Source organism: Apodemus sylvaticus, chromosome 7 (assembly GCF_947179515.1).
Source record: "Apodemus sylvaticus chromosome 7, mApoSyl1.1, whole genome shotgun sequence".
In the NCBI taxonomy this organism is placed as follows: Eukaryota; Metazoa; Chordata; class Mammalia; order Rodentia; family Muridae; genus Apodemus; species Apodemus sylvaticus.
In genome coordinates this window covers 73136227-73686416 of record NC_067478.1, presented here as the reverse complement: position 1 = coordinate 73686416, position 550190 = coordinate 73136227, and the positions used below count along the sequence as shown (strand labels likewise).

The 550190-nt window shown below is 39.9% G+C and overlaps 4 protein-coding genes and 1 pseudogene across 8 annotated transcripts; 2 read left to right on the top strand and 3 right to left on the bottom strand.

Moving 5' to 3' along the window:
* Positions 1-10457: 10457 nt before the first annotated feature.
* On the bottom strand, positions 10458-67167 carry Etfa (electron transfer flavoprotein subunit alpha). 2 transcript variants are annotated; one of them, XM_052188292.1, is made up of 12 exons: positions 66996-67166; positions 53315-53461; positions 50709-50790; positions 50527-50609; positions 46412-46511; positions 44656-44766; positions 44016-44117; positions 42570-42638; positions 39898-39980; positions 21031-21096; positions 17767-17847; positions 10458-10689 (listed from the first exon to the last, which is right to left on the bottom strand). In XM_052188292.1, the coding sequence occupies exons 1-12, from the start codon at positions 67032-67034 to the stop codon at positions 10651-10653; spliced, it is 1002 nt and encodes a 333-aa protein (XP_052044252.1). In that variant the 5' UTR covers positions 67035-67166; the 3' UTR covers positions 10458-10650. The 2 variants fall into 2 exon arrangements, with proteins under 2 accessions (XP_052044252.1, XP_052044251.1); XM_052188291.1 differs by lacking the exon at positions 10458-10689 and adding an exon at positions 12189-12379 and having other exon boundaries at positions 66996-67167.
* Positions 67168-89128: 21961 nt separating this feature from the next.
* Positions 89129-93715, top strand: Isl2 (ISL LIM homeobox 2). Its single transcript, XM_052189474.1, has 6 exons — positions 89129-89555; positions 90337-90526; positions 90634-90896; positions 92310-92593; positions 93109-93276; positions 93594-93715. The coding sequence occupies exons 1-6, from the start codon at positions 89498-89500 to the stop codon at positions 93708-93710; spliced, it is 1080 nt and encodes a 359-aa protein (XP_052045434.1). The 5' UTR covers positions 89129-89497; the 3' UTR covers positions 93711-93715.
* Positions 93716-98332: 4617 nt separating this feature from the next.
* On the bottom strand, positions 98333-513241 carry Scaper (S-phase cyclin A associated protein in the ER). Of its 4 annotated transcripts, none has more exons than XM_052188286.1 (33): positions 513167-513241; positions 494484-494556; positions 492720-492783; positions 488474-488591; positions 487198-487268; positions 484267-484461; positions 452889-452989; positions 449815-449931; positions 438195-438352; positions 429426-429685; positions 421939-422169; positions 408025-408195; positions 407221-407296; positions 406605-406722; positions 406275-406386; positions 396036-396176; positions 383775-383930; positions 382583-382725; positions 377339-377420; positions 375657-375809; positions 375058-375165; positions 339932-340068; positions 332589-332654; positions 312235-312361; positions 250831-250946; positions 215443-215566; positions 158363-158595; positions 153154-153309; positions 138744-138978; positions 132713-132862; positions 104469-104660; positions 101919-101970; positions 98369-99353 (listed from the first exon to the last, which is right to left on the bottom strand). In XM_052188286.1, exons 3-33 carry the CDS (start codon positions 492723-492725, stop codon positions 99250-99252), a joined length of 4209 nt encoding a protein of 1402 aa, XP_052044246.1. In that variant the 5' UTR covers positions 492726-492783; positions 494484-494556; positions 513167-513241; the 3' UTR covers positions 98369-99249. The 4 variants fall into 4 exon arrangements, with proteins under 4 accessions (XP_052044249.1, XP_052044246.1, XP_052044247.1 ...); XM_052188287.1 differs by having other exon boundaries at positions 421957-422169; XM_052188288.1 differs by lacking the exon at positions 421939-422169.
* LOC127690254 (uncharacterized) lies at positions 103996-104096 on the bottom strand (annotated as a pseudogene).
* Positions 512018-543230, top strand: LOC127689723 (uncharacterized). The gene is made up of 5 exons (XM_052189351.1): positions 512018-512085; positions 513103-513377; positions 515250-515389; positions 518384-518616; positions 542953-543230. The coding sequence occupies exons 1-5, from the start codon at positions 512018-512020 to the stop codon at positions 543101-543103; spliced, it is 867 nt and encodes a 288-aa protein (XP_052045311.1). The 3' UTR covers positions 543104-543230.
* Positions 543231-550190: the final 6960 nt, after the last annotated feature.

The following is a 550190-nucleotide window of genomic DNA, read 5'->3' as shown; positions in this document are numbered from 1 at the left end:
AGACCTCCTGCCATGCTGGTTTACTCATTCAGCAGTTACATAGTGATTGATAGGTCCTAGTAAAGGCCACCTTTTTTATCCTCTAGTTTTATGACAGGCCTTTGTTCAGATAAAACAGGTATTCTTTTCTTAAGGCCCACGTGTCAGAGAAATCCCAATGGTTGGGGCACAGAGAAGGGGATCTACCACGCCCTTTCCAGAGGATCCTCTAAAGATACTAAGGCGGGCATGTGTGCCCATGTTCTCTTTCTCTTAGCAACCCTGAAAGGCAGGAGCCTGTTCCAAATATCTGCTCTTGTTGGCGTCACTCTTCAATTTCCTGTACCTTAATGAATTCCTAATCTTATATAATCCTTTATTCACAAATGCCTCTGGAGTAAATGTTCCAGATGACCCCTTTGCTCGGGTTTATAATCTGTAAGCAAGCATGTGAGCACCCAGATGAATAATTTACCCATAATCTGAAGACTATTGAATGCTATCTTCCCTCAGTTTGTTTATGTCACAGCATCTAGAAAGTGAAAACACGAATAAAAGAAGCAGGAGTGCCCAGGGCATGATGGGACAGAAGGAAGCAGGAGTGCCCAGGGCATGATGGGACAGAAGGAAGCAGGAGTGCCCAGGGCATGATGGGATGGAAGCAAAAGCTGGCTACAAAGAGCAAAGAATAGAACAGTAGGCAGGAAGAACAGCGTTAAGACCCAGCAGGGCCCCATCTCTAGCCTCCCACACAAGCATGCTCTCTTCGGCCTCTAGCTGTTACTGGTACCTGGGAAACCACTGCTGAGGCAGAGGGTCCTAGACATACAGTTTATTAAGCCAGTCCTGTAAGTGCTACTGAGAGTAAACAGATGAGCAGGCCAAGAGTAAGGGAAGGAACAGCCTTGCCCCTTTAGGATAGGAGAGGACTATGGCTGGAAGTCTGCTGAGCAGGCCCTGGATCCCTCCTCTCCTCCATTGGTCCTGTTTAGACATCTGTCCTCTGTCTCCAGCCTCTCCCTCATTTGTCCTCCCAGTAGTGTCTTCTGGAAAAAGCTGCTGCCACCTCTACCTATGTCCCTCTATCTAACTGAACAAGAGTTAACCAAGGTATTTAAGGACATCTAGCTGGCAACTGTTGGGTGTGGCCAGGCCTGCCACATGGTGGCTTTTCTGAGAGACAGTCTTGGAGGTTGGTTGGCTCACCAGTCAGCACAGTGAAGCCTCGATTTCTGAGGCCTTTCTATATGGCAGCAATCCCATGAAGCAGGCCGAAGTCCAGATGTCTTTGGGTCATCACTAGTGGGAGGTACATCTGTCACAGAGCTCAGCACTGGTGTCCCCCAAGTCCAGAGTGCTTGGAGATGAGGCATGGGGCTGTCGTTCCAGTTTTCTATGTCCTGATGGGCGAGATGGCACTACAGGCTCTGTCATTTGCAGGACAGGAGCCTATAAGGTCAGTAACCAGTAACCTACCCCCACAGGACTGAAACCAGCCACCTCCTCAGCCAGCCTCCACTCTACTGAACTCTGTTGTCCCTGGTCCTGAGCTAGTGCAGCTGATTAAGCAGATTATCCACTAGGGCCTGAGCCAGGTAAGCACTGCAGATCTGCTGCCAGCCGGCACCCACTGCCAGCCGGCACCCGCTGCCAGCCAGGACCTACGTCTGCAGTGAACTGCAGGAAAGTGGAGGAAACCATTACAGGGCAAAAAGAATAGGAATACCACTTTTAAATGGAGTACTTTCAACACAACTGCAAAATCGAACCACTTCCAGAAAACATGAACAGGGGATTGTGGATTGTCTCTCCCAACTGAGAGCCAGCTGTCAGACCCTTAGGACAAAGGCAATGTCAGGTGGAGATGGTGAGGTAGCCGTGCGGCAGGGGTGTGACCTGTGAGGGAGGCAGAGGCCCGTGAGCACAGGGAGAGAGGTCTTGTGTTAGAAAGTGTGTTGGGGGTGGGGAGGAGGCAGAGCTGTGTGGGAATATATAGAAAAGATCAGTGGGGCATGTCACCGAATGCTGGTTCCAGGTGATACTCACGCTTCATCAATATGCCACAGAGGGGCTTGCAGGGTGGCCTTGTGGCTTCAGGGAAATGACCAGGGCGGAGGCAGGCATGGGGGCCAAGAGGGTGAGAGCCAGAGAGGTAGGGACACCCCCGTGTGCACAGAGGCAGGAACAGCAGAGAGCAGTGTAGCCACGCTGTAGGGTGAGGGTGGCTGAGACCCTGGAATGTGTAGATAGCTGACCTCGGTATCACAGGTATACGAAGGACACCAGACAGCATTACTGTCCCTTCTCTGGAGCCCTCTCTGGAGAGAGAGGGACAGGGACAGGCCTCAGTTACACCCCATCACAGAATGACCCCAAGGCAGATACTCCAGGCCTGTGGTAAAAGGTCTGGCTTTCATAGTTCCCCAGAGTGCTATAGCTGGGGACCTGTGAAGGTGGGTCAGCACTCCTTAGAAGCTCTCCAGCCCAGAGAAGAGGCTCCCTGCTCCTTAGTCCTTCAGAAAAGCCCACTCTGGGACGCCCACAGGAGTGGGGCAACTTAGGTGGCAGTGGCTGCCCGCTGTAGGAGAAGGGAGGTGATAACGGAAATGGCTATGATAATTTCCCAAGGGGACAGGTGCTTTTGACAGTCTCGTGGCCTTGCCACAGGCTTACTTCCCCTGCTTTGCAGCGAAGGAAAGAGAAGCACCGCTGGATGAGATAACCGGCCCCTGCTACAGACAGCTCACTAGGAAAATGTAGTGGCAGGATTCAAACATGGGACTGCCGGCGATGCCATGAGGGATTTGGGGAACCAAACCGGACCCCATCAGGAAAGCCAAAGACATACAGAAGTCCAGACTCCGCCCTCCCAGTGCTCTGCTGCCCTCCTTGCTCGGCCTTGCCTTTGGGCCCTGAGAACTTTGTGACTATCCTGACATGCTGAACCCAACAGTAAGGACAGCAGGGCTCAGAGCCAGCAGTGAATGCCCAGCCTGCAGGAACCCTGCAGCCCTGGCTAGAAGCCACCCAGGACTGGGAACTGGAAGGCCTTCTCTGAGCAGCGTGACTGGTCACCCTCGTGAGCTCCCAGTAAGGATTCAAACCCACAGCCTAACTTTTCAGGTCAAGTCATACAGGCAGGGAATGGGGAGGAGCACCAAACTTCACAGACCATGTGTGGCCAGAGGCTGGTATAGGGTATTCATTCCCTCCATAGCTTAGTGAGTCCCTGCTCACTCCAGGACTATCCTGGACTAGTCAAGAGAGCAAGGCTCTTATTGCTAAAGAGACACCCTAGAGCTGGAGTCACTTTTCCTGGGAGCTGATGAGAGGTTCAAGCCCATAGTACCCTGAGCCCTACCTGTGATTCGTACAGCTGCTGAACAAAGGCTCTCACAACTCTGGGTGTCTGAACCAATATCTCAGGACTAAAGTCTGCTCATCTCTGACCACCCCAGCTCTAAGTGCTGCTGTCCCTTACAGTGTGCAAGACCTGGGTGTCTAGATTCCTAGACCAGCCCCGTTTCTGTCTTGCTTTGTGACTCCAAGAAAACCCTTGAGCTCCTCCCTACCTAGCACAAAATAATGACTTCTATGTGCCCCACCCCTGAGGGTTGCTGGGATAGCTAATGACATAATGGAAGGGAAAGCCCTTTGAGAATGTTTCAAGGGAAACACAAGCTGAAGGCTCCCTTATCAATAATAGATGCCTGGGGTGCGTTTCTGCCAGCCAGCGCACGCTCAGCACTTCTGGGGCGGATGCCCAGGGGATGATCCTTTATTTCACTTGCTGCCACTGATAGTTCAGAGAGGGGAGTAAGGTGTGGAGCGATGGGTACCCTGCCCCAGCTCCAATATCCAGCTCCTGAGCTCTTGCTGCTGCCACATCCTATCTGTTCCCTTGTAAACAATGTCTCAGAGTCACCCAGTTTCAGACAGGAGGTACCTGCCTTTCCCTTTTCCAATACTGGCTCTAAACCTACCCTTCTACACATCGAGGAAATCACAATATTGCAATTTTTCCTCTACTTAGCGCTATTGCTCAAAAGTTTGGTTTTGTGTCCTGATGCATAGTTCATTTAATTATCCAAAGAAAATGATGGAACCCTCGCTAACTAATTTATTACCAGCTACCAAGGACACAGTGCTGACATAATTTCATACAGACTCTCAGCTTAGGACAGCAGGCTGCCTACTCACCCTGAGCAACCAAATGAAATTGACTACCCAGGAGGTCAGCTAGGACATTAAACACCGTGACGACTGTGGCGGAGCCCCGTGCCTGAGATTTACAGCGCGCCTCTCACCTCACACGCCAGGAGCCTCCCCAACATCAATTAGGCCTCCTTACTAGGAGGACTCGTCTCCACCTACATTGCTTAAAGAAGGGGCAAGGACTGTGGATCCTGGTTGGGACAGCAGCGCAGGAGAAAGCAGACTGGAGCCGCGCTGTGGCACAAAATGCCCCGCCCCGCTTCCTGAGCAAAGTCGAGGACAGCAACCCAGGAGAGGCCCGGCTGACTGGCAGCCGCTCCTGGGCACGCCTGTGTCTGCTCATTCTCGGCTTCTGCTGCTGCTGTCCCCCTCTCCCTTTCAGCCACGCCCTCTGAGCCTGCCTAGCTGCCACACCTTTCCTCTACTCCCGGCTACCCTGGCTGGGTCTCAGTGTAAGGGCCTGGGTTGTTTAAAGTGACTTCTAATCCCGAGTCCCCATGGAGGCTGTCAACTCGGCCAGCTTCGGTCTTCTCATCTGTAGTATGGGGATTCATGAGACGTTAATGAGACCATGCATCCAAGAGTCTCAGCTCAGCATCTGAGGCACATGAGACTCTCAAATCTGTATGGTCTTTACCCATGCATCGTGAGCTCTGTCTATACATTCAAAGGTTAAAACAAAACATAAAGAGTACCTAGGTCAAGCCACTGTCCTGCAGATGATGAAAATGAAGTCTAAATGGAGAAGGAGACTAGGCGTGGTAGGTCATGTTGTCATCCCGGTGTTCTAGATGAGGTAGAGGAGAGCCAGGAGTGTGAGTTATATACTGAGTTCTAGGCCAGCCTGGGCTGCAGAGGAAGGCAGGGTCTCAAATAATTAATAATAATGATAATATTTTATAATAACAATAGTCATGATTCAAAACATTAAAAGAAGAGGAAAAAATAAATAGGCACCTTTCAACTAGGGTCTGGGTCATCAGCCTAGATGTCCTCCGGTAGCCCGACACAGGGTTAACAGCAGAGACTTCTAGAGAGGCCAGAGGGAATCAGCATCACTGCATGGGCCATGTGACTAGCTGTGGAAGGTAATGGAGGTCATGTCCAGCACGCCAAACCTCCAGGGCCCCTGCCCTACTAGACTGGATGACACAGAAGACAAGTCCAGCCTCCTTCAGAGGATGCTTCGGAGCTACCACTGCCTCTTGCTGCTAATGGCAGACTTGCAGCTCTGAAGCACTTGAAGAAGAGTCCTAGAGAAGCTGGGGGAGGGGCGGGTGAGGAAGCAGCACCTTTGTCCTTGGAGAGGACAAGAGTCCTGGAGGAGCCGGGGTGTGAAAGAAGCTGGGACAGTGGAAAGGCCGTGCACCCCCAAGCCAGAGCCCAGTGTGGGTCCCATGAGTCAATGTGAGTCCAGTGTGGTCCAGATAACACCTCTGGCGTTGCCTCTGCCCTCTGCTCTGCACAGAAGGCAGCAGCAGTGAGACTGCTACTTGGAATCATCCAGTATATAATCAATTCTTGGTAAGCCATATTTGTCAACATTTCTGCTTTATGTTCCAGTTCTCCCTCTTGCTATGTGACCTGGGGCAAATTCCTGGGTATCTGATTTCCTGAATCGCTTTACCCACTAGCAGGATGGTGTGCACCATCATTTTAAAAGCCAAGGTTATCAGCAAGTCTTCTTCACTCAAGCTCCAGAGTCCCCCGAAACTAGGGTTATGTGAAATTCTGACAGTATATCCCCTTATATGCTCCTTTTACAGGATTATCAGCCAAGAGCCTCCAGCTAACTATATCCATCTGGCACCATCAGGCGGGTTCTCTGGGTTTCCCGCTTTCTCCATCTCACTTTTATGTCCACCAAAACAACCCCCTAGTCAGAGGCAGCATTAAACAGCCATACTGAGCATTCCTTTCAGAATGAGAACATAAGGCGCATTTATGGCTGGGGTTTCCAGACCTCCGGCCAGCGCAGGCACGCCCAGGCTCTGGCGGCAACTGGGCTTCTCCGCTGTCCTGGGAGGAAAAGCTTGCTCTCCCCCAGTCTCACCCACAGCACTGGACCCATTTACACAATCTCCGGAGACCCATTTCGTAACCAGAGCATTTTCAGCTAAACCCATTCAGGGCACGAGGCCAGAGGACTCCTGTAACCACCTCCAAATGGCTTCCATCTTGTCCTCTCTCTGTAATCAGGAATGCACCACCAGGTCTGGCTAGTCCTCTAGACAGGTCATGGGACGTCCACAAAAACTCAGTGGCTCTCCATTACCAAGACCTGTTCAGGTGGCAGGGTCTCACGTCATGCAACTCTTTATAGAACACTCAATAGGCTGATATATTTTTCATTTTGATTGTGTGTGTGTGTGTGTGTGTATGTGGGGTGGGGTGGGAGGGTATGCATATGTGTATGAATGGAGAGTGTGCATGCATGTGGACAGTCAAAGCTGAAATCTGGGCGTCTTCTCTAATGGCACTTTATTGGTTGAGGCAAGATGTCTCAGTAAATTTAGTTCTAGCTTCTTTAGCTACCAGTTAGCCACACCTAAGATCCAGCCTCTCGCAGGTGACCCCCGCACCTGCCATGATTTTGCTTGCATGAGTTCTGGGGATCCAAACTCTGGTTCCCATGTTTATGTAGGAAGCATTTTATCAGATAAACCACAATCTCTGCCCAACATGCTGACATTTAATTATAAAGCATTCAAACAACAGCCACCAACTAGCAGAGAGGATTTTTGAAGTATTCAACAAAATTATCCAATGTGCCCCTAAGACAAAACAAAACCAAGGGCACGGACAGCCATCCTTTAGCAAAGGGTGTGTACTGATTTAACACAGGCTCATCTCCACCGCCACTGTCCCTCTATGCTGTGCTTTCTTGGAACCATCATGAGAGCAAAGTTTGAGAAACACTGAGTTAGAAGGGAAAAGGCCTAAACTCGTCCATGACCCCTACAAACTGGCTTCCCTTAACCCTCACTTCCCCACTCCACATCTCTGCCCCTCACTGCCTCAAGAGCCACAGGAACTCTGAGCTCAGTTTCCTCTACCACCCTACATGCTAAGCCTCCAGCCCAGGAAGAATGGCCAGGTCTGGCCCACAGGGGACTATCCAGGGACAGTGCCAAGTTCTTGCTCTCAGCTTTTGTATCTCCTCTCGTCTATCTGAGTGAAATCATGAGGGTGGGGACCAACCATGCCTTCAACAGCCCACGACTCAGAGGCTAGCACAATGTCCTCTCTGAGAAGCAAAGCTAAAGCTACTCTAGGTTTCGGCTCCCACACGTCACAACTGCTGAGCCATCTAACTCTGCAAAAATGTTCTCTGTAGCATTGCTGAGCACATGCACCGATGCTGGGACCAATGTCACCACAGGGCCTTGGGCTGCGTGAGGGATGGGGCTGTTCTGCAAGGGGAAAAAGCTGCCAGATTCCCAGGAGCCATGGCGGCTCACCCAACCTGGGATGGAAGCCCACGGGTAGTAGGCACAGTGCCCTCACCCTCCTCTGCTGTTGCCAGAGGCCATAGAGCCGGAGCAAAGAGCCACAGAGGAATTGATGATTCACTTTCCAAAAGGGTGGAGATAAAAGGGATACCTTGAACCAGGCCTCTTGGATTAAGTTTTCATTTTCATCTTCATAGCTGGATTTTTTGTTTGTTTGTTTTCCAAGACAGGGTTTCTTTGTGTAGCCCTGGCTGGCCTGGAATTCACTCTGTAGACCAGGCTGGACTTGAACTCAGAAATCCACCTGCCTCTGCCTCACAAGTGCTGGGATTAAAGGTGTGCACCACCACCGCCCGGCTTCTACTTTATTTTTTGAGGCAGAGTCTCTTATTGAGCTGTCACTCATCAATTTAAACTAGCTACCTAGCAGGCCCCATAGATGCACCTATGCCCATCTCCCCAGTGGCTCTGAGACCTTTGACACGATACTAGTTACAAACTCAGATCCTCAGGACTATGCAGCACTGACCCACCTCCCCAGCCCACATGACTGACACTCGGAAGTACACTCCATGTTGGCACTCAAAGGGACTTTCAGTTCTAGGAAATCCTCCCAGAGGTACCACCCTAGAACACTGCCTCTCCTTTCTACCACAATGTCTCACTGGTGGCGGGAATCACTTAATGCTCTTTGGTCTGGGGCTGATGACTGTGTAGGCCTGGTCTCCCTGTTCCTTGAGTTGAGGGAGAATCAGATTTTTAGTGACATAACCATTCTGAAGCCAGGCTGCTCAGTTTCAAATCTGGGCTCTGGTTTAGCTGTTTGAATTTGGCGAAGTTATATAACCTCAAAGAGGTTGTAATTATTGCTGTAAACCAACAGAAGCAGACTATAATTTATGGATCATTATGGAGACTGGAGGGGTAGCATGTGCTAGGACAGTGCCTGGCTATATGCACAGCAAGTATGATATAGTGGAGGATTGCAGTGACAAAGTGACTAAGTGACAGCGGTCCTGCAAGACTGTCATGCTGCTGCCAGTTCCTATTGTGAGGTGGGATCATGGCACAGTGTATTAACCACACATCTAGGGGACAGGTGTAAACAAGCCGCCTGCAGCAGGTCATATGAACACACACAAACTATGAACACTATGCTTAGAGTTGGCTGGGCCATCTAGGTTTGTATACTCAATGACATCTGGAGATCAAAATGGACATTTCTCAGCTCTTAGCAGCCTGCTAAGTGACTTGGCTATGCTAAATGACAACCAGCAGCATCTAGTAAATACTGGTTCTTGGAGATAGGAGAGGGCAGTTCTGTCAGGAGGAATCAAGTGGGAGAAAGGATAATCAGTTCAACTCAGAGGTAAGGTATAAGCTGGGATGTTCTCTGATTAGCCTCTCTCAATGGGGTGCCCCTACAGCCATCCCATCTGCCATTTCTCCCACCCCTGCAGTTGGGATAGAAGACCAATGGAGAAGCCCTTAAAAAGCACCTCAAAGACAGAAAGCTACAGTCATCACTTTCATGAGGTGACTGAAGCCATGTATGCACAGGCAGTTCAAGTCATGGTTTCCTCTCTGTCCCTCACTACTTCAACTGGGGCAACCAGAGGCACAGCGAGAGGCCCTACAGCTCTGGAATTCTAGGATCCCATGGTACTGGTGTGTCCCTGACCTGTGAAGAGCCACTCAAATCACTTTGCTACTGTCCTCTTACCTCATTAAAAGGCTGAAATGCCACAGCTTCCAAAAGTGCTTTGTAGAAAGTGACTCCGAGTAAAAATCAGCTCAATTAGGCAGCAGAGGAAGGCTCAGGCTGTCCACATGGGATCTAAAGGCCACAGTACTCTGTGCTCACTGCTCACTCCCTATCTCTTCCTTGTGGTGATGCATGCTTACCCCAGGGCACCACCTCAGCTTCTGATTCTACTTTTCAGATGACTCCTTGCCCATGGCCTCCGACAGGCCTGGCCGTGGCCTCCCCCGCCTTTCAGACCTGCATTCATCCTGACTTGTACTCTTGGTACATCATAACCCCAGGGCAGAAGAGTGCAAGAGATGACCATGTGTGGAAGATGCAGGAGCCCAGCTGCTTTTTCCCACACAGGAAACTACCAGGAGAGTAAAGGACAGAGCATTTTCTGAGCAGAATTTCAAATATCCAAAGTAATGGCAAACTATCCACACAAGAAGTTATACTGTCTCAGAGTTGTCCCTCCCTCTCCACTCCTCATACTCTGCAGGCACAAAGTCCTATAAACTGACAAGCCCCTAAAATGGACAACCGAAATTTAAGTTAAACCAGCCAAATACTTCCAGCACGGTCAGGCTCAAGTTAGGTTTGCTTTGTCACATTGGCTGTTTTTCTGAAGACTAGACTGTTTCTGAACATTCACACTTTGAGGTCAGACTTTTGCAGCTCTGAATTTGCCAATCCAGCCCATATCTTTTGGGATATGGCATTCAACAATTATATTAGGGTGATCAGGCTATGAGGGCTTCCATGCTTACAATCTTGCCTGAAATAAACAACACCCATGACTAAGACAAGTGAGGAGGTAAGTGATGGTGATGGTGATGAGACCTGACACAGACCTAACTATGCAATCCTGTTTGTCCAGGCACTTGCTATGTAAACTAGGCTAGTTTGGAGGTCTCAAATATCCATTTGCCTCCGGGGTGCTGGAATTAAAGGTGAATGCCACCACATCTGCCAAGAACTGAATTTTATTCTCTTTCTTCAATTTGTTCTTTAATTAAGAAGCTAGGCATGTTTCTGATAGTAATTTTAAAGGATGACAAAACTTGATTATATTTTTTATTTCAGAATTATAAAATGTCAAAAAATAATTGTTTGGAACCACAAAAAATTAAAAAGGAATATAATAATTGATTAAGGTATTCTAGCTGCTGTTAGCATATTTTCTTTCTTCAGATTATAAATTTCTATGATTTCAGCTGAATACTTTTGACAGTTTCCTTAAGATATGATTTTGAGTTATTTTTTCTTCAGTATTTCTGTCATTTCAGGAACCACCTGCAAAACAAACAAGAAAACCAAAACAGTAGTTAAATTGAGCCCTCCCTGAGATAGGGCCATTAGCTTTGGGGGGGTCACAGGCTAAAATCGTGGCAGATCTCTGTTGAGCAATAAGTGCCATTCAGGCACATGTACTCCCTGCTCACTCGCTCTCTCCCTCCTCATGGAAGGCAAACCCTCCGTAAGGAGAGCATGAAGAACACAGGCTGTGGGGGTGAGAGCCAACTTCTGCCCAGACATCACTGGAAATACTTTTAGCAGGAGACTGTTTTTCCTCTCCAGGCCTCAGAGCAGTGAGACCTTCTTTCCTCTGTATTCCCAGCATCCTTCCTTCTTTCCTCTGCATTCCCAGCATCCTTCCTTCTTTCCTCTACATTCCCAGCATCCTTCCTTCTTTCCTCTGTATTCCCAGCATCCTTCCTTCTTTCCTCCGTATTCCTAGCATCCTTCCTTCTTTCCTCTGCATTCCCAGTATCCTTCCTTCCTTCCCTGTGCATCTCAATTTCCTTCAAGTCTGCACAAAGTGTCACTATTCACAACTGTCACTTCCTCGAGCACCTCTTTCTCATTCCTGCACTGCACTCTTCACAAACATTTTGTTGGCTTTCTCAACACGTGTTACCATCAGATGGTACATCCAAATTAACTGAACATTCTGTGTCATTGTTTTTCATTAGAATCCAGGTTCTGTGCCGATGCCTATTCTAAACAGCTAGCTGCAGCCCTGTCTTGTCAGGACAGTGGCTGCAGCTAGCTAGAGTCTGATGTTCCCTCACTGTTTGGACAGCCAGGAGCAGAGAGTGCTACTATGGGATGACCCACACACATTCTGCATACTAGCTGGGCCACTTGTGTAAAATATCAATTACTCAGTCCTGCAAAGGGCTGTGGGCTGCCCTAGCTCACAGAGATCTTCGTTGACCATTACACTGATGAATGCAGCCTCTCAATTATTTAAGAGAGCTACATTTCCACCAGGTGGAAATAATGTGTTCCTACAAAATTTATTAAGTAAATTGTCGACATGTTGTTTCTTCCGAATGTCACTTTGTCTCCAGCCTATTAAAAGGCCTGTGTTTACCATGGAGCCAGAAGGCATCGCTCAGGGCAGCACTAAGTGCTGGCACCACTTCCCCTGGCTTTCCTCGGTGGAGGGAGCATGAGCTCATGCCAGTCGCAGGTCTGACACGCTCCCGGAGCCTCACGTGGGACCAGCGTGTTTCATGAAAAACACGCCATAGCACAACATCTTTCCCTATGAGATCAAACACTGATAACAAAACAAAACACAAAACGAAACTACCCTCCAGAATGCCCTCTCCACACTCCCCACAACAGAATCAAGGGGATTTTCTCTGCCATCATTTATTAATCTTAAAGCGATTTAAACCAACAACAGACTTTACAAAGACTCTATATAATCCTTTAGGGGGAAAATACTAAGTATAAAGGCTGAAAGACCTGGATTCTTATTTTTATTTTCCTTTAGATATTGTAGAGGTAACCAGCTCTGCATAGGAAGGACACATCAAAGGAGACTTGAATTTAAAAAGAAGGCAGTCTGCTGCCATAAACATGATGAACGTCTTCACCTTGGGGAAGTGAAGAAGTCTCTGGGTAAGGAATTCCTCTTCAGTGTGCTGACATGTACTGGATTAAGTGATGGCTGTTCAGCTCCATAGATATTCTGAAAAGCCAACCAACTGCATATTGAGTTTGTTGAGCAATTCTATTACTACAGATTAAATGTGGTCATCTTATACCAGAATGTAGAAGAAAGAGACAACAGCGTTATGTGCTATAAATTCTGGAATTCTCAAGAAAGAAGAGACCAATGTAGCAAAGGAAAATTGAGGACATCATCCTAGAGGAGAAACAAAGTTTGGTTGAGGAAGGGGCAGGGACCAAGGGAGAGAGGAGCCAACAGCAGTAAATCCTGCGGGTTCAAGACGGAGCAGAGAATACAGAGGATGTAGTGGAAGATAGGGCATGCCAGGTCTGCCCATGGGGACACTGTGGTCTCTTCAATATACAGAGCAGAGCAGACAGAGATATCCACATGGAAAAACACCATACACACAAGTCTACTCAAAAAGGATGACTTTAACTATGAAGCTGTTAGAAGAAAGCCTAAGAGTAAATCTTCATTACTTTAGGTTGGCCATCAACAGATATAATAACAAAACCCCAAGTAATAAAAGGAAGACAATAAGCAGACTAGACTTCACCAAAATTAAGAACATTCGTATATCTGATATTACCAAAAAGTTAAAATAAAGTTGGACATAGTAATATTACCTTTTATCACAGCACTTGGGAGGCAGAGCCAGGCAGATCTCTGTAGAGCTCAGCCTATTCTACATAGTGAGTTGTATGTAGGCCAGCCAGGTCAACAAAGTGAGATACTGCCTCAAAAACCAACCAGTCAAACCAAACCAAACCAAACCAAACCAAACCAAACCAAACCAAACCAAACCAAACCAAACCACCAAAACTTTATTCAGTGGGAAGAAATATTTGGAAATCACATATTTGATAAGGACTTTGTATTGAAATGGAAAGAACTACAAGCCAACAAAAAGACAAACAACCTAACCAAAGACTTTGGCTATGGCTTAGTATCCAAGGAGAGTACTTGCCTAAAATGCACTGAAAAAAGGGGGAGAAAGAAAGAAAGAAAAAAGGGGTGTGGATAGAAATGTTGAATAAGCATCATGTGCTTCAATCTCCTTAACATTATCAGTTACTGATGAAATATAAACCTGCAACTGAGGCATTACTTCATCCCTAGGACGGCTCTAATTAAAAGAACAGAAAACAGTTAAGAGCTGGTGAGGCTGTGGGGGAAGCCTTATACATTGCCAACAAGAATGTGAAACAGTGCATTCTCTGTGTAAGCAGTCTAGAAGATCTTTAAAAAAGCTAAGAAGGAATTACCAGGACCAGGCAATTCTGCTCTATGTACATGCAAAGAAAATAAAAGCAGGGATTAATTTCCTATTGAAGTCCAATAGGAAAAAGTTTTCTTAGGTAAACCACTTAAAGCATAGGCAACAAAAGATTTATAAACAAGCAAAAAAAAAAAAAAAAGAAAGGAAGGAAGGAAGGAAAGAAGGAAGGAAGGAAAGAAGGAAGGAAGGAAAAAAGAACTAATGAAGACTTAAAATGTAAAATGTTTATACTCTCATGAAAGTGAAAAGGTGCCTTAGAATGAGACCACACTGGAAAGAACCCAGATGTCCTTCAACAGAGTAATGGATACAGAAAATGTGGTATATCTACACAATGGAGTACTACTATTCAGCTATTAAAAACAATGAATTCATGAAATTCTTAGGCAAATGGATGGAGCTAGAAAATATCATCCTGAGTGAGGTAACCCAGTCACAAAAGGACACACATGGTATGTACTCAATGATAAGTGGATATTAGCCCAAAGGTTTGGAATACCCAAGATACAATTCATAGACCACATGAAGCTCAAGAAGAAGGAAGACCAAAGTGTGGGTGCTTCAGTCCTTCTTATAAAGGGGAAAAATATTCACAGGAGGAAATACAGAGACAAAGTGTGGAGCAGGCCATCTAGAGACTGCCCCACCTGGGGATCCATGCCATATACAGTCACCAAACCCAGACACTATCGTGGATGCCAAGAAGTGCATGCTGACAGGCACCTGATCTAGCTGTCTCCTGAGAGGCCCTGCCAGAGCCTGACAAGTACAGAGGCAGATGCTCACAGTGTCTGAGCCATTGGACTGAGCATGGGGTCCCCAATGGAGGAGTTAGAGAAAGGACTGAAGGAGCTGAAGGGGTTTGCAACCTCATAGGAAGAACAATAATATTAACCAACCAGTACCCCCAGGGCTCCCAGGGACTAAGCTCCAAAGAGTACACATGGAGGGACCCATGGCTCTAGCTGCATATGTAGCAGAGGATGTAGGGCATCAAAGGGAGAAGAGGCCCTTGGTCCTGTGAAGGCTGGATGCCCAGTGCAGGGGAATGCCAGAGTGGGGAGGTGGGAGTGGGTGGGTGGGTGGGTAGACACCCTTATAGAAGCAAGGGGAAGGGGATGGGATAGGGAGTTTCAGGGAGGGGGGACCGGGAAAGGGGATAACATTTGGAATGTAAATAAAAAAAATATTCAAAAAAATTAAAAAACGGTTATTTTTAAATGTGATTATTATATGCTACTTATATATTTTCTTCATTAATAAAGTTCATGTAAAAATTGTAGTTGAAATTACTAAAACATATTTAAAAAAAAAAAGAATGAGACCACACTGGAAATCACTCCTGATCAGCTTACCAATATCAATACAGTACCAATATCAATACCAGTACTAATATCACTTATAATTCAAGAACAAAACAGCAGAAAAATTTAAAAACACAAGAGTAATTTCTACAGAGAAAATATGTAAATGGATGATAAGAATACAAAAAGATAGTCAGCATCATCAGCTATCAGGAAAATACCAATCAAAACCATATGATGCTGCTTGAAATCCACGAGGACTGCATAATCAGGAGGACAGGCAGCGACATGCTGGTGAATGTACGGAAAACCTGGAGCCCCTCTCCTTCCAGTGGGAATGTGGGCTGGCACAGTGGCCGTGAGAGCAAACAGACTTCTACATCAACCCAAACTGAGAAAAGAACTCCAAAGAAATACATACTCCTGTCTGTATAGAAATCTAACGCTGATGCTCACAGCATCACTATTCAGTTACAAAAAAGCAGAAACAACTAAACAAACACGTGGCTTATTTCAGCGATAGACACTGTTTGTCAAGAGAAAGAACTGAATACTGAAATGTGCTATGGCATAGCTGAAACCTGAACCATAAGCTCAGGGAATATAGCCAGAAAGAGCACAATATTAATAATTTCAGTTGTACAAAGAGGCCGGGATGGGCAAGTCTGTGGAACAGAGGTAGATCTGGGGAGTGTCTGCACAGAGATTGTGGGTACAGGGCTTCTCTGCAGTGGGATACAATTATATTAACATCAGGTTAGTATTATAGCATGAATAGACTACCAGTGTATTATGTATTTTATCTATAGTTACTCATGTATAAGCATGTGGATGCATGTGCATGCATGATTATGTATGCAGTGATGATAATTTTGTGGGGCAGGTATAACACGTGTTCTTTTCTTCTACCATCTGAATCCTAGAGATCAACTTGTCAGGTAAGGCAGCAGGTGCCTTTACCTGTTACGGCATCTTGCTGGCCCTAATTATACATTTTAAAGATACGAAAAACTATCTAAATTGCATGTCTGTGGAGGTCTGTGTGTGTGAATGCAGGTGCTCACACAGACCAGAGAGTGCTGGATCCTCTGCAATTGGAGTTCAAGGGTTGTAAGCTGCCTATTGTGAATGTTGGGAACCAAACTCAGCCTTCACGAGAGCAGTATGCGCTGAGCCATCTCTTCAGCCCTGAATGCTACATTCTAAAAGGGTAATCTTTTCGGTATGAGAATTTTTTAAATTAATAAAACCATTATACTTAAAGAGGTCAGGTCATTCCAATACTTTTTATAATATTTACCAATTACTTTGAACAGCTACTATGTATCAGAACAGAAGAAAATACAAATAGGCTAATATTTATTATAGACTGCAGCAGATACAGTAGAATTGCAATTTTTACTGCTTTTTTAAGTAGGCAGTATAGTAATTGCTACACTTATGATGAAGGTGGCATTCAGCAAGACTGATTTGGCTAAGATAATCTAGTCTCAAGACAGGACGGGATCTGAACTGAAGCCCTTGGTACATCACAGCAACTCCACTTGTGTCCTAATTCAAAACCTGTGAAGCTATAAGCTGCAAAGTGACATTTTCTCTTTTGCAGGCCTGGGAGTATAGCTCAGTGGTATTACTGAGTCTTACAGTTGCCTAGCATTTGTAAGACTCAGTAATGCATAAACACACACACACACACACCACTGTCCCTTCTTTTCACACCAGCTTCTTCTCTCACCAAGACATCTCAGTGGCTAAACAACTCCCCTAACAATTACACACCTAGGTCAGAAAGGAGCAGCTGACCTACACACATAGAACCTCAGCATCACTGAAGTAAGGTTATATTCTTCTCAAGACAAAGCCTAGGCCCTTTAGAGGGCCCTGAGTGGAAGGATGACTTATGTTGAATGAGAGCAGCCTCCTCATTTTTCTGTGCAGTCTGAGCCAACAGGAGTGTCCCTGAGTAGTTGAAGTTCTCCATCCACTCTTCACTGCCCTGCGTCAGTCCTCTTGCTGGGAACTGTGCCGTCTCTATTCTCAGGCTTCAGTCTTTCCAATGTGCCTTGTATTCTCTTGAGGTAGCTCCATGTCAGGGTTTCCTATTCCTGCAAACCTATTCCTCCCAGGGCTGAATGCTATTTTCAGTGTCGACGTCTACATAAGTGATTCTGCAGACAGGTCAGGGCAACAAGAGCAGGCTGGGCCAAGCATGAGCTATGTATCTTTAAGTGTGGCCAACTACATTTCATCAACTCTAATTTGCTAAATAAGTTTATATGTCTAAAGTAGTCTTTCTCTTGAGGAAGGCAAACACACATGGAGTAGTAGGGTAAGAACATTCACAAATGATGTGCTTAAAATGGGGGAAAACATGTTTTCCTTAAAACCATCACAAGAGAAAGACTTTAACTTTCAAACTCAGTAAACAAAACATTCTTGCTCAGCCAGTTATACTAGACCTGAGTGCCAACTCCTCCCAATCCTAGCAATCTCTGAATGAAGGGCTTGATGGTCATTTCTTTAGTGTATCTACCAAATGCACCGTCCTCGGTTCTACAGCGACTTTACACTGTGCTGATTTAGTATGTGAAATGCCAAAAGCCCCGTGGAAATCTTACAATTTGGATTTCTTTGAAAGAAGTTATGTTGAATATCACAAAGCTGTTAGGGAGATTACATTTTCAGTAGGATATAATTATAAAATATATTAACAGCATGTACACAGACACACAGTACACATTTTTGTCTCTCTTTTCATTCTTGAAAAATCCACTGGATGACAATGTTGATAATATCAATCCCTCTCAAGACTAGCTTACCTTAAATAAATCTGCGACTATTCCATAATCTGCCACTTGGAAAATTGGAGCTTCTGGGTCTTTGTTAATAGCCACAATTGTCTGTGAAATGAAAATACAGAGTTGGACTTTCATTAAGAAAACATACCAGACTGTTTGGTGGTTCTGTTTTAATCTCCCTGTTACAATATTATAATATCATTTAAATATTCACAAGACAAATTTGGAAATTCTATGCCAATATTTTGTGTGTGTGTTTGTGTGTGTGTTACAGAAGTTTTTGGGTTATATTATAGTAAAATATCTACCACTAAGGCTATCTCAGGGTAAAGAGTTTAAAATTATTATCTTCTTGAAATTCTTTCTTGACTTAAGTGGAAAAAAAAGGTTGATTTTTTTTAGATAAAATAGTAACAAATCTATACACCAAATTATAATGTTTGTCAACTTTTGTTTCTTATATATTGTATTCAATTTATTATTCTAAAATCATCCTGGGCCTAAAGCCTGATAAATATAAGCCATTTATCATGTCAACCTGCTACTGAAGGAGAATTTAAACAAACTTTAAAGCCCTCATGTATGTGGCAAATACATGTAATAAAACAAACAAGACCTCCTACAGATGCATTCTTAACTACGAAAGGCTGTGGAGGTTACTTATATAATAGGGAAAATGGTTTGGTATTTCCCATAGTTGTTTTGAACACTACTGCAATAAGTAAAGTTAGAGTTGTGACTCAAATGTAGTATTGTTTTAATGAATAGTAGATTATATTTCAGTTCTCTAGAGGCAAAGTGGAATTTCTAACTACTTATCATTGTATCTTGAGAAACACACTGGTTTTATTTTGTTATAGTCTGACCTAAAATAAAGGCTTCAGAACATGTCTAATTCCCCTAATAGGGTTCCTGAGAGGGGCAGTAGAACATGCCAGAATAACTGAGTTTGGAGATCAGCATAGCCTTGATGATGGCTAGCTCAAAGACAATACACGGGTTTCACATGTGAGTCTTAAATCTAAACTTGTAAGGACAAATGTGCTGCCTCACAGGCCCATTTTCATTGCGGTGCTTCTCTTCTGGGAATGTGTACTTGGATTCATAGCTAGAAGTAAAGATTTATTTAATTGATGACGGTTAACGATTCTCTTGGAGGCCACCTAGTCAAACATCTGACAGTTTAATCATCTGAAAGCTTTCCATCCTACTACATAAAAGTTATTTTAAAAGAAAGAGCACATAACGATGGGCTAGGAACCACAATGATATTAAAAAGAGTGGATGGGTATACTTTTCTGGATTACTGAAATAGATTTGTGAGATTATCAACTGTAAAACTGCTTTATTTGCTCTCAATAGCTCCTTGTAAATTCAAGCTTTCCTCCTATTTTTAAATGGACACATTGTATTAAACTACTCTACTGAACTATCACTATGTATATATAGTTCAGTATATTGAATAATTTGTTACAATAATAAAATCTTATGTTATACTATCATGTTAATTAAAACTGTAGTTCATAGACAAGCCATTCTAATATTCTATTTTAGAATTTAATCAAAATTATCAACAGAAATCATTGGCTCCCACATAAGACAGATATAATAATAGTTGAATTTCTCTCTATCTCTCTAATTTTTTTTTTTCCGAGACAGGGTTTCTCTGTGTAGCCCTGGCTGTCCTCAAACTCAGAAATCTGCCTGCCTCTGCCTCCCAAGTGCTGGGATTAAAGGCGTGCGCCACCATCGCTGAATTTTTTTCTTTTTCTACTTTTTTTCCTTTTCTTTCTTTCTTCCTTTCTTCCTTCCTTCCTTTCTTTCTTTTCTTTTTTTTTTTGTGTAAGGCTATAGACCAGGCTAGCCTTGACTTGATGATCTCCCTGTCTTAGCCTCCCTGGTTGTGGGACTGAAAGTGTGTGCTGTCACATCTGCTAGATTAACTTTTATTCTTTTAATCATTTAATTGTGTATCTGTTCACTGGGTAAAGAGATGTCATCATTTATTGTGACAACTTACTCCCCAGTTCTGACCTCCACATTTCAGCTGTTCCCAGCCTGCTTAGACATACACTAGTAAGTCTGTTTGATTTCCCTCAACAACCAGTCCAGGGGACGGGAATATTCACCAGGGTCTTCTTGGCACAGGTAATCCTTTATATGTGTCCAGTATTCTAGACATGTTAGAATTATTCTAGGTATTTTTAAGTATTTCTGGTATTGAAGAGGTTTTGGTGTGTGAGCGTGCATGTTAGTGTGTAAGCCACATTTTCCCCGGTGGCACTGCTGTTTTTCAGAGCCCAGTAAAGAAACCTGCCATCCAACTGTGAAATCTGACTGGATCTGAACCAATTCATTTAGAAGCTACAAGGAGACAGTTCATGTATTTCTTCAAGTTAGAACTTAAGCCTGTTAAAAGTTTTATCATCTTTATATTCACCTTCCATCTGAATAGATAAATGCATGGTTTCAAATCCATCTCTGTCTTCATGAAAGGTAAGTTCATAATTCAAACTGTAAATTGCTATGCATGAGTTAATATGTCATACTCTGAAATATATGTTCAGAGTTATTACAGATATAGTCCAAGTAGTGAGTTAAAAATCAAATTTTGACTACACAGTGAACCATCAACAATCACAAAGGTATAAAGATGGCCTGATAGTCTAACCCAATGGTTCTCAACCTTCCTAGCACTGCGACTCTTTAATACAATTCCTCATGTTGTGGTGACTCCCAATCACAAAAATATTTTCTCTGTCATTTCATCACTATAATTTTGCTACTGTTATGAATTGTAATGTAAATATCTGATATGCCCCAAAGGGGTCTCCAGCCACAGATTGAGAATTGCTGCCCTAACACAAAATGTGTCATTCACACATTGCTAATAACCCAGAAGAGGGCAGTTCTGATAGGGCACGGCATGAAGCAGACAAGAGAATCAGGGATCAGACCTTCTCAAGTTGCTTGAGTCTCGCATACTCTACCACAGAGCATCAGAGCTGGAATGAACATTGATAATCACCTAACACCCACATTTGGCAAACAAAGAAACTGAGGCACAGGCAGCCAGGGCCCAGCACATAGTAACAAAGCTTAGGTTAAGTTGTGCCTTGTGATGAGGGGCCCTTCACCCTAACAGTACACTTAAGGCAGGAGATAGCAAATTTAGTCTCTCAGTTTCTATGTTAATGTGAAGTGTTCAAGTGCACACATTAATTACATATATATAAAATGTGAAAGCTTTTCCTCTTAGCACCCTAATTATTAGCACAGAATTACCTTGCTGTCCTTCATCCCAGCTAAATGTTGGATGGCTCCAGATATTCCAACAGCAATATAAAGTTCCTGAAACAAGAGACCACATTATTAATATGCATTTATATTATATAACACTTTTGAGGCAGAAGTCTTAGTTGTCCTAGGCTGTCTCAAACTCACTATCTAGTTGAAGATGACCTTGAAATTCTAATCCTCTTGCCTCTGCTTCCCAAGTGCTGGTATTATAGGCATGCGTCGCACCTGGTTTATGAAGTGCTGCAAATGAATCTGTGTTCAATACGGCTTTGTGCATGCTAGGTTAGCATGCTACCATCTATGCAGCCATATAATAGTTTATAAAGTGTATATACTATTAGCAATTTAAGTCTTATGCAAAAGATATGTGAAATTAATTACCCAGCAGGCACCACTTAAATCATGCTTTTCTTCTCCAATTTTTGTCTAGTGGGTTCCTACAGTAGGGGTGGTATAAAAACACATGAATCCATGTACTGAGCGTTTATAATGCACCAAACACCACTCAGCATCTCACAGCAACCAGCCCAGTTTCATACTGGAGCCTATGGCACTCACTTGGGTATCACCATGCAACTCACATATGTTGTATCTACCCATTTGCAGCATGGACACATTTATATTAACATATAAACACACAGTCAAATGTATTAAAATAGATTTGTTTTTTGCTTATTTGCTTTCTCACAAAAGGATAATTGTAAAAATGGTAATTAGGAAATACTTATTAAACTTCCTATTCATAAAGGCCAGAAATACAAATTAGTGTCAAGAGGTTCTAAGTTTGCCTGTGTTCAGACAGATGGGTGGAAGGATGGGTGTGTACAGGCACACAACAAACTTCTTAACAGCACTGGGTGAGGCTTTCCAGAACACAACACAAAGGCTCCCACATGGGATTTTCTGAGTAATGATGGCTTTTGCACCTCTTCCCGACCCTCTGCCTCAACGATTACAAGAAAATCATAGTCAAGTGCTGTTCTATCCCCTTATCTAAGAAAATTTTAAAGTACCAATATTTGAAAATTAAACTATCATGGTGGAAGAGTGATTTAACATGCACTTAATTACAAGAGCTTAGCTGTTCTACTAAGTATAATTTGTCTACTAAGTATAATTAAAACTTCAACTAAGAACCTTTTCCCACCCATAACCTGGCATGCCCTGGCTTGGGTGGGAGGAGCACTGACCACGTAACCAGAATGTCACTATTTTGGGGTGAGTAACATACACACTTTATTACAAGGCAAACACTTCAAAGCCACTGGCAATGTCAAGTGGTCTTACCTCATTTTTCAATTGCTTATGATCTAATCTAACAACTGCTCACTGTATCAAAGACCACTCAGCTGGGATATAGGAGTAATACAGTCCTTCAGTGTTATACTTCATAACGCGTAGGCATATATGCACATGCACAGGTCATCTTCTCTCCTGGGGTCTCAGTCTACTGGTGCTTTTCCAGGATACTCTGAAGAGTAACCAGAACTGAACACCATAAGCAGAGATCTTCAATTCTGTTACAGCTCCCTCTAGCATGTTGCTAGCATAACCATGAGCCTTCTTTTTAAGAGCCTAAAGTGCCCAAGTGCTTCTAAAACAGCACAGCGCCTCCATGTAACTTGGAGCAGTCTTGTCTCCAGTGAGTTAATCAAGTTTAAAGGAGCTAAGCTTATTTTCTGAGACAGTATACTAGATTTTCCCCCAAGTTATTCTTTCTTTCTTTTTTCTTTTTTTTTTTTGGGGGGGGGGGTTCCGAGACAGGGTTTCTCTGTATAGCCCTGGCTTTCCGGGAACTCACTCTATAGACCAGGCCGGTCTCGAACTCAGAAATCTGCCTGCTTCTGACTCCCAAGTGCTGGGATTAAAGGTGTGTGCCACCACTGCCGGGCATCCCCAAGTTATTCTTATAAAATAGACCATAACTATCAGTTGTAAAAAAAAAAATAGTACTGTCAATGTGACACAGGAGGTATGCCTCCTTTCCTCAAACCTGCAGACAGCAAAAGCAATCTGCCTTAAAGATTTTGATTTTGGGATGACAAGTCTACTATAGAAAATGAAGCTAAACAGCTAACACATGTTCTGTCCTGAATATACCAGTACTTGCACACCTGGACTGAAGCATCTGTTACCACACCCAGCTGATGTAATGATGTTAAAGCAAATAATTCAGATAGAAAGTATCTCACTAGTCACTCTTCCTGATCACTCTTCTAGGTAGACTCTCAAAGCAAGCATTGGAATGGATCAATAGTCCTATAAATGACTCTTTTTGACATACAAATTAAAATTCAACATGTCTTAAAAGCTCCATTTGTAGCATGAAATGGTAATAAAAATGTTAGTTCATTCTGGCAGTAAATATGAGTATACCATAAGTCTACTTTCAGCTTCTGCCTCCCATAAATGAATCCCATTGCCTTTGGCCATACATGTACCAAGGAGACAACAAGTTTTGGCCAAAGCCAACTCAAGGCAGCTACTTCAGGTTACGGAACAACTCCTCTATAATCAACAACCTAATGGATCCTCGTGACCAATGAATGGGACTTTATTTTCTTGTCTTAAAAACTGGTTCTCTGAGTAAAAACAAAAACACTGAAATAAGAGCTCAGGAGGAGCTGGGGCTTCAGGCTGCTGTACTGAGTCCTGTGGCTCTCAGGCAGGAAGAGAAGCTTTCTTCTTCCTTTTAAAAACATGTCCAGGCAATTAGACTAATATCCAAGGATGCTTCCTCTGGCTTCAGAAAGCATTTTTCTGTGTTTCAATAATAATAATTAGTATGTACAAAACTCTACAGATGCTAATTTATGGAGCACTTCAGATACTGACTTCACAACACAAGGCAATCCCTGCCCTAAGGCACTTTCCTTCTAAATCAGTAAAATAACTGGGAGAGAAAATGAGAGATGTTGGAGGGAGAACAGCAATTAAGGTTCACAAAGAAGTGGGGTTAGAGACAGAAACATCCTGGAAGGAGGAGGGGGCATCTTGAAGCTAATCCTAGGAGCCTTAGTAAATGTAGGAAAAGGAAAAGGGGCAGAAGGGAATAAGGGAGGGAAGGGAAGGGAAGGGAAGGGAAGGGAAGGGAAGGGAAGGGAAGGGGGGAGGAGGGAGGATGGGCAGGTGGAGAAAGAGCGAGCCACACGAGTCACCCCGCGGCTGGCAGCAGTGTGGGATGGTTGCTATGTTGGGACGCTATAAGGCTATAAGGACAGGAGAAGGACCAAAATGTTCTGAGAGAGATATGGCACCAATAAGCCTTCCCCAAGGAAAGCTCTACTTTTATGTTTCCCACATGCTAAACAAAACAAAACAAAACCCTATACCTACAGACCCATCCAAAGAACTCAAGGGCTGAATTCACTGGACAGAATGCCAAACACCAAGTCTCAGATGCTGCTTCCAGACAAGCACAGAAGAGCATGCTGGGGTTAATAGCCCCGGCTCCCGAGACTGTTCACATCCAAATCAGTTACTTAACTTCTCTATGCCCCTGCCACTTGCTTGTCTTAAAACTGGGATTGTTAAGATTATTATTGAGGGTTCAGTCTTTAGCAAAGTATCTGGTTTCCCAAGGCACACAGATGTGCCATCTCTCACAGTCTGAAATCTGTTCAAACCTTAAATTCCTAATTTCACTGGTGGATCTGGGTGGAGTACTCTAAGGTGGCCCTAGGACTACTCTGTATAGTTAAACAGGTTGTACACTGAGCAGCTCTGGAGAAAGACACCATTTATGCCAGTCACTATTAATGTATACTTTTATTACAATAACTGTCCAACAGATGGCAGCACAGGAACTTGAGAGAAGGATACTTTTATAATTCAAAGGAGCTGAATGAAGTGAGGCAGCCCCAATCCTCTGTGACACACTAAACATGTAAGTGTCCCAGGTCAAGGAAAAGTTCAGTGGGGATGCTTAGGTGCTTTTTCTTTCTTTCTACTGTATATATATTCAGCCTCAGGCCAGAGGTTAATAGTGGGAGCTTTCTTCAATCTTCTTCCCCTTTGAGACAAGTTCTTTCACTGAACCTGGAGCTAAATTTCAACTTGGCTAGGCTGGGTGGACAGTAAGATTCAGGGATCATCCCATCTCGACCTTCTCAGCACTGGCAATGCAAGTATACAATGCTTCATATGGCTTGTTTTGTGTTACACATATATTTTAAATTTATCCCTTTTAAATTTATCTCATATAATCACAGAATGTATTTTGATCACATCCTTCCCACTCTCCCATATTCTCCTTTAAAAAAAAAAATCACAGTAAGCCGAATTAGTGCTGCCTTACAGGACCATCTACTTACTGGAGCCTGGTTAGCCTTTCAGAGACCTCATCCTTGAAGAACAGTCATCAACTACCAATAGCTCCTCAGGTACATGTGGGACACCCCCCCCCCATCCATGCTGAAATCCTGAGTGGCCTGATCTTGTTCAGATCTTGTGCAAGAAACCACAGCCACTGTGAATTCATAAGAACAGCCTTATCATGTCCAGAAGACCTATGACCTCCCATGGGTTTTGACCCAGATTACAGTATCAGGGCATGAGCTGTGTCCTATGGAGTGGGCCTTAAAGTGGTTGATTACCCCCTTTCCTCACTCTATGATATTCATGACACTACTGTACCAATATGCATATCTTGCCAGGCCAATCATTAAGATAGCTTTCTACATAAGACTTGATGATTTTTCTCCTGTCAACCTGTATAGCACCCTCTGACAGTATAAAAGCCAGCCAGTACGGCTGAAGCTTCCAGATTAGTACTACCTTGATTTCTCCACGTCTGTGACCCAAGTATGTCACATCTTCCACATCAGGGTTGTACCATTAAGTTCTGGTGGGTAACCCACAACAGTGGTAATAGCTTGAACTGTTTTTGTGTGGGGGTGGGGCATTCCCCTGACCAACAACTTAAAGGAAGCATCCCATGGGGTCTTTACATGGACACTGGAGCTTGGAGTCAGGTTCTCATGATTGCATAGCAAGCACATTACAACTCAGCAATCTGCCCAACTTGCTTGGCTGGTTTTCCTATTGATGTTGTTGTTGAACCTTATAATAACATAAAGCTTGCAAGTTCTTTGCCCTGGTCCTCAAGAAGTGTACAGTCTAACAACACAGCTTAAGCAAACTCATAATAAAGGAAAAGGTCAAAAAAGAGTGACAGTTCTGGTCTCTAGTGTCAACTCTCAGTTCTTGACTGGCCACTGAGGAGTATAAAGGCCTTTGGAGCAGGAAGCAGATGGGGAGGAGGGAGCATAACTGTGTTCACCCTTCTGCAGTCCATCTGACCCTTCTTAGTCCTTCAAACCAACACACGGCTTTTATGGTTCTAACTCAATACATGTAAGGCCAACTGAAGGAGGCCTGAGTACTTCCACAGAAATCTAAGGACCCTGATGACCAGTTAGGTTTGGCCTCTGTAGGAAGCATTAATATCACTGATTCACATCTCAAGCTGGAACTTTAAGGGATGTAATCTGAGCCCTGCTTGTCCAGGGAAGCTGAGTGCAGAGGCTAAAGGGAAAGCTGGCTCCTGCTTACAACAATGATTGTAGCCTAAGACTATTAAGCCTAAAACAGAGATATTCAATATAGGTACCTTGTAAGTCACATGTTTAAAATTTTTAGTCAGTCGTATGATGGTAAAAGGAAACAGCTGAAACTAATTTTAATAATATAATCTCAATTTAGACTAACCATATTTCCAGTGGCAAAACCTTACAAATCCAAAATAATAACAGAAAAAACTAAGGAGGAGGTTTTCATAAGCTCTGCTAGGACATTATGGGATATGGTCTAGAGACAGAACTGATGGCTGTTATTTGGTTCCAAAAAAGTGGGGCCAGTCATGCAGCAGAGCAGCACAGAAAGAGCCAACAAGAGTTTCAACCAACCAACCAGCAATATACACTGGGATTCTGGTAACATGGACCACTGTGGGAAAAACACAGGTGGATAAAATTCTACTGGCTTACTACAGAAAGTACACTCTAAAAGGCAATTCTCCAATTTGTGAATTTCATCTCCTCGAGATATAAGTCTTTATATACATATATGTATATATATGTATATACTTTATATACATATAGTCTAGTGGAATCTAAAGACTTTTATCCTTAAATCGTATGCCCTCAAAATAAGGACCTAAAGTATTAAAAAACTAACATGGAAATTAAAAAAATACCTGAAGTGACACTCAAAAAGTGCAGAGTGTATCACAACATGTGGGATTTAGCTAAAGGGATGGCTACAAACATATTAGACAGTTGAGTTAGAATTTTTGTCTAAATTCCTAAATGGTGCTGCAAGGAAGCAGGGATGAACTCTGATGCAAATCCTTAACAGAGAGAGAGAGAGAGAGAGAGAGAGAGAGAGAGAGAATGAATGTGTGTGTGTGTGTGTGAATGAAGCTGAAATTAAATTAGTTTATAACATGAACTCATTAATTCTTTTTTTTTTTCCTGGAACTGGGACAGGATTCCGCATGAGGCAACTTCAGATCTGCCTTACTTTAAACAATGGAGAATGAAGAGATTTAAACATTTACTTTTTTGTTTATCTGAAATATGGATATGAGCAAGATTGGTTATATCTAGGGCATTCAGAACAGAAAACTAACACAGTATTGTTTCTACTCTAAAATTTAATCAAGTTTTAAATTCCTTTTCTACCAACAATCTCCCTCTCTAGATAGTTGGAGGAAGGAACATGAAAAACTACATTTTGCCAAAGCAAAAAAAAAAAAAAAAAAAAATTAAACCACACTACACAAGTCATTCTCATGCAGTAAGTACAGACAGCCAATGTTGTGCACTCAAAAATAAAATCCCCATGCTGCCCGAGACAAGAGCCTGCAGAAGGGCAATTACTTCTCAGCTCTTTACTCAATAGTCTCAGCAGAGGCTAAGCAGCAACTGTTACAGCTAAACAGAAAACAGGCTACACGCCAGGTGAGGCTAGAAATGAATTTATCTCAGCAAATAAGGAATGTATCTTTGAGGAATAGGTTGACTGAACCATATTTTCTAATTATTGCAAGCCTCCTATGCATTAACGTTGCTATATTTCATCCTCCTGCTGTTCATTTTAAAAAGCCAAACTATTTCTTCTGTTTGCCAAGTTGTGTTTAAGACTTCTTTTTGGAAGAGGCTCCCAGACTGCAGAGGACTCCCTGTGGCCCCTCTCCAGCAGCTCTCTGCCCCTACGACACTGTCAGGCAGGGTTGGGGCTGACTACATGCTACATGAGTGGAAAGTGGACTCAGTCTCACTTTAGAGCTGAAATTCTGTCCCAACCATACTTTTCTCATCAGGTTAACACCTTGTACTGAGACTGTTTCAAGGGTGACCGCGATTGAAGACTGTATGCCAATCACACAAATGTTTTGTTGGTGACAGGCCAGCACTCATGCTGTCGATTATTTTATTTAACTGATTTACAATAACTCTACAAGAAAGAAACTATTCCCATTGTATAAGAGAAAGCAGACTTAGGCAGGTTTATTGAGCTATCTGAAGTTATAGCCACCTAGTAAAAGACAAGATTTTTATTCCTAGCTTTATTAAAGTATTTTTTTTAAATAAGCTATTTGTGTGGAAACACCGTGGTATACATACTACTGTGTACTGTTTACCACAACCAGCTGGCTAGCACACTTACCATGTTTTCCCTTTCTTTTCTTCAGAGGTGGAATACTCATGATCCATTCTCTCAGGGCCAGAGGACTAACTCATGCCTACATGTGCAAAGCTCTAGGCATGATTCCTAGCACTGAAGATTTTTTTTTGTAATGTACTCTCAACACAGTTCAAGTATCCAAACTAATATTAATTACAGTCACCATTATCATTCTGGAATTAGGTCCCCAGAGGAAACTTCATACCCTTTGGCTACCCTCTCCCCATTCATCCATCACTACCAACCCCTCGATACTCTCAAAAGATAGGCTTCTTAACCTAAGTCCCTGATTCTAAAGCCAACTCTTTTCCTACTATACCATGTATGACTAAATGAGGTCACAGTACCATAATATGCTTCAAGTGGAGTCAGCAGTCAGCAGACAGTGCACCTACCATAGAGAAAGCCCCTGGGACATGAGGTCAGATGAGCCTGACCCACACAAGCGGCAAGACTCTGAAGTTACTGCTATCTTTAATGCTAATGATGCTTATTTAATTTGTGAAGCCTACATTGAAAACTAGCTGATACTTTTTGGTTAACAATCAATAAAGTCAGCTGGGCGGTAGTGGCGCACGCCTGTAATCCCAGCATTCTGGGAGGCAAAGGCAGGTGGATTTCTGAGTTCAAGGCCAGCCTAGTCTACAGGGTGAGTTCCAGGACAGCCAGGGCTATACAGAGAAACCCTGTCTCAAAAAACCAAATCCAAACAAACAAACAAACAAACAAAACCCCTCCAACCCGCCCCCCAAAAAAACCAACAACAAAAAACAACCAATAAAGTCAGTATCTGGTCCCAAATAATCATTATAGGAAAATGTCTAGAAGCAAAGCCACTGAGTGGGTGCTTCATGACTTGGTGTTTATAAGGGTCACAGGTTCTCCAAACCCTTAAATTCATATAAAATTCCCCATAGTGGTTTACAGCCCACTTTCTCTTCCCAGAGGCCCCAGAAACTGGCATCCTCTCCACAATCAGCTGACTTACAAAATACTGAAAGCTGGTCATGAACTCATGATGCCCCACCATTACCTTCCAAATTGCTAGGGTGACACCACCATGCTAGGCTCAAACCTCTATGGGTTTTATTTATTTTTATTTTAACTTTTAATGAGGGCATTACAAATATTAACAGGCTGAAAATTGAATATAAACAACAAAAGAAAATTTGTCCTTGATCGTTTTTAGTATTATTTTAGCTACAGGTTTCAATCACACAGCATGTACAGGGGTAGAAGCAGGATAACTGCTATAGTTCAAGGCAAACAGTAGATACTGACAGTTGAGATCAAGATCTTCAAGCCTCCAATGCAAGACATGGAGACCCTGCCTCAACAATACACACAAAGGAATGAAACATATACTCACCTTGTTCTCTGTGGTGGGGAGAACTATTTCCAAAATGCTGTTTGTCTTGTAATATCAATATATAGTAAAACTAAGTTATTAACTATTTTTCATTTTCATTTCATTTTCCTGAAATAGGTAGGGTCTTGCTCTTGCTCCATAACCTAGCTCTATGCATCCTAAATTTGCCTTGAGTGTATTATCCTTCTGCCTCTGTCTACTAAGTGAGGGTGTGGCACTACAGGGGTATGGCACCATACCTGGTTTTTTCCATGTGCAGGTGTGTGTGTGTGTGTGTATGTGTGTATATTTCTTTGGCCTCAAAGTAAATCTGAATACTGATTGTATTAGATCCACTGGCTGTATTTCTATATGGTACAGCATCTTATTCTTTGGCATTCAAATACACAAATATTAAATTGAAGTCATACACAACAACTAAATTCATTTTTATATGATAGACTGCAAACTACATTGTTTTGATTTTTCAGAATAGAAATTTACAAGTTTTATCCCTTTCAAGTAATCATTTCAAGATAGCTAAAGTAGATTTGCTATCTACTCTAATTGATTTTCATGTCAGCTGTTAAATTAGGTTGACTATGTACAAGACATGTCAATCTATCATTCAGTAGCTTTTAAGCAGATAAATGGGACAGAAAGGGGGGATGAATGCATATAATAGTCTCTGAAATTTAAATAGTTTAACTTTCTATGATAAAATGGCAATGGGGAAAAAAAGTTCCACTAATCTAAGCCTTCTGGAATAACTGTAAAGAAGTCAGCCTGATAAATTTTAGCTGAGAAAATAAACCAAAGATATAAATAGGACTGCTAATTTTTGGCAACTGCACAACTGAACAACGTATACATGCAAACCACAGCCTACAAATGCTGCACCTTCTCTTTGTCACTTAAGCTTCCTTGTAAGGGCTTTGATCATCCAGGCCTTGTAATTACTTTTTAAGAAGCATGCTTAGGGTGTTTTCTGGACTGCGGGTCCACATAGCATTTCTCTTTGTCCTCTTGGGGACAGAACATCAATTGCTTTCAGCCAAATGCACTCACATATGAATATTTTAGTACAATTTAATGCTTCTATACCAACCCCAAAGGAAAAGCACATCAATTTGTGAACACAGTTCTTTTAGAGCTAAAAGCAAAGCTAGATAATGCAGTATGAAAGCGGTTGTCAATCTTAGCTTTTTAGCAAGTTAGAGGGCAGCCCATCCCATAAACTCATTCCCAGTTGTATACAAATAACTCTAAAAGTTTGTTTCCACACTGACTTTTCAACACTATCAAAATTTCAAAACAAAGGTCAGAAATAAAATGTACCGTCTTGGTAAATTCTCCTAAATGCTTACTCATCTGGTCATCTTGATTCTATTCACTTATTCTCAGAATTATAAAAAGGAAGTTAATTTGTCAGTAAAATATCAAAATATAGGCAAAGTAATCCATACACACTAAGATGCTGCACTAAGATACTGCCTCTGGCAACAGACAGTAGATTCTCAACAGTGATTACAACATGCTAATGAGTTTGGATGGTTAGGAAGGTCAGCTCAGCATAATCAACCAGATCACTGAGCGCAATCCAGAGAGTAACCACTCCCAAATACATCAAGACTTACACCAATGAGCTTGACAAATATCAGAGAAATGATTTAATGATTGTTCATGATTTCAAACAACAGAATCTTCTAAGAATCTGTAGGGGCTGGGGAGGTGAACCAGTGGGTAAGAGAACTTCCTGTAAAAGCGAGAGTATCTAAATTCAAACACAAAGTACCCATGTAAAATCTGGACACAGCCCGTGCACCCTGTAACCCTAGCGCCAGTTACTGGAAACAGCAGATCCCATACTTGTTGGCTAGCCAACCTAGCAGACAAGGGGGAACTCCAGATTCAGTTGAGAAGACCTGTCTCAAATATTAAGATGAAGACCAATGAAGAAAAACAGACATCTTCTGATCTCTGCAAACACATGTAGGATGTATACCCTATGTATTAATACATGTGGGAACATACACACACACAGATTATACACACATATAAAATCTTTCTTCCTTCCATACTTCTTTCTCTCTCCCTTCTTCCTCTCTCCCCTCTTATCCTTTTTTTTTTTTTTAAAGAAAAGCAAACACAAAACAAGATAAGAGTCTTGCAGTCCATCCTGGCCTGGAATTATGTACAACCTGATAATCCTGCCTCCATTTTCTAAGTACTAGGATTAGAAGCACATGCTACTATTCCAAACCCTCAATTTGTACATTTTGCAATGCAAGTATCACTATCATTATCCAAATAAACAACCCACATCAAGAATTTACATGAGTATGCATTTAAGGTGCTTATAAAATCTAAGTTAAACTAATCAATCCACTCAGCAGCTGTCCCTTAGCCACTCTCCAGACAGGATCATACATTATATCCACACTATATCACTGCAAGTAAAGAGAACATAGACAAATACATTTTGAGATGCTTTTGCATATTACTTTTTGATTCAAGGCTTTAGACAAGGGTTAAAAGCCACTAATTCCAGATTGTTTTCTTAGCTCCCAATTCCACTTTAGGAGCTAAGAAAACAATCATCTCTTCTTTGGACCCGAGAGACCTTCTACCACCTTGCTTCTAATTACCCTGACACTACTCAAGAGTTAATACAGCTCCCTATCCCTAACATATAGGCCATCTATAAAATATATATTATAAAATGGGCCAAGTGTGATATATTCATGTAATAGGATACTGCAAATCAACAAACAAAGAAAAAACAGCTGCCTGAATTTACACAGGCATTTTAATCCTGAAAAGTAATCTAGGCATAAAGAACCCACATAATGTGTTGCTACTGATATTAAAACCAAAATTGTGCATTGGTGCTTTTTCTTAACACATCGGTATCCATGATCAACTATCACAAGTATAAAATCTATAAGGTATATGTGAACATCTAAGTAGTAATTCAGAAGCAAACACATCAGGCATCATTGTGCTTCAGAAATTAAAGGAAATCTGTGGGGTCCTCTTAATAGTTTTTTGTCAAATTAAAACAAACTAGAGTCACAGGGGAACAGGGCTGCTCAGCTGAGGAATGGTTTCTACCACATCTTCTGTGTGCATACTGTAGCACATTTCCTTAAATGATGATTACCATGGAAGGAGCAAAGCCCTCTACGGTCAGTGCCCACCTGGGCAGGTGGTTGTGGATTGCATAAGAAAGTGTACAGAGTGAGCCAGGAAGCAGTGTTTCCTCATGGTCTCTATTAAGTTCTTGACAGAGGTTTCTGCACGAGTTCCTGGCTAACTTTTTTCAGAAACAGACAGTGATCTTGGAGTTGTAATAAGAAATAAACCCTTTCCTCTCCAATTTAGTTTTGGTCAGTGTATTATCACAATACAAAATAAACTAAGACATCTTCCAAATTCCCCAGTTTCAAATTCTAGAATCACATCTTTAGATATTATTTTCCAAGGAAAAATTATTAACATAATTCCTTTATGATCTAATAAATTTGTCAAGAGGCAAAAAATAAAAAATAAAAAGGTTACAGAAAAGGAGTAGTAAGTGGAGGAAAGGCAGACAGACACTAAGCCCATAGAATGTCCCTAAGGAGGCAGGGTGATGAGCTCTAATGCGCAGGTACAGTATTAGTACCAAACAAGGAAAGGATAGTGCTTGTCTCTGACCCAGGGGACAAGCTGGAGCTTTGTTTTGTATAGTTTTGCTTTTATAGCGAGCACATTCATTTGCCTTTTTGGTCCTAGATAGGTAGTATTTACCCTGTGCTCTAGGCTCTAATCATCTTGCAGAGGGAGACAGCTGAGCTAGCACCTCTATATACTCACTACCTGACTGTAGATCTAGTCTTTTGTTTTGGTTTTTTTGTTTGTTTGTTTGGTTTTTGTTTTTTTTTTTTGGATTTGGTTTTTTTGAGACAGGGTTTCTCTGTATAGCCCTGGCTGTCCTGGAACTCACTCTGTAGACCAGGCTGGCCTCGAACTCAGAAATCCGTCTGCCTTTGCCTCCCAGAGTGCTGGGATTACAGGCATGCGCCACCACCGCCCGGCTTAGTCTTTCTAATAAAATTCATTTGAAGAAGGGTTTGACAACTTAATTGCCAGACTGCAGCTTTACTATAACATAAGCCTGAACGGCAGTCATAGAACCAAACAGTTTCTGCTTCTCTTGGAAATGCACTTACCATACAATTGGCCTACACTAAGAGACATCATAAAAAAACAACCCTATAAAACTCCGGTCCTATTTATAGTAAAGATATTGTTGTGGATGTCAATCAATATTGTCTTCTTTATATTGGCTCAGGGGATAGATCTCTGATCTTGATACCAGGCCAAATGATGCTTCCCATGTACAATTAGTTTGCTTTACCTTTGGGACACTGTAAATCAGGGCACTGATCTTGTTGCCTAATATGAGCTGGCTTTTAGAAGGCCTAGTGCCAAATTTGTAGCCCACATCTAGAGAGGGCTACATAGCTTTCCAATCTTTCTTCATTTGCCACCTAAACTTTCTCAAAACTATTTAAAGTGTTACCTACCACAAAGAGATTGGAAAAGCTTGCCTGTCATAGATAGGTAGTAGGGAATAGGGTCACGAATACTAAGAAAACCTAAGATTGAAGCCAAATACCAACCAAGCATGACTGCTCACCACAACCAAGAAAGCAAAGACCAAAGAGGCATGACAATGCATGTACTACTTGACTCAATGCACGTACTACTAGATTTTGTACTGGCGGTCAGAACTTCTGTACTGGCGGTCAGAACTAGTAATGAATATGAAGATAAATGACAAAGTTGGAATATCAAAATACAGAAAATGGGGCACTAGAGAGATGGGTCATTGGTTAAGAGTACTGAATGTTCTTCCAGAGATCCTTATTTCCAGAGTTCAATTCCTATCACTCACATGGTAGCTCACAATTGTAACGGGCCCCATGTCCTCTTCTGGTGTGCAAACATACATGCAAAATACTCATGTACATAAAATACATAAATAGAAAAATCTTTAAAATATAAAAAATGAAAATTAAAGCACAAACAAACTTTGGAAATAAAATACAACTGTACTAGAGCTGGAGCAAGAGAGGGCTCAGCAAGTAAGAGCACTAACTGCTCTTCTGGAGGACCAGATTCAAGTCTCAGCATTCACATGGCAGCTCACAGCAGTATGTAACTTTAGTCCCAGGAGATCCCATACCATCCTCTGGCCTGCTTAGCACCAGGCAGCACATGGTGTACATATACATACATACATGCATGCATACATACAAGCAAAACACCCATACACATAAAATTAATTAATTAAAAATATAGGGTAGAGCTGGGAGTGCTGACACACACCTTTAATACCAGCACTTGGGAGGCAGAGGCAGGTGGATCTTTGAGTTCAAGACTAGCCTGATCTACAAGGTGATTTTCAGAGAAGCCAGGGCTACACAAAGAAACCCTGTCTTGGGGGGGAAAAAAGGAGGAGGAGGAGGAAGAGGAGGAAGAAGAAGAAGAAGAAAGAAGAAAAAGAAAGAAGAAGAAAGAAGAAGAAAAAGAAGAAGAAAGGTGGTCAGGTGGTGAATGATAGAGAAAGCCACTTGTTGCCCACTCAGTCAGCAGACCACACACACACAGACACACACACAGAGAGGCACATATGCACACAGGCACTCATGCAAACACATACATACAAAGCAATAAATGTAAAAAGAAAATCAATAAATGTAACTATACTTCATATGAGAATACTTCTAGTCTGAAAAAATTATACACTGAGGTATTCAGGGGCAAAATGTCACAATATTATAATGTAAAACAGTTCAGAAAATAATTTACACATGTACATTGTATTATTTTTTAGTTTTATTTTCCTAAGCTTGAAATCAACTCTAATTTAAAAGTTATTTAGAAATAAAAAGTAGTCATTGCCATAACAGTAAGCTGTGAACTGACCAGTGGCTTCCTATCAAGTCTATATCCTGTGAGAGTGGAAACTGTTTCACACTTTGTAAATTGTTCTGAATGACAAAAACAACAACAACAACAACAACAAAAACAAAAAACAAATAAAAAACCCCCATGTAACTAAATTCAGGCCATATTTTGGGTATTATCTATTTTCTCAAATTAATAAAGAAAATAAAAGGATTATTTTGTAGAAATAAGAAAACTGACTTTATATGGTCTGAATTTGAAGCAGAGCACTTTTGGTTCTTTACAACCAGAAAAAAACACTGGTGATGCTTTCCAAAGTTGTTACAAAATGCCAACAAGTCAAAATACTGAATATTCTAATAACAGAATGGGAAAAGAAATAAAGCCATGAAATGTTCAAAAGTGGCAGAATGGGCCCATTTAATAAAAATAGATGAATGTGCTGTATTTATTTTTAAGAACAAAAAATGCATTAGTATTAGTGGAAATGTATTTAATAGCACACAGTTCAAATGGGTGGAGGTAGTGAGAAATTTTTGATGTTCAGAAGTCTAATTCTTGCCAATTGTGGGATATGGCTGCCAAAAACCTAATGCAATATTAAGTAACATTAATTAAGGTATTATTTAGGGTGATAATAACCAACTCCACTCGAGTCGGCATGCACATGAGGTAATACATTCAATTCTGGGCCTCAGGTTTCCTTATGGCCCTACAGAAATAGCTTGTACCTGACTTATCTTTCTGCTAAAACAACTATGAACCTGGTGCAAATACAGATAGCAAATACAGCAGCAGGTAGAATTTGAGTAGCCAAAATTCAGTAGGTGAGGGAAGCACTCCGATATGAGTCCAGCATACTTCTCTCCTTGGGGAAAATGCCAATCAGAAATCAAGCCCTTTAGATAAAAAATGCAGTCTGGTTGAAGAAAATATACAGAAGATAAATGACTACCGCAGTAGCTGCAAGTGCGGAGAAAGTTCCAGAGATGAGAGAGTCACAATAACCACCCACAGACTATGCAATTAAATTCCACTCATGATGAGAGCTTGGAGCAAATTAGAAATAGCAAAGAAGTTCCTTAATTAGATATCATCTCAGAAAAATAAATAGGCACACCATAGATGTAGAGAAAGTAAACAAAAACTTACCAGTAGACTAATTTTAAAACTTCCATAAATCAATAATAAAAAGCAATTCAATAAAAGCAAAAGATTTCAATAAACACTTTTAAAGGAAAATACCTAAAGAGCCAGTAATACAACAGTTACTCCATAATTCTGAAGTCCCTCATGTGAAAGTAAGATTGAGCACCTAGGACTGAAGGACTCATGATATATGCAATGTGTTTCTAAACTAGTATCATTTGCTATAAATGGCATGAATGAAATAACAGACAAAATGCAAATGAAGTCTGATAACTAGAAGGTATTATGTGTCAATGTTAATGTTCTGACTTAACAGGCTGCAGTGTGGTTGTGTAGGAAAATGCATATGTTTGAAACTGCAAAGGTATCATATCAACAACCTGTTCTCAAATGGTCACACAAACAAAACAGTTTTGTTCTATACTTGCCAATTGATTGTTTCCCAAAAAAGATCTTTTGGCCACTGTGTGTGTGTGTGTAAATATATGTAATTTATACATCCATGCCTGTAATGGTCAATCTTCATCGTCAACTTAGAATAATCACTGAAACAGAAGCATGCCCTTGTGAGTGCTTTTGAGGGTATTTCCAGAAAGGCTTAGCAGGACAGGGAAGCCCCACTCTGAAAGTGGACGATACTCTCCCATGGCCAGGATTCCTGACAGAATGAAAAGAGGGAAGTGAGCTGAGCAGCAGCATCCCTCTGTTTCCTGACTGGATTCAGAGTGCCCTTACCAAGCTCTGTCCAGTCTCCTCACCGTGATGGACTTGACCCTGAAACTCTGAGCTGGCAAACCTTCCTTCCTTCCTTCCTTCAGTTTCTTTTGTCTGGTACTGTGCCTTAGCAACAGACAACTAGCATAGTGCCCAAATAGAGAAGTTAATACATTATAATTCTCTGATGGGTTATAGGAGTGATGTTAAAGTCTTCAAAGCATAAATTTAATCCCACGAGCAAAATTCAATAGTTCTATGTTCTAAGAGTAATGCTGAATAAAGCTGACTGCATGAGACTTGCTCACAACACAAGAAAGGACACCACCAGCCACTGCTTGCACTCTGCTCCTGTTTAATAACTATGAATGCCCTCTTTCTGTCACAGCAAGTCTGCTTGCTACTTCAGAGTATACACTGAATTTCTTATAAAAGTAGTTTTGATTAGGAAGCTGTTGATCTTTTATGAATTCAAGCCTGAATGTGTCTACTCACATAAAACTGTACATGCAAGATTTCCACAAAAAATATATGTGTGCCACACCTAATTAAATGTCATGGATGGCTCCAGCTCATCTGCTCAATAAATCCACTTTCATAGCCAGACTAATGTGGTATGACAAGCAAGTCAGTCACACAGTGCTTTGACTTAATTTATGAATAGTTTTAGTGCTTATATTCAGTACTGAGACATCTCTGCTTCAAGTAAGCTAAGTAACACAAAATATATTAACCAAAAAAAGAAAGATTGCTTCATTGAAGTTTGTTAAAATGAAACATTTCTTCTCATCAAAAGAAAAAGAACAGGAGAGTCCTAGCATGGGAAAAAAGAAACACAAATAATTTGTATACAAACTATATAAAAAGCTCCAGAAAAAGACAATAAAAAGATAAACAATTCAACTTTAGAAGGACAAATATTTCAATAGAAGCTTCAAAGAGAAGTCTTAAAGGAATTGGGGGAGGGGAAACACGATCAAAATATTTTGTATGAATAGGTTTTAAAAGATGATTTTGAAGCCATCATCTAATAAATTAGGGCACTAGGAGATCTTAATGGATGTGATATAATAATCTTGTTTTGAAAAAACAAAAAAAAACCACTTTGTTTTGAGTTACATAAAAATATTTTCCTCATGTTTCATGCAATATAAATTTAAACTGAAAAATGATTATGAAATATGAATGGTCAGGAGATGTTTTTAAAAGACCCAACTTTCAAGACAACATTTTCTTTATTTCCCCTTTAAGTTCTGCAAAGGGTTTTAGAATACTTTATCTGGCTAGTATCATGGCTTAAGCCTGAAATCCTAGCACTTGGGGCCTAAAGCAAGATGACTGCTAAGCTCGTGGGAAGCTGGACTACAGACTGAGATTCTATCCCATCCTCTTGGCAAAAAGGAATATTCTAGCAGTACTCATCTGTAAAGATCAAAATTCTCTGAAATTCATGCAAACAGCTAAAAATGTAGAACTATACTAGGTGCTCAGGAGCACACAAGACTGTAACTGTCATTCTAATGGTAAAGGTCTAATGAACATAAGCTCAGTTAAAACAGGCTAGGTGTCGGAACTGCTTTTACACTTTATGGACAATAAATATTATCAATGTAAATTTATAATAGCATCAATAAAATAAGGTAGGAATGTAGGTCAATGGACTAGCACTTGCCAAGCATGTACAGAGTCCTAAGGTCTCTCTCTACCACACTACACACACAAAATAACAACAGAGGCAATGACAATAACAACACAGAATTGTGACCTCCTACTACTTTAAATCTTTTTGCAAAATAATTCATAATTTTAAAATTGCTAAGCATTTTATTAAGATCAAAACCCTTCAGATCTTGTGATGACACATTCACTATCATAATGGTTAGCTGTATAGGATCATTGAGTAAGACATAAATCACTGAAATTATTGTCCAACAAATACATACAGTGCTGATCCCCACAGAATTCTGCAGGGCATATTTTATTGCAATACTTACTGGAGCTACTATTTTTCCTGTCTGACCAACTTGCATGTCATTGGGAACAAAGCCAGCATCAACAGCAGCTCGGGAAGCACCAACTGAAAGGGAGGAAGTGTCATATTTTCAAGATAGTCACCAACAACTACAAAATAACATCCTAATATTCTACAGTCAAAAAGTATTATATACAGAACTCACTTTTGAAAGAAAAATCCTGATTAATGATTTCTAACTGATCAAGGATTCAAAACATTAAATACAGGTACATTTTTCAATAAAATAATTTTCATTGTGTGCTATACTTATAAATGTCTTTGTTTTTGAGACAGGGTCTTTCTATGTAGTCCTGGCTATGACAGAGCTCACTATGTAGACCACACTGGCCTTGAACTCACAGAGATCCTCCTGTCTCTGCTTTCTGCATATTTGAAGGCATGCACCACCACTCCAGGTATAAATTTCAATTTTTGAGTTTGGCTAGCTTCTGATGTTTAGGTTTTTTTTTTTTTTCAAAAAGGGTCCATAAATTCCATATTATAATCTACTTAAGGAATCCTATACAATGTCCCTTTATATACTAACTTAATGACTTTTGAAGAAATGCTGTATTGAAGTTTAACAAGTATCTCATATTAAATTAATAAACAAAAATATAACTGGTTTCTTCTCCAGGAGAATCTATTCTTAGGGCAGAACCACCCCTTCTGGAGAGTGAAGGAAAGGGACTCAGGAATTCCTTCTGTACACTGTTGCATGCAATTATTCTTCTTGTAGTTTCCTAAGATGATTAAACTTAGATTGCCTTTCTTTTCTAATACAAATTCAGTACTACTAAAATTTCCCTATAAGAGCTCATCCTGGTGGTACAGGTCTGTACTCCTAGCTATGTGGGAGGCTGAACCAAAAGGATCACAAGGCCAGAATGGGCATGGTAGTGAAACTGTCTCAAAGATCTGAAATTTAAAAATAAACAAAAAAGTAAATAAATGGGGGAGGGCATGTAGATAGAGTTCAATAGTGTAGCTCCTGCCTAATGTGTAGGAGCCCTCGGTTCAATTCCCAGCACTTAGGATAAATTCCCCTCCCCGACACCACTGACTTTATTGTACCATACACTTTTTTTTTTCATTCAGCTCAAAATATTCTTTTAAAAAGATCTATTTATTGTGATATGTAAGTACTCTGCAGCTGTCTTCAGACACACCAGAAGAGGGTGTCAGATCTCATTACAGATGGTTGTAAGCCACCATGTGGTTGCTGGGATTTGAACTCAGGACCTTTGGAAGAGCAGTCAGTGCTCTTAACCGCTGAGCCATCATCTCTCCAGTCCTCAAATTATTTCTTTTGAGATGTTTTCCTTTACTCATGTTATGTAGGAATGTGCTGTTTAAACTCTCCATGCATGTTGGGATTTTTCAGTCATATTTCAGTTACTGACATCAAACTCGAGCTACAAACAGTCAGGGTATAAACCTACTCCTTTACATTCATGAAGGAGTTTTATGGTCCCAAACACCTTGGTGAGTGCTCCTATCAGCTTGACAATGTGCTGTTGTGTAACAAAGACATCAATAGATGTTAATTCAGTCCAGCTATGCTGAGTTTAACTGAGTTTCCCTGTTAATTCTATACATTCTGTGGGTACAGAATTCTGGGTTGCTGGGGTTTTTCCTCTCAACACTTTGAAGCCTTATATCCCATTCTCATCTTACACAATTTCTGAAAAGTCCAATGGACTTATCTTTGCTACTTTTATAGGGTAAGACTTTTTTCCTCCTCTTTTATCTTCATCTTTGACTTCCTGGATCTTTGCTTGGGTATGCTGTGATCCTGAAACTTTTCAAGCTACACTGTACCAACCCTTCCTGTTCTGGTCTCCTACCTCTGTCATACCCATTACTCTTTAGTTGTAGTTGGTTTTTATCATGTCACTTGTACTTCTTAAGTGTCCTTGAGGTCCTGGATATTTCAGTAAGGTGGCGCACACCTGTAATCCCAGCACTCTGGGAGGCAGAGGCAGGCAGATTTCTGAGTTCGAGGTCAGCCTGGTTTACAGAGTGAGCTCCAGGACAGCCAGGGCTGCACAGAGAAACCCTGTTACGAAAAAACAAAAACAAAAAACAAACAAAAAAACTAGATAAGACTCTTAAGAGTTGACAAATGTAAAACTGCCACACATTCTTCAAAAATTACTAGGATACTCCCGCCCCCTGCCCCAACTTTATAGAAGCTTTTGTTTCAGCTTTTATTGGAGGTGTAAGAAAACCACTACAGCAAGAATGAAATAAATAATGGTCAAAACTAGAAATCATGTTAAGCAAAATAAGTCAGATACAGAAAAGTAAATATCTTATGTTTTCCTTTCATGCAGAATCTGGATTTAAAAAGTAAAGACATGAAAGTAGAAAGGGAATTATACAGAAAGAGAAAGAGGAGAAAGAAGACGGCAGAAAAGAAATAAGGAATGAGGGAAATATGATCAAAGTATGTTATGTACACTAATAGAAATAGAAAGGCCACAGCCAAGTGCTATTTTGTATAAACAATAAATAGTCAAACAATAAAGCTAAGTCAATGAAGGAAAAGTAGAAAGCACAATGACCTGAAGCTTTGAGGACTTATAAGCATAACAAAAAATACTTCCAGCAAAAATAGAACATTGTGCTACAAAGGAAAATGGCCTTTACCTGCAGCATGCAGTTGATCTGCCAAGTCATACAGCAGTTTAAAGTTCTCTCCACTCTTCAAGCCCCGACCTCATTTAAAACAGACAAACAAACAAACAAAATCATGTACATACAAGTTGCACTCTGTAAAATGTTTGTCATTTTTTTTTAAAGATTTATTTATTATATGTAAGTACACTGTAGCTGTCTGTCTTCAGACACACCAGAAGAGGGCATCAGATCTCTTTATGGATGGCTGTGAGCCACCATGTGGGTGCTGGGATTTGAACTCATGACCTTTGGAAGAGCAGTCGGTGCTCTTAGCCACTAAGCCATCTCTCCAGCCCCCCAAAATGTTTGCCATTTTATAAACCCAACCTAATGTCCTTATTACAAACTGCCACATTAAGCATACCATCTCCTCTACAAAACCTTTTATGACTTCTATGAAGCATTCAGCATTGCAGTCATTTAACTACATAAAGAACTATGATATTTGCAGTTTCTCCACTATAATAAAAACACTTTAAGTTCAAGATGCCTGACCCACAATATCTGTGGTATTAGCAAACTCCTACTACCATTTGGTAACTATTCCCTGCACAACTAAACAAAACTCTGTCTAGATTTCAAAATCCTTGAGAGCAAACACTCTCTGTTATTTTCATTTTTCTAGGAGATGAGAATGTAGTGGGTCCATCAAGAACACATATGGACGAATATTTCCTGAAAGTACAAGCTGATACTCAAGACAAACATCTTTGCAAAATATAGTTTCCTCTGAATAACACTTGAACAACAGATGGATGTTAGAAACAACTAATTTTTTATTGTTAAATCACATTAATCCGTATCGTCTGAGTCAGTCAGCTGACAAACTACAAAGGAGCATAATTTACAAAAAGATGCTAAGTCTTATACCACATTCAGGTTCTGATATTAACCGGGAAGGGCTTTTCAAGTGTCATGCACACAGACCAGTATAACACTCAAAATCATTAAAAGTAGAATGGGGCAGGGGATTTATATATAACTCTGAGATTCTAACCACTTTTTCTACAATTCAGAAGCCAATCAAATGCCACATAAAAACATGGACATCTATAAAACCCACATAGATGGTTTTACATGTGGAAGAGATGTGTAGATGAGATCTGTGCCCTGCTCTCCAGTGCCAGATGTGAGACAGGAAGCCCATATTCTATTTGTGGTCTAATTTAATATTCCTGATAAAATGTGAGTAATACCTGCAATTTACCAACCTCTGTCATTTGTAAGCAGGAAGTCAAATAAAATACTTATACTCCAGACTACAGATTCAGCTCAGTAGTACAGAGCTTGCTTACCAGGGACAAGACCCTGGGTTCTAGCCCCAGAACCACCAAAACCTAAATAGAAGTCTGTTCCTTTAATGAGGTCTGTGTACTAAATGGCTCATGCCATCTTTTAAATTACTATTGTACTTACCACCAGATACCACCACTTTGGCACCAGTTAGTTCTGGTCGGTCACTTTTTGTCAATTTCTGGTCAAGCCACTCTGATATTCCCACTGATGAAGAACTTGGTGCTGCATACATTGACAGACAAATTAAAAATGATGATGACTTCAAGTATATAGTGGTAATTATTTTTAAAACCAACACAAAAAAATCCAATTTTTGGAAACTTAAGTTTCTGCATTTTCATGGTTCCAATATCATTTTCTTTAATTAAAAAGTGTTAAGAGGGCATGACTCTTGATAAGTTGATACTACTTATAAGTTCATCTGTAAAAACATGAATAACACATTCTCTCTTTGAGTGATTATGTTGAATCACTCAAATACCACAATCGGAAACAGTAATGAGAGTTAAACAGCCTTAACACAAATGTAACAGTTTCATCATAATTGATCTTCTCTCCTAGTCTTTAATCTACCAAAGCTATTATCCTTGTACCAAGATGATGTGAAACAGACATAAAATATATTTATATAACCTTGAAATATCAGTCAGTTGAATTTTTACTTTGCACTAGAAATTAAAGTAGACATCATCCCTTATTCTAATCTAAGCTAAACAAACAAGAAATGCCAACTTATCGAAAGGCTCATATGAATACTTACCCTTTTCTGAACTGGCACTACCTCCACTTGTTGCTGCAGCCTCAAAAGATGTTCCTCGAACAGAAAACACCTTCACTTTCTCATCACATTTCACTGTACACAATGCATTTCCTGAAACACAAATTTTATTATGAGGAAGGAATGCCAAAAGTATGCCTCTCGGGCTCAGAATTTATTTATGAAGATAAGGCAAAAATAACCATGGGCTAGTTGTTTCCTACCCCTGCTAAGCCTAGGAGAGGAGGAGCACCAGAGTTGAAGACCATCACCAGGGCCCACCTGTACAGCTCTGGGTGTCTTTTAAAGCCAGAATTACTCCCTGGAATCCACAGGAAGCAGGTGGCTGCAGCGAGAAGGCACCTCGCAGCAGGGAGTGGGAGGGAAGCTTCTTCCTCCTAAATCAACTCTATCAGTGACCTAAAACTATGAGCTACTATACCTTAATACAAATGCAACTTCTGTACATATCAGAGAAAGATAATGTGAAAGTATGACAGGACATAAAATACAAGTTCAGAGGAACCAAAGTTTTAAAAGGATTAGACATTTCCCATTCTGAGTGACTGACACTATGACCAAATACTTGACTACTGCTGAAGATGACAGGTCTGATGGAACGAGCACACAACAACTTTAACCAGAACAAAGCCAGTAACCGAAATTGCGGCCTTCTCCAGCCCCTCTGGAGATCAATGTGCTTAGAAATAATCAATCAAATAAAGAGATGCTGAAATGAATTGCTTAATGCACACTGAACTTTGATTGCACATTGAAAGCAAAGTCTGAGAATACTATTTTAAAAAGTTTGCCTTTCTTTCTTTCTTTCTTTCTTTCTTTCTTTCTTTCTTTCTTTCTTTCTTTCTTTCTTTCTTTCTTTCTTTCCTTTTCTTTTCTTTTCTTTTTTTTTCTTTTCTTTTCTTTTCTTTTTTTTGGTTTTTTGAGACAGGGTTTCTCTGTATAGCCCTGGCTGTCCCGGAACTCACTCTGTAGACCAGGCTGGCCTTGAACTCAGAAATCCACCTGCCTATGCCTCCTAAGTGCTGGGATTAAAGGTATGTGCCACCATTGCCCAGCAAAGTTTGCCTTTCAAGATACTACTTATAAAACATAGCTACTTAAACAAGACCTGAACAGTGACAACAGCAACAGACACGCTGATATGGAAGGGTAAATTCTCTCAGGTCCCATCACTAGACAAAGAAGCGCAGGAAAGCAATGACTGCTGAGAGAGGAGAATTAGTCTCTCTTAAGCATGAGCCCTTTAATTGGTTATCCAACACAACAGACTAAACAGAAGTAGCTATCTCTGAAATCATATACACACAAGCAAAGTAAACAGACATAGTAGTTGTATTTATAAAGTTATGCATATGTATGTGTAATAGTAATAAAGAAAAGTGGGCCATCAATTGACAACAAAGAAAATGACAAGAGAGGTTGGAGGGAGAAGTGATATAATTACATCACAATTAAAAATTTAAAATACATATATATTGGATGTCAAACTTTATTTTTATTAATGACTGGGGAAAAGATCTCACTCCATAATCTGTAAGGCTAGTATAAAAGCACTGTGCACATAATAAATCCGACAGAGAGCCATGTTGGGGTCTAGTAGCTATTTTCAACTAAAGCATTTCTCAGAAACCTTTAAGATGGTCCATTTAATTGTAGGTGTGTTTCTAAATCCCATTTTTAAGATTTTTATATATTGTGAAAATTAAAATGTTGATTAATTATCTTCCTTAGAACTTACCTGCATAGATAGTTCTCACAAATGTGTCAGGTGACTTGATCTCAATGATGTCAGAAACTGGAGCAACATTAAGTTTGGCTGCTACTCTGGGCAGAAGGTTCTAAAAGAAAACAGCATTGAGCTACACAAAGGCAAGCTGGCTGATGTAGTGACCAACAATGGGTCTCTTAACCCTTAAAGGGACACATGTCTTTTGCATAAATTTCAATTCAAATTCAAATATTTTACACTTCACATGTATCTTTGGACAAGGGACATCAGCCCAGCTTTTGAGATAGTCTTTGAAATTAAGCGCCTACCATTTCTGTATATTAAGAATTACAGAAGATTTATAGTAATAAGAAGCTGATTCCATTTGATAAATTATGAGATCTACTGCCCTAATAAATATCAAGCACAAAATGTGACAGTTATGGATCCCTGAATTAAACAAGAGAAAGAGAAAAAAATAGAAGAGTAAAATACTGGAAAAGCTTTTACTATATATATTTACTAGAAAATATGAAAGAAAAAATTTCAACAGATGGTGCAACTTTTGTCAAGTTCATGTTGTATAAACAGATCAAGCAGCAGCCTGTGTGTCACACATAAAATGAACATCAGAAACAAGCATGTATGCTCTGGCTGATAAGGCACATAACAGTTACATGTTATACATGTGTAACTTTGTTCTCAGTAGCCAAATCCTTAAGCAGGTCAAAATCCTCTTGGGTGTTAGTTACCACATCTTGTAATGAGAGGAAAGAGAATCTGTATATGTCTAATTAAAATTCTACTATGACTCTAGGATTTTAAAACCGAAGAGAGTCAATTAATGAAGACTAAATATCCAAGTTCTGAACTGAGGTTCTTTTATATAATATGTGTAATTTCATAAGAGAAGCATTGTTTTTTTAAAGAATTATTTATTTTATGTATATGAGTACACTGTAACACTCTTCAGAAACACCAGAAGAGGCTTCAGATCCTATTACAGATGGTTATGAGCCACCATGTGGTTGCTGATAATTGAACTCAGGACCACTGGCTGAATAGTCAGTGCTCTTAACCACTGAGCCATCTCTCCAGCCCTGAGAAGCATTGATTTTTATCCAACAAAGATACTGACTTCTTCCTAGCTCATTCAGTGGCACCTCCCTGGTTTCATGGCACTGCTTCTGGAAGGTATGTTTCCAAGATAACACCACAAACTGGTTCTCTCTCTCCTGTAAATATTCTTCCAAACTACCTGTTATTCTACCTCATTCTGTATTCTTCCACATGCACATATAATTACAATGTGTTAGCCTTGTAGTCAAGACTTAATATCCATGCTGTATGACCCCTACTAGGATTCTAAACACCCTGATGGTAGGGGTTGTGTCTTCTAGTTCTCTTCTGTTCCTGTCCTGTTTCTACTCAGTGATTTCCTATAAATGATGCTATTGACAGGATGAGCTTCCTGACTGCAGAGTTTGTAAAGGAAAAGGTTTTAATTTTCATTTTTGTCATACCTGCATTAGATAGTAATCCTCTTTCAAATATGAATAAAGAACTCTGGCCTTGACTACTAAAAAGTAACAATGTTAGTCTCCTTGCTCAGAAGCTCTTCCTCTTCCACCCTTTTCCAACTCCCATTTCTACTACCCCTCCACCCCAGGGGTCTCCTTTCCACCTTCACTGTGCTCTACCATCCTATCCAAGTTCCTAAACACCCCTTCTTTCCTCTGAGGTCCCCTTTCTACTTTCATGATTATACCCACATATAAACATCAAAGCTAAGAACCACACACCAGAGAAAGAGTGTTGTATTTGTCTTTCTGAATCTGGGTCACCTTAGTATATGCACTTCCAGATTCATCTATTTTCCTGAAATTTTCATTTTTATTTCTTACAGCCCTGCATTCACACATTTTCTGCGCCCATGTATCTGTGGATGGACACCTAAGCTGGTTCTATTTCCTTCCTATTGTGAAAAATTTCACAGCTAGGTGTGTAAGCATCTCTGAGGTATATAGGATCTTTTAGGTATAAGCCCGGGAATGGTACAGCTCGCTCATAACTTTTAATTCTTTGAAAAAAACTGATTTCTATAATGGCTATACTAGTTTACATTTTCACCAGTAGTAAATAAAGGCTCCCTCTTCCCCTACATCCACACCAGAATTCTTTGTCCTTTGTTTTCTTGATGATGGCTACCCTGATGAGGATGAAGTGGAATCTAAAGTTTTAATGTGCATTTCCCTTATGGTGAAGGAGGCTGTATATTTTGATGAGGACTCGAATGCCCTCCCCACAAGCCATTTGTTGAAGGCCTGGTTCTAGCATTTAGTGTACTTGGGAGATGACAGCACCTTTAGGAGATAGGACCTATGGCAAGATAGTTGGTATTATACCTCAAAGGAGATATTGAAATGCTCATTCTTCTTCTTTTCCTTTCCCTTCCTTCTTTGCTTTCTGGATACTACAAAGTTTAGCAATTATATCTTCTCATGTACTTCTATCATGAGCCACGACCTCCTACCACAGGGCCAAAGTGATAAGACAAAGTGATTGAAACCATGAGCCAAGATAACATACCTCCTTTTGTTCAGGTACTTTTTTCCCCACAGTAACAAGAAAGTAATAAACACAATTCCCATGTTCATCACAGACCTACTATGGTCTCCCTATGCAATTCTTCCTATGGACTTTTCCTTGTTTCAAATGCATTTATAGGTTACCAGCATCTATCTATTTTGTGGCTCTTATTATCAAGCTTTTATCTGTCATAAAGTCAAGGAGAGAGTAATAAAATTTGGGAATTAAAACATTGCAAAAACCGTTTGTTGTTGGGCTCATAGTCTTGCAGATAAACTTGCACTAACCAAACTCAAGATTTAATTACCCAACACTGAAACAGTACTCTCAAGAGACTGGGTGGTTCACAAAAACTCATCCATCAATTTAGAGGGAGATGTTAAAACTTATAATACATGTGGTGGCAATTTAACAATGTCTACCAAAGATGTTTAAAGAATGGTGTTTCGCTCACCTGTTTTACTTTAGAACTCAGTTTTAAAGATATGCTAACACAGGCATGCAAAGATGCATATACAAGAATATTTTCTTTAAAGCAAGTGACTGAAAACATCCTTAACCAACATGGAATGTTATGCAGACAAACACATTGTGAGCTAATATTTTCTTTTTTTTTATTCGATATATTTTTTATTTATATTTCAAATGATTTCCCCTTTTCTAGCCCCCCACTCCCCGAAAGTCCCGTAAGCCCCCTTCTCTCCCCCTGTCCTCCCACCCACCCCTTCCCACTTCCCCGTTCTGGTTTTGCCAAATACTGCTTCACTGAGTCTTTCTAGAACAAGGGGCCACTCCTCCTTTCTTCTTGTACCTCATTTGATGTATGGATTATGTTTTGGGTATTCCAGTTTTCTAGGTTAATATCCACTTATTAGTGAGTGCATACCATGAGTCACCTTTTGAGTCTGGGTTACCTCACTTAGTATAATGTTCTCTAGCTCCATCCATTTGCCTAAGAATTTCATGAATTCATTGTTTCTAATGGCTGAATAGTACTCCATTGTGTAGATATACCACATTTTTTGCATCCACTCTTCTGTTGAGGGATACCTGGGTTCTTTCCAGCTTCTGGCTATTATAAATAGGGCTGCTATGAACATAGTGGAGCATGTATCCTTATTACATGGTGGGGAATCCTCTGGGTATATGCCCAGGAGTGGTATAGCAGGATCTTCTGGAAGTGAGGTGCCCAGTTTTCGGAGGAACCGCCAGACTGATTTCCAGAGTGGTTGTACCAATTTGCAACCCCACCAGCAGTGGAGAAGAAAAGAGAGAGGGAAACTAAATACACACAGAAAAATTCCATTTAACAATAGTTTTATCTGGGCCAATTTTAAAATCTAGAAGTGACAGGTTAATAAATTATAATGAAATTCTAAAAGAACAGTTATCTCTGACACAAAATTTGAAAGTCTGATGAAGTCTTGAAATAAGTATTAGCAGTACACCCCTTAGAGTAAGCAAGTCAGGACTGGCTATTTAAACAAAGACCATTACATCTCCATCCCAGCAAAATTCATGCTTTTCAAGTAGAAAGCTCACACTGCACTCCTCACCTTTCCAAAAGCAGATGCTCCAGCACAGATGTGTGTGTAACCGAACTGCTTCTGAGTTTCCAAAATCAGTGGTGTGAGTTCCTCTGAGAATTAAACACATTTGGTGAAACACATTTCCTGCTGTCTCATAATCATATATTCCAGCAGAAGAGACACTACATTTTCCCACTGGAACACCTCACCTGGAAGGAGGCCTTTGTATGCATCATGCTGAGCCACCAGAACCTTTGCTAGGCCAGCTACTTTACAGAGATCCTGTACCACCTGAGACAAAGAGAAGGGTTTCTAAGTATCCACCAAGAGAAGCAATGAACCAACACTGTTAAGTTTTAACCAAGCATAAAATCTTAATGACCAAGTATGAAAAATTAGTGTTTGTTTTGGGGTGTGAGGTATAAGTAAGGATGCCCCCCCCACAGGCGCATATATGTGCGTGCTCAGTCCCCAGCTGATCAGCTGACAAGCTCTGAGAAGGATTAGGAGGGGTGTCCTTGTTGAGAGGGTGTATCACTAGGAGGCGGGGAGGTGAGGGGGTATGGGGTTGAAGTTTCAAAAGCCCACACAAGGCCCAGTCCTCCCCCCTCCCCCCCCAAGTCTCCCATCAATCAAATTAAGAAAATGCCCTACAGACTTGCTTACAGCCAATCTTATGGAAGCATGTACACACACATACACACACACATACACACACACACATTTCTCCAAGCCAATAAACCACATTAGACTCAGGACCTCTTAGAAATGAAGGTAGAACTTCTCTAAAGTTGACTGCATTTCTTCTGAGAGTAAGATTAATAACTCCAAGAAATAGAGAGAAATCAATTGCAGCCCATTGTAAACACAGAGTTTCTGCCTACAAACATATACTTACTACCTACCACAAAGCAAGGTATTTTCTTGTTTAACTTCTCATTCTTTCCTGTTTAGAATCAAGAAGGAATTCTGAGAAACCTTTGACTACTCTGATTTTCTGTACAAAAGGCAATTAGCATTCTTCCTTTAAAGTAACTTTAATATGAGTGGTTTCTGGTTATCAGTCCCATCGGCCATTACTGTCTTCCATTTGCTAATTCACTGATGAATGGGCACAAGAGGCTGTGCCTCTTAACCTCTTCCATGGACTAAGAGGCCCTACAATATTCAGAGAGGACAACACAGGAAGACTGCTGGCCTGAGTGCTGAGCAGCACACCGCACTGCCTTACACAGAGATGCACCAGTATTTACCATCTCTGCTTTCAAGAAAATTCCCAATTAAGAAACCCACTTAATTCCCAAGTTGCTACACATCAGCTTGATATAAAGAGGAATAGAATTTCCCATTAGAACTTTTTGTTTTGTGTGTGTGTGTGTTTTGTTTTGTTTTTTTTTTGTTTTGTTTTGTTTTGTTTTTTTTGAGACAGGGTTTCTCTGTGTAGCCCTGGCTGTCCTGGAACTCATTCTGTAGACCAGGCTGGCCTCGAACTCAGAAATCCCCCTGCCTCTGCCTCACAGAGTGCTGGGATTAAAGACGTTTGCCACCACTGCCCTAGCAGAACATTTTTTTAACTATCAAATTTCCAATAGTACATAGAATAATCACTTTCAGTTTATGATTAACAGCTGAAGAAAACAATACAAAACTAAAATCTGTCTACATTATCAGCAGACATCTTTCTTATAATTAAGAACAAGATATACATAAGATTGCAACTGATTAAATATCAAGTGCTTAAAAGAAATTTTAAAGTAGTTAAAATCACAGCAAAACAAATATAACATCTATTTATATTTGGAAACTGAGCAGACCAAAAAAATTGGCTTAACTCTATTATTAGACATTGTGGTAAAGAGTAACTGTATAAAATTCAATAATCAGCTGGGTGAAGCAAGTTCCAGGACAGCCAATCAGGGTTACACAGAGAACCCCGTCTCAAAAAAAAAAAAACCAAAAACCAAACCAAAACAAAAAACCTAAGAAGAAAAGGTTCAATAATCATCAAGAGGAGTAAGCTAAAGAAACCTACATAATCCAAAACCTGCTGAACAGAGTCCTGGAAACACTAATTTCATGTAAGGAAACAGAAGTGACACTAGTATTCTGAACCTGTATTACCATGTGCACTACATCAACAATTTAATAAAATATATAGCCTGCTAAAAAAGAAACCTTCTCTCTTTACACTTACTCCTGAAGGCCAACCCCCCAGTCACACACTCATCAACTCTGACATAGTGGAGGGGAACTGGCAGCTAAAACCCTGTAGTCTTAATAGGCTCTTGCTGCACAGCAAGATATGCACAGCAGCATAAAGCTTCCCAAGAGTTAGTTTCCAAAGCTGTTACTTAACAACCACAACAAAACCCAACATTTACCACCAGCCATAATTTGAGAAGAATGAGATGTATATTTGAATTCTTCTACCAATTAAATATTAACGCCCCTGATAATTTGTCCAGAATGACTACTTTCTGGAATTAGAAGCAATTAACAAGTATACTCATCAGTACAGAAAGGATCTGCTACTAACCTCCAAGGGAACTCGGAGACCATTCTATTTGGTACCTGATGGCACAGATGGTGTCAGCCAAACTAAATCAAGCATTCTGTCTAATTTTGGAAGATAAAATGCTTCATGAGAAAACCTTTTGGTTATTTTTTCATATACAATAGTATCTGCGACACTGGCCATTTAATGAGGACTAGAGCCCAGTTTGAGTCATGGTCCTCAGCATAATTTCTGTTGCCATCTTTCGCTGCTTCTTGATAGAGATTATATTTGTTATGGCTGACTTTAAAAAGCTCTCACCTTGTCACACTTGGTTCCAGCTACTAAGCAGGATACGTCACCTCCAAGACGTCCAGCTGCAGTGATGGCATTTAGAGTAATGGGTGCGAGGGAATCATTTGCATGCTCAGCTATTACCAGGGTACTCTGAAAACGGAGCAATGAGGCCTAAAAGAGAAGGAGAGGGACATTAATATAGTCTTTCACGATAGCTGGTGCAGGTGGACTTTAAGGAAAACATTTTTATATGCAATGCTCAGTTTTTAAGTGTATTAATAAAATATGTCCTTGATAGCATAAATTAAGCTGTCAACCTTTATAATATCAGACCCTTCCCTAAGAAAAATCAAGAAGTCTTATGTCAACTTGACACAAATTAGAGTTATCTGAAAGGAGGAAATGTGAATTGATAAAATACCCCAACAAGATCTGGCTGTAAGGCATTTTCTTAATTGGTGATTGATAGCAGAGGGTCCAGCCTGTTTTGAGTGGTTCCATCCCTGGGCTGGTGGTCCTGCCTTCCACAAGAAAGCAGGCTGAGCAAGTCAGTAAACAGCACCCCTCCATGACCTCCTGCTTCCTGGTTCCTGACCTGCCTGAGTTCCTGTCCTGACTTCCATCGATGATGAAAACCAATATGGAAGTGTAAGCCAAGGTTGTTTGATTTGCATTTCCCTGATGACTAAAGATGTTGAGCAAGTGAAAGATCTGTATGACAAGAACTTCAAGTCTCTGAAGAAAAAAATTAAAAATCTCAGAAGATGGAAAGATTTCCCATGCTCATGGATTGCCAGGATTAATACAGTAAAAATGGCCACCTTGCCGAAAACAATCTACAGATTGAATGCACTCCCTATCAAAATTCCATCTCAATTCTTCATAGAGTTAGAAAGAGCAATTTTCAAATTCATTTGGAATAATAAAAAACCCAGGATAGGGGAAAAAAAAAACTATTCTCAACAGTAAAAGAACTTGGGGGGAATTTACCATCTCTGACCTCAAGCTGTATTACAGAGCAAGAGTGATAAAAACTGCATGGCGTTGGTACAGAGACAGGCTGGAAGATCAGTGGAATAGAACTGAAGACCTAGAAATGAACCCACACACCTATGGTCACTTGATATTTGACAAAGGAGCTAAAAACATCCAGTGGGGGAAAAAAACCAGCATTTTTAGTAATCTTCTTTCAACAAACCCAAAAGAAGATAGCCACACAAACATAATTCCACCTCTAACAACAAAAATAATAGGAAGCAACAATTACTTTTCCTTAATATCTCTTAACATCAATGGACTCAATTCCCTAATAAAAAGACATAGTAGACTAACAGACTGGATATGTAAACAGGACCCAGCATTTTGCTGCACACAGGAAATGCACCTCAGTGACAAAAACAAACACTACCTCAGAGTAAAAGGCTGGAAAACATTTTCCAAGCAAATGGTCCAAGAAACAAGCTGGAGTAGCCATTGTAATATCGACTAAAATCTACTTTCAACCAAACGTTATGAAAAAAGATATAGAAGGACACTTCATACTCATCAAAGGAAAAATTTACTAAGAAGAACTCTCAATTCTGACCATCTATGCTCCAAATGCAAGGGCACCCACATTCATATAAGAAACTTTGCTAAAGCTCAAAGCACACATTGCACCCCACACAATAATAGTGGGAGACTTCAACACCCCACTCTCAGCAATGGACAAATCATGGAAACAGAAACTAAACAGAGACACAGTGAAACTAACAAAAGTTATGAACCAAATGGATTTAACAGACATTCATAGAACATTTCATCCTAAAACAAAAGAATATACCTTCTTATCACCACGCCATGGTAATATGGTAATTTTCTCAAAAATTGACCATATAATTGGTCACAAAACAGGCCTAGACAGATACAAGAAGTCTGAAATAATCCCATGCATCCTATCAGTTCATCATGGGACTAAGGCTGGCCTTCAATAACAACAAAAATAATGGAAAGCCCACATACACATGGAAGTTGAACAATGCTCTACTCAATGATAACTAGGTCAAGGAAGAAATAAAGAAATTATAGACTTTTTAGAATTTAATAAAAATGAAGGCACATCATACCAAAACTTATGGGATACAATGAAAGCAGTCCTAAGAGGAAAACTCATAGCTCTGAGTGCCTCCAAAAGGAAACTGTAAAGAGCAAACACTGGCAGCTTGACAGCACATCTGAAAGAGCTAGAACAAAAAGAAGCAAATACATCCAAGAGGAGTAGAAATAATCAAGCTCAGAGCAGGAAATAATCAAACCCAGTGCTGAAATCAACCAAGTAGAAATAAAAAGAACTATACAAAGAATTAACCAAAACAGGAGCTGGTTCTTTGAGAAAATCAACAAGATAGATAAACCCTTTGGCAGACCAACTAGAGGGCACAGAGACAGTATCCAAATTAATAAAATCAGAAACGAAAAGGGAGACATAACAACAAAACCTGAGGAAATTAAAAAAAAAAAAAAAACAGATTCTACCACAAAAGCCTATACGCAACAAAACTGGAAAATCTGGATGAAATGGACAATTTTCTAGAAAGATACCAGGTGCCAAAGTTAAATCAGGATCAGATAAAACATCTAAACAGTCCCATCACCTCTAAAACAATAGCAGCAGTCATTAAAAGTCTCCTAACCCCCCCCAAAAACAACCCCCCCAAAACCTCAGAACTAGATGGTTTTAGGGCAGAATTCTATCAGACCTTTAAAGAAGACCTAATGCCAATACTCTTCAAATTATTCCACAAAATAGAAACAAAAAGAACACTACCCAATTCATTCTATGAAGCCACAATTACTCTGATAACTAAACCACACAAAGATCCAACAAAGAAAGAGAACTTCAGACCAATTTCCCTTATGAATATTGATGCAAGAATATTCAATAAAATTCTCGAAAACTGAATCCAAGAACACACTGAAACAATCATCCACCATGATCAAGTAGGCTTCATCCCAGGGATTCAGGGATGGTTCAATATATGGAAATCCATCAATATAATCCACTATATAAACAAACTAAAAAAAAAAAAAAAACCACATGATTATCTCATTAGATGCTGAGAAAGCCTTTGACAAAATTCAACATCCCTTCATGGTAAAAGTCTTGGAAAGATCAGGAATTCAAGGCCCATACCTAAACATAGTAAAAGAAATATGCAGCAAACCAGTAGCCAACATCAAACTAAATGGAGAGAAACTTGAAGCAACCTCACTAAAATCAGAGACTACACAAAACTACACTCTCTCCCTTTCTATTCAATATAATACTCGAAGTCCTAGCCAGAGCAATTAGACAACAAAAAGAGGTCAAAGGGATACAAATTGGAAAGGAGGAAGTCAAATTATCACTATTTGCAGATGATATGATAGTATACTTAAGTGACCCTAAGAATTCCACCAGAGGACTCCTAAACCTGATAAAGAACTTCAGCAAAGTGGCTGGATATGAAATTAACTTGAACAAATCAGTAGCCTTCTTTTACTCAAAGAATAAACAGGCTGAGAAAGAAATTAAGGAGACACCCTTCACAATAGTCACAAATAATATAAAATACCTTGGTGTGATCCTAACTAAACAAGTGAAAGATCTGTATGACAAGAACTTCAAGTCTCTGCAGAAAGAAATTGAAGATCTCAGAAGATGGAAAGATCTCTCATGCTCATAGATTGACAGGGTTAATATAGTAAAAATAGCCATCTTGCCAAAAGTTATCTACAGATTCACTGCAATCCCCATCAAATTTTCAACTCAATCTTCACAGAGTTAGAAAGAGCAATTTGCAAATTCATTTGGAATAACAAAAAACCCAGGATATAGAAAACTACTCTCAACAATAAAAGAACTTGGGGGTGGGGGTAGTCACCAGCCCTGACCTCAAGCTGTACTACAGTGATTAAAAAATGTATGGTATTGGTATAGAGACAGACAGGAAGATCAATGGAATAGAAGTGAAGACCTAGATATGAATCTATGGTCGCTTATCTTTGGCAAAGAAGCTAAAACCATACAGTGAAAAAAAGACAGCATTTACAAAAAATGGTGCTGGCTCACTGGAGGGCAGCATGTAGAATACAAATCGATCCATTCTTACCTCCTTGTACAAAGCTCAAGTCCAAGTGGATCAAGGACCTCCACATAAAACCAGATATACTGAAACTAATACAAGAGAAAGTGGGGGAAGATCTTCAAACACATGGGTACCAGAAAAAATTTCCTGAACAGAACATCAATGGCTTATGCTCTAAGATCAAGAATCAGTAAATAGGACCTCATAGAATTGCAAAGCTTCTATAAGGCAAAGGACCCTGTCAACAGGACAAAACAGCAACCAACAGATTGGGAAAAGATTTTTATTAATCCGACATCTGGTAGAGGGCTAATATCCAATATATACAAAGAACTCAAGAAGTTAGACTCCAGAGAATCAAATAACCCTATTAAAAATGGGATACAGAGCTAAACAAAGAATTTTCAACTGAGGAATATGGAATGGCTGATAAGCACCTAAAGAAATGTTCAATAACCTTAATCAGGGAAATACAAATCAAAAGCAGCCTGAGATTCCACTTCACACTAGTCAGAATGGCTAAGATAAAAAACTCAGGTAACAGCAGATGCTGGTGAGGATGTTGAGAAAGAGGAACACTCCTCCATTGTTGGTGGGATTGCAAGCTGGTACAACCACTCTGGAAATCGGTCTTGTGGTTCCTCAGAAAACTGGACATAGTATTATTAACTAAGGACCCAGCAATACCACTCCTTGGCATATAGCTAAAAGATGCTCCAACACATAACAAGGACACGTGTTCCACTATGTTCATGGCAGTCTTATTTATAATAGCCAGAAGCTGGAAAGAACCAGATGTCTTTCAACAGAGGAATGGATACAGAAAAAGTGGTATATTTACACAATGGAGTACTACTCAGCTATCAAAAAAAATGACTTCATGAAATTCTTAGGCAAATGGATGGAACTAGAAAACATCATCCTAAGTGAGGTAACCTAATTAATTACAAAAGAACACACCTGGTGTGCACTCACTGATATGTGGATATTAGCCCAAAGGCTTGGAATACCCAAGATACAACTCACAGACCACATGAAGCTCAAGAAGGAAGACCAAAGTGTGGTGCTTCAGTCCTTCTTAGAAGGGGAAACAAAATATTCACGGAAGGAAATAGAGACAAAGTGTAGAGCAGGCCATCCAGAGACTGCTCCACCAGGGGATCCATCCCATATACAGTCACCAAACCCAGACACCATTGTGGATGCCAAGAAATACATGCTGACAGGAGCCTGATCTAGCTGTCTCCGGAGAGGCTCTGCCAGAGCCTGATAAATACAGAGGCAGATGCTCGTAACCAACCATTGGACTGAGTACAGGGTCCCCAATTGAGGAGTTAAAGGACTGAAGGATCTGAAGGGGTTTACAACCCCATAGGAAGAACAATAATATCAACCAAGTAGACCCCCAGAGCTCCCAAGGTCTAAACCACCAACCAAAGAGTACACATGGAGGGCCCCATGGCTCCAGCTGCACATGTAGCAGAGGATAGCCTTGTCAGGCATCAATGGAAGAAGGGGCCCTTAGTTCTGTGAAGGCATGATGTTCCAGTGTAGGGGAATATGATGGCAGGGAGGTGGGAGAAGGTGAGTGGGTGAATACCCTCACAGAATCATGGGAAGGGGGATGGAATAAGGGGTTTCCGGTAGGAAACCGGGAAAGAGGGTAACATTTGAAATGTAAATAAAGAAAATATCCAATAAAAATATTAAAAAAAATAAAAGTTTGAAGATTGGTGAAGGCACCTGCCCTATGCCTCAAGTCCTGAGTTCCACACCAGACTCGTATGGTGGAAAGAGAGCAGTGAATCCACAAGTTGTCTTCTGACTTCCATGTATACACTGTGGTATGTGCATGCATCTTCCACTGAAAGATGTAATTTTAAAAAGTTTTAAAGGCACGAAGCAGCAATTTTGCTGGTGTTTCAACTCTTTGAATATGTTTTAGAATTAAAAGTGCCTATCTAGCACAGAATATCAAACTACCACCAAAACCTGGTTCATGGTCACCTGCGATATTTTCAAAGAAACCAAGAAAGAAAAAATAATGAATAAGAATAGTTCCCATGGTCAAAGATTTCATGGGAAGTAAGATTTGTTCCTGTATAACCAACTGTAAGCTAGTTTTTCAAATGAAGAGAAGCGAAGGGTGAAGGGTGCAGCTCATGAAGTAAATCAGTAGGAAAGGAAGTAAGCTTAGGAGTCAACATGACAGATGAAAACCAGCAGCAGAGATACGAATAAAGAAGATCGGATCTGATCTCGTAGGGCTGCATGAGAAATGGAGAAAAAGGAAGTGAAGAGAGCACTGCACATCTTTGATTGTCTGCTTCGGTTTCAGAGAAGCAGTCTACGTCCCTCTTTCTCAGCTTTCATTCTGCAGTCATCACTACCATGGCAAAAGTATTGCTCTCCCTTGCATTTTCAGTCAGCAGGCAGCTGGATCGTGGACTTACACATGGTTTCTGGCTACAGTGCAGACCTCAGACATCTACATGGTCCTTGGCATCAGCAGATGCCACTGACTTCAGCTTGGTCTTATGCCACTGCATGGGCTCTGGACACCAATCTCAGCCCTTGGTGGCAGCACAGGCCAAGAACATCAATGTGGCTTCAGGTGGCAGTATAGGCATCAATATGGCCCTTGTGGGTCATTATGGTATACACCTTTAATCCCAGCACTCAGGAGGCAGAGGAACTCTGTTAGTTGAGGCCAGTCTTGCCTACACAAAGTTCTAGGACACCTGGTATTATTACACAGGAAAAAACATCTCAAACAACCATCCACGTGAACCTCTGGCTTTAAAGCCGCTTAGGGCAGCAGAAAATGGATACCAAAGTGGCCTCCAGAGAGGTCTGTGGAGGAGGTCCGACCCAGAAAACAAACCATTCTTCATCTTGGACACCCTGCTGTTGTTAGAGCCAGGCAGCACGTTTCAGGGCTGAGTTGGAGTGCAAGCTCCTGGTTGCTGCACACCACCCTATCAGTCCTAGTCACCCCTCCCCCACTGCAACCTTCTCTCATGGCTATCATTATGTCTCTAGTTCTGCCTCTCCAGTACTCATTCACTGCTCCATTCCCATCTTTCCCATCTCTCCATCAAATATTCATTTGTTGTAGTGGCACTTCGGTCTGCAGTGTGTCACATAGCCTTTTTTCCCAGACAGCTTTGCATACAAAAAAAAATCATTAATATGCAAAGGAGTTGCATGAGTTGTTGGCCTGGTTCAAGGTTTTTAGTTTCTGAAGCACCATAAATATTGGACCATTGCTGTGACTCCTCTAAATATCCTACTGTTGCCTAAAGTCAGGGTGATTTTGCAGCTAAGTAAGGCTTTCTGGAGCAGGTTCTGTGAGAGGTCCTGGCTGCTGCACACCTCCCTGCCTTCAATGTCTGCCATCCAAGCTTTTCCAGGCTCAACTTTTGTGTCTGTAGCCTGTGGGCAGCACTGCTGACCTGTGCCTTCTATCTCCCAGCAGGGCAAACAGCACAAGCCACAGCTACAGTGGCTCCATGAGGGAAGCCAGCCTGTAGGCCTAGAGCCAGCCCCATTCAGCAAGGACCTGTTTCTATGGGAGCTCCAAATAGATGCATATCTCTTGGTCAACAGCCCCACTCTCATCAGGAATGACTTTTCTTGGCTGAGACAGAACAGCACAGGGTATAGATTCTTCTGGCTCTGTTCAACCATCTTTCCTTGCGGTTTTGTGTGTCTATACATAAGCCTCCTCCATTCCTTGTATTCAGTTGTTCTGGTGGTATTGTTGGCTCTGCAGATTCTTTTTTTCTCCTAGAAACATGGGTCTCTCATACTCCAAGAAGCTCTGCAGCAGGTGCGCTGGCCACAGCCATCTTTCTCCTTCCCCTTATATAGACAGTTTTAAATAATTAACTAATGTGACAGATATTTTTTTCCTACTTCAGCCTCAGAAACAGCATATTAAAAATAACATGTTAACACACGGGGCATGAACTGAGTCAAAACAATGGTAAGGTGATTGATTTCAAACAGACAAAAGTAAAAAGAAAATGATCGTTTTAATTTTAGATATATTTATGTGTATGAATGTTTAGCCTGCATGTATCTATCTATATGCACCCCCTGGAGACCACAGAGCTCAAAGGAATCTATCAGATCCCTAAAACTGGAGTTATGGATGGTTGTGAGCCAACAAGTGGGTACTGGGGGACTCAGCACTCTTAACCACTGAGGCATCTTTCCATCACAAAGAACGGAAGTATTTTGTGTGTGTATGCACACACATACCATACTGAGCATGTGGAGATCAGAGTATCACCTAAGGGAGTTAGTTCTCTTCACCATGTAGATTCCAGGGACCTGCCAAATTACAACCGCCTGGCTTGATGGCAAGCACCCCTGCCCACTCTGCCATCTCAATGGCCTACAGTTTTAGTCTAAGAAAAACTTAGCTCGGTTGGACAGACCTGGAATCTTAGCTCCTAATAAGTCTAAAATAGCAAGAACACAAATTCAAGGCCAGCCTTGGCTACAAAGTTATCCATCTGAATCAAAATAAAAAGTAAAAAGATCATTGGCAGAATACTTGTCTAACATTCCTGGTACCACAGGCAACAAAAATATAAAAAGTTAGAGAAAACCACCATTTTCATTACTGTGTAGTAAGAAGCTTAGTAAACTTCAGTTTCCTTCTACTTTCTCCAGCCCCCAAAGGAGTTTATGCTCCCCAAACACCCATTCATTCTTCCTACACTGATCCTCTTAGTGTGCTTAGCATGTATCCTCTCCAAGCTACCAAACAGGCAGGGATAGCTTTCACTATGAATTCAGAATCTACTTTTGTGTCTGACATTTAAGTGGTACTCAGTGAATGCTGACAGACTAAATGGAAAGGTTTCCCAAAGTATCTGAAACCTACAAAGCAACAGTTCCTACACCATCTGTAAGTTAATCACTGCTGTGTCTCGATAAGAAGCAACTTAATGAGAAAAGGATTTGTTCTGGCTCTAGCTTAAGAAGGTAGAGCTCATCACAGCAGAAGGATGGCAGAATCCACAGGGATGGAGCATGCTGCTGTTGCTGGGCTTCTTTCCCGGAGCAGAAGAGAGAAATGAATACTGATGCTAAAGTGACTTTCTCCTTCTTCCTTGTTTATTCCACGTAGAACATCAGCCCAAGGGAAGCCACCTCTACTTCCAGGGCAGGTGGCCCTCCTCAGTTAAACAACTCTGTGAACACATTCATAGACAAACCCAAAGATGTGACTTATTAATGTCTACAGGGGTTGGGTTGTTTTGTTTTGATTTTTTTTTTTAAAGACAGGGTCTCAATACATAGCCCCAATGGCCTGGAATTCAATATATAGACAAGGCTGACCTTCAGCTCAAAAGATCTGTGTGCCTCTGACTTCTGAGTGCTGGGATTACAGACTAGTGTTACTATACTGGACTCCCTAATCCAATCAAGTTGACAATCCAACTGGTCATCACAAGGCAGTATATAACTTGCTAAGTCGCTGACATAGATAACCCACTATGCTTCTTGGGAATTTATCAAGATACTGACTACGCTTAGTTTCAAACAGTAAAATGTAATTTTTTTCTTTTCTTTTCCATTCCAGCCATTTGCTTGCCTGTACAAAGCCGACTGGTCTGTTATGGGGTAGCATACTTCTTGAATATAGGGTTTAAAGAGGTCATCACCCTCCCTATACCCTCTGAGAGCCAAACTTATCATCCACAGATCCCCCTACTAGCTTGCCTTTTTCTCCTTTACTCACAGCAAACTGGCTCCCATCTCTTCCACAGCACTGAGCTTTGGTCACACACACTCTTGGTCACACTCTTGATGAGCTAGTCCAGTGGAATCCTGGCCCTTCTCCTACTCAAACTCAACACTACTGACACTGCTTTGTTTACACTGAGTTTCTTAGCATTCTTGTCACTGCAACTCCATGTCCTAGCACCCTGGCAAACCATCTCATAGAGTAATAAGAGCCACACTAACATTTCTTCCCAAACACCTTTAAGAAAGTAAATGGAATGTAGACATAGGGAACAGGTACGGAGGGATGGTGGAAGGGAGCAAGACTTTGTTTTGCTTTTCCTTCTTAACTAAAAATACAAACAGAAAACAGTGAGAATGAACTATAAATCTTGCCAAATACTATTTAAAGGGATTAAATAATATATACTTAAAGTCTCCTATCCCTACTTAACATACATTTTGTCCTAATAAAATGTAGATTACATTTCTGTACTTAAACTGCTTTAACCTCTTTAGTAATAAAACAGAGCAGCTTTCAACCATGACTAGAAATGTCATATGACATTGATTATAATATTAAAAACAGTCAATTTACTTCATTTTAAAAACAGACAAGACTCTTAGTAGACACATTGGCAGACAGCATTAATTTTAATGAAATCACTTTATGCAATAAATTTTCAGAATCACACAAAAATTGGCTCCCTTCTTTCAAACAAAATTTAAATTTGCATGTGAATCATAAGAGTTCAATGTCATTCATCAATGTTGGACAATGGGCTCTGAAAAATGTCCTCTCCTTAATAGTTCACAGCTTCTCAGTCATGACAGATGCTCCTTCCTGTCTGCCAATGAACACAGAAAAAAGGACTCAAATGACCTCAAAGTATTGCTTCACTTACTACATAAAAAAAAAAAAATAGGCTCTTACTAACCAACAAAAAACTTTAAAAACAAATTAATAACTCATACAATAACACAGCAAGAATACCAACTGCAAATCCTAGACTATTTTCTTTGAGTGCACTCTCTAGCTCTATAACTCAGTACAGCCTTGCCTTCCCTGATGGGTGTCCTAACAGATACAAAGAGCCAGGAGGATTACTGAGCCTTGGGTCAGTCAAATCTAGACAAGACCTTATCTCCACAAGATGGAAATAAACAAAAACACCTTTGTTTAGGTGACTTTGAGGATTTCCTCCAGAAGAACCTTGCTCAGTGACACAGATCAATCAGCTGAAACTGAAATGGCTTTGACAGTAAAAATGTCATTAGGAAAAACACGAGTTTGGTTTTGCTTTGTTTTGTTTTTTTACAGAAATCATAGCTACAGAGGTTTTGTTTGATTTTTTTAAGAGTAGAAGCTGGAGAGAGAGGGAGAGGGAGAGGGAGAGAAGGAGAGAGGGAGAGGGGGAGGGAGAGAGAGAGAGAGAGAGAGAGAGAGAGAGAGAGTGAGCGAGCTCAGTGGATAAAGCACCTGCCCCGCCAAGTGTGAGGAAGAGTGTGAATCTCCAGAACCCATGGTTTTTGTTTTTGTTTTTTTTTTCTTAAAAGCAGATCTATTGGCTGCCTGTAATTCCAGAGTTAGGAGCAACTTCAACAGCTAGAATACTCAACTACTGTATGCTTCACACACACACATACACACACCTGCACCTACACATATGCAAACACAAATACATCACATACATAAACATGCAAAAAAAAAGGGCAGAGATTTGAGATAAATCATTTTAGGTTTATAGTATCATCTGTTATTTCTCAATCAAGTGTTAAAACTAGTGTGTGAAAGTCTGTGAGTAACAGCTTTACACAGTCTCACTCTTTGTAGTTAGTTAAAAATTACACAGAGGGTATTTACTTAACGTTGGGAAAACCCAGCAAATAACTTATTAGCTAAGTAACTGAAGTTAAGATCTTCACTAGTGGGACAATCTAGTAGTGTGCCTCCTAATACAATGCACTGAGAGCCCAAACCCCTTCTGACGTCCCTGCCAACAGTACAGATGTACAGGATAGTCATGAGGGAAATGTCAGGCAGTCCTAAATTGGGTGACAAGCTACAAAGCAGAAGGCCTGTGCTTCATAAAAACTCCAGTGTCAAATTGAAAGGCTGAGGAACTTTTCTAATAAAGACGAAATCAGCATGAAAACCAGAGGAACTGAGCTATCTTGACAGTGTGTGTGAGAGTGCTGTAAATCAGTGATTTGCTTGTTTTTGTTGTACTATGAATATAACAGAAGGCATGGGCTCTACTACAGAGCAAATTCCTTAGCTTCAACCTTGGGACCATTTAGAATTAAAGGGACCATCAAGGACATGCTCTCAAATAGAAAACAATGTGTGTGTACATTGAGAAATGAAACGTGTGTCAACTGTTAACATACTGAAATTTAAGGAAGGGTTCTGGGAAATTATGAGGGTTTTTTTTGGGGGGGGGAGGTATTTTTGGCCACTTTTCTATAAACCTATGATTATTTTAAAATTTAAAAAGTTAAAATATGTGTTTGTGGGTCCATTTGAGTATATTCACACCATTTGTTTCGTGCTTGCAGGTCAAATCTTAAAAATATTAATGACTTCAGAAACAGTACTCTACTACCCTTGACTTCTAATTTTAAAAATAAGCCAAGGTCACAATTCTTGGCAAATCACAACAAAGGTTTGGCAACGCTGCCTATGTATGATTACTGGCTTTGTGGACGCACCCCCGCCCCCATTAGCTCTACAAAATTACCAAATTCTAAATTCTCCCTATCACAATTATGCTGAGCATAAAAGCTAGCCACAAAACCCGCAACAAATAAACAAACACCACATGGCTTTCACCTGCTTATTGATTCTCTTACAGAAAGCAGGTTAAAAAATCTCATGGGAGAAAGATGGTCTAGGATCCTGAACGATGTGTTTTTTTTTTTTCAAGGAGTGGCACATTGAATGGAACAAGAAAGCAAAACAGGAGCAGAAAGGAAGGAAGGAAGGAAGGAAGGAAGGAAGGAAGGAAGGAAGGAAGGAAAGAAAGAAAAAAAGAGAAGAGAAAGGAAGAAAGAGAAAAAAAGGTCTTCAAATTTCCAAGAAGCCCATAAGTTGTGTCCCAGACAGAAAAATCCCAGTGGTGACTGGGGTAAAAGGCACTAAAATAAAAAGTAGGTAGTAAAGTTACAAACTGGATGACCTGTCGGCCATGGCAGACTGTATTGCTTCTCGAGCAACTTTAATGTAAATTAGAGAATCTACAAGCTCCTTACGTGTAATTGGCCAGCCTTCAATGGCTGTTTCCCTTACAGCACTCCGACAAGAAAAAAAAAAGTTGTTTGTTTTTTTTTTCAAGTCCTCGGAAAACAGACCAATGGTAAACTTTGTCACCACGGAAAAAGCATTGAAAACTTCCCACTACCAAGTTTCCAGGCTACTCAGCCACACCAGTCTGCGACTTCTCCAGACTGGCTCCCGGGCTGGGACGTCCCAGCCCCGCCGGCCAAGCCGCGGAGCAGGAGGGCATCTAAGGCGCCACGCCGCCCCTGCGCTTGACCGTGGGCGTTCGGGGCGGCCACAGGGGGCCCAGGTTCGAACTCTTCCCCGGGGGCTCCGCGGCGGCGTCTGGCCCCTTAGGGGACGCAGCTCCAGAACCTAGAAGCCCCAGAGTGCCCGCGAGAGCCGGGGCCGTGGGAACCCGGGCTGGGGGAGCGCGACCCGGAAGAGGTCAAGGGCGGAGGCGCCAGAACTTTGACCCGAGTCTCGGGCACCGCACGACTGGTCTACACGGATGGTGGGAGCCCGTGACCTTCGCCTGGCAGGGTCAGCAGGCGGCCACTCGGACGTCACCTGCTCGGCCCTCCCTGTCGGGACTCACCGCCCGCCGGAGCCGCCCAGGCACCGCTGCTCGAAACATTGTCTCTGTTCTGGTCAGCCCAGCTGGGTACCCTCGGCCTCAGACACCCGGAGCGCGCGGGAGACGCCGCCGCCGCCGCCACCAGAGACACGAACGCTCGCGAGACGCGAGCACGAGAGCTGACAGCTTCGGCCCAGACTGCGGGGCTCACCCTTCCCATTGGGCGGCCGCGCAGCCAATGAGGAAAGCGGAAAGTTAGAGGCGGGTCTTGGGAGTAGGGCAAAGGTAAGGGTGTGCGCCCTGCGCGCCAGCGGTTGCGAGGGTCTCGGACCTTCAGTGGTACGGTTGTCTGGACTGACTGGCCTGCTGCATGCAGCTTTCTTTCCACCCGTGAAGGACACCCCCTCACTCCAGTCCTTCTTTCACGCGCAGTCTCAGCTCTGCACGTGTAATGTGCCAACCCAAACAGTCGCAGGTGAGGAGAATTTTAAACGAGCATTAACTAGGTGTCCGTCCAGGGGACCTTACGGGACTCAAAACAAAAAGCTATTAATAACTTAATTTTAACTACTACCTGTAAAGGGTCTATTGAGTTGGCGATATTTGGGAGGGAGAAAGATATAATGGGAAGATCCCAGCACACACTACACAGAAGGAGGCAGAAGGGGATGGAGGTGGGCCACCCCAGCAGACGAGGGCCAGGATTGATGGCCACCCAGGACTTCTCCCTCCTCTTCCCTGCCTTTAGTCAGACCCACTTCCACCCCCTGGTATCAGTGCCCGTGGCTGTTAAAATCTCTCTTGCTCGTTGGATGGACCCATCTACCTGCCCTCTGGACTGCACAGGATGTCCCGCAAAGCTCAAGCCCTACCTCACAGGAGTGAATTTCACCTTTAAGAGCTAGCCCATAAACTGGGCGGTGGTGGCGCACGCCTCTAATCCCAGCACTCTGGGAGGCAGAGGCAGGTGGATTTCTGAGTTCGAGGCCATCCTGGTCTATAGAGTGAGCTCCAGGACAGCTGGGGCTATACAGAGAAACACCGTCTCAAAAAAATAAAAAATATAAAAAAAAAAAAAAAAAAAAGAGCTAGCCCGTTGTAGTATTTCTTCACAATGATTTACTCTGGTCCCCTACAATGAATCTTTATTTTCTTCACTTTCTTCATTTTGTGAACAGAGTGAGAACCCATCTTACAAGATCACCCTTGCAGAGAACTGGGACTGTGTCCACCTACGCCCGCCTGTGTTCGTGCGGGGGGGGGGGGGGGACAACTAGCATTCTATTTATCACCACTTTATTCTTCCAACCCACACCCCCCACTAGACTCAAAGTCCTACTGAAAGAAGAGAGAAGAGTGCTTTAAGTAAAAACCAAAAGGAATATTTTTATTAAAAAACATTTTTAAAATGAGATATGAACTACCTCCTTCCTGCCTCTATGACAGGGCAAGACACCAAAGAGGAGAGACTCCTCTCCTTCCCACATGAGATGTCTCTGGCACATCCTCAGCTCGAGTGAATCAGCAGCAGCCATGCCCTGTAGAGGCACAGTGCCCATAGAGCATGATGGTTCTGGGCAGAGCAGAGCCAGTGCAGATCTGCAACAAATCACCAGACTCATTCTGAAGACAGAAGAGTGTCCTGAAGAACTTCTGGAGGGAGGGTACAGTTAGATATGTTTCTATATTTACATGTATGTCAAGCGCAGACAAATGTACTTATGAAATGTGCATATGGAAGATTGATGTTATCAAAGTGTCCCCTATAGGTGTTTGAATTCTTTCCCACTGGGTTAGAGATGCTTTGGAGGCAGAAGTACAATTTCTGTTAGCTAGCTTATATATGGCTGCTTGCTATTTGTAGAAATAGTTGTACAGAGAACAAAGGAAGGAGGAGGGGAAGGAAGGAGGAGAATTGCCTTTGGCCAGTCCTTGCTGCCTGACTCATTTAGGCACAGCTCCTCCGGGATTCCTGGTAGAGACGAGAGGTTAGACTCTGGCTGCTCAGTGTCTCTTCTCCCTACTAGGCTGTCCACTGAGCTTGAGCTCAATGGTGCCTCAAGTACTGAGGACTGGAGTCCCTGACCGCCAGGCCTTTCTCAAGCCAGGGTAATTGAGCTGCATTCACTGCCTCTTAGATCACTATTGGTCAAGATGGCAGCTTTCCTTCCTGACCATTGGGCCCTGCACATAAGTGCCCAGAGTTCCTAGATGATAGCTATAGCTCAATAGGAATGATCAGGTCCAAAAGAAAGTCAGGCCAAGTGGTTAACTGTGGCACCCGTTAGCATGCCAAAGTGTCTGCTGGCTTGCAGGCTTACTCAGTACCTGTGACCCCTCTCAGCTCTTCTCATCCGACTCTACCCTAAACTTCTTCAGCTCATCTTCCTACACCAGGTGTATAAAGTAAGGACATGACTGCTCAGACGTATGGTTGAGGAGGGTTTTTGGAGACTGACAGAGAGTCCAGCCAGAGGCATATGGAAGAGTCCCGAGCATGTAGAGAAAGTTGAGTTAACATGACCAGTAGACAGAACCAGGCCATGAGGGTCATGGGGGTGAGAGGAAGAGAAGAGAGAGACAGGCAAACAGAGAGACAGACATACAAAGGTGAGAGAAGGCCAAAGGGGGGGGGGGACAGAACCAAGAGAGTGGAGATTGCCAGGAAGGTAGCCCATGGAAGAAGTGCTACCCTCACTGTGTGGGGGTCTTTACCCCTTAATTAAACCTCTCTGGAAACTCTGTCACAGACATGCCCTGGGGTCTACCTTTTAGGTGATTCTAATCCAGTCAGGGGGTCAAGATTGACCATTACAAGTAGTGACCTCAGTCTTTGTAGGTAGGGCCCATGCTGTTAATGTTCCTGCTTCTCTCTCCCATGTGATCACGGTACATATGTTAGTGCCAGCACAGGGTGGAAAATGATGGAGGCTGGCTGAGTGAGCTAGCCCAGGCAAAGGCTAACTGAGTGAGCTAGCCCAGGATTGTTGTCTTGACTACTTGTTTCCTCTTCCAAGCTGAATTCTTTCATACATTTCGTGCTTCTATTCTAAGCCTTCTTGTCCCTGGCTTTCCAGACCTCTAGCCTCTGCTTCTCTATCCCCATAAAATGGCTGACTAACATACCTTTCTAAAGCTCTAGCTCTTAAACCATCTTTCTTCACCATTGTCTTTCAAAAATGTCCCTAAGTAAGGCTGCAGTGTACCTGCCCTCCATCCTCAGCCTGAATTCACATACTGAACAGACAGCTCATAAGTCACATGAGTGGTTTCTCCTCATTAGCAGGCTGTAAGGGGGTCTCCCTATAGCCAAGTATTACCTGGGGCAGGCACAACAGTGGTCATGGGGACTAAACTGCCAGCTTTACAAGTTACTATACCCTCTGGTTCTACTTGCACCCATTCCTAAATATACCAGTTCCCACCCTAGAATAGATTGCTTCTACCTACCTGATACTATAATTTGATGGTCTTTATGGAGTCCAGTTCACGATGGCTAACTCTAACCATTTGGTTACTTGATACCCTATGATGAGGTCCAGTATCAAATCAGAAGTCTTGCTGTAGTTATTTGATGATGTTTTTATTTTATGTTTTTAAGACATATAAATTTATACTTCCCATCATGGTCTTGCATATGCTATAGTTATGACACTCCAGCAGAATTTGTCACAAAGTCTCTACTATATCTTTTTATAATCAGGATAGAAACGCACGTGGCCAAGTAGCAGTGCTGTTTGAACTGCAGCCTAGACCCCTTGCACTGACCTGCACTCACAGCCCGCAGCCTTTTATGTCACTTGGCATGTGCACTGGGCAGTATTTTTAGGTATAGAATGGACTGCATTCAGGGACCAAAGAGGGCATAGAGTTATCAGGCATAGGATTCCTTCTTCATATTGGGAAGTACAAGATGTACTCTTGTCTCTTCATTTGGATGGGACAGCCTAGCATGCTGCTGTCTCTGGACCCCTAAATATCTTGTGATACAGCAAGTCCCTGAATCTTTGAGAGGATAAACATTCACACACATGCACACGCACACACACTTTCTGAAGTATATGTGTTAGATGAATGTCTCTGATGTGCTATCCACTTTTTGTCCATCTGGCTGAATTAGAATGACATCATGGATATGGTAGTTCATTGTTCTGCTGTGTGTCCAGATGGTCTCACTCTCTTCGGGATGTTATGACAGATGCTAAAGTTAGCATAGCCCTGGAGCAAAACTGTAAATATATAGCATTGCTTATTATATTTGGATGGATAGTTTTGAATCTACTTTTCTCATAGGGGTAGAACTCACTTGGCAAATCAATGACCATTAAACTGTATTTAACACTAGGTTCATCTACTCTAGTAAAGACACCAGAGAGGTGCGGCGCCTGCTGGACAACAGCTGCTCACATGGGCGTGGCTCTTCTCGTCTAGCACCATCCTCCACATGCAGTCTGAAATCCTCAGGGCTAGTACTGGTGAGCTAAGTGTGAAACAGCCCGTAAAGGCCACATCCCGGCATGTGTTTCGTTGTGTACTGTTAAGGAGCTCTTTTCATTTTAAATGGTCATTTTGACTGACTATTCCTAATTTTCTGTAATATTTTCATATAGCAGACTACCACTCCTCAAGCTGTTTTCTTTGTAGATACTATCTCCCCTTTCATAGTTCTCAAAATGTCCAGTATGTTACATACCAGAAGCACACAACTTTAATTCAACACTAATATAACTTCTAGCAGTTATGCTAAAGCTATCTGTGTCCAGCAACCAGCTGTGGTCAGGTCCTCAGCGCCAGTGTGCCAAAGAGAAGTACATCTGAAGCCCCATCTTACATTGCTGGTTTTTTTTCAGATACTTCCCGAACTGTTTTTCCAAAAAGCCTGCTATGAGAAAAGGCTAAAGTGCATATTAAGGTATGGTCTAGGATTCACCTGAATGGTTAGGGATGTAATAGAAGCAGAATTGGGCAGTGGGAAAAGACGGGATAGTTGGTAAACTGAGCAATAGTCCATTAAGACATAAGTTGCTTTGTTGTTAAACTAGATAGAAAGACATTATATACCCATGCTAAAAGATGTGATATATGTGTTCATTAGCAGGCCAAACACCTACTACAAGAGTCTTCAGAGACAAACCATCAGAAAAACTAGAAAATGGCCTTAGGATGGAAAGTTGGCTCTTTCAAAGGACCTGAGTTTGATTCCAAGCACCCATGTCAGGCATCTCACAACTACCTGTAACTCCAGCTCCAGGTAATCTGATACCTCTGATCTCTGTAGGTACTTGCAATGATACGCACATACCCCATATACACATGCATACAAATTAGAGATAATAAAATACATTTTATGATATAACCTGAGGGTATTTCTTTATTAACTTTTCATTGATTCTTTACAAATTTCACATCATCTTCCGCACTTAGAAACCTCCCCCCAAAAGAACGCAAAAAATTAAAAAGAAAATAAATGAATAAGTAAAAGTATCTTGCCATGGAAGCTGAGGTGTATCAATGTTTGCCCAAACTGCTTTACTTGCAAATGTTCATTTTAATGAGGTCTGATTTGAGACCTCTGGCTTCTGCTACACCATCAATACTGAATCCTCACTGGGACTTCTCTCTGATGCCCTGTTGTTTCTCTGTGTCGTGGAAATCCTGCAGCTTTGGTTCTGTAGGACTGGCCCCTTCCCACACTCCAGCTGTTCATAGCTGGGGTAAATATTGGGTCAGATCAAAGCTTTCTATCTGGGGCTGGGTGGTAGCTGAGTTGGTCAGCCTGCCAGCTCCTATGCTGTTAGGGCCAGCTCTCCTGCTTATGACAGTCGGCAAAAAGTGGGACCAGCTCTCTTGAGTTCACATGGCCTTAGGTGGCAGTCCAGACTGGGGATATCCACTTGGCCTTTGTCTATAGCATGGTCTGCAAACGTGGAAACAGATCCTTGGTGCTGCAGGGCCACAGACAGGACCTTGGCAGAAGCACAGGTCAGGACATCATTATGGCCTCAGGTGGCAGTGCAAGCATTTCTCAGCACCCCTGAATCTCCAGCTTTGCCTCTCTTCATAATGCTCTTTCTCTCCCATCTCTCCACCACAGACTTGTTCATTGTAGTGGTGTCTGCGGTGGGCAGGCCACATGGCAGGTGGAAGCCTCTGGGTGTCTGGTGTCAAATACACCTTTAAGATTGTGTTTAAGAAAATAAGTCCATGATCATCTCAACATAGAAAGTCCTTTGACAAAGGTCAGCATTCCTTCATGATAAAGACCTAGAAGAGACTATGAGTAGAATAGAAAAGAACACAGTCAACATAATAAAAGATATGTATGACAAGCATATAGCCAATGTTACTCCTGGGGAAAATGGAGAGCATCTCATTTAAAATAAGGAACAGGACAGGAGGGATGACTCCTCACTCCTATTCAGTTTAGTGTTCAAAGGTTTGGAAACACCAATAAGACCAAGAATTCTCAAACTTGATAAAAACTGTTTGTAAAGTGGTAAGGCTTAAAATCAACTTATAAAAGTAAATAGTTTTCTATATATTACTAATAACTTTTTTAGAAAAAAATCCAATTAACAATAACCTTAAAAATTTTGTAGAAATAGGACTTCTATAATGAAAACGTTCAGAGACTAGAGAAATAAAGAAGCAGTAGAAGATACAAAAACTAAGTTTATCTGAAAATGGCTGTTACTGAAAATATCAAATAGATTCAATACATTCTCCATCAAAATTTCAATGACATTTTATACAGAATCAGATCTAACCATTCCAGAATTCAAATGGCCAAAAATAAATCTACACATCTACAACTACCTAATTTTTTGACAAAGTTGTCAAAACCTTACATTGAAAAACAGATTTTGAACAAGGAATACAGGGGAAACTGGAAGTCCATGTGCAGAAGGATGAAATGAGATGTTTATCTCTCCCTCTGAACAAATGTCAATTCAAAGACTTTAATGTAAGTTCTGAAGTGTTGGAACTTCCAGAAGAAATTATAGATGAAAAACCCGAAGATACAGGCTTTGGACAGAATGTTCTGGAAAGGGCTCACACAGCCCAGGGGCTAATCCTAAGAATTGGTGAGTGGAGATACATGGAATCACAAAGCCTCTGCAGAGGAAATGGAACAATTGCCCAGTGAAGAGACAGCTCATTGAATGGAGAGGAATCGGGACATGGGCTTAGCTCAGTAGAATAGCTCTTAGCTCACAGACCCACATCCCTGGTTCAATCCCTAGTGCTACAATAACAAAACCCAGTGAAAGCCAGGCAAGAAAAACAGAATGAGAAGAGGTCTGACAACTGTACATCAGATCAGGAATTAATATCTAGAATATATACTACAAAAAATTAGACAATAAATAGACTATAGCAAGTGGGCTAATGAATGGGGCAGACTATTCTCAAAAGAAGTGCAAATGCTTTGGGATTCCATCTTACCTCAGAATGACTATCACCAAGAAAACAAGTGACAATAAATGCTGGCGCAGAAGTAGGAAAAGAGGAGCTGTTGTTCACTCTGGTAAGAGCATATATAGTACAGCCACTATGGAAGTCAATGAGGAGATTGTTTCGAAAGTAAAAATACAACTATAATATGTCCCCGCTATACTACTTTCGGGCACGGACTCAAGGGACTTTAAGTCAGTACAGCACAGAGGAACTTAATCACCCATGTTAACTGTTTCACTATTCGCAATGGCCAAGAAATGGAACCAGCCTAGATGTCTATCAGCAAACGGATAAAGAAAACATCACACATATACACAATTATATTTTATTCAGCTGTAATGAAAAATGAAATCATGATATTTGAAGGAAAGTGGCTGGAACTGGAAATCATTATGACAAGAAAAATAACCCAAACTCAGCCCCATACAGTGTTTTCTCTCATGTATAAAACCTACATTTAAATGTATATGTGAGAGAAAGAGGAAAGGGGACTTAAAAAAAAAAACATGATGGGAAAAATCTTAAGGAAGTGGGGAGAAGAAGTATTGTTCATAATAGCCAACAAGGTAAAATAACTCAATTGATAGACAAGAGATACATCTGTATAATATAATATTACTTAGTAATAGATGGTGAAGCACTGGTCCCTGGTACAGCATAGATGGACCTGAAACATTCTGCTAATATTCTACTTAGCTGTAGCTGTCAACTTGACACAAACCTGGAGTCATCGGGGAAGAGGGATTCTCATTTGAAAAAGTTGCCTCCATCAGATTAGCCTATGGCCCATCAGTGGAGCGTTTTTCTCTAGGCAGGTGGCCCTGGCCTTTGTAAGAAAGCTAGTGCCGGGGCTGCAGAGATGGCTTAGAGGTAAAGATTACTGGCCACTCTTCCAGACAACTCAGGTTCATTTCCCAGCACCACACGGTGGCCTGCAACCACCTGTAACTTCAGAGGATCTAGTATTCTCTTCTGGTCTCCGTAGGCACTGCATGCACATGAGTTCATCATCCAGGCAAAACAGGCAAACACTACAGGTCTCTCTGCTGGCTATCTGTAAGATTCCAGTTGGTTACGACCCACTCCTCACGGCTGCTGCAGAATGTCTGGGTAAGAGGGAGGCTCAGACGCGTCTAGAAGCTCTATTTTCACAGCTGATCTGCTGTTTTTACTGAGTGTTTGGAAGCTTATGAAGACTCCATGGTCCTGTTTACAAGTAGTCCTTCCTTCAATTCAGTGTGGATCAATAGATAGGGATTCCTCCTATTTCCATGTCCATGTATTCTCAACAAGCAATTATTTTGCAGGACAGCCTGCCTTTCTAATTACATGGCATGAGAATGGACATTTAAAAAAACCCCAGCAACATCTGCCACCAGGACTTCTTTATTTGAACGGAAATACTCACGGGTGCTTTTGACTGAACAGTCAAAATGGAACCATTTTCAGATGTCCATCTCAGCTCTACTTCTCCCTCCCATGGGTTGTCATCCCTCCATTTAAAATCCATGACTGTGAAACCGAGCATTTATAGGTTATGCAAACAGTTTCCCTTGGTATATTTTTAATAATTGTGCATCTTATTATTACCAGATGTTGAAACCCCAAATGGTAACCGAGCAACAGACGTAAAGCTTAGGTTATCTGAGTGAGAGCAGTGTCGATGCCTGCCCTGGAGAGCAGTGGTGTCGATGCCTGCCCTGGAGAGCAGTGGTGTCGATGCCTGCCCTGGAGAGCAGTGGTGTCGATGCCTGCCCTGGAGAGCAGTGGTGTCGATGCCTGCCCTGGAGAGCAGTGGTGTCGATGCCTGCCCTGGGGAGCAGTGTCGATGCCTGCCCTGGAGAGCAGTGGTGTCGATGCCTGCCCTGGAGAGCAGTGGTGTCGATGCCTGCCCTGGAGAGCAGTGGTGTCGATGCCTGCCCTGGAGAGCAGTGGTGTCGATGCCTGCCCTGGAGAGCAGTGGTGTCGATGCCTGCCCTGGAGAGCAGTGGTGTCGATGCCTGCCCTGGAGAGCAGTGGTGTCGATGCCTGCCCTGGAGAGCAGTGGTGTCGATGCCTGCCCTGGGGAGCTGTGTCGATGCCTGCCCTGGAGAGCAGTGGTGTCTATGCCTGCCCTGGAGAGCAGTGGTGTCGATGCCTGCCCTGGGGAGCTGTGTCGATGCCTGCCCTAGAGAGCAGTGGTGTCGATGCCTGCCCTGGAGAGCAGTGGTGTCGATGCCTGCCCTGGAGAGCAGTGTCGATGCCTGCCCTGGGCTTGTATTCAGTGCGCTCTGGGTTCCACTGAGCTAGTCACACAATACCATTCTGTATTCAGAACTGTTGACTGTAGAGCAGGTAGACTCACACCTCCTGCGTGGGTGTGGGGGAAAGTGTGTGTGACGCCACGCCCTGTTACTCTGACAGAACACCTCTGTGGGATGAGCACAAGGCAGAGAACTGTGAGCCCACACTTTCGAGGTTACAGTGCACAGCCTGCTCGCTTCATTGTGTCTGGGCTGTGCTGTGGCCAAAAGTAAATCATGGAGCAGAGATAGTGGCTAGGAAGCAGAGGAGAGAAGACACAAGTGGGTAGTGCCAGATAGACCCTGCAAAAGTCACCCCGGTGACTTACTTCCTCCAGCCCACTCCACATTGCCCATTCAGTATGAGCACATCAGCAAATGGACCCGCTGATGAAGCTAGTGCCCTGACGATCAAATCGTCTCTCAAAAGGTCCACTAACTGGGGCTAAGCCTTTAAGATAGAAGCCTTTGGAAGGTTATTTCATATCTAACCTACTGCTGTTTAACAAGCAGCTCCACACCCTCCTTAGCATCAGATAACACCTATTTTCTTACCTAGTGTATGCAGCATGGCTGTCTTGCAGAAGCTTAGCTGGTGGCGGTGGCTCTGATCTCCGCTGAGGTTGTATTCATGTAGTGGCCAGGAATGCTGTCTGTGAAGCTCAAATGGGACTGGAGAACTGCCTCAGACTCACTGTGCTGCTATTGGCTGCAGGTTAACTTCCCTATCACAAGGTATTCCCTGATCCTACCCTCTTCTTATCTTTTCTAACCTAAACTCAGTACTATATGTCATCAGACTTGCTAAATTCTACTAGTGACCTTAGTCATTGCTGGAATAATCTAGGAAGTGACTACCCCCAGATAAACATAGTAGAAGGCTGGGATCCTTGGGTACCATCTTGGAAATGACCACCACCAGTGTGCAAAGTACTCAGAAGGATACCCAGATGCCATTAACAGCTACTTATTGAGCATTCACTGTGTATGTGAACCTTTGTCTTATTTTCTTTTACTATTGCGGTAATAAAATACCCTGATAAAAGCAACCTAGAGTAAAAAGTATTTATTTTTAGATCCCAGCTCTAGGTTATAGGCCATCATTACTAGGAAGTTGAAGTGGCAAGGATTTGAATCAGTAAGTCACATTACATCTACAGTCAAAATCAAGGAGTGAATGAATGCTTATGTTCAGTCAACTTCCTTTCTTTACTTTTATACAGCTCAAACCCCCATGCATAGGGAATGATGCCACCCATAGTGGGTAGGTCTTATCACCTCAATTAATATAGGCAGGACAGTCCCCTACAGACAGTCCCCTACAGACAGACAGTCCCCTACAGACAGTCCCCTACAGACAGTACCCTACAGACAGACAGTCCCCTACAGACATGCCCACAGGTCAATCTGATGTAGACAATTCCTCACTGAGACTCTCTTTCCAGGTGATGCTACAATAGTGTTTCTCAACCACTTTGGAATCAAAGGACTCTTTCAAAGGGTTATCTATCCTAAGATCATCTTTATAGAAGATATTTACATTATGATTCACAACAGTAGCAAAATTATAGTTATGAAGTAGCAACAAAAATAACTTTATGGTTGGAGGTCACCACTACATGAGGAACTGTATTAATGGGTAGCAGCATTAGGAAGGTTGAGAACCACTGTGGCAGAGTGTCTCAATTTGATAATTAAAACTAGCTATCACAACCCTCATCTAGGCTTAGGAGTATAGACATAGTACTTGTACCCAGGAGCTTCTGTTCTAGAGGGCTACAGGAAATAGCCTGTAGCTAAACGTTCCAGAAATAGAAATTTTTCTCCCCATGAGAAAGAGAAAAGAGAGACTCCCTTTAAAATGTTCTTGGTAATTAAAGTATTACCATGATCCAAGTGCTAGGAAAGCAGTGAATCTCCTCCTTCCCACCGTTGTAATTACAAGTCAGGCGATTGTGATCTTTATTTTAGAAGCTGAACATTTCCAGCGAAGCTGAAGACATAGAAACTGAGAAAAAGGCAGGCTGATAGACCGTGCAAAGGCTGGGCAGTGTACCTTGGCTTATCTTTCAAAGCATGTCTTTTAGGTTTTGTTCGAATCTAGTGGTACACCAATAGATTGTAAAATACAATCTTGCAAATGACCTAGAAAAAAATCCCCTGTATGTCCATCTCTCAGACTTTTTTTTCTTTTGGTTTTTCTTTAACTGTTTATTTTTATTTCAAGAGGTTTTTGATTCTCTGGGAACTACAGTTATACATGGTTGTGAGCCACCATGTGGATGCTGAGAACTGAACTTGGGTTCAGTTCACGGTGGAATGCTGCTACCAGCTTGCTCCTCAGTTTGCTTTCTTATACCATCCAAGGCCACCTGTCCAGGGGTGCCACAACTCCAGGTGAGCTGTGCCCTCTTCAGGTCAGTCATTAATCAAGAACACACTGTGCAGGCTTCCTTACAGGACAATCTTAGGGGGACATTTTATCAATTAGGATTTCCTCTTCCCAGATATGTTAAATTGTGTGAAGTTTAAAATCAACTAGCACAGCCAGTAAGCCGCCTTCTCCTCCTCCCCGTCCTCCTCGTCCTCCCCCTCCTCTCTCTTCTCCTCCTTCAAAGTTGTTCACTCTGACTTGCGGGGCATACACATGGAAGAGTCATTTAATCCTCAGAGGAACTTGGATGTGGGCACTGCTACACTTGTTCTTGTCAGTGAGGTGAGGTTAAGAAGTGCAGTTTCACAGAGCTGTGAGTGGGGAAGCCTGGCCCTCTGCCAGCTGTGCTCAGTAGGTGAACCCTGCTTCCAGAGCCCGGGACAGCTCTTCCACTGTGCACCCTAACCACAGTTTATTTAGCCCCACTCCTGCTTTTGTTCATCTTTACTTTCCAGTCTCTGGTATTGTAAATAACATTTCAATGTAGAGGCACAGGATTAAATATTTAATTACCTGTATTTCCTTAAGATAATGTCTAGCTAGATCTCTAGGTTAAAGAGATTAGAGTTAGACTTCTTTAATAAGTTGGCTGAATGCTTTCAGACATGCCCCCCCCCCCCCCAGCTGTCAGGGAGCCAGGTTTCCCTCTCTTGGCCCACACAAAATCTTCAGGTTTTTGCTTTTTTAAATCTTTGTTAGTGTGAGAGACAAAAACCACCTCTCCCAAAACCAACCAACCAACCAACCCAGGCAAGTCACAAAGCTAAAGCCCCTTGCTTGTTTGACTTCTAATGGACACACATACCTTAGAGACTCCCAGTGAGCCACCCCTTGTGTTCTAGTATGGTCTGTGACAAATGCCATGACCAGACGCACTTCGGGGAGGGCAGTGTTTATGCCGTCATATACTGCCGGGCCACAATTCATCATTTGTGGAAATCAGGACAGAAACTCAAGGCAGGAAGCTGGAGGCAGAAACCGCTGAGAGACACTGCCTTCCGCTGGCTCTCTGGCTCTCATAAGCTGGATTTCCTGTAGGCCAGGCCCCCTGCCCCAGGGCACAGTGCCGCCGTGCTCCCACTGTGGGCACAGTGCCGCCGTGCTCCCACTGTGGGCACAGTGCCGCCGTGCTCCCACTGTGGGCACAGTGCCGCCGTGCTCCCACTGTGGGCACAGTGCCGCCGTGCTCCCACTGTGGGCTGGGACCTCCCACATCAGTCTTTAAAAGTCTCTCACAGACAAGTCCATAGGCCAATCAGATTGGACAATCTTTCCTTTGAAGCTCCATTAAAATGACTCTAGGCAGTTTCTGTAAGACAAATGAAGCTATCTAGGACACTTACACTCAATATACTTAAATATACTCACAATATACTCAAAGAATTGTGACTCCCCCCTCCTTGAACTGCAAGGACGTGAGATCTGTCACCAATCTGGTTTTATTTGGGGGGGGGGTTGCCACACACATCCCACCTCCAAGACTGGTTTTCTCTGTAGCCCTGACTGTCATGGAACTTGTTCTGTAGATCAGGCTGGCCTTGAACTCAGAGATTCGCTTGCCTCTGCCATTTGAGTGCCGGGATTAAAGGTGTGTGCCACCAGTGCCCACAAGTCCTGCCATCAATTTGAAGGAACCTGAAAATCAGTGCTTCCTTAGTCAGACCTTGATCTGATATCATTGACAGTCACTTCCTGAACCTCAGCTCTGTGCTACTCAGAACAGAGAACCCATCTCAGCCAAGCCCAGCTTTCTGACTCACGAAGGCTGTAAAATCATGGCTGTCTGTTGCTTTAAGCCATTGCATTCGTAGTGATTTGTTAACATAGCTAACTCATGCCACTCACAAAGCTGTAGGTCTCCGTGTTGATCAGAGGTTTTCGTTCTGCCGACCTACTTCTGCTGATGTTCACCATGTTCTTACCAAGGGTTGAATTCTTTGTGTGTCATTGAGACTTCTGTCAGGACCCCCACCCCTTGTCTGTCACAAACAATGAATCTATGTGTCTTCCTACCCAGATCCCTCTCCATGCCACTTGGAGGGCCAGGCTCGCTGTAAGCTGTAGGAGAGGCACGCACATGCTCCCATAGTGCTGGAGGCTTGTATCAGTCCTTGGAATCTTGAATTCGTGTGAAAAAGATTTGAGTAAATGGTGTGCAGTGGATCAACACTGTCTACCAACCAGGCTGCGGGGTGGGGCGGGGCTCAGTGGCAGGGTGCAAGAGGGCCTGGTACAGTTTGCAGCCGAAGGGCTCACCTAGTGTGCAGCCATTTCCTATCCATTTAATCACTAAGTCAAAGGCCCAATTTCCCCTTTCAAAAGCATGACTTACCTTTTGACAATCTCATACAGAGCTCAGTATTTACATCATCCCCAGCCTGTGCTTGCTCCGAGCCAACTCCTGTGTTCCTCCTCTCAAGACACACACACACACACACACACACACACACACACACCTGCATGTACAACACAAGCGGCTGCTCCCTCTTAGTGTTGCTCTGGTACAGGGCTGCAGAGATGACATTGAGATCTTGGGACTGGATAAGGTGGGGGTCCTTGATCTTCATGGAGTGGGGTCCTTGTTGACCGACTGTTGTCCTTCATGGAGTTGGGTGCCCTGAGAGTCCCTTCATCGCTACTGGTGATTTGGCTTTTCCTGGTTATTCACCCTGTCTGTTTTTCATCCACCAACCATTTCCACTGTTAGGACGTCACCACAGGTGTGAGTGTCTAGTAAAAATAAAAACCACTTTTCTCTTTGGTAAACCGATAAACTTGCTTCTTTCTGGGGCCTTTCACCTTCATTTGTCTTCAGAATTATTTTATCAAACTCCACTAGCAGTTTAATTATATTTGTGCTATACCGGTTTGTTTTTATAGATTTATACATCTATTCATTAATTAGGGGAGAAATGATCTCCCATAGCTCATATCAAAACAGGCTTTGTGATTTGCTTTCTTTCCTGTGACCCAGGCTGAGACAGCTTTCTTCATAGTCACCTAACACATTTCTTGTTTAATTAATGACGAGTCTTTTAGTATTTTCTTTTAGAATATACTAACTCTAAAGTATGTTTATTCTTGTTTATCGTTGATTATAGGAGAGGTACTTATTTTTACTTACATATGCAATCATGAGTCGCCAGATTTTGGCACAAAGCCATGCTCTGTGCTAAGGCCAGAGCTCAGGGGTGCGGGGCTTAGTGTGGATGAAACTCTGGGTTTCAGTCTGGACACTATAGCCCAAAGTCACAAACTGTGTATAACACTGCCTCTACATCACTAAAGAAATAACACATTTTATTTATAAAATATAGACTAATTATGTGCAAACAGTTTTATTTTCCTGGAGAGCTCATTTGTAAACCTTTATTAAGTTCCATTGAGTCATGTTTGTACCTATGCTGAGTCTAAGTCATAAGGGAATCCACGGTTCCCTGCTAGTGATTGCTTTGGAATCTATTCCCGTTTGGGATGGTGAAACAGGAAAGAGGTTTTCCAGGTTCTGAAAACAAGGCATCTTTCCCCACTGGTTGCAGACAAGGAGGCATCTGGTTCTACTATTTTGGCTTTCATTTTGAAATCATAAATAAAAAGAGTTCATAGTGTAAAGCAAGGTTTTGGACAACAGAACAGAGAAACACAAAAACTATTGCTGATGAGGCTGAGACCCAGATCACCCGACTCTTGTCTACCTTAGCTTTGCTCCTGTTAGAGCCAAGTCCTGTCCCCTTTGTGCCAGTCATAGCTGGGGTTTTTCTATGCCCCACCCGGCTCTGGCAAAGCCAGCAGGCCTTACCCTGTGACCATCCCACTATCTGGCTTCCTCTCCCCACCTCAGGTGAAATCCCAGGAGAGGCAGGGTGAGCCTTGGAGCACTAGCCAGCCTGCTGGGCTGGGCTTACTGCGCAGACTCTCCCTGAAGCTCTAGGTGTGAAGAGGCCAGTGGCGATAAATCTCTCCTCTCTGCAAGCAGTGAGGAGCAGCGGCCGAGAGCTGCAGCACGGGGCATTATGATTTTGTTCTCAGCTATCAGGCATGTCTAAGGCAGCTATAAATAACACACATGGTCCATAATTCAAGTTGATCAAGATGGAACTCAGCGCAGTGATGTGGCTGGAAGCTGCGGCCTCCAAACCAATTACACATTTCCAGCAGATGAGCGCCTGACTGGGGTCCCTGCCGTGGGCTAGTGCCCACCCCAGTCTCACTAATCTCTAATCACAATCTGTCTGTGATTAGACCTTGGACAGTCACCTCGGAGGAGAGGTGACAACCCAGATTCTCTTATCTCCTGTATTACCTAATTTGGGAACTCAGACCTCCGGGAGATGTTTTGTAATAGCAGGATCTCCTGAGGTTCATCTGAGAACTCTGCTCCGCGGGCCTTGGCTGGAGCCCAGTCCTGGGCGCCATTGTACTTCCTGCTGTGATGCAAAGTGATGAGTTAGGCAAAACTGGACGAGAATCTCCGATTCTTGTCAGGAGAGAAAAATCCACTTATTTGGTTTCTTGTAAATGTGTGGTGGAAAGAATTAAAGATATTCCTAAAAGCCATTAAAAGAGCAATAGCCTGAAGAAGGGAGAGCCTGTATTTGAGTCAGGTTTCCATCTGTCATAACAAATGCAAGCACCCTAACAGGCCCCCAAGTCTGTCAAATTTAAATCCAGTGCATCCTGGAAAATGTCAGACCTTAGTACAGTACTTTGTTGAGGTGGAGAGCTAGTTCACCTGTCGGGAATGCTTGCTGCTTTTAGAGGATCCAGGTTTGCTTCCCAGCATCAACTCGTGGTAGCTCACAACTTCCCCACATTCCAGCTCCGGAAGCATCTGTCATCCTCTTCTAGTCTGTGTGGACGCCTACATTCCCATGACATACACTCACACAGACACATGAAAAAAAAAAAGAAATAAAATTATTTTGTTATCTGTTTAAGTAAATTTTTAAAAAAATGTTTAAAATTAATATATATGGTTTTGATTCTTCTAATTTGACTATAGCCATGCGGCTGAGTGGACATCCAAGCTGGCCTGGTGATGTAGGCCTGCTTGGGAGGAAGCTCAGAAGTCTTGTGTGGATTACACACCTTAGGGAGGTTGAGACTAGAGTAGGGCGCATGAGACTAGTACCTAGCTCCTAGCCTGTCTGTGCCTGGTGTAAAACTGCTGGGAACCACTCCCAAGCCACAAGTAAGCTAGCCTGTCTCCCCCTTCTGGAAAGATGGGGAACTGCAGCTTTCCTCTGCAGCTGCAGTCATAGTCCTTTTCTATGGTGGGCTCCTTTCCCAGAATCTAGCCTGGCTTCCAGTTCTTTTTGTATTTCTCCAGCAGCCTTTGAGGGTGTGATTTAGAAGGGAACGGTTGTTCTCCTCTCTCTCCCTCTCCCTCTCCCTCTCCCACTCCTTCTCTCTCTCTCTCTCTCTCTCTCTCTCTCTCTCTCTCTTTCTCTCTCTCTCTGTTTCAACAAAAGTGCTCATTTGTCCCCATCCTTTATGGTGATGATGTGGTTAATTCTGTGAGCCATCTCTCCCCCTGATCCTCTCATAGAGGCTGTCCCAAAGACTGAGAGTTTGCTTGTTTGTTTAAATATGGAAGGATTTTTATCCCATGTCTGTCCACTATAAACAAAGTAACACAAAAACATTTCCATCTGGACAGACCACAAGTTCATGACTCATCTATGGCCTGGAGTGGGCTTGCTGCTCAGGCTTATCTGTTACTGATTGTATTGGCTTATGGAGTTGATTGATTTTGAGCTGCTTAAAGATACTAGACCCCGCCTGCCTGCCCGCCTGCCCCAGTGCTGCAAGGCAGATCCAGCTTCATGGAGCCACAGCCTGTGCAGTTACCAGGGCTTAATGCTGTCATCAGGGTCTCGATATGCTTAGTAATGTATGAGCAGGAAGCCTTGCAACTTCCTTTCGGCGGGCTCTGTAGATTCTGTGCCTGACCTTGTGTAGGAGGTGTCTGGGTGCTGTAAATGGGGTCTTACCTGAGACTTCTTAGCCCAGGGTCCACTCTTCAGCAAGTTCTGGGGAAATGTTAGGGAGAAGGGTCAGCCAGTAGGCACCTCTCTGCTTACAGGGGTAGGAGAGGCAGGCAGAGCAGAAGATTTGGCTATCAGCATCACAGGACTGATGCCCCATCCTGACTTGTCAAGTTTCTTCTTTCCCCAGACCTTGCTTCACAAGACACAGTGCCCTCCAGTCGTAAAGTCATGAATTCTGACATCTCCATTATTTTGGAGAAAAAGAAAGGTCTGTGAAAGTGGATTTGGAGGGGTTGGGGCAGCAGCAAGAGGAAAGGTCTGCTGCGGGCACCGGTGGGGTCCTCAGTGGACTCAGACCTGGACAAGGGCAGAATGACATCCACAGGCAGACACTCACTCCAGCAGGCAGGCATGCTGGGGCTGGGGCTGGGGCTGCTAACCCAGCTCTGCTGCAGGATGAAGCTTAGTTTCCTTTCTGATATTATTGTGGTGTAGATTTAAATTTCTCCCCTACAGAGCTACTGTATTCAGGGTTCTGTTACAGCTGGTGGCACTGCTGAAAGGTGTTGAATCCAGAGGCTCTCTCTCTGACCTACTCAACAGATAAATCCATAGAGAAGTTTGTAGTTGGCGGGATATTAGGAGGTGGGCCTGGATGAACGACATAGGCCAGGTGTCCCTGAAAGGTGTGTCTTGTCCTGGGTTTCTCCCCCTTTCTGTCGTCCCATGAAGTTAGACCTTGCCCTACCCTGCCTGCCTTCTGCCATGATGCTCGGCCTTGTGGAAACCTCAGAGCAATGGTGCTAACCATGGCCTGAGGACTCTGATGTGGTCAGAATAAACCTTCTTTCTTTAACGTTTTCTCTTTGTCAACTGTTTTGTTGTAATGACGAAAAGATACCTAGAGCATCTCAAGGCTCCTTCTTCCACTACCAGCAGTTCCTGCTCTGTTGGGCGGAGACCACAGTCACAGCTCCTCCTCTGCAGTTGATTGGCAGGTAATATACGCTGATGAATCTACAAGCAGACACTGGAAACAGAAAGCCTCTCTGTAAGTTGCATGGTCTGGGACGAATTACTTACCTTTCCACTCCACTGTCCCTCAGCCTGTACCACAGTGACTTAGTCCTAGGGTTTCTGTGAGATGTGTTAAAGCACACAGTCCCGAGAGTCTCCTATACATCCGTTTATGTCTGTGAGTCTCTGGACGGGAAGGGGTAAGAACAGAGCTGGTGATGCAGAGAGGAGCTGTTTGTGTGGTTGCATGACCGTGCATGTGCAGGCTGGCACATGCATCTGGGTTCCTGAGCTGGGATCTGTGCATGCATGTGCTGCTTCTGCCCTGTCAGTCATAGGGAGCACAACAAGCTCTCGGTCAAACAAGGGCCCTCGAGAGAGTGCCCCAAAGTGCCCTGCTTCTTGATTTTAGGAGGAATGAGTCAGGGAAGGGAGAAAGGATGGAGAGATTGACTAAGGAAAAACAAACAAGCAAAAAAAAAAAAAAAAAAAAAACCAAAAAACCCACAACAACAAAACAAACCAAACAAAAAAATCCAAACCAAACCAAAACCCCACAACAACAAAACAAGCAAACAAACCCAAGAAAAACAAATAGAAGCCAGTTTGTTTCCCTTTGCCTGGCCTTTGTAGGTGACTCCCAAGCCCTGGCCACAGGAGGGATTGCTACTCTTCCCCTCAGGCAAGGCTTGTCCTGGGGGGGGGGGGGAGCGCGGCTGTTGTCAACACAGAGTGAGTGGCCACCTGACTTTTTCAAGGGCCTGGGAGAGGGAAGAACTCAGGGAGCTTTCTCTCTTGTGAGTCTTCCTGTGTCACAGCTGGCGCTAGGGCTCTCAGCCATGGCCACCACTCCCAACAAGGACAGAGGAAAGAGAGTCTCTTGGGTGCCGCAGCCAAGAGTGTGGAGAGCAGATAACTCTGTTTCCTCTCAAAGCTGACTTTAGAGGCGGAGAAGCAAGGCTGGACCAAATTAAAGACACCAGACACCGTGTGTGTGCATCACTTACGCCCCTTTCGTGCCAGCACCGGACTCCTGGGGCGACTGGGACCCCGGGACCCACGCGCAGGGACCTGGAAAATGGTTTTACAGCGGCAGAGAAATGGAGGAGGTGAGTGCCCCTCCCCTTAGCACGGTCTCAAGAGACCATGGTTTCTGGTTAGGAGGAGGGACTTTCTCTAGACAGGAGAGGGTTAAAGACAGCCTTGGGGTGGAGGGAGAGGGCCTGGAGCAGGCCTGGAGCAGGCCCAGTGCAGAGCCCACTGGCTTCAACCATAAACTAAGTCCTCACCTAGGGCAGGCAGGCAGGCAGAGCAAACCCACTCACAGAGAAATCATTGCCCACAGGTGGAGATGTGCTCACTTCTAGCAAGGTCCACAGATACCTTTCCAGGAAAGGGACGTTTCGGAGTATAGTATAGGATCCCAACAGAGAGAACCACTATGGCTACTATAGACACCACACACTGAGCACAAGCTATGAGCCAGGTATGATTCTAGGCTTTTCCTGCGATTAGTTTAATTTTTACAAAGCAGAGACAGCTGTTCTAAGTACAACCCATTTTACAGATGAGGAAAAGTACGGGAAGAAGAAGAAATGAAACACCCAAAGTCAGAGGCCAGCGCAGATGCAGGGCCTCTTACTTCCCTCATGGTTTGGTATTTACCAGAACAGACACATTCATGCAAACTTAACCCGCCCTAGAGGCAGAGCGGCTGCAGCTCTCTCCTAGGAAAGATGGGGAGGGGTCGGGATGTTGTTAAGCGGGTTGTAGGCCTTGACAAAACTCCAGGTCCAGAAAGCATTAGCACCCCAAAGGTGGAGGCGGGGTCAAAAGCCACAGGAACCCGGCTGTGTAGTGAGGGGCCAGACTGTTTCCAGCGCTGAAGCATCTCCTAACTGCGATTTTTGTGCACTCAGGGCCTTTCTAACCCCGACTTTCTGCAGAGCCCGTCCGGACGGACACTCAGGACTGCAACCATTTCCCAGCCCAACAGCCTCGGCTCCCTAGCGGTTGGACCGCCGCGCCTGAATTAGATCTTGGGCAGAGAGGCCTGCAGGACCCCAGTCCGGACATGGGATTTGGTAGAGACACTTTATCCCAGAAGCCCATCCGCGCCCCACCTAGAGAGGCATCAAAATGGGAGTGAGGGACTAACAGACCATCGTTGGGTAAACATTGTACCTCATCAATTTGTCTTTCAACCTTTTGAAACAAAACTCACAGCGATTTTTTTTTTTAATCTCCGAGTCTTAGAAGTTGCAGATTTTTCAAGGATTAAAAGGCCACCGGGAAGACTGTAAATTACCCCGCGCCCACGTTTGTTTCAGATTATTTGTGTTGTAATTGGTTTGTGTAATCCAAAATCAGAGAGTTCGTAAAAATCTTTTATTTTGGATGAGTAACACATCTCAGAAGTGTTCTTGGGATATGCAGCTGAGAGAAGAAAGGAAAAGAGGGGGAGTCGGCAACAGCTTAACCAAAAGAGCAAAACGTCGGAGGGAGGAAAAGTGCCTAGGCCAGGGTGGGTGGCTCGCAAATCTCTGGATTCCTTTTGGCTTACCCACCTGCAACATCGAGTTTTCTACAGGCGGCGTGGGTGGGAAAGTCCGCATAGAGTTTATCCAAACCCAGGTGGTCATTTCCTACCCGTTCTCCCTAATTCGGACCCCGCCGAACAAAGGCTCAGGCCCGCAGGGAGAAAGGTGGCCGGCTGGACCAGTGATGGTCGCAGAACAGCGGATCCTCTTTTCTCCCTCAGGTCTGTCGTCCCCAGGAGGAATTTTTAATTTAAAAATTATAAAAGAAAAACACTTTCAAGGGAGAGAGGACTCCCATCTATCCCCAGGAGTCTATTGCTCTGCTAGGAAGCGACTAGGGCAACCGCCCCACAAGTCCGAAGGAAGCGCGGCGCTGCGGCAGAGCCGGCGGGGTGGAGATGCGGCTTCCGAGGGATTGCGGGACCCGGGGCTGCAGAGAGGATCCTGGAAGGTTTCGGGGGAGGGGGCTGCTCTCCATTGTTCACTCCGAGCCAATCAGAGCTTCCCCACTTCCTCCCAGCCAATCTCCCTGCGCCTCCGTCCCTACCCCAGCCCACCCTCCGGGTCCCCAGCATCTCCCGAGGAAGCCCCAGGGCGGTGGGAGAGCTGGGTGACGCTACAGGTCCCGCCTCCAGCTCGGGCCCCGGGCGAGTGCGTGCTGACGTCATGCTGCGTGCGGGCCGGTGCGGAATCGCTCCTTCAACTCCGCGGGGCAGGAGTTAGTTAGCAAAGAGCAGAGGCTGGGCGCGCGACCCCGCTCCTTCTGCCCCCGGCCGCACGCTGTGCTCACATCTCTCTCTGCATGGTGGATATTATTTTTCATTATCCTTTTCTGGGTGCTATGGGGGATCATTCCAAGAGTAAGTCTTTCTCTGTGTGTGTGGGTGTGTACGTGTGCTTGATATGCAACATTTCCAATGCAGAAGAATGTTTAGCGGATTCTACAAGTGGCTTCTATTTGACAAAATTATTTGGGAGAATAAAAAGCAAACAAACAAACAAGCAGTGCATTTCGCCTGTGACAGTGTTTATTCGTTGGAATCCTACTATTTTATTTTGTAATTAGACATTATTTCCCAAGTTGGCTGGGATGACCTCAGGCTGTGAAATTCTTTATCTTTTCTGCTAGGACGATTAGGTTTGACTTTGGGAGATGGGTTTCTTTTCTGTCTTTCGAAGATAGAGAGGTTTCAGTCGCTTGATCTGAGGTGTTTAAACTAAGAACTGTCGAAGAAGCAGCATTCCGGGACAGGGCAGAATGCTGCGGTGTCGGTGTTGAAACAGGAGGGAGTCGCTGTGAGCGGGAGCGGGCGGAAATCCGGGCTTGGCCGACAGTGTGGACACGGAGGCGTCCGGGGCTCCCCGGTGTCACCGTGCTGTCGCTTGCCTCCCGTTAGTTCTGTCTCTAGCTGAAGCGATACTACACCCGTGTTCAAAGACAGTGATAACGGAAATGTCAGGAGATTGTGTTGTCTTCGTTTCCTATTTTCCGGATCATTCGAACGCTTATGGTTCCGTTGTGGTCGCACTTCTAAGAGCGGGAGAGCGAGGGAGGGCGGGTTGAGTTGGGGCTGCAGCGGCCAAGGCCGGCCGGGGTCCGGCAGCCGGGCCTGACGCGGGCCCTGCGCCCTTCCCTGCTAGAGAAGCCCGGGACGGCCATGTGCGTGGGCTGCGGGAGTCAGATCCACGACCAGTTTATCCTTCGGGTGTCGCCCGACCTCGAGTGGCACGCCGCCTGCCTCAAGTGCGCGGAGTGCAGCCAGTACCTGGACGAGACGTGCACGTGCTTCGTGAGAGACGGGAAAACCTACTGCAAGCGGGACTACGTCAGGTGAGCCGGCGGGACCCGGGGTTCGGCCCCCTGGGGCTGGGGGGGACACGGCTGCGCGTCCTGGGCTCGGGTCCCTGCGCTGACGCCCGCCGCGCCCGGGCCCGCAGGCTGTTCGGCATCAAGTGTGCCCAGTGCCAGGTGGGCTTCAGCAGCAGTGACCTGGTGATGCGGGCGCGGGACAGCGTGTACCACATCGAGTGCTTCCGCTGCTCCGTGTGCAGCCGCCAGCTGCTCCCTGGAGACGAGTTCTCGCTGCGGGAGCACGAGCTGCTCTGCCGAGCCGACCACGGCCTCCTGCTGGAGCGCGCTGCGGCCGGCAGCCCGCGCAGCCCCGGCCCGCTCCCCGGCGCCCGCGGCCTGCATCTGCCAGGTAAGCCGCTCTCCCAGCCCGCAGCGCTGCGCCGCGTCAGTGGGATGTGCGACTGTGTAGCCGACCGCCGAGCTCCCGACGGGAAGCCGGTGTGAAAGGCCGCGTGCGCTGGGAATGCTGCTAAGTGTCCGCGAGTGCCGGGGGAAAATTGTGTGTATGTGAGCGTGCGAGCCTTGGGAATTGTGTTCTCCGTGGCCCGGACCATGTAGGACACAGGCTAGGATCCGGAGAGTGGAGGACCTGGAATCCTAGGTGTTACCTGTCTGGGTTGGGTTTAGAATTCCTTTGATGAACAGGTTACAGGGAGAAAAGATATTCCACCCGGAGCCTACGGAAGGCCAGCGGTGCAGAAGTGGGGCCTGCGTTCTTGTTTTGAGGTCCAGCTAGCATAAAGGTTCAGGGAATTTATTGAATAAAACCCTACTAGGTGATAGGGTGTCCTGGCCAGTAGTTGCTCAGACTGGGAAATAAGTGTCGACAAAAAAGCAGGTGGAGAGGGTGCTACAGTTCCAGGAAGCCAGGGGATCTGATACTCAGACCAAACTAGACCAGGCAGGCCTCCTTGTGCTGTGTAGCACCAGGGACTCCTTCATCTGTAACTCCATTTCCACGACGTAGAAGGAGGAAATTGGTCAGGGTGGGCTGTTTGTAAATGTTTACCCAGACCTAGTAATGCCTAGAGGGGGCATTAATGTAAACAATGCAGTACTATTCAGTTGGTGTGTAGACCAGGTTGGAAGTAAAACAGAATGGGATTGGGGTTGAATGAACCCAATGGGAGTTCGCCCAGGGACTCCCCTTTGTTTTGAAATGTAGGCTTGAGGCAGTTTGAGGTGGGTGTGAAAAGCATCAGTCTCTGGGCTGAGGGAACCCAGAGCGAAGGAATGAATCTTAGACCGAAGCCCCAAGGCAGGCAGCCAGGAAGGAGCCATTCTGTGCCCAGAAGGCCTCTGCTGCCCCAAGTCGGAATCTTCCTAGTCCGGAAATGTTAAGGGCAAGAGCCGCTTAGCAGACCCCTTAGGAGCAGAGAGTCCCAGTCCAGGAGCAGTGCCCTGACCTGGCTCTCTGTCCCTTTCCTTTCTTTGCACTTTGATTTCCATGTCTTCCTCTAAAACTCCACCTTCTTCCAGAGGGCTTTGCTTGTCCGCTGGACGCAGTTGGGTTTTCCTAGGGTGTGCTAGTACAGCAGCGGCCTAGAGCAGAACTCAAGAATCCTACAGGACTCGGGGAGATCGCTACAAGGCAATCGGGCTAGAGAGATAGGGACAGAACAGAAAGCATTCTCCCTCCGGGTAAGGCGAGCGGACGGAGAGGGAGATGAACAATAGCCAAACGAACGGAATATCAGGGAAACGAAATCTTGGGGAGGATTGCAGGCGGCCCATCCGACCTTCGGTCTCTCGGCCCCTGCAGACGCTGGGTCCGGACGACAGCCCTCACTGCGCACGCACGTGCACAAGCAGGCGGAGAAGACAACCCGGGTGCGGACTGTGCTCAACGAGAAGCAACTGCACACCCTGCGGACGTGCTACGCCGCCAACCCGCGGCCCGACGCGCTCATGAAGGAGCAGCTGGTAGAGATGACCGGCTTGAGCCCACGGGTCATCCGCGTGTGGTTTCAGAACAAACGCTGCAAGGACAAGAAGAAGTCCATTCTCATGAAGCAGCTACAGCAGCAGCAACACAGCGACAAGGCGGTGAGGTGCTGGCGGCTGCGGGACGGCGGGTGGTAGCCGCCGCGGCTTTCCAAAGCCTCTTTCTGGGGAGAAATAGGCGGAGCTGGACTCCCCACGAACCTTGGCGCCAGCACCTTAGGAGAAAGGCTGACCTTGGTGTTCAAGTTGCGGCGGTTGGTAGTGGTACCTTGTGCCAGTGACAGCCCAGAGTTGAGGGGCCCTCGGTTTAGAGACGACCCTGTGGTGTGATTGGGATTGCGGGGTTGTACTTTGGGGGCTGGGGGGCGTGGATAGAAAAGAGCATAAAGGACTTCCGTTTCCCTGGCCTGGTATTTGACTCCTAGGAGTGAACCGGGGTAGCAGGTTTGTGGGCCCTGGGGTATCTCCACTGTGGAATGGGAATTCGTTGTGTGTAGAGGAGTGCGTCTCCTCCTCCTCAAAACAGTTTAATTCCCAAATCTCTCTCCAGAGCCTGGGGCCCTATGCTCAAAAGTGGTGCAAAAGCCGACCTAACGCTAATGCCTTGTGCCCTTTAGAGCCTCCAGGGACTGACTGGGACGCCTCTGGTGGCAGGCAGCCCCATCCGCCATGAGAACGCGGTGCAGGGCAGCGCAGTCGAGGTGCAGACGTACCAGCCGCCTTGGAAAGCACTCAGCGAGTTCGCACTCCAGAGCGACCTGGACCAACCCGCCTTTCAACAGCTGGTGAGGCCTTTGCAAACTGCACACCGGGAGTGGGGTGGAGGGGGCGTCGTTCACACAGGACCAGGGTCTTGGGGACAGATTTCGTAATGAGAAAGCCTGCCGGGCTCGTAACCTCGCTGCTGACACTAACCCGGTTTTAATGTCTCACCGGGTCCCAATCCCCCTGTGCGGGTGGGGACTTGGCGTCCCTCTCTTTGGGGTTCACTCAGCTAGCCTGCAGGGAGCACTCCCGGGTCTCAGAGCAGGTGACCCAGGCCCAGGAGCAGCAGCTTGAGCCTGTGTTCACTTGTTTGTCCCTGGTGTCTCTGCCTTCCCAGGTCTCCTTCTCCGAGTCAGGCTCCCTAGGCAACTCCTCCGGGAGCGACGTGACCTCTCTGTCCTCGCAGCTCCCGGACACCCCCAACAGTATGGTTCCTAGTCCGGTGGAGACGTGAGCGAGGACCCTCCCTGCCAGCCCGCGGACCTCGCATGCTCCCTGCATGAGACTCACCCAAGCTCAGGCCATTCCAGCTCCGAAAAATCTCCGGCCCTTGTAATTATTGTTGTTATTTAAAGCGAGCGGCAGAGGCACGCGACAGCGACGGGACGACCGGCAGCGTGGGACACAGCCTGCCTCGCTGAGACTGGAGACTCCTGCTCTAGGACTTTTCTGTTTTTTTCCTCGTAACTAGAATTTGGGACTTTCTGGGTTCGCTCCGCCCTCGCCTCTCCCTCGCTGCGTGGGGAACCGCCACTGTATTCTGCGCCCCGCTCGCCCGGGAACCCATCTGCTGGGGTCCTACTGGGCCCTACGGGCGAGGACGCCTGCTCGAACTGCCTGCGCTGACCGAGGCTTTGCTCTGGACCTGGCGGCGAGGACGGGACAATTCGGGACAATTCCAAGAAACAGACATCATAACCCCCAAAGCGCATGACTGCCGGACAGAGTAGAAACCAGACTGTCTTTTAAAAAGTGTTTTAAATTATCAGTCGACGGAGGACAGTGAGAGCCTTTGCCGAACAAACGTAAGTTATTGTTATTTATTGTGAGGCGAATAGTGGGACGAATATTTTGATCTTAATAAAAAACAACCGATGCTATGCCGCGCCTGTGTGCTGTTGGCGCCACGGGAGTCAGAGGAACGCCACTTCGCGAGTGGGCCTCGTTTCTGCTTCATCCGCTCCACCCGCCCTCGTGCTGCAGCTCAATCGGTGCCCGACGGGCGGGCCAGACCATGATTGGGCGCCGAGGGCGTGCCCGACGTGGGGGGGGGGGATTGGGCGTCTACGGGGCGGGCCTGACACTTATTGGGTGCCGACGGGGCGGGGCGGGGCGGTTCCGGTGCAGTGTGAACTGCGAGGCGTTTCCGGAAGCGGGAGCGCTCCTTGAGGGAGGGGAGGATGCTTGAAGACTGGTGCCCGACTGTGGGGTGACTGGTTTAGGGAGCGAAGCCCACCCTGTGCCCCTGGGCTCTGAGACGCGTCCTCCGTGTAGTCCCTGGAGTGGGTGCGCGACGTGATCAATCTCGCTGCATTTATTAATTCCTCCGTCTAGACAGAGGAGAAGGCCGGGGCGGCTCCTTATCTGCGTTTGGCATCACCTGCAAGCGATACACTGAAGGAGCCACAACAAGCCCCGCTAGATCGCGGCTGCAGGAGAAAATAAGTCCACCCAGAACCAGTCTGGCGTGTCCTTGGTTTATTTTCTTTCCAGGCCCGAAATGGAGGGGGCGGGGGATGGCCCCTGGATATGTCGTGCCCAGGTCACTTGGTGTGACATTTCAAACCCCTGCGACTTGTTTTCTTGAAAACTGGCTTTAGTGATCGCAGGAAATAACCAAGAGATACTGAATCTGCAGCAGGCCCCGGGCAAGCAGAGAGAGAAAGAAAAAAAAAAAAATCCCGGCAGGCTCAGGTTTTACCCTCTACAAATATTTAACCCTTTGGCAGTCTGGGACAGTTTTTTCCCCAAAGCCAGCATTCTGCCCTCTCTTGCCTGGTTCAGAAGGCTGCCAGCTACCAGCCAAACCGCCATCCTGTGTAACAACCTGACATTTCTGTTTTCTTGTCTCCACAGTTAAATGGCCAGCAGGTTCCTCTCTTACCAGGTATTGTTTTGTTTTTGAAGGAGTGTAGTGCCCTTCTACAGTAGTACCATTCTAGTTTATAGGTATGTGCCCAAAACCGCAGTCTGGGATAGAGGAGTAGAAACCCTCTGTTAGAAGCAGTTGCTTGGACTGTCCAGCAGTTTTGTACCCATCCACCCCACAGCCCCAGTTAAGGATGGAACAGTTCCTGGCAATAAAAGAAAATGATAACAGGTAGGAAAATTGAACCATATTTATAGTTTACTTGCTTAAAGTCAAAGTGATGCTAGTTAGCACTTTAAAAAAGGGAACATTCTCTTTCTTGGGGATTTAGGAAATGGTCTGTAAATGTACACATATATTCTGTATATCTATATTGTACACACACAAGCACACACACACACAGACACACACAGAGTTAATCAGGGCCAGGTTTACCTCTTAAGGCTGGTTCTCTGAGGCATCATTCCTTTCCAAGCAGAAATACAGATTTCTCTGTTTTGCATCTGGTTGGCTATTGGATAGGAAATGAAACTATAATAAATCTTACTTTTGGAAACTTGCCTATCAGAATATTGTTTTACTTTTTATTAAAAAGGAACGGGTCCTTAACGAATTTCATTATTAGTATTAAGTTTTTGCTTTGGACAGGGCACATCTGTCTGCCTAGTTATTATGATCTCTCCTGTATCATTATAGCTTAAGCCAACCAACAACCCATTTCCACTGGACACTTTGGTGTGTCTTTTATTACTTTGGGGGAATTACCCAGGTAAAGTGGTCATGGTCCAGAGATGTGTGAGTGATCACAAGCCTTTTCTCTCACTACCACCCAGAGGAGTGTGTGGTGTTCTCAAGTTCCCAGGAAGAAAGGTTTGTAATGTCCTTGGCAAGGTATCAGATCTACAGTTAGTTATATTAATAAATATCAATTTTACTGGCTCACAGGTCATCTTTAAACATTTTTTGTAATGAAGTAGGGATTTCCTAGTAAATTAAATTACCTGTGACAATTACAACTTTTGTAGTTTACACTAATGTTGAACAGGAGATCAACATCTAGATTTGTAGGAGAATCTTAGTTCAAGGAAGGGGGCTATGGGTGGAAAAATGGAATTATTTAGCATGATCCACTTCAGAGTATGATTTCCTCAGAAGACATAACTAATTATTTGCTTAGCTCTGTTGAATTGAGGCAGGAAAAGGACCCCAGAAACAGACAAATTTTTGGCCACACAATTTAGTAAACATTGTAAGACTGCATAATTCTGGGAGATTCAGAGTCCTTGTGTCAGTATTCCCAATGAATTTCAATATTAGATGAGTCCGGACAGAAATAAGCCTTTCAGTTTTGAATATGGAGTAGGTTAAAGCTTAGTCTTGTCAGAGCTGTGAAGACCAGGTTTAAAAGAGCCATTGTTCTAAGACTGCCCTCCCCAAATGCCAGACTCTGCCACTTTTGCCTAGGGGTGGGCTTATACTGCCCCACAGTTAGCTGTGTGTGTGTGTGTGTGTGTGTGTGTGTGAGAGAGAGAGAGAGAGAGAGAGAGAGAGAGAGAGAGAGAGAAGGAGGGTGAGAGAGGAAGGGAGGGAGGGAAGGAGGGAGAGAGGGAGAAAGAGAGGGAGGGAGGGTGAGAGAGGGAGAGAGAGAGAGAGGGAGGGAGTGAGTGAGTGAGAATGAGAATTAGCTGAAAGAAGCCTGCTGGAGGGAGAAACAATGGACTAGTAAGTTTTTGCAGAGAAATAAGTTCCCAATGGAGCTGCGATAAAAGCAGGAAATTTGGAGTTTATTAAGCTGATGCATGGGCAGATTAGAGGCTTTTAACTGTTGGTCTGATTGATGTAAACGTAAACTTTCTTTAAAATGCTGAAATTTGGTGCTATAATGAGGACTGTGTGACCAATTACAGGCTAGCGCCTTGGCGATGAAGACTGTATGAAAAATACAGATAAATAGCGCTAGGTTGAGAGCAGTGATGGGAGCAAGAAAGGGCGCGAGTCCTCCAGCAGATCCAAATGTGGGGGCAGGGCCTTCTGCCTTCTGCAGCAGTCTCCAGGCCGCAGCAATGCTTGGTGCATCCAGCCTTTGGTCAAGAAGGTCTGCACCTAGAGGAGAGTAGCTCATCAGTTGGATTCAGGGCTGGGCAAAAGTCTGCCCGTCGTCGGGAAGTTGGATGTGTAGAAGTGTGGTGCGGAGCAGGGGAAGATTGGGAACCCAGAGGACAATGTCATCTCTGACATCCACCAGAGCAGAGACTAGGAGCCAAGGAAAGATGCAGGTGTTTTTCACAGCTGCAAGGGGCTGAAGAACAGAGGTTAAGGTTAGAGCCAAGTCTTGACCTAGGCTCTGTGGATGCAAGGTCCAGAGTCAAGGACACGATGTGGCCATGGCGACTGCCAGAGTCTGGCAGGGGTGAAGGGGTAGGGGGTGGGGTGGGGGTCGTCTGAGCCTGAGGACTCCACAGGAAGCAGCAGTTTTGAGGTGCCCTTGGGCTTTTGGAGTAACTAGCTCTGGAGAGTTTAGGGGTAATTTTGTTACCCCGGGTACAAAATTTGGTTGCAAATGTTGCTGCTCCTGGGGTCCGAGCAGTTTTTTCCACATCGGGTTGGAATTCTGGGTTGGTGGCGCACCGCAGCCCCAGGTGGAAGCTGCAGGCACTACTGACTGTAGCGGGCTTGTCCCACACAGGGCAGCCGGACCCTTCGGTTACATGTTTAATTGCGAATTCTGGGAGGTTAATCACGATTCTCTCTATTATTTATGGGTTTTTTTTTTTTGGCAAATTTCCGAGCAGATAGGAGGTATATTCCATCATGAATCATCTCGCAGGAAACATTATAAATACTTGATGCCCTCACCCCTACCCCGGGAGGACTGCCCTCTGCCCACTCCCTCTGGTACCTACAATGTTAGTTAGTTGTCCCTCCCTCCTTCCCTGCCCAGAGATGGGATGTATAGGGTCCAAGCAGGAGCACCCCCAGTGCTTGGCATGGCTTACATCAGAACCTCTTTATTTTCTTTTCGTTTTGTAAAACAGTAAAAAACAATGACCATACAAAACTCTGTAACGCCATAAGGTTCGAAAAAGAAGTGAATATTCGCTAAGTTTGCTTTTCCGTAAGAAAGGCAAGATTTATTGTGCTGTTCAGCCTTCTGTGGCAGTCTTTAGGTTTTTGAGTCAATTTTCCACAGCCAGATCTTATTTGGTAATTGCTAAACATCACGCAGGCAGGCTCTGCAGCTCAAGGGTTAAGAGGCCCCCTGCAGCCCAGCCTGGCAGGAGCACGTGATAGCTTGTATTCTGAGACATGGCCACCCTCACTGTTCTTTCACTCCAAGTTGTTTCAAGTAAATTATTTAAGAAAATACTTGATGCTCCCTCATTTTTAAAAAAAAAATAATTTAGAGGCTAAATTTAGCTCAGTAACACTAATGGTTCACAGTGCAATCGCCAATGAAGTTCCGACCAATGCTGAGGTGCTGTAATTTCGAACAGTCCCAAGGCTTACTGAAAGTGTTAGTTACACAGGTCTCAACTCCAAGTTTTAGAAGAAAAACTTGGAGCAGGGTTTATAAATTCTTAACACTTTCTCAAATTTGTACTGCTTTAATGTGAAAAGTGAACACTGAAAACTGTTACTTCATTACAAGAATGGTATTTGTCTAATTTTACCATATTACAATTACAAGTTACATAGCATGGAAGAAAACTCCAAAATATTGTGCACAAATGAAACAAACTCAATTTGTAAAGTTAGGAAGTGCAGTCCAGTATGTACAGTCTTTATAAACACTGCAAAGAGGAGAATATCTACAGCAGGAAAGTATAAACAGACCAGAGCTTCCTCGAGAACAATGGAAAACACTAACAAAGGTACTCAAATACAGAATTAGCTAAAAAAACATTTATTTTTTTTCTTTTTTCAAGAAAAATTGTCGGGCTTCTTCCCAGGCCTGCTGAGGAAATCTGTTAGCCAGCTCCAGGTAGTCCCCAGGGTTTCCGCATTTTCCTGAGGGAGACAGAAAAGAGACTAAAAAGTAACTTCTGAAGGCTTAGAAATTAAACTTATTTTGATATCAGAGTGCAAACGGAACCATACATTTTCAAGTAAGGCACTGTAGTGTTTAAGTGTTATGTATTTTAGCCATAATTCAGTCTGTGCTTTTAGCATATTCAGATATTAACCTATATAGAAAACATTATGAAGTATTTATTTGGGGACTCTAGAATAAGAAAATAAGTACAGTGAACATAACATAACACGGTGACAGCTATGTATGTGCAGTCTTGCATGGGCACAACTATATGTGAATGGTGACTTCTTTATTATTATTTTTGGTGCTGAGGTCTGAACTCTGCACACAAGGACCAGCTTTTCTACTCAATCACAATCTGGGTCTACATGGTAACTTCTTTTTCCCAACATAATCTACTTAATTTAAACATGGACTTAGGCCTGCCTTTGGAACTGCTCAGAGCTGGCATTCAGAAAGTACCTAGAAGAGCAGAGGCGACCTTTAGCAGCTTTGCTGGTCCCCAAAAACCTTGGGGTAATCCTGGGGCAGGAGCCATGAAAGCCGAAACTCCTCTTAGTGGTGGGAACCTGGGAGCCACAGCTTCTCCCAAATCTAAGAGGTTACCTGGACAACAACCTGGACAATGACAGACATTTTATTGAGGACTTACTCTAAGCAAAAAGGGAACCCGTGTAAAAGGTGTAAGCTAGATGTAAGCTAGATACTTGGTAAGAAGCCATCTTCCAAAGAAAAGAGATTATTAATTTTTCTGAGTCAGGTTTCATTGTGTAGCCCTGGCTGGCTTGTAACTTGCAGATATCCACCTGCTTCTGCCTATAGCATACTGGGATATGTACGTACGTACACACACAGACACACAGAGTCAGAGGCATTGGATCTCCTAGAACTGGAATTACAAGGGGCTGTGAGCTGTCTGGTGTGGGTGCTGAGAACTGAACTCTGGTCTTGAGCAAAAGCAGCAGGAGACCTTACCTGCTGAGCCCTCCCCCAGCTCTCATGCCAGTTTTCTTTAATTAAGCAAGCATGTTATGAACTGTGCTATTTCATAACACAGTTCAGAGTTATGAAATAACTCAGTGCTGAGAGCAAAGCGGAGAGCAACTGTTCAGTTGCTGTTTTAAGTCGCTGTGTGAAGCCTGTTGTAGACAGAGCCTGCCCCCACTCCTACTGCCAACCTCCATCACTGAGAAAGAAGGCTGGGACTTCCTCTGGCTTTGCTCAACCAAGCAAAGGGAGGCAGCTTCCTCTTTTGGGATTCGGCTTTCCACACACTTAAATAGTGACTCATCTTTTTTAGGGCAGAAGAAAAGGAAAACTCTCTACATACTTATACTGGCAAAAAAATATTGTTGCTTAATTAAAAATAAAACATTAGAATATCTGCAAAAGTATTTTTGTATGCTTAAAAATTAAACACTTGTTTTTGTAAGAAATAGTAACAAACTGGACTGATTTCCCTCACATGTCCTAGTAGCTTAAAAAATAAAAAAAAGAAAAGAAAAAAGAAACAGAGGCTGTGACTGAGTGAGGGCAGACCTGAACTTGCACATGGAGTCTACAGGAAACAACTGCCGGACTTGAATTTCTGAGAGCTTGCATAGCTTTCTGTTTACTTTTCGGAGTGCCCGAGTCAATAAAGCCTCCCATTTTCTCATGATACTGTAACAGTTTTGTTGTGTTTTCTTCTGTGTACTTTGCAACACCTGCCTACTATAGATTTTTTTTTTGTATGACAGCCAAATTGTCTCTGAGCAAAGGCTTCTTGATGGGTGCCATAAAGAATCCTGTAGGTTAGGAGTGGGCCTAAGAACAACGACTATTATATAGTTCATCTCATGAGATAGGTTCTCATGTAGCCCAGGTTGGCTAAGGGTGACTTTGAAAGGGTTCTGTCTCTGCCTCCCTGTGTGGGGATTACGGATGTACGCGACTATGCCCAGTTCTAAAGAACACTATCACTATCAAATGAGACTGGGTAGTGGCTATTTTAGATATTAAAGATCTTAAAACTGAAGCTTAAAATTCTACATCTCTACCTCTGACCAGGAGAACAACTCAGCAGGAATGAAAACAATAACTGCCCAGATTCTCCTTCCAGAACTCTGCTAAGGGGATGTTAATGTTTCTCAATGTAAAGTTTATTTTCAATTAAACTAGGTCAAGTGCTTGAGTTTAGGGTCTAGCTATTGTCATGGCACTTTTATTTCAACATGGACAGAGAGCCCATGTTAGGGACTGAAGCACTTATGGTGATTTGCATGGGTCAATGGTAATGTTAAATGACTGTCATTAGTAATTATCAGCATTTAATAGATATTGTACTATGTAAGGACACAAAAATGGTTTCTGGTTGTCTTTATTTCTATGAGTCTTCTCTGTCGATTTGAAAGATAGAGTCGATTTCTTTACTCCTCAAGTATTTGGTGGCCGAACCGCACATACTTGAGGTGACACAGGAATTCTCTAATTGTTCTGGAAAAAGGAAAGCAAGTCACTTAGCTGACATACACGTAGGATTTGGTCTCAGTGGGACCCACCTTTGGGATGCGAAGACTGGTTATCCACATGACCTGGAGTCTGTGCGAAGTCCTGTGTGAGGAGAGAGAAGTGAGTGGAGACTAACATTTAGTCATAACTGCACAAGGTCCCTCTGATCATGTCACAGCCCCGCAGATACAACAGCTGCAGAGAAAACGACTGTGCCCAGACTTGTGAAAGCTGAAACTATGCCTCCTGCATGGGCACTGCGAGGACAGAGGACTGTTCACAACACAACTGCGTACCCAGAACCTGAAACTTAAGTCATATGCACTACTTTAAGCCAAGAAGAGATTTTTATAAAGTTTTTTTTTGTCATTTGGTAGGTTATAACTCTAGCCCAGCCTGGACTCAAATGAGTGATCCTCCTGCCTCATTCAGACTCTCGAGTGCTTGCATTATAGGCATGTCCATTTTTCATGGCAAGAGTTTTAAAAGCTATGAATATAAAAGTCCTTATAATCCAGAACAGCCAGGAATGTTACACAGAGAAACCCTGTCTCAGAAATCTAAACAACAAAAAAAGTGTTGTTCCTCTAAACCCTACAGTCTGCTCACTTTTAGATGGAAATTGAAAAAAAAAAGATAAGGTATAAATCTTCAGAAACCAATGATAGGCCATAATCTCATTTTAACATTACTATCTAGTGATTACTAATAATCTATATATGGAACTATGACACATTTATAAGTTAAAATTCAAACTAATTTTCTTGAGCACAATTATTTATAGGAAAAAAATGATTCAACTTCACTAGTCTAATAATGCTACCCTAAATTAAAAACAAAGTTATTTCTGTACCACTTAGCAAAACTGTATTAAATATGGCTTATAGTTGGTTACTCCCAAATGTATGTGTATATATACACACACACATTTGGATCTCATTAATATTTGTATTTTTTGAGACAGTCTCACTACACAGTTGAGAATGGCTTTATACTGTCATCCTCCTGAGTACTTATGTCTAGAGTAGAGGGCGGTAGGGAGGAATAAAATATGGAGTATAAAAAGAAATAAATTAATTTTTAAATAAAAGAAACTAATGTGGCATATGTGGAAGCTTGTCTCAGTTAAGGCCTCTCCACTTAAGCTCTAAAAAGCGTCCTTCCCTCCCAGGCCTTGGCTTTTCTCTACAGCCTAGCTGTTAGGCTACTTGGTCTTTTTGTTGTTTCATGAACGGTCTTGAAGGTGGGTTTTATCTGTCTTATTCATCAATACAACTCCAAGGTCTACAGCAGAGCCCAACACAGAGTGAGTGACTTGAACAGAAAAGACCCATGGTCTGGAAATGCCTAACATGTATTTTCCCCTAATGACAAAGTGGGTCTCAGACCAGATGAGAAGCCCTGTGCTTTACAGTGTTAAGAGTTTATTAAGATTTTAGTTTAATCATGAGCCAGTTTGAAATGATGCTTATTGATCCAAATACATAACTTGAATGTATTTTCAGAAAATAGGACCCAGCTCAAATGTAACAACTAAATTGAAAATAAAATATTTCTAAATCTCATTGACCAAGCTGTGCTTATTAACTGATCATTAATAGAGAGAGACAAGGAGTCTTGGCTGCACTAAAGAAGGCCCCAGAAGTCCTCCTCTCCTCTGTGGCTCCCAGGCAGCTGCACATACTCACACTCTGACAGAGATATCTGAGCACTAGCCAGCACAGGGACAACACACACAAAACTCTGCTTCCTGCTTCACTGTTAGGAAGAACAGGAAGTATGTGCAGCAGGGAGCAATTTTAAGAGTGGAACATTTGGAAAAAAAAAGAGACATTTCATAAAATAATCCACAAAGATATGAAAAACTCTAGTTTGGAACTATCATCTTGATTTTGTTCTGCCAGCTCAGCAAGCTAATGTACACCCAGGGTCAGCACTTCCGCACGGCACTGATTCTGACTTCAACCCTACAGAATTTCGTTGGATCAAATAGAAAGTCCAAATACACTTCAAACTTTTAGTTAGAACAAACAAACAAACAGGTTTTATTGCCCACCTCTGTACACATATGCACATCATATTTATTTATTTATTATTTTCAATCTATGAATGTTCAAGTTTTATTACAAAAAGATGGAAAACTTCACGAATTTGAATGTCATCCTTGCATAGGGACCATGCTAATCTTCTCTGTATGATTTTAGCATTTGTGCTGCCAAACCAAGCATATCATATTTATTTTTTAAATGTTCAAATAAGCTCAAATTTTTATCTTCCTTTAGCAATTATGCTCTGTAGCAAGAGTAAAAAGCAGACATATGTGCCAGTTGAAGCCTTAGAGGAGCCTGGTGTTCTGTTAAACAGTTTTAACTAGGTACAGGTTTTCATTTTATCAATGGTAAACAAGATCTTTGCTTGAAATCCTTCAGGCAGAAGCATTCGGCACTCCACCTTGCTTCTAGTAAGGTGACCTCAGGCTTTAGAAATTACATTTGCAGCACAGACACAGGTGGAGGGGAGAATAAAGCTGCCTCGCAGTTACTTCTCAGTCTCACTAGTTTCCCTTAAAACAGAAGCCACAGGCATCAGGTTGACGGTACCTGGATGAATGTGGCCAGTAAAACGCAGCTCATCTCCTGCTCCAGAATGAGCTTGTTCTGATGGTTGTTGTGACACGCGGCGATAAGTGAAGGGAACAGCACTTTGATGAGCCTCGGGTCACTGAAATACTGAAAGGGCAGCTGGCAGAGTTTCTGCAGCACTGTTGGGTGGCGGCCGGACTGAACAATGACCTACAACAGAGAAGGAGATAGTCAACTGCCAAAACTCTGGCCTGCCCTGTAGTCAGCTGCCGTTGGTCTGAACCAGGAACCATGCTGACAGAGGTAAAGAACGAGAAAGGCACTCGTTTCCTTACCAGATTCCTTACCAGAGCTCAATGTGATAGCTGAAAAGAGCCAAACTTTTTTAGAAACCTCATTTCTCAACTTAAAAAAAAAATCCTAAAGGTTTTGTGGACATTTAACAATCATAATCCACAATGAAGGGCACAATGTCCTCCGGAGAGAGTGGTCACCTAGGGAACAGATTTAGGACAGTTTTAACAGACCATGCTCATGTCCTAAAGCAATCTCCTGTTCCTAACAAAGTAAGATAGTGCCTACAGTGGCCCTGCCCACTGCAGTCTCTGCCTAACTTAGCTCACTGCATACACTGCATGCAGCTAGATGGGTTCCTTATGTACACAAGTCCTAGAAAGAAAAGGGGGCTGATTGTAGGGGAATGGAATGGTTTCAGCCAGTTCAGGCTCTAAAAGATCCTTCCTCCAATCCCTGCTCCTTATCTTGGCTTCCATCAGTGCCATTGAGTCTAAAAGGAGAACTGTTTAGATAAATGAGACTGTTGTCCTGCAGCAGTCTGGGTTTACAGCTGTACACTTTAATAGGGCAATGCAATTAGTGGGCTGGCAGGGAAGCTCTCCTAATTCACTCCCTAGGCTGAAATGATAAACTAAGAAATGCCAAAATCAGATCTGTTTCAAGTAACTTTGATTAGACAATTCTAATATGAAAGAGCAGGGTGACCCAAAGCCCACTTTGTAGTGGGGGAGGAAACCTGAGAACATTAGGGACACTGCAAAAGCTGAAGTCAGGACTGTGAATTGTACTGGGGGTAGGGTGTGGGGGGGGGGGGAGAACACCACGTTGCAGGTACACACCCAGACAGGGCGGCATTCAAATTGAAACCAGAAGGACAGAGTGAAACAGCAGAGGCAGGAGAAACATAAATTACTGGGATTTACAAGTTTTCAAAGTACTTTTAACAATATTTTAAGAACACATTCTCAGATGATAATGCAGTATGCTTTAAGAACAAAATCAACAAAGTAATAGTTCACATATTTTTGTTCAATAGCTAAAATGACATCAAAAACTTTTGGAGAACGTTGATAGGGACCTGTTAATACCTTTAAATCCAAAAGGAATTTTAAAGACTTGCATTGTGACAATTCTGCACATGACTGTGCAGTGCCATTTCTGACACCAACTGAGAAAAATGTGCTCCACCATCTACCTTATTGATAAAGCTTCCACTTACATTTTCATTTTAATTATTATCTACATATTTTGTAACACAGCCAAATGGTTACCACTTTAGAATTTATAACAATGCTATTACTGAAATCCCCCTCCCCCTTCTTTGGGTAAAAATTAAGAACTAGGTTTTTTTTTTCTTTGAAAGTTCATTGTTAAAATGCCATTATTGGATGGCAATTCAGTAATTCAAAAGGTATTAAAAGGGGCCAGTTTGGCTGGCACAGTATCAACTCAAAGACACCAGCTCCCTGGTCCTGGTAAATTAGCACAGAGTGTGAGAACATTGGTTATAGTCACTGCATTCAGCCTCCTGAAGCAGTGTCTCCTGGGGACTTGCTAACCCCTCAAGGAACAGCACTGGTTATCTATCACCTGCTTATAGAGTGAGTTTACAAAGCTCACCAGCAGTGTAGTGAGGCAACCCCGCTGGAGGCTGCTACTTTTAGGTCTTTGGACTGGAGAAGATGCAAATGGACAAAGGACAGTTTGGCTATTTTCCATCTAAGAGTTGCAGCCATTAAGACTGCCTATTGCAGGACCAGCCCTTGTTATTTGTAAGGAATCTGTAAGAGCTGATAAGGCCCTTACCTACTCACACTTGGCTGTAGTCAGTGGGACACTTTAGATGCTGCAGGAGGGTAGGGTCGGGAGGTCCAGAAAGCACATGGAGACCTCATGGGCTAATTCAGGTGGTCTTGTGGCAGAGAGTATAATATAGTGAACATGAACAGTCAGCTAGATTGGGTAAGTGCTTCCCTTAGGGTTAGGGAAGAAAGTCTGGGGAATACAAATATCCTGACCCTGATGCTCAGGGCTTCAAGCACTAGGAGAGTTGCCTGTGAGCTTGTGAAAGATGCCAGGCTGAAGGCAGGCCTTGGTTTTATTTTGTTTTCCCATTCATCCCCAGGGTTTAGGTGATCATATACCATATCCTGGACTGATTTCCAAATTTTCCAAAAGCAGTAGGAGGTTAGTACAATCATCATGGAACACAAGGGCCTTCCTGGATGTGCATAGTTAATCAGCTCACACTTTAATACGGAGTTTCCGTTTACCTTCTTGATGGAGTTGTAACCACTGGACTGTTGTTATCTTGCCACCTAAGTCCAAAGGTGAGTGCTGGTCAGGTTATCTATCCCACCTTTCAGGATATACTAGTTAACTGGATTCCCAGTCTCCTTCCAGAGCACTAAGATGGGAGTACCTTGGCTATGTAGTTCTAAGATGGCTAAAGCCTTCAGTTAGACATAGCAAGCAAGAAGCAGATATAACCTCAGTAACAACGAAAACCCCTTTCTAAGATATGGTCTACTTTTAGATGCTGAGTTGGGCTCCAATATCACCAGAGGACTATGGTCAGGTGACTAGTGGATAAAGATGTTTGTCATCAACCCTGATAACCGGAGTTTGATCCATGGAACCCAGATGGGAAGGAGACATGGTGCAAAGAAAGAATCTACGTCTGTAAGTTGTCCTGGGACTGTCATATAAGCACTACTGGCACATAAGCACTGTGGTATGCTTACATGTGCACACAGGAGTACACATGCACAAATAAATACATACCTTTAACAGATTAACAAAGATGCAAAGTGACCTTGGTCATAGGTACAATTGTGAAATAGGTGTTTCCAGGTGTGATGGTGCATGCCTTTAATCCCAGGATTCAGAAGACAGAGGCTCTGGGTGTTCAAGGACAGCCTGATCTACATAGTGAATTCCAGAACAGCCAAGATTACATAGAGAGACTTTGTCTCAAAAAGAAAAAAAAAGGTGCTAATCAAAGAACAGGAGATCTGAGGGTCTGCCTTTATTCACTGATCAACCGAGTAGCCTTTGGCAAACTGTTCAATTGCTTTGGGTTTTAGAGTAGACAGTGTTTTAAAAAGTATTTTCTTTGAACTCTCTCTTTCACATACAAATCAAATAGCTCAGGTTCACAAAGTAATCCAACAGCAGTATTATGATACACCCCAATAAAGAAAGAAAAAATGGCAAAGAATACTGGATTTTTAAACATATCTACATTTTAAATTTGACAAAAATAATAGGAAAACGATTTGACTAGATTAGAAAGGCTTTGCAGCCATCCTTCGGTTTTGCTTTGGGGAGGGCCATGGCAGCCCAGCTCCTCTAGTCTCTTAGGGAGAGGCCAGGGGCATAATTCTGTCCTTGTTGCTCATATAAGGGCTGAGCATAGGGTTTTCTTTAGTGTCTTTGATGAGGGAATCACAGGTGGGAGACAAGAGTCCCATGGTGACTAACTACTTTTTTGTTACTAGTAATAATTCTGCAAGTTGTAGCTTTAGAAAAAAGAAACAGAATTCTGGGAATGTGTAGGGAGGACCAGGAGGATCTGGACGCCAGAGAAAAAGGACTCCAGGTAAGAGAATGGGGGATACACAAGTGAACTTGGTGTTTCTTTACTTTACTTTGGATCCTGGCCACCTACTAGGCTTCTGGCACTAACCAGAAAGTTGGCTAACTTGAGCCATCATTTGTGGTATGTGTCCCATGCCAAGTGATATTTTAATGCCATAGGAACAAAGAATCAAGAGTCCTTCTCCTCACACAGTGAAGATGCAGTATGTTGAGCAGGATTGGTTTGACATCAGTTTTGTGGGAGATGAGGTATTTATACATACAAGGAATCTTGTAAGGTACTGTGGGGGAGAGAGAGTGTCCCTTTCTCACATTCTCTTGAAGCTACAATGACTGGGTGCATTGTATGTGGAAGACTGGATCAAATGCAGGCACTTGGAAATTGTAGGTGAAAGAATTTTTGGTGAAGGGAAGGAACTCACAGTTTTAGTATCAGTATGCCTTAGCTGACCAAAGCAAAATACTATAGCCTGGAGGGACATATGCAACACATATTTAGTTCCTACCATTCAGTAGGCTAGAGATCTGAGGTCAGGGTATCAGTCTGGTCAGGCTTCCTTGAGGATATTCTTTCTGGCTGCCTAGTTGTGTGCTTTTCCTTGGCTTAGTGCATATAGACATACTGATACTTCTATTATTCTTGAAATAAACCCACTGATCCAATGTCGTCAGAATGATGTTCCACAAAAAGGCTACCATCGCTCTCCAGGTGCTACAGAGGTCAGTAGCTTTCCCTGGGCTATGCTATAGGCACTAATGTAGTCTCAAGAGTATTGGCATTAGATATCTGTGGGCTCTAGGTCTGGTTTTGTCATGATCAATATCAGAGTCTTTTTCATAAAAGAGGTGGATAGAAGTTTTCAAGATTTAAATGCAGACCTAATGTGTCCATGTTCACAAAGCACAGACAGTATTAGTTAGGAATATTGGTTATCTTACCAGTTTTCTACTCTACATTTTCTGTTGAACCAGGAACACAGCTCACCCAGTCTAATAATTGCTTTCCAGCATTTCTCCCCCATTTCCTTAGAGCAGAAGGTCTGGTAGAGGCAGGCCTCAATCATCAGCAGGCTTAATGCCACCTGAGAAGCCATTATGAGGTTGCTCCCTGGCCTTGTCTGCTCAGAACAGAACTATGCAAACAGTGTTTGGGGTGCCAGCCAGGATCTTGTGGTGATGAAATAGGAAATGCATTCTGACAGTTTTGAAAAGAAAATCCTTGCATAAGCATGGTCCAAGAAACACAGCAAGTCGTACAGAGCAACAGAGGCTTCGCTCTCTCTCTCTCTCTCTCACTCTCTCTCTCTCTTTCCCCCATCCCCCTCCTTCCCTCCCTCTCCTTCCTCTCTCTTTCCTTCCTTCCTTCCCTTCCTTCCTCCCTCCCTCCCTCTCTCTCTGTGTCTATCTGTCTTCCTATCTGGCCACATGAGTTTGGCCTATCTGGCCACTATGTTTGACTTGTTATTATGGAAACTGTTATTGGCTTACAATTCCTATGATGAGCTTCCCTTGACATACTTAAGGAAATCCTTAAGTACTAGAAGACATCCAAAGTAGTATAGCTGACAAAGTTCAGTTCAGCTAGTGCAGTGGTGCATACCTGTGACTCCAGCACTTGGGAAATTATGGTCAGAGGACCAGAAGTTCAAAGCCAGTCTGAGCTAAAAAGTATCAAAACTTCCCATATCCCTCACTCACCACCCCAGCAGCAAAGAGCAAAGTGATAGGATGTTGTGATACTCTGAGCGACACTGTCTAGAAGGACAGACACCAGAACTGAGCTTTTTAAGGTCCTGAGCAACAACTAGGGAATTCTGGTTTGCCTCCATGGAGAGCTATGGAAAAGGTCTCCCTTTTATGGACTTGTGTCTTATGAGGGATGAAGGAGGTCGAGGTCATCTAGGGCACTGTACTACAGACCCACAGCGACCTCCAGCTAGGCTGAGACAGTACTCAGGAGCCCAGCATCTGAGGTCATCTCCAAGGTGGCACATAGGGTCCACTGCTGTTATAAAGAGGGTTCAAGCTTCAGGAAGTTCAAGAGATGTAGTCTAAGTCCCCAGCCAGTCTGGGCTGGAGCTGGGCCTGGAAAACTCTCTAAATTCCAAATGTTTGACTTGTTCTAGCCTCTCAGGCCCATCCAGGGCCACCTCACTCACCAGGCTGCCCATTCCTGGGCAGAGAAGCTCTTGTTACCAGTTCTGAGCTTGACTGGTTGTCAGCCAGTGGTGTCTTTAGTGACAATGCCAGCCCACATAAAGGTGAGCATGACCCATGGCCATTCTAAACAGACTAAACCAACCAACATACATAGATCAAGCTAACATGAAAGGCCTTTATCCTAAAAACACATGCTTTTCTTGGCTCAGGATCATACCCATCTAATCCATCCATCTTTAGTGTGTCTTTCTCCCAATGTTCACCTTTTAGACTGTACTCTGGTTTTAGGCTGTGGAGGTGTTACTGGCCTGGGGCCAGGTGAGCACTCTGTCCACTGCCCTCCTACCATAGTTTTCATGATTTTTGGGCTGACACATTTTATCTGGAATTCTTAACTGGTAAATTGATGATGAATTATCTATGTAAATGAGAATTCATACATATTCTACTAGTGCATGGTCTGCTTGGGGGACCTTTCAACTTTTGAGTACAAAACTTATGACTTACAAAACTGTTCTCTTTCTAGACCATGCTCACTTCTGAAGCCTAATCTTTGGTCTTAATTTTAAAAAATGCTGTCATAGAAAATATGTCTAAAATATTAACACCTGGTATGCCTCTGGTATAGCTTTGTTAAAAATCTGAATAGGAAGAGGAAGAAGAGGAGGAGAAGGAAGAAGAGGAAGAGGAGGAAGAAGAGGAAAGAGACAGAAAGTCGAAGTAGGAAAGTAGGGAAGAATTTAGTCTGCAGACTTCACACCTGTGTGACATCTGTCCCCCCTCACCCTAAAGAGAGTGGAGAGTCATGGAAAGCAGCCTACCTCCTCTCCCTTTGGAGAACGCTCTTTCTCCAACTGTGACAGACACCTGGGCTGCAGCCAGAGCAGGGAAGGAATAATGCAAGCAGGCCTCTGCACAGAGATGAGAGCATCTACAGTGCTCAGCATTGGGCTAAGGCACTGGCTGAGTTAGAGTGCTCTATTCCTATAGAACAGACCATCTTCCTTCATGATTCAGACCAGTGACTATCCCAGGAAGTTCTGCAAACTCCAGCAGAGAGTAGCAATTCACATTTCAGAAGCCAACTTAAGAGAGTGGGGATTCTGGTCTCTTGGAGCTCAGCATTAGTAAGTTTGGAATGAGTGTTGCAGAAAAGTAGGTAAAACTGGCAACAGGAGGAAGCAACAGGGACACAAATAAAAGAAGTAAGGATTAAAATGATTTAAAAAAATTAAAATTCAGAAAGTTGTCAGGAACCATTGGATGTAAGAGAAAACATCTCTTTCCAGTTTGGTCTTGAAAGCATGATTATACTATGGTAAAATATCTTATTAATTATAAGTAATTATCTTTATTTAATACCACATACCTTTAAAAATTACTTCCACATACATGATGATCCTTACATACCTGATATTGGAGAAGGAACTAATTCCTTAAGGCAGCAAAAATATATACTAAATCAATATGATACAAGAAGGCAGGAAATTAAAATATTTCTTTAAAAGTGACTATAAGTAGTTAATATCAAACACACATTATGTTTTAAGGGTAATCTGATCACCTGAAAAATGTCACGTTTTAGGGGGAAATAGTATATTCCCTGGCCATATCAAAATGACAACAGTAAGCTGTAAACTGCAGAAGTATTGTGTGGCTGCTTCTCAACTTCTTGTACATATACTGCCTACAATCTACAGGAGCTAGAGTAACATCTACAGCTCCAGGAAATTCACCCACAAAAACAAAACATGAAAACAACCAGAAACAGAACAGAAACCTATCAAATTCTGATTTATTTATTTCTACAGAGGGATTATAAACCCCCAACTTTCTTAGGAGTGGTCACAAAAAGCTCTGTATTTTGTTTTATTTGTGAAAATTTGCAGTTGTTGTTGTTTGTTTTGTTTTTCTCTAAGAAGAACCTATGGCAAGTTCCTAAATATGTATTGTCACCTAAGCCCCAGCTCTTTATCTGTCACTGATTAAAGAGAAAATTACCAGGGCTAGAAAGATGGCTCAGTGCTTCAAAGCACTGGTAGCTTTTGTTAGAGGATCCAGGTTCAATCCCCAGCACCCACATGTCAGCTCACAGCCATCTGCAATTCTAGTCCAAGGGGATCTAACACTCTTTCTGGCTTTTATGGGCACTGCATACACATGTGCAAAGACATACACACAAACAAAAATACTCATACACATAAAGATGAAGGAAAAACAGAGCAAGAGCTGAGAGAATGAGCGTGCTCTTGTTCAGTCTAAGACAGACGGCAATGAACCAGGTGGTGAAAGTCTCCAGACTGTGCTGAGGACAAGGGTCCCCTGTGTCATTGCTACAGTCATCAGGCCTAGTGTAGTGCTGGTAAATGTTAGATTTTTCTCCCAACTGTTTGGGAAAAGAATGAGTTTTGGCTTCTAAAAGCAAGCGATAAATTAGTTTTGATTTATAAGTTATTTCAGGAGCTTGTCTTTACCACATTAGAGCATAGGCTCCGCTTACCATAGGGTTTTCAAGGCCCTCAGCTAATGCTGTCTTTGAATATGTAAGGGCATATAATGGAGATTTTTTAGTATCTTGGCACATTGGTATAGGGATTGTGTATGTGTGTGTGTGTGTGTGTGTGTGTGTAAGGGGCAATTTTATTCACCATGTACTGAAAGCTGTTCTGTCAAACCAGACCATTTCTGTCCATTAGTGTGGTGGGATAAACGGAGTATAGAGGATGAATGTAAATAGTTAAATTTTACTAGGGCAAATTCCTTGTGCCTAAGAATTCCCAATTTGTTTTTTTCATTTTCTTGTCAGAGACAAAATGTCCTCAACACAGAGGGCAAAAATAGGTGTCTAGACATCTAAATTCTCTAAAACAGACAGCTCAGAGAGTCTGTAAATCATTGGAACAAAGGATATTTTTCTAGCAGAACAGAAACAAAGTAGCTAGTGCATTCCTCTCTGCAAACCTGGGTGTGCACAATGCTGGAGAAGAGAGGTAGCAGTGATGGTGGCTGGGTTCATCAGTGACTGCTCTTGCCAGTTTGTCATACATGGAACCAATGCTCATGACAGGAGCAATATAACAAGAACATCCCTGAGGCCAGCAACTTCTCCATTTTTTTAATGGCATGTCCCAAACACACACCCCTTGCTTCTTTAATTTGATGCCATGTGGGGTAGGGTGGGAGTGGTAGCTTTAACATCCCAGGAGAAAAATAAGAAGATTCTGTCCACAGTTTTCTCTCTTTCCACATTTGCCTTTTCCACAGATATTTCTAGGATGAAGTTAACTGCAGGCATCTTACACACTATACAGGAAGTAGCCTTTGAGCAGCAGCCTTCTTGGTGGTTCTGGATTCACTGCTGTTTAGCAGTAGTAGAGAATCCAGGAAGCACAAAGAGAGTGGAAAAAAATAGAGCAGAATCCAGGGTCAAGAGAAACAAAACTTATAGTAGTTGGGTACTTGGCCTCTTTTACATACTGGAAAACAGGTGACCCTAGAGATAGGGGTCTTCTCAAGTAGGGAGGGGCAAGCAGCTGTCTCTCCATGTTCCACTGGGGAAACTGAGAAGGCCCTTAATTAGCTTCCAGAGATAAATCTGCTATCTGCTGCAGAGGAACAGGAGAGGGCCACTGGGCAGAATCTCTCACTCCTCTTCTGCAGGGGAGAATACTGACTCACAACTATTGGTATCAGCTCCTGGATGCTGCACATCCAGTGTGGAGGTCTGACAGCTACCTACCCATCTACCCATTCTCCATGGAGTGTAATCCATGTCTCAGCACATCAGCTACATGCTAATAGCATCACTCTCAATCTCCCAGTCCTTGGTCACCACATAGGTCCTTTATGACCTGGAATCTGCCTCATCCCAGGCTTATTGCTTGTGCCCTCTCAAATGCTAAGTTTCAGCCATAATGAACAGCATGTAGTTCCCTGTACCTGTTAGGCTATTTTGTACCTCAGTACCTTTGCTTATACACTTTCCTATGCTATTCCTATCATGTGACCCAGTGACCTTGATTTACTTCTACACACTGGCACAAGCATTGTTTCCATTGTGGAGCATCTCCATTGAAGACCTGAGTTGTTTTATCTTTTCTGTTTGAATTTCACTCTCAGAACGTCAGCAACATAAGGGCAAAGGCTTGGTCTATTTTATTTCCTACGATCTTGTGTGTCTACAACATTGCCTAGTCTGTGGACTGTAGGTATTTCTGAATCTTTTAGCACATTTTGAAACAGGGTGGGCATTTAGTAAAAGCTGATAAACGAGAAGGAATGACTGATAAATGTCTAAAGGGCCACAAAATTCAAAATATTGTTATTTCCCCGAGAATAAATCACCCTCTATTGTTCTGTTGCATGATGGGGCCTCTTATTTTTTTTTAAAAAAATATTATTTCTCAAATCTTCTATGAGGAAAAGAGCTATAGTTTAAAAGAAGCACATTGTAATCCCTTTCAAATGCACCCTGCAGTAGAACCTTGTGCTAGATTAGTCACACACATGCCTAACACTAAACTACCAGTCCTAGGATTTGTCAGAGACTATACATAGATTCTGCTTCCAGTTTAATTACTATCTGAGGAGCCTGCTTATAGAGCCCTGGCCTTGGAAATGATGCAGAATCACTATCTCATAAGCAACCTGAGGGACTAGTTTGAATTTTCTATGTGCCTGTGTCTCTGTATCCCATTTGCAGTTAGGATGGAGTAGAACGAGGGAAGGACACTTATAGCTGCTGTGGACAGGCTGTCAGGAGAACCAGCTCAAAGGCAGGAAGGAAGGCCTGTCTTCTCTGACTACAAGGGAAGTCAGCTCGATGATCTTTGAAGGCCTCCAGATTCCCAGACATCATCCTGTCCTGTGTTATGAACATGCACACGTGGACACACCTGTGATGGCCACACCTACAGATAGTACATGTAAATATGGTAAAAGGCGTGGGTTTAAAATAAATTTTTCTTAAAAAGAAATAACAGAAGTCATTACATGAAATATACCAATTCAACCTCAGAGCCTAGGGTCTGATATTTAAAATACTGCTTCTCTAAGAAAAATAAAGAGCATACATACATATGACATAGATACATACATACAGACGGACAGAGGGAGAGAGACAGAGCTTGAAAGATTCTGCTCATTACAAATGGCAGAATGTAGGGGGATAGGGAAGAGAGATTAAGTGGAAGCAAAGAATATAGTAACGCCTCAAAAAACAAATATTCCAGTGGCTCTTGCCAGCAGAACTGGGTAAGCTTTCCTTCCCATAAGCTGCTGTGTGGTGTGAGACAGGCAGGGTTAACAAATGCAGAACTCAGGCTGATAGGCTTTCTGACCATAATCCAACAGCTGCCAGAAACTATGGGTGCATTCCATGGAGCATTTATGGGCTCACCAGCACTAGTCTATGACAATTTTATTTAATCATAAAAATATAATAGTAGTCAAATCTTTTTGTAGTTTCAGTTTACTGCTTTCTCAAGTAAAATAAATGGTCTCTCAGATTTCTTCTGCTTTCATCTCTCTGCTCTAAGAATAGTAGGATAAGGTTCCAATTAAGGCCCATTAAATGTTCACATTGATTCATGTGAACCCTTTTCTAGTTTCTCTTCCTAACACAATCTCAGTGCACCTCACAGCAATGTTAGTGCTTCTTTAGTTGGCTAAATACAGGGATGTATTTGGGTGTGAGGTCTTCCTCTCCTCTGCTTCTGTGCTTACCTTCACTGCTTTCCAGACAAGCAGATACTGAGTAGTTGTCAGGAAGGTTCAGCTGAACTAGCCACACCTCTTAGGAAGGCAGCCAGTTGGCTAGAGGCAGACTGACTGTCCTGAGACTCCTTGGTGGCAGGGTCAGAGCAGTGTGTGAGGAGGCCTGGTTGTGAGAAGACAACCCTGTGCTTTAGGTCCACAGAGGAGCCTTGGAGGCAGGAGTCACATAGCTATCTCCATCTTCTCAGCAGATGGGAGAACATACTCTGACAGCACAGATAACCTACTTAAGATGGTATTAAGTGTCAAAGCTGACTTGAATGGATACGGGGGCTTTTCTCATTAGGAGCAGGGATTCTGGAGGGAAACAATAATAGTTCCAATGATATCACAGGTTAGCATTTGCTCTGGGCTAGGGAATGTACTAATTGCTAAGCAACTGATTTAATTCACTGTGCATAACAAACACATGGCATGTTATTAATATGATCTACATATCACATATAAGAACATACACAATGGAAAGGTAATTGGCTTGCCTAGGATCACAGAGCTACAGAATGGACAGCTGGTAATATACTCAATCAATATATTCATGGCCAAAGACCATGTTCTTTTCATCAAGCTTCAAGAGCAAACTATTTTGTAAAAAAATGTATATTATTTATATGAGTACACTGTAGCTGTCTTCAGACACATCAGAAGAGGGCATTGGATCCCATTACAGATGGTTGTGAGCCACCATGTGGTTGTTGGGAACTGAACTCAGAACCTCTGGAAGAGCAGTCAGTGCCCTAAACTGCTGAGCCATCTCTCCAGCCCAAGAGCAAACTATTAATCTCTTAAAGCAGGGACCTAATGAGGATTCCAGCATACCAGGTACTGTGGGATGGCAAAGCTAACACTAGACTATAATGCTATGATGATTTTCCCTGTCAACCTGATTATATTGAGAACTGCTGAGGATATTAGTAAAACATTTGTGTGTGTCTGTAAGGATGTTCCCACAGATGATTAACTCAGAGTTGGGAAGACATGTCCTGCATATAAGAAGTAGCTCAGACACCTCACTTCCAGAAGATCCTGCTATACCACTCCTGGGAATATACCCAAAAGATTCCCCAGCATGTAATAAGGATACATAACATGTTCCACTATGTTCATAGCAGCCCTAATTATAATTGCCAGAAGTTGGAAAGAACCCAGGTATCCCTCAACAGAAGAGTAGATGCAAAAAATGTGGTATATCTACACAATGGAGTACTATTCAGCCATTAGAAACAATGAATTCATGAAATTCTTAGGCAAATGGATGGAGCTAGAGAACATCATACTAAGTGAGGTAACCCTGACTCAAAAGGTGAATCATGGTATGCACTCACTAATAAGTGGATATTAACCTAGAAAACTGGAATACCCAAAACATAATCTACACATCAAATGAGGTACAAGAAGAAAGGAGGAGTGGCCCCTTGTTCTGGAAAGACTCAGTGAAGCAGTATAGAGCAAAATCAGAACAGGGAAGTGAGAAGGGTTTGGGGGGAGAAAACAGGGGGAGGGAAGGGGACTGATGGGACTTTTGGGGAGTGGGGGTCCAGAAAAGGGGAAATCATTTGAAATGTAAATAAATATATCAATAAATTAAAAAAAATTGAAAAAAAAAAGAAGTAGCCCAGAGGTGGCCTAGATGATGGAATAAAATGTGAATAGAAAAGCCCACAGGCAGAGGCACAATCTTTGCTTCTTGGATGCTAAAAACATAAACAGTATGTCCATCTGCTTTATCCTAATTGCCCACTATGCCTCACCATAGGTCTCAAACCTGCAAAACCAGCACTACTTGGGCAATGATCAGGTCTGCTACAGAGTCAAGCAGTAATGACCACTCCCCAAGCTTTGGACAGTATGGTGGACTCAAATTCCAGGGGGTAGGGGTGGGGGATGGATCTAGGGTACTTTGTCATACTGATAAAAGTCTTGCCAACAAGAGAAAATCAGGATCAAGAAGTGGGATTGTTGCTGTGTCTACCTGACCGTGTGATTCCTGAGCCATTGGAACTGGTCTTTGGAGGAAATTTGAAGATGTTGGTTAACTTAACTCTGTTGGTTAAGAGATGAGGATGTTGACAGGAATGTGGAGATTACAAACTGTCTATAAGGTTTCAGATGAGAGTCAAGTACTCCTTGGACTGGAAGCTGTGTGCGTTACAGTCTTACCTACATTATACCCATGCTGTGAGACTTAATTATTTTTAGACAGGTTACTGAAGTCCAGAGATGGGCAGTGACTTGGTCAGGGCCACATAGATATAGAAAGACACTAGTGCAGCCATAAGGCTCCTTCTGGGACTGACAATGGTAATATAAAGTTTCCTTATTTCAGGAGACCTTGAGTAAAGACTAGACTTTTGCAGTCTATTTCTGGGTATTTTTACTTAAAATGTTCCTCCATGATCAAAGTAAGGCACAGACTCAGTAAAATTTGATTTACTCCATAAGAAATTATATATTGCAGCTGGCTTACAGGTTCAGTGTGTGTGTATGGGCAAGCCCAGGGAGTGGCACTATTAGGAGGTGTGGCCTTGTTCACTGAGATCATGGGCTTTAATACCCTCACCTAGTTGTCTGAAAGTCAGTCTTCTCCTAGCAGCCTTCAGATGAAGATGTAGAACTCTCAGTTCCTCCTGCACCATGCCTTCCTGGATGCTGCCATGCTCCTGCCTTGATGATAATGGACTGAACCTCTGAACCTGTAAGCCAGCCCCAATTAAATACTGTCCTTATAAGAGTTGCCATGGTCATGGGTCGGTTCACAGCAGTACAATCCTAAGACAGACTATCTATCTATCTATCTATCTATCTATCTATCTATCTATCTATCTATCTAATGAGCATATGTCACTGAACTAAATTTGTGGAGGAAAAGTTACAAATGAGGGGAGTGAAAGGTCTTGCTTGAATCCTCTGGAGGGGGTGAATTTTGCTCTACATGGCAAGAGTTAGTGGTAGCCTTCTTCATTTCAATTGCAGGCACATCACTGACGTACATGTTTAGGCATATATTACTCTTAATGATCTCCTTTTGTCCCTCAAGTCCCACGGTTTTCTTTGGTACTGTAATACTGATAATAACCTGGCTCTAAAGTGTTAGTTATATTACTAAAATTCTTGGGCTTTTCCTTAGATATGACGTACTTCCACCTTCCGAAAGGAGCTATACCTATCATAGGGCGAAGATGCAGAAGGGTAAAGGCTCATGGGACAGGTCAAGGATGAGGTGTGGATGCTGGGATGACAGGAAGGCCCTGTGTGATGGACATGCTCTTCACTCTCAGCCCGATGCAGCAGCAGCTGCTTCAGGGACTGGGTGAGGTCAGCACAGTGTACCAAGCAGGTGGGACCCAGGATGATCATCTGCCTTTGAGAGAGACAAAGAGAAAGAGACGATGTTTGAACAGGACTTAGGCCATGTCTGAACGCTCACTCTAAAATCTGGGCTGTGATTCGGGAAACTGCTAGGCAAACTGCCATTCTCAAAACACAACTGAAGCCAGGGCTAGAGCGCAGCAGAAGAGCACTTGCCTACCATGTATGAGGCTCTGATTTCAAGCCCTGACATTGCAAACAAATATAATACAAACAAAGTAAGACAAAACTTCAGAAAGGGCAGTGAGATGGCTCAGCCAGTAAAAGTGCTGGCTGCCAAGACTATGTCCCAGAACTCAAGTGGTGGAAGGAAAAAACCGACTCCCACAACTGTTCTTTGACTTATACACATAAACATAAATTAAAAAGTAAAATAAAATTAAACACTGAGGCTGTTGCTCAGTGGCAAATACCCTGCTAAGCAACTGCAATAAATGACAACCAAGTCTTCCTTAACTGCAGATGGAGTAAAATGGAGACGTTATTTATGCAGAAGAAATGGTAGTGTACACATGTAATTCTAGCATCCAAGAGGTAACGGTGAGAGGAGCTCTGTGACTTGGAGGGCAGACTGATCTACAGTGAGATCCTATCTCAAAACAAACAGGTCCAGGACTCTAGAAGCAGAAGCAGATAGAGCTCTGTGTTCCAGGTTAGCCAGGGCTGCACAGGAAAACCCTGCCTTGAAAAACAATAACAACCTCACCCCCCAAAAACACAAACCAAAACTAAGCCAAAACAATAATGACTAACCAATCCAACCAAACAAATAAAAAACCCCAAACTAAAACAAAAACAAGAACAAATAAAAATTTTAGTCATCAAATGACCTAGAAAAGACACACCACACAGTTACACAGAACCCCACTGTCTAATCTCCCTGCCTGTTCTGAAATTCCTAGAAGCATCCAGGTACCTCTAATACAGTGCAGATCATACAATTACACTATCTATATCCCAGCTTGTTGAACTGTGGGATCGTGACTTTATTATATGGTCATATAAATGACTGAGGTGACTGAAAAATTTGGCCACAGGAAAAGGCTTTCAACATGCAATGATTAAACATTAATGAAAAATTAAATGTGATGACTCCAAGGTGATTTGGGTAGCACTTCCCTATGTTATATCGTGCACCTTCACTGTCTCTGTGATTCTGAATATAAATATGTGCTCTGTTTTTTCTTTTTATTAGATATATTCTTCATTACATTTCAAATGTTGTTCCCTTTCCTGGTCCCTGCCCCTCAAAAGTCTCATAATCCATCTCCCCTCCTCTTGTTCCCCAGTCAACACTCTTCTGCTTCCCTGTCCCAGCATTCCCCCACACTGCAGCATTTAAGAGTTGGCCTTGTGTTGCTAGGAGGTGGTGGCACACACCTTTGCCTTTGATCCCAGCAATTGGGAGACAGGGGCAGGCAGATTTCTGAGTTGGAGGCCAGCCTGGTCTACAGAGTGAGTACCTGGACAGCTGGAGCTACACAGAGAAACCCTGTCTAGAAAAAACAAAAACAAACAAACAAACAAACAAACAAACAAACAAACAAAAAAAGAGTCGGCCTTGTGGTGTTGAATAACTAGTTGGTGTGCTCTTCCCTATGGAGAGCCACGCCTCCCACTAATCACACTTTTGCCATTGTGCACTATGTATGTATATGAAGTGATGGTCTTAATGCTGATGATCATAAATATCAGTCAACTCTGAACACTGCTGAAGATGCTCTATGATCTGCAGTATCAAATATTCAGCCAATATTTAATTATTTATGTAAAAATAAATAGGCATTCCCATCTAATTAGTATATTTGCTTCAGTTTTCAGTAAATAGTAAATTTATATTGTCCAAGGATTGTTTTAAAATAAATTTCCTTATAATTTATTATTAGTAAATGTTTGATTTCTATACCTATTTTATATACTTACCCACTCTGAGTCACGAAACAATTTCTTGGACAAAAAGGGGTCCTGAGTTGAGAAAGTATAAGGCTCTGGCCTTTCTTCCTGGTACTGCAGAGAGGCTGGATGGGAGAGGTGGGCCAAAGTGATCTTTGGTTTCAGTTATCATAAGACTGAAGCTGAGGTACCTGGACTCTATCAGGCCTTTCCTAATGAGAAAGGCATTCACTAATCAAAATGAATATGCAAAGGTGCTTATTCCCATAACAGTAATATTCAGGCAGTCATACAATCTTTCATTTGAGTTAATTTAATTATCAGACCAAATTTAATTATCCAATACAATGTAAATAAAGTGAGGAGCTGACAGCACATATTAATTATGTTCATTATAATAATTAAATGGGAAAGAATTTAGAAAGTCATGAAAATGTAAAATACAGAGAAGCTTTTGATTAAAACATCATTTTAATTAGATACTGTAAACCTACAGGAAACAGATGATTGGTTCTATCATGGACAGGGCATCAGTTTCTATTATCTGGCTTACTCTTCTGAAGTGATCTGTGGTATCATGGGGTTCAGCCCTTCTAGTTAATTGATTAAGTGGCAGCAAGTCAAAAAAAAAAAAGGTCAATCCTTTATGCAAAGCAGTCACCTAATCAAACAGATTTAGGCTGCAGCAAGATTTTCAGGACCTCCTATCTTGTAGAGAAACATGCTGTTTCCCCAGCATGAGATGAAGGATCCTCCCTGGAAACACATGCCCTGAAAACTAACATCAAACTTACCTGAACTAAGAATCACCATTTCTCCCACCAGGCTGAACTGATTCCCTGAGAAGAGGGGTGTGTGAGAAGGAGCGCCCCCACTGAGCCTGCCTGTGAGGTGGGGATGCCCAGATGACCTTCTAGGAAAAAGCTCCACAGACCTGGACCTGGCGCAAGAGCTTAGAGCTGCTCTTACTGAATCTCCTTAGCAAGTGTTCACTTAGCAAATGTGTGGTTTTGTGGGAAAGGGAACTAACAAGCTCTTTTTAAAGAGAGAATACACACCCTTTTAACAGTAGAAAAGCCCCCCATTTCACTGCACACAAGTAGTTGTCACCTCAGTGACTTGTGGCTGTCTGCCTTATGCTTTTTCTATGTAGCCTAACCCACAGAGCCTGGCCTAGATCCCCACTTGGACTAGGGGACACCGTAGAAGGAACGACTGTGGCTGTGGGTGGCATGGCACACAGAGCTCCACAAGTCACCTATGAGAAGTGTGCTGTGTCTGCCAATGGCTCTTGTTCTCCCCAGATCATACTGGAGAAGCAGAAAGATAGCTTTAAATTACACGCTGCCACAAAGTGCTCAGGCAGCTTAGTACGCTGTCTGGTGGTGACAGGATCTGGAGGAGAGTAAGGAGGATTTCAAAACCACAAATTCAGGTGTAGAATCCCCCTGAAATCAGATGCTGGTCTGTCTATGGTTCTAGTCTCAGACTTTTAGTGTCACAGGCTCAAGGCATATCTCAGTACAATCTTTTTTTTTTTTTTTTTTTTTTTTTTTTAGGTTTTTCGAGACAGGGTTTCTCTGTGTAGCCCTGGCTGTCCTGGAACTCACTTTGTAGACTAGACTGGCCTCGAACTCAAGAAATCCACCTGCCTCTGCCTCCCAAGTGCTGGGATTAAAGGCGTGCGCCACCACCGCCCAGCACAGTCTTTTTTTTTTTTAATCATGTGAAATACACATAACATATAATTTAGCAGCTGAAACATTTTTTTAAACACATTGAATTTATTTTGTGTTGACCATCTGCTGCCAGGTGCTCTTAAGTGTGGTTTATATACTAAATCAGACATATTGAGGAGAACTAATTTTTCCTTTGTTAGCAGTTATCAATTGGAGACAGCTCTTTTGTTAGGTATGGGAAATCATTTCCCCTGGTAGTGCTGAGGTCCAGTCTATACTGGCTCTGTGCAAAACCTATACATGAACTCTCTGAGTTCATTTTTGCCTCAGTCTTGAGTTTGGAAGACAGTTTCCTTGGTGACAACCATCCCCTCCAGCTCTTTTACACTTTTGTTTTGCTCTTTTACGTGGATCTCTGAGTCTTGAGAGGAGGGATGTATTGAAGGCCTCCCATTTAGCCTAATTGTCCTAAAGTCTCTCAATCTTTGCTTGTTCAATCTTTGTAATACTTACAATCTACTTCAAGAGGAGGTGAGACACTGATTTGTATCTATAACAGAATTTTACAGGGAGTCATTTTCTTGCTGTGTTCCTTTAGAAGAAGAATATTATTTTGTTTTTCCCTAGGGCTATGGTCTATCAAATCAGTTTCTTGACCAGCCAAGTGTTAGGATCCAAAAATCATTGAAGGAAGACCCCAGACTCAAATAATATGCAAAGGCAAAGAACATTTGTTCTGTAGATATTGCCAGCATGCAGGTATCAAGCATTCGTCAAAATGGTGTTCCTAAACAAATGTGCACAAGCCATAGGAAACTAGGGGAATTTAGCAAACATTAGGTAATCTAAAATTCTATTGGTAGGTGCTGGGGAAGTAGTATGTGTTGGTTTCTAGTTTGCTGCTTTGTTAATTTCACTATATTTGATGAGGCCTTGAGGAAATTCCAGGAACCAGCTCAGCTCCAGCCTTATTTTTTTTTTATTCAATATACTTTTTATTTACATTTCAAATGATTTCCCCCTTTCTGGCCCCCCACTCCCTGAAAGTCACATAAGCCCCCTTCCCTGCCCCTGTTCTCCCACCCTTCCCACTTCCCTGTTCTGGTTTTGCCTTATATTGCTACACTGAGTCTTTCCAGAACAAGAGGCCACTCCTACGTTCTTCTTGTACCTCATTTGATGTGTGGATTATGTTTTGGGTATTCCAGTTTTCCAGGCTAATATCCACTTATTAGTGAGTGCATACCATGATTGATCTTTTGAGACTGGGTTACCTCACTTAGTATGATGTTCTCTAGCTCCATCCATTTGCCTGAGAATTTCATGAATTCATGGTTTCTAATGGCTAAATAGTACTCCATTGTGTATATATACCACATTTTTTGCATCCATTCTTCTGTTGAGGGATACCTGGGTTCTTTCCAGCTTCTGGCTATTATAAATAGGGCTGCTATGAACATAGTGGAGCATATATCCTTATTACATGCTGGGGAATCCTCTGGGTATATGCCCAGGAGTGGTATAGCAGGATCTTCTGGAAGTGAGGTGCCCAGTTTTCTGAGGAACTGCCAGACTGATTTCCAGAGTGGTTGTACCAATTTGCAACCCCACCAGCAGTGGAGGAGTGTTCCTCTTTCTCCACATCCTTGCCAACACCTGCTGTCTCCTGAGTTTTTAATCTTAGCCATTCTGACTGGTGTAAGGTGAAATCTTAGGGTTGTTTTGATTTGCATTTCCCTGATGACTAATGAAGCTGAGAATTTTTTAAGATGTTTCTCCGCCATACGAAGTTCTTCAGGTGAGAATTCTTTGTTTAACTCTGTACCCCATTTTTTAATAGGGTTATTTGGTTTTCTGGGGTCTAACTTCCTGAGTTCTTTGTATATATTGGATATTAGCCCTCTATCTGATGTAGGGTTGGTGAAGATCTTTTCCCAATTTGTTGGTTGCCGATTTGTCCTTTTGATGGTGTCCTTTGCTTTACAGAAACTTTGTAATTTTATGAGGTCCCATTTGTCAATTCTTGATCTTAGAGCATACGCTATTGGTGTTCTGTTCAGGAACTTTCCCCCTGTACCGATGTCCTCAAGGGTCTTCCCCAGTTTCTTTTCTATTAGTTTCAGAGTGTCTGGCTTTATGTGGAGGTCCTTGATCCATTTGGAGTTGAGCTTAGTACAAGGAGACAAGGATGGATCAATTCGCATTCTTCTGCATGCTGCCCTCCAGTTGAACCAGCACCATTTGTTGAAAAGGCTATCTTTTTTCCATTGGATGTTTTCAGCCCCTTTGTCGAGGATCAAGTGGCCATAGGTGTGTGGGTTCATTTCTGGATCTTCAATCCTGTTCCATTGATCTACCTGTCTGTCACTGTACCAATACCATGCAGTTTTATTGCTCAGTAGTATTGCTTGAGGTCAGGGATACTGATTCCCCCAGAATTTCTTTTGTTGTTGAGAATAGTTTTAGCTATCCTCGGTTTTTTGTTATTCCAGATGAATTTGAGAATTGCTCTTTCTAACTCTATGAAGAATTGAGTTGGGATTTTGATGGGTATTGCGTTGAATCTGTATATTGCAGCTGAAACATTTTAGCCCTACAATTTTGCAGCATTACCCACACACAGACACAGACACACACACACATGAACACATATACATGAAAAACACACATGAGAACATATAAAGACATACACTAACACATATGAACACACACACATATACACACACACACTGTAAATGTCACTGCTCTACAGAACTACTCTACTTTTCAACAGTCACAGATCCATGAACCTAAAGGGGAGGATTCACCTAAGATCACATAGGTAGGGAGGAGCAGAGCAGAGCTAAAGCACAGGCTCTTTACTTGCTAAATTGTGGCTGGCCTAATTTTAACTTCCTATAATCTTTATTGGTCTCCCAGAGTGAGACACACACATTATGCGCAGAAACCCCCATTTTGGCATTCGGAAGGCAGTAACAGCTGTCTAAGATACACATAAGAGACTACCACTGGATGGGTCTGTCACACCTGACTTAAGTCTCCTAGTGCTTTTCTTTGTCTCAGGAGGCTTAACTTGCCTCTTAGAACACTGTTTCCTACCTACCTGTTTGAGGCAGGAATTAGCCTGGACCTGATGACTGCACTGTAGTGTTGACAAGGTGAGAGACAGAGCCTAGGCACTACAGCCCTAAGAGCTCCACAGAACAAGGTGAGGCTTAGAAATTATATTGCTACAAATCTTTGCTTTTTAGAATCTTCTTACAATCTTTTCTATCAGTTTTAAATTTCTTTTGTATTTTAATATGTTCTGTTTTCTCCTCATAAAGTTGTGCTGCATTTCAAAAACTGTCTCAGAGTTGAACTGGGTTCTCTGATTCAATGGATGATCAGTTTAGCACCTTGCCCTTGTGGAAGGCAAGATATCAAGACACAAGGTCTGGCATTTTTCACTCTTCTGATTTTGTCCTCTGAGTGACATCATCTCTCAACAGTGACCTCCAAAGCTTACTGCATCCTTTTCTTCTTCCAGCTCAAGCCTGATAGGGCAGTGGTTACTGCCACCACCTCTTCCTCCTCTACTTCTTTCCCCTTCTCACCCTTTCCCTCTTCCACTCCTACCCCCATTTCAGATGCTTTTTCCTTGTTCCTTCAAATATATGCTTCCCTGCTCCAGTCTCTGATCACTCTGGTGAGGTCAACTAACATATGGGATGTTGAAGCAGAGGATGACTGTGTGAGCTAGCATCAGTAGAAAAACTCAGAAACCCCACAGAAATCTGAATTCTATAAACTTTTCATAATAGAGATGATTAATGCAAAAAGTTTCAAAGCATAGTAGCATGAAATGTACTATAAGAAGGAAACCTCTTAGTGTAAAATTGCACACTCATACTTAGTGTAGAATTGCACACTCACACTTAGTGTAGAATTGCTAAATGGCACACTCACAAATTGCTCAGCTCTTTACAAGTGCAGCAGAGTGTCAGGATATATATATAGCTCAATCACTTATATATAAAATAGGAAATTGTTAGATAAACTATGAATGTCCACACATGATAAAGCCATTAAAAATGATATTCTGCTATAAAATGAAGTGTAGAAAGCAGGACATGAATACATGTGCAATATGACTTCAGCTACATAAAACTGTTCATTAAGAAGATTGGAAGGAGTTTGTTTATGTAGTGGATTGCATTGATGGATTTCCGTATACTGAACCATCCCTGCATTACTGGGTGGATGATCATTTTGATGTGTTCTTGGATTTGGTTGGCAAGAATTTTATTGAGTATTTTTGCATCGATATTCATGAGGGAAATTGGACTGAAGATCTCTTTCTTTGTTGGATCTTTGTGTGGTTTTGGTATCAGCATAATTGTGGCTTTATAGAATGAGGTAGGTAGTGTTCCTTCTGTTTCTATTTTGTGGAATAGTTTGAAGAGTATTGGTGTTAGGTCTTCTTTGAAGGTCTGATAGAATTCTGCACTAAAACCATCTGGTCCCGTGGATTTTTTTTTTTTTTTTGGTTGGGAGACTTTCTGTGACCCCCCTTTTGTTTCTTTAGGGATTATGGGACTGTTTAGATGATTTATTTGATCCTGATTTAATTTTGGTGTTTGGTATCTGTCTAGGAAACTGTCCATTTCCTCCAGATTCTCCAGTTATGTTGAGTATATGCTTTTGTAGTAGGATCTGATGATTTTTTGAATTTCCTCAGTTTCTGTGGTGATATCTCCCTTTTCATTTCTAATTTTGTTAATTTGGATACTGTCTCTGTGCCCTTTGGTTAGTCTGGCTAAGGGTTTATCTATCTTGTTAATTTTCTCAAAGAATTTGTTGATTCTTTGTATGGTTCTTTTTGTTTCTACTTGATTGATTTGAGCCCTGAGTTTGATGATTTCTTGTCTTCTACTCCTCCTGGGTGAATTAGCTTCTTTTTGCTCCAGGGCTTTCAGGTGTGTTGTTAAGCTGCTAGTGTATGCTCTCTCCATTTTCTTTTTGGATGCACTCAGGGCTATGAGTTTTCCTCTTAGCACTGCTTTCATTGTGTCCCAAAGATTTGGGTATGTTGTGTCTTCATTTTCATTAAATTCTAAAAAGTCTTTGATTTCTTTCTTTATTTCTTCCTTGACCAAGGTATCATTGAGTATTGTTCAGTTTCCATGTATATGTGGGCTTTCTGTTGTTTTTGTTGCTATTGAAGACCACTTTTACTCCATAGTGATCTGATAGGAGGCATGGGATTAGTTCAATCTTCTTATATTTGTTGAGGTCTGTCTTGTGACCATCTGATTGATTTTGGAGAAGGTACCATGAGATGCTGAGAAAAAGGTATATTCTTTTGCTTTAGGATGTCCTATATATATATCCATTAAGTCCAATTGGTCAAAGCTTCAATTAGTTTCACTGTGTCCCTGTTTATTTTCTGTTTTCCTGATCGGTCCATTGAGGAGAGTGGAGTGTTGAAGTTACCCAAAATTATTGTGTTAGGTGCAATGTGTGCTTTGAGCTTTAGTAACATTTCTTTTACAAAATGATCATTCACCATGATCAAGTAGGCTTCATCCCAGGGATGCAGGGATGGTTCAATATATGGAAATCCATCAATGCAATCCACTACATAAACAAACTCAAAGAAAAAAAAAACACATGGTCATTTCATTAGATGCTGAAAAAGCATTTGACAAAATTCAGCATCCTTTCATGCTAAAAGTCTTGGAAAGAACAGGAATTCAAGGCCCAGACCTAAACATAGTTAAAGCAATATACAGCAAACTGGTAGCCAATATCAAACTAAATGGAGAGAAACTTGAAACAATCCCACTAAAATCAGGGGCTAGACAGGGCTGCCCCCTTTCTCCTTATATTTTCAATATAGTACTTGAAATTCTAGCTAGAGCAATTAGACAACGTAAGGAGGTCAAAAGGATACAAATAGGAAAGGAAGAAGTCAAATTATCACTGTTTGCAGATGATATGATAGTCTACTTAAGTGACCCAAAAAACTCCACCAGAGAACTCCTACAGCTGATAAACAACTTCAGCTAAGTGGCTGGTTATAAAATCAACTCAGTCAGTAGCTTTCCTATACTCAAAGGATAAGCAGGCTGAGAAAGAAGTTAGGGTAATGACACCCTTCACAATAGTTACAAACAATATAATGTATCTTGGCGTGACTTTAACCAAACAAATGAAAGATCTGTATGAAAAGAACTTCAGGTCTCTGAAGAAGGAAATCAAAGAAGACCTCAGAAAATGGAAAAATCTTCCATGCTCTTGGAACGGAAGGATTAATATAGTTAAAATGGCCACCTTGCCAAAAGCAGTCTACAGATTCAACACGATCCCCATCAAAATCCCAACTCAGTTTTTCATAGAGTTAGAAAGAGTGATTCTCAAATTTATCTGGAATAACAAAAAACCCAGGATAGATAAAACTAGTCTCAACAGTAAAAGAACTTCTGGGGGAATCAGTATCCCAGACCTCAAACAATACTACAGAGCAATAGTGTTAAAAACTGCATGGTATTGGTACAGTGACAGGCAAGTGGTCCAAAGGAATAGGATTGAAGACCCAGAAATGAACCCACACAGCTATGGTCACTTGATCTTTGACAAAGGAGCGGAAAACATCCAGTGGAAAAAAGATATAGCCCTTTCAACAAATGGTGCTGTTTCAATTGGAGGTCAGCATGAAGAAGAATGGGAATTGATTCATTCTTATCTTTTTGTACTAAGCTCAACTCCAAGTGGATCAAGGACCTCCAAATAAAACCAGATACACTGAAACTAATAGGAAAGAAACTGGGGAAGACCCTTGAGGACATGGGCACAGGGGAAAAGTTCCTGAACAGAACACCAATAGCTTATGCTCTAAGATCAAGAATTGACAAATGGGACCTCATAAAATCACAAAGTTTCTGTAAGGCAAAGGACAGGTCAAAAGGACAAAACAGCAACCAACAAATTGGGAAAAGATCTTCACCTACCCTACATCTGACAGAGGGCTAATATCATACATACATACATATATATATATAAATGGGGTATAGAACTAAACAAAGAATTTTCACCTAATTCGGATGGCTGAGAAGCACCTTAAGAAATGTTCAATATCTTTAGTCATTAGGGAAATGCAAATCAAAACAACCCTGAGATTTCACCTCACACCAGTCAGAATGGCTAAGGTTAAAAACTTAGGAGACAGCAGGTATTGGCGAGGATGTGGAGAAAGAGGAACATTCCTCCACTGCTGGTGGGATTGTAAGATGGTACAACCACTCTGGAAATCAGTCCGGAGGTTCCTCAGAAAACTGGGCATGACACTTCCAGAGGACCCTACTATACCACTCCTAGGCATATACTCAGAGGATCCCCAGCATGCAATAAGGACACATCCTCCACTATGTTCTTAGCAGCCTTATTTATAATAGCCAGAAGCTGGAAAGAACCTAGATGTTCCTCAATGGAGGAATGGATACAGAAAATGTGATATATTTACACAATAGAATACTACTCAGCAATTAAAAACAATGAATTCATTTTTGAATTCTGAAATTCAGCAAAATTTTGTTCATGACTACTTTATTTGGTTTCTGAGTAGGGCTTCTTTTGTGAATGCCCTATGAATGAACAATGAATGAATTTTTAGGTAAATGGCTGGAACTGGAAAATATCATCCTAAGTGAGGTAACCCAATCACAAAAGAATACACATGGAATGCAATCACTGATAAGTGTATATTAATTGGCCCAGAAGCTCTGAATACTCAAGATACAATTAGCATATCAAATGATTCCCAAGAAGAAGGAAGGAGAGGGCCCTGGTCCTGGAAAGGCTTGATCCAGCATTGTAGGGGAGTACCAGGACAGAGAAATGGGAGGGGTGATTGGGGGAATGGATGGAGAGAAGAGGGCTTATGGGACATATGGGGAGGGGGGAACCGGGAAAGGGGAAAGCATTTGGAATGTAAACAAAGAATATAGAAAAAAAAAAGTCTGGAAGGAAACCTGTTAGTGACCATTTCAGATTCTGAGATCAGAAACAATGGGGCTTCCCTTTTATTCTTTATATTTGCCATGTGTTTTTCATGACAAATAGGGAATACTTTGTGGTCATAACCATGAGAAGAAATGTTAAAGTGAGATAAAAATCATTCAGTAGACTGATACACATAATGAAAAGAAGTTCACACAGGATAGTCCCCTCACCAATCATTTCCAGAGTAGTTTTTAAGAATTTTATCAATTTATGGGCCTGGTCCTTAGGACAAAAACCTGTCTGTTTTTAAGGGAAGGAGTTTCCTGAGTATTTCCACAGTGGGAAGCAACAAACAACTGCCTCCTGACAACAGGGTTTTGGATAGGAAAAAATGATATATATTGTTCTTCTAAGCACCTAGATTTTTAACCACAAGATTTTTTTTTTTAATGGACTGTCCATTCCTTACCCTTCTTACAGAGAACCCACCTAAGGTCCACTTTGCCTCCATGTTTATTAAGGGTTGAATGCTTCTATGAACCTACAAGTCTGTGATTCTGGTTTTCTGGGCCTGTCTTGCCCTCTTATCCTTTCCTCCACATCAGACATGTACAGCAGCTTTCAGTGGGCAGCTTCTTGCCTTTTACTTGGCTATGACACACTCATCTCTTCTCCTCTCTTCCTCTAGTATGCTCTAGGCTGAGGAATCTACCAGTCACATTTATTTTAGATTTGCTTGAACTAAAAGCCAGTGAGCTTAGCGTAAAAGTTAGTGGAATGTTTAGATATTTTTCTCAGCAATAATCTATACAATCAACTTTCTGTCTAGATAAAACTATATAAATGAGGTAGTTAAGAATTATCTTGATGTGTTAGTTGTGCCATGATTTATTTAAAAAAAAAAGTAAAAAGAGAAAGAAGGTGCCTCATTATTATTTTCTAATTCATAACAAACATTCCACCATCATAAAGCAGGAGAACACATTCACAGAAGAAGACCTACTCAGAAACCAAATAAAATAGTCATGAACAGAATTTTGCTTGTCTCTCAAGCAGGAGAAGCCAGAACCTTGCCTTCTTAGCTTCTGCCCCAAAGTATCTGGAAACCTCTGAACACCCAGACAGAGCATGGCCAAGGACAGCTTGTATGTTTGCTAAGTGATCTGAGCCAAGAAATACAGATGCTTTTTTATCATAGCAAGAGTATTGGTGTCCATGTAGTGTGGGAGTTCAAGTTGACTATATAGAAGAGAAAGGATGATCCAATGTACTTTAAAAATATTTTACTAAAATATCTTACCTTCATAGCTTTAAGAAAAGGTCCTTGTGCTATCTGGCGTAGATCAAATATCCTTTTAGAGATAAAGCCAAAAACATATCCTGGGAGCCTGGTTAAAGACCTTCATACAGGACAGATGGGTTCCAGCAGGCTAGCCTGTCTTTTCTCACTCCAATACTTTACACCCTCCATGCTGGGAGTAATTTGAGGTACCTTCAAGAGGCTCTTACCTGGTTATCTGGGTGGCTGACAGTGAAGTAGCCCACACAGACGATGACTTCATGGAGAAGACTTTCACAGGAAACTTGGCTGCAGTGGCCCAGCAAGGAGCTAGCCATGTGCCGGAACGCAAGGGACAAGCCCTCCGCCCCTACAATAGACTGACAGACAAGGAGCAGTTAGAACCCCCAGCCCAGGGAAAGCTGGGACTGTACATCATACAGTAAGTCTTGGCACTGCACTCTCTGTTATGTGACTAGAGGGATTTTCCTCTCCTTCCTTGCTTCCTTGCTTCCTTGCTCCCTCCCTTCCTTCCTACATTTATAAGTAGCATGCATTTAATAGCAGAGTTCCAGTTCTTAAAAAAATGAAGTGACTAATGGTACAAGGTATAGAGGTTCTTAACTTTCAAATAGCCTAGCTGTCAAATTTGCATGAACCTGGAGCTTAATTTATTTTAATTTTTAAGTTTCTATATTAATTGTTATTGGATTTTTCATATACTAGATCCTTTTATTCTTTTCAGACTCTCCTAGAATCTTCCTACCCATGTCCCCAGACTTTCTTAAAAAAAACAAACAAACAAGAAACACATATAACCCCCTAAATGGAAACCAAAACACACAAACAAAAGACCAATAAGAAAAGAAAAGCCCAAATGAAGCCATATGAGACAAAAAAAATTTACAAAAAATATCACGAACCTGAGTATTATATTCTGGGCAGCAATTAGTTCAGGGGTTCTTAATTTAATAAATGATCAAAATCAATGTAATATTTAACCTGAAGGACAGACACTAGACAAACACCCAAAACACATGTATTCAACATACACTCCACCAAAGCAGTTATTCATTCCATGCCTAATAATGTTTTCTCATTAGACAAAAATTCTTATGTAGAAAATATGTAGAAGCATAAATATTAAATTTCATCTGTGAATGTACTGTGTAAGCTAATTTCTAACACCCTTTCTGAAGGATAAACTACTTTCTTGTACATAGCAAAGACACTTTAGTGTTTTGTAGTCTTTGGGGATTGTACCCAGGGCCTTGTTAACAAAAAGATACTCCATCACTGGGCTGTGTTCCCCACCTTTATATATAGAGATAAATACCCACTTCTAATTATTTACTTATGTTTAAACAGAAAAGAAATCTAAATAAGAATTAATTATTATTCAAAGAAATAGTGTTCTAAAACAAAGGCTACCAAATGAATGCAAAAAACCAAACCAAAACAAAAAGTCTTTACCCAAACTAGGGAATATTCAGCTATGAAGCTTCTGGGATCTTTTCTCCAGACAGGCTATGGGCTGTCAGTGGTGGGCGACTTGGGAGGAGAATCTGAGTCTGCCTGTGCAGCCTGAAGCTTCTATTTAATAAACATGTCAAACAGACAGAGCGACAGGAGGGCAAAGGGGAGAGGCAAAGCCCACAGAATACACTTGCAGCCCACACTGGAATGAAACACTGCTGCTGGCCTGTGGGAAACACACAGTTTTAAACTCATCTCTTTATTTGAGGTCTTGTTGGGTTTGAAACCAGGTCAGATGACTGTAGCTTAGAAATTTCAGTTACTTCACTGTCTAAATGGAATGAAACAGCCCTGCAGGTGAGCACTGCTAACGTGCTATGACTGCTGACTTTAAGTGTCTTCTGTCACATTCTATTGCCCAAAGACAACCTCCACCCCAAGTATTTCTCAAGCCCCAGACACTTGAGGAGGGCTTTGTTCCTTTAAATCAAATCTTGACACCTTCTCAGTTCAGCCCTTATTTAATTAGTCTCGTCCAGCATGCTGTGACCTAGTGCCCTCTGTTTAACCTTCCCTGATAAGAGCAGGTCAAGGGGCATGTATGTTTGAATATAAAAATCAAACCAATTTTTCAAGGAAACTTTATTTCCTTTCTACCCAGAATTAATTGCCAAGTCAGTACATTGATTTGTTTCTTGAGACCACCTTCAATTGTTAAAAACTGTCATGGAAAATGCAATATACAGTATCATTGACCTTCAGGCCACTTTTGCCAATATGACTTCAGAGTGAATTCACATTCTTTGCTGAGGGGAGCTATTTTAACAGCCTTATTGGTGCATGATGACAATGTTCTAATGAATAACTCCTTTGTTGTCATCATATGACAAATTTTCACACAAAGCAAGCACACAGATGTGTGGCTCTGAAGAGGAGAGAAACATGAATGCTACACTTGGCACTTTCTGATTCAACATCTCCCGGGACACTGAGCAGATGCTTCAACCTCACCAGCCATACAGAAAGGAACTCAGTAATAGCATCCGCAGAAATGCCCAGCAAGTGGGTTGCCAAGGGTGGGCCCGGACTCAGAGACTAGACGGGTCAATTCTTGTGTCTGGGGCCTAGTCCATGCTACCCAACACAACACCATTATTTAATCTTATTTAATCTTCTGTTTTGTGAGGTAGACGTTTCTAATTTGCTTTAGATGAGGATACTGGATCTTAAATGCTCAGATGGCTTGTCCAAGGCCATATACTTTATGGTGGTGGCACTGTTTAGTGGGGTCAGTCCAACTCTAAGCTCAGGGGTCTGATGAACATGAGTCTGTGATACTTGGAGGTATGAGGGGGAAATCAACATGCTCCTCATGTCATCTTGTCTTATTCCTTAGTAGCTTGGGTTACCTGCCTCAGATCAGTTTTGTTCTTTAGTTCCTTCTAGCCTTTTATGGTCACCTTAGCGTTTTCTCAAGTCATGTCCATGCTGACATGTACATTTTCCTTCACTCCACTGGAAATCCCCATCCCTCATGGAATCTTACCTTTGACATGGGGTTGCTTCTATGAGCTAGAACATGAGTTTTTCTGATCATATCTATCATGAAAATAGTATTTTCTTCCCAAACTCACTGCTATACAGTATAAACACCTGTATATTCATTTGAATATTGCATATTTTATAATCAGCATTGTCTGTGTGATAGATGTGTCATAGAGCTTGTTAAGCAGTGGTGCAGTTCATAAAAACCTTCAAATATTTGACAATTATCTATGTCTCTCTTTCAATCTGGGAGGTTTATGAGTGATTCAATTAGTGTGTGTGTGTGTGTATTGCTGTTGTTTTTTGAGACAGGGTCTTATGTAGTCTTCGCTAACCCCTAGCTCATTATGTAACTGAGGTCCTGAACTCTTCCTGCTTCCTCTTCTTCCTTCCTTTCTTTCCTCTGCCCTCTACTTCCTTCTTTCAAATCATATTGGGCTTTAAAAAATATTATTATTATTACTTTTCAAAAGATGTATTAATTTATGTGTTCACACAAGTATTTGCAATGCATTTATATATGTGTACCAAATGCATGCCTGGTGCCTACAGAGATCAGAGAGGCCATGTGATCTCCTGGAACTGAACTTGAATGTGTCTGCCAACTTCATGTGGGTGCTATGAACTAAGCTTGAGTCCTCTGCAGGAACGGCCTGCAATTTTAACTACTGAGTCCCCTTGTCATTATTTTTGAGACAGGGCCTAATTGTGATACAGGCTGTCCTCAATTTATTGTAGTCCCCTTGCCTCAGTTTCCAAGTCCTAAGGTATATACAGGTATCTGACTTCTGAAAGTACATCATAAAAAGTCATGCAGCTGCTGTCTGGTTCTTTTAGAACACTTGATTTTCAGAAGCTTCCTCTTAGGACCATCCCCCTCAGGACTCTGATATCATAATCATTTGAGAAGGCTGAATTATACAGATAGGCTGTATAAAGGTACCCTGGCTGATGGGCCTATACAGACAGTCTTAGAGGCATCCCAGGCATCAACCATGAATGAAGGAGCCTCTGGGTTATTTCTGTTCCTACTCCCACAAGGCACAATTACCCACCCTTTTCCTTAAGCTTTGTGAGTCTCTTGGCTGAAGTCTTGTCATTATGCAAGAGAGCCAAGCTATCCTCTTGAGGTATGAAGAGCCCCATAGGATTTCTGAACTCAGAGTCTGAGGTCACAATAAAACTGATCACAAGGCTATTACTCACTCTATTAAGTTTAAGTATTTGCTTTTAAATGAATAGAAATAACTGGTTTAGGTATGTACTTTTTCATAATCTATGGTAACAAGGAAATACTTTTATTTGATGGGAAGACTACTGAACTCTGTATTCTGAGGTCCTCTGATAAATAAATGTTATATGTGACCAGAAGTAAGACTCATTGACATTTCCTGGAGCAGACATCTCTCATTAGGTGTGCCTGTAAACTACTCCAACTATGCAGACTGCAGAGAATAGCAAAGGCTACTTCAACTGCTTTGGAAACAGAAACACATTAATCCTACAGGAGGAACTTCTGTTCTTGTGATGGATAACGTAACTCTACAAAGTTGAAAAATACAAGCTCCAATGATACCACTCACTAACTTCCTTTCTGAACAGAATCCTAGGAAGCCATTAATTAACTGAACGTGTGTCATCAGTTTCATAACATAAGTGTTTCATCTGAGGATAATAAAGACCACAATCTTCACACAATACAGCTCTAAAGCCCCTTTTCCTCTTACTAAGTAATTCATCTAAATTATGGGTTCATCATCTGCCAAGTTTGTTCCTTTTTTAATGAAATCACTCAAAAGTTAATAAACGGACAGGGAAAGTCTATTCCTTGGGGCTTGCTCTATAACACATTCAGTGTTTTTGAAAATTAAATTTCCTACTTGAAAAAAATCTGTTTTTAAGCTGACAATGTGGTATTATAGCAAAAAGCCATTTTCTTTCTTTGGCTATAAAAACTTAAATTATAGGGGTTTGTACAGTTATATATAAATGCACTTTACTTTGGACACAAATCAGTTAAATCATCCTTAGAGTTATATCAATCAAAAAAATTAAGCAATTTTGGTTCTATTTCTATAAGAAACCATTAATTTTGTTAATATTTAAACATTGATGGGATGATAATACCTTTATCTAAAGAATTTAAGACAGAAGATTTATAAGTGACAGTGTGGCGTAGGTTAAATTTAAGGACTGGAGAGTCATGGGTAACTAGTTTTGTTTCAGCTAAATTAGGCAAATTATTTATGTGCCAGCTTCTCCATCTGTAAAATGGGTACAGTTTTCATAACAGCTGTGAGAATAAATGAGAAAGCACATTTAACATGCAGTATGACCAGAAATCACATAACTCTACAAAACAGCTTAATGAATGGTATATACACTTTATAATTCTACTTATTGTAATCTGGGATCTCAAATTCCAGAGAAGAACTTCCCATTATATACACATTAAAAGATTAACTTTTAGGAAACTGGAGAGATGACTCGGCAGTTGGAAACACTAGTTTTACTTCTAGAGGACCTAGGTTTAATTCCTTGTACCCATATGGTGGCTAACAACTGTCTAGAGCGCCAATTCCAGAGGGGATCTGATGCCCTCTTTTGGCTTCTGCTGGCACAAGCACACATGTAGTAAATAGACACACATGAAGGGAAAATATACAAATGGAAATTAGTAAATCTTAAAAAAAAGTTTTTAAAAAGGTTTATTTTGGGGGCTGGGGAGCTATCTCAGTGAATAAAGTAACTGGTGTGCAGGAATGAGGACCTAATCTTGCTTTCCAGCCCCTGTAGAAGAAGCCCGGCATGCCAATGAGTGCCTTAACCCTGGTGCTGAGAGTGTGGGAGACAGGCACAACCTCGGGCCTTCCCTGCCAGCAAGTCTATCATAAATGGTAAGCTCCGGGCTCAGTGAGCCAGGCACTGTGGCACACACCTTTAATCCCAGTACCCCAGAGGCAGAGGCAGAGGCAGGTGGAGCTCTGTGAGTGTGAGGTCGGCTGCTCTTTGTAGGAGTCCCAGCCAAGACTACATAGAGAGACCCCGGCCACTGGGGGCTGAGAGGTGGAAGAAGGAGAGTAATAGAGGAGAATACCCAGTATCCACCTCTAGCTTCCACATGCACATACAAGGAAACACACACACACACACACACACACACACACACACACACACACACACACACACACACTTACTTTTTGTTGGTTTTAAAACCAACCTGAACCAAGGTTTTAGTACCTGAAAAGCAGACAAATCAAGAACTGCAAAGCTGTTGAAGAACCGTAAACTCTGAATGGCTACTTGGATGGTGTTCTGGGTGTAACTCTCCTTGGGACTAGTGCTGGCATCTGAGAGGGTGCCGTGGAAGAGGATACAGTAGAGCATATGTAGAACTCCAGCCAAGTCTGTGGCCTGAAGAGCAGCTGTTAGCCCCGTGGGATCCTGGTGATTATTGTCAAATATGCTGGAGGACCTGAGAAAGGAGACATAACTCTTAGAGAAAAATCCAGTTAAAGGATGTTAGAATTTTTATAGGTTAAATGGATCACAACAAGTAGACCATTAAAAGCAAACTCTCTGAATTGTGTACTAAGGTAACAGAGACCTCCAGGAACAAATGTAGCTCTCCCCACTAAGAGCACGGTGGCTTCCTTCCCTTCCCTGGGAGATCGGCCTGTGCAGGAATGGAAACTGAGCACCATGCAGTTGGTGCCTAGGCTGTTACTGCCCTCTACTCACTTGGCAGCCCAGGATACTCCAATACCTCTAGTGCCTACATATGGACAAACTGCAGAGAGTCTGTAAGAGCTTTGTGGACTAGGAGATCCAAACACTATAGTTTTCCTCTCTGGTTCTTCAGAAGGGATCTTCTCAGGGGAAGAGGCTACAAAGAAAACATAGACCTTAAAACCTACAGCATATCTGTACACTGAGGGGAGATGCTTCAACTGCTTTTGTAGGCATTGTTCGAGATCAAAACAGGATTAATGGATATATTGTGGAGGCCATGTTCCCAAACAATCAGATTCAGTCCCTGAGGTATGTTTATTGATGAAACAGAAGAGGCAGTTCGGTGGTAAATGAATTTTTAAAGTCAACAGTGAACCAGCAAGGTTTTGCTAAATTTATCTTGTTCCTGAACTAAGGCACACAAAGCATGTAGGACAAACATGCATGCAGTCAAAGCTGCTAAGCACTCATTCATCACCGCATCCCTGGCTTCCTCTTTGAGCAAACACCTCTCCTTACCTCATTGCTAGCGTGCTTGATGGGCCTTTCCTTATTTACTCTGGCACAAGGTGTCTGGCCCAAGCTTAAACTGTACATTTGATTTCCCCAGTTGTTCAGCACATGCCGCACTCAGAGCTAGCAGGCTGCAGAGGGCCACTTTTGTCAGTATGCTTGGAAAGAATTCTCACTTTTCCTTTACTGGCTCTGAGAAGATGGAAGCTTTGGAGATATGATAAACAGGGGTTCTAGCTATAGCAGAGATAAACTCTAATGTTTTTGGTGCTATTCCAAGTGGGTCAGTTTCTGCCTTTTTTCATGACATTGGCATTTTCTCTGGGAAGTTGTAAGCCTCTGCTCAATGTCTTTCCTTCGTATGCTATCATCTGTACAGCTCTCAGCAGAAGTGCCCATGCTCCCCCACCACCATGCAATAACACCTTTCCCGAGCTCTTGACATTAACAGGCTTTCCTTTATCAGTTGTCATCCCTTCTGGCTGGAATGTAGAAGGGAGAGAGGCACTAAAGATCTATGGTTATCTCTTTATCTTGCCCTGAAACATTGAGAAGCTACCACTAATTAAGTAAGAACTAGGAGGGCTGGCTTGTGAACTTCTTGTCTAAAGGTATCATTTTATTGGTTTTAATTTGGAAGTTGCCCTGAGGTAGAGTTTTACTGATAACCCTAGTTAGCATTTATGCCTCAGATATATTGTTTCAGGGATTGCTCAGGATACATCCCTCTATTCCTTGTACTCTTCTCATGGAATATATTACCTCATGTGAAGTCTTCTCATAATTGGTAGGGGAGGTACCTCTCATGCACAATGTAAGAACTATAACTTAAAGAAGGTCACATGAGCTTCTTCTTTTTTTTCACATGAGCTTCTTAAGTAACAGAGGCAGGGGCATGATGCAAGCCTCTGCCCAAGGACCAAAACATCCTCACATAACAGGATGTGATTTTTTATTTTCTCTCTGCCTTTTCTTTAGTCAAAATTTGCAACTAACTGAATATTGTTAAACATAATACAGTTTTGTGTCATCATAAGGAGATATTTTGTAGTATGCTACTTAATAAAGATACAAATTTTAAAAAGGACTTTTGATTATAGGCACATTTAGAGCACTTTTTTTTTTTATAAAACGTGTTAGTATCAGGTAGCCCTTAGTGCCATCAAAATCAAAAGAATTAGGGGTCAGAATCTAACTACAGACATGAAAAGATATTAATTTGTCTACAATTATTATATAGGTTCTAAAAAGAGACCCAGATTTGGATACAATTGACTGCCTGTTCAAACAGAAGTCAGAAGGCTGTTCTCCCTACAACTAATTCAATTTTTACTAGTTTATGTTTTTAAATTTAGATTACAGGACTAGAGATTTTAGTGAAATATTTATCTGAATTCACTAATACTAGATTTGAATGAGAATAGGTATAAGTGGGCTGTCATTATTGCTATGTAGCATCTGAAGTCCAAACCTGCTTTATGGGAGCATATAGGCAGATAAAAAAGCAGCAGTTTACATGGGCATGAAACATGGGCCATCCACTACGTAGCCTAAAGTGGCACTGTGAATATGTGTGTGTGTGCATGCATGTACATGCGTGTGTGCAATTCTAAACTCTGTAAGTCATTCTCTCTCATTTATTCCTAGTTTGCCTAAGTTCATCTTCTTGGCTTCCAGCATGCTGTAGGGCTGGTGACCATCCAGACTATTCTCACAGCCTTGAGGATTTTGTTTCACTCAGCTTTTAGTTCTAGAATCTCTGAGGCATCTTGTGAAACTTCCAGTTCAGCCCCAAACCATAAAACCACACTTAACAGTCTGCATAGTGCTGGTGTGGAGTGAATTGTTTGCACATGGCCCCATGATGGATGAGAACTTTGCTGCACAAAGAGAAGTGAGTTGTTTATCAGCAAAATTCCAGTTTTTGGCATAAAAAAAATCTTGGAATATTCCAAGAAAGCCAATCTTAATCTAGTGACATCATCACATCTCAGGCTTTGTGTGCCCACAAAACGAATGATGCTCTCTTAGGTATTCTGCTCAAAAGTCAAAGTGCCTGTGCACAATGTGTACAATGAATGCCAAGAACTAAAAGGCAAGAAAGACCTGGCCCCTAAACTGGAGGATGCTGTAGTCCGACAATGGTGGATATATCAGCTTCCCATTATTGCTAGAACAGACTGTAACAACCTAGTAGCTTAAAACAATATGAATGTGGTATTTTATAGTCTTGGAGGTAAGAAACTGAAATAATAGATATTATTGTGCTAAAGTCAAAGTGTCACAAAATTTGTGTTCCCTCAGAAGGCTGCAGGGCAGAATTTCTTACCATTCCCAGCTTCCAGGGCATACTCAAACCTCTCCACACCCCCAGGCCAGTATATCTTCACCAGGTACCAGTGGGGGGCTTTCTGGTGAAGAGGCCTGGTAGGGAGAATTTAAGCTTCTTCTTGTGGTGGCTAGGCTTTGGCTAAGCCCAGGAAATGGAGAAGAAAAGAAAAAGAGGCCCAAAAAAACCCTGGGGGAATAAAGTGATGGAAGGGGAAGGAGATTCCTATAGGAAGAGAAGGGAGCTCAGGGTGAGTGACTGGGATCAGCCACAGATCTTAGAAGTACAGGGATGTTGTGTAATAATACTTCTCATTTAAGATACTCCCTAGTTTCCCATTTCTGTACTGAAAACAGCAAAGGGTCCTATGCCGATGCATGAGTTTTTGTTTGTTTTACCTTTCTGATTTCTAGTTGGGCCACAGAGACTTTGCCATAGCCTATGCTGCCTTGCTTAATAAGGGATGAGTAGCTGGGGGGCGGGGGAGCTGTGCTATGAGGGCTCTATGAGGCCCACGGCCCTTTATCACACATCTTTCTGGTTCTCATTCTTGCTTTTCTGAATCCATTCTTCATGGGGTATACAAATGCTTTTTTTCCTTTATATTTAAAGTCATTTTTTTTTCTGGTTAAAAACCTCTAACCTATCAAGCTTAGAATAAGCTTAAATTCAAATTTCTAATGTTTGTCTTCCCTCATCTCCTGGCACTTACTTTATTTCCTATCACTTTCTTGTTCATCAAATTCAACACCCACTAGTTTTGTTTCTGGAACACAGCAATTGAGGCAGGACCTTGTCATTCTTTTTAACTAGAATATTCTTCCCTTGGCTCCTCCGAAGATACAATTTCATTACCCCAGAGAAGCCTTCTCTGACAGACAAGCAAGCAAGAACTTGGATGGCTTCTAGTTTTTGAGTTTCTCATGGGCCTATACACTGTACAATAAAGATAACGGATCCTGCTCTGCACCCTGACAGAATTTCTGACCTACCATATCTGAGAGACTAGAGTGTCTTAAGCTACTCAGCTTTGTGTAATTTGTTACAGTACCATAGCAATTGGAACAGGAGAAGAAAAGCAAAAGGAACCACAGTGAACTGTGGATATGTCACTGTGTCATTGAGGTACAAGCAGAAGCAGCCAGGCAGCAGCCTAGTGTGAGGGGGCTTACACTCTGTAAGCCTCAGAATGGGGGGGAGGGGCAGAACTGCCTCTATAGTAAGTAATAAGCCCTATGCTATTAGATATATTCACATAGAAAATGGCAAGGACATTGAAAACATTAAAACCTTATTGCGGGCTGGAGAGATGGCTCAGCAGTTAAGAGCACCAACTATTCTTCCAAAGGTCCTGAGTTCAAATCACAGCAACCACATGGTGGCTCACAACCATCCATAATGAGATCTGACTCCCTCTTCTGGAGGTTCTGAAGACAGCTACAGTGTACTTACATATAATAAATAAATAATTAAAACAAACAAACAAACAAACAAACAAATCTTATTGCAAAGCTGGGTGATTTTAAGGTTCTCTTCGATTAACAGAGTATGGTGGCAGATCACATGCAGAGAAATGATCAGGTCTGCAGTTTGATGCCCACACACACTTCTTTCCCCTTTTGTCTTTTGCTTTAGATGTTACAAGAGCCACGCATACTTTCTTCCTTCTTTCCAATATATCATTTATACAGTACTTGTTAATGCTTCAAAATATGATTTTTAGCAGGTCATGTTTCTGCTCAAAGGCTATTAATGACACTACTGCCACCACAAGATACCAGAAAATAATTTATATTTTTACATTTTAACCTTGTCATCATCTGGGAGAGTTCAGCTAAAGTACTACATGTTATTCATGTTTTTCTACTTTTATGTCTTTGTTTATATTTTTGACTATCTTTTCTTCAACTCTGCATATTATCATTTCCATTTTTTAGGTCCTAGATTAAATTTTAGCTCCTCTAGAAAATTTCTAATCCTTATAAGCTCTGAGTGACTGTTCCCTCTTCTGACCTCTACTGATTCCGATGATGATAGTGACCACCATTTATTAAGCATTTACATGTGCCTGGCAGTCTGCTGAGCATTTGCATGTATTACATTCTAACTCTGTCTCCATTGTCTCTTATCATGGATATTTGTATATGTGCCTTCTTTTCTTCCTAACTTACCAGGTCCTCGAGGACATAATATGAGTCTTGAATCATTTCTGTTTCCTCCCAAGTCTAGCATAGGACCTGGCATACAGCAAGTGTGGTGTAAATATTTGTTTAATGAATGAATGGATGGGAAAGGGAGGCAGAATTAGAAGTTTACCTTTGTTTGAACAAATGGTTGGGAAGCATCCTTAAACACTTGAGAAGCACTCATTTATACCCACATGATTATTGGTCTAAATTGTAAATCATTCTGATATTTTTATGACATTGGCTTCTAAATGTCATTTGGATCAAAATATTTTGTTAGAAAATTTGGATATGACACACCAGAAGAGGGCATCAGACCTCATTTACGGATGGTTGTGAGCTACCATGTGGTTGCTGGGATTTGAACTCAGGCCCTTAGGAAGAACAGTCAGTGTCCTTAACCGCTGAGCCATCTCACCAGCCCCCCCCCCCTTTTTTTTAAAGATTTATTTATTTATTATATGTAAGTACACAGTGTACTTACATATAATAAATAAATAAATCTTTAAAAAAAATGCCTCTTACCCTCAACAGAAGAGTGGATGCAAGATTGTATATCTACACAATGGAGTACTATTCAGCCATTAGAAACAATGAATTCATGAAATTCTTAGGCAAATGGATGGAGCTAGAAAACATCATACTAAGTGAGGTAACCCAGACTCAAAAGGTGAATCATGGTATGCACTCACTAATAAGTGGATATTAACCTAGAAAACTGGAATACCCCAAACATAATCCATACATCAAATGAGGTACAAGAAGAAAGGAGGAGTGGCCCCTTGTTCTGGAAAGACTCAGTGAAGAAGTATAGGGCAAAACCAGAACAGGGAAGTGGGAAGGGGTGGGTGGGAGGGCAGGGGGAGAGAAGGGGGCTTATGGGACTTTCGGGGAGTGGGGGGCTAGAAAAGGGGAAATCATTTGAAATGTAAATAAAAAATATATCGAATAAAAAAAGAAAATTTGGATATGAAAATGGAAAATATATACACACATAACAAAATATTCCTTTTTCTTTTTGAACTTTAAGAATCATTTTTCATTGTGTACATGTACATGTGTCTGTATGTGGGGGAGCCCAGTGAATGTGGAGGTTTGGCCTGTAGGATCCTTCTGAAGCTGAAGTTACTAAGGCACTAGTGGGCCGAGAACAAACTCTGCCTCTACAGAAGCAATGCAGACTCTTCTTAATCCTTCAGCCATTCCTTCCAGCCCTGAATTTTTATTTGTTTACCTAAGTTAAAAAAATACAGGTACTTTACTCCCTTCTTATTTTTTCAAATTGGATAATTTTTTTGTTTACACTTCAAATGTTATTCCCTTTCCTGGTTTCCCCTCTGCAAACCCCCTATTCCCATCGCCCCTTACCCTACTTCTATGAGGGTGCTCCACTACCCACCCACCAGCTCTGCCTCACCACCCTAGCATTCTTCTACACTGGGGCAGTAAGCCTCACAGGACCAAGGGCCTCCCCTCCCACTGATGCCAGATAAGGCCCCTTCAGCTCCATCAGTCCTTCCCCTAACTCCTCCATTGGGGTCCCTGTGCTCAGTCTGATGGTTGGCTGCAAGCATCCCCATCTGTATAGGTCAGGGTCTGGTAGGGCCTCTCAGGAGTCAGCTATATCAGCCTCCTGTCAGTAAGCACTTCTTGGCATTGTCAATAGTGTTTGGTGTCTGCATATGGGATGGATCCCCAGGTGGAGCAGTCTCTGGATGGCCGTTTCTTCAGTCTCTGTTCCACTCTTTGTCCCTGTATTTCCTTTGGACAGGAACAATTCTGGGTTAAAATATTGGAGATGGGTGGGTGGCCCCATCCTTCAACCCGGGCGGGGGGGGGGGCTATGCCTAACCTCTGGATATAGTCTTGACAGGGTTCTCCCTCCCATTTGTGGGGTGTTTCAACTAATGTCATCTCCGTAGGGTCCTGGGAGGCTCTTGGTTTTCTGGTATCTGGGACCTTCTGGTTACTACTCCCAGTTCTCCATCCCCCATTGCTACACACCTCTATTCAATTTTCCTGCCCCTCTGTATATCTCCTTCATCTCCCCCCATACCTGATTCTGCCCTTTACTCCCCCCACCCCCACTCTCTTCCTCAAAAGTCCCTCCTATCCTCTACTTCCCTTGATGATTATATTGTTCCTCCTTCTAAGTAGGACTGAAGCATCCACTCTTTGATCTTCCTTCCTCTTGAGCTTCATGTGGTCTGAGTTGTATCATGGGTATTCCACTTTCTTTGCCTAACATGCACTTATCAGTGTGTACATACCATGTGTGTTCATACCATGTGTGTTCTTTTGTGATTGAGTTACCTCACTCAGGATGATATTTTCTAGATCCATCCATTTGTCTGTGAATTTCATGAAGTCATTGTTTTTAATGGCTGAGTCGTACTATATTGTGTAAATGTACCACATTTCTTTATCCATTCCTTTGTTGATGGACATCTTGGGTTGTTCCCAGCTTCTGGCTATTATAAATATGGCTGCTATGAGCATGGTGGAGCATGTGTTTTTGATCTTAGTCATTCTGACTGATGTGAGGTGGAATCTCAGGGTCGTTTTGATTTGCATTTCCCTGATAACTAAGGATGTTGAACATTTTTCTTTAGGTGCTTCTAGGCTATTCACATTTCCTTAGTTGGGAATTCTCTGTTTAACTCTGTTCCCCATTTTTTTGATAGGGTTATTTGGTTCTCTGGAGTATCCAGTCTGTTATTCTATATCTTTTTATGGGGGAATTAAGTTCATTGATGTTAAGAGATATTTAAGGAAAAGCTTCCTTATATTTTTGATGTTATTTTTATGTTTGTGTGGCTATCTTCTTTTGGGTTTGTTGAAAGATTACTTTCTTGCTTTTTCTAGGATGTAGTTTTCCCCCTTGTGTTGGAATTTTCCATCTATTATCCTTTGTAGGGCTGGATCTGTGGAGAGATATTGTGTAAATTTGGTTTTGTTATGGAATATCTTGGTCTTTCTATCTATGTTAAATGAGAATTTTGCTGGGTATAGTAGCCTAGGCTGGCATTTATGTTCTCTTAGAGTCTCTACGACATCTGGCCAGGATCTTCTAGCTTTCATAGTCTCTGTTGAGAAGTCTGGTGTAATTCTGATAGGTCTGCCTTTATATGTTACTTGACCTTTTTCTCTTATTGCTTTTAATATTCTTTCTTTGTTTTGTGTTTGGTGTTTTGACTATTATGTGATGGCAGGAATTTCTTTTCTGGCCCAATTTATTTGGAGTTCTGTATGCTTCTTGTATGTTCATGGGCATCTCTTTCTTTAGGTTAGGGAAGTTTTCTTCTATAATTTTGTTGAAGATATTTACTGGCCCTTTAAGTTGGGAATCTTCACTCTCTTCTGTAACTATTATCCTTAGGTTTTGTCTTCTCATTGTGTCCTGGATTTCCTGGATGTTTTGGATAGGAGCCTTTTGCATTTTCTTTGACTGTTATGTCAATGTTTTCTATGGTATCTTCTGCATCTGAGATTCTCTCTTCTATCTCTTGTATTTTGTTTATAATGCTTGTGTCTATGACTCCTGATCTCTTTCCTAGGTTTTCTATTTCCAGAGTTGTCTCCCTTTGTGATTTCTTTTTTGTTTCTATTTCCCTTTTTAGATCCTGGATGGTTTTGTTCCATTCCTTCACCTGTTTGGTTGTGTTTTCCTGTAATTCTTTAAGGGATTTTGTGTTTCCTCTTTAAGGGATTTCTGTTTATCTGTGTTCTCCTTTATTTCTTTAAGGGAGTTATTTATGTCCTTCTTAAAGTCCTCTATTATCATTATGCGATGTGATTTTTAAATCAGAATCTTGTTTTTCTGGTGTGTTGAGATAACCAGGGCTTGCTGTGGTGAGAGGACTGGGTTCTGAGGATGCCAAGTAGCCTTGGTTTCTGTCTTCTCTTGCTTATGTTCTTGCTCTTTCATCTCATCATCTGGCTATCTCTTCTGTTCTTGCTGTCTCTGATTGTGGCTTGTCCTCCTGCAAGCCTTTGTGTCAGTACCCTTGGGAGACTAGTTCTGTCTGGGAGGAATTTGGGTATGGAGAGCTGTGGTACAGGGTCAGCTCCAGGGTGCAGAATGAAACTGGAAGGATCCAAAACATTCCTTTTTATAGAATGATTTTACAATTTAGATATATTCTTTATCCAATTATTATCAACTATCTCTTGCAAGCTCTTTCTTCCCCTCAGAGTTGAAAGGTTTGCAAGAAAAAAATATATATACACACACACATTAAATATACTGAGATAAGCAAACAAATATGATACATATATATATATATATATCTCAGTATTGGTCCACTGCTTCTTGGTACTCTGTTGCTGTACTCCTTAAGTACAAGCACTGTTATGAATATGTCATTGCAGAGTATATGAAAAGCCTGTGTTGACTGTGACTTATAAACACTCATTAGTTTGTAGTGCTGCTGAGGAGCCCACATCTTACAGTAGGCTGACCTCAGAAGAATTAGGATGCTGCCCAAAACCTGAAACTATCTTTTTTTTTTTTTTCAACTTTCTGTAAGATCAGGACTGGAAAACCAAAAGTAACAAAAGCCAAAACAAAAGCAATTCTGAAAAATCTCACTATAAATAGTTCAGATTTGTTTGAGTCAGAATTATTGTTTGTGCCCAATTCTCATTTTAAAATTCTGTAGTAATCTTAAACTAAAACCAACACTTTTATCACATTTTCACTTTTTACTTAAATAAAGACAAGTTAATTGTTCAAAACCAAGCCTGGTGTAGAAATCTTGGGCCCATGCTTTCTTCCCCCATACTGAAGCACAGATTAACAGCACAAATTCTGACACTCTAATTGACTTTCAGAACACCTAGTTAAAATGAGAAGATCAAGGGCACAATAGGAGAGAAGTCCATAAGCAGACCTGCTTAGCCTCCATCACAAAGGCCTGGCTGCAGGCATTCTGCAAGTTTACTCAGAGCCTGCATTGGCTATTGGTTTGCTTAATTATCTCAGGCTCACCAGTTCAGGAGGCAATTTTTAGAGGCCTCTGTGGCTCTTTGTCTTTTATTCCAGTTATCAACAAAAGTGCTGCCTACCTTGACTTTCTGGTTCTAGCTAGTTTCTGGTAATCAAAATGGGGCTTTCTGTGAATTCTTACAATAAAGTAAAAACCACAGGCAAAATCCTATTTCTTAGAATGAGTTGTGAGCTTGTACAGAAATTCTAATTCATGTAACAAAATGCTTGACTGGGTCATGACAGTTCATAGTTTAGAAATAAGGCTTCCTTTGAAGACAGGGGACAGCACAGAAGGCCTGTAAGCATGAGATGTGAATGACTCTAACTGGTAGAGTGTTCCCTGTCCTGGTCCTTAGTGCTCAGGGAATGCTGGGAGACTAAATGACAAGAGTAAGTAGGGATCATTTTTTCCCCATTTTGAGAGTAGCAGATTACACAAACTCTACTAGAATTTCTCAGGTAAATTGAATCACAAAACCACCTGAACCTATTTTTATGCCCAAAATAATCTGCTTTTGCAGTAAATCCTGCTATTAGAAATTTGCTAAGCCATTGAAGTTGAACAAAGAAATTATATTTGGGGAATTAAGAATTCTTAGAAACCATCAAGAATAAATCACTACCAACTAACTTAGTCTTCTCTAATTTGGAGACTATATCATTTACCAATAAAAAATGACAAGTCAGACGCCTGAAGGTCCATCTAGATTCTTATCTCCCATATCAACAAGCCTCTTGATATCTGATTTATTCTACCTCATCTTCCTTTGCTCTTCTCTATTTTCAGTGGATCTAGAGGCGCTCGGTATTTTTCATGTGGACCATGAGAAAGGCTATTTGCTAATCTTTTGGCCACCATCTCTACATGTTTTAGGAGTGCTCATTCTAGAATAGAAATCTGATTCTGCCCAGACAATTCAGTGACAGTAGGCCTCTGTTTTCCTTTGAGCCTTACAACTAACATTTAAGGAGCTCAATTCATGGTCCCCTTATTCTCCATGGTAACAAGGACATCAAACTGAACATAAAACACTATATAATTTTAAATATTCATGTATTTTTGGCTTGGACTATCCCCAAAGCAGATCTTTAGATAAGGATATGGGTATAAATGTATTTTTCTTTTATATGTGAGAAAGTAGGGCAGGTATCAAGTTGAACAAAGAATTATTAGTTAATAGGCTATTGCTGGGAACCCTATGAGACAGTAGTGAGCATACCTCAGAACTGTTCCACAGAGGATAGGAAAGCTACAGTACTACCCACTCACGTACTGTTTGAGTGCTAGTTCCCCTGCTCTTTGGTAGAGAACATCCTCAGGTGGAGAAGCAGGGCAGTTAGGTGGTATGAAGGCAACATACTGCCTGCTTCACTGCATTTCCCCGACATGTCCAGCATACTTGAACATTCAGCCTACTGCAGGGGAAGGTGGGGCACTTCTTTAATCTTGGCACTGAGGTGGCAGAGGCAGGCCAGTACCTATGAGTTCAAGGTCAGCCCGGTCTACGTAAGGAGTTTCAGGCCACAGGAGCAACAAAGTGAGATCCTGTCTTAATAGAAACCCCAGACTTTAGTTTTCTGAACTGTTTCTTAACCTTCTCTTGGTGTGTTTCCTTTCTTCTGAGTACAGCCTCCTTGACTGTGGCCATTAGTTTGTATGTCTGACTCCACATTAGACTCTGGGCTCCCCAAGGTCAGTGTTGTTAGTACCTAACTTAACAAACCTGGCCCACGGCAGATGCTCTCAGTGTGTGCTACTGGATAAGATCATGATGATATGTGAAGGATGAGAATCCTGTTTTCCATGTATATAAATATGAAAATTAAAATAAATACATATGTTAACATTCTGAATAAGATTAAGTCAAGTGTAGAAATGGTAGACAGAAATTTTGAGTACTAATTCAAGTCAGTTTGTCTCAGTTGCTTTCCCTATGAAAAGGAGATGATGGATAACCTTTAACTTTCAAGTGCCACAGACTTCAAATGACTGAAGTTGTATAAGCAAAAGGTAAAGAGTACAAACTATACAACAACCACATGCTTATTGTTAGCATTGTCTAAGCTCCGCCCCACAGTTACCTGGCAATAGCCAGGTAGGCCTGGCCCACTATAAAGGGGCTGCTTGCCTCTTCTCTCTTGCTTCTCACTCTGCTTCCCTCCCCTCCTCTCTCCCCATTCCCTTCCCCCTCTCTCTGTCCACATGCTCATGGCAGGCCTCTACTCTTCCACTCCTCTAATTCTCTACTCTCTCTGCCTTTCTCTGCCTCTACTACCCTCTCAAATTCCCTCTCAAATCCCCATGCCCTTAATAAATTCTATATATACTATATCGTGTAGCTGGTCCCTCAGGGGGAAGGGATGCCTCAGCATGGGCCCACAGAGGCACCCCCTTCCCCCATATCTCAGCACACCTACATAGAACATATCCCCAATCTCCTTATCTTTTAATAAACATAACACTTACCTATGTGATACCTATGTCATTTAAATTCAAAATGAGCACAGGTGATATACACAATATGCTAGCAAATTTGTTATACTGTGTACTACAGATAAAGAGCCAGGACCAGAAGGGGCTTGTTGTGTCAGAGACCACCAGGGAAGAGCTAACTGGGCAAGATAAGCTGGTGCCAACGCCCAAACAGAGCTGTTCCTATGTCTAAACTCTGTAATATGGTAACAACTACTCCTGATTCTATTATCAAAAAGGCAGACTTTGGTTACGTGCTTAGACAGAAACTACCTGGAACACTGATACAGGCTATCTTTGCTTCCCTGAAATTTCAGACAATTTTAATTTTCCTATAAATGTCAGAGATGAAGGGCTGGGTCAGAGTAAGAAAGAATAGGTGAGTTTAGGGATCCTATATATGCACACAACACTAGCAATCTGTGTTCCATGAAATAAGACGGGTCAGATTCCTTTAAGAAGCCAATCTCTAAATGCTACAAATACTTTTTTTTTCTTTGGAACAAAACTTCAAAATATGGGATGAAAGAAAATTCCAAATATGAGTAAGTGCTATTTAGAATTTAATTTTAAGCAAACTACTTTACTGAATGTCATTGGTACGTTTCTTGGATGTATCATATTCCTATCAATATAACAAGTCACTACTGTAAATGACTCTCAGTCAGAGAAAAAAGAACACCCAGGAGAGTCCCTGTCCTTTCTGGAGAACTGTTGCTTTTTATCGTGTGTGTGAATACTGGGTACATATATGCAACAGTGTATATACAGAAGTCAGAGGACACATTTTTGGAAATCTCTTTCAACCCTGAGTTCTGGGGATCACAAAGTCATGTCCTCAGGCTTGTGTGGTTTTAATCTCTGGACCATCCTGTTGGTCTAACAATTATTTTTGAGGATAACTTAAAGGGTGGAAGTCAAGTCCCTAGCAGTGCCTGACACTTTACTTTAGCCATACCTATCAGCTATGAGCACTTTCAGGGAGCTACTGTTGTTGGATAATTTCTTTGTGTTGGTACTTTGGAAGAAGGAAAAGTAGAGAAAATAAGGATCTAGGAGATTAACTGAAAGGAGGTGACTGGCAACAACAGCATGGTGCGGCTGTGCTATTCTGGGCTAATGGGCTGATTTGGTTTGGTGTGTTTCATCACTGGCTCACTGATGTCTGAGAACGACACCCCTGGATCTCACTAGAAGAGGAACTGGATGCATTCAGGTCTTTATGACACTAGTTAGGAAAAAAACAAAACAAAACAGACTGACTCTGGCAGGAACATCCATCCCATCTTCAAAGAAAAATGTAATCCACGTCTCAATGTGGAAAACCAGTGACAAGGGAAATATAGGGGAAGAGGCTGAGTGACTACCACACAGTATGAAATTCAGACAGGCAAAACTTAAGAGAAGCTCTAACCTGTGAGTCTTACCTTCCAGTGACAGCAAAGCATAGCATACACATCCCACGTAGGAATCCTGTGGCATGCTGCAGAAAGGTGGCCATTTTGGGATTCTCATCTACTGGGCCTTGCACTGAGAGGAAGCAGCCATGAAGTCTGTCAATCAGACCCATGTTCACCACATAGCTAGTGAGAGAGAACAGTATGTCTCAATCTGTACAGGTAGCAATATCTTCATCTTCTATGATAAATCTTAGCACATTCAGGCTTAGATCCCTCGACATACACACAGAATATAGGTTTGAATAACACAACTTAAGTACCAATGTCCCTAGATTTAGTACTAAACAATCAGCTATTCTCTTAACATTCCTCTTGGTCTGAAGAATCTGACAATAGGTGAAAAAAATGTATAATGATCTTTATAGTATTAACAAGTTGTATTTTCTTAAGAAGTAGGGGACTAAATTTACCACAACATACAGACTTAGAAGACAAAATGATGCTTCCCAGATATACTTTCAAAAATTAATTTATTCTTTAACAACTTAAACACACACACACACACACACACACACACACACACACATCAGCCCAACTGACAACCTCACAATTTTTTATCCTTCTGTCCTAATAACCCCCCTTCCACTGCCATGTGTTTTTGTTGTGTTTTCTGGTCCACTGACTTTACGCAGGACTGCCCACATAGACACGCTACCCAAACACTCCTGTTAACACTTTAAATTTCTAATGTCAACTGTAGGTTCTCCACTAAAATAAAATCACCATTAAGAACATAAATAACATTAAGACTCTTAATTGTAAATATAGAAAGATAATAATCATAATTGAACCATGAGGACAGACTAGGAATGCTCCATAAAATAACTTATATCCCCACTGAGAACTGAGGGTATGTGAGAGAATGAGACTAACAATGAAAACAATTTCAAATTAAAGAACACTAGAGAGATAAAGCAAGTAAACTTAATGTGTGATACTACAGACAGGACTACAGGCAAGAAAAAAAAAAGAAATCAATAATAATTCCACATACAAGAGTCACAGTCATAGGACTTGGAAAAATCAAGTCATCCCCAGTGACTAGCTTTCATAGTAATAGAAGGTTCTATGCATGCTACTAGGGGAGGAAAGTAACACTTTTACCCATATGTAAACCCTGTGAGGTACACTAATAGCTGGCCTGACAATATATGCCAACTGGTGCAACAGTGTGCACATGTGAGGAGACTAACCAACCATTTTACCGATTTGAAGCCCTCTCTAAAAGCCAGAACTTGTGCCTCGTAGCATTTACTAGACCCCTGGGGCTAGTGAGGTCACAGCCTAGGGCAAAGCCTAGTATTCTTCTAAATGGATATAGAAATAAATTGCCTCCTACTAATACACATAGTCCTCATTGCAGAAGCTTTTTTTGTAGTAGATAGTGATTTTAACATAGAGATGCACTGTTAGTGCCATGTGGAGAGAGTAAGACACCATGTTCTAAATGAGGCCTCTATACCATTCTTCTATTCACTGCAAGGCTTAGGAATCACTGCAGAAGAGGGGGTGGAAAAATCATCTCTAGCAAAACAGTGTTTGCTAGACATGTCAAAATGTTGTACACATGAACTCATAGCTATGACAACATGCACAATGTCTGCATGAAATCCTGCCAGCCAAAATCCAAAAATTGTAGGGAGAAAGGTTGATTCAGTGCCATCTCTAATTGAGGAGCTATTGGTAACTGATGGCTGCTGAGGGAAGTAAAATCAGTTTTCTTCAGGGATAAGGCCAATGAGGGCTACCCAGTTGAGATTTGCCTTTTGCTATGCATCGTAATGCTAAATACTGTTTCCCAGACCTGGTCATCCCCAGGTATGAGAAAGTCTGCCCTACACAAGTGATACATGTGTAGGGCATCCCCGCTTGGTAAATAAATATGCCTATAGTCTATACCTATCCATAGGTAAATGTGATTTAAATCCAGTCTCCAGTGCATAATCCATTAGATCAATGTACTTTAAACTCTATGGTTTTCCACCTATCTTTTAGGCAGGGTCTCTCACTGAACCTGAAGCACTTTGCCAGGCCAAGAGAGCACCCAGGGTCTAGCGGTCTCTGCCCCCTACCCCCGAACACTGGGTTCACAGGCATGCGGTAGGTCTACTTTGACATAGGTGCTGGGCCTCTGAACTGAGTTTCACAGCCAGCAGTCTTACTCACTGAGTGATCTCCTCGGTTCCTTGATCTAGCACAATTCCTTTTTTTTAATTGATATATTTTTTTATTTACATTTCAAATGATTTAATTTTTAAAGAGCTAGTAGTCCTTGATGTCTACAGATATAATCGCTCTACAGTTCTACATTATTGTTTTGGGAGTTCCTGGAGACCAAACATAGGTAATTTCGTAGGCACCTAATTTTCTACATTAAATCCTTTCAATTTAAATTTCTTACAATTTTAATTCTGTTTTCTTAACCAAATTCTGATTGATATAGATAATGGTGATGAACAATGTTCTCCTTCACTAATAAAAAGTACAATGTAAATGAATACAATAACCACTTACTATTTTATGCCTATGAGAATTATAAAAGCAAGCATATTGGAAATGGGAACTTTTATTTTCTGATAGAAAAATTATATAGTTACTAGGGAGAGCAGTATGGTATTATCTGGTAAAGATGAACATTCATTTATTTAATCATTCACAATCCCTCCTGTAAGTACATGACCTTGAAAATGATACAAACCCAAAACATGTCTATGAAGGCATTGGCTTCATTTTTTAGTGAATACTGAAAAGGAGGAATCAGTTTTCTATGGGAACAGGTAAATAAATATTATGGGCTTATTTATAGAGCAGAATTATAGAACAGCCAAAATTAACAACATTGAAACATGTTGAATTTAACTGTATCAACTAGTAGTTGGCAAATACTATCAGAGTATTCATATAATTGTTAAGAAGTCACATAAATTTAAAGTACAACATATTGTTTATGGATAATCATACACGCTCACACAGACACATAGAACAGGCATGGATGATGTCTGTCCACTTTAAGCTACTGATGTAGGCCTTAGAAGATAGAGGATAGGGAAAAAGGACAAAGGTGAGGAAGTAATTCTAGCTGTGCCATTACTTTTGTTTAAAAAAAGAAAAAAATCCAAAATATGAGATTAAAAGAGAAAAACACCAGTTGTTAGAGCATAGTATCTACAATATTGTTTTTGTGTATGTTGATGCATTTAAAAAATTGAAAATTTAAACACTGAGAAAGATATATTCATGCCTGTTCTGTGCCAGGTAGGAAGAAAGAGACCTATGTGAGGGTTTGCTCTTGCTCTGTTCAAGATCCATTTCTGGGCCAAGTCAGACAGCAGCTCCAGAGACTGCAATGACACCTCACTTAGTCAGACAGCAGCTCCAGAGACTGCAATGACACCTTCTCACTTAGCTTTACAACTGACAACACTGCCCATGATGCAGCAGAGATAAAGTATGGTCCTGTTAATATTTGGGAAAGTTATAGAAAATAAATACGGAAGTGAATACTTAGGCTCTGTGTGCTCTGGGAGGCGTCCTCAAGGGTGAAGCGAGTGTTCCATGACATCATCACTGAGATGAGTCGGAACAAGTCCTTCCTCCAGCTCAGCAAATCAGTATTATAATGTCTATCTTTAAGAAAATAATATTCCAAAGGATTTATTCCCAAATACTGTGCTTGTTAATCATCTTTTCAAAGCTACACCTGTTATCTGTCATGACAGAAAAGTACTGCTATCCCACTCCCCCTCCCCCGCCCCCAGCAATAATTTCTTCCTTTATGAAGGATCTGGCTGGGGGCTGGAGACATGGTTCAGTGGTTAAGGGCACTGACTGCTTTTCCAAATGTTCTGAGTTCAAATCCCAGCACCCACATGGTGGTTCGCAGTTATCTGTAATGGAATCTGATGAGTCTGAAGAGAGTGACAGTGGTAAAAAATAAAAAATAAAAAAAATCACAAAAAAAGAAGGATTTGGCAACTTAGTAATCCATGTGAAAATACATTCACCTTCTCCTAGAAGGTGTACTGGAATTGTACTAAACCATTAGGCTGGACCTTCTGCCTTACCACAGCCAAAGGAGGGGCTCACCACATCCCTAAGGGAGACTGCTGGGACACAATGACATTCATCATCAGGGATGGCTAAGCTCTGCAATGACCAAAAGGACATGAGGAAATTGAATGGGATCAAGCAACTGAGAGAAAGGGCAGGGAGGGTAAAAGTCAAGTGCTCTAAGATAAATGGTTGTGGACCCAAAGGGCCTGGTGCTCTCCAGCAATAAATAAGCTTGCAAAAGAGGGCAGGGGATGAAAGGAGGAGTGAAGGAAAGATACTGAATGAAACAACTCTTCCCAATGAAGCAGCACAAGAAGCCAAAGGGAATTTATGAGCTGCAAAAGAAACCAGTGTAGAAGAGGGCATTTTCTTTCTCTATTAACCTACTGTAAGTTTCATAGAGCAACAAATTGCAAGGATTTGGAATCCAAAGATCAGTGCAGACCACAGAAGGCTTGCTGAGTGGTGCAACAGTAACTGATTAACACCAGATGGAACCCTGCTGGGAAATTAAACATTCTACCTGATTCAAGATTCACAAAAGGAAAAAAAGTTCAGATGCTAAAGTAGGAGTTAATTTCCCTGGAGCAAAGGAGACCTTTGAAGGAAGCAAGGCAGGCATGAACAGGTGTCAGAAACTGCCACATTTGTGTGGAGGAAAATGTATAGATGTTGAAAGTCTAAGTAGATGTGAGCTCCAGTCTCAGCTTTCCACTCTACTTTTTAACTCATTATATAACCTTGGTCAAAGCACTTAACTTCCCTGAACAATTTCCTCATTTAGTTTAAATTAGAAGCTGTACACTTACAGGGCTGCAAAGATTCCAAAGTCTTAGCTGTAGCAAGTGCTCCATAAACGGTAACTCTGTTATATTAAGTCTGACTAGAAGGTGACGGAGAGGGTGCTAACACTCTGAGGAGCAGTGCTGCTGTTGCTCTGGCTCCACATCCAGAGTGGCAGTTGAGCTTTATATTGCTTTTCCTTCTTCCTACAAATGATGGTATAGATTCGACTAAAAAATTATGGATCATGCTACACAAACTACAACTATCTAGAGAGTCTTAAGTTCTAATTATTTTAATATCTTAAAAAAAAACATTGTAAGAAGTGAAGAGATTTTACCTGATAAGGTCTTGCACTCGACTGTTAAAAGCATCACCTTGTGAGGGTTTGTTTTTCATTTCCTGTGTTGATATTTTTGGTGTAGCTGGCCGGCTGTTTCCATCTGGTCGGTTGGCAATCAGACAGCTAAAAACCACAGCACCAGCTCTGAGAAGTCCAGTTGTCAAGCCTTCAAAAACTTGTTTATTTGTATTTCTTCCCAAAACAGCATTATTTTCATCTGGAACATAAACCTAGAAATAAGAATAAGTGAGTATGTTTCAGTGAAACATGACAATTGGACAGAGATGATTTCTGCAATTCTACATGAGGCAATGAGACATTCAAGGGTGTTGGTTCTGAGGTTAGGGAGCCAGTCAAGCCTCACCTTTGCCTTTATTAGTCATATGAATATTATTTTTTCTAAAATCTAACTTTTTATCTATAAAACAGGGATAATAATATGACTACATTATAGGTTCCTGAAGTGGCTAACTGAGGTAATGCATATAAAATGCTATCACAGGGACTGGCAAAGAACTATATTAAAATTTTGTATGAACTAAGTTTATGCACTCATAACACTGTTTCATGTGAGAACGGATTCTTAAATATCTCTAGTAGGACAACATTTACATTTCTTATTACAAAATGGCAAAAAATTCTTTTTCTAAAACACAAGAGTCGACCTCATAAAATTGCAACGCTTCTATAAGGCAAAGGATACAGTCAATAGGACAAAATGGCAACCAACAGATTTGGAAAAGATCTTTACCAACCCTATATCTGATAAAGAGCTAATATCCAATATATACAAAGAACTCAAGAAGTTAGACTCCAGAGAACCAAATAATCCTATTAAAAATGGGGTATAGAGCTAAACAAAGAATTCTCAACTGAGGAATACCGAATGGTTGAGAAGCACCTAAAGAAATGTTCAATATCCTTAGTCATCAGGGAAATGCAAATCAAAAGGATCCAGAGGTTCCACCTCATACCAGTCAGAATGGTTAAGATCAAAAACTCAGGTGACAGCAGATGCTGGTGAGGATATTGAGAAAGAGGAACACTCCTCCATTGCTGGTGGGATTGCAAGATGGTACAACCACTCTGGAAATCAGTTTGGCAGTTCCTCAGAAAATTGGACATATTACTACCTATACCATTTCTGGGCATATAGCCAAAAGATGCCCTAACATATAACGAGGATACATGCTCGACTATGTTCATAGCAGTCTTATTTATAATAGCCAGAATCTGGAAAGAACCCAGATGCCCTTCAACAGAGGAATGGATACAGAAAATGTGGTACCTTTATACAATAGAATACTATTAAAACCAATGACTTCATGAAATTCTTAGGCAAATGGATGGAACTTGAAAATATCCTGAGTAGGTAACCCAGTCACAAAAGAACATACATGGTATGTACTCACTGATAAGTGGATATTAACCCAAAAGCTTGGAATACCCAAGATACAATTCACAGACCACATGAAACTCAAAAAGAAGTGGATGCTTCAGTCCTTCTTAGAAGGGGGAAACAAAATACTCACAGGAGGAAATACAGAGACAAGGTGTGGAGCAGAGACTGAAGGAAAAGCCATCCACCTGTGGACCCATCCCATATACAGTCACTAAACCCAGACACTATTGTGGATGCCAAGAAGTGCATGCTGACAGGAGCCTGATCTAGCTGTCTCCTGAGAGGCTCTGCCAGAGCCTGACAAGAACAGAGGCAGATGCTCACAGTGTCTGAGCCATTGGACTGAGTGCGGGGGTGTGGGGGGTGTGGGTGTGTGTGTGGGATGTGTGTGGGGGCATTGGGGGGCAGGGAGGGTGAGTGGGGGAGTGGGGGGTCCCCAATGGAGGAGTTAGAAGGACTGAAGGAGCTGAAGGGGTTTGCAACCCCATAGGGAGAGCAACAAAATCAGATCCCCCAGAGCTCCTAGGGACTAAACCACCAACCAAAGAGTACACATGAAGGGACCCACAGCTCCAGCCACATATGTAGCAGAAGATGGCCTTGTTGGGCATCAATGGGAGGGGAGGCCCTTGGTCCCATGAAAGCTCAATGCCCCAGTACAGGGAATGCCAGGGCAGGGAGGTGGGAGTGGGGGTGGGTAGGAAAACACCCTCACTGAAGCAGGCAGAGGGGAGATGGGATAAAGGGTTGGGGCGGGGAAGGGAGGAGAAGTGGGAAAGGGGATAACATTTGAAATGTAAATAAAGAAAATATCCAATAAAAAAAAGAAAAAAATGAAAAGAGGCACAGAGTCCCATTGTGTTGTTCCTCAAGCACCTTTTTTTTTCTTAAAATATTTTTATTTTCTATGTTCTTTGTTTATATTCCAAATGATTTCCCCTTTCCCAGATCCCCCCTCCCCATATGTCCCCTAAACCTTCTTCTCTCCATCCATTCTCCAATCACCTCCCTCCTTTTTCTCTGTCCTTATATTCCCCTCCAATGCTGGAGCAATCCTTTCCAGGATCAGGACCCTCTCCACACTTCTTCATGGGAGTCATTTGTTATGCGATTTGTGCCTTGGGTATTCAGAGCTTCTGGGCTAATTAATATCCACTTATCAGAGATTGCATTCCATGTGTATTCTTTTGTGATTGGGTTACCTCACTTAGGATGATATTTTCCAGATCAAACCATTTGCCTAAAAATTTTGTGAATTCATTGATTCTAATTGCTGAGTAGTATTCCATTGTGTAAATATACCACATTTTCTGTATCCATTCCTCCTCTGAGGGACATCCTCCATGTAAAACAAGACACACTGAAACTAATAGAAAAGAAACTGGGGAAGACCCTTGAGGACATGGGCACAGGGGAAAAGTTCCTGAACAGATCACTAATAGCTTATGCTCTACGATCAACAATTGACAAATGGGACCTCATAAAGTTACAAAGTTTCTGTAAGGCAAAGGACACTGTTAAAAGGACAAACCGGCAACCATCAAATTGGGAAAGGATATTCACCAACCCTACATCTGATAGAGGGCTAATATCCAATATATACAAAGAACTCAAGAAGTTAGACCCCAGGGAACCAAATAACCCTATTAAAAATGGGGTACATATCTAAACAAAGAATTTTCACCTGAAGAAATTCAGATGGCCGAGAGGCACCTTAAGAAGTGCTCAAAATCATTAGTCATTAGGGAAATGCAAATCAAAACAACCCTGAGATTTCCCCTTACACCAGTCAGAATGGCTAAGGTCAAAAACTCAGGAGACAGCAGGTGTTGGCGAGGATGTGGAGAAAGAGGAACACTCCTCTACTGCTGGTAGGGCTGTAAGATGGTACAACCACTTTGGAAATCAGTCTGGCGGTTCCTCAGAAAACTGGACATGACACTTCCGGAGGACCCTGCTATACCTCTTCTGGGCATATATCCAAAGGATTCCCTGGCATGCAATAAAGACACATGCTCCATTATGTTCCTCAAGCACCTTTTATCTTTTGTTTGAGCCAGTGTCTCTCACTGAAGTCTCTGCCTCCCCATCTTGCCAATTATAGGTATATGTCACTTTTTATGTGGGTTTTGGCAATGTATGCTTTGATATTTTTGGTCACCACGTTGTGGGGCAAGTGCTTTACTGATTTGGCATCTTCCCAGCTCCTTCATGATGGTTTTTATTTAATTAATTATATCTTTAATTTAGTGAAATTGCAGGTGTTAAAGAAAAAATGATTTTAAAGATTTATCTTGCACGACTTTTGCTTGCTCTGACTTCTCTGTATTTTATATTGGAGATTTTTTTAAACATAGTAATCTTGGACATGACCCCCAGCCATGCACAGCGTGGCTTTGGCTGGCACAGCGTGGCTTTGGCTGGCACAGCAAGCCCGAGAAGTGACTCCCAGTCTGGAGCCTCAGGGCTCAGGTGAGGAGTAAGCCCTCAATGATCCCTGCCATGTGCCACACAGAACTGGTAGAGCATATGATCCTGAGAGGGCCCCAGGTACCCAGAGGACCCTGGGGCCATTAAGATGATCAAGTAAGTAGTGGACAGATGAAAGAGAAGCAGAACAGTGTGAGCACCATGAAGAGAGGTCGAACTAGCCATTCAAGATAGTGAGGCAGAGCCTGATGTGAGAAGCCAGTGATGCTACCTAAGGCCATGATGAGGTCCTGGCCTGCTGCTCCCACTGAGGGTCATGTCTGAGATTGTACTTTGCAGCAGCAGGCCATCTTTTACTACCAAAGGCCAGGCAGAGGTCCCTGGTCTGAGCTGCCACCTGGGGCCATGGTGATGCCTGAAGGCTGTTTGGAGCTGGTTCTACCTATCCCCCGTGAATCCTGGGAGAGGTGGCCCTGCCCCTCAGAAGTACTCAGAAGATAGGCCTGCACCTTTCAAAGGAAGCACAGTAGAGCTGGCCCTGGTTTCAGAGGTGGGTGAGGTAGTGGGAGGTGCAGGTGAGCCAGCTCTGAGGATGTGAGCCTGGGAGAGCTGGCCCTGCTACTCATCTGCTGTGAGGTGGTGTGGGTGAGGGAGAGATGCCCACTCCTCACCATCCTGAGGTCATGAGAGTAGAGAGCTGGTCCTGCATCTTATCTGCTGCATTTGCAAGTAAAGAAGTGCAGACAAAAGGGTATACCTTTGAATACATTGTGACACATTACAGCTTCCACAAGAAATTTTTTTTCTTTTTCTTTTGGAGGGGTAGAACTTTTTTATATATATATTAAAGATTCATGCACAGGTATGTTAATCAGTATATTATAGCCTGGATCCAGTAAAAAAAAAATCTGTTTTGACAAGATCTGTGTGAGAGGCATGTTATGCTGGATTAGGAAGAGACCCTGTCTTAGTCAGGGTTTGTATTCCTACACAAAACATCAAGACCAAGAAGCAAGTTGGGGAGGAATGGGTTTATTCAGCTTACACTTTCACATTGCTGTTCATCATCCAAAGAAGTCAGGATGAGAAGTCACACAGGGCAGGAACCTGGAGGCAGGAGCTGATGCAGCAGCCGTGGAGGGGTGCTGGTTGCTGGCTTGCTCCCCTTTTCTTATAGAACCCAGGACCACCCAGCCCAGGGATGGCACCACCCACAAGGGGCCCTCTAACACTTGATCACTAATTGAGAAAATGCCATACAGCTGGATCTCATGGAGGCATTTCCTCAAGGAAGGCTCCTTTTTCTGTGATAACTCCAGCTTGTGTCAAGTTGACACAAAACCAGCCAGTACACTATTAATATTTTTAAGTCTCTTCTCTTAAGACAGTCAATGTTAGCAATCAGGCATCTTTATGGCCAGCTTTCAAGGGATACAACAAGATACATCATTTCTAGCTGCCCAGGGGACACTGTCACATGTTCCTTTGCACATGCACCACAGCCCCAATAAAAGTCACAGTCTCCTTGGCATTGTCCCTCTCTCTTCTTTTCTATCTCCCGGGCTGCCTATTTAATGACCCTCCCATGTAAGACTTGTTGCATGGTGTGCTCTTCTCAGGACCCACTGCCTAGTCCCATCAGTCAAGTCCACTATGTGGAACTCTGTATTCTTCAGTCCTCAAGTATGTAACATGGTGCCCAGGAGGCAGAGGTTCCTAGAAGTTCAACTGTCACTGATTTGGCAAAATATTTTTTAACTGTTTATTGATTCTTTGTTAATTTTATATCATGTGTCCTAAACCCACTCATTTCCCTGTCCCTTTGAATCTGTCCTTCACCCTTGCAACCTCCTCATGGAAAGTAATAAGAAGTAAAATAAGTTAAATAAATAAACAAAACAAAATCTCATTATGGAAGATGTAGTGTGTCGCACAGTACATCCTTTTGTCTAAACATCTTCACTTGCAAATGCCCATTGCACTGAGTCATTGGTCTTGTTCACGGCCTCTGGCTTCTGCTATATTATGAAGACTGGATCCTCACCAGGACTTCTCTTGGATATCCTGTTGTTGCCTGTATCATGGAGATACTTTGAATCTGTAGGACTGGCACTTTTCTATGCACCAGCAGATGAGGTAGTAGTCCAACTCAAAACCTTAGATCTGGGCCTGGGTGGTACCTGAGCTGGCCAGGTAGGGCAGCACTCTGGAGCCAGTTCCACTAAGGCCAGCTCTCCTGCTTTCCTTAGGAGAGGGATGGAGCCAGCTTTCCCACATTCCAGTCATAGCCATCTGGTCACCCCTCTACACCCACACTATCAATGCTCTCTCTCCAGCACTGCCCTGGCTATCTCACCCAAGTGCTGTACTGGAAAGAGGCGGAGCCAACTCTCCCACCAAGGAAAAGAGTTTTAATGATTCATCCTATTTCTGAATGGCTCTCTGGTGCCTGCAGATCCTGAATAATTGATTTAAAATTTCTGTGAGGCAATAAGTAGATAATAGCCAAAAAAGTACAGAATACCCATGACATAATCCATGGAACTCAAGAGGGTTAACAAGCAGATGGGCCCAAGTGAGGATGCTTCAATCCCACTTGGGAGAGAGAAGAAAACAATGATGGGAGGCAGAGGGAGAGAGTAACCTAGGTCAGAGAGGAGGGGGGGTGTGGAAATGATACATGGTCAGGTATGGGGAGGGGAGACAAGAGAGAAGCCCGGAGGGCCAGCAAAATGAACGGAAATATGCAACTTCAGGGGGTGGGGGGATGCTCTAGAATGTACCAGAGACCTGGGAGGTGAGGGAAGCTCAGGACTCTGAGGGAAGGACCTTAGATGAAATGCCCAGCCTTGGAGAGGGAACTAGTAGACTCCACCTCCAGAAGAAATACAGGACATCAAGTGGAGGGATGGGGTTGCCATCCAACAGTCAAAAACTCTGACCCAGAATTGTTCTTGTCTAAAAGAATTGCAGGGTTAAAAATGGAGAAGAGACTGAGGGAAAGGCCCAACTTGGAATCCATCTCAAGGGGAGGCTCCAAGGCCTGACACTATTACTGATGCTATGGTGTATTTACAGACAGGAGCTAAGCATGGCTGTCCTCTGTGAGGTCCAACAAGCAGCTGACTGAGACAGATGCAGATACTACACCCAACCAATGGACTGAAGTTGGGGACCCCTGTGGTTGAATTAGGGAAAGACTGGAAGAAACTGAGGAGGAGGAGGACAACCCCATAGGAAGGCCAGCAGTCTCAATGAATGTGGACCCCTGAGATCTCTCCAGACACTAAGCCAGCAACCAGGCAGCATACATGAGGTACTCTGAGGACCCTGACACATATATAGCAGAGGACAGCCTGGTCTGGCCTCAGTGGGAGAAAGGACAGACTTGAGGTCCCAAGGAATGGGGTAGCCTAGTAGGGGGTTAGGGGGGGGATATCCTCTTAGAGACAGGAGGGAGGAGAAATGGGATGAGGAGCTGTGGGAGGGTAGACAGGGAGTCGGGCAACAACTAGAATGTTAAAATGTAAAAGTAATAATAATAAAAAAAGAAAACTAAAAAAAATTTTTTTCTGTAAGGGCTGGGGAAGGACACATACTTGGATATACTCATAGCAGGTAAGGCCTCAGGCATATAGGGCATCTAAAACTACCTCTTTAAAACACTATACATACATACATACATACATACATACGTACATACATACATACATACACGTACACATACCCACATATGTATGTATGTATACAGGTGGCCTAGGTGCAGCCCCTGCATGTTCTTTGGTTGGTGGTTCAGTCTATGTGAGCCCCCATGGGTCCGGGTTACTTGACTCTGTAGGTCTTCTGTGCTGTCTTTGACTCCTCTGGCTTGTTCAATTCTATCCTCAGCTCTTCCACAAGACTTCTCCATCTCTACTTCTCTGATGTTTGGCTGTTGGTCTCTACATCTGTTTCCATCTGTAGCTGAATGAAGCCTCTCAGGAGACAGCTGCCTGCCATTGGACCCCATTGCCCTAACTGGACTGCCTAGTTGAGTCTCAGTGGAAGAGGATATGCTTAGCAGGTGTCTCGGGGTTGGGTGGGACCCAAGGAAGACTTCCCCTGAGGAGAAGGATTTGTAAGGGTGGGACTGGGAGGAAAGGAGGAAGGGCAGGTTATAATCAGGATGTAAAGTGAATAAATTAATGAAGTAAAAAAGAAAAAAGAGGGGTGGGGGAAAAAAAGAAAAAAACTGTTGGGCTTATAGACTGAATATAATTTATGTGTTTGATCAGCTACATCTTGAAGTTAACTCACTAGACACAAAACTTTCTGGTTCTTTCATACACTACAGAAGAATTTGGTTGACCCATTTTATGGGTAATGCTCTAAGTCTTCAGTCTTTATTAATTTCTGCATTACAAAATTATAATACCTTTAAAGCATCATGAAATGTTTAAAATAAAGCACTATTCATGAATGAAGGTGTTTTTAAGAAAACCTTTGATCACCTAGAAGTACTTTATCTAGCAAGCCTGTCATTTAAGAATATAGTTAATAATCAAGAGGAAAAAAGAATTCTGAGATATAAAATTAATGGCCCTAACTTAATGAGTTGCTCATCTCACCTTTGAAAACCTAATAAACACATGGGGACAAAGGAGTGCTCTGCCTGGCCTTGTTTTCATGTGTTTGCTTGTTTCCTTGTGAGGGCTGTGTCTACATAGGCTTTTGGCGACAATAACAAGAGAGTAACTAACACACAGGGGAAGATAAAAAAGTAATGCTTACTGGAGTTTTCAATTTAACTATTATTCTTGTATCATCCATTTCATGTAAGTTTTACAGATTAAAGAATCTTCAGCAAAGTGGAAGGTTATAAAATCTACACAAGCAAATCAGTGGCCTTCCTACACTCAAAGGATAAGCAGGCTGAGAAAGAAATTAGGGAAATGACCCCCTTTACAATAGCCACAAACAGTATAAAGTATCTTGGGGTGACTCTTACCAAACATGTGAAAGATCTTTATGACAAGAACTTCAAGACTCTGAAGAAAGAAATGGAAGAAGACCTCAAAAAATGGGAAAACCTCCCATGCTCATGGATCGGCAGGATCAATATAGTTAAAATGGCCATTTTGCCAAAAGCAATATACAGATTCAATGCGATACCCATCAAAATCCCAACTCAATTCTTCACAGAGTTAGAAAGAGCAATTAACAAATTCATCTGGAATAACAAAAAACCCAGGATAGCTAAAACGATTCTCAGCAACAAAAGAAATTCTGGGGGAATCAGTATCCCTGACCTCAAGCAATACTACAGAGCAATAGTGTTAAAAACTGCATGGTATTGGTACAGTGACAGGCAGGCGGATCAATGGAACAGGATTGAAGATCCAGAAATGAACCCATACACCTATGGCCACTTGATCCTCGACAAAGGGGCTGAAAACATCCAATGGAAAAAAGATAGCCTTTTCAACAAATGGTGCTGGTTCAACTGGAGGTCAGCATGCAGAAGAATGCGAATTGATCCATCCTTGTCTCCTTGTACTAAGCTCAAATCCAAATGGATCAAGGACCTCCACATAAAGCCAGACACTCTGAAGCTAATAGAAAAGAAACTGGGGAAGACCCCTGAGGACATTGGTACAGGGAGAAAGTTTCTGAACCAAACACCAATAGTGTATGCTCTAAGATCAAAAATTGACAAATGGGACCTCATAAAATTACAAAGTTTCTGTAAAGCAAAGGACACCATCAAAAGGACAAATCGGCAATCAACAAATTGGGAAAAGATCTTCACCAATCCTACATCAGTTAGAGGGCTAATATCCAATATATATGAAGAACTCAAGAAGTTAGACTCCAGAAAACCAAACAACCCTATTAAAAATGGGGTACAGAGTTAAACAAAGAATTCTTACCTGAAGAACTTCGGATGGCAGAGAAGCATCTTAAAAAATGCTCAACTTCATTAGTCATTAGGGAAATGCAAATCAAAACAACCCTGAGATTTCACCTTACACCAGTCAGAATGGCTAAGATTAAAAATTCAGGAGACAGCAGGTGTTGGAGAGGATGTGGAGGAAGAGGAACACCCCTTCACTGCTGGTGGGGTTGCAAATTGGTACAACCACTCTGGAAATCAGTCTGGCGGTTCCTCCGAAAACTGGGCACCTCACTTCCAGAAGATCCTGCTATACCACTCCTGGGCATATACCCAGAGGATTCCCCACCATGTAATAAGGATACATGCTCTACTATGTTCATAGCAGCCCTATTTATAATTGCCAGATGCTGGAAAGAACCCAGGTATCCCTCAACAGAAGACTGGATGCAAAAAATGTGGTATATCTACACAATGGAGTACTATTCAGCCATTAGAAACAATGAATTCATGAAATTCTTAAGCAAATGGATGGAGCTAGAGAACATCATACTAAGTGAGGTAACCCAGACTCAAAAGGTGAATCATGGTATGCACTCACTAATAAGTGGATATTAACCTAGAAAACTGGAATACCCAAAACATAATCCACACATCAAATGAGGTACAAGAAGAAAGGAGGAGTGGCCCCTTGTTCTGGAAAGACTCAGTGAAGCAGTATTTGGCAAAACCAGAACGGGGAAGTGGGAAGGGGTGGGTTGGAGGACAGGGGGAGAGAAGGGGGCTTATGGGACTTTCGGGGAGTGGGGGGCTAGAAAAGGGGAAATCATTTGAAATGCAAATAAAAATATATCGCATAAAAAATTAAAAAAATATGACATACTGCAGTAAATAACTTTATTTTAGTGAGTAGAAGGATTAGACTCTAAATAACAATAAAAGATTGCAAAATCAATGCAAAAAAAAATAAAAAGAATCAAAGTTCAGAGATTTCAAGTAATGTAAATTTCAGTTATTTAACAGAGAATGGGGCCTTGAACCTGGTCTGTTCTATTATAAAGGTCACAAATCTTTCACTCCTCCTCTGTATCAGGCATTTCTTTATTGAAGATTTTGGAGAAACTTTGTCTAATTAGTCATGAGCCAACAAACATTGCTTCATTGATGTCTTTTAAAACATAAGATTCCACAAGAGCTTTATTGTTGGCTAAAGAAAAAGCCAATATTAAATGGTTGTTGTAAAATTGGCTAAATATAGTAACTTCATTGTCCAGAAGCTATAAATGTGGTTTGGCAATCCAATGTTACCTCATTTAGCTCCTGCCCCCCAAAAGTTAAGCATTATGTAAACAGGCCTGTTTTCCTGCTGCCTCCTATTTTTCCCTATAGCTGGCAGTTTTTGAAGTCTACAAGTAAATTTTTGCCTGGGTTTCTTTTGGGGGGTAAATGAAATATTACTGTAAATTATCTTATTTTTTATGATCTACAAATTTAATACAATGCAAAGCAAAATTCTAATGATATTTTCCAAAGAAATAAACATAACAAATATTCCAAGGACTGTATAGAATAACAAATGACTGTAATGTCAAAGGTCCTGGTGTTCTTTTTCTCTTCAAACTTTAATTTTTGTATTTCTTTGTCATATGACAGGCACATAGGTATGTGCGTATTTGTATTTGAGTACAATTTACTACTTCTATATACAGATACATTTCCTTCTATCTTCTTTTTTTCAATTAAAAAAATTTCTATATTCTTTGTTTACATTTCAAATGATTTCCCATTTCCCGGTTCCCCCCTCCCCATAAGCACTCTTCCCTCCGCCCATTCCCCAATCAACCCCCTTCCACTTCCCTGTCCGGGTAATCCCCTATATTGCTATATCAAGCCTTTCCAGGACCAGGGACCTCTCCTTCCTTCTGCTTGGGAATCATTTGATATGTGAACTAACTGTGTCTTCACAATTGTGTATTCAGAGCTTCTGGGCTAATATCCATTTATCAGTGACTACATTCCATGTCTGTTCTTTTGTGAATGAGTTACCTCATTTAGGATGATATTTTCCAGTTCTAACCATTTGCCTAAGAATTTCATGAATTCATTGTTTTTAATTGCTGAGTAGTATTCTATTGTGTAAATATACCATATTTTCTGTATCCATTCCTCCACTGAGGGACATCTGGGTTCTTTCCAGCTTCTGGCTATTATAAATAAGGCTGCTATGAACATAGTGGAGCATGTGTCCTTATTGCATGCTGGGGAATCCTCTGAGTATATGCCCAGGAGAGGTATAACAGGGTCCTCTGGAAATGTCAAGCCCAGTTTTCATTTATTTGTTTGTCTGTTTATTTATTTTCTATATTCTTTGTTTACATTCTAAATGCTTTCCCGTTTCACCCCTCCCCATAAGTCCCATAAGCCCTCTTCTCTCCACCCATTCCCCAATCACCCCCTCCCATTTCTCTGTCCTGGTGATACTCCCCTACAATGCTGGATTAAGCCTTTCTAGGACCAGGACCCTCTCCTTCCTTCCTCTTGGGAATCATTTAATATGCTAATTGTGACTTGAGTATTCAGAGCTTCTGGGCTAATTAATATCCACTTATCAGTGATTGCATTCCATGTGTATTCTTTTGTGATTGGGTTACCTCACTTAGGATGATATTTTTCAGTTCCAACCATGTGCCTAAAAATTTCACGAATTCATTGTTTTTAATTGCTGAGTATTATTCCACTGTGTAAATATATCACATTTTCTGTACTTATTCCTCCATTGAGGGACAGCTGGGTTCTTTCCAGCTTCTGGCTATTATAAATAGGGCTGCTATGAACATAGTGGAGGATGTGTCCTTATTGCATGCTGGGGAATCCTGAGTATATGCCCAGGAGTGGTATAGCAGGGTCCTAGTCAAGCCCAGTTTTCTGAAGAACCGCTTGACTGATTTCCAGAGTGGTTGGACTAGCTTGCAATCCCATCAGCAGTGGAGGAGTGTTCCTCTTTCTCTCCCTTCCCCGCGGGCGCACCCCCCCCCGCTATATTCTATATTTACATTTCAACATTTCAAGTGATTTTCCCTTTCCTGGATACCCCCTCCCCTAAAGTCCCATGAGCCCTTTTCCCTCCCCCTGTTCCCCAATCCTCTTTCTCCACATCCTCTCCAACACCTGCTGTCTCCTGAGGATTTTTTTACTCATATGTTTATTTATTCATGCTTCAATAATTCCCACTCACTGAAAAATTGAAAATTTTTTCCTTCACACATCCACACAGTGACAATTTTTGGGGGGATGTTTTTTTTTTTATTTTCCTTTTTTTATAATTTATTATTTTCTATATTCTTTGTTTACATTCCAAATGATTTTTAATCTTAGCCATTCTGACTGGTGTGAGGTAAAATCTCAGGGTTTTTTGATTTGCATTTCCCTAATGACTAATGATGTTGAACATTTCTTAAGGTGCTTCTCAGCCATTCAAAATTCTTCAGGTGAAAATTCTTTGTGTAGCTCTGTACTGCAATTTTTAATAGGGTTATTTAGCTCTCTGGAGTCCAACTTCTTGAGTTCTTTGTATATATTAGATATTAGCCCTCTGTCGGAAGTAGGGTTGGTGAAGATCTTTTCCCAGTTAGTTGGTTGCAGTTTTGCCCGAATGCCTTACAGAAACTTTGTAATTTTATGAGGTCTCATTTCTCAATTCTTGATCTTAGAGCAGAAGCTATTGGAGTTCTGTTTAGGAAATTTTCCCCTGTGCCCATGTGCTCAATGGTCTTCCCTAGTTTCTTTTCTATTAGTTTCAGTGTGTTTGGTTTTATATGGAGGTCCGTGATCCACTTGGAGTTGAGCTTAGTACAAGGAGGTAAGAGTGGATTGATTTGCATTCTTCTGCATGCTGACCTCCAGTTGAACCAGCACCATTTGTTGAAAAGGCTATCCTTTTTCCACTGGATGGTTTTAGCTCCTTTGTCAACGATCAAGTGACAATAGGTGTGTGGATTTATTTCTGGAACTTCAGTTGTATTCCACTGATCTACCTGCCTGTCACTGTACCAATACCATGCAGTTTTTAACACTATTACTCTGTAGTACTGCTTGAGGTCCAGGATACTGATTTTCCCAGAAGTACTTTTACTGTAGAGAATAGTTTTAGCTATCCTGGGTTTTTTTTTGTTATTCCAGATGAATTTGAGAATTGCTATTTCTAACTCTATAAAGAACTGAGTTGGGATTTTGATAGGGATTGCATTGAATCTGTACATTGCTTTTGGTAAGACGGCCATTTTTACTGTATTAATCCTGCCAATCCACGAGCATGGAAGATTTTTCCATTTTCTAAGGTCTTCTTCAATTTCCTTCTTCAGAGACCTGAAGTTCTTGTCATACAGATCTTTCACTTGTTTGGTTAGAGTCACACCAAGATACTTTATATTGTTTGTGGTGATTGTGAAGGGTGTCATTTCCCTAATTTCTTTCTCAGCCTGCTTATCCTTTGAGTACAGGAAGGCTACTGATTTGCTTGAGTTAATTTTATAACCTGCCACCTTGATGAAGTTGTTTATCAGCTGTAGGAGTTCTGGTGGAGTTTTTTGGGTCACTTAAGTATACTATATCATCTGCAAATAGTGATAGTTTGACTTCTTTCCAATTTGTATCACTTTGACCTCCTTATGTTGTCTAATTGCTCTAGCTAGAACTTCAAGTACTATATTGAAAAGGAATGGAGAGAAAGGGCAGCCTTGTCTAGTTCCTGATTTTAGTGAGATTGCTTCAAGTTTCTCTCCATTTAGTTTGATGTTAGCTACCTGTTTGCTGTATATTGCTTTTATTATGTTTAGATATGGGCCTTGAATTCCTGTTCTTTCCAAGACTTTTAGCTTGAAAGGATGCTGAATTTTGTCAAATGCTTTTTCAGCATATAATGAAATGACCATGTAGTTTTTTTTTCTTTGAGTTTGTTTATGTAGTGGATTACATTGATGGATTTCCATATAGTGAACCATCCCTGCATCTCTGGGATGAAGCCTACCTGATCATGGTGAATGATTATTTTGATATGTTCTTGGATTAGGTTGGAAAGAATTTTATTGAGTATTTTTGCATCGATATTCATTAGGGAAATTGGCCTGAAGTTCTCCTAATTTGTTGGATCTTTGTGTGGTTTTGGTATCAGCGTAATTGTGGCTTCATAGAACAAGTTAGGTAGTTTTCCTTCTGTTTCTATTTTGTGGAATAGTTTAAAGAGTATTGGTGTTAGGTCTCATTTGAAGGTCTGATAGAATTCTGCACTAAAAGCCATCTGCCTGAGTTTCTGCTCTGAGTTCCCTCAGTGATGACTATTGCTCGAAGTAAGCCAAATAAAATAAATCCTTTCTTCACCACATTAGGTTTTGTTCATGGAGCTTTATCACAGAATAGGAACCCTAACTAAGGTAACAGTAATGTTCTCTGTGTAACATTTGGTTTAGTCATTTTATTCAAATGCTCAAAGATATTTTTCTACCCTCTGAGTAAGTCTGTTCTCTTGGTTCTAATTTATGGCAGTGTTTCAATAGAAACCAGGATTTCAACTGGAAGAAGTATCAAATTGCCAGGAGTAAGGTAAAGAGAGGCTTAGCTTCAGTGGCACAAGATGACTCTTTATAAAGGCCTCAAAACTAAATTTTACTACCAAGAAAAACAAGCAGAATTCTACAGAACAGTAGACATACTGCTGAAGAAAACTATTCAAAGCAGCACACAGCTTTACTCCTATGTGAAGCAGAGGTAACATGTAAGCAGCTTGTTCTCTTGGGAAACCTTTAATAGCTGAGGTACACAATTACAGAGACCTGCTATCTGCTTATGGCCAATACTTCAATTTGAATTCACTTCCTACAGAGTAGCTGGGCCAAGGGTAATGCTGGAATTTTCCCTGCCTTAAAACATCCCTGCCCAGGGCCTTGCTTACTGAACATTTGTATTACACAGGTGTGAGATACATCCCCTTTGGGGGTGGGTGGTCTGCTGTGGGCAGAGAGAGGCTAGCTGCTTGGCTTAGCTAACTATTACTCCTTGCTGTATAGCAGCAGGTCTTGTCTGGAAAGAGCCATGTAGCTTTTGGCCCTTCTAAATCTGTAACACTCAGGCAAAACTCTAAAACCATTCTTCTTAAACAGATGAAAGTGTATTCCTTAGTGTACTTTTCTTTCTCCCTGCTTTCTTCCTTGCCTGCCTTTTGATTGGACCATGGGTCCTGTATTGAGTCACCCCTTCTCTTTAGTATACATTTTTATACTACTCTGGTATGTCATTATTTCACTCTTATAATAGCAGAAAATTACAAATGGCTTCATATACATATTCTCTTCAACGTATTTTTTACTGTAATATATTCAATTAACATGGTGATTTTCACACCAGTTTATCATACACCTTTCTCATGTCTGTCCCCCACACATTCCCTTTTCTCATTCATGCATCTCATCCATCCAGACTTGTCTCTATTTTCATAGATCCACAAATGAGAGAAAAGATACAATATTTGTCATTTAAAATAAACATTTATATATATGTGTGTGTGTTTATAAGCTCATGCACATTCCTGCTGTGACATATGAATGACAGTCAAAGTATAACCTAGCAGAGTCAGTCCTCTCCCTCCTCCACGTGGGTCCTAACCTAGTATGTCAGGTTTGGCAATAAGTGCCTAACCCAGCCAGTATCTGACTTATTTTATTTAACATGGTAATCTTTAATTATAGCCACTGTCCCTTATTCTTTGTGAATTCACAAACTCTACTGTATAAATACACCAGTTTCTTCACCTACTTGGTAGTGAACACTTCATTGGTTCCATAATCTTGGCTACAGTGAATAGCACTATAATAGTATTGGATATGCATGTGTGTCTGAGCTATGATGGCATAAGAGTCCTTTGAGTGCATACACCCAGGAGTGGTGCTCAGTCACATGGACAATCTATGTTAGTTTTTTGAAGAATTTTCAGACTGATTTCCACAGTGGCTGGCTTAACAATCCTACTAACATGGTATAAGGCCCATCTCATGATTGAAGGCATCTGCCATTTATTTTCTTAAGGACAGCCATTCTGAATGAAATCTTAAATTGAATTTCCCCTTTGGCTAAGGTTATTAAACATTTTTTCATGTTTATTGGTTATCTTTTGAGAGCTATCCATTTCATTAACCCATTTATTAACTGGATTTCTTTCTTTCTTTCTTTCTTTCTTTCTTTCTTTCTTTCTTTCTTTCTTTCTTTCTTTCTTTCTTTCTTTCTTTCTTTCTTTCTTTCTTTCTTTCTTTCTTTCTGGAATTCTTTATATATTAGAAGTAGAGCTATTCTCTCACCTTTCTGTAGGGTCCTTTTTTGTTTGTTTTTATTTGTTCACTACTTTCTCCTGTACTGTGCAGAAACTTAAATTTAATGTAATCCTACTTGTTAATTTTGGGTTTTACATCCTGAGCTACTGGAATCCCTTGAAGAAAGTCCTTTTCTATTTCTCTTTCAGTGTTTTCTAGTAGCTGCAGAATTTCTGGTTTTACACTTAGTTTTTGATCACTTCTGAGATGATTTTTTTTGTTTTGTTTTGTTTTTTTGAGACAGGGTTTCTCTGTATAGCCCTGGCTGTCCTGGAACTCACTTTGTAGACCAGGCTAGCCTCGAACTCAGAAATCCGCCTGCCTCTGCCTCCCAAGTGCTGGGATTAAAGATGTGTGCCACCAACACCCGGCTGATTTTCGTGCAAAAGAGAAAGAGCTCTAGTTTCATTTCTCTCTATGTAGATATTCCAATTTTCCCACCATCATTTGTACAAGAGGCTGTTTTTGTCCAATATGTTTTGACATCTGTCCAAAATCAAGTAGTTGTATCTGTGTGGGTTCATAACTTGGTTTTTTTTATTCCTTGATTTATGTGTCTTTTAAAAATTAAAAAAAAAATCACTTATTATGTGTGGATGTAGTAGTGTGTGGCACATGTTTGTAGCCCTGGCACATGTTTGGAAATCAGAAGACAACTTTCAGGAGTTGGTTCTTGTCTACTATCTTGTTTGAGGCAGGGCCTCTCCTGTTTTGGCCTCCCATCTCTTGGTAAAAGTGTAGGAATTATAAATGCTCATATAATATGTGGCTTTTCATATGGGCTCCAGGCAGAGCTGAGGTCATCAGGCTAGGTGGCAAGTGCTTCTGCCTGTGGACCCACGTCCCTGGCCTGCTGTGGCAGTCTTTATGTCGGTGTCCTTTCTTTAGTCACCTTGAAATCACATTGGTGACACCTCTAGCATTCTTCTTTTTGCTCAAGATTCCTTAGCTGTTTCTGTGTCTTGCAAGCTTTCACATGAATTTTAGGATTGTTTTTCTATTTCTGTGAAGAAACTCATTAGAATTTTTATGGAGGATTATACTGGATTTATAGATGGCTTCTGTTAATACAGCCATTTTCACACTAACAATTTTGCTGATTCAAAAATATGAGAAGTCTTTCCAAATTCTACTTTTATCTACAATTTCCTCAGTATTTAAAAATGTTCATTAAAATATAAGTCTTTGACTTCCTTGGTTAGGATAATTTCAAAGTCTTTTGAAACCTACTGTGCATGGGATTGTTTTCCTGATTTTGTTCTCAGCATGTTTCTTGTTGTCAGATAGGAAAACCACCTGTTACTGATTTTTGTATCTAGCTTCTTTACTTAAAGTGCTTATCAGATCTGAAAGTTCTCTGGTAGAATCATACACATATTCTTATTGCAAACTATACTCTTCCACTCAATATTATTTGATCTTAAAGTCTGTTGCAATTTCACATAGGTTTAGGTATAGAAAAATCATAAAGTCAGGGAGTTGTGGTGTATACCTTTAATTCCAGCACTTGGGAGGCACAGGCAAGTGGATCTTTGAGTGTAAGGCCAGCCTGATCTATAGATCAAGCTCCAGGGCTACACAGAGAAACCCTGACTTGGAAAACCAAAACAACCCGCCAAACAAAACAAAGCAAAGCAAAGCAAAACAAAACAAAACAAAACAAAACAAAACCCACCACCACCAAACACCTGTCAATTTTATTTTTGGGGAAACCAAGGTGCAAAGGAGATACTTTCCTAAGGATCTAAAAACTAATCAGACCTAGCATTCTTGGAGAAGTCCAGTCTCCCACCTTCCTAGTTGCCATAAACCAGTCTCCAACTGGATAGAGATTTCCTGCTCTACCAGTGACTAGCTTTGGATGGAAACTCCCTGCTTTATTACAGACCTAGCAGACTGGGAGAAGTGGGGATAGGAGAAGTACGGGAAGGGCTTGGACAGATAAGTTGCACACTCGAAGAGACCATAGACTCTAGTCCAGCTACTATACTCAGCAAAACTTTCAGTTACCACAGATGCAGACCATAAGATATTCCATGACAACATCAAATTTAAATCTGTCCACAAATATAGCCCTACAGAAGGCAATAGAAGAAAAACTCCAAGCACAGGTTAATTACACTCATGAAGCCACAGGAAATAATTTCACACCACAAAACCAAAAGAAACACACACACGCACACGCACACACACACAGTTACCACCAACAAAACATAAATTAACAATCACTTGTCATTAAAATCTCTTTATTTCAATGGGACCTCATAAAATGGCAAAGCTTTTTTAGACACTGTCAATAGGACAAAAACGGCAATCAAAAGACTGGGAAAAGATCTTTACCAAGCCTACATCCCACAGAGGACTAAAATCCAATATATACAAAGAACTCAAGAAGTTAGACTCCAGAGAACCAAACAGTCCTACTAAAAACTGGGGTACAGAGTTAAAGAATTCTCAACTTAGGAATAGCGAATGGCTGAGAAGCACCTAAAGAAATGTTCAACATCCTTAGTCATCAGGGAAATGCAAATCAAAACAACACTGAGATTCCACCTCACACCAGTCAGAATGGCTAGGATCAAAAACTCAGGTGACAGCAGATGCTGGTGAGGATGTAGAGAAAGAGGAACACTCCTCCATTGCTGGTGGGATTGCAAGCTAGTACAACCACTCTGGAAATCAGTTTGGCAGTACATCAGAAAATTGGGCATAGTATTACTAAATGACCCAGCTATACCACTCCTGGGCATATACCCAGAAGATGCTCCAACATGTAATAAGGTCACATGCTCCACTATGTTCATAGTAGTCTTATTTATAATAGCCAGAAGCTGGAAAGAACCCAGATGTCCCTCAACAGAGGAATGGATACAGAAAATGTGGTGCATTTACACAATGGGATATTACTCAGCTATTAAAAACAATGACTGTATGAAATTCTTAGGCAAATGGATGGAACTAGAAAATATCACCCTGAGTGAGGTAACCCAATCACAAAAGAACACATATGGTATGTACTCACTGATAAGTGTATTTTAGCCCAGAAGCTTAGAATACCCAAGATACAATTCACAGACCAAACAAAGCTTAAGAAGAAGGAAGAACAAATTGTGGGTGCTTCAGTCCTTCTTAGAAGGGGGAACAAAATACCCATGGGAGGAGATATAGAGACAAAATCTATAGCAGAGACTGAAGGTAAGAACATCCAGAGACTGCCCCACCTGGGGTTCCATTCCACATACAGTTACAAAACCCAGGCACTATTGTGGATACCAAAAAGAGCTTGCTGACAGGAGCCTGATACAGCTGTCTCCTGAGAGGCTCTTCCAGTACCTGATAAATTCAGAGGTGGATGCTCTCAACAAACCATTTGACTGAGCACAAGGTCCCCAATTGAGGAGCTAGAGAAAGGACCCAAGGAGCTGAAGGAGCTTGCTGCTCCATAGGAGGAACAATATGAGCCAACCAGTACCCCAGAGCTCCCAGGGACTAAACTACCAACTAAAGAGCACACATGGAGGGATCCATGGTTCCAGCTGCATATGTAGCAGAGGATGGCCTTGTTGGACATCAAAGGGAGGAGAGGCCTTTGGTTCTAAGAAGGCTCGATGCCCCAGTATAAGGGAATAGAGGGAATGGGCAGGATGGTATGGGGGGGATGGGATAGGGTGCTTTTGGAGGGGAAACCAGGAAAGGGATAACATTTGAAATGTAAATAAAGAAAATAATCAATAAAAAACCACAATGGAAAAAAAAACAAAACAAAAAGAGGACCATAACAATAGACATGAAGGGAATTCAAAGAATCATTAGGTCATACTTTGAAAACCTACATGCCAAAACAATTGGAAAATCTAAAAAGAAATGGATAATTTTCACGATAGACACCATTTATCAAAGTTAAATCAAGATCAGATAAACAACTTAAATAGACCTATAACCCCTAAGGAAATAGAAGCAGTCATTAAAAATTTCCCAAGTCTCCTTTGTGCTCAGCCATTCTCTTCTACAGGAGGCAACCATGGCGCTCAGGCAGAATGGCATGATCTAGAAGCTCCACTTACACAAGAATTAACATCAGCAAGTGGCCACTTGGTTCAACCAGCCAGCATGCAAGATCTGCAGATGTAAGGGCTGGAAGGCAAATTGCATTGCTCCCAGTCCTGCACCCAGTCCCATCAGGCCCATAGTGAGGTGCCCTATAGTGAGATACCACACCAGTCAGAGTTGGCAGGGCCTTCAGTCTGGAAAGACTCAGGGTGACTGGTACTCACACAAATTGGCCCGTACTATCGCCGTCTTTGTGGACCCAAGGAGGCAAAACGAATTTCACTGAATCACTACAGGCCAATGGATAGCACCTGAAGGAGTACCAGTCCAGGTTCATACTTTCCCCAGAAAAACCTTTTGCTCCAAAGAAGGGAGATAGTTCTGCTGAAGAATTTAAATTGGCCTCCCAGCTAACAGGACCTATAATGCCCATCTGAAATGTTTATAAGACAGAGAGAGCTGGAGTCATGACAGAAGAAGAGAAAAACTTCAAAGTCTTTGAATGGACAAGCCAATGCCCAGCTCTTTGGCATCCAAATATAAAGGTGAAGGAAGCTTCAGAGCAAGATACTGAAGTGCGAGAGCCCAGGGCCATATGGCTTTAGCACAGAATTCTACCAGAAGTTCAAAGAGCTGATGCCAATACTTCCTGAATTATTTCACAAAATAGAAACAGAAGGAGCACAACCAAATTCATTTTACAAGGCCAGTCACCCTGATACCTAACAAAACCACACAAAGGTTTAACAAAGAAAATTAGAGATCAATTTTCTGTAAGAACATTGATGCAAAAATAATCAAAGAATACTTGCAAACTGAATTCAAGAAAACATCAAAAATACATTCCATCATGATCAAGTGGCTTTATCCCAAAAATGGTTCAACAGATGGAAATCTGTCAATGTAATTCACCATATAAACAAACCAAAAGAAAAAAACCACATAATTATCTAATTAGATAATGAAAAAGGCTTGGATAAAATCCAACATCTATTCATAATAAAAGTAATGGAGAGATCAGGGATACAAGGGACATTCCTAAACATAAAAAAAGCAACTTATTGCAAGCCAATAGCTAAAATCAACTTAAATGAAGAGAAACTCAAAACAATTCCACTTAAATCAGGCATAAGACAGGGCTGTCAATTCTCTCCATATTTATTAATATAGAAATTGAAGTTCTAGCTGAAGCAATATGACAATTGAAGATGATCGAGAAGAGGGATACTAGAAAGGAAGAAGTCAAAGTATTGCTATTTGCAGATGATATGACAATATATATAAGTGACTCCAAAAATTCTACCAGACAACTACAACTGATAAACACCTTCAGTAAAGTGGTTGGATACAAGATTAATTAAAAAAGACCAGTAGCCCTCTGATACACAAATGACAAATGGTATGAGAAAAAAAATCAGGGAAGCAACACCCTTCACAATAGCTACAAATAATATAAAATATCTTGGGTTAACTTAACTTTAAGCAAAAGAAAGACTTGTATGTAAGAACTTCAAGTCTTTGAAGAAAGAAAATGAAGAAGATATCAGAAGTTGAAGATGTCTCACACTCATAGATCAGTAGGATTAACATAGTAAAAATGGTCATCTAACTTACCAAAAGCAATCTATAGATTCAATTAAATTCTTACCAAAATTCTGACACAACTCTTTACAGACCTTGAAAGAACAATAATCAACTTGATATGGAAAGACAAAAAAACCCAGTATAGCTGAAACAATCCTGTACAATAAAGAACTTCCAGAGTTATTAGCATCCCTGATTTCAATCTCGATTACAGGTCAACAGTAATGAAAACTGCATGATATTGGTATAAAATCAAATAGGTTGAACAATAGAATCTGAAGTCCCAGATGTAAATTTAAGGACACCTGGTTTCTTATGAAGCCAGAATTATACAATGCAAAAAAGAAAGCATCTTCAGAACAAGTGGTTAGATCCATATTTATTGTCACTCTGCACAAAAATCAAGTCCAAGATCAACAACCTCAACATAAAACCAGATACACTGAACCTGACAGAAGAGAAAGGGAGGGAATAGCTCTGAATGCATCAGCACAGGAGACAACTTCTTGAACCAAACACCAATAGTGCAGGAACTAGAATCAACAATTAATAGATGTGACCTCATGAAACTGAAAAGCCTCTGTAAGGCAAAAGATACCACTAATAAGACAAAACAGTAGCCTATAGAATGGGATTTTTTTTTTTTTTTTACCATCTTTATATCTGACAGGGGGCTAATTTCCAAAATACATAAAAAAACTCAAGAAATTAGACATAAAAAAATCAAATTAAAAATGAGGCACAGATTTAGGTTCCCTGCACATATATAGCAGAAGCTCAGTTTGGTTTTCATACTAGTCCCCCAACAACTGGAGCAGGGGCTCTCTTTGAATCTGCTGCCTGCCTATGGATCTGATATCTCTAACTGTGCTACCTTATCTGGCCTCAGTGGGAGAGGATGTGCCTAGTCCTGCAGTGACTTGATGAGCCACAGGAGGGACGGCAGGGAGGAGGTGATACCCAGGAGAGTCTCCCTTTTCAGAGGAGAAGGGGAGGGGAGAAGGGAGGATCTGTGTGAGGGGGTATTGGGAGAAGGGGGATGATATTGAGATATAAATTGAATAAATTAATAAATAAAAATGAGGCACATATCTAAACAGCATTTTTTATGAAGCCACAGATCACTTTATCTATCTATCTATTTATTTATTTATTTATTTAATTAATTTATTTATTTCTATATTCTTTGTTTACATTCCAAATGCTTTCCCCTTTCCCAGTTCCCCCTCCCCATAAGTCCCACAAGCTCTCTTCCCTCCGCCCATTCCCCAATCATCCCCCTCCCATTTCTCTGCCCTGGTACTTCCCCTACAATGCTGGATCAAGCCTTTCCAGGACCAGGGACCTCTCCTTCCTTCTTGGAAATCATTTGATATGCTAATTGTGTCTTGAGTATTCAGAGCTTCTGGGCTAATTAATATCCACTTATCAGTGATTCCATGTATTTTCCTTTGTGATTGGGTTACCTCACTTAGGATGATATTTTCCAGTTCCAACAATTTGCCTAAAAATTTCAAGAATTCATTGTTTTTAATTGCTGAGTAGTATTCCATTGTGTAAATATACCACATTTTCTGTATTTATTCCTCCATTGAGGGACATCTGGGTTCTTTCCAGCTTCTGGCTATTATAAATAAGGCTGTTATGAACATAGTGGAGCATGTGTCCTTATTGCATGCCAGGGAATCCTCTGGGTATATGACCAGGAGTGGTATAATAGGGTCCTCCAGAAGTGTCATACCCAGTTTTCTGAGAAACTGCCTGACTGATTTCTGAAACTGCCAGAGTGGTTGTACCAGCTTGCAATCCCACCAGCAGTGGAGGAGAGTTCCTCTTTCTCCACATCCTCACCAACACCTGCTGTTTTTTCTTGAGTTTTTAATCTTAGCCATTCTGACTGGTGTGAGGTGAAATCTCAGGGTTGTTTTGATTTGCATTTCCCTAATGATTAATGATGTTGAACATTTCTTAAGGTGCTTCTCAGCCATATGAAATTCTTCAGGTGAAAATTCTTTGTTTAGCTCTGTACCCCACTTTTTAATAGGGTTATTTGGCTCTCTGGAGTCTACTTTCTTGAGTTCTTTGTAGATATTGGATATTAGCCCTCTGTTGGAGGTGAAGATCTTTTCCCAAATTGCTGGTTGCGGCTAAACAGCATTCTTTTTTTTTAATTGTTTTTTTTTATTCAATATATTCTTTATTTACATTTCAAGTGAGTTTCCCTTTCCTGGGTCCCCCCTCCCCGAAAGTCCCATAAGCCCCTTTCCCATGTCCCTGTCCTGGTATTCCCCGACACTGCTGCACTGAGCTTTTCCATGATCCGGGGCCACTCCTTCCTTCTTCTTGGGCATCATCATTTGATATGTGCATTGTGTCTTGGGTATTCCAAGCTTCTAGGCTAATATCAATTTATCAGTGAGTGCATACCATGAGTGTTCTTTTGAGACTGGGTTACTACCTCACTTAGGATGATGTTCTCCAGTTCCATTCATTTATGTAAGAATTTCATGAATTCATTGTTTCTAATGGCTGAATAGTACTCCATTGTGTATATATACCACATTTTCTGTACCCATTCCTCCATTGAGGGACATCTGGGTTCTTTCCAGCTTCTGGCTATTATAAATAGGGCTGCTATGAACATAGTGGAACATGTATCCCTATTACATGCTGGGGAATCCTCTGGGTATATGCCTAGGAGTGGTATAACATGGTCCTCTGGAAGTATCATTCCCAGTTTTCTGAGGAACTGCCAGACTGATTTCTAGAGTGGTTGTTCTAGCTTGCAACCCCACCAGCAGTGGAGGAGTGTTCCTCTTTCTCCACATCCTTGCCAGCACCTGTTTTCCCCTGACTTTTTGATCTTAGCCATTCTGACTAGAGTAAGGTGAAATCTCAGGGTTGTTTTGATTTGCATTTCCCTGATGACTAAGGATGTTGAACATTTCTTTAGGTGCTTCTCAGCCATTCGATATTCCTTAGGTGAAAATTCGTTGTTTAGCTCTGTACCCCATTTTTAAGGGGGATATTTGGCTCTCTGGAGTCTACCTTCTTGAGTTCTTTGTGTATTTTGCATATAAGCCCTCTGTTGGATATAGTGTTGGTAAGATCTTTTCCCAATTTGTTGGTTGCCATTTTGTCCTTTTGACAATGCCCTTTGCCTTACAGAAACTCTGTAGTTTTATGAGGTTCCATTTGTCAATACTTGATCTTAGAGCATAAGCTATTGGTGTTCTGGTGAGGAAATTTTCCCCAGTGCCCATGTCCTCAGGGTCTTCCCCAGTTTCTTTTCTATTAGTTTCAGGGTGTCTGGTTTTATGTGGAGGTTCTTGATCCACTTGGACTTAAGCTTAGTACAAAGAGATAAGAATGGAACAATTTGCATTCTTTTGCATGCTGGCCTCCAGTTGAACCAGCATCATTTGTTGAAGAGGCTATTTTTTTTTTCCACTGGATGGTTATAGTTCTTTATCAAAGATCAAGTGACCATAATTCTGTGGGTTCATTTCTGGGTCTTCAATCCTAGTCCATTGATGTACTTGCTTGTCACTGTACTAATATCATTCAGTTTTTAACACTATTGCTCTGTAGTACTCTTGAGGTCGGGGATACTGATTCCCCCAGAAGTTCTTTTACTGTTGAGAATAGTTTTATCTATCCTGGGTTTTTTGTTATTCCAGATGAATTTGAGAATTGCTCTAAGTCTATGAAGAATTGAGTTGGGATTTTGATGGGGATTGCATTGAATCTATAGATTACTTTTGGCAAGATGGCCATTTTTACTATATTAATTCTGCCAATCCAAGAGCAAGGAAGATTTTTCCATTTTCTGAGGTCTTCTTTGATTTCTTTCTTCAAAGACTTGAAGTTCCTGTTGGACAGATCTTTCACTTGTTTGGTTAGAGTCATACCAAGATACTTTATATTGTTTGTGGCTATTGTGAAGGGTGTCATTTCCGTAATTTCTTTCTTAGCCCTCTTATCCTTTGATTATAGGAAGGCTACTGATTTGCTTGAGTTAATTTTATAACCATCCACCTTGCTGAAGTTGTTGATCAGTTGTAGGAGTTCTCTGGTGGAGTTTTTTTTTTTTTTTTTTTTTTTTGGGTCACTTAAGTATATCATATCATCTGCAAATAGTGATAATTTGACTTCTTCCTTTCCAATTTGTATCCCTTTGACCTCCTTGTGTTGTCTAATTGCTCTAGCTAGAACTTCAAGTACTATATTGAATAAGTATGGAGAGAGAGGGCAGCCATGTCTAGTCCCTGATTTTAGTGAGATTGCTTCAAGTTTCTCTCCATTTGGTTTGGTGTTGGCTACTGGTTTGTTGTATATTGCTTTTATTATGTTTAGGTATGGGCTTTGAATTCCTGTTCTTTCAAAGACCTTTAACATGAAAGGATGCTGAATTTTGTCAAATGCTTTTTCAGCATCTAATGAAATTACCCTGTGGTTCTTTTTTTTTTTTGAGTTTGTTTATGTAGTGGATTACATTGATGGATTTCCATATAGTGAACCATCCCTGCATCCCTGGAATGAAGCCTACTTGATCATGGTGAATGATTGCTTTGATGTGTTCTTGGATTCAGTTGGCAAGAATTTTATTGAGTATTTTTGCATCAATATTCATAAGGGACATTGGTCTAAGGTTCTCTTTTTTGTTGGATCTTTGTGTGGTTTTGGTATCAGCGAAATTGTGGCTTCATAGAACTTGAGTTGAGTAATGTTCCTTCTGTTTCTATTTTGTGGAATAGTTTGAAGAGTATTGGCATTAGGTCTCCTTTGAATGTCTGATAGAATTCTGCACTAAAATCATCTGGTCCTGTGCTTTTTTTTGGTTGGGAGACTGTCAGTGAACAGTTCTATTTCTTTAGGGGTTATAGGTCCATTTAGATGGTCTATCTGATCCTGAATGAATTTTGGTAGTTGGTATCGGTCTAGGAAATTGTCCATTTCCTCCAGATTTTCCAGTTTTTTTTTTTTTTGAGTATAGGCTTTTGTAGTAGGATATGATAATTTTTTGGATTTCCTCAGTTTCTGTTGTTATATCACCCTTTTCATTTCTGATTTTATTAATTTGGGTACTGTCTCTGTGCCCTCTGGTTAGTCTGGCTAAATCTATCTTGTTGATTTAGTTGGTTCTCAAAGAACCAGCTCCTACTTTTGTTGATTCTTTGTATAGCTCTTTTTGTTTCAACTTGGTTGATTTCAGCCCTGAGTTTCATGATTTCTTGCCTTCTACTCCTCTTGGGTGTATTAGCTTCTTTTTGTTCTAAAGCTTTCAGGTGTTCTGTTAAACTGCTAGTGTATGCTCTCTCCAGCTTATTTTGTAGGCACTCAGAGCTATGAGTTTTCCTCTTAGCACAACTTTCATTGTGTCCCATAAATTTGGGTATGTTGTGCCTTCATTTTCATTAAATTCTAAAAAGTCTTTGATTTCTTTCCTTATTTCTTCCTTGACCAAGGTATCATTGAGTAGAGAATTGTTCAGCTTCCATGTGTATGTGGGCTTTTTGTTGTTTTTGTTGCTATTGAAGACGACCCTTATTCCATAGTGATCTGATAGGAGGCATGGAACTAGTTTGATCGTCTTATAGATGTTGAGGACTGTTTTGTGACCAATTATATGGTCAATTTTGGAGAAGGTACCATGAGGTGCTGAGAAGAAGGTATATCCTTTTGGTTTAGGATGAAATGTTCTATAGATATCTATTAAGTCCATTTGGTCCAAAACTTCTGTTAGTTTCAATGTGACTCCATTTAGTTTGTGTTTCCCTGATCTGTCCATTGAAGAGTATGGGGTGTTTAAGTTCTCCACAATTATTGTGTGGGGTGCGATGTATGCTTTAAGCTTTAGTAAGATTTCCTTTATGAATGAAGGTGCCCTTGTACTTGGGACATAGATGTTCAAAATTGAGAGTTCTTCCTGGTAGATTTTTCCTTTAATGGATATAAAGTGGCCTTCTATATCTTTTTGATGACTTTTGGTTGAAAGTCTATTTTATCTTATATTAGAATGGCTACTCTGGCTTGTTTCCTGGAATCATTTGCTTGGAGGACTGTTTTCCAGCCTTTTATTCTTAGGTAGTGTTTGTCTTTGACACTGAGATGTGTTTCCTGTATGCAGCAAAATGTTGGGTTTTATTTATGAATCCAGTCTGTTAGTCTATGTCTTTTTACTGGGGAATCTAGTCCATTGATGTTAAGAGATATTAAGGAATAGTGATTGCTGTTTCCTGATGTTTTTGATGTAATTTTTATGTTTGTGTGGTTATCTTCTTTTGGGTTTGTTGACAGGAGATTACTTTCTTGCTTTTTCTTGTGTGTAGTTTCCCTCCCTTTGTTGGTGTTTTCCATTCATTATTTTTTTGAAGGGCTGGATTTTGTGGAAAGATACTGTGTAAATTTGTTTTGGTCATGAAAAACCTTGGTTTCTCCATTTATGGTAATTGAGAGATTTGCTGGATATAGCAGTTTGGGTTTGCATTTGTGTTCCCTTAGGGTCTATAAGATGTCTGCCCAGGCTCTTCTGGCTTTCATTGTCTCTGGTGAGAAATCTGGCATAATTATGATAGGTCTACCTTTATATGTTACTTGACCTTTTTCCCTTACTGCTTTTAATATTCTTTCTTTGTTTAGAACATTTGATGTTTTAATTATTATATAACGGGATGAATTTCTTTTCTGGTCAAATCTATTTGGAGTTCTGTATGCTTCTTGTATGTTCATGGGCATCTTTTTCTTTAGGTTAGGAAAGTTCTCTTCTATAATTTTATTGAAGACATTTTCTGGCCCTTTCAGTTGGAGATCTTCACTCTCTTCTATGCCTATAATCCTTAGGTTTGGTCTTCTCATTTTGTCCTGGATTTCCTGAATATTTTGGGCCAGGAGCTTTATGCATTTTTCATTTTCTTTGTATCAATGCTTTCTATGGTATCTTCTGCATCTGAGATTCTCTTTTCCATCTCTTGTATTCTGTTGTTGATGCTTGGATCCATGACTCCTGACTTCTTTCCTAAGTTTTCTATGTCCCAAGTTGTCTCCCTTTGTGATTTCATTATTGTTTCTACCTCCTTCTTTAGATCCTGGATGGCTTTAATTCTTTCACCTGTTTTGTTGTGTTTTCCCTTAGTTCTTCAAGGGCTTCTGGCTGTTTACTTGTGTTCTCTTGTATTTCTTTAAGGGAGTTATTTATGTCCTTCTTGAAGCCCTCCATGATGCCCTCCATCAGCATCATGACCTGTGATTTTAAATCCAAATCTTGCTTTCCTGGTGTGTCGGGGTATCCAGGACTTGCTGTTGTGGGAGAATTGGGTTCAGATGCTGCCATAGTGCCTTGATTTCTGTTAGCAATGTTCCCACGTTTGCCTTTTGCCATCTGCTTGTCTCTGATGTTAGTTGGGCCTGCTGTCACTAGCTGGAGCTTGCCCCTCCTGTGTGTATGCCTGTAGGCCTATCTCAGCAACCTTGGGTGAGCTGTTTTCTCCTGGTGCAAATTGCTGTGGTGCTGCAGAGTTCTTGGGTGCATGTGGAGTCCTGGTGCAGTGTGTCCCAAGTGATCTTCTACTCTGGTGAAACTTGCCTACCAATCTGTTGCACAGTCACAGAAGCAAAGATGACAGTCGATAGTTGTATTTGGGTATGTACCTCTGTGGCCCTGATCAGCTCTGTATGCAGCTTGTGCTGGCTGTTTTCTCCTCACTGGCTGCTGGGTGTACAGCTGACTTCCTGCACTGCTTGGAGATGGTGCACTGTGGCTGAGGCTGTTCCCAATCCAGAGGTGGCAACGGGAAGGCTCTTGCCAGAGGCTTCCAGACTGGATCCTCTGCTCTGCAGGACCGGACTCACCTGTGCAGGCTGCCTCTTCCTAGCTGGCTGCTGGGTGTATAGCTGGCTTCCTGCACTGCTTAGAAATGGTGTGCTGTGGCTGAGGCTGTTCCCGATCCAAAGGCAGAGACCAGAAGGCTCTTGCCAGGGGCCTCCGGACTGGATCCTCCACTCTGCAGGGCCAGACTCAACCAGTGCAGGCTGCCTCTTCCTAGCTGGCTGCTGGGTGTATATATAGCTGGCTCCCTACACTGCTTGAAGATGGGGTGCCTAAACAGCATTCTTTTTTTTTTTGTTGTTGTTGTTTTTTTTTTTTTTTTTTTTGGATTTGGTTTTTTTCGAGACAGGGTTTCTCTGTATAGCCCTGGCTGTCCTGGAGCTCACTCTATAGACCAGGCTGGCCTCGAACTCAGAAATCCGCCTGCCTCTGCCTCCCAGAGTGCTGGAATGACAGACGTACGCCACCACCGCCTGGCTTTAAACAGCACTCTTAACAGAGGAAATTTAGACCCAGCTATACACACCTGGTCATATGCATAAAAGATGTTCCATTCCAATTTGTATCCCTTTGACCTCTTTATGTTGTCTAATTGCCCGAGCTAGTACCTCAAGTACAATATTGAAAAGATAAGGAGAAAGGGGGCAGCCCTCTCTAGTCCCTGATTTTAGTGGGGTTGCTTCAAGTTTCTCTCCATTTAGTTTGATGCTGGCTACCGGTTTGCTGTATATTGCTTTTACTATGTTTAGGTATGGGCCTTGAATTCCTGTTCTTTCCAAGACTTTAAGCATGAGAGGATGCTGAATTTTGTCAAATGCTTTTTCAGCATCCAATGAAATGACCATGTGGTTTTTTTCTTTGAGTTTGTTTATGTAGTGGATTGCATTGATGGATTTCCGTATATTGAACCAACCCTGCATCCCTGGGATAAAGCCTACTTGATCATGGTGGATGATCGTTTTGATGTGTTCTTGGATTCAATTGACAAGAATTTTATTGAGTATTTTTGCTTCGATGTTCATAAGGGAAATTGGTCTTAAGTTTTCTTTCTTTGTTGGATCTTTGTGTGGTTTTGGTATCAGCGTAATTGTGGCTTCGTAGAAGGAATTGGGTAGTGTTCCTTCTGTTACTATTTTGTGGAATAGTTTGAAGAGTATTGGTGTTAGGTCTTCTTTGAAGGTCTGATAGAATTCTGCACTGAAACCATCTGGTCCTGTGCTTTTGTTGGTTGGAAGACTTTCTATGACCCCTTCTATTTCTTTAGGCATTATGGGACTGTTTAGATGGTCTAGTTGGTCCTGATTTAATTTTGGTATTTGGTATCTGTCAAGGAAATTGTCCATTTCCTCCAGATTCTCCAGTTGTGTTGAGTAGAGGCCTTTGTAGTAGGATCTGATGATTTTTTTGGATTTCCTCAGTTTCTGTTGTAATATCTCCCTTTTCATTTCTAATTTTGTTAATTTGGATACTTTCTCTGTGCCCTTTGGTGAGTCTGGCTAAGGGTTTATCTATCTTGTTGATTTTCTCAAAGAACCAGCTCCTGGATTCGTTGATTCTTTGTATGGTTCTGTTTCCACTTGATTGATTTGAGCCCTGAGTTTGATGATTTCCTGTCTTCTACTCCTCCTGGGTGAATTGGCTTCTTTTTGTTCCAGGGCTTTCAGGTGTGTCATTAAGCTGCTAGTGTATGCTCTCTCCATTTTCTTTTTGGAGGCACTCAGGGCTATGAGTTTTCCTCTTAGCACTGCTTTCATTGTGTCCCAAAGATTTGGGTATGTTGTGCCTTCATTTTCATTAAATTGTAAAAAGTCTCTGATTTCTTTCTTTATTTCTTCTTTGGCCAAGGTGCCATTGAGTAGAGTATTGTTCCGCCTCCATGTGTATGTGGGCTTTCTGTTGTTTTTGTTGCTATTCAAAACCACTCTTACACCATAGTGATCTGATAGGAGGCATGGGATTAGTTCGATCTTGTATTTGTTGAGGTCTGTCTTGTGACCAATTATATGGTCAATTTTGGAGAAGATACCAGGAAGTGCTGAGAAAAAGGTATATTCTTTTGCTTTAGGGTGAAATGTTCTATAAATATCAGTCAAATCCAATTGGTCCAAAGCGTCAATTAGTTTTACTGTGTTTAGTTTCTGTTTTCCTGATCGGTCTATTGAGGAGAGTGGAGTGTTGAAGTCCCCCACAATTATTGTGTTAGGTGAAATGTGTGCTTTGAGCTTTAGTAAAGTTTCTTTTACGAATGAGGGTGCCCTTGCATTTGGTGCATATATGTTCAGAATTGAAATTCTTCTTGGTGGATTTTTCCTTTGACCAGCAAGAAGTGTCCCTCAGTGTCTCTTTTGATGACTTTAGGTTGAAAGTCAATTTTATCTGATATTAGAATGGCTACTCCGGCTCATTTCCCCAGACCATTGGCTTGTAAAATTGTCTTCCAGCCTTTTACTCTAAGGTAGTTTTTGTCTTTGACATTTAGGTGTGTTTCCTGTATGCAGCAAAATGTAGGGTCCTGTTTCCTTATCCAGTCTGTTACTCTATGTCTTTTTATTGGTGAATTGAGTCCATTGATGTTAAGAGATATTAAGGAATAGTGATTATTACTTCCTGTCATTTTTTGATGTTATTTTTATATTTGAGTGGCTATCTTCTTTTGGGTTTGATGAAGGAAGGTTACTATCTTGCTTTTTCCAGGGTCAAGTTTCCCTCATTGTATTGGAGTTTTCCTCCTATTATTCTTTGCAGAGCTGGGTTTGTGGAAAGATATTGTGTAAATTTGGTTTTGTCATGGAATGTCTTGGTTTCTCCATATATTGTGATTGAGAGTTTTTCTGGGTATAGTAGTCTTGGCTGACATTTGTGTTCTCTTAGAGTCTGCATGAGATCTGCCCAGGATCTTCTAGCTTTCATGGTCTCTGGTGAAAAGTTTGGTGTGATTCTGATAAGTCTTCCTTTATATGTTACTTGGCCTTTTTCTCTTACTGCCTTTAATATTCTTTCTTTTTTAGTGTATTTGGAGTTTTGATTATTATGTGATGGGAGGTATTTCTGTTCAGGTTCAGTCTGTTTGGATTTCCGTAGGCTTCTTGTATATTCATGGGCATCTCTCTCTTTAGGTTAGGGAAGTTTTCTTCCATAATATTATTGAAGATATTTTCTGGTCCTTTAAGTTGTAAATCTTCACTCTCATCTATACCTATAATCCTTAGGTTTGGTCTTCTCATTGTATCCTGGATTTCCTGGATGTTCTGGGATACAAGCTTTTTGCATTTTGCATTTTCTTTGACTGTTGAGTCAATGGTTTCTATGGTATCTTCGGCATCTGAAATTCTTTCTTCCATCTCTTGTATTCTGTTGTTTATATTTGCATCTATGGCCCCTGATTTCTTCTCAAGGTTCTCTATCTCCAAAGTTGTCTCCCTTTGTGATTTCTTAGTTGTTTCTACTTCTGTTTTTAGATCCAGGGTGGTTTTGCTCAGTTCCATCATTTGTTTGTGTTTTCCTGTAATTCTTTAAGAGAATTTTGTGTTCCTCTTTCATGACTTCTGCCTCTTGACTCAAGTTCTCTTGCATTTTTTTTTTTTTTTTTTTTTTTTTTTTTTTTTTTTTTGCGTTTCTTCTTTATTGGCTTCTATCTCTTGAGCCTTATTCTCCTGCATTTCTTTAAGTGATTTTTGTGTTTCCATTATACGGGTTTCTAGCTTATTCATGTTGCCCTGTATTTCTTTTTTTTTTTGTCTTTTTTTTTTATTTGATATAATTTATTTACATTTCAAATGATTTCCCCTTTTCTAGCCCCCCCCACTCCCCGAAAGTCCCGTAAGCCCCCTTCTCTTCCCCTGTCCTCCCTCCCACCCCTTCCCAGTTCCCCGTTCTGGTTTTGCCAAATACTGTTTCACTGAGTCTTTCCAGAACCAGGGACCACTCCTGCTTTCTTCTTGTATCTCATTTGATGTGTGGATTATGTTTTGGGTATTCCCGTTTTCTAGGTTAATAACCACTTATTAGTGAGTGCATACCATGATTCACCTTTTGAGTCTGGGTTACCTCACTTAGTATGATGTTCTCTAGCTCCATCCATTTGCCTAAGAATTTCATGAATTCATTGTTTCTAATGGCTGAATAGTACTCCATTGTGTAGATATACCACATTTTTTGTATCCACTCTTCTGTTGAGGGATACCTGGGTTCTTTCCAGCATCTTGCCCTGTATTTCTTTAAGACATTCATTTATGTCCTTCATATATATGAGACAGCAGATGTTGGCGAGGATGTGGAGAAAGAGGAACACTCCTCCACTGCTGGTGGTGTTGCAAATTGGTACAATCACTCTGGAAATCAGTCTGGCGGTTCCTCTGAAAACTGGGCACGTCACTTCCAGAAGATCCTGCTATACCACTCCTGGGCATATACCCAGAAGATTCCCCAGCATGTAATAAGGATACATGTTCCACTATGTTCATTGCAGCCCTTTTTATAATTGCCAGAAGCTGGAAAGAACCCAGATATCCCTCAACAGAAGAGTGGATGCAAAAATTGTGGTATATATACACAATGGAGTACTATTTAGCCATTAGAAACAATGAATTCATGAAATTCTCAGGCAAATGGATGGAGCTGGAGAACATCATACTAAGTGAGGTAACCCAGACTCAAAAGATGAATCATGGTATGCACTCACTAATAAGTGGGTGTTAACCTAGAAAACTGGAATACCCAAAACATAATCCACACATCAAATGAGATACAAGAAGAACGGAGGAGTGGCCCCTTGTTCAGGAAAGGCCCAGTGAAGCAGTGTAGGGCAAAACCAGAACAGGGAAGTGGGAAAGGTTGGGTGGGAAAACAGGGGGAGGGAAGGGGGCTGATGGGACTTTCAGGGAGTGGGGGTCCAGAAAAGAGGAAATCATTTGAAATGTAAATAAAAAATATATCGAATAAAAAAAAAAGAAAAAAAAAAGATGTTCCATTCTACCACAAAAGACACTTGCTCAACTATGTTCATAGCAGCTTTATTCATAATAGTCAGAAACTGGAAACAACCTAGATGGCCCTCAACCAAAGCGCGGATTAAAAAAAAAAAAGGTACATTTACACAATAGATATTACCCAGCTGTTAAAAAAAATAACATCATGAAATTTGCAGGCAACTAGATAGAACTAGAAAACAATCTTCCTGACCCAGAAAAACAAACATGGTATATTCTCTCTTGCAACTGTATAATTATTGGATATTAATTGTAAAGGATAATCATGCTACAATCCACAGACTCAGAGATGCAAAGTAAAGAGGAGACACAAACAGGAATGCACAAATCTCCCAGGGAAAGGGAAATAGAATAAATATTGTGGGTGGATTGCGAGCCTGTGGGGACAGGAATAAGAAGGATCTGGTCAAGGGAAGATAAAGGAAGAATAAGAGAGTACTAGGAGAGTCAATTGGAATTGTAGTGGGGGATAATCTGGGGCAAGGTAGAAACCTAGTCCAATGGAAAGTCCCAGAACTCTATTAGGGTGACCTGAGCTAAGACTCCTAGTAATGGGGAATATAGAGCATGACCTGGCCATTGCCAATATCCAGGCAAGACTTACAGTAGAGATATTGGGACACCAACCCAATCATAAAATTCTTAACCTACAATTTGTCCTAGCAGCAAGATGTGCTGGGGTAAAGTTGGCACAGAAATGATGGGTATGGCCAACTAATAACTGGTTCAGGTTGAGACCCATTCCAGGAGAGTGAGCCCACCCCTGACACTGCCTAGACAACCAGAAACCAGAGGCCAGATGTGGCCTCAGGTGTGCTATGCCCTGCCCATGCAGTGTGGCATCAAGCAGGGGTCATCTCAGGTGTGGTCTGCCTGCCAGGCCCTGCTTGATGCTGGACTAGTGGTCATCTTGGGATTGCTCACCTGGCTCCATCGAGTGAGACTGGTGACCATCTCAGGCTCTCTCCCAGCTTGGGCCACATGGACCAATCTTGAATTCAGAATCTTAATGCTATTACTTTTCAAAGGGTACGATAAACTTCTCAGGAAGCATCTTCTCTCGTGACCCATTTAGGAATCAAGTATTTTCAAATTTAATTTCTAGCTAATATCTAAAGCTATACCTACTATAATAGCCTAGTAAATGGCAAAAAGCTGATGTCATAGTAAAAACCACAAAACACTACAGTTTAGTTGATATGACAGAAGTGTTAGAAGAGAAATGAGGTACAATAAGGAATCCATTTATGCATGCTATATGAAATGCTGACTTCTGTAGGCTAGCATATCTAATAAAGCCTCAAGACAATTTCTAAAACAATGAAGAACAGCAAGGCAAGGAACTGAAAGAATAGTGTGTTAAGAAACAAGAAGATAGATGAATTCTAGCTGGCATAGCCTGCATGAATTTATCTCTTTATTCTTTATTTCATCTTGAATTATTTTGGGCTTCATAAATGTTATATATGGTCTTTACTCTGGAGATTATGTCCCTAACCTTTTATTCTTTATTTTTAAGTAATTATAAAAATAGGAAGACACACATAAACATACACATAGCCCTCCATTCCTCCCTACCTACTCTTTCTTTCCTTTCCTCCTTCCTTCCTTTCTTTCTACTTACCTATCTTTCATGTTGTTTGCGCCCAATGTTTAGTTTATATAATACAATATAAAATCTAGGATTGGTATTACTATGAGCACAATGAACATACAGAATTATCTTAAAATACCACTCTGCAACAAGTAATATATGCTTTCTTTTCATTTTCATCAAGAAACTAATAACCTATTTTCATCTTTATGGTAAATTTTGTTGTTTTTCAGAGTGTTGCAAAATGGAATAATTCAGTATGTGGCCATATGAGATTGGTTTTTGATTCAACAGGATACCAAGAGGCTGTGCATATTAGTAGCTTACTAGTGTTTACTGAACAGTATACTGCACAATGGATGTATCAAAGTTTAACAATTTATCATTAAAGAATATTTTGGTTGCATCATTAGCCATTAGGGAAATGCAAATCAAAACAACCCTGATATTTCACCTCACACCAGTCAGAATGGGTAAGGTTAAAAACTCAGGAGATAGCAGGTGTTGGCGAGAATGTGGAGAAAGAGGAATACTCCTCCACTGCTTGTGGGATTGTAAGATGGTACAACCACTATGGAAATCACTCTGGCGGTTCCTAAGAAAACTGGACATGACACTTCCGGAGGACCCTGCTATACCTCTCCTGGGCATATACCCAGAGGATTCCCCAGCATGCAATAAGGACACATGCTCCACTATGTTCATAGCAGCCTTATTTATAATAGCCAGAAGCTGGAAAGAACCCAGATATACCTCAATAGAGGAATGGATACAGAAAATGTGGTATATATACACAATGGAGTACTATTCAGCAATTAAAAACAATGAATTCATGAATTTTTTAGGCAAATGGATGGAACTGAAAAATATCATCTTAAGTGAGGTAATGCAATCTCAAAAGAATACACATGGAATGCAATCATTGATAAGTGGATATTAATTAGCCCTGAAGCTCTGAATAATGAAGTTACAATTAGCATATAAAATGATTCCCATGAAGAAGGAAGAAGAGGGCCCTAATCCTGGAAAGGCTTGATCCAGCATTGTAGGGGGGTGCCAGGACAGAGAAAAGGGAGGGGGAAAGATAGGAGAATAGATGGAGAGAGGAGGACTTATGGGACATATGGGGGCAGGGACTGGGAAAGGGGAAAGCTTTTAGAATGTAAACAAAGAATATAGAAAATAAAAAAAAATATGTCTAAGAGAAGGTTTTAAGTCATCTACTTGCCTGGATCTCTGGAGGAGTTCCTGAATGACAGCTACCATGACCATAGCTAGCTTGTGTATCTCTAGTCTTTGAGTAACTGTAATCTCTTTCTGATATGTGCCTGTCATTTCATTTTTCTATATTTCTTAATTACTTCTGCTTAGTATACAAATTTTGACTCATTAATGTTTATACTGCTGATTGAAAAAATAAAATGTAAATAAAGAATATATGGAATAAAAAAAGAACTAGGAAAAAAAGAATATTTTGGTTGCTTTCATTTTGGAACAAAAAAATTAAACCACTTATACTTAATATAACCACTTAATTATTTGCTGATTCTGAGTATGGTTTGCTCAGTTTGGAACCTCTACTTTTATATCTTTTAATAATTTCAGTTTCTTATTATTTCTTGAAGAACTTTTCCTTTTTTTGTTCTTTTCTTTCTTTTTTTTTTAAACATAGCTGAGGACCAAACCCAGGGCCTTGCACTTGCTAGGCAAGCGCTCTACCACTGAGCTAAATCCCTAACCCTGGTACTTTTCAATCTTAAATCTTTTTTTCTCTGTGTCTGATGACATAAATGTTAGATCTGTTGTTACAGCCCTATCAGTCCTTGAGACTTGGTTCATTTTTTTAAAGGTATATTTTCTCTGCTCTTTAAATTGAATAGTATTAGTTTGTTCTACTTTCAAATTCATGTTTTTATTCTATATATTTTATTGTGAAGCCTATACAATGACTTTAAAATTTTGTTTGCTGTGACTTTTAGTTTTAGTATTTCTTTTATTCTTAAGTTTCTTATTTCTTTGCTAAAACCATTTTCACTTGCTTACATATATTAATAGTCACATGATTAAGTATTTTTATGGTGTTTGCCTTAAAATCTTTTTGGGAAAAAGTGTAGCATCTATCAACTATCTTTTGCATCGTACCTTGGAAAATTGGGGTATTTTAAGGTTTGGTCCTCTTTAAATTTTGTATTTTAGAAAGTATCTTCCTGACACTATGCTGGGAGTGGGTCAAGAAGTACCATCTCGTTACTGTCAAATGAGGGAGGAAGCCCAGGTGTTTCATTGGCCTTCTTTGACATTCAGGGTAGTAGTGAAGGTACCTTGTCATTATTAGTTAAGACAGGAATTTACATTTGTGCACAGAAACAGCATGCCACTTCCCTATAAGTTGTCTTCACAAGTCAGACACCAAGTTTGCTACCAAGGATATGATGTCACTTTTACTAGTATCTAACTTGGTCCCTACTGATGAATCCTGGAAGAAGGAGAGTCAATATGGTTCTTAAACCTTCATTTTTGGGAAAAAAATGTATATTAGGAAGACAGAGCAGATCATGATTATCAAAGGCCAAGGAGAAAAAGGTGACATTGGCTTCAAGGGAGAATTTGCAGGATAATGAACCTGTTGTAGACATAGAATATAATAGTTGGGTAGGTAGGCCTTTAATCTGTCTTTCTAAACCCAATGTTTTCAGGAATTTAGAATAACTCATCCATGTGTTTGTGTTTATCATCATCTCATTAGAATAGATCTATTCTAATCTGCTTATAAATTTATCTGTGATAGATATGTCGTTTAGCATATTTCCTTACTTATGGATAAGATTGCTAGAATCATTCTTGAACAAGTGTTTGTAGACAAATGCTTTAGTTTTTCTTTCATAAATAGCTAGTAGTGGGATTGCTGGGATGTAGCTATGTAGGTACACATTTTTAAGAGTCTTCCTCTGGCTGTCCTCTCAAAGGCTCCACCAGCATCTGACTAAGGCAAATGCAGATACTCACAATCATTGGACTGAGCCTAGGGACTCCAATGGAAGAATTAGGTGAGGGAGCAAGGAGCTGAAGGGGATTGCAACTCCATAGGAAGAACAACAATATCAACTAACTGAACCTGCCCCCAGAGCTCCCAGGGACTAAACCACTGACCAAAGAGTATACATGAATGAGTCCATGGCTCCAGCTGCTTATGTAGCAGAGGATGACCTTATCTGGAATCAGTGGGAGGGGAGGCCCTGAGTCCTGTGGAGGCTTGATCCCCCAGCATAGCGGGATGCTAGAGGGGTGAAGCAGGAGTGGGTGGGTGGGTAGAGGAGCAACCTCATAGAGGCAAAGGGAAGTGGGGATGGGATAGGGTGTTTTGCAGAGGGGAGACTGTGATGGGGGACAACATTTGAAATGTAAATAAATAAAACAACCAACTAAGAAAAGAAAAAAGAAAAAATCTTCCAAACTTAAAGCATGTTTCATTTTTCTTTTAAATATAGGGGTCTGTAAACTGTATTGCCAAGGTTTAAGAGAAAGCAAGTTGTCTTTCAAGGAGCAGGAATGCTAGAGCATAGCTATGGTAAGCCTTTCAACTGCAGCAATCCGAGGTGTTAATGAGGCCCAAAGCTGCTGACTTTCTCTCCAAACAGAGTGCTTTCACAGGTGAGAATGAGCTGAGCTAGAGGAGAGACCACACATTCTCACATCTCATAAAAACCCAGGAGGAACAGGAAGGGCAGAAAAACAGGAACTTAGCTATGTGCATGGCCACTTTAATGGCTGCTCTCACTAGTTATCTTTCATTTATTAGAAAATCAAGGTCTATTGCTTTGTGCCCTGCTGTGCCTCCACACGAACACCATGATGCTGGGCTGTCTGCTTCAAGAGGGCAGGCTGAGACTACGTTATTATAGGGTTCTCATTTCCACCCACACTCCGCAGCGGACTCACTTGTACCATCCTCTTCTCCATTTCATTTTTCTTTCCTAGTCCCGATGTCACTGTTTTATTCTCCTGGTCTTTCTTTTAATCTTAGTCTTCTGTTTTCTTTCACTCTGCACTTCTTGAACATGTGTAGACACATGGGCCTTTGTATAACTATTAACCTGCCTAGGTTCTTTGTTTTACTTCAGGTTTCCTTTACTAGTTTTTCCTTCTGGATAGTAGCTAGTCTTCTATGCTCAGCTATGCTAGCTAGAGGGCAAGTGAACTAACCCGACAGTGCTAATGCTCTCTTACTTTGAGTTGTAGTAGTCTCCCTACAGCCAGACCAGCAACATCCTACCACATGATACCCTGACATTACCTATTTCGCATCTGGGTATTTAGCTTGCTTATTTTTCTGACTGTGTGCTGGTTAGGTTCTATCGTCAACTTGACACAACCCTGAATTACCAGAGAAGAGGGAACCTCAATTGAAGACTTGATCAGATTGGCCTATGCTTGGCTTCAGAGATCTACCTGCCTCTACTTTCCAAGTGCCTGAATTAAAGGTGTGTACCACAATAGGCAGTTTATAGTTCTATACACTTTATTTCTTTATACTTCAAATATATCTCATGTAGATAATAACTGGATCCTTCTTTTTGTCTGTTTCAGCAGTTTTTGCCTCATAACCAGGATAAACACTCATTTATAAAATCAGTGTGGCTTTGGTCCACTGTTCAGATTTAGGTCCACTGTTTCATTACTGTTTTGTTTTTCTTCTACTTTATTCTTTAGTTCTTTCTGTTGGATTTTTGGATCTGTTTTTAGAAGCCAATTTCAGTTTACCTATTAAATTATAAGTTAACTTGCTTGTGGTTGCTCTAAAGGTATTATTATATATAACCTTAATTTTTTTTTGGATTTGGTTTTTTCGAGACAGGGTTTCTCTGTATATCCCTGGCTGTCCTGGAACTCACTCTGTAGACCAGGCTGGCCTCAAACTCAGAAATACTCCTGCCTCTGCCTCCCAGAGTGCTGGGATTACAGGCGTGCACCACCATTGCCTGGCTCCAATCTTAACTTTTTAATATATACTCTAAATTGATACTATGCTGCTTTTTGTAGAATGTAGAAAAATGGTGCTGGAGAGATGGTTCAGATATTAAGCTCTGGCTGCTTTTCCAGAAGACCTGGGTTCAATTCCCAGCATCTACATAGTGGCTCACAATGTCTGTAACTTCAGTCCCAGGAGATTCTATATCATCTTTTGGCCACGGTAGGCATTGTATTCATGTGACACAGAGACATGCATGTATGAAAAAATACTCATACACATAAAAATAAAATGTAGAGCTGTAGGTTCTTCCTGAATCTTTATACCATGTAGGATGATATGCACAATATCATGTGTGAAGCAAACAAACCCTGTAAGACAATGGTGGCATTTTTCCTTTAAATTAGCTATTTAAAAAAAATATAAGTACTACAGACTTTCCATATTTACTGAACTTTATGCATCCTGTAGACTTCTTGTCTAATTGTGTGTATGTGTGTGTGTATATGCTGGGGCCTCACAAACAGTGAGCTATAACACTAGCCTAATACAAGTCTGCTGGCAACTAATTTTGTGATGTGTATATATATTTTAATATAAAAGTATTAAGTACACATAAATACAATGTATTAATTCACAAATTTCATTTTTACATTAATTTTTAAAACTTATTACAATCATTTTTATGTGTATACATGTGTATGGGGAGAGGAGTCACACATACTACAATGTATGTGTGGAGGTCAGGGGACAACTTGAAAGAGTCAGTTCTCTTCTTTCACCACATAGGTTGCAGGGATTAAATTCAGGTTGTTAGGCTTGGCACCAACAACCTTCACCTATGACACCATCTTATCAGCCCTTGTATTTATTTCTTAAGAATCATCTTTGCAGATATATAAACCCAGAATGATATAGATCTCTTCAGCATGTTAAAGATGAATTTGTATCCCAGTTACATAGTGATAGTTATGAAACTCTGGTGAACTTCTTACCTCACATATTTCCTATCTACCTTTTGATATCATTGCCATCTTTCTACAAATCATGAACTGAACCAGACCAGAAGTTGTGACAGTCTTTTCCTCTAGTTCTGCAATTCCCTTCCAATAAGACACATAGCTTGGTGAACATAAACTGAGCTTATATTTTGGTGAAGGGAAAGGTAAGGTATATGAGACAATCTAAGCAAGTGCCACATGGTGAAGAGAGATGGAAATAAGATGCAATTGGCATCAGGAAGAAGAGTACAGTTCCCTTCATTGAGGAAGTTTCTGCACCCATGTAATTAACTATGGAGCCCTTGTTCTGCTTGCTCAGGATAAAGAAAACAATGTGGCAATCAGAGAGTTCCAGGCCTTGCTGCTATAATGAAAATCAAGCAGGCACCTGGATGGGTCTGCACATGGTTAAGTGAAAAACCATCCTCTGATCTAAGATTCCACTTATGTTTCCTTTGTTTGAATCCAGGGCTTTTCTTTCACCTGAAAAGCCTAACAACTTCTTTGGTTCAACAGTATTATATCAATTATTTAAGCTTTGAACATCACTTTTCAATTAACAACCTCTTCAGATCCTAAAAATACATACATATAATTTACCACCATATTTCCTGAACATTTCAAAAGAAAAGGTCGCTATTAACTAGAGACAAGACTGTAAAGAAAATATTTAATGCATTTAAAAACACAACAAACGGGGCTGGAGAGATGGCTCAGGGGTTAAGAGCACTGACTGCTCTTCCAAAGGTCCTGAGTTCAAATCCCAGCAACCACATGGTGGCTCACAACCATCCGTAACAAGATCTGACTCCTTCTTCTGGAGTGTCTGAAGACAGCTACAGTGTACTTACATATAATAAATAAATCTTTAAAAAAAAAAAAACAAAAAAAACAAAAAAACCCACAACAAACCATCAAGAACTTATAAATCTTTTAATTAAATGATTCTTTACTATACCCTACTCAAGGGACAATATTAAACATGAAATCAAAGTTAAATTTTGCTGTTTCACTTGTGTACTTAATAAAGTGAGAACACAACCCAGTTTACAGGAGAAGTACTGGATAAGCACTTAGGAGATCAAAGTCCAGGTCATGATTCTGCATGTGTGTAGCTGTGATCTACTTCTCTACATCAATTTGCTTATTAGACTCCCGAGCCTCTCAATTGCTGTCCAACATCAAATATGCCTGTCAATCAACTGTTACAGCACTGAGGAGCACCATCACTGTTTCGTTTAATGTCATAAAATATATAACACAAACTAATCCTCTTATAAATCTTTAAGTATCTACTGTAATATTGTTAACTTATGTGTTCATGATCATGAAGCATATGTAGAATTTTTCCTCATTCATGATGGATGCTCTATCTATTTAAACACACCTCATTGTTTTTTGTTAAGAGCAGTATTTCTATTTTAATTGTATAGTGATTTGAATGTTAATAGGCAGTTGTGTTTGAACATGTGGTCACCACCTTGTGAAACTGCTTTGGAATGTTATAGAACATTTAGGGTTGTGCTAGAACCTTCATGTCCATGCTTTGCTTCCTGCCCCCATGCCTTCTTCCCTACTGTGAGTATTTATTCAAAATATCAAAAGAATTAAAATTAGGATTTAGAATAATACCTGTATTGTCAAGTTCATTGCATATTCACAAGGCCAACAGTTAGGAGTAGTTCACATGCCCATAGGGAATAAATGCTCCCTATTCCTTTAAACCATAAGCCTAAATAAATCGTCCCCTGCTTATCAAGTATTTGGCCCCAGGTATTACTTTCACTTGGAACTAGCCATAATATCAAGAGTCACCCATGCTGTAGCCTTTTAAAGCATAATGATGTTCTTTTCTTTGTCTGTCTCATTTTAAAACCCTACTCATCTACTGATGGGCATGTGGACTACTCCTAACTGTTGGCCTTGTGAAAATGCAATGAACTTGACAATACAGGTATTATTCTAAATCCTAATTTTAATTCTTTTGATCTTTTGAATAAATGCTCAAAAGCTATGATCATATGGCAGTTCCAATTTTTTTTTATTATTTTATCAGGGACATCCATACTGTATCACCCTGCATTCCCAGTGGTGCAGAAGGCTTCCAGTTTAGCCACATTCTAATCAGCAACTGCTATTTCCCGATTAAAAAGCAATTGTGGCTATCTTAACAGTGTGAAGTAATCATCATTGTGTTTTGATGTTAATTTCCTTAAGGAGAGGTGATTTAAATAATCTTTTCACAAATCTGTTGTCTATTTTAATATACCTTCTTTAAAAAAATGTCTAGTTAAGCCCCTGGTTTAAATTTGTAGCTCTTTCTTTGCTTGAGGGAGCTGTGGGATCTGTTGTGGGGCTGCCACAGTAAGATTTTTACTACATTTATTCTTTGCAGTGAGAATTTTAGTTTCTTTAAAAACCCAATTATGTTATGTTTGTTTTTGTTTTATCCTAGATGTGGGATAAAAAGTTGTTCATAGAAGATGATTATGATTTGCCTTGTGCACTAGCAAGGGTGTGTGTGTGTGTGTGTGTGAAAGGATATAAATGGGAGAGCCCTAAGAGGGCCTGTGGCAGCGACTGCTCCCCTGATGCTGGTTCCTACTGGTTCTTGCTGTTGTGTTTGCTGGATTGCTGGTTTGCTAATCCTGGGTTGTTGGATATTTTAACCATAAAGACTGGACTTGCCCCTAGGAACCCTATGCCCCTAATCATCGGAAAATAGTCTAAAGAGGTCTATGCCCCCTATCAGTAGGATGTAGCCCATACAGGTCTATACTCCCTTTCCCCTCTAATTTTCTTTCCCACCTAATGTTGAGGGGTTGGAATGGTAGTAGATATAAGAACCCAATAAAACAGCTAAAAAATATGCCAACATTCTTCTAAATATGGTTCATTCTTTTCAATATGTTTTATCTTTATTGATATTCTCATGGATGCAATAACCCTGTTATGTCTAGAAGATACTGCCCTTCAGCAGTGATTCCAGCTCATTGGCTTTTAAAATCTCTCTGCTCCCTCTTCCTCAATGCCACATGAGATTTAGGTGTAGAGGTTATATTATAAATGCCTTGTGTGGATCTGGGCACTTGACCATTGCTTAATGTCTATATTTTGATCATTTTGGTCATATTTGGTTCTCTGTAAATAGCTTCTGCTTCTGATAAAATCAGCTTCTTAGAAGAGGTATGAGGACTCCACTTATTCAGTCTCTTCACCTTTTTTTTTTTAAACAAAGTTTGGATGGGCAGATCTGGATGGGGCCTGAATTATTTTTTTTAAAGATTTATTTATTATATGTAAGTACACTGTAGCTGTCTTCAGACACTTCAGAAGAGGGCATCAGATCTGATTACGGATGGTTGTGAGCACCCATGTGGTTGCTGGAATTTGAACTCAGGACCTTTGGAAAAGCAGTCAGTGCTCTTAACCTGCTGAGCTATCTCTTCAGCTGCCTCTTCAGCTTATTTTTAAAATAGAGTCTCTCATTGAAGCTGTGGCTTGTTAATTAGCTAAACCAACTGGCTAAGCCCAATGAATACTCCTGCCTCTGAAAAGCAGTGCTGAGTTTATGCATGTACCTGTACCAGCCTTTAACATGGGTGTTAGGGCTCTGAACTAATGTACACATTAGTAAACACAGCAAGTGCTTTACCAACTGATCCATTTACTAGCATGCTAATGACTTCAGTATCAGTACACTTTCTGAAAGAGTTAGGATTGAGTCAATAAAATGAACTGTTTCACAAATGTATTTAAATCTCTATTTTCCCAGTAATATCTCCCTCCCTCCATTTTCCTCCCTTGCACTTCCCATCTGACTGATTCAGTTTCATGTTATATTTAGTGGCTGTATATCCTTAGTCTGCCCATTCAGTGGCAGCTCTCACTTTATCCCTGACTTTCATTCTACTGACACTGTTGAAACCTATCAGTCAGTTAATGTATAGGTGGTCCCTGAGTTTAGATTGTAGACAACTAGATTTGACTCTGAGATTTTGATCTATGTAGCCTTAAAGTCAGATTCTCAGGGACTCAAGTTTATTTGTGATAAGGTAACAGTGATCTTTTAAGACTATTCTGAAGATTAAATAATGAGGCAAAATAAATAATAATACTTGAGATAAAAGATACTAAGTCTTTTTGCCTATTTTTGAATTTTTTTTGTAAAGATTCATTTTTATTTGTATAATGTACACGTGTTGCTGTCTTTGGAAACAGCAGAAGGGGCATCATATTCCATTACAGATAGCTATGAGCCACCATAAGGTTGCTGGGTATCGAACTCAGGACCTATGAAGAACAGTCAGGGCTCCTAACTGCTGAGCCATCTATCCACCTCCTTGAAAAAAAATTAACAAAAATATCATCCCTTCAGCAGTGGAACCAAGGCGACAGGGTCCTGGCAGGCTCTGCTCCCACTACCACTGACCATTGCTGGCCAGCCGGGCTGCAAGCAGCAGATTTACAGAGCCTTTCACCACACTGAAGCTACATTAGAACTCTGCCTCCTGCAAGTCAGTTACCAGAGACTCTCCACCATCTTGGCTCTCAGACGCCAGAGAGAACCAACAGCCCGAGGACATATGTGCCCTACTAATTTCAAATCATCAGATTTGGGGATTTTTTTCCTTGGGATTTCTTGTTTTCATGATATACCAGAAACACACTGAATCCAGGATTCAGATGTATTTGATAAAATCATAAATCTACTTGGCCTTGGAGAACAGCCTGAGAATCTTCTTTCTACTGGTTGAATCTGCTACCCAGCAGAGTGATCATCACTCAGAAAAGGTCCCGCAGCATACACCATCAGCACTCCCTGAAGGAGCAAATGGGCACCACTTGGTTCACAGAGACAATCTGGGGCAAGGCACACTAGGGCTCCAAGGGCACCCAAGAGGAAAACAGCACATCAGCAATCTGTGACAGAGGAAACCCAGCCATTCAGTGTTGCAGAAATAGCCCTAGAGCCTCACAGGAGACTCAAACACCAGCCAGAGACAAAACCAACTAATGCCAGAGAACAAGATGGCAAAGGGCAAACGCAGGAACGCTACTAACAGAAATCTAGGCAATGTGGCAGCGTCTGAACCAAACTCTCCAACATCAGCAAGTCCTGGTTATGCCAACACACCAGAAAAACAAGATTTGGATTTAAAACCACTGGTCATTATGCTGCTAGAAGAACACAAAAAGGACATAAATGAATCTCTTAAAGAAATACAGGGAAACATGAATAAGCTAAAAACCTGTATAATGGAAACACAAAAATCACTTAAAGAAATTCAGGAGAATAAGGCTTAAGAGATAGAAGCCCACAAAGAAGAAAAAAAAAAAAACCTTAAAGAAATGCAGGAGAACTTGAGTCAACAGGCAAAAGTCATGAAAGAGGAAACACAAAAATCTCTTAAAGAATTAAAGGAAAACACAAACAAACAAATGATGGAACTGAGCAAAACCACCCTGGATCTAAAAACAGAAGTAGAAACAACTAAGAAATCACAAAGGGAGACAACTTTGGAGATAGAAAACCTTGAGAAGAAATCAGGGGCCATAGATGCAAATATAAACAACAGAATACAAGAGATGGAAGAAAGAATTTCAGATGCCGAAGATACCATAGAAACCATTGACTCAACAGTCAAAGAAAATGCAAAATGCAAAAAGCTTGTATCCCAGAACATCCAGGAAATCCAGGATACAATGAGAAGACCAAACCTAAGGATTATAGGTATAGATGAGAGTGAAGATTTACAACTTAAAGGACCAGAAAATATCTTCAATAATATTATGGAAGAAAACTTCCCTAACCTAAAGAGAGAGATGCCCATGAATATACAAGAAGCCTACAGAAATCCAAACAGACTGAACCCGAACAGAAATACCTCCCATCACATAATAATCAAAACCCCAAATACAATAAAAAAGAAAGAATATTAAAGACAGTAAGAGAAAAAGGCCAAGTAACATATAAAGGAAGACCTTTCAGAATCACACCAGACTTTTCACCAGAGACCATGAAAGCTAGAAGATCCTGGGCAGATCTCATGCAGACTCTAAGAGAACACTAATGTCAGCCAAGACTACTATACCCAGCAAAACTCTCAATCACCATAGATTGAGAAACCAAGATATTCTATGTCAAAACCAAATTAACACAGTATCTTTCCACAAACCCAGCTCTGCAAAGAATAATAGGAGGAAAACTCCAATACAAGGAGGGAAACTACACTCTGGAAAAAGCAAGATAGTTACCTTCTTTCATCAAACCCAAAAGAAGATAACCACTCAAATATAAAAATAACATCAAAAATGACAGGAAGTAATAATCACTATTCCTTAATATCTTTTAACATCAATGGACTCAATTCACCAATAAAAAGACATAGACTAACAGACTGGATAAGGAAACAGGACCCTACATTTTGCTGCATAGAAGAGACACACCTCAGTGTCAAAGACAAAAACTACCTTGATGGAAGTTAGAAACAAAATGAAGTTAAGACCTCACAGAATCCATGGCCCAGGCATAAGGCAGGCCAGGGGCAAGCCCAGACAAGCCCAGGCAAGCTGGGCCTTCTCAAGGTTGTTAGAACAGCAGGATGATCCACACAAGGTCATTAAGACATTCCAGGAACTAGCCTGCCATAAAGATAAGGAAGTTGCCTAAACAACCTCCCCTGAGTCGTGGGCCATCTGGACTCCCTCCCCTCACCCTCTCTTCTCTTATGTAGTTTAATGTTAACCAGGCCCTCTGCTAGCAAAAGATAAGCCTCCTGCTCTCCTACATTGCTGATGCGCTGTCCTGCAAGTACTGCCCTCTGATATAATTGTGTGCCAATTCCTCCCTCAATATATGAATTGACCAATCATGTAAAAGCACGCAAAACCCCCTTCACTTTTCCCATATAAACCCCTAGTTTTTGATCTTCAGGGTCGACTCCTCTGTCTCTTGCATGAGACATGTGTTGGCCCGGAGCTCCACCATTAAACTGCCTTGTGTCCTTACATCAAGCCAGCCTCTTGCGTTTCCTTGGGTGTGCGCTGACCTGAGACTCGGGTGGGGTCTTCCCGTTCGGGGGTCCTACAACCTTAGAGTAAAAGGTTGGAAGACAATTTTATAAGCCAATGGTCTTGGGAAACGAGCCGGAGTAGCCATTCTAATATCAGATAAAACTGACTTTCAACTTAAGTCATCAAAAGAGACACAGAAGGGCACTTCTGGCTGGTCAAAGGAAAAATCCACCAAGAAGAACTTTCAATTCTGAACATCTATGCGCCAAATGCAAGCACACCTTCATTCGTAAAAGAAACTTTACTAAAGGTCAAAGCACACATTGCACCTAACACAATAATTGTGGGTGACTTCAACACTCCACTCTCCTCAATGGACTGATCAGGAAAACAGAAACTAAACAGGGACACAGTAAAACTAATTGAAGCTTTGGATCAATTTGATTTGATTGATATTTATGGAACATTTCACCCTAAAGCAAAAGAATATACCCTTTTCTCAGCACCTCATGGTACCTTCTCCAAAATCGACCATAAAATGGGTCACAAGACAGACTTCAACAAATATAAGAAGATCGAACTAATCCCATGCCTCCTATCAGATCACTATGGAGTAAGAGTAGTTTTCAATAGCAACAAAAACAACAAAAAGCCCACATACACATGGAGGGTGAACAATACTCAATGACAACTTGGCCAAAGAGGAAATAAAGAAAGAAATCAGAGATGTTTTAGAATTTAATGAAAATGAAGGCACAACATACCCAAATCTTTGGGACACAATGAAAGCAGTGCTAAGAGGAAAACTCATAGCCCTGAGTGCCTCCAAAAAGAAAATGGAGAGAGCATACACTAGCAGCTTAATGACACACCTGAAAGCCCTGGAACAAAAAGAAGCCAATTCACCCAGGAGGAGTAGAAGACAGGAAATCATCAAACTCAGGGCTCAAATCAATCAAGTGGAAACAGAACCATACAAAGAATCAACGAATCCAGGAGCTGGTTCTTTGAGAAAATCAACAAGATAGATAAACCCTTAGCCAGACTCACCAAAGGGCACAGAGAAAGTATCCAAATTAACAAAATTAGAAATGAAAAGGGAGATATTACAACAGAAACTGAGGAAATCCAAAAAAATCATCAGATCCTACTACAAAGGCCTCTACTCAACACAACTGGAGAATCTGGAGGAAATGGACAATTTCCTTGACAGATACCAAATACCAAAATTAAATCAGGACCAACTAGACCATCTAAACAGTCCCATAATGCCTAAAGAAATAGAAGGGGTCATAGAAAGTCTTCCAACCAACAAAAGCACAGGACCAGATGGTTTCAGTGCAGAATTCTATCAGACCTTCAAAGAAGACCTAACACCAATACTCTTCAAACTATTCCACAAAATAGTAACAGAAGGAACACTACCCAATTCCTTCTACGAAGCCACAATTACGCTGATACCAAAACCACACAAAGATCCAACAAAGAAAGAAAACTTAAGACCAATTTCCCTTATGAACATCGAAGCAAAAATACTCAATAAAATTCTTGTCAATTGAATCCAAGAACACATCAAAACGATCATCCACCATGATCAAGTAGGCTTTATCCCAGGGATGCAGGGTTGGTTCAATATACGGAAATCTATCAATGCAATCCACTACATAAACAAACTCAAAGAAAAAAACCACATGGTCATTTCATTGGATGCTGAAAAAGCATTTGACAAAATTCAGCATCCTTTCATGCTTAAAGTCTTGGAAAGAACAGGAATTCAAGGCCCATACCTAAACATAGTAAAAGCAATATACAGCAAACCGGTAGCCAGCATCAAATTAAATGGAGAGAAACTTGAAGCAATCCCACTAAAATCAGGGACTAGACAGGGCTGCCCCCTTTCTCCTTATCTTTTCAATATTATACTTGAGGTACTAGCTAGGGCAATTAGACAACATAAGGAGTCAAAGGGATACAAATTAGAAAGGAAGAAGTCAAACTATCATTATTTGCAGATGATATGATAGTCTAACTACGTGACCCAAAAAACTGCACTAGAGGACTCCTACAGCTGATAAACAACTTCAGCAAAGTGGCTGGTTATAAAATCAACTCAAGCAAATCAGTAGCCTTCCTATACTCAAAGGATAAGCAGGCTGAGAAAGAAATTAGGGAAATGACACCCTTCACAATAGCCACAAACAGTATAAAGTACCTTGGGGTGAATCTTACCAAACAAGTGAAAGATCTTTATGACAAGAACTTCAAGACTCTGAAGAAGGAAATGGAAGAAGACCTCAGAAACTGGCAAAATCTGCCATGCTTGTGCATTGGCAGGATTAATACAGTTAAAATGGCCATCTTGCCAAAAGCAATATACAGATTCAACGCAATACCCATCAAAATCCCAACTCAATTCTTCACAGAGTTAGAAAGAGCAATTATCAAATTCATCTGGAATAACAAAAAACCCAGGATAGCTAAAACTATTCCCAACAACAAAAGAAATTCTGGGGGAATCAGTATCCCTGATCTCAAGCAATACTACAGAGCAATAGTGTTAAAAACTGCATTTTATTGGTACAGTGACAGGCAGGCGGATCAATGGAACAGGACTGAAGATCCAGAAATGAACCCACACACCTATGGACACTTGATCCTCGACAAAGGGGCTGAAAACATCCAATGGAAAAAAGATAGCCTTTTCAACAAATGGTGCTGGTTCAACTGGAGGTCAGCATGCAGAAGAATGGGAATTGATCCATCCTTGTATCCTTGTACTAAGCTCAAATCCAAATGGATCAAGGACCTCCACATAAAGCCAGACACTCTGAAGCTAATAGAAATGAAACTGGGGAAGACCCTTGAGGACATTGGTACAGGGGGAACGTTTCTGAACATATCACCAATAGCGTTTGCTCTAAGATCAAGAATTGACAAATGGGACCTCATAAAATTACAAAGTTTCTGTAAGGCAAAGGACACCATCAAAAGGACAAATTGGCAACCAACAAATTGGGAAAAGATCTTCACCAACCCTACACCTTACAGAGGGCTAATATCCAATATGTACAAAGAACTCAAGAAGAAAAAATGGGGTACAGAGTTAAACAAAGAATTCTCACCTGAAGAACTTCAGATAGCGGAGAAGCATCTTAAAAAATGTTCAACTTCATTAGTCATTAGGGAAATGCAAATCAAAACAACCCTGAGATTTCACCTTACACCAGTCAGAATGGCTAAGATTAAAAATTCAGGAGACAGCAGGTGTTGGCGAGGATGTGGAGAAAGAGGAACACTCCTCCACTGCTGGTGGGGTTGCAAATTGGTACAACCACTCTGGAAATCAGTCTGGCTGTTTCTCAGAAAACTGGGCACGTTACTTCCGGAAGATCCTGCTATACCACTCCTGGGCATATACCCAGAGGATTCCCCAGCATGTAATAAGGATACATGCTCCACTATGTTCATAGCAGCCCTATTTATAATAGCCAGATGCTGGAAAGAACCCAGGTATCCCTCAACAGAAGAATGGATGCAAAAAATGTGGTATATATACACAATGGAGTACTATTCAGCCATTAGAAACAATGAATCCATGAAATTCTTAGGCAAATGGATGGAGCTGGAGAACATCATATTAAGTGAGGTAACCTAGTCTCAAAAGATCAATCATGGTATGCACTCACTAATAAGTGGATATTAACCTAGAAAACTGGAATATCCAAAACATAATCCACACATCAAATGAGGTACAAGAAGAACGGAGGAGTGGCCCCTTGTTCTGGAAAGACTCAGTGTAGCAGTATAGGGCAAAACCAGAACAGGGAAGTGGGAAGAGGTCTGTAGGAGAACAATGGGAGGGAAGGGGGCTTATGGAACTTTTGGGGAGTAGGGGGCCAGAAAAGGGGAAATCATTTGAAATGTAAATAAAAAATATATCGAATAAAAAATTTATTTAAAAAAAAGTTAGCAAAGTTAAATTTTACACCCCATTTTATAAATAAGTGTATCTATTTCTTTCCTGAAATCTATCATGTCGATTTCCTTTATTTTCTACGTTAATTAAAAAGGTTCTCTTTGAAGTCTATGTGTTTTGACTGATTTCAAGGGGAAATCATTTGAAATGTAAATAAAAAATATATCGAATAAAAAAAGAAAAAAACAAAACAAAAAATATCATCCCTATTTTTTTTTAAAAAAATTATTAGATATTTGCTTTATTTACTTTTCAAATGTTATCTCCTTTCCTCATTTCCCCTCCCAAAACCCCCTATCCTATCCCCCACCCCCATGCTCACCAACCCCCTCTCTCCCACTTTCTAGACCTGGCATTCCCCCCTACACTGGGGCATCGAGCCCTCACAGGACCTTTTCTCTCATTGAGTCTCTGCTACACATGGAGCTGAAGCCATGGGTTCCTCCATGTGTACTCTTTGGTTAGTGGTTTAGTCCCTGGGAGCTCTGGGAGTACTGGTTGGTATATATTATTGTTCCTCCTAAGGGGGTCCAAACCTCCTCAGCTCCTTAGGTCCTTTCTCTAGCTCCTCCATTGGGGACCCTATGTTCAGTCCATTGGTTGGATATATTGATTCCCCTTCTAAGAATCCACACTTTGGTTTTCCTTCTTCTTGAACTTCTTGTGGTCTGTGGATTGTATCTTGAGTATTCCAAGGTTTAGGGCTAATATCCACTTCTCAGTAAGTGCATACCATGTGTGTTCTTTTGTGATTGGGTTACTTCACTCAGGATGATATTTTCTAGTTCCATCCATTTGCCTAGGAATTTCATGAACTCATTGCCTTTAACTGAGTAGTACTTCATTGTGTAAAATGTACATTTTCTGCATTCATTCTTCTGTTGAGAGTCATCTGGGTTGTTTCCAGCTTCTGGCTATTATAAATGAGGCTGCTAAGAACATAGTGGAACATGTGTCCCTATTACCTGTTGGAGCATCTTCTGGGTATGTGTGAGTGATATAGTTGGGTCCTTAGGTAGTAAATTTTCTGAAGAACTGCCAAACTGATTTCCAGAGTGCTTGTACCAGCTTGCAGTCTCACCAGCAATGGAGCAGTGTTCTCCAGCATCTGCTGTCTTCTGAGTTTTTGATCTTAGCCATTCTGAGTGGTGTGAGTTGGAATCTCAGGGTTGTTTTGATTTGCATTTCCCTGATGATTAAGGATGTTGAACATCTAAGGTGTTTCTCAGCCATTTGCTATTCCTCAGTTGAGAATTCTTTGTTTCGCTCTGTACCCCACTTTTTAATATGGTTATTTGGTCTTTGACCAAGGAGCTAAAACTATCCAGTGGAAAAAAGACAGCATTTTCAAGAAATGGTGCTGGTTCAGCTGGCAGTCAACATGTAGAAGAATGCAAATCGATTCATTCTTATCTCCCTATACAAAGCTCAAGTCCAAATGGATCAAGGACCTCCACATAAAACCAGATACATTGAGTCTAATAGAAGAGAAAGTGGGGAAGAGCCTCAAACATATGGGCACAGGGGAAAATTTCCTGAACAGAAACCAATGGCTTATGCTCTAAGATCAAGATTTGACAAATGGGACCTTATAAAATTGCAGAGTTTCTCTAAGGCAAAGGACACTGTCAATAGGACAAAACTGCAAGCAACAAATAGGGAGTTTTAAAGAAAAGATCTTTACCAATCCTACATCTGATAGAGGGCTAATATTCAATATATGCAAAGAACTCAAGAAGTTAGACTCCAGAGAAACAAATAACCCTATTAAAAATGGGGTTCATCCCTACATTTTAGTAACTTATCTTGTAGATAGAACCATGCACAATTTAGCCTTGGATTCATATACAGTGACCTCATTGTAAATAACTAGTGTTATCTTCTGTAGCAGTGCTAGCTAGTCTGTGTCTTTGCTTATTTTTCCACATTGCTGCAATTCTTGCGAATATGTCTGCATTGAAGACTTCAAATCACCTTATGAGTTTTAGCTTCTGATCAGTAATCAGTAGGGATTAATTTATTTACTCATACATTTGTTCATTCAACAACTTACCAAATCTACTCTTTTCTCTTAGGATATTGAGTATAGTCATAAACTACTTTTGTCTTCATGGATTTGTTGGGAAAACAGATAAGGAATTATTACAATTTAATATAACCAGGTTTATGACATGTGATGCCTAGGACTACATAAAAAGAATTCTTAAGCCTGGGCTTCAGAAAATAGCTTCAGGAGTTCACGTAGAAGATGCACTTGTATGTAAATTATGTAGGCAGAATGCAGAGGCCAGGAGAGGAGCCAAGGTAAGGCATTTAAGGAAAGCAATCAGGACCCAGGGAGTAGGAACAAGCTGGCTCTGGGAAATCTGTGTTGTAAACCTGCAGTGCCAATACCTGAGGGTCTTAGAAGCCTTGTCAGGAACTTCTAGTCTTAGGTTTCCAAAGTCTGTAGTTGTCAGATTAAACCTTTAGCTATTACACTGAGCTTACCTCATTTAACATCTGTGAACAGAGGTAAAATTTAAGGTGACAACTGGCTGCTTGTTCACATCATAAGTAAGTTTGACAAAGGCATTTCCTAAATTTTAAGTGTAAATAGCTACAAAAATATCTTTTAAAAATATGTCTTTTGATATATGCTGGTGAGAGGCTCTGAGGTTCTTTCAGTTTTCTCTTTCTGACACCCATTCCTGTAGCTGTGAAAGTTTGACATTGGGTTCACTTGATTCCAGAGCCAAGTTTAACATGTAAATCTGTGTACTTCACAAGTGTTACATACCTATTACTCATCAAATGTTAGAACTTAGGAGGTTCTAACACAAAATATTCAAATAATGGAGAGATTTCACTTTCAGTTCCTATTTTGTGTTTGTAAAACCATCTTCATGTGTCTCGCTCCTCCCCCCACTCTTAACCTGGACAATAAATAGGCTGGATTCATAGTTCTGGCCACAGAACTATTTCTCAAACCTTAACAGTTTCTTACTTAAGGCACTAATATTACATACCGTCAATTGGTGTATCAGGAGATCCATTAAGAAGGTAATCTTGTTACTAAACAGAACATCAGTGCAGTTTTCTGAACAGTTATTGCAGGTGAGGTTGTAAACATTGATTGCATTGCAGAGCGACCTAACAGGAAGGAAAACACCATTTGTAAAACCCCAGCAACATTTCTCCCAACAGTTTAAAATACATGACATCAATGATACAGAATGAACAGGCAGGAGATGGAAGCTAGTCTACAAAATCAAGCCAAACGCAATTTGGTACAGGTCCATCACCTAGACATAAACCATTATTTCCGTAGCTAATGAATGCTATACTCATTATTACCTAACAGTTCTTACTAAGAATGTCTATTAGTTGCAGGACAGACAATACAAACAATTTCCAAGTTTTTCTGATAATGTCTTCATTTAAGGCCAGACATCAACCAGGAAACTTGGCCTTTTAAATAATAACCCAGAAAAAAAAAAAGACTGCTAAATTGCCCGTTGCCAGATCAGCTGGTATAGGACAAAGCAGCTGGTAGAACAGTATGGAGAAACTGGAGATATTTTCCATGAAGTAAAACTTACAAGTTTTTGGAAAGAGAGATCTACTCTGCTTGAAGGGGGTATGTATATGGATCAGATTCTAGGCAGATGAAGACTTCTTTCCTAGAGGGTCCAAACTGACTATGAACTAAAATAGTCTAAAGAAAAACTACCCCCCCAAAAGGTTTTACTCTAGAAGACAGACAGATACACACATACACACAACCATAAAACCTTGATATTAACTGTTCAAAGACATTTTTAGATCAATAAGTTCAATGTATATGGTAGTCTCCTGAGTGTTTTGAAGTTTGGGCCTAATGCAATGCCTGTGTAATCAATGTTTATCTATTCTGGCTTGTCTGACTCAATTTCCTGCTTAGTCCTGCACACCAATCATCTAGGAGAGTGGTTCTCAATCGTATGAGGCTCCAAAAACCTTAGTAATAAAAATTTTCAGTTCCCAGGAAGCAGCTCAGAGGGAGCCATTAACAACAGGTCTTTAGTCAATGACAACCCTGAACTAGGGAGGACACTTCCAGAGCTGACAGTCCTCTGGATGGAGGAGATAACTAGAGTTGAGCTGGTCTCTGGAAATCTTCAAGGTTTCACCAAATATAATGAAACTAACATAGCAACCAATCAAAATTGTACTAATGTCACTGCTTTGCCCATTACCAACCAAATCAGAGGTTACCTAACCCTTCTAGAAAATTTCCCAGCCCTTCATAAAAGGGGGCCTGTGAACTGCTCTGGTCATGAATGGTTGATCCCTGCATGCTGGTAATTTCTGCAGAATAAACACTTTTTTGCCTTGTATACTATTTGAGTCTGGGGTCTTCCCTCCGTGATTCTTGAACTCTAACACTCCTTAATGCTGCAACCCCTTCAGTAAAGTTTCTCATGTGGTGGTCATTTCTCCCCCTAACCATAAAATTATTTTTGTTGTTACTTTATAACTGTATTTTTCAACTGTTATGAATCATAGTACAAATATTTAATTTGTAGGATGTGGTTGTGCAACCCTTGTGACAGGGTCCTTTGGCCCCAAATTGGTTGCAATAAACAGGTTGATAACAGTTGTTGAGAAATTTGTTAATTGTGACCTGTCAATCAACAACATCAACATTACCTGGGAACTTTAAGAATTACAAATTGCGAAGCTACAGTGCATACCCAGAAATAGAAAATTGTGTCTCAAAATTCTGCAGCCAATGATGAGAAGCACAGATCTTAGAAACACCATGTGAACACTCATTCATTCAATCATCCATTAATCATATACTGAAGGTCAGGGTGACGTGCCACACATTGTACAATGCAAATAAGACAAGTAAATGTCATTTTCTCTCCAATGACTGTCCGAGGCGGGTACAGCCAGGAGCACAGGGAGTACAGGAGTGGCAGAGCATCTGGGACAGGATCCTGCCAGGCTCCATCTGCACCCAGGAACTGGGCTGAACTACAGCTCTCTGTGCTAAGGGAGAGCTGGTCTCCTAGGGATGCTCAGACAGGTTTGCAGGCCCACAGGAGGAACAAGCTCCAGCCAGAGATAGCAGAACCAACACCAGAGAAAACCAGATGGCAAAGGCAAACACAAGAGCGTTACCAACAGAAACCAAGGCAACATCACATCATCCAAATGCAGTTCTCCCACAACAGCAAGTCACAGATACTCCAAAACAGCAGGAAAGCATGATTTGGATTTAAAATCACAGCTCATAATGCTGATAGAGGACTTCAAGGAGGACATAAATAATTCCATTAAAGAATTACAGGAAAACACAACCAAGCAGGCAAAGGAGTTGAACAAAACCATCCAGGATCTAAAAAATGGAAGTAGAATCAATAAAGAAATCACAAAGGGAAACAATTCTGGACATAGAAAACCTAGGAAAGAAGTCAGGAGTCATAGTCATAGACAACAACAGAATAAGAGAGAGAGAAGAGAGAATCTGAGGTGCAGAAGATACCATAGAAAACATTGACACAACAATCAAAGAAAATGAAAAATTCAGAAAGTTCCTAACTCAAAACATCCAGGAAATCCAGGACACAAAAATGAAGACCAAACCTAAGGATTATAGGTATAGAAGACAGCGAAGAGTTCTAGCTTAAAGGGCCAGTAAATGTCCTCAACAAAATTATAGAAGAAAACTTCCCTAACCTAAAGAATGAGATGCCCATGAACATACAAGATGCCTACAGAATTCCAAATAGATTGGACCAGAAAAGGAATTCCTCCCGTCACATAATAATCAAAACACCAAATGCACTAAACAAAGAAGGAATATTAAAAGCAATAAGGGAAAAAGGTCAAGTAACATAAAGGCAGACCTATCAGAATTACACCAGACTTCTCTCCAGAGACTATGAAAGTCAGAAGATCCTGGTCAGATGTCATACAGACCCTAAGAGAACACAAATGACAACCCAGGCTACTATATCCAGTAAAACTCTTCAATTACCATAGATGGAGAAAACAAGGTATTCCATGACAAAAACAAATTTACACAATATCTTTCCACAAATACAGCCCTTCACAGGATAATAAATGGAAAACACCAACAAAAGGAGGGAAACTACACACTAGAAAAAGCAAGAAATTAATCTTTTAACAAACAAAAGAGAAGAGAGCCACATAAACATGAGTCCACCTTTAATAATAAAAATAACAGGAATCAACAATCACTTTTACTTATCGGTGACACAATTCTCTAATAGAAAGACATAAACTAACAGACTGGATACGTAAACAGGACCCAACATTTTGCTGCACACAGGAAACTCACTTCAGGCACAATGACAGATACTACTTCAGAGTAAAAGGCTGAAAAACAATTTTCCAAGCTAAGGGTCCCAAGAAACAAACTGGAGTAGCTACTTCCTTTCCTTTCCTTTCCTTTCCTTTCCTTTCCTTTCCTTTCCTTTCCTTTCCTTTCCTTTTTCCTTTCCTTTTTCCTTTCCTTTCCTTTCTCCTTTCCTTTCTCCTTTCCTTTCTCCTTTCCATTTTCCTTTCCATTTTCCTTTCCTTTTTCCTTTCCTTTTTCCTTTCCTCTTTCCTTTCCTTTCCTCTCTCCTTTCCTTTCCTCTCTCCTTTCCTTTCCTCTCTCCTTTCCTTTCCTCCCTCCTTTCCTTTCCTCTCTCCTTTCCTCTCTCCTTTCCTCTCCTCTCTCCTTTCCTTTCCTCTCCTCTCTCCTTTCCTCTCCTCTCTCCTTTCCTCTCCTCTCTCCTTTCCTCTCCTCTCTCCTCTCTCCTCTCTCCTTCCTTTCTTCCTTCCTTCCTTCCTTCCTTCCTTCCTTCCTTCCTTCCTTTCTCTCTCTCTCTCTCTCTCTCTCTCTCTCTCTCTCTCTCTCTCTCTCTCTCTCTCTCTCTCTTTCTTTCTTTCTTTCTTTCTTTCTTTCTTGGTGTTTTGAGACAGGGTTTCTCTGTGTAGCCCTGTCTGTCCTGGAACTCACTCTGTAGACCAAGCTGGCCTCGAACTCAGAAATCCACCTGCCTCTGCCTCCAATGTGCTGGGATTACAGGTGTTTGCCACCACCACCCGGCCTTGGAGTAGCTATTCTAATATGGAATAAAATTGACTTTTCAACCTAAAGTGATCAAAAAAGATAAGGAAGGACACATCATACTCATCAAAGGAAAAATCTACCAAGATAAACTCTCAGTCATGAACATCTATGCTCCAAATGCAAGGGCAGCCACATTCATAAAAGAAACTTTACTAAAGCTCAAAGCACACAATGCACCTAACACAATGCACTTCAACACCCTTCCCTCATCAATGGAAAGATCATGGAAACAGAAACTAAACAGAGACACAGTGAAATTAAGAGAAGTTATTAAGAGATTTCTATAGAACATTTTATCCTAAAACAGAAGAATATTCCTTTTTCTCAGCATCTAACAGTACCTTCTCCAAAACTGACCTTATACTTGGTCACAAAACAGATCTTAACAGATATAAGAAGACTGAAATAACCCCATGTACCCTATTAGATCACCATGGACTAAGGCTGGTCTTCAATAACAACAAAAACAACAGAAAACCTACATACACAGGGAAACTGAACAATATTCTACTCAACGATAACTTGGTCAAGGAAGAAATAAAGGAAGAAATTAAGGATTTTTTAGAATTTAATGAAACGAAGGCACAACATACCCAACCTTATGGGACACAATGAAAGCAGTGCTAAGAGGAAAACTCATAGCTCTGAGTGCCTCCAAAGAAACTGGAGAGAGCATACACAAGCAGGTTGACAGAACATCTGAAAACTCTAGAACAGAAAGAAGTAAATACTCCCCAAAGCAGTAGACAGCAGGAAATAAATTCAGGGCTAAAATCAAGCAAGTAGAAACAAAAAGAACTATACAAAGAGTCAACCAAATCAGGAGCTGGTTCTTTGAAAAAACCAACAAGATAGATAAACCCTTAGCCAAGCTAACCAGAGGGCACAGAAACAGTATCCAAATCAGCAAAATCAGAAATGAAAAGGGAGACATAACAACAGATATTGAGGAAATCCAAAAAATATCAGGTCCTACTACAAAAACCTATATTCAACAAAACTGGAAAATCTAGATGAACTGGACAAGTTTCTAGAGAGATACCAGGTGCCACAGTTAAATCAGGATCAGAAAAAGAATCCAAAGAATCCCATAACCGCTAAAGAAATAGAAGCAGTCATTAATAGTCTCCCAACCAAAAAAAGCCCAGAACTAGATGGGGTTAATGCAGAGTTCTATCAGACCCTCAAAGAAGACCTAATATCAATACTCTTCAAACTATTCCACAAAATAGAAACAGAAGGTACACAACCCAATTTGTTCTATGAAGGCACAATTACTCTGATACCTAAACCACACAAAGAGACCCAACAAACAAAGAGAACTTTAGACCAATTTTCCTTATGAATATCGATCCAAAAATACTCAATAAAATTCTCGCAAACCGAATTTAAGAAAACATCAAAAGGATCATCCACCATGATCAAGTAGGCTTCATCCTAGGTATGAAGGGATTGCTCAATATATGGAAATCCATCAATGTAATTCACTACATAAACAAACTCAAAGAAAAAAAACCACATGGTCATTTCATTAGATGTTGAGAAAGTATTTGACAAAATACAACCCTTCATGATAAAAGTCTTGGAAAGATCAGGAATTCAAGGCCCATACCTAAACATAGTATAAGCAATATATAGCAAACCAGAAGCCAACATTAAACTAAATGGAAAGAAACTTGAAGCAATCCCACTGAAATCAGGGACAGGACAAGGCTGTCCACTCTCTTCCGACCTTTTTAATATAGCACTCGAAGTCCTAGCCAGAGCAATTAGAGAACAAAAAGAGGTCAAAGGGATACAAATTGGAAAAGAAGACATCAAAATATACCTATTTTCAGATGATATGATAGTATAATTATGTGATTCCAAAAATTCAACCAGAGAACTCCTAAACCCGAAAAACAACTTCAGCAAAGTGCCTGGATATAAAATGAACTCAAACAAATCAGTAGCCTTCCTATACTCAAAGGAAAAAGACACTGAGAAATAAATTAGAGAAACAACATCCTTCACAATAGTCACAAATAATAAAAAAATACATTGGTGTGACTCTAACCAAGCAAGTGAAGGATCTGTATGACAAGAACTTCAAGTCTCTGAAGAAAGAAATTGAAGAAGATCTCAGAAGATGGAAAGATCTCCCATGCTCATGGATTGGCAGGGTTAATATAGTAAAAATGGCCATCTTGCCTAAAGCAATCTACAGATTCAATGTAATCCCTCTCAAAATTCCAACTAAATTCTTCATAGGATTAGAAAGAACAATTTCCAAATATATCTGGAATAACAAAAAAACCAAGGATAGTGAAAATCATTCTCAACAGTAATAGAACATCTGGTGCAATCACCATCCCTGACTTTATACTACAGAGCAATAGTGATTAAAAACTGCATGGTATTGGGACAATGGCAGGCAGGTAGATTAATGGAATTGAACTGACTCAGAAATGAACCCACACACCTATGGTCACTTGATCTTTGACAAAGGTGCTAAAACCATCCAGTGGAAAAAAAGACAGCATTTTCAACAAATGGTGCTGGTTCAGCTGGTAGTCAACATGTAGAAGAATGCAAATTGATTCATTCTTATCTCCCTGTACAAAGCTCAAGTACAAGTGGATCAAGGACCTTCACATAAAACCAGATACACTGAGTCTAATAGAAGAGAAAATGGGGACAAGTCTCAAACACATGGGCAGAAGGGAAAATTTTGTGAAGAGAACACCAATTGCTTATGCTCTAAGGTCAAGAATTAATGAATGGGACTTCATAAAATTGCAAAGCTTCTGTAAGGCAAAGGGCACTGTCAATAGGACAAAACGGCAACCAACAGATTGGGAAACAATCTTTACCAATCCTACACTCGATAGAGCGCTAATATCCAATGTATACAAAGAACTCAAGAAGTTAGACTACAGAAAAACACATAACTCTATTAAAAAATGGTGTATAGAGCTAAACAAAGAATTCTCAACAGAGGAATACTGGATGACTGAGAAACGCCTTAAGAAATGTTCAACAGCCTTAATCATCAGGAAAATGCAAATCAAAACAACCCTAAGATTTCACCTCACACCAGTCAGAATGGCTAAGATCAAAAAACTCAGGGGACAGCAGATGCTAAAGAGGATGTGGAGAAAGAGGAACAGTCCTCCATTGCTGGTGGGATTGCAAGGCGGTAAAACCATTTTGAAAATCAATTTGGCGGTTCCTCAGAAAATTGGACACAGCACTACCTGAGGACCCAGCTATACTACTCCCATATACACAGAAGATGTTCCAACATGTAATAAGGACACGTGGTACACTACATTCATAGCACCCTTATTTATAATAGGCAGAAGCTGGAAAGAACCCAGATGTCCCTCAACAGAGGAATGGATATAGAAATGTGGTACATTTACACAATGGAGTGCTACTCAGCTATTAAAAACAATGACTTCATGAAATTCTTAGGCAAATGGATAGAACTAGAAAAAAATCATCCTGAGTGAGGTAACCTAATCACAAAAGAACACACATGGTATGTACTCACTGAGAAGTAGATATCAGCCCAAAAGCTTCTGAGCTTTTGTACCCAAGATACAATTCACAGACCACATGAAGCTCAAGAAGAAGGAAGACCAAAGTGTGAATATGTTGGTCCTTCTTAGAAGGGGGATGAAAATACCCATAGCTCACACCTAACCAATGGACTGAGCATAGGGTCCCCAGTGGAGGAGCTAGAGAAAGGACCCAAGGAGTTGAAGAGGTTTGCACCCCCACAAGAAGAAAAACAATATGTACCAACCAGTACCCCCCCCACCCCCCAGAGCTCCCAGGGTCTAAACCACCAACCAAAGAGTACACATGGAGAGAGCCATGGCTTCAGCTACATATATAGCAGAGGATGGCCTTTTTAGACATCAATGAGAGGAGAGGCCATTGGTCCTGTGAAGGCTCGATGCCCCAGAGTAGGGGAATGCCAGGTCAGGAAAGTAGTAGGGGCAGTTGGTAAACAGGGAGAGGAGGGATGAGATAGAGGTTTTTTGGAGGAGTAATGAGAAAAGGGGATAACATTTGTAATGTAAACAAAGCAAATATTTAATAAAAAACCCTCCCCATACTTAGCAAGTACTAAGTCCAATGTGCTTTTTGTAGTGTAAAGTACTCTGTTATATTGAATATTATTCAGTTTCTGATTATCTTCCAAAAACAAAAAGATAAGTAAATGTCATGGAGCTAATGCTTTATTGGCAAAAAAGGTGAGGCGAGCCCCTGTTATAATTATGTTTGATGCAGTTGTACCTGACCACAGAATTGATGGGTTTCTGGAAGTTGGTTACAGTTGACCACACTACTCAAAGAGTAGAGTTATAGGAACCAAATATTTCTAGGGCAGAGTCCTAGTTTATCATTTAAGATATTAGCAAATTCCTAATGTAGCATTTATAATCTATTCAACATGTTTAAAAACAAGGTAAGAGCTGCACCACATTTGGCATGGAGAAGACACCACTTCCTGATACTATCTAGAGAACCGACAGGAACAGGATATTAAGTAAGCATCACCGCCCAACACAGAGAGTCCTGGAGCCCTTCTGCTCTGAGACTAACTACCCAGCAACCTCCAGTTTACCACTCCCCTTCCACCTCTTCTACCTCTCCCTCCTTCCCTGTCACTGCCCCTTTCCATCGGAAGCGGCAGACCTGGGCCACATCTGGCACAAAGAGGATCCCACTTCCTGATACTCTCTAGAGAACCGACAGGAGCAGGGTATTAGATAACCTACAGGAGCAGGGCATTTGACCCTTGCCAAGTCTGCCACAAGGGAGACACCATCGCCTGATACTTCCTGGAGAATCAGCTGTTTGCAGGGCATTGAACAGAAAGAGAATCCCAGGAATACAGAAACACAGGCCTGCAGGATAGAGAAGATAGTGTCAGCAAGACCAGCTAACACCAGAGATAATGAGAAGGACAAAGGCAAACGCAAGATCATTACCAACAGAAACCAAGGCAACATGGCACCATCGGAACCCAGCTCTCCCACAACAGCAAATCCTCCATACTCCATCACATTAGAAAAGCAAGAACTAGATTTAAAATCAAATCTCATATTGCTGATGGAGGACTTTTAAAAGGACATAAATAACTCCCTTAAAGAAATACAAGAGAACATGGGTCAAGAGGTACAATCACAAAAATCCCTTAAAGAAAGACAAGAGAATATGGATCAAAAGGTAGAAGCCCTTAAAGAAGAAATACAAAAATCTCTTAAAGAAATACGGGAGAATATGGGTCAACAGGTTGAAGCCCTTAAAGAGGCAATAAAAAAAAATCCCATAGGGAATTACGGGAGAACATGGGTCAACATGCAGAAACCCTTAGAGAAGAATCACAAAAATCCCTAAAAGAAACACAGGAAAACATGGATCAACAGATAGAAGCCCTTAAAGAGGAAACACAAAAATTCCTTAAAGAATTTCAGTAAAAAACAAACAAGTGAAGGAACTGAACAAAGCTATCCAGGATCTAAACCTGGAAATAGAATCAATAAAGAATTCACAAAGTGAGACATCTCTGAAAATAGAAAACCTTGGAAAGAATTCAGGAGTCATAGATGCAAGCATCAACAGAATACAAGAGATAGAAGAATCTCGGATGCTGAAGATTCCATAGAAATCATTGACTCAACTATCAAAGAAAATGCAAAATGCAAAAATTTTTAACCCAAAGCATCTAGGAACTCCAGGACACAATGAGAAGACCAAACCTAAGGATTATAGGAATAGAAGAAAGTGTGGATTTACATCTTAAAGGCCCAATAAATATCTTCAACAAAATTATAGAAGAAAGCTTCCCTAACCTAAAAGAGATGCCCATGAACATACAGGAAGCCTTCAGAACTCCAAACAGATTGGACCAGAGCAGAAATTCCTCCCGTCACATAATAATCAAAACACCAAACGCACTAAACAAAGAAAGAATATTAAAAGCAATAAGGGAAAAAGGTCAAATAACATATTAATGCAGACCTATCAGAATTAAACCAGACTTCTTACCAGAGACTATGAAAGCTAGAAGAGCCTTGGCAGATGTCATACAGATCCTAAGAGAACATAAATGTCAGCCCAGACTACTATACCCAGCAAAACTTTCAATTACCATAGACGGAGAAAACAAGACATTCCTTTCAATATTGTACTTGAGGTACTAGCTAGGGCAATTAGACAACATAAGGAGGTCAAAGGGATACAAATTGGAAAGGAAGAAGTCAAACTATCACTATTTGCAGATGATATGATAGTATACTTAGGTGACCCAAAAAACTCTACCAGAGAACTCCTACAGCTGATAAACAACTTCAGCAAGGTGGCAGGTTATAAAATCAACTCAAGCAAATCAGTAGCCTTCCTATACTCAAAGGATAAGCAGGCTCTGAAAGAAATCAGGGAAATGACACCCTTCACAATAGCCACAAAGAATATAAAGTACCTTGGTGTGACTCTGACCAAACAAGTGAAAGATCTTTATGACAAGAACTTCAAGTCTCTGAAGAAGGAAATGGAAGAAGACCTCAGAAACGGGCAAAATCTGCCATGCTCATGGATTGGCAGTATTAATATAGTTAAAATGGCCATCTTGCCAAAAGCAATATACAGATTCAACACAATACCCATCAAAATCCCAACTCAGTCCTTCATAAAGGTAGAAACAGCAATTCTCAAATTCATCTGGAATAAAAAAAAAACCCAGGATAGATAAAACTATTCTCAACAACAAAAGTAATTCTGGGGGAATCAGTATCCTGGACCTCTAGCAATAATACAGAGCAATAGTATTAAAAACTGCATGGTATTGGTAAAGTGACAGGCAGGCGGATCAATGGAATAGGATTGAAGATGCAGAAATGAACCCACACACTTATGGCCACTTGATCTTCAACAAAGGGGCTGAAAACATCCAGTGGAAAAAAGATAGCCTTTTCAACAAATGGTGTTGGTTCAACTGGAGGTCAGCATGCAGAAGAATGAGAATTGATCTATCTTTATCTCCTTGTACTAAGCTCAACTCCAAATGGATCAAGGACAACCACATAAAATCAGACACACTGAAACTAATAGAAAAGAAACTGGGAAAGACCCTTGAGGACATGGGCACAGGGAAAAAATTCCTGAATAGAACACCAATAGCGTATGCTCTAAGATCAAGAATTAACAAATGAGACCTCATAAAATTACCAAGGTTCTGTAAGGCAAAGGACACCATCAAAAGGACAAATCGGCAACCAACTAATTGGGAAAAGATCTTCACCAACCCTACATCTTACAGAGGGCTAATATCCAATATATACAAAGAACTCAAGAAGTTAGACCCCAGAAAACTGAATAACCCTATTAAAAATGGGGTACAGAACTAAACAAAGAATTTTCACCTGAAGAACTTCAGATGGTTGAGAAGCATCTTAAAAAATGTTCAACATCATTAGTCGTTAGGGAAATGTAAATCAAAACAACCCTGAGATTTCACCTCACACCAGTCAGAATGGTCAAGATCAAAAACTCAGGAGAAAACAAGTGCTGGCGAGGATGTGGAGAAAGAGGAACCCTCCTCCACTGCTGGTGGTGTTGCAAATTGGTACAACCACTCTGGAAATCAGTCTGGTGGTCCCTCAGAAACCTGGACATGTCACTTCCGGAGGACCCTGCTATACCACTCCTGGGCATATACCCAGAGGATTCCCCAGCATGTAATAAGGATACATGCTCCACTATGTTCATAGCAGCCCTATTTATAATAGCCAGAAGCTGGAAAGAACCCAGGTGTCCCTCAACAGAGGAATAGATACAAAAAATGTGGTATATATACACAATGGAGTACAATTCAGCCATTAGAAACAATGAATTCATGAAATTCTTAGACAAACGGATGGAGCTGGAGAACATCATACTAAGTGAGGTAACCCAGTCTCAAAAGATCAATCATGGTATGCACTCACTGATAAGCGGATATTTAGCCTAGAAACTTGGATTACCCAAGTCATAATCCACATATCAAATGATGTCCAAGAAGAATAGGGGGAGTGGCCCTTGATTCTGGAAAGGCTCAGTGCAGCAGTATAGGGCAATACTAGAACAGGGAAGTGGGAAGGGGTGGATGGGGAAACAAGGGGAGGGAAGCGGGCTTATGGGACATTCGGGGAGTGGGGAGTCACGAAAGGGGAAATCATTTGAAATGTAAATAAAAATATATCGACTAAAAAAACTAAAAAAGAAATGTTCAGCATCCTTAGTTATCAGAGAAATGCAAATGAAAACAACACTGAGATTCCACCTTACATCAGTCAGAATGGCTAAGACAAAAAACTCAGGGGATAGCAGATGCTGGAGAAGATGTAGGGAAAGAAGAACACTTCTCCATTCTTGGTAGGATTGCAAATCGGTAAAACCACTCTGGAAATCAGTTTGGCGATTCCTCAGAAAATTAGACACAGTACTACCTGTGGACCCAGCTATACCACTCCTGGGCATATATCCAGAAGGTGCTCTTACATGTAATAAGTACACATGCTCCACTATATTCATAGCTGCCTTATTTATAATAGCCAGAAGCTGGAAAGAACCCTGATGTTCCTCAACAGAGGAATGGATACAGAAATGTGGTATATTTACACAATGGCGCTATTAAAAACAATGAATTCATGAAATTCTTAGGCAAATGGATGGAACTAGAAAGTGTCATCCTGAGCGAGGTAACCCAGTCACAAAAGAACGCACATGGTATTCACTCACTAATAAGCGGATGCTAGTCCAAAAGCTCAAGATAAACAAGCTACAATTCACCCAGCATAGGAAGCTCAAGAAGAAGGTCTTAAGTGAGGTTGCTATGGTTCCTCCGAGAAAGGGAACAGAGGAATGGATACAGAAATGTGGTATATTTACACAATGGCGCTATTAAAAACAATGAATTCATGAAATTCTTAGGCAAATGGATGGAACTAGAAAGTGTCATCCTGAGCGAGGTAACCCAGTCACAAAAGAACGCACATGGTATTCACTCACTAATAAGCGGATGCTAGTCCAAAAGCTCAAGATAAACAAGCTACAATTCACCCAGCATAGGAAGCTCAAGAAGAAGGTCTTAAGTGAGGTTGCTATGGTTCCTCCGAGAAAGGGAACATAATACTCACCGGAGCAATAAGGGAGGCAATGTGTGGAGCAGAGTCTGAAGTAAAGGCCACCCAGTGACTGCCCTACCTGGGGATTCATTCTATAAACAGTCACCAAACCCCAACACTACAACAAGAAGCATGTACCAAAAGGAGCATGCCATGGCTGTCTCCAGAGGGGCCCTGCCAGAGCCTTACAAATACAGAGGCAGAAACTAGCAACCAACTATTGGACTGGGCTTGGGGTCCCCAACGGAGGATCTGGAGGGTGGTCCGGAGGAGCTGAAGGGGTTTACAGCCCCATAGGAAGAACAATGACTTCGGACACCCAGGCACCCCAAGACTCCCAGGGACTGAACCATCAACCAAGGGGTACACATAGTTCCAGCCAAAAATGTGGCAGAGGAATGCCTTGTTGGGCATCAGTGGGAGGAGTGGTCTTTGGTGAGGTAAAGGCTCAATAGAGGCCCCAACAAAGGGAAAGGGACAGGGGTATGAGGGTGGAGGGGAAGTGGGGGTGTGTCAGGTAGAGGGGCATATACATGGAGGCAGGGGGTGGGAGGAGGTGTTGGGAATCTTTGGGGAGGGGGCTTTTGGGAGGGGCGAATTGGGAAAGATTTTACCATTGGCAATGTAAATGAAGAAGATACTCTATAAAAATAAAATATAAAAAAATACAAGATAAGATTTTTGGTTTCTGTGATTGTCATGAGAATTAAATGACATAATAAAGTACTTAGGGCACTACTCAATAATTAGTATGACTCATGGCTATTAATGCTATTATTGTTATTTGATAAGAAGAGTAAGACTGCATTTGTTTTTTCATAATGTGTTTATGATTATAAGAATAATTATATTTGAGATGGTGACATACAAAGAAACAGTAAAAAACTTTTATGAAAAAAATAAAGTATTTGTAATGACATTATTTTTCTTTTCTTGTTAAGTATTTTGCCATAACACTTAGTGTCTTCTATAACACTAGGTTTGAATTTTTAAAAAGAGAATCAGAATTGTAGTGAGAAGCACAAAGCACAGGACAGAAAGCCACACCTGTCCTGCTGAAGTGGAAGATGGAAGGCCCTCCCTTCTCAGAGAATCTCAAGGCTCCCATAGAAACATTCTCTTGGAATGCAGGGGAAATTACTGCACTAAGAATAAGCTAACTTTTCCTCCAGCAGAGACCATTCTAAAGTGCCCTCAGATGGACCAGTGCCCAGGAGTTTCTGCTATCACTGTTTTGGGAGTCAGTTTCAGAAATCTCCCAAGACTTTTCAGAGTCACATCCTCTGTGCATTCCTTTCTAATAGAGAACAAACAATAAAAATGTATAATTCAAAAAATAGTGAACCATGTCTTATCCTATGGATATAAAAATTTAGTTCAACCAGTCTCTATAGTGTCCAACTTTCAGTAGCATAAACAATGTTTCTTGTGAGAAATCTTTGTTATAAGCTGCTGGAGAAAGGCTCCAGATGATTTAAACAGAAAACCTCACAAGTAGATTCTATACATTAAAGAATCTGGAGAATGCTTCCATGTCTGATACCCAAATCAAACACTACCGAACTGGCCTAAACAAGCAAAACAAATCCAGAATGTGACCAGGCACGATATGCCTCATCTTGAACGTGACTGTGGGCTTTACAAGCAGTAGCTTCCAAATCTTAAGACTAGAGTCTGGATACCCCAGCATTATTCATTAGCTCCAGGGTAAGGGCCTGGCTTTAGGCCTCAATCATGGACCTGCACAGACACATTAAGTCTGGGAACAAATGCCTGCTTGCTTCTTTCATATTTGCTGATTGTGATAAAATGGGAAAACGGAACTGAATGTTTTTAAGGTTTTCAAGCATACTGCCATACTCACACTGGCTTCCAGGAAAAAAAAAATTTTTTTTTATTACGAGAAGGCACCTTCCCTACACTCCAGGTTATGGCCAATACTGGCTACATGTTCATAAATTTGATAGCAAAATAAATGTTACTCCTTTTTGTTTTTATTTTTTAAAATAATCATACAACACACAACAAAACATATTTTTAATGTGTCTTCCCACATGGTTTCTCTGTGAGCCTATCCCCTGCCTGCATGCTTGTCTTTTTCTACCCCTGCTGGCCAATGTCCCTTTCGCTTTCATGCAACACATGCTCTATTACACACCCCAGGAGACTGCTCCTCTTCCCAGGACCCTTTCTAGTTTCAGGATTTACACATATTCATATATTCATATGTAAAGCCAGGATCCACAAATAAAAGAATATGCAGTAGTTGTCTTTCTGAGTCTAGACTTAACACAACCACATTCAGATCCATGAAGTTTTGGGCAATTTTAATATTTTTCTTGATGGTCTAATAAAATGCATAGTGTATGATATATACTACATTTTCTTTGCCCATTATCAGTTGATGAACATCTATGCTGATTTCCTTGTTTCTTGTTTTTTTTTTTTTTTTTGCTTTCATGATATAAAAGTACTTTCAAATTATAAAATTAGGTAATTACTCAAGTGTATGTTTTCAAAGTTATCACTAAGTGATAATTTTATGGTTTTTATAATTTATTCTATCAGTTCATTGCCAATTTATTTTGGTATGATGTATAAAACAGGAGCTTCAAGTTACTTTAACACTGTTAAGGTGAGTGAATACTGCCCTTCATGTATTTGCAATGACACTCATGGAGAGTGTCATTCCCTGGTTTCTTTGTCTAATTGATAATTGTCTTTATGCTAATATTATAGTGTTTATTATATAAGTTAATGGTAGGATTAATTTAATATACAAACTATAGATCTCTAAAAACTACTAAAAATCATATTAGAGTGCTGCAATGAATTGCAGAACTTTAGAACTATACCTTAGATGCCTTTGCTATTTATGTTTTTATAGTCCTGATTTTATTATTATTCTGTGTTTTATTCAATCAAATTCTTATAGCTTGTTATGAATTTTTAGTCAACAATTAAGAAGCAGACAGAAATACACATATATAAAAGAGTGACTTCTTTCACTATCCTCTGTGCTCACAAGGAAAATATTTTCTCTGATAAAGAATGCATCTAAACAGCCTTATGTTCACATAACTTGTTTAAGAAACTATGTTCTAATAAGAAAGAAGGGGAAAGGGAACCAAAACTTTGAGTGTGAGGAAAAACTTGGGTTTGCAGTGAAATTACTTGAAAGATAATCTTTATTTGAAGAGCACCTGGTTTAGAGTGCACACTGCTCAGAACCCAGCTTGGGTGGTCTGTCCAGCAGCCATCTCTGTAATTTTAAACGTGAATGATTTGAAGTACTTTTTTGACATCAAACAGAAAGCCTCAACTTTTCAAAGTATCTTCTCATGGCATATTCTGTCAAGATTACACTCTGGTGGTGGTAGAAATCTAAGATACAGATTTTCTTGCCCTAAATATACTTATGAACAAATTTCTTTTGTCACATTTTTATTTAAACTGAAAATGTTTCCTCTTCAAAACAGAGGACAGAAAAAAGCATTATGAAACCATGCCTTTTAGTGAGAGGTGGAGGCTCCTGCAACCCTTTTACATGTAAAAAAAAAAAAAGATTATAGCACACAACTAAAGTACATACTCAGTACATTAAGAGTCATTTAAGTGTAGGTCCTGACACAATGGCAGTAGGGTACTTTAACACTCTAAATTTATATCAAAGAGATCTAACAAACTTAAAATCAGCAACAAAATATCAGATCTAAATTATACTGTAGATCAAATGGATATAACAGGTATAGAATATACTGCTTAACAGACAGAATACACATTTTTTTTTCTTAAAAGCAGGTAGAACCTTCTCTATAACTGATCATATGAGAGGGCATAAAGCAACCTTTAGCAAATATACAGAACAAACAAACAGCAAAACAAAACTAATTTTTAACCTACCATTGGTACCATGGAGTAGAACTAGAAATCAGTAGGAGCAAGAGAAAAACTCAGAAACCACACAAAGATTTTTAAAAATTTATTCTTTAATCTTTTTTTACAGTCTAGACTTAATCTCCCTCCTTGTTCACCCTCTGACTGTTCCACATTTCATACCTCCTCTCACATCTCCAAGAGGATGTCCCCATCCCCCACTCCCTGGGGCCCAAGTCTCTCAAGGGTTAGGTACATCTTCTCTGACTGAGCCCAGACCCAGCAGTCCTCTGCTGTATATGTGTTGGGGGCCTTATATCAGGTGGTGTATGCTGATATTGGTTGATGGCTCAGTGTCTGAGAGATCCCAAGAGTACAGGTTAGTTTAGACTGCTGGTCTTCCTATAGGGTCGACCACCTCCTCACAGGAGGGGGTGGAGGGAGAAAGGGACCTGGGTGGGAAAAGGGACAGGGAGGGGAAGAGGTGAACATGATCAGGTATTGGGGTGGGGGAACAGGACTGAAACCCTGGGGGCCAGCAGAAAGAATCGAAACAGGCAACCTCGGATGGTAAGAGGTGCGTGTGTATGTGTGTGTGTGTGGGAGGGTGGACTCTAGAATGTACCAGAGACTTGGGAATGAGAGATTCTCAGGACTCAAAGGGAAATAACCTACAGTGGTGAGAGGGAACTTGTCGAGTCCAACTCCAGCAGAAAGACAGGGCATCAAGTGGAGGGATGGGGTGGCCATCTCACAGTCAAAAACTCTGACCCAAAATTGTTATTGTTTGAAAGAAATTATGGGGATAATGCAGGGACAAAAATGGAGAGGAGCCTGAGAAAAGGAGGTCCAGTGACTGGCACAAATTGGGATCCAGCCCAGGGGGAGACCCCCAGGGCCTGACACTATTACTGGTGCTATGGTGTGCTTACAAACAGGGGCCTAGCATGACTGCTGTCTTAGTCAGGGTTTCTATTCCTGCACAAACATCATGACCAAGAAGCAAGTTGGGGAGGAAAGGGTTTATTGAGCTTACACTTCCACATTGCAGTTCATCACTAAAGGAAGTCAGGACTGGAACTCAAGCAGGTCAGGAAGCAGGAGCTGATGCAGAGGCCATGAAGGGATGTTTCTTACTGGCTTGCTTCCCCTGGCTTGCTCAGCCTGCTCTCTTATAGAACCCAAGAGCACCAGCCCAAAGGTAGTACCACTCACAAGGGGCCCTCCCCACTTGATCACTAATTGAGAAAATGCCCACAGCTGGAGCTCATGGAGGCACTTCCCCAACTGAAGCTCCTTTCTCTGTGATAACTCCAGCCTGTGTCAAGTTGACACATGAAACTAGCCAGTACAATTGACCCCTTGTCAACTTGACACACAAACACATCACTATTAAGCCTCAACCCTTATTTTCTTATTCATCCCCAAGATCTAAATTACTTTAAAAGTCCCACAGTTTTTTACATATTAAAAGTTCAATCACTTTAAAATGTCCAATATCTTTAAAATTCAAAGTCTTTTAAAAGTTCAAAGTCTCTTAACTGTGGGCTCTACTAAAATACTTTCTTCCTTCATGAGGGAAACATATCAGGGCACAGTCACAACCAAAAGCAAAACTCAAAACTCCAATCATCCAATGTCTGGGATCCAACTCACAATCTTCCGGGCTCCTCCAAGGGCTTGGGTCACTTCTCCAGCTCTGCCCTTTGTAGCACACAGCTTGTCTTCTAGCCTCCAGCTGCCTGTACTCTACTGCTGCTGCTGTTCTTGGTGGTCATCCCATGGTACTGGCATCTCCAAAACGCTGCTATCTTCCACTGTAATTAGGCTTCACCAATAGCCTCTCATCAGGGTTACAAGCCTCTGCTCCTATGCATGACACCTTCAAGTCCTGGGCCATCAATTGCAACTGAGGCTGCACCTTCACCAATGGCCTTCCGTGGCCTCTCACTGTGCCAAGAGCCTCAGCTGCTCTTCATGACCCCTTCATGCCTTCAAAACCAGTACCATCTGGGTGACTCTTACACAGTACTAAGTCCAGCCACAGCACAAAATACAACTGTGGCTATCTCTGGAACATACTCTCTGTGCTCTCAGAAAACACTTCCCAGAAGATTTCATCTCAGTGATGCTGGTCTCTTCTTAATTTCTTAGCTCCACCTAACCAGCATCAATAGTCCCAGTAACACAAAGGTTTGCTTTAGGGGTTCTGGTATCTTGTTACTCACAGCTGATTCTTCAGCCCCAGCTAACCAAAACCACAGAATCTTCACAATCAAAGCAAGGCCACTGTAAGAGTCTTTAATTTTCCTTCTGAAATTTCACAAGCCAGGCCTCCATTTTCTGCACTGTTCATAACATTGTCTTCCAAGCTCCTACAGAACTTTCCACAGCTTTTCTAGCTCAAAGTTCCAAAGTCCTTCCACAATCCTCCCCAAACCATGATCAGGTTGTCACAGGAATACCCCACTACACTGGTACCAATTTGTTTTAGTCAGGGTTTCTATTCCTGCACAAACATCATGACCAAGATACAAGTTGGGGAGGAAAGGGTTTATTGAGCTTACACTTCCACATTGCAGTTCCTCACTAAAGGAAGTCAGGACTGGAACTTAAGCAGGTCAGGAAGCAGGAGCTGATGCAGAGGCCATGGAGGGATGTTTCTTACTGGCTTGCTTCCCCTGGCTTGCTCAGCCTGCTCTCTTATAGAACCCAAGAGCACCAGCCCAAAGGTGGTACCACCCACAAGGGGCCCTCCCCACTTGATCACTAATTGAGAAAATGCCCCACAGCTGGAGCTCATGGAGGCACTTCCCCAACTGAAGCTCCTTTCTCTGTGATAACTCCAGCCTGTGTCAAGTTGACACACAAAACTAGCCAGTACAACTGCCCTCTGAAAGGCCCAACAAGCAGCTGAAAGAGTTAGATGTAGATATTTATACCCAACCAATGGACAGAAACTGCTGACCCCTGTGGTTTAATTAGGAAAAAGTTAGAAGAAGCCATACAAAGATATGGAATCACTGAAGAAACCAAGAAGGAAGTTAAAAAATTCCAAAACCTGGTGAGCATAGTGGCAAATACCTTTAATGTTAGCACAAGTAGAGGCAGGTGGATCTCTGTGAACTCAGGGCCAGCCTGGTATATAGAGAAAATTACACCCTGTCTCAAACAAAAATCCTACAAGGAAAAAATGATAGCATTATCTTCTATCAGAACCCCTGGGCTACAGTCAAGGCAGTCCTAGGCAGAAAACTTCACAGCTGTGAGTTTTAATACTCACATTAAAAACATTAGCAAGATCTCAAATTAATAATGTTATGGTATACCTAAGGCTCTAGAAAAATTAAATAGCCAAACCTAGAGGAATTAATGAATCAGATAAAAATAATACATAGTACTAATGAAGTAAAAATTAATCTTAAAAAAATTAGCAAGACAGACAAACACAGAAAGAGACAGAGACACAGAGAGAGACAGAGAGAGAGAAGAAGAAGAGGGGGAGGAGGAGGAAGAAGAGGAAGAGAAGGAGGAAGATGGAGGAGGGGCAGGAGGAAGAAGAGGGGGAAGAGGAGGAGGAGGAGGAGAAGGAAGAGGGGGAATAGTTAAACCCAACTTAATCAAATAACTAAAAAGAAAGTTGTTAAAACAGACTCCAGTGAAGTCCAGAAAATCATTTGCGAATACTTTGAAAGCTTATATTTTTAAAAAGCTGAAAAACAGAAGGAATAGAGAAATTTATAAACTCACATCATCTACTGAACTTAAATTCAGAAGATATAAACAACTTAGACTACTCACAAGCAAAAAGAGTGAAGCAGGAATTAAGTCTCTATGCAAAGAAAAGCTCAGTGCCAGACGGATCCACTACTCAATTTATTAAACACATAAGGAAGCTCTATCACCTTAAACTGTTTTACAAAATATAAAGTGAAGGAACACTACCAAATTCATTATATGAGGCCTAAACTACCCTGATGTTAAAACTGGATCAAGACTTTATAAGAAGAGAATCTACAGAGTAATGTCCCTGATGAATATTTATGTCAACATTCTCATATATGTATATGTATGTCTATATTTCTAAATGTATAGATCTTAAAATAAGTTAGGTCATTTGGGTTGATAATATTTCTCACACAAGGCACAGATTAATGGAAACTCAGTTCTAGACACAAGAAACTTCCTTTTGAGTTGTTTGGTCAGGGTAATCCAACAAATACCCCAAAGAATATAGGGTTTGGCTATTGCCCATAATTACGTCCGAGAGGTGGAAGATAGTAAGTCTCTTTTGTTGAAGTTACCACAAACATCTGACACAGAACTGGTAATATTCCATCTGGATCTGACCTGAAAGCTTCCTGCCTGAGGTCTAGCATTTATGGTACCAGAAGGTACTATGCAAATTGTCAAGAGAATGTGATGTCTATGAACTACAACAGTTGCTAGCATGGCAAGATAGCCCTAAGGGTGCAATAGTGGAACTCTTATCTTGGCAGTAATCAACAGTTGTCTAATTGGACTTAAGGTCTGCTCAACAAAAAGGAAAGCATATTTGGTACTGTGTACCAACTATCAATGGCTAATACACTTGTGGAAATTAGAAAAAAGTTACTAGACCAGCTTAATATCTAACTTCTTTCAAAACATATCCATAGATTTGTATACATGCAGTTGCCTCTTCAAAAAAAAAAAAAAAAAGCTGTGTGCAAATACAGAGATAATGACAGAAAAGTTTAACTGGCCAATATACAAAGATCAACTCATCTTGGGGTGCCCAGCCCCAGTTGACAGATCTATAACACAACTCTTACATCTTTGGCACAGGAAACATCACAGAGGAGAGGCAGAAAGATTATAAGAGTTAGAGGACCAAAGAATCTGAAGTGAGATTGTATCTCGTAGAAGTGACAAGGAAGGTTCTCACTCATGATACCTCAACAACATGGCTGCCTAAGCAAAACCGAACAAGGACAATACAAACAAACACAGTAAACAAGACAAAAATCTCATGGGGTCTCATCCCCAAACAAAGAATAGCAGACAGGTAACTCATGAGAGGGAGAATTAGTCTCTCCCAGGGATGAGCCCCTTAATTGGTTATCCAATACCAAGTGGTAAGCCCTGAAATCCTATACATACAAACAACACCGAATGATCTCAGCAGGTTGCATTAGAGGGACAAAACAGAAGGGGGAAATGACATAGATATGCTTTAATTAAAATAAAAAATTCTCAGAAAAATTTGAAAATCAGGTTCAAGAGCACATTAAGGTCATACAACACGACAGACTGGATTCATTCCGGAGAAGAAAGATTGGTTTAACATATGGAAATCAATAAATTAATATACTATATAAACAAAGTTAAGGACACAAATCAAGCAGTCACTCTAACAAATGTAGACAAGGCATCTGACAAAGTTCAAAGTGCCTTCATGATAAAAATCCTGAAAAAATTAGGATCAGACAGACCATTTTTCAACACAATAAAGGCATATGACAAACGTCTAGCAATCATACCAAATGGAGAAAAACTGAATGAAACCAGAGTGCTCACTCTGAATTTTCATTCAAAATACTAACCAAATCTTACTTGAAGTAATGAGGCAAGAGAAATACATAAAAGTGATACAAGCAAAGGAAGCAATCAAACTCTCCTGATTTGCAGATACCATGATTCTGTAATTAAAAGGCCTTACAGATTTCACCAGAAAGTTTTTAGATATAAGCACTTTTAGTAAAGTTACAAGATACAAAATTAACTTGTAAAAATTAGTATTTTTTTCTGTATAATAACAAAATTCGCTGAGATAACCTATACACAGCAGCTTCAAAAAATATGAAATACCTAGGAATACACCTAAGCAAGGTGGTAAACGACCTTTACAATGAAAGCTTCAATAACTGGAAAAAATAAATTGTTAAAGACATCAGATGACAGAAAGACCGCCAAACAAACTTGTATTAGAATTAATATCATGAAAACTGGGTATATTAACAAATATAATCTACAAAGTCAAAGCAATTCATCAAAAACTCAAATGACATTCTTCACATAACTAAAAATATCCTAAAATTAGTGTGGAAACACAAGAATCAAGGACAGCCAAAGCAATCCTAAGGAGAAAGAATAAATAATACTGGAGATACCACAATATTTGATTTCAAATTATTCTTAAGAGCCACAATGACAAAGACAGCATAAGACTGATTCAAAAACAGACTTCCAAAGGAATGAAACAGCACCCATTATAGAGCATCCCAAAACAAATCCAAACAGTTATAGACTTCTAATTTTTCACAAAGATATAAAAATATACACTGGAAAAGGTCCATCCAACAAGTAATACTGGGGGAAAAAAAAAGGAATGAAACTGGTCCATCAATGATTAATAGGTAAAAATCATATGTGGTACATATATACAAAGCAATTTTATGTACCTATAAAGAAAAATGAAATCATGCCATCTGTAAGAAAATAACATAGTTATCATTATGTTAAATGACACAAGCCAGTTTCAGAAAGACAGATACTGTTTTTCTCTCATGTTTCTAAATGTATTTGCATGTGTGTGCATGTTTGTTTAGGTTTTAAAAGCAGAAAAGGAATTATGAAAACAGAGGAAGAGACCTTATAGAAGAGGAAGAAAGACAGAGCATGTATGACATGAAAGCTAGAGGAGGGACAATCAGAGGAAAAACAGCAGACTGTTATGACAGTGTTGGAGGATGTGGGAGGCAATGGGAAAGAGAGATCAGTAAGAATAAATATACTTCTATGCAAATGTCATAACAAATTTATTATTTTCTGTGGTAAGTTAAAAAATTAAAATGATGTTTTTATAATTAGAAACATTGTAGAGCTCTTGTTTTATTGATACTTCGTAAATAAGATGTCTCTCTAGCAACAAACTTAGAGAAAAAATAATGCTAAAAGTTAAACAGGAAAAATTTTTTCAATTTTGACATTTTGACAACAGAGAATTTAGACGTGATGAGTTTTTACTGAAATTGATAAATTTGACAGTTCAGAGTATTTGTTGTGGATGAAAGGCTAACATTTCTACCATTTGGCCTGTTTTACTCTTTAGGTTACTTTTAAAAATCATATTTGTTTTTCATGTGCCACCATATACTGGCCAAAGGACAACCTGTGGGAGTCTTTTCTCTCTTCTAGCATGTGGGATTCAGGTATCAGCTCCCTCACTGTCCCACATCCTGTCGAAGCTAGTATAAACCCACACTGCCTCTCTTGCTACTCTGCTGTCCTTCAAGATCCTTTGATATTTAAGTGTGGACCAATGGATGACTTAAACACCCAAACAACCATCTGCTCAAGAAGGGTCTTTTCCAGCGTGTTAATACTGTTTACTAATCAACTTTCATTGCATCAATTATTAATCAACTGTTAATATTGCACAATATATATATAATAAAATATAAAATGTCAATGAAATTAAAATTAACTTTAAAACAATTTTCCTAACTATAATGATTCCTCAGAGCAAGAAAATTTCAACTACATGTGATATTTCCAAAGGTTTTGTTTTAAACTGATTAGGCACATAGAGAATAACCAATTTTAGTGTCTCATAGAGGCAAATTTTAATTTTAGATGAAAAATCATATATAATTAAAGCACTGATTTAATAATACCTTCTCTATTTCCTCAAATTAAGCTCTGACTTAGAGGTTTTAACTATGTTGACAGATCACCATAATGCATTAAAATGTATGTTGAAGCCTACATGATTGTGGCAAATGATCATTTCGATGTGTGCATATCGGCAAGAATTTTATTGAGTAGTTTTGCATTGATATTTATAAGGGAAATTGGCCTGAAGTTTTCTTTGTTGAATCTTTGTGTGGTTTCAGTATCAGTAAAATTGTGGCTTCATAGAAATAGTTGGGCAGTGTTCTTTCTGTTTGTTTTGTGGAATAATTTGAAGAGTATTAGGTCTTCTTTGAAGGTTTGATAGAATTCTGCACTAAAACAATCTGGTCCTGAGCTTGTTTTTTGGTTGGGAGACTTTCAATGACCACTTCGATTTCTTTGGGGTTATGGGATCATTTAGATGGACTATCTGATCCTGATTTAACTTTGGTATTTGCTATCTGTCTAGGAAATTGCCCATTTCCTCCAGATTTTCCAGTTGTGTTAAGTATAGGCTTTTGTAATAGGATCTGATGATTTTTTGAATTTCCTCAGTTTCTGTTGTTATATCTCCCTTTTCATTTCTAATTTTGTTAATTTGGATATTGTCTCTGTGCCCTCTGGTTAGTCTGGCTAAGGGTTTATCTATCTTGTTTTTTTTTTCAAAGAACCAGCTCCTGGTTTGTTGATTCTATGTATAGTTCTTTTTGTTTCTACTTGGTTGATTTCAGTCCTGAGTTTGATGATTTCCTACAGTCTACTCCTCTTGGGTGTATTTGCCTCTTTTTGTTCTAGAGCCTTCAGGTGTTAAGCTGTTAGGGTATGCTCTTTCCAGTTTCTTTTTGGAATAGCCTTCCTACACTCAAAGGATAAACAGGCTGAGAAAGAAATTAGGGAAACGACACCCTTCACAATAGTCACAAACAATATAAAGTATCTTGGTGTGACTCTAACCAAACAAGTGAAAGATCTGTATGACAAGAACTTCAAGTCTCTGAAGAAAGAAATTGAAGAAGACCTCAGAAGATGGAAAGATCTCCCATGCTAATGAATTGTCAGGATTAATATAGTAAAAATAGCCACCTTGCCAAAAGCAATATAAAAATTCAATGCAATCCCTATCAAAACCCCAACTCAATTCTTCAGAGTTAAGATAAAGCAATTCTCAAATTCATCTGGAATAACAAAAAACCCAGGATAGCTAAAACTATTCTCAACAACAGAAGAAGTTCTGAGGCAATCAGTATCCCGGACCTCAAGCAGTACTACAGAGCAATAGTGTTAAAAACTGCATGGTATTGTTCAGTCACAGGCAGGTAGATTAATGGAATACAATTGAAGATCCAGAAATGGACCTACATACCTATGGTCACTTGATCTTTGACAAAGGAGCTAAAACCATCCAGTGGAAAAAAGATAGCCTTTTCAACAAATGGTGATGGTTCAACTGACAGCTAGAATGCAGGAATGCAAATTGATCCATTCTTATCTCTACTAAGCTCAAGTCCAAGTGCAACAAGGACCTCCACATAAAACCAGACACACTGAAACTAATAGAAAAGAAACTGGGGAAGAGCTTTGAGGACATGGGCACAGGGGAAAATTTCCTAAACATAACACCAATAGCTTATGCTCTAAGATCAAGAATTGGCAACTGGGACCTCACAAAATTACAAACTTTCTGTGAGGCAAAGGACACTGTCAATAGGATAAAATGGCAAACAACAAATTGGGAAAAGATCTTCACCAACCCTACATCTGACAGAGGGCTAATATCCAATATATACAAAGAACTCAAGAAGTTAGACTCCAGAGAGCCAAATAACCCTATTAAAAATGGGGTACAGAGCTAAACAAAGAATTTTCACCTGAAGAATACTGAATGGCTGAGAAGCACCTAAAGAAATGTTCAACATCCTTAGTCATCAGGGAAATGCAAATCAAATCAACCCTGAGACTTCACCTCACACCAGTCAGAATGGCTAAGATCAAAAACTCAGAAGACAGCAGGTGCTGGCGAGGATGTGGAGAAAGAAGAACCAACACTCCTCCACTACTGGTGGGACTGCAAGCTGGTACAATCACTCTGATAATCAGTGTGGCAGTTCCACAGAAAACTGGGCATGATACTACCGGAGGACCCTGTTATACCACTCCTGGGCATATACCCAGAGGATTCCCCAGTATGTAATAAGAACACATGCTCCACTATGTTCATAGCAGCCCTATTTATAATAGACAGAAGCTGGAAAGAACCCAGATGTCCCCCAATGGAGGAATAGATACAGGAAATGTGGTATATTTACACAATGGAATACTACTCGGCTATTAAAAACAATGAATTTATGAAATTCTTAGGCAAATTGGTGGAACTGGAAAATATCCTAAGTGAGGTAACTCAATTACAAAAGAACACACATGGTATGCACTCACTGATATGTGGATATAAGCCCAGAAGCTCAGACTACCAAGACACAATTCACAGATCAAATGATGCACAAGAAGAAGGAAGAACAAAGTATGGATACTCTGGTCCTTCTTAGGAGGGGGAACAAAATACTCACAGAAGGAGATACAGAGACAAAGTGTGGTGAAGAGACTGAGGGAAAGACCATCCATATACTACCCCACTTAGTGATCCATCCCATATACAGTTACAAAACCCAGACACTATCATAGATGCCCACAAGTACTTGCTGACTGGAGCTGGATATAGCTGTCACCTAGGAGGCTCTGCCAGTGCATGACAAATACAGAGGGGGACACTGTATTTGTCCACTGAACTGAGCACAGGGTTCCCAATGGGGGACTTAGAGAAAGGACCCAAGGAGCTGAAGGGGTTTGCAGCGCCATAGGAGGAACAATGATATGAACCACCCAGTACTCCCAGAGCTCCCAGGGACAAAAACATCAACCAGCTCGTACCCCTGGTGTTACCCATGGCTCCAGATGCATTGGCAGCAGAGGATGGCCTTGTTGGACATCAACAGGAGGAGAGTGTAGGGGAATACCAGGACAGGGAAGTGGGAGGGGATTGACTAGGGAACAGGGGGAGGGGAGATGGCTTATGGGACTTTGGGAGGGGACACCAGGAAAGGGGAAATCAATTAAAATGTAAATAAAAATATATCTAATTAAAAAATGTAGGTTGAATACTAAACTAGTATGCTATTTTTAAATTATAGTGATAAGGCATTATTTACACTGCTAATATTAATGTGATATAAGGCAGCTATTATAAAGTCTTTAAACCTGTTCTTAAATAGGACTCTGTCACGTAATTTAAACTTCACAATTAAACATGCTGGCTCTGGAGAAGACCCCAGGTGGTTTGCAGTGCTAAAACAGCAGATTAAAGTTGACACAACTAATTTCTTTACTTTAATCTTATTAGTGGTTCAACAGCTGTCAACTGTAATCATCTCTCCAAAAAATCCTTTGAGACATAAACAAAATATCTTAGTACATCAAATGAAGAAATGAATATATATCAATCACTATGGCTAACTAGCTTCAAAAATATTTTATTTTGTCCACTACAGCAAGTTAATTTTTATAATGAAATCAAATATATCTAGAAATTTAAATAATTTTTATTTTTCTAGTACTTTAAAAACCAACTTTGTCTGTACATTAATATAATATTCCTATATATGAATATAAAATTATTTAACAGTAAGTTATATTCTTAAGTCTTCGAGAGCGGTGAATAGTATTTTGTTAACATTACTGAGGGTTTATGATATAGTAGGCACAGTGGGGTGTGACATGGGTCCCAACCCTGTGAAAAGCTACATCTGGATTCATGAGAAGGCAATTCTACTCTAAAATTTATCCTGTTCTATTGAAAGTCTATCCTAAAAAAGGTAGTCAATATACAGAAATCTTGAATTTCCTTTTCTGAATATAACTGTTATGTTTCTCCTGAACATTATACCTTCTTCACACAGTTTCAAGTGATTTTGTTTCACTTATGTACCTGTTAGTTGAAAAAGAAATGATGGCTACAGACCATCTCCCACACCCAGCATCCATACCCAACTATCAAAAGCATAAGCCAAAACCAATCAAACAATGGTCTTCTCACAGTAACAGTATAAACAGTAACAACAAAACCTCTGCAACTGACATAGCTCACAGCAGCTTAAAAAATTTTACCAATAAATTTGTTTTCATTTTACTAAAGCGGTAAGCATTTACATTACACCATAGTATACATCTACAATATAGCAGTACAGATAGCACTGCCCCTGATAAATTCTAGCTTTAAGAGATATGCAACTAAATGTTCTCAATACTAACACTTTAAACTGCATCAATCTTTTTTGTTTTATTGTATGATATGATACTGAACATACTTATTAGTTTCATATTCTCAAAAATGGTAAAAAGGTTTTTTTTTGATGACAGAAATCAATACAGACCTCAGAATAAAAGAAATTCAACAAATACAAGTTGATAAAGTTATTTTTTGGTGACACTAGGCAGGCAATATGAATGTGACAGTTTCAGTTCAGATGGGGAGGAAACCATGTTCTTTTCTAACTTTAGTGTCTTTATCTTCATAAACTGATACTTTGATATAAATATAACAGTCTGCAGTTATGAAATAAATGTATTATACAATACATAATAATAAATGTATTATGTGACAGCCCTACATGGAAAGCAAGTGCCTTCATGCAGATAGGGTCACACCAAAGGTGCAACACCGCAGCTCTTATCACAGCACATGTACCCAATCCCATGCAGTGTAACTGTTCTAGCTATGCAGGAGTACTTTCTAGTAGCAGTTTGGTGTAGAGCTGAGCAACTGCCCCTCCTTGCATAAAATGTGTCTTACTTTTCATGTATGAGAGAGGATTAAAGATAGTATGGCACCCTGAAAGCCTGTATCTACTGCTTGAGTATGCTGAGTTTTAGGTAGATGGATAATAGGGTTTCCTTGAGATGAACAGAACTAAGAAAAAAAAAAAGCCTGTCCTGAAATGGTACAAACGAGCTATTTATTCCTTTTGTTAAATACAGCGAAATTTTACTCCTTTCATTAAACATTGTCTTATAAAATATGGTACCATATGGAACCTATTTTCTAGTTGTTAAAACTACAGCTAATTTTAATAATAAATATATTAATGCACAAAAAGAGCTTCATGCTATACCTGCAACATCATCGTTTTTTAGCTGAATTATGTTGCTAGGATTGGAGGTGAGAACATGAAGAGAGGAAGAGAAGCATATGTGGATAACTTCTCTGTGAACCCTTGAACTCTGTGATCCTTAAACTACTTAACTTTACTTTCAAATTAGGCAATTAGCTTCTAGTGTCAGATACTGGTTTTCCAAGTTGGGATTGAAAAGTAGAAAATGGAAGTTCAACTAGTCCTGGCTTATTGGAGGTACGTTCATTAGTTCTCACTGAATGTTTAAATATTCCCTGGAAAAACTTTCTCTCTTTATTATTGCTTTCAACAATGAACATTCATCCAGTCCTCTTTTACATGAGAGACTTTGAAGGAACAACTATGGCTTTGTAAGGAAGGCTCTGTACTACAACCCAGGATTTTCAATCCAGTCTAGAGTTACAAGAATCTTTAGTACTTATATTTAATTTTGGCTGGGAGGCAAAGAAAGGTAAGGTACTGAAAATGAGAAGAGTAATATAACTATCCTGAAATGAGTACCAGTCTTGCTCCCAGGGCAGGGAACAAGCCAGAGACTAGACGAAATCAGCTTGGGACCATGGACTGAAGTCTGGAGTGAGACTGAGACAGAAGACCCTCTAATGGGTCTCTTTGGGCCCCAAACAATAGCCAGATGGGCACCATGGGGCCTAGACAGGGAGCTAGCCTGAGATGACCACCATTCTGGTGCCACAAAAACCTGGAGGGAAGACCATGCCTGAGATGAATTCTGCTTGGTGCCAATATACAATCAGGACATAGTATTCCTGAGACCATCCCAGACACTCGGGGTCCCCAGGCACCAATAAAAGGAACAAGTAAGTGGTGGAGAAATGGAAGAGAGAAGGAAACAGAAGGATGTGGGCACATCTAGGGGTAGTAAGGAACAGCTTGTAGCAGCAGGAATCTGTTACCACCAAAGACCAGGAGGACATCCTGGTCTGGGTTGCCACTCAGTGATGTTAATGTCTGAGGGCTGTGCAGAACTGGCTTCACCCCTCACTTGGGCATCCTGGAAGAGCTGACCCTGAGGCTACTGAGGCAGCTGCAGCACTCGGGAGTGGAACACTGCTGGAGTTGCTGGTGAGCCAGCTGAGGATGCAAGTATGGGAAAGCTGGCCCTGCCACTGTTTTCCAGGTGGTAGTATGGATGAGAGAGAAATACCCTCCTCCCCATTTGTCCCTTAACATCTATGGCAGGTCAGAGACCTGGTCCTGGGGTCACGAGAGCAGTTCCTGTCCCTCACCACTGCAGCATTTGGGAAAGCAGGCTCTGTTCCTCACCTGGGCAGTACAGTAGAACTGGTGTCACTTAGTAGTGGGTGCAGGTAAGCCAGCCCTGAGGGCATAGGCATGGGAGAGCTGGCCTGCCACTTGTCTGCTATGTGTGGCATAGGTGAGGGAGAAATGTTCTCCGGGCCTCTTGCCCCTTGCCACCTACAGCAAGTAGGAGTTCTGGCCCTGGAGTCAAGACAGCAGGAACTTCCTGTCACCTGCTGCAGCACTCAGCAAAGCAGGCCCTGCACTTCACCTGGGCAGCCCAGTAGAGTATGCCCTGGATGTGGGGGATGTGGGTGAACTGGACCAGAGGCATGAGCACAGGAGAGCCATCCAGCCCTGCCTGTCTGCTGGGAGGTGGTATGGATGAGGAAGAGATAGCCTCTTCCCTGCCCTTATCTCTTGTCATCTAAGACTGGCCCTGGGGTCATGGGGGTGAGAAAACTTGCTGTGTCCCTCGCTGGCTGCACCTGGGCAACAGGCGAGAGCTGGCCCTGGTTTTGGGGGGTTTGGTGAGCACCCAGGGCACGAGAGTGTAAGAGCTGGCAGGCTGACCAGCTTAGATACCTCTCAGGCCCACATCCAAGACTTTGAGTTGGTCCACCCCAACATCTCCCCCATTGATGAGCTGCTGGAGCACATGAAGGGGCTGCTTCTACAGGTCCAAAGCTGCAGGACCTCCATGACACAGGCCAATGGCAGGATATCTGAGAGGAGTCCCAGTGGGGATCCAGTAATGAGAGAGTAGTAGAAGCCAGAGGCTACCAACAAGTCATTGTAATGAACATTTGCAAGTGAAGAAGTATGGATAAAAGGGCGTACTATGGGACACAGTATGACAAACTATAGCTTCTATAAAGAGATATTTTTTCTCTGATGGGGAGTAGATTGCAAGGGTGGAGGGAAAATATGAGGGTAGGGGCGATGGTTAGTACTGGGGTGCATGATATGAAATTCAAAAAGAATCAATGGGAGGGGAGCCCCTTGGTCATGTGGAGGCTTGATGACCCAGCATAGGGATGCTAGGGCACTGAGATGTGAGTGAGTAGGCAGGTGAGGGAGCACCCTCACAGAGGCAGGGAGGGGGGATGGGGGTTTTGGAGGTGAAACTGGGAAGAGGGATAGCATTTGAGATGTAAATAAATAAAATAACCAATAAAAATTTTTAAAAAGTTAAAGAGTAAGGTTATTGAAAACTCTATCACGAATCCAGAAGAAAATGAACAACCAGCCTCAAGAGGAAAAGGGCAGTTCCAGTTGTGGGACAGACATGCTTTATTCTCAGCACATTCATGTCTTATTAACAGGTTCGGCTCTCTCTCTCTCTCTCTCTCTCTCTCTCTCTCTCTCTCTCTCTCTCTCTCTCTCTCTCTGTGTGTGTGTGTGTGTGTGTGTTCCTTAAACAGACTCTCTGTAATTCCTCCATATTGAAGTATAGAGAGTCCTATAATGGCATCCCAGAAGTTACCATTTATGATCTTTCAAATTTAAATACCCCAAAAAAAGAACTTCAAGACTTAGAATTTCTCAAGTGTAAGTTCCTGAGAGAGACGGGATCAGTTTAACATTTTGTGTTGGATTACAAATCTTCTATTGCTAGTTGGCTTATAGACTGGTTGTTCTCAAGTCACTTCTTTTTTAATATAGACCTATATAAGAGTGTTCACTAATAACTATATCATAGAGTCAATAATAGGTTATCTTGAAATCTCTGCCCAATTCAGTCCAACTTAGCCTCAGCCAGATTATTTTTAGGACAAGGTTAAAAAGCATCCACAATCTTTGCCAAAATATCAAAAGAATGGTCTTTTGCCCGGTTGTTAATATTGTTCCCATTTGAAACATCTTGAGGTGGGCCTCCATGGTTCACATTGATCTCTACTGTCTTCCAAATTCCTACTAGAATGGTCCTTTAAATTCTGTGTATAGCATTTACCTGCCTTCCTAATCCAAAGCATTTCTATTCGGGCCTTGGACCCAATCATACAGAGGGTGATTATTCCTGGAACATCTGTGCCACTACTTCACCAGTACTTATTTAAAAAAAATGTCCAACATCTTTCACCATCAGGAAAATGTACATTAAAACTACTCTGAGATTTCCATCTTATCTCAGTCAGAATCGTCATGATCAAATGAACAATTAACAATCACGTAGAAAAGGGGAGATACTAAATGCTGCAGGTGGTAATGGGGACCATTATGATCATACTGGAAATCAGTGTGGAAGCTATTCAGAAAACTCAAGGACCACATGATCAAGCTACACCCATCTTGGGTATATACTCAAGGACTCTATATCTTAGCTCACAGAGATACTTGTGCTTCCTTGTTCATTGCTGCTCTATTTACAAGACCTAAGAAACTGAAAGAGCCTAGGTAACCATCAACTAATGAATGGGAGCTGGAAATATAGTATATTCACACAATACAGTATTATTCTGCTTCTAAGAAAAAAATAACTTTTGAAATCCTTAGTTCCATAATTCTTAATTACACCTTAGGAAATCTTTAGGGGGCACTGGGGGATGGTAATTATTTGTTTTGAGATTGAGAGCTTCCTGCTCTTACAGAGAAAGTAAGTTTAATTCCCAGTGCCCATACTGTGCAGTTCATAACCAACTGTTTTACCAGGTCCAGAGGATCCAATTCTTTGCTTTTGTGTACACACACACACACACACACACACACACACACACACACACAGAGAGAGAGAGAGAGAGAGAGAGAGAGAGAGAGAGAGAGAGAGAGAAAGAGGAATGAGAGAGAGAGAGAGAGAGAGAGAGAGAGAGAGAGAGAGAGAGAGAGAGAAAATAACAATTATTTTAAAATAAGGAAATATGGAAGAAAATACTATTTTTTGGAAGCTACCTAGCAATAGCTCCAGGGTAAAGCAAGGCTTTGAAACTGCTATATGAAATAATGGAGATGAACAAGGTAGTAAGAGAAAGGAGCAGGGAGAGGGTCATCTGTTTACAGAACCCAGAGTTGCTGGCCAGGGATGCATCAGGCTTATAGTCAGACAGTCATGGAATTTCAGAGTTCAAAATGGTGATTGTTTCTAGACAATGGCTTAAGTCTTCTGCTTATCATGAGGAAATTAAATAATACAGTATAGCCTAAGCCAGCAGCTCTCTAGGTAAGAGCCATACAACATCACAGGAAGCAGGGGGCAGTGAAACAGGGTAAGATGAAAACTGGTTCATGCTGATGTCTAGTAAAAATTCATCAGGGATAAAAAGGATTGGGGCAGTCTGAGAGCAAATAGGGTAAGAAGGCACAAAGGACAGTTCAGGGCCACATCAGGAATTTGGGCAGAAGAACAGCTAGAAAGAAAATGAGGAAGTAGCTCTAAATTTTCCCAGTGACATTACCAGTAGTCAAAGCTACAGTAATTTAAGAATTTCTTTTACCTTTCTGTGAATAAGCAACATAGCACACTCAGCTCTAACACTCTAGCTCTGAGACATTCAGACAGTAGAGTTATGATCTTGAGTTTATGCTCAGACAGAGGAAACAGAGTCACTACTAGAGGTCCACAGCTCCCAACACTGACTTCTATCTGTGGCAGTATAAAGCTGAAAATTCAACTCTATTGATAATGAAATGAGTTCTCCTCCTGGCACTGTGGTCAACTGTTGCCAACATTGGTCTAGACTCTCAGGATCTTTATGACAAAGTACTATTTACCATTAGTGACTAAAGTGCAATCCAGTTTCCAGTAATTTGTCTGGGACTCCAGACTCTGGCAGTCTTGGCCATAGAAAATTCTTCCTGACTTTGAGGATTTCTGTAGATTCCCAGGCTCAAGCCCAGACTATGGACTCACCCCTTTCACACACAGCACACAAGGTTAGCTTTCTTTCACTCCTATTCGAGGGTTTCATTAGCTCTTCTTGGTTTGGGAATAGAGTCAATCACACAGTAATTTCCTTATACGGCTTCCTAGGCTCAATTTGAATTCTGTAAATGAAGTCAAGTACCCGTTTTTCTCCTTAATGTGAGGTGCAAGCTTTTGCTATTCAAGCCTAAGTACACATATAATTTTCCAGTGTTTCCCCCATATGGAAACCACAGGGCAGAAATTACTTACAAATGAAACATGAAAAACAATTAAGAAACTATACTTACTTAGGAGGAATTCGTGAAACCATGTTCATGTTTGTGGCTGGGGCCACTACTTGAAGGATGTTTTCAAGGGCTGTTAATCCACCAGCAACTTGAAATGCAATCTGATCTGCCACATTCTAGACAGAAACACAGACAGAAGTTAGCACAATACCCCAGGTATAAAATTCTAAGCAAATGAAATATTTAGTTGTGTAGCCAAAATATTTGCTGAATGATTTCTCACTGCAGGAAAATAAAGGCAAACAGTGGTGAACATAAGACATGGCCACTCTGAGTTATGAAGTCTAAAGTTTGATGAATGGGACAAATAATATCATGCCATTATATCTGACTCACTCTAGTTCCCTGAAGGGAAGGCAAAGGTTATATGAGAATAGGTGACCAATCATATTTTGAGAAGACCAGAACTGACTTGTAGAGACAGGCAGATGGAAGGAAGGGAGGCAGTGGACATCAGCAGGTCAGTGACAAAGCACATTTATCAAGCAAAAAGAAATGTGTTGTTCTGTAGTCCTGACTCCTACCTAACAAGGACAATTGACTTCCACAAAGGTTTTTTTCCACTGCAATGGTCTTCAGCATTACAAGACAACCTAATACTTTTGATGTATGCATTTTTCTCTTCTCTTTAGCTATTTCCAAAAATATTAAATAAGTGTTTCAGGATTCAATCTATGATTATTCCTATGTAATTTCTGAATTATGCATAACTTTTCTGTGAAGAAACTTCTCTAAATTCTTTGTGTTCTTCTGGCATGGGAAAGAAAAATTTTCTGCTATACTATTTTAGTTTTTAAGTACCATGTATGAAAGAAAGAAGATAGAAACTTCTTCTAGCCCTAACCCTGCCACCATCCTTTTGCTGAAGTCCAAAACTCAAGACAGTACAAGTATTTAAGCTATTTTAAGAAAGAATTAAATGAAAACAAAGACTTTAGGCATGGCATGATTTGACTGGTCCGCCCCCCCACCCCAGCAACACAAGAGATATGCCTACAAACAAACAAACAAGCAGGTCACTTGAGAACACAGTCAGAGCCCCTCTATAAGCAGTGACAGGACACAAAGAATCAAGCCTGTGACAGCTGATCTTGAGCTTTGTAGCCTCTAGAGCTTCGAGGAAACAATCTGTTGTCTGACTACCATGTCTGTGATTTTCTGTTACAGTAGCCCTGGAGATAAATACAATCCCTCCACTACTATAATTTAGTAGTATTCTACACTTCATAAGCTTGAGGCTTCTTTGAAGTACTATGAATTGTGTGTACTTTTTAGCTAGAGAAGGGGAAAACAGAAGCAAGTAATTATTAGCTCCCTAAAACAGGTGTACCTCAATCTTCTAACCTACTGAGCACTAATAATTTGCCAATCAATGGATCTAGTAAACATGTAGATTCTGTGAGTATAAACAACTATATATTTTAATGACTTATTTGCTACTTCTATTTGTACTACAATAAGGTCATTATGAAAACTAGATAACTCAGACTGCTAAAATTAATAATTTTAGAACAGCCAACATCAAACTAAATGGAGAAAAACTGGAAGTAAATCCACTAAAATCAGGGACAAGACAAGGTTGTCCACTTTCTCCCTACCTGTTTAATATAGTACTTAAAGACCTAGCTAGAGCAATTAGACAACAAAAGGAGGTCAAAGGGATAAAAACTAGAAAGGAAGAAGTGAAGACATCACTATTTGCAGATGATATGATAGTATACTTAAGTGACCCCAAAAACTCCACCAGAGAACCCCTACAGCTGATAAACAACTTCAGCAAAGTGGCTGGATATAAAATTAACTCAAACAAATCAGTAGCCTTTCTCTACTTAAAAAGACAAACAGGCTGAGAAAGAAATTAGGGGAATGACACCCTTCACAATAGTCACAAACAATATAAAATATCTTGGTGTGACTCTAACAAAGCAAGTGAAAGATCTGTATGACAAGAACTTCAAGTCTCTGAAGAAAGAAATTGACAAAGACCTTAGAAGATGGAAAGATCTTCCATGCTTATGGATCAGTAGGATTAACAGTAAAAATGGCCATTTTACCAAAAGCAACCTACAGATTCAATGTAATCCCCATCAAAATTCCAACTCAATTCTTCACAGAGATAGAAAGAACAACTGCCAAATTCACCTGGAATAACAAAATACCCAGGATAGCAAAAACTATTCTCAATAATAAAAGAACTTCTGGAGGAATCACCATCCCTGACCTCAAGCTCTACTACAGAACAATAGTGATAAAAACTGCATGGTATTGGTAAAGTGACAGACAGGTAGATCGATGGAATAGAACTGAAGACCCAGAAATAAACCCAAACACTTATGGAAACCTGATCTTTGACAAAGAAGGCAAAACCATCCAGTGGAAAAAAGACAGTTTTTTTTAAACAAATGGTGCTGGCTCAACTAGAGGTCAGCATGTAGAAGAATGCAAATCCATCCATTCTTATCTCCTTGTACAAATCTCAAGTCCAACTAGATAAAGGACTGCCACATAAAACCAGAAATGCTTTCCCCCTGTCTACTTTCATGTCATCACCCTCCTCATCCATCATATCTAAAGCCTCAGGTTCCTATCTTCTCTCTCTCTCCCTTCCCCCTTTCCTTCCCTCCCTACCTCCTCCCTCCCCTTCTTTCTCTCCTCCTGCCTCCATCCATTCCTCTCTCTCCCTATCTCAAAAGCTTTATTCTGTTTCCTTGCTACTAAGAATAGAACAGTAATGAACATGGATATGCGAATTTGTGGTAGGTAGGATTTACATTCCTTTGGGCATATGCCCAGGACTGGTATGGTATAGATAGGTCATATGGCAGTCTTACTTTTAGCTTTTTGGGAACTCTTCATACTTATTTCCTTAGTAGCTGCACTGATGTACATCCCTACCAACAATAAATCCAGTTTATTATTTCCCTGAATCCTTGCCAGCATTTGTCATTGGTTTTCCGAATCACAGCCATTTGGATTGGGATGAAATGGAATGTCAAAATGGCTTTAATTTCCATTTTGATATGCTTATGGTTTTGAACATATGTAACACGTTCAATAATTGGCTATTTGTATTTGTTTTGAAAATTCTGTTGAGTTACTTAGGTATTTTTTTTTTTAAATTGAGTCGTTTTCAGGCTTAGTTCTTTTACTTCTTTAATATCCTAGACATTAATCCTTTGGAACATGGGTATCTGTGAAAAATTTCTCCCATCTCTAGGCTCTTCTTTCATTCAACTTTTCCTTTGCTGTACTGTACAGAAGCTTTTTATTTTCATGAGGTTCCATTTGGACAATATTGGTTTAAATATTTGGCACATAAGGTGGGTTGGGAATATGTTTAGGTGTTATACTTTCAAGTCACAATTGTACAGTTTTGCCAACTATGGACAAACTGTTCTAAAATGCTTTAATCAATCTGTGTACATTTTGCAGTACACTGTTCATTTCAGTTAGTTCAGATTCTTAGCTAAGCTTAGTTCTATCACTGTCTCTAAGTTCAGTCCTCTCAGCAGTATGTACTGACATTTTTGTGAGGTTTGCCTTTCTTTTTTCTTGACAACTAGGGAGCGAATATCCTATATTTGTTGGCAACTTATGGCTTGATATTTTTTTTTAATTTTTCTATAATTGGGTGAAAGTCTAAGATCTTAAGTAGATTTAAATTTCAATTAAACCTGACAAATGCTTATCAAAGCCCAATGATTTCTATAACCCAATGAAGTTTGCTCATTTCTTTTTTTCAGTCAAATCCTCCTTGATAATTAACAGTATCATAAATTAGATGTGTATTATAGAATTTAATATAAATAAAGTCATGTGTTATATATGAATATTATTTGGATTTAATTTGGAATAAATATTTATCTATAATAATAACTAGTTGCAAGCCTATGGTACCATGAGACATGTGAAATCAAGAAGCAAGCACAGCTGGGCATGGTGGCACATGTCTTTAATCCCATCCCTTCAAGGATAGCCTAGACTACACAGTGTAGGACACACAGGACTACATAGACTCTTTTAAAAAAATTCTTTTGTATTATACTCAAATTATAGATACAATGCTTCTAAAATATGTAACAATTTTAAAAATAAGCAAAATTCTTCTATAAAGTATAGTAATGCAGTGAGGGCAAGGACCAAATTTTTAACACATCCTTTTTAAACGTTTTTCTTCTCCTCCACTCTCCGACTTCTAGCCACCAGGTTCTGATAATCTTACTTCTGTTATAGCTCTTGGCTGCTGCCCATTTTGTCCATACCTACTGTTCCCACACTCAGTTTAGATTTTCATATTCTTTTGCTTGAGGGAGGAGCCTGGGTCAACACTGCCGATGGAGGGGAAGGACTGAGAAAAAGCAGACCAGTTTAATGTATACAACTATGAAGAAAACCAAAAACCTCGAAGCCTTTTATGATATGCCAACATGGCTGTGACCTCCTGAAGATCTTAAACCACTGACTCTAATGGACATTTAGCAGGACAAAACTCAGCAATTTCCGAAAATATAAAGGCCAATCAAAGTCATTTTTTAACTAATATAACTGAAAATAGAAATTTTATTATGTTAAGAAAATAAAGCAAAAAAAGGTCAAGTGCAAAGTTAAAAACCAAACAAAGCATTTTCTCCAGGAGCCAAGGTGAGCTCACTTCTGAATTAGCTATGCAGTGAGGAGTCCCTGGACCAGCCGGACGGACACTTTGCTGCTCAGCATACTTCTAAGGTCTCTTGCATGTCCGCCATCAACTCCTATGCATTTCCTCTGCTCTTGTCTATCCTGCAGTTTGTAAGTGCCATACAAGCAGCGGACTCATCTCTCAGTTCTAGATCTAGTGGAGGAGGGCAATGGTAGGTACTTGTTGGATAAGTGGCTCAACTACAGCTTTGTCTAAGACAACAGAAACATCTTATGAAATATGATAGATAAAGTCAATAGAGAGGCCTATCAGTACAAGGATGGCCATGCCCCCAATGGATTTAGCTCCGTAACAAAGCCAAGATGAACAGCTCTTTCCCCTCTCTGAACATTAACAGCAGATTTAATAAGCCTACAATATTTGAGATTATTTTATTGTTGTTGTCTTGTTTTTTTGAGACAAGGTCTGATAATACATGTCGATTTAGCTGGCCTGGAATCTGCAATATAGACTACACTGGCTTTGAATCTACCTGCCTCTGCCTAGAATTAAAGGCACGAGCCACCACTTACCTGGCTTGAGATTACTTCGTTACCTCAAGGGTACTAAAAATGGGAATCAAGGTAGCTCAATGATGAATTAATTCAAATATTGAAATTAACAGAATTCAATAAAGGAGAAACTTTCAAGCATGTGGCATTAAGTGTATAAGTGAAAACAACATTCACACAATAATCCAGATAGCTATAAGAGCAGCAGAGAGCCTTCCTTCTGTTTCTTCCCACGTTTTGTCACATTAACTTCCTGTGCCTATCACTGGGCACTTGTTGTTCTCTTCACATTTTGGCACCTTACTGTCCAAGAAATGAGATGCTCTCCCACATACTGTTTAGTACCTCTTCCTATCCTCTGTATGCACAGAAGGAAACAGCACAAACACTGCCTGCCACAATTCTCTTCTCAGCACTGCTGCCTGCTCAGCCTGTAATGCTTACATGCCATCTTTCAGACCTCTGAGACCCAGACATAATGTTACGTCTTCCAGGGAGACTTTCTGATCCCTTCAAGTAAAGTCAAAATCCTCTATATAGCCGGGCAGTGGTGGTACACGCCTGTAATCCCACTCTGGGAGGCAGAGGCAGGTGGATTTCTGAGTTCGAGGCCAGCCTGGTCTACAGAGTGAGTTCCAGGACAGCCAGGGCTATACAGAGAAACCCTGTCTCAAAAAAAAACCAAATCCAAAAACAAAACAAAACAACAACAACAAAACCTAAAACAAAATTCTCTATATATTTAATTCTATTTTTGTGGCCATAATTCTGTATTTAAGTAAAATACAAAAGATAATCCTCAGGTGAGAATATTTTATTCTAGAGTGTAACTAAGTGTACCTTCTCCCTTTAACTCCTTTGCAAAAACTCTGCATTTAGGATGGAAAGTTGGAAAATAATTTCATAAATAACTTTTTAAAGGGAGCTTTATAATTATGATTTGATTAAGAAAAAATACTTCTAAGGATGGAATGCACAGTTCTCCTTTCTGCATCTGACATAACATCTTAATAGCTCTGCCTTCCCCTGCTCTCTCCCACCATGGGTTGACAAGTGACTAATAGGATTAGTAGCTTCATTCTAATAACCCAGCTTAGTTAAAGGCCAGAAAAAAAAATGACAGCCTCAATCTGAATTACATGGCCTGGGAATCCATCCAATTATTAAGTAGAGTAACTGTTATTAGCTCTCCCAATCAAAGCAGAGGCAGCTGTTCATCTCTGGTGACCTGCAAAGGCTGCTGGCCTTTGTACTTGACTTCTCTGCACACAGTGATTATGTTCTTTGTGATCATGGAAGAAGGCCTTCCTAGCTTTTAGAGAGGCGGCAGATGGGTAAACTGTTTGCATGTTCATTAGCAGGATAGGATAGGCATTTGTTCTGAGCATCTGTGGCACCTTAAGACCCATTTAGAAATAGTTCTGAGAAGTGCGAAAATTTGGACCTCAGCCCAATCTATAGACATGGGACCCTGAAGATGAATCTTCGTATGATTGCTCTTCTCTGCAGGAAGAGCTTGGCCCACTTTGGGACCTGCTTCACTACTCCTTTCAGTCTGCACTTTAATGCTAGTTTACAAATGAAAGCAAGCATAGGAGCTGACATTCTCTCCCCATTTTCTTCCCTTAAAAACTTTCAACCAGTTTAGCTGGCTTTCCCACATTCTTATAACCTGAGTAAGTGCCTATGCTCAGATTTCTAGCTGTAGGCACAAACAGCAAAAGGACTGAGGCTCTAGGGGCAAGGACATCACAAGAAGGAAATTCTAAACTTGTGGGAATGTGGTGCCAACAAGATTGAAACTCTGAAGTCGAGTTTGAAAGCTTAGGTAACATGGTGAGACAGAGAAAGGCTAGAGAACCTTTGTCAAGACCAGGGAAGCCCTACTTTGTAATGCTAATTAGAATGCAGACCCTTTAGAAGGCTTCCTTGTTGGGTGCTAGATTGAGCCATTTCTAACCCATTTGGATTCAGAGTGAAGGGAGCAGTGTGAGAGATTGAGGGCAGTGATGGAGGATGACAGCAAGGTAACAAGGCTTGATCATGCTTTCTCTTCTTTTGAAAGCTGTTGTATGAAAGATGACTAAAAACTAGTATGGGGTTCACTGAAACCATCCACAATGAAGTCATTTTTATCTTATTCTCAGGGTCTCCAAAGTGAACAAGCACAAGGCTGGGCCTAGCACTCACAGTCTAGAGAGGGAAAAATTTAAGAAATAAATGCAATACAACAAGATAAATGAAGAATGAAGGGATATACACAGAGTGGCCTGGACAAAGAGGAAATGAATACTTCTGTGAGTTCTCTAGGACTCAACTGGGATAAATATGGACAATTTTCTAAGTTATCACTCAATAACTTAAGTTTCTAAGCACAGTGGCACATGCTATAATCCTAGCAAAGAGAGGTGGACACGAGAGTTTCAGGAACTTAAGCCCAGCCTGGATGACGAGTTTAACTTGAAGCTAGCCTCGGTTATTGAAATACACACACACACACACACACACACACACACACACACACACTCAAACAAAAACCACTATGAACTCAAACCAAGCATCTATAGAAGAGGATCTTTACACAACTTCTATTACACTCTCACCTTTAACAATTTCAGAGTGATTTACAGGATGTTAAGAGATGTCTTATAACAATTTCTCTCTTACTTTATCTCAAAGGTTCTGAATGGTTAGATAGGAGGCAAAACTAATTTTGGACCATATAAGCAAGGAAGAATTTGTGTTTGGCAAGGAATAATGACAAGATCTGTAACATGTTTAAATTCTTCTGGGACACAGACTCCCAGGAACCTGCCCTTTGAAGCCATGGAGAAGAGTATTCCTATAGCATCCCCAATTTCTCTCCAACACTTTTATCTCTACCGATCTTTCTATTTATTTAATTAAATTGTAAATTAGAGCATATTTCTTATTTATTTAATTCTAACAGCTGGGATTATATTTAAATTGGGTCTAGCAAAAAGTAGGTGATCAATAAATATATACTGAATCAAATTAAATAAAGCAAAGTTCAATTTCAGGCAATCTGATGGCAGAAACTCTCTCGAGAGAAGCCCATCAAATCACAATAAGGAAACTGAGGCTTAGAAACATCCATGTGCTTGGAAAAGTCAAGTCCAGAGTGTCAGCATTTTTTCTAGGTACCACCCAACAGTTACCTAGCAACAGCCAGGTAGGAGCCTGGCTTGCTATAAAAGGACTGTTTGGCTCCCTTTCTTTCAGATTCCTTTCTCTCACTGTGGCATTCTCTATGGCCTTACTCTCTCTGCTCTACCCCCTCTTTCTGTTTCCCTGTCTGTCTCTCCACGTGTTCCAGGCCAGTCTCTTCTGTTTTTTGTCTCTCTGTCTTTCTCTGTCCCCTCTCTTTCTCTGCCTCTACTTACTTCTCAACCCCTCTTCTCATGCCCCCAAATAAACTTCACTTTATACTAGTCCAGTCCTATGGCTGGAACCTCAGGGACTGGGGGAGATGCCTCAGCATGGCCTGCTAAGGCACCCCATCTTAACACATCATACCATCACATTACAAATCATATCACAGAGTACATGTGATATGTAAGCTACAAATAGGAGTCCCAGGGAGTCCCAGGTAAGGCAGATCTTGTTCTTGGGCCTACTTGAGGAGGATATAATAGAGAGGAGATGCCAGAGATAGAAGGCTAACTGTAGGGCTTTGTACAACCTTAATTTACATCTTGTCTTAATTATTTTGCTTTTTTTTCATCTTATTTTTAGTAAAAGTCAAGACCTAGACAATCCTGTATATCACCAAGAAAAGAGAATAATTTTCAGAAGTGAAAACAAAGCAAAAGCAGGTATCCAAATTTTACTTTCCTCAAAGTAGCAGTCCAGCTGGCTGCTATAAAGAAGATGCAGACAGTTCCCATGTGGTGGCTCCTCAGGATAGTCTCTGAAGGCAGTAATGAATATCCCAGTTACACACCCAAGAAAACTAGCTTCAGAGAAATCAATTAACTGCTCACAATTTTACACACAAAAGGCAGGAATATCTAGGTTGATGTGACTTCTGAGTGTGTGATGGATTTATAGCAGGAACACTGTAGGGAAATCAAGTGTATGCTTGACTTTCTGCACATTTATTACTAGTTCTTCCAAATCTATAAAGCCTTTTAGTACCATTAAAAACTTAGAAACATTTTGTAAAAATTCACATTGACAGAAAAGCTACAAGGGTAAGAGGGAGTTTCTACAGCCTTCATCTAGCTTCACTTTATGTAAGCTGCTTAGAGGCCTTCATGAAAACTGAGAAGACACATGGGTACCATACTCAACCATTCACTAGGGCCTTTGGATTTTCCTAGCTTTTCTACTGATGGATTTTTTTCTTCCCCAGCATAGAATATGGAGTACCACATTGTATCTACATAATCTTTTGATGATTAGGTAATTTTTGAGGAGGGTTCCTGAACTCTCTTATATTAGAATCTCTTTGCATTAAAAAAAAAATCTTGAAACAATCCAGACCCAGGAAATAAAAGAATGTTAGTTGTGTGTTAGACCATAACACGTAAGTAAAAAAAGGACATGAAAGAACTAACTACATTTAAAGGAACTGAAATATGAGTAACTTTCAACTGATGGTGTAGTTCTTGAGACTGTCAGGAGATGGGGACAAAATGTGCACACAACCGGAAAGCAAGCCTTTGGTGAATGAGAAGGAACGTGGTACCAGAATTAGAAAAGACCCCAGATAGGTCAAGATGGGCTCTATACAATTCCATCCTCAACTGTCCTGCAACAGTTCTGCAAAACAAATTCTGTTTCCTCTCTTGCCTGGACAACAGGGAATCTGAGCACATTTTTGTGGGTTCTAATACTTCAGCAAGATACAGCCTAAAGTTATTTATGCATGAGTTTTCTTTGCTTTTCTTTGGGCGGGAGAATCAGCTATGTTAAAAAAGCCTTGTGATGGGGCAGAAGGAAATGAAGCACAGCCAGATTAGAAATGATTCTGCTAGCAAGCAAAGGGTCTGCTTAATTTAGTCTAAAGAAAAGGAAATGAACTAGTGAAAAGCAATGCCAGAATTCTTTTTTTTTTTTTTTTTTTTTTTTTTTTTTAACAGGGATTATCTGAAACCTGCTTTCTGGTTTAGGGTTCTTCTTTTGCATTAAAAATGGTATACTGGAAAAACTGAAAAGGAAAAACCACCCCAAAATGTTATGTAGGAGGGACTATTTGATACAAAAAGGCAAGTTAAGTGGCAGAAGAAGGCTTGGAGGACATTCAGGTACCCAGCAGAGCCTAGGCTTTGCTCATGGAGGAAAAAGTGGATAAATGCTAAGCTGTAACCCATTAAAATGTTCCAAACAGTATTATGATCCTATGTGAAGAACAGTGAGATGAGTCTTTCTAAAACATGTGTTCTTTCTTCTTGATTTTGCTAAGAGAACATGAGCAAATGTTTGCAGAAGAGTTAATACTGTTCCACTGAACTCTGACATTAGAGCTGAGGTTTGCTGTTGTGTTGAGTGAGGATAGAGATTTACTAAGGGGAATGAGATATTTAAACATCTGCTCATTTAAGGCAAATAAACTCTGTAGGTGTCATTAAGTCTGGAATCACCATGATAGATCATTCATTCTTTGTGATATGCAAATATAAATCTCTTTCTCACTGTAAGCTCATTTGAAAGATAAATTTGATGGCCAAGTTATACTTTAAAAGTCTTCTAAATCTGAGTTGGAAATAATTTTATTTTAATTCAGATATGAGTTCATATATCCACAACACAAATAAATAAAGCTACTGTATGAAGCAGAAATGCAAAGATTCTAAAAAGCAACAGTGCCTCTATTCATTGGGGGCACATGATGCCATTCTAGCAAGGATGGAGAGGTGGGGAGCTGAGAATGTTAGCAGAGATAATGTACTGCATGGGAGAAGAGAATTCTGCAAACATTTGCTTTAATTTTGGAGATTGCAAATTAAGTCTTTCCATATCAGCTGGAGCATAGACTAATTATGTCCTTTGGATTGCGATCACCTTGTGGGCAAGAACTGGGTTGTGTTCACTATTTGGGGGTGTAAGCATAGGAACTAATAATATAGTATAGGAATAAATCTGCCACAGTCGAGAGTCTCTAGCTGGTCACTTCTCTTTATTTCTCAGGGTTCTGACTCATATAATAACTCTGATTTCCATGTGAAGTGATAACTAAGAGGATTAAGTAAATTATTCTGCATAAATGTCTTCAAAAAGTTCAAAGTTTTAATTTTTCATACAACCAATCTTCCCATATCTATCCAACCACCCACCCATCCATCCATCCATTCATCCAATCATCCAATCATCCATCCATCCATCCATCCACCCATCCGGCCAGCCAGAAAGAGCTGTCTTGTAATCTCTATGCAGCTTAGAGCTGACATAAATCTAGAACTCCTAATAACCCTGCTTCCCAAATTCCCCAATTATAAGTTTGTGCCACTCTAACTAGAAAATGATCATGGACTGTCTATGATCCTGAAAGACAAATGAGATCTTTGTGACATCTTAAAACTGCACTGAAGTATGGGTCTCTAAACCCTATTAGTCTCTACTTCAGCGTTATATCCTGGAAGGAGCCTTGCTTTCTTTCCTGACATCTACATTATGTTCAGTTTTCCTAAGTACCCAGGAGCAACTCTACTTCTTCCTAAGAGCAGTTCATGGCTGCATTTCATCTGTCACAGAAATCAAAGTGTGCATTTCATCTGTCACAGAAATCAAAGTGTGACTCACATTAGTAAGTCTGATTTCACTCATGTCCTCATATGAATTCATTTAAATAATGTATTTGAGATACTTAGGTTTGTATATAAAATTTAAATCTAACAGTTTGGCTTTTGAGATCTCCATCATTCTTGTAAAACAACAACAACAACAACAATAACAACAAAAACAAGCAAGCAGGCAAGCAGGCAAGATGTTAAAGCCTATGCACTGTGAGGCAATGTGAAACCATCTGCAATATGATGGCTGTATTTCCTTACTATAGAGTAGAGAAAAGCAAAGAAATGTATTTAACAAAAATGTTTACTCTGAGAAGGACATGGCCATTTCTGGGGCATCTGGTAGCTTTCGAAGTTTAAGTATTTCCGGATGACAGCTAAGGCTTAGAAAAAAACACAGGGTCATGCAGAAATCGTTCTGCTCTAACCCATCCTGAACTGTTTTGATGACTCGAGTACATTAGCATAGGTGACAGAGGGCTGCTAGAGCTATGGCTGCCCTGTCTATTTCCTCTCTGCCTAATGTGCACTGAAACTAATGGAAGAGGACAAGTGAACTCTGAAGGAGGTGAAGGAAGACCCAGAAGATACATTTTTTTGTGGGAAAGGTCCATTTTCTTCTGGTTGATATCCTATGCTGGTTGCTATGTCTTCCAACATTAACTTTTTTTTTTTTTTTTTTATTTGATATAATTTATTTACATTTCAAATGATTTCCCCTTTTCTAGCCCCCCCCCCCACTCCCCGAAAGTCCCGTAAGCCCCCTTCTCTTCCCCTGTCCTCCCTCCCACCCCTTCCCAGTTCCCCGTTCTCGTTTTGCCAAATACTGTTTCACTGAGTCTTTCCAGAACCAGGGACCACTCCTGCTTTCTTCTTGTATCTCATTTGATGTGTGGATTATGTTTTGGGTATTCCAGTTTTCTAGGTTAATAACCACTTATTAGTGAGTGCATACCATGATTCACCTTTTGAGTCTGGGTTACCTCACTTAGTATGATGTTCTCTAGCTCCATCCATTTGCCTAAGAATTTCATGAATTCATTGTTTCTAATGGCTGAATAGTACTCCATTGTGTAGATATACCACATTTTTTGTATCCACTCTTCTGTTGAGGGATACCTGGGTTCTTTCCAGCATCTGGCAATTATAAATAGGGCTGCTATGAACATAGTAGAGCATGTATCCTTATTACATGGTGGGGAATCCTCTGGGTATATGCCCAGGAGTGGTATAGCAGGATCTTCTGGAAGTGAGGTGCCCAGTTTTCGGAGGAACCGCCAGACTGATTTCCAGAGTGGTTGTACCAATTTGCAACCCCACCAGCAGTGGAGGAGTGTTCCTCTTTCTCCGCACCCTCTCCAACACCTGCTGTCTCCTGAATTTTTAATCTTAGCCATTCTGACTGGTGTTAGATGAAATCTTAGGGTTGTTTTGATTTGCATTTCCCTAATGACTAATGAAGTGGAGCATTTTTTAAGATGCTTCTCCGCCATCCGAAGTTCTTCAGGTGAGAATTCTTTGTTTAACTCTGTACCCCATTTTTTAATAGGGTTGTTCGGTTTTCTGGAGTCTAACTTCTTGAGTTCTTTATATATATTGGATATTAGCCCTCTATCTGATGTAGGATTGGTGAAGATCTTTTCCCAATTTGTTGGTTGCCGATCTGTCCTCTTGATGGTGTCCTTTGCCTTACAGAAACTCTGTAACCTTATGAGGTCCCATTTGTCAATTCTTGCTCTTAGAGCATACGCTATTGGTGTTCTGTTCAGAAACTTTCTCCCTGTACCGATGTCCTCAAGGGTCTTCCCCAGTTTCTTTTCTATTAGCTTCAGAGTGTCTGGCTTTATGTGGAGGTCCTTGATCCATTTGGATTTGAGCTTAGTACAAGGAGACAAGGATGGATCAATTCGCATTCTTCTGCATGCTGACCTCCAGTTGAACCAGCACCATTTGTTGAAAAGGCTATCTTTTTTCCATTGGATGTTTTCAGCCTCTTTGTCGAGGATCAAGTGGCCATAGGTGTGTGGGTTCATTTCTGGATCTTCAATCCTGTTCCATTGATCCTCCTGCCTGTCACTGTACCAATACCATGCAGTTTTTAACATTAACTTTTTTCGTTTTTAAATTTTTCTTTTATCAATTTTTATTTATATGAGCACACTGCAGCTGTCTTCAGACACACCAGAAGGGGGCATCAGATCCCATTACAGATGGTTGTGAGCCACTATGTGATTGCTGGGAATTGAACTCAGGACCTCTGGAAGAGCAGTCAGTGCTCTTAACCATTGAGCTATCTCTCCAGTCCCCAAAATTAACTTTTATCAGCTTGCTCTGTCATCTAAATTCACAAGAAAGCGTTCCTGTGATATCACAACATAAGTCTTATTGTTGTCTATGGATGTTTGTAGACAGGAATTGGGAACTTGTTTTATTTTTTTTTCTCAATAGGGCAGCCATAGCTCTAGCAGTCCTCTATCACCTATGCCAACATACGCTAGTCACCAAAATTGAATTGTGACAGTAAGTGAATGACAAGTGCAGCATTTCTGCCCTAAGTACAGACCTCAGAAGCCAATATTCTATTTTCATTCACATGACAATTAAAGAGGGTCTTTGCATGTATTTTTAATATGACTTTACATAAAGAAGGCATCAGGGTTCTCTGTCTCCTGTGATTATCCTCTGAATCTTGTGACAGACAGACAGACCTCACTTAGTGCTTACACATCAACCTGGAAACCCTGAGATTCTTTTAAAGCCAGTTTACCCTGAATTTTATATTGTTTGAAGGATGATATTATAATTCTGTAGTACCAGTTTATTTATAAAATATGCTTTGGTAGAGGTGAGTTCTATTAAGTTCCCTCTCCCTACTGTGGGACATTTAATTCAAGGTTCCTCCATTTGAGTCCTGAAGAGTTTCTCACCTCCAAGGTACATTCTGGAGGGTTCCTTCAACCTCCTACCTCCTAAGGTTGCCTGTTTTGAGTCTTTCTGCTGGCCCTCAGGGCTTCAGTCCTGTTCCTTAGCCCAATACCAGATCAGGTTCCCCTCTTCCCCTTACCCTGTCCCTCCTTCTCTCCCTACTTGTGTTTGTTTTCTTCTCCTTCCCAAGTGGGACTGAGGCATTCTTACTTGGGCCGTTCAGCTTGTCAAACTTTTGGAGGTCTGTGGACTTTATTTTGGGTATTCTGTACTTTTTTGGCTAATATCCACTTATTAGAGAGTATATACCATGCGTATCTGTACTGGCTGGTTTTGTGTGTCAACTTGACACAGGCTGGAGCTATCACAGAGAAAGGAGCTTCAGTTGGGGAAGTGCCTCCATGAGAGCCAGCTGTGGGGCATTTTCTCAATTAGTGATCAAGGGGGGAGGGCCCATTGTGGGTGGTGCCATTCCTGGGCTGGTAGTCTTGGGTTCTATAAGAGAGCAGGCTGATCAAGCCAGGGGAAGCAAGCCAGTAAGAAACATCCCTCCATGGCCTCTGCATCAGCTCCTGCTTCCTGACCTGCTTGAGTTCCAGTCCCGCCTTCCTTTAGTGATGAACTCCAACGTGGAAGTGTAAGCTGAATAAACCCTTTCCTCCCCAACCTGCTTCTTGGTCATGATGTTTGTGCAGGAATAGAAACCCTGACTAAGACAATATCCTTTTGGGTCTGAGTTACCTCACTCAGGAAGACATGGCACTAAGTGAGGGTGGGGGTTACCATAATATAGTCAAAACTCTGAGCCATAATTGTTCCTGTCTGAAAGAACTGCAGGGAGGGAAATGGAGAGGAGTCTGAGGAAAAGAAAGTACAAAGACAGGCCCAAAGTGGGATCCAGCTCAAGGGGAGGCCCCAAAGCCTGACACTATTACTGAGGCTATGGAGAACTCACAAAAAAGGACCTATCATGACTGCCTTCCAAAAGACTAAACAAGCAGCTCAAAGAATCAGATGCAGATATTTGCACTGAAACAACTGACAGAAGCTGGTGAACCCTGTGGTTGAATTAGGGAAAAGCAGGAAGAAGCTGAGGAGGAGGGCGACCCTGTAGGAGGACAAGCAGTCTCAATTAACCTGGATCCCTTCCCCCCATCTCTCAGACACTGTACCACCACCAGGCAGCATACACTAGCTGATATGGGACCCCCCAACACATATACATCAGAGGACTGCCAGGTCTGGCTTCAGTCAGAGAAGATGCACCTAACTCTCAAGAGACTGGAGGCCCCAAGGAGTTTAGAGGTCTGATTGGGTGGGGGCTGGGGTGGGGACAACCTTGTGGAGACAGGGGAGAAGGTATGGGATGTGGAACAGTTGGAGGATGGACAGGAGGGAATAAAATCTGGAGTATAAATAAATAAATATGCTTCATTATTTTTTTTCAAATCAATGTTTGATAAATTTGCTTTCCTTCATCCCTGTACCCAAACTTGATTAAATTGGTTGTCCATTTAGCTTTTAGTCAGCCAGCATTTTCTCCAATTGAATATTTTGGAATTAGAGTCTATATTATACAGTTTTTGTAAAATTGACACAAACTACAGTCCTGGACTTCAAGCAGTACTAGAGAACAATAGTGTTAAAAACTGCATGGTATCGGTACAGTGACAGGCAGGTTGATCAATGGAATAGAACTGAAGATCCAGAAGTGAACCCATACCACTATGGTCACTTGATCTTAGATAAAGGAGCTAATACCATCCAGTGGAAAAAAGACAGCCTTTTCAACAAATGGTGCTGGGTCAACTGGAGGTCAGCATGCAAAAGAATGAAAAGTGAGCCATTCTTATCTCCTTGTACTTAGCTCAACTCCAAGTGGATCAAGGACCTCCACATAAAATCAGACACACTGAAACTAATAGAAAAGGAACTGGAGAAGAGCCTTGAGCACATGGGCACAGAACAGAACAGCACACGAATAGCTTCTACTCTAAGACCAAGAATTGACAAATGGGACCTCATAAAATTGCAAAGTTTCTGTAAAGCATTCGGACAAAAACCGGCAATGAACAAATTGGGAAAAGATCTTCACCAACAGAGGGCTAATATCCAATATATACAAAGAACTCAGGAAGTTAGACTCCAGAGAGCCAAATAATCCTATTAAAAATGGGGTACAGAGCTAAACAAATAATTTTCATTTGAAGAATTTCGAATGGCTGAGAAGCACCTGAAGAAATGTTCAACATCATTAGTCATTAGGGAAATGCAAATCAAAACAACCCTGAGATTTCATCTCACACCAGTCAAAATGGCTAAGATTAAAAGCTCAGGAGACAGCACGCGCTGGCAAGGATGTAGAAAAAGAGGTACACTCCTCCACTGATGTTAGGATTGCAAACTGGTACAACCACTCTGGAAATCAGTCTGGCGGTTCCTCAGAAATCTGAGCATGCTAAAAGTAATATACAGATTCAACGCAATACCCATCAAAATCCCAACTCAATTCTTCACAGAGTTAGAAAGAGCAATCCTCAAATTCATCTGGAATAACAAAAAACCCAGGATAGCTAAAACTATTCTCAACAATAAAAGAAATTCTGGAGGTATCAGTATCCCTGACCTCAAGCAATACAACAGAGCAATAGTGTTAAATACTGCATGGTATTAGTACAGTGACAGGCAGACGGATCAATGGAACAGGATTGAAGATCCAGAAATGAACCCACACACCTATGGCTACTTGATCCTTGACAAAGGGGCTGAAAAGATCCAATAGAAAAAAGATAGCCTTTTCAACAAATGGTGCTGGTTCAACTGGAGGTCAGCATGCAGAAGAATGGGAATTGATCCATCCTTGTATCCTTGTACTAAGCTCAACTCCAAATGGATCAAGGACGTTCACATAAATCCAGACACTCTGAATCTAATAAAAAAGAAACTGGGGAAGACCCTTGAGGACATCGGTACAGGGGGAAAGTTTCTGAACAGACCACCAATAGCGTATGCGCTAAGATCCAGAATTGACAAATGGGACCTCATAAAATTACAAAGTTTCTGTAAGGCAAAGGACACCATCAAAAGGACAAATCGGCAAACAACAAATTGGGAAAAGATCTTCACCAACCCTACATCAGATAGATGGCTAATATCCAATATATACAAAGAACTCAAGAAGTTAGACTCCAGAACACCAAATAACCCTATTAAAAAATGGAGTACAGAGTTAAACAAAGAATTTTCACCTGAAGAACTTCGGATGGCGGAGAAGCATCTTAAAAAATGTTCAACTTCATTAGTCATTAGGGAAATGCAAATCAAAACAACCCTGAGATTTCACCTTACACCAGTCAAAATGGCTAAGATTAAAAAGAGAAGAGTGGATGCAAAAAATGTGGTATATCTACACAATGGAGTACTATTCAGCCATTAAAAACAATGAATTCATGAAATTCTTAGGCAAATGGATGGAGCTGGAGAACATCATACTAAGTGAGGTAACCCAGACTCAAAAGATGGTATGCACTCACTAATACGTGGATATTTATTAACTTAGAAAACTGGAATAGCCAAAACATAATCCACACATCAAATGAGGTACAAGAAGAATTGGAGGAGTGGCCCCTTGTTCTGGAAAGACTCAGTGAAGCAGTATAGGGCAAAACCAGAACAGGGAAGTGGGAAGGGTTGGGTGGGAAAACAGGGGGAGGGAAGGAGGCTGATGGGAGTTTTGGGGAGTTGGGGTCTAGGAAAGGGGAAATCATTTGAAATGTAAATAAAAAAATATATCGAGTAAAAAAAAAAAGAAATCTGGGCATGACACTTCCGGAGGACCCTGCTATACCACTCCTGGGCCTGTACCCAAAGGATTCCCCGGCATGCAATAAGGACACATGTTCCACTATGTTAATAGCAGCCTTATTTATAATAGTCAGAAGCTGGAAAGAACCCAAATTTCCCTCAAGGGAGGAATGGATACAGAAAATGTGGTATAGTTACACATTGGAATACTACTCAGCAACTAAAAACAATGGATTCATGAAATTCTTAGGCAAATGGTTGGAACTAGAAAATATCTTCCTAAGTGAGGTAACCCCATCACAAAAGAACACACATGGAATGCAGTCACTGACTGATAAGTAGATATTAGCTCAGAAGCTCTGAATACCCAAGACACCATTCATATATCAAATGATTCCCAAGCAGAAGGAAGGAGAGGGCCCTGGTCCTGGAAAGGCTTGATGCAGCAATGTAGGGGATTACCAGGACAGAGAAGTGGGAGGGGACTGACTGGGGTATCCGTGGATGGATGAGGGCTTATGGGACTTATGGGGAAGGGGGAACTAAGAAAGGGGAAATCATTTGGAATGTAGGAAAAAAAAAAAAACCCAAAAGACTGAAGTGAGTGTTCCTACTAGACTATACTCTCAAAGTATGATTTGAAACTTCTTTATAGTAACAATTCTTTTTACACAACTTTCCTTATCCCAATACATCAATTATTTAAATATTGCACCTATCAACAAATTGATAAAAATTTTAACAGTTTTTCAAGAGAAGATATAGTAATACTCTACAAAATGCTCTATTGTTACGTAAAAATACTAAAAACTCAGATACCATGTTCTGGGAGTTTGTAAAACTGGTGGGACTATGGCTTAGCTCAGTAGGAGGTCACTGGGTGTGGGCCTTCAAAGTGCTTTGAGTTTCTAGTTCTAACCCACTCTCTCTGCTTCCTTAACTGCCAAGATGTAACTGGCTGAAGGGCCAGCTCCTACCAATGCAGGCACAGCCACTGACTCATCCATTGCTATGGATGGACAAGCCCTGAAATAGCTGTAATAAATTCCTCGTATATCATGATGTCACCTCAGTAGTGATATTGAAGGACAGATTAAATAACTCAGCTAACTTATGTTCCAGTTTTGTCATAAAGGCCCATTTTCACTCGAAAATACAAATCCTCCTATTTTACTGCAAATGAAATACTTCATAGTTCTTCTCTGTTATTTTACAAAGAAAAAGTAGTTTTAAAACAAAGTCAATACATGATTAAATGCACAGATATGCTCATAATTTTTAAAATTACCTTTTTACATATCTATGTATTATTGTGAATTAATTTTCTTCCTAGTGAATGAATATGTTTGAATTGATTTTTGTTTTTCAAAGTCCAAAATTTATTTCTGTTGTCATTTAACATAAAACCCTAGATGATAGTCATGCATTTGGAACCTTCTGTTCTTTTTGACAATTTGTATTGCTCAGAAGATCTTTGCCCTGAATCTCTACTATAACTTAAATAATTTCTACTTTAGTAGTTTGATAATCTTCACATAATGCTTTTTTCTTCCGTTCTAGAAAATACTCAGGTGTTACAAGTCAAGTATGGCTGGCTCAAATTTTTCCTGCATTCTGTCATGTGAAACTCAATGTCTCTAGAAACCCAGCCTTCTACATGCAACACTGTTTCATATTTTGTTGGTAAGTTTTAGATATCCTCATTGACATTATATCCTATATTCTTCAATTCCCTACAGTCTACATTTTATTAACTTGCATTTCAATAACATGATTTTTATTTATAGATCTTAATTTTCAAAGTATCTATAATTTTTTCTTATTCTGCATACTTTCTTGTTTTAATTTTTGTAGGTATTAATTTTTGCTTCTTACTTTTAGTGATTGTTTGAACATGGTCCATGAATGAAGCTATGTTAGGTAATTTCTGAGACTTTTGTGAGAAAATGCCAAATAAACAAGACAAGGATTTTGTAATCTCTGCCCCTCCACTGCATGCGTTGTTCTGGGAGTGTGCTTTTACACCCTCCCAGGTATAGTGGGGGTAAGTGAGCTTGCTTCAGATTATTCATAACAACTGGGTTTTGTTGTTTTTTATCTCTAAGGAAAATATGTTTTGTTTTATTTCATTTTCTCATATGTGGCTTGTCCTTGTGATTATATACTTTACTCAGGTAACTCTTCTTAACCCTCAGAGTATGAAGTGACTGGTCCTCTGAAAAAAAACTGGCTATTGGATGAGACTTTAGTCTGCCTCATTTTTATGCCCCACTCTCTCAGGTTCACATCACCCAGTAGAGTGATGAGTGATAACCTCATTTGCATAATAGAAAGGACTCATAGTCAAATAAAACATATAATATATGTATAGTATTTCCTTATATCACATAACATTTTGAAGAATTTTAAAGAACCCAAAAAATGTGATATGAACAAATTACACATTTCTGTATCTCCCATACCATCCTCCTTTTAGAACTATCATTTCTCTAGATTATTTTACTTCTTCTTTCATGTTATATATACAGTTGTACATGTTGATAGAAAGTTTAGGAACCATGAATGATAGAGAAGATGATATTTCTATTTCTGTCTCTGAATTAATTTTCTAACTATAATACTTTCTAGTTGAATCAATTCTTTTCAAAGTATCAGTATTTCATTCTTTTTTCTGTCGAAAATAAATTTTCATTGTGCCTATTACATTCTCTATACTCATTTTTCTGTTGATAAGACACCTGGGCTAATTCTTAGCTATAAACAAGACTGTGATAAATACAAATGTACGATTATTTACTATTTTATTTTGTTGATTTATGAATGACCTAATTCGTCTTTGTTCCCATTCCTGGAATTCTGGCTTCCACTTGATTCTGTCTACTCTAGAGGATTTCCTCTATGCTCTCTGTATTTGACTTAATGAGCTTTTCATTCCTACAATTTTAGTCTCATTTATTTTTCAGTATTTTTTATTGGATGTTTTCAAGCAATATACAGCAATCAAACTAAATTGATTAACCAGCATCAAACTAAATGGAGAGAAACTTGAAGCAATCCCTCCAAAATCAGGGACTAGACAGGGCTGCCCCCTTTCTCCTTATCTTTTCAATATTGTACTTGAGGTACTAGCTAGGGCAATTAGACAACATAAGGAGGTCAAAAATATACAAATTGGAAAGGAAGAAGTCAAACTATCATTATTTGCAGATGATATGATAGTCTACCTAAGTGACCCAAAAAACTCCACTAGAGAACTCCTACAGCTGATAAACAACTTCAGCAAAGTGGCAGGTTATAAAATCAACTCAAGCAAATCAGTAGCCTTCCTAAAAGCAAAGGATAAGGGGGCTGAGAAAGAAATTAGGGAAATGACACCCTTCACAATAGCCACAAACAGTATAAAGTACCTTGGGTGACTCTTACCAAACATGTGAAAAATCTGTATGACAAGAACTTCAAGACTATGAAGAAGGAAATGGAAGAAGACCTCAAAAAATGGAAAAACCTCCCACGCTCATGGATCTGCAGGATTAATATAGTTAAAATGGCCATCTTGCCAAAAGCAATATACAGATTCAACGCAATACCCATCAAAATCCCAACTCAATTCTTCACAGAGTTAGAAAGAGCAATGCTCAAATTCATCTGGAATAACAAACAACCCAGGATAGCTAAAACTATTCTCAACAATAAAAGAAATTCTGGGGGGTATCAGTATCCCTGACCTCAAGCAATACTACAGAGCAATAGTGTTAAAAACTGCATGGTATTGGTACAGTGACAGGCAGGCGGATCAGTGGAACAGGATTGAAGATCTAGAAATGAACCCACACCCCTATGGCCACTGGATCCTCCACAAAGGGGCTGGAAACATTCAATGGAAAAAAGATAGCCTTTTATTTACATTTCAAATGTTATCCCCTTACTTGGTTCCTCCCCCCCTCCCAGAAAGCCCTCATCCCATCCTTCCTCCCCCTGCTTCTATGAGGGTGTTCTTCCACCCACCCCACTCTACCTCCCTGCCCTTGATTCTCCTACACTGGGACATCTATCAAGCCTTCATAGGACCAAGAGCCTCTCCTACCACTGATGCTTGACAAGGCAATCCTCCACTACATATGCAGCTGGAGCCATGTGTACTCTTTGGTTGATGGTTTAGTCCCTGGAAGCTCTAGGTATTTTTCAGTATTTTTATCTCTTCTTGTTTTATGCTTTTCTTTTTACAGTCAGTCAAATTTAGTTTGAACTCAAAGGAAGTTTTATTATTGAAACAATCCAAAAACATAGACTTCAGAGAGAAGCTTTTTAATTAACATAGGGAATAAAGGAAATCCACATGATAGATCTCAGGAAAGAAATAGATACACTTATTTATAAAATGGGGTGTAAAATTTAACTTTGCTAACTTTTTTTAAAAAATAATTTCTTTTATTCGATATGTTTTTTATTTACATTTCAATTGATTTCCCTTTTTCTGGCCCCCCACTCCCCAAAAGTCCCATAAGCCCCCTTCCTTCCCATTGTTCTCCTGCCCACCCCTTCCCACTTCCCTGTTCTGGTTTTGCCCTATACTGCTACACTGAGTCTTTCCAGAACAAGAGGCCACTCCTACGCTCTTCTTGTACCTCATTTGATGTGTGGATTATGTTTTGGATATTCCAGTTTTCTAGGTTAATATCCACTTATTAGTGAGTGCATACCATGACTGATCTTTTGAGACTGGGTTATCTCACTTAGTATGATGTTCTCCAGCTCCATCCATTTGCCTAAGAATTTCATGAATTCATTGTTTCTAATGGCTGAATTGTACTCCATTGTGTATATATACCACATTTTTTGCATCCATTCTTCTGTTGAGGGATACCTGGGTTCTTTCCAGCTTCTGGCTATTATAAATAGGGCTGCTATGAACATAGTGGAACATGTATCCTTATTACATGCTGGGGAATCCTCTGGGTATATGCCCAGGAGTGGTATAGCAGGATCTTTCAGAAGTGACGTGCCCAGTTTTCTGAGGAACCGCCAGACTGATTTCCAGAGTGGTTGTACCAATTTGCAACCCCACCAGCAGTGGAGGAGTGTTCCTCTTTCTCCGCACCCTCTCCAACACCTGCTGTCTCCTGAATTTTTAATCTTAGCCATTCTGACTGGTGTAAGGTGAAATTTCAGGGTTGTTTTGATTTGCATTTCCCTAATGACTGATGAAGTTGAACATTTTTTAAGATGCTTCTCCGCCATCCGAAGTTCTTCAGGTGAGAATTCTTTGTTTAACTCTGTACCCATTTTTTAATAGGGTTATTTGGTTTTCTGGGGTCTAACTTCTTGAGTTCTTTGTATATATTGGATATTAGCCATCTATCTGATGTAGGGTTGGTGAAGATCTTTTCCCAAATTGTTGGTGGCCGATTTGTCCTTTTGATGGTGTCCTTTGCCTTACAGAAACTTTGTAATTTTATGAGGTTCCATTGGTCAATTCTTAATCTTAGAGCATACACTATTGGTGATCTGTTCAGAAACTTTCCCCATGTACCGATGTCCTCAAGGGTCTTCCCCAGTTTCTTTTCTATTAGCTTCAGAGTGTCTGGCTTTATGTGTAGGTCCTTGATCCATTTGGAGGTGTAACTTTTCTAACCTTTTATATCCCGTGTTGACAGCTGTATATAATGTGGAATTGGCTATTTAGGCTAGGCTTAGAGATGAACAGGACAAAGTTTTCCATGCTGTCTTTCAGTTGTCTAGTAATAATTTCAGTTGGAGGATGTCTTTTAAGAAAAAGTGGATCTTAAAACAGCCAGTATTACACCAATGTTCATATCATCAATGGTGCTTTATTTAATACAACTACTTGCAGGAGATTGATTTGTTCATTTGATGACTTATCATTTTGCTTTACAATAATGTAAACACTACACAGTTTGCATTCTTTGTCTGGGATTTCACTTACTTCACTCCCATTGCAATCTGTTATTACAAAATTGCTATTTTTAAGAGGGATCATACTGACATGATTTTATTTTGTTCTTGTATTTCTGCATTATTAACATACACATCTGAGTTAATTTTGTTAGTTGAATTTTTTAAAAAAAAAACAGCTTCATTTCAAATATTTCAAAGTTCATGTGGGGGACCAAGTTGTAGTCGGGTAGAGGTGTTGTCTGTCTCTTCAGTGGACTTGGGGTGCAGTTCAGAACAAAATACATAGTCCATGTTCTTTCAGGGTATGGTTGTGTGGCACAATCTACTTTGAAGATACCATAACAATTCACCTAAAACAATTCTTTATTTAACTTTTATTTAATGTTTGAAAAGATGAGGGGAGGTAAAGGAATAAAGAATGGTGTGTAGTAAGACATTAGATATGAAAAGAAGAAATGTAAAGACAAGTTGGCAAAAATAAGGATTAGTAATAGATAACAGAAAAATATCAAGGAGGAAAAAGTAGATGAAAGGGGAAGTTGTGGTATTGTTAGGAATCACAGAGTTCAAAGATTATTTCAGCTATGGAAGTTACAGTTAAGAAACACAAAAAGAAGTTGGATGGAGAAGAAGGGGAAGGTATATGGGTTCTAGCAAATAGGACTAGCACACAGGACAAAACAGAACGGATGTGCAAAAAGTACAACAATCCAAAACCCGAAATGATCAATCTAAGAACTAAAGCATGCCATGAGGAAGATTGTTTTTTCTGTTTAAAAGATAAAGTTAAATAAAAGTGGAATAGATAAAAATATGCACCACTCAGTAACTTTACCTTACTGAGGTGGACTTTGAATGTCTTTGTTCTCTGTGATATGGGGTAGTAAACTGTGCTGATGGGGAAGATGGTTTGCATCTTCTGTTCAGTGGTGCAAAACCACATTTGTAATATGCAATATCCCAGTGGAGTTCAAACAAGCTGTCTTTTGGAGTGAGTCTCTGCGTCATCCCCAGTAGGTGTCAGTCCTTCCTTGGCTTTTGCATAGCTTTTACCACAAAATGTTTGGTAAATTCCCATTGGTTCCCCCCCCCCCATGTGTGCTGGATGGGATTCCTCCACTTGAGTTTATAAGTCTGAGGCTCTTGGATACCATGGACATACTATTACTGCCTTTTCTGGCTGGGAAGGATTGTCTTACTAGAGCACTGGCTACTGTCTTTGTGTCTGTCCCACTGTCCAGTGAAGCTTTAGATCAGGCAGAGCATGTGTTAAAACTGTGCTGGGACTTGCAGGGCACTTCTCAGTTCCTGTACTGTCACCCAGACCATGACTGAACCTTTCAGCCATCAACAGATTTGCCAATCATGCCTCAGGATCCATCTCCGCCCCCTGTGTTGAGTCATGTCGTTGGCCAATTTGTTTTTAGGCAATGGTCACCTTTCTTTTTATTTATTTTTAATTTTTTAATTTTTTTATTTTCCACATTCTTTGTTTGCATTCCAAATGATTTCCCCTTTCCTAGTTCCCCTCTCCCCATAAGTCCCATAAGCCCTTTTCCCTCTGCCCATTCCCCAATCAACCTCCTCCCACTTCTCTGTCCTGGTAATCCCCGATAATGCTGCATCAAGTCTTTCCAGGACTAGGGCCCTCTCCTTCCTTCTTCTTGGGAATCATTTGATATGTGAATTGTGTCTTGGGTATTCAGAGCTTCTGGGCTAATATCCACTTATCAGTGACTACATTCCATGTGTGTTCTTTTGTGATTGGGTTACCTCATTTACTGAATAATAGGTAGTGAGCCCAATCTACTGCAATGTTTATAAATCCTATCTTTGTATGATTCCTCATTATTAAGTCTCTGATGAACTTTGTAGCATTATATTTGCCATGTCCCAGTGCCATCCATGCTCCAGATATTATAAATCACTAAGATACCCCTCATCTTCTTGGCTTCTGCAAGGTTGTTTTGAAGCATTCTTTTTTTTGGGTGGGGGGGGGGGCAAGGGGGTAGGTGAGCAGAAAGTCTTTATTCCAAGCTGAGAACCTGTTGGTATTTGATAGCTGCTGGAAAGGGAGAGTCTGTTTTATTTAATGGTCTGACTGTTTGTGGGTTAATCATATTCCAGAGCAGGCCCCATACTAAAGAGTAGTTGGGTAATACAAACTGGGCTTTGCGGGCTTAAAAAGATAAATAATATGAGTTTGGGTGGGTAGAGATGTGGAGGTGGATCTGGGAGGAGTTAGGTAAAGCTGGTGAATATGACCAAAATACATTGCATGACATTTTTCAAAGAATTAATACTATTTAAAATTCAATTTGTCTAATAAAAAGCTTAGGGGAAACCTTACAAACAAGATAGACCCTGTGGAAGACCACACATCAGGACATGAAGACAAAGGAAAAGAATTGAAACACATGCTTAATGAAAATGAAAAGTTCTAAAGGACACAAGAAGAGAAAATATAGGCTATTTGGGAGAGTATTAAAAAAACCAAGATTATGGGCATAAAAAGGAGAAGAATTCCAAGGAAAATAGGAAAATGAGAGAGCACATAGAGATTGTGTAAATGATAAAAAAGTATTATATGTATAAATGAAAAGCATTACAATCAATGAATATCTGTTATAAAGAAAAATTGGCATTTATCTATAATGTAATGTTTTACACACATTGTTCATTTGAGCAGTGCATCTATCACCATCAAGTAAATTCTAATTCAACTAGTTGTTTGTGTTGATAGTTTTTAAACAGAAAATGTAGTATTTAAATATCGCACCAATAATGTGCTTTACTTAAAACTCTGTTTTTAACTGTCAATACTTTTTCAGATAAATTATTTATGTTTTTACTTTTCCTTGATGCCACACCATTTCCTTCTGATTTAGCCAGTTTCTTTCTTAAAACAATTGATAAACACACACACACACACACACACACACACACACACACACACACACACGCACGCACGCACATATGCTTGACCAAGATCAATTTTGGCAATTTTACTTCCCCTCCACCATTACCCTTTCTCATCCTTTCCCCTCTCCAGCTGAAGCCTTTCTAACAAATCTCTCTCCTACTTTGATGTCATTTTTGTAGCTACAATGTTTACATAGGATGCTTTCGAGAGCATAGATAGGAGTTATATACCAAAGCACAAACAACTTTTTAGTGATTGCACGACTAAATGATAGCCACCCTTCCAGCAGCCATGGTTCACAGTGGTGAGTGGGGTCTTATAAGCTTCTTCTCCATCCATATTGCAGTGTCGATGAGCCCAATTTTGTGCAGTTCTTATTTAGGTAACCATAGCTGTAGTGAGCTCATGAAGGCACTAGCCTTGCCATGTCCAGAAGGCACTGTCACCCTTTACTTTGGCTGTATTTTTTCCACCCACCCCAATATTTCCCAAGTTTTGATGGGAGTTGGCATAGATATTTTTATTTAGGGCTAATCATTCTATACTTCCTTATTCTCAACACTCTGACTAGTTATGACTCTCTGCTTTAACCACAATCTACCACACAATACCTGAGCAATGTCAATAGCAGCACTGATTAATGGATATAAACACCAGTATTTAGAAGGTATCTTGAAATGTTGATTTAACAAAGCAACAGTGGTAGATTCCTTCCTGAGGCCTATGATCTTCCTGTTATAAGTTCTTGACTGGGTTTTTCAGTTCTAGGCATGAGTGTCCTCATGTGGAACTGGCCTTAAACGGAACCTGAAAGCATCTGGTTACCTATGATGCTTTAGTCACACTACTATTACAAAGAGAGCAAATCTTTCCTGGCAGGTCTTATTGTAGCTCATGGGATCACATTCGGGTGCAGTCTACCAGCACTGTGAAAGCTAGCCACCATGGAGGAAATTTCTAGCTCAGTTCTAGCTTGATCTCTCTATTGAATGCAACCAAAGTGTGTTCAGCAATGGAGCTTTTACAGCTGGTTCTGGTAGAGCAATGAGCTGCAATGGTGGTAACCTGTACTGTTCTGGGGGATCTCTGGTGCCTTCCTAGCCAATGGTGTAAGGGGAAGTATCTTACATCTCACACTGTACATCTGAGAAACCTTAGCTGTACTGTACGTTAAATTTCTTCTCTGATGTCAATGCCTAGACAATAACTCTCATAGAACCTTGCATTGAATTTTATTGACTCAAAAAGTATTTACTAAGCAGGGACAAAAATTTCTATTTTTTATACATTTTATTCTACTTGTTATAGAAGGTTATTTAAAAAAAAGTTATTTTAAACTGAGTGGGAAAAACCCTCCTAAGATCACAATTGAGTCAAGACCTGTAGATCTGTAGATCAAGAAAGAAGTCATGCAGCTACTGAATGAAGAGCTGCCGTGTAGCGGGAAGGGTTGATGTAAATAACCCAATGGCAAAGAGTGCTAACATGTTACAAGGGTACATGTCCCAAAGGCTGCAGTGCAGTGAGCAAGACCGAAGAGCTAAGCAATGAGGTAAGAGATACAGGTGGATTGTGTTCATGTTTTCTAGGTCATTGTAGTATTTCAGTCTTTACCTAAATAAGGTGAAGAGCCACTGAGAAGTACTGGGTGGGGAAGACATGTGACCTGGTTCGGAACTATGCATGACAGAGAGTAGCTAGGACAGAAGCTAAGCCATTATTATTGGACAGCTTATATAATACTGCAGTTTTCACTTGCTGAAAGTCAGCTAGATTAAAATGCTTTGTAGAAGGATGTGACACACGAGCATTCACAGTTGTTGGGGGAAAATGAACTCTTTACTAAGGATCAATCTTGAATGTTGGTTTTAGGTTGCTAATCAGACCATAATTTATTTTATAATGAAGATTATTATGCTTTTTGTGGAGAAAAGAAAACCTCCTAAAGTAAAAATACAGCACATGTCACTCTAAGACTTTATTGACTTCTCTCTCTCTCTCTCTCTCTCTCTCTCTCTCTCTCTCTTACCACACACACACACACACACACACACACTTAACAGTTGTAACTGTGAGAATTGAAACAGAAAGTATATATATCATACTCTGTTTCAATGACTAGGTGTTTGCCTAACTTCCCTGAACTATAAATAATGCTTGGCTCTTAGGCATTTTATTTAAGTTTCAGATACTGCATGTTTTTGAAAAAGCAGTGGTCAAAGAAAAACAAAACAATTAAAGCATCAGGTGCTAGCTTTGTTGCCAGGAAGGATCAATGTCAAAGGGGTAGATCTATTCAGCCTATCATACTTAAGATTATCATATTCTTTCTGTGGTTTTTCCAAACAAATAATTTTATGAATCTCTAGAACCTACACTAGACTTCTGAGCTTGGACCACAGGAACTTGAGAGCAGGTTATTGTCTCTGGAAATCATCATTAGCATATGTTAATTAGGAACAGATTGAGCATAACATGTCTAAAATGCCTAAATGACAGAAACATTTCAGAATTCAGATTTCCTTCAGGTTGTGAATAATTCAGAATACTTATATATGCATTATGAGTTATCTTAGAAATAGGAAGCAAGTGTAAACATGAGATTAATTTATGTTTCATATTACTTTATACACATAAACTGAAAATGATTCTATTAGCAGTTTTTACCAGAATTGTGAGTTTACTTTCACAGCTGTGACAACATAGGTGACATAAGTGACTTAAAAGGAGGAACGGCTTATGTTGGACCACAGTTAAACCGCTGTCTGCTAGATCACTTTGGGCCTGGGAGAGACAGACCATCATGGGGAGCACATGGTTGAGCAAACTGCTCACCTAACAGCAGCCTGGAAGCAAAGACAGGCAGACAGACAGATTCAGAGACAAACAGACAGACACACAGACAGAGGAAGAGGAGAGTTTTGCTATTCTCATCTATCTGTGAGAGTCCAAGATCAGTAAGCTGAATAGTTCACAAAATGATTACTTTGTAGAAAACAATGGCTGAAGAATTTTCCAAGTCTGCCAGGTCACACACCTAGGTAAACACTGAGGCAAGCAGCTAAGGTCACTGCCAGCACTGCTCTCTCACCACAGCAGGCTGCAACATCAGTAGGGGAGGCTGCTGATTAATCTGCTGGTAACTTCCTCCTTCACCCACTTCCTCCTTTCCTTCAGCATACAGTTTGTCCCTGCAGAGTCTCAGGTTCTTGATAACTTTTCATTTATCAATTTCTTCATCAGTCATTCATGTTTTTCCCAGTAAGCACTCTAGGGCCTATAGTGCTCACTCCTCAACTCAATGACATTAAAGATGGAATCAATCACAAGCTTCCTGAAGGAAAGGCATCTTCTTGAATACAAAATTGAAAATAGAAGGCAGAAGTACATATGGGAAAGGTGGGCCTATAAAAGAAACACCTCCACCAAGAAATGAAGAAATGAGGGAAGGTGCAGGCATAATATGTGATGTTGTATTTAAGGGACTTTAAAAGGAAAGATCAAGAGAGGGCCTGTGAATGTTGAAGTATCTAACAGGACAATAAGGTTCTAAATTAAGCAATTCAATACCTGACCCTAGTATATGCAGAACACTGTTTTTGTTTTTAACCAGTGATACAAATTTAAATAAAGCAGTTTTTACCTTTTAAGAACTTAAACTTAAGTTTTTAAACTTAAACTTTGGTAGGGAAAACAAACACAATAATCAGCAATTACTAATATGTAGTAAATAATTCCTAATACAGCTATGATAAAGCTGGGCAAGTGACATCACAGGGAGGAGCCGGGAAGTTGCTTTTTGGTAGAGATTATTGAAGCAATTTTGAAGGATAAGTAGGGGCTGGCTCAGAGGACTTTTAGAAAAGGAAATGATGTAGATATTCAGGGAGGAAAAATACCAGTAAAATCAGTCATTTTTATACATGTACAATTTACAGATATATACAAATATTAAATGTATTCACACATTTCCTTTATTGCTACTCAATAACTGATGGGGTTAACAACCAAAACCAACAAATAGCTTTAACAAGCTCTAATACTCAACACTCAGTGACTCCTGTGTACATACAGTGAGAAATGCTCCTTTTTCCAGTTTGTCTATTTACCTGTCAGCCGCTTTTTCTGATGAACTTGGAGATGATAGGAAAGTCTGTGAACACAAAGGACTGACTATACATGGGAAGCTGACACTGTACTCTGAAGACAGCAACACTACACTCCTGCTGCAGCAGTGGCTTCTTCCCATCTTTTAGGAAACACCACTATAAAATATAGTTTTGAAGGACTAATTCAGAGCAATCTATATAAAAACCGAATGCTATTCATCTTATCATGCTGTAACTGGTCACTGCAGTGAGCAGGGTTGACAGTTTGTAGATTAAAATGTAAACACTGGGTTTGACTCAGTTATGTTGAGGCCAACTGTTCCTGACAGTCTCTGCAACATGATAAACACTGTCTGTCTACAGTTCCCCAGTATTTGAAAGTTACGACAAACATTTTGCTGAAATGTAAACAGCCGACATCATGACGAGTGAAGCAGCACACTGCAAATTTATCTAAAATCAAGAAAGCAAAGATCTTGTTTGACACTAGATAAACCATTAGTGCTCACCAAGGGAGCAGCTCTGGGAGGTCATAAGTGTTGTCATTAGTCTTCAAAAATACATACTAAAGACATTGCTTTAACTTGGTTCAAAAGAGAATAAGCCAATTGAAAAATAAAAAAGATTAGAAGCCAGTATAAAAACAGAAAATATTTCTTTAAATGACAATTTAAAGAAACTAAATTAAATTGAAGACTTTAAATATTTACTCACTTTAATTTCTGTATTTGTAATAATTTTAAGTCAAAGAGCATAGAGTAGAATTTGTCTTATTTTCCATATTTAATTATCCTTTCTTCTACTTCAGCTTTATAGACTATAATAGCTACTACTAATCCTTTCACAATGTTCATGAAAAGTCATGTAATTCTAATGGAATGAACAACTGTTGAAGGCCTTAAGTTACCTTAAAAATCTGATACTGTCTTACAATTCAAAGTTCATTATTTTCTTTCTTTCTTTCCTTTTCTTTCTTTCTTTCTTTCTTTCTTTCTTTTTTTTTTTTTTTTTTTTTTTTTGGATTGGTTTTTTTGAGACAGAAGCCCTGGCTGTCCTGGAACTCACTCTGTACACCAGGTTGGCCTCGAACTCAGAAATCCACCTGCCTCTGTCTCCCAGAGTGCTGGGATTACAGGCGTTTGCCATCACTGCCTGGCTTCCATTATTTTCTAACTACATATCATAAGATGAAAGCTAGTTATAAATAATAACATGATAAAAGTTCTGAGGTTAAAATATTGCTGATTATATTTTCTGTTATTCTAAAATGTTTATTACTTCTACATATTCATTTTTAGAGATTAATAAGAATTTTTTATGTGAATGATAAATATATTTATATTTTTGGTTTCTAAACATGTAAAATAATTGTCAAAAGAGGGACGGACGTCACTTCATGACACAATAAAATTTTTATTTCAAGTTAGAGGCTCATACCAAATACTTTTCTTGAAACAGGAAATTATAAAATCAAAGACCAAAAAAATGAAATGTTTTCTTAGTGAGGCCAAACAAGTTTACACTGGTTCTTTTATAGTGTCAATAACATATCAAACATTGTTGTTTCTTTTATCTGCTCTAGATGGGGCAGGGAAAATAGTGCAGTCAGTGCAACCCTGAGTACCTGACTGTGGATCTTCAGCACAGGAGCCACATATAAGTGGAGCAGAGTGCCCAGCATCTCTATTTCCAGTGCTGGTTGGTGTAGGAAGGTGGGTCCAGGAGTTACTGGCCAGCCAATCTAGCTGAATCAAAGAGCTCCAGGGTTAATGAGTGACAGTAACTGAGGAAGAGACCTAATATTAACTTCTGGCCTTCAGGAACACATGTACATATATATCCATGTGCACACATGAACACACATATTAAACAAACAAGCACACCTGCCAAATATTTATGAACATGTCTAATGCTACAAAACAGGAATGTGATAGAACTCTCTGTCACTAACTATAACTTTTCTTTTAAGCTGGAACTTACTGTGCTGCCTAGGCTGTAACTGAGCTTTAAACAGGCATCCTGGTTCAGGCCAGGTAGCCAGTTACAGGTGTGTAGTTGTCATGGCTGACTGGGTCTGACGTCTTGTTCAAATCTAGATGATGGTTTTTCATTTACAGCTGTTCTCAACTTTCCTTCTCTTTCTCCAATTCTTGCCCTTTGTACTTTCCAAGATACCCAGATACTGACTGTGTTTTGTACCTAAGGTTTTGATTATACCAGAATGTTCTCAAAAAAGCAAAGTACTTTACTGTGCCAATTTATTCAATTGGACAATTTTCCACTTTCTTCCAAATCAGTCCTGATACTAAATGCAGAAATTGTACCTTAGATGGCTTTAGCTTAAATTCCCAATGCACAGAACAACAATAACAAAAAGTATAGTAATACATACTATATGAAATTGTACATTTTGGCCTATTTCTCATTCTTGCTTTAAAGAATAATATATATTTTTAAAAATCTTCTAGAAATATAAAATCTATTATCTTTTTAACTAAATAATGTGACCCACCCATTCACTCAATCTGCTATAAACTGTTTATAGACCCTCTGTGACATGTTCTGCACCAGAATACCTTATAATAACACAGAGACCAAAGGATTCTCAAGGACTCAACAACAGTGGAAGAATACAAGCCAGTCAATGCCAATTTTTATGTGGGGATGATTTTCCTAGTTACAACCAGCATTACTGGTGGAGACTTTTATTTATTTAGTCTTTGTGATCTAAAGCTTCTTTTTCAATTTTTAGTCTAAAAATTTCAATAACAGCCAGGCATAGTAGTCTATGACTGTAATCTCTGGTCTTAGAATGCTGAGGGAAGAGGGTTGCTATGGATTCAAGGCCAGCTCAGGATACATGGTGGAATCTCACGACACAAAAAGTTTAAACTTAACAATAAAAAGGATGGAATTACCCAGTCCCATATTTACCATTGAAAAGTCCCAAAGTCATTCTGAAGGACAGAGTACTACTGTTGTAATTACCTAGCTATAAGCATTACAGTGAGTAATAAAGCTTTTTCTGTTTTTCTTTTTGTTGTTGTTACCTTTCACTGACCCACAGAAACATACTATATCAGGGATCTCCAGTGGCCACATGGGTTGAGACTCAGTTAGGTTATTTGCACTATTCTTCCATTTCAAAGTTCTTTAGACTTATTCTTAGTTTTGCTATAGGCCATCTGCAGGAACAACTCCTCCAATCTCACCTCCATTTCCTGTCTGCCTTTTGGTGCAAATTCAGGGTTGCCCTAATCATTCCCCTGTTAATTTTCCCCTCATACAGCCTTTCTGCTACCCCATCTCCATTCCTTTGTGCTATATATGCTAAACTACCAGAGACTCCACAGCTACCATACTTGGGTACACTCCAGAGGCAGTAGTTACCAAAAAACAGAATACCCATCCAATCAACAAAGATGAGACTAAATATCTACACCAAGAAACACATCAAACACTGTAAGTCCAGGTGCCTTGTTCCTAGCACAAAACACAGTATCATATAACACAACAGGCTTCCTCCAGAAGCCAGCAACTTTATTGCAATAGGTCCAGAGAAAAGCAATTTAGCTGAAGTGACAAGCAATTTAGCTGCAGTGACAGACAAGGACTTGAAAATCGAAATTATGAACATGTTCAAGGACCTGAAAGAAGATACAACTAGATTCTTCAATGCAAAAGCACAGTTAAATGAAAAAAAATTAAGACATACATACGAGTACAACTTACCAAAGAAATAGAACCATTAAAGAAAATCCAAACTAAATAAAATTGAAAATGAAAATCTTGGGATACCAAAACTAAGCTCAGAGGTATGACTTACAAACAGATTCTAGAAGATGTGGAAAAAAGAATTTCAAGTCTTACAGGTAAGTTAGAACATTAATCTACAAAAAAAAAAAAAAAAAAAAAAAAAAAAAAAAAACAGGTACAAAACATACATGAAATCTGGGATACTTAAAAAAAAAAAAAAAGATAAAACCTGTAAATAATAGGAAGAGAAGAGGGAGAAAAACCCAGGTCAATGACACAGAAAATAATTTTAACAACAAAGACACCATACAAATAAATGTCCACAACCTAAAGAAAGAGATGCCTGTCAAGGGACATTAGGGTATATGTAGAATTCTACATACACAGGATGCCTGTCAGGGCACACGAGGGTATATGTAGAATTCTAAATATATAGGACCAGAAATTCCCACAACTCATAATAATAAAAAAACTAAATGTACAGAACAAAGAAAGAATATTAAAATCTGTAAAGGAAAAAAATCAAGTCACAAATAAAGGCAGGGCAATTAGAATAATCCCTGACTCTTCAATCAAGTCAGGAATAAAGGCAGGGCGATTCAAATAATCCCTGACTGTTCTATTTTTTTTATTCGATATATTTTTTATTTACATTTCAAATGATTTCCCCTTTCCTAGCTCCCCATTCCCTGAAAGTCCTATAAGCTCTAAACCCTCTTCCAGCCCCCTCTTCCCCCACCCACTCCTTTCCACTTCCCTGTTCTAGTATTGCCCTACACTGCTGTACTGAGTCTTTCCAGAACCAGGGGCCACTCCTCTATTCTTCTTGGACATCATTTGATATGTGGATTATGTCTTGGGTATTCCAAGTTTCTAGGTTAATATCTGCTTATCAGTGAGTGCATACCATGGTTGATCTTTTGAGACTGGGTTACCTCACTTAGTATGATGTTCTCCAGCTCCATCCATTTCTCTAAGAATTTCATGAATTTATTGTTTCTAATGGCTGAATAGTAATCCATTGTGTATAAATACCACATTTTTTTGTATCCATTCCTCCATTGAGGAACATCTGGGTTCTTTCCAGCTTCAGGCAATTATAAGTAGGGCTGCTATGAACATAGTAGAGCATGTATTCTTATTACATGCTGGGGAATCCTCTGGGTATATGCCCAGGAGTGGTATAGCAGGGTCCTCCAGAAGTGACGTGCCCCGTTTTCTGAGGAACCACCAGACTGATTTCCAGAGTGGTTGTACCAACTTGCAACCCCACCAGCAGTGGAGGAGTGTTTCTCTTTCTCCACATCCTCACCAACACCTGCTGTCTCCTGAGATTTTAATCTTAGCCATTCTGACTAGTGTGAGGTGAAATCTCATGGTTGTTTTGATTTGCATTTCCCTAATGACTAATGATGTTGAACATTTTTTAAGATGTTTCTCAGCCATCCAAACTTCTTCAAGTGAAAATTCTTTTACTACAGAGCAATAATGTTAAAAACTGCATGGTATTAGTACAGTGACAGACAGGCAGATCAATGGAATAGGATTGAAGATGTAGAAATGAACCCTATGGCCACTTGATCTTCGACAAAGGAGCTGAAAACATCCAGTGGAAAAAAGATAACCCTTTCAACAAATGGTGCTGGTTCAATTGGAGGTCAGTATGCAGAAGAATGCGAATTGAACCATTCTTATCTTCTTGTACTAAGTTCAACTCCAAGCAGATCAAGGACCTCCACATAAAGCCAGACACACTGAAACTAATAGAAAAGAAACTGGTGAAGACCCTTGAGGACATCGGTACAGGGGGAAAGTTCCTGAACCAATAGCTTATGCTCTAAGATCAAGAATTAACAAATGGGACCTCATAAAATTACAAAGTTTCTGTAAGGCAAAGGACATCATCAAAAGGACAAATTGACAACCAACAAATTGGGAAAAGATCGTCACCAACCCTACTTCTGACAGAGGGCTAATATCCAATATATACAAAGAACTTAAGAAGTTAGACCCTGGAAAACCAAATATCCCTATTAAAAAATGGGGTACAGAGCTAAACAAAGAATTTTCACCAGAAGAAGTTCAGATGGCTGAGAAGCATCTTCCTGACTCTTCAATAGAGACACTAAAACGCAGAGGGTCTTAATGGATGCTCTGAGAAAGCACAGGTGCCAGGCCATTCTACTGTAGACAGCAAAACTATCCACTATAACTGATAGAGAATGGAAAACATTCCACAAACAAACAAACAACAAATTTAAGCAATTTCTATCCACCAACACAGCCATAGTCTGAAGAGACTAATTACACCTAACTGTACCTAAGAGGACCAAAGAAATAAAAAAAAAATACAAGAACAGTAAATAAAAGGGGGGGACTGATAAACTACCACTAATTACAAATTATTAGTAATCAATAAAAATTGCTCAGTAATAATTCACTATTAATAATATCAATTCTAAATAAAGAGACACAGACCAACAGAATAAACTAAAAAATAACATTCACCTTTCTAAGACATCCAAGAAACACACTGCACCAACAAGCAAAGATAACACCTCAGAGTAAAAAGATATAAAAGATATTCCAAGCAATGAACTTAAAAATCAAGTAGGTGTAGCTATTTTAATATCTGATAAAATACACTTCAGACCAAAACTAATCAGAAGAGATAGAGAAGGAGATTACATACTCATTAAGTGAAAAATCTACCAAAAGAATATTGTAATTCTATATATTTATACACCAAAAACAAGGGCACACAAGTTCATAAAAGAAATACTATTATAGCTAAAATCATACAGTGATAACGGGTGACAAATACCCTTTTACCCATAGATAGGTCGACCAGAGAAAAACTAAAAAGAGAAATGCTGGAGTTAAATAGTATCATAAATCAAACAGACCTAGAAGAAATTTACAGAACATCCTATCCAAACACTAAAGAATATACTTCTTCACAGCAACTCATAGAACTGTCTCCAAAATGGACCACATATTAGGACCCAATGCAAGTCTCAACAGATGTAAGAAATGTGAAGCAATGCCCCCCCCCATATATATATATAATTTTATTTCACCACCATAGATTAAGGCTGGATATCAACACCAAGAGAAACAGCAGAAAGTATACAAAGCCATGGAAATTGAACACTGAAAATTGGGTTATGAGAAGAACCAAGAAGGAAGGTAAAACCTTTTAGAATTGGATGGAAATTAAAATACAATATATCCAAACCTATGAGAAACAAGAAAGGCAGTCCTAAGAGGGTAGTTCAGAGCACTAGGTTCCTATTTAAAAATATTGGAGAGATCTCATATCAATGATTTCATGATACAGTCTAAAGTTCTAAAAAGAAACAGCAAGAAGAAATAATACTCAAAAAGAGTAGATGGGAAGAAATAAACTCAGGGATGAAATCAGTGAAAGATAAAAATAAAACAAAACAACAAAACAAAGATAAGGAATCCATGAAACAGAGTTGGTCCTTTAAGAAAATCCAGATTGGCAAACCTTGACCAAATTAACCAAAGAGATGGGGATAGAAGATTCAAATTAATAAAATTAGAGATGAAAGAAGGGACATTACAACAGACACCAGGGAACTTTAGAGGAATCAAAAGGACATATTTTGAAAATCTGTATTTCATGAAATGGAAAAACCTAAAGAGCTGGGTCAGAAAGAAGATATAGACATTCTAGGCACACTGTTGTCACGGCTGGAAGAGAAAGGGGGAGATGGAGACAAGAGAATGGCAAAAGAGAAAGAATATGCAAGAGCATGTATGCATAAAAGCGTCATAAGGATATCTATTATGTGCTATGTTAAAGAAACAAATTAAAAAACTCAAAATTTCAATTTTGCATCCAACCCTCTATCTTGGAAATTAAGTCCTAGTGAATGGTGGGATGCTTATAGAGAAAAGAAAAGAAAACAAAGCAAAACAAAACCTCCAACCAATTGAAATAAAAGTTTAAAATAAAAGTGAAAAAAAACCTTGAAAGACTCCTAGAGAAACTAAAAAGTAAGTTAGTGATACAAAAAAAAAAAAAATCAATGGAATACTATGCAGACTTTAAAAACATTCCAACAGTAAAGTTTCTCTTTTGAATGGTTTATTAAAGTTATGTGCTACATCCATTTGAAATTAAAAAAAAATCTGGTAAATTAAAAGTTAAATAAATCTTCAACAATTGATGTAGAATAACATTTTCATATACTAATTTGTAAAAGGCACTATATTATAATGAATAAAAATAATGCATATAAGTATATATATGTAATATATGTAAACAAACATATGTAGAATACATTCAAAACATTTCTAATATAGGAAGAGAAGGCTAAGAGACAAAATAGAGAAGAATTTTATTCATTTCATTAATATACTTCTGCATTGTATATTTTTAAAATAATGAATATATTAAATGTATTATAATAGTTCAGATCATTCTTCCTTAATAAGGTCCTCAAGGCAGAGACTAGCCAAGTCCTGACAGCCTCCTCACATGGCTGAATATCATGCGCTCCTTTCACTTGTATTTATAAGGAAGAAAATTTTGTATGTTCTGTATTTTATATCACATTATTTTAACAGAAACTATCATGTTCAATTTTTAAAAGTTAAATATACAGTTATTTAGTATTTGAAATAATTTATTTTCAGAATATTCGAGGTCTTGAGTGTAAAGGAGATGTGGTAATTCTTAAGGACAATTCATTTTCAATCCTAGTCCATTAGTAGAAGAAAATCAATGCAGCCAACTTAAACATATTAGACTTGTATGGAGTTGCTCCTCTGTCCTCTTCCCACATCATGATATGTCTTTTGTTCTCTTTAGGAAAATTCAATTAGCAGCATTAGTCTCCTCCTCTGTCAGCAGAAGGCAGCATACATATTCCCCTCACCACTCAGACATGTGAGCAGGGTTTGCTGGTTTTCTGACTGGCTAGTTAACAGAATTACAGCTCCTTCTATAAATGACTTTATGTGTCTTCTCATAAACACAGTGACAGCTCCTGAAATCAATCTTTCATGACCTTATTGATTAGTACACTTAGAAATAATGAGACTTCACTGGTAGCAGAATAATGCTTAGAAAAATGAAAAAAAAATACTCCAATGGGGGCTTGCCTATTAACATCTCCAAATTCATCTTTCTACCACCTCTTTCCTGTTACAGTCACCTAAATCCAAGTATGATATAAAGTTAATCTCCATTTTCCCAGGCATGCACACTTTTAATGCTTGATGGCAACATTTTAAAACCTAATATAAATAGGTTTGAGATACTTTTGATCATTGTTTTTTGAAGCTATAAAATCAAGGTATCATTCCTAAATGAAGGGAACACTAGGATATTTTTGAAGACCGAATCAGGAAAAAAACCATGTAAAGAAAAATCTGAACATCAAAAAAGCTTTAAAACTGTTTTAGTCATCTGGATTTTTTTTTTTTTTTTTTTTTGCTAAGATAATAACAATTTAAAGCACAACATCAAATACTTTATGTATTCAATCTTCTAAATCAACTTAACTTCTCATAGTATATTGATAAAAACAAAGCAAACTGCAGCCCAGTGAGGAGCAGTGACAACCTGGGAATATATCTGACTTTACGTGAATTCTGGATGAAATGCCCGTGACCTCTTCCTTCAAGTGAAGAGCTTAGTTGAGTAAGGACAAAGAGAAATCCTACTTTCATGTTCAAATAACTTATGTTATCTTGGACATATTAAAGAAATAATCACATTTCATTAAAATGTAAGCCTGTAGAGATTTGTACCTGCACAGGGAAACAGGCAAGCTACAGGTTTCCAGTCAGCATACTAGCTTCTGCAGGATTTTCTAAGTTTTAAGTTTTTCTGGAAGGAAAACCACTTAAAGACTGAGAGACAGAAGGATCATTTGAGCACAGGAGGTCAGCATCCACTGTCTACTAATTTACACAGCAAGAGCATATGAGAGTTGCTTTTCTAAGCCTTTTCAACACTTAGCATAGCTGCAGAAACGCCAGTGACATGGTTATCACGCTTACATTTATGGACCTCAGCTGTTAATGACGCTGAGCTTCTGAACGTCTTGTTTGTACCTTTGTTTCTTTCCTAGTGAATTTCCTTTCTTAATCCTTATACATTTTCACTAGTCCATTTGCCAGTTAAGTATGCAGAAAGTGTCTCTGCATTCATGGCATTTAGTTTTGCTTATGCTATGTCACTTTTTCCTTAAAATTTATATTTATTATTCTTGGAAATAAATGTTCATTGATACTGTTGCAAATAGAAATGACTTAAATTTTAATTTGTGCCCTATTTCTACAACAACATACTTTGTCTGCAATCTATAAAGATGAGAATTCATAGTTTTAAATGTTTTATGATCCGTTAAGTCATATGACTATTACTTGACTATAGTAGTAAACTATCACAACTCCATGAGATTGATATTTAATTCTATGATTACTTTTCAGAGAAGGAAACTAAAGCCTACCAAAGTTTATTTTAACCAGAAAATTCTCTATGATTAAGAAAGAAAGTGATTTCTACTTACTTTAGTTAAAATTAGTTAATATCTGCCAAGAAATCTGCTAATTTAAAAGAAGTCAGTTGAATTGAAGAAAGCTGGCATCACGCTCCACACACAGGGACTGGCATCTTTTGTTCTTACCATCACTATTTCCAAGAACCCAGACTTAGATAGATGTGGTTAAAAACAGTGTTTACTTACTGCATGAAGCAATCACTCACTAAGGTGAGCCACAAATAGACTAATGTAGGAGAGGCAGCATGATGGAGCGCTGTAGGCAGCGACAGGAATATCATCAAGCATGTGCTACCAGAGGCTGAAATCACTCAACATCACATCCGTTAAGGTTGAAGAGTCCCTTGTGCTAGTATTTATTTGTTTGTTTTTTATTATAATTAGTCAGATAAGAAGGTCTGTAAATCTGTTCTTCTCAATAGCAATACCATTTCCAGAAATGTAAAGATTATCCATGGTCTCACTTCCTAAAGGTTACTTTCATGACACTTCTTTATATTACGTTACAATAACACCACCTTACTAAAAATTTTCTACAAATTATTTTTACCAAAGTATTTTATAAATTAACCTTTTCAAGATAAATGTTTAAATTGGTCTTTTGCACGGATATGTACAAACTTTTCTAAAGAATATAAAGGTTGTTTAAGTTCTTCCCTTGAGATATTTGACTAAAAGTAGCACTTCAGGCTGGTAAGTAAGGCAGCTTGGTGGGTAACAGTACCTTGGTGCCAAGACTGTCAGCCTGAGTTTCATCCCTGAACACCCACTACAAACACAACACACACACACACACACACACACACACACACACACACACACACACACACACACTGGAGGAGAGAAGTGAGTCGTTCAAGTTGACTTCTGGCCTCCATGTGTGACTCACAGTATGTGTGCCCTCCCTACCAAAAAATACAGAATAAAATTCAAAACTAGAACTTTAGGGGAGGGTTCAATTTTCTTTCTCTTTTCTTTTTCCCCTCCCTCCCTCCCTCCCTCCCTCCCTCCCTCCCTCCCTCCCTCCCTCCCTCCCTCCCTCCCTCCCCCTCCTCCTCCTTCCTCTCTCTCTCTCTCTCTCTCTCTCTCTCTCTCTCTCTCTCTCTCCCCAAGAAAGAGTTTCTCCATGCAGCCCTAACTCTATAAACCAAACTTAGAGATCTGCCTCCTTCTGCCTCCTCAACTTTTGGGATTAAAGCTGTGTGTCATATCACTAGCTGAAGAGTTCATTTTATTCACAAGACTGCTGCACATTTCCCTTAGCACTATTTTCAGAAAGGTTATTAAACTGTTTAGCTTTAACCTGTCTATGAGTGGTAATTACAGTTTTGAGTTTTATGTTTACAACTCGTAGACAAACAATATTCTGCTCCTAGGGGAAAATAAACAGTTGCTCCAATAGGGTATTAGGCTTATTTAGTTTAAAAGGCAATTCTAGGACTGGGAAGAGGCTCAGTGCATAGTACTTGCAGTGCAAGGATCAGGATCTGAATTCAAAACTTCAGAAGTTTCACAAAAACCTGGACACTTTCCTATGTGCCTGTAACTCCAGTGCAGCAGAAAGCAGAGGAGAGATAGAAACACGGGGACCTCTGGTTGCTTGTTGGCCTCTAGGTTAGCTTCAGGTCAAGTGAGAGACTGCGTCAAGGGAGCACAGTGGAGAATGATTAGAGTAGAACACTTGACATACTCCTGGGTCTCTGGAAGTATCTTTCCCACCCTGCTGTCACCATGTGTATATAGTAGCACATATAAACCACATATATATGCATACACATTTTTAAAAACATGAACTCTATGCCTAAAGTTTTCATTCAATAAATTTTCTAGATGAGGCCGCACACTGGGTTCAGTAAGCCAAGTCAGGTTGCTTTCTCCATTAAATCAAAGCCTCAGCTTATATTTGTTAAGTATAAAATGGCATATACTGCTTTCCAACATGTAAAACAAGGCTCAACATCAAACATAAAATAATTACACAAATTACTAATTAATTAGAATAGGCAAGTCATAAAATTCTGGATTTATATATTTTTTGATTCCAATAAATGTTTTATTTTTAAAATGTAGTTTTAAAATGCCTCCAATGAGTAAGCAATGGGAATCATTCTTATCAATAATCATTTGAATGGAGAAAAAAGGTAAAGTAACTATCTTTCTTGTGTTAGGAAGAAAAATTAATTCCAGATAAATACTAAACTAAAACTAAAGGAAAAACTATAGGAGGTAGGAAAATATTTTATAAGGGGAAAACCTATTAATATAAAAGATGAGATCAATACAATTGACACACTGAAAGTAGACACTGTGAGGCCACATGAAAAAGTTAAAAATGGTGTCTAAACTCAGATCCTACTACAAAAGCCTGTACTCAACACAACTGGAGAATCTGGAGGAAATGGGCAATTTCTTAGACAGATACCAAATACCAAAATTAAATCAGGATCAAATAGATCATCTAAACAGTCCCATAACCCCTAAAGAAATAGAAGGGGTTATAGAAAGCCTTCCAACCAAAAAAAGCATGGGACCAGATGGTTTCAGTGCAGAATTCTATCAGACCTTCAAAGAAGACTTAACACCAATACTCTTCAAACTATTCCACCAAATATAAACAGAAGGAACACTACCCAACTCATTCTACAAAGCCACAATTATGCTGATACCAAAACTACACAAAGATCCAAAAAAGAAAGAGAATTTCAGACCAATATCCCTTATGAATGTCCATGCAAAAATACTCAATAAAATTCTTGCCCACCTAATCCAAGAACACATTAAAACGATCATCCACGGTGATCAAGTAGGCTTCATCCCTGGGATACGGGGATGGTTCAATCAATACTATCAACTACATAAACAAACTCAAAGAAAAAACACCTATGGCCACTTGATCCTCGACAAAGGGGCTGAAAACATCCAATGGAAAAAAGATAGCCTTTTCAACAAATGGTGCTGGTTCAACTGGAGGTCAGCATGTAGAAGAATGTGAATTGATCCATCCTTGTCTCCTTGTACTAAGCTCAAATCCAATGGATCAAGGACCTCCACATAAAACCAGACACTCTGAAGCGGATAGAAAAGAAACTGGGGAAGACCCTTGAGGACATCGGTACAGAGAGAAAGTTTCTGAACAAAACACCAATAGCGTATGCTCTAAAATCAAGAATTGACAGAGAACCTCAACGGAGGAATAGATACAAAAAATGTGGTATATTTACACAATGGAGTACTATTTAGCCATTAGAAACAATGAATTAATGAACTTCTTAGAAAAATGGATGGAGCTGGAGAACATCATACTAAATGAGGCAACCCAGTCTCAAAAGATCAGTCATAGTATGTACTCACCGATAAGTGGATATTAGCCTAGAAACTTGGAATACCCAAGACATAATTCACATATTAAATGATGTCCAAGAAGAACGGAGGAGTAGCCCCTGGTTCTGGAAAGACTCAGTGCAGCAGTATAGGGGAATACCAGAATAGGGAAGTGTGAAGGGTTGGATGGCGGAATAGGGGGAGGGAAGAGGGCTTAGGGCTTATGGGACTTTCGGGGAGTGGGGAGCCAGAAAAGGGGAAATCATTGAAATGTAAATAAAAATATAAAGAATAAATAAATTTAAAAAAAAAGAAAAAATGCTTACAAAATGGTGGAAAAAACACAAAAATTTAAACAGGTATTCCATAAAAAGAAAAACACAAATGGCCAAAAAATATGTAAAAGTGCTTGAACCTTACAATAACGAATTCCACCTGAAAACTATAAGAGGTATTATAATGCCACAAAATTGACAGAAATTTAAATCTTACACTCATATTTTAAGGAGGGAAGAACCAGGGCCCTCACATACTAATGGGAAGACAAATTGGTAAAATTTCTTTGGAAAACTACTGAACATAGTATAAAGGTAGATTAAGGGTATGTACTGATGACCTAAGAATTCCTCAGGGGAGTTTTTATCATGCTGTACCAGAATACATGCTTAAAAGTACACTTTTAATAACTCAGCAAGGGATTTCTGACTACAATGGGGAGTGAGAAGCTATGTCTGGATGAGGACTAGGATTGCTGTGCCACCATACTAAGCTTCTTTCCCTAAATTACCAACCATCAAGAGCTATGTATGCTAACATATGTCTCCCAGGAGCACCTTGGCTTCTAACGGGCACTTCTGCTACCTATGCTGCTACCTATCACTGACCAGCATCAAGTGTCCTCACCAGAAATGTTCCTAAAAGGGACAATGGGAACTTTAGAAATAGATGTCTGAGCTGTTGAAAACCAAACAATGTGGTTGAAGAATAGTTAGCATGAGATTGTGTAGGTGGACAATGTGTAGAGAGTGGCCTTGGAAACTGAACTGGAGACAGACGACAGACAGACAGACATACACACACACACACACACACACACACACACACACAGAGAGAGAGAGAGAGAGAGAGAGAGAGAGAGAGAGAGAGAGAGAGAGAGAGAGAGAGAGAGAATATGAATCTACTCTTTGTCCCACCATCAGTGGACGGCAGAAGCATGCAGAAACCCAACACAACATCCTAATGACATACACAAGTATATATAGGTATGCAGTCCTATAATTTCCCTTCAGATTCTAAATCACAGAAAGTCCTGTTTATGGAAATCTCTATATCTAATTCACTATGAAAAGATTGAAGGGATAACATTTGAAATGTAAATAAAGAAAATATCCAATTATTAAAAAAGGGGGAAAAAAGATTGAAACATGCTGTGGAGAACTCTTGCCAGTGGATCCTAACACAAGTCCATGCTCACATAAATCTGGGATATAAGTGGAAAACTTGTTGGAATTAATAAGACAGCATTCTACCCCCACATCCATGGGGATTATCAAATAACAACCCAGAAGGAAGTACAACAACAGCATCTCAATGAGGGAAAAATATTTACGTAGGGTTTACTACCCTCTACTTCATGTTAGTGCCAATTTAAACTAAAACAAAACAAAACAAAAACAAACCCTTTTTAGTTTTTTAATGGTTTTGCTATCATTTCCAAGTTTTTTACTTTCATTGTTACACTACTATGTTTTAACTCACATCGTAGCAGAAATGATATTTCTGCCTATCCCTTCTTTGTCCACACTGACAAAAACCCTGATATTTCCACATCAACGACAGTTTGTCTGCTACTTCTTAGAACTCCAACTCACTCATTACCACCTTCTTCCTCTATTCCTTAATTTCACAACTTAAAAATACCTTTAGGCCTCAGAATATAAAAGCTTACATTTCCCTCAACCAATGACCCACTTGAAGCTTAGTGAACTGATGAGCTGTATTTGGGGATGAATGAGTGGCTGCTCATTAGGGACAGAAATGACTCACATAGCTGCACCAGTGACAGCTCACAAAGCTGGGAACCAGGAACACAGGCCACAGACTGAAGGCACTCACTCCGCAGGTCATAGGGCAGCCTTTCCAGGTGCCTCAGCTGGTCTCTGCTTCTTCCTGGCTTCTGGGTTTGTCTGGGAGGGATTATTTAGTGATCTCTCTTGGAAAGTGAGGGGCCTAGTGAATCTGGGCAGTTGTAGAGACTTTCTGAAATTACCATGTATTTAACTCCCTATGTTTAAAGTTTCCCTGCATGATGGAGTTTCCATCTCCCCTTATAACAACCTGTCCTAAAATATTCTGGTGTTTCATCTCCCTATCCACACCCCATGTCTTATTTTCCATCCAAGATGCAAGGTTTTCATCTCAGAAGAAACTGATACACAACTGGCATATAGTTCAGAAATGACATTTTCATGATAAAACTAGAAAGACAAAAGTGACTCTGAAAATTCAAACTTCTAGTTTATCTTAAAATAAGGAGAATGGATTATAAGTATCCAATACATAAATAAATAAATAAATAAATAAATAAATAAATAAATAAATAAATAAATAATTGGAGGAAAGACAAAAGGCTCCAGGACACTGGCAAGATTCTATTTCTCCAATGGTCACTAGTAAGATTATTTTAAATCATTATATGCAACTCTGTTCTGTTAAAATGCATATTTGGGGCTGGAGAGATGGCTCAGTGATTAAGAGCACTGACTGCTCTTCCATGGGCCCTGAATTCAATTCCCAGCAACCACATGGTGGCTAGCAACCATCCGTAATGGGATCTCATGCCCTCTTCTGGTGTGTTTGAAGACAGAGACATTTATTTCCACATACATGAAATAATTTTTTTTTTTTTTAAAAAGGAAGAGGCTGCCCAGTAGGATGGGACAGGCAGACCAAGGTACTGAGATATCCTGAATCTAAGACCTCTGGTGACACAGACCACTGAGCTGCGGGCTGCCTCTAGTGCCCAGGACCTGGGCAGAGCAGCGGTTCATCTGTGCGCCAGCCAGGCGCAGGTCCTGTGCCCGGCAGAGAAGTTGGCAGCCACCACCTTAGATCACAGTAGGATGGGACAGGCGACCCCAGGTACTGAGATAATTGAGTCTAAGACCTCGGGGGACGCAGACCGCAGAGCTGCAGCCTGCCGCCTGCGCCCAGGACATAGGCAGAACAGCGGTTTGTCTGTGTGCCAGCCAGGCATGGGTCCTGTGCCCTGCGAGATCTCCTCTGCCATCGTTGCTTCCTGACAGAGCAGATGGGCAGCACCAGATTTGGTCCAGAGAGACAACACAAGTATAACATTACAGGACACACTAGGGCTCCAACAGCACCCAAGAGGAGGGCAGCACATCAGCAATCTGTGCCAGGGGAAACCCAGTCAAACAGTGGTGCGGAAATAGCCTTACAGGCTCACAGGAGGTTCAAGAACCAGCCAGTGACAATAGGACAAACTAACACCAGAGATAACCAGATGGCAAAAGGCAAACGTACGAACATTACCAACAGAAATCAAGACAATATGGCAGCATCTGAACCCAGTTCTCCAACAACAGCAAGTCCAGGATACCCCAACACACCAGAAAAACAAAATTTGGATTTAAAATCACTGGTCATGATACTGTTAGAGGAACACAAGAAGGACATAAATAAATCTCTTAAAGAGATACAGGAGAAAATGGATCAAAAGTTAGATCCCTTACAAGGAAAACAGAGAAATCATTTAAAGAAATCCAGGAGAATATGTGTCAAAAGATAGAAGCCAATAAGGAACAAATGCAAAAATCACTTAAAGAAATACAGGAGAACATGGGTCAACAGTCAGAAGTCATGAAAGAGGAAACACAAAAATCTCTTAAAGAATTACAGAAAAACACAAACAAGCAAGTGAAGGAACTGAGCAAAACCATCCTGGATCTAAAAACAGAAGTAGAAACAAATAAGAAATCACAAAGGGAGACAACTTTGGAGATAGAAAACCTTGAGAAGAAATCATAGATACAAATATCAACAACAGAATACAAGAGATGGTAGAAAGAATCTCAGATGCCGAAGATACCATAGAAACCATTGGTCAAAGAAAATGTAAAATGCAAAAAGCTTGTATCCCAGAACATCCAGGAAATCCAGGATACAATGAGAAGACCAAACCTAAGGATTATAGGTATAGATGAGAGTGAAGATTTACAACTTAAAGGGCCAGGAAATATCTTCAATAAAATTATAGAAGAAAACTTCCCTAACCTAAAGAGAGAGATGCCCATGAATATACAAGAAGCCTCCAGAACTCCAAACAGACTGAACCTGAACAGAAATACCTCCCATCACATAATAATCAAAACCCCAAATACACTAAAAAAGAAAGAATATTAAAGGCAGTAAGAGAAAAAGGCCAAGTAACATATAAAGGAAGACCTATCAGAATCACACCAGACTTATCACCAGAGACTATGAAAGACAGAAGATCTGGGCAGATCTCATGCAGACTCTAAGAGAACACAAATGCCAGCCAAGACTACTATACCCAGCAAAACTCTCAATCACCATAGATGGAGAAACCAAGATATTCCATGACAAAACCAAGTTTACCCAATATCTTTCCACAAACCCAGCCCTACAGAGGATAATAGGAGGAAAACACAAATACAAGGAGGGAAACTTGACCCTGGAAAAAGCAAGATAGTAGCCTTCTTTCATCAAAACCAAAAGAAGATAACCAATCAAATATAAAAAATAACATAAAAAATGACAGGAAGTAATAACACTGTTCCCTAATATCTCTTAACATCAATGGACTCAATTTCCCAATAAAAAAGACATAGATAGACTAACAGACTGGATAAGGAAACAGGACCCTACATTTTGCTGCATACAGGAAACAGACCTCAGTGTCAAAGAAAAATACTATCTTAGAGTAAAAGGCTGAAAGACAATTTTACAAGCAAATGGTCTCAGGAAACAAGCCAGAGGAGCCATTCTAAAATCAGATCAAATTGACTTTCAACTTAAAGTCATCAAAAGAGACACTGAGGGACACTTCTTGTTGGTCAAAGGAAAGAACTCTCAATCCTGACCATCTATGATCCAAATGAAAGGGCACCCTCATTCGTAAAAGAAGCTTTACTAAAGCTCAAAGCACACATTCCACCTAACACAATAATTGTGGGTGACTTCAACACCTCACTCTCCTCAATGGACCGATCAGGAAAACAGAAACTAAACAGTGACACAGTGAAACTAATTGAAGCTTTGGACCAATTAGATTTAACAGATATATATAGTACATTTCATCCTAAAGCAAAAGAATATACCTTTTTCTCAGCACCTCATGGTACCTTCTCCAAAATCAATCATATAATTGGTCACAAGACAGACCTCAACAAATATAAGAAGACTGAACTAATCCCATGCCTCCTATCAGATCACTATGGAGTAAAAGTGGTCTTCAATAGCAACAAAAAAACCTAGAAAGCCTACATACACATGGAAACTGAACAATACTCTACTCAATGATACCTTGGTCAAGGAAGAAATAAAGAAAGAAATCAAAGACTTTTTAGAATTTAATGAAAATGAAGACACAACATACCCAAATTTATGGGACACAATGAAAACAGTGCTAAGAGGAAAACTCATAGCCCTGAGTGCCTCCAAAAAGAAAATGGAGAGAGCATACACTAGCAGCTTAACAACACACCTGAAAGCCCTGTAACAAAAAGAAGCCAATTCACCCAGGAGGAGTAGAAGACAGGAAATCATCATACTCAGGGCTGAAATCAATCAAGTAGAAACAAAGAGAACCATACAAACAATCAACAAAACCAGGAACTGGTTCTTTGAGAAAATAAACAAGATAGACAAACCCTTAGCCAGACTAACCAAGGGCACAGAAACAGTATCCAGATTAACAAAATTAGAAATGAAAAGGGAGATATAACAACAGAAACTGAGGAAGTTCAAAAAATCATCAGATCTTACTACAAAAGCCTATAATCAACACAACTGGAGAATTTGGAGGAAATGGACAGGTTCCTACACAGATACCAAACACCAAAATTAAAACAGGATCAAATAGATCATCTAAACAGTCCCATAACCCCTAAGAAATAAAAGGGGTCATAGAAAGTCTCCCATCCAAAAAAAGCACACGGGACCAGATGGTTTAAGTGCAGAATTATATCAAACCTTCAAAGAAGACCTAACACCAATACTCTTCAAACTATTCCACAAAATAGAAACAGAAGGAACACTACCCAACTATGAAGTGACAATTTCGCTGACACCAAAACCACACAAAGATCTAACAGAGAACTTTAGACCAATTTCCTTTATGAATATCGATGCAAAAATACTCAATAAAATTTTTGCCAACTGAATAAAAGAACACATCAAAATGATCATTCACCATGATCAAGTAGGCTTCATTCCAGGGATGCAGGGATGGTTCAATATACAGAAATCCATCAATGTAATCCACTACGTAAACAAACTCAAAGAAAAAAAAACCACATGGTCATTTCATTAGATGCTGAAAAAGCATTTGACAAAATTCAGCCTCCTTTCATGTTAAAGGTCTGGGAAAGAACAGGAATTCAAGGCCCATACCTACGCATAATAAACGCAATAAGCAGCAAGCCAGTAGCCAACATCAAACTAAATGGAGAGAAACTTGAAGCAATCCCACTAAAATCAGGGACTAGACAAGGCTGCCCTCTCTTTCCATATCTTTTCAATATAGTACTTGAAGTTCTAGCTAGAGCTATTAGACAACATAAGGAGGTCAAAGGGATACAAATTGGAAAGGAAGAAGTCAAACTATCACTATTTGCAGATGATATGATAGTCTACCTAAGTAACACCCCCCTCTCCCCCGCAAAAAAAAAAAAAAAAAAAAAAAAAAAAAAAAAACTCCACCAAAGAACTACTACAGCTGATAAACAACTTCAGCAAAGTAGCTGGTTTTATAAAATCAACTCAAGCAAATCAGTAGCCTTCCTACACTCAAAGGATAAGCAGGCTGAGAAAAAAGTTAGGGAAATGACACCCTTCACAATATTCACAAACAATATAAAGTATCTTGGTGTGACTCTTACCAAACAAATAAAAAATCTGTATGAAAAGAACTTCAGGTCTCTATAGAAGGAAATCGAAGAAGACCTCAGAAAATTGAAAAATCTTCCATGCTCGTGAATTGGCAGGATTAATATAATTAAAATAGCCATCTTGCCAAAAGCAATCTACAGATTCAATGCAATCATCAAAATCCCAACTCAGTTCTTCATAGAGTTAGAAAGAGCAATTCTCAAATTCATCTGGAATAACAAAAAACCCAGGATAGCTAAAACTATTCTCAACAGTAAAAGAACTTCTGGGGGATTCAGTATCCCTGACCTCAAGAGTACTACAGAGCAATAGTGTTAAATACTGCATGGTATTGGTACAGTGACAGGCAAGTAGATCAATGGACTAGGATTGAAGACCCAGAAATGAACCCACACACCTATGGTCACTTGATTGTTGACAAAGGAGCTAAAAGCATCCAGTGAAAAAAAGATAGCCTTTTCAGCAAATGGTGCTGGCTCAACTGGAGGTCAGCATGCAGAAGAATGCGAATCGATCCATTCTTATCTCCTTGTACTAAGCTCAATTCCAAGTGGATCAAGGACCTCCACATAACACCAGACACATTGAAACTAATAGAAAAGAAACTGGGGAAGACCCTTGAGGACATGGGCACAGGGGAAAAGTTCCTGAACAGAAGAACACCAGTAGCTTATGCTCTAAGATCAAGAATTGACAAATAGGACCTCATAAAATTACAAAGTTTCTGTAAGGCAAAAGACACTGTCAAAAGGACAAAATGGCAACCAACAAATTGGGAAGAGCTTGTCTTTATTTCTGTTAAACAGTACTTGAGAAGTATTAGTAGCAGGCACTCCTTTTTTTTTGCTACCCATTTTATAGGGGACATTTTTAAAAATTTGACCAGTCTGATTTTGATATAATTTTTTTGTAGATGTAGTTTGTCAGACTGACAGAATTTCAATTTCGTTACATCATAGCTTAATACAGATCTTTATCGTGACTTGGTATAAAATTCCCAAATTCTTTAACTGTATTTCTCAAATGACCATTTTTTTCTTTTGTTAAAGTGTTAAGCCAACTGTACCATCAATAAATTCAGCTTTGCTCTGAAATACTAGTTTATTTTAAAATACATGCACATACAAACACGGAGACAGACACACAAACAAGGCTCCCCCTGCTCCCCCTACCCCGCCCCCACACTCCATGATTCAGTTTGCTAAAATTCTGCTTAGGAATTGAGAATCCAAATTTGTGAATGATGATGGTGTGTAATTGGATCTTTCCACCCTTTTATTATGTTCAGTGGACTTCACTGTGGATCTTGAATCTGTGGGTTAACTTGTAGTTCTTGGAACACTCTTAGTAAAACTTACTCCAAATGTTATTTCTGCCCTCATCTCTTCTAGAGTAGTGGTTCTCAACCTGTGGGTCAGGACCTCCAGAGAAGTTGCATATTAGATATTTACATTAAGTTTCGTTATAATAGCAAAATTATAGTTATGAAGTGGCAATGAAATCATTTTATGATTAAGGGTCACTACAACATGAGGAACTGTATTAAAGGGTAAGAGCATTTTTAGAAGTTTGCAATCCACTGTTCTAGATAGAGTGTTAGTTATACACAAACCTAAAATATTTACTATATACCATACCACTTATGCTCTTCTCTTAGTTTTGTATATTTTCCCCTTCTATAAACTTCATCTGAATTTCTAAAGAACCCAGATGTCCCTCAAAGGGGGAATGGATACAGAAAATGTGGTATATTTACACAATGGAATACTACTCAGCAATAAAAAACAATGAATTCATGAAATTCTTAGGGAAATGGTTGGAACTGGAAAATATCATCTTAAGTGAGGTAAACCGATCACAAAAGAACACACATGGAATGCAGTCACTGAATATCCAAGACATAATTAACATATCAAATGATTCCCAAGAAGAAGGAAGGAGAGGGCCCTGGTCCTGGAAAGGCTTGATGCAGCAATGTAGGGGATTACCAGGACAGAGAAGTGGGAGGGGGTTGATTGGGGAATGGGCAGAGGGAAGAGGGCTTATGGGACTTATGGGAAGGGAGGACCCAGGAAAGGGAAAATCATTTGGAATATAAATAAAGAATGTAGGAAAAAAATGATCTTCCAGAATACTAATTCTCTCTATATCCAACAGTTTTTATTATTATTTTTGTTACTACTATTATTTTTGATTATTACAGTTTTCAGGTCCCAAATGCCCATTTTTCTCTTAAGCATGCTACATGTCTTTACGGATGAAAGCAATTCAGCCTTGCAATTGGTAAGCATAGTTAGAGAAAAGCAGTAAGTCTGCTTATACTAATTTGAATTTCCGCTACTATTCTCTTTACATGCCTAATTATTTTACTATCCAGTTCCCTATTTGGAAATTTTGTTGAAATAATTTGAAATGAAGGCTGTTATCATTATCCAGAGTAATTTTTATATCTGCTTCTGTTAGATTCCTGGGTTACTAGCAATTTGAAATCATTTAAGTCTTTTGGCAGTGATTTGGAATCCCTAGTCAACATGACAGCATACTGAGTGTACTCTCGGCTCTGCAGTGATGGATATACATGCATCACCAGCTCTGTTTTGAGTATTCTTTAAGATTCTAATTCAAAACATGATTTTCCTTCAGTCTTGATCATTTATGTTCTAAGACTCCAAAATTTTTTCCACAAAAGTTGGACAAACATGTAAACAGTACTACTGAGTCATTCACATCTTCTGAGTCACCAACTGAACTCAGCTCACCAACTCATTACATTTTTAACAGTTTATGTCATTTTATATCTTGCCTTTGCCTGGTGTTACTATCATCAGTGAGAGACCTACTGAGTCATTTGTGCTAATTTAATTCTTGTAGGCAATTTCAAGATTATATTTGATTTCCTTCACAGCTACCTAGTGTAACTCTATAGCCCTCACTAGAAGTTACAAAGCCTGTAGTCACAGCTTCTTGTACGACTCCCCACAGCTTGTTTCTGTGCTTGCTTGCTTTTCTTGATGTGCTTTTCTGTTTGTCCTTTTCAAATTATTTAACAGAAATTATCTGAAGTAGGCCAGTGAAAAGGTTCAGCAGGTAAAGGCACTTACTGCAAAGCCTGACAACCTAATCTCCATCCTTGAGACCCATGTGGTAGAGAGAAACAACTCCTGTAAATTGTCCTCTGACCTCACGCATATATAAATAAACAGTGTAGTAAAAAAGACATTATCTGAGGCCTAAGATGAAATATCTGTATTTATTTAACCATGAAGAATGCTACTTCAATGATCTCAGATCACTTCAAACCTAACTCAGCATTTGAAATAACAAAAGTGTTGTGAAATGGGGTTGCACATAACTTTCGGGTTATACTATTTATACTATGCCAAGATGCCTCCTTCAAAGTCCCTGGCAGTAAACAGAAGCTCCACTCTATGCGGGAGCAGGCTGTTATGGTCTTACCATTATGGAGGGAACCTATTAGAGCCCATACCTCAGCAGCCCTTACACTATTCCTTTCTCCAACTCCCCGCATGCAGGCAAGAGCTCATGGGGACTCAGAAGCTCTGCTTTCTAGGTTTTTTCTTTTGTTTGCCATTACAGATCTTTAAAGAAAAATCCAACTTTCTCCATTGAAAAATTTTTCAAGAGTTGATGCAAATCTATCCAAGACAGATATCTATATATACATGGAAGTTGTTAGATACTGTAAAAATAATATCACATGCAATACACTTTACACACTATTCATTTCAGAAGAAAAAAAGAGACCTAATAATACCAGAAGTTTTTATTTTGGATCATTTCCAGAACAAGAGAGATTTTTATCAATAAACTTAAGCTATTAGGTTTAAATTCTCAGAATCACAGAAAAATTATATAAAAAAAATTGTATCAGAGAAGAATAGAAAACACTAGTGTAGTGGCTATTCCTGGTTGTCAACTTGACTATATCTGGAATGAACTACAATCTAGACTTGGAAGGCTCACCTATGATCCTAATCTGGAGGCTCAGAGATAAAAAGTTTCTGACCTGGATCTTGGCATGGAGATCTTGAAGCATAGTGGCTATGAATTACAGAAGATTAAGACAAGGAGATCTCCAAGTTCAAGATCATCTGGGATTAAAGGCATGGAGGCACACGCCTTTAATCTGGGCCACACCCTCTGATGGAGACCCACACGCCTTTAATCTGGGCCACTCCCTCTGTTGGAGACCTACAGTCTTTAATCTGGGCAACACCCTCTTCTGGAGATATATAAGGACATTGGAAGAAGGAAGATTTACTCACTCTTCCTTGCTTGCTTGCCTCATGGGACTGAGCAACTGCTAGATCCTTGGACTTCCATCCACAGCTGCTGCTGACCATTGTTGGGGAGTTGGACTATAGACTATCTGAGAAGGACTCTGTTGAGACAAACTAACATCACACCTGAGCTGCTCTGCACCTCCTGGCTTTAAGTGTGGTTTGCTACCAGAACAACTGTGTAAGTCCCAAATGAGAAATGTGGTTTGGGGGTGGTGGGTCAGGTTTTTGTAGAAATGACACACCAGGAAACTGATTTTTCTACAGCGGGATATTGTGTGTGTGTGTTAGAAATTGTATTACAGAATATCATATACTGGTGTTATAGAATATTTATTATAGTCCACACACACACACACACACACACACACACACACACACACACACGCGCGCGCGCGCGCGCACAGCTATGGAATGAGATAGCAAGCCAGTAAGGAATATTCCTTATGGCCTCTGCATCAGCTCCTGCTTCCTGACCTGCTTGAATTTCAGTCCTGACTTCCTTATGTGATGAACAGCAATGTAGAACTGTAAGCTGAATAAATCCTTTCCTTCCCAATTTGCTTCTTGGTCATGATGTTTGTGCAGGAATAGAAACCCTAAGACAAATCAGTACCAGAAATGGGGTTTAGGAATCGGAAACCTTGGACAAAACCCAACACATATATACATATTATTATATGTTATGTGTATGTCTGTGTACATACATACAAATACTGTAATTGGCAGCAGATCTCGTGTTATCTGTGTCATTTGTGGCATGATTGTGTCTATTCCCCAAAATTCATACTTTGACCCTTTACCCTCAAGTAAGACTAAGGAGGAGGGTTTTTTTGGGGGGTGATTTGGGAACAAGAGGGTGTACCCTCATGATTAGCTTACTATCTTTATAATAAGTCTCATGGTCCCATTCCCCATGTGAAAGATCACCAATAAAATGTTGTCTATGGAGCAAGAATTGGGTCACACAAACTGGACCTAATTCACAGGGGTCACCTAAGACTAGCAGAAAACAGGTATTGCTTACATTTTGATTCATAACTGTAGCAAAATTATAGTCATGACATAGCAATGAAAATAATCTTATGATTGGGGACACCACCACACTGTTCTAGAGCTTACAACTGATAGTATTTTGTTATAGCATCCCTGAATTGACAAAGGAGTATACTACATCCCAGTAAAAATAATTAAAATGGAGGGAGATGGAGATAGGACACGATAAGTACCAGAGAAAGGCTGGAAACTCTGTATTCACTGCAGATAGTAACTCAGCTGCCTCTGTTGGATAATCATGGATGTTCCCAAGATCTGATCTAGAACCTTAAAATCCTGAGCGTGTCCTGTCCCTTTGTCAACACCATGACCTGCCTGTGCAGTCCTTACCTTCACCATCTGCTGGATTCCAGCACATACTAGTTACTGGTAGTTTACTAGTTACTAGTTACTGGTACCTGTCTTAGTCAGGGTTTCTATTCCTGCACAAACATCATGACCAAGAAGCAAGTTGGGGAGGAAAGGGTTTATTCAGCTTACAGTTTTACATTGCTGTTCATCACAAAAGGAAGTCAGGACTGGAACTCAAGCAGATCAGGAGGCAGGAGCCAATGCAGAAGCCATGGAGGGATGTTCCTTACTGACTTGCTATCTCATTCCATAGCCATGTGTGTGTGTGTGTGTGTGTGTACTATAATATATATTCTATAACACCAGTATATGATATTCTGTAATACAATTTCTAATACACACACACAACATCCCACAGTAGAAAAAATCAGTTTCCTGGTGTGTCATTTCTACAAAAAACTGACCACCACCCCCAACCCATATTTCTCATTTGGGACTTACACAGTTGTTCTGGTAGCAAACCACACTTAAAGCCAGGAGGTGCAGAGCAGCTCAGGTGTGATGTTAGTTTGTCTCAACAGAGTCCTTCTCAGATAGTCTCCAGCTCCCCAACAACAGTCAGCAGCAGCTGTGGATGGAAGTCCAAGGATCTAGCAGTTGCTCAGTCCCATGAGGCAAGCAAGCAAGGAAGAGTGAGTAAATCTTCCTTCTTCCAATGTCCTTATATATCTCCAGAAGAGGGTGTTGCCCAGATTAAAGACTGTAGGTCTCCAACAGAGGGAGTGGCCCAGATTAAAGGCGTGTGGGTCTCAGCAGAGGGTGTGGCCCAGATTAAAGGCGTGTGCCTCCATGCCTTTAATCCCAGATGATCTTGAACTTGGAGATCTCCTTGTCTTAATCTTCTGTAATTCATAGTCACTATGCTTCAAGATCTCCAAGCCAAGATCCAGGTCAGAAACTTTTATCTCTGAGCCTCCAGATTAGGATCATAGGTGAGCCTTCCAAGTCTAGATTGTAGTTCATTCCAGATATAGTCAAGTTGACAACCAGGAACAGCCACCACAACTAGTATTTTGGGGTCTGAATTAAGAGAAGTCCTCAGCTGGGCATTGTAGCAAGTGCCTTTAATGTGAGCACTTGGGAAGCAAAGGCCAACCTGGTCTACAGAGCTAGTACCAGGAGAGCCAGGGTTACACAGTGAGACCCTGTTTCAAAGGGTTGGGGGGTACTGCAGAGAAAGACAGATCCTCAAAACTCATTTTTTTACTATTCTCAGTGAGTGGTACTTAGGAGTGACCAGCCCCTCTCTTGTCACTGTCAGGCTGCTTTCAAATCTTTCCCTGGGGTTTCATTACTCCAGGCAGCTTTCCAAAGAGAAGATGGTTATTTACAATTCCTAGCTGAATTACAAATATCACTAGCTGAATTACACTGCAGTGTCAGTGTAGTTCCACAGACCACAGGTCTCTGAGAAGCCAGCATGTCTTGGCCAGGTGAAAGGAATTTCATTATAAAAGCAGCAGAGGGTCTTTCTGTGGCTCACTTTACACTCTCAGGTGGTCCTGCTGGCTTCACTCTAAGGACGGCTTCACAGCAAGGTTCCTGACACAGACCATTTAGACTAGGAGCCAGACAACACTTGTTCTCCTTTACATTATATAAAACCAGTGGTATTTTGGTAAATTGCCCCTTTGTGCATTAAATAATCTCATTTAGGCATTTATACTAAATACCTTTTTTATATACATCATATTAACTTTCTTCTTAAAACTTCTTTGAATAATTCATTCTAAAATATTTTTTCTGAGATCAGCTACAGTGGTGGAATCTTTAAACAAATACCATTTAATTCAATTTAAAAGAGTGATCAGTATACATAACATTTACGGTTTCTTTCCTCCTGCCATATCAAACTTCTGAATACACTACCTAGCACATGCTGACAACTACCAATTTATGAGCTCTTCAACATTCTGAAAGGGGTATTTTAGAGAGGAACTCATTATGTGTTTCTGGCACAAGGTAGTACTGAATGTGCTGCTGTTGATTCCTGTGGAAGACTGTACTGTCTATGCCAAAGTCCAACTTAGAATAAAGGTTTGTCATTCATATAGCTGAGAACCCAGCAATTCCACACCAAAGGCATATGCCCCAGCTTACAGCACTGACTCTCAAAATAAGGTTTTTGGACTCATATCACCACCATCTCATGGGAACATATTAGACATTAAAATTCTTGGGACCCACCCTAAAACTACTAAATCAGAAATCCAACGTGTTTTAACAAGCCCTCTAGTGATTCTGATGTCTGATAAATGGGTAAACTACAGTATTAACACAATCAAGTACTTTGTAATACGAAAAATGAATGAAAATATTCCAGGTACATTTATAAGGCTAATAAAATTAGAACAGAGATCTGCCCAATAACATAAGTCTATGATATATTTTAAAGAGGTAAAACATAGAGTAGTTATTATAATTTTTAAGAAAGAAAAATTTGTATGACAAAGCAATAAAATTATTTTCAAAATGAGGAAATACTGTTTCCAGAAAACAAAAATAAAACAGATAATAATTATAGATAGCCATTACTTTAAAAGATAGATGAGATTTCACCTAAGTGCTAACAAATAATTAACTTGTGAAATTGTCATTAAGTGACCAGGAAGTAATGTAAGTACAATATAAAATTCTCAAGACAATTTTTAAGAATTATTTTTAAAAAAATTTGTAAGACATGAGAAAGTATTAAATTAGCCAGATAATGAAGTAAATACACAATGAAAGGACTAGGGTAAAATAAAGTGACATGTTACTGATATTATTACATGGAACTTTATACTTAACATTTTCTTCTATGTATAATAAATTCCATTAGAATCAGTACAAATTTCAAAGCGTTGTTGAGATAGTAAGTAACTCTTAAGTTATTAAAGAAAATTATCAAACTTTAGGAAATCATTTGGAATGTAAACAAAGAATATAGAAAATAAAAATATTAAATAAAAATGGGTAGGAAATTAGTATTTCATAGATATTTTGTTTTAATTTATAAGCTATATAGTTCAACATTTTATATTTTGTGCCATCAAATTACATGTCTGTATAATTATCAGTCCAGAATAAACAACTTACTTATAAGGGGAAAATTATAGAAAACCATGTTCTAATTAGGACTTTATAAAAAAACAAAAGAAAATAACAAAATAATACAAAACCCAAAATTTTAAATTATTTATCAATTGTTGGCTGGATTTTAACAACACAGAAGAAAAGCACAAATTCTGCTATATTTCTTGTTGTAGTGAGAAATCATCCCAAAGATCAAGGGTCAGACAAGAAAGGTTTGCAACATACCTCTTTCTCCAATATTCTAGCAATTTCACCAAGGGTCCGATCCAAAGCTGAAGCCTTATTATTTATCCAAGAGCCACTGTCTTGTACTTGAAGTTGTTTTACAAGATCTTTGGCTAATCTCTGAAGCCTTGAATATAAAATGAAAAACTGCATTAATTAATTGTGTGTGTGAATATATATGTACACACACACACATATTAGACTATAGAGTTCATTTTTCTAAACATGTGAAACACATGCTACTCTCAATATTCTGCCTGAAACTTCTCCAGAGAGCAGCCAGGGGAGGCAAATAGATAACTCCCAGACTATAGTTCTTCATTTTATGACAATATTTGTACTGGCTGGTTTTGTGTGTCAACTTGACACAAACTGGAGTTATCACAAAGAAAAGAGCTTCAGTTGAGGAAATGCCTCCATGAGACCCAGCTGTAAGGCATTTTCTCAATTAGTGATCAAGCAGGGAGGGCCCCTTGTGGGTGGTGCCATCCCTGGGCTGGTAGTCCCGGGTTCTATAAGAAAGCAAGCTGAGCAAGGCAGGGGAAACAAGCCAGTAAGGAACATCCCTCCATGGCCTCTGCATCAGCTCTTGCTTCCTGACCTGTTTGTGTTCCAGTCCTGACTCCCTTTGGTGATGAACAGCTGTGTGGAAGTGTAAGCTGAATAAACCTTTTCCTCCCCAACTTGTTTCTTGGTCATGATGTTAGTGCTGGAATAGAAACCCTGATTAAGACAACATCTAATGCAACAACCAGCAGACAACACTAGCCTTGGCTGTAGTGATTGAAACAATTCTTTTTGTGTGATCCTCAAATTAGAAAGGAGTTGGAAGTAGGAGAAAGTAACAGATGATGGTAAAGAAGCTTCCTGTTCTGATCCAGGAAGGTCCCTGTTTCATCAGTAGAGCTAAATCCTCTACACAGACTGCAAGACATGAAGTCTTCTGGACCTCAATTCCTTTTCTTCTTGTGTTAGTCTTTGAAAATAATCATTTGAAATGTAAATAAAAAATATATAGAATAAAATAAAAATAAATATAAATAAAGAAAGAAAATGCTCATTTCTTCCTGAAATGCTTTTTCCACTCTCAAATTACTCAGGGAATTATAGCTTATCTCTATTTTTAGCACAGAAATCACTTTCTATACTTTGGATATTTCTTTAATGTGCTCAACACAAGCAAATTAAATAGTTAACTACCTGTTTAATGTGTGCTTTTCCAATGAAGACCTTTCTACAATGACATATATGTTCTTTATTTGAATAAGTTACATTGTCATTGATAGCTCCTTGTGGTTATTGGAGTATATTAAGCACTTAACACCAAATGGTATTGAATTTTGATAATTTAGTGGTAATGTGTGATTAGAAGTATTGAATTGAACAGTGCAAAAGCAGATGTAATTTATATTAGATTGCTCATCTATTATGTGATGTCTGAGTTATTAGAGAATTTGGCTCTAAAAGTACAGTAGGTACCCCCCATCCCAACTTCAGAACCAAACATACTTATGACAAGTTTTTCCTAAACCCTGGTCTTGGACAGGTTTGTCCCTTTCTTTGTATCTAGAGAGGGAAAGATAACGAGAAGCTCAGGTTATTAAAAACACTCTGTCCTCGAAAAGACCTAAAAGTAAGACATTTCAAACAGAGGTGACTATTATTTATGCCCCGATAAAAAAATGCCTTCAGTGGGAACATTCAGTCAGATGTTCAGCCACAGGAAGCTCATCCATGAGCAAACATTTAACCAGGGCCTCTAGATGACTACTCAACTTCCTCAGTTCTCTGCTGGATATTGTGAGCATCAGATTTGATTGATCTGTTGCCATTTGTCCCTTTATTTTAAAGTCTCAACTATAGGGATACCCTGCACTGCCCTGGAACTCCCTTAGTAGAAGCTTCCTCATCATCCTTTTCCCAGTCAATTTCTGCTATATGCTTGTAATAACTCAAAATAATGATGAATTCAAACTCTAAAACCCAAAGTGCCTATGCTTCAAATCTGGAGCAAGCACTACAGATTTATTAACCCTAGGGATATTATTTAACTTTTCTACTCTATAATTTCTTCATTTTAAATACTGAACATCTCTCTGTCTGCCTCTGTTTGTCTGTCTGCCTCTACTCCCACGTTCTTTTAAGATCAGAGATTTTACCTAATACTATTCACTTTAATAGATAACAAATAAATCATTGTCTAAATAAATTGTCATTACTATACATCAAGAGGTCTAGACCTAACAAAAGAGAAATACAAAATATAAAACAATACTAGCATCAGTTCACTTCTAGTCTAGTATGAAATAGACTCACATCTAACACTAGTTATTGACCCTACCATGTAGAAGATCACTAGCAGCAAGTGATAGATAAGTAGCTACTTTGGCTTTTGGTTGAATAAAGTCTGCATAGTATGTAACTGAATATCCAGCCATAATAACAGAAGCTAGCAGCAGTATTCTTCCAAAGAATGCTTACATTCCACTGGAAACCAGAAATACTTAGTGAAGAACAAGGACCATTTTAACTCACAGCATGAAAGGAGCTTACATTTCACTGAGTTAAATCAATCTGAGGTTTATCAATGTACATTCAAGGAGAAATGCCAAATCAAGGGTATACTTCAGTAACATGAGCTAAACCTCAGTGTCATTCCCTCCCTCTACTCAAGTACCACAGACAATATAGTTCCTTTGGAAAAAAAACATCTGATTTTGGTGATTATTGATAATTATAGAGCACTGCAAAAGTCAAACTGAAGCCTGTACCTTTCCTAAAGTCGAAGGACAAGAGTGGCTTAGAAAATGTAGCTTTCCACACAGCAATTGTTACTGGGGTTACTTTTGGAAGGTAATATTTTTTAAAGCAAAAAGCAAAAGTGAAAAGAGTGTAATTCCTTGCCTAGCACATCAAAGTATCTGTCAGGTAAACAGTTTTGTGGAGAGTACTAAGAGATGGAAATATTATTCTTAAAATATGAATGAATTCCAACTATTCTAAGCTCAAATGTGTCACTGACAGATATATATACAAAACAATCTCTAGGGAATTAAATCATTTTATGTTTACTTCAAATTACACATACTATATAAGTATACTGCATACAATATATACTACAAACACACACACACACACACACACACACACACACATTGAAGTCATACCACTTGGGTAAGAATACATTTCCTCCAAACCAGAGACTATTCAACAAAAGCTCTAATGACAGGGATGAGAAACCTCCTTTTGAGTTGCTGGTGAGGAGAGTATAAGAGGCTCTCCCAAGACAATTAATGTAGGTTGTTGCTGCTGCTATTGATGCTTTCCAGAAAAAAGAAGGTAACATCCTATTGCTGAAGACACCTACACTTCAGATATTGTGAATCATCAACCTGGTTATGATTTTGGAGTCTCTACCCTGAGGATTAGCTTTCATAATATTGAAAGAAGCATTGAAGCTGCCAAGGGAGAAAAGAATTCCTATCCTAATTAACTCCTATAAAACACAATGGCAAGAATGGCAAGATATTCCAAAAGGTGAAATAATAGACCTTACATCCTGAAGGCAACCAAGAGCCACTTAGCTAGATTTAAAATTTGCTCAGCTGGAGGGAATTCACCCTTGGTACTGTAATTTTAGCCAATTGCCCATGGCTGGTGAGGCTGGAACCTAGAGAGTGCCCTACTATTGCCATCTTCCTACACCAGTATAATCTCTAACTGAATTCTAGATACATATTTTCATACTCACTGTTAAGTGTAGCTCTCATCCCTCACTTTGCTCCCAGTAACTCTTGTTATGGGAAACCACATCATTTTCTGTTTTTAAAGAACTGTGAAAACCGCATTACATGGGCATGCTGGATATAACTAATGTTATCATCAACTGTTCTACTACTAAGCACCTCTTCAATGGGAAGCGCTGAAAATGTATGCATACTATTTCATGTTCATAAATCTTTAAGTATATTTATCCATATATATTATAAGATACACATGTTACCAATTTAATTCACTACAGTAGAGTTTTGCTATACTCCCTGGCTATTATCAACCGTACTCTTTAGTAGATAGCAACCCGTCTTTTGCCACTCTTAATATATTTACATATTTAGCCAATTGCCCTCCAAAATGTGTTGTCTGTGTTGCTGTATATATGCAATTGTCTTCATTGGGCTTTGACTGTCCATTCAGAGCTCTTGGATATTCCTCACATATTTGCATTTTAACATCATTTGCCACTGCTTCCTCCCCTACCATAATCCTCAAATGGCTCTAGCAAACTTTCCGAAGATGTCTTTCCATCATTCTTATTTGGATTCCCTTTAAAAGCATGCCATGCTGCCCTGCTGTGTCCATATCAGTCTCCTATACATACTCATGTGCCTACTGGGACATGATTGCCTCACGTAATGATTTCAGTGCTGATTTTCTTTTGAAAGAAGTACAATAAGAATAGAGTGACAGAGAAAGTATTGTTTTTATTTCTGAGCAGGAATAATTCTAAAGGAAAAATTGTTTACATGAATTATTTAACTATCAAGTTCATATAGGAAAAGCAAGAAGAATGTTTGACTCATTCCCTTTCTTTAGTGGTTTTATTACCTTACAGAAATAATAAATTAACTTTTTACAATGTTATAAATTCCCGGCTTTCATTGTTTGCTATGTTTCAATAAAATCAGTGAAATTAATTATCCTTTATGAATTCTAACTGCCCCATCTTTGGCAAGGGAACTCTTCAAGTTGTACCTGAGTTCTTTAATAGCACAACAATGGTCTTTAACAACTTCCCTGCTAGATGTATGGCAATGTATTCAGATCTAGAATCTCTCAATTATAGATACCATTTTTTCTTTTCATGAGAAATGCACTATTGAACACAATAGCTATTAAGTACTGTTTCTAAGCTCTTTAACAGTCAAACCTAGGAAGTAAGCATGTGTATATACATATAAATATATATGCATACATACATATGTACATAAGCACATATATATGTGTACACATATGCAAAATATATAACATGCAAAGTTTTAAAAAGACAAAATACCTTGTAAATTTAAATGGGATCTGCCAGATTTCTACTATATTCTACCAACTTGACTAATAACTCATTTCTCTAGGTTACATATGTTAAAGAATTATAGTCTCAAAGGTGGAAATCATGACTAGTACTCTTAACTTGCCCAAGAACCCATGGTTGGGGATGCCATAAACCCAAGGAGAGAACTTACTACTATTAAATTGTTAAATAGGCAGAGTATTAAACTGCCTCCTAAGTATTTATTTTTGTATCCATAGATTAGAGCATGATTTAACACTCATCAAGAAAATTCCTTTTGTAATGTATGACATTACGACAGAAACCCATAAATTGTTAACATGAAGAGATTGTGAGGTAATGAGTTCTAAATGGGACAACTGAATCAAAATTTTTCTTTCTTCTTTATTTTTTTAATTGAATATCATCTTCATTTACATTACCATGGTAAAACCTTTCCCAATTTCCCCCCTCCCCAAAGACCCCCAACTCCTCCTCCCTCCCTCTGACTCCATGTATGTGCCCCTCCACCCACACACTCTCATCTCCCCTCCTCAGTTTCCCTTTGTTGTGGCCTCTGTTGAGCCTTTACCTGACCAAGGACCACTCCTCCCAATAATGCTCCAACAAGGCCTTCCTCTGCCACATTTTTGGCTAGAACCACGTGTGCCCCCTTGGTTGATGATTCAGTCTCTGGAAGTCTTGGGGAGTATGGGTGCCGAAATCATTGTTCTTCCCATGGGGCTGTTACTCCCTTAAGCTCTTCTGGACCATGCTTCAGCTCCTCCATTGGGGACCCCATACCCAGTCCAATAGTTGGTTGCTAGCATCTGCCTCTGTATTTGTAAGTCTGGCAGGGCCCCTCTGGAGACAACCACTGCATGCTCCTTTTGGTATACACTTCTTGTCATTCTTAGTAGTGTCAGGGTTTGTTGACTATTTATAGGATGAATCCCTAGGTAGGGCAGTCTCTGGGAAGCCTTTACTTCAGCCCCTGCTCCACACATTGTTTCCCTTATTGCTCCTGTATTTTGTTCCCTTTCTTAGAGGAACCAAAGCACCATTACTTAAGTTCTCCTTCTTCTTGAGCTTCCAGTGCTGGATGAATTGTAACGTGTTTGAGCTTTTGGGCTAACTTTCGCTTATTAGTGAGTGCATACCATGTGTCATCTTTTGTGATTGGTTTGCTTCGCTCAGGATGTCACTTTCTACTTCCAACCATTTGCCTAAGAATTTCATAAATTCATTGTTTTTAATAGCTGAATAGTATTCCATTGTGTATATATACCACAGTTTCTGTATCCATTCCTCTGTTGAGGGGCATCTGGGTCCTTTCCAGCTTCTGGCTATTATAAATAAGGCAGCAATGAACATAGTGGAGCATGTATCCTTATTACATGTAAGAGCATCTTCTGGGTATATGCCCAGGAGTGGTATAGCTGGGTCAGCAGGTAGTACTATGGCTAATTTTCTGAGGAATCACCAAACTGATTTCCAGAGTGCTTTTACCAGCCTGCAATCCCACCAACAATGGAGACATGTTCCTTTTCCCCCACTTCCTCTCCAGCATTTGCTGTCCCCTGAGTTCTTCATCTTAGCCATTCTGACTGGTGTAAGGTAGAATCTCAGTGTTGTTTTGATTTGCATTTCCTTAATAACTAAGGATGCTGAACATTTCTTTAGGTTAGGGCCATTCGAGTTTCCTCAGTTGAGAATTCCCTGTTTAGCTCTGTACCCCACTTTTTAATAGGGTTACTTAACTCTCTGGAGACTAACTTCTTGAGTTTGTTGTATACATTGGATGTAGGATTAGTAAAGATCTTTTCCCAATTTGTTGGCTGCCATTTTGTCCTTTTGACTGTGTCCTTTGCCTCACAGAAGCTTTGCAATTTTATGAGGTCCCATTTGTCAATTCTTGTTCTTAGAGCATAAGCCATTGGTGTTCTGTTCAAGAACTTTTCCCCTGTGTCCATGTGTTCAAGATTTGTCCCCACTTTCTCTTCTATAAGCTTCAGTGTGTCTGGTTTTATGTGTAGATACTTGATACACTTAGACTTGACCTTTGTACAAGGAGATAAGAATGGGTAGATTTGCATTTTTCTGCATGCAGATCTACAGTTGATCCAGTACCATTTGTTAAAAATGCTGTCTTTTTTCCACTGGATGTTTTTAGCTCCTTTGTCAAATTTCAAGTGGCTGTATGTGTGTGGGTTCTTTTCTGGGTCTTTAATTCTATTCCATTGATCTTCCTGCCTGTCTGCATACTGATACCAAACAGTTTTTTTAAATCACAATTGCTCTGTAGTAGAGCTTGAGATCAGGGATGGTAATTCCACTAGATCTTTTGTTGGGGAGAACAGTTCTTGCTATCTTGGGTTTTTTGTTATTCAAGATGAATTTGAGAATTGCTCTTTCTAGACCTATAAAGAATTGATTTGGGATTTTGATGGGGATTGCATTGAATCTGTAGACTGCTTTCAGCAAGATGGCCATTTTTACAATATTGATCCTGCTAATCCATGAACATGGGAGATCTTTCCACCTTCTGAGACTTTCTTCAAGTTCTTTCTTCAGTGACATAAAGTTCTTATCATATAGATCTTTCACTGGCTTTCTTAGGGTCACACCTAGGCAAGAAATATTATTTGGGACTATTGTGAAGGGTGTCATTTCCCTAATTTCTTTCTCCTCTTGTTTATCCTTTGAGTAGAGGAAGGCAACTGATTTGCTTGAGTTAATTTTATATCCAGCCACTTTGCTGATAAAGTTGTTTATCAGCTTTAGAAGTTCTCTGCTGGAAATCTTGGGGTCGCTTAAATATACTATCATATGCAAATAGTGATAATTTGACTTCTTCCTTTCGAATTTGTATACCTTTGACCTCTTTTTGCTGCCTGATTGCTGTGGCTAGGACTTCAAGTACTATAGTGAATAGATAGGGAGAGAGTGGGCAGCCTTGTCTGGTCCCTGATTTTAGTGGGATTGCTTCAGGTTTCTCTCTGTTGGCTGCCAGTTTGCAGTATATTGCTTTAACTATGTTTAGGTATGGGCCTTGGATTCCCAATCTCTCCAAGACTTTTATCATGAAGGAATGCTGGATTTTGTCAAAAGCCTTTTCAGCATCTAATGAAATGACCATGTTGTTTTTTTTTCTTTAGTTTGTTTATGTAGTGGATTACATTGACAGATTTCCGTATATTGAACCATCCCTGCATCCTTGGGATGAAGCCTACCTGATCATGGTGAATTATAGTTTTGATGCATTCTTGGATTCGGTTGGCCAGGATTTTGTTCAGTATTTTTGTGTTAATGTTCATGAGGGAGATTGGTCTGAAGTTCTCCTTCCTTGTTTGGTCTTTGGTTTAGGTATAAGTGTTATTGTGGCTTCATAGAATGAGTTGGGTAGTGTTCCTTGAGTTTCTATTTCCTGGAAACGTTTGAAGAGTATTGGTATTAACTCTTCTTTGAAGATCTGATAGAATTCCCCACTAGACCCATCTGGTCCTGGATTTCTTTTTTATTTATTTATTTATTTATTTATTTATTTATTTATTTATTTATTTATTTATTTATTTATTTATTTATTTTGATGGGAGACTATTAATGACTGCTTCTATTTCCTCAGGACTTATGGGACTATTTCGATGGTTTATCTGATCCTGTTTTAACATTGGCACCTGGTATGTATCTAGAAAGCTGTCCATTTCATCCAGGTTTTCAAACCTTGTTGAGTATAAACTCTTGTAGTAGGATCTGATGGTTTTTTGAATTTCCACAGTTTCTATTATTATGTCTCCCTTTTCATTTCTGATTTTATTTATTGGGATATTGTCTCTGTGCCCCTGGCTAAGGGTTTATCTATCTTGTTGATATTTTTCAAAGAACTAGTTCCTTGTTTTATTGATTCTTTATATAGTTCTTTTTGTTTCTGTTTGGTTGATTTCAGCCCTAAGTTTGATTATTTAGTGCCGTCTACTCCTCTTGGGGGTATTTGCTTCTTTTTGTTCTAGAGCTTTCAAGTGCACTATCAAGCTGTTAGTGTAAGCTCTCTCCATTCTCTTTTTGGAGGCACTCAGAGCTATGAGTTTTCCTCTTAGCACTACTTTCATAGTGTCTCATAAATTTTGGTATGATGTGTTTTCATTTTCATTAAATTCTAAAAAGTCTTTAATTTCTTTATTTCTTCCTTGGCCAAGCTGACATTGAGAAGAGCATTGTTCAAAGTCCAAGTGTATGTGTGTTTTCCATTGCCTTTCTTTGAGCTTAAGACCAGCCTTAGGCCGTGGTCATCTGATAAGATACATGGAATAATTTCAATATTTCTGTATCTGTTGAGGCCCATTTTGTGACCAATTATATGGTCAGTTTTGGAGAAGGTATCATGAGGTGCTGAGAAGAAGATATATTTTCTTTAGGGTAGAATGTTCTATAATGTGTTAGATCCATTTGGTCCATAACTTCAGTAAGTTTCACTGTATCTCTGTTTAGCTTCTGATTCCATGATTTGTCCATTTTTGAGAGTGGGATGTTGAAGTCTCTCACTATTATTGTGTGGGGTGCAATGTGTGCTTTGAGCTTTATTAAAGTTTCTTTTATAAATGTGGGTGCCCTTGCTTTCAGAGGATAGATGTTCAGAGTTGAGAGTTCATCTTGGTAGACTTTTCCTTTGACCAGTATGAAGTGTCCCTCCTTATCTTTTTTGACAACTTTTGGTTAAAAGTCAATTTTAACCATATAAGAATGGTCCCTCCAGCTTGTTTCTTGGGAACATTTGCTTGGAAAATTGTTTTCCAACCTTTGACTGATGAATAGTGACTGTCTTTTTCATTGAGGTGGGTTTCTTGTATGCAGCAAAACGCTGGGTCATGTTACATATCCAGTCTGTTAGTCTATGCCTTTTTATAGGGGAATTGAGATCATTGATATTAAGAGATATTAAGGAAAAGTGATTGTTGCTTACTGTTATCTTCTTAGTTAAAGGTCAAATTCTGGTTGTGTATCTATCTTTTATTGGGTTTATTGAAATATTACCTTGTTGATTTTTCTAAGGTGTGGTTTGCTGCCTTGTGTTGGAATTTTCCACCCATTATCATTTGCAGAGCTGGATTTGTGGAAAGATATTGTGTAAATTTGCTTTTATCAAGAAATGTCTTGTTTTCTCCGTCTATGGTAATTGAAAGTTTTGCTGGGTATAGTAGTCTGGGCTGACATTTATCTTCTCTTAGGGTCTGTATGACATCTGCCCAGGCTCTTCTGGCTTTCATAGTCTCTGGTGAGAAGTCTGGTGTAATTCTGATAGGTCTGCCTTTATATGTTACTTGACCTTTTTCTCTCACTGCTTTTAATATTCTTTCTTTGTTTAGTGCATTTGGTGTTTTGATTATTATGTGACGGGAGGAATTTCTGCTCTGGTCCAATCTGTTTGGAGTTCTGTATGCTTCTTGTATGTTCATGGGCATCTCTTTCTTTAGGTTAGGGAAGTTTTCATCTATAATTTTGTTGAAGATATTTACTGGGCCTTTAAGATGTAAATCCTCACTTTCTTCTATTCCTATAATCCTTAGGCTTGATCTTCTCATTGTGTCCTGGATTTCCTGGATGTTTTGGGTTACAAGCTTTTTGTATTTTGGATTTTCTTTGACTGTTAATGTTTTCTATGATATCTTCAGCATCTGAGATTCTTTCTTCTATCTCTTGTATTCTGTTGTTGATGCTTGCATCTATGACTCCTGAATTCTTTCCATGGTTTTTCTATCTTCATAGATGTCTCACTTTGCGATTTCTTCATTGATTCTATTTCCAGTTTCTGATCCTGGATTGTTTTGTTCAGTTCCTTCACTTGTTTGTTTTTTCCTGAAATTCTTTAAGGAATTTTTGTGATTCCTCTTTAAGGGCTTCTACCTGTTGACCAATGTTCTCCTGTGTTTCTTTCAGGGATTTTGTGATTCTTCCTTAAGGGCTTCTGCATGTTGACCCATGTTCTCCCATAATTCCCTATGGGATTTTTGCATTGCCTCTTTAAGGGTTTCTACCTGTTGACCCATGTTCTTATGTATTTAAGAGATTTATGTATTTCCTCTTTAAAGGAAATACATATTCTCTTCTCTTTCTTAAAGGGATTTTTGTGTTTCTACCTGTTGACCCATGTTTTCCTGTATTTCTTTAAGGGAGTTATTCATGTCCTTCTTGAAGTCCTCCATCAGCAATATGAGATGTAATTTTAAAAAGTCTAGCTCTTGCTTTTCTAATGTGATGGAGTATGCAGGATTTGCTGCTGTGGGAGAACTCAGTTCTGATGGTGCCATGTTGCCTTGGCTTTTGTTGGTAATGGTCTCGCATTTGCCTTTGGCCATCTCATTATCCCCAGTGTTAGTTGGTCTTGCTGTCTCTTATCTTCTCTGACCTGCAGGCCTGTGTATCTGCACTCCTGGAATGTCCTTTTTCTCCAATGCCCTGCAAACAGCTGGTTCTCCAGGAAGTATCTGGTGATGGGGTATCTCCTGTGGCAGACTTGGCAAGGGTCAAATGCCCTGCTGGCTGCAATTTCTCTAATGTTCTGCTGCTTCCGGTTGTCGAATGCACTGCTGATGCTGGTTTTCGAATGCCCCACTTTTACCAGTTCAAATGCCCTACTGGTGTCAGTTCTCTAATGACCTGCTCCTGCCCATTCTCTAAAGAGTATCAGGAAGTAGGATCCTTCCAGATAATCTGCTCCTGCCAGTTCTCTAGCGAATATCAGGAAGTGGGATCTTCCTCATGCCAGATGTGGTACAGGTCTACCAGCTCTGATAGAATGTGGCAGTGGCAGCAGAGGAGGGAGGGGTATCAGGGAAGGAAAGGGAGTGGTGTTCTGGGGGATTGCTGGGTAATGAGTCTCCCCACAGGGCAACCAGCAAAACAACATCTGTATACTTCTAAAATACTTTCAATCACCAAATGAAAGCTAAAGAAACAAAATCCTTTCCCCCAACCCAGAATTCAGGGATAGTCATGGAAGATGGAGGGGGAAGATTTTAAGAGCCTAAGGGAGTACATGAGAACAGCAAATGTGATTTCCAGACATGACAGGGCTGTTGCACACTAGAAATCACAGCAGTTCACAGCTTCAGAGGATTGGTACATTGACCATCATGGTAGGTGTGGGTAGGCAGGCAGCCAGGTAGTGTGGCAAATATGGTACTGGGGCAGTAAATAAGGATTTACATGTGACCCATTTATGGATGGGACACGGAGAGAGAAAGAGGCGGGGGGAGCAAGCAAGCTAGCGCTAATCTGGTGTGGGTGTCAACAAAGACATACCTCCTTTTTTTTCTTTTAATTTTCTTTTTTCTTTTTTCTTACATTCAACATAATATATATTTTTATAATAATCATAAAAATGATGGACATGCTATTAAATGAACATAAAAAGATGAAGTCTTTTTGTTTGTTTTGTTTTAAGGCCTTAACTCTTAATCCTTCTCAAATGGCTCTCTCACATAAGAACTGAGTATTCAAACTTTGGAAACTATTGTGACCATTCCTATTCAAACCACCATAGAGGGGGAATCATGAAGTTCTATTCCTAACTGAGGAGCTATTGGTAACTGATGGCTGCTGGGAGAGTCAGTATCCTTAAGGGATGTGGCCCCATGCTCCAGTAGATAGCCCCACACCCATGTATGTACTGAGTCCACTCAATAGGTTTAAGAAGAAAAGAGCACATGAGGTTTAGAGGGAAAAGTGGTGGGAGGGCTGGGGAAGGTATTGGTAGGGAGGGAATAGGTGGTGGATTTGATCAAAACATATAACATGCATATGTAAAGGGGTGGATGGGGGGACAGGGGGAGGGAAGAGGGCTTATGGGATTTCGGGGAGGGGGATCAAGGAAAGGGGAAATCATTTGAAATGAAAATAAAGAATATATCGAATAAAAAAAGAAAATTTCAAACAATAGAAAGATGAACACTCATTCAATAAAACTCCAATTAAATTAATCCAGCTCAAAATAGGCAACGGAATGACAAAAACTGTTGGTGATTACTTATAAATGAGAAATACTGGGAAGAACAAGGATTTGAGCCTGCATCATCTTTATCTCATCCACAGATACAATAGCCTCAGAGGAGCAGTATTACTTACTAAATTTATCACAATTACAAAAAACACTTTGTGAGACATATTTCCTCATTGTCCCAATATTTAAAAACTAATACTACTGGTGTTCTGTTCAGAAATGCTCTAAGAGCAAGAATTGACAAATGGGACCTCATAAAATTACAAAGTTTCTGTAAGGCAAAGGACACCATCAAGAGGACAAATCGGCAACCAACAAATTGGGAAAAGATCTTCACCAATCCTACATCAGATAGAGGGCTAATATCCAATATATATAAAGAACTCAAGAAGTTAGACTCCAGAAAACCAAACAACCCTATTAAAAAATGGGGTACAGAGTTAAACAAAGAATTCTCACCTGAAGAACTTCGGATGGCAGAGAAGCATCTTAAAAAATGCTCAACTTCATTAGTCATTAGGGAAATGCAAATCAAAACAACCCTGAGATTTCACCTTACACCAGTCAGAATGGCTAAGATTAAAAATTCAGGAGACAGCAGGTGGTGGAGAGGGTGTGGAGAAAGAGGAACACTCCTCCACTGCTGGTGGGGTTGCAAATTGGTACAACCACTCTGGAAATCAGTCTGGCGGTTCCTCCGAAAACTGGGCACCTCACTTCCAGAAGATCCTGCTATACCACTCCTGGGCATATACCCAGAGGATTCCCCACCATGTAATAAGGATACATGATCTACTATGTTCATAGCAGCCCTATTTATAATTGCCAGATGCTGGAAAGAACCCAGGTATCCCTCAACAGAAGAGTGGATGCAAAAAATGTGGTATATCTACACAATGGAGTACTATTCAGCCATTAGAAACAATGAATTCATGAAATTCTTAGGCAAATGGATGAACTTAGAGAACATCATACTAAGTGAGGTAACCCAGACTCAAAAGGTGAATCATGGTAGGCACTCACTAATAAGTGGATATTAACCTAGAAAACTGGAATACCCAAAACATAATCTACACATCAAATGAGGTACAAGAAGAAAGGAAGAGTGGCCCCTTGTTCTGGAAAGACTCAGTGAAACAGTATTCAGCAAAACCAGAACGGGGAAGTGGGAAGGGGTGGGTGGGAGGACAGGGTGAGAGAAGGGGGCTTACGGGACTTTTGGGGAGTGGGGGGGCTAGAAAAGGGGAAATCATTTGAAATGTAAATAAAAAATATATCGAAGTTGTTTATCAGCTGTAGGAGTTCTCTAGTGGAGTTTTTTGGGTCACTTAGGTAGACTATCATGTCATCTGCAAATAATGATTGTTTGACTTCTTCCTTTCCAATTTGTATCCCTTTGATCTCCTTATATTGTCGAATTGCCCAAGCTAGTACCTCAAGTACAATATTGAAAAGATAAGGAGAAAGGGGGCAGCCCTGTCTAGTCCCTGATTTTAGAGGGATTGCTTTAAGTTTCTCTCCATTTAGTTTGATGCTGGCTACTGGTTTGCTGTATATTGCTTTAACGATGTTTAGGTATGGGCCTTGAATTCCTGTTCTTTCCAAGACTTTAAGCATGAAAGGATGCTGAATTTTGTCAAATGCTTTTTCAGCATCCAATGAAATGACCATGTGGTTTTTTTCTTTGAGTTTGTTTATGTAGTGGATTGCACTGATAGATTTCTGTATATTGAACCAACCCTGCATCCCTGGGATAAAGCCTACTTGATCATGGTGGATGATCGTTTTGATGTGTTCTTGGATTCGGTTGGCAAGAATTTTATTGAGTATTTTTGCATCGATGTTCATAAGGGAGATTGGTCTGAAGTTTTCTTTCTTTGTTGGATCTTTGTGTGGTTTTGGTATCAGTGTAATTGTGGCTTCGTAGAAGGAATGGGGTAGTGTTCCTTCTGTTTCTATTTTGTGGAATAGTTTGAAGAGTATTGGTGTTAGGTCTTCTTTGAAGGTCTGATAGAAATCTGCACTGAAACCATCTGGTCCTGTGCTTTTTTTGATTGGAAGACTATCTATGAACTCAATGAAAATCAGTTACCTGGTATGTAAGTAGGGCCCTTCGAGTGCAAGACCTGAGGCTGAGATTAAAGATAGCTAATCAGAAGAGAATAAAGCACAGGATTTGAGAGGAAAGACAAGCTGTGTCAGGTTCCCCATCAGACAGACACTAGTACTCACTGTCCCAGGCTCAGCTTAGGAAGCGGAACACGTGACACTTGAGTTTCAATGTTGTGATGATCACAAGTGTCATTCCGAAGATGGCATCTGGACTACTAGTTACTACCCAGTAGATAATGAAATGGGAAGAAAATGGGTAATAACTAATTATGGTAGAAATGTAATCAAACTAGAAAAAATGTCTTTAAAATCATCCTATAGTACCCGCTGTCTCCTGAGTTTTTTGACTTTAGCCATTCTGACTGGTGTAAGGTGAAATCTCAGGGATGTTTTGATTTGCATTGCCCTAATGACTAATGATGTTGAGCACTTCTTAAGGTGCCTCTCCGTCATCCGAATTTCTTCAGGTGAAAATTCTTTGTTTAGATCTGTACCCCATTTTTTAATACGGTTATTTGGTTCCCTGGAGTCTAACTTCTTGATAGCTAAAACTATTCTCAACAACAAAAGAAATTCTGGGGGAATCAGTATCCCTGACTTCAAGCAATACTACAGAGCAATAGTGTTAAAAACTGCATGGTATTGACACAGTGACAGACAAGTGGACCAATGGAATAGAATTGAAGACCCAGAAATGAATCCACATACCTATGGTCACTTGATCTTCGACAAAGGAGAGAAAACATCCAGTGGATAAAAGATAGCCTTTTCAACAAATGGTGCTGGTTCAACTGGAGGTCAGCATGCAGAAGAATGAGAATTGATCCATTCTATCTCCATGTACTAAACTCCACTCCAAGTGGATCAAGGACCTCCACGCAAAACCAGACACAGTGAAACTAATAGAAAAGAAACTGGGGAAAACCCTTGAGGACATGGGCATAGGGGAAGAGTTCCTGAACAAAACACTGATAGCTTTTGCTGTAAGATCAAGAATCGACAAATGGGACCTCATAAAATTATAAAGTTTCTGTAAGACAAAGGACACTGTTAAAAGGACAAAACAGTAACCAACAAATTGGGAAAGTATATTCACCAACCCTACATCTGATAGACGGCTAATATCCAATATATACAAAGAACTCAAGACATTTGCCTTTAAATATCTGGTACAAATAACCAGTAAGCAAATCTGGGCCATGAAGTATATTCTGCTATGGAAAGTTCTTGATGAGATTCTTTAATAGACAGAGAGACCCAGTTCATTACAGATTTTCTTGTATAAATTTGGCAGATTGTGCTTTTCAAGGAATAACCTCTTTCATCTAAATAACCAATGAACTTGGGTTTTACAGTGATATCTTTCTTTTTGACTTTAGTTTAGCTGCTTCTTACATTGCATTTTTTCATAGGCTAGCTACAGGTCTGTCACTTTATCTTTATTTTTTTTCATAGAATATTTTCTGCTGGAACCATGTGTACCCCTTGGTTGATGGTTCAGTCCCTGGGAATATTGGGGTATTTGGGTGTCCAAAGTCATTGTTCTTCCCATGGGGCTATATATACCCCTTTAGCTGCTCTGGACCACTCTCCAGATCATCCGTTGGGGACCCCAAGCCCAGTCCAATAGTTGTTTGCTAGTTTCTGCCTCTGTATTTGTAAGCCTCTGGCAGGGCCCCTCTGGAGACAGCTATGACCTTTATCTTTATATCTTTATATATTATCTCATATTAATTGTACATAGGAGTTTTACTCTGACATTTCCATGCAGGGACATGGTAAACTTTGATCATATTCACTCCTTGTGTTACCTTTTCTGTCACCCTGCCTGTTTATCATCCTCTCCTCAATTCCTAAAGATACATTGTACCTTTTACCTTTCTCCCCGGCACCCCCTCCCCACACTGGACCTCACAAAAGAAACACTCCTATTTTTGTGGTAGTGGCTTATTTTACTTCAAACAAAGAGCTTTAGTTTCATTCCTTTAACCACAGCACCGTTATTTAGTTCACAGTGGAGTAAAACTACACTATGTATATCTCACATTTTTAATGAGGGCAGCTGATGAGAGGCTAAGCTGATTCCAAGCATGGCTGTGTTAACCTCGACCATGTGGGTACAGAGGACTCCTCCACGGTCACTGGACTGGGGTTGTTAGAACCACATCCCTAGAATGGGTATGAGGGAACTGTGCCCGAGGAGAAGCTTTCCTAATGATTTCCATGTTAGCAGGTTTAATCTACTTCCCAGAGGCAGTTAATAAGGTTCTTTATCCTGCATCCTTAAATGCTTTCACTTTCTTAGTAGGAGCCATTCCAACAGGAAAAGAAGATCCTCTGCATAATTTTGATTTGCCTATATGTAATGGATGAAATACAGTAAAGTGTATATTTATTGGTCATGTTTTTTTTCTTCTATGGGAAAAGCATTTGTTAAATTCTATGTCTGTTTTTATTGACTGGATTATTTGCTCTTCTAATAAATCCTATTCCATAAATGCTGGTATAGAATGTCTTGTATATTATTGACTATCTTCATTGTTTTTGATGCTATGGAAAATTTTTTTAATTAATTTTAAGCAATCTCATTTGTCAATTCTTGATCTAATATTGTAAAATACTATTTACTCAGGCATAGCCTATACCTAATAACTAGAGGTGTTCTCCAATGTTTTATTCTGGTAGTTTCAAATTTCTTTCATTACATTAAAGAAGGTTTTGTGTTTTTGTCCCTTCTGTACACTTTTAATTGGTTTTTGAATTGGATAAAGAATAAGAATCTATATCCAGTCTTTTACATTCCAATAACCTGTATTCCTAGCACTATCAGTTAAACAGTCTGTCTTGCCTATGTCTATATTTGGTACCTTAGTGACAAATAAGTAGCTATTTAGGCTTACTTTTGGATCAACTACACTATTCATCAGTCTATATTTTTGTTTTTATTCTAGTACCATGCTGATTTTGTTAATGTAGCTCTATAATACACTTTGAAGTCAGGTGTTGGCATCCATTCCACAGTGCCTATAGTTCAGAATTTATTTGGCTATTCAAGACCTTTTATTGTTTCCATATGAAATTTAAGATGTATGTTCTATTTCAGTTGTATTTTGATTAAAGTTACATTAAACCTGTATACTGACTTAGTAACATAGCCATTTTAATTATAGTCTGTTGAACTATGACCATGAGAGTTCTCTGCATTCAATTTCTTTTTTTTCAGTGCCTTATACTTTTCTCTGTTTAGGTCTTTAATATCTAGCTAAGTTTATGCCTAGATATTTAAGGTTTTTTTTTTTTAAGGTTATTGTAGGGGTAAGAAAAGCTTCCAATCTGTGTGCTGATTTTGTATCCTGTTACTTTCCTAAAAGTGTTTAGGACATCTAAGAGTCTTCTGGTAGAGTTTTTAATGATAAGACTGTATCATTTGTAATTAGAGAAATGCAGCTTCTATTTATTTGTAACCATCTTACTTCTTTTACTTGCCTTTTTTCTATGGCTATGGTTTCTTCTTTCTCTTCTTTCCCCCCACCCTTCTTCAAAAGAGAAATGACAGTGGATGCTGACTTTAGAGAGAATGCTTTCTGTTTTTTCCCATCTAGGACAAGCGTGCTACAGGTCTGCCCTACAGAATCTTATTTTTATTTTCATGTCTTTATCCAAAACCTTTCTGTCTTTACAGAGTGAGTCTGGAATTGTTCCTTCTCTATTTCATGGAACAGTCTGAGAAGTAATGTGCTGGTTCATTTTAAAGGTCCTGCAGGACTCAGCAGCCACCCCACACACTCCTTAGCTTTTCTGTTTAGAAAATTACATTAACTACAATTTCAATACTTTTCTATGTAGACGTTAGAACATCTGTGTTTTAAACAGCAAATCACTTCTCTTTGCCCTGCCAATGGCACACCACTTCTGTCATAATGTGTCCTGAAAATCGCTTTTTTGTCATTCTGCTCACTAAACTTTCCGGTTTCAATTTGTTTTCCAATAAGATTGTTGGTTCATAGCTAAATTAGAATGTACATTTTTGGCGCTCTCGGTTTGGTGCACTTGTCTCAGTCTCTACCTTCTGCAGCTGGATTGGCTGCATGCACAGGAACAGTCTTTCTGTCCCTCAGTTCCTGTTGCTGAAATCTTCTGTACTGAAACTACGCTTTTGTTTGTCATTGAAATCTATCACCATAACACACACTCCAGACAGTTCTACAGCTCTTGTCACCCTATTCTGCAGAGACAATAATACCAGGGACTGGATCAAAATGTCAAAAGGCAACAGTGGGCGCAGCATAGGCACTTGGACCTACTAAACAAATGAGACGGAGAGAGGAATTTTAATCCAGCCACATGGCTGTTCTTGTCACATCCACAGACCAGGTCAGTGTTGTCTGGCTGGAATGCAGACATGCCAAACACCTTTAATCCAAACAATGACATCTAATAGAGGGGCAGACAAAGTGATGAATCAGAGAAAAAATTGACAGAATAAGTCAGAGATACTACAACATGCATCACGAGAATAAAAGTTACTTTTACAATGGAGCCTGGAGACAGATCAAAACTTCATGTTTACAAAGTATTAGTTTATGGATTCTCTCCCTCCCTCCACTGAGAGTCTATTTTAATTTTCATTGAAAATTAGATTTCTTTCAATTTCAAGAGTTTACTTTTTTTTTCTGTTTAAGCTCACTCTTTCTTTATACTGTCTAAAGGAAGGAGTACAGAGAATTCATTTCAGACCTTTTCTTAGATGCACATGGAATGCTGTTAATTTCCTTGTAAGTATTTTCACTGCACCCACAGATTCTGATTAGACTGTCTATATTTCTGTTCATTTCAAAAAGATTTAATTTTTTTCTCAGACTTCATAGCTAAGGTATGTATTATTTAATCTCCTTATTTTAACGGCAAGCATTTGTGAATTTTACAATTACCTTTCAGTTACTGTTTCTGGGGCATTTCACTATAATCAGAGAGCCAATACTGCATTATTTCTGTTCTTTCTAAATTGTGTTTTATCGCATAGTCTAATAAAATTGTCCTCAAGCTTCTGTTTGAGGCCATTCCTAAGTTCTTTATGAACAAGAATAAGACCCCCAAAGGGAATCCCAATCTCCCAAGTAAGAGTATGATGATCCAAACTAAATACTTTTAAAGGTAGAAACCGAGGAGAAACATAAATTAAATAAGGGATAAATTACTCACTTTGCTTTATAAGGTGACTCGGAGCCAGAATTTTTGGTTTCCACTAAATTCTCATATTCTTTAGCCCTAAAGAAAAAAAGGTTTGATCTTTATTAGTTATTTTATAGCCATTTATACAATGATATAAAATGTTAGTCCATTCCTAGTAATGTATCATACTGCTACTGTGACAAACTTTCCCTTAAATTATATAAATGTTATCCTGAGAGACTGAAAATGCCCACTCCCTCATAAAATACAGATCTCACTCAATAAGAATACTTCTGAGTTTATAGGCTTGACTGATTGAAGTATTATAGAAATATAAAAATAAATATGTAGTAAATTGAAAAGGCTAGATGAGACTAGACAAGACTGCCCTCTCCATATTAATTCAATAAAGTACTTGAAGTTTTAGCCAGTGCAATTAGACAACAAAAGGAGGTCAAAGGGATACAAATTGGAAAGGAAGAAGTCAAACTATCACTATTTGCAGATGATATGATAGTATACGTAAGCAACCCAAAAAATTCCACCAGAGAACTCCTACAGCTGATAAACAACTTCAGCAAAGTCGCCAGATATAAACTAACTCAAACAAATTAGTCTTCCTATACTCAAAGGATAAACAGGCTGAGAAAGAAGTTAGGGAAATGACACCCTTCACAATAGTTACAAATATCTTGGTGTAACTCTAACCAAACAAGTGAAAGATCTGTATGACAAGAACGTCAAGTCTCTGAAGAAAGAAATTGAAGAAGACCTCAGAAGATGGAAAGATTTCCCATGGTCATGGATTGGCAGGATTAATATAGTAAAAATGGCCATCTTTCCAAAAGCAATATACAGATTCAGTGCAAACCCCATCAAAATCCCAACTCAGTTCTTTATAGCGTTAGAAAGAGCAATTCTTAAATTCATCTGGAATAGCAAATAACCCAGGATAGCTAAAACTATTTTCAACAGTAAAAGAACTTCTGAGGGAATCAGTATCCCAGACCTCAAGCAGTACTACAGGGCAATAGTGTTAAAAATTGCATAGTATTGGTACAGTGACAGGCAGGTAGATGAATGGAATAGAATTGAAGACCCAGAAATGAACCCACACACCTATGGTCACTTGATCTTTGACAAAGGAGCTAAAACCATCCAGTGGAAAAAAGAGAGCCTTTTCAAAAAATGGTGCTAGTTCAACTGGTGACTAGCATGCAGAAGAATGCAAATCAATCTATTAGCTCCTTGTACTAAGCTCAAATTCAAGTGGATCAAGGACCTCCACATAAAACCAGAGACAATGAAACTAATAGAAACGAAACTGGGGAAGAGCCTTGAGCACATTGGCACTGGGGAAATTTTGCTAAACAGAACACCAATAGCTTATGTTCTAAGATCAAGAATTGACAAATGGGACCTCATAAAATTACAACGTTTCTGTAAGGCAAAGGTTCCACTGTCAGTAGGACAAAATGACAATCGACAAATTGGGAAAAGATCTTTACCAACTCCACATACAACAGAGAGGAGAGCTAATATCCAATATGTACAAAGAACTCAGAAAGTTAGACTCCAGAGAGCCAAATAACCCTATTAAAAATGGGGTACAGAACTAAACAAAGATTTTTCACCTGAGGAATATTGAATGGCTGAGAAGCACCTAAAGAAATGTTCAACATCCTTAGTCAGAGGAATGCAAATCAAATCAACCCTGAGATTTTACCTCACACCAGTCAGAATGGCTAAGATCATAAAGTCAGGGGACAGCAGGTGCTGGCGAGGATGTAGAGAAAGAGGAACACTCTTCCACTGCTGGTGGAATTGCAAGCTGGTACAACCACTCTGGAAATCAGCTTGGCAGTTTCTCAGAAAACTGGGCATAATACTACCATAGGACCCTATTATACGACTCCTGGGCATATACCCAGAGGATTTTCCAGCAGGTAATAAGAACACATGCTCCACTATGTTCATAGCAGACCTATTCATAATAGCCAGAAAATGGAATGAACCCAGATATCCCTCAATGGAGGAATGGATACAGAAAATGTGGTATAGTTACACAATAGAATACTACTCAGCTATTTTTAAAAACAATGAATTCATGAAATTATTGGGCACATGGATGAAACTGGAAAATATCATCCTGAGTGAGGTAACCCAATCACAAAAGAGCATGTATAGTATGTACTCACTGAGAAGTGGTTATTAGCCCAGAAGCTTGGAATACCCAATGCACAATTCACATATCAAATGATGCCCAAGAAGAAGGAAGAACAAAGTATGGATACTCTGGTTCTTCTTAGAAGGGGGAACAAAATACCCACAGAAGAAGATACAGAGACAAAGTGTGGAGCAGAGTCTGAGGGAAAGACCATCCAGAGACTACGCCACCGAGTGATCCATCCCATATACAGTTACAAAACCCAGACACTATCATAGATGCCCACAAGTACTTGCTGACCAGAGCCAGATATAGCTGTCACTTGGGAGGCTCTGCTAATGCATGACAAATACAGAGGGGGACACTGTATTTGTCCACTGAACTGAGCACAGGGTTCCCAGTGGGGGACTTAGAGAAAGGACCCAAGGAGCTGAAGGGGTTTGCAGCACCATAGGAGGAACAATGATATGAACCACCCAGTACTCCCAGAGCTCCCTGGGACAAAAACATCAACCAGCTCGTACACCTGGTGTTACCCATTGTTCCAGATGCATAGGCAGCAGAGGATGGCCTTGTTGAACATCAACAGGAGGAGAGGTCTTTGTCCTGGAAAGGCTGGATTCTGCAGTGTAGAGGAATAACAGGGCAGAGAATCTGGAGAGGGTTGATTGAGGAACAGGGGGAGTGGAGATGGCTTATGGGATTTTGGGGGTGGGGGAACCAGGAAAGGGGAAATCATTTGAAATGTAAATAAAGAATATATCTAATAAAAATAATAAAAAAAGGAAAAAAAGAAGAGCTATATCATGAATACAAAAGGTTGTTTTAAAAAAAAAAAAAGGTTCCTCTGTAGTTTCTCCTCCCAGTGGCTGCAAGACATTCTTTCAAAACTTCCCTAGGTGATAGACTGATACTGCAATCTGAAATAATATTATTCCTCACCAAAAAAAGGGGGTGCTATATGATACCAACAAAGTAGTTGAGATAGGGGACTTTCTATGTACTGCAAGAAATTCATAGTCTAAATTTAAGTATGGGTAAGTAATTTTCATTTAAGTTCAAAGACAGAAGTCTTTATGGGAATAAGTTGACCTGGCCCTTAAAGGCTTATTTGGCTGTTTACACGGACTACACACCAAGGTTCGTGTAAGTCCACACTGCTGCTTTGCCACCATCTCTTTTCAGCTAGTCTAGAGCAGGAGGTGAAAGCCATCATGAAGAAAGGTGTCATTAAAGCAATGTAAAGCAATTACTTTTCTGAAAATAAAAGAGAAACCTATTAATTTAAATGTTAAAAATTAAATGTTAATTTAAATATTAATTTAAATGTTAAAAGCTACGGCTTGATTGGTAAAGTGTGATCTACAAATGGTTAAGAACCTAAGTTTCGCCACCAATGTCCCAGGAGAAGTCAGCTATGATAAATCTGTAACCCCAGTGTTCCTTCAGATAGATGTAAGGTCCACACAGGACAGGCCCAAGACTCTAGTGGACTGGCTAGCCAGATGAACAATGGGGAACAAAAGTCCCTATCTAAACAAGGCAGAGGGTAAAGAGCGACACGAGACTGACCTTTGTCCTCTAAAGACACATACTCACAAGTACAGACTCTGTCTTCCTCTCCCTAAGAGTAAACAAAATGTATTCTCTATTGTGTCATTTAAACATTAAGCCTATTACTTTACCAATATTACTATCTTTGTGGTATGGTTTGTATAAAATATACAGCTGGTCTTTTACATTAAGTTTATATCTGAAGTGACTCCCTGAAAGATATGATGCAGTTTCTAAAATCCTTTCTGAAAACTTGTATCTTCTCCTGGAAAGCTTAATGTGCTCAGACTTCCTGTAATTCCAGTTTGGAAAGGCTGCCATCCACCGCTTATCTACCATTGTTTTCTATAAATCATAACACCAAATGTTAAATCAATAGTGTATGCTCCCTTACTTCTTATGAATATGGCTGTATGCTATGGTATATGTATTACGTGTTTACACATGTGTGGGAACACATATGTGGCTCATTATGGATAGAAACATCTGAAACTGTCATATAAAATAATTCTTCCCTTTACATTGTTCTCATCAGCAATGTTTTCACAACTAATGAGAAATGAACCAAGTCATTCAGACATTCTTTCTAAATTATTTTCTAAAAATATTATTTCTAAATATTTTTTGTTTGCATTTGGCAGAATCTAAGAATACTATTGATATGGTGAACATCTGTGCAAATAACATACAGTATGCTCACCGACATAGTTTTATACTATTGTTTTATAGAATTGACTTTAAAACCACACAGAAAAAATACAAGGTTAAAATCAACTTATATAAGCTGGGCTGTGGTGATGCACACCTTTAATCCTAGCTCTTAAGAAGCAGAGGCAGGTGGATCTCTGTGAATTCAAGGCCAGCCTGGCCTACAGTTAGTTCTAAGACAGCCAAGGCAACACAGAGAAACACTGTCTTGAAAAACAAAACAACACAATAACAAAAAATGATATACTAACATTGAATTTTATAATTATCTAAATAGTTGCCTTTACCATGTTGGGTTGTGTGCTTGCTTTTTGTTTTATGAAGATTCAAGCTACTCTATAATTCATTTCTCTATTTTAATTGTTTTTAATTTAAACATTTCATACAATACATTGTAGTCATATTTTTCTCCCCTCCCAACTCCTCAAAGAGCCCCTCTTGCTACCTACAAAATGTCAACTCAAATGTTTATTAAGAGATACTGAACAAAGGTTTTGATATTACCTATATGATCCATATATTCAACAATAAAAGGAAAACAGGTTGATTGACCCAAAATATTGATATATCTTGAAAAAGGACTTAGTAAGAGTCAGCAGCAAGAGAGTATAATTTTGAATACCAGAATTTAAAGAACAAAGAAGGCAGTATATAATTACAGAACACATGTAAGGGATTACCCAGGGCCAATTTAGTAAGTAAATGATTGGAAGGACATACAAAGAGTTGGGTATGGTAGGGCACACTTATCCCAGAATTTGGAAAAGGAGGGCAGAAAAACTGCTATTCAGGGCCAGCCAGAGTCACAAAGTAAAATATTGCAGCAGCAGCATGAGGAGCAACATCAGTATGCCTCTGTGGACAACTCAGTGTTGTATTGACTTGTCATGCACAAGATCTTGTTGTGTTCAATATCCACTGGGAAACGGGTGGGGAAGGAAAACCACAGGGAAGGGAAAAGCAGGAGAAAAGAAGGGGAGAGGAGGGCAGAAGAAGAATAGGGGCAAAAGAAGAAAGATGAAGTGAAGAGGAAAGAATGCCATAAAGGAAATGGAAGCAAAGACAATGTGAGAGGACAGAGAACCTGCAGGGCAACATAGGTGGTTTACAAACAAAAAACAAGTTACTTTTTATTGTATATGGGAACATCTGCCTACATGTGTCTATATGCACCATGTGTATACTGGTGCTAAAGGAGGCCAGAAGAGGGCATCAGCTATCCATGGAACTGGAGCTACAGAAGTCTGTGGCCACCATGTGGCTAAGCCAGAAGCTGGGTCTTCTGCAAACTCAGTTAAGTGCTCTTAATTCTGTGTCACCTACTCTCTAGCCTCAGTGTCTACCTCTCCTCCCCATGCTGAGATATGATCTGGCTTGAGCACCTGAAGACATTTTAAAGAAGGAACATTATTTTAAGTAAGAATGACTATGTGGTTTTTGTTAAGTAGGAGGTCAATGGTGACTTAAAGGGCTCTGACCTGGGCAATGATAACAGAATGCTTTTTTCCTTATAATGAGGTCAGATGTTAGAGGGAGATGAAAGAGAAATTTGTTTTAGGCACATTAAATTTCACTCAAAGGTATAAAATTTGTAATCAGAAAGTATAGAACACATAAAATCAGGATTTAGCAGGGAGTATGCATAGAGAAGAGAAGGGAACAAACTAAGAAGCATTCAAGAGTGAGAAGCCAGAAGTTCTCAGCACAAACTTTGAAACAAACCACTAATACCCTGAAGTAAACTAAGAAAATGTGCCACACTGATTGCCAATACTAAATTCAAGAAAGCCTTTTCAGGTCATTGCATTAAGGACCCATTTAAAAAAAAAAACTCATCCCTAGGATTTCTTATACACAAGAAATACATGGCACTTCCTTCTTTCGTGACATCAAATCAGGAAACATCATTATTTGTTTTCTAACTATTCATTTTCAAAGAAACAAAACACTCTGGAGTTATGTCTGATCTTTGAGATAAAACAGATGCCTTGGCAGGCCACAATCTGAACATGGAAACTACAGACAACTAAATCATTCAGCATTATTCTTTTTTTTTTTTAAGATTTATTCATTTATTTATTATATGTAAGTACACTGTAGATGCCTCCAGACACTCCAGAACAGGGCGTCAGATCTCATTACAGATGGTTGTAAGGCACCATATGGTTGTTGGGATTTGAACTCAGTGCTCTTAACTGCTGAGCCATCTCACCAGCCCTCAGCATTATTCTTGTTACACATTTTTATAAATAATTCCATGGACTAAAAAGCATCTCCTTCTTTTGAAACTTTCATGATAAAAGGTAAAGTTTATAATGCTTTCTCTCAATGCTAAAGGTATCAACTAAAAAAACACTGTTTTGTGTCCTCAAACAAGAACCATCAGTCATCATGTAACACTTAAAGCTTGTGAGGTAATGTACTACACAGCTGTCCGATCTCAGATGTCACTTTGGACACTGATGATAAACTACAGGTCTGATAACTCACTTTCCATTTTGAGATATTTCTTGAACTTTTCCTGTTGTGACAGGCAACCAAATTAATTAAATCCTGTCATGGGCTTTGACACCACAGCCAACTGACTTCTATTTGTTGATTGCTATTGATTTTCTTTGATACTTTATTTAAAAATCAATAGTTGGAAAGAAAAATAAGCTTAGTTTACAAATATTTAAATGTACCATTGTATGCTGAAAGAGGCACACATTTGGCATGGCCTTGGTATCTAATTATAAGAAGAGCCCTTGAGCAGGTGAAAGGGTGGGCTTTGGATCAATACTCAGTTTTCTTTTTCAATCAAAGAAAGTGGCTATAAATTAGGTTCATTCGTATTTTTTCCAAAGCTTTTTAAGCAAACAAGTTTAAGTGTTTTTTTCTTCCATTAAATTAAATGTCCCATCCCTAGGCGCTTTTGTTTCATATTTAGGGACATTTCTGTTACCTGGAGTTCATCCGTGCTTTTATCTTTTTAGCTTTTTTCTTATTCTTTTGCCGTTCTTCTCCATCTTTCACAGGCTCTGGTGGAGCTGCACTTTCAATCACAATGTCAACAACATACTTCTTCAAAGACAGATGTTCCTGCAAAATAATCAATGAAATGATGGCTGTGATGATATTTTAAAACAATACAGGACAACCACAGACTAGCAAACAGAAAGATGATATAAAAGAAATTAAAAGTAATCGCTAGGCAATGATGGCTTTCATAATTGCTTTGAAAAAACACTGAAGAATCTGTTTTAACTGAGATTTTCAATGTCTCATCAATCCTTTGGTAAACACAAGATGCACTATTTGCTATGGATACATGGGCAGAGGAGTGCAAAGGGAAAGGAAAATATATACACAGAATTATAGTGCCTTGCAAGTGTTTGGTTAGTCATGCAATGTGCAATAGGAGTCTAAGGGGAAGATGAGACAGCTAGCTGTTCATCAGGAGAAAGAGAGAAGACTGCAATTAGGTAGTACAGTGTTTGGTGATCTGAGCAGACTCTGGATTTGTATGTATGCATCTAGAGTACAGTGGGGGAAAGGGGAGAGAAAAGTAAATCATCTCAGAAAAGACATGCCAGAAGGGAAAGTGTATACCATTGAAGACAGTTTCTGTTTGGTTGAAATGAGGAATTTGACTTGTTTGCCTTCTTTCTCATCATTGTAGAAGTCTTCTAACTACAACTATACTATTTCATGCACTCAATCCCTTTGCCTCTCTCTTCATTCATTTTGCATGGCAAAATTCCAACTCTACATCTACCTACCTATTTCTGTTTCTATAGCTACAGAAGAGTAGTGTATCTATAGGAGAAACTGTCAACTACTTTCATTTGTAGGATGCTATACCTCAAATGCAAATGCCAGGCATCCAAGCACACATACATGAGCTTATCCACACCCTCATCTTCCTAGAAATTCCTTTTAGAACCCCTCTTCAAATCTCAAACACTTGTTATTGTCTCCTCCCATTTCTCAATTAAAGCCTATGTTTCTTTAACTGAAGAATTATATAGAAGACAATTATATAGAAATTCCATACACTCCCATGACCAATTTACCTACTAATCTTTGTGCCTACACACTTTGTCTTTTCTCCACTCTACTATATTTAAACTCATGCTCCTGTCAGGGTTAAGACTTCCAATAGTAACTAAATCTTATTCCTTCCCCTAGACTTACATCTACATCTCTCTGACTCTTCACACTTTAATTTTTCTTTAAATCAGCTCAAAAGAATCATTTTTCTTGTCTCCCTATAGCTAGTACCCTATGGAACCAGCAAGTGTAGCCTCTTCCCCTTTACCTCTTTAATCCTGCTCTTTCTTGAACTTATGAGTACAGCAAAAACCTTACCAACCCTAACCAATCTGAAAACTGCCCTTGTTAGGAAACCAACATCAAAACTATGTTGTGTCTCCTCCAACCTTTGCCCTAGACCACTGCCTCCTCCCCAAAATTTTTCATCACAAGGCTTAACATTACATTATCCTCTTAATCCAAAACAAGATGCCCATAAAGCTCTTAGGCTCTCTTCTATGCCTCTCTCAGTGAAGCAAAGAGCAGCTAAAATGTGAGACCAACAATGTGTTACAGAGCTTGCTATGCAAGCAGGCCTTCACTGTCTGTGGGGTCCAACTTATACTCTCTCCAAACATCACGTGTCCTCTCACGGGTCTGCTAAAGCAAGGACAGTGGACTAGAAGGAAGTTCAAAGTGTTTGTGAACCCTTATTAAAGTAGGTTTTAAAAAATAAATTAAAAACCTCTTAGGCTCCCCTTGTCCATAAATTGTGCTATTTTTTAACATAATTGCTCATTCATTAGCAAAACCTGCCCATTCTCTTAACAACCCTAAGTCCATACAAGATTTACTCACTAACCCTCACTAGTGTCACCTAGTTTGAGTCTCTAGGTGACATCTGTATAACTGAAACAACTCTTTAAATAGTACCTCAGTTTCCAATAAGATTCCTCTAACTTTGCCTTTGTGTGTTGTTCTTCTGCAATGTGTATGTGTGTATGTGCGCATGCACCTGTATGCACAGAAGGGTCAACATGCAGACAAGAGTATGGCTACCAAGCAAGCCCCAGTGAACATCCTGATTCTGCACCAAGTCCCCCAACCAACACTTAACACTAGGATACAGACATGTGTGGTCATATTCAGCTTTTTATGTGAGTGTCTGGATCTCTACCCAGACTGTCCTGATGGTTCAGGAGCTCTTCCTCACTGAAACATCTGCCCAGTCCTTCTAGATCTGTTCTCTATAAAAAACACTCAGTTATGTTTCTAAAACATAAATGAAATCTTAGTAAGTCCTATGATTACTCTTATCAAAACTTTCTCAAAACTAGGTTGATACTTCAGTCAGTAACATACTTAACATATCTCACAAAAGCCTGAGATATGAGTTCAAACCTCATTTAAAAAAATAGCATGGAGTGGTGGGCATGCTTATGTTTCCCTACCCCCTAGCCTCTACTTGGGAAATGGAGATGAAAAGATCCATGATCAGCCAACCTCGTCTACTCAACAAGTTCTAAGGCAGCTGGTGGGATATGAATGGTGAATGAGGAAGCCAAGGTTGCTGTCTGGCTACACACACATGAATACCTGCATTTAGACCAGCACACTTGTGAAATTCTGTTTCCACAGTACCAGAGAGTAGTACACAAGCTGCCAAAGGAGGGATGATACCAACAGTCCTATCCAGCTGGAACATCTATGAGGCATAAGCTGGCCAGCATGCAAACAGCCCTAAAGGTGTAGCAATGGTACTCATATTTTAGTGATACCAAAGCTATCTAATTGGAAACAAGACCCACTACATCGGAGGGAAAATCATCCAAGGTTCTAGGAACCTAGTCAACTACCATAGATTCGAAAAGAGCCTGTTACTGATACTTTACTAGATCAGCATAACTCCTAACAAAATTCTGAAACAAATCGTTATACCCACAGATAAGTGTAACTCTCACCTCACATCTAAGAAGTGTCTCTGGAGCAAATGGAGACCATGACAAAAAAAACTGTAACTGGATACAATGCAGAGATCAAGGGACTGTAAGGATCCAAGCCCAATGTATATATCTACTACACAGCTCTTGTCATAAGGTGACAGAAGCATCAAGGAAGGGGGATCAGAAAGACTATAAAAGCCAGAGGACTAGGAAATTTCCTGTGGGGTTGTTTCCTAGAAATAACAGAGCAATACCTCACAATATGGGTGCCTAAACAAGGACATTATAAACACATATGCTAATGTAGCATGGGAAAATTTTTTTACATATTTCTGTCCCTAGACAAAGAACTAAAGACTGCAGATAAGGGGAAGGCAGCCTACACTAGGAATGACGACCCCCAATAGGTTATCCAATGTAAAGTGGTCTGCCCTGAAATCATATACATACAAACCACAAAGAGAAACTCAACAGATATTACATTTATATATTTATGATCACACAGACAGACAGGAAGACAGACAGAGACAGACAGACATACACTCAGAGACACAGACAGACAGACACACACACACACACACACACACAAACACAAACACACATAACAATAATAAAGAAAAGCGAGCCATGAATATGAGAGGGGTATGAGGTAGGAATGTGGGAAGATTACATAGGCAGCGTAGGAAGGGAAAAAATGATGAAGTATACTTCTTCCTGAGTTTGAGGAAGAGGAACGAATACAGTTTGTACCTTTTTGTAAAATAAAATGTCATGACAGTAAATGCATATATAACCTTGGCTGTTTAAAAAATTACATACAAGTAAGCAAAATGAAAAAAATCCAAACCTTGGAGACTAGAGAGAAGGATCAGAGGGTACAGTGCTTGTTGGGCAAACATGAGGAAGTTAAGTAGCACCTCAGCACCAATATAGAAGCAAGGTATAAGTATGGCAACATATAGCTAAGGCTCCAGCAAAGGAGACGGGGACAGGAGGGCCCAGAGCTCCTAGCCAGCTGGTCAAGGTGAAAACAGTGGACTCCAGTTTTGCTGAGAGAGTGTCTCAAAACAACAAGGTGTAGAGCAATGGAGTTGACCTCTGACCTCTGCATGTACTTGCACTATGTGTCTGCACACCACAAACGTACTTGATTCTATTACACTATGATAAGATGTAATTTCTGTGCCTAAGAGGGCACAATTCCCCTCCCTTATGTTCATTAGAATCATTACTGTCTCAGAACGGCAAACTGGTCCTTAGCCAGTACTACTCATTCACTAGGAATGTTCACATTCCCAATTAAAATAAAGAACTGTAGGTAATGACCTCTGTTGTTTATTGTCTCCTTACTCTGTTTATTTTCTTCTAGAGCTTGTGTAACAGTATATCTTTAACTGTAGTCTCCAATAAAACAAAGTTTCTGTCTACAATTTTGCTTGGCATATGGCAGATACACATTAATGTTTTAATTGAGCAAATAAAAACAATAACATTCTTATAAAGGTTATTACATAATAGATGTTTAGTAAAGTGTTTCACATAAGAATCACTCATTTAGTCCTTAGAACCAAAATTAGGACACAAGAAGAAGGGATATAATTTTATTTTCTCCATTTCCAATATTAGAAGAACACACTCTCAAACATGTCCAAAGCTAGACAGTCAAAACCCTGACTGAGTAATAAAGGCCAGCTTTAGAGCCAGATGCTGATTATGGAACCTGTATTCTTTGCCAACTATGTCAGAATGCTAGACATTAGTTTGAACTATGGAAGTGTGTTCATATTCTTCTCATATCAACATAAAGAAAAGAAGAAGAAAGAGGATAAAGGAAGCTCATTAACCAATAAATAAATGAATTAAACAAATAGGGTGGGATCCCTTTTTCACAAGAAAATGGAGTGACTTGATAACTTTTCCTGTTACAAAGACCATCTTTATATTTTGGATGATCTAATTGGTAATTATACATATAAGCAAATGAATGTAATTTTTTTTAAAAAAATCAATCAATTTCTGGAACGATCTATAGACCTTGGATAGCCATAAACTCATGGTCTACCTGGGTGTTGTGTTTAGGGTATATGCCACCATACCTATCTCCAGATGTGTACTTTTTCTTGTTTAATTGTTCTGGTTAAATTTTTAACAGTGTTGGACATAAGTACTAAATATTCTTAGCTTAAAGGGTTACCGACCTAAAAGACTCAAGAGGGCCAGGAAGCTCCAGACAGAAAAGATGACTTGACAATAATGTTTGCAGACTGAGGATCCAGGAAGCTTCAGATAAGATCAATGAACCAATCTCCATTGGCATCCACTACTTTGAGGCTGCAGAGAACTAACCTGCAATGCAGTCTTCCCTCCTCAAAGTCCCCTCTTTCTATCTTATGAATCCCTGAGTCTCCAGTGCCACTTGCTCAGTCTCCACTCCTCAGAGACTTAAGTCCTTCAGTTGTTCTGATTAAAGGAACAAATCTGCTTCTCAAGAGGACAGCTTTGCTTTCTTTCATTTCCATTCACTTTCATCAATCCTGATACAACAATCTTGACTTAAGGGGGGAAATAGCTTGCAACCTTCCACCATTTCCTTATTGTTATTATTATTATTATTATTGTTATTATTATTATTATTTGTTTATTTTGCTTATTTTAGTTGTTATTATTATTATTATTATTATTATTTGCTTATTTTGGCATTCCATGCATTTTAAAATTATTTTTTCATACAATATTTTTATTGTTTTGTCTCCCCAAATGCCTCCTATATCTTTCATTTCCTTATCAACTTTATATTCTCTCCCTCTCTTTCAAAATATCAAAAGAAAGTGAAAACTCCACAAAAATAAAGACTAATAAAACAAACAAATAAATGCCGGGCGGTGGTGGCACACGCCTGTAATCCCAGCACTCTGGGAGGCAGAGGCAGGCGGATTTCTGAATTCAAGGCCAGCCTGGTCTACAGAGTGAGTTCCAGTACAGCCTGGGCTATACAGAGAAATCCTGTCTTGAAAAAAACCAAATTCAAATATATATATATATATATATATATATATATATATATATATATATATATATATATATATGCCAAATTAAAACTAGATGAAACACAGTATATCCCTCACACACACACACACTAATTCATTTGTATTGGGCAACTTCTCCTAGACATGGGACCTGTTGTGGAGTGTGATTGATATAACAAGTTAGAGTACATTGGAGAAAACCAATGCCCCTTTGCCAGTAGGTATCAATTGCAAACGGATCACCATGTTAATTTCCCCATCTCAGTGCTGGAAAACAGTCTGAGTTGAACTTGTACCAGAAGAACATAGCAATAAATGACTCCTAATGATATATGTCTATACCCACAGATCAGTGCCTCTTTAAACCAACATCAAACTTCTTACAGGAGATGGGAATTAAGACAGAGACCCACAGCTGTACGATGTGTAGAGAATGAGAGACTTTGGAGCATTCAGTCTTAAATGGCATGTCTTCATCAAAGTCCTCTCCTCAGGCTCAGGGGTCTATGTAGAAAAGTGGGAGAGAGACTAAGAGCTTGAGGAAATGGGTGACTCCAAGAATATAGTGTTTTCCAGAAGAAAAAGGACTGATGTACAAGTGAATGCACAGAGGCTATAGCAGTACACAAAACCTGCACAAGGCAAGTCTTTTAATTTTCAATACTCTACATCCCTTCCCCCTATACCGCTCAGTCTATAATCTAATATATCATTTCTATTCTTATACTACAGAAAAGGAATGCCCCAATGGCATCTTTAATTTTATGAAGGGTCCAATTGTATACTACTTTCAAGTGCATATAAATGACATTTGCATATCTATTAGACATCCTTAAGGGTCCTATACCCAATGAAAGACACTATACAAAAAAAGATTTAGACACTTAACTAAAACTACCAAGAACCTTACCATTTTGAGTCAAGTGTGCAACACCACACCTGTAACAGCAATGCTTGGAAGGCTGAGGTAGAAAGACTGTCATGAATTTGAGGCCACTCTGGACTATACTGTGAGTATACTAGGATAAGATCCAGTAAGCGTAAGACCACCAAAGAATTGTACTTCCATTTATCAATGTATCTGCCTCTGTACCAATAACAACCACTTTTTATCACTATTTCTCTGTGATATTGAGTTCACGGATGGTAATTTCCCCCAGAAGTTATTGTTAAGAATTGTTTTTGCTATTCTGGTTTTTTTTTTGTTGTTGTTGTTGTTGCTTTTTTGTTTTTGTTTTTGTTTTTTTGTTTTGTTTTGTTCTGTTCTGTTTGTATTTCCGAATGAATTTGAGAATTGTTCTTTCCGTGTCTTCGAAGAATTGTGTTGGGATTTTGATGGCAATTGTCTTGAATCTGTAGATTGCCTTTGGTAGGATAGCTATTTTTACTATGTTAATTGTGACAATCCATGAGCAGGGGAGATCTCTCCATTTTCTGAGATCTTCTATTTGTTTCTTGGGAGACTTGAAGTTCTTGTCATACATATCATTTACTTGTTTGGTTAAAGTTACACCCAAGAAAATTTATATTATTTGTGACTATTGCAAAGGATGTTCTTTCCCTATTACTTTCTCAGCCCATTTATCCTTTAAGTAGAGGAAGGCTAATGATTTGTTTGAGTTGATTTTGTATGCCACTTTGCTGAAGTTATTTATCAGCTATAGGAGTTTGCTGGTGAAAATTTTGGGGTCACTTATGTATACTATCATATCATCTGCAAACAGTGATACCTTGACTTCTTCATTGCCAATATGCAGCCACTTGACTTCCTTTTGTTGTCTTATTGCTCTAACTAGAACTTCAAGTACTATACTGACTAGATATGGGAAGAGCGGGTGTTCTTGCTTTGTCCCTCATCCAGAAATAAAACCACACACTTATGGACACTTCATCTTTCACAAAGAAGCCAAAAATATAGAATGGAAAAAATAAAGCATCGATAAATGGTGCTGGTGTAACTGGCAGTCAATATGTAGAAAAATGAAATAGATCCATATTTGTCACCTTGCACAAAGCGCAAGTCTAAGTGAATCAAGAACCTCAACAGTATATAACCAGATATACTGAATCTAATAGAAGAGAAAATGGGAAAAAGCCTGGACCTCATTGGCACAGAGGGAAATGTCCTAAACAGAACTCCAATAGCACAGGCTCTAAGATCAAGAATTGATAAATGGGAACTCATGAAACTGAAAAGCCTCTGTAAGATAAAGGACATAGCAAATAGGACGAATCAGCATCCTACACATTGGGAAAAAATCTTCACTAACCTTGCACCCAAGAGAGGACTAATATCCAAAATATATAAAGAATTCAAGAAGCTAACCACCAACAAACCAAACAAACCAATCCAAAAATGGAGTATAGAACAAAACAGAAAACTCACATCAGAGGAATCTTGAATGGCTGAAAAGCACTTAAAGAAATGTTCAAAGTCCTTAGTAATCAGGGAAATGCAAATCAAAATGACCCTGAGATTCTACCTTACACTAATCAGAATGGCTGAGATCAAAACCTCAGGTGAGAGCCCATGTTAGGGAGGATGTGGAGAAAGAGGAATGAACACTCCTCCATTGCTGGTGGGTTTGCAAACTGGTATAACCACACTGGAAATCAATCAGGAGTTTCCTCAGAAAACTGGAAATAGATCTACCTGAAGACCCAGCTATATCACACTTGGGCATGTACCCAAAAGATGCCCCACCATGCCATAGGGGCACATGTTCCACTATGTTCATAGCAGCCTTATTTGTGATAGCCAGAAGCTGGAAACAACCCAGATGTCCCACGACAGAAGAATGGACACAGAAAATGTGGTTCATTTACACAATAGACTACGAATCCTGTAATAAGAAAAAGGACATAATGAGTTTTGCAGACAAATGAATGGAAATAAAAAAATATCATCCTGAGTGAGTGAGATAATTCAGAATCTAAAGGACATGCATGGTATGTGTTTACTAATAAGTGAGTATTAGCAAAAAAAAAAAAGTACATAACATGTAGGATATAATCTACAGAAGTCAAGTAGGCTAACAAGCCACAGGACTCAAGTGAGGATGCCTCAATCCCACTTGGGAGGGAGGAAGAAAGCAATCACAGGAGTGGGGAGAGAGTAACCTGGGTGGTAAAGGGGACAGGGAGGGGAAGATGGGAAGATGATCAGGCATTAGGTGGGGGGAAACAGGACTGAAACCCTGAGGGCCAGCAGAAAAAATGAAAACAGGCAACCCCGGGATATAGGAGGTGGTGGGACCATCTAGAAAGTTCCAGACACCTGGAAGTTGAAAGATTCTCAGGACTCAAAGGGAGGGACCTTAGATAAAATGCCCTACAGTGGGGAGAGGGAACTTGATCCACCTGAAATAGAAAGATGGTGGATCAAGCGGACAAATGGGGTTGACATCTGTACTGGCTGGTTTTGTGTGTCAACTTGACACAGGGTGGAGTTATAATAGAGAAAGAAGCTTCAGTTGAGGAAATGCCTCCATGAGATCTACCTGTAGGGTATTGTCTCAATTAGTGATGAGGGGGGAGGCCCATTTTGGGTGGTGCCATCCCTGGGCTGGTAGTCTTGGGTTTTATAAGAAAGCAAGCTGAGCAAGGCAGAGGAAGCAAGCCAATAAGGAACATCCCTCCATGGCTTCTGCATCAGCTTCTACTTCCTGACCTGCTTGAGTTCTAGTCCTGACTTCCGTTGGTGAGGAACAGCAATGTGGAAGTGTAAGCTGAATAAACCCTTTCCTCCCCAACTTGTTTCTTGATCATGATGTTTGTGTAGGAATAAAAACCCTACCTAAGACAAATTGGTCCCAGCATAGTGGGGTATTCCTGTGACAACCTGAGCATGTTACGGGGAGGACTGTGGAAGGACTTTGGAACTTTGGACTAGAAGATCCATTCTGTGTTAAGAGTTCTGTGGGAAGTTATGTAGGAGCTTGGAAGATAATGTTGAGAACAGTGCAGAAGATGGAGGCCTGGCTTGTGAAATTTCAGAGGGAAGATTAAAGACTCTTATCAGGGCTGTTGCTATTTTGATTGTGAATATTCTGTGGTTTTGATTAGTTGGGGCTGAAGACTGAGCTGTGATTAACAAGATAACAGAACTACTAAAGTAAAACCTTTGCATTACTGGTACTATTGATGCTGGTTAGCTGGAGCTAAGAAATTAGTGGTGATTAAGAAGAGACCAGCATAATTGAGGTAAAATCTTCTGGGAAGTGTTTTCTGAGAGCACAGAGTTTGTGTTCCAGAGATGGCCAAGGTTGTACCTTGTTCTCTGGCTGGATTTGGTAATGTATGAGTCTCTCAGCTGGTACTGGTTTTGAAGGCATGAAGGGGTCATAAAGAGCAGCTGAGGGAGGCCACAGAAGGCCATTGATGAAGGTGCAGCCTCAGTTGTAATTGATGGCCCAGGACTGAAGGGGTCATGCATAGGAGTTGAGGCTTGGCACCATGAAGAGAGCCTATGAGAGGCTATTGGTGAAGTCTAGTTACAGTGGAAGACAGCAGTGTTTTGGAGATGCCAGTACCATGCAATGACCACCAAGAACAGAGGCAGCAGTGGAGTACAGGCAGCTGGAGCCTAGGAGACAAGGTGTGTGCTACAAAGGTCAGAGCTGGAGAAATGACCTAAGCCTAGAAGATTGTGAGTGGATCACAGACATTGGATGGGTGGAGTATGATCTTGATTTTGCTTTTGATTGTGACTGTGCCGTGATGTTTTTCACTCTTGAAGTAAGAAAGTATTTTAGTGGAGCCCACAGTTAAGGGAGTTTTAGTTTTAAAAAGACTTTGGATTGCAAGAGACTGGACATTTTAAAAAGACTGAAATTTTAATATGTAAGAATTTGCAAAGACTGTGGGGCTTTTAAAGTTATTTAGATTTTGGGGATAAATAATAAGGTAAGGGTTGAGACTTAACAGTGATGTGTTTGTGTGTTAAGTTGACAAGGGATAAATTGAACTGGTTGGTTTTGTGTGTCAACTTGACACAGGCTGAAGTTATCATAGAGAAAGGAGCTCCAGTTGAGGAAATGCCTCCATGAGACCCAGCTGTAAGGCATTTTCTCAATTAGTGATCAAGGGGAGAGGGCCCATTTTGGGTGGTGCCATCCCTGGGCTGGCAGTCTTGGGTTCTGTAAGAGTACTAAGCTCAACTCCAAATGGATCAAGGACCTCCACATAAAGCCAGACACTCTGAAGCTAATAGAAAAGAAACTGGGGAAGACCCTTGAGGACATCGGTACAGGGGGAAAGTTCCTGAACAGAACACCAATAGCTTATGCTCTAAGATCAAGAATTGATAAATGGGACCTCATAAAATTACAAAGTTTCTGTAAGTTCTGGCTCTTTTTAGAGGAAGACCTGCTCCATTGCTCCCCACAGAGGATCCTGATGAGAAGAAGCAGTTCGTGGTTTTAAAGCATTTATTGTTATGGTAGAGAGTTGTGAAGAGTGAAAATGTACCTCACTTTCTCAGGGTAGGCCTGAGGTTAAATCCCTTGTGCAGGAAGGAGTGTCTGGGAAGGAGAGCTTAATAACTTAATATCCACTTATTAGTGAGTGCATACCATGATTCACCTTTTGAGTCTGTATTACCTCACTTAGTATGATGTTCTCCAGCTCCATCCATTTGCCTAAGAATTTCATGAATTCATTGTTTCTAATGACTGAAAAGTACTCCATTGTGTATATATACCACATTTTAATACCAGAAAACTGGGCATGTCACTTCCGAAAGATCCTGCTACACCACTCCTGGGCATATACCCAGAGGATTCCCCAGCATGTAATAAGGATACATGCTGCACTATGTTCCTAGCAGCCCTATTTATAATTGCCAGAAGCTAGAAAGAACCCAGGTGTTCCTCAACAGAAGAGTGGATGCAAAAAAATGTGGTATATATGCACAATGGAGTACTTTTCAGCCATTAGAAACAATGAATTCATGAAATTCTTAGGCAAATGGATGGAGCTGGAGAACATCATACTAAGTGAGGTAATACAGACTCAAAAGGTGAATCATGGTATGCACTCACTAATAAGTGGATATTAACCTAGAAAACTGAAATACCCAAAACATAATCCACACATCAAATGAGGTACAAGAAGAACAGAGGAGTGGCCCCTTGTTCTGGAAAGACTCAGTGAAGCAGTATAGGGCAAAATCAGAAGAGGGAAGTGGGAAGGGGTGGGTGGGAGGACAGGGGGAGGGAAGGGGGCTTATGGGACTTTCGGGGAGTGGGGGGCTAGAAAAGGGGAAATCATTTGAAATGTAAATAAAAAATATATTGAATTAAAAAAAAAAAAAGAGCCGCAACTAATCTCCCAAAAGAGGCCTCTCTGCACTCCCAGCCATGGACTACTCAAAGCCAAGCCACCACAGAAGAAGCCAAGGACTCTCTCATCCCCATAGGACCTAGACAAGCTCTCTCACTGCTCTCTCACAATCCCTGACCTCAAGCTGTACTATACTAATAGTGATAAAAATTGTATGATATTGGTACTGTGACTGGCAGCAAGATCAATGAAATAGAATTAAAGACCCAGCAATGAACCCACACAGCTATGGTTACTTGATCTTTGACAAAGAAGCTAAAACCATCCAGTAGGAAAAGACTGCATTTTTTACAAATGGTGCTGGCTCTACAGGCTGTTAGCATGTAGAAGAATGCAAATTGAACCATTCTTAACCCTTTGTACAAAGCTCAAGTACAAGTGGATCAAGGACATCCACACAAAACTAGATACACTAAATCTAATAGAAGAGAAAGTGGGAAAAAAGCCTAGAACACATGGGCACAGGGGGAAAGTTCTTAAACAGAACACCAATGGCTTATGCTCTAAGATCAAGAATTGACAAATGGGACCTCATAAAATTGTAAACTTTTGTAAGGCTAAAGACACTGTCAATAGGATAAAATGGTAAAAAATTGGGAAAGATCTTTAGCAATCCTACATCTGATAGAGGCTAATATCCAATATATACAAAGAACTCAAGAAGTTAGACTCCAGAGAACCAAATAACCCTATTAAAAAATAAGGAACAGATCTAAACAGAGAATTCTCAACTTAGGATTATCAATTGCTAAGAACCACCTAAAGACATGTTCAACATCCTTAGTTATAAGGGAAATGCAAATCAAAACAACGTTGAGATTCTACCTCACATCAGTAGAATGGCTAAGGTAAAAAACTCAGGTGACAGCAAATGTTGGTGAGGATGTGGAGAAAGGGGAAAACTCTTCCATTGCTGCTAGGATTGCAAGCTGGTACAACCACTCTGGAAATCAGTCTGGTGATTTCTCAGAAAATTGGAAATAGTACTACCTGGGGATCCAACTATATCACTCCTGGGCCAGAAGATGCTCGAACATGTAATAAGGATACATGCTCCACTATGTTCATAGCAGCATTATTTATAACAGTCAGAAACTGGTACAACTCAAATGCCCCACAACAGAGGAATGGGTACAGAAAATGTACATTTACACAATTGAGTACTACTTAGCTAGCTATTAAAAACAATGACTTCATGAAATTCTTAGGCAAATGGATGGAACTAAAAAATATCATCCTGAGTGAGGTAACCCAATCACAAAAGAACACACATGATATGCACTCACTGATAAGTGGATATTAGCTCAAAAGCTTGGAATACCCAAGTTACAATTCACAGACCACATGAGGTTCAAGAAAAAGGAAGATCAAAGTGTGGGTGCTTAAGTTCTTAGAATAGGGAACAAAATACTCATGGAAGCAAATATGGAGACAAAGTGTGGAGCAGAGACTGAAGGAAAGGTCATCCAGAGACTGCCCCACTTGGGGAGCTATCCCATATACAGTCACCAAACTGAGATACTACTGTGGATGCCAACAAGTTCATGCTGACAGGAGGCAGATATAGCTGTCTCCTGAGAGGTTCTGCAAGAGCCTAACAAGTACTGAGGCAGATACTGTCAGCCAACCATTGGACTGAGCACGGGGGTCCCGAAATGAAGGAGTTAGAGAAACTGAAGGAGCAGGAAGGGGTTTGCAACCCCATAGGAACAACAACAATATCAACCAACCAGAGCTCCCAGAGATTAAACCACCAGCCAAGGAGTACAAATGGAGGGACCCATGGCTCCAGCCAAATATGTAGTAGTGGATGACATTGTTGGGCATCAATGGGAAGAGAGGCTCTTGGTCCTGTGAAGGCTTGATGCCCCAGTACAGGGGAATTCTAGGGCAGAGAGGCAGGAGTGGGTAGGTGGGGGAACACCCTCAAAGAAGCAGGGGAAGGGAAGATGGGATAGGGGGTTTTGGGTGAGGAAGGGACCATGAAAGGGAATAACATTTGAAATGTAAATAAAGAAAATATCCAATAAAAAAGAATTCTATATAAAAATAAATAAGTAATTAATTTATTTAAAAAAACTAAAAGTCACAATCCATGTGTTTGGTGTCTATATATTGGAGATTCTGTTGATAGTATGGAAAGACAATTGTAATTTGTTCAGTTTGATCTTTAACAGATATAATGAAAGGTTTTAAGTACATTATCTTGTTTTAAAGCAGATTAAAAGGTCTCAAGAGAAACTGTGCCAGAGCCTTACAAATACAGAGGCAGATGCTCTCAGCCAACCATTGGACTGAGTGTGGAGTCCCCAATTGAGTTAGAGAAAGGACTGAAGGAGCTGAAGGGGTTTGCAACTTCATAGGAAGAACAACAATATCAACCAATCAGACCCCCAGAGCTCTGCATATGTAGCAGAGGACGGCCTTATCAGGTATCAAGGGGAGGAGAGAGGTCCTTGGTCCTATGAAGGCTAGACAGATGCCCCATTGTAGGGGATTCAAGGGCATGGAGGTGGGAGAGGGCTTGGGGGAGGAACACCTTCATAGAAATAGGGGGAAGGGAGGATGGGCTAGGGGCTACCTGGGAGGGGAGGAAACTGGGAAAGGGGATAACATTTGAAATGTAAATCAAAAATATATCCAATAAAAATTATAAATGCTCTCAAGAATATTTTTCCATTACATATGTACATAAGTGAAATAACATTAAGTCAATAAAAACAGTTTTAAATATAAAAAACAATGACTTCATGAAATTCACAGGCTAATAGATGCAACTTGAAAATATAATCCTGAGTGAGATAATACAATCACAAAAGAACACAAATGGTATGTACTCACTGATAAGTGGATATTTGCCAAATAGAAGCTCTGAATACCCAAGACATAACTCACAGACCATATGAATTTAAGAAGAAAGAAGATCTCACCAAAGAGAGGATGTTTCAGTCCTACTCAAAAGGAGGAAGAAAATAATCACTGGGAAGTAGAGGGAGACAGATGGGGAAAGGGGGCAAAGAGGCCAGTTCAGATATGGGAGGAGTTGGGGGAGAACTACAGAGGGTCAGGAATTTGAAAATAGGTAAGTAGCAGTGGGTGAGGGGGCACTGGAGGTTGCCACTAGAAACTCTCAGATGCCAGGGACCCAAGAGGTCCCCAGGACCCAACAGGGTGGACTTTAGCCAAAATACCCAACAAAGGGGAGAGAGAACCTGTAGAGATAATATACAGTAGCTAGGCACAGACCCTAGTTAAGGGATAGGGCCACCCACCAACTTCAAAATTATTAATCTAGAAATCCTCCTGTCTAAATAAAATGCAGGGACAAAGAGTAGAGCAGAGACTAAAGGAAAGGCCATCCAGAGACTGCCCCACCTAGGGATCAATCCCATATGCTGACACCAAAGCCAGACATTATTGCTAATGCCAAGACGTGCTTACTGATAGGAGCCTAGTATAGCTGTCCCCTGAGAGGCTCTGCCAGAGCCTGACAAATACAGAGGCAGATGTTTGCCTGACCAATACAGATGGGGATGTAGGCAGCCAAACATCATACTGAGCACAGGGACCCCAATGGAGAAGTTAGGGCAAGGACTGTAGGAACTGAAGGGGTTTGCAACCCCATACAAAGAACAACATTATCATCCAGCCAGAGCTTCTAAAGATCCCAGGGACTAAACCACCAAACAAGGAGTATACATGGAAAGACTCATTTCTCCATCTGAATGTATAGCAGAGGACTGACATAGCAAGCATCACTGGGAGGGGAGCCCCTTGGTCATATGGAGGCTAGATGACTCAGGGTAGGGGGAATGCTACGGCACTGAGGGAAGGAGTGGGTTGGCAGGTAGGGGAGCACCCTCAAAAAGGCAGGGGAAAGGGGGAGGAAATAGGAGGTTTGTGGAGAGGAAACTGGGAAGGGGGTTAAAATTTGAAATGTCAATAAATAAAATAACCAATAAAAAGAAAAAAATTTTAAAAAATGCAGCAATCTTACTTATGTCAAGTTATCTAGACCTCTAACTAGTAAAAATGACAACAAAGAACGAGGATGCTTTTTAGATATTGGCATGCCCACCTCTGTTCTACAGGCTAACTTTAGTATATACATACATTCACGTATAGTTTACCTTGTTAAACAAGTACTACAGGGCTGTCTATTTAACATCTAATAAGTACTCAGTATTAAAAAGTTACTTTATACCCAGAGGATTCCCCACCATGTAATAAGGATACATGCTCTACTATGTTCATAGCAGCCCTTTTTATAATTGCCAGATGCTGGAAAGAACCCAGGTATCCCTCAACAGAAGAGTGGATGCAAAAAATGTGGTATATCTACACAATGGAGTACTATTCAGCCATTAGAAACAATGAATTCATGAAATTCTTAGGCAAATGGATGGAGCTAGAGAACATCATACTAAGTGAGGTAACCCTGACTCAAAAGGTGAATCATAGTATGCACTCACTAATAAGTGGTTATTAACCTAGAAAACTGGAATACCCAAAACATAATCCACACATCAAATGAGGTACAAGAAGAAAGGAGGAGTGGCCCCTTGTTCTGAAAAGACTCAGTGAAGCAGTATTCAGCAAAACCAGAACGGGGAAGTGGGAAGGGGTGGGTGGGAGGACAGGGGGAAAGAAGGGGGCTTGCGGGACTTTCGGGGAGTGGGGGGCTAGAAAAGGGGAAATCATTTGAAATGTAAATAAAAAATATATCGAATAAAAAAAACAAAAAAAGAGAAAAAAGTTACTTTAAATAGTTTTACTTCAGTGTAACTAGAATAAGAAAATGGAGGCACAAGTGACTTCACTATAAAGAAATTCACTGCAGTAAATACATGAGAAAACAGAAGTAGACATTAATTACATAATTATGGCATATATGTTAAAGCAATGCTACATATCATCGGATAAAGTTTTTACAAACTATCTACATTTTTAAAATCTTCATTATACAATCTTAAGTTTCAGGGCTCAAATCTGTAACACACAGCATATGTTTAGTTTAAATTTATATATTAGTATATAAATAATGAATAAGTTGATCAAAACACTAATAGCAGGCATTGCTTTGATTTTCTACTTTGATAATTCCCTATAATACATATTAGTATATTCATAATGATTAAAATTAATGAAAAGAATGCAAAGAAAAGCAAGTTCTTTAAAGAAAATTACAAGGTTACAGTTCCTGCAGGATGATTTACTCCAAGGAAGAATAAGCATTTCTGAGGAAGAAACACTCACCTTCCTCTGGAGCTACTCAGGATTTTAACTATTGTTGCATGGGCACAAGTGCGATACAGTCAGAATACATAGACATGTGCACCAGATCTCATACTAAAGCAGTCCTGGTTCTCCTTATCAAACAGAAGTTTTTAAATGTGAACTCCAGTCTTCAGAAATGACCCATAACAGCATTTCCTACTGTTGCTTCTATGTGAGCACTAACAGAGGTCACTCCTTTCTACCTGTGTCTATGATGAGTAGAAACAAGCCAAAGACAGAGTCTTCCAACAAATTTGCAACTCAGCACAAGCAGCATTTCCTGGTCTCAACCACTTAGTAAACTGAAGAAATCAAAAGATAAATCTGGAATTCCCATCCTAATATTTTAAATTCAATTTAATAAATGTAAAAGCTAACAAATGATAGGGAATTCTGTACATATACATTAAGTGTAGTTTTCAACAACTAAATTCTAAATAATAATATAGCATAGAGTGCAAATAACGTATATACAACATTAATACCTATACAGGCATCTTGTCAGAGTTTATCTCTTAATATTTTAATTACCTTTTTAAGCATATGAGACTACAGCCTCTCTACCATAATTTACTATATTAATTAAATCTCTGATCCTAACGTTTGTGAGGAGCATTAGTCAGTTTGCTCCTAATTGCTCCATGTTCAGTATTTTCCAAAAACAGCTATATATCTATACATCTATACATATATATGTATGTATATATATGTATTCATATATATATGAATTATGATCTGTGAGGAATAATACTGTAAAACAGAATAAACACAAGTGATAAAATAAAGTCCTTTCAACTGTCAATTGTATAGCTTTTCAAATAAACACATTTCATAAGATATGGCATATCAAAGTAAATGATCCACTTCACATCTTGAACATCTTAAAATACCAAACAGAACTTTAAAGAACGCTAATTGTTACAGATCCTTTCAAAGAATTGGAATGTCTACTTTGAAAAAATAATCACTATAATAATGTATTTTTATTTTTATTCTTCTAAAAATGAAGTAAATCTAAAGTTATGCTTCAAGTAAGCTTCTCTAAATCCAAGGCTCATCGTCAAGATGAGGGTATTGCCAGATACAAATCTGCAGATAAATTAATGTCACGTTTTACCTTAAAAATTGTTTTTCACTTAACTTCATCTTTTAACGTCTAAATGAACTTTGCAATGTAAACTTCAATATTACTCTATTCAAGGATAAAATGTTATTTTTTACACTATTAAAATTATTAGTTATTCCAAAGAAGTCAGATTTTTAAAAATATTAAAAAAATGAAAGGCATTTTTATAACAGTCCCTCACTCTCTGCTATGAAAAACAAGAGTAAAACACAGCGATTAGAACCTCCATTTACTGTGTTCTCAGTATGACAAGAAAAAGCAACTAATAAAATAAAAAATAAAAAAAATAAGAGAATAAGGAAAAGATGACGGTGTGCAGAACAGGAAGAAAAGGACGAGGAAAAAGAAAGTTAAGAGGAAAAGAGACAGAAATAGCAGATAAGCTAAACATGGCATTTAAAATATGGCATTTTAGGTGAATATTTCAAGCAATATGTACAGAAATAGTACACTAAAAGTAATACATATGTAACCTTCAGCTCAAATCACTAACATTTAATTTAATATCTACTATTAGCCAAGAACCTAGGTTAGCTGCTTCTCTTAAAGAGGAACAATTCTCTGGACACCAGAGCTTTAGCTAGAATTTAAAAAATTTGAAATAAACTCTTGTTGATATCATTCCCCATAAACTAAATTTATATGCAAGAAACTGTTTGGAGAAACACTTTAAAGTTGACCTATCACTACTGATGGCTTTTTGTTGACAGTATATATAATATTCCCAGGTATTGACTTAATACTATCTAAAATGAAGGCACTACACAAAGAAATTAATTTACACTAAACCAAGAGTGTTGAGATATTTAGGAAACTATAATATGTATCACAGGTGTGTTCACATGACGCCTCATGTTGTTGCCTGGTAAAGATCTAAGGAAGTATACAAGTTGCGCAGGCAACACACTCCAACACTATTACTGATACCATGTTTTGCTTGCACAAGGGAGCCTAGCATGGCTCTCCTCTCAGAAGCTCTACCAGCAGCTGACTGAGACAGATGCAGATACTTGCAGCCAATCACTGGACTGAGGTCAGGGACGTATATGGGAGAGTTAGGGGAAGGACTGAAGGAGCTAGGGGAGTTGCAACTTCATAATAAGAAGAACAATTATCAACTAACTTGAACGTCTCAGAGCTCCCAGGGGCTAAGCCACCAACCACCAAGCACAGATGGGCTTGTCCATGGCCCTGCTACATATTAACAGAGGACTGCCTTTGTCTGGGCTCAGTGGGAGAAACTTGATGCCCCAAGGAAGGGAGATGCTACATGGTTTGGTGGGAGTGGGTGGGGGAGCACCATCTCAGAAGCAAAGGGGAGGGGAAGAAGGGTGAAGAACTTGTGGAGGTGGGACCAGGAAGGGGCAGAAACATTTGGAATGTAAATGAAATAAAATAATTAATAAAAAAATAAAAAATACTTTAAGAAATAAAAACATTTAACAATTCCATTATATTTATGGTTTATAAATTTGTCAAACTATAAATTTGAGGAAGCTTGAAATGCACTATCCTCTGTCAAAATAGTGCCCTTACTGACAGAATCCCTTTGAAAAATTAAATTAAATATATATGGCACAGATAAGTTTAAACTAAAGAGGGCATTTTAATTATACAAAAGGCTCAACTCTGTTAAGGTCCCTGACTTGAGATGTAGACCACACTAGAGATTTTATTAATTACAACCAATGTATTATATTGTTTGAGGTGACAGATGAGAAAAATGAAGCTAATGAAATACAGTGAAACAGACACCAAGTAAAAGGGGAAAAGCCATCCCCTGATAAGGATTATAGTCCACCATCTGTCCCCTTGCCACTCAGAGACATTACAAATTCTCCATCAGTTTTCTAGTAGGTGAAATTGATGAATGAGGTAAGGGGTTCTTCTAGTGCAGATTCTGACATTCCTTCTGATCTAATCTGAGGCTTAACAGATGACTCAAATAAGCCTCAGAGTTCAACAACCTCATTACCAGATCATGCTTTGGAGACTGAGGAAGGTCTGGAGTCCTGCAGCATGAAATAGTTCAATTGTAATGATCCAAGTCTTATAAATAAGCAAAAGGAATTTTCCCAGGATGCTCAGATCTAGCAACTTGGAATACTGTTGGCATCAAATGATCCTTAGAAATCATTTCAATAACAGAGTAACAATGATAGCACATATCGAGAAAAGAATCACACTCTAGACTCAGAGGCTTAGGGAAGGTAATGACCAGAGTGGTACTGCTCGTTCTTGTTTATTTTTTACTTTTCTATATTCCTCGTTTACATTCCAAATGATTTCCACTTTCCTGGTTCTCCCCTCCCCATAGGTCCCATAATCCCTCTTCCCTCTGCCCATTCCCCAATCAACCCCCTCCTACTTCTCTGTCCTGGTAATCCCCTACATTGCTGCATCAAGCCTTTCCAGGACCAGGGCCCTCTCCTTCCTTCTTCTTGGGTATAATTTGATATGTTAATTGTGTCTTGGGAATTCAGAGCTTCTGGGCTCATTTATCAGTGACTGCATTCCCTGTGTGTTCTTTTGTGATTGGGTTACCTCACATAAGATATTTTCCAGTTCAAGTCATTTGCCTAAGGATTGCATGAATTCATTGTTTTTAATTGCTGAGTAGTATTCCATTTTGTAAATTTACCACATTTTCTGTATCCATTAGTCCATTGAGGGACATCTGGGTTCTTTCCAGCTTCTGGCTATTATAAATAAGGCTGCTATGAACATAGTGGAGCATGTGTCCTTATTACATGTTGGAACATCTTCTGGGTATATATGCCCAGGAGTGGTATAGCAGGGTCCTCTAGTAGTACAATGTCAAATTTTCTGAGGAACTGCCAAACTGATTTCCAGAGTAGTTGTACCAGCTTGCAATCCCACAGCAGTGGAGGAGTGTTCCTCTTTCTCCACATCTTAGCCAGCACCTGCTATCTCCTGAGTTTTTAATCTTAGCTATTCTGACTGGTGTGAGGTGAAAGCTCAGGGTTGTTTTGATTTACATTTCCCTAATGACTAATGATGTTAAACATTGCTTAAGATGCTTCTCAGCGATTTGAAATTCTTCAGGTGAAAATTCTTTGTTTAGCTCTATACTCCATTTTTAATAGGGTTATTTGACTCTCTGAAGTCTAACTTCTTCAGTTCTTTGTATATATTGGATATTAGCCCTCTGTTGGATGTAGGGTTGGTGAAGATCTTTTCCCAATTTGCTGGTTGCCAATTTGTCCGATTGACAGTGTCTTTGCCTTACAGAAATTCTGTAATTTTATGAGGTCCCATTTGTCAATTCTTGATCTTAGAACATAAGCTATTGGTGATCTGTTCAGGAACTTTTCCCCTGTGCCCAGGTCCTCAAGGGTCTTCCTCAGTTTCTTTTCTATTAGTTTCAATGTGTCTGGTTTTATGTGGAGGGCCCTGATCCACTTGGAGTTGAGCTTAGTAGAAGGAGATAAGAATGGATCGATTTTCATTCTTCTGCATGCTGACCTCCAGTTGAACAAACACCATTTGTTGAAAAGGCTATCTTTTTTCCACTGAGTGGATTTGGCTCCTTTGTTGAAGCCAAGTGACCATAGGTGTGTGGGTTCATTTCTGGATCTTCAATTCTATTCCATTGATCTACCTGCCTGTCACTGTACCAATACCACGCAGTTTTTAACACTATTGCTCTGTAGTATGTAGTATATGCTTGAGGTCCAGGATACTGATTCCCCCAAGAAGTTCTTTTTCTGTTGAGAATCGTTTTAGCTATCCTGGTTTTTTTGTTTTGTTTTGCTTTGTTTTGTTTTTGTTATTCCAGATGAATTTGAGAATTTCTCTTTCTAACTCTATGAATAACTGAGTTGGGGTTTTGATGGGGATTGCATTGAATCTGTATTTTGCTTTTGGCAAGATGGCCATTTTTACTATATTAATTCTGCCAAACATGGAATATTTTTCCATTTTCTGAGGTCTTCTTCAATTTCCTTTTTCAGAGACCTGAAGTTCTTGTCATACAGATCTTTCATTTGTTTTGTTAGAGTCACACCAAGATACTTTGTGTTGTTTGTGGCTATTGTGAAGGGTGCCATTTCCCTAACTTCTTTCTCAGTCTGCTTATCCTTTGAGTATAGGAAGGCTACTACTGATTTGGTTGAGTTGATTTTATAACCAGCTACTTTGCTGAAGTTGTTTATCAGCTGTAGGAATAATCTGGTGGGTTTTTTTAGGTCACTTAAGTATACTATCATATCATCTGCAAATAGTGATAGTTTGACTTCTTCCTTTCCAATTTGTATCCCTTTGACCTCATTATGTTGTCTAATTGCTCTAGCTAGAACTTCAAGTACTATATTGAAAAGATATGGAGAGAGGGGGCAGGCTTGTCTAGACCCTGATTTTAGGGGGATTGCTTCAAGTTTCTCTCCATTTAGTTTGATGTTGGCTACCTGTTTGCTGTATATTGCTTTTACTATGTTTAAGTATGGGCCTTGAATTCCTGTTCTTTTCAAGACTTTTAGCATGAAAAGATGCTGAATTTTGTCAAATGCTTTTTTAGCATCTAATGAAATGACTATGTGGCTTTTTTTTCTTTGAGTTTGTTTATGTAGTGGATTGCATTGATGGATTTCTGTATATTGAATCATCCCTGCATCCCTGGGATGAAACCTACTTGATCATGGTGAATGATCATTTTGATGTGTTCTTTGATTCGTTTGGGAGGAATTTTATTGAGTATTTTTGCATCGATATTCATTAGGGAAATTGGTCTGAAGTTCTCTTTCTTTGTTGGATCTTTGTGTGGTTTTGGTATCAGCGTAATTGTGGCTTCATAGAACTACTTCTTAGTGGCACCTAGTCATAATAACAAGGCTGTGAGGGAAGCCAGCAGCTTCACACCAGCAGGAGAAATCAAACAAGCACTATCTTTTTCAATAAGGTACATGCAAAAATAGGATACAAAGGTAAAAGAAAATTAGGGAATTGTTTTATCAAGAGGAGGCAAGGGAGATTTTTCACAGCAAAAAAATATAATCAAAGATAAAGTGGTAATTTTATAGTAATAAAAAAAGTCTAAGAATTTCATGAATTCATTGTTTCTAATGGCTGAATAGTACTCCATTGTGTAGATATACCACATTTTTTGCATCCACTCTTCTGTTGAGGGATACCTGGGTTCTTTCCAGCATCTGGCAATTATAAATAGGGCTGCTATGAACATAGTAGAGCATGTATCCTTATTACATGGTGGGGAATCCTCTGGGTAAAGGTGAATCATGGTATACACTCACTAATAAGTGGATATTAACCTAGAAACCTGGAATACCCAAAACATAATCTACACATCAAATGAGGTACAAGAAGAAAGGAAGAGTGGCCCCTTGTTCTGGAAAGACTCAGTGAAGCAGTATTCAGCAAAACCAGAACGGGGAAGTGGGAAAGGGTGGGTGGCAGGACAGGGGGAGAGAAGGGGGCTTACAGGACTTTCTGGGAGTGGGGGGGCTAAGAAAGGGGAAATCATTTGAAATGTAAATAAAAAATATATCGAATAAAAAAAGTCAATCAAGAAGGCATAACAATTTTATATAAATATATAACCATAAAAATGATACTATGTGAAACAAATGAAAATAGATTGAACTATCAAAGAAACTGAGAGGCCTACTATTAAAACCAGAAACCTCAAAATCTCTCTATAGAAACTGGGAAAACTCAGAGACAGAAAACCAGAAGATGTGCAGATGAGGGGTCAACTGAGAGGATCAGTGTACTCACTGTCTTGGTCATGATGATGGGTTCAAAAGTGTGCATGGGGCAGGAAATAAAATATAGTTAAAGCACAATAAAACATATGGCAGTCATTCACTGAGCTCTTTAAAGAAAAAATTTAAAAACATGCTTCTATTTCTTAAACTGAAAAAAGTTATCTGCCAATTTTGTATAGTAAGCTGCACATTGTAATGAAACAAGGCATTGTAGAATGATATAAAATATTGAATAAGAGAACAAAACATGAAAAGAAGCTATTTGAAGGATTTATCTAAAATCAAATGATAACAAAAATAAAAAGGGTGGGATATACCTACAAATCAAGAAGGAAAGTAAACAGTATAAAATACTCACTAGCTATAAGAAATTAAATTTAAAGGTATAATATAATTCTCGTTATTAGCACCAGAAAATCAAGGAGAAAAAAATGCTTTCAGTTTTGTTTATTAATCATGCTTAAAAATTAATCTTCCCACTGAGAGAAGTCAAAAAGGAATTTTACAGGCAAGTACTTTAAATTATTAAAAGCAAACAAAATACACAACAAACACACAATCTTTTACATTAAAGTAATCCAACTGTTTAAAAGAAAAGATATATAAAAGTCTCTGTAAGCTAAGGGATCTTTTGATTTCTCAACCTGAATCTTTAGTAACAGTACCAAAACTAAATTTAAAAATATAGATAGACACACACACACACACACACACACACACACACACACACAGCAGTAGTTTTAACCTGTAGGTCATGACCCCTTGGGAAGTCAAATGACCCATTCACCAAGTCACCTAAGACCACCCTGCATATCATATAGTCACATTACAATTCAGAAGAGCAGCAAAATTATAGTTATGAAGTAGCATGGAGTATGATTTTATGGCTGGGGGGGGGGTCACCAAAACATGAGGTGTTAAAGGGTCATTGCATTAAGAAGTCTGAGGAAAAACTGACTTAGAGTTTGTTCCTTGCTTTGCTTTTCTGTTGAGTTACACAGTGGCCTCTTAACAGTCAGGAAAAAAAAGAGAGTAAAGGCTTTGCTCCTACAGAGGTGAAGTCAGGGAGGGAGGGAATGGTTATGGAGCTCTTGTTTCCCAGGCTAATCAGGAGTCTGCACTGCTACCATACCAATGCCTGATACAAGCTCACCAAAAAGCTCAGCTTATATGGAAGAAAGAGAAGTAACATTTTTATGTTTTTTCTGATGTGAAATTTCCCTTTTCCCCATCCATCACTCAATTAGCATAATTTCTATGGATGAAATTATAAATTTAGCATTTGAAAAAACTCAACTTTGATGACAAATATCCAATGGATGCTGTTGAATTTAAGATTATACATGAAGATCCTGCTCATAATTTTTAGGAAACAAATTAAATTAACTGTTATTTTCCTTCGTATGTGAGAATGCAGCAGAAAAAGCAGAACTTGTCTAACTCACAGAATGAGAGGGAATACAGAGGGATGTCACAAACCAATACACAGATTCATGATGAAAAAGGACAACCATCCACAACTGTTAAACTTCATTCTCCTTACCCACCGCCATAAGAAAATGCATCTTATACCAAAAATATTAAATGTTCCATTATATGGTGTAGAAGAGAACAGTAAAGAAATAAAGCATTAAAAATCTCTAGCAATACATGCAAAATTTTTCATTTATGAATATTCATAGGTCTGGGGGCTGGAAAAAAGAATATTCATAACTAGCACTCACTTTTTTATCTTTAAATATAACTACTTGAATTATAATGTCAAGAAAATATCAAATACACATCAGTTCTTTTGTGAGAAGTCTTTTAAAATGCTAGAAGGTTTCTTAGATAAAAACTCAAAATAATAAGATTTCTTACTTAACAGCTACCTACGATGTTTAACAGGCTTAAAATAAAATGTATCAAAGATCAAGAGTAAGTTATGTGAAGTGTACTGGGTCAAAGCCACAATTTTATTAGGTCTGAAGTGATAAAAATAAAATCTTATATGCCAAAGAAAAAGGGTAATAGACGTATAAAAGGTGTAAATAATGTAGAGACATCATAGGAGACAAGTAATAAGCTTAAGTAGAACACTGTGTTTACTATAGGTGCCTAAACTGATTAAAATTGAAACTTCTACATGCTATATTATCAATATTGTTTTTCAGGAGGAAGGAACTTTCACTAAGAACAGTTATATGGATTAAGTAAGAAATTGAAATTTTTAATTATTTGAAATTGACAAAATATACAAAACATGTACAGAGCCATATTGGGGCAGTCATGCACTAGGTCAGAGTTTGACTTTGGTCAAGGACAATCCTTGGCTAAGGGCAGGAATCTGCCTTTAGGACATAATAGGGAAGTAGGTTAAAGCAGGAATTTTTATCCTTGGGTAGAGTGCTAAGAGTGTACTTGACTATGATCAAGGTTAACTTCTCCCAGATAGCCAGGACCCAGCTCTGCCTAGGGTGGAGTGCTCAAAGTAAAGGTTAAGTTCATTGTTCCTCCAGGTCTAGGAATTCCTGAATTAAGCAGATGACCCACCCAGCTGCCAGAGCAGTCAAGAGGAGGACCTCCAAGAGAAGCTAGACAACTTCCACCAGAACTCAGCCCGGAGTCTGGGGGGAAGGGTTTGCCCAAACTGTTAAAAGGTCTGGTGCCATTAAAGTTTCCAGCCTCAATCAGTGAAACATTGTCCTGGCCCTTATTCCTTTTCGCACCTTCCCTATCCATCCCTCAGCTTCTGTTCCAGCTACCCACTTCGTAATAGCTGCAGGCAGCTATGGAATCCAACAAAAACAAACACATGAATCAAATCTCAATCCACAATGACTAAATATAAGAGATCATTACAATAAATAACAAATGTACACATTGCTCCTCATTGTTTTGGCAGTCTATTATTCTTTACTTTTCATCTCTTCTCATAGAAATGAAGATATAAAATTTATATCTGAGTTTATTTAATAGCATATTGCAGAATATTTTCCCATACCAGTAGATAACACCAAGTACTCTCACCAAGCTGATCCACAGCCCCAGAAAACTTTTCACTTTTAATTTTGATTTACTTCAAAATAAATAATATATTTAGTAGCTTCATTAAGAGAATTTACAATAAATCTGTTTTAAAAACAAATGAATGCATTTTTCTGTAATGAGAAGTAGTACCCCATAATTTAGGTCAGTAATCCCCATTAAAATAAAAAGTTAAACAAGTTCTATCTATAAAACTGGATACAGGTAAATAGTATGTTTTGTTTTGTTTTGTTTCTTGGTTTTTGTTTGTTTGTTATCTGACACAATGTTTCAGCCCCAGCTGGCCTGTAATTCTAGATCTTCCTGCCCTATCTTTATCTATGGCTATTAATAAAATTTAATTAAAAAATTACTTCAGTTTCACAGAAACACTAGGGGCCAGACTCAGAAGCTATGATTAAGGAAAGACATAGTAAAGACTATACCATGCAGCATCATCTATATGAAGTTCCAAAATAGGCAGGAATAATCGAGGATATCAAGACACTAATCATAGTTTATGAACACTTCTGTGAATAGGCAAAAGGGATCCTCTGGGTGATAGGAAATTATATCTTGTTCTAGGTAGTATAATACCAGGTGTACATATATAAACATCACTTAAGTGCTTGAGATTGGTATATTTGTCTAATATATTACCATACATTAAAAAAAAAACTAATGTAGACAGTATCATCAATCAGCTCTCCTTGGCACTAATCTGGATCCCTATGACTAACTGTCTGAGTTACTCAGTGCCCCATCAGCCCTGCTTTGGTCAGAGTCCATGAGTCTGGACATCTTTGAGCCTGTAGCCATGAATGCTGCAACATCTAAGATAGCTAGACAACCAAAAAACAGAAAGAGAACTTCAGACCAATTTCTCTTATGAATATCGATGCAAAAATATTCAATAAAATTCTTGCAGACCGAATCCAAGAACACATCAAAATGATCATCCATCATGATCAAGTAGGCTTCATCCCAAGGATGCAGGGATGGTTCAATATATGGAAATCTATCAACATAATCCACTACATAAATAACATGAAGAAAAAAACGACATGATCATTTCATCCGATGCTGGAAAAGCTTTTGATAAAATCCAACACCCCTCCATGATAAAAGTCTTGGAAAGATCAGGAATTTAAGGCCCATACCTAAACACCGTAAAAGCAATCAATATACAGCAAATCAGTAGCCAACATCAAACTAAATGGAAAGAAACTTGAAGCAATCCCACAAAAATCACTCAATTCTTAATAGAGTTAGAAAGAGCAATTTCCAAATTCATCTGGAATAACAAAAAAAAACCCAGGATAGCAAAAACTATTCTAAACAATAAAAGAACTTCTGGCAGAATCACCATCCTTGACCTCAAGCTATACTACATATCAGTCATGATTTAAAAACAAAAACAAAAACAAAAAAACTGCACGGTATTAATACAGTGAGAAGCAAGGAGATCAATGGAATAGAACTGAGGGCCCATAAATGAACCCACATACCCATAGACACCTGATCTTTGACAAAGTGGTTAAAACCATCCAGTGGGAAAAGGACAGCATTTGCAACAAATGGTGCTGGGTCAACAGGCAGTTAGCATGTAAAAGAATAAAAATCAATCCATTCTTATTTCCTTGTAATAAGCTCAAGTCCAAGTAGATCAAGGACCTCTACATAAAACCAGACACACTAAAACTAAAAAAAAGAAAGTGGGGAAGAGCCTTGAGCACATGGGAAAAGGGGAAATTTTCCTTACCAGAACAACAATAGGTTATGCTCTAAGATCAAGAAATCAACAAACGGGACCTCATGAAATCGCAAAGTTTCTGTAAGGCAAAAGACACTGTCAATAGGACAAAACAGTAACCAACAGATTGAGAAAAGATCGTTACCACTCCTACAGTTGATAGAGGGCTAATGTCCAATGTACACAAAGAACTCAAGAAGTCAGACTCCAGAGAATCAAATAACCCTATTAAAAATGGGGTGCAGAGCTACACAGAATTTGCATCTGAGGAAACTCAAATGGCTGTGAAGCACCTAAAGAAATGTTCAACATCCTTAGTTATAGGGAAATGCAAATTAAAACAACCCTGAGATTTCACTTCACACCAGTCAGAATGGCTAAAATCAAAAGCACAGGTGACAGCAAACAAGATGATATGTGGGTTGATACCAGAAGGCAAAGCACAAACTTGATTAGAAAGGGTGGTTGAAGATGAGCCACTGGTGACTGAAATGATACTATCCTCATTCCTCACCATTGCCCCTCTGCACATTTTTGGCTATCAACCAGAGACCCTGTCAAAAGGGATAGAAGTTTTAGAGAAATGACTTTGCCCATGACAAATGATCCCCAAGGAGCTTAGCAAACAATACATTACTTTCAAGACAGTACAAGAGCATTTCACGAAGTTGATCTCAGAACTTAAATCAGAAATAGAATAAGTGGAGAAGAAAAACAAAACTTTGAAGTACAAGACTGAGATCTTAGAGAAAACAACTATGGTCTAGGAAGACAATAAACATGATTTGCAGCAGGAGCTTGAAAGCCAGAATAAGAAGCGTCAGTGAAAGCCTTGTGACAAGCACACATGAGGGTGAGGTTGTAAGGCATGGTGACAGATGAAGGCAGAAAGAAATTTTATAATTCCACTTTCAATCAACTTAAGAATACTTTTATGCCTACCATTATTATATCTATATCACATTTTTCATTATAATCTTTAATTATAACATGTTTTTCTATATTTTTCTACAATTTTATCAGAAATATTTTCCACGTAAATCTTCAATTCTATCATAAAATGTTTCTATCCTACCCATATTTCAATTAATTTAGCAGTATTTTCCATGTCTACCACTTTACTCTTTAATTTTCCATGAAAATTGACAATTTTAACGTGTTTATCTGAAATATTTTCCATGTAAATCTTTTATTTCATCATAAAGTAGTTTTACTTCCCTTTTCAATAAATAAAAAAAGAAAAAAAGAAAAAAAGGAACATATAATAAAAGATCTCATCAGGGGCTTCGGCGGTGGCGGCGGCAGCGGCAGCGGCAGCAGTGGCTGCTCCAGCTGAAGGGCCATCACCAGTGGAACCAAGGCGTCACAGGGACCAGTTAGGCCCTGCGCCCACGACCACTGACCTTCGCTGATCAGCCGGGCAGCAAGCAGCTGCAGTTGTGCGGTGCCTTTCCTGCAAGGAGGCCACTTCAGAACTCGGCCTCCCACCAGTCAGGAGAGGCGCATCCATCTTGGTTCCGTACTCCACGGATCGGACTGAGGTACACAAACATAATCCGAGGCCAACACCGCGGTGGTCTGAGCCCGAAGGGCGTTGGCCTGCACCCAGGCCCTGGGCGGGTCGGGGGGCCATTGGGGTGCCAACCCAGGCAGGAGGTTTTTTTTGCACAGGCCTGCGAGCGCGCCGCCGCCATTTTGCCTGCAGGACGACAGAGAGCTCAGGCGGGCAGACCTGTAACAGGCATAGCCTAAGGCTAACAAAGCGGGGGTCCAGGCCCCAAAAGGCACAGGACTGACCCCAAGAACTGGGCGGCTTGGTGGGCCATCTGTGAGTCAACCCGCCCAGGTGATTGTTAGCAAAGCAGACTCTCCCGGCGCTTTCAGGGAGCGCTGGCGCGCACGCCCGCCATCCTAGTCACCTGGCAGACCCAATTAACAGTCATAGCCCTAGGGGAACTTTGCTCAGACCTTGGCCTCCCAGACTCAGGGACTGGGCGGCCAGGCTAACCTTGTGTGCGACAGCCCAGTTGGCGGATCGGCTGCCCAGCGGAGTGAGCGGAACACAGGGGAGGTCACAGTAGCATACACCGTCTGCACTCCCTGGGAGTGCACACGGGCTCCTAACACAATAATTGTGGGTGACTTCAACACTGCACTTTCCTCAATGGACCGATCAGGAAAACAGAAACTAAACAGGGACACAATGAAACTAATTGAAGCTTTGGACCAATTAGATTTAACAGATATATATAGAACATTCTATCCTAAAACAAAAGAATATACCTTTTTCTCAGCACCTCATGGTACCTTCTCCAAAATCGACCATATAATTGGTCACAAGACAGACCTCAACAAATATAAGAAGATCGAACTAATCCCATGCCTCCTATCTGATCACTATGGAGTAAAAGTGGTCTTCAATAGCAACAGAAACAACAGAAAGCCCACATACACGTGGAAACTGAACAATACTCTACCCAATGATACCTTGGTCAAGGAAGAAATAAAGAAAGAAATTAAAGACTTTTTAGAACACAATGAAAATGAAAACACAACATACCCAAACCTATGGGACACAATGAAAGCAGTGCTAAGAGGAAAACTCATAGCCCTGAGTGCCTCCAAAAAGAAAATGGAGAGAGCATACATTACCAGCTTAATGACACACCTGAAAGCCTTAGAACAAAAAGAAGCTATTTCGCCCAGGAGGAGTAGAAGGCAGGAAATCATCAAACTCAGGGCCGAAATCAATCAAGTAGAAACAAAGAGAACCATACAAAAAATCAACAATACCAGGAGCTGGTTCTTTGAGAAAATCAACAAGATAGATAAACCCTTAGCCAGAATGACCAAAGGCCACAGAGAAAGTATCCAAATTAACAAACTTAGAAATGAAAAGGGAGATATAACAACGGAAACTGAGGAAATCCAAAACATCATCAGATCCTACTACAAGAGCCTGTACTCAACACAACTGGAGAATCTGGAGGAAATGGACAATTTCCTTGACAGATACCAAATACCAAAATTAAATCAGGACCAACTAGACCATCTAAACAGTCCCATAATGCCTAAAGAAATAGAAGGAGTCATAGAAAGTCTTCCAACCAAAAAAAGCACAGGACCAGATGGCTTCAGTGCAGAATTCTACCAGACCTTCAAAGAAGAGTTAACACCAATACTCTTCAAACTATTCCACAAAATAGAAACAGAAGGAACACTACCCAATTCCTTCTACGAAGCCACAATTACGCTGATACCAAAGCCACACAAAGATCCAACAAAGAAAGAGAACTTCAGACCAATTTCCCTTATGAACATCGATGCAAAAATACTCAATAAAATTCTTGCCAACCGAATCCAAGAACACATCAAAACAATCATCCACCATGATCAAGTAGGCTTTATCCCGGGAATGCAGGGTTGGTTCAATATACGGAAATCCATCAATACAATCCACTACATAAACAAACTCAAAGAACAAAACCACATGGTCATTTCATTGGATGCTGAAAAAGCATTTGACAAAATTCAGCATCCCTTCATGCTTAAAGTCTTGGAGAGAACAGGAATTCAAGGCCCATACCTAAACATAGTAAAAGCAATATACAGCAAACCGGTAGCCAGCATCAAACTAAATGGAGAGAAACTTGAAGCAATCCCACTGAAATCAGGGACCAGACAAGGCTGCCCCCTTTCTCCTTATCTTTTCAATATTGTACTTGAGGTACTAGCTCTGGCAATTCGACAACATAAGGAGATCAAAGGGATACAAATTGGAAAGGAAGAAGTCAAACTATCATTATTTGCAGACGACATGATCGTCTACCTAAGTGACCCAAAGAACTCCACTAGAGAGCTCCTACAGCTGATAAACAATTTCAGCAAAGTGGCAGGTTATAAAATCAACTCAAGCAAATCAGTGGCCTTCCTATACTCAAAGGATAAGCAGGCTGAGAAAGAAATTAGGGAAATGACCCCCTTCACAATAGCCACAAACAGTATAAAGTATCTTGGGGTGACTCTTACCAAACATGTGAAAGATCTGTATGACAAGAACTTCAAGACTCTGAAGAAGGAAATGGAAGAAGACCTCAAAAAATGGGAAAACCTCCCATGCTCCTGGATCGGTAGAATCAATATAGTTAAAATGGCCATTTTGCCTAAAGCACTATACAGATTCAATGCAATACCCATCAAAATCCCAATTCAATTCTTCACAGAGTTAGAAAGAGCAATTATCAAATTCATCTGGAACAACAAAAAACCCAGGATAGCTAAAACTATTCTCAGCAACAAAAGAAAATCTGGGGGAATCAGTATCCCTGACCTCAAGCAATACTACAGAGCAATAGTGTTAAAAACTGCATGGTATTGGTACAGTGACAGGCAGGAGGATCAATGGAACAGGATTGAAGATCCAGAAATGAACCCACACACCTATGGCCACTTGATCCTCGACAAAGAGGCTGAAAACATCCAATGGAAAAAAGATAGCCTTTTCAACAAATGGTGCTGGTTCAACTGGAGGTCAGCATGCAGAAGAATGCGAATTGATCCATTCTTGTCTCCTTGTACTAAGCTCAAATCCAAATGGATCAAGGACCTCCACATAAAGCCAGACACTCTGAAGCTAATAGAAAAGAAATTGGGGAAGACCCTTGAGGACATCGGTACAGGGAGAAAGTTTCTGAACAGAACACCAATAGCGTATGCTCTAAGAGCAAGAATTGACAAATGGGACCTCATAAAATTACAAAGTTTCTGTAAGGCAAAGGACACCATCAAGAGGACAAATCGGCAACCAACAAATTGGGAAAAGATCTTCACCAATCCTACATCAGATAGAGGGCTAATATCCAATATATATAAAGAACTCAAGAAGTTAGACTCCAGAAAACCAAACAACCCTATTAAAAAATGGGGTACAGAGTTAAACAAAGAATTCTCACCTGAAGAACTTCGGATGGCGGAGAAACATCTTAAAAAATGCTCAACTTCATTAGTCATTAGGGAAATGCAAATCAAAACAACCCTAAGATTTCATCTTACACCAGTCAGAATGGCTAAGATTAAAAATTCAGGAGACAGCAGGTGTTGGAGAGGGTGTGGAGAAAGAGGAACACTCCTCCACTGCTGGTGGGGTTGCAAATTGGTACAACCACTCTGGAAATCAGTCTGGCGGTTCCTCCGAAAATTGGGTACCTTACTTCCAGAAGATCCTGCTATACCACTCCTGGGCATATACCCAGAAGACTCCCCACCATGTAATAAGGATACATGTTCTACTATGTTCATAGCAGCCCTATTTGTAATTGCCAGATGCTGGAAGGAACCCAGGTATCCCTCAACAGAAGAGTGGATGCAAAAAATGTGGTATATCTACACAATGGAGTACTATTCAGCCATTAGAAACAATGAATTTATGAAATTCTTAGGCAAATGGATGGAGCTAGAGAATATCATACTAAGTGAGATAACCCAGACTCAAAAGGTGAATCATGGTATGCACTCACTAATAAGTGGATATTAACCTAGAAAACTGGAATACCCAAAACATAATCCACACATCAAATGAGGTACAAGAAGAAAGGAGGAGTGGCCCCTGGTTCTGGAAAGACTCAGTGAAACAGTATTCAGCAAAACCAGAACGGGGAAGTGGGAAGGGGTGGGTGGGAGGACAGGGGAAGAAAAGGGGGTTTGCGGGACTTTCGGGGAGTGGGGGGGGGCTAGAAAAGGGGAAATCATTTGAAATGTAAATAAATTATATCGAATAAAAAAAAAAATAAAAGATCTCATCATAGGTAATCAATAACTGTAAAAGAAATGTAAAGCTTACCACTTCTTCATCTGAAAGTTCACGCCCCTGGATACTGCTGTTCTCTCTCACAGCTTGCTGATGTTTTTTCCCTTTAATGTGGCTAAAGAGATATACTTCAGAAGCGATCTAAAAGCACAAAATCAAAGCTGTGGTAATCAACATACCATTGTATCCAATGCTAAGAACTAAACATTCAATACAGTACATTATATACAAATTCAGATCACTCTAGGATGGATGGATGGATGAATGGATGGATGGATAGATAGATAATACAGATCAAAATATTTTCCTTAGAATGCAATTCTCAGACTAATTTTAAAGACTGAAAAAACATTGAAGCCCTAGGTTTTGGTTTTTGGTCCCAATATATTAAATATTGGCTTAGTCTACCATTACTCAGGTAAACAAACATTTTAGTTATAACTGCAAACATTGGCACTTTGCACTGCCATTCCTAACTGCTATTATTTTAGTACTTACTTTTCATTTAAAATCCTCACAGAAGTCAATAGCACTTAGTATGCCTTAGCACAAGATTTAAAAGGCTGGAAGCCTTTTAATATATTTTAGCAATAAATTATATCACCAGACTGTTAATAATAACAACCACCTACCAGGACATTGCAGAGCGAACACTGCTTCTTTCTTTCATAGGGGGTAAGTTTAGGGGCGTAATCAGTGCTCGCATGCCGCCCACTGCTTAACTCAGCAGCTTTTTCTTTTCTTTGCTCAATCTGTTCCATGTGCCTGCGAATGCTTTCATCATGCTGGAGATAGGATCACAGTGCGAGAAACTTAAAAAGTATTCAGATTATACTAAGAACTTGGAAAAAGACTTTCCATTAAAACTTCTAAAATACTCCAGAAAACCTTCTTTTGATACTAACTTTCACACTGAAGAACAAAGCTTAGTCTTTTAACATATCACACATGGACAATATTGCTTCCTAAGATGTGCCCTAGAGGATGTTAGTATATGCTTTATGAGAATAGTTTCATAGACAAATTTGGAAAACAGTAAGTTAAAGATGATCAGATTTTTAACACAAAACTTCATACATCTTCTACTGTGCCACTGCGCCCAGTGACTCAACACTACTGGTTACTTAGAGGTAGAACTTGATACCCACTACTCATTTGGTTAACTATCAAACACTATGAGAAGTGCTGACCCATAGAAACAATCATGTTTAGTCACATACCAGAAAACTGACAAAGCCCTACACCTACCCCAGCCTTATTACTACGTTTTCACCTCAAGCCATAACCCAGGAAAATCTTTTTGGGGTTCATGCTATTTTGTATAACCAGAATACATCTTACTCAACCTTATTGTCTACATTCAACTAATCTTTTAAGATTAAGATGAGTAAGCTGGGCAGTGGTGGCGCATGCCTGTAATCCCAGCACTCTGGAAGGCAGAGGCAGGCGGATTTCTGAGTTCGAGGCCAGCCACTGGTCTACAGAGTGAGCTCCAGGATAGCCAGGGCTACACAGAGAAACCCTGTCTCCAAAAAACCAAAATCCAAAAAACCAAAAAAAAAAAAGATTAAGCTGAGTAATTATTCTTCCTAATTCCGAGCATTCTCCTCTATCCTACATTCCACATAACCTTACATCTATTAGGCAAAAGGTAACCAATTCATATCTGAATCTCACACTAGATTTGGTACTTCCTAAAAAAGGGAAGACTATCTTATACATATTTGCTGCATTAAATTTGAATGAATGATAAATTCCTATGACCCTACAAATGGAAAAATAGGGTCTTTCAAGTTAAAAAGTTACTATTTCTATTATATAATATTAAATATCTCTACAAGGAGTCAACATGCAAATCATAATGATACAATATAAAGTAACCAGATAGCAGAGACTACTTACAAGGTATGATATTGACATTTTTCTAGAAATTAATGGTTTTTCATAATTTTCCAAGTTAGAACTATGCAATTCAAAAGCATTAATATCAAATGAATAATTAGGTAATAAACTAGATAAAATAGTAAAATACTACTAGTAATGCCTTCAATTTATTTATTAGTTAATAAGAGGAAATATTGAATTTCTCTACTGTTGCTCCATAATAATTCTACAATATCAAAAATAAATGTTACCACAATAAACTCAGTTTTCAAACAGCTGAATTTAAATCAGTCATAACTCAATCATAAATATTTATTTAAAAATTATAAATACAAATTCATTCAATATTTATTCCATGGAATTTTATAATGTTCTTCATTCACTGTAAGCTCTAAAATTAAATTCAAATTAAAATAACATGTTTTCCAACCTTGAGCTGAATTTTTTTCTGCAGCTCTTCCATAGCTTCTTGCTGAGCTGCTGTGAGGGCTGCCAACCGTTCCTCCCTGTCTCTGTCAGGACAAGTCACATCTGTAAGTTTACCTGCTTGGAGCAACAGGCCTCATCTCATGAAAACAAAAAATACAATTTCTATGTAAGGTTTATATATTCTAATAGGCAATTACTTAAAAATATCTTGAAAGTATATTATGTCTCACACATATTGCCTCATAAATATTTGAAAAGGATTTAAGATTTGATTCATCTTATTTGGTTTTGGAGGTTAAGCAACATAGATGATAAGCTATGTAAAAAAAATTTCTGAACCAAAACTGGCCTAGAATTATGATTAAGTACAAAATATAATTTATAATTTTCCTCTCGGGGCTGGTGAGATGGCTCAACAGTTAAGAGCACTGACTGCTCTTCTGATAGTCCTGAGTTCAAATCCCAGGAACCATATGGCAGCTCACAACCATCTGTAATAAGATGTGACACCCTCTTCTGGTGTATCTGAAGACAGCTACAGTGTACTTACATATAGCAACAAATAAATATTTTTTTAAAAATTTCCTCTCATGAATTTTATTAGCATCAAAAGAAAACAACAATAGGAAAGGTATAAACTGACAAGCTAAGAGAACAGAAAAGGGAACCATGCTGCACATTACTCCAAGGAAATGGACCTAAGAAACCAGCTCTTGTAGCCATTTTAATATCTAACAAAATATACTTGAAACCAAAACTAATCAAGAGATGAGAAGGACACTAAATACTCATCAACAGAAACATTTACACATAGGACATTATAATTGTTAAATTTATTCCCCAATCACAAAGGCATGCAAAGTGGCATTAAATTACATACTGATCCCCAAATACTGATAATGAGAGGTTTAACCCCAGTCTCACCAATAGATAGTCAATCCAGAGAAAAACAGAGCAATTCTGGAACAAATGGACATGACAAACCAAATGGACCTAACAGGAATTTACACATTTCACCCAAATATCCTATCAGAACACCAAAGATCAAAGTTGGGTATCAACATCAGAAAGCTTACAAACTCATGGAAACTAAATCACCTACTCCTGAATAAAAAATAAGTCAGCTGCGGCTGTAGCGGCAGTGGTGGCAGCAGTGCAGCAGTGGCTGGTCTAGCTGAAGGGCCATCAGCAGTGGAACCAAGGCAACACAGGGTCCAGTTAGGCCCTGCGCCCATGACCACTGACCTTCGCTGACCAGCCCGGCTGCAAGCAGCTACGGATTTGCAGCGCCTTTCGCTGCACGGAAGCCACTTCAGAACTAGGCCTCCTGCCAGTCAGGAGAGGCTCAACTCCATCTTGCTTTAGGACTCCAGAGAGATCGGACAGACTAAGGTACACAAACATAATCCGAGGCCAACACCGCGGGGGTCTGAGCCCGATGGGCATTGGCCTGCACCCAGGCCCTGGGCTGTTCGGGGGGCCATCGGGGTGCCAACCCAGCCAGGAGGTTTTTTTTGCCCGGGCAGGGGCGCGCGCCGCCATTTTGCCTACAGGAGAGCTCTGGCAGGCAGAGCCAGCTAACAGGCATAGCCAGAGGCTAACAACAAAGCAGGGGTCTAGGCCCCAACAGGCCCAGGACTGACACCAAGAACTAGGCGGCTTGGTGGGCCATCTGTGTGTCAACCTGCCCAGGAGGTTGTTAGCACAGCAGACTCTCCTGGCGCTTTCGGGGAGCGCCAGGCTTTTGCCCAGACCCAGGACATGCTGGTAGAGGAGAATTGGGTTCAGATGTTGCCATATTGCCTTGATTTCTGTTAGTGACGTTCCTGCGTTTGCCTTTTGCCATCTAGTTCTCACTGGTGTTACTTGGTCTTGTCAGTGCTGGACTCAACAGTGCAAGCTGCCCCTTTCCGCGTTGGCCTCTGGTGCACAGCTTACACCCTGCACTGCCTGTAGACAGGGTGCTGCTTTCCAGGCTGTTCAGATCCCGAAGCAGGCACCTGAAGGCTCCCTCTGGGGCCCGCAGGATTTACTGGAGCACACCGACTTCTCCCAGCTGGCCGCCCTGAAGCCCCCGCTAGCCTCTTGAGGGACCTGGAGATGTGGTGCGGCCGCCCAGGCTGATCTGAAGCGGAGAGAGTTGAGCTGAGGGCTTCCGCCTGAGGCCTTGCCCCAGATTGTGTCTGTGGACCAGATGGAGCCCGTGTGCACCCCCAGGGAGCGCCGATGATGTATGCTGCCGGGACCTCCCCTGTGTTCCGCTCACTCCGCTGGGCAGCCAATTCCCCAACCGGGCTGGCGCACAAGGTTAGCCTGGTCACCCAGGCCCTGAGTCCAGGCAAAAGCCTGGGAGGCCAAGGTCCGAGCAAAGTTCCCCTAGGGCTATGACTGTTAATTGGGTCCGCCAGGTGACCTGGATGGCCGGCATGCGCATCCGCACTCCCTGAAAGCACCGGGAGAGTCTGTTGTGCTAATAACCTCCTGGGCGGGTTGACACACAGATGGCCCACCAAGCCGCCCAGTTCTTGGGGTCAGTCCTGTGCCTTTTGGGGCCTAGACCCCCGTTTTGTTAGCCTCAGGCTACACTTGTTAGCCTTCTCTGCCCTCCCGAGCACTCTGGGTCCTGTAGGCAAAATGGCGGCACGTGCGCTGGCCAGGGCAAAAAAACCTCCTGGCTGGGTTGGCACCCCATGGCCACCCGAACAGCCCAGGGCCTGGGTGCAGGCCAACGCCCGTCGGGCTCAGACCCTTGCGGTGTTGGCCTCGGATTATGTTTGTGTACCTCAGTCTGTCCGATCTCTGGAGTCCGAAATCAAGATGGAGGTGAGTCTCTCCTGACTGGAGGGAGGCCGCGTTCTGAAGTGGCTTCCGTGCAGCGAAAGGCGCCGCACAACCGCAGCTGCTTGCCGCCCGGCTGGTCAGTGAAGGTCAGTGGTCGTGGGCGCAGGGCCTAACTGGACCCTGTGTCGCCTTGGTTCCACTGCTGATGGCCCTTCAGCTGGACCAGTCACTGCTGCACTGCTGCTGCCGCCGCCGCCGCCGCCGCCGCCGCCGCCGCCGCTGCCGCTGCCCCTGATCAGATCATTCCATTCTTATCTCCTTAAACAAAGCTCAAGTCCAAGTGGATCAAGGACCTCCACATAAAACCAGATTCAATGAATCTAATATAAGAGAAAGTGGGGGAAAACCTCAAACACATCTGCACATGGGAAATTTTCCTGAACAGAACAATAATAGGTTATGTTCTAAGAGCAAAATTGCAAAGCTTCTGTAAGGCAAAGGACACTGTCAATAGGACAAAACAGCAACCAACAGTTTGGGGAAAGATCTCTACCACATCTGATAGAGAGGATCTAATATGCAATATGTACAAAGAACTCAAGAAATTAGACTCCAGAGAACCAAATAACCCTATCAAAAATGGGTTTGTGATACAAAGCTAAACAAAGGTTTCTCAACTGAGGAATAGCGAATGGCTGAGAAGCACCTAAAGAAATGTTCGATATCCTTAATCATCAGGGGAATGCAAATCAAAACAACCCTGAGATTCCACTTCACACCAGTCAGAATGGCTAAGATTAAAAGCTCAGGAGACAGCAGGTGCTGGCAAGGATGTGGAGAAAAAGGAACCAATACTCCTCCACTACTGGTGGGATTGTAAGATGGTACAACCACTCTGGAAATCAGTCTGATAGTTCCTCAGAAATTGGATATAATATTACCTGAGAACCCAGCTATACCATTCCTGGGCATATGCCCACAAGATGCCCCAACCTATAACAAGGACATATGCTCCACTATGTTCATAGCAGCCTTATTTAAAATAGTTAAAAGCTGGAAAGAACACAGATGTCCCTCAATGGAGGAATGGATATAGAAAATGTGGTACATTTACACAATGAAGTACTACACAGATATTAAAACAATGAATGCATGAAATTCTTAGACAAATGGATGGAACTAGAAAATATTATCCTGAGTGAGATAACCCAATCACAAAAGAACACACATGGTATGTACTCACTGATAAGTGATGATATTAGCCCAGAAGCTTGGAATACCCAAGATACAACCCACAGGCCACATGAAGCTCAAGAAGAAGAAAGAACAAAGTGTGGGTGCTTCGGTCCTTCTTAGAAGGGGGAACAAAATTCTCATGGTAGCAAATATGAAGACAGATTCTGTAGCAGAGACTGAAGGTAAAAACACCTGGAGATCCATCCAATATATAGTCAACAAACTGAGACACTATTATAGATGCCAAGAAGTATATGCTAACAGGAGCCTGATATGGCTGTTTCCTGAGAGGCTCTGCCAGAGCCTGACATATAAGAGGTGGATGCTTGCAGCCAACCACTGAAGTGATCACGGAGTCCCCAATGAAGGAGTTAGAGAAGGGACTGAAGGAGCAGAAGGGGTTTGCAACCCCATAGAAAGAACAACAATATCAACCAACTAGAGCTCCCAGGGTCTAGACCACCAACCAAGGAGTACACATGGAGGGACCCATGGCTCCAGCCATATATGTAGCAGGGGATGGCCTTGTTGGGCATAAATTGGAGAAGAAGCCCTTGGTCCCATGAAGGATTGATGCCCCAGTGCAGAGGAATATGAAGGCAGGGAGGTGGGAGTGGGTGGGTGGGTGGGTTACACTCTCATAGAAGCAGGAGATGGAGTGAAAAGGATAGGGTGTTTCTATGTGGGAAATCAGGAAAGGGGATAATATTTGAAATGTAAATAAATAAAATATCCAATAAACACAATAAAACACAATAAAAGTGAAAAAACAATATACAAAGTATATTCTTTGAGTGACAAGACTTCATTAGAAACCAGCAACAGAAAGTAATGTGATAATCAAAGCTAAATACATACTTATAAATAACTACAAGTCAAAGAGCTCTAAATAACCTAGGGTTCAAAAGAAAGGTCTTTAATGATGATCCTTTACTTATACAAATATCTTGAAAGACAATTCTTTTTCATTGAAGCTCATTAGAGTTAAAATATATTTTTTCATGCAAAAAAAAGACATCAAATAATGTTCTCTCAGCCAATACAAGGTTTCAAAAGTTCTCCATTTTAGATATAATGTCAAATATCCTGAAATTTTGGCACATTTCTAAACTTGTGGTATTTCTAAAATATATGTAAGATATCACTGGTGTTAATAAGATCTGCTATAACTATTTGCCCAATGGCAAACTGTTCATCAAGACTAAAAGCAAGATAGTAAACTAGGTACCTAGCTCTTTCCCGGGCTGCATCTTCACGTGCTCTCTCCTTCTCCTGCCTCTGCTGCTCAATCCGGGCTTCCTGCTCTTTCCTCTTCATCAGTAACTCCTCTACACGGGCCTGCCGCTCTGCCTCCAAGGCTCTCTTGCGTTCCTGAGGTTCAAAAATTAAAGTTTTCAGAAATGTGAGTACAATTAATACAATAAATGTGACATAACTTTAATAACAAACATTTATTTATTCCTGGATTATCTATAAGTACATAGTTTCTAAGAATTTATGCAAAATTCAAATAGGAATGACATATGGTTTTCATATGTCATTTAACATTGTTCCACAAAATTATAACATGATCTTATATGTATTAAATCCTAAGAAATGCACGCACACACATATACACACACACATATTGACACACTTCTATGCACACCTCATTGCATGGTTCGAAAACAAGTTTAATCAAGGTAGAAGAGTCATGATCTGTAAAAAATATGCCAACTATATTCCTACACACTAATAAGGAACATGTTGAAATATAGTTCGGTAAAAAATTCCAATTAAAATAGTGTAATGCCTAATCTTGGTTGTCTACTGGACTTAATCTGAAATGAACTAAGATCCAAACAAACAACTGATATACCTATGAGAGATTTTTCTAGATTGACTTGAGGTGGAAGACTCACCTTAGTCTGGCCACATGTTCTGGTGGCAGCCCACATAAAAGACATCAAAGAAGAAAGCATTTGCTTTTGTCCTGCTTGCCTTCACTCTCACTGACCAAGTTCATCTCATGATCCTAAGCTATTCCTTCCCTGGTGCTAGAACCTATTTAAATCCTCAGTATTCCAACAGGAGCTGGAAAGAGACAGCTCTTTAGAAACTCCCTGAGACCCTAGCACCAGACTGCAACTACAAAGACACTCAGTCTCATCAACTGAACTACCAGGTCCTTGGCTGTTCTTTCAGATGATAGCAATTGTTACATGAGCCACTCCAATACACACACACACACACACACACACACATTGCGCACACACATGTATTTCACTCTGTGTGTGTGTGTGTGTGTACATATATATTTCATACATTTCACTTTCTCTGTGAGAATCAGAGACAGACAGATTTACTTCTCTCTGGATCTTCAGCCTAACTCAAAGCCTAAGATATGAAAGGTGCTAAGTAAATGCTGAGTATAATCCTACCTGTACAGCCTCATCACGAGCTTGCTTTTCTTCTTGTCTTCTCTGACGTTCTTCCTGCAATTCATTAAGCCTCTGCTCATATTCCTTCAGTTTTGATAAAACATCGTGACGTTTATTCTGAGCTTCAAGGGTATTTATGAAGGCAATCTCATTTACCTTCAATGAGAACAAACAGAGTAAAAATCAAATTAATTCTTTTTAAAAAATAATTTAGTTTTTTTCATTTTATGTGCATTGGTATTTTGCCTGAATGTATTCTGTGTGACCGTCTCAGATCTTAAGAGTTACATACAGTTGTGAGCTACAATCTGGGTGCTGGAATTTGAACACCAGTCCGCTGGAAAAGCAGTCAGAGCCCTCAACCACTGAGCCTTCTCTCAAATTAATTCTTAGAAGAGAATAAAAAGTGAGTGTGTGTGTGTGCGCGCGCACACGCGCGCAAGTACATACATGCATCTGTCTGTCTGTGCATACCTGTGTACATGTACCTATGCATGACTGCAGGTGCCTACAAAGCACTTGGAGTTGGAGTTACAGGTGCCCATGAGCCTCCAGACATGGGTGGTGGGAAAAAAACTCAGGTCCACTGCAAGAGCAGTACACACTCTTAACTACAGAGCCACTTCTGTAACTCTTCAATTTAATTCGTATAAATATATGAAATTTAACAAGGATTTTACACAAAAATATTTAAATCATCAGTAAGGCCCAGGGGAAATAACTAATAAGGTTTTCCTGCCAGTATTATTTCAAAATAAGCCAATGTATATGACAAATTAATAGGGTTTAATAAGAACTAATTTAAGAGGCTACCATTGAAATTATTTTTTAAAACAGGAAACAATTTAGTATTTTAGAGACTATTTTACAAAACTTCAATAAACACAAATTTGGAACAATACAAAGAATACAGATAACTAGGCATTATCATATTTTTCTAGTGAAATTTTTATTTTTTTAATCTGGCATAAAAAATAATGTATTTCATGATATGAAGAGCAATGGATTTCACACTTATACATAATTACAAGTAGTCCTAATTGATCCCCTCCCAAGTGTTTCCTGTTCTGTCCCTCAGGAACTCTCCCCTTCGACTCTCACGACATTCATATCCATTACCCTCTTTTCCTCCCTCAACAGTTCTTCCTCTTTCATCACTCTTTTCCAGTTTCATAAATTACTAATACATAGAACTTTAAACAAGGATTATTTATGAAACTTTAACTTTCTAGGTCAGGCTTATTTTGCTTAGCTTAATAGCTTCCAGTTCCATCTGCTTCCTGCAAATGTCATAAGTGCATCTTTCTTTATGACTGAATAAAATTCTATTGTGACCATGCACCAAGTTTTACTTATCTGTTCATTTACCAACAAGCAAATAAGCTGATTCCATTTCACATAATATGTGCAATAATAAAAATGGATGTACATATATCTCTCAGATATGGGCATGTTAAGAGTATGTTGGCTGTGGCATGCTAGATTATATGGTAGTTGTATTTTAACTTTTTTGGCTCCACCAATTTAGATTCTCAACAATACTTTCTGAGGGTACCTATTTCCAAAAAACCTCACTTATATTTAACAACCTCTTCTGGAATTTCTAGTTTGAGGGAATGTTTCCAAAGGCGTCCCTAATGAGCCTCTCAATGTCACTGGGACAGATTGTTGTATCCCCTTGAGCTGTAATGTTACTAACTTGGTTAGCTTTAGTTGTATTCTCTAAAAACCAACTATATTTATTTTTGTTTCCACTTCATTTCAACTCTAATCTTTTTAACCTTTTGGCATCTACTGCTTTTGGGGTTTGTTCTTGTTTTCCTAAGATTGTGATGTATAATATTAACTTAATACTTGAGGACTTTTGAAGTTTTTTGGTTTAAGTTTTTCAAGACAGGGATTCACTGTGTAACAGACCTGACTGTCCTGGAACTCATTTCATAGACCAGGCTAGCTTCAAACTCACAGAAATCTGCCTCCCTCGAACTCCCACGTGCTGGAATTAAAGGTATGAGCCACCACACCTGGCTTAGATGTGTCTTAAAAGTTCTATCAAACTATGATTTCATTTGTATAATTTATGAACATTTACCTTCCTCCATTATTTATTCAGTGGCTACTAGTCAAGACTGTACTGTTCAGTTTCTATATATCTTGGTTTGCTGTTGTTGTTATTTTTTTTGCTGGTGATTTCTAGTTCAGTTGTACTGTTATTTAAGATATAAGAAATTATTTCAGGTTGAAAAAGCTATCTTTTTGCCATTGAATGTTTTCAGCTCCTTTGTGATCTTCAACAAAGGAGCTGAAAACATCCAGTGAAAAAAGACAGCCTTTTCAACAAATGGTGCTGATTCAATTGGAGGACAGCAAGCAGAAGAATGTTAATTGATCCATTCTTATCTCCTTGTACTAAGCTCAACTCCAAGTGGATCAAGGACCTTCACATAAAGCCAGACACACTGAAACGAATAGAAAAGAAACTGGGGAAGACCCTTGAGGACATCGGTACAGGGAGAAAGTTCCTGAACAGAACACCAATAGCTTATGTTCTAAGATCAAGAATTGACAAATGGGACCTCATAAAATTACAAAGTTTCTGTAAGGCAAAGGACACTGTCAAAAGGACAAATCAGCAACCAGCAAATTGGGAAAAGATCTTCACCAACCCTACATCTGACAGAGGACTAATGTCCAATATATACAAAGAACTCAAAAAGTTAGACTCCAGAAAACCAAATAACCCTATTTAAAAAATAGGGTACAGAGCTAAAACAAAGAATTTTTACCTGAAAAACTTCGGATGGCTGAAAGGCACCTTAAAAAATGTTCAATATCCTCAGCAACAAAAGAAAATCTGGGGGAATCAGTATCCCTGACCTCAAGCAATACTACAGAGCAATAGTGTTAAAAACTGCATGGTATTGGTACAGTGACAGGCAGGAGGATCAATGGAACAGGATTGAAGATCCAGAAATGAACCCACACACCTATGGCCACTTGATCCTCGACAAAGAGGCTGAAAACATCCAATGGAAAAAAGATAGCCTTTTCAACAAATGGTGCTGGTTCAACTGGAGGTCAGCATGCAGAAGAATGGGAATTGATCCATCCTTGTCTCCTTGTACTAAGCTCAACTCCAAATGGATCAAGGACCTCCACATAAAGCCAGACACTCTGAAGCTAATAGAAAAGAAACTGGGGAAGACCCTTGAGGACATCGGTACAGGGAGAAAGTTTCTGAACAGAACACCAATAGTGTATGCTCTAAGAGCAAGAATTGACAAATGGGACCTCATAAGGTTACAGAGTTTCTGTAAGGCAAAGGACACCATCAAGAGGACAGATCGGCAACCAACAAATTGGGAAAAGATCTTCACCAATCCTACATCAGATAGAGGGCTAATATCCAATATATATAAAGAACTCAAGAAGTTAGACTCCAGAAAACCAAACAACCCTATTAAAAAATGGGGGACAGAGTTAAACAAAGAATTCTCACCTGAAGAACTTCGGATGGCGGAGAAGCATCTTAAAAAATGCTCAACTTCATTAGTCATTAGGGAAATGCAAATCAAAACAACACTAAGATTTCATCTTACACCAGTCAGAATGGCTAAGATTAAAAATTCAGGAGACAGCAGGTGTTGGAGAGGGTGTGGAGAAAGAGGAACACTCCTCCACTGCTGGTGGGGTTGCAAATTGGTACAACCACTCTGGAAATCAGTCTGGCGGTTCCTCCGAAAACTGGGCACCTCACTTCCAGAAGATCCTGCTATAAGAATTCATGAAATTCTTAGGCAAATGGATGGAGCTAGAGAACATCATACTAAGTGAGGTAACCCAGACTCAAAAGGTGAATCATGGTATGCACTCACTAATAAGTGGTTATTAACCTAGAAAACTGGAATACCCAAAACATAATCCACACATCAAATGAGATACAAGAAGAAAGGAGGAGCGGTCCCTGGTTCTGGAAAGACTCAGTGAAACAGTATTCGGCAAAACCAGAACGGGGAACTGGGAAGGGGTGGGAGGGAGGACAGGGGAAGAGAAGGGGGCTTACGGGACTTTCGGGGAGTGGGGGGGGGGGGCTAGAAAAGGGGAAATCATTTGAAATGTAAAGAAACTATATCGAATAAAAAAATAATAATAAAAAAAATGTTCAATATCATTAGTCATTAGGGAAATGCAAATCAAAACAACCCTGAGATTTCACCTCACACTAGTCAGAATGGCTAAGATTAAAAACTCAGGAGACAGCAGGTGTTGGTGAGGATATAGAGAAAGAAGAACACTCCTCCACTACTAGTGGGAGTTGCAAGCTGGTACAAACACTCTGGAAATCAGTCTGTCAGTTCCTCAGAAAACTGGGCATGACACTTCCGGACGACCCTGCTATCCCACTCCTGAGCATATACCCAGAGGATTGCCCAGCATGTAATAAGGATACATGCTCCACTATGTTCATAGCAGCCCTATTTATAATAGCCAGAAGCTGGAAAGAACCCAGGTGTCCCTCAACGGAGGAATGGATACAAAAAATGTGGTATATCTACACAATGGAGTACAATTCAGCCATTAGAAACAATGAATTCATGAAATTCTTAGACAAATGGATGGAGCTAGAGAACATCATTCTAAGTGAGGTAACCCAGTCTCAAAAGATCACTCAAGGTATGCACTCACTGATAAGCAGATCTTAGCCTAGAAACTTGGAATACCTAAGACATAATCCACATATCAAATGATGACCAAGAAGGATGGAGTGGCCCCTGGTTCTAGAAAGGCTCAGTGCAGGGCAATACCAGAACAGGGAAGTAAGAAGGGGTAGATGGGGGAAGAGGGCTTATGGGGAGTGGAGAGCCAGGAAAGGGGAAATCATTTGAAATATAAATAAAGAATATATCAAATAAAAAAAAGGAATTATTTCAATTGTTTTGTATTTGGAAAGACTTGATTTAGATAAAACTTGTAAGAATGTGGTCTATTTTAAAGTTGCATGCATCAATATCTGCTGGATGTTTTATATTTTGGAATATTCAGCTCATTTGATCTGTGTTGAAATTTTAATTCTGAAGGTAGATGCCTTATCGACAGATTAGAATGTGGTATTGAATTCACCTATAGCACACCCTCACCCGCCGCCATCTTCACTCCTGGTCTGACAGGACAAGTGGCCCCAGGTACCAAGATATCCCGAGTTTAAGATCTCTGGGGACACAGACCACCAAGCTGCCTGCGCCCAAGATCTGAGCAGATCATTTTTTTTTAAATCAAGTAATTTATTTATATACCGAATCCTGCTTCCCTTCTCAGTTCCCCCCACCCCCCAACACTGTTCCTCATCCATTCCCCTCCACCTCTGAGAGATTGTCTTACTCCAAGTATGCTCCCACCCTTTTGCATCAAATCTCTGCAGGATTAGGCCTATCCTCTCCCACTGAGGACAGGTAAGATATCCTGTAATCTTGTGACACATGCGCTGGGGAATCTCAGGCCAGTCCATGTATGCTCCTTGGTTGGTAGCTCAGTCTGTGGGAGCTGCCAGGGCTCCAGGTTAGTTGACACTTTTGGTCTTCCTGTAAGATTGCCATGCCCTTCAGGGTCTTTAATCCTTTCCCTAAAATTTCCATAGGGGGCCCCATCTTCTGACCAATGGTTGGCTATAGATATTGGGCAGATCATTTTTAATAAGCCTATTAAAAATGGGATAGAAAGCTAAACAAGGAATTTTCATCTAAAGAACTTTGGATGGCTGAGAAGCACCTCAAGAAATGTTTAACATCATTAGTCATTAGGGAAATGTAATCAAAACAACCCTGAGATTTCACCTCATACCAATCAGAATGGCTAAGGTTAAAAACTCAGGAGACAGCAGGTGTTGGCGAGGATGCGGAGAAAGAGCAAAACTCCTCCACTGCTGGTGGGATTTTAAGATAGTACACCACTCTGGAAATCAGTCTGGCGGTTCCTCAGTAAATTGGGCATGACACTTCCAGAGGACCCTGCTATACCTCTCCTGGGCATATACTCAGAGGATTCCCCAGCATGCAAAAAAGGCACATGCTCCACTATGTTCATAGCAGCCTTATTTATAACAGCCAGAAGCTGGAAAGAACCCAGATGTCCCTCAGTGGAGGAATGGATACAGAAAATGTGATATATTTACACAATGGAATACTACTCAGCAATTAAAAACAATGAATTCATGAAATTTTTAGGCAAACGGTTGGAACTGGAAAATATCATCCTAAGTGAGGTAACCCAATCACAAAAGAATACACATGGAATGCAATCCCGGATAAGTGGATATTAATTAGCCCAGAAGCTCAGAGTACTCAAGACAATTAGCATATTAAATGATTCCCATGAAGAAGGAAGGAGAGAGCCCTGGTCCTTGAAAGACTTGATCCAGCATTGTAGGAGTCTACAAGGACAGAGAAATGGGAGGGGGTGATTGGGGAATGGGTGGAGAGAAGGTTTATAGGACTTATGGGGAGGGGGAAACCGGGAAAAGGGAAAGCATTTGGAATGTAAACAAAGAATATAGAAAATAATAAAAAAAGAGATGAATGATCACCTATAGGATCTATTAAGACGTTAGAGCCTTATTAGGACTTTACTTTCATCTCATTCATAAATGCTTATATGAACTGAATGGACATAATTTTACAGGAATCTTTTTACAATTTTGTTTAAAATTCATTTATACAAATATATGCCAAAGAATTAAGTAAAACATGATTTGCAATCAAAAAAAAATCACCTATAATTATTAGGATCTGTTTAACATTTTCTGTTCCTTTGTGTAGTTTTACTAAATGAGAGGGAAAAACTGCATATGCATATAAATATTTAAAAGTAATTATAATAATTATATATAATCATTCATTATAATCATCTTCTTAATGAGTTGTTCTGTCATTTATTTGTTTGTTTATTTGTTTATTAATATGTAGTGGCCTTTATTTTTCTAATTATAGTTTGAAGTTTATGTTATCATATAATAAAACAACTATACAATCTGGTTTTCAGTTGATAGATTTCTGTCCTTCAACTCTCAAGTCTGTGGATAGCTTTACCACAGATTCTGTTTCTTGTAAAGGGAGTCTTTCAGGTCATTGATCATTTTTACCTTTAAGCTTTTAAAATGTTTACCTCTATAAGCATCTTTTACTTAACAATTAAGACGTTATGATCTTTTGGAGGATCATGTCTTACTGTCCAGCCTAAAGCACCATCACCACTGGTCGCTGAGTAAAAGCAAGAAAGCTCAGCCTTGGTCCCTCCTCTTCCCCAGGGTCCACTCACTTGCTTCTGGATTACCAGTGGCCTGTTCTCTCTCTCTGAAAGAGTGTCTACTTGTAAATCTGATTCTCTTGTTCATTGGTTCAATGGAGCCAAATACAATCTGCCATTTTAACTGGAATCCTGTGTGCTGTAAGTTTTAGACAATAAAAGATCAAAAGTATATGTGGTTTTTCCTCTTATGTATACTGAAAGTAACAAACAGTTACAACAGATTGTACTATACACTGTTGTTCAACTGTACACAGAAGCAGGGACTCCAATAATCTAGACTAGGAAAACAAAGCTTAGCTCAAACTAGTCCATACATTTCAGAACCAGTAGAATGGCTTAGCAAGCTGCCCAGGCTGACCACCTGAGCTTGACCTTCCTGTACCCACAAAGTGTAAAAAGAGAACTTACTTCCACATGCACTTTTAAAGTAGGTTTATCATATAAGAATCTTTCAAACTACTAAAGTATATGACAGACAAGTGTATGCAAGAAAAGCATATTCATTCTGTATCAGGTCTCACAGGTAAAGTGTAGTCATCACAGGGGGAAGGAATGAGACCTAATGTTCTAAGAAATATTTAATTATTTTAGAAATTTTGTTACAATAATAGAAAGGTGACTAACCCAAAATGAACAAATATGAACTCTCAGTATGTACCATAACTTTTACAACCTTAAATTTCTATGAATTAAATCTTCTCATTTATTCTAAACCTAGCAACTTTCTTACAACTACTTTCATCCATTTTTTTATCTTCAAGTAGAAGTGAAATTTTGATACTCTTGATAAGGAGTGTTGTGTATAGTGTAATGTTTCTGTATAAAGGTATCCCTTCTACAGTACAATAATTCTGAAGCAAAATATAAAAGAATGTTTCTACCCTAAACTGCAGATACTTTTTCTGATGAGATTTTAACATTATTTGCTATGTTGATGAAATTCTACTAATTCTATTAAAATAATGCAAATAATTAATAAATGATAATACAATCATTATTCTGAATATAACATGTTACTGAAGAAAGCCAGAGTAATACATTTACATTAAAACTTAAAGGCAAAGCCAGCAAAATGGCTCAGGGAATAAAGCATTCACCATGCAAGCCTGGTGACCTGATAAAATCAGCTGAAACCCATGTAAACACAGAAGCATAGTGGTATACATACACGTCACACTTAATAAATGTTTTAAAAATTGAGAGCAAAAGGGAAAATTCTTGATGGTTCTTAACCTGAATGCTATCAATAATCACACCTTTCAAAAACATTACTTAGGAACAAACAAGGTAAAAAAATAAGACTATAAAGAACAAATATTTAGTTAGTATGTAAATATAACTAGAGTATAGCTGAAATGGAAAAGAAAACACATAGCTGACTATGAGATATAGGATTACAGATAAACTGAAATGAGCCACCCAGAGAAGTGACAAAAGAGTAGTTGCTTTATTTTCTCTTATATTTAGCTGTATGCCTGATGAATACAAATTGGTTTCTAAAAAGGAGTGATTGTTTATAATACACTATTAATAATCATTAGCCAAATGTGGAGTTCTAGGAAGCTCCATCATTTGGGGAAGGATAAAGATAGGCATGGAGAATGGATGAGTCTCATAACCACTAAGCCTTAAAACAGCTTAGTCTGGAACTCAGTGGAGATTTTAATTGTGCTAATCAAAAAGGCTAACAGATCAGCACAATTAACTAAAATCTAAAACTTTAACATTTCCATAAATTTCAATATTTCATAGAATTGTTTAAGTCATATATACACCTGGTTCACTAACAACAAGTGTTTGTAGTATGTGAGAACTAATCCTTAAACAAACTACAAGGTTCATACTCCAGAATGAGTAATAGGAGCTTGTTACTTGTACTAGCTGGTTTTGTGTCAACTTGACACAGGCTGGAGTTATCACAAAAAAAGCAGCTTCAGTTCGGGAAGTGCCTCCATAAGATCCAGCTGTGGGGCATTTTCTTGGTTGGTGATCAATAGTGGAGGGTCTAATGTGGGTGATGCCATCCCTGGTCTGGTAGCCTTCGGTTCTACAAGAGAGTAAGCTGAGCAAGCCAGAGGAAGCAAGCCAGTAAGTAACATCCCCCCATGGCCTCTGCATCAGCTCCTGGTTCCTGGCCTGCTTGAGTTCCAGTCCTGACTTCCTTTGGTGATGAATAGCAATGTGGAAGTGCAAGCTGAGTAAACCCTTTCCTCCCCAACTTGCTTCTTGGTCATGATGTTTGTGCAGGAATAGAAACCCTGACTAAAACATTACTTAAAATGTGATTGTAACTGCCCATAACTTCCTATATCCTGGTAAAGTAATACAGATTTATCACTGACAATATAATACCACAAAGACTATAGTGTTATTGACAAAATATAACTGGATGTGTTGTGCATGTCTGTCTGTAAGCCAGAACATAGACTTAGAAACAGGAGGATCAGAAGTTTAAAGTCATCCTCTGGCTACACAATGAATTCAAGACTGGAATGTAATTCATAAGACTCTGTCTCAATAAAAAAGATATAGATTCATGTTTTTTAAAAAAAATCACCCATTACTAGGAAAAACATACGAATATTGAAAATGAAATGGTGAAAACAATTTTCGAAGATAAAAGATAAGTAGGCTGAAACAGCTTTCATATCTGACAAAGTAGACTTGAAGCTAAATTGGTCAAAAAAGATAAAGTAACTATAAACTAATAAAATGAATCTTTAAAATATCATAAAAATATAAATGCATATGTACTGAAACCATCTGGTCCTGTACTTTTTTTTTGGTTGGAAGACTTTCTATGACCCCTTCTATTTCTTTAGGGGTTATGGGACTGTTTAGATGATCTATTTTCAAGATTCAGAGGAGGGGGGAACCAGGAAAGGAGACAACATTTGAAATGTAAAAAAAGGATATACCTAATTAAAATTTTTTTTTAAAAAAAGTAAGCTTCAGAATAAAATATAGATCAAAGAACTTAGCAGACATCACAGAATATCCAACAGTAATAGAATACACATTCATCTCAAAAGTCCACAGAAATTTTCCCATAATATATTCCATTTTAGCTCAGAAAGCAAGTAATCAATTTTTTAAAGAATTACATCTTTTATCATGTGGAATCAGTAGCTCAAGGTTATCCTTGGTTACACGACAAATTTAAGACCAGCCTGAGTTACTCACCTTGCTTTAAATTTTTAAAAAAAGTTTAACAACACAAATAAGCCATGATACATGAACTCATGTCAATATCAGCTACTTTCACTAATGTATGTAAATAAATAAAATTAAATGTTTGATATCACAAGTTCCTCCCAAAGGTGACAAATTATTAACTATAAAAATAGACAAACTTGGGCTGCAGAGATGGCTCAGAGGTTAAGAGCACCGACTGCTCGCCCAGAGGTCCTGAGTTCAAATCCCAGCAACCACATGGTGGCTCACAACCATCTGTAATGAGATCTGACGCCCTCTTCTGGGATGTCTGAAGACAGCTACAGTGTACTTACATATAATAATAAATAAATCTTTTTTAAAAAACAGACAAACTTTGTTAGTAATTTGAAATTTTATTTTTTCATGCTTTCTCTTGTAAGCCGATGAAACAAATAACATTCCTTTCGAAACAGGGCAGGGGATGGGGCCCTTCTCCTAACATGACTGGCAGGCTGGTCTCAGTGCAAGAGGATGCTCTTAGTACTACTGCACCTGGATGTCCCAGGTTGAGGTTATACCCAAGTAGAACATTTCCTGGGGGAAATGGGGGGTAATGAGGTGAAGGCTTTGTAAGGGTGAGACTGGGAGAAAATGAGGACAGGGAAGCCAACTGGGATATAAAGTGAATTAATTAATAGAATAATTAATGATAATAATCAAACAAGTACCCCATGTTCTTTCTCATATAAGAATTCTAGAACAAAAAATAACTGAAATACATGAAAGTGTTACTGAAGGTTTTTACAGAGAAAAAGAGGTAGTCAGGTAAGGGGATAAGAAAGCTAAAGGAGGTATGTATTTGATTAATGGATACTACCTATAAGCATGAACATGAAAGCATGAAACACTGTCCTATATATCTAATATATGCTCATAGTTAAAAAGTTAGATATGAGAGCAGCAAGGTGGTTGCCTGTGTAAAGATAGTTGCTACCAAGACTGACAACATGACTCTAAACCACAACAACCATCTATCTATGGGAAAAAGAATGAAGTCCTGCAATGGTTCTTTGATGTTTGACCTCTACATATATCCTACTTCAGGTACATGTACACGCACACGCACACACACACACACATACACACACACACACACACACAATAAATAAATGTAAAAATAAAAGTTAAACATATGCCAATATTAAGACTGCCAACCACCACTAGGTATTTACAAAAAAATAAATAAAACCAAAAGTAAACATCATCTATAAGCTTTATAAATGAATTCTCACAGCAGAAATCTTTGGAATAGACAAAAACCAGGATAAATGGATTTCTACTAATAGATAACTAGATGAAGGAAGACACGATCAGTATATACACCAACATGAAATTCAAATAAAGATTAGTGAAAGAAGCCAGAAGGATAGGTATGTTCTACATACCTAGAAAACTCAACATCCACAGTGAGAGAAAGCAGATCAGAAACTTGCCCATTTACAGAGTTACAGAAAAGGATGAATTCCAGAGATGATTTGTGAATGTTCATTGTACTGAAAGTTGGAAAGATACACACATGACCAAAATCATCAAACTTAGTATTTTACAGCTGTGCAGCTTATTCTGTCAAATAGAGATCAACAGACCTGCTTATTATAAAGTATGAGATTGTACCTAGTAAATTTTAAATAAACCAGTAAAATCTTCTGTTATTCTAGAATAAAATACTTGGATAAACCTGTTGCAATATTACACTCTGTAAAATATACTTGGTTACATGATTAAATATTTAATACACCACACCTTAGCTTCTTCCTCTTGAGCTTTCTTCACAATAGCTTGTAGTTGTACCTCTCGTTTAAATTCAGCATGCAGTAATTTCTCTTCCATCATCCTACGGCGTTGATCTAGTAATTCTTCCTTCCACTTTCGGACATCTTTCTCCTATGTATGACAAATTAACAAATCATTAACATCAAAAATACAAAGTAATTAATCAGAAGACTAATCAGAAGGAGTAAATAGAAAAATTCATGAATATGATTAATTATTAAAACCCAACTATATAGACAGAATTACAGCTTCCCCAATTCTCTGTACACTTAAATACTCTTGGCAGCAGTGCAGCTGATATCTCAATTTTCTTATACATGTAAAAAGAGAATAATACTGGGCCATGACCAATACATTAATATCACCTCCTCTAAAGCTCAAGAATATCGCAAAAGAGGGGATGTTAAGAGCTGGATGACAGAGAGAAGGGCTGCAAAATGCTATCTTCTGGGCACAACATGCCATAAAATTATGAACTCATACCAGCTCCAGCTGCCTACACTAGATTTGCACTAGGCTTGTCAACAGCCAGTCATCAGACCTCTGCTTGAGGAACTATTTGCTACTAATTGCTGCCTGGAAGGGGAGTCATGTCTTCAGTGATGTACCTACTTAGTGAGCCCACCAAACTCCCACAGAGAGTTCTACATTCATGGTCACCAGTATAGTCCTGGTAAAACCTAATGTATCATAAAACAAAGCTGTGCATGTAGAAAAGGAGACTGTTGAGTCTGGAGTAGACAGACAGGAGGGAGATCAACTAGGCAAGAAACAGTAATCAGAATGCAGATATACAAGTATGAACTTGTAAAAGAATATATATGTATGTTTTAATAAAATCACATGTCTGGCAAAGGTGGGTGGGGAACAGAACATAACTGACGGGATTATTCTGAAGATTTAGTTAAATGAATAAACCGCTTAAGACAGTGCATTAGATATATCTGTATTTATAAATATTATTACACTGAGCCAAGAGACAGAATGGACACTGTGCATGATATTTAATAATAATTATCTGCCTGAATAGGTCTACAAGCACCTAAGAGCCAAACCTCAGCGGAAAAGGCTAGGTTAACTCTGGCAGGAAAAGCCAACACAATAGTGAGCCACAGCAGTTCATGGGCTGGCATCTCAGACCAAAAAATGGAAAAAGCAAGCTGAATGTTAACATTTCTCTGCTTCCTGACTACGAATTTCTTCTGAACTGCAGCCTCAGCTCCTGATACTATGACTTCTATATCATGATGGAGTGTACAAACTGTGAATCACAGTAAATGTTTCCAACCTTAAGTTTCTTTTTTCAGCATCTGTCACAGCAATGAGAAATGTAAATTAATACATGGTGGATTTCTTTACTAAGTCTAGTATTTCTATAAAGCAATCTATAATCAAGAAAAACACTTTAAATACTTAACATTTCAAACAATCAAAGTAAAAATGTTTTCCATGCCCCCAGGATATCAGATTCAATAGGAAGGCAGATGTACATGAATAGAAAAAGCAATTAACATGTCAGCTGGATTTTATCTATAATCCATAATTATATGTTGAATAACATAAACAAGTATGCAGAAATATTAGTATATTAAGAATCACTCCTTAAAGTCTGAGCTCTAAACAGGATCCTCATGTGACACTAAAACCCATTTGTATTCTTATAGACTCAGTTTTCATATCTGTAAAATGGTAAACACCTCTACTGTGCTCCACATAGTTACTGTGGTCAGATGAAGCAATTTACTTAGAACAATGTTAAAATAAGAACCTATTATAAAATTAGAAAATGTAATTACTACCGAAATTAGAAAATACATAGGGAAGGTTAAATTAAAACCAGAGGATTTCCACTATACAAAAAATTTCAGCTACCTATGAATTGTTCACATGAATACTTACAAATCATATTATTAATGCAAAACTGTACTGCATAATTTTTATTCATATTTAAAATTAAGACATGGCTATGCTGGAGAACATCTAATAACATTCACTTTGGAGAACTCCATGGCATAATAGACTGTTTTTCATATGCAATCTATTCTAAATGACAAACTCTTAAGACAAAATAAAGGTCACATTGTCCTCCACTGCTAGCAAATTTAACACCTGTATTCTGAAGGATCTAATGCTACCTCTCTCATTTTTATAACCATCTTTATTATTGTATTCATTGTTCTTCAGGAATATAAATAATACAATAATACAGGACTCTTAACCTGTACACATTAGTTGTCCAAGAACTAATGGGTGTCTTTTGTCATATGTGTGAGGCAATCAGCCACTGACATTGCTCCCAATAATCAAAGTCAATTGTTACCAATTTTGTAGTATAATGTCCTCCCCCAACTGTGTTAGCTTGGTGATCCAAACAACACACCAAAAAAATGACGCTATGAAGACCTCATTGCTTCTATCATATTAACTATCCTGTGTTCTCTCTTTTACACCTAATTACTTTATAGGGAAACCATCAGATCAACGTGAAGACACTCAGACTATAAAAAGGACATCTGGAAGAGAACGGGGCTTTCCAGATGATAGCAAAACATGAATTTGGAACTAAGAACAACAGCAGTGAGTTTGACAGAAGTTCTCCTAAACCCTATGTGACTGAAAGCCTCATTGCAAAACCAGAGCAAAGACCACTAGGTAGTCTATTTTTGGTTTTCCAAGAAAAACAAGTGATCACATATTGAACATTCATCTATCTTATCCAAAGTTATGCTTTATGTACCCCATTTAAGCACCTGGCAGACCATAATAGATTTGTTATTTTACAGACAGAATCTGAAATATATAGAAAACAGTCCTTTGTGGACCTGTCCACATAGTAGATCTATCTCTGTTTGTGGTGAGGAGCTACCACACTAATTTCCACAGTTACTACATTTTACAATTTCCCCTAAAGTTCATGCACATTCTCTGTTCCCCACATCATCATGAGCATTAGTTGTCCAGCCTTTTTAAAAAGTTTAATTCTGATAATTTCATACACAAGAACTATATTTTAGCATTTCTATTCCTCCCTCTTAGTTCTCTAACTCCTCCCATGTTCACTGCATTTCCTCATGAATTCATGGATTCTTGTTATTTATTACATTCTCTCTGTCTCTGTCTGTCTGTCTGTCTGTCTGTCTGTCTTTCTCCTCCTTCTCCTCTACCCGCTCCCTCAACCTGATGAACAGGAGGACTTTTGCTGTGAGAAAGTATCCTGTATTGATGAGAGGAAGGCTGTCTTCACTAAATCTAAACAATAGTCAATAATTATACTAGCACAGTTACAGCACCAGCTGACATACCAACACAGATGTGAGAAATCACAGAGGGCTCTACCGCTAGATGAAGAGCTATAGGCAATAAATGCTTGGTGAGAGAGAGAACCAATCGTTTCCAGGGAGGAGCCCCTAAGAGTTATCCAATCTCAAGTGGTCAGTCTTCTCTTAATCTCACCTACTCTGACATGGATATAATAAAATCTCATAAGTAGTTTTAATTCCCAACTCTCTAGTTGGGTATTATTCTATTGGATTCTATGGGACATTATTCTAATTGAACATTGCTTAATTCTCTCACTGACCAAGAATACTGAACATTTTCAAACATATTACTTCACAAGAGAAAACAGATGTGTGCTAGCAAACAACCTATTGTTGTGGGGCTCTCAGTCCCCAAGGGTGAACCTATTACTGTCATTCTCTTAAATGCACAAAGGAAGAAACTGCCATTTAAATTTGCATCACCCTGCCTACAGATTAGTGTACACTCAGACTTCATTAGAGACATTTGCAACTGATTATTTCTTCTAATCAACGAACATTAAAAGATTTTCCATTGTTCCTTCTTTATTTTCTTTCATAGATTTCTTTCACCATTTTCAGTATACATTTTTAACTTTTTACGCTTAGGTTAGTTTATTGCTTACACTGTGAATGTCATTCCTTTCTCATTTAGAGAGCTAACTTTAGCTTAATATGATAACACACAACTATAACCAGCAATCCCAGGGCAGAGGTAGAAGGATTATGAATCTTGGCTCTTCAATGTACTTCAGTGAGCAAGTCTGTTACTGAATTTCTCCACTAATATATTAATTTGATCACATTCTCCTGATTTTCTTTTTGTTGGACTGAACAGGAAAAATATACCCAGCATTCCCCTTTATAGTTTCTACAGGTGTCATATCAGTATCACTTACCTCCTCACAGACAGGAAACAGCTAAGCAGTGCATCCAATTCAGCCATCCAATTCAGCCATCACAACCTGAGCTCAAACTCTAATTACTACTAGTTCAGTCACCATATGAAGGAGATACAAACCTTTCTAATGCCTGACTTACTCACTTTCATGAATACAGTATCTTTTTATTGCTGTTGTTGCTGTTGTTATAAAAGCTAAGGGCACACTTAAGTATTAATAAACTAGTAATTATCATATTCACATACTAAATTTATGTTCTCTGATCTGAACCCCATTAACAAACTAGTATGTTTCCTATGGATAAAAGAAAAAGAAAAACAGGCTCACGTAATCATAAAATATAAGACCTCTTTGAACTTGGCTGATGGCCCTACCTAATAAAAGCACAGTGACTTGAAGGTCTGTAACAATCCCCTGGTCTTTCCCTGGGAAATGCACTTTCTACTGTGCTGGCCTTGAAGTGGGAAAAGAAACTACAGACAGAGAGGGACGCAAAAACACATGTTAAGCTAGCTGTGGGCCATGTTACTTCTATGCCACAGAAGCATAAAGACCTGATGAATCACTTATACTGTCAACTCCAACTCTAGGTGACTACAAATCCAGGAAGGACTGGCCTGTAATTCACATTTAGCCAAATCAGACATGATATTTTGTTCTTTGACTAATTGTTACAGCCCTGAGATAATAATATGCATTAAATGTTTACTTCTTATACCAAATATACTATATATATAGTCTTAATAGTCCTAGAAAATAAGTCACTTAGAATTTAAAAAAAAAAAAAAAACCTAAGCTCTAGAGATGCTAAGCCACTTAAATCACAAAAGATGGTTTCTAGTGAGTTCTAAAGTGCTAAACAGAAAAAAAAGGGGGGAGGGGGGAGTGTAAGCCACCAGCAAGTCCCAGATGCCAGAAAAGCAAGAGGCTCCCAGGACCCAACAGGGATGAGATTAGCTGAAATGCCCAACAAAGGGGAGGGAGAACCTGTAGAGACCATATCCAGAGGTAAGGCAAGGCGCCCAGTTGGAGGATGGAGCCACCTACTCATCTCCAAATTTTTAACCCAGAATTGCTCCTGTCTGAAGGAAATACAGGGACAAAGTGGAGCAGAGACAGAAGAAACAGCCAACCAGAGACTGCCCCACCTGGGGGTTCATTCTATATGCAGCCAACAAACCCAGACACTATATGCCAAGAAGCGCTTGCTGACAGGAGCCTGATATAGCTGTCTCCTGAGAGGCTCTACCAGAGCCTGACAAATACAGAGGCAGATGCTTGCAGTCAACCAATGGACTGAGCACAGGGAACCCCAGTGGAAGAGTTAGAGAAAGGACTGAAGGAGCTGAGGGAGTTTGCAACCCCATAGGGAGAACAACAGTATTAACCGACCAGATCCCCTAGAGCTCCCAGGGACTAAACCACCAACCAGGAGCCATGGCTCCTGCATATGTAGCAGAGGATGGCCTTATCTGGCATCAATGGGAGGAGTGGCCCTTAGTCCTGAGAAGGCTAGATGTCCCACTGAAGGGGAATACCAGTACAGAGAGGTGGGAGTGGGTGCATAGATGGGGGAGTATCCTCATAGAAGCAGGGGGAGTAGGGATGGGATGGGAGTTTCCAGAGGGGAAACCAGAAACAGGGATAACATTTGAAATTTACATAAATGAAATGCCCAATTTTAAAAAAGGAAAAAAAAAGAAAAAGAAAAATATAGGCATGCTTAGATTAAGCTATAAATGTGAATAAAATAAAAGTAAAAAAAGGATCAAAACTGGCTGGACACTGGGAGGGTTTTAATGATGCCAGTTAGCATCAGAGCAGCTGGACTCAGTGGCTGCAAATTGTGCTCATCTGAATGAAGCCACTGAGCTGGAAATAATAATGTGACTAAAATGATGCTAACTGTATCCCTGCCATTCCAGTGAATTCAATATATTGGTTTAAGCTTAAAGAAAAAATACTGTATTTACATCTGGAAATACTATTCCAGCGATGGTGACCAGAAAAGTCTTTGCAGTTATGTAAATAGAAAGTAGTCAGACTCAAAAGTCACAACAGAACCAGCAAGATGGCTCAGTGAAGAAGCACACTTTCAAGCATGATTTCCTGAATTTGTTTTCAGAGCCCATGTGGTCAAAGAAGAGAACCTGCTCTCACAAGTTCTCCTCTAACCTTCCAGACACATCACACACACACACACACACACACACACACACACACACACACGCAGAAACACACACAGTTTCAGGGTCTGAGGTACTATCTCAGTTGGAGTATGTGCTGATGTTCATGACCCATGTTACTACCAAAGGACATGAGGATGTTTGTGGTTTGGGCTGCTGGCTGTGTTGCCACTGGGCACTATACTGAGCTAAGCACTGTCACCTGAGGCCATGGTGATATTCAGATCCATGCCTAGGGCCATGACTGGGTTCAAGGCTCTACTGCAGCTAGGTCTGTGTTGATATTCAATGTCCATAACCACCTGTGCTTCTGCAAGGGGCCATACTGATACAAGTGGCATGTACTGCCACCTGAGTCTATGGTGATATCTGGGTCTGTGCTGCTGCCAAGGGTCTTGTCTGAGTCCATGAACCTACTGCACCAGGGGGCCATGTTTGTGGTGTGCACTGTTCCCAGAAATCAAGTGAAGGCTCATGATCTAGGCTCCAGCTGACTGTGAAGAACAAAGAAGCTACTTCTGCAATGATATCAATGATTGCAGATGTACAGTTGAGAAAAGGGACATGGAAGGCTTATGTTACAAACCCCACCCTTACTCCAATGAAAAAGTAGCAGCCTAAACATAAAGTCATCAAAAAGAACTCTTAGGAAGTGTGACAGAAATGCTAAAGTGTAGTTGCCAACAACTGATGCCTTCTGGCAGGGGTATCAAAGGGGAATGACTCAGTTCTATTTAGGAGAAATGCTACTAAGAGTATCACAATGCTGCAGTGAGTATATACATAACACAAATTGGGACTGGGAGGTTTGGGGATGATCACAAAGCTGGGGAGCATGGAAAGGGTGGGAAATGAGTATGATCAGGATGCAAGATGTAAAATTGCCAAAAATATCAATAAAAATATTATGTTAAATGCCAGGAGCCATTCTCACATAGATCTCAAAACCGCCTCCTTTCAGCCATCTTACATGCTCAAGCCTGCTTTTAGAAGGAAAAATACTAGCTCTCAGGTTAGCAAAGTAGCAAGGTAGTCAGTACATACAGAGCTCACCTGAGTTGGTTACAACAGAGCTCACCTGCAGTTAAGTTACCATAGCAATCTCTTTCCAATTCACCTCCTCATGATCATTTTAGCTAGTCAGCTTCCTTGAAATCCAGTCATCTTTCCCATGAGATGAGAGACAATTCTGAGAGACTAGTCCCTAGAGCCAATGTTTAGAGACAATGCTTGCCCCCCTGAGAGACTGTTCCCTGGAGTTTGTCCCTCATACTCCCTCCCTACATCCTGCTTGCTTTCCTTTATATTGCTGTGTGTGAGAAAGTAAAATTTGACAGCTTGATCAGAATCCTGTCTTGCTGTCTGTCTCTTGTGTCTCTTGTCCCCCATTCACTCTTAGGTGGTCCAGGGAACTCCGTTGACTGTCCTGTGGATCGGGACAGTTAAATTAAAAGTCTAAATGACAGTAAATGTAAAAAAAAAAAAACTAAACAAAAAACTTTAAATGAAATAGTATAACTACTGCATCAGAGAAAGCAGCTCCAAGAAAATGTCACTATTGGAACTAAGCACCTGCATATATGAGACAGCCCATAACTGTCTAATTTAATAAAGGGCTGAAAATTGGAACTGGATCACTTAAGGTGCTCACTTTTTCCTCTGAGGGAGGGAGTTACTGAAAATGGAAACAAAGACATCCTAGATGCTACTCAAGCACTTATATGAGCTACACCCTCAGCCTTCTCACTGTGGTTGGTTGATAATACAGTTTCACCTCTTTTCCAAAAGAAGTCCCATCGTGTTCCTATACATGAATTCTATGCATTTTAACATATCTACTCCATGGAAGAAAGGCTGAAAATATAAAAATGTAAAGATATGCTCTGAGAAACAAGTGCTGTGGTTAGAGAAACAAGAGCTGCAGAACAAAAGGTTTTACAAAATAGGAGTGTCTTATGTATGCTAGATAAACTGATCTCTTCACCCATTAGTATAAAAAACAGGGAATTTCAGACTAAACTAATAATCAAAATTATTTTAAAAAATACCATATATATCACTTACTCAAATACTTGCAAGAGATTCAACAGAATCAGTGACAAATGAGGTTTGAAAGGATAATAAAATTGTACTATGGATAAATCTGGATTTCCTTTCTGTTCCAAAATAGATGTTTTCTTTCCCAAGTAAACATATTTTCTGCTGAAAAGAAACATTGCATAATTGTTTCTAATTTCTTGAATTCTATTCCAAATTCAACCAAAGCCTCCTATGTCCTTAACACAAAGTTCCAACAGTTGTAAAATTCAAACCATGTCTTAACAACTTTTCCTGGGCTAGCTTCTATAATATATGTCTCATAATCAATCAGTTTTATTGTCCTATTTCACCTACCTGAGCATTTTTTAAATGTGTTTCCTGAAATGGTCACCACTATGAGTAGTGTCCCATTTCCCTGTCATTTCATATTGTCAGTTCCTTAAAAAACAAAAAACAAATAAACAAACAAACAAACAAACAAAAAACCCAAGCAGCTGACACCTTGGTTAGAACAAAAAGTAGCACATATCTCAAGTCAAAGATGAGGACACATACAGCTGTTAACGTTGAGAAGTTCCTAGCATTCCTGTGCTCCAGTTATAACAGTTTGTTAGTGTATAAATGAAGCTAATGGCATGAAGTAAATTTTACAAGAGTCTCAGGGAGTCTTCTTATGTACATTTCACAAGATGAACTTATAATGAGATATCAGTGATAGCATAACTTCAACAGACTTTCAAAGAGAAACTAATTTGAATACTTTGTCAAAAACACTTGTGGATTTTCAAGTGTTTGAGTCAGTTGCTGGGGTTTTATTATGTTCCTATGATTCAGTTAGGGTTTTCTCATTTCGGGGTTCTTTTTGTCTCTGCATTGCTATCTGGTTGATTTTTAAAAGTAATCAATTTGCCAGAAGTATAATAACTGGCTTCAGTAGGGGAAGACCATCACCAGGGATATGGGTTTAGAAGCACTACTGGGGATAAGCAAATAGAAACATATACTGACACACAAAGCATGGTGTAGATACACTCTGGGTCTAGAGCCATGCAGTATAGCATGGCAGTCGGGGGGCTGTCGTGAGTAACATCAATAGCTACCAGTGTTTACCAGGTACAAAAGATTCTGGGTACTTGCAGTACCCAAGCAGGATGCTGTCCTCCACAATGGCACATCTGTGCTAAACAGTACATGTGCTAGTAAATAAGGGTCAGGGCAGGAAATGATAGGGGTCACAGTTTAGGCAAGTGGCACACACAGCACTGGAATGGGCTTGAGTACACATATGACAGTAGGGTGATTTACACAGACTACAGTACTGGTGGCATGCATGTATCTAGTGACAAGAACTGAGGGCTTATACATCTGAGGCTAAGGGAGATGACTGCAGCTACAATCAGAGAAGCAAAAAATCTAAGCCAGAGCAGGGAACAGGGCAGGTACCCCACAAGCAGGTACTCAAAACAAGCCTAATAATTTCAACTTCAAAACTCTCCTAACAAGTACTTGTATATTTTGGACAGGCCTACCCAAAGAAATCCCCCAGCCAAAATGGAAAAAGACAAAGTATACCTTTAAAAAAACCTTGCAAAATATCCATATACTAGATTATTTAGGAAAAACAAACTCTTAAAAAAAAAAAAAAAGGTAGCCTGGAACACTGCCTTTATTTTCTAAAGCATGTATTTTTATGGCCTTTAGTCAGAGAACAAAAAAACCCTATTTGAAAACAATCCACAAACTTCTGATTATCATTTTGTTTTTAAAAATGCAAATGCTCACCCTTTCTAAGAGCTTTTGAAGCTTTAGTGTCTTCTCTTCACGTAGCTTTTCCCTTAACTGTTGAGCTTTCATGTGTTTTTCTTCATATTTCTTCTTAGATTCTGCAATTGTCCTATTAATATACATAAATGAATAAGAAACACATGTATTTCACATGACAAGGCTAAAACCAGGAATTTGTGGACTCTAAATGTCTCAATGTATACAAGATCATTTCTCCTTAGTGCATGTCATTTTCGATAGATATGGAATGTCCTGATAGAAGATACCGAAAACAGAATCAAGATTTCTTACTATCAATCATTTCAAGTGAATTTTCAAATGTCAGACCTTTTACGAGATGGTGAAGAAAGCTTTTCATGCATGTGAATTCCATGCCCTGGAAGTCTAGCAGGCTCCTCTTCTACAATATCTCCCCAGGATGTATTTTGACGCCACGACTCACGAGCTGACAGAGGACAATAAAATAAAATGAGAAAACTGTTATTTTTTAGCCCTATAGTTCTTTAAAGCTAACTTTTGAGAATTTTCTTAATACACATGTATGTATATTTATGTGGGCACTGGAGGTTTTGTCCTCCAGTGTCATCCTCAGAAAGCCTGCCCACGTCCTTTGACACTGGATCTCTCACTGGCCGGGAGTTCACCCATCAGGCTCTGCTGCTTAGCCAGCAAGCTGAGAGACATCTGTGGCTCCACACCCCAGTGCTGGGGACATAAGCACACACAGCCATGGCTAGCATATGTACTGCGGGCTTGGGAACTACTTCCAGGCCTCATGCTTATAAGGCAAGCACTTTACTGACTGAGCTATCTCCATAGGAAAAAGACTTTTTAAAGCATTTCTACCTCAAATTACTTTTACCTAAAAACTGCATATAAGATGATCTAGTATCTCCCACTGTGCCTATAAACCAAATATTCAAAGACATTATACATACAGTACCTTCATAATCTGCGAGAACATCATTCCAGTCCAGAGACATACCACAGAAAGATAGACTCCCACTGCCCATACTGGCCTAGAATGTAATAAAACACACACACACACACACACATACAAAAAAAACAAACTTATTTTTGCACATAACATTATAGACTTAAAAATGAATTATGTGTCAAATTCTATGAACTTCTAATAAACTTTACTGAACCAAACAAACAAAAGCAAAACTACATCTCATATGCAGTCGCAATTTCCAGGTTAAAATATTCAGATTATGTATTTTAAGAGTTCAGTAGCCATTCAAAGGAATCAATGAATTATATGTCAAAACAAGTAAACTAGTCTTACACAAAGCATACACTGGAACTAAAAGTTACTTGGTAGTAATTAATAGAGAGAAATTAAATATAAAATTTTGTGGTTGTTTTATTCACCTCCATTAATACATGTACTCGAGGACTTAGCAGCAAAGCAAGTTGTCATTCTCTATTTATTAGTAGAATTCATCATTCTCTATTCACTAGTAAAATTCGTCATTCTCTATTCATTAGTAGGACAAAACAAGAATACGTTCTTCAGTCCCTAGACATTAGAGTCTGAAGAATAATGGGTTCTTCCTTTCTGATAGACACAATTTCTTGATTTGTAAAATGACAATGACAACTTTCTACTTATCAACTACATCACATATGAAAATATTTTGTAAGCAGTAATGATAAAAGAAAGATTTGCCACTGCTCATTATCTAAACCACAACAACAAATTTTACTATTATTCAAGATTCAAAAACATTAAAAAGCTCACAGAAAAATCACTGTCATTGTCAGTCTCAATGTTAATGTCGTTGTTTTCTTCAGCTTCTATTTCTCTGGTTAACTGTTCTTCTTCAGCAATAGCACTGGCGATGGCTTCTTCATTGGCCTTTTCTAGACGATCTGCTAGCTCTTCTTTTTTAGCGAGAACTTCTGCCATGGACTTTATTTAAAAAAAGAGGGGGGTAGACTCATGAAACATTAACAAATATTTTTTCTTTCTATGATAATAATACACTAGCTACACACACACACACACCTAGAATCAGAAAAACTGGATCCAATACAGGCTTAAGTATCTGTTAGCAATATAACTTACAAGGCGCATGAAGGCAAGGGCTTAATTACTGATCCATGAAATCCAACAACAATCCATGTCTACCCTTCTGTACCAGACTGTTCTGTATGACAAATTGTCAAGTTTCTAAGTAACAGATAATATCCATGAGGAAATGCAAATTTCACCTGAATGCCCAAATAAAAGCACATGCAGATCAAATATTTTCCTTAAAAATAAAACAAGAATATTATGCTAAAATAGGAACATAATAAGAATGTAGACTAGACATAATTTTATACTTCTGAAGATAGTTTTATAACCTAAAGATATTTTCTAATTCAATAATTTGCCTGAGAATTAACAATTAATAAATGCTATGAGTAACTTAAGATTTATCCTACTAACCCTAAAACAGCAACTAAAATAATGAAGTGAAGATTTATGGTTAATAAACCAACAAAGGATATAAAACAGAATGTTTAAAAGCAAAGAAAAGAACAGTATACACCCAAGTGAAAGGGAAAATGAATAGTAAGTTGATAACTGTAAACAAATCCTATTACATGTAAATAGTCTAAATATTACGAATTAACCAGCAAAGAATGTCAAACTAGATCAAAAGCAACATCCAACTGTGTTTCTCAGAAGAAACTTAAAAATATAGATTAAAAGATTTTGAAAGTAAATAAATAATAAAGATAAAGAAAACCTGAGATGGAGAGCAAATGGGGAATGACTGGGAAGGGCTATACAAAGTGAAGGTAAGAGGGAAATTATGCAATTATATATTCATTTCAGAAAAAAAAAGAAGTTGGGCAGTGGTGGCTCATACCTTTAATTCTAGCACTTGGGAGGCAGAGGCAGGTGGATTTCTGAGTTTGAGGCCAGCCTGCTCTACAGAGTGAGTTCCAGGACAGCCAAGGCTAAACAGAGAAATCCTGTCTCGAAAAAAATTTTAAAATAAAAAATAATAAAATGAATTATTTAGAAAAAGAAGAGATTCATGTGAAAGCCAGATTTCAGAGCAAAAACTATCACTAGGAACAAAGAAGGTCATTTCATAAAGGAATAGATTATCGTGAATTCAAATCCCATAAAAACTAATGAACTTAAAGAATTTCAAACTAAATGAGACAAAGGCTAAGCTATAAAAGAGACCTAAGAACAAAACCTTTGTAACTTCTTTAGAAAAAACTGTTGACAGTTCTTCAAATGGTTCAGCACATAATTTATATGGTCCATCAGATTTACAAGTTGTATATATGTATATGGAAGAAATAAAATCATACATATTTACATGCATAGATGTATATATGTACATACATATATACAAACATACATATATATGTGTGTATGTATGTGTATATATATAAACATACACACACACACACAAATAAGTAGATATTAGCCAAAAAAAATAGTATAGAATACCCGAGATACATCCACAGAACTGGACTACAGTCAGCAAGCTGAAGGGCCCAAGTGAGGACACCTCAGTCCCACTTGGGAAGGAGAAGAAAACAATTGCAAGTGGGGAGAAGAGGGCCACCACCAGCAGAACCAAGGCAACAGGGATCAGGCAGGTCCTGCACCCACTACCACTGGCCACCAACAACCAGCTGGGCTGCGTGTGGAGGAGATGCAGCACTTTTTACCGCACTGAAGCCGCATTAGACCTCTGCCTCCTACCAGCCAGTTAAGAGAGGCACTCTGCTATCTTGGCTCCTGGACGCCAGAGAGAACTGACAGAACCAGGTACACAGACATAGTCCGAGGCTAACATCGCTTGGGTCTAAGCCTGGCAGGTTTTTACCTGCACCCAGGCCCTGGGCAGCTCAGTGGGCCATCTTTGTGCTAACCCGGCCAGGAGGTCGTTTGTCCTGCAGTCTGCCCATCACTTGCAGGGGCGCGTGCCGCCATCTTGGATACCAGATGCCAGAGAGAATAGACAAAGCCAGCTAGCAGACACAGTCCAAGGCTAAAATCAGTTGGGTCTAAGCCTGCCAGGATTTTACCTGCACCCAGTCCCTGGGCAGCTCAGTGGGTCGTCTGTGTGCCCACCCGGCCAGGATGTCATTTGCCCTGCAGACTGCCCAGACTTGCAGGGGCGCACACCACCATCTTGGCTACCAGAAGCCAGAGAGATCTAACAGACAAAGCAAGCTAGCAGACATAGCCCAAGGCTAACATCTCTTGGGTCTAAGCCTGGCAGACTTTTGCCTCACACAGGCCCTGGGCAGCTCAGTGGGTCGATTGTGCTCCACCCTGGTCTGGGGGTCATTTGCCTGACAGACTCTCCAGCACTGGCAGGGGCGCTCACCGCCATCTTGGCTACCAAATGCCAGAGAGACAAAGCCAGCTAACAGACATAGCCTGAGGCTAACATCGCTTGGGTATAAGCCTGGCAGGCTTTTGCCTGCACACAGGTCCTGGGCAGCTCCAAGGGCCATCTGCGTGCCAACCCAGCCAGGGAGCGACTGGGACCAGACAGGTCCTGCACCCACTACCACTGGCCACCGCCGCTGGCCAGCCAGGCTACGTACAGAGGAGTAGCAGTGCTTTTTACCACACTGAAGCGCCATTAGACCTCTGCCTCCTGCCAGCCAGTTACTAGAGGCACTCCGCCATCTTGGCTACTGGATGCCAGAGAGATCTAACAGACAAAACCAGCAAGGAGACATAGCCCGAGGCTAACATCACTTGGGTCTAAGGCTGGCAGGCTTTTACCTGCACCTAGGCCCTGGGCATCTCGGTGGGCCATCTGTGCTCCAACCCGGTCCGCAGGTCATTTGCCCAGCAGACTGCCCAGCACTTGCAGCAGCACAACTTGCCATCTTGGTTACCTGACAGAACCAGTTAGCAGACATAGCCCGAGGCAATCATCCCTCAGGCATAGCCTGTCAGGCTTTTATCTGGACTCAGGGCCTGGACAGCTAGGCGGGCCATTTGTGCACCAACCCAGTTGGGGGATCTTTTGCCCTGCAGAGGGATCAGCACTCGGAAGAGGTCCTGCAAAACAGGCAACACCAGATTTACAGAGAAAACTTGGGACAGGTCACACTAGGACTCCAAGGGCATCCAAGAGGAGGGCAGCACATCAGCAATCTGTACCAGGGGAAACCCAGTCATGCAGAGGTGCTGAAATAGCCTTACAAGCTCATAGGAGGTTCAAACACCAGCCAGTGATAACAAGACCAACTAACGCCAAAGATAACAAGATGGCAAAAAGCAAATGTAGGAAAGTTACCAACAGAAATCTAAGCAATATGGCAGCATCTGGACCCAATTCTCCAACAACAGCAAGTCCTGGATACCCCAACACACCAGAAAAACAAGATTTGGATTTTAAATCACTGGTCATGATGCTGCTAGAGGAACACAAAAAGGACATAAATAAATCTCTTAAAGAAATACAGGGGAACATGAATAAGTTAGAAGCCCTTAAAACAGAAACACAAAAAATCACTTAAAGATATTCAGGAGAAGAGGGGTAAACAGATAGAAGCCAATAAAGAGGAAACACAAAAATCACTTAAAGAAATGCAGGAGAAATTAAGTCAACAGGCAGAAGTCATGAAAGAGGAAACACAAAAATTTCTTAAATAATTAAAGGAAAACACAAACAAACAAATGAAGGAACTGAGCAAAACAATCCTGGATCTAAAAACAGAAGTAGAAACAAATAAGAAATCACAAAGGGAGACAACTTTGGAGATAGAAAACCTTGAGAAGTAATCAGGGGTCATAGATGCAAATATCAACAACAGAATAAAAGAGATTGAAGAAAGAATCTCAGAGATGCTGAAGATACCATAGAAACCATGGACTCAACAGTCAAAGAAAATGCAAAATGCAAAAAGCTTATAACCCAAAACATCCAGAAAATCCAGGACACAATGAGAAGACCAAAGCTAAGGATTATAGGCATAGATGAGAGTGAAGATTTACAACTTAAAGGGCCAGCAAATATCTTCAACAAAATTATGGAAGAAAACGTCCCTAACCTAAAGAGAGAGATGCCCATGAATATACAAGAAGCCTATAGGACTCCAAACAGACTGGACCAGAGCAGAAATACCTCCCATCACATAATAATCAAAACCCCAAATGTACTAAACAAAGAAAGAATATTAAAGGCAGTAAGAGAAAAAGGTCAAGTAACATATAAAGGAAGACCTATCAGAATCACACCAGAATTCTCACCAGAGACCGTGAAAGCTAGAAGATCCTGGGCGGATTTCATACAGACTCTAAGAGAACACAAATGTCAGCCAAGATGACTATACCCAGCAAAACTCAAAATCACAATAGATGGAGAAACCAAGGTATTCCATGACAAAACCAAATTTACACAATATCTTTCCACAAACCCAGCCCTACAAAGCATAATAGAGGGAAAACACCAATACAAGGAGGAAAACTATACCCTGGAAAAAGCAAGATAGTAACCTTCTTTCATCAAACTCAAAAGAAGATAACCACTCAAATATAAAAATAACATCAAAAATGACAGGAAGCAATAATCACTATTCCTGAATATCTCTTAACATCAATGGACTCAATACCCCAATAAAAAGACATAGACTAACAGACTAGATAAGGAAACAGGACCCTACATTTTGCTGCATGCAGGAAAACACACCTCAGTGTCAAAGACAAAAACTACCTTAGAGTAAAAGGCTGGAAGACAATTTTACAAGCAAATGATCTCAGGAAACGAGCCGGAGTAGCCATTCTAATATCAGATAAAATGGACTTTCAATCTAAAGTCATCAAAAAAGAGACATGGAAGGACACTTCTTGCTGATCAAAGAAAAATACACCAAGAAGAGCTCTCAATTCTGAACATCTATGCTCCAAATGCAAGGGCACCCTCATTCGTAAAAGAAACTTTACTAAAGCTCAAAGCACACATTGCACCTAACACAATAATTGTAGATGACTTCAACACTCCACTCTCCTCAATGGACCGATCAGGAAAGCAGAAACTAAACAGGGACACAGTGAAACTTATTGAAGCTTTGGACCAATTGGATTTAACAGATATTTATAGAACATTTCATCCTAAAGCAAAAGAATATACCTTTTTCTCAGCACTGCATAGTACCTTCTCCAAAATCAATCATATAATTGGTCACAAGACAGACCTCAACAAATATAAAGATATTGAACTAATCCCATGCCTCCTATCAGATCACTATGGAGTAAGAGTGGCTTTCAATAGCAACAAAAACAACAGAAAGCCCACATACACGTGGAGGCTGAACAATAATCTACTCAATGACACCTTGGCTAAAGAAGAAAGAAAGAAAGAAATCAAAGACTTTTTAGAATTTAACGAAAATAAAGGCACAACATACTCAAATCTACAGGACACAATGAAAGCAGTGCTAAGAGGAAAACTCATAGCCCTGAGTTCCTCCAAAAAGAAAATGGGAGAGAGCATACACTAACAGTTTAACGGCACAAGTGAAAGCTCTGGAACAAAAAGAAGCCAATTCACCCAGGAGGAGTAGAAGACAGGAAATCATCAAACTCAGGGATGAAATCAATCAAATGGAAACAGAGAACCATACAAAGAATCAACAAAACCAGGAGCTGGTTCTTTCAGAAAAATCAACAAGATAGATAAACCCTTAGCCAGACTAACCAAAGGTCACAGAGACAGTATCCAAATTAACAAAATTAGAAATGAAAGGGGGATACAACAACAGAAACTGAGGAAATTCTAACAATCATCAGATCCTACTACAAAAGCCTATACTCAACATAACTGGAGAATCTGGAGGAAACGGACAATTTTCTAGACAGATACCAAATACCAAAATTAAATCAGGATTAAATAGATCATCTAAACAGTCCCACAACCCCTAAAGAAATAGAAGGGATCATAGAAAGTCTTCCAACGAAAACAAAAACAAAAACAAAAAACCACAGGACCAGATGATTTCAGTACAGAATTCTATCAGACCTTCAAAGAAGACCTAACACCAATACTCTTCAAGCTATTCCACAAAATAGAAACAGAAGGAACACTACCCAATTCCTTCTATGAAGCCACAATTGCGGTGATACAAAACCACACAAAGATCTAACTAAGAAAGAGAACTTCAGACCAATATCCCTTATGAACATCGATGCAAAAATACTCAATAAAATTCTTGCCAAACAAATCCAAGAACACATAAAAACAACCATCCACTACGATCAAGTAGGCTTCATCCCAGGGATGCAGGGATGGTTCAATAGACAGAAATCCATCAATGCAATCCACTACATAAACAAACTCAAAGAAAAAAAATCACATGGTCATTTCATTGGATGCTGAAAAAGCATTTGACAAAATTCAGCGTCCTCTCATGCTTAAACTCTTGGAAAGGACAGGAATTCAAGGCCCATCCTTAAACATGGTAAAAGCAATATACAGCAAGCCAGTAGCCAACATCAAACTAAATGGAGAGAAACTTGAAGCAATCCCACTAAAATCAGGGACTAGACAAGGCTGCCCCCTCTCTCCATATCTTTTCAATATAGTACTTGAGGTACTAGCTAGGGCAGTTAGACAACATAAGAAGGTCAAAGGGATACAAATTGGAAAGGAAGAAGTCAAACTATCACTATTTGCAGATGATATGATAGTATACTTAAGTGACCCAAAAAACCAGAGAACTCCTACAGCTGATAATCAACTTCAGCAAAGTGGCAGGTTATAAAATCAACTCAAGCAAATCAGTAGCCTTCCTATATTCAAAGGATAAGCAGGCCGAGAAAGAAATTAGGGAAATGACACCCTTCACAATAGCCTTCAATCATGGTATGCACTCACTGATAAGCGGATATTAGCCTAGAAACTTGGATTACCCAAGTCATAATCCACATATCAAATGATGTCCAAGAAGAACGGAGGAGTGGCCCTTGGTTCTGGAAAGACTCAGTGAAACAGTATAGGGCAAAACCAGAACAGGGAAGTGAGAAGGTGGCATGGGGGAAGAGGGGGAGGGAAGAGGGCTTATGAGACTTTCAGGGAGTGGGGAGCCAGGAAAGGGGAAACCATTTGAAATGTAAATAAAAAATATATCGAATAAAAAAGAAAATAATAATAAAAAATTAACACATGAAGAAAAATAAAATAAAATAATGAGTCCAGAGCTAAACAAAGAATTTTCAACTGAGGAATATTGAATGGCAGAGAAGCTCCCAAAGAAATGTTCAACATCCTTAGTCATCAGGGAAATGCAAACCAAAAGAACCCTGAGATTTTACCTCATACCAGTCAGAATGGCTAATATCAAAACTTCATGAGACAGCAGGTGCTGGCGAGAATGTGGAGAAAGAGGAACACTCCTCCACTGCTGGTAGGATTGCAAGCTAGTAAAACCACTCTGGAAATCAGTTTGGCAATTTCTCAGAAAATTGGGCATAATACTACTGGAGGACCCCGTTATACCACTCCTGGGCATATACTCAGAGGATTCCCCAGCATGTCATAAGGACACATACTCTACTATGTTCATAGCAGCCTTAGTTATAATAGCCAGAAGCTGAAAAGAAGCCAGGTGTCCCTCAACAGAGGAATGGATACAGAAAATGTAGTACATTTGCACAACGGAATACTACTCATCTATTAAAAACAACAAATTCATGAAATTCACATGCAAATGGATGGAATTAGAAAATATCATCCTGAGTGAGGAAACTCAATTAAAAAAGAACACAGATGATATGCACTCACTGATAAGTTGATATTAGCTCAGAAGCTTGGAACACCCAAGATACAATTCTCACCTTTTTTCTAATTAAATTATAGGAAAGCACACTAAGAATAATCTCAGAACCATGAATTTGCTAATTTGGCCTCTAGTGTAATTTTTATGGCTTCTGCATTTAGTTCTCAAAAAGAACTTCTTCAACTTTTTGGAGTTAGTGATGATTAGATTATTTAATACTCAGTGTGTTTTGTAATATCTTGCCTATATAATTTTATTCTATTTTTTTCTAGACCATAAAAAACCCATATGGTGTTGGTACAGAAACAGACAGGTCGATAAGTGGAACAGAATCGAAGACCTAGAAGTAAAGACACACGCACGTCGACAGTTGATCTTTGACAAAGATGCTAAAAAACATACGGTGGATAAAAGAAACCATCTTCAATAAATGGTGCTGGTCTAACTGTATGTCTATATGTAGAATGAAAACCAATCCATATTTGTCACCCTGCACAAAGCTCAAGTCCAAGTGGATCAAAGACCTCAACCTAAAACCAGATACACTGAATCTAATACAAGAGAATGTGTGAAAGAGCCTCAAACTTTTCTTTAAAAAAAATTCACAGATATATTGAGAGGTCAACACTGTTCTCTAAAATGAAAAGAGCAATAGTAAGGCTATAGAAGATATGAAAATATTATCAACAAAATGTTACTAGAGATTTTCCCAAGTAAAATAAAAACACATGTTCACACACAGACACATGCGAAGGACTGTGGATCTGGCTCAGTGGTAGAACACTTGCCTAGAAAGCACAAGGTCCTGACTTCAATTCTTGGAACAGCCATACTAAGAAATATTCATGTGACTTTTAACCATGAGAATAAAAACTAGAAGTGCCTTAGATATCTATAAGCAATGAATGAACAAGCATTGTGCTGTCTGTACAAAATAAGCTACTACTGAAGCTGAAAAAGCAATAGACTACGACACATACTTCAGGGATGAACCTAGAAACAACTGTGCTGTTTTGTTTTGTTTTGTTTTGTTTTGTTTTGTTTTCCAAGACAGGGTTTCTCTGTGTAGACCTGGCTGTTCTGGAACTCACTCTGTAGAGCAGGCTGGCCTCGAACTCACAACTGTGCTGTTGAAAGTTCCCAAACAAAGAACACAGGATTATTTATATAAAATTCTGAAAGCACAATCATCAACAATGGAAAAGACTAGACAAGGGGATACAGTGTTAGAGGAAGAACAAAAAGGAAGGGCCAGAAGGATGGTTGTGGGGAGGAATGTAAGAACTTTGAGTAGCAGTCACTGTGTCGAGAATCATGGTTATAGTGATGGTTTCAAAGGTATAAGCATAAGTAAACATTCATCAATTTCTACAAATTAAATATGCAGACTACTAAAATCAATTATAATTAAATAAATGTACTGCAAGCTGCAAATTCTTAAACCCCAGGTTATAAGTAATTTAAAATAGCATCTGCACATCACTAATTTTTTTACTTCCCTTCCTCATTCATTAAGAGGATCCTATCAAAACATGCAAAGGACAAGGTTGTTCCCAAGAAATATAATTAATTAGAAATGATAAAGACAATTAATGGGTTTCTTACATTCTTCCTAAAAGTCTGAAAGTCCTATAGAAAGTAGCAGTTATTATTAATGTGCCACACAAACATAGAAACAATATCTAAATTCCAAATATCAAAGTGTGTGTGTGTATGTGTGTGTGTGTGTGTGTGTGTGTGTGTGTGTGTTGGTATGTTTGCAAAATGTAAGTTAGTACATACACCTCTGTTTCTTCATTTTCTCAGCCAATTTTGTTTCCTGAAATATATTCGTTTTATGAAAACCTGAATATACAAACTTTGTGCCAGAGTTTATAAATGACAGAAACACTGATTAAGTCATCCCTACACAACATTGTATCAAATGGTGAGATATAAATAATTTATAATTATTTTAAATGACTTTACAAGAAAATTTGAAGATACAACTCTTAAAAAGTTGGCTTAAAAAGAATCTAGATTTATAATGGCATATTATTATTATAAGATTGGCAAAGATTAACTGTAACTTTTAAAATCTTTTCAGTAGCATTCATTGGGCATAATTAATGCATGTATATAATATATGTAATATATACTTATTAAATCTTTAAGAATTTCATAAAATATATGAAATTCCCATTGACAACTTCCTATCCCTTCACACCTAAGTTGGGATTCCTTCTTGTTTTTTCTTTGACCATGGAGTTGAGTTTGGGTTGGCCAGCTAGTCTTGTGAGTAAGGCCGGCCTATCAAGGTTTTGACTTCATTAAGGAAATATTATTACATCATTTTTTTAAAAAACTGACTCTCCCTCTCCTAAATAGAAGCCACCAAATGCCATAACTTGTTGAACTACTAATAGAATTTCATGTCCTCTCCCTGCAACACCCTATGGAGATTTTAGTCTGGATAGAGCTCAATACAAACCTATGAATGCTGTCACATTGCTGTGAGGTCATAAGTGCAGCTGCCTTGTTGTGTCTGGGAGAATATTGTTTTCTTGATGTTACTGACCATACCTGGCTCTTACAATATTTCCAAGACTCAGGGATTTCAGTAGAAAAGATTGACATTTTTAACATTAACACTCAAACTCAGGACCCTACACATGCTAAGCAAGCATTCTGTTAGAAGGACAAAATGGCAACCAACAGATTGGGAAAAGATCTTTACCAATCCTACATCCAAGAGAGGGCTACTATCCAATATATACAAAGAACTTAAGAAGTTAGACCCAGAGAACAAAATAACTCTATTTAAAAAAAAAAAAAAAAAAGGATAGAGCTAAACAAAGGTTTTTCAAGTGAGGAATACTGAATGGCTGAGAAGTACCTAAAGAAATGTTCAACATCCTAGTCATCAGGAAAATGCAAACAAAACAACCCTGAGATTCCATCTCACACCAGTCAGAATGGCTAAAATTAAAAACTCAGGCGACAGCAGATGCTAGCAAGGATGGGGAGAAAGAGGAACACTCCTCCATTGCTGGTGGGAATGCAAGCTAGTACAACCACTCTGGAAATCAGTTTGGCCGTTCCTCAGAAAATTGGACATAGTACTACCTGAGGACACAGCTATACCACTCCAGGGCATATACCCAGAAGATGCTCCAACATTAATAAGGATGCATGCTCCACTATGTTCATAGCAACCTTATTTATAATAGACAGAAGCTGGAAAAAACCCTGATGTCCCTCAACAAAGGGATGGATACAGAAAATGTGGTATATTTACACAATGGAGTACCACTCAGCTATTAAAAACAATGACTTTATGAAATACTTAGGCAAATGAAAGGAACTAGAAAATATCATCCTGAGTGAGGTAACCCAATCACAAAAGAACACACATGGTATGCACTTACTGATAAGTGGATATTAGCGCAGAAGTTCGGAATATCCAAGATAAAATTCACAGACTACATGAAGCTCAAGAAGAAGAAAGACCAAAGTGTGTGTGCTTTGGTCCTTCTTATAAGGGGGATCAAAATACCCATGGCAGGAGATACAGAGACAAAGTGTGGAGCAGAGACTGAAGGAAAGGCCATTTAGAGACTGCCCTACCTGGGGATCCATCTTATAAACAGTTACCGAACCCAGACACTATTGTGGATGACAACAAGTGCTTGCTGACCGGAGCCTGATATAGCTGTCTCCTGAGAAACATTTGCCAGTGCCTGACAAATACAGAGGTGAATGCTTTCAGCCAACCACTAGACTTGAGCACAGGGTCCCCAATGGAGGAGCTAGAGAAAGGACCCAAGAAACTGAAAAGATTTGCAGCACCATAGGAGGAACAACAATATGAAACAACCAGTACAGCCCAGTATTCCCAGGGACTAAACCACCAACCATAGAGTACACATGGAGGGACCCACAGATACAGCTGCATATGTAGCAGAGGATGGCCTTGTTGGACATCAATGAGAGGAGAGTCGCTTGGTACTGTGAAGACTTGATGCCCCAGTGTAGGGGAATGCCAGGACAGGGAAGCAGGACTGGTTGACTGGTGAGCAGGGGGAGAAGGGATGGGATAGGGGGTTTTCGGAAGGGAAACAAGGAAAGGGGATAACATTTGAAATGTACATAAAATATCAAATAAAAAAGAAAAAAAGCAAGATTCCCAGTCAATTTTTGGTAATAGTTCTGCTAATCAGGTGAAGAGCAAGAAATTTGTGTTCTATTTTATTTGAGCTAGCCCTATGACAATATCATACTGAGAAACAAAATAAAAATCACTTTTCTCCTCATTGCAAGAAATCTTTTAAGAATCTACATGTGACATTAATCTAAAGCAACCCATGAGAGTATCCTCCCATAATCAAATCACAAGAGAAAAAACTTAATATGCTTTCTAGCTGCAGAAACAGAAAGTATGAATATGACAAATATTACTACTGATGTTGAAGGAAATACTCTCTTGGTTTTAATTATGTTCATTTTTTAAATTTTCATTACTAAAAGACACAAGAAGAGAATATCTTATACAATCGTATCGAAGGAACTTAACCATTATTTTTGTTATTGCTGTCATGCTTGTTTCTTTTTCTTTAAGTATCTCATATCACTTTCCAAATTCCTATGATTATCTCTATAAGATATAGAATTTTACCTAATATCACTTGCAGACATTCTCAGTTATTAAATTCTAAAAAGAATTATTATATATAATTGTCTTTGAAAAAAACTAGGAACAGAGTAAATGGCTTTTTCAGTAAAGTACCTGCCATTCAAGCCTGAGGATATGACTTCAGGTGTTCAGCACACACACCAAACACAGACACAGCATCACACATCTGTAACCAGAGAGTAGAGGTAGGGGCAGGGAACAGAAACAGGCAGGTCCCTGGAGTTCACTGCTGTGTCACCTAAGGCATCCTATGAACCACAAAGTTAATGAGCCTCCCTGTCTTACTTAAGGAGAGGAATGATAGTGGAAGACATACTGACACTCACTATTGGCTTCTACACATATGTGTATGAACATCTATAACATGTATATATCATAAATATATATACATATACAAGGGAAAAGTTAAAAAATGTGTGTACTCATATATATTCATATATACATTTACAAAGTTAAATAAAATTTTAATCATAATGTACCTCATTTATATCTGTGTCCATTTCTTTAATAAGTTACTTAAGCAAAGTTAGTTAAGATTAGCCCCAGGGTGGGGTGTGTTAATACTAAAATGAGCAACAAAAATAAATGATCAGAAATTAAGTAATCATACAAAAACACAAAACTACACCTAATCAATCAGTTCATTTTCAAAGAATTGGGACTAAAGATCAATAACTTTAATCTTAAAGACCAACTCCAGCTGTTTTTGAAGGCCCACTCCAGCAATCCTAGCACTTAGGAGGTATAAATAGGAAATCAGGAGTTCAATGCCATACTCAGATACATAACAAATTCAAGGCCAACCTAGATTACATGAAATCTTGACCAAATAAAAAAAAATTAAAAAAGAAAAAAGAGGAAATGCAGCAGCAGCAGCAGGAATCCTTTCTCATTGATGGGAATACCAAATATTGAAGAAAAAAAAGCCTTACAAAATTCATGTTCTTTTCTCTTCTGATTTATTTTTTAATGTAGATGCTAGGTTACTAAAATGTACTTGATGAAATTGCATATAAACTGATTCTAAACAACTGTTGTACTATCATTTTTGTCCTCTACAAATCAGTAAGAATTTTAACTATCTGAAAATGTTATTGCTAGAAAAATGTCAAAATGAAATGACATATAAATAAAACCTGTTCTGTAAAGTATGAGGTTATAATTCAGGTGAATAATACCTAAATTTATACTTTTAATATATTCAGGATTCCGATAAGTTATTCTTACCCAGTCAGCAGCACTCACATTTGAAATATCTGAAGGGTCTGTCGTCTCAGTCACCATTTCTATTGTCTCTGCTGGAACTCTGTCTTTGTCTGTTGGCAAAGCTGTGGTGTTTTGTGGAGTAACAGCAACACATACTGCATCACTGTGAATAGCTGGTATTTCAGAAGTATGTACTGAACTGTCTTGACTATTACCAGAATTCTTGACATCATCCAATACACTCACTGTGAACTAAAAACACATACTTTTAGAATAAGCCAGGGATGGCTTTCAAATGAAACAAATATTAGATTCTGTAAGAGTTAGTTCTACTTAACCTATCTACTTCACCTATCAAGTGACGCAGCACTTACCTGTCTAATTGAAAACTTCTCTCTCTCCCTCTCCCTCCCTCTGTGTGTGTGTGTGAGAGAGAGAGAGATGGGGGGAAGAAACCATTCAGCCACAGAAACTTTATCTGCATGCCTGCTATGTGTTAAGCGTCATCTTTGGTATTCTCGGAAATGGTGCTTTACATATAGCAATATTTCCTTGTAGTAGAGTGGTTTTTAATAAACATTATGCATATCAGCATGAGTAAACATGTACACACATATCACTGAGCTTGTGTGATCAAAGGACAACTTGTATGAATGGATTCTGTACTTCTATGTGGGTTGTGGGTATTAAACTCAGGTCACTGGGCTTGGCAGCAAGTATCTTTACTTATGAGTCATCTCGCCAGACCCCGTGAGCTAGTTATTAATAAGCATTTCATATATCCCACAAGGAAATCTAGTCACATGTATAATACTAACCATTGTACTCATTTAACCAAAGGTATTATGCAGTCTTTTGTGAACCATTGAATATCAAATGGGCCAGTATCCTGAAAATATCCTAAAAGTATTTCTTTTTTTTTTTTTTTTTTGGTTTTTCGAGACAGGGTTTCTCTGCATAGCCCTGGCTGGCCTGGAACTCATTCTGTAGACCAGGCTGGTCTTGAACTCAGAAATCTGCCTGCCTCTGCCTCCCAGAGTGCTAGATTATAGGCATGCACCACCACTGCCTGGCTATTTTTTTTTTTAATCTTTTCCTCTTTTCTTTTTTTTTTTTTTTTCTTTTTTGGTTTTTCAAGACAGGGTTTCTCAGTGTAGCCCTGGCTGTCCTGGAACTCACTCTGTAAGCAGGCTGGCCTCGAACTCAGAAATCCGCCTGCCTCTGCCTCCCAGAATGTTGGGATTACAGGCATGTGCCACCACCGCCCAGCTCTAAAAGTATTTCTTACTACAATTTATTTAGGGTAGTTTCCTCAAAATTATCAAACTTGTCCTCTTTAAAACATAATCTCATTATTTTGTTCCCCCATCTAAGTAGGACTGAAGCATCCACACTTTGGTCTTCCTTTTTGTTGCACTTCATATGGTCTGTAAATTGTATCGTGGGTATTCCAAGCTTTTTTCCCAATACCCACTTATCAGAGAGTACATACCATGTACATTCTTTTGTGATTGGGTTATCTCACTCAGGATGTTTTCTAGTTCCATTCATTTGCCTGTGAATTTCATAAAGTCATAGTTTTAATAGCTGAGTAGTACTCCATTGTGTAAATGTACCACATTTTCTGTATCCATTCCTCCATTGAGGGACATCTGGGTTCTTTCCAGCTTCTGGCTATTATAAGGCTGCTATGAACATAGTGGAGCATGTGTCCTTGTTATAGGTTGGAGCATCTTTTGGGTATATGCCCAAGAATGGTATAGGTGGGTCTTCAGGTAATATTATGTCCAATTTTCTGAGGAATTGTCAGACTGATTTCTAGAGTGGTTGTACCACCTTGCAATCCCATCAACAACGGAGGAGTGTTCCTTTCTTTACATCCTCTCCAGCATCTGCTGTCACCTGAGTTTTTGATCTGAGCCATTCTGACTGGTGTGAGATGGAATCTCAGGGCTGTTTTGATTTGCATTTCCCTGATGATTAAGGATGTTGAACATTTCTTTAAGTGTTTCTCAGCCATTTGGTATTCCTCGGTTGAGAAACCTTTGTTTAGCACTGTACCCCATATTTAATAGGGTTATTTGGTTCTCTGGAGTCAAATTTCTTGAGTTCTTTGTACATAATGGATATTAGCTCTCTATCGGATGTAGGCTTGGTAAAGATCTTTTCACAGTCAAAGTTGGCATTCTGTCCTGATGACAGTGTCCTTTGCCTTGCAGAAGATTTTCAATTTTATGAGATCCCATTTGTCTACAGTTGATTTTAGAGCCTGGGCCACTGGTATTCTGTTCAGGAAATTTCCCCTGTGATGATGTGTTCAAAGACTCTTTCCCAATTTCTCTTCTAATAGATTAAGTGTATCTGGTTTTATGTGGAAGTCACTGATCCAATTGGACTTGGGCTTTGTACAGGGAGATAAGAAAGAGTCTTCTACATGAAGACTGCCACTTAAGCCAGCATTATTTGCTGAATATGCTGTCTTTTTTCCACTGGATGGTTTTAGCTTCTTTGTCAAAGATCAAGTGACCATAGGTGTATGGGTTCATTTCTGGGCCTTCAATTCTATTTCACTGATCTGCCTGTACGTCTCTGTATCAATACCATGCAGTTTTTGCCACTATTGCTCTGTAGTAGAACTTCAGGTTAGGGATAGTGATTCCCCCAGAATTTCTATTATTGTTGAGAATAGTTTTCACTATCCTGGGTTTATTGTTGTTCCAAATTAATTTGAGAGTTGTTCTTTCTATCTCTGTAAAGAATTAAGGTGGAATTTTGATAGGGATTGCATTGAATCTGTAGCCTGCTTTTGGTAAGGTGGCCATTTTTACTATATTAATCCTGCCAATCCACGAGCACTGGAGATCTTCCATCCTCTGAGGTCTTCTTAAATTTCTTTTTTCAAATACTTGAAGTTCTTGTCATACAGATCTTTTACTTGCTTGGTTAGAGTCAAACCAAGATATTTTATACTATTTGTGACTATTATGAAGGGTATTGTTTGCCTAATTTCCTTCTTAATCCATTTATTCTTTGAGTAGAGGAAGGCTTGAAAAAGACAACCTACAGTAGTCTCAGGGAGGGAAATGGTTGAGCTAAGACAAGACATCTAAACACCTATTGCATGTCCTCATGCAACTTATATCCTTTGGATTTAAATGTCCTCCATTGCCCACTCAAGAATGAATCACATATGACCAACAGAAATGCAAAAATACAAAAAGTAACATTGGCTTAGACCACCTACATATCCATTTGTAAATGTACTTTAATAACTATAAACAAGTATATTTTCACATTCCAACAGAATATAAGAAAATGGTGCTTTGTGTTCTAATTATTCTTCACATTAAAGAACTCAAACCTAAAATTGTGAACTTAATGCTCACATAACTTCTAAATAAACACTGATAAACACTGCAGTGGCCATAAAGCTCTGAGTCTGATGAACTGTTTTTAAAAATATTAAACTCTGCCAAGTCTCAAAAACTACTCTAGAAATCCTACTATTGGTCAGAACTTAGCATCCAAAGTGTTGATTTTAACAGAAACAACATTTAAATTGGATCACACTATTTACAATGCTGTCAACATTATTAACCTGTCAGTCACTATGATTTATAATCTTCTTGATAATATTTACATTATCATTACTGATGCTAATAAACAGTTTACTATTTATTAAAAAAAAGTATCATTTATCAAAGAAATCAAAGCTAAACTATAAAATGAAGGGTAAAAAAGTTATAAACCAACCCCTAATTCCATTTTTAGACACCCTAATTCCACTTTTAGAGTGACAGTGAAGAATATGAATACTATTGTCACTTTGACTTCCATCAAACCTAAGCAAACATTATAGCAGACATTTTAATTACCCAAAATTCTTTGTATGGAATACTCTTTAAATCTCAATTTATTTTAATACACAAAAATATCATTAATTTTAGAACCAGATTATAGTTTTAAGTAATATGTAGCAATAATATTTCTGATGGTAGATAAAATGAAAAAATGACTTGTTATCAGGTGTGGTGGTAAGTGCTTAGAATCCCAGCACTGAAGAATATGGGGCAGGAAGAGCTGGAGGGGCACAGGTCAGTGTTAGAGCCTGTCCTAAAGCAGAGAGAGCTGGGCATGGTGCTGCACCCCTGTGATCCCAGCACTCAAAGGAGACAAAGGCAAATGAAACTTTGAGAGTTCCCAGGGTAACCTAGTCAACACAGAAATTCCAGGCCAACCAGGACTATGGAGTGACACAAGTGTCTGGTACAGCTGTTCCAAGAGGTTCTACCAACACATGACCAATACAGATGCAGATACTTGCAGCCAACCATTGGACTGAGCCCAGGAACCACAATGAAAGAGTCAGGGGAAGGACCAAAGGAGGTGAAGGGGATTGCAACTCCATATGAAGAAGAAAATCAACTAACTGGACCACCCAGACCTCCCAGAGACTAAATCACCAACCAAAAAATTGAGCCATGTACATATATAGCAGAGGATAGCCTTATCTGACATCAATGGGAGGGGTTGCCCTTGGTTCTGTGGAGGTTTGATGCCCCAGCTCAAGAGGATGTTAGAGCAGTGAGGCAGGAGTGGGTGAGCGGGTGGAGGAGCACCCTCATACAGGCAAAGGTGAGGGGGAAAGGGGGTGTGGTGGAGGATTTGTGGAGCGTTAACCTGGAAGGGGGATATCATTTGAAATATAAAGAAATAAAAAGATTAATAATATATATATATGCGCGCGTGCGCACACACACACACTATTTTCCATATGTCTAGGGTTCTTACATAGTGTCTCAAATTAGAACACCTCATGTAAGGTATAGCATCAAAGAAGTTTGAAATCTCATAAAGACAGAAAACACAAACAGTTAAGAATACTGTAATATTAGAGTCTTGTCATGGATAGGCCTGGCAGTGGAGACCTGTCGCTTCAAGTACTCAGGAGTCTGAGAAGAGAACCACAAGTTCAAAATCAGCCTGGGCTACAAAGTGAAATCAAGGTCCACCTGAACCACTCAGTAACATCCTATCCCAAAAGAAAAAAGCTAAAAAGAAAATACAGCTCAGTGGTAGAGCACTGGCCTGGCATGTGCATAACACCTAGGTTCTTTCACCAATACCAAAAATGTAAAAAGAAAAAGAAAAAAGCAAGACCAGGAAATTAAGAATTATTTCCAATGGGGAAAATATCTTTTGGATAAAGATTAATTTAAATGGTAAATAACATTCTAAACTGAAAATATTACAACTATTTTATAAATTATTTTATTTAGATTCTTCTGATAACAAAGAATATGTCATTGTTCATTTTATATAACAATTATATCAAATGAGTGAGAAATTTTATATAAAAATATGTAAATTTTATCAAAAAGGCATGAGTTCATAAGACAAAGTGAAAAAAATACTAGGAACCTTAACTTCAAAAAATATACTTAACACTGCCAGTTGTAGATAGTCAAAGCAAAACAATACCTCAATGTCATTTTTTTTAACTTTCCTGTATTTTTTTTTTAATTTTTTAATTGGTTATTTTCTTTATTTACATTTCAAATAGTATTCCCTTTCCTCGTTTCCCCTCTGAAAACCCCCTATCTCACCACCCTCCCCCTGCTCACCAACCCACCCACTCCCACTTCCAGGTCCTGGCATTCCCCTACACTGGGGTATCAAGCTTTCACAGGACCAAGACCCTCCCCTCTCACTGATGCCAGATAAGGCCATCCTCTGCTACATATGCAGCTGGAGCCATGGGTTCCGCCATGTATATTCTTTGGTTGGTTGTTTAGTCCTTGGGAGCTCTGGGATTGGGGAGAGTCTGGTTTGTTGATATTGTTGTTCTTCCTATGGGGTTGCAAACCCCTTCAGCTCCTTCAGTTCTTCCCCTAACTCCTTCATTGTGGTCGATGTGCACAATATGATGGTTGGCTCAAGCATCCACATCTGTATTGGTCAGGTTCTAGCAGAGCCTCTCAGGGGACAGCTCTATCAGGCCCCTGTCAGCATGCACTTCTTGGCTTAAGCAATCATGACTGGGTTTGCTGGCTGCATGTGGGATGAATCCCCAAGTGTAGCAGACTCTGGGTGGCCTTTCCTTCAGTCTCTGCTCCACTCTTTGCACCTGCATTTCCTTTTGACAAAAGCAATTCTGGGTTAAAATTTTTGAGAAGAATGGGTGGCCCCATCCCTCAACCTGGGGCCATGCCTAACCTGTCCATATACTCTCTACAGGTTCTCTAGAAGGAAGACCAAAGTGTGGATGCTTCAGTCCTACTTAAAAGGGGGAACAAAATAATCACTAGAGGTAAAGGGTGGGAGGGACTTGGGAGAAAGAGAGGAGGGGGAGGGGAAAAAGGATAGGATCAGGTGTGGGAGGAGACAGGAGGTATACAAAAGGCCAGGAAACTGAACAGAAGTGTATAGCAATGGGGAATGGGGGTAGCCAACAGAAAGTCCCAGAGGCCAGGAAAGCAAGAGGCTCCCAGGACCCAATGGAGATTACATAAGCTGAAATCAATGTCATTTTTTAATGATACTAAATGCCAAATGAAACAAGATAACACCATCTGAGCTGATTAATAAGACCTTGTCAAATTACAACCATTGTGACATTAAGTATAATCACATTATTTCTGACACAAAGGGATAAAATAAACTGAACTATAGACAAAAAATGAATAACAAAGAACACTGTTTATGAAGCAAAACAAAACAAAACAAAACAAAACAAAACCAAAGCTTCAATGAGTTCTTCCAGACACATCAAGGATGAAAGCCTAAGACAGAAGAGGAATTGTCCCTAATGAAAACCACTACTAGGACATAACTGCCATGTTGACCTTTGAAATGGTAAAAAAAAGATGATAGTTAAATTACAGGCCAGCCTGGACTACATAGTAAGGCCCCATATTTAAATCATAAATAAAATGATGGGTAAGATGACTCAGTGGGTAAAATGCCAAGCCTGATGACATGAGTTCAAAACCCCAAACCATGATAGTAAGAGACAAGCAACTCATATAAGATGTCCTCTGACCTCTTCAGGTACACCACAACACACACTAATAAGTACAGTCTTTAAAAACAAATTTTAAAGCCTTTAAATTTTTAACAATACTAAAAAGGTGATACAATCTAAGAAAAGATTAAATATTGGCTATATATTAGATATTAAAGAAATGTTATATTCACTTTATAACATAACATAAAAGAATCTATCTGTTCCTACAAGATACATGCTATGGTATAAAAGTGGATGGCTTTCAGGTTGGTACATTAATCTAAAGTGTTTAGCATACTAGAGACAGATCTGCAGGCAGAATAAAAAGAAAATATAAGATTAATATGTGAATCTAAGTAGAGGGTATATTAAACCAAAATAATCTGAAACTTTTCTTAAGATCTCAAATTATAGAAACAAATACTGAAACGGAAAGGAGAAGTCATTCTAGCATACACGGACATGTTTAAACACAGTAGTGAGGATTTTAAAAATACATTACCTGAGTTCTTTCAGAAAGAGGATGGTCAGAAGAATGTAATGAGTCTTTGGATAGCAACTCAAGAGTAGAACATCTGTCTTCAACAAGTTTCCCTTTCTGCATGCTTTCTTCAGGTAAAAGACATACGTTTTCCTTATCACTGTCATCCTTTGACCTTAAGGTTTCTGTCACTAGTGAAACTTTTGGCATCACTGCTGTCGATCGGGAACGAACTGGCCGACCTCTCTGAACAGTCTCCCATCCCTCAGCATCTTTCCGTTCTATTTAATAAAAGAAAGAAATTAAATCAAATTTTCTCTAGATGATAAAAATATTAGAGACCGTACAAAAAGAAATATTTTCCAATTTAATTTCATTAATTTCTTCTTCACTATTGTTTTTCCTAAATTATTTTAAGACAAAATTTAAACATTATTGCACTGTAATTATTTAGTCTTACATCTTCAATACTATCAGTATACCCAGCAAAAGGATCAATGCTATAAGTCATATCAATTCTATATTCAATACTTAGTCATGCTTAACTTTATCAAAACATACATGTTTTAAGTATATGTTATTTATACTTAAATATGTTGCAAATAATAACAAATAATATTAGTAAGTATTTTAATAACTGTTAAACAACAAATAATAAAATTAGTAAGAACCACACAAGGAGGAAAAACTGAATTACAAAATTAAAAGTTTAACAAAAGATTTCAGTTTCTAGTTAATTCAGCCAGTTCCTCTTCAAATTATGATGATTAATTACTTCATTCTTTAAAAGAAAGAAAAACACTTCAAGAAGTTGAACCTAATCCATTAGCCAAGACAGCCAATACAAACACTACCATATAATTTAAAAATTGAAACAAGTAAAAAGGGGTATTTCAAAATAAAAACTATACCAAGGTCTCTTAGAAACAAAAAATAAAAGGCTACAGACAAATTACATCTTCACTGAACCTCCAATGAAAACTATATTGATAAATTATTTCCATAACAACGATTGTTTAAGGACAGCAAATCATGTGTAAAACTGTCTGAGCCATTCAAAACAGAATATTAGAACAAAAGTATAAAAACTAAAATTTACATCTCCTTTCAAAATTTTATATACATAAATTTTCCAATATTACAAATATTATTTGTAAAGATGCATTAAATTCAACTCAATACAAACTCTATTTGAAGAAGAATTAGAACATCTCATTTGACTGTGATACATCAATGTATTTATAACAACATTTAATGCAATAATGCTTGGTTAGAATATTTACATCAGTGTTTAAGAGACAATCTTCCTGAAATTTCCATATTAGGTCTTGATGTTAAGATTATGCTATCATCCTAAAATATGACCTTGTAAACTTGGTATAAATTCCATAGACTAGATAATTTTTATTTTAGAAGTTTAGAATAATTTATAGGTACAGCCACTTTGACATAAAATCTTTTTGGTAAAAGATATTTCAGATTCACATTTTTACAGGATAATTATAAAGTCCTTCAACCTTCTCCTAACTCTTATTATGTAAATTTGAAGTTGTATTTTAAGATTTTTTTCCATTTCCTTTGATTTTTCTAAATCTGAGGTATAATGCTGCTTTAATAGTCTATTACTACCTTGTCAACATTGACACTTTCTCTATATTATTTCCTAGCTTTTCTCTGATGCATATCTTTATCTCTTCTATTCCTTCATCCACATTACTACAGACTGGTCATTTTATTCATCTATTTGAAAAATACCCCTTAAATTTATAGCTATCTATATTTTTTTCTTTTTAAGTTCCTCAGGGTTTAAGCTTGCTTTTGTAACTTCAAAAGAAGAATATTTTAGTTTTCCTTTTATCTCCATAACTCCTAAATGTTCACCTTCATTTAATTCATTTTTCAAGTTTTCCTGACATTGTCCAGATGTACCCTATGAAGTCACAAAAATTTCAGAATTATACAGCTATCTTTTTGTATTTTTTCTAACTTAATTCTGTATTATTAGTAACAAAAAATGCTTTATCTCTATTCCATGGAGAGGTACTCATAAAGATCACAGAAATTTTCACAGAAACAGTTGGTTCTTTCTACTGCGTGGATTCATCCCAGGTACTAAACCCAAGTCATCAGGCTTGATGGTGAGTTCTTTACACATTGAGCCATCTTGCCAGCAGCAGCACTCCCACCCCCTACCTCCCAAATGATTTAAATCACCTAAAATTTCACAAGACTTTCTAACAACTCAGCATGTTTTGAATAAATGTTCCATGTCTGCATGCATATGTATTTAGACTTAATAATTCAGGCCATAAAAAAAGAACTTTAATGAAAATTGGCCTTTTTCTTGCCAAAAACAGCCATAAAAACTAGACAAAATATATAAAGAAGCTGTTTAAAGGTGCTGGAGAACAACCAGCATAAGCATGTCCTAAGAATCTACAATTCCTGAGTGAAGGGAGGGGCAGCATCAGACTCCCTTTCATGTGAGCCTTCTGACTGAAAACACTTGCCACTGGGAGTACAAGGAATTGTGTTCTAGCAAAAGCCAGCACTCCTGCCCTGGCACTAGAGTCCAGAGGCAATGCCTTACAGAAAGTGGAGGATACTACAAGGAAATAAACCCCTCCAAAAAGATCTGCATTCAGTCTTCCCTGAGATTCTGACAACTAGTCAGCTTTTCACATACAAGGCAGGACTCCAAAAAAAAGCAGCAGAAAGAAGCAGCTGGGAGGTTAACGAGCTAAGCAGAAATTGAAGTAACGGTACAATTCTTGGAAACAAAAACTGGAATTCAGGGATATAGTGGGTTTTCTGAACACTCAGGGGTTTTCAGTGGAAATCTCAAAAGGAGTAATAGACTTGAATAGAATCTCAAACCAAACTATGTTAGCATTAGGAACACAGATCTCTGCCTCTTCTCTATCATCCTGCAAGACAGAAGAGAAAAACCTCTAATTCTCTTGCTTTCATATTTGTTTTATTAGTTATGTTGTCCCTGCTGGTGCCCATGACAGTCAGAGAACAAGTTTCAGGAGTCAGTGCTCTCCTTCCACTAAAGTACCAAGGAAATGAATTTAGGTCATGGAGCTGCCTGAGGCCTAGAACTCTACAGCAGCCTTCTCATTGTTATGACTACAACCACTACCGCTAGTTACTGTTCGGACTGCTATCAACATGACAATCACTGCCACTGTCTCCTCATAGTACAGCTTGGCCCTCGGGTTATATACAGCTTGGAGGGACTGGGATATAAATGTATTTTTGAACCATTCATAATACTGCTTCAAGTTCCACAGCAATCTCAAGTCTGGTATAAGGTCCAAATGTAGGCTTTCAATTATAAAAAGTCAGGGGGCTTCTGTTGAAAGAGGATAATTTATTCTCCCATCTACACCTTAGTGAGAATTGTTGCAGGAAAAAAGGTCACCAAAGTTAGTGATAGCTGAAACTGTTTCAAGTTGTCTGAAGCAGCCATGGTTAATGCAGGGCTTTCTGAAATAGAAGTCATAGCTTTAGGTATAGTGGTCCTTATAGTTGAAATAAAGCATTCCTGAATGGCAGACAATGATTTAAAACAACAGGCTGACTTTGAGGCAAACTCTTGATTGGCCAAGAGCTATTTGTCAGCTTCACACTTAAAACAGTCAGACATTAAAATAGGTTGATTCTCTCAGGAAGTTGAGTGGTAGCTTCCCAAGCCCACAAATGATTAATGGTTGAATAGACTGTTTACTGTGCTAATTGGATTAAAGCATATACACATATGGATTGAAACCAACCACACAAAGAAGCACCAGCTCTCTAAATTAGAAAAGTATGATAAAAAAGCTAAAGAGAAGGTCAGAGAGGTTAAACTTACTAAAATTTATTTTAAAGAAAGTGCATACAATTCCAGTGTTTGGGGTGTTCATTTGGTTGGTTTTGGTTTTGTTTTTTGATTTTTGTTTTTTCAGGTACAACTCTTACAAAATATCTGTGAGGCACGTAAAAAGACCCAACAGGAAGAAGACAGGGATAACTAGCAGATGCTGACAGCCTCTTACGTTTTAGGTGATTCAAATCCTAATGTGTACCCAAACATAAATGTCTCTGAGAAAGTAGACTTTTAAGTTAGACATCTCAGATGTTTCTATGGTTTTATCACAAATGTTTGATTCAACACATTTAATCTTCTATTCTGGTATCACCACTTACTCTTTTTTAGATAGCATTTAAAAAAAAAAAAACCCCTAACACTGCATTTTTAACATCCATCAATATTTTAAGAAGTTTGAAAATTTTTCATTGTTTGAGAATTTCATACTTGCATATAACGTGTCTGCCAAATCTACTTCTATTCTCTCCTCTCTTTATTCCTCCCTTATCCATCTACCTTCATGAGCCTTCTATAAACCTACTGGGTCCACCTAGTGTTAGACTGTCTGCATGGGTGTAGGACATGAGAGGATCCTTGCAAATACTCATAATTCATCAGAGCACGATGAAAAAATCAGAATGGATGGAGAAAAGGGCTGATGAGACCCATGCCTAGTTCATATGCATTTGCCATCTGATGGGAAAGAAAACCAGTTTTCTTCAGGGATGTGGCCTCTGAGAGGCTATCCATATTCCATTGGATGGTCCTACACTCAGAATCCATATTTTGAATGATAAAAAGTAATTTATGATTGTACAAGCTGGCTTAATAGTAGACTACATTAGTAGAATACAAAGTAGTATTTTGTATAGTAGAATACAGAGTACATAGCACTACCAAGGATTCAGACTGAAGTATCAGAAGCAAAAAGAACAGTGAGGAATACATACAATTTAGCCAACTGTGTCAAGCCTGTTAAACATTAACATTGAGTATCTTTGCTGACTTTGTTTATGAAAACACTCTACTCCTGCCATAAGCACACTATATAACCAACATAGAAGAACAAGTTTGTGCCTTTCTACAGTTAGGATTTATTGAGAAACAATAAATTCACAATGTATGACAGTTCAGTTGACAGGAATTTGCTTAGTACTCTTCACTTTCTTTGACAGTCCTGGCCAAGTCAAACAGATTTTTATTTCCAATTTTAATTACTAATATTAGTTCTCAGGTTACAAATTACATATCACAAAACAAAGGTACCTATCTATATGTAAACATGTAAGGTACAAAAAAAGCCCGAAAAGAATAAGCAAGGAATTTTATGGAGTTCAAAGAGGCCTAAGAAATCAAATCTAAAAAACTGATAGGGACGCAAAGGACTCTATGCCAGGAATGTAACATGGCAAAGTGAGCACCAGACATAGCTGGAGGGGCTACTGTAGCCAGCCACTGAATCCCGCTTATGGGTCAGAGTTGAGCAGCAGACTTCAGTCTAGCTGCTCAGATGAAAGGCACAACCCATTCAGACAGATCCATGGCAAGTCTAGATAGTGAACAGAAGTCTTGACTTAGTCCAGTATTTTCTGACTGTACCCCGATTCCTCCATTTTGGGATGGTAATACATACTCTGCATAATTGTATGGTGAATGTATATAATTTGTTTTTTGATTTAATAGGGTTACAATTCAGATAGTCTCAGACTTGGACTCTGCTCTTTAAAAAAGTGTTGGAACTGTGGAAGGCTATGAGAACTTTTGAAGATGGAATAAATGCATTTTGCATTATGTCATGGCCACAAGACTACAGAGGCCAGGGAGTAGAATGCCATGGTTTGAACGAGATGTCTTGTACATCTCAGGAATTTGAATACTTAGTCCTTATTTGGTAGATGTTTAGGGAGGACATTAGTCCTGACCCATACCACCCTTGTAAAAACTAAAGATGGCAGCACAAGCATTGCCAGGCAGAGACAGAAGGAACTCAGGGAATGGATGACCAGTCAGCCTAGCCAACTGGCTAGCTCTAAGTTCAGTGAGAGCCCTGTCTCAAAAAAATAAGGTGGAGAACAATATAGGAGCACACCTGACATCAACTTTTGGCCTCCAAAGTATAAAAGAGATGGGAGGGAAGGAAGGGAGGAAGGAAAGAGGTAGGGAGGGAGGGAGGGAGAGAGGAAGGGAGAGAGGGAAGGAGGGATGGAGGGAGGAAATTTAACAGTGTAATCTTTCTCTGCTTTGTATTTTGTATTATAAACATTCATTCTGCTGTGTCTCAAAGCCCAGAGTCACAATGCTTCCATAGTCCACACTCTTTGAACTCCTTCTGAGGCTTCCCACTACTTCCTGAAGGCCTAGGTATCCATCAGGGATGATTTTCTTTCCATCCCAAAAGTTCTCCAGAGAGAACTGTGCTCGGAGCACAGATCTGTTGTTTATAACTTTGGCTCTCTCTCTATATATATTTTAAGCTCTTTTTGTCCAGCATTCTAAACATCTTGTTCCACTGTACTTAGTATTCATAGTTCCTCTTATAAGGTCAGTTACCGGATGTTATTTTCATTCCTTTTTGGCATTTATTTTCTCTAAATACTTGTAAAAATTTTCTATTTCTTCAATTTTCACTATTTTTATTATATTATATACAGATAAAATTTATTTTGTATTTTTCCTGCTTGGGACTCAGAGACTTTCTTAAACATAGCAGCTGATTTCTTTTAGCAGTTTGGGAAATTTATGTAATTTTAATTTCTTAATATTATCATCTTCCTAAATTCTTCACTTTCAGCATGCCATAATCATAAAATAGTCTAGACTAATGGCTCTCATGCTGAGATCCTCATCCTAGATAATTAACTAATTAAAAAGTCTGGCCAAGTGGCTCTCACCCTGGAATTGCCATAACTGATTGATTGATTGATTGATTGACTGATTGATTGGCTCTCTGTGCTGTTTTATTTTTTTTCTAATGGTAACTGGGTCTGAGAAACATAATCCTCTTTTGAGACCTCACATGTTTAAAAGTATAGAAATCTCTTCTCAGTTTTAATGAGTAATTTAGTTAGGCATAATCTCTAGACTATGAGTTAATTCTCTTTCAGAATTCTGAAGATCATAAAATTTTATTTGTAGTGTAAGACCCCCAAAAACCGAGAGTGCCCCAGCACCCCACACCCCGGAAGGCGACACCCAAATCACTTGCGAGAAACGGTCTTGATGCAATAGCATGAGGATTTCTTTATTCCAGAATTCTGGGTTCCACAGCTGTACACCATGCAGGGCTAGAGGGCTGAGGACCGCGAATGCCAAATTGCGACAGCTTTTATAAGTTTACGGCAAAGCCCGCGAATCACAAGCCAATCATTTCTTAGCATGGAGAGCCCACGGAATGCAAGCCAATTGATTTGTACCACTCCAAATCAGTTTAAACTATCGGGAACCCAAGCTCAGTGGACCAATTAGTTTCCTATTTTCTTGCACGTCTACAGCTGCATGAACTCCTGCATAGGGGTAAGGGCATAAGTTTACAGAAGCAAGATAAGCTTAGCCCATTTCCAGTTACCTTAGGGGCCATGATCACCTATTCAAAGCCTTTCTGCTAGATCTAAACAAAGGGCGGGCTCTGGAATGTGACCTTTTACCTAGTTTCTAACAAAGTGAGATAGCATTTTAAACTTCTGATTTCTTAGGGTCATTAGAGTTAGGCTGTATTATTTTCTATCCTTTCAGTAGCACTAGACATTGAACTGATGGGGCCAACCAATCTTGGATTTTTCCCCCTCTGAAACTATAGGTTAAATAAACTGCTTTTGTTTAAAAGACACATATCCTGATATTATGCTATGGCAACAAAAAAGAGAATAGAACAGAACTCTTGCCTACTACTAATTTGCAACAAGTCTACTTGTAAAAAAAAAAAAAAAATCAGGACAGTACATTGGGTAAAAGGAAAGAATAATATTTAAAATGAGACAACATGACTGAGATCTAAATAGAAAAATGGAATGAAATATATCCATAGTACCAAAAAAGAAGTGTCTAGAAATCAACTCAGGATATCCCATTTGCTAGAGAAGCACTCTACCAATGAATTACTGCATTGCAAGCCTCCATTTTATAGTTTTAACTAATAGAGATCAATAGATATAAAATAAGAGCAAGTTTGGGGTTGCTTGGTTAGTTGGTGCACAGAGCCGTATTTGGGAGTCATTCCTCTTGGTACAGCAGGAATCCTTGGGTGGAGTGCTAAGAGTGTACTTAACATTGGCCAAGGACAATCCCTGGCTTCAGGCAGGAATCTGACCTTAGGACAATAGGGAAGTAGATTACAGCAGGAATTTTTATCCGAGGGTGGAGAAGCTCAGTGAAGGTTAAGCTCATTGTTCCTCCAGGTCTAGGAATTCCTGAATTAAGCAGATGATCCACCCAGCTGCTGGAGCAGTCAAGACAAGGACCTCCAGGAGAAGCTAGACAACTTCCACTGGAACTCAACAGGGAGTCTGGGGAAGTGTTTTGCCCAAATTGTTAAAAGGTCTGACCAACATTAAAGTTTTGGCCTCGATCAGTGAAACATTGTCCTGGCCCTTCTTTCTTTTTGCCCCTTCCCCATCTATCCCTCAGCTTCTGTTCCACAACCCAGTTCGTAATAGCTGCAGGCAGCTATGGAATACAACAAGTTGGTTTGGTTTTTGAAACAGGGTTTCTCCATGTAGCATCTCCTGGTTATCCTGGAACTCATTCTGTAGATCAGGCTGGCCTCAAACTTACAAAGATCTACCTGCCTCTGCCACCCAAGTGCTGGGATTAAAGCTGTGTGCCTCCACTGCCCAGCAGAGCCAAGTTTTAAAGTGTATGAATATCCCTTTCTAACTACAGGCAGCTAAAATATGAATAAGTAAAAAATTTAAAAAGAGTAACTCAAAATCACTTGCCATGTTTCCGGGAAGTCTTTTGCACTGTCACTGGTGCACGGGGTTGAGCAGGTGTTACCTCAGAAGTGGTAGAACCAGTGTGATGAGCCTTTACCTTGTCAGCCCAACTGACTCCTGTGGGAGCCAGACATGGTGCAGTTACTGCCCCAGGTAAACTCCTATTGAGAAAGGAAAACACATGTGATAAATTAAATATCAAAGTAATTGCTAAGAAAATATACCATTAGATGCAAATACATAAATCTTTCTTGCCATTACTAGTTTCTATAAGTAACACAGCATGTCATCCTTGGCACAGGCACTACTGAAACTGTTCCTTCTTCTCTTTGTATGTTTTTATCATAAACTACAAACATGATGCTTCTTTGGAAATATTCAATTCTGGCTCCATGTAAATTAAGTAATACTATTTTCTAAAGTTATTTTCCTCAAATCTGCGTAGTTATCCGCTCCTTCTATAGTCACTTTAATAGTTCACATTTATCAAAAATCTGTTGCTAGCATAGCCTCAAATTCTTTCCTTCATTGACTAAAGAATTATGACACAATGAAAGTAAATTTATTAGTAAGCATCACAGTGTCCTCAGATCTGAAGAGACACCAAGGCTGTGAAACTACTAAAAGGCTCAGGTTTTTCTTGGATTCAAATGATATCCTTCTTCTCCTTTTTCTGGTCCAAATGTATCTAAGCACTCCTTCTGAAACCAAAATTAGGTCCTGAATCTGAGTGCACTGACATGGAAACAGTTCTGTTGGATGGCTGGGGTTAGGGTAGCTTCCAACTTCCTTTTCTGTGGTGTAATAGGCAAATAATAAAAACTTGTTACAGGGAAGGAGACATGATTTACTTTCCTTCCCACCTTTTCTGTTCCCTGGGCCAATGGCTTTAAAGACTGCCAATTTTTTTTCCAGAAAAAGAGACTCTGCCATATACATATTAAATGGTTTACTTCCTATTAAAATTGAGTTAAAATAATAAACAAAACCCATTCTTCAAAACTAAGATTTCCATTAGTAAGCACACAACCCAAGCAGAATATGTGGGTGGGTACTAAAGGCAGCATATGAACCACATCTGAAAAGAAAATGAAGCAATATATTATATAATGATATTGAATAGGATCACACTGCGAAATGAGAACTTTATCCATGTAGGTACTGCCATGGCTATTACTGTCAACTCGATAGGTTCTAGAATCACCTAGTAGACAACCCTCTGGATATGCCTGTGAGGGAATTTCTAGATAGGACTAAGAAATGTAATGCTTTTTAAATAGCATCAAAATGGCAAGTGATTTTGAGATATTCTTTTTTAAAAGACCCACCCAGAATAGACCAGCACCACTGCACAGGGTTGGGTCCCAGAGTGAAGAAAAAGGAGAAAGCAAGCATGTATTAACATTCATCTCTCTCTGCTTCCTGACTGAGGACACAGTGTGATCAGTCAGACATTTCATGTTCCCAGCCATGATAAACTAGGTCTCACCCAACAATAAAACCAAGTAAATCCTTCAAAGTTCTCTTAAGTTGCTTTTGCCAGGAATTTTCTACTGCATAAGGGAAAGTAAGTAATGCATGCATTAAAAGTCTCCAGCACTAAAAGAAATCCATATTAAAATAGTCTTAAGACAACAAATTAATGAACTATAGTAAAGAGCAAATTATCCTGTAAAAGCTCCCTTGTTTGGGAGAATGTATTTGGTTCTCGGTTTATGTATCTTTTCCCACCTGCTTACGGTCTAAGTATTTTATTCCCGTTAACCACTCACAAAAAAAAAAAAAAAAAAAAAAAAAAAAAAAAAAAAAAAACACTATCTAGGAACTCCAGGCAAAAAATTGAAAGCAAAAGTCTAATTCAACTGAACAAGAATCAGCTTTCACATAAAGGCCAGCTACAGGGTTAAGATGCTTAAGATATATAGATATGTCAAAGATCTTGCCTCAAAGAAGATAAAAGCATAGAAAATAGACTTTTCAGAGGAATGCCTTCCCAGGTATCAGTGGGAGGAGGGGTCCTTGGTCCTGTGAAGGCTCAATAAATGTCCCAACAAAGGGGGGGAAGGGGGGAGGGGGATCAGGTAGAGGGGCATATACTTGGAGACAGAGGATGAGGGGAGGGGTTGAGGGTTTACAGGGAGAGGGGAGACCTGGAAAGGTTTTAGCATTTGAAATGTAAATAAACATATTCAATGAAAAAAAGTTTAAAAAAATGAAAAGAAAATAGACATTTAAATTATAATGCTGAGGAAAGACCTCAGTTGGTAAAGTGTTTACCATCATTAGGATTCTTAACAAAAATATACACTTTCACAGATCCACATACAACATATAACAATAAAAAGAATCAATAGAACAAAGAGTTCATTTTTTGGGAAAAAACACTAAGAGACAAACCATTATCCAAACTAACTAAAAAACACAGAGAGAATATTCAAATTCAGAAATGAAATGGCGAACATAACAGACAATAAAGTAATCCAAAGTTTCATTAATCATATTCCAAAAACCTGTACTCCAGAAAACTGTAAAATCTAAAAGAATTTTCTTAATAGATATCACTTACCAAAGTTAAATCAAGATCAGCAAAATAATCTAAATAGATCTATGACCCTCTAAGAAAATAACAGTCATTAAAAGTCTCCCAACCAAAAGAGCTCAGGGTCAGAAGGTTTTTACCAGACATTCAAAGAAGAGCTAATACCAATACTTCTCAAATTGTTTCATAACGTATAAAAAGAATAAACATGGTCAAATTCATATGAGGTCAAAGTAACCCAGACACCTAAACCACAGAAAGACTCAACAAATAAAGAGAATACATTTTCCTTCATGAAAAAAAAAATATCCATCATGATCAAGTAGGCCTTATTAGAGAGATGCAGAAATGGTTCAAAATGTGGAAATCTGTCACTATAATATAGCATATAAACAAACTAAAAGGATCTTCTCTAGTGACTGAGCAGGTGGGTACAGCAAGGAGCCCAGGGAACACAGAAGAGGCAGAGCAGCTGGGACAGGGTCCATCTTGGCTCCACCTGTACCCAGGAGCTGGACAGTACCACAGCACTCTGTGCCAGGGGAGAGCCAGTTACCCAGGGGGGCTGAGACAGGCTTGCAGGCACTGAGACAGGCTTGCAGGCACACAGGAGGGACAAGCTCCAGACAGAGACAGCAGGACCAACTAACATCAGAGATAATCAGATGATTAAAGGCAAACATAGGAACGTTACCAACAGAAATCAAGGCAATATGGCACCATCTGAACCCAATTCTCCCACAACAGCAACTCCTGAATACTCCATCACACCTGAAAAGCAAGATTTGGATTCAAAAATCACAGCTCATGATGCTGATAGAGGGCTTCAAAAATGACAAAAATAACTCCCTTAAAGAAATACAGGAGAACACAGGTAAACAGGTAGAAGCACTTAAAGAATTACAGGAAAGCATAACCAAATAGGTGAATGAATTGAACAAAACCATCCAGGATCTAAAAATGGAGGTAGAAACAATAAATATATCACAAAGGCAAACAACTCTGGACATAAAAAACCTAGGAAAGAAGTCAGGAGTCATGGATGCACCAACAACAGAATACAAGGGATAGAAAAGAATCTCAGATGCAGAAGATACTGAAGAATACAATGGTTAAGAAAAATGAAAAACGCAAAAAGCTCCTAACCCAAAACATTCAGGAAATCCAGGACAAAATGGGAAGACCAAACCTAAGGATTATAGGTATAGAAGAAAGCGAAGATTTCCAACTTAAAGGGCCAGTAAATATCTTCAAAAAAAATTATACAAGAAAACGTCCCTAACCTAAAGAAAGAGATGTCCATGAGCATACAAGAAACCTACAGAACTCCAAATAGATTAGACCAGACAAGAAATTTCTCCCATCACATATTAATTAAAACACCAAATACACTAAACAAAGAAAGAATATTAAAACCAGTAAGGGAAAAAGATAAAATCAGAATTACACCAGACTTCTCGCCAGAGATTATGAAAACCAGAAGATTCTGGGCAGATGTCATACAGACACTAAGATAACACAAATGCCAACCCAGGCTACTATACCCAGCAAACCTCTCAATTACCATAAATGGAGAAACCAAGGTATTCCATGACAAAAACAAATTTATACAATATTTTTCCACAAATCCAGCCCTTCAAAGGATAATGGAAAACACCAACAAAAGGAGGAAAACTACACAGTAGAAAAACCAAGAAATTAATCTTCTTTTAACAAACAAAAAAGAAGAAAAGCACACAAACATAACCCCACCTCTAATAACAAAAATAACAGGAAGCAACAATCAATTCTCCTTAATATCTCTTAATATCAATGGACTCAATTCTCCAATAACGAGACAAAGCCTAAAAGACTGGTTACACAAGCAGGAACCAACATTTTGCTGCATACAAGAAACTCACCTCAGGCACAAAAACAGACACTACCTCAGAGTAAAAGGCTGGAAAACAATTTTCCAAACAAATGGTCCCAAGAAACAAGCTAGTGTATTCATTCTAATATCAAATAAAATCAACTTTCAACATAATGTAATCAAAAAAGATAAGGAAGGACACTTCATACACATCAATGGAAAAAAATCTATCAAGATGAACTCTCAATTCTGAACATATATGCTCCAAATACAAGGGCAGCCACATTCATAAAAGAAACTTTACTAAAGCTCAAAGCACACATTGCACCCCACACAATAATAGTGGGAGACTTCAACACTCCACTCTCATCAATGAACAGATTGAGAGAACCACAAACTAAGGAAACACAATCAGGGAAACACAAACGAAGCAAAGACACAGTCAAACTAAGAGAAGTTATGAACCAAATGGATTTAACAGCTATCTATAGAACATTTTATCCTAAAACAAAAGAACATACCTTCTCAGAACCTCACGGTACCTTCTCTAAAACTGATCATATACTCGGTCACAAAACAGACCTCAACAGATATAAGAAGATGGAAATAAAATAAATAAATAAATAAATAAATAAATAAATAAATAAATAAATAAAAGAAGAAGAAGAAGATGGAAATAATTCCATGCACCCTATCAGATAACCACGGACTAAGGCTGGTCTTCAATAACAACAAAAACAACAGAAAGCCCACATTCACATGGAAACTGAGCAACATCCTACTCAATGATAACTTGGTCAAGGAAGAAATAAAGAAAGAGATTAAAGATTTTTTTAGAATTTAATGAAAACTAAGACACAACATACCCAAACTTATGGGACCGATGAAAGCAGTGCTAAGAGGAAAACTCATAGCTCAGAGTGCCTCCAAAAGAAACTGGAAAGAGCATACACTAACAACTTAAAAGTACAGCTGAGGGCTCTAGAACAAAAAAAGCAAATATACCCAAGAGTAGTAGACTGCAGGAAATCATCAAACTCAGGGTCGAAATCAACCAAGTAGAAACAAAAAGAACTATACAAAGAATCAACCAAACCAGGAGCTGGTTCTTTAAAAAAAAAAAAAAAAAAAAAAAAAAAAAAAAAAAAAAAAAAAAAAAAAAACCAACAAGATAGATAAACCCTTAGCCAAACTACCCAGAGGGCATAAAGACAGTATTCAAATCAGCAAAATCAGAAATGAAAAGGAAGACATAACAACAGATACTGAGGAAATCCAAAAATTCATCAGATCCTACTACAAAAGCCTATATACTCAACAAACGTGAAAAATCAAGATGAAATGGGCAATTATCTAGACAGATACCAGGTACCAAAGTTAAATCAGAAGCAGATAAATGATCTAAGCAATCCCATAACCCCTAAAGAAATAGAAGCAGTCATTAATAGTCTCCCATCGAAAACAAAGCCCAGGACCAGATGGGTTCAAAGCAGAGTTCTATCAGACCTTCAAAGAAGACCTAACACCAATACTATTCAAACTATTCCATACAATAGAAACAGATGGAACACTACCCAATTCATTTTATGAAGCCACAATCACTCTGAAGTCTAAACCACACAAAGACCCAACAAAGAGAACTTTAGACCAATTTCCCTTATGAATATCAATGCAAAAATACTCAATAAAATTTTTGCCAACCAAATCTAAGAACACATCAAAATGATCATCCACCATGATCAAGTAAGCTTCATCCCAGGGATGCAGGAATGGTTCAATATATGGAAATCCATCAATGTAATCCACTATATAGACAAAGTCAGAGAAAAAAAAAAACGCATGCTGGAAAAGTTTTTGACAAAATCCAACAACTCTTCATGATAAGTCTTGGAAAGATCAGGAATAAAAGCCCCATACCTAAACATAGTAAAAGCAATATATAGCCAACTAGTAGTCAACATCAAACCAAATGGATAGAAACTTGAAGCCATCCCACTGAAATCAGGGACTAAACAAGGATGTCCACTCTCTCCCTACCTATTCAATATAGTACTCGAAGTCCTAGCCAGAGCAATAAGGCATCAAAAAAAGGTAAAAGGGATTCAAATTGTAAAGGAAGAAGTCAAAGTATCAATATTTTCAGATGATATGATAGTATACATAAATGACCCCAAAAATTCCACCAGAGAACCCCTAAACCTGATAAACAACTTCAGCAAAGTGGCTGGATATAAAATTAACTCAAACAAATCAATAGCCTTCCTATATTCAAGGGATAAAAAGGCTGAGAAAGAAATTAGGGAAATGACACCCTTCACAATAGTAACAAATAATATAAAATACTTTGGTGTGACTATAACCAAGCAAGTGAAAGATCTGTATGACAAGAATTTCAAGTCTCTGAAGAAATTGAAGACCTCAGAAGATGGAAAGATCTCCCATACTCATGAATTGGCAAGGTTAATAGAGTAAAAATGGCCATTTTGCCTAAAGCAAATGCAGATTTAATGCAATCCCCATCAAAATTCCAACTCAATTCTTCATAGAGTTAGAAAGAGCAATTTCCAAATTTATCTGGAATAACAAAAAAAAAACAAAATAGCGAAAACTATTCTCAATAATAAAAGAACTTCTGGCAGAATAACCATTTCCTGACCTCAAGCTTTACTACAGAGCAATAGTGATAAAAACTGTATGGTATTGGTACAGAAAGGAGCTGAAGGGGTTTACAGCCCCACGGGAAGAACAATGATATTAGCCACCCAAACACCTCAGGACTCCCAGGGACTAAACCACCAACCAAGGGATACACATGGTTCCAGCCAAAAATGTGGCAGAGGAAGGCCTTGTTGGGCATCAGTGGCAGGAGTGGTCCTTGGTCAGGTGAAGGCTCAATAGATGCCCCAACAAAGGGAAATTGAGGAGGGGGGAGAGGTGGGAGTGGGTCCAGTGGAGGGGCATATACTTGGAGGCAGGGGGTGGGAGAAGAGGTTGGGGGTTTTCAGGGAGAGGGGAAAACCGGGAAGGGTTTTACCATTTGAAATGTAAATGAAGATTATATTCAATAAAAGAAAACTGTATGGAATTGGTACAGTGATCAAAAGAATAGAATTGAAGACCCAGAAATGAACCCTCACACCTATGGTCACTTGATCTTTGACAAAGGAGATATAACCATCCAGTGGAAAAAAGATAGTATATTCCACAAATAGTGCTTGGGTCAACTGGCAGTCAACATATAGAAGAATGCAAATCAATCCATTCTTATCTCCCTGTACAAAGCTCAATACCAAGTGGATCAAGGACCTCCACATAAAACCAGACACACTGAATCTAATAGAAGAGAAAGTCTGGAAGAGAGTAGAGCACATCGGCACAGGGGAAAAATTCCTGAACAGAACACCAATGGCTTATGCTCTAAGATCAAGAATTGGCAAATGGGACCTCATAAAATTCAAAAGCTTCTGTAAGGCAAAGGACACTGTCAGTAGGACAAAACGGCAACCAACACATTGGGAAAAGATCTTTACCAACACTACATCCAATAGAGGGCTAATACACAATATATACAAAGAACTCAAGAAGTTAGACAAAGAGAACCAAATAACCCTATCAAAAAGTGGGGTACAGAGCTAAACAAAGAATTCTAAACTGAGGAATACTGGATGGCTGAGAAACACTTAAAGAAATCCTTAATCATCAGGGAAATGCAAATCAAAACAACCCTGAGATTCCACCTCACACCAGTCAGAATGGTCAAGGTCAAAAACTCAGGGGACAGCAAAAGCTGGTGAGGATGTGGAGAAAGAGGAATGCTCCTCCATTGCTGGTGGGATTGCAAGCTGGTGAAACCACTCTGGAAATCATTTTGGTGTTTCCTCAGAAAATGGGCATGATACTACCTGAGGACCCAGCCATACCACTCCTGGGCATATACCCAGAACATGCTCCAGCATGTAATAAGGACACATGCTCCACTATGTTCATAGTAGCCTTATTTATAATAGCCAGAAGCTGGAAAGAACCTAGATGTCCCTCAAAAGAGGAATGGATACAGAAAATGTGGTATATTACACAATAGAGTACTATTCAGCTATTAAAAACAATGAATTCATGAAATTCTTATGCAAATGGATGGAGCTAGAAAGTATCATCCTGAGTGAGGTAACTCAATCACAAAAGAACACACATAGTATACACTCGCTGATAAGTGGGTATTAGCTCCAAAGCTCAGAATACTGAAGATATAGCTCAAACATCACATGAAGCTCAAGAAGAAGGAAAAACAAAGTATGGATACTTTGATCCTTATTGGAAAGTGGATCAAAATACTCATGGCTCACAGCCAACCAATAGAGAGTATAGGGTCCCCAATGGAGCAGCTAGAGAAAGGACCCAAGGAGCTGAAAAGGTTTGCAGCCCTGCAGGAGGAACAATAATATGTACCAACCAATACCCCCAGAGGTCCCAGGGACTAAACCACCTACCAAAGAGTACACATGGAGGGACCCGTGACTCCAGCTACCTATATAGCAGAAGATGACCATTTCATACATCAATCAGAGAAGAGGCCATTGGTCTTGTAAAGGCTCCATTACCCAGAATAGGGGAATTCAAGTCAGGAAATTGGAAGGGGAGGTCAACAGGGGGAAGGGGGATGGGATAGGGAGTTTTCGGAGGGGTAACGCAAAAAGGGGATACCATTTAAAATGTAAATAAAGCAAACATCTAATAAAAATAAAAATAAATAAAAATAAAAAAAACTGAAAGAAAAAATGCACAATTAAATCCTGGAAAAGGCTGTGACAGAATCTAACATCCCTTCATGATAAAAGTATTGGAGAGATCAAAAATAAAATGGAAATAGCTAAACATAATAAAAGCAAGTTATAGCAAGTCAATAGCTAACATCAAATTGAACAAAGAGAAACTCAAAGCAATTCCACTAAAATCAGATATAAGACCAACTCTTCAATCTCCTTATATCTAATAATATAGTACTTTAAGTTCTAGATGAAGCAATAAGACAATTGAAGGAGATCAAGGGTATACAAATCAGAAAAGAAGTCAAATATTGCTATTTCCAGATGATATATGATAGTATACATAAGTAACTCCAATAATTCTACCAGGGAACTCCTCCAGCTGTACATCTTCAGTGAAGTGGTGAGATATAAAATTAACTCCAAAAACAACCCAGTAGTCCTCATTTATACAAAAATAAATGGAATGAGAAAAAAACTGAGAAGCAACACCCTACACAAAAGCCACAAATAATATAAAGTATCTTGGGATAGCTATAGCCAAGCAAGTGAAAGACCTTTATGACATGAATGTTGAAGAAAGAAGTTGAATAAGATGATGAGAAGATTGAAAGATCTCCCATGCTCATGGATCAGTAGGATTAACAGCAAAAACGGCCATATTACCAAAAGCAATCTACAGATTCAATGCAATTCCCATCAAAATTATGACACCATTCTTTACAAACCTTGAAAAAACAATAATCAACTTGATAAGTAAAAAAAAAAAAAAACAGAATAGCTAAAGCAATCTTATACAATAAAGAATTTGCAGAGGTATCACCATTCCTGATTTCAAGCTCCACTATAGAACTGTAGTAATAAAAACCTCATTCAATTGGCATAAAAACAGAAATACTGATCCATAGAATCGAATTAAAGACCCATACATGAGTCCACACACAGTTGAACACCTGATTTTTTTAACAATGAAGCCAAAACTATACAATGGAAAAAAAAGAAAGCATCTTCAACAAATGGTGCTGGTCTAACTAGATGTCCGCACATGCAAGGTGTAAATAGATCCATATACATCATCCTGCATAAACTCAACCTAAGAGAAGAGAAAATGGGGAATAGCCTTAAATGTATTCATACAAGAAATAAATTCCTGAACAGAACAGCAACAGCACAGGCACTAAGATCAACAATAAATGGGACTTTGTGAATCTGAAAAGCTTCTGAAAGGCAAATGACACTAAAAATAGGACAAAACAGCAGCCCACAGAATGGGAAGATTCTTTATCAACCTCTGACAGAGGGCCAATTTCCAAAATATGGAAAGAACTTAAGAAACTATACATCAACAAATCAAATAATCAAATTAAAAAATGAGGTACAGACCTAAACATAGAATTCTAAAGAAAGGAATCTTAAATAGCCATGAAGCACTTGAAGAAATGTTTAATATCCTTAGCAATCAGGGAAGTTCAAATCAAAATGACTCTAAGAGTCCATATTAAACCTGTCAGGCTAAGATAAAATACTGAAAGACAGCTCATGCCTAGGAAGAAGTGGAACAAGGGGAAGACTCCTCCATTGCTGGTGTGAATGCAATCTTGTACAGCCACAATGAAAATCAATATGGTGGTTTCTCAAAACATTGGAAATTGATCTACCTTAAAACCCAGCTATAAACACCTGGTCATATACACAAAAGATGTTCCATTTCCACAAAATTCAACAACGTTCATAGAAGCTTTATTCATAATAGCCAGAAAATGGAAACAACCTAGATGTCCCTCAACTGAAGAGTAAATAAAAAAAAATGTGGTTCATTTACACAATAGAGAATTACCTGACTGTTAAAAAAAAAATACTATCATGAAATTTGCACACAAATAGATAGAACTAGAAAAAAAAAGTCATCCTGAGTGCGGCAACCCAGAAAGGCAAACATTGTATATTCTCACTTGTTACTGTATAATTATTGGATATTAACTGTAAAGTAGAGGGAAGGGTAAGAATTTTATTAAAATTTACTGCATGAAATTCCCAACTAAACAAATAACATAAAATAATTAGGAAAAAATTAAATTAAATTAAAAAAAAATCCATGCTGGAATTTGGCTGGCTTGATCTTATTCAGGTCTTGTGTAGTTAACCACAACAGCTATGCATTCATGAATGCAATAGCCCTGTCATGTCCTGAAGGGAATAATTTTATAGCATTTCTCCCAATCCTCTTAGATTCTTCTCTGACCCATCTGCTGTATTCCTGAGCCTTGATAGTGGAGGACATTGATACAGATGTTCCATTTAGATTGAGCACACACAGTCAATTGTTCCTTATGTCTGTGCACACATGTTGCAGAAATTGTTAAGTACTTCCAGGAAATGATAGATGGTTTTTCATATATGGGTTGATACCTATGAATATTTTTCTATTGAAATACTGGTTTTATAATATTATAAGCATCTTCATCTCACCCAAAGTTTAAGCTTCTTCTTGCAGTTGATGTTACAGTCATTCTATCTGTTGATGGGCTTTGAATCACATGACGTCCTGGAGACATCTTCTTTACTTCCCATGCCAGTGAGGTTGGTCTAACAATTAGAACATAGAGTAGATGACTTTAACAGAAAAAGTAAAAACAAACTAATCTTTGCTTTTGGTTGCTAATGAGTAAAAATATAGTCAAACCCTAACTTCTGCATGCAATCTTGCTTACCAGAAAGGTACTACACTAACAAGTAAGCAATCTTTGATGGTTTATGGTACCGAATTTTCCACACGAACAAACAGCCACTACTTCCCTCAAAAGATCATGGAGTTACAGAAGATATGAGATGCACTGCTTGTTTGCAACAGGGTACATTATGCAAGTCTGGCTGGCCAGGAACTTGCAATGTAGATCATCAGACTGGCCTGGAACTCAAGAGATCCTCCTGCCTCTACCTATTGAGTACTGAAATTAAAAGTATGCTTCACCATACCCAACTGAGATAAACATTTTACAATCTACAAGCTTCTCCATATGCTCAGAACAGTAAATTAAAACAATACTACTAATTCAGGTTAATCTGCCTGACCTTCCCGATAACTAGGTTTGTGGAAAAAAAGTCAAAATCAAAGGAAATAGTGAGGGTTAAAAGAAGAGCACATAAGAATACATGAAATTTCCTTCTCTACATCTTAATCACCAGAGTAGAAACACAAAGACACCGTTGCTCTTTACTGGAAAAGCTACCTGGATCAAATGACCTTCTCTTCTTCTTTATTCTCTGCCCTACAATCAGCTGACAGGATACATATAATATGGAAATACTTTTTAAGCAACATCCTGTATTCAAAGTCTGACATTCCAGCCAGTCTCTCTATAGCTTACTTTCCATGTAATATAGTCATTAGATATTTTAACCCCTCACTAAAAACACAAAAACAAAAACAAAACCATCTGAATCTGATTACTGGAAGAAAACAAAAAATTCAGATAGAATAATATCCAAAGATTTGAATAAGTTATAACCAAATCACCTTTCTGAAAGAAGTTGTAGCCCTACCAGACGAAGGATGCTCATCTCCACTTACCTTTGCCAACATTTGGTATCTTTTATTTAAAAAAGAAAAATCAGCAAAATGGTTACACGGTCTTCATTTTCTGTTTTTAATTATGTAATTTTAGTAGTATAACTAGTAAGAATAACATGTTATTGCCATTTGAATTTTTTCTTTGGAAGTTTACATATTGGTATGCTTGGCTCACTGTTTCTATTACAATTTGTCATTTTCCAAATGATTTAAGAAAGTATATTGCTGCTGTTAACATGATTATCATGACATATAACATATAGCTATAGATGCAATATTAGTGCTATTATAAGAATGTTTTATATATTAAATTTACATATAGGCTTATTCTTGTTAAATTCAGTGAATCAAAATATTCTTTGGTAGATTCTAATTTTATCTCAATACCTTTATTTAAAATATAGCTATACAAATGCTTATCAGTATTTTTAATACATACTTATATATGTATATATTCAATCCTAATCTTTAAAGCCCATGTCAAACATGACTTGAGGAATACACTAATAATGGCTAATGCCATCAACAGGAAATTTAAGGTTGTTTTCCAAATGTTGGAGCTACTTCACGAGCCAAAGAGAAGACATGACGGTAACTAGTTATTTTGTGTGCTTGGCATGGTAGTGCACACCTTTAATCTCAGCACTGGAGAGACAAAAACAGGTATATCTAATTTGAGGCCAGCCTGGTCTACAAAGCAAGTTCCAGGACAACAAGGGCTGTTACATGGAGAAATTCTGTCTCAAAAAATGAAGAGATGCACTGAGCTCTGAGAAAATGACTCAGTTGGTAAAGTGACGGTCATATAAGCATGAAGACCTAAATCTGGATCCCCAGTATCCCTGTAAAAGTCAGGATCAGTGGTGTGAATCCATAATCCCATACCAGAAGGAACAGAGACTGGCAGATCCCTGGTGCTTTCTGGCAAGCCACTCTAGCTAAACCTAATAAGCTCCAGGTTCAGTGAGAGACCTTTCTCAAAAAATATGGTAGAAAGTAAAAAGGAGGACACACAATACCAACTGCTAGCCTCTATATACACATAGAAAAGAACATACACAAATACTTGCATGCACTCAGACAACACACACAAACACACACAAAAAATATTGGAACTTGAACATGACTCATATTCTGTCCTGTTCGACTGGTAATTTAGTGCAGTAGGCTAAGAAAGATGCTGAATGCTAGAATAAACAGTATCACAATAAATTTGAACAGCTTATAAACAATAATGATAAGAGTTTTAATACACATTTCTCTCCTTGCATTTCTTACCTTGTCACCAGTAATTTTTAAGGAATTTGTGTAGAATGTACATTTTTTAATTTGACTCAAAGAATAAATGAGTCTCAAGTATTCTCATGTGCTTTAAGTACTTTTAGTCTATGAAATGAAATGCAATAACCTGAAGTGATATGAAGAGGATACTAGGTTACTATAGAATAAAAATTAGCATATATTAGGATTTCTATATTTCTAAAATTATAACAAATGAAATCTTGATGTAGCATTATAATAGCAAGTAAATGTATCTAGAGAAACAAAAAAAAAATCATTTTCCTCACTGCCTACCATGATGAGAAAATATACCTTTCCAGAGACTGTGTTTACTTTAAGTATTCCCTACACTTATATAACTGTTTGATCTGTTGTCTTTGTCTTCAAGGTAAATGTTTCACCCTTCAAAAACTGTATCATCCATATACAGCATTATGTAAAAGTTCCATTTTGTTATACTATTAGATAACAAAATCCATGTGTCATACATTGCAATTTAATTTCCATACTAAATAATATGACTTGCACTAGCAAGTGCATTAATAACAAATATGTTACTGAGCCAAATAAGAAATATTAGATTGTTGCAGGTTTCAAATCAACTTGGTACAAAATCCACAATCTACTTTCAATATCAAAGCTTGCTACTGAAACTAGGACTACTACAAATATAAATACCAGAGTTCATTACCTGCTTTGAGCATCTGTCTTCTCTAACTTTTCCTGAAGTTGAATCCAGTCAATCAATGCTTTGAAATCTCTCACATAGTAATCCAGCATCATTAACACCTCCTAATTTAAATAACAAAACATTAACTACTATTTTTTAATATTTTTATTTTCTGTATTCTTTGTTTACATTCCAAATGATTTCCCCTTTCTCGGATCCCCCCTCCCCATATGTCCCATAAACCTTCTTCTCTCCATCCATTCTCCAATCACCTCCCTCCTTTTTTTTCTCTGTCCTTATATTCCCCTCCAATGCTAGATCAATTCTTTCCAGGATCAGGACCCTCTCCATACTTCTTCAGGGGAGTCATTTGTTATGCGATTTGTGCCTTGGGTATTCGGGGCTTCTGGGCTAATTAATATCCACTTATCAGAGATTGCATTCCATGTGTATTCTTTTGTGACTGGGTTACCTCACTTAGGATGATATTTTCCAGATCAAACCATGGGACACAATGAAAGCAGTGCTAAGAGGAAAACTCATAGCCCTGAGTGCCTCCAAAAAGAAAATGGAGAGAGCATACACTAACAGCTTAATGACACACCTGAAAGCCCTGGAACAAAAAGAAGCTATTTCACCCAGGAGGAGTAGAAGGCAGGAAATCATCAAGCTCAGGGCTGAAATCAATCAAGCAGAAACAAAGAGAACCATACAAAGAATCAACAAAACCAGGAGCTGGTTCTTTGAGAAAATCAACAAGATAGATAAACCCTTAGCCAGACTAACCAAAGGGCACAGAGACAGTATCCAGATTAACAAACTTAGAAATGAAAAGGGAGATATAACAACAGAAACTGAGGAAATTCAAAAAATCATTAGATCCTACTACAAAAGCCTATACTCAACACAACTGGAGAATCTGGAGGAAATGGACAGTTTCCTAGACAGATATCCAACACCAAAACTAAATCAGGATCAAATAGATCAACTAAACAGTCCCATAACACCTGAAGGAATAAAAAGGGTCATAGAAAGTCTCCCAACCAAAAAAAGCACGGGACCAGATGGCTTCAGTGCAGGATTCTATCAGACCTTCATAGAAGACCTAACACCAATACTATTCAAACTATTCCACAAAATAGAAACAGAAGGAACTCTACCCAACTCGTTCTATGAAGCCACAATTACGCTGATACCAAAACCACACAAAGATCCAAGAAAGAGAACTTCAGGCCAATTTCTCTTATGAATATTGATGCAAATAAAATTCTTGCCAACCGAATCCAAGACCTAACACCAATACTATTCAAACTATTCCACAAAATAGAAACAGAAGGAACTCTACCCAACTCGTTCTATGAAGCCACAATTACGCTGATACCAAAACCACACAAAGATCCAAGAAAGAGAACTTCAGGCCAATTTCTCTTATGAATATTGATGCAAATAAAATTCTTGCCAACCGAATCCAAGAACACATCAAAACAATCATCCACCATGATCAAGTAGGCTTCATCCCAGGGATGCAGGGATGGTTCAATATAAGGAAATCCATCAATGCTATCCACTACATAAACAAACTCAAAGAAAAAAACCATATGATCATCTCATTAGATGCAGAAAAAGCATTTGACAAAAGCCAGCATCCTTTCATGCTAAAAGTCTTGGAAAGAACAGAATCCAAGGCCCATACCTAAACATCGTTAAAGCAATATACAGCAAACCGGTAGCCAACATCAAACTAAACGGAGAGAAACTTGAAGCAATCCCACTAAAATCAGGGACTAGACAAGGCTGTCCTGTCTCTCCATATCTTTTCAATATAGTACTTTGCCACACCAACTCCAGTGTCGTCTGTGTGACATGACAGTATGTCATTAAGGCAGAGGGAGAAAAATGCCCCTCGGGGCTAGGCTCCCTGGAGGTCCCTGGCAGTGTGCCCACCTCTGGCCTATGAAAAGGCCTTGATGTTCTCTAAGGATATTGCGCTTCCTGGGTTATAGGTTTTGCACTGTGTCTTTCTTCTTCTTACTCTTAATTCTTTATACAGCTCGATCCCAGCCTACAAGCTGGTTAATAAAGGAGAACTTGGTATTCCAGCGGAAAGAAAAAGAGGATGTGGCGATTATACCTACTGCTTCCAGTCCTAAACTCAATGAACTCACGTTGAACCTTAGTGAAAGAAAGCCTTGGAATGCTTTTTAACATGGTCCGCCTTTATTACTAGCCTTAGTAAAGGTAATGATGAATAGTTTGTAGCAAGGAGAAAAACAATATGAAAAAGTATAGGACTACTGATGAGCTATTGCTTTATACAGGTACTTATGAGAAGAAGGTAATAGATGGATAAAAATCATTGAAGATTAGAAGGTCCTATAATTTTCTTGAGATTATGGACATAGATTAGCTTGAGCCAGACCACCGTGGTGTTTGTTGTCCAAGGCAGTAGAGAAGGCTCTTGTAATGTATATGTGTTCATTTTTAAAGCATTTTGACTTTTGATGACAGAAGAAGGCTTTAAGCATACAAATTGGTCTGAAGGCCCAAGTTCTCCTGTTGATTTTAACACAACTTTAATAAGTAACCACAAGTTAGAATCGAACACTGTATGTCTGAGGTTCATGATCATAGTTTGCTTTTGATCACGGTTCGCAGAGTAAGAGTTCCTGAGGGCATCATCTCATGTCTACTTGCTGTTCTAATTAAGATGGAAATGTACCTTGTTTAGCAATTGTTTGAGTGTTTCTGGAGGTGTGCCAACCTCGATCTGTTCCTCAATGTATTATAAATATGCCTGACTAAAAAGTAAAGTTGCAGCAGATTCAAACCGCTCTCTGGTGTGTCTGTCTGTCATCTCGCCGAACCTGTGCCTTCCTGAATACCAAAGCCCTGATTTTCCCTCGGTCATGACTCCCCCGGCTGGGTCAGTCCGTGGCAGGTGGCGCCCAAACAGGGACTCTTTGGACAGGTAATCTTTCCCTCCTTTTCTTTTTTCTTCAAGGTAACGGGTCGGCTCTGGCCAGGACGTTGTAGGTCCTCCGGTAAAGGATCACCGGTTAAGTGCAAGTAATCTTGATATAACATGGGGCAATCTGAGTCAAAGAAGGAATAAATGTTCCTTTTGGTTTTTAAACATATAATGGCCAGTAGAGGTTTAAAGTTCTCAGAATGTACATTAAGGGACTTTTTTGAGTTCTTGAAAAAGGTGAGTCCTTGGTTCCCGGAGGGAGGCACCTTGACATTACCTGATTGGAAAAGAGTGGGTAAAGATATGAAGAAATATGTTCAAAAGCACGGAGAGAACTTCCTATGTATGCATATCCATTATGGTTACAGATGAGGGAATTATTAACAGATTCAACTGATTTTGAAGGCTTAGTTCATGAGACCTCGTCTGTTAAGGATGAAAAGGAAGCTAAGCCCATAAATGAGCCTGCTTGTAACTATGGTACAGGCTCTGTGGAAAATTTGATAATATTTGATGATAAAGATATCAATGACAAGGACATTGATGACTGGTACCTGTCTGAGGAGGCTGCTGAGCATGGGCCTTTAGAAAATAGGGACCATTCTCATGAGAGAAATCCTCCTTTGACATCAAAGAAGGGAGCCCCTCGGCGATACCCTTTAGCTTCTGTTGGATGTAGGGGAGCCGTCAAGGAGGCTCGAAGGACAGGGGATGTAAGCTTCCTTTTTCCAGTAGTAGAAGGATTGGATGAAGAGGTTCCCACCTGGGAACCTCTGCCTTTGAAAATTTTAAAAGAACTACAAGCGGCTGTTAAGTCCTCTGGTCCCTCGGCTCCATATACGATACAAGTTTTGGACATGGTGGCCAGCCATTGGCTGACCCCTTATGATTGACATCAAACTGCTAAGGCAACTTTGAGTCCTGGAGATTATGTTCTCTGGAGGACTGAGTATGAAGATAGGTCTAGAACCACAGTAACACAGTTTCTTAGGAAAAGAGGCTCTAAGCCTGGAATGGATATGCTGCTAGGAACAGGTGCCTATGCCTCTCCTCAAGTTCAAGTAACCATCCCTTAAGGATGTTTTAGAAGCAGTTACTTATAATGCTGTTCAATCATGGAGGAAGTTGCCCCTTCCTGGGACCAAAGGGACTACCTTGTCAGGCATCAAACAAGCTAACGAGTAACCTTACCAGGACTTTGTTTCTCGGCTTGAAGAAGCTATAAATAGAATGATGCCTCCCTCAGAGGGTACTGAGATACTCCTTAAGCAATTAGCTTGGGAAAATGGTAATACTTTGTGTCAAGACCTCATAAGGCCCATCAGAAAACACAAACAGTGCAGGACTTTATAAAAGCCTACATAGATGCCTCACCAGCCGTAGTACAAGGAACGGCCTACACTGCAGCTATGAAAGGTCAGAAGTTCAGCGCCTATGTTAAGCAAGCATATAGAGGAGGAAGAAATTCCTCTGTACCCACTTGTTATAAGTGTGGAAAGAGAGGACATATGCAAAGACAGTGTCCTGGAGAAAACAATAGGGGTAATAAGAAAAGAGGACCTCCTCCAGGAGTGTGCTCTCAATGTCAGAAAGGCAGACATTGGAGAAATGAATGCAAATCAAAGTTCCACAAGGATGGAAAACCCCTTGCAGAGGAAAAAAGGGAAGAAAACTCAAAAAACTAGATCAGTGGCAATCTCTCAGCCCCGGAATTGAAAGAGAGGACCAAGATGATGCTATTGAACAAGAATGTGCCCTTAACCCTGAGGCACCAGAATTTACTATTCATGATCTGCCTACAGCTACTCCAGGTAGTGCTGGGTTAGATCTAGCTTCCTGTGAGGATGTCATTTTGTCATCCTGGGAAGGAGTTACCTTGATCCCAACCTCAGTGATAGGGACACTGCCAAAAGGAATAGTGGGACTTATAATTGGGCAAAGTTCAAACTATAAAAAAGATTTTGAAGTATTGCCAGGAGTGAATGATGGAGACAGCACCGGAGACATAAAAGTGATGATAAGACCTTTGAAGGAAACAGTACAGATACATAAAGGACAAAGAGTAGCACAACTTCTTTGTTGCCATATCTTAAACTGCCTAACCCTGTGTTAAAAGCAAAAGGGGGACAAGGACAGTTTGGATCCACTGATGTGGTAGCCTGGGTCCAAGATATTGGGGCCCAGAGGCCTTTTAAGATGGTAAGGATTAATGGAAGATTGCTTCAGGGTCTTTTAGACACTGGAGCTGATAGAACCTGCATAGCAGGAAAAGACTGGCCTTCTTCTTGGCCCTGTCAGAGGACTTCCTCTTCCTTGCTAGGATTGGGAATGGCCTCGAATATAGCTCAGAGTTCCAACCTCCTTAAACATTATGGTAGACATGGATTTAAGATTGGTATCATCTGATAATCTGAATGAAAAGCATTTTTCATAGGGGCCACTGGGAGCTTGTTACATGCAGATAAAATAAGGTGGAAATCAGAGGAGTCTGTGTGGCTCAATCAGTGGCCCCTGACAGAAGAAAAAATACAGGCTATAGAACAATTGGTGCAAGAACAATTAGATAAAGGACATATTGAAGAAAGCACTAGCCCTTGGAATACACCAATCTTTGTTATAAGGAAAAAATCAGGAAAATGGAGATTGTTACAAGATCTGAGAGCAGTTAATGCAACAATGATAGATATGGGTGCTCTGCAGCCAGGACTCCCCTCTCCTATGGCAGTGCCTAAAGGTTGGAATATAATTGTAATAGATTTACAAGATTGCTTCTTTACCATAAAATTAGATCCTGAGGACTGTAAAAGGTTTGCATTTAGTGTACCATCAGTTAATTTTAAAAGGCCATATAGAAGATATCATTGGAAAGTTCTCCCTCAGGGTATGAAAAATAGTCCTACATTGTAGCAAAAGTTTGTAGATCAAGCTTTAGTTAAAGTTAGAAAACAATATTCAGATGCGTGTTTAATTCACTTCATGGATGATATATTGATAGCTCATCCTTCCAAGGGAATGACGGATCAGATTCTAGAATACAAAATTGAACAATTGACACTATTTGGTCTGGTTATTGCTCCAGATAAAGTTCAAAAGAACAGACCTTTGAATTATTTAGGACAAAGAATATATAATGAATTTATCAGTCCACAAAAGGTATCTATAAGAGTGGATAAATTACAAACATTAAATGATTTTCAAAAATTATTGGGGAATATTAATTGGATAAGACCTTATTTAAAAATCACAACTGGAAAATTAAGTCCTCTGTTTCAGCTATTACAAGGGGAAGCTGATCCAAAATCTCTTCGTGTTATGACACCAGAAGCTATTAAAGCTTTAGCTCTGGTGGAGGAGCAATTAAATAAAGCAAGAGTGAAAAAAATTTCATATAATAAAGAGTGGGATTTAATTATATTTAGAACACCCTATACTCCCACTGGATGGTTATGGCAAGCAGGGATTTTGGAATGGATTCATTTACCTCATATGCAACAAAAAATGCTGGCCTCCTACCCTTTTATGTGCTCACTCTTGATCTCGAAAGGAAGAATGAGGTCTAGAGAATTATTTGGGAAGGAAATGCACAACATTATTATTCCCTATAATAAAAAACAGTTTGAAATGTTGCTTATGGAGGATGAAAACTGGGGAATATCTGCAAGGGTACAGTGGTCAAATTAAATATCATTATCCCAGACATCCTTTGATAGAATTTTTTAAAGAAACTGAGGTAAAATTTCCTATTAAATGTTCTCTGCAGCCTTTGGAGTCTGCTTTATGCATTTTTACAGATGGCTCCTCTAATGGAAAGTCTGTGGTATACATAACTGGACATTCACCTCTAATAGAGGAATGAATCCAGATTTCTGCACAGCAAGCAGAAATTAGAGTGGTTATACTAGCTTTTGAAAATGTTACAGATAAATTTAATCTTTATACAGACTCTAAATATGTAGTGAACTTATTTCCAGCTCTGGAGACTGCTCTTCTGTCAGGGCATGCCCATGTCCTGGGCCTGCTCAAACAATTGCAGGGCCTGATTAGGGATAGAACAGAAAAATTTTATGTGGGACATATTAGAGGACATTCTAACTTACCGGGTCCTCTTAGTAAAGGAAATTATATGGCTGATGCCCTTGCAAGAGGTATGGTTATGAATATAGTAGAAGCAAAAGAGAGCCATAAACTACATCATCAAAATGCTCTCGCATTAAAGAGGATGTTTCACATCACGAGAGAACAGGCTAGACAAATAGTGAAGGATTGTGGCAATTGTCCGCAAATTTACCATCCCACAGATGGGGTGTGAATCCCCGAGGCCTCAAAGCCTTAACATTATGGCAGATGGCTGTTACACATGTTCCGGAGTTTGGAAAACTAGCCTATGTTCATGTAACTGTAGATCCTTACTCTCATATGATCTTTGCCTCAGCAAGAAGTGGTGAGGCGGTAAAAGATGTGATTCAACACTTGATTCAAAGTTTCTTAACAATGGGGAAACCCATGAAAATTAAAACTGATAGTGCTCCAGCTTATACGTCAAAAGCCTTTGCTTTATTCTTACAGGCGTGGAAAATCATGCATGTCACTGGAATTCCCTATAACCTTCAGGGGCAGGCTATTATTGAAAGATCACATCAAACTTTAAAAAATCAAATAACACGCCTTAGGGCTGCTAATAGTTATTTCTCTCCCCATCATTTATTGGGTTACTCTCTCTTTGTCTTAAATCACTTGAACACTGATGAACAGGGGAACTGCCCTACTATGAAGCACTGGGGAGGTTTAAATATAGAACAAATCCCCCGAGTCATGTGGAAGGACCTAATGACCGGCACCTGGAAAGGGCTGGACACTTTACTTTCCTCTGGAAGGGGGTATGCACATGTGTTTCCACAGGATGCTGACTCCCTAGTATGGATCCCAGATCGGCTAGTGCGACCGGAAATAAAGGAAACGAAAGCGGGAGAGACAGAGGATGGAAGCGAAACTACAAAAGCTTTCTCTGGCTGCCAGGAGACTGCCCACATGGACACAGCTAAGGAATTTGACAAGAGAAGCTGTAACATTGGTGGCTGCTCAAAAGCAGCCACAGACCCTTGAATTTATTTTTCTGGCAATGCTTTCTCTTCTGGCTGCTCGACCTACAGTTGTGAGTGGAGATAGTTATTGGGCTTATGTACCAAAGCCACCTCTTATACATCCTGTAGGTTAGATGAGTCTGAATTATATAAAAGTTCTGATTAAAAAAAAAAAATAATAAAAAAAAAAAAATAAAAAAAAAAAAAAAAAAAAAAAAAAGTTCTGATTAATGATACAGATCTGTTAGGTGGTTTCCAGGACTACGAACAAAGGTTGAATAGCTCTACTTCCATAACTTTTGAGGGAAGATTGGATTCTCTTCCGATTTGCCTAGCGTTTAAAGGCTCTCCTCCTTTTGGGTGCCTATCACTCAGCTATAGAATGCTTCTTACTGACGCTCCTGATCCTACTACTAAAGGTAAAAATGAAAAAAGGTTAATATGGGAAACACAGATTTCTACATTGGGGTCTGCTTCTTATAATGATACTTTTCAAAATGCTCCTTTTATGCCTTTGCCTGTCTGTACTGAAAAATTTAGAGATAAGAACCAATTTTGGGAAAATATCCTTACTGGTTATCCAAAATGCTTAGAATGTGGACTTCCTCGCTCAGCAGTAAAACATCATCCTTTGGGAACTCCTCTAGAAATTTGGGATTTCTCTGGTGTGTCTGTCTATCATCTCGCCGAACCTGTGCCTTCCTGAATACCAAAGCCCTGATTTTCCCTCGGTCATGACTCCCCCGGCTGGGTCAGTCCGTGGCAGTACTTGAAGTTCTAGCTAGAGCAATTAGACAACATAAGGAGGTCAAGGGGATATAAATTGGAAAGGAAGAAGTGAAATTATCTCTATTTGCAGATGACATGATAGTCTACTCAAGTGACCCGAAAACCTCTACCAGAGAACTCCTACAGCTGATAAACAACTTCAGCAAAGTGGCAGGTTATAAAATCAACTTAAGCAAATCAGTTGCCTTCCTATGCTCAAAGGATAAGCAGGCTGAGAAAGAAGTTAGGGAAATGACACCCTTCACAATAGTTACAAACAATATAAAGTATCTTGGTGTTACTCTAACCAAACAAGTGAAAGATCTATATGACAAGAACTTCAGGTCTCTGAAGAAGAAAATCGAAGAAGACCTCAGAAAATGGAAAAATCTGCCATGCTCGTGGATCGGCAGGATTAATATAGTTAAAATGGCCATCTTGCCAAAAGCAATCTACAGATTCAATGCAATCCCCATCAAAATCCCAACTCAGTTCTTCATAGAGTTAGAAAAAGCAATTCTCAAATTCATCTGGAATAACAAAAAACCCAGGATAGCTAAAACTATTCTCAACAACAAAAGAAATTCTGGGGGAATCAGTATCCCTGACTTCAAGCAATACTACAGAGCAATAGTGTTAAAAAACTGCATGGTATTGGCACAGTGACAGACAAGTGGACCAATGGAATAGAATTGAAGATCCAGAAATAAACCCACACACCTATGGTCACTTGATCTTCGACTAAGGAGTCAAAAACATCCAGTGGAAAAAAGATAGCCTTTTCAACAAATGGTGATGGTTCAATTGGAGGTCAGCATGCAGAAGAATGCGAATTGATCCATTCTTATCTCCAAGTACTAAACTTCACTCCCAGTGGATCAAGGACCTCCATGTAAAACCAGACACACTGAAACTAATAGAAAAGAAACTGGGGAAGACTCTTGAGGACATCGGTACAGGGAGAAAGTTCTTGAAAGAACACCAATAGCTTATGCTCTAAGATCAAGAATTGACAAATGGGACCTCATAATATTACAAAGTTTCTGTAAGGCAAAGGACACTGTCAAAAGGACAAATCAGCAACCAGCAAATTGGGAAAGAATATTCACCAACCCTACATCTGATAGAGGGCTAATATCCAATATATACAAAGAACTCAAGAAGTTAGACCCCAGGGAACCAAATAACCCTACTAAAAAATGAGGTACAGATCTAAACAAAGAATTTTCACCTGAAGAAATTCAGATGGCCGAGAGGCACCTTAAGAAGTGCTCAACATCATTAGTCATTAGGGAAATGCAAATCAAAACAACCCTGAGATTTCACCTTACACCAGTCAGAATGGCTAAGGTCAAAAACTCAGGAGACAGCAGGTGTTGGCCAGGATGTGGAGAAAGAGGAACACTCCTCCACTGCTGGTGGGGCTGTCAGATGGTACAGCCACTTTGGAAATCAGTCTGGCGGTTCCTCAGAAAACTGGACATGACACTTCCGGAGGACCCTGATATACCTCTCCTGGGCATATACCCAAAGGATTCCCCGGCGTGCAATAAAGACACATGCTCCATTATGTTCCTCAAGCACCTTTTATCTTTTGTTTGAGCCAGTGTCTCTCACTGAAGTCTCTGCCTCCCCATCTTGCCAATTATAGGTATATGTCACTTTTTAGTCTTAGACAGATACCAATTACCAAAATTAAACCAGGATCAAATAGACCATCTAAACAGACCCATAACCCCTAAAGAAATAGAAGGAGTCATAGATAGGCTTCCAACCAAAAAAAGCACAGGACCAGATGGTTTCAGTGCAGAATTCTATCAGACCTTCAAAGAAGACTTAACACCAATACTCTTCAAACTTTTCCACCAAATAGAAACAGAAGGAACACTACCCAACTCCTTCTTCGAAGCCACTATTACACTGATACCAAAACCACACAAAGATCCAACCAAGAAAGAGAATTTCAGGCCAATTTCCCTTATGAATATCGATGCAAAAATACTAAATAAAATTCTTGCCCACCGAATCCAACAACACATCAAAACGATCATCTACCATGATCAAGTAGGCTTCATCCCAGGGATGAACCAAAAATAAATATTAAAAGTAAATGAAAAAAAACCACATGATCATTTCATTAGATGCTGAAAAAGCATTTGATAAAATTCAGCATCCTTTCATGCTAAAAGTCTTGGAAAGGACAGGAATTCAAGGCCCATATCTAAACATAGTAAAAGCAATATACAGCAAACCGGTAGCCAACATCAAACTAAATGGAGAAAAACTTGAAGCAATCCCACTAAAATCAGGGACTAGACAAGGCTGCCCCCTCTTTCCATACCTTTTCAATATAGTTCTTGAAGTCCTAGCTAGAGCAATTAGACAACAGAAGGAAGTCAAAGGGGTACAAATTGGAAAGGAAGAAGTCAAACTATCACTATTTGCAGATGATATGATCATATACTTAAGTGACCCTAAAAACTCTACTAGAGAACTCCTACAGCTGATAAACAACCTCAGCAAAGTGGCTGGCTACAAAATCAACGCAAGCAAATCAGTAGCCTTTATATATTCAAAGAATAAGCAGACTAAGAAAGAAATTAGGGAAATGACCCTCTTCACAATAGCTACAAACAGCATCTTGGGGTGACTCTAACCAAACAAGTGAAAGACCTATTTGACAAGAACTTCAGATCTCTGAAGAAGGAAATCGAAGAAGATCTCAGAAAATGTAAAAACCTTCCATGCTCGTAGATTGGCAGGATTAATATAGTTAAAATGGCCATCTTGCCAAAGGCAATCTACAGATTCAATGCTATTCCCATAAAAATCCCAACCCAGTTCTTCATAGAGCTAGAAAGAGCAATTCTCAAACTCATCTGGAATAACAAAAAACCCAGGATAGTTAAAACTATTCTCAACAGTAAAAGAACTTCAGGGGGATTCAATATCCCAGACTTTAAACTCTACTACAGAGCAATAGTGATAAAAAAATTCATGGTATTGGTACAATATCAGGCAAGCGGATTAATGGAATAGGATTGAAGACCCAGAAATGAACCAACACACCTATGGTCACTTGGTCTTCGACAAAGGAGCTGAAAGCAGCCAGTGGAAAAAAGATAGTCTTTTCAACAAATGATGCTGGTTCAATTGGAGGTCAGCATGCAGAAGAATGCGCATCGATCCATTCTTATCTCCTTGTACCAAGCTCAACTCCAAATGGATCAAGGACCTCCACATAAAACCTGACACACTGAAACTAATCGAAAAGAAACTGGGGAAGACCCTGGAGGACATGGGCACAGGGGAAAAGTTCTTGAATAGAACACCAATAGCTTATGCTCTAAGATCAAGAATTGACAAATGGGACCTCATAAAACTACAAAGTTTCTGTAAGGCAAAGGACACTGTCAAAAGGACAAAACGTCAACCAACAGACTGGGAAAGGATCTTCACCAACCCTAAATCTGACAGAGGGCTAATATCTAATATATACAAAGAACTCAAGAAAGTAGAACCCAGAAAACCAAATAACCCCATTAAAAAGTGGGGTACGGAGCTAAACAAAGAATTTCCACATGAAGAACTTCGGAGAGCTGAGAAACACCTTAAGAAATGTTCAACATCAGTAATCATTAGGGAAATGTAAATCAAAACAACCCTGAGATTTCACCTCACACCAGTCAGAATGGCTAAGGTCAAAAACTCAGGAGACAGCAGGTGTTGGTGAGGATGTGGAGAAAGAGGAACACTCCTCCACTGCTGGTGGGATTGCAAGATGGTGCAACCACTTTGGAAATCAGTCTGGCGGTTCCTCAGAAAACTGGGCATGTCCCTTCCTGAGGACCCTGTTATACCACTACTGGGCATATATCCAGAGGATTCTTCAGCATGCAATAAGGACACATGCTCAACTATGTTCATAGCAGCCCTATTTGTAGTAGCCAGAAGCTGGAAAGAACCTAGGTGTCCTTCAACGGAGGAATGGATACAAAAAAATGTGGTATATTTACACAATGGAGTACTATTCAGCCATTAGAAACACTGAATTCATGAAATTCTTAGACAAATGGATGGAGCTGGAGAACATCATATTAAGTGAGGTAACCCAGTCTCAAAAGATCAATCATGGTATGCACTCACTGATAAGTGGATATTAGCTTAGAAACTTTGAATACCCAGGACATAATCCACAAATTAAATGATGTCCAAAAAGAATGGAGGAGTGGCCCCTGGTTCTGGAAAGACTCAGTGCAAGAGTATAGGGGAATTCCAGAACAGGGAAGTGGGAAGGGGTGGATGGAAGAATAGGGGGCTGGAAGAGGGCTTATGGGACTTGCAGGGAGTGGGGACCCAGGAAAGGGGAAATCATTTGCAATGTAAATAAAAAAAATAAAATAAAATAGAATATAAAAAAAAAGTCATGTGAACAACACCAAACACATAAGCATATAAGTCACTGCAAAGACCTTACAACCGTCACACATGACAAAGAATACTGATCTGAAAGTTGCTTGGTGTACCCTTCCAAGACCCACCTCAGCCTCCCTCCTAGTAACCAATGCCTCTAGTATAACACTGAGTACAAGTAACCAGAGGAGCCATAACTTTCTTTTTTTTAATTAGCTATATTCTTTATTTACACTTCAAATGCTGTCCCCTTTCCTGGTGCCTCCCTCCCCTAAAAATCCCATAAGCTATCTCCCCTTCCCCAATCAACCCACCCCCGCTTCCCTGTCCTGGTATTCCTCTATACTACAGCATAAAGTCTTTCCAGGACCAAGGGCCTCTCCCCCATTTGGTATCCAACAAGGTCATCATCTGCTGTCGATGTGTCTGGGGCCATGGGTAACTCCATGTGTACTCTCTGGTTGATGGTTTTGTCCCTGGGAGCTCTGGGAATACTTGGGGACTCATATTTTTGTTCCTCCTATGGTGCTGCAAACCCCTTCAGCTACATGGGACCTTTCTCTAATTCCCCCATTGGGGACCCTGTGCTCAGTTCAATGGCCGGCTGAAAGTGCTCCCCTCTGTATTTGTCATGCACTAGGAGAGCCTCCCAGGTGACAAATATATCCAGCTCTGGTCAGCCAGCACTTGTGGGCACCCACAATAGTGCCAGGATTTTATAACTGTATATAGGATACATTCCTGTGTTGGGTAGTCTCTGGATGGTCTTTGCCTCAGACTCTGCTCAAATTTTTGTCTTTATATATCTCCTTCTGTGGGTATTTTTCCCCTTTCTACAAAGGATCCAAGGATCCATACTTTGTTCTTCCTCCTTCTTGGGCATCATTTGATATGTGAATTGTGTCTTGGGTATTCCAAGTTTCTAGGCTAATATCCACGTATCAGAGAGTGCATACTATGATTTATCTTTTGTGATTGGGTTACCTCACTCAGGATGATATTCTCAGATCCATCCATTTGTCTAAGAATTTCATGAATTCATTGTTTTTAATGGCTGAATAGTACTCCATTGTGTATGTATACCACATTTTCTGTATCTATTCCTCCACTGAGGGACATCTGGGTTCTTTCCAACTTCTGACTATTATAAATAGGGCTGCTATGGCTATACCACTTCCAGGCATATACCCAGAGGATTCACCCACATGTAACAAGGAGCCATAACTTTCTGATTCCTTAGAGAAAAAAAGCTTTTAGCTTTACACCATTAAATAGGATTTTTGTTTGGATTTCTCACACATACCCATTATTGGATTGAGGAACTTTCCTTCTGTCCTTTCACCTCCACCTTTACATGAGTTCCAGGAAATCAAACTTGGGTTACCAGGCTTAGGCAGGAAGGACCAATACCTTCTGAGCCAACTTACCAGCCCTGTCCTTTAATTCTAAAAAGTACTGATAACATATAACTCTATTCCATACATATTATTATTATTGGTGGTGGTGTTCACATTTTTATTTTAATTTCTACCACAATATCTTCTTCAACAAATAAATTATTCTGAAATGTTTTCCTGAGCTTCTCCATCTAGAGTTACCTATTTTTGGGGTCAAGCCCACTGTAATTGCTTTGTATAAGAATCTTTCACTACTCTAAAGCTTTCTGAAAATTTACCACAATTCAGCTAGACTCTGTCTTCAGTGGGAGAACAGGCCTTAATTATACATTCTATCTTTCTAGAAAATTTGATTTTAAATAGACCTACTGTCAGAAATTTTAAAACATACACATATACATACACACATAAACACATACAAACAACCCAAGTTTTTGCAAAAAAAAAAATGTAATAATAGTCAAATACACATCTGTACGTAAAGAAAGGTATAATATCTCAAAGAATCAAAAGCAAAAGGAAATTCTTATTCTTATTAATATATTTAGCAGTTAATATGGTTGTTATTTTTAAAATAAAAAATCAAAATTGTATTCTATTAAGTATACTTGTGTGTTCTTTTCAAAAGATTATTATTTTTTATTTATTATTATGAATGTATGAGTGTTTTGCCTGCATGCATGTCTGTGCATCATAGGTGTGACTGGTACCCACAGAGGCCCAAAGAGGACATTGGAACACCTGGAACTGGAGTTACAGTTATTAGCCACCATAGAGATTTTGGGAAATGGAAGAGCAGTCAGTACTCACTGAGCCACCTCTTCAGCCTCTTCCTATGTGTTATTATGTATTAAAACAAAGTGATATATGAGGAAGAATTAAAATTATTATTATTATACGGACTCACTATAAGCTAGAATAATATAAAAAAGTAAAAGTGTTCATAAGCATATATTGCAAGTTCTAACCACTATAAACACTAAATTCACAACAACATGGAATAAAAGGAATCATGCTAAGCAAAATAAGCTAAATGAAAGGAGAAAGTAGTATATCGTGTAGGGGAAAACTAGGATAATACACAGAAATAGAATTAAGGTTACCATGGATAAGAAGTGCAAATGAGTAGACTATAGATCAAAATGTACAAGAGTGTGTGTGTGTGTGTGTGTGTGTGTGTGTGGTCTACTGTAAAGCATGAAGACTATAGCTAAAAGTATTGCATTATATACTAAGAATTAAATAGATTTTGATGTTATTACTACAAACACACAAAAGAAACAATAAAGTGATGACTATTAATTAGCTTATCTGTCATAATCATTTCATTATAAGTAGCAAAACATAAGTATATAACTTAAATGTATTCATAACAAATTTAAGTATACATAAATATTACCATCTACAGTTAAATATAAAAACTATAAGATATTTATAGATACAAATCTAATAAAACACATAAAGATCTATGAGGGAAATAACAGAATGCCAACTTGAAAAGTTTAAAAAAAGAGGGTCCTTCTGCTGCCTGTTCTTTCTGCTAGGGCAGACTCTTGCCAGGTCTGCCACAGTGAAGGCACCATCTCGTGATACATCCTAGAGAACCAGCTGCACTCACGGTATTTGGTAAGAACCCCTCCCACCTCTGGAGTCCCAGAGCTGCTGCTGGGGGACCGCAGGACTCACTACCCAGCAACCACCAATACCACTCCCCTTCCGTTCCTTCCACCCTTCCAACACCTATCCTTTCTGCAGGGGCAGACTCTTGCAGGGTCTGCCACAGTGAAGACACCATCTCCTGATACATCCTAGAGAACCTGCTGCACTCAGGGCATTTGGTCCCTTTGCAGGAGTGTGGAGAGACCTGGAAGCATAGGAGAGCTGGTCTCCCAGGAGTACAGATACACAGACTTGTAGAACAGAGAAGCCACAGTCGGAGACAGCAAGACCAGCTAACACCAGAGATGACCAGATGGCAAAAGGCAAATTCAAGAACATTACTAACAGAAACCAAAGCAACATGGCACCATCTGAACCCAGTTCTCCCACAACAGCAAATCCTAGATACCCTAACATACTGGAAAAGCAAGAGCTGGATTTTAAATCACATCTCATAATGCCGATGAAGACTTCAAGAAGGACATAAATAAAGCCCTTAAAGAAATACAGGAGAACATGGGTCAACAGGTAGAAGCCTTTAAAGAGGAAACACAAAAATCCCTTGAAGAATTTCAGGAAAACACAAACAAACAAGTAAAGGAACTGAACAAAACTATCCAGGATCTAAAAATGGAAGTAGAAACAATAAAGAAATCACAACAGGAGACAACTCTGGAGAGAGAAAACCTTGGAAAGAAATCAGGAGTCATAGATATAAGCACTGATACCAGAATACAAGGGATAGAAGAAAGAATCTCAGGTGCAGAAGATACCATAAAAAACATTGACTCAATAATCAAAGAAAATGCAAAGTGCAAAAAGCCTGTAACCCAAAATATCCAGGAAATCAAGGACACAATGAGAAGACCAAACCTGAGGATTATAGGTATAGAAGAGAGCGAAGATTTCCAACTTAAAGGCCCAGTAAATATGTTCAGCAAAATTATAGATGAAAACTTCCCTAACCCAAAGAAAGAGATGCCCTTGAACATACAAGAGGCCTTGAGAACTCCAAACAGGCTAGACTAGACCAGAAAGTTCTCCCTGCACATAAAAATCAAAACACCAAATCAATAAACAAAGAAAGAATATTAAAAGCAGTAAGGGGAAAAGGCCAAGTAACATATGAAGGCAGACCTATCAGAATTATACCAGACTTCTCACCAGAGACTATGAAAGCTAAAAGATCCTGAGAAGATGACATATAGACTCAAAGAGCACATAAATATCAGCCCAGGCTACTATATCCAGTAAAACTCTTAATTATCATAGAAGGAAAAAACAAGACATTTCATGAGAAAACCAAATTAACACAATATCTTTCCACAAACCCAGTTCTACAAAGGATAATGGGGTGGAAAATACCAACACAAGAAGGGAAACTACACCCTAGATACAGCAATAAAGTAATCTTCCTTCAACAAACCCAAAAGAAGATAGCCACACAAACAGAATTCTACCTTTAACAATGAAAGTAACAGGAAGTAACAATCACTTTTCTGTAATATCTCTTAACATCAATGGACTCAATTTCCCAATAAAAAGACATAGACCAACAGACTGGATACGTAAACAGAAACCAACATTTTGCTGCATACAAGAAACTCACCTCAGTGACAAAGTCAGTAAAAGGCTGAAAAACAATTTTCCAAGCAAACAGTCCCAAGAAACAAGCTGGAGTAGCCATTCTGATATCAGTTAAAATCAACTTTCAACCAAAAGTTGTCAAAAAGGATAAGGAGGGACATTTCATACTGGTCAAAGGAGAAACTACCAAGATGAACTCTCAGTTCTGAACATCTATGCTACAAATGCAAGAGCACTCACATTCATAAAAGAAACTTTACTAAAGCTCAAAGCACACAGTGCACCCCAGACAATAATAGTGGGAGACTTCAATACACCACTCTCAGCAATGAACAAATCAGGGAAACAAAAACTAAACAGAGACACAGTGAAACTAACAGAAGTTATAGACCAAATGGATCTAACATATTTATAGAACATGCCATCCTAAAACACAAGAATATACCTTCTTCTCAGCACCTCCTGGTATGTTCTCCAAAACTGACCATGTAATTGGTTACAAAACAGGCCTCAACAGATACTAGAATACTGAAATAATTCCATACACTGTATCAGATCATCACAGTCTAAGATTGGTCTTAAGTTCAAACAAAAACAATGGAAAACACATATACACATGGAGGTTGAACATTGCTCTACTCAATGATAGCTTGGTCAAGGAAGAAATAAAGAAATTAAAGACTTTTTAGAATTTAATGAAAATGAGGACACATCATACCAAAACTTATGGGACACAATGAAAGCAGTGCTATGAAGAAAACTCATAGCTCTAAGTGCTTCCAAAAAGAAAATGGAGAGCGCTTATACTAGCAGCTTGACAACACATCTGTAAACTCTATAACAAAAAGAGGCAAATGCAACCAAGAGAAGTAGATGGAAGGAAATCATCAAATTCAGGGCCGAAATCAACCATATAAAAACAAAAATAACTATACAAAGAATCAACAAAACAAGGTTCTTTGAAAAAATCAACAATATAGATAAACCCTTAGCCAGACTAACCAGAGGGCACAGAGGCGCTACCCAAATTAATAAAATCAGAAATAAAAAGGGAGACATAACAACAGAAACTGTGGAAATTAAAAAAAATCATCAGATCCTACTACAAGAGCTTGTAATCAACAAAATTGGAAAATCTGGATGAAACAGACAATTTTCTAGACACATACCAGGTGCCAATGTTAAAACAGGATCAGATAAACCATCTAAATAGTCCCATAAGTCCTGAGGAAATGGAGGTAGTCGTTACTAGTCTCCCAACCAGGAAAAAAAAAAAAAAAGGCCAGGATCAGCTAGATGGGTTTAGTGGAGAATTCTATCAGATCTTCAAAGAAGACCTAATTCTTACTCTTCAAACTATTCCACAAAAATAACACAAGCTTCAGGCCAATTTCCCTTATGAACATTGATGCAAAAATACTCAATAAAATTCTAGCCAGCCAAATCCAAGAATGCATCAAAACAATAATTCACCACAATCAAGTAGTCGTCATCCCAGGGATGCAGGAATGGTTCAATATATGGAAATCCTTCAATGTAACCCACTACATATGTAAACTCAAAAGAAAAAAACCACAAGGTCATTTCATGCTGCAAGTTGGATGCTGCAAAGGTTTTTAACAAAATCTAACATCCCTTCATGATAAAAGTTTTGGGAGATTGGGAATCCAAGGCCCATACCTAAACACAGTGAAAGCAATATACTGCAATAACTGGTAGCCAACATCCAATTAAACGGAGAGAAACTTGAAGCAATCCTACTGAAATCAGGGACCAGGCAAGGCTGCCCACTCTCTCCCTCTTATTTTTGAAGCAGGATCTCTCAATGGGCCTGGAGTTCACTGACTGGCTACATAGGCCAGCCAGCAGGAACCAGGGACCCCCTTGCTGCCAAATCTGACTTTCTATGTGGATGCTGGCAATGCTAACTCGGGTCCTTGGGTTTGCACAACACTTACTCTCTTGGCCATCTCCCCAGGCCCTAGTTTTCTTCTTTAGGTAACCCACACTTACACTACTTTGACAATATATTCTATACATCTCACAAAAGTAATTTTTTGTAATGGGTTCATTATACATCTAAATCTCAATTTTACTTTGTGTAAAAAAAATGAATGTAAAACATAGGTCACTAACTACACCCCATTCCCCTATAAAGAAACTGATAAAAGTATAACTAAATATGTAAATATTGTTTCACCAGCCAAAGCTGTCATTTAAATGCATAAGACAAAGAACTGCAACGTATATCCATTTTACCATGCTACAACATTCTCCCTATAAGAAATGTCATTCACAAAGCTCTAGAGGTGGCTCACCAGGTAAGAGTAATTATTGTTCTTCGGGGGACTAGAATTCTGCTACCAACACCCGTGTGGCAACCCACAACCATTTATAACTCCAGTTCCAGGAAACCCATGGCTTCTTCTGGCCTTTATCAGAACCAGACATGCAAATGTTGTACAATATACATTCAGACAAACATACATAAACATAAAAACTTTTTAAAAAATCTTTTTAAAATTACTAGTCTTAGTTTAATATAAAGACTTTTTAACAGGCTCAGGGAGTACTAAAAAATGCAAGATTTTTTCCATAGCTAAGTTTAGATAAATTTTGTAGAATCCATACCAAATATTTTAAAACTATGCATAGAACTACACTTCATAAATCACACAGTATTAATAAATTTGTCAAGTTATTTACAAATGAAGTAAAGTGTCAACCAGAATAGCCATAAAAGGTATATTCTATTTTGCAAGACTTCTGAACAAAGAAGTATTGTTTATTTCCTTTCAAAAGTAATAAGTACTTGGTGCCAAATTACTGCTAATGAAAAGTCTTCTACAATCAGGAAAGGGACAAATTAGAAGAGTTAGTTGGCTTCCTTTATTCAGTTCTACTAATATAACTCAAATTGTCTAATTAAATTCATTCTACTTAAACTACCTACATTAGGGCACAGAAAGATTTAATTTTGCATGATTTATTTTGGAAATTTTCAACTTATTTCCCTTTTGCTTGAAAAAAAAATTACATGACAAGACCATAGAGCAACATTTCTGATACTAGTTGGCAGAGAGAAAGTACATTTGATGGTTAGACAACATATTTTAAGGAATGTTTAGCTCAATGTTATCAAAAATGATCAGAATGGTAGCATGCAGCTGTAACCTGAGTCATGTTTGCAAAGGAGCGAATACAAACAGACGAGAGGAGCTGCCGGAGCGGCCACAGTCACTGATGCACATCTTTCTCCCTGAAGCTATGAAGGCCATTTTGTCAAGCAAGATGAAACAGAACAAAAGTAGCTCTGAAAGTAAGGTTACAGGCACTCAGATAACTACATACAGAAATCCAGCTAAAATTACCAATTAGTTTACCAATTGGCTGCGACAGATTCGATTGGTTCATAATTAATTTGAGTTACTGGCACAGAAATCAGGATGGTTGACGCCATCCTCTGTCCTCCAGACACACAATCCTGGTGCACAGGCCCTTGGGTCTGGAACATCAATATACCTCATTTCCACTTGAGCTACAGGAATGAGCACAGCGGGTGTCAGTGCTGATGAAGAGGTAGAAACATCCATCACAAGAAATCGGTGCCACACGAGAACTTTCTAGAGAAGTGCTTCAGCAAGATGAGCATGAAGTTTTTTTAGTTTATTTTTGGTTTCTGTTTGTTTTTCAAGACAGGGTTTCTCTGTGTAGCATCTGTGTGTCCTGGAATTCAATTGGTAGACCAGGCTGGCCTCCAATTCTAAAAGATTCACCTGCCACTGCCTTCCCAGTACTGGGATTAAAGGTGTGTGCCAGCCCTCACTCAGCTGATGAACATGAGTTTTAAGATGCACTGCTTTGTAATACCTCCTTAGTTTGAGAAACACTAATACTAAAACCATAGTTTAAAAAGGAAATCAGCAGAAAGCAAAATGGCAGGTAAATAATTTTAGTTTTCAAAACTAAATCATAATCATTCTCTTCTTTCAAATATTTCCTCTTAATTTTCAATATAACAACCTAGAATGACACATAAGTATAATGATAAAACTCCTGAGAACAAAAAACAAGAAATGAAAATCTGCTAGTGAAAGCCATTCTCCCACAATCATCGCTACCAGCATTTTTGCAAGCAACTAAAGCTGCCACTGTCTGGGAAGTAATACAGAAATATTTTATTGTAATTGCCAACCACTCTTAAACTCAGCAGCAAGTTGTCATCCCAGATGTTTTTCTTACAGAATTCCCCACTGCTATGGTGCTGTCAATTTAAAGTGTGCCCCTAAAGTAAAGTGATGGTCCCCAGAGTAGCAGTAAGAGAGGTGCTCAAACTTTAAAAATGAGTCTTAGAAGGTCTTTAAACCAAATAAGTCACGTCCTCAGAGGATGTGAAATCCCAGTCTCTCTAGGTTCTAGTTCTGAGATGAGATTCCTCACACACACACACACACACACACACACACACACACACACGCACTGCTGCCATGACAAGACACACGGACATGTGATACAAAGGGTTATACAACAGAATTGAACTCATTCCAAATCTTTAGAACTGTGAGTTTAATTGACCTTTTTCTCTATAAACATTTCTCATTATAACATATATACAACATATATATAAATATAACATTCTCATTATATTTCATTATAACAAAAACTGAAAACACCTATTAAAAAAATGCAGTCCTTAGTATGATGTTCTCCAGCTCCATCCATTTGCCTAAGAATTTCATGAATTCATTTTTTTCTAATGGCTGAGTAGTACTCCACTGTGTATATATACCACATTTTTTTGCAGCCACTCTTCTGTTGAGGGATACCTGGGTTCAAAAGATCAATCATGGTATGCACTCACTAATAAGTGGATATTAACCTAGAAAACTGGAATACCCAAACATAATCCACACATCAAATGAGTTACAAGAAGAACGGAGGAGTGGCCCCTTGTTCTGGAAAGACTCAGTGAAGCAGTATAGGGCAAAATCAGAACAGGGAAGTGGGAAGGGTTGGGTGGGAAAAGGGGGGGAGGGAAGGGAGCTAATGGGACTTTCAGGGAGTGGGGGTCTAGAAAAGGGGAAATCATTTGAAATGTAAATAAAAAATATATCAAAGAAAAAAAGAAAAAACCAAAACATAAAAAATAAATAAATAAATAAATAAAAGAAAATGTAGTCCTAATGCCCATGAAAATAAATTAAAAACCAATTAACACACTCAAATTAACCAGTGTTTAACCTATAATGATTGCTTAAGGCATTTATTTTGCCTGAAATAGTCTCTAAAATAAAAAATATTTCACTTAAATAAGTTTAGGTGAAAGATAAAACAGACCTCATCCAGACCAATTTGCTCATCTAAAAATTAAAGTTAAATAATGTTATTGACTTTTTTATATATTTTTTTTATTTTCTATATTCTTTGTTTACATTCCAAATGATTTCCCCTTTCCCAGATCCCCCCTCCCCATATGTCCCATAAACCTTCTTCTGACCACACATTCTCCAATCACCTCTCTCCTTTTTCTCTGAATGTTATTGACTTTTATCCAAAGGATTCAAATAGAAAAGTCTGTTTTCCTTTCAGGAAACAAAACATTTCACATACACAAAATTTCCTATGAACAACAACCAGAAATGACCACTGTTACAAACATTATCAAGTATATTAACAAATATTAGTACATGCTGAAAACTCATAAATGCCATGTAAATAAGTCTTTTCTATTTCAAACTACTTAACTTATATGTCACATTTTCTAAGTTACTAAAAAAAAAAAAAGTGTTTTTCCCTTCATTGCAGTACAGTGAATGAAGAAGCAGAAATTATTCTATCAGATAAATACTGACCAGCCTTTTTTTCCAAAAGGCAAATCTGAACTTACTTGAGTAATGCAGGGAATGATGAGATTATTAGAATTACACTCTTACAGTGTGGAGTGGTCTGAGTGACAAGGACTGCTTTCTATTCATACCAGAGCATTAAAATTTTTAAGTGAGCAAAAAAAAAAAAATCTGAATATTTCACCAAAAAATGTAACAAAAGATCATATCCATAGAAACAATTTAAACATGGATATTCTTCTTTAGCAAAGCCTGCATAAAAATAAACAAGAAAACGTATTGGTGTCTGAAACAATATGGGTGGAAGGTAACTTAGGGGTAACTTAATAGAAGTTACACTCTCTTCAGGTCTATAAGCAGCATCAAGAATAAATGTTTATGGAATAAGTAAATGTTGAATCAGGCAGGGTGGCACACACTTTTATCAATGCACTCAGAAAACAGACACAGGTGGACCCTATTAGTAAGGCCAGCCTGGCTGTATGGCAAATTTCAGGACAGCCAGGGCGACTGAGAGCTAGTGACACTGTCTCAAAAGATAACAAAGTAAATAATATTAAAAGTAAGTAAAATTGGAAATAAATGTTATAATACTTAATAGATAGTTGCTGAGTAGAGAGATATCAACTTCGGTTCTAGTTCTCAAGCCTACAGCTGGCTCACTATTAATTTCAGAACTGCTAACAGTTTTATAGTCCCTCATCAGAAACTATGGTCTGTAAGATGACATTAACATGTTATTATTTATTATTATATTTCATATTCTGTCCCATTTTTGTATTACCAATCATATTTTTCCTGAAAAATCTAAACTGTCATATTTATCCAATCTTGTTTTACATTTATTTATTGAGTGTATGTGCATGCATATATATATATATATATATATGCACTGATACAGGGTTATTTTTATTTTTATTTTTTATTTTTATTTTATTAATCTATAGCCATCAAAAAGAGCTCTTCTGAAACAAATCAGTACAGTACAGGACCTAACAGTCCTCATGATCCTTTCTCATCTATGATAGGACCCCAAAATTGGGCTTTTTTTGAGGGTGTGGTACAAGGATGGAAAGGTGGACTTAGGTGGAATAGAACCTGGACATGGGTTCCTTCTGGTCTATCTGGGACGGCGCCCTGAGCAGAACTTGGGCACGAAGTCCACAGGTAGTCCCACAATATCCAGAGGAAGCTCCACTCCCAGGCCCTTTTAAATGTCCAGGATCACAGGATCCCAGGAGCTTGGTCACACCAGGATCTCAGGATTCCAGAGGCAGCTTGACTCCCAGGAGCTCAGACATACCCAGGACCTCACATTTACTCTGTACCCCATTTTTAATAGGGTTATTTGGTTTTCTGGGGTCTAACTTCTTGAGTTCATTATATATATTGGATATTAGCCCTCTATCTGATGTAGGGTTGGTGAAAATCTTTTCCCAATTTATTGGTTGCCGATTTGTCCTTTTGATGGTGTCCTTTGCCTTACAGAAACTTTGTAATGGACTCAACTCCCCAATAAAAAGACATAGACTAACAGAAATATTTTTCCTGTAGATCTTCAATTTTTTTCAGAAAATGTTTATAATTCCTCTTTCAATTAATTTAGTAATGTTTTTATGTCTACCATTTTATCTGCAATATTTTTCACAATACTCTTCAATTTTAACATTTTTTCTATATATTTCTTCTATTTTATCAGAAATGGTTTCCATATAAATCTCTGATTTTATCACAAAATGTTTTTAATTCCACCTTCAATTAATTTAGAAAGGTTTTTTATATCTACCATTTTATCTATATAATTTTCCATGAAATAGTCAATTTTAACATGTTTGTCTATATATTTCTTGAATTTTATATTTCCCATATAAATCTTCAATTTTACCTGAAAATGTTTATAATTCTATTTTCAATCAACTCAGAATTATTTTTATGCCTATCATTTTATCTGTATAATTTCCATGATAATCTTCAATCTTAACATGATTTTTTCTAAATATTTCTTAAAGTTTATCAGAAATATTTTCCATGTAAATCTTCATGTTTATCAGAAAATGTTTATAATTCCACTTTCAATCAACTTAGAAATACTTTTATGCCTACCATTATTATATGTATATAAAATTTTCCATGATAATCTTAAAAAAAAACAACAAAAAAAAACTTCATGTGGAGACATAAATGATCCAAGAAAGCCGAGATACTCATAAACAATAAAAAGCCACTGCCAATATCACCATCCCACTTTTTACTTCAGAACTTAATTAACAAAAGCACTAACAACAACAACAACAACAACAAAAAAAAAAAAAACATGGTACTGACATAAAGCAGACATGTTGATCAATGGACTAGAAATGAAAGCATAACTATAAGCCCACACTCTCAGTTGCCTGATTTTTTTTTTTAATAAAGAGGCCATAATACATATTGGGGAGAAGAGGACAGCATTTTCAACAAATTCTGCTTATCAAGCTGAAAACCTATATGTACAAGAATGAAATAGATCCTTTTCTCTAACTCTGTACAAAATTAAATCCCAAATGTACCAAGGGCCTCAACGTAAGACTAGCTGCTCTAAATGTCATAAAAGGAAAAAACAGGGAATATGCTTAAACTTGGCACAGGCATTAAGACCAAGAATTAACAAACAGAAACCCATAAAACTAAAATGTGTTGTTCAGTTATTTGGTTGGTTTGGCTTGGCTTAATTCAGTGTTTTAAAACAGTGTTTGAGCATTTGGAGTGACTCCCGACGCCACCTTCTCTCCCTGACAGAGCAGAGAGGCATCAGCAGGTACTGAGATATGCCAAGTTTAAGATCTCTGGGGACGCAAACCACCAGGGTCTGCCTGAGCCCAGGACCTGGGCAGATCCGCTGTTCGTCTGTGTGCCAGCTGTTCATGGGTCCTGTGCCCTACGAGGTGATCAGCATTTGGAGTGACTCCCCGCAACCATCTTCACGCCAGGGCAGAGAAGACAGTGAGCACCAGGTTTACTGAGACAACCCAAGTGTAACATTGCTTGTGGCAAGACCAAGCAGGGCACAACAGCACACAAGAGGAGGGCAGCACATCAGCAATCTGTGCCAGGAAAAACCCAGTCATCCAGTGGTGCGGAAATAGCCTTAAGGTTCACAGGAAATTGAAGCACCAGCCAGTGACAAAAAGACCAACTAACACCAATGAGAACTAGATGGCAAAAGGCAAACGTAGGGACAGAAATCAAGGCAATATGGCAGCATCTGAACCCAATTCTCCAACAACAGCAAGTCCTGGATACCCCAACACACCAGAAAAACAAGATTTGGATTTAAAATCACTGGTCACAATGCTGCTAGAGGAACACATGAAGGACATAAGTAAATCTCTTAAAGAAATTCAGGAGAAAACAGATCAAAAGTTAGAAGCCCTTACAAAGGAAACACAAAAATCATTTTAAAAAAATTCAGGAGAATATGAGTCAAAAGATAGAAGCCAATAAGAAGGAAATGCAAAAATCACTTAAAGAAATACAGGAGAACTTTGGTCAACAGGCAGAAGTCATGAAAGAGGAAACACAAAAATCTCTTGAATTACAGGAAAACACAAACAAACAAGTGAAGGAGCTGAGCAAAACCATCCAGGATTTAAAAACAGAAGTAGAAACAACTAAGAAATCACAAAGGGAGACAACTTTGGAAATAGAAAACCTTGGGAAGAAATCAGGGGCCATAGATGCAAATATCAACAACAGAATACAAGAAATAGAAGAAAGAATCTCAGATGCCGAAGATACCATAGAAACTAAGGACTCAAGAGTCAAAGAAAATGCAAAATGCAAAACGCTTGTAACCCAAAACATCCAGGAAATCCAGGACACAATGAGAAGACCAAAGCGAAGGATTATAGGCATAGATGAGAGTGAAGATTTACAACTTAAAGGGCCAGCAAATATCTTCAACAAAATTATGGAAGAAAACGTCATCAATACTCTTCAAACTATTCCACAAAATAGAAACAGAAGGAACACTACCCAACTCGTTCTACAAAGCCACAATTACACTGATACCAAAACCACACAAAGATCCAACCAAGAAAGAAAACTTCGGGCCAATTTCCCTCATGAATATCAATGCAAAAATACTCAATAAAATTCTTGCCCACCAAATCCAAGAAAACATCAAAACGATCATCCAACATGATCAAGTAGGCTTCATCCCAGGGATGCAGGGATGGTTCAATATATGGAAATTCATCAATGCTATCCATTACATAAACAAACTCAAAGAAAAAAACCACATGGTCATTTCATTAGATGCTGAAAAAGCATGTGACAAAATTCAGCATCCTTTCATACTAAAAGTTTTGGAAAGAACAGGAATTCAAGGACCATACCCAAACATAGTAAAAGCAGTATACAGCAAACCGGTGGCCAATATCAAACTAAATGGAGAGAAACTTGAAGCAATCCCACTAAAATCAGGGACTAGACAAGGCTGCCCCCTCTCTCCATATCTTTTCAATATAGTTCTTGAATTCCTAGCTAGAGCAATTAGACAACATAAGGAGATCAAAGGGATACAAATTGGAAAGGAAGAAGTCAAACTATCACTATTTGCAGATAATATGATAGTATACTTAAGTGACCCAAAAAACTCTACCAGAAAACTCCTACAGCTGATAAACAACTTCAGAAAAGTGGCTGGTTACAAAATCAACTCAAGCAAATCAGTAATCTTCCTATACTCAAAGGATAAGAAGACTGAGAAAGAAATTAGGGAAATGACACCCTTCACAATAGCCACAAACAACATAAAGTATCTTGGTGTGATTCTAACCAAACAAGTGAAAGATCTATACAAGAACTTCAGGTCTCTGAAGAAGGAAATCAAAGAAGACCTCAGAAAATGGAAAATTTTTCCATGCTCATGGACTGGCAGGATTAATATAGTTAAAATAGCCATCTTGCCAAAAGCAATCTACAGATTCAATGCAATCCCCATCAAAATCCCAACTCAGTTCCTCATAGAGTTAGAAAGAGCAATTCTCAAATTCATCTGGAATAACAAAAAACCCAGTATAGCCAAAACTATTCTCAACAGTAAAAGAACTTCTGGGGGAATCAGTATCCCAGACCTCAAACATTACTACAGAGCAATAGTGATAAAAACTGTATGGTATTGGTACAACAAGTGTATTGACAGGCAAGTGGATCAATGGAAAAGGATTGAAGACCCAGAAATGAACCCACATACCTATGGTCACTTGATCTTCAACAAAGGACCTAAAAACATCCAGTGGAAAAAAGATAGCCTTTTCAACAAATGGTGCTGGGTCACTTGGAGGTCAGCATGCAGAAGAATGGAAATTGATCCATTCTTATCTCCTTGTACTAAGCTCAACTCCAAGTGGATCAAAGACCTCCACTTAAAAACCAAACACACTGAAACTAATAGAAAAGAAACTCGTGAAGACCCTTGAGGACATGGGCACAGGGGAAAAGTTCCTGAACAGAACACCAATAGCTTATGCTCTTCAGATGGCTGAGAAACACCTTAAGAAATGTTCAACATCATTAGTCATTAGGGAAATGCAAATCAAAACAACCTTGAGATTTCACCTCACACCAGTCAGAATGGCTAAGGTTAAAAACTCAGGAGACAGCAGGTGTTGGCAAGGATGTGGAGAAAGAGGAACACTCCTCCACTGCTGGTGGATTTGCAAGATGGTACAACTACTTTGAAAATCAGTCTGGTGGTTCCTCAGAAATCTGGGCATGACACTTCCAGAGGACCCTGCTATACCACTCCTGGGCATATATCCAGAGATTCCTCAGCATGCAATAAGGACATATGTTCCACTATCTTCATATTTGTAATAGCCAGAAGCTGGAAAGAACCCAGGTGTCCCTCAAGGGAGGAATGGATACAAAAAATGTGGTATATATACACAATGGAGTACTATTCAGCCATTAGAAACAATGAATTCACGAAATCCTTAAGACAAATGGATAGAGCTGGAGAACTTCATACTAAAAAGTGAGGTAACCCAGTCTCAAAAGATCAATCATGGTATGCACTCACTGATAAGCGGATATTAGTCTAGAAACTTGGATTATCCAAGTCATAATCCACATATCAAATGAAGACCAAGAAGAAGGAAAGAGTGTCCCCTGGTTCTAGAAGGACTCAGTGCAGCAGTATAGGGGAATACCAGAACAGGGAAGTGGGAAGGGGTGGATGGGGTTATAGTGGGAGAAAAGAGGGCTTATGGGACTTTCAGGGAGTGGGGAGCCAGAAAAGGGGAAGTCATTTGAAATGTAAATAAAAAATATATCGAATAAATAAAAAAAAGTAAAATAAAAGAAAAGAATTGACAAATGGGACCTCATAAAATTACAAAGTTTCTGTAAGGCATAGGACACTGTCAAAAGGACAAAACGGCAACCAACAGATTGGGAAAGGATCTTCACCAACCTTAAATCTGACAGAGGGCTAATATCCAATATATACAAAGAACTCAAGAAGTTAAACCCCAGAAAACCAAATAACCCTATTAAAAATGGGGTACAGAGCTAAACAAAGAATTTTCACCTGAAGAACTTCTGATGGCTGAGAAGCACCTTAAGAAATGTTCAACATCAGCCGGGCAGTGGTGGCGCATGCCTGTAATCCCAGCACTCTGGGAGGCAGAGGCAGAGGCAGGTGGATTTCTGAGTTCGAGGTCATCCTGGTCTACAGAGTGAGTTCCAGGATAGCCAGGGCTATACAGAGAAACCCTGTCTCGAAAAAAAACAAATCCAAAAAAAAAAAAAAAAGAAAGAAAGAAAAAGAAAAAAGAAATGTTCAACATCATTAGTCATTAGGGAAATGCAAATCAAAACAACCCTGAGATTTCACCCCTCACCAGTCAGAATGGTTAAGGTTAAAAACTCAGGAGACAGCAGGTGTTGGCGAGGATGTGGAGAAAGAGGAACACTCCTCCACAGCTGGTAGGATTACAAAATGGTACAACCAGTTTGGAAATCAGTCTGGCGGTTCCTCAGAAAACTGGACATGACACTTCCAGAGGACCCTGCTATACCTGTCCTGGGCATATACCCAGAGGATTCCCTGGCATACAATAAGGACACATGCTCCACTATGTTCATAGCAGCCTTATTTATAATAGCCAGAAGCTGGAAAGAACCCAGATGTCCCTCAATGGAGGAATGGATACAGAAAATGTGGTATATTTACACAATGGAATACTACTCAGCAATTAAAAAACAATGAATTCATGAAATTCTTAGGCAAATGGTTGGATCTGGAAAATATCATCCTAAGTGAGGTAACCCAATCACAAAAGAATACACATGGAATGCAATCACTGATAAGTGGATATTAATTAGCCTAGAAGCTCTGAATTCTCAAGACACAATTAGCATATCAAATGATACCCAAGAAGGAGGAAAGAGAGGGCCCTGGTTCTGATTTATATTACATTAAATAAAAAACCTAAAAATATAAAAAGCTAAAAATCAAGAAAGCCTCAAGCATATGTCAATATTGAAGCAGGGGTCAAATGGTCAATCTCATTACAGGTAATAAAAGAAAAATTATATAATTAAAATTCAAAAAAATGAAGTACACAAGTCAGATATAGGAACCCTTTTAAAGCACATGACTAGATGAATGACAAGCTGCAAGCCACACCTTACCTTACATTCCACCACACTCTGATCTGATTCACAAGTCACATAGATTTCATCTACTGCCCGACGAAGATTGTCAAAAAGAAATGCCCAGTAGCGAGCTCTTAGGTCAATTTTCCGTGGGTGCCTTGTTTTTGTAGGACTTTTATCAAAATGTTTCTCTCCAGTTGTGGATGTTATTTTACATTCTACTGCAGTATTCTGATGAAATAAATGAACCATTAAAAAGGCAAGTTAAAGGCTTCTAGTGTTAATTTTTTTATAAAGCAATCTTTCAACATGAATTTTTAAGACATTCTTTTCAGCTTATACCACACTTGAATTCATCAAATAAATTTCTTCCCTAAACAAGAGGCAGATTTTTCTAGTAAAAACTCCAGCATGGAGAGGGAAGGAAGTTCCTGGAGCCCCAACCTTGGCTGAGAAGCTCATAGCAGTTAAAGGAAGTTTAAGTGTTGGGGCAGTGGACAACTGGTGGGAGTCAGCTTTCTCCTTCTGTCATGTGGGTTCCCAAATTCAAAGTCAAATCATCAGGTTGGTTAGCAAGCACTTTTACCCACTGAGTCATCTTACCCACCCAGCAGATCTCTTTTTGTGAGGATACTATTCCTATGATATTGACATGATACTTTCTGCCAGATGGAGAAGGCAAAAAGTTTCTCACCAGATTGAGTTCAGCATCCTAAGATTTCTCAGACTCCAGAACTATATATCATATAAATGGCTATTGCTTTTAAATTACTCATTTTGTGGAAATTTGTTACAGTAGCACAAAACAGACTAAAACAATGGTTAACACTTAATCTTTGCATATCTGAAACCAACTTTAATTCATTTCTGTAATGAAATAACTTTCTGACTAAGCAGAGTACTTTACCAGAAGAGTTCTACAGGTTTGCTGACCTTATAACTCTTAGATACTGCTCCAGTGTCTTTTTGTGGTGGGACTTTTGGGGAGTGGGGTCTAGAAAAGGGGAAATCATTTGAAATGTAAATAAAAAATTATATCGAATTAATAAAAAAAGAAAGAAAACCAGGAGGTACCTATACTGAAAAAAACAAACAAACAAACAAACAAAAAACTGCTAGTAATCCTCTGGTGTTACTTTTGGTAAGTTTAAAGATTTTCTTTTACCCTGATGTTCTGAAGACCCTGTGAAACAGATCTAAGTGCAAATCTACTTTTATTTAAGCTACTCAGCTCCAGTTTATGTTCTAAAGTCCCTGAGAACATACAAGTGAAAACCACTCTCAATGCATCATTTATTTTCTCATTTGGAAGCCTGAAAAGTCATGTATTAGAAATTCCATCTCATGTTTTCTTCACCAACCTGCCCCCATGTCTTCAGTACTCTCCAACTCTAAATCCTCCTCAGAGCACCCTCCAGTTCCTAAATTCTTTCACTAATCTCCTTACAATGTGCCATTTATTTTAGTAATTGTAGTTTTCCAAAATTTCACTGACATATCTATAAGTGTTTGAAATTAAGTTAACTTTACTTCATAACTTATCAAATTACCTGTATAGTCACTCTTTTCCTTGAGAACCTTACACTCATTTATTTGAAAACTCTTTTTAGAATAATTTATCTTTTACTTTTCATTACCCAAGGAGGAAATTCTCATTTGTATAAAATACTGACTTATAGCATTTTCTTCACATGCTTTGATATTTTATTTGGCAAACTTACTTTGAGTTTCATATCTTTTACTTTCTAACTTTGCTCACCTCTAGATATCATCAATCTGGCCCACTATAGATCACTATAGATCTACTTCCTGGGGTCTTGTACCAGAGCCTACAGCTCTTTCCCTTAAGAAGAATGGCACACTGAGTCTTCAGAGGGTGACTCCTGAAAGCAGTCTCCACTGACATTAGGCAACGGTTGGAATCAGCTACACCCCAACTGGGGATCTTATCTGACTTACCTTTTAATGTCTAATAGTGCACAGTCCTGGAGTTTAAGCTAAGTTTTCAAATCAGATCATGAATTTGTTTCTCACCACAAATGGCATCCAGCCTCTATCTCATTGGAACTCACCTTCTAGACACTTTGACTATTTAGTTTGTGTCCTCAACTCCACTTACTTCTAAACAGAAAGTTTGGTTTCCTTTCTATCTGTAAATATTTATCTTATTTTTAAAATATTCATTATGTGTATCTAAATAAGTTGTCATTGATACTTCTGTAAGGAGACCTCTTTGTGAACTTATAATGATAGCATGATTTAAACTCCATTTTCCTTATATTAAATTTTTGGTTTATATAAACATATCTAAGAATATCAAGTAAAAATAACAAGTATAAAAAGAAAAGGGCATGGAAAAACTAACTATAATTATCCTGATCATTTTTAAAATAAGATGTAGGGCTGGATTCTATACAGCTTTAGTGAATCTATTTGGAAACTTTTAGACTTACTAAATTGTGACTTCTACAAACTAAAAGCATCATTACTTAAAGAAAGAATATTATAAATCCTTAAACATGAAATGGATGGCAGAGAGGCTGAGGTTATAAACTGAAAAACTGGCACTATGGGCTGAAATACTGGCAGACTGTTGTTGGCTGGAATGTTATGCAGCCTCTCTGAGCTGTTTCTCTTCATACAGTAACATCACTTTCTTTGGTGCTGACATTGTTGGAGGTTACACACAAGTGTCCAGGTGTTTGCTCCTATGTACATACAGGTAGAGGCCAAAGGAGGAGAACAGGTATAAGGCTGATAGATTAATTCTTAGTATATGTTAATTAATTAGGATGAAGCATATAGTTAATACAGAATCCATACTTTTAAATTTAAAAATATTACCCTAAATTTTTGTATAAGTAAGATATACAATATTCAAATATCCTGAAATTTCAATTTGTATAATGGATATTATTCTCAGGAAGTGAATTAAAACAAATTAGTAAAAAAGTATATATGCTGTACCTGTTTAGTGGTTTTATGAGTGCCTTGAATGGTCCGCTTAGATTTTCCACCAGTTTGACATTTAGGTTTTCCTTCAAGACATAAAAATGTAAATAGATACATAAATCAAATAAGAGAACAGGTAACTAAACTTTATGTAATATATAACATACAACTAAACAATACAATGCATTCAAGAATCCCCCGTACATAATTTCTATCTGAAAAACTACAGAACAGTATAAGTCTCTTCATTTTCAATGAATATGAACTAATGATGAAGGGTTGTTTTTTATTATATCATTTTGTTTTTTAAATCTATGTTCTCAAGAGCCAGAAAATACTTTAGTCAAAAGATTTCTCAGAGAGGAATCTCAGCCCTATATGTAATTTTCTTTTTAACCAAGACTTTAAACACAACCATTCTACTACTAAGATATAACAACAGCCCAGTGTATTTCTAGTTAGCTTGACACATCCTATCATGTAAGGTTGTTCTCAAAGAAAGAGAAAAGGATGTCCAAAGGAAACAGGGGCATCAAGAATTTCCAGTAGTCAAGCCTAAGGCAATCTGAGCATAAAGTTAGAGTCAGAGATTATAATCCATTATATAAAAATCATGAATCTATACAAACTTAAATTTATAAATACATATACATTTTAAAATAAAAGGGAGAAGGGAGCACTATTCTCTATATTAGAAGGCTAAATGATAAACACAGAAAAAATTATGAAGTTAATAGATCACCATTTCAACTACCAGAGTAATAGCTTAATAATTTCATTATTTCTTATTTGTTTGTTTGTTTGTTTGTTTATTTTTGGTTTTTCTGAGACAGAGTTTCTCTGTATAATCCTGGCTATCCCAGAACTCATTCTATAGACCAGGCTTGCCTCAAACTCAGAAATCCACCTGCCCCTGCCTCCCAAGTGCTGAGATTAAAGGCATGCACCATCACTGCCAGGCATTTCATTATTTTTTAAAACAGCAAATGAACAATGATACTTCTTAAACCATTTTTATATAAAATCAATTTTATTTAATATATCAATTTGCTAAAGAATTCTAATTATGAACATTCAGTTTAAAACTACTTACTCTCTCAAACTAAAAATATACATTTTGCTTTGTCTCATTTTGTTTAGACAGAGCCTTGTTATATTGCCAAGGCTAGCCTTGAACTCCTAAGGCTAATGCTCTTGCCTCCAACTGTCCATAGCACTCGGACTTATACCAGCACACCCGCCTGTCCTCCCAATTTACATTAAAGGAAAAGCTAACTTGTAAAATACATACCATCATCATCTTTGCTTTCTAGTGGAACACTCCAAGCTATCAGATTTCTTGCTGTACGACCCTCCTCAGCAACAATTCTTCTTACTTTGTCATGACTATTGGAACGCTGGAAGGAAGCCTAGATGTATTAAAATAAGAATATTTATGAAACTATTAGGTATCAATCACCATTAGCATATATTTCTTATTCATTATTCTTCATACTTATTCAGAAAGCAAATACTTAAAATCTAATTTGAGGGGTTTGGGAGATGGCTCACTAGAATAAAGTTCTTGTTGTACAAGCATGAAAATGAGTTCAAGTCTCCAAAATCCATGTAAAAACTGAGTGAAATGGAACACAACCATAATCCCAGTATAGGAAGAGGAGAGACTGGCCAACCAGTTGGGTCAAAATAGGAAATTCCAAGTTTAGTAAGAGACTCTGTCTCTCAAAACATAAGGTGGAGGCAAGCAGATGGCTCAGTGGTAAATACTCTAGGCAACAACACTTAAGACGTGAGTATAATCCCCATTACCCACACAGTAAAAAGAAATTAGTAGACCCAACTTCCATAGTTGGCATCTGACATTCACAAAAGTGCTATAGCACTTGCATGCATGTGTGCAGGTGCAAGTACACAAATAAATACATAATAAATTTAAATTAAAAGAAGAAAAGGCTTGGGTGGTGGCTAAATGTATAAAGTGCTTGCTAACACTAAGAAAAAGCAGCAAATTTTTTAAGAGAATCTCATATCACATTTTTATGTTCCCTGAAAGAATGCTATAGAGAAAATTTGTCAGCTATATGGGGTAAAGGAGATAAACATGCAAGGTAAATCTATAAATATGAAGAACTCAATTTAGGTCACTAGAACTCAGGTTTAAAAAAAAAAAAAAAAACCTAGGTATGCCAACATACACCAGAATCCCAGCACTAGAAGCAGAACCCAAGGGCTCCTGCCAACAGGTTCAGTGAGAAACACTATCTCAGAAAGCAAGGGGGAAAACAAGAGCATGGCATCCAATGTACAGGACTCTTGTCCTGTACACACACACACACACACACACACACACACAAACATGCATATTTCTAAACATGCACCATAATAACAATGTAACAATAGAAAAAGAGGGCCGCCACAACATGCACACACAAACCAATCTGAAATTTGGAATGTGGCTCATCAGATATCAAGTCTGTTTTCAAGTTTAAAAACCCTAACTTTAAAACTTTAAATTTCATTCAAAACTACTACAGTCTAGAGCTTGAACAGCTATGCCAAGCAGCAGATCTGCCACTCTATGCCTACACCAGCACCACATCTTACATATAACAAGTCTACTGGGTAGAGTAACATCAAAATCCCAAAAAGGAAGTCCAGAAGAGAATGGCAAATAGGAGAATGTACATAAGACACTAAAGCTAAAATCTCTTGGAGTTTGACCTTAAAGAAAAACAATGGGATTTTTAAGACAGCATGTTTTTATGCTCATGGTAATAATCTGGTAGAGAGAAAATGTGTTACATGTGGAAAAGGGAATAAAGATGCTTGCTAAATCAATGAGTGACAAAAATAGTTTCAGTAACAAATGAACTAACAACTACTAAAATATCCAAATGACTAGAAAATTGATGCTACTTATATGAACACTCTGTTCATAGACTAATCCACATCTTTTCTCCAGAACTCTCAACCTGCTACTTAATGTCTATATTTACATCCCTCACTCTTCTGGACTTAGCCTAAAAAATCCCAGAAGCATCTACCTAACTAATTGAAGCTTTCATAGGAATTTATTATACTATGCTCTCTAGATTTGCAAAATTCTCAATCTCTTCTTCACTTACTCTCGTGCTTCCCAATGATGTAACACTGTAAAACACTATCACTTAGATTGCCTAAACATAGTTTTAAACAAAAGTATCACTATTAACTCTAGACCAAATGAACAAGTTTAAGTAGATGCTTTACTTTCAGCTCTTTCAGATAATTCTCTTATTCTCCTGTAGGAAATCTTATAGGTATAAACATCAGGGCATAAAGTTCACTATTCCTACATCATATTCTAACTTGAGTCCTCATAAAGTAATGAGCTTCCAATAACCAAAGCAGATGACCTCACAGTCCCAAGACTGCAGTAATACTAAACTTGAAACTTCAGACTGAATGTTCCTTTCTCCTATGAAACCAGCATTACCTACTTAGTTCTTTTATACCTAATACAGAAAGACATAGTCAGAGAAAAAGCCACCAACTTGAAACTTTGTTTTTATTCTTTATTCTAATATTTAACATGTAAAAATATTACTATTCATCTTGTATTTGCCTGGAACACTTTTCAGTTTATATTACAGATGTTTTCTGTAACATGCTGAATGGCTTCCTTTCAGTAAAATCTCAAAATCTGATCATTTCTAACAACTTAATTCTTATAAACATGTCAGTAAAATAAATCTTTTAATCATCTTACTATATGCACCGAGGTTTGAAAAGCAGTCAGTGAGTCTCAGATACATCAATACCTTACAGCTTTCTATTTCAACAGCATTCTTACTCAGGCTCAGACCAATAAAATTTTTACTCAAAGTTAAAGCATGCCACCTAGTGCTACATGGAGATTTTACACAGGCTTGTTCAAATATTTAATGTTTCAAATAAAAGCAAATATCATCATTAAGTTATACTCAAATCCTGCCTGATACACCCTAAGAAATCAAATACTTTGAACACTGACCACAGTTTACATACTTCTTTTTTTTTTAATATTTTTATTTTCTATATTCTTTGTTTACATTCCAAATGGTTTCCCCTTTCCCGGATCCCCCCTCCCCATATGTCCCATAAACCTTCTTCTCTCCATCCATTCTCTAATCACCTCCCTCCTTTTTTTCTCTGTCCTTATATTCCCCTCCAATGCTAAATCAATCCTTTCCAGGATCAGGACCTTCTCCATGCTTCTTCATGGGAGTCATTTGTTATGCGATTTGTGCCTTGCCTATTCAGGGCTGCTGGGCTAATTAATATCCACTTATCAGATATTGCATTCCATGTGTATTCTTTTGTGATTGGGTTACCTCACTTAGGATGATATTTTCCAGATCAAACCATTTGCCTAAACATTTTGTGAATTCATTGTTTCTAATTGCTGAGTAGTATTCCATTGTGTAAATATACCACATTTTCTGTATCCATTCCTCCTTTGAGGGGCATCTGGGTTCTTTCCAGCTTCTGGCTATTATAAATAAGGCTGCTATGAACATAATGGAGCATGTGTCTTTATTGCATGCCAGGGAATCCTTTAGGTATGTGCCCAGGAGAGGTGTAGCAGGGTCCTCCGGAAGTATCATGTCCAGTTTTCTGAGGAACCGCCAGACTGATTTCCAAAGTGGCTGTACCATCTTACAGCCCCACCAGCAGTGGAGGAGTGTTCCTCTTTCTCCACATTCTCACCAACATCTGCTGTCTCCTGAGTTTTTGACCTTAACCATTCTGACTGGTGTAAGGTGAAATCTCAGGGTTGTTTTGATTTGCATTTCCCTAATGACTAATGATGTTGAGCACTTCTTAAGGTGCCTCTCTGCCATCTGAATTTCTTCAGGTGAAAATTCTTTGTTTAGATCTGTACCCCATTTTTAATAGGGTTATTTGGTTCCCTGGGGTCTAAAACTTACTCCTATCTTCAAGTCTGCCAAAGGAGGGACTTAGGCAAGACAGCATTACTTCTTCCTAAGCCCTCCAATTGAGTAGTTTAAGGTGTATAGTAGTTTAAGGTGTATAGAAGTGCCTGAAAATACTGGGTGGTAAAAGTGTAAGGGATGAGAACATGTTTGCTTCCGTTCTTAGGACCTCTACATCAGTGGCCATCCTGGATTCAAGAAGAAAGCTTTCACCTGTTTTCCTACCCCACATCCCTCAGGTGTCAGACCAGAAGAAGGCAGCAGCAGTGCCTGAAACAGCAGTAAGACTGAAACTAAAAGTGACAGACAGATGGCAGGGAGTAGGAAAAGAGAAGCAAACAAGCAAGAAAAAAACCTAAAATTGGTTTTTAAAACAGTTCCATCATAGTGGCTAATGAGACAGCTCAGTAGGTAAAAGCACTTGCTGCCAAGCCCAATGACCCTTCGATCCCCAGGACCCATGTGATGAGAGGAGAGAATCAACTCCTGTTGCTGTTCTCTTAACTCCCCACAAACACACTATGGCACATGTAGACAGAGATAAACAAACAAATAAATAAATATAAAAATATATGTACTTACCATCATTCTTTAATTCTCTTCCACGGCAAGGTCATTTACCACATAATCCCATGGGCTATAATTCCTACAATTTAAAAAAAAAAAAAATATATATATACATATATATACACACTTAGTCACTGCTTTATTATCAAATCATAATTTAATCATTAAAAGGTAAAAATCTCTAATCTTCCAAGTTCCTAATTACATTAAATACAAAAAAATGAATAAAACTATATTTTATTATCTGTTAGGATATATAAGATACAACAGGCTTTATATATTCCACACTGAATCGTACCTTAATACTCCAAAATATAAAAACAAAATGGAAAAGAAACAATGTTAATTACAGGACAAGCATAGTATATCCTAATCCAGAGGCACCAAACTTCTTTTTAATATAACTCTAAACACAAAACACACATAGACATTTTATATGCTTGGTTGAAAGTTTACTTTTTTATTTAATGTGTATAACAGTGTGCCTGATGTATGTAATATGTACAAAGCATATTGCTGTAAAGGCCAGAAGAAGGTTTTATACTCCCCTGAGACTAAAATCACAGGGGCTTATAAGCCACCCTGAAGCAACTAGGAACCAAACCTGGAGTAACAGGTATTCTTCACAGCTGAGCTGCTCTCTAGCCCCACATTTTATATCTTGACCCAATTCATAATGTTTAACTAAAAGAAAAAGATCATGAATATTTATCCCTATTGTAAGTAATCCATTATTGCCTTCTCTATTCTATTTCATTTTTAAATAATGTTGACTCAACTTAATAAAGAAAATAATGTGTAACCTCTTCTTAAGAATTTCCATTAAGTGGAAGCTGGAAAGATAGTTCAATTGTTACAGGAACTTGTAGCTCTTCCAGAGGACACAGGTTCAGGTCCATTCATAATTTCAGATCCAGAAACTCAAACTCTCTCTTCTGACTTCCATGGACACAAGGCATACTCATAGTACATATACAAACATGTAGTCAAACTCATTAATATAAAATAAAAATAAATCTTCAAAAAAGAACTTCAACAAATTGAACTTTTATCTTGATATTTTAATCACCTTTTATGTAAGCATCCACACAGAACAGACCTTACCTTTCAAGAAAACTATTTAATGTAGTCAAATTTTTACTAAAACAATATGCAGAGAAAGAAGACTGTGTGTGTGTGTGTGTGTGTGTGTGTGTGTGTGTGTGTGTGTGTACACCTAACACTATAACAAGAACCACTGAACAAAAGAAAGTAGCAATAAAACCAAACATTCTAAGAACCTAGGTCATTTAGCCTCAATCAAGTGAATAGATTCCTTTTTTTAAAAAACACTTCTAGGCTAGGGGTATGGCCTGATGGGAGAATATCTGCCTAGTGTACTTGAGACCCTGGCCTCAGGTACCTGCATTATGACAAATATACTTTTAAAGCAGCACCTCAAATGCAAATATATGCTCTCTCGCGCGCGCAGGAACACACACACATACACACACACACACACAACTTAAACACAAATGTTCATATAGCATTATTAGCCAATAATCAAAATGGCATACATACCTATCAGCTAAATATTAAACACAATGTGATATGACCAAACAATATAATAAATTATTTAGCTGTAAAGGGGAATTAAGTTCCCATGTTTCATCACAGAAGAACTTTGAAAATATTATACATTGTGAAAAAGTTATAAAAGATCACATATATATGAATTGTCCAGAATAATTAAATCCATATAGTTAAAAGGTAAGGGAATAGAGAGAAAATGGAAGTTACCTTAAATGAAAACAGGTTATCTTTCAGGGTGGTCACAATGTCCCAAAATCCACGGTGGTAGAGAAACACAGCTCTGTGAAAACATTATACATGAGTTTTAAGTATGTGTGTGGCACAGTACATAATTTAGGCATGAGTACATTGCTGTACTGACCATGTTCACAAATTGCCAACTCCACTCCATCTCCCTCGGAGAAACAAGGTCCTCACAGTCATCTACCCCATCCCAGTTTTCTCCCAGTCTTTCCAGCTCCTTTCTAGGCTCCATTCCATCCCAGTCACACAGCCTCTTTATGTTTCTTAGGACATGCTCAGAGATTTATGCTTGGGCCCCTTTCTGTCTTTGCCAATTGTAACTTTCTTAATGAGCCCTATTTAAAATTGCAATCCTCCCAAACAAGTAAGGCCTGTGGAAGTTCATCACCACCAGATTAGCCTATAAGAAATGAAAGGGTGGGAAAAAAGATAGCCTTTTCAACAAATGGTGCTGGTTCAACTGGAGGGCAGCATGCAGAAGAATGCGAATTGATCCATCCTTGTCTCCTTGTACTAAGCTCAAATACAAATGGATCAAGGACCTCCACATAAAGCCAGACACTCTGAAGCTAATAGAAAAGAAACTGGGGAAGACCCTTGAGGACATCGGTACAGGGAGAAAGTTTCTGAACAGAACACCAATAGCATATGCTCTAAGATCAAGAATTGACAAATGGGACCTCATAAAATTACAAAGTTTCTGTAAGGCAAAGGACACCATCAAGAGGACAAATCGGCAACCAACAAATTGGGAAAAGATCTTCACCAATCCTACATCAGATAGAGGGCTAATATCCAATATATATAAAGAACTCAAGAAGTTAAGACTCCAGAAAACCGAACAACCCTATTAAAAAATGGGGTACAGAGTTAAACAAAGAATTCTCACCTGAAGAACTTCGGATGGCGGAGAAGCATCTTAAAAAATGCTCAACTTCATTAGTCATTAGGGAAATGCAAATCAAAACAACCCTGAGATTTCATCTTACACCAGTCAGAATGGCTAAGATTAAAAATTCAGGAGACAGCAGGTGTTGGAGAGGGTGTGGAGAAAGAGGAACACTCCTCCACTGCTGGTGGGGTTGCATATTGGTACAACCACTCTGGAAATCAGTCTGGCGGTTCCTCCGAAAACTGGGCACCTCACTTCCAGAAGATCCTGCTATACCACTCCTGGGCATATACCCAGAGGATTCCCCACCATGTAATAAGGATACATGCTCTACTATGTTCATAGCAGTCCTATTTATAATTGCCAGATGCTGGAAAGAACCCAGGTATCCCTCAACAGAAGAGTGGTTGCAAAAAATGTGGCATATCTACACAATGGAGTACTATTCAGCCATTAGAAACAATGAATTCATGAAATTCTTAGGCAAATGGATGGAGCTAGAGAACATCATACTAAGTGAGGTAACCCAGACTCAAAAGGTGAATCATGGTATGCACTCACTAATAAGTGGATATTAATCTAGAAAACTGGAATACCCAAAACATAATCCACACATCAAATGAAGTACAAGAAGAAAGGAGGAGTGGCCCCTTGTTCTGGAAAGACGCAGTGAAGCAGTATTCGGCAAAACCAGAACGGGGAAGTGGGAAGGGGTGGGTGGGAGAACAGGGGAAGAGAAGGGGGCTTACGGGACTTTCGGGGAGTGGGGGGCTAGAAAAGGGGAAATCATTTGAAATGTAAATAAATTATATCGAATAAAAAAATTAAAAAAAAATAAATAAAATCACAAAGGAAAATATCAAGAGAGAATCTGAATGTAAAAAAAGAAAAAAACTACAAATCAGAACATAATTATAGTAGTAAGAGCCTCTCTATCATTAACTGTAAATGGATTACATTCCCCAATCAAAAGATAAGAAAAGCTAAATCAGTTTTTAAAAAATCAAATCATGATCAAACACTCCATGCTCATGGATTGGCAGAATTAACATAGTAAAAATGGCCATCCTACCAAAGGCAATCTATAGGTTCAATGCAATCCCAACACAATTCTCAAAGACAATGAAAAGAACAATTCTCAAATTCATCTGGAAAGGCAAAAAACCCAGAATAGTGAAAACAATTTTTAACAATAAAAGAATGGTGGGGGAAATCACCATCCCTGACCTCAAACTTTACTACAGAGCAATAGTGATAAAAAAACTGCATGGTTTTGATACACTCCAGAAGACCCAACAAGCAGCTGGAAGAGTCAGATATTTGCATCCAACCAATAGACAGAAGTAGCTGACCCCTGCTACTGAATTAGGGAAGGCTAAATAAAGCTGAGGGTGACCCTGTAGGAGGACCAGCAGTCTCAATTAATCTGGATCCCCGGGATCTCTCAAACACTGGACCACCAAACACCAGTTGATATGAGGCCCCTAGCACACATACAATAGAGAACTGCCAGGTCTTTATTCATCCAGAGATGAATACCTAACCTCAAGAGACTTGAGGCCCCAGGGAGTTTAGAAATCAGGTGGGGTGGCAGGTAGGGACATCCATGTGGAGACAGGGAAGGGAGGAGGTATGGGATGTGGAACAGTCAGAGGCTGAACAGGGGTTAGCAGAGTGGGGGATAAAGTGTATAAAAATAATAAAAAAAAGTTCTTGCAAAAAAAAAAAGATTATCTGGGCAACCATTGATACAACCATTAAGGAAAAAATAATTCAGATCAAATGAACCTATCAAACATATTTAGAATATTATACTCAACAGCAGAGTACACACTATTTTTAATCACAAATGAAACATTTTCTAGGATGGATTACATACTAAACCACAAAACAAGTGATACTAAATTCAAGGTTTTTAGCAGTAATAATTTCTTTTTGACCACAGATGGCATGAAACTATTATAAAAATCGATGAGAAAATTTTTAAATTTAAAAATGTGTGAAAACTGAGCAATATATTCCCCAACAACATATCCCCCAATAACATATAGGTTAAAGAAATCAAAGGAAAAATAAAATACCATGGGATAAACTAAAAATGGAAACCTAAATAGCAATGCATATGTATAAGAACAGTCCCGGAATATAGTCATGTGAGAATTTTGAGTGCTTGCTAGAAAACTGCAGGAAGACAAGAAAGAGTCTTGTGACCCGGTTTCTTCAAAAACACAAAATCATTCTTAAACATGCTTTTGTGCCTCTTTCAGGTGTAGCAGATAGGAGTGGGTTTACTTCAGATTACTCATTACAATTGGCTATTGTTATTTGTTTATATGCCCCTATGGAAAAGCATGTTTTTGCCTTGTGCAACTTGCCCACCACATGCAGCTTGCCCTGTGGTTGTACATTTTACTCATATGTACATGTGTACTCATGTGACTCCTCTTAACCCAGAGTATAACTGTCTGATGCTCTGAATAAAGTTGACTATTGTATAAGAACTTAAGTTCCCCTCACCTTCAGCTCCATTCTCCCAAGTCCTACCATCTCTAGAGCAGTAAACACATATGAACATGACAAAAGCATTTCTAAAAGGAAATTTTAAAACAATGAGTGGCTAGTTTAAAAAGGAGAGAGGGAGACAAAAAGGGAGAGGGAGGGGGGAAAGAGCCAGAGGCAGAGGAGGAGGAAGAGGAGGAGGCAGCAGCAGCAGCATCAAAAAGGAAATTAAATATCAAAATAGAACTTAATTTTTAACAAGTCCAGAAAACAGGTAAGATCAATTTAAAAGTCAAAAGAAAGAGAAAATTGTCTGATTAGACTAAGCAACTTGGCAAGAAACTGGAAACAAAAACTGAAGCAGAAGCCATGGAAGAACATTCATCACTGGCTTCCCATGGCTTGCTCAATTTGTTTTCTTATGCCACCTAGGACCACCTCAGGGGTAGCACCACCTCCCAGTGGACTGGGCCCTCTATCATCAACCATTAATCAAGAAAATACTTCATGTGGGTCCCCTAACAATTGGAGTGGGGCTGTCTCTGACTGTTACCTACCTTTGGATCCCTTTCCCCTAACTGGGCTACCTTGTCTAGCCTCAGTGGGAGAGGATGCCTCTAGTCATGCTGCTACTTGATGTACCAGGGGAGATTGGTACCCATAGGAAGTATGGGAGAAGGAGGGTTGTGAGAGTGGAACTGGGAGGAACAGGGAGGGGGATTGCAATCTGGGTGTAAAGTGAATAATGTTAGATAGATAGATAGATAGATAGATAGATAGATAGATAGATAGATAGATAGATAAGATTAGATAGATAGATAGATAGATAGATAGATAGACAGACAGAAAGACAGGCAGACAGACAGACAGACAGACAGACTACCCCACAGACTTGCCATTAGGCAACCTGATGAAGGTATTTTCTCAATTGAGTTTCCTCTAGCCCAGGGGTTCTCGACCCTCCTAATGCTGCAACTCTTTAATACAGTTTCTCATATTGTGGCGACTCCCCACCATAAAATAATTTTCATTGCTACTTCATAATTGTAATTTTGCCATTATGAATTATAATGTAAGCATTTTTGGTGGCAGAGGTTTGCCAAAGGTACCATTACCCACAGGCTAAGAACCACTGCTCTAGCCAGATATATCTAGGTTTATGTCTAGTTGACAAAAAAAAAAAAAGAAACAGAAGAGAATCTATATATGAATTCTTAATATTATACCAAAATCTATCTAGATATGACTAAATTAATTGAGAAAAGTTTCAGGGTCTGAAGCAATGTCTCATCAGGTAAGAGCAATGAACTTTTCTTCGAGAGGTAGAAATACATTACAAAAGATCTCACAGTAAATACAAAAAAACCACTGTGCAGTACTATGAATAGATCAAAACAACACTGAGATTCCACCTTACACCAGTCAGAATGGCAAAGTTGAAAAAATTCATGGGACAGCAGATGCTAGAGAGGATGTGGGGAAAGAGGAACACTTCTCCATTGTTGGTAGGAATGCAAGCTTGTAAAACCACTCTGGAAATCAGTTTGGTGATTCCTCAGAAAATTAGACATAGTACTATCTATGGACCCAGCTATACCACTCCTGGGCATATACCCAGAAAGTGCTCCTACATGTAATAAGGACACATGCTCCACTATATTCATAGCTGCCTTATTTATAATAGCCAGAAGTTGGAAAGATCCCAGATGTCCCTCAACAGAGGAATGGATACAGAAACTCTGGTATATAGACACAATGGAGTACTATTCAGCTATTAAAAACAATGAATTCATGAAATTCTTAGGCAAATGGATGGAACTAAAAAGTGTCATCCTGAGCGAGGTATCCCAGTCACAAAAGAAAGCACATGGTATGCACTCACTAATAAGCGGATGCTAGTTCAAAAGCTCAAAATAAACAAATTGCAATTCACCCAGCACAGGAAGCTCCAGAGCAATGACTTAAGTGAGGGAGCTATGGTTCCTCTGAGAAACAAAATACTCACAGGAGCAACAAGGGAGGCAACGTGTGGAGCAGAGTCTGAAGTAAAGGCCACCCAGCAAGTGACTTACCTGGGGATTCATCCTATAAATAGTCAGCAAACCCCAACACTACGATGAGAAGCATGTACCAAAAGGAGCATGCCATGGCTGTCTCCAGAGGGGCCCTGCCAGAGTCTTACGAATTCAGAAGCAGAAACTAGCAACCAAGCTTGGACTGAGCTTGGGGTCCCCAACGGAGGATCTGGAGGGTTTTCCGGAGGGGCTGAAGGGGTATATAGCCCCATGGGAAAAACAATGACTTAGGACACCCACACACCTCAAGACTCCCAGGGACTGAATCATCAACCAAGGGGTATACATGGTTCCAGCCAAAAATGTGGCAGAGGAATGCCTTTTTGGGCATCAGTGAGAGGAGTGATCTTTGGTCAGGTAAAGGCTCAATAGAGGCCACAACAAAGGGAAACAGATGGGGGGGGAAGGTGGGGAGAGGTGGGACTGTGTTGGGTAGAGGGGCATATACATGGAGGCAGGGGGAGGGAGGAGGGGGAGGGAATCGTTGGGGAGGGGGGCTTTTGGGAGGGGGAAATTGGGAAAGGTTTTATCATTGGCAGTGTAAATGAAGAAGATACTCAATTAAAAAAAAAGTGAATAAGTTAACGGATACTTAAAACCTGCCAGAATATAATCATAAGAACTCAGAAAACCTGAACAGATCATTAACAAGTTGGCGAGGATGTGGAGAAAGAGGAACACTCCTTCACTGCTGGTGGGATTGTTAAGATGGTACAACCACTATGGAAATCAGTCTGGCGGTTCCTAAGAAAACTGGACATGACACTTCCGGAGGACCCTGCTATACCTCTCCTGGGCATATACCCAAAGGATTCCCCAGCATGCAATAAGGACACATGCTCCACTATGTTCATAGCAGCCTTATTTATAATAGCCAGAAGCTGGAAAGAACCCAGATATCCCTCAATGGAGGAATGGATACAGAAAATGTGGTATATATATACAATGGAGTACTATTCAGCAATTAAAAACAATGAATTCATGAATTTTTTAGGCAAATGGATGGAACTGGAAAACATCATCCTAAGTGAGGTAACGCAATCACAAAAGAATACACATGGAATGCAATCATTGATAAGTGGATACTAATTAGCCCTGAAGCTCTGAATACTGAAGATACAATTAGCATATCAAATGATTCCCGTGAAGAAGGAAGAAGAGGGCCCGAATCCTGGAAAGGCTTGATCCAGCATTGTAGGGGATTACCAGGACAGAGAAAAGGGAGGGGGAAAGATAGGAGAACAGATGGAGAGAAGAGGACTTATGGGACATATGGGGAGGGGGGAACTGGGAAAGAGGAAAGCTTTTGGATTGTAAACAAAGAATATTGAAAATAAAAATATATATTAAAAAAAAAAAAGAAGACTCCCAACAAAGAAAATTCCAGGACCAAACGGTTTTACTGCTGAATCTTACCAAACTTTAAAGATGACTGCTCTGAATTATCAAACTATTCTAAAAATCTGGAAGAGAACCATTCCAACTTTAGTCTATATTACTAATATTACACTGATGCCAAAATCAAATATATGCAGAGGAAGGGAAAGATAAAGAGGAGACTACAAGCCAATACACCTGATGAATATAGAAGCAAGAACTCTAAGGACTACTGAACCCAAACAATACATTAAGAAAATTATACTCCAGCATCAAATGGTATTTATCTCAAAGACTCTAGGAGAAAAAGAAGTGATTTACACCATTATTTGGAACATAAATCAGCACAGCTTTCATAGAAAACAGTACAGAGATTCCTCTTTTTTACTAAATATTTTCTTTATATTTCAGATGTTATCCCCTTTCGTTTCCCCTCCGAAAACCCCTATCCCATATCCTGTACCCCTTCTCCCTAGTCACCAACCCACCCACTCCCACTTCCCTGTCCTGGCATTCCCCTACAATGGGGCATCGAGCCTTCTCAGGACCAAGGGCCTCTCCTCCCTTTGATGTCCAACAAGGCCATCCTCTGCTACATATGCAACTGGAGCCATGGGTCCCTCCATGTGTACTCTTCAGTTGGTGGTTTAGTCCCTGGGAGCTCTGGGGTACTGGTTGATTCATACCGTTGTTCCTCCTATGAGACTGCAAGCTCCTTCAGTTCTTTCGCTAGCTCCTCCATTGGGGACCATGTGCTCAGTCCAATGGTTGGCTGAGAGCATCCACCTTTGTATTTGTCAGGTACTGGCATAGCCTCTCAGGAGACAGCTATATCAGGCTCCTGTCAGCAAGCTCTTGTTGGCATCCACAATAGTGTCTGGGTTTGGTGACTGTATATGGGATGGATCTCCAGGTGGGGAAGTCTCTAAATGGTCTTTCCTTCAGTCTCTGCTCCACTTTGTATCTCCTCCCATGGGTATTTTGTTTCCCCTTCTAAGAAGAACCAAAGTATCCATACTTTGGTCTTCCTTCTTCTTGAGCTTCATGTGATCTGTGAATTGTATCTTGGGTACTAGGAGCTTTTGGGCTAATATCCACTTATCAGTGAGTGTGTTCTTTTGTGATTGGGTTGCCTCACACATGATGATATTTTCTAGTTCCATCCATTTGCCTAATAATTTCATGAGTTCATTGTTTTTAATAGCTGAGTAGTATTCCGTTGTGTAAATGTACCACATTTTCTGTATCTATTCCTCTGTTGAGGGACATCTGGGTTCTTTCCAGCTTCTGGCTATTACAAATAAGGCTGCTATGATGGACATAATACTACCAGAGGACCCAGCTATACCACTCCTGGGCATATACCCAGAAGATTCTCCAACATGTAATAATAAATATGGAGATTCCGTAAAATATTTTTCAAAAATACTGTATGATTCAACAACACCACTCTTGGTAAATATCTAAAAGAAATAAAATAATAATATCAAAGTTATAGTTGCATTACATACTCTTTTCAGCACTAATCACAATATCCAAGATAATCAACCTAAGTGTCTATCAATGAATGAGTATATAAGGAAAATGTGCTAATTGTGAAAGGGTATGCTATAGTAGTCAACCTCTAAAAAAGGAAATCTTGTCATTTTCAACAACACAGGTAAATCTGAAGGATATTATGCTAAGAAAAAAGTCAACCACATAAAAATAAATATTGTGTGATCTTATTTGTAAAATATAAAATAACTGGTCTCATAGAAGCAGAAAGAAGAATGATAATAGCCAGGAACTAGGAGACTGGGGCAAGAAGTAGGAAGATACAGATTAAATGACACAAAATTATAGAGGTTTATTGTACAGACTAGAAACTATGGCTAATAGTAATACTTGAAAACATCTAAAGAGTTTAGCTCTTAGATATTCTGTGATGGTTAGCTTTAATTTTCAACTTGAATTGTCAATCTAGAATCACTAGGAAGGCAGTTTCAATGAGGCCTTGTCTACACTGGATTGGACTGCAGACACATCTGTGCAGAATTGTCTGAATTATGTGATGTGGGATGACCCAACCCACTATGAGTAGCACATTTCCCTTGGCACTTGGTGCCAAATCTGAAGACCAGAGCCATATGCCTAGAATTCATATGGTAAGAAGAGAGAATCAACTCTGGCAACTTATTCTCTGATCTCAAGCGCAAGCATATATGCACACAAATGTAAAAGAAAAGATTTTAAAGCCACCAATTCTTCAAACACAGTTCAAAGTCATCTTCATGAAGGTGAATTGTGGGGTTTGTGTGTGTGGGGGGGTCTTTTGTTTGTTTGTTTCTACAGTTCTGGGATCAAACCTAAGCCTTACACATATTAAGCAAGCAACACACACACACAAGAACTCACAGAAGCTGGGACCACATATCAATGCACAAGATCAAGCCAGCCAAAATCACAGGATCAAAGTGGAAGGGGCTCATGAAGTCCCACCCCTGTCTGAGGAGCTATTTGCCAAATGGTGACTGCTGAAGAGAAAGACAGTTTTCTTCTGAGATGTAGACCCTGATAGGATACCAGCAGATAAAGTCACACATATGTACAAACAGGCAGTGCTAAACAGACTCCATGGATATCTTTAAAGAGAGATCACATGTAGTTGGAAGGAAAGTGGATGGGAGAACAGGGAAAGAATTGGAGTGGGGAGAATGAAAAGTGGATTTTATCAAAACACTTGCATATGAGGATGTTAAAAAGAAACATTTTAAAAGCCATTAACCTCTGTAGCAGTATTCTCATATATAAGAATGACTGTTACATATTTACCCATCCCCCCCAAAAAACAGTATTTTCACACAAGTCTATGAACAAATATTCAAAGCAGTTTTATGTACAATAGCTCCAAACTGGAAACAATTCAAAAATCCATCAACAGAATAATAAACAAATTGTAGTATATCAATGTAACAGAATATTACTCCCATAGAAAGAAATGACAAACAAGAGAATAGCCAATGATTCCATTTATATAAAGCTACATATTAGGCAAAAGTAAACTTAGCTTTAAACAGAAAGTGACTATTATAAATAAGGCTGTTATAAACATAGTGGAACATATGTCCTTGTTATATGTTGGAGCATCTTTTGGGTATATAACCAGAGCATGTGTCCTTGTTATATATTGGAGAATCATTTGGGTATGTGCCCAGTAGTGGTATAGGTAGTAGTGGGTCTTCAGGTAGAACTATTTACAATTTTCTGAGGAACCACCAGATTGATTTCCAAAGTGGTTTTACCAACTTTCAGTCCCACCAACAATGGAAGAGTGTTCCTCTTTCTCCACATACTCACAAGCATGTGCTGTCACCTGCATTTTTTATCTCAGCCATTCTGACTGGTGTGAGGTGGAATCTCAGGGTCATTTTGATTTTCACTTTCCTGATGACTAAGGATGTTAAACATTTCTTTAGATGCTTCTCAGCCATTCAAGATTCCTCAGTTGAGAATTCTTTTTTTAGCTGTACCCCATTTTAATAGGGTTATTTGGTTCTCTGGAGTCTAACTTCTTGAGTTCTTTGTATACTTTGGATATTAGCCCTCTATCTGATGTAGGGTTGGTAAAGATCTATCCCAGTAGATAGACATGTGCCCAGTTGAGAGATGGGGCCACCCACCCATTTCAAAATTATTAACCCAGAAATGTTCCCATCCAAAGGAAAGACAGGGACAAAAAATGGAACAGAGATAGAAGGAAAGACCATCCTGACATCATCCCACCTAGGGATCCATCCCATCCGCAGACACCAAACCCTCACACTATTGCTGATCCCAAGAAGTACATGCTGACAGGAACCTGGTATGGCTGTTCCCTGAGAGGTTCTACCAGCACCTGACCAATACAGATGCATATACTCACAGCAACCATCAGACTGGGCTCAGGAACCCCAATGGAAGAGTAAGGGGAAGAATTGAAGGAGATAAAGGAGACTGCAACTTCATTGGAAGAACAATGTCAACTAACTGGACCATCTGGAACTCCCAGAGACTAAACCACCAACCAAAAAAATATACATGGAGGGATCCATGACTCCAGATACATATGTAGCAAAGAATGGCCTTATCTGACATCAATGGGAGGGGAGGCCCTTGGTCCTGTAGAGGTTTGATGCCCCAGCATAGGGGGATGCTAGACTGATGAGCCAGGAGTGGGTGACTGGGTAGAGAAGCACCCTCCATCATAAAGGCAAAGAGGAAGGGGAAGAGGGGAGATGGGATGGGGGGGGTTGTAGAAGGGTAACTAGGAAGGCAGATATCATTTTAAATGTAAACAACAGACCCTGGCAATAGTGGCGCATGCCTTTGATCCCAGCACTTGGGAGGCAGAGGCAGGCAGATTTCTGAGTTTGAGGCCAGCCTGATCTATAAAGTGAGCTCTAGGACAGAGAAACCCTGTCTCAAAAAAAAAGTAAAAAAAAAAAAAAAAAAAAAAAAAAAAAAGTAAACAAGTAAAATGATTTAAATAAATAAATAAATAAATAAATAAATAAATAAATAAATAAATAAATAAATAAATAGGTGAACTGGTTGGAGGGATTAGATGGGACAAAAACCTCCTGAAGGATAGAAATATTCAACAAATGGGCTGGGGAGATGGCTCAAGGGTTAAGAGCACTCTTTACTCTTCCAGAGGACCCAGGTTCAATTGCCAGTACCCACATAGAGTCTTGAAACCATTTATAACTCAAGTTCCAAGGGAACCAGTGCCCTCCTCTGGTTTCTGTAGGCACTGAAAGAATGTATATATATGGTGTACAGACATAAATGCAGGCAAAACACCCATATTCATAAAATAAAAATTACAGAAGAAAACAAATGTTTTACAAATGGAGTAGCTACTCACAGTTATTGTAAATTTGTCACTGTTTAAGGAACTACTCACTTAGAATGGATACATTTTTCTTAGGTGAATTATACCTCAATATTTTTAAAGGCCATAATTAGAAAAATTACAAATCTATCAGGAAACTATAGATGGAGATACATATATTCTGAAATGAACACATATATCAGGGAGGAGTATACACTTTGGGACTGACTTCCAATTTAACTATTTACTATTATCATAATTATGTAATTTAAGATAAGTTATTTTTCCCTCAGGACTTTTTCCCTTCCACAATATAAAATAATATCTTTACAAAACTAAATGATAGTGTTCTAGAGTGAAAATTTCAACCATATGATACAAAGATATCCTAATAGTTTCTGAAATATTCCAGAAAACTAGGCACTCTTTCTCCCAATACCCTCATATGTCAAGGCCCTGAGGGTCAATATCAATATCTGAAGACCTCTCCCCTACTGGAGTCCCTTAGAGTAGGTACTCAAAAGACTCTGCAGAAAGAACACAGCGCTGTCTGGCTCACTGGTTAAGCAGAAATATCTTCTTGCAATCATTCCAGAACTAGTCTATGAGCTGTGAATTCTACAAGCCTTCCCAATAAAGACAGCTTTAGTGTACATACTTTGCAAGCAGACACAAAATCCTATGACCATGAATTTAGCTGTAAGGGAAGACAGAAGAATGTGGAACCTGCTGAAAGACAGAGCTGAGAGTCACAGGAAATAGTGAAAAGAATGTGATCTGAAAAGTCAGACTCACACATATCCCAAGGCTGCCATGTACAAATTATACAACCTTTAGGAAAGTTATCTAATTGCTTTTAACTTCTAGCTCACAATTAGACAATGAGAATAAAATACCTACTCCATTAGGTTATTTTCAAAGGCAATGAAATTTTGTGTGAAGAACACAAAACCACCACTCAAAACCTGGTAACTCTGCAGAAAGAACCCAGCGCTGTGTAATACACAGATTATGAGGGAATATTTACCAATAGTTTCCTGATTTCCTAAACAATAACTATCCTATAATTGCAAACATCAAAGACCTGTAATTATTAAATTTAAATACACCTTCAAAAAACAGAGTAAGAATGGCTCAAATGGAATAACCTCTTAAACCCTACCAGCTTCTAATTTATTCCAGTCTTATCACTGTGCCTTTAATACTAATGTTCAATTTGGTACTCAATAGACTATTATCTCTATCTCCAAACTGAAATCAGTCACAATGCTGGGACAGAAGAATTCTAAGAGGGCAGCCTGGGCTACATAGCAAAACATTGTCTCAAGAGAAAAAAATCATAATTTTCGTTTTTCTAGGAAAATCCAAGATAGTTCTTTGCACCAAAAGAAAATTACTATAATGTATGCACAAATAAACACAAGTAAGTAATACATGCTTCACAACAGAGCATCTCAAGATTACAAGGATCTCTGAGAAGCAATCCCTTTAATGACATGGATTTTAAAAAATAATTCAAAGAGAACAAAAGTGTGAAACACATTTCAAATTAAAATAGTAGCACTATGTAGGTCATGTCCTCATTTCTGCAAAAAAGATAGTCAAATTACTAACAAGCACAAGAGAAAATGTTCAAATCACTAGGCATTAGAAAAACAAATCAAAACCACAATGACATATCACTTCACATCACTGAAGTATTTACAGTCAAAAAGACAGGACTAGAATGTCAAAGGAAACTGAGAAATTGCAACCTTCCCCCACAGCGGGAATGTAATCTGTACAGCTGACGTACCACAGCACACATTTAGTAGTTCCTCAGTGAATTAAGCAGACAATTACCATATAATCCAACAATTTCACTCCTATATTCACTCACATAGAATGAAAACACAACACCACACAAAACTTACACAGAATGTCCACAACATCAATGTCCTAACAACTAAAAATATAAACATACAGATGACCAAGAATTGTCCAACATGTAAATAAAATGTGAGATACCTACACAATGGAACACTAGCTACTCACAAATAGGAGCAAAGTGCTAGTACATGCTGTGGTATAAACAATTCTTTAAAATGTGCCCAACAGAAATAGCAAGCCACAATAGACTACATATTAGATAATTTTATTACGGTGCTATATCTCATATGGCAAACCCACAGATTAGTATTCGGCTTGGTTAGTGGTCAGGGAGGGCTAGGGCAAAATAGTGTCTTCAGGGCATGATGGGAGCACTGTACTCATACACTCACAGCAACTGTGGTTGCCTGTACGTGACCTGAACAACATAAAGCCAGTCAACATTCTAGCACAGAGTGGGAATTGTCGTGAGCTCCCACTCCTGAGGACCTATGATCACTAAGTGCCTTCTAGGGAAGGGAGAGTCAGTTTTCTTTACAACTCAACACCACTCCAGTAGATGGCCCCACACCCAGGAGTTATAGGCAGCACAAACTGAAGTCAGTGAGCCATTAAAAATAAATAAAATATTAGAAAGAGAACATAAAATTGGGGGTAGTAAGGGGATGAGTGGGTAATTTTTAAAAAGTCTTAATATTTTCCTGAGTTTGGTACTTAATCTTGTTATAGATATATTCAAATGCTATCAATAATTTTTTACAATTTTGATCAGTACAAACTTAAGTGTATTAGAGCAAAAATGAGTGTCTTTAAGAGTTATACTGAAACTTTATAATTCCTTATTGTTTAGAGAGTTTTTCAATTGCTTCAGTATATGCCACCATGAATACTTCAACCAAAAAGTATTTTTCCTGTCAATATGGCATGATCCAGTGAAAATAACAACACTATCTCTTGCTTGCTACACTGTATTTAAAAGCAGGCCAATATCCAAAATCTTTACAAATAAAATGTATAGGTGAGTAGCTTTTATGGGAAAATATCATTCATGTATAATTTCTCAAAGACTGATATATAGCAGTTCATTCTCCACTTTTGCATGCCTTCAAAATATATAATGAACCTACTATTTAAATTAAGGTCACTCTGAGCTACAAAGACCTGACTCAAAACAACAGAAACAGGAGCTGGGAAGTTATTTCAACCAGTAAAGTGCTTGTCACACAAGCATGAGCATATGATTTCAACTCTCAGTACCCATTTAAAAAACAGAAAGTGTGGTTACCTACAATTGTAATCCCAGGACCAGGGAAGCAGCAAGGGAGGACTGCTGAGATTCACTGCCCAGCCAATCTGTCTAACCAGGTAAGCAAGGCCCATATCCCAGGAAAACCCCAGTCTCAAAACCAAAGTGGCCAGCTCCTGGGAAATGGCAGCTGAGGCCCACCTGTCTCCTCCTATACCAACCAGTACATACAAATAAAAAGGAGCTACTTAGCATCATTAATAAAACCCTTAATATGTAAGAGAAACTTTTTTAAGGGCAACTCCAGCACTGAACCACAATCTGTCTACATTTGTCAGAGTTTGCTTTCTATTGCTGTAATAAGACAGCAAACTGGGAGGGGGAGTGTATTTCAGCTTAAAGCTTACAGTCTATCATGAGGGAAAATCAGGGTAGGACTCAACTGGACACAGGAACTGAAGCAGAGGTCACAAATGCTATTTACTGGCTTATTTCTGGCTGGCTCACTTGCTTTTTTGTACTACCTCTGCCCACCTACCCAAAGGTGACACCACCCACAATGGGCTGGACCATCTCATATCAATCATCAACTAAGAAAATGCCCCACAGACTTCTCTATTTTCTCAATTTAGATTCCCTCTTCCTAGATGATTAGTCAAGCTGGCCAAAAAAAAAAAAAAAAAACAAACAAAAACAAAAAAAACAAATAACAAAAACAAAACAAAACAAAACCTAACTAACTAGCACCATATTAAGCAAGGCTTACCCAAAGATATAAGATATACCACCCAGAAAAAAACTAAAATATGCACAAAGAATTATATTGACTTAATTTTATTGAACAAGCAATTTTCAATCTTTTTAATTTTTAAATTTTTATTTTATTATTCTTCATATATGGATGTTTGCCAAGAAGTGTGTCTATTTATGACTTGCATGTCTAGAGAAGACTAGAGGTACATGAGACCAGAAGAGGTACTGGATTCCCCCAAAACTGGTAATGAACCATCACATGGCTGCTGGGAATTAAACCTGGGTCCTCTGGAAAAGGAAATTATACTCTTGGACCTCTTAGCCATTTCTCCTGCCCCAGCCATTTGTAATTTTTATGTCAACAATTTCAGAAATGACAATTCCACAATATTTATATTGTACCATTAGGGAAGTCTGTTATATTACCTAGCATATAACAGCAGTGTGTAGGGGTATGTATATGTGTGTAGGTATGTATGTGTGTGGATGCCAACAGTTAATGTGAGATGTTTATTCACTCACTCATTTTCTATTTCAATCACTTTTTGTTTGCACTTTTGTGTTGTAAGGAAGGGATAACACATGTGGGCATGCAAATGGGAAGGTCAGAGGTGGACACTGGGTATTTTCCTCAATCTTAGTTGTTTTTGTTTTGTTTTTTTAAAACAAGGTCTCTCACTGAAGCTGGAGCTCCCTGTTTCACCTGGACTGGCTGCTCATCAACACCCCCCCCCCCATCTACCTGTCTCTGCCACAACCACCATCACTCCAGTACTAGGGCTACAGTGGGTAAGTGCCTTTAAGTGGGTTGTGGGACTCAAACCCAGGACAAGCACTTTACCCACTGAGCCATCTCTCCAGTCCCTCTACCTTTCGGTAGGGAAATGGGGGTACAGGGTCTCTCACTGAATTAAGCTAGCCTTGCTGGCCAGGGAGCCTCCAGAGATCCTTCTGCCTATGCCTCCCAGCACAGGGATTACGGATGTGCTCCCATGTGCCTGACTTTTACATGAGTGCTGGGGAGCTGAACTCAGGTCCATATGCTTACACCGCATTTTACCTACTGAGAAATCTCTCTAACCCAGACACCATCGATTTCTAGTGATTAAAGAATAATTTACATGTACTTCACAAAGGATTTCTGCTTGAATTCCATCCCCTTATCTTTAAATCATTCCTACATAGCACTCAAGAAGGTGTTAATAAAGGTTCACTATCAAGTCAATCTTCACTGATTCTTAAGATCTATGGAGCACAAAGGAAGAGGAAAAAATCTGTGTGAAACAGTAACACCTTGGGAACCCAGCCACCAAAATTATTTATAAAACATTTATATAACAACCCTGGTTTTGACATAAACACATTAAGTATTTAATCACAGTGCTGTGTGCTCAATGGCTGTGTCCCCTCAAAATTCATGCTGAAATCCTAGCTTTCCAAAGTGATAGTAGGTGAATACTTTAGGAGGTAATTAAGAGTGAGGATTTTCATAAATGGGATTGATGCCCTTTTAAAAGAGGTTAAAGGACAACCCCCATCCCTCCTCATGTGAGGGTATAGAAGGTGTCATCTATAATCAGAAAGCAGGTTATCACCAAACACAGAATCAGCTACCAACTTCATCTTGGACTTCCCCAGCAGAACTGTAAGAAATCAAGCACCATTTTTATACACTTTCCAGTCTAAAATATTTTTTTAAAGCAGCCCAAACAGACTAAAAAAGAGAATTTTACAAATGCAGTTCAAGGGAATGAAGAAAGAGGAAGGATGGGCATTTGCTGAAGGTTTATGATGAACTAGAAGCAGTTCTTTGTAGAAACATTATTTCTGCTAGTTTTATGACATGGATTATATCCAAATGAGGGAAACCAAAGGACAAAAGCCACACCACACTTTCTCCCACCAACATAACTTCCCATGTAACATTTTAAAATGGCTCTCGTATTAAAGATATTTGGAGGTCAATGGGCATTCTCAGGTTACATTTTGGTGTGTTTATTGTAAGTCAATCTGCAAGCATTTTGCAGATCATGCTTATTTAAAAAATACCAATATAAAGCACCAACATAGGACAGGGTTGGTTAGCTTATCCATCTTAAATCAGAAATCTACCACATCATCAGCAAATGATCTGGCTAAGCAATAATCTCTTTGACCCCGGGTTTCCTAATTTATAAATGTCCACAGCATACATCTCAATCTTCTCCCATATGACACTGCTGAAATAAATCTGTAAATTGTGATACATATACAGGGAATAATTTTCTGTTCGGGAAGGTGATTGTAGTGAATTGCTATTCCACAGACAACAATTTGACACACTTGAGAAATACAGTCCACCAGCAGCAGAAGGCAGCCCACAGGCTAGTGGGACCTCCTCAGAGGAAGCCTTTGGGACAGCAGCAGGTGCTGCTTGGGGAGCAATTTTCTGGCTGCCTTCTAACAAGCCCAAAACTCTCTGGAGTCAGCTACTGCCTCTAATCTACTTCCTTGTGCGGGATTGTAAACCTGAGCAAAGGGGAGGCACTAATAAAGTACTGAGGCAAGGACACTGAGGCTCTCAGGTGAGAGAGGCCTTCGTTTCGCACCTGAGGCCTCAACCTAACATTTGTAAAATGGGAAGAAAAAAAAAATTGTTCACCTCCTTGCTTCCCTGAGAAAACTAAAGCCTGAATCAGGGCATGGAAAGTGTGGTAAAGCCCTGGGGGGAAAAGATGCTGAAAGTGATTAACTGCCAAATGCAGGCAAGCAGCAGCTCCTGAGGACCCCGCACCCCGCAGTAGGGACATTCCAGAAGCCTCGACTACCCCCTAGAGACAGCCTTCTGCCCCGACCCCGACCCCGCCTGAGCTCCCAGTCCCACGACCCTCACTGCTCCGGGGCCAGCCCGGCCCTCCCCACCCCAGCCTGGCCTCCTCAGTAGACTTCGAGTCTCCCCTCCCCCGTCACACGCCCAGGTGAGGGAGGAGGTGGAAGGGTTTCCGCCGCCATCTTGTCCCCTCAGTCCCACAACACAGGTTGCCCGCGCCCCTCCTGGGCCCGTCCGGGTCGAGACGACGCGCGCCCCTCGCGGACACTTACCCTGGCGGCTTAGCGTACTTTGGGGCGTCTCCCAGCGTCCCGGCGGGAAAGGGGCGGGGTGGGGCGGGGCGGCCGCCCGAGGACCGGGCGGGGCGGACGGGCGGCGCACCACGTGATGCCAGCCGAAGCCTAGCCACGCCCCCTAGGCCGTGCTGGACCATTCGCGCAGGCGCGGCTAGGCTCATTCCTGGCGCTCACGCAGAAAGTAAAGGTAAGTCTGCTCTGTGCCGATGAGCGTCGACTTCTTCTGGACTGTTCTCTTTCTCAGACTGACGGTTCGCCTCGGCTTTGTCCACACTGGTCCCTTTCTCCGATTCAGCTTTCTTTCGGCCTGTCTTATCACCACAGGCTACAGATTAGCGGATACGCTCAAGAAATGTGAGCGATGATCTTTCACGAAAGCACCTGGGACTTAGCCAAGCGGAGCTTTAATCTCCACCTAAAGGCTTTTTGCAAACGTCGAGTGCCAGGCTTGGAAAGATCCAACTACAAAAACCTAACATAGGTTTAAGCTACTTCAAAGACAGCAATAAGCACAAGATGAATGTGTCAATATTAAAATAACAGTTCTGAACTAAATGGAAGAGAATCTATACCCATCACAGTACAATGTCAAGGGAGTATTCTATGCTGCTTTTTATCCAGATGACTCTGGGATTCTAACTTGGTTCACCCTTCTTGCAACAGGTGGGAAACTAATGGGTCACTGAAGTCTGCCTCTTAAGAGGGTAAGAGCTATGGAAGCAGGTGCACACTGTATTAGAGGCTCCTTCTAGACCCTCCCTCCTCTTGGTTTCTTAGAAAACCCATTCGTTCAGTTATTTGACAGACAGTTGTGAAGGACCTGCCACGTTAGCTTTACTAGCTTGCTTTGGGTCAATAAATGAACAAAATAGATCCTACCCCGAAAATAATCATGGGGACAAAATGTTTGTTCTGGAGCTCGGAGGAAACACAAATAATAAAAATCATAAGTTATATGATGAGCACTATTGGTAATAAACTAAGTGGGAACAGGAAGAATTGGTGCAACATAAATGGCAGTCAGGGTCTTGTTTCTCTGGTTCATTATCTTCTCTTATTCCCATAAGCATTTTAGCCACTTCAATCTCTTTCGACTTAGAATCTCCCGGCCACCAGCCCTCACTTCAACATGTTTTCATTCCCCTTCATGGTCTTCCCTTTGCATTTTTGCAGTTTACAAGATATTTCCACTACTTCAGTTTCTCTTCAGGTCTGGACTTACTGCAGTTTGGTTTCTGCCCATTCTTTCTAAAGTCACTAGGCATTTCTTTACTGCAAATCCCCACAACCTGAAGTAGTTTGAATTGTTAATATTCCCCAAAGGCCCAAATAGTGAAGGCTTTGTCTCAGTGGCAGCATTACCAGAAACCAAGGCCATGGGATACAGTGTGTGGATCCCAACAAACTAGTCAACAACTCTCCCCAAAACCAAATAGAAAATGATTTGTTGTTTTTAACAAAATCTGAAACGTTAGATGTTTACCAATAAAGAGTTGTGAGCCAGATTCTGGGGTGAAAGCCTGCTAGCTCAGAGAGGCAGAGAAAGCACCCAGCTGACTTGGCTCCACAGCTGACATCCCAAAAGGCAATTCTTCTCCATGCCATCTCATACATCCCACAACTCCTGTCCCTCTGTTCCACTTCCTGTGGGTCTCTCTATCTGTCCTGACTTCCTCTTGTTCTCTGTAGGTTTTTTCCTGTGTCTACTCCCTGTCAACTGGTTGCTTGCTCCACCTCCTAGCCTATGGTTGACTTCATTTAATCCTCTTTACAATAAACAGAAAGCTCTTGGGTTAAAGGTGTGTGCTAGGGCTGAGTCACACCACAACTAGAATCAGCTTTTTTCCAGTAAATAGCACAATCTTGGGGTTCACAGTGTGATCAAATAGCCAGCAACAATGATTATCAGTGCCTTATTCAGCCAACATCAGAGAGGCTTCCTCATGAAGCAGATGGGACCAAATATAGATACCAACAGCCAAACAGAGGGGGGAGAGAGAGAGAGAGAGACCTTGAAACACATAGCTGTGAACAAGATGTCTTCATCAAATCACTGCAGGAAATCCAAGGAAGAGGAGGCAGGAGTGGGGGAAACAGAGAAAGAAAATGGAGGACACCAAGAGAACAAGACCTCTAAAACATCTGAGCAAAGCTCATGAACTCACGGAGACTGAAGCAGCAGGCCCAGGACCTGCCCAGGTGTGTACTAGGTCCTTGCATGTATACTATAGCTTTCAGTTTAGCACTTTTATGGGACTCCCAAAAGTATGAAGAAGTGGGTCTCAGATTCTTGTCCCTTCTCTTGGGGGCACCTTCATTTTTCTGTTGCCCTGGGTTGTCCAGCTTCAATATGATGGTTTTTGTTTTCTTACTATATTTTCTTTTGTAATGTTTTGCTGTTATCTCTTAGAAGCCTCTTCTCTAATGAGAGACAGATCTGGACAGAAGACAAGGTGGGGAGGAACTGGAAGGAGTAGAAGGAAGGAAAATGCATTCAGATTATATTGTAGGAGAAAAAAAAGCTATGTTTAATAAAAGGGGAGAAGAAAGAAAAGATTATTTAAAAGCACAGAGAGAGATTCAATGAATAAAGGTATCTCAAGAACTCGACGTCAGCCCTGTCTTCTAAGGCACTGACACAGGCCTGATTGATCCTCACTGCAAGATCTCTCAGGTGGTGTCTCAGGATAACCATTGCTATGATGAAACTCCATGACCAAAAACAACGTGGGGAGGAAAGGGTTCATTCTGCGTACACTTTCAGACAACAGTCCATCACAGTGGGAAGTCAAGGGAGGAACTTAAGCACATAAGCAGAACAGGAACCTGAGGGCAGGAGCAGATGCAGAAGCCACGGACACACAGGGCTCACTGGCTAGCTCCTTGTGGCCTGCTCAGCCTACAGAACTCAGGACCATCAGCCCAGAGGTGGCACTGCCCACAATAGGCTAGGCCCTTTCCCATTAATTACTAATTATAGACATGCCCCACAGACTTGCCAGCCTACAACCCTTATAGAAGCAGTTTCCCAGCTAAAGTTCCCTCCCCTGAGATGACTCTACCTTCTGTCAAGCCTTCTGTTTCTGACATAAACTAGCCAACACTGGTGGGGGTTTGTCCATAAGAATGTCATTGTCTGAGCACTGCTTTTGGTGCTTGTCACAAGATGCTTATGCATCAGACCTACTGTCCTGGAATCTGAGGTGATTTCAGGAGAAAATTTCCCACAGCAAAAGACATAGTTGCAAAATGGAGCTGGAGATGCCAGGCTTTTACTCTGTTTAAGCAAGAAAAGCAGCTGCAGCAAGCAGCATCCTCCTGCATGCAGCCTCAGAGAGCCAGGCTGCTTGAAACCTGATTAGCTTCCGCTGGCCTAGTCAGCTTTAAGCAGCTTTAGGGAGGAATGGTACAAGCCTCTGCATGTGGACCAGGCCTCCAGTCAGGCTCAGGAGCCTCTCCAGCTAGTCCTCCTGTAGAGAAGCCCTTACCAGCTGGTGACTGATGAATAGGACTACCTCCAGGAATGACTGCCCAAGGACCAAATTCAGTGGCTATCCCTCCTTTCCCTTACTCCTTTGCCTCCCCCTCCCCTCTCTATTATATCTATTCACTTCATATTATTAGCAATATACATAAATGGGCATTCTCTGCTCTTCACTCTTGGATGCACTCTACTTGAGTATCCACTCTCAGTGGATCCCAAACTACAGTGGACTTAAGGGTTGATGTCAGGGATACCTATTAGAAGACATTTTTCAGGCCTCATGTTGAACAGTTACAACTGAATCTGAGATAGTGTGCTAGGATTTTGGAGCCTCTTAACTTCTGCTGACTCAGAGAATCAAGGAGCCACACTTAAAAATATTTCTCATCAAGGATTTTTCCTGTTATTAATATGCAAGGCTTTACAATACTATTCCTGCTTATAGTGCATTAATATTGGAAATTGAGCACTTATTTTCTCAAAATCTACGGTCACAGGCATGCATACATACTTGTTTATGAAGCACTTGCAGATGCAGATCACTGTCCCATAATATCCCAACTGTTTTATGGTTTCACAATACTGAATACTGTGAATCAAGTAGCAACTTTGATTCAACTATGAGACCATTCAGAAATACTCCAGAGAGAAGTTGTATCCACTCAGATTCGTCCATAGGAATCTTAGATTCATCTATAGGAGTGATTTCAACTTGAAACCATCAGTACACTACACTTAAGTCTGTAAATCCCAACTTGCTAATTATCTCTAACATTTTGCTTCTGTAAGATTGCTGTTACTTCTTCATGGTCAACTTTCTTACCACAGGAAAGGCAATATTTATTTACTCATATTGACTAATAGTATTCATAACTATTACCTAATTATTTGTTATATTGATATTTGTTATATATTTGTCTTGAGTTGCTATTGAAAATTCCAGCCAGTCACTTAACATTGTTCCAATGGAGATATTTATAGAAATATAGCTGAAATATTTCTAAATACCTTATACTGAACTATTTCCTGTGTTACAAAACATTTTCCTTAAAAAAAAAATCCTCATATTTATTGGAACTAATTAGAAGCAAGCAAAAACCATGAGCATTCTCAGGACACACCTGTATGTGGGCTTCAGGTCCTTTTTGGATAGCGTGTTGATTCTAGCAGAGCTTCACAGCATGCACACTGTTGTGCAGTGTGCTGGCCCACAGTACTGAACTGAATGGAAGATTGAATGAACTCTATAGCCTCAGCACCTCCTTGGCCAAAGTCCTCCTGAGAGACGCTGCAGTGAGGAAATAGATTGGTGGCTGAGGAAGCTGCTGCATCAGCCAGTCAAGTCTGCCTCTTCCAGTCAGTCCAAACCATACGGCACAGCCTCTCCCACTCTTAGAGTTCTTTGACTTAAAGGCTGTCATATCTTTTTTCCCATTTATTTACTTATTTCAGACTCTCAATGTCCCAATGTCTTTCCTTCAAATGAATCTGTATTGCCAACCACAAAAGTGGTATTTGTGCAAAATTTGAAACTTTTTCAAATAAGTGGGGACTTTTATCTCAAGTCACTGCCAAAATGACCAACGGGTAGATATCATAAATGAATGAGCATTTAAATGATTTTTTTTCTATTTACAAAAGCATTTTCTATATGTTACATATACATAGGCACATATAGGTATCAGCATGTTCCTGTTGCCTTGGACCAGGTACTGGCCCTATGCTATGTCAGCCTGAGGGAGCTACCCATCTGCCACAGGGCCTGTGAACCTGCCTCTGTCACACCTCCCTGGCCTTGGATGTCCCTCCTCCTCCAGCCTGGACCTGAGTCACCTACCAGACTGCTGACCTGTGAAGCATTATATTTGGCACATGGCCACAAGGGATATCCCCAGGTTGCAAAGTTCCACTCTCTACGCTCCAACCAGCTGAGATATATCAGGTAAGCAGAGGGAGGGCCCTGGACAGGTTGGGGGTGATAGAAGCAATTAACCCTAAAGAAACAGCTGTGAATACCCTCATTCCGTAGGTCTACAGATGGAAGAACTGAGGCTCAATAAATATTTGGTAATATACATTGATAAGATGGAACTCATAACTCACTGGGTATACTGGGATTGAACAAGACAAAAATGTCAAGCACTGATTGGGCTACCTGGTATCAGGTTCTGCCAAATACATGGTCACACTGCCGTATTTGCACACACTGGCCTTCGGGGAAAGGGGGGTTTTGCCCTTCAGGTAACTGGTTGTATGACCCTAATTACATTCCCATTCCCTCTCTGGACTCTGTGCTGTAAGAACAAGCAGATGGGCTCAGAGAGGCATAGGGAATAGCACTGCTTCTAAGTCCCCATGACAGAACCATCTGAAAAGTCACTAGGAACCTGAACAAGGTATATGTTGTAAAATTTTCAAGGACTGGGCTGTATTCTGAGTCTAAAGAGCATCTCTCTCAGAAGTCTGTTGCCTACAGTCCTCCCTACTAACACCAGAGTCATCCTTCAGGTATCCAAGCATAGGTAAGGGCCAATGATACCATCCATGGCTGTGCCTCACAGACTGCCCATGCTTTCTCCAATCAGAATACCTAGATAGCCTTCCCTCAGTCATCATTCTTGCCTCTGTCTAGAGGACAGAGTCCGGGGCAGAGGACTGCCACTGGTTCAGTTAAGAAACAGAGTCCCATCCCTGATGAAGACTGAGGCTATATGTATATACTGAGAAGTCTATTAACTGCTCAATGGCTGAGGCTGGCCTGAAACCTAGAAACCTGTCCAAGGCCCCTGTCAACTGTACTCACCACTCACCCACCCAAGCCACTGCCTTGGATAGCAATTCTATGATTCAGAACCTAAATCAAAGTGAAGTCCTGAGTGACACAAGAGCCTCTTGTGTCTTCAAGAAAAGCAGCAGTGGCTAGGAGGCCCCAGGGAGATGTCTGGATACAAGCTGCCCCTCTGGGGGCGCAGTCTCACTCACTGCACTTACCATGCCATCTATCAGTCATTCCACAAACACTTAAGGAAAGCACGTGTAGCCCAAAATACTCTCAAGGACAAAACACAAAATTCTTGCCCTCTTGTAGCTGGCAGCCAGTGAGGGAGGCAGGAGGTAAGATCAGCAATTAAAACATAGAATGAGTGGAAATGTGTTCTAAGCAGAACAAATGAAATGCAGAAAGAACTGGAGGCCATGATGTCTTAGAGGGACTAGTATGACTCAAGACTCTCAGGACTTAGGGTGTTTGTGTAAAGGCCTGAAGGAGGTAAGGATTATTTAGATTCTAGGTTGTGTAAAGGCCTGAAGGAGATAAGGATTATTTCAATTCTGGGTAGAAGGATACAGAGAGTAGAGCAAGATCTTGAGGTGGGGTAGGACTTGGTTCAGGCAGCAGGATATTCTGGAGAAAATTTGGAAGTATGGGTATAGGCGCACAGGGTAGGGTAGCAGCTTAAGAGCATAGAAAGTCAGCAAAATGCCTTTGCAGTTGACCTAACAAGATGGAAGCTCCTGAATTTTGTTTTAACAGAATATTTACGTTTTAAATTTAGTGTTTTTACGCTAATCAGTGTTGTGCAGCCGCCACCACCACCACCACCAAGCTTAGAACGTTTATATGAACTGCCAAAGAAACTCTACCCATTAGCAAGCGCACCACAATGACTTATGTCAAGGGGCTTAGTGAAGTAGCTGACTTTACTCAGAAGAAACCCAAGGTGTCCACATCAGCCACAAGTTGTATTTCTACATCAGTAGCAGGGATGCATGGGTGGGGTGGAGTTGGGGAAAAATGTATACATGAGCCATATACCATCATATACATGTACTTTATAAGGGAACTAGGCCCCAAGTTGAAGATTTTGAAAAAGAATGTTCTACTGAACTCTACTGGCTGAGGTCAAGGCCCCACCCTGTCTTGAGAACAGATTAAATGATAACGAACTTCTGGCAGCTATCACTGTGTGAAAGGTTGTATTATTTTGTTCTTGATTAGAGATCAAGTCACTAGCCCTGGAACTGAGGGCTGGTACCAACCAAGAAAGGAACTCCTTTACAACAAATGCCTTCAAGTTACAGGCTCAGGAGCTCGCTGCCAGAAACCATATTGATGTGAATGGCCCTGTGCTGCCAACCTGAAGCCGTGGTGATGTCTCTTGGTCCATGCTGCTGCTGAGGGCCATGTCTGCAGCTGTGGTCTGTATTGACGTGCATGGCCCATGTTAACCACAGAAGGCCATGTGGCTGTTCATGGTCTGTGCTGAAGCTGGAAGCCATGTTGACGTCCTGGGCCTGGGCTGGCACAGAGGGCCATATTGATGTAAGTGGCATGCACTGCTGCCTGAGGTCATCTTTACGTCCTTCTCTGCTGCCACTGAGGAATATAATGGTCTATAGCTTGTGCAGAGGACGTTGATGTCCATGGTCTGTACTGCCACAAGAAACCATGCTAAAGTCATGGTTCATGCTGTCATCAGAAACCAGGTGAAAGTCCATGATCCTTGCTCCTGCTACCTCTAAAGGGCAGGGAAGCTATTTCTCCATAGTATTGATGACTGCAAACTCAGTTGAGGAAGAGGGACATTAGATTTCTGTGACAACCCTGATCCCCACCCCTGATAAGTAACTGCCTAGACATAAAATCATTAAAGAGAACTTTTTAAAATTGTGATAAGGATGCTAAAATGTAGCTCTCCAGAACTGATAGCTTCTGTCGGGGTGCAGGTGGGGAAGGACTGTTTTCCTTAAGGAGATAGCCACTGGGAGATGGACCATGCTCCAGTGAGTATATGGGCAACACAAATTGAACTTTCTTCTTTTTGTTGGGGCGGGGGAAGTTCCAAGTGTGAGGGGGTAGACTAGGAAGTACTGGGAAGTGAGGGTGGGTTTGGGATGTGAAATTCCCAAATAATAAAAATATTATGGAAAAAAAGAAACCAATACATTGGGGCTGAATACAGAGGTAGATAGAGCACCTGGTGGTGTTACACAGCTACAAAGAAGGCAGGGAGAGAGGCTAAGAATGATTCTGTCTCTAACTCTGGCTCAGTTTTAAATAAATTTTTTATTTGAAAAAAAAAAAGGAAATTTAGGTCTAGACCCAGTCCCCTGGACATAGGCCTAGTGTTCACACTGACCCCAGAGCTGCCACACTAAAGGTGGTTTCTGGATGTGGGGAGCAAAAAGTGAGGGGAAGGCCTTGTGGCCCTGAAGCCTGCTGAACCCATGCAGACTCCATTGAAGCACTGGACCCTGAAACTCCAATAGTCTGTGCAATTAGACCTTCTGGGTGGAACCATTTGAGGTGGTTCTGGAAGAGGGAGGGAAGGGAACATGTGACCCATGCCTTAGTGGCTATCTCTGTTTTCTCCAGGAAGAGATTACTGCCTTCTTCTTGCCTTGAGCATTTAGGAATAGAATCTTCTGAACCAGAACACATCTGACTCTTCTGTGTTATTCCAGGTTTGGGTTTTTTTTTTGTCTCCTAAGGACAGATTTCTGCCCTCAATATCATAGACACCTGGAAAAGGAACAGGGATATCAGAATCTCTACACCTAAAGTCCCACCTCAAAGGTACCCAGTAGGGTAGCTCTGCTATCTTATGAATATCAGAAAGCATCTGCAGTGTCATAGCATCACATGCAGCCCTTCTGAAATAGAAACAGACCATTGGGAGCTTGATAAAAAGACACACTCCTTTCCAAGGGCCACCAAACTCCACCTGATGAGGACACAGCTCAAGGGAACTTACTTGGGAGCAGCAGCCAGAGGAATGGAGCCTTGCAAATCAAGAAGCAATGGCTGGCTCCCATGCCCTACCATATAGTAGGTTAAACTGAGACACGGAGAAAGACAAGACTCATCCATGCATCACAAATACCTCTAGTGGCTACAGGGATGCCCCATGCTTACCAAGCTGCTGGCAAACACAACCTTACCTTTTCAGGACCAGGATGATGATTAGCAGCAGGCAGCTGCTTCACCATGTGGGTCATGGACTATGTGGGGCACATGTCTGGAGCTCGTTCCACAAAAAAGTGTGGTGGGCCAGCTGTACCCGGTGGTTGTTGGAAGTCCTGTAAAGAGGGGTTCTCCTATCAGTTGAATGAGCACACTCAACACTTGTGTACGTCTGGGAGGCACACTGTTCTGTGTGCATGAGCCACGCATCTAGAACATCAGCTTACCAGGTAGTCCACAGCTAGCAGTCCTGATGGACAAACTGTCATACAAGCCACTGTCTCAAGCTCTGCTGCACTTTCTCTGTTGACAGCGAGCCATAGACAGTATCACATAGGGATATGAGGCAACTCATTACCCACTAATTCTCAAAACAGGACTGCCCCTTCACGGGGACAGAGGAGCTATGAGAGGGGAAGTTGAGACCAACATTTCATATTTTGAAATGCTGGTACACCGTGAGGATCATAGGGAATACAAAAGGAATAGTCATTTCTTATACTTTGTTATGAGTCTAGCCTTAAAAATGGCTAAGGCCTCTCTCCAGCCAGGAATAGTCAAATCTTGATAAGGTTGTTCTCCCGGGTACAAGTGGAGGCCAAACAGGATCTGCCTTTGACTCAGCCAAATCTGGAAAAGAAGAGACAGAGATGAGGTTTTGACCAAGTTTTTGTCACAGTTCCCTAGAAAGATCAAGGGGACCCCCAAGGTGCCTTCTTCCTGCTGTCCCCATGTTTGGGGAATGTTTCTGCTGGTGTTGAGTCTCTCTGTGTCTGTTCTCATGCTGGGAATAACAGTTCTCAGGGCATCAAACTCTTCCCTCTTGGTGCACTTCTCCTGCTTGAACTGCTGGGCTTCATCAGCCTTCATATCTGCTCCCCAGCATCAGGAGCTACTGAGGGGACAGACTAAGTCTCAAATGGCTGTCTCCCTAGGAATGTTCCTAGGAAGGGCTCAGCTCTGTCTTCTCACTGTTGGGCTCAAGTCTGTGTCAGCAGCTTTGTAAGGGAGTCAAGAAGGGCCACAATTCATGAGGCACAAGGTTCTTTGTCAGAGCCACCAAGCTCCACCTGATGAGGACGCAGCTCGAGGGAACTTGCTTAGGAACAGCAGGAGGAGGAAAGGAGCCTGGAAAACCAAGAATCAGTGGCTGGCTCCAGTGTCCTACCACACAGCAGGTTAAAACCGAGACATGAAGAAAGACAACAATCATACCCAGGAAGCCACCCATCATCTTCCTGCCACAAAACCCACAGTGCAAGGAGCCAGAACAATGAAGAGATTGGCCCAAAACCTGTTCTACAAGGGAAGACAAGTCAGACAGCAACAGGGGAAGAAGAAAGATTCAGAGGAGTTAAGGGGCAATTCTCTAGAAGCATCCATAAGCCAGGAGGAACTGTGGTCTCCAAACCGAGATACAGGCAGGCAGCTTAACGCCCAGGCTCACATTCCCAGCAAGGAGGCAGGCAAAGGAAGAGCCCTGACCCCTCTAGGTCCCAGAGAGTAAGGGCATAAAGAGGGGATCAGCCGAGCTACACACACTCAGTAGAACACTAATGCTGGCATTTCCTCTCCACCCAAATAAAAAAGTCATACCAGCAATATGGGATAGCCTGGCCTCAAGTTCCATGGCAGTACTTTACCTGAAAGCTTCTGCATTCTGAAGGAGGAACCCATGTCAGAGCATCCAGTTGGGAAGGGTACTGGATTATAGCACTGTGGGAATGGTTAGGCAGAGTCTAGGTGGGCCTAATGTGCAGCAAAGACTCTAGAGAGGGTCAAGGGTCACACAAACAATTCCCCAAAACAGAAAGGGCCATCCCATCTTATCAATACCTAGCTAAGTAACTCTGGTGGGGAGAGTTTCCCCACCACAGAATATTGTAGTATTTCTGTGTCCTCTAGAACATTCAATAAATAAATAATAAATATGTAGAATGTGAGCTGCAAGGCCAAGTTCAGTAGCACACACCTACAAGTGCACCTGGGAGGCAGGAACACCATGAGTTTCAGGATAGTTTGAGTTACTTAGTGAGACACTGTTGCCAAATGAGAAGCAGAAAGTACAGCCAGAGAGCCAGAACAATGCACCACTGAAAGGAAAAGAGAAACACAATCCTCAGGACACCATTCTCATGCATCCAAGCACCAAGAGACAGAGATGTATATTCACACAACAGCCATGTGTGGGAAGGAGGTTGGCGCTCTGCCAGATCCTAGCTAAACAGAGGCACACAGGGATGCTTCTCCAGGACTGGAAAGACTTCAGGCTTGAAGTAGGCTAAGGCCTGTGGACTGTGAGGAGGACACAGTGGGAGGCCCTGGCACCAACAGTCAGCATGCACTGGGTTATTTGGGCCTAGGGTTGAGAAGCAGGGAACCATGGAAGAGAAAACTCAGACAGAGAAAACAGCCTGGCCAAAGGGCCAGGAAAAAGCCTACACAAGACAGAAGCTCTAAGTACGTGGAGAGGGTATCGAGGAAAGAGTTTTCAAGGTTTTAATGAAAACCAAGGTTCTTGATGCTTACAAAGTCGAGAGGGTGAGGGGAGCCATAAAGTCTTGGGAAATCACACCCTTCCCAGTTTAAGATCATAGAGTGACTCAGCCCTCTCACCTTTTATACTTCCACAGAGCCCACACACTTGTTACCTGTAACTTCACAAATATCTCTAGTGGCTACAGGGGTGCCCCATGCTTACCCAGCTGCTGGGAAACACAATCTTACCTTTTCAGGCCCAGATGGTACAGGAGGTTGATTAGCAGCATGGCAGCTACTTTCTGGTTTTCGTGCAGTATTTGTGGCATTATTTCCTAAGCTTGTTCCACAAAGAGTGGTGAACAAGTTGTACATGGTGCTTGTGTCAGCATTGGTACCCAATTGTTGGTAATTGGTTGTTGGAAGTCTTGTATTCTTGTCTAAATTGATCGTACACACATAACCCATGTGTATTTTTGAGGCAAGCTGTCGGTGCTCATGAGCCACTGCATCTGGGACAGCAGATTGCCAGGTAGCCCACATGCTGGCAGGTCTGATGTAAAAACTGTCCCAGGACGCAGTTGTCTCAAGTTGCGCTGCAGTTTTTTGTTGACAGCGAGCCATAGATGGTATCACATTGGGATGTGAGCATCTCATTGTCCAATAGTTCTCAACGGAGGAACGCCCATCCAATCACGGGGATTGAGGGACTATGAGAGAAGAAGGTGAGACGAACATTTCATATTTTCAAATGGTGATGGCACCTTGAGGATCATATAGTCATTTCGTATATTTTTGGTTGTAGGGCTAGCCTTTAAAATGGCTGAGCCCTCTCTCCAACCAGGAAGAGTCAAGTCTTGATATGGTTGTTGTTCTCCCGTGTACAAGTGGAGGCCAAACAGGATCTGCCTTTGACTCGGCCAAATCTGGAAAAGAAGAGACAGAGATGAGGTTTTGACCAAGTTTTTGTCACAGTTCCCTAGAACGATCAAGGGGACCCCAAGGTGCCTTCTTCCTGCTGTCCCCATGTTTGGGGAATGTTTCTGCTGGTGTTGAGTCTCTCTGTGTCTATTCTCATGCTGGGAATAACATTTCTCAGGGCATCGAACTCTTCCCTCTTGGTGCACTTCTCCTGCTTGAACTGCTGGGCTTCATCAGCCTTCATATCTGCTCCCCAGCATCAGGAGCTACTGAGGGGACAGACTAAGTCTCAAATGGCTGTCTCCCTAGGAATGTTCCTAGGAAGGGCTCAGCTCTGTCTTCTCACTGTTGGGCTCAAGTCTGTGTCAGCAGCTTTGTAAGGGAGTCAAGAAGGGCCACAAAATTCATGAGGCACAAGGTTCTTTGTCAGAGCCACCAAGCTCCACCTGATGAGGACGCAGCTCGAGGGAACTTGCTTAGGAACAGCAGGAGGAGGAAAGGAGCCTGGAAAACCAAGAATCAGTGGCTGGCTCCAGTGTCCTAACACACAGCAGGTTAAAACCGAGACATGAAGAAAGACAACAATCATACCCAGGAAGCCATCCATCATCTTCCTGCCACAAAACCCACAGTGCAAGGAGCCAGAACAATGAAGAGATTGGCCCAAAACCTGTTCTACAAGGGAAGACAAGTCAGACAGCAACAGGAGAAGAAGAGACATTCAGAGGAGTTAAGGGGCAATCCTCTAGAAGCATCCATAAGCCAGGAGGAACTGTGGTCTCCAAACCGAGATACAGGCAGGCAGCTTAACGCCCAGGCTCACATACCCAGCAAGGAGGCAGGCAAAGGAAGAGCCCTGACCCCTCTAGGTCCCAGAGAGTAAGGGCATAAAGAGGGGATCAGCCGAGCTACCCACACTCAGTAGAACACTAATGCTGGCATTTCCTCTCCACCCAAATAAAAATGTCATACCAGCAATATGGGATAGCCTGGCCTCAAGTTCCATGGCAGTACTTTACTTGAAAGCTTCTGCATTCTGAAAGAGGAACCCATATCAGAGCATCCAGTTGGGAAGCGTACTGGATTATAGCACTGTGGGAATGGTTAGGCAGAGTCTAGGTGGGCCTAATGTGCAGCTACAGGCAGCAAAGACTCTAGAGAGGGTCAAGGGTCACACAAACAATTCCCCAAAACAGAAAGGGCCATCCCATCTTATCAATACCTAGCTAAGTAACTCTGGTGGGGAGAGTTTCCCAACCACAGAATATTGTAGTATTTCTGTGTCCTCTAGAACATTCAATAAATAAATAAATAATAAATATGTAGAATGTGAGCTGCAAGGCCGAGTTCAGTAGCACACACCTACAAGCACACCTGGGAGGCAGGAACACCATGAGTTTCAGGATAGGTGGGTTACTTAGTGAGACACAGTTGCCAAATGAGAAGCAGAAAGTACAGCCAGAGAGCCAGAACAATGCACCACTGAAAGGAAAAGAGAAACACAATCCTCAGGACACCATTCCCATGCATCCAAGCACCAAGAGACAGAGATGTACATTCACACAACAGCCATGTGTGAGAAGGAGGTTGGCGCTCTGCCAGATCCTAGCTAAACAGAGGCACACAGGGATGCTTCTCCAGGACTGGAAAGACTTCAGGCTTGAAGTAGGCTAAGGCCTGTGGACTGTGAGGACACAGTGGGAGGCCCTGGCACCAACAGTCAGCATGCACTGGGTTATTTGGGGCTAGAGTTGAGAAGCAGGGAACCGTGGAAGAGAAAACTCAGACAGAGAAAACAGCCTGGCCAAAGGGCCAGGAAAAAGCCTACACAAGACAGAAGCTCTAAGTACGTGGAGTGGGTATCGAGGAAAGGGTTTTCAAGGTTTTAATGAAAACCAAGGTTCTTGATACTTACAAAGTCGAGAGGGTGAGGGGAGCCATAAAGTCTTGGGAAATTACACCCTTCCCAGGTTAAGATCATAGAGTGACTTGGCCCTCTCACCTTTTATATTTCCACAGAGCCCACACACTTGTTACCTGTAACTTCACAAATATCTCTAATGGCTACAGGGGTGCCCCATGCTTACCCAGCTGCTGGGAAACACAACCTTACCTTTTCAGTCCCAGATGGTGCAGAGGTTGATTAGCAGCATGGCAGCTACTTTCTGGTCTTCGTGCAGTATTTGTGGCATTATTTCCTAAGCTTGTTCCACAAAGAGTGGTGAACAAGCTGTACATGGTGCTTGTGTCAGCATTGGTACCCAATTGTTGGTAATTGGTTGTTGGAAGTCTTGTAAAGTATTCTTGTCTAAATTGATCATACACACATAACCCATGTGTATTTTTGAGGCAAGCTGTCGGTGCTCATGAGCCACTGCATCTGGGACAGCAGATTGCCAGGTAGCCCACATGCTGGCAGGTCTGATGTAAAAACTGTCCCAGGACGCAGTTGTCTCAAGTTGCGCTGCAGTTTTTTGTTGACAGCGAGCCATAGATGGTATCACATTGGGATGTGAGCATCTCATTGTCCAATAGTTCTCAACGGAGGAACGCCCATCCAATCACGGGGATTGAGGGACTATGAGAGAAGAAGGTGAGACGAACATTTCATATTTTCAAATGGTGATGGCACCTTGAGGATCATATAGTCATTTCGTATATTTTTGGTTGTAGGGCTAGCCTTTAAAATGGCTGAGCCCTCTCTCCAACCAGGAAGAGTCAAGTCTTGATATGGTTGTTGTTCTCCCGGGTACAAGTGGAGGCCAAATAGGATCTGCCTTTGACTTAGCCAAATCTGGAAAGGAAGAGACAGAGATGAGGTTTTGACCAAGTTTTTGTCACAGTGCCCTAGAAAGATCAAGGGGACCCCCAAGGTGCCTTCTTCCTGCTGTCCCCATGTTTGAGGAATGTTTCTGCTGGTGTTGAGTCTCTCTGTGTCTATTCTCATGCTGGGAATAACATTTCTCAGGGCATCGAACTCTTCCCTCTTGGTGCACTTCTCCTGCTTGAACTGCTGGGCTTCATCAGCCTTCATATCTGCTCCCCAGCATCAGGAGCTACTGAGGGGACAGACTAAGTCTCAAATGGCTGTCTCCCTAGGAATGTTCCTAGGAAGGGCTCAGCTCTGTCTTCTCACTGTTGGGCTCAAGTCTGTGTCAGCAGCTTTGTAAGGGAGTCAAGAAGGGCCACAATTCATGAGGCACAAGGTTCTTTGTCAGAGCCACCAAGCTCCACCTGATGAGGACACAGCTGGAGGGAACTTGCTTAGGAACAGCAGGAGGAGGAACAGAGCCTGAAAAACCAAGAATCAGTGGCTGGCTCCAGTGCCCTACCACACAGCAGGTTAAAACCGAGACATGAAGAAAGACAACAATCATACCCAGGAAGCCATCCATCCTCTTCCTGCCACAAAACCCACAGTGCAAGGAGCCAGAACAATGAAGAGATTGGCCCAAAACCTGTTCTACAAGGGAAGACAAGTCAGACAGCAACAGGAGAAGAAGAGACATTCAGAGGAGTTAAGGGGCAATCCTCTAGAAGCATCCATAAGCCAGGAGGAACTGTGGTCTCCAAACCGAGATACAGGCAGGCAGCTTAACGCCCAGGCTCACATACCCAGCAAGGAGGCAGGCAAAGGAAGAGCCCTGACCCCTCTAGGTCCCAGAGAGTAAGGGCATAAAGAGGGGATCAGCCGAGCTACCCACACTCAGTAGAACACTAATGCTGGCATTTCCTCTCCACCCAAATAAAAATGTCATACCAGCAATATGGGATAGCCTGGCCTCAAGTTCCATGGCAGTACTTTACTTGAAAGCTTCTGCATTCTGAAGGAGGAACCCATATCAGAGCATCCAGTTGGGAAGGGTACTGGATTATAGCACTGTGGGAATGGTTAGGCAGAGTCTAGGTGGGCCTAATGTGCAGCTACAGGCAGCAAAGACTCTAGAGAGGGTCAAGGGTCACACAAACAATTCCCCAAAACAGAAAGGGCCATCCCATCTTATCAATACCTAGCTAAGTAACTCTGGTGGGGAGAGTTTCCCAACCACAGAATATTGTAGTATTTCTGTGTCCTCTAGAACATTCAATAAATAAATAAATAATAAATATGTAGAATGTGAGCTGCAAGGCCGAGTTCAGTAGCACACACCTACAAGCACACCTGGGAGGCAGGAACACCATGAGTTTCAGGATAGGTGGGTTACTTAGTGAGACACAGTTGCCAAATGAGAAGCAGAAAGTACAGCCAGAGAGCCAGAACAATGCACCACTGAAAGGAAAAGAGAAACACAATCCTCAGGACACCATTCCCATGCATCCAAGCACCAAGAGACAGAGATGTACATTCACACAACAGCCATGTGTGAGAAGGAGGTTGGCGCTCTGCCAGATCCTAGCTAAACAGAGGCACACAGGGATGCTTCTCCAGGACTGGAAAGACTTCAGGCTTGAAGTAGGCTAAGGCCTGTGGACTGTGAGGAGGACACAGTGGGAGGGAGGCCCTGGCACCAACATTCAGCATGCACTGGACACAGTGGGAGGCCCTGGCACCAACAGTCAGCATGCACTGGGTTATTTGGGGCTAGGGTTGAGAAGCAGGGAACCATGGAAGAGAAAACTCAGACAGAGAAAACAGCCTGGCCAAAGGGCCAGGAAAAAGCCTACACAAGACAGAAGCTCTAAGTACGTGGAGTGGGTATCGAGGAAAGGGTTTTCAAGGTTTTAATGAAAACCAAGGTTCTTGATACTTACAAAGTCGAGAGGGTGAGGGGAGTCATAAAGTCTTGGGAAATCACACCCTTCCCAGTTTAAGATCATAGAGTGACTCAGCCCTCTCACCTTTTATACTTCCACAGAGCCCACACACTTGTTACCTGTAACTTCACAAATATCTCTAGTGGCTACAGGGGTGCCCCATGCTTACCCAGCTGCTGGGAAACACAACCTTACCTTTTCAGGCCCAGATGGTGCAGAGGTTGATTAGCAGCATGGCAGCTGCTTTCTGGTTTTCGTGCAGTATTTGTGGCATTATTTCCTAAGCTTGTTCCACAAAGAGTGGTGAACAAGCTGTACATGGTGCTTGTGTCAGCATTGGTACCCAATTGTTGGTAATTGGTTGTTGGAAGTCTTGTAAAGTATTCTTGTCTAAATTGATCATACACACATAACCCATGTGTATTTTTGAGGCAAGCTGTCGGTGCTCATGAGCCACTGCATCTGGGACAGCAGATTGCCAGGTAGCCCACATGCTGGCAGGTCTGATGTAAAAACTGTCCCAGGACGCAGTTGTCTCAAGTTGCGCTGCAGTTTTTTGTTGACAGCGAGCCATAGATGGTATCACATTGGGATGTGAGCATCTCCTTGTCCAATAGTTCTCAACGGAGGAACGCCCATCCAATCACGGGGATTGAGGGACTATGAGAGAAGAAGGTGAGACGAACATTTCATATTTTCAAATGGTGATGGCACCTTGAGGATCATATAGTCATTTCGTATATTTTTGGTTGTAGGGCTAGCCTTTAAAATGGCTGAGCCCTCTCTCCAACCAGGAAGAGTCAAGTCTTGATATGGTTGTTGTTCTCCCGGGTACAAGTGGAGGCCAAATAGGATCTGCCTTTGACTTAGCCAAATCTGGAAAGGAAGAGACAGAGATGAGGTTTTGACCAAGTTTTTGTCACAGTGCCCTAGAAAGATCAAGGGGACCCCCAAGGTGCCTTCTTCCTGCTGTCCCCATGTTTGGGGAATGTTTCTGCTGGTGTTGAGTCTCTCTGTGTCTATTCTCATGCTGGGAATAACATTTCTCAGGGCATCGAACTCTTCCCTCTTGGTGCACTTCTCCTGCTTGAACTGCTGGGCTTCATCAGCCTTCATATCTGCTCCCCAGCATCAGGAGCTACTGAGGGGACAGACTAAGTCTCAAATGGCTGTCTCCCTAGGAATGTTCCTAGGAAGGGCTCAGCTCTGTCTTCTCACTGTTGGGCTCAAGTCTGTGTCAGCAGCTTTGTAAGGGAGTCAAGAAGGGCCACAATTCATGAGGCACAAGGTTCTTTGTCAGAGCCACCAAGCTCCACCTGATGAGGACGCACCTGAGGGAACTTGCTTAGGAACAGCAGGAGGAGGAACAGAGCCTGAAAATCCAAGAATCAGTGGCTGGCTCCAGTGCCCTACCACACAGCAGGTTAAAACTGAGACATGAAGAAAGACAACAATCATACCCAGGAAGCCATCCATCCTCTTCCTGCCACAAAACCCACAGTGCAAGGAGCCAGAACAATGAAGAGATTGGCCCAAAACCTGTTCTAGAAGGCAAGACAAGTCAGACAGCAACAGGGGAAGAAGAAAGATTCAGAGGAGTTAAGGGGCAATTCTCTAGAAGCATCCATAAGCCAGGAGGAACTGTGGTCTCCAAACCGAGATACAGGCAGGCAGCTTGACACCCAGGCTCACATTCCCAGCAAGGAGGCAGGCAAAGGAAGAGCCCTGACCCCTCTAGGTCCCAGAGAGTAAGGACATAAAGAGGGGATCAGCCGAGCTACCCACACTCAGTAGAACACTAATGCTGGCATTTCCTCTCCACCCAAATAAAAAAGTCATACCAGCAATATGGGATAGCCTGGCCTCAAGTTCCATGGCAGTACTTTACCTGAAAGCTTCTGCATTCTGAAGGAGGAACCCATGTCAGAGCATCCAGTTGGGAAGGGTACTGGATTATAGCACTGTGGGAATGGTTAGGCAGAGTCTAGGTGGGCCTAATGTGCAGCTACAGGCAGCAAAGACTCTAGAGAGGGTCAAGGGTCACACAAACAATTCCCCAAAACAGAAAGGGCCATCCCATCTTATCAATACCTAGCTAAGTAACTCTGGTGGGGAGAGTTTCCCCACCACAGAATATTGTAGTATTTCTGTGTCCTCTAGAACATTCAATAAATAAATAATAAATATGTAGAATGTGAACTGCAAGGCCTAGTTTGGTAGCACACACCTACAAGTGCACCTGGGAGGCAGGAATACCATGAGTTTCAGGATAGTTTGAGTTACTTAGTGAGACACTGTTGCCAAATGAGAAGCAGAAAGTACAGCCAGAGAGCCAGAACAATGCACCACTGAAAGGAAAAGAGAAACACAATCCTCAGGACACCATTCTCATGCATCCAAGCACCAAGAGACAGAGATGTACATTCACACAACAGCCATGTGTGGGAAGGAGGTTGGCGCTCTGCCAGATCCTAGCTAAACAGAGGCACACAGGGATGCTTCTCCAGGACTGGAAAGACTTCAGGCTTGAAGTAGGCTAAGGCCTGTGGACTGTGAGGAGGACACAGTGGGAGGCCCTGGCACCAACAGTCAGCATGCACTGGGTTATTTGGGGCTAGAGTTGAGAAGCAGGGAACCGTGGAAGAGAAAACTCAGACAGAGAAAACAGCCTGGCCAAAGGGCCAGGAAAAAGCCTACACAAGACAGAAGCTCTAAGTACGTGGAGTGGGTATCGAGGAAAGGGTTTTCAAGGTTTTAATGAAAACCAAGGTTCTTGATACTTACAAAGTCGAGAGGGTGAGGGGAGCCATAAAGTCTTGGGAAATTACACCCTTCCCAGGTTAAGATCATAGAGTGACTTGGCCCTCTCACCTTTTATACTTCCACAGAGCCCACACACTTGTTACCTGTAACTTCACAAATATCTCTAATGGCTACAGGGGTGCCCCATGCTTACCCAGCTGCTGGGAAACACAACCTTACCTTTTCAGTCCCAGATGGTGCAGAGGTTGATTAGCAGCATGGCAGCTACTTTCTGGTCTTCGTGCAGTATTTGTGGCATTATTTCCTAAGCTTGTTCCACAAAGAGTGGTGAACAAGCTGTACATGGTGCTTGTGTCAGCATTGGTACCCAATTGTTGGTAATTGGTTGTTGGAAGTCTTGTAAAGTATTCTTGTCTAAATTGATCATACACACATAACCCATGTGTATTTTTGAGGCAAGCTGTCGGTGCTCATGAGCCACTGCATCTGGGACAGCAGATTGCCAGGTAGCCCACATGCTGGCAGGTCTGATGTAAAAACTGTCCCAGGACGCAGTTGTCTCAAGTTGCGCTGCAGTTTTTTGTTGACAGCGAGCCATAGATGGTATCACATTGGGATGTGAGCATCTCATTGTCCAATAGTTCTCAACGGAGGAACGCCCATCCAATCACGGGGATTGAGGGACTATGAGAGAAGAAGGTGAGACGAACATTTCATATTTTCAAATGGTGATGGCACCTTGAGGATCATATAGTCATTTCGTATATTTTTGGTTGTAGGGCTAGCCTTTAAAATGGCTGAGCCCTCTCTCCAACCAGGAAGAGTCAAGTCTTGATATGGTTGTTGTTCTCCCGGGTACAAGTGGAGGCCAAATAGGATCTGCCTTTGACTCGGCCAAATCTGGAAAAGAAGAGACAGAGATGAGGTTTTGACCAAGTTTTTGTCACAATTCCCTAGAAAGATCAAGGGGACCCCCAAGGTGCCTTCTTCCTGCTGTCCCCATGTTTGGGGAATGTTTCTGCTGGTGTTGAGTCTCTCTGTGTCTATTCTCATGCTGGGAATAACATTTCTCAGGGCATCGAACTCTTCCCTCTTGGTGCACTTCTCCTGCTTGAACTGCTGGGCTTCATCAGCCTTCATATCTGCTTCCCAGCATCAGGAGCTACTGAGGGGACAGACTAAGTCTCAAATGGCTGTCTCCCTAGGAATGTTCCTAGGAAGGGCTCAGCTCTGTCTTCTCACTGTTGGGCTCAAGTCTGTGTCAGCAGCTTTGTAAGGGAGTCAAGAAGGCCACAATTCATGAGGCACAAGGTTCTTTGTCAGAGCCACCAAGCTCCACCTGATGAGGACGCACCTGAGGGAACTTGCTTAGGAACAGCAGGAGGAGGAACGGAGCCTGAAAAACCAAGAATCAGTGGCTGGCTCCAGTGCCCTACCACACAGCAGGTTAAAACTGAGACATGAAGAAAGACAACAATCATACCCAGGAAGCCATCCATCCTCTTCCTGCCACAAAACCCACAGTGCAAGGAGCCAGAACAATGAAGAGATTGGCCCAAAACCTGTTCTAGAAGGCAAGACAAGTCAGACAGCAACAGGGGAAGAAGAAAGATTCAGAGGAGTTAAGGGGCAATTCTCTAGAAGCATCCATAAGCCAGGAGGAACTGTGGTCTCCAAACCGAGATACAGGCAGGCAGCTTGACATCCAGGCTCACATTCCCAGCAAGGAGGCAGGCAAAGGAAGAGCCCTGACCCCTCTAGGTCCCAGAGAGTAAGGACATAAAGAGGGGATCAGCCGAGCTACCCACACTCAGTAGAACACTAATGCTGGCATTTCCTCTCCACCCAAATAAAAAAGTCATACCAGCAATATGGGATAGCCTGGCCTCAAGTTCCATGGCAGTACTTTACCTGAAAGCTTCTGCATTCTGAAGGGGGAACCCATGTCAGAGCATCCAGTTGGGAAGGGTACTGGATTATAGCACTGTGAGAATGGTTAGGCAGAGTCTAGGTGGGCCTAATGTGCAGCTACAGGCAGCAAAGACTCTAGAGAGGGTCAAGGGTCACACAAACAATTCCCCAAAACAGAAAGGGTCATCCCGCCTTATCAATACCTAGCTAAGTAACTCTGGTGGGGAGAGTTTCCCCACCACAGAATATTGTAGTATTTCTGTGTCCTCTAGAACATTCAATAAATAAATAATAAATATGTAGAATGTGAACTGCAAGGCCCGGTTTGGTAGCACACACCTACAAGTACACCTGGGAGGCAGGAACACCATGAGTTTCAGGATAGTTTGAGTTACTTAGTGAGACACTGTTGCCAAATGAGAAGCAGAAAGTACAGCCAGAGAGCCAGAACAATGCACCACTGAAAGGAAAAGAGAAACACAATCCTCAAGAGACAGAGATGTACATTCATACAACAGCCATGTGTGGGAAGGAGGTTGGGGCTCTGCCAGATCCTAGCTAAACAGAGGCACACAGGGATGTTTCTCCAGGACTGGAAAGACTTCAGGCTTGAAGTAGGCTAAGGCCTGTGGACTGTGAGGAGGACACAGTGGGAGGCCCTGGCACCAACAGTCAGCATGCACTGGGTTATTTGGGGCTAGGGTTGAGAAGCAGGGAACCATGGAAGAGAAAACTCAGACAGAGAAAACACCCTGCCCAAAGGGCCAGGAAAAAGCCTACACAAGACAGAAGCTCTAAGTACGTGGAGTGGGTATCGAGGAAAGGGTTTTCAAGGTTTTAATGAAAACCAAGGTTCTTGATGCTTACAAAGTCGAGAGGGTGAGGGGAGCCATAAAGTCTTGGGAAATCACACCCTTCCCAGTTTAAGATCATAGAGTGACTCGGCCCTCTCACCTTTTATACTTCCACAGAGCCCACACACTTGTTACCTGTAACTTCACAAATATCTCTAGTGGCTACAGGGGTGCCCCATGCTTACCCAGCTGCTGGGAAACACAACCTTACCTTTTCAGTCCCAGATGGTGCAGAGGTTGATTAGCAGCATAGCAGCTGCTTTCTGGTTTTCGTGCAGTATTTGTGGCATTATTTCCTAAGCTTGTTCCACAAAGAGTGGTGAACAAGCTGTACATGGTGCTTGTGTCAGCATTGGTACCCAATTGTTGGTAATTGGTTGTTGGAAGTCTTGTAAAGTATTCTTGTCTAAATTGATCATACACACATAACCCATGTGTATTTTTGAGGCAAGCTGTCGGTGCTCATGAGCCACTGCATCTGGGACAGCAGATTGCCAGGTAGCCCACATGCTGGCAGGTCTGATGTAAAAACTGTCCCAGGACGCAGTTGTCTCAAGTTGCGCTGCAGTTTTTTGTTGACAGCGAGCCATAGATGGTATCACATTGGGATGTGAGCATCTCATTGTCCAATAGTTCACAACATAGGAATGTCCGATCACAGGGACTGAAAGTCTATGAAAGGGGAAGGTAAGAATAATATTTGTTGTTTTACAATGGTGGTGCCACCTCCAGGATTGTGTGGAATATAGGAGGAATAGTCATTTCTTATACTTTTGGTGGTGAGGCTAGCCTTTCACACGGCTAAGCCCTCTCTCCAGGTGGTAATAGTTACTTCTTGATATGGTTGTTGTCCTCCCAGGCATAAAAGGGAGGCCCAACAGGATTTGCCTTTGACTTAGCCGAATCTGGAAACAGAAGAAACAGAGATGAGGTTTTGACCAAGTTTTTGTCACAGTTCCCTAAACCATCAAGGGGACCCCCAAGGTGCCTTCTTCCTGCTGTCCCCATGTTTGGGGAATGTTTCTGCTGGTGTTGAGTCTCTCTGTGTCTATTCTCATGCTGGGAATAACATTTCTCAGGGCATCGAACTCTTCCCTCTTGGTGCACTTCTCCTGCTTGAACTGCTGGGCTTCATCAGCCTTCATATCTGCTCCCCAGCATCAGGAGCTACTGAGGGGACAGACTAAGTCTCAAATGGCTGTCTCCCTAGGAATGTCCCTAGGAAGGGCTCAGCTCTGTCTTCTCACTGTTGCGCTCAAGTCTGTGTCAGCAGCTTTGTAAGGGAGTCAAGAAGGCCACAATTCATAATCACAAGGTTCTTTGACAGAGAGATAGTGGGTTATTGAAGAACTATTAATAAAACTCTCAGTTGTATGACTGGTGAAAAAGACAGCAGAGGTTTAGTTTGGGTCATGGGGGTAATGAGACTAAGTACATAAGATCATGAGCAAAGTAGCAGGTGAAAAAGATCCCAGAGTCTCAGTGGCGTGCCAGGCAGAGAACCCAGTGCCAAGGACATATCCTAAGGAAACAGAAGGAAGAGGGGGATATGAGTAAGAGAATATCAGAGAAAGGGTGATTTCAGGCTCTGGCCAAGCAGGTAGGCTTTGAGGGCTAGGCCTGACACACAGCATAGATTCAGTGCACGGACAATGAGAGATTGTGGTCATCACACTTTATAATAAGCAAAGGCTATGACATTACCGCAAAGGCTCCTGGGAAGGCAATGGAGGAAAAGAATACTCAGCTTACAAACTAGTGCCTACAGACCTGACACAACACCTCAGAACTCTCTCAAGTGAAACACACAGAAGCTCCATAGACATCAGGGGACAACCAGAGGTCTCAGGCAGCCATAGCCATGTGATAGTAGAAGATGGGGATAGGAATGTGAGGTTTGGGCATGGGAGAGTCTGTGGCCCCCGAGTTTCAGGGAGAGGTGATAGCCGAGTGAGTGTCCATGTGTTTTAGCTCTATGAAATACCTGCCATAGTTGTGGGGAGAACTCCACAGTCCTCTTCATCTTATGAACTCAAGAAAGAATATTTGAAAAATAGGCCAAACAGGACCCAAAGGCCATATCCCTCATCACTCCACTAGGTGTTAGACTCCCAAATGGACAGGCACCCCCTTGCCTGGCACCCCCTGCAATTCCCTCAAGTGTGCAGAGCACTGGCTGTAAATGAGGTGCAAGTTCTGTGCTTACCTCCCAGATGCCACAGTGAGACCAGGCAAGAGTACTCTACTCTTGCTCCACATGTGTCTTATAAAATGGAACTAAAAGGACCTAAAGGACAGAAGGAAACCTGCATGCACTTCTACATGTACGGACAGAGAAGAATGAAGTCTGCTTGTCTTGTGCTGATGGTCCCCATCTGTAAGATTCACATCTCCAGGTCTGTGCCAAGTGTCCAGAAGACAGTTTTGTCCTACCAGGTAGATTCCCACTGTCACAGGTCAGTTTCTCAAAGTCAGACTATTATGGATGCAATTGACTAGAGCTTTATGAAGCACAACAAAGGAGACAGGAGGAAGCAGGTGTTCTGGCAAAGATTGTGTTTAAATGGCAGAGCACACAGCAGACACAGCAGAACTCACAGACAACACTGCTCACGTTATGCCTTGAAAAGGAAAAACTCACGCACCTCCACGTATCTCACTGCCTTCCCTGCTCTGCTCCCTCAGCCTCTGAAGCACAAGGGGTGACCTGGCTGCTCCTGGGTCCTCTCCCTGTATCCCACGTGAATGCTTGGATTTTACCTTATTCCCTTCCTGCCTCTCTAGGGTAGTTATATCCCAATGTCCTAGAACTGCTATATTGGAAAAAAAAAAAAAGTAACAGAAGCTCGCTCTCTCATTCCTGCCATGCCAGGTGAAGTCATGCTGGTTCCCACAAGATCAACAGCAGTTTTCCTCTGTCATGGAACATCCATAGAATTTTCAAAATACCAACATACAACAATTTAAAAACAGTCTGTAGCTAGGCAGTTTAGGCCTGAGCTGAGCTCTTCAGGCATTTCACAAACACCTATAATCTCAGTTCCTGTGGAACCATCACCCAGTTCTGACCTCTCAGGCATCACACACAATTGGTGTGCACTCACACAAACATCTTGAAAAACAATGGAAACATCAAAAATGTACTTAAGTGTTTCTCATGTCAAGTTGTGTACACAGCTATGGTTTCCCTAGGATGAGTTGGGGTTTTGGCCACTCTCCCTACAGTTGATATCCTTGAGCTCCTGGCTTCATTCACAGAGGTCAAACTCATGAAATTTTGTAGCTGCTGATGGCTAGCATTAGAAACTGCTACCCATCATGTAAATCAGCATGAAACTTTAGGGCTGAACTCAAATTCTCACAAGCACATGGCTAGCTGAGCTATCTTCTTGATGCTAAAAAGGATGTTGGAGGCTTGGTGACCCCTGATCTTAAATAGACTGGAGATCCTACATCTGTCTATGCCATCAGACATAGAAAATGATGTTTAAGACTTCACAGATTTTTTTTACATGTTTATTGTTTTTCTCTGGTGTCAAGATAGATTCTATATATGACTCTCCACAAAAGAAAATGCACAATAAATAACTAAATTTCTTATAAATGCAAGTACAAGGAAACAGAAAAGCAAACTTGCTCTAGTTTGACAATTTAGATGATAACTACTTAAAAAAATTGGGCAGATGACACAGCATTACTGTCTCCCTGAGTTACACTAGCTTCCTTTGTCAAAGGATGAAAAAGAAGAGAGTATTAGATAAGAAACTGAATCTTTGTATTTATACTTAGACAACACAATATGGGATATTAAGTGGTCACTCTCTCTTAGCACCTAAACTCAGTACATTGCCTGGGTAATACCACTGCAACACTGTCTCTCTGCATCTCAAAGCCTACTGAGCTAACTTCCTGACTCCCTTTGTTACCCCGAAAGAAGGCATGACCTCACCACTCCTGAGTCCTTTCCCATTGAATCCTGTCAGAAATGCATTACTTACCAGTTGTAGAATCTGTACTTTTCCCGCTTACTTTGGCCGCGGTGTCATCCTGTGTATTACTGAGTTCCTCAGAACTGTCCATTATAAAGTCTGTATGGAAAATAACATACACTCAAAGTATTGTCTACAGTAGATAAAGCCACACTGCTTCATGGAAAGACTACCTCAGCTGTCCTTTGATTCATATCATTCAATGACAGTTAAAATACATTTTTATTTTAAATCCTGTGGTTAAAGTTTCACTAATAGCTAGGTAATCGACACTCCACAAATATTGCAAGATATCATATTCTTAATCTATAAGATACTAAGTAACCTATGATTATTCTAAAAAACTCAAATTATAGAAATTATCTTGGATCAGGGAAATAATAAGTGTGATAGTTAAAGGACAGATTTCTATCACTTCTTCAAAACATTTTCAAACCATTTCAAAACAGATGCTATTTCTAAAATTCAGTCAAACCTCTTTTCTCCACCCCAAGTAGTTTGTGTGTATACACACACACACACACACACACACACACACACATAGTATTTGCTAATCTCATTGGCTATTCTTAATTGCCTTTATTTTATCAATAGTTATTACTGTACATGTACATGAAATATGTATTAGAGTACATGTTGCGGCACATGTGTGGGGGGTCACAGGACAACCTGGAGGAGATGGTTCTCTCTTTTCACCTCTATGTAGGTTCCAGGAGTCAAGCTCAGGTCACCAGGACCCGGCTATAAAAAGCAAGCACACTTAGCAATGGAGCTATCTCACCAGACCAAACACAGACAATGTCAATCTTGATAGAGTAACAGTGTTCTAGAAAGGGAGTGTACTGTGAAGCACAGGATGTAATGATGCAGAAGTATTCACTCTTTGTTGTACAGTAATAGCTTATTGGATGGAGATACTTAGAGTGTTGTATTTACAAAAACAACCACTATACATCATTTATTTTGCACCAATTGCATTCGCTGTGTAAAGCATCAGTCCCAGTGTAAACCTACTGTGTAAACCACCAGCAACACTGAGTGGGGGAGTGGTGACTTGGCCTCCACTGAACACTGAGGTTTGCTGACATAGTTCCACATGAGAACCCACACAAGAGTGAGGCACTATGTAAGTACTGGAGCACTACTCTGAGCAGTTATCTACTTCTGTAGCTCACACAACCTCACAACTTCTAGCTAATGTCTACATTGCCTTTACAAATCACTAAAAGATCTTCCCATTCCTAAATGGCTTTAGAACAGGGATGAGGTGTGATCTGGTTCTCACAGGCTGTGGGCTTCCCTAGTGGTGAGCCTCCACACTCTATATCAGCATTGGTTCTTTCTGCTTTTCACATCACCATGATGATGAAAATCAGGGTTCCCTGTAGCAATCCCTCCACTGGGCTATGTTACCTCCAGCTTATCATAGGCTTCAGAGATCCATGAGTGTAATGAGCTCAGAGCCTAATACTAAATACAGAATCTGGAACTATATGTGGGACTTCCACCTTGGCCCTTTTACCAAAAAGCAAGCCTGGGTCCATTCATCATTGCATTTCCCTGATTCCACCCAACGGCTATGTGTAACTAAAGAAGACATATTGGAGTGCTGTTCCTCAGTGACGTAGTGGACACGAGGCATGCCATGTAAATGCTGAGGAAGGTTATTTACTGGCAAATTGTGTTGTCAAAGACCATACAACTTAGGTTCCATAGAGACATAAATCTCCCAGATAACACATTCTCAAATAGTTGTTCTTCTGGAACATAACCATGCTTATTATAAAAGTGTTCATTTTAATTTCACATGGACTTGGGTTGGATAGTTATTTTTAAAAAAAGCTTAAAAATAGTTTCTAAAAATATTCTAAAAATAGTTGTCCTGAGTGTGTACTTGGAGTCTAATCCTGACGTAAGCCACCACTGTTCTACATATGTAACAGATTTCTATGGTTGAAAACTCAGGAGTGACTGGGTAGATTGAAATTATATATTAAAATTTCTACTTTGGCTACACATGGAAACCCCTCCATCATACATTATTAATGTCTCATAAATATGCGGGCTTCTATTTAGCCACCAGCCAACTCATAGGAAAGTGCTTGTTCTTCAAGGCAAGCTCTGTACCTCCTGAGCTACCCACTCAGACACACAGGGGAATAAAGAAAGGTAGAACCAATTTCTTTCTGTGTGAATGTCTAATATTTTTATATAACAGTTCTCACTTTCATATTCTAAACCAGTATATATAAAGAACAAATCCACACAGAGTTTGTAATACAGATTCCCTCCCTCTGGATTCCTTATATGGTAAAAATGGTTTGGTTTCAGCAAAACGTGGCATGTGGGAAATGACTAAAATATAGAATATTGCAAACTGTCAGGACAAGGACATGGGAGAAAATGGGCTTTGGTTTGAGGAACTAAATGATAAACAGAAAAACGACATTGTCTTCTTACTTAGGACATTAGATTCCTTGGTGGAAAAAGAACAGATGACAATGGAGGAATAAATTACAAAGTTGTCATTTTTGCTTAAATTTCACATGACCTGATGTGGTGAAATCATATGAGGCCATAAACTGAACACTATGGGTTCTAGTCTGAACATAAAATGCCCCTCATAGCCTTGTGTATGTCAACAGGTACTATGGAGCCAGTGGTGCCATTTGGGAAAAGCTTAGAATCCTTAAAGATGGAGCCTCCTTGGATGAAGTGAATCGCCGTGGAGGACTTTTAGACTTTGAAGTCAGCCCTGCTTCAATTAACTCTCTGCCTTCTGATTATGGATTGTGAATACAATGCGACAAGCTAGTCCCCTGCACCTATAGCTGTCCCTTCCCTGCTAGCTTCCACCTCTTCTTTAACATGATTCAATGATTCACTATAACCAGAAGCCACAATAAACTGCTCCTCCATTAAATTGTTTCTTGTCAACTTATTTCATCACAGCAATGACAAAAATTAAAACACATCGATCCAGTAGTAGATTCTGGTCATCACTTCTGTCCACTTGGAAGACCCTTAAATTGACTTTCTTTCTTCCTCTGCCCTCCAAGCAGAAGGAATAACCTGATTACTGCTAGGCACTTTGTAGTGGTTTGATTATGTTTGGCCCAGGGAGTGGCACTCTTTGGAGGTGTGACCTTATTGGCGTAGGTATGTCACTGTAGGCATGGACTTTAAGACCCTCTTCCCAGCTGCCTGGGAGCTAGTCTTTTCCTGTTTGCCTGGGATGAAGATATAGAACTCTCAGTTCCTGCTACACAATGCCTGTCTGGACACTGCCATGCTCTTGCCTTGATGATACTGGACTGAACCTCTGAACCTGTAAGCCAACCCCGATAAAATGTTTTATAAGAGTTGCCTTGGTCATGGTGCTTTTTCACAGAAGTAAAACCCAAACTAAGACACTGTTCTTCATATCTGACCAGGAACACCATTACCTACCCGTAACAAGTTCATAACTGTGCAGGCTGTCGTTACTACTCAACTCACTCTCAATTTTTCTTTCGTATATATTATGGATTTCTGGAAGAAAAATCAGTGAAAAACTGGATCTGACCAGCAATCGACTACCAAGGCCATCTCTTTGAAGGCTGTTCTCCTTACCCAGCTCATTCCCAATGTTGTCACCATCCAACTCATCATCTGGAAGAAAGTCAGGGAAAAGATGAATATGACCAGGAATACCATTTACCTCCCACTCCCAAGATCATTGCTTTGAAGGCTGTTCTCCCTACCTAAGTCATCATCATCATCTTTGTTTATATATTCTGTATCTGGAAGAAAATCAGGGAAGAGCTGGATGAGATCAGGCATGCCATTACCTACCACCACCAGGGTCATCACTTTGAAGGCTGTTCTCCCTACCCAAATCATCTTCACTGTCTTCTTCAAACATATCACTATCTGCAAAAAAGTCAATGAAGACAGTGAGTGACTCATACCTTGGTGACTGTAGTAGATGAAGTTACCCTGCCTCACATGAGAACAAGCTCAACTTCCTTTGGGTCATATCATTCGCTGAGAACCACAATAGACATTCTACTAATGAGATAGAGTAACACCTCACATATTAAAAATACTTAAAACATCTTAATTCTTTTGACAGAGGAGATGCAATTTTACTTACAGCTCCTATCAATAGTAAACTAGGAACTTGAGAGATGGCTCTATAGTTAAGAACACTGCTCTTCCAGAGGTCTGGGGTTTGATTCCCAATACTAGAATGGTGTTTAGTCTTTTGCTTTGTATTATACTGCCCTTTGGATTGCCCTCCAAAGCCTGGTTGCCCCCAAGGACAAAAGAATCGTAACTTAAACCCAAGTAACACTATGAGACCTTGCCCTCCAAATTATTCCTGATTGGTGAATAAAGATGCTTGCAGCCTATAGCTAAAGCCTATAGCCATATGGGCAGAATCAAGATAGGCAGGGCTTGGGGTTCCCCGGGCTTGGGGTCAGAAAAGAACCACAAGGAGATGGAGAAGAAAGTGGAGAGAGATCGGAATGTAAACAAAGAATATAGAAAATAAAAATATTAAAAAAAAAAAGAAGAAGAAGAAGAAAGTGGAGAGAGGAGGAAGCTGCAATGGGGTAAGTAAATCACGAAAACATAACCATGGGGCTGGCCACTTAAAGGTAAAAGCTGCCTAGACAGATCATGGCAAGTTATAACTTGGAGTTATAGATGGGGAAATAGATGCTCATAGCATAGAGGGTAGATATCTGCCCAGCTCTAGTGCTGATTAAGGCTCATTATAAATATAAAGGTTGTGGGGTTTTTTTTTTAATCCAGGAACTGAATGGCCAAAGGCCATGTAGAAGTCCTGGATTGAGAATAACTATTTCTACAATAGCGTAGTGGTTTATAACCATGTGTTGCTCCAATTCCAGACGATTTCATGCCCTCTTTTCATCTCCACTAGTACTACACAACATGTGGGGTCCACCTACATACATGCAGGCAAAATCAAATTAAAAGTTAATTGATCAATTTTAAGAATTCAAACATTATTGAATTTTCACAGTACCATCCCGTGTGCCACAAGCCTTGTCAACTGTAAACACAGTCTTTGTTTGAGATGTAGTGCCACTCTGCTCTTGAGTCTGTATCCATCTGAGACCCAGTCTCTTCAGTAAGGCAGAAACTGGAATGCATTCACAACAACAACAACAACAACAAAAGGTTAGCTGAATCACATTTTTAAAAAAAAGGCTGACCATTGCTCTGTGCTTAAACATCTGATCTCATTACTGACTTGCAAGCACATTTGTTTGAATCCCAATGTCACTTTTGGGAGATCAAGAACATCAGTGAACACTTAAAGCCCATATAACATGGTCAGTATAGAGAAGATCTCAATCCATATGGATGAGATGGACAGAAGAGCATTTGACTGTGTGTGCAAGATGGCCAGCATCCAAATGATGTGAAGAGCCATGTGAACACAGTGAAATTTGGGTTCTTGAAATTACATGGCACTACAACTTCCTAAGGACTCCCATTAAGCCTAATGAGCCTGAAGGAGTAAATGACTAAAGAGAATTGCTAGCACTGAAAGAGGAGCTATAAGGCCAAAGGCCAGAAAAATCAGCAAGAGGCCACAGCTAGATCCAGAGACAGTGTATATACACTGCCACAATGCCAGGTCAGCAGGCAAAGGTAGTTTCTTTTTATTCTTCACATAACAAGATGTTTTATAGTTTGTGCACAACCTATAAGATGGCCAAAAGTAAAGGGTATTGTTAAGGGACCATCTATCTCTACTTCCTACTTCCGTCTGAGGGCACTGTAATAGTTACCTTAATAGTATGGCCCAAGTTAGATAACTTGGAAAACTGAAACAAGGATAGATGTTCCACTTTTCCAACCCTGATTTTGAATGGCCTTCAAAAAATGGCCATTTCCTTTTGAAGAAGAGGAACCAGGTTAGCCCAGTGTATATCACTTGTTCAGCACTGTGGTAGCCCTTTCTGTGGCCTCTCAGTGTAAACTGATCAGGCAACCACACTAGTAAAAGACCTCAATGATTCCAACTCCAAGTTAGTTTAACCTACTTGTCACATGATGAGTGAGCAAAAAAAAAAAAAAAAAGATACTTCCACCACCACCACCCCAATCAACAAACCCTGTGTAAGTCCTCAATGTAAACTAAGTGATTTCATGACCATGATTTGTCACTTAGAATATCAGTTGTGATCTTAAACTAAACTCTAAATCCTCCTTGCCAGTAGTTTGCTCTGAAAACACTGGGGAACCAGACAAAGACAAGGAGTAAGTGCACAGTTCTTATCTACAGTGTGCCCTAAAAAAAGCCATTCCAGAATACATACCACATTTACGTTTCCTTGTCTGGATCTGCAATTTAGAGAAAACACTCTTAGGCCCAGGTCATACTGAGTTAGGGTTGCACAGATCTTTGGTTCTCTGGTTTTATTGGAGAACTAATAAACAAAAAAAAATATGTATTGTTCTGTTTGATGCTGCCACAAAATACCTGCGTCTAGGTAGTGTGGAAAGAAAAGTATTTTCTCACCTTTGCAAGTGCAATCAGGCAAACCTATGTCTTTGTCCTCTATGAAAGGGATTTCTAAAAGCCACATTCACACTGGGCAAAGAAGCATGTTGGCAGTCTGATCCTGTGAGATGAGTTTCTTCAGAAGAGTACCTCTTCCTCCTAATTGTCTACTCTAACTTTGTGCTTTAAAGAACTCACCACCTCAATGTCCCTTAATGGACATCAGAAACTTTTACCTCATCAATATTTAGGGAAACTCATTACAAGTGTGCTAACCTTGGAATTCTCTGGAGGAAAGTCAAGAGAATAGATGCAGAAAAAAAGAAGCTTTTTGTATACGCCTGTCAGCTCTTTTACATGCCTTCATCTAAACAGGTAAGTATTTGTCAGAAGAGCTTCCTGACACTCTCTGTGGAACCTGACACAATTCTGTCTTCTCTCATGCTGTCACGCCATGGGTAACTTGGCATAATTCCCCCTCTTCCTAGGAATATCTGCTGTTTAAGCTGTCAGCATTATTATTAGAATATGGTATCTATAAATAAACAAAGAAATCATGGAGCTAATTTTCCTACCTTAGGAAAGGAGGAGACCATCTTACCTTAACAAGTAACGATTGGCCACCCTGTTCGTCTGAGGTCGTCATTTGGTTCTGCTCACATATCACTAGAGGACACAAAATGACTCTGAGCTCATGGTACTGTTGGATACATACCAAGTGTTCTTAGCTTGATATGGACAATGGTATATGGATTGAGCCTATATGTCTAGCTATATACATAATGTTATTGTGCATTGTGAAATGATTATCCTTGAATTGTTCAAATGCTGATATCTCTGCCCCTATATTTGGTTGTAATCTGGACATGGTATTATAATGCTTATTCTAAGAATCTCCTGTCTCAATGTTGCATAAACATTGCTCCCCAATTATCCCTAGATTGGCCAATAAAAAGCTGATCAGCCAGGGACTGAGAGGAGAGAATAGAGCTGGACTTCTCATCACAGTGGGGAGCGGGGTGGGGAGAAAGGAAGAAAGACTTTGTTTTAGAGAGAGAGTCCAGAAGACACTATGAGAACACACATGGAGCAGAGACAGATCAGTACTAAAATGGAAGTATCTTGGGCACATTGTCTGGGAGGTAGCCAGATTACCATAGAGTATTTGATTAGTAACTTCTCAGTTATTATGCCATAAAACTTATTAAATAAATCTAATAGTATGGGTCTCAATAATTTGGGAGCTAGTGCATCAAAGAAAAGCTGCTACTTATATGTTTGCACTAGCACCTAGCCTTGATGGTTATACTTAAGAAACACAGTTAGGCTTCTCCTATACTCTTCCACAGATGGAAAAGGAAAAACAAAGGAAGACCTGAAGAATCAATGAGAAAAAATAGTATTTTTCCTCAAAGTAATACAAAATAATTCATCTTGGATTGGACAAACTGAAATAAATGTTAAGATTAAGTGATAAATCGTTATTATTTCTTCAGGCCATTTTAAAGTCAAGAAAATTAGCATTTCTAGAGATCTGGATTTTTTGTTTGTTTTATCCACCATTGATCAAGACTAGCATATGGCATTCATTAATGATATGTAAATTTTAATTACTTTCAATTATTATTGTCATTATACTCATGCATGTACATGAAATATGTATTAGAGTACATGTTGTGGCACATGTGGGGGTCACAGGACAACCTGGAGGAGATGGTTCTCTCCTTTCACCTCTATGTAGGTTCTAGGAGTCAAGCTCAGGTCATCAGGTCCCAGCTATAAAAGGCTAGCAAACTTAGCAATGGAGCTATCTCACCAGACCAAACACAGACAATATCAATCTTGATAGAGTAACAGTGTTCTAGAAATGGAGTGTACTGTGAAGCACAGGATGTAATGATGCAGAAGTATTCACTCTTCGTTGAACAGTAATGGCTTATTGGAGACACTTAGAATTTTCCTTTACAATGGCATCAATTGTGTTCTCTGTAAAGCATCTGTCTAGGTTCAGACCAGCAAACTGATATTAAAGTGAGGGAGAGTAGTGATTTGGCCCCTGCTGAACACTGAAGTTTGCTAACACAGTTCCTAGTCACTTCCATGTCTTCCACGCCATAATAAAACGATCCCCTTGAGTTGGAAACCGGAGTAAATACTTCCTGCATTAAAATGCTTCATGTCAGGTTATTACATCAAAATATAAAAGCTACTGAAGTAGGATTATTGCATGATAAGGTCTTATCATCTTCTGCCCACTGGGGAGTCTCCTGAATTGACTTTCTCTTTCTCTGCCTCCCCAGCAGAAGAAACAGCAGTTCCTCCTGGACTCTGTCATCGGATGTGACCAGGAATGCCACGGCTTGCATGAACGCTTGCTTACTTCTCTCATCAGTCAAGTCTTCCTCGGGGCTGTCCTCCACACCATCCACATCTGGAAGACAGTGAATGGAGAGAGTGACTCACACATTGGTGCTTAGAGTAGGTGAAGTCACACTGCCTCACACAAGAATGTTTGTCATCCAGTGAGAACCACAATAGACATGGATTGCAGTTCTACAGATGAGTTGGGGTAACAAACAAGATACATTAAAAATACTGCAAAACATTCTCATTCTTTTCCCAGAGGAGATATAGTATAAACCTACAACAATCATGAATAACTCAAACTAATGATTGAATTTCCGCTGTACCGTTAGTGGTGCAGGCTTTTTCTGCCGTATAGAGGACTTTGATGTCGGGTCCTGTCTCAGTAGTAGAGATTCTTTCACAACCCAGTCGTTGTAAGATAGCTGATACTGTAATGCATTCACAACAATGACAAAAAACAAACAAACAAACAAACAAAAAATGAAACATAGGTCAGCTGAACTGCATTAAAAGATAGGAAACTTAATAACAGCTGTGTTTAAACACTGAACTTATCTGATTCAGAATCCTTGAGCCATCAATCATTTACTATACAAAGGGCTGGTCAGTTCTTACATAGATATGCTCTCAATTCATGTGCATGAGGTAGTATCGACAGAAGGGTAGGGCAAAAGTGTGATCAGCACACAAATCTCTTTGGAAGTCATGTGAACACAGTGAAATGTGGGCTATTCCTCATTTCTACATTCTTTAACAATATGACATTACAATTTCCTAAGCATTCACAATAAGGTTAATGAGTCTAAAAATGTAATATAGACCCTTAAAGAATAATACTAGGTCTACACAAGTTCTCTATAGTATTTAGTGGTTACTAGAAGAATCGGAAAGCCATGGCTGGACCAAGAGATCATAGTTGCATGGCTTCAGAACAGTGGACAATGGTTGTTTCTTTTCATTGTTTAGCTAACCATTGTTTTCTAACTCATGCAC

Coding starts and splice junctions, on each gene's coding strand:
- Scaper (XM_052188286.1), bottom strand. Junction 406,723..407,220: donor TGTTCTCGCAGATTATGAAG/GTACTGTATGTA, acceptor GTCCTCTGTCAG/CTCGTGAGTCGTGGCGTCAA. Junction 101,971..104,468: donor TACTGGCCACATTCATCCAG/GTACCGTCAACC, acceptor CTCCTCACACAG/GACTTCGCACAGACTCCAGG.
- LOC127689723 (XM_052189351.1), top strand. CDS start 512,018: ATGGCTCTCGTATTAAAGATATTTGGAGGTCAATGGGCATTCTCAGGT. Junction 513,378..515,249: donor CGCTCACGCAGAAAGTAAAG/GTAAGTCTGCTC, acceptor AAATCACTGCAG/GAAATCCAAGGAAGAGGAGG. Junction 515,390..518,383: donor CAGGCCCAGGACCTGCCCAG/GTGTGTACTAGG, acceptor GCCTTGGACCAG/GTACTGGCCCTATGCTATGT.
- Etfa (XM_052188291.1), bottom strand. CDS start 67,034: ATGTTTCGAGCAGCGGTGCCTGGGCGGCTCCGGCGGGCG. Junction 42,639..44,015: donor CAAAGTGGTGGTATCTGGTG/GTAAGTACAATA, acceptor GTTTTAAATGAG/GTCGGGGCTTGAAGAGTGGA. Junction 17,848..21,030: donor CTGGGATGAAGGACAGCAAG/GTAATTCTGTGC, acceptor TTCATTTCACAG/ACAATTGTGGCTATTAACAA.
- Isl2 (XM_052189474.1), top strand. CDS start 89,498: ATGGTGGATATTATTTTTCATTATCCTTTTCTGGGTGCTATGGGGGAT. Junction 89,556..90,336: donor TATGGGGGATCATTCCAAGA/GTAAGTCTTTCT, acceptor CTTCCCTGCTAG/AGAAGCCCGGGACGGCCATG. Junction 90,897..92,309: donor CCGCGGCCTGCATCTGCCAG/GTAAGCCGCTCT, acceptor CGGCCCCTGCAG/ACGCTGGGTCCGGACGACAG.